This window comes from Tamandua tetradactyla, chromosome 10 (genome assembly GCF_023851605.1).
Source record: "Tamandua tetradactyla isolate mTamTet1 chromosome 10, mTamTet1.pri, whole genome shotgun sequence".
Classification (NCBI taxonomy): Eukaryota; Metazoa; Chordata; class Mammalia; order Pilosa; family Myrmecophagidae; genus Tamandua; species Tamandua tetradactyla.
Genome location: NC_135336.1, coordinates 60,777,891 through 61,354,606, shown reverse-complemented (window position 1 = coordinate 61,354,606; position 576,716 = coordinate 60,777,891). Strand labels below are relative to the sequence as shown.

The window sequence follows — 576,716 nt, the reverse complement described above, 5'->3', positions numbered from 1 at the left end:
CTTTGTAAAGTCAACCTCACAAGGCTGGAGCCCAAGTTAATCAAGTTTGGTCTCACATTAACATAACATCTTCGAAGATCCTATTTACAAGTAACTTCACATTCGCAGGACTATGGGTTAGACTTGAACATGTCATGGTAAGGGACATAGTTCATCCAATAAGGCAACCCAACTGGGTTTTTGTAAACATAAAATGAAATACTGGAATTCATGTTCCAAGTATTTAGTTGCATTTGCATGCTATATTTTATGTAGTAACCATACCAATATTGTAATTATTTACTAAAAACAGTAAATAGTATTAAGATAATAGCACTAGGATGTATACATTGCTTAATCAAGGTATTATCCTTGATTTCTCACACTCCTTTATTCCCCCTATATAGTGTATTTAGCATGACATTTAAAATATAAGTTCTACTGTCATGCTGCCCAGGTTCAATTAGGCAGGGTCACCATTAGCCCACGCAATATATTTGAGTAAATCAGAGGGAGGTGTCTGTCCTTCAGGTGGACATGACATAGCTTGCTCAGTCGAACATGAACTAGATTTCAACTCCACGCAAATCCTTGTCAGCTTCCTTCGTGTAAAGAGTGCTCTGTAAGGCCACAGAGAAGGCCCTGAAATCCGGGTTCCACTGCTTAACCACTTAGATGATTGGCTTAATCCTTTTACATGCCCATTTTATTTTCTGAAAAACAGGAATAATAGTAGTTCCTACCTTATTAGAGACTTATAAGTAGTGATTGAAGAAATACATGTAAAACTCTTAGAAATAGTTTTGGCGTGTATTCAGCATTGTATAATTCATTTCACATTTGAAATAAATTTCAGTCCTTAGCCCCCTATCCACTGCCAACACCCATTTCGAAGCTTCATTTCTTGCTGGACTATAAAAATAAGTCCTTATATAGTCTCTTCTTCAACCTTTTCCCTACTTCTAACCCTTCTTCTTCAAGCAAAGAAAATTCTACATGCTGTTTCTATTTCCCCATATAGATAATAAACATGTACTGATGCTTATTATTACAATATTAGTTCTAGATAAATATGTAGTTCATAAAATAGATATTTTGAAAATATCCACGAACCTTTCTAAGAATTTTTTGAATTACCCTAGCCTGACATGTGAAAGTAACAACTGTCCTGAGACTAAATACAGCTTATCTTAGGAAATTCAAATACAGCATATATGTTTCCAGCCTCCCATAGGTCCGCAGCTTCGCATTTATACATGAGATTTCATCCCGTGTCCTTACCCTGCGTCATTTCACAGCAGCGCTCACTCTTATTCTAGATTCTCACTGTGAAGCTTCCCTCCCCTGCTGCCCCCTGTTAACAGTTTTCCCTCTCCCTGTGGACTTTCACTTCACAGTTCCTCTCTCGGTCCTTTTATCATCAGAATCACTCTCTGAAGTTTTTATACCAATGCTCTGCCATTCATAGTAGCATCTCCCAGCCAGGATGTGCCATTTTCACCACTGAAAGATAAAATAAAACTTCCAGATCAGCGGTACCTGTAGGATCAAATCTCTGTATTTATGAGTGACATAAAGCTTCTACAAGGCACGCCAATCTGCTAGAGGAAAAGCAACCATGGATGCTAAGAACTACTGAAAAAGAGCTGTACTCTGAAGCCAAAGGTCTAAGCTAACAAATGGAAAATTAATTTTAGGATATTGACTTTCTATAAATTTTCTCTCCTCCAATGCTAAATTATTGAAGTCCCTGAATTATTCAATTATTGTTATCTTTCAATGCTCATGAAATCTAACTTTGGTTAATACCATAGTCTGTAGATTGAAAAGATCATTACAAATATGTTAAAATATTAACAGCATATTTAGCACAATCTTCCATTTTGTAACTGCTTGGGTTACTCCACTGCCTTTCTGACACTGAGAACTAAAATCTGAGGTGTTTTGCCACACTGTAAAATAACAGATATGATTCTATTCTTGGCTTGGCTTTCTCTTCTGCCAAATTGCTTCTTGGAAAAAAGGAAAAAAGATATATTTACGTCAGAATTTATTAAAAATGTGTCATCTGTACAAGTATTTTTAACAGCCATTTAAAGAGACCTCACTATACGCAAGGCACCTCTTTGAGTATTTTGCAGTTATTAACCCATTTCATCTCCCTAACATCTCTTCAGTAGGTACAATTATCTAGTCCAAATTTTCAAGAAAGAAAATTGGGAAACACACACTGTGGGTTTTTAACCCAGGCACTGCTGTCTACCCCCATGCTAATTCTGTAATGTCAAAGTCATATTTGTATATACTAATCCCAAAGTATCTGCAAAGAATTTAAGTACCAGAAAACTGACTTTTACTGACAATGGGGTAAAAAAAAAAATTCAAAGCACTAATGTGTGAGAGTTCTTTTCTGCAAGACAAATTTATTGCTATATATGCGTTAATAACTGCAACTGTATAGTTGTATTTTGTAATTCCTTGAAAACCATCTGGATTAATGTCGTAGATTATACGGCACTAAGAATGAAAGATACACTTGTATATGCAACCAGGCCAGTAAAAACTTAAATGGCAAAAAATTTAACATGAATTTGTTGGATAAGATTTGTATGTCTCTTTAGGCCTATGCTATATAATCTGAAGATATCTTCAATAATTGTATATATAATAATTGTATATATAATTGTTACCAGAAGGTTGTATTAGCTGGTCCCAGGATATATACTATGAGTTAGTGTCCAAGGAAGGTTGATGTTCACTGTCCTTGTAACACAGAACTTTTAACTGCTTCTCTCTCACCAGTATTATTTAGTGGACATTAGTTTAAGAGGTTTCTGTTACATGTGCTCATTTCCGTAACTCTTTTTTCTTCCAAAGAGATTTATTTTCTTATCCTCATAGATATCTTTATAATGCCACAGCTGAAATAAAATGTGAATGACAACTGATATTTCATAAATATAGAATCAATGAAATATTTCAGATTATAATTTGGAGAGTTTGTGTCATAAAAATGGTCTTTCCCAGAAATCATGAATAACGCCTTCCATTCCAAAAAAAAAAAAAAAAACTTTAATTCATGGGTACAGTTATCAGAAAGTGCCATTGAAATGTACAAGATACAGGAAAGAGTAGGAAAAGAGTCTCTTGTGGCAATGATTCCCATTTCCCACAGGTTTCTGCCTCATGTGTGAAGCAGCATAGCCAGGCTGAGTGTCTAAGCTTATGTGAATACCGATTATCCAGGATATTTAGAGGCTAACCTTTCTCCTCACGGACTGTGTTATGTGTCTTTGTAGCATTAAAGAGAATTTCTGCCAAGGAGTAAAATCTCATAAATGGTCATTTCTGGTCATTAATGCACAGGCAATTTCCATGGATTTCCTTGCTTTTTTGTTCTAAAAAGTTCCTTTTTGACATTTTGTCCTATTACCTTGGAGGCTTTTCTTCTCAAAAAGCCTACTGTCTGGCTGCCAGAAGAGGCCAGTTCACACCTTGCCTTTTTTCCAGCATGCTCTTCTGCTCCATAGAGATAGACAATACTCACAAAGGGGGGGGGGGGGGAGGAAAACCTCACCCACTCCCAATGTGTGTGTATTGGGTGATTTTCTAAGCTGCCAGGTGGCCTGAACAAAGTCCTCAGAGGAAGCCAAGGTGCTACCTCATCCTCAGAAAGTGAACAAATGTGCCATATCATTTAAAAGCAAAGCAAAAAAAAGGGTACAGAAGAAAACGTTTTATTTTTCCTTCCATCACGTAACACTTGATTTATTTTACCTCACACTTTAGAAGTTAAGCTCTATCATCTGTGAGTTTTTATCCAGGTTAAATGATTAGGCTTCAGGTAAAACAGAACCACAATTAAAAGAAGAATGAAAGATGGCATTTATGTGTGTGCAAACATGAAGCTTTCTCTACACTTTATTATTTTTCATTTTCCTTTCATATTAGAAACAGGTAGATAAGTAGAACATAGTTCCAAAGTGAAAGCAGTGACTTGTGGAACTGCCTGCCCCTGTCAAATTGATAGAGTGAAGATGTTGAACGAGATAATGGAAACTTTCTATTCAGTGAGAACTGGAATAAAGAAAGTATTTCTAGTCATTCATCAGCATTGATTGCCTTAGTGCTTGCAGCACAGATCAGAATTTAGGCTTTACAAAGGGAGACTAAAACAAGTACAGTGATCTGCTTTGGGAAGGGTAGTTGCTTTCTGCTTCTCATTTAGTGTATTGCAATCATAATACCTAGCAACAAAAACGGAATGCAGTCATGAACACAGAGCATGGCGAGGCTGCACATAGGTGTTTCTTTATGTATTCTGGGTTCTGCAAATTATGAATATTTTATTCTAGTAACTGGGGACACAAAGTGAACGTACTTGAAAAAGGCTGTGTCTAATTTGGAAGATTTCTGTTGGTTTCTTAATCCATTGTGGTTGAACTTTTAAGAATTGGTTAATTTTCAAAAATAGTTTAATGAAAAACAGTGATGCTAAAATGCAATTTTGTGACATATGCGAGCCTGCAAACTGTAATTTATTTTCTGTTAAAGAGCTACTGAAAATATGTAAATGATATCTTCAGTGGTTTTCAGTTTCATTTTCCTTTAAACATTTACAAACTTTATATATCTCAAAATACGTACATACTTTCACTTCACTGAATGAATATGGTAGCTCATACATTTATGTTTAGGCAATTTATACAATCAAGATGAAGTGGAGAGCTGAAACAATTATCCAAATCATTCAAACCAAAGGAGTACTGTGGCCCCAATCATTTAGACACGGAATTTCAAAGCAAAGTGTTTCTTTGACTTGAATCATATGGACAATTGTCTCACTGTTCCATTATCGCTGACTATAGATTTCCAATCTGATTATGGGTCCAACATAAGATAGAAAAAAATAATAACATATAATTGTGTTTTGAGAAGTTGGCTCGTTCCAAAATCATTGTGCCAGGGTTTCCTAGAGCAGACACAATCTAAAAGGTTAGTCATCTTTTGAAAATGAGTGAACTCTCAAAGCCATTTGAAACTATTTAACAGAGAAATAAAAGCTCTTTCTACGGTTACTTTGCCTCTTCAACACTCCTTTTTGCTCCAACAAATATTAAATATTTTCTTTCTGAAATGAATAGTGTTCCTCGATTCAGTGGAACACAACAATCCATATAATTGCAATGAACGGGAAAAAAATGATTTAAATTAGTTCGCTTGGCATAAATCTATTGTTATACTAGATTAGTCATTTTAGTTTGATTTACTCATTTGTATATTAATGATAAAGCAAAAGCTAAAGTATTGAGTCAATAATAATTATTATATTGATTATGAACATAAAAAAGCAGCCCTTTTCAAGCCACATCCTGTTGAATTTTTTACCCCCTCTTTGCTTTTGGAAATTTTAGGGTAAATTCCAGATTCAACTAAATAGTCAAAGTAAAGTGCTGATGGCTTTCTCTGTGTTTAGGACATTTCTTTCTATTAAGAAATGAAAATGGATAAATTCTGAATGTAAGTATGTAGATTTCTGAAATACTGATTGTTTCTTGAATTTAGAAGTGCTCAGAGCTGATTATAGTGGCACATCTAAAATACACTGGTCATATGAGGGTTCACAAGTAATGGGTGGTGTCTGTCAGTGGTTCTCAGCCATCATTCATATTTGCAACATATTACTATGGACTGCACCTAGTAAGACAGATCTTAGATTACATGCAATTTCTAGTAGTTACTTTCATTTTGTTTTTTCTTCTCCTGGGGAATCAACCAAGCAATCAACAATCACAGGTATAAACCTGAATAAATTCTAAATTATTTAGAAAGTAAACCATTCACTGTGAAAAAATCAGTTTTTTCAGATATTGCTAGGGACAAATTCTTTGTAAAATCTGGTGACCCCATGAATGTTAATTACAGATACTAAGGTATGAGCAGGATGTGTATATTTATACCAATAAAGTGAGCATATTTTTTTGTTTTAGAGCCACAATATTAAACCTTATTAGATTTGGGTAAAAATCAAACTGGATAGATTCAGATGCGTTCGCATTTCTCTTGACCAAAATGATATTTGAATTTAATTTTGGGGCTGTAATTTTAATTGTATTACATTTTACAATTGTTAATCAATTGTTGAGATAGTTTTAAGTCTTAATTTTGGCATCTAGCACTCTAGCAGTCTTTTCTGACTTTAGTCATTGGTAAAGAGAACAAAACCAAGACAAATCCAACCAGATTGACACAGATTATTTATTTGAAGATACTAAAAGTTTGTTTACTCCATGAGGATGAATTTATCATATTTTCTTGAAAAATTCTGCAATAAAGAGATGATTAGCAATACATTTTATTTGATAAACTCCAATATACAAACCCTTTCTGGGCCTAGGCTCTATATCCACATTCACAAGAATCCCATAAATTAGGCAATATTAATTCCCTTCAATAGTTGCAGAAACTAAAACTCAAGAGAGCGAAGTAGCTTACCAAGAAACTTGGCTCACAAATGGCAGAACTTGGACTGGTACATACTGATGTCCAGGAAATTTTCAAATGCATGATGCTGCTTCCCACTTCATAGCTCCAAATCCTGGTTGCCACATCTATTTAAATAAAAATTTAAAGTTTACTCAGCCATTTTCATGAATTATTTCAGAATAAAATCAAAACACATGTGTTAAATCATTTTCAAAATGTATAAAGTTCTCTGTAAATATAATGTATTTCAGATTATTGCTAGTTTATTTATCTTTATTGTTTCCAGTTCCATGATCTGTACATACATAATATTTGAATCAAGAATGAAACCTTCTATTTAACTTAGGACTGTATCAACTGTTTTATGTGCATTATATAATTTAATTTTCTTATACATTTATATTATTTAACTCTCTCATCACCATTATTCTCATTTTAGAGTTGAGAAAAGTAAGATTCAAGGAGATGAGGATACTTCAAAATCACTCGGGTAATAATTTGTACTGCACGATTTAAATGCAGGCCTCCCTGATGGCAGTACCAATGCTCTTATATGCTAACACTTCATCAAAGTGAATTAATCCTTGTGCAAAGGATACTCACGTTTTAAATACAATCAATTTATTCCTTATAATGACATCAATATTGCCCTGTTATAATTTACAATAGTCATCCTTTATCCATTTTGAAAATTGAAAACTTAAGCATCTCTGGTTTACTAGACCTTTTTCATTTTTCTGATATTAAAAAAAAAAGTACTTCTGTTCATATCTGTGAAAACTTAAAAAGTAGCCTCAAATACAACTATGGGATTATACTAGATTAGTCATTTTAATTTGACTTACTAACTTATATATTAATAATAAAGAAAAAGCCAAAGTATTGAGGAAATAATAATTATTATATTGATAATGAACATAGAAAAAGCAGCCCTCTTCAAGCCAAAGCGTGTTTAATTCCTTAACATACTTATGTGTTTTATTATTATCTCTTTATCTCTCAGTGTAATGCCACATGACTTTCTCTTTCCCCTCACCTTCCAATTCAGGTTCCTTCTGGGGGGAAATAGAGGTCTTTGTCATGCATTATTATGGAAACATCATCTGCCTATGGACCTGATCTTTCTTTTCTCCCTTCTGTTCATAGCTGGAAGAAAATTATAACAAGTAGTTTTTGTTTTGTTTTGTGTTATAAGCTCAGCACAAAACTTCATATTTACTCTTTGGACTTATCTTCTGAGCTCCAACCTGTGCTCTGAGTAGAATTCATCAACACCAAACCTAACCCTGGCGTTAAAGCTATTCTCATCATTTTCCCAATCGAAACATGCAGATTATAGGAAAATGACTGTTGATATTCCTTGACTCTATATTAACTGCATTCCTCCTAGCTGCTGTTGCCTTTGAAATGTTTTTGGCAATATGGATAAGTAGTGACTTCTCTGTAGACCTTCAGTTCAACTGTAAGCAAAAGTCATATACTTGGTACAAGTCTACTGGAAAAATTTTTCCTTTTCTTCATTGGGGCATACTTTTCCATTCGCCTAGTTGCTGACACTGGTTTTGTTTGACCTCTACTCAAATTCTATTCTTTTGTGCTTTATTCCTAGTTTGTTGTTGTTGTTGTTGATGTCGTTATCATTTTCTTTACTTTCACTTTTTTTGCTAGCCCATGTAGGAACTATTCATTCTCTATAATTGATTCAAAACATAAATTTGTGCTAACAGACATGGGCAGCTTTTGAAATGCGCATAGTGCGCAGACTAAAGCTGAACATATCACTATGTATAACGCGCACAGACAGTCCGTAGCTCTTCCAGAATGACAGGTTGTCCTGCATCGCACCCCATTACTTCAACCCCCAACTTTTTTTTTCAACCCCCAACTTTTGATGATGTCAAATATCAAATGAATTAAGGTTTAGTTTTCATTTACAAAGCTGCTTTGAACCTCTAATCTTGGTTCCTTGATACCATTAACGTTGGGTGTATCTAATTGTATTTCTTTTGAAGAAGTTCACTATAGTAGTGCTTGAAACATGGCATTTGAGGACAGCAAGTGGTGAGTAGCTATATGTTTAATAACCATCTCTCTAGAAAAATGTATATACATACAAATATGATCACTATAAGCTTTACTGATTTAAAGGATGTGTAGCACACAATTTTCTGATATTCATAATAATATACAATATTCTTCATTGTAAATTCCATGAAACAACTTATTCTCACAGAATGCTTTTGTGATTTTTTTCCCTGATTCTTGTATCGTCAGTCACACTATGGTGGCAATTAACAAACAAGTGTATTTCCAACAGGAATGCTGCTTGATATTTTTATTTACATTAGTGAATAAGACATAAACGAGACAAAGAAGACACATGTTGGAAATTCACTCATTAGTCAATGATGCATGCGACTTCCTTACTGAATTGGTTAATGTTTTTGAATACTGCAAGACATTTTCTCAATTTTTTTTGGTACAATTAACAATGTAATAGCTACAGACATTTAAAATTTAATCTGCATTATTAAATCTCCATTTCTTTCACAAGACTGGAGTTTAGACAATCAACAAAATAAGAATTCTAGCCCTGATTTGTAATATTTCCCAATTTCTGTGGTTGTAAATACCATTGCAATGGCTGATTTCAAGCTAATAAGATAATGTCACTGAACCCTGCATTGGTATGAGATCTGCAGACATGATAGTTGTGAATAACCTACAGATACAATAGTTGTAAATAACCTCAAGGGCATATATAATAGTAAAACCTAATAAAATAATTAAAAATTGAGTTGAGTATTACTTTTCTTTCTAATATAATTTAAAAGTAGTTATATATATATATAATTTAACTTTTAATATTGGCTTTATTTGATAACTGGCTAAACAAATTCCTGAAATTTTCATAATTATCTCTCACTAGCCAATATAAGCTGTTTCCAACATTACATTTTGATATGATGAATCTCGACTCAGGTCCATATTTTCCTGGCATGTTATTTAACCTCCCTATGCCACTGACTCTCTTCATCAGTGAGAGTTAGTTAGGGTAACATATTTAAGCCCTTAAAACAATATTCAGAACAGGTAAGTATTCACTGGTAGTTATTTCTTGACTCCTATTTTAATCAACTGAGACCTAACTACCTAAGTTATTGCCAGAGAGTCCAGAACCAATATTGTTTAAATATGACATATTTTGACAACGATGTTACAATTTAAGACTTTGTTGCATCATTTCAAAATATTACATTTAAAACACTGACATTTTAAAATTAGGTAATTAACTGAGTTATTTATACCCTTTTATTTATAAATGTATTTTTTATAAATGAATACTTTTCATTATGAATAATATTGATGGACTTTTATCCCTAAAAAGATATTTCAAGCTATAATGCCTGAGAAGAAGATTCCAAATTACGGTGTATTATATAGATCATTTTGAAACTTTAAATGGAAAGAATAATTCCTATTCATAGCTTTCAGTTTTGTCAAACTACTTTCTTTGTATCATATAATAAATATATGTTTTGCCAACCTCCTTTCTTTGCCCTGCAGTATTAAATCTGAAGAGACTTTATTATTCATTCACATGTTCGAAGGTAGCTGTTTCCACCTTAATAGAGCCAAAATTGTCAACTTTTCAAACAGTAACTTATTTTCTATGCCCTAAGGTTTGAAAGAAAATAGTCTTATAATGGAAAATAGTAGGCTGACTTTCTGAATGCATAAATGGCTCGATTCTTTATCAGGTCCTGCTGTGCTACCTGTTTCGAGGTGTTGAACTGATCTTTTACCAGTAAGGAATAGGGCTTGTGGATAGATATGCCATAAAGAGCAATATGCCCTATTTCTCATTGGGTTTTTGCAGTCTCAAAATTGAATTCTTCAAACTCAGAGACACTACTCTCACCTGGAATTATTTAAAATTGTAAGCAAAAGTATATGAATTTAAATGTGATACAAGGAAGAGAAAATGGTATTATTGCTATTCAATTAAAGTATTTAGCCATTTGACCTAATATATGGCTTACTGTATAGACAATAAACATATTCAGACTGTCAGAGATGTCTGGCATGTAAACACATCCATTTTAGTCATTAGACTTCATATCGTGGGCCATATCCCACTACTAATCATAAAGCAATACCGAGGGCAATAGAAGTAATACATTGTCTCAATTATTCAAACACATTAAAGAGGAGAAGAAAATGAGGACATCTATATATAAAATATCCAGTTAAACAGAATCAAAACTGTATTTTTAACTATCTCTGCATATGTCTTAAAATATCTGTATAATATTTTATTAAGGTAGAAATATAGGAACAGATACCAAGTATTTCATATTGAGCTGTGCTTAATGATCTATTTTCATGACATTCCTTTGGGTAATCAGCAATTTTATTGCTTTAATGTTGTAGAAGTGCTAGATTATTTTTGAAGGAGAAATAGAGGGGAAAATCAACTTTGGATCAATGATTTGACATTGCTAGTTAACTTAGAGCATGAAAAAAAATCCATTAAAAAATTTAACTAGCAGATTTTCTCCAGTAATCAACAGCAAAACTCTACTTATGTAGATAAATCTTCTAATGCATTGCAGAATTTCTCCTTATCAAGTAATGGACATGGGGATTTAACATTATAGCCTAGCCAAAGGTCAAATGAGGATAATAAATTTAAAGAAACATGTTAACAGTTATCCTTCTAAGTCTTTGGAATGGATTATAAATGCATCCCTTCCTTCTAAAATCTCAAACATGGGTAAATTTGAAAGATTAGCAGATAAAGTAATTTTAAGCAAAGGCAACTGTTACTACATAGTAGGATTCTTAATTTTCTTTTCGTCTCCAGTTCAACTCACTTGAGAAATGTTAGGTAAAGAATAGGAGATTTGGAAGGAAACATTTGAAAATTGTGGCTTGGTCTAGTCACAGATGGAAATTAAGGATCTTTTTTCCCCTTTCACACTTGTCTCTTTGCTGTTTTGCAGATGATCAAGGCACACTCTTGCCTATTATATTTGATCATTTCTCAGACTTGAAGCCCTTATGTGGTTTCCTTATGGTTCATTTCCTCACACTCTTCAAATCATAACTCCTCTAGACGTCCTTCTTGACCACTGTAGTTAAAATTGCCAGCTTTTTAAATTTTGTTTTGATTTTTTTGCATGTACATTAGCTATCATCCAGCACATTTTATCTATTTTTTTAATTGATTGTATGCCCCATCGCCAAATAGATAGTAATTTCCATCAAAACAGGAATATTTTCACTGTATCTTCAATACTTATAATCCCTGGCGTAAGATAGCTCAAAAAATGTTGATTTGTATATTGTGTGATACTTATTAAGCTACCTGAGTAGCTTAATATTGGGCATAAGCAAAAACTTGATCTTGAATGTAATCTATTGGCAATAGCAATAAACGATTTGAAATTTAGAACTATCTAAAAATCTGGTTTAATTATAATTTTTTGAAATGGAATATAGTATCTCAATTTGAAGTACCCTAATTCTTATTAGTAATGGATATAATATTAGTTCACTTCATTCATTCATTCATTCATTTGTAAATTCAGTTTTTCAAAGGATGATGGTTTAACGCTTCCAATGTGTTAGATGCTATGTCAATGCCATGAACATATGGCATCTTATAACCAGTATGGGGGAATACATTTCTGGTAATCTTACAAAAATAGGAATTTAGAGATAAGATCAGTAACTTCTATGAAAAGATATAATAGGGAGATCTGACTTAGTCTGGATTATCAGAGAAGTGTTTCCTGAAGAAGTAATGGTTAAACTGATATCTGAAGATTAATTTGTTCTTAGATAAAAGATAAAGGGCAGGGTAGGGTATGACAGTCAGAAAGAAAAACACGCAAAAGCCGAGTAGCAGGCTGGAGCATGCTTTTACTGCATTCATTCCCCTTAATACAGTTACTTGAGTTTTGTTGTTGTTGTTGTTGTTAAATTGAAACAGCTTTTAAATTCAAATGAATTTGAATGGAGATGAATAGCCAGTTTATCTTGCTGATGCTTTCCTGATATTTATTAACATTTTTACTAAACATAAGGGGACATAGTACAAACCATTCCTTCAAAAATGAAAGTCTGAATTGCTGAAAGTTTAAACAAGTGAAGGATTCCTGATAATAAATATGGAAATAAGAGATTTTCCACAAATTGATATTTTTAAATTAACATCTTCAATGCTATAATTTTTTCTTTAATGTGTGTTTCGTTGCATATATGCAATGTATATGTCCTATCTAAGCAAAGAATACCATACATTTAAAAAGCAAAGTGATAAATTGAATTATGTACCCCAATTTAGACGTTTTCTTTATCTTAACCTGCATTCCTGTGGGTGTGAATCCATTGTAAATAGGATCCCTTGAATGAAGTCAGATCTTAATCTGCGTTACTGGAGTCCTTTATAAATAGAAGAAATTCAGACTATCTGAGAAGCCACAGAGAGAAAAGCCAGAAGTCAGCAGGAACCTGGGAGAGAAAGGAGAGGACATTACTACCTGAGAAAACCCAAGGATTGCGGGCCATCCAGAACCTTTGAATACAATGAAGAAGCAAGCCTTGGAGCCTCTGAACTATGAGACGATAAATATCATGATGTAAGCCAAGCTACTAGGTAGTATTTGTCTTAGCAGTCTGGCAAACTAAGACAGAATTTTAAAATTTTAATGCACATGTACAAATATAGTCTCATTTGACATTCACAAAAATCTAAACAATTGTTTGAATTAGCTATTAGGAACTGGAATATGACTAATGTCATACATTTATATTTTATGATTCTAAGCCTGGTTAAGTGATCTCTACCATTATAAAGAACATTAAAATTCAGGACAATCAACAAAAACAGTGTTTTGTCATGGGGAAATTTAATCAAGTAAGCAAATGGAATATAAAGATATGAAGTAAAATATTTTTCTTAATCTATAATGGTCAGAATTTTGATTATATTAAATTTCTTCCTTTAATTATTCCATAGAGATTTTGTTAATCACCGGTTTGTGAGATATTATTCTCCATACCAATGAATGAATCAAAACTTACTTTTATTCCATCTAATCTTGCATTCAAAAAGCAAACAACAGCGATGATAATATCCAGTGGAGGGAGTCAACTACATTAAATAAAAAAATCATAAAATAAATTATCACTTTGAGAGAAATTGGCAACTAAGAATATTTAGGAATATGGCCATACTAATGAGTGGAATAAATTGTTCAAATACTGTAATTAGCATTATGAACTAGATATATAGAAATAATGAATAATTTGAACACACATTTAAAACTAATAAGATGACTTAATAGAATATTCCTTAAGAAAATCTATAATTATTCATTTAATTAGTAACTTTGATATAAAATAAAATTTCACTGACAATTAGCTATCTAATTGTTATTTATTGATTGATTGATGCTTTATTTCATCGAGGTGACAGATGAGTTAAAGTTAATATGATCTTTTTTTTTGGCATGGGCAGACACCGGGAATCGAGCCCAGGTCTCTGGCGTGGCAGGTGAGAACACTGCCTGCTGAGCCACCATGTCCTGCCCTACATGATTTTTAAAAGATAATTTTTTTAAAGTGAGGAGACATTGTCTAAAACAATAGGGAAGGAAATGGTGAACATACATATCAATAAATATATTGATCTCATAAGACATAGGATCATTGTCACCTAGGCAGGTTACTCAGGTGGTTATAAAACCTTTTGTAGCTTCTCACTAAGAGCAAACAAATAATCCTAAAAAATTGTCATTTTAACAGAGAGAAAACCAAATTCTTGTTTTGCATGAGGATACATCTGAGAAGAAAACGATTAAAAATCTTATAAAGCTGTAAACTCTTAGCCAACCTTCATAACAACCAATAATATTAACTTCCAACAAGAGTTCTACAACTTTCTATAGCCATCCATTTTGTCCTACACATTCCTGTTTCTCATTCGGCAATAGTTTTTTACTTTAGAGGGAAAAGTCCTCTCTTTTTCACTAACAAAAATACTTTCCTCATACTTTACATATTTAAATTACCAAAAAAGATTTTGAAATCGATCTTCAAGCTAACATCATACAAAGCACAATTCTTTTTTTAGGTTTTTATTTTTCTTTTTTGTGAAAAATAACATATATACAAAAAAGCAATAAATTTCAAAGCACATCACACCAATTAGTTGTAGAACATATTTAAGAGCTTGATATGGGTTATATTCTGTAATTTTAAGTTTTTATTTCTAGCTGCTCTCAGATACTGGAAAACAAAATAAATATCAATATATTTAGCTATTATACTCATTTGTTCATGAGTATACCTTCTCCATATAACTCCACCATCAATTTTGATCTTTCTGTCCCACTCTTTAGGGGTATTTGGGCTATGTGCATTCTACCTTTTTCATATTGGAAGGGGCTGTAGACAATATGGAATTGGGAATGGAACTAGATGATGTTCTGAAGAGACTGGCCCCTCTGCATGTTAGGGCTTATCTGGTACAGGGATCCATCTGGAGGTTATAGGTTTCTGAAAAATTATCCTAGTGCATGGAAACTTTGCAGAATCTTATATTACACCCTAAGTGTCTTTCGAATTGGCAGGAATGCTTTTGGTTGGGGTTTGGCAAGTTATGGTAAGTAGTAATTTCTCACTAAAGCTTGCATAAAAGTGACCTCCAGAGTAGCCTCTCAACTCAATTTGAATTCTCACAGCTACTGATACCTTATTTGTTTTACTACTTTTCCCTCTTTTGGTCAGGATGGCATTGCTAACCCCATAACTCATCCCTGGAAGTCCTCTCCCACACTGCCAGGGAGACTTTCACCCCTGGATGTCTTGTCCCATGTATGGAGGAGGGTCATGATTTCACTTGCAAAGTTGGACTTATAGAGGGAGAGGCCACATTTGAGCAACAAAGAGGTTCTCTGGAAGCAACTCTAAGGCCTCTCTGCTACATATATAAGCTTCGCAGGAGCAAGCCTCAAGATTAAAGGTTTGGCCTATTGATTTGGGTGTCCCTAATGTTTGACACAGTATCAGGGATTCCCCTGTGGAAAAGTTTAATAGTTCTATATATTTTCTCCCATACCTTCAGAGACTTTCAGTACTCTTTGATCTCCTGTTAAATATAATCTGGGATGTATCTAGACATTGTGTTAAGCAATACAGGATTAACGACCCTCATTCTTATTCTGGGGTCCCTGTGTTTGGATTGTTTAAATGTTCTCTCCAGACATTTTGAGTTAGATTTTGTGCTACAGAAAATTTAAGTGGTGGGCAAAATAAAATTTTCTTCCTTTGGTCTCAAAGGGTAGATGCGGTTCTAAATTATAGACAATGTCTTCTTTAACCCTGTCTTCTGAATTTCTTTAATCCTGACTTGATTGGTTCCATTCTTATCTCTAAATCCCAGAGATAAGAATACATATATGAAACAGCCTCTCAAAATTCAGAAATAATAATTGCCTTTCCAGACTAAATGTGACTGCTATATGAGCTTATAATCTAGGACCCTGTTTTCTTATAAGTATTTTCTAAATGAGTTCATTCAATAATGGCTCTTTTGTTTCAAGTTTATTTTGCCTCACCAAATGTCCCACAGTTTCATTCACAATGTTGCATACCTCACAACTTTGTTCTTTTTCTGTAGCAGCATAATAGTCAATCATATGTATGCACTATTGTTTACTGATCTATTTCTCAGTTAGTGTATCCTTCAGCCACCTGATTTATTGGGTATCATGTATAAGGTCCAAAGTCAACAGTTCATCAACAGTCTTGATTTTACATAATTTCATTGTTTCCTAGAGAAAGATAATCAATCACACTCTCACCAAATAGAAAATCTAAACTTCCCCTTAACTCTTGTCCTTCCCCATCCATTATTTATCCCCAGAGTTGCTGTAGTAATGTTGATCTTTTCCTGTTAAATGTAGCCCACAACATGCAATAGCAGTTTTTCCCCCTATACTCCAAACTTATACACAATGTGTACAATATTCATACCTTTGCAGTAGTTCATGCAAGAACTTAATTATATTTATAGTGTTAATCGATGGACACATGGGTCTATACAACCCCTTTCAATCACATTTTAATATGTAATATTGCTTATCAACCCACTTATGAACTGCCTTCACTTCTATCTATTCCCTTATATTTGAGTTCAACCTCATTAGCTAACTATTCCCCCATCTCTAGCTTCTGTGTATCTCTAGGTCCCCTGTATTCTGTATTATAAGCCTCTGATTTTACGTTTAGCATGCTCATAAAAGTGGAATCATAAAATACCTATCCTTTTGCGTCTGACTTATTTCACTCAGCATTATAACCTCAAGGCTCACCCATCATGCCCTGTGTTTCAGGATGTTATTTCGTCTTATTGCTGCATAATATTCCATCTTATGTATATACCACATTTTGTTAATCCACTCGTTTATTGATGGGCGCTTGGATTGTTTCCATCTTTTGGTGATTATGAATACTGCCATTATGAATATTGGTATACAAATGTCTGTGTCATCTGCTTTCAGCTCTTCTGGGTACATACTGAGCTGGGTATTGCTGGGTCATAAGGCAACTCAATATTTAGTTTCCTAAGGAACCACCAAACTATTATCGATAGCAGCTGACCATTATACATTCCCACCAGTAGTGCATAAATGTCCCAATATCTCTACATCCTCTCCAACATTTGAGGTTTCCTGTTTGTTTAATAGCAGCCCTTCTTATAGGTATGAGGTGTTATCTTGTAGTCTTGATCTGCATTTCCCTTATAGCTAATGAAATACTTTTGAGCCATCTGTATTTGCTCTTCAGAAAAATGCCTATTCATATCCTTAGCCCATTTTATAATTGGGTTATTTGTTGTTTTGTTGTTGAGTTGAATGATTTCTTTATGTATACAGGATATCAAACCTTTATCCAACGTGGGCTTTCCAGACATTTTATCCCATGGATTTGGCTGCCTCTTCACATTTTGGACAAAGTCTTTTGAGGCACAGAGCATTTAATTTTGAGGTGTTCTCATATATATATATATATATATATATATATATATTTTTTTTTTTTTTTTTTTTCTTTTGTTGCCTGTGCTTTTGGTGTGAAGTCTAGGAAACTACCTTCTATTACTAGGTCTTGAGGATGTTTCTCTACGTTATATTGGAGCTTTATGGTACTGGATCTTATAATTAGATGTTTGATCCACTTTGAGTTAATTTTTGTTTAGGGTGTAAGGTCAGCTTCCACTTTCATTTTTTTGGTTCTTGATATCCAGTTCTCCCATGCCCATTTATTGAAAAGACTATTTTGACACAGTTTAGTGGATTTGGGGACCTTGTCAAAGATCAGTTGACCATAGATTTGGTAGTCTATTTCTGTGCTCTCAGTATGATTCCATTGCTCAATACTTCTACCTTTGTGCCAGTACCATGCTGTTTTGATCACTGTGGCTTTATAATGTTTTAAAATCAGAAAGTGTTAATTCTCTCACTTCATTCTGATTTTTTTAGGATACTTTTAGCTGTTTGGGGTTTCTTTCCAGATGAATTTGGTAACTAGCTTTACAAGTATTTAAAGTAGACTGTCGAAATTTTGACTAGTACTGTGTTGAATCTGTACATCAATTTAGGTAGAATTGACATCTTAAGTATATTCAATATCCCACCCATGAGCAGAGAATGAATGCCTTTCCACCTATTAAGATCTTCTTTGATTTCATTTAGCGATGTTATATAGTTTTCTGTGTACAAATCCTTTACGTTCCTAGTTGAGCTCATTCCTAGATACTTGATTCTTATAGTTGCTATTTTGAATGAAATTTTTTCCTTAATTGACTCCTAAATTAGGTCTTGCTTGTGTACAGAAACATTACTGACTTTTGCACATTAATTTTACATCCTGTCACCTTGCTGAATTCGTTTATTAGCTCAAGTAACTTTGTTATAGATTTCTCAGGACTTTCCAAGTATAGTATCATGTCATCTGTAAATAATGAAAGTTTTACTTCTTCTTCTCCAATTTGGATGCCTTTTATTTCTTTTTCCTGCCGGATAGTGACAAAGGGCATCTGTGTCTTGTTCCTGATCTTAGGAGGAAAACTATTTCTTTTTTCTTGAAGGGAATAATCAAAGTAAAAGATAGTGCCTAGAAGTTAAAAAATATAGAAAAAATATACCAAAATACAAGGTAAAATAATCAGTGTTTTGGTGTTAAATGGTGACTAAGTAATGCCACAATAAAAGTAGTCACATAAATCTGATGATCTGAGGAAAAACATGTTTAAATAGATACTTGCAGACTCTAGCTTCCTGTCATTTGCACCCCCTTGTTTAATTGTATTAAAAAGTATCCATTTTGGATAGTTAAACATTTCTTTATCTTCCAGGAACTGAGTCAGATGCCATTCCACTAATATCCTCGACTTTCTTCTTAGAAATGCTGTGTTCCACATGACAGAAAGATAATAAAAAGACAAAAGTTCCTGACCACGCTCGGTTTAATTTTCTTTTTCTTTTGAGGCCAAATCTAGACAGAGCATCTGTCTCAAGCAGAAAGTGAACATTTTAAATTTTCCTATTCCTCCTTTCTATTCATTTGTTTATATTTCTGTATGCATGTGTGTATATATATATGCATGTGTGTTTGCGTATATCCCTTTAAAATGTGTCAAAATCATGCCAAAAAGAATTATGCTAATTTGCCTTTTCAGTCATTTTGTGATTAATAAAATTCGGAGTCAAAAGAATGGTTTTTAGGAGATTACATTGGTTTCTGGGGGAAAAGAGTACAATATTCATCTATCAACAGTTAATGTTTTTCAATATCATAGTGCTTGTGTTAAACTGTTGTGTCCAACATATTGCAGAATTTTACTTGTTTCTTGTAATTACCTAAAGGATTTTACTCCTAAATGATTCATTCAGTTTATTGGCCTAGGATGAAGTGTTTTAAAGGCTGTCAGTTCCATTGAAACATTCAGTAATGAAATTCATTGTAGATAATTTATAACATACGCTGTTTTGAGGTAATTGCCAGAATATTTTGTTATATATAGAATTAAGAAAAGTCTTGGATTTTACTTAAATTCTCTAAGTTTTGGGTTGTTTCCATATCCATCTGAGAAAGAAACTGTGGTATATAACTGGTTATATATATATATATATATATATATATATATATATATATCATACATTTTTGATAGTTTGCTTCCGAGATACAAAGAAATAATGTTTTTCACAAGGTCACAGTCAACTTTTATAAAAACATTCTGTTTAGCTGATTACCTTTATTTAGGTGTTCTTGTTAGTGGCATTTCTCATACATATTTATATGCTCATGTAGTCTTTATCATCTACTTTTCAAATCTGTGAAGCTGGTGAGAAAAGGCTGAGTGATTTCTGACTCCTACCAAATGATGGATGCAAAAAAAAAAAAAAAACAGAGCTCAAATATCTGGTCTCTACTCTGTTCACGAGCTTAAAAAAAAAAAAAAAAAAACTCACTGTTAATCAGAACAAATTAATCTTCTGGCTGCAGCTCATTCCACACATATCAATAAACATGGCTAAAGGGGAAGACAAGTGAAATTGCATATCTATGCACTGACTCATTCTAAATGCTCCTGACCCAAATATGAATTCTATGAAAACATTCAAATGAAATCTAAATTCTTTCAGTAACTATGAACATGAGAAAATGAATGAGAATGATCATTGACATGTCTGACCTATGGATTCAAACTTTCTATTTCGTATTTTTCAATTTTCCATGTTAAACTGGGGAAGGTTAATTGCTGCTACCCTCTCATGTTTCTTGCTACACAATCACTCTGATTAAAACACCATATGATGCTTTAGAACCTAGCAGTACCCAGTTAATAACCAATGTCATCTGAAGGGATGAGGGATTAGCAGTTGGTTTTGAGTAACATATTTTACTGAATGGAAAGGAGTTCTGAGTGGCCACATTCCATGATTCAGAAAAACACAGGATAAGTGAGTTTTCCCAGGCCATGGTGTTTATAATGGTAGAACCAGAAAAATAATCATCCCTTCTACCTCTATACCTAATTTGTCAGACCTCAGGGGTCAAAATCTGGACCATACAACATTCCAATATTGGCCAATAACAGTTCTTCAACGAACATATGAAAATTGCTTTCAGTATCACCTGGGTCTTATAACAACCTCGCGAGAAAAGTTAGAAAGGTGTCCACATTTTACAGATTAAAAAAATAAAAGTTTCCTGTGAATGATTGAAGGTACAGGGCTAGAAAATGTCAGAGCCAGGCATAAAAACAGCAGATCCGTAGTCAAAATCTAATGTTCTCTCCAATTTACAAGGAGTCTCAAATTTTTTGAAAAGACAGTTAACAAATAATACATAAAAGCAAGCATATACCAAATAATCTTGCTAATAAAGAGCTTATACAAGTTGTTTTCCACATTTTTCTTGATGAAAACAGCAGTGTGTTATTATATACCATTTTAAATCACATTTACTTCTGTTATGCTGAAAAAGAAAAAGAAAATATTTAAAATCAAGTTACTATTAGAAAAAAAAGGCAATTACTTATACAGTCCCATTCAAACAACTTTCTGCAAATAGGCTTATTTTCTTAACCTAGAGAAAAGAATAGATGAATGATATTAAATATAGAAATTTAAATTTAATTCAGGTTCATAATTATGTAGTTATACATATGCCATTTTATCTGTTCAGTGCTTCAGCACTAGGGAAAAAGTACCAATTGTCAGATAGTTTATTTTCAACATTTATGGTTGCAATTATGGAATGATACGACTTTAGTGATTGAGAAGTTTCCTTTTGATTAAGCAAAAGTTTTGTATGTGCTTATTCATTTTTTCATTCAGGATCCTTACCTATCCCCTACTATTTTCGAGGTGCTGGTGATGATGTCATGAACAAAACAGACAAAAATCCCTGCCATAATGGAGGATTCATTCTAGTAACAGAAGATAAGCACTAAGAAAAATAAATGAAATATATTTTATGAGTGTTATAAATAATATGGAGAATAAAAAAGTCAAGAAAGAAGAGAAAGGAATTGCCAAAGAGATGGAAGATTGGGGTACAAATAAACAGCACTGAGGTGTTGATTTTTGAGCTAAATATTAAAGGAAGTGAGGCAATGAGTCACACATGGATCCCTGGAGGAAGAGGATGCAGTCATAGAGAAGAAAAATGGCAAACACCATGTGGCACGATTGTGCTTGGCATGTTTAAAGAATGACAAGTCAGACCGTGTGATGGGACATGAGAGAACAAGTAGGAGAGTCCTAAGAGAAAGTAAGGTAAATGTTAATGAGGGCCTAGCCCTATAAGTTCCCATAGGTCATTATTAGAGCTTGACTGGTTTTTCTTAATATTTGGGGGAGAAACTGAAGGATTTTGTTTAGAGGAGGCGCATGATCTGACATACACTTTAACAAAATCACCATCGCAGCTGTGTTGAAAAAACATCGAAAGGAAAAATATTTAGAGAACTTATCAGGCCACAAACTCTGGAAAAGATGATGGTGGCTCATATCTGCATGATAGCAGTGGAGTTGGATTCTAGGTATATTTTGAAGATGTTGCTAATGGGATTTCCTGATGGATGGAATAAGGAATATGAGAAAAAATAGGAAAGTTAAGGGTGACCCAAATGTACATGTGGGCACCTCAATGTATGGAGTTGAAATTTGATAAGATGAGGAGACCATGGGTGAAACTGTTGTAGGAAGAAGGGCAGAATTTTTATTTAGAATATATTAAGCTTGACATGACTAATAAGCATTTAAGTGAAAATCATGAACAAGCACTTGAATCTGTGAACTCAAGGAAGGGCCCATATTGGAGACAAAAATTTATGAGTCATTAGCATATAAATGGTAGTTAAATCTATGACACTAGATGAGAGCTCCAGGGAGGTATGTAAAAAGGAAGAGTTTATATCCCTAGCTTATGTTTTAATAAGGATGAGTTACCAAAGGATATTCAAAAAGGAACAACTGGTGAGGTAGGCAAAGAACCAGAAAAGTGAGATATCATGGAGGCCAAGTCATTAAATATTTCAAGGAGGAAATATTTGGATAGGTCAAACAGGCCAAGTTTTTTTGTGCTTTTGAAAGGTCAAAAAGATGAAAACTGAGAATTGATCATCGGATTTAATAATGCAAAATATAACAATTTACAAGAGCAATTTCATTGGTACTGAGGGTTCAAGAGAACTGGGAGTAGATAAGTTAAAGATAGTAAGGGGTTTTTCTAAAAATGTGAGAAATGGGGCAATGATTTGAGTTCAAGAGAGTTAGATGGGAACAATAGCAGCATGTTCACAGTAGGAATGATAGATTAAAGAAAAGCATGTTGATTCATGAAAGATTTGAAGGTACAAGATTGCTGGAATGATGACATCTTGTAGTTGATGAGAGCTGAGGATTGCTGCAGTGACATCCTAGAGCAAATGGGAAGGGATGAATTCTAGTACATGAGTCACAGGGGTAACTTTAGCTTTGAGCATAGACTACTCACTAAGGGAAAGCATGTATTCATTTATGGACATGGATTTAGGATGGCAAGAAGAAGGTGGTGGCAGCTTGTGGAAGATCCCTTCTGATTGATGATATAATATAATGTCTTTGGAAGAAAGGTTGCCTGCTAAAAGTTGAGAATGGAGAAAAGGTGTAGGAGTTTTTGAGAGAATTATGAAAAGTTAAAAATAATTCATTTGGAAAGTGCAAGAGAGAGTAAACTATGGGAATTAATACGTTACTTGAGGCATTAAAGTTACTCTTGAGGTGTATGATACCGAATGTATTGAGAAGAGAGTATCCATTGATGTATGCTTTTCTCTAGCTGCATTTCGCTGTGTGGGTACAAACATGAATAGAGTTAAAGTTGGATCTTACTATAGGGCTTAAGTAAGTAGGACTGTGAGAAAGGGAAAGAAGTTGAAAACATATACAAGGGAGTGAATAAAATGGTGCCTTTGCAATTGAAGAGGGTGATGAGGAAAATGAAAATATGTGGGACTGAGTAACAATGAAGAGGTGGTAGGTTCAGTGGGTCATAGGCCTGTATGCAGTTATGGTAACTTGTTGAAGTTAGTTTGCTAGAGGAATTCAGTTGAAGGGAAAGGGTATGCAATTAACAAACAGAATGCTTAAAACTGTGATTGTGAAAAGTTTGGTTTTACAGATAAGGGCAAGGACTATAGTATGAGCATAAGAGTGAGTGTCTAAGATAAGAAGGAAACAAGATCAGAAAGGAAAAGAGGTCAAGGAAGTGATAATCTCTGTGAAGATTTAAACAACCTAGGACTTTCAAGAATTGAGTTAGAGGAAGTAACAGTAAGCCAGGTGCTAAAAAGTATCTCATAATGAAAATTGATAAATAAGATAAATAAGCACTTGAAATGGCCACTGTGGGTGGTGTGGTTTGAAGAAATCAGATTCAAAGCTAGGAGGTTTCAGGAAGGATCGAGGAGAGTGGTTTGGAAGTGACAGGTGAAGCATAAAGTTACAATGATAAAAGAATCCAGGGAAAATAAACTGTCATTGAAGGAACTCAGTGAAAGCACTGTCTTTAGGTGAGAGTTAAGAAAATAAAGCCAGAAGATAACTATAAAAATAATTCTTGTGTGTACATACATATATATATATATACATATATGTATACATATATATATTGCAAGCAAGGAAGTTAACAACATCTTATGCTAGCTCTTAAATATTCTGAAGATAAATTAGAGAGGTGCACATATTTTTATATGCTTTTATGTTAATATTTTCATTAACTCTCAGCTATAAGTATAATGATGTTCATTTTTAAGAAGATAATCTGAATAAGATTAAGTGATATCTGTCAAATCACACAATTTGTAACTGGCAAAACTAGTGCTTAGACCCACCCCAAGTTCACCGACAGTCTCAATGTTCTTCCCTCCTGGATCTTAATCAGTCTTCTTACATACAGTCCTGACAAAGTAACTCAAAGATGATCTGCCTAATGCCAGCAGGATACATTTCTACCCTTTGCACATTTTTGTCACATATTCAACAGCAAATATTTATTGCAGTAGTCACTGGGGAAATAGCCCTAGACAAGGCACACATATCCCTGGCCTTTATGAAGCTTCATAGAGTATCTGAAAAAGACATTAAAGATGTAGTTACAAAAATTTACATATTACATATGGTAATTACATATTACAAACAACAACAAAACTATTGAAAATGTACAGCTGTAAAAATTTCAGAGAGGTCCTAGACTAATCAGAAGCAGTGAGAAAGCCTCTCTGAAGAAGCAACACTTAAGAGACAACACTAGAAGTGCCTGGGAATTTTGGCTCAGAATGCAGGGAGACTTCAGGCAGAGACTGTGAAAACCTCGAGTAGAGAAGGAACTTGGAGTCAGGCCTGACCATAGAACCTGATGAACAAGGCAGAGGAGGCAGCAGGTATAGCTGAAGGAAACTGAAGAGGACACATTGAGGCCATTTCAAGTATTCTGTTTTTCTAAAAGCTGCAGCAAAGTTTTCTAAATAGGAGATTAACTTGGGCATTCTCATTTAAGCAACCTCCTTTTTTGAATTTCCTCGAAAGGGTTGTGAGAATTTTCAACTTTAAATCCCACAATAGTTTAAGATGCTTTTCTTTTATATTCTGCACACTTAAAAATTTGCAAAGGACATTTTATGAGCTCATAAGGCAAATATATTTAAAAAATATTTTAGACAAGATACAAATGTAGCGGCATCCATCATGTAGTAGTAAATATATGTGCTGAATTTGCTTGGGTTTATGATGAATTTTAATTTATTTTAGTTTAGTTTCGTTTTGTTTTGAAATAAGTGTCTATGCTTTCCATAAAGTTTCTTCTCTCTCTCTCTCTCTCTCTCTCTCTCTCTCTATATATATATATATATATATATATAACTTTTTTATTATTATTGAGATATCACACACCATACAATCTATCCAATGTATACAATCAATGGTTCACAATATCATCACATAGTTGTGTGTTCATCACCATGATTATTTTTAGAATATTTGCATTATTCCAGAAAAAGAAATAAAAAGAAAAATGAAAAACCCTATAAAAATCCCATCCCCCTTACTTCTCCCTCTTATTGACCACTAGCATTGCAGTCTATACAGATTTAAGACTTACGATAGAGTTAGGTTAAGTAAAACAGATTAGTTTTGGCACACACACACACACATATATATATATCAGTGGAACAAATTAATACATCCAATTGTAGATTCATACAAACATGGGCTGCTAATTTTTCTACAATATAATTATACAATCATTATCAAAGATAAAGGCTACTGGCTTACAATTCAACAACCTCAGGTATTTCCTTCTGGCTACTATGAGAAACTAGACTCTAAAAAGAAATATCTTTACAATGAGTCAGCAGTCACAGTAATTTGTTAAATACTAATTTCTCAGTTACACCTCTTCCCCTCATTTACTCTTTCTCTCAATATTCAGTGATTTCTGGGCAATGACCATTTTAACTTCTTCATGGTGTAAAAGACTATTGACCTTCTGGGGTAGAGGAATGAATCTGGTTGGTGTTGTCAGAGACAATGGTACTTCTGGGTTTCAGGGCTTATTTGACCTGGGATGAATCTGTAGACCTTAAGTTTCTGAGAAAATAAATTTACTAAGGAAAAATTTTGTAGAGACTTAGATAGAGCCCAGTATTTCAGGAATACTGTTGGTTGGGGCATGACATACAGTGGCAGTTTGAAATATCTAGCTGAAGCTTGCATAAGGGTAACCTCCTGAATGAACTTGTGATTCAATTTGAAATCTCTTAGCCACTGAAATTTACTTTGTTCCCTCACTTTTCCCCCTTTTGGTCAAGAAGATATTCCCAATCTCAGGATGCCAGGGCCAGGCTCATTCCTGGGAATCATGCCCCACACAGGGGAGAGGGTATTGAGTTTATTTTTATAGTTGGTTTAAAGAGACAGGCCACATCTGCGCAACAAAAGAGGCTCTCTGGGGGTAACTCTTAGGCTTAATTACATGCAGGTCTAGCTTTGCCATTGTAGAATTAAGTTTCACTTAAGGGCAAGCCTCAAGGTTGTGGGTTTGGCTTATTAAATTAGGAGTCCCTAATACCTGAGAGAATATCTGGAATTCCCCATGTGGGGAAGTTTAATTGCTCGACTTTCATCCCCAGTCTTTCAAGGTGACTTTGCAAGCACATTTTCACTTTCATTCTAAAATACTCTGGGATGTATCTGGGCATTACATTGGCCTATACAGAATAATAACATACCATTCCTTATTCTAGTTTCCATGTAGAAACTAGAATTGTTTAAATACACTGACCAGACAGTCACATTAGATAGTGTGCAACAGAAAATTTAAATTTTGGACAAGATGAACATATTTTTTTCTTCTTGTATCCTACAGTGCTAGAAACTTTAAAATACAGATTAAATTGTCCTTTACTCTGTATTCTGATTTACCTTAGTACTAACCAAGTCTTTTACATTCATATCTCTAATTGGAGTCTCATCTCTTTTTCAGCTTCTTTGACAGTTGCAGCATGGAGTAATACTGACTTTCAGAGCTGTAACATCTAATTATGAGTCTTAGGTGTCCACAAATACCCGGTATTCCAGGGAATGACCAGATTATACACAAAGAGCACAGCATCTCAGAGTTTAGAAATAACAGTTAAACTACCCATAGTTTTATGATTAGCACATAATTCTCTTCACATGGCACTTTTTCTTTTCAATGAAAATGTAAAATCCATATACATATACAAACCCTGAATAAATTTATACTTCTTGATTAAGCATTCAGTTACATGCATACTTCCATTGATTAGTTTCTGTTTCAGATTGTTGCAATTATGTATTTTTGCCAAATCCTCTCCTTTATGACATTTACTAAGTGATTTCTTAGATTCTGAGGCAGTGATTGTAATATTTTTGGTTTTCTTTATTAAGATGAATTTTATTTATAAAAATAGTCAATTAATATAAAATTGACCCTCATTTGATAGATTAAAAGTTATTTTTTTAATTTCAGATATATAGCAATTGCACTCTTTTTTATAAATCACACTTATAAAGAAGCTTAAATGTGAGCTCTAGTGTTACATATAATGAGAACTGTTAATAATTCTGCATAACTTAGCATTATATTTTTTTGTCAAGCAGTGACCTATTTACCAACATTTCTATCAGTTAGTTATAACAGATCACTATTTTCAAGGAAACAAATCAAGTTGCTTGTTACACAATGATATCTCACAAAACAGTGTTAATATTATATAATAAATTAAAATCAAGACACACAATTCATTCCTGTTCTGGTATTTCCTATGAAGTAAAAAGGAAAAAGAAAAAAGTATGGACACACATACACGTCTTTGAACTTGATGTTCGATTAAGGTCACATACTTTCTCTTGACTACATTCAAAGTGTCCATTTTCATATGACTTTACATAGCCTTTAATACAGAATCTGGCTTCAGCAGTCCTTGCTTGTTAAGCTATATACTTCAGTGTAATTTAAAATCAAGATTGGAAGACTCTTGAAAAATCCCTTTTCCACCATCATGGACTTAATAGCCTCTATTGCATCCCTGTCAATTGATCACTGAACCACTATTTGTGAATCACTTTATCTCTCCAGGCAGTACATTTTATCTTTGATTCTTAAGACTTTCTCATTTATACTTAGCAGAAATTTTGTCTTATGATAACACCTCAATATTAGTTCTAGTTTTTCCACTTTACCAAACATAGTGGTCTGCATATAGTCCTCATTCACTTTGGACTCTATTTAAAAAACAAGAGCAATATAAGGTCAATATATTAATCTTATAATACAAGGAATATAATATAAAAACTTAAATATACCAGTAATGCTAAGTGAATGTACCAAGATCTAATTCAGATTGTTTATGAAAAAAGAAATAAAAGAAAGCCTATAAGAATTTCAAAAGAAATGGATAGAATATATTCTAACAGGAGAAAAATGTCATGTTTAAAAGAATTTGAGTGGGAAAGCTGTTGGAATGTCCAGGTAGGGTGGGCAATCCAATTTGGCTTCAATGTTGAGAATGGATGTGGGAATGGTAGGCAATTAGGCTGGAATGGAAAATTAAAGAAATATTCTGAAAACCTGGCTATCAGAATAAATTTTTAAAATTTCATTTAGTACATTATAAATTATTTGAAGAAATTCATATGATATTTATATGTTCAAAATAATTCTTGATAAATACTAATCTTGCAAAAATAGAAGAAATTAGTTTGAAAAAGAAAGACAGAACATTTTGTTTAATCATTGATAGAATATTTGATCTGGTATGGTGTCAGAAGAAGGAATAAGAAAAGATGATTATACAAAAATAAAAATTATAATGTAACAAATATGAAGTGCCAAGTACTGTAGAAATTCTTTACTTGTGTAACAATCTCAACCTATTTCAGGATAGAGGAATTCAAAATATTCCCATTATATGAATCAGAAAAACAAAATCTTGGAATGCTGAATTAAGGAGCTCAAGGCCATACCAGCAGCCAGCCGATTGTGAAGCAGCCTGTGACCCTCCTAAGTAGAGGAGGCATAGTCAAGGCTTATCCTTTAGCTCTCTAGTTTTCTATTTCTAAATTCTTTAGAAGAGTCAGTCATTGAATGGCTTTACCCAATACTTCCGTAATTCACTGTCAGATCCACATTTCTTTCCATAGCTTCTTACTTAAATATAAGTCTGGCATGAATCCTATTTCTTAGGAAAATTTCTTCTTGGATTTTGTATCATCCCAAAACTGTAAATCAATTTCTCTCACCAAGCATTAGAATAGTGTGTTACATCAAGTGAGAATCATTTATCTCCATGTTTCTGTTTTATTGCACTACATGAAAGTTAGCCAATCTAATCTGTAGCTTGTAATCTATATTTGCCTGTCTTCTCCTTTCCATGAGCAGGGTTGACCATTTCAGTTAATAAATGTATAATATATTTGCATTTCATTATTAAATATCAAATGATTGCTTTAGAAACTAGAAAAGAAAGGAATGGAAAAGTTTATAAATGCCTTCCTGTACCCTTTCCTGCCACTTCCGATTTAACCCTCCAACAATACTTCCTTCTCCTTCTCTGGAATCCTATTATTCTTCTACTCAGGTTAAAATATTGATAACCATGTCTAATGCTTCCTGCATATGATTCTTCCTTTACTCCCTGGGTAAAGGGAGTAATTTTTCTATTTTCATAAAAAAATACATCCTTTTGTTTAGGTGCCACCAATTTCTTATTTCACTAATTCTACAATGAACTTAATACATTTACTTAACATATTTAATAGTTTAATTTAAAAGTTAACTCAAAGCCCAATGATAGATTTTTTTTTTCTTTTGAGGTTGTCCCCTTCAATGTTTTGCCAACAAATCCTCTTTTCTGACTTACATGGCCTCGGTATTATTTTCCAAACATTCCATTTCCATTCCATCCCCTAGAAATCTAAGTAGTCACTATGTGTAATGCTATTCTACCTTCACACAAAACTACAACTCAGTTCACTTTCTGAGTCCTTGTTTATGTCTGCTTCAAAATTCTTTAGGCATGATAGGACTTTCTCCAGTCACTTGGCACTTAGTATTTCCTTACTTGCACTGAGCTTCAATTTGATGTCTGTTCATTTATTCAAAATATATCACACATTCCCTGAAAACAGGCACTTTATTTTAGGTTCTTTATAATTCCTGTGTCTAGCATGGTACCTTATAGTACATATCAAGAGATCAATACATTTTGGATTATACAAATGCTGCAGCCTTTCTTATAAAGCAGATATTTCCTCCTGTGTTCTATGGAATGTTGTTGCTGTGGTTCTTGTTCTTTTGTGTACTTGTGTATATGTGTATGTATTTGTAATGCAAATTTTTTTAGTGAACTGATATCTTGGAAATGTTTCTGACTTAATGTGGATACTTAAACTTGAATTATAGAATATCATAAATAAATCTTAGACCTCACTGATCTGTCATTAAACAATAGTTTTGAGGACTTGCAGAGGACATGAAATTTGAAAATGCTCAAGGGAGTAGATATGCTGCTTGCTTGTAGGTGTAAGGTGTAAGAAATATTTTTATTTATATTAATAACAAGCAATCATGGCTTACCAGAGTGATATACATAGTATGTACATTTTGTTTCTATAAACCTCTTCTGTAGAAATTCCAGTTGCTAATCACTTCTATAATTATGTTATGAGATTCTAGAGGTCAGGGTAATCTTGCACAATTGGTAAACTTCATACAGCAATAGTTGAATTGCTCTGAGTGTACTGTAATACTGCTTGAGTAGCTGGGTAGCTCTCTGTGCAAGCCAGGACATTTTTAAGTCTTTAACAATTGAAAATGTACTAACTGATATTTTTTATTAATCATCAAAATATCATGATAGAGGAAAAAATAATACTCTTCTGTCTAAAGAAGATTCAAGCTGATCTTACATATTTATGTGAATATTTTAAGTATCTTTTGAGAAAGTGCAACTTAATTTTAGGGCTATTCAATTTCGTATATTCTCCTGAAGAAATATTTATTTTGAATTGCATGTTTATCAATTTTTAACTTTAGATATTTTTATCTAAAATATTTTATGTGATCATTAAGTCAGTGATATTCCCACTCTGACATATATCTAAAGTAATTATTGATCTTTAGTTTTAGGAGGATGATTAAATATTTGAATATTTTTACAGATCCTATTGTGACTAAGAGAAAAGTGTTGAGCAGCCTTTAGGGAATATATGTAGCTTACTAAAAGAAAAGTACAAAGTGACAATAAAGATAAAAAATCTGCATCCTTATACATGCAGAAATTCTAATTCCAGCTCAAATATTTAGTTGGGTACAGTGCTTTTACCTAATATTCTTTCGTAATGCTAGTAAAAATAATTTCTAAAGGAATAAAATCAGCTCTGTCTATTTTCTTTAATAATTATAAAATTCTTAAAATCCCATAAATTGAAATTATCCAGAAAAATGAAACCATAATACAAAAATTAACAATAAGACAAAATCATAGAGCAAATTATCCAAATGCAGTAATTTACATGTAAGGATTCCAAATATTAAATAGGATGCATGAAGCACAACACATATATGAGGAAATTAGGATAATGAAAGAAGGGGACATCTTCTTTATTTCTGGCTTTTAACATCCCAACCTTTTCCCTTAATTTCCCCCAACCCTGCAATGGTGCTCATTTTTCCAACTATAACCATGTTACCTCCTTGTTCTCTTTCTGTGTTTTCTATTATTCAAAACCTGTCTGACCAATTCCCACATGAAATTAGCTTTGCTAAAATAAAAAAGTAAGAAAGAGGAGGACAAAGAAGAACCAAAAAGAAAGGAAAACTCTGAATTAAAAGGAAAGAGAAATAATTTATAAAACAGAAATTTCACAAATTCTAATGGGCATCCTTAGAGTTCTTGCTTTTGAAAAGGCTGATCAGAAAAAGAAGAAATGGAAGTATATGCAGTTCCTTGGAATTAGAAATATAATTGCCAAAATAAAAATATGTTTAAATTAAATAATGTAATTAATAGGACTACAATCCTAGCTAATCATTTGCTAGATAAGATTGAATTGATTTCCCAGACAGTAGGGCAAAAAGTCACAGCAATGGAAAACATGAAGAAAAAAAGAGATATCATATATATATAAAATATACATATATTATATATGAAAATTATAATATTGGTCTAATATAAGTTCCAAGGAAGAGAGAGAGAAAATGGAAGTGAGAATATTAAATTAAAAAAATGTTGTTGGTGTTACAATTTTCCTGACTTAATGTAGCATGAATATACTCACACTGAAAAGGCTCACCAAGTGGTGAACCAGCTAAGTGAAAACAGAGCAAAATAGATAAATAAAAGATTAAAATAAAATTCCCCAAATTATTGGTTGTTTGAGATTACTAAAATTGAACAATAATCTGATTGATATCAGAAATGTCATCATCAAAAGCAGATGCTATAATGAGAATGGAAAATATTTTCTCTGTTCAAAACAGAATGTTTTTAGCCTACATTTATATAAAATAACAAAGCAGACAAACTAAAGTGTAAAAGTGTGGGCAAATTGAAGACATTTTCAATGGAGCTATTTTGAGGATATGCTTCATTAACCAAGGACTTAGTAAAAGTAAAAAGAAAAAAATATAAAAAAATGACTTGATATGAAAAATGAAAAGTATTTAAAATTTTCATAAAAACTGTATTGGAAATAGTCCACCCCCCTAAAAAAATAAAAGAAATTCATAGAGTATCTTCAATCCAACACTCCCATGATCCAGGATTGAGTTTAATATAGCACAACTACTCAGGAATATATCTTGGCAATGTGTTAATGGAGTATATAAAATATTGAAATCCTTGGAACAAAAATTTAAGATAAGGTGATAAATCAAAGGTGTATGCAAATAGCACATCACTGTTTAGAAGAGTTCAAATAAATGGTAAATTAACAAAAAATTTGAGAACTGTTTATCTAACTTGTGTACATGTATGGGAAAATTATGAAGTTATCAAAATCAGAGCCAACAAAAAGATACAGAAAATGGTTCTAATATGATATCATCCCTGAAAAAAAGAAAGATGTACAAATATAAGTGATATCCCATTTAAAATGTCATTTGAAAATTTAATAATTTTATTCTCAATTATTTTCAAGATCTTTGTTGATTAATTTATCTCAAGAGATTAGAGAATACAAATGCCAATTTACATATGATATTTTTGACTGGAATATTATTTTTATTTTTGTTTATCAACAATGAATAAGAGTAACACCCAATAAAGTAAACCCTTCGTAATTGAGAGATATTTTAATTAGTGGCAAATAATGTTTTAATTACTTTTTTAAACATATTTACCAAGTATAAGAATAGCTGTTTTGTTTTGTTGTATAAGATGATGCAGTGAAATTCTTTAAGGTGTTCTGTGTTTTCAAAGAACTTATTAAATAGGTTCAACATTTTAATCATGTTGCCTCAAATTATTATTTGACCGCTAAATCTACCTAAAAAAATCAACAGAACTTCTCAGAATGCTTGAATAACTGCAGATTTTGTATGTCATACCTAACATGTCTAAAAGCTTTCTTTCATTATGCAAAGAGTCATGAATAATCAGGTCAAGGCAGTATGCAAAGAAAATTATCAGACTGTGAAACTAAGGGAAGGCCTATTAGGCACAAGCTGTACACCTGTTTGTTCATTTCTCACTTTAAATGTTTTGTCATTCTGTTTATGAAATCTCATTACCCTGAGAGTTCTATGAAGGAGAAACAAAAAAAATTTCTTAATAAAAATCTGATACAACAATAAGGGATACTATATTTGCCTTAACAATTCTTCAAAGTCCATCCCTTGAAATATTATATTAAATATACTTTTGTGTTTATATAATTTATCATAGAATCACATTTCATTAAAAAATGTTTATGAATTCCAATGCAAAAATAGGTCATTAAAATATTTTTATTGAGAAATGGACACAAACAATAGTACAATCAATGGCTCACAATATCATCACATATTTGTGTATTCATCACATGATCATTTTCGAACATTTGCATCACTACAGACAAAGAAACAAAAAGAAAAAAAAAGAACTAACATCCATACCCCTTATCACTCCCTCCCATTGACCTGCAGTATTTCAATCTACCAAATTTTTACTCTTTATATCCCCAATCATTTATTTATTTTTATCCTTATTTTTTTGCTACTAATCTGTCCATACCCAAGATAAAAGGAGCATCAGAAACAAGGTTTTCATAATCACACAGTCACATTGTAAAATATATGGTTATAGCCTTCTTCAAAAATCAGGGTTACTGGAACACAGTTCAACAGTTTCAGGTACCTCCTTCTAGCCACTCCAATATACCATAAACTAAAAAGGGATATCTATATAATGCATAAAATTAACCTCCAGGATAACCTCCCAACTTGTTTGATATCTCTCAGCCACTGGAACATTTTTTTTCAGTGCTTTTATTTTTATTTTATTTATTAAACATGCCAGCATACAAACATAAACATTCTTACCATATGATTATTTCATTCTTGATATATAATCAACATCTCACAATATCACACATAGTTGTATATTCATCATCATAATTGTTTCTTAGAATGTCTGCATCAATTCAGAAAAAGAAATAAAAAGAAAACGGAAAAAAAAATTATGCATACCATACCCCTTTCCCCTCCCATTCATTGATCACTAGCATTTCAATCTACTAAATTTATTTTAACATTTGTTCCCCCTATTTTTTTAATTTATTTTTAATCTGTATCTTTTACTTGTCTGTCAATAAAGTAGTAAAAGGAGCATCAGACACAAAGATTTCCCAATCACACAGTCACATTGCGAAAGTAATATCATTATACAATCATCTTCAAGAAATATGGCTACTGGAACACAACTCTTTCAGGCAGTTCCCGCCAGCCTCTCCATTACACCTTAACTAAAAAGGTGATATCTGTATTATGCATAAGAATAGCCTCCAGGATAACCTCCCAACTCTGTTTGGAATCTCTCAGCCATTGACACTTTATTTTGTCTAATTTAGCTTTCCCCCCTTTTGGTCGAGAAGGTTTTCTCAATCCCTTGATGCTGATCATTCTAGGGTTTCTGTCTCATGTTGCCAGGAAGGTCCACCGGGAGTCATGTCCCATGTAGAGAGCGGGAGGGCAATGCATTTGCTTGTTGTGTTGGCTGAGAGAGAGAGGACTGAGACTGTATTTTGTCTCATTTCTCTCTTCCCCTATTTGTTCAAGAAGGCTTTCTCATTCCCGCAATGCTGGTCCTAGCTCATGCCCGGGAGTCAGGTCCCATGTTGCCAGGGAGATTTACAGCCCTGGGAGTCATTTCCCACATAGGGGGATGTCAGTGAGTTCACTTGTCAAGTTGGCTTAGAGAGAGAGAGGCCACATCTGAGTAACAAAAGAGACTTTCTGGGGGTGGGTGAATTTTAGGCATAATTATCAGTAAACTATAGCCTCTTCTTTGCAGGCATAATTTTCATAGGGGCAAGTCCCAATATTGAGGACTCATCATATTGAATTGGTTGTTCCCACTGCTTGCGAGAATATTAGAAATTCCCCAGATGGGGAAGTTTAATATTTCTTCTTTACTCTCCAGTCCCCCAAGAGGTACTTTGCAAATACTTTTTTTATTCTCTGCCCCCCCAAAATCAATTAAAAAAATTCTATACATTATTATATAAACCAGAGATCTTGTTTGCTAAAATATCCATTTAAAGTATAAATATGGTTTTACCTTTAAACTGAAAGCTGAATAGATTTCAAGAGAATTAAAGTACTGAAGTGATATTTTATTTAGTTCTTTTGTATATTTCTGTTATAAAAACATATTTTTGCTAAGACTATACCTCAGAAATAGGGGTATTTTTGCTTCCCTTTCAGTCTGCATGGTTCCAGCTTATTTAAACAGTAGAAATAAAGTGTTCAAAATGAGCTAGATATTGGATATATATGTTATTTTGCAAGAGCTAAAAATAATATAGGAGTTAGCCATATTTATGTAAATATTTATACTTATGCACATAGCAGTTTAAATTTTATAGACAAAGAATAATGTTTTTCTCCTATATTTTGGCCATTTAATATACTTCATGTTCTAAAATTATTTTAAGCCTACATTTTTCATTTAAAATTATTATATAGTTCTTCCTTTTATTTCTGTTTTATTTTATTTCCTGTATTATTATTATTATATTAGAAAGTTACAAAAATTTTTACCCTTTCATTCTGTAAATTTCACATTCTCATTAATATACTTTTTAAATAAAATATGTATGTTTATTGCACTTAACCAACATTTAATTTTGTAAATGTAAGATTTACACATATATGCATTTAAAATAGTTATTTTAAGAAATAATGATACTTAGATTCTTTTAATAAAGGAGGTAGAAAAGGCTTATCAAATATCAAATACCTGGTATTATAGATTTACGTTATAATGTTTAGTACCATGATATTTATATATGCAAATATATGTATTGGAATAAACATTGCACTTCTTTTCATGTTTTTGCCACTGCTATAACTATATGTAAGTGGGAGATGCTTTATAAAGACACTTTATAACAAAGTGAGTATTATAATTTGCCTCAAAACTATTTAGAGTATATCTGCAATGTACACTAAGCATTTAGGGTGTGAAACTAAGTCAATTTAATGTAAATTAAAACAATGCACGGGGAGTGATTCAGGAAAAATTAACTCATAATTTGAAAGCAAAACATCAGATTTTTATAAATTGGAGCTTGGATAAGAACATTTCAAAGCCCTTGAAGGAGAGTCTAGAAATATCAATAAGAAGAATCAAAGCAAACTTTGGAAGTTGTGAAATAATTCACTACAGTGCGTAGTAAGTCTACGCACATGAAGCAGTGCATATTGTAATAGATTAGCAGAAGATAAGCACAAGATTAATAATATTGAGCTCTAGAGAGTAAGGAAGGCCATATCCAATACACTTTGTGGGGCAGAGGGGGGATCTTAAATTCAAAGGATTAACTCCATATAGTGTAGTGTAAACAAAACAATTAAAATATACCAAATGTTCTTTCTTGAGAACTTATGGAATAGAGCTGGCCTACAAGGTGGAAGTTCTGTGATATGACTCTGCTTGTTACACCAATTCATTCATTCATTCACTCAAAATTAAATAATTGTTCATTTAACACTGCTAAGCACCAGGCACTGCCCTAAGGGCTATAGATATGAACAGACTCCTTGCATTCATAAAGCTTATCTTATAGAACGGGAAGCAGACAAACACCCATATATACATGCATGTCAGATGAATGAGTGATATGGATAAAAACAGAGCAGGAAAAAAAAGGGGGGTCTACTAGGATGAAAGGATAGCGGTGTTGGGACTATCTGGATATTTTCAGTTTTAAATAGGATGGTCAAAGAAAACCTCACTGAGAATATGAAATCTGAACATTATAGGTAGAGGGAAGGGCAAATGGAAGTATCTTGAGAAAGGTATCTACTGTCTTATTCAAGATTCAGTAAGACAACTAGGATGATTACAACAGACTAAGTCGGTGAATGGGTGACTGGTGTTGTTGAAGTAGGTGACATAATGGGGGAGTGAAATAGAGGTCAAGGAATGGATGAGAGGGCAGCAGATCTTCAGAGGTTTCGTAGGGCCTTGTAGGACTTGGTGAGGGGCTCTTTCTACTGATAATGAGATGGGAAGTCACGTGGCAGGTTTTGAACAGAGACCTGACATGATTTCTCATTGTTAGAAGACCTGCTGCTATAAAAAGAGTGGGGAGGGGAGGGGAGGTAGGGACAAAGGAGGAAGCAGGCATCAGTTGTAGCCTACTGAAATAATCCAGGAGAAAAATGACAACGCCTTGACCCAGGTGCTAGCTCTGAGATAAGATAACCTGAGATGCTGGATGTATTCTGAAGGTATTGCTGATCAGATTTGCTGATGCCTGGAATATTTGTAAGGGATTGTTACACAGTCTTTTGAGTGAGCAATTAGAAGGATAAAGATACCACTTTTTCTATAGGACAATGAGGATTTAAGATCCAGACAAACACAGTTTAAGATGACTATTAGACAGCCAAATAGAGATGGTTGATATATGACACTGGAGTTCATAAATGGAGTCCAGTCCATAGATACAGATTTTTCAATTTTCAGCATAAATATAGTATGAAAATCCTGCAACTATGAGATGAGTGAATTAGATCACCAAGTTAGTGAGTATAGATGAAGAGGAGATCCAAGAACAAAGACATAGGCATATATAGAGAGAGACGTTGTGACAAAAAATGTGGGGAAAGCACCCAATAACTATCTAAATGATGAAAGTTTACATGGAAAATATCTGCTTGGTGTGTTAAAAAGCGAATTTTTTTTAAGTGAAATTTGACAATATGCAACTGAACTTTGGTTGGGTAAGTGATATGAACAAGAAATTAGGATAAGTGCAAAAGTAAAATTTTGGTGGTAAAATTAATATGAATAAGGCCTATTTTTCTAGCACTACAAAACAAAAGGGATAGAATCTAAGTAGCAGATAAGTACAAACATGATGACCTATGACTAGTGTCACCTCATTAATAGGCTAAGGGTTAATGACATACAGTGTGAACAGAGTCAAGGAAAGTGGAATACTAAATGTGTTTATGCATTAATTCAATCTGAATTGTTTCTAAAATTTTAAAAGAAGGCTAGAGAACTGTAGAAAACTATGTTAAAATGACTGGTGTGAAGAAGAGTGAAATTTGATGATCTAGCTTACGTGCATTTGTCATGGAGTAGAAAATCAAGGCCTTGAAATGGAAGTATCATTTCCTAAATTTTGGTACTTTAAAGTGAAAACGACAAGTGAATTCAAGGCTTTTTCTGGTTAACAACTATTTTTGCCAAAACAAACAACTAAAGAATCGTCATCACAAATAAATTGAAGGTGCGGGCGTTATCGCGTACTCTTCAATGACTGATTCCTTACACACAGGCTGAATCTTTAGAAACTTTTCAAGAACACTAGGGTCTACAGCCCAGCGAGGTGACGGAGCCTGCAGAACAGCAACTTGGGGAGGATTATAAGTGTGTATGAGAATAATCTTTTCCAGGGAGTATCCAGGTTTTAGTTGCTATTTTTCATTCAACCCGTGGAGCACATTGAGACTCAGCATTCATTAGAGGAGTATCCCTAATAAACTGTACTTTGCTTATTCAAGTGAGTAAAATCAAATTCTAGTGTGTAGGATTGTAAGTGGGAGAATTTAGCAGATGGATGGGATAAGAATAAATTAGGGAAAATTGTTTTTGTTCTAAATACGGTAAGTGACATTTAGAATTTGAGAAAATTCTACCCAAATAACTTGCATTAGAAAACTGGTGGTTTAAGAAACTGTACAAAGTTGCCTATTCAATTGAAGGAATACCTTATTCAACGAAAGTCATGCAGAAAACTTACTGCAATTTAATCCCAGTCATAATTGGCCCAAAGTGCACTGTAATTAAACTTCTAGTTTTAAAGCCAGAAGGTACTTTCACTATATTTTCTAATCTACCATTTGAAAACTAAATCCCTAATAAGTTAATTGATTACTATTAACTGACCTGATATTGAGTCCTATTTTTCTGAGTTCCAAGTAATTTTATCTCCTATTGACTGTGTTCCAGCCAAAAGATAAAAGAGTATTGTCTATGCTAATCTATAATAAGAGATAATTAAATACAAGTTTTATGATTTTAAGATGTTTATTTTATTTGTTATTTAATGTTGTTAATTTTGAAGTCCTGGAATTCACACTAATAAACCAAATCAGAAAGTCCAGACAAATTTTTAGAGGACTCCTCCCACAAAATATCGCTTGATTGGACTGTTCTTTAAATTCATTCTCTACAGTTTCCATCTTCAGAGTATTATTCATTTAGATTTTTAATGGGCAGGTAACTTCATATGTACTGCAGTCTTATTTTCAATTAATTGGTGGCCACATCTTGAATAAAAATTAGCAGATAACACAATGAAATCAACAAGGAGTTAATTAAATCTGCAGTGAATATAATCATGGCATTGTTTCCTATCAAAGCCTTTGACTAATTCCAAACCGTAAACTACTGGTGTAGTATCCTGTATATACAAACTCGACTTTTTCAAGATAACCAATAGTGACTATTACACAAAGTAACATTTTTTTCTTTCCACAGCATATGCAAACTTGTTTTGAATCATGAAAAAGATTTTATATTCATTTTTCTCAATTTTTTGGGCTAAGTTTCATATTCTATGTTGATTAATTTGTATATTAATGGAGAAATGAGGTTGTTTGGATTGCTAATTATAGTAATAATAATAATTGAAAACTTATGAGATTTCTTCCCATTTCCCTGTCAAAATCCATTTCCTAAAAAGAAAAAAAAATAGATTATTCGTTCTTATTTATCAGCCTTGTGGTATCGCAGCAACAATAACAAAATCATTATTCAGATTGGTTATTGCAAATATGTGTGGACTTTAATTTTCTGTCACTATTAATTATTAGGAGTTGAACTAAGCATTTCACTTTTAATAATTCTAGAATATGATTCCATGAAATGTTTAAATTATTATTTCCTTTGTATTTCCTAAAGAAAAGTAGATCACTATAATGTGATGAAAATATCACTGACACAGGAGCCACACAGTAAATGGTTTTAAATCTCAGATTAGTCATGTACTAATAATTGTGGGGCCTTGAGAAAGCACATGAACTGGTTTAATATGTCTACCTTATAAGGAACAGGAGAACCAGAAGTAGTGCAAGCATAACAGTGCTAGGGATACACTGAATTTCAAAATGTATACACACCGTCTACGTAGAACAATCTGCAACCATTAATGTTTGATGCTTTAAAATGTTATTTTTCATGGACGATTTGAATTAGTTTTGTTAGCACTATTGTGGCTTTCTATAAATATATACATGCTGCTTTTAAAGAAAACAATGTAAAAAGAATGTAAACACTTTACAAAGTATTAAAATAACTGTAATAATTGGATACCTTATTAAATTTACAGAAAAACCAGTGCAGTATGTTGCATCTGCATTATTAGTAATATATTCAATTACATGTATACTTCAAGTAATTGCATGGTAATATGGGGAATTGGCTAGACAGTACCTGATCTGTATGCACACAGCAAAATTTTAAGATAAGATTCAGATGCAAATGTGACTGCTGCAGTTTAGGTGTATATTCCTTTGAAGATACCTCAATTAGTGTCAGCTTTTTATCCTCCAGTATTTTGTTTTACCAGTATGTTCCTTTTCCGTCATGGCTAATTTCCCAGAGATAGATCAAATTGACAACCTTGACCATTATTGTTTTCTCTACTAATTTTTGGTTTCTTCCTACACAGTACATTCACTATTTAAGTAGCTTCCTTGATATACCTGCACTTCAGGAGATGAATACAAGCCATACATTTTTATAGCTGGAAGCATTAGGCATGGTTTTGTAAATATTGATCAATTCCCACTATGTGTCAAACATTTTGCTAAGCACCAAAAATACTGAAATAGAGTTCTTGATGGCTAATTTTTCTTTGTCGAGGTTGTCATCCTTATCAAACATCAACTTCTATTTTATGAATGGAAAAATAAGGTACACTTAAGTGACTTGCTAAAATTCACATAACGAGAAAGTTACAGAGCTAAAAACATTGAGGGTAAACTGACTTCCATTAAAATTAAAACATCCTGTCTCCATATTACTAATTGTGGAAGGGTGAAGTACATAGGCTGCATTTTCTTTTAATTCCACCAAATCTCTATGGAATTTCTTTTTTAAATGAGGTTAGTGACGGGAGTGTCAAAGGGTTAATGAAAGTGAATACTACTGCACGTTTTGTTTCAAGTTCACTTTAGACTTGAGATACTACTTGGCAGTTGAGTGTAGGCTTTGATTATATGTTTACAATACACAATTAAGATAAGAAATGCCAATTATCTGGTTAATTTGTCAACGTAGACAGCCAGTCAAGCCCCAACATGACCTTCTTTAGAGTGTATGATCTGCGCTAACTGCAGACATAGTCTAAATTGATTTGTTGATTGTTAGCTTATCCTTCAGCTTGGTTCCTCCTGACTGCAGTTGTAAAAAAGCAATGATTTCACTATTATGTATGGTTTATCTTTCCCCCATACCTCCGCCAAATCAATTTCTGGAATTTTAAGACTCATTTACAAAATAGGATTGCCTTTTGTAGGAAAACGTGCCTGGTACATGATAAATACTATTTAAAAATACTTAGTACTGACACTGTTCAAAGGATTTTACTTTTACTCTATTAGGTAGATACAAAAATCATCCCATTTCAAAACTCAAGATATCAGACATAAATTAACTTAGTCAATACAACCAGGAAGTTATAAAGTCTGTAATAAATCCTTTCCTGCCACCCCCAAGGAGAGTTTTAATAAATATTTAACTGAGTGAAATAAAATTTTAGTCATGAGAATAAAATACAAAAATGGGCATGGATAATGATGTTATTATTACTACTTTTTTAGGGATATGAATGAAAATTCATTCTCATTACTTTGCTCATTAATTTTAAAGAGTGTCACATGTCTCTATTTAAAGTGCAAGACTAAATCTCAGTATGAAGTCTTCTCCAAAAGATGGAGGATGTTTTCTATAGTTTTATTTATTGTAATTAACATCCATAATAGACTAATGATAGCTTAATATTTTTTAAAATTATGAAACGTATCGTATAGGGTATCAAATTAGCTAACCTCTTCATGTGGTTGTAAATAGATAGATGATTGGTCCAGAAAGGAAAATGATAGTTTTGAGAAAGTAAATCCATAGTTTGAGTTCATGATGTATCAATGCAACTAATAATTCAGGAATAATGGTCTGAGTAGAGAAGTAGTAGTAGAATTAGCGCTATTACATATTGTTTGTAGACAACAATGTTTATCTTGAATTTAATAATCCCCTTTTTTTAGTTCTAAATAGGGATCCTTTTTAGTCTTTTTTGCGTTGTTATGATGACTATAATAACTATCATTGTTTGTCATATGTGACATTCTGTACTTGTGCATTGACATATTTTATAGTCAGTTAACCCTTTCAGAACTCTCAGTCTTCCCCCAATCTTCCCCCAGTACAATTTCCCCTACCTACAATAGCAGAAGTATATTACTAAAGAATACCAGAATGTGCCACCTCTTGATCAAAAATTTCATTTGTTTCTTATTCTCACAAAAGAAATTCAGTTGCCCAAACTGCTGCTTCAGCTTCATTCTTACTATTCCCTTTCATTCTTCCTAAAATCTGGTCAAACCTGATGGGGAGATATTTTTCAAACAAACCTCATGCTTTTCTGCTACCATGGCTTTCAATTCCATACTACTTCCTCCAACCTATACCTTTATCTGTTATATTTTTATCTATCTCAGCCAAATGACTGAACTCTAGGGAAAAACTCCTAGTAATACCAATATTATTCTTTCTCAGAGCCTTGGAGATGCTATTCATTTTGCTTGACCCTGTTTCTCCCACAAGATCTCTTCATGGTTGTCTCCTTCTTACCACTGATGAATCCACTCAATTTTTATCTCCCTACTGAAACCTGCATAATTATCCTATTACATCTTCATCAAATTCCTATTTTCCAGTGCAATTATTTATTAATTTGCATAAGTATGCACTATTTTCCCAGCTGGAATATAAGCCAGTCAAGTCAAGGACTCTGTCCCAAATATTCCTTTTTCCTCCAACAGCCTAACAAACCAGTGGATTGACACTACCTAACTATTTGTTGGCTGACTTGAGACATCAAAAAATGAAGGCACAAACTGATTCACACAAGATAAACAAATCTGGGCTTTATTTTGACAACTAATGGTTACTCAAGGATTGTGTCCCAATCTATTGTCCTATTGTTTAAGTTTAAATCAGGGGAGAAAATTTCCACCTTTCTTAATGCTTTGGTTACATCTACTCATGTGCCTACACTTAGATCAAATCAGTTCAGAGACTGGAAAAGGCTTCAGCTGCAGATTGACAATCCTGAGTATCTGAAACTATGTGGTGCAGCCACTGCTTACAAATCAAGTAAATTAGCAAATATTGCCTTGAATACACAAGAGAAAGCAGTCAGTTCTTATCGGAGGAGCAGAGGATGGAAACAGAAAATTCCCTTGTAGGAAAGGGAAGTTTTACTTGCCCATCCCCATCAACTAGGGATGCTGCTTCTCTTGAAATCAAGGAGCCTTTACTGTCTGCAACATATATGTGGCAATGATATATTAGGTACATTTTAATGTGATTGCATGCTATCCTTTCATTTAAAATGTACACACTATTGGCTGATCCTGAGTAAATGCTATTGGAATTTTCAGTGAGAGTGGTCTTTGAAAAGCTCTGAGATTCCAGTCTGGAAGGAATGGAGGAAGGTATTTGACAAAGAAATTGGAGAAAAGAAGCTCCTTAAAGGCAGGGAACAGTTCTCATCCCCCATCTCTAAGATTTAGAAATCTTTGTGGGATGAACTGCCTTTATATGCTGTATTAGTCAGGGCTCTCTAGAGAAACAGAACAAACTGGAGATATCTGTAAACATGAATATGTAAAGTTATCTCACATAACCATGGGAATGGAAAAGTCCAAAATCCGCAGTACAGATTATAAAGCTGGCAGCCCTGATGAAGGGTCTGGACCAACTTCACAGAAATGGTTCACTGGCTAAGAAGAGGTCAAAATGTCGCTCTTGGTTATTAACAGTCTTCATCTGATTGGATTACCTCTTTGGTGGAAGACACACCTTAGTTGATCTCAGATGTGATCAGCCACAGAAGCAATCAATAAATCATGAAGTATCGTTGCAGCAATGGTCAGGACAGACCAGATAACTGGGTATCAGCTCTTGGCCAAGTTGACACCAGAACCTAACCATCACATATAGAGTCCTGAGTCACACAAATAAAGAGGAACACAAAAGAAGATTTGAGAAAAAGGATCAAATTATATGCTGAAATTAATTTGCTGATTCAGCTTATTTTGAAACAAAAACATATTGTCAGTGACTAAGAATACCAGAGAGAAGACACTTTTCAGGCAAACTACTATTTCCAAAACAGAACCAGAACAGTTGTGTTTAATCTGAGTATGTCAACTCTGGTTCCCTAAACCAAACAACAAATCCCCATCCACAAGGAAACTTAGATTTGTTGCTGTACTTACATTTCTTGCCTTAATGTGTCTTAAAAAATAAAGAACAAGTCATTTAAAAATTGAACAAATATTATTAATACCACAGAAACTCTATATTCATGGACAGAACAAGGAAGCATTATCAAGTAAATGGAAAGTCAACTTATTAGATCCAGCTTCCTGAAGGGATTAAAACATCTACGGATTTAGGAATGTGAATATATTTGGCCAAATAAATATCTGTATTCATACCTTTAGTTGTTTAGGTTTTTTTATATTTCTCTAGTATCAAATGATATCATGTACGCATGTCACTTCCCTGCATAAATACAATTCTAAAATAGGAAGAAATTCTAACCATAATCCACTTCACTTCAATTACTTGGATTGTTGAAAACAACCTCACGTTTTTCTCTTTAAAATGTTCAATATCCATGTATCGTATTAAGGGGATAATTCTAAGTGTGTAGACCTAAGGGAGACATACAAATACGTGGTATAGATCAGGAGGTGACAACATTTAGTCTAAAAATTCATAGTTTTGGGGAGTCTACTCACCATAGAAGCTGACTTTCTGGTGAATTATCAGTCTCCTTACAGCCCCTATGACTGTGATGGAGGTGTAAGCAGTGGAGGGCCTTCATATCCAAAGCAACAAATTCACTGCTTTTCCCTTTATTTATGCCATTATCTTAATTGTGATTGACTCAGAAACATTTCTGCAAACATAGAGAATTTTGGTGATTGTAAAGCATTCCTCAGCAGATCATTTGCTTTCCAAGGACTGAGGTAGACCATGGAATAAATTGGTTTGTGTCTTCCCTGTGATAAATTTATTATCAGGAGATCCATCAAAAAAGACACAAAATAGAAGGAGGTTTCCAGGAATATCACAATAATATCTGCAGTAATAATTATATAGATTACTTTCACAAAGTGTTTTATCATGTATAGGAATCTTTTGCATACAATTTTCTCATTTACTTCTCAGGGAAGGCATGAGAAATAAGTGTTACATTTCCGTTTTCAGAATGAAGACCCCAAGACCCATTTCTGCTAAACATTCTGAATTCCCATCGAGTCACATTCCACTATGCCACAAGTCCTAGTCCAAGTGTATGAAACTCTTCCCCAATACTGGGAACACAGTCTCTGAATGAGATGCCACAGATGTGCAGGAAAATAAGCATAAGTATATCAGAAAGTTTTGCATCAGGCTCCATTTCATAAGGATTACATACTTTTTATGAGATGATCCTTCCTAAGTTTTTATTGTTCAGTGCCTTCTCTTAATAAAATGATGTTATATAGGTGGTATTTATTTTAGAGTTCTTGGCCACTTTTATGACTATGACAATTTTATATCTGTTGCCATTTTTTAAATTGACTGGTCATATGCTAGAAATATAAAATGCAAGATCTTGATAGATATTTACTTGGTATCCTGTGCCTCCCAGATCTCTTTTAGACCCCAGTTTTCTTGTTAAAAAAAAAAAACAAAAAACGGAAAGACTTTGTTCCTTTCTCTGAGCAGCTGTAGTCTAATCAGTGTGTGGAAAAGAACCAACACCAAGAATCTTGAGGTAGCGACCTTATGTAAGGGAGAAAACAGGAAACAGTATTAGGTTGTGAGGTTAGAAAAATACATGGAGATCAAGACCCCATAATGAGGAAATGGTTTTCAAAGGATGAATCACAGGAAAAAAGATAAATGAACATTTTATTAATGAAATTATGACGGGTAACTTCAATGCAACATGAGCACTGTGGAGAAAGGAAATAAGACATAGTCCAGATTCTACTGTAAGAGACCTATATTTCTGCAGCTACCATGAAACTCCATCCTGACTGTTGATAGAGATTTAGCCCCTGTCCATTCTTGCCAATTGAAAGGGGACCCCTCAATGTATTTCTGCCCTACACTTCTCAATCTATAATTAGAAAGAACATGGACAGGGTCCAAACATACATTTGCTAAATGAAATAACAAAAGTTTGGTGGCAAGGCGAGAAGGGAAATGAGATCATGTTTTTTTCAGGTTCAATATTTTCTTCTATACATTTTCCTTCATTCTTTTAGTGCCTGTTGTCATTTTTTCTGATAGTGTGTACACACAAAAAACACTTGAGAAAGAAGTAATTCATAGTATAAAATAGGCTGTAGAAGATGATTCCTAATTTTTCAGCTTACCTGGGGGCAGGGAACTGTTTTTGCATGTGTTTAATATTATTTACACGTAGTCTACTTACTGCAATAAAATTGTTCTGGCATGTGAGATCAGAGGTCCTGCAGAGAACCTGATATCTGTAGAATATTGTAGAATACTGAAATTCACCTTTGATTTAAGTGGTTCCTTAGTATGGTTTGATGGGAAATCAGCAAAGGTGATTTCAGACTAAACAATACATTCTAATATGTGTCATTGTCATGCAAACAATTAACTTTCTTTGCTTTAAAGTGTATACCACAAAATAAATGGAAGTCTTTGCTTCTTATGTTCCCATTAAATTCTGTCCCTGGTCATTCAGATGTCATTACATAATGTTTAAATCTGAATAAGATACTATTCTTTTTCATTACTTGAATACTGCAGATGTATCTAAAATTAATTTACTCCATTTTTAAATTAATTCTTGAGTTTATTTTCAAGCTGTTTCCCAGTACTTTAGCTTAGAGTCAAAACCCTCAACAACTTTCTCTATTCACAGCTTTGAGACAGTGCTAACAATACTAAGTCAATTTTTGGAAATAACTTTATATAACTGGAAATTCTTTTATGTTGTCTAAGAAAATGAACACTAGAGTTATTAAGAAATAGAATAACATAAGCAATTGTTAATATTTCCATACATACTTTGTCTCTCTTAAGTACCTTTAATTGTTTAATTCACAAACTAATATTTGTGAATTTTAATTTATATTCTTTTTCTTTAACCATCTTAGTGTTTTCCATATGTGCAACCCAAAGTCTAGCCTCGATAAATTGGACATGGTACAAGATAGAATTATGGTAAAACATAAGAAGATGGATAGGTAGATTGGCATTTTCACATGGCAATGTGTTCTTTAATATCACTGAAGTATATTTGTCTGAGTGAATCAAACAGAGCTTTTTGTAATTGCTAAGGATATAAATTGCATTTTACTTTTTCAATATCTATATAATATAACAACTCTATCTAGTTGCAGGCATAATCATTGAATATGGATATTGAGAATCAAAGGTTAAAGTTTGATAAATGTTTTCATTTAAAAACCAGACAGCATTTTGGTAGGGATATTAATCACTGAAATCAGAGAAATTAATATTAATATTGAGTAATTACAATAATAATATGGAACTTAGATATTAACAGATGCAGTGAAAAGTATCATTTTGTTTTAATGCTCTTTTCCAGCTATACGCAATTCTTCTAATCAGGTCTTAGGCATCGTTTATTATTCACTTATGTTTGAACACAATTTTTTAGTGTTTGTGCATGTTTAAGTTACTTTTCACATAGCACCGATTGTGCGTGGCAGAAGGGTTCTCAGATCATACTATTGGACCTCATATTTGGAAGTGCACAAAATAGCTACATTCGTTGCCAGCCAGAGGAATGTGTTTTTGAAGTAATGGTAACATTTTATTTTTCTTTCTCCCCAGTTCTGCAGTAGTGTAAGTGTTAAAGCCTGAGAGGTTTAGAAAGCTGCAGTGAATGTGTTAAGACTGTTAATGAAGCTTCTGAATCTAAGGACAAAATTAGCTCTCACACCCACACTGCGCAAAGTACAGCAACTGTCTGATAGAATTGCATCATGACTTTTACCTGGGGACACGGGTATTATATTCAGCTGAATTGATGAAATTGGGAAGACAGATGTGCCCAAAGGACATTTTAAGATGCTTGTACCTACATAAATTGCTTGTGAAAAATCTCTAAAATTTGAATAAGAAACCGATGTAAAATGCTTTCTGCCTGTAAACTTCAGGTCATATGATGTATATTATCTAGCATATCCTTTAAGGAGAGAGCAAGAGCATTTGATTTTCTCTTGGTATGAAATACTCTATATAATGTCAAACACAATGAATGCTTTTTTTTTTTTTTCCTTATTTAAGATAAGTACGTAGGGCTGAAGAGTCTAATGAGGAATGCAGATTCTTGTTGATTGTTTGCTTAAAAACATTAATTCCAGGCTTTTATTGCAATGTGACTGACCTAGAAGTAATCCTAGAATTACATAATTTGGAAAATGCAACCATTTAGCAAATAGAAAACAGCAGTATCAGTCAACCATCTTCTCTCCAAAACTATTTATCAAAAATGTTAATTTAGGTCCCTGGACAGTGAGACCTGAAAAGTTAAGACTATCATGCTCCACCTATAAGTCTCAGAGACCAGGACTTTTAAAAATGGGAGTGATTCATTTCATTTTTAAAAATACATGAATTAGGGCGTACCATGGTGGCTCTGCAGACAGAATTCTCATCTTCCATTCCGGAGACCCAGTTCCCAGGGCCTGCCCATGCAAATAAAAAATTTATAAAAAAAGAGTTAAAAAATATTTTTACTTGCAAAAATACATTTTATGATTTCTTGACCATTTCACGCTTTAAGAATGTGGCAGATGTTTAGATTTGTTTTAAGTTTGCTGTTCTAAGTAACATGAAGATAGATGCACAAAGTCCAAAGACCTGTGATTATCAGCAGTGAAATGAGAAGGTGGAGGTGTGGTTTTGTTATTCTTACTTTACACCTTCAGGTATACAGTTGTGTGCCAGATTGTTGTATTTTTGTTCTTAAGAATTTCAAACAGGCAGTCATAATGACTCAGAAAATCTTTTTATCCTCTTAGAAAATTGTATTGTGCCCATAAAAATGTGTAAAACACTAAGTTTTTAAAAATCATAATTCAATGACCTTTAAAGTCCTAAAAATCATCTGTTACTATCAGTGCTGGCTCCATTTCTTAGTGGTGTTAGAACTAATAGACGGTGTCAGCTTTGAAATTCATCAAGCTTACAGTCCTGTCCACAAGAGGGCACGGGTTTTCCATAGGAAAAGGGTGGTATATGAACATGAAAAAATCAGTAGTTCTAATATCTAGCTTCTGTTTTAACTGGCTGTATTCTTAAAGTATTTTTAAAGCCACATTAATTCAGAATTGATTTGTATAAGGGCATTAACAACTTAATTTTATCCTGATCCTGACTCTGATTTTCTACAAAATTTATTGCCTCTTCCACTTCTTGGCAATTCACATATAGGATGCTTTATTATCACGTAACTTATTTTTTCATATGCTCTAAGAGCATATGAAAATTATAATTTATACTCTAAGTTCCATAATTGTACTCTAAGTCCTTGAAGAATGTAGGATTTTCCTTATTACTTCCAATTCTCAGAGCAAAGTTACTTCTCCAATGTAGGTGAAAAATAATTATTTGTCACGGAAGACAGTAATGGTTTTACAGTAATAAAAATTATTTTAGCTAATGAGATGTAATTTTACTATAGCAATTGACATATAAAATATTTTTAGGTCTATTATTTATTTAAGTATCCAAATAATTGTGTTCTCTACATATACTTTGAAGATTTAAGGGTTTTTTTTGTCTGTTTTTTATCTCTATGTTTTTGTGGTAGAGAAATCCTGATCCACAATGAATTTTAAAAATGACTATTCTGATGGGGAATTGATTTTCCTTAGTCCTAAAAGCAATACATTTTATGAAATTTCCTTTGAAATGAACCATTATAAAATTTAATATTCCTCTTTCATTAGTCGCTTATCTGTATTTGGAATTTAAAATTTAAAAGTATTTTTCTTGATCTGAAAGGGATGAAACCTCCCACATTCTTCTTTTCCTTCTATTTATACAGCCCTCCCCAAATTACCCTGATATGTGTGAATTAATCTAACCAGAGATCCTATAATATTTTATATGCACAAACAGCCATTAATAAATAATTAACAAAGTCAATTTCTTGCCAAATTTCAAAGTCAGAAAATAGAGCTTGAAGAAGTAACTAATCCTCAAGTATTACACAACTAAATGATAATAGAAATAGTAAATTCATAGTCAATTTAGTGATTAAAATTACCAGCTATCAACAATCATATTAATTAAATCTAGTTGCAAAATGGTACAGTATTCAAAATATAAACTTTCTAAAGACTGCATATTGGCAATGCAGTTCAACAATTTCATTAACATCATGCTTGGCAGATTGATTTCTTATATTTTTTCTTATATATCTTTTTTGATTCAGGGAATTGACAGTTGATCTTATGGATTTTTAAGTTATTCATTTAAACAATTTGAGTAACTAAATCTATCAAACATAATCATATGCATAGCTTGCCTCTTTATTTTCTGAATTTTAGATGCTACATTTGGAAAATAGACTTTATCAAACAAGATTCAGTAATGAATATATTGTCGGTTAACACCACAGGATCTCCTGCAGGTTATGGCCAACATACTATATACAGCCTATCTCAAGCCTTGAGAAATGTAGTTCAAAATCTCATCAATTATTGCTGCAACGAAAGCCCCAGATTTCTTTCTATCATAATTTCTAAGGTGGATATATTCTTTGATAATTATCCATAAGCATCTAAAGATATATATTTCTATCCACGAGATGTATCCACAATGGGTCCGACCACAAATTTTCTACACAAATTTACCGAACGCAAAATCTAAGCTCTTAAATCTCAACTAAAAAATCAGTTTAGTTAACCAGTTAAGGCTGCTCTCAGTTCAAATCAGTTTTAATTACATTATTTTAGATGTTCAAGCCTAATGTTAAAACAATGTTTTGTGATTGGTGTAGATAAAGATCCTTTTCTCTATGGTCACCAATCAAAAACAGATAATTGATAATGTCCGTCTCCCACAGTACATGAGAAGACATACTTCTTTTAATTTTCTTTGAGAAGAAACTGAATAATATTGAAAGCATTAAATTACATAATCAAAATCTGCATTTTAAAATGTATGGATGTTAGAAAATAAAATGTTTTCCACGGTGCCTGCCCATGTAAAAAAAAAAAAAAATCCCTTAACAATTCTCAAACGTTTTGACATGAAATAGTTTTCATTAAATTTTAAGATATGATTAAACTCATGCAAGCCAGTGTTTTTGTTTCTTCCTCTATAATGTTTGTTTTAATGCAGCACTATGGATACAGTGTGTTGTGGCCATTTTAAGAAAATGGGGGACATTTCTTAGCAAATTGCTTAGGTTTCTAAGCAAACCTGTTCAATGTCTGGGTTTCAGACATTGAAAATAAACTCAGCCAACTGAAATTCAGAAATATTTGTTAACATTTTCACAATAAATATCTCCATTTTTCAAAAAGACATCACTTGGATCAAGGTGAAGGAGCAACCTCTTCATGAAAACATCTCTGATTTTTTTGTTTCTTGATTCCTGGACAACTGACTTATCTAATACAATATACAGCTTTCCAAATCTCTTTTAGGCATTTTCTCCTAATCTGCAAAGTTTGTTAGGTGAAATGACAATTAAACTAGAAAAAAAAAATCACTCTTTACTATAGCTAAATTTTTTTAATGGTGTAATTTCATTGTTTGGAATGTCACAGCCTCAAATATGCTGTATTGTTCTTTGCCAAGAGATGCATTATGTCAAAAGAGAAATGATCCCCAGCTTACCAGATCCATGATTTCTTCCCCTTTCATCATCTTTTTAAAAGAAAAGATCAATTTTATTATTATTAATTCTACATAAATAGTTACAATTCATGAAAATAAATTTTCAAGAAACACTATGATCTATTTTAACTATCCAAAATATAAGCTAGGATAGGGTACTGGTTTGCTTGGATTCAAATTCCAACTTTGTACTTAATATCTGTGTGTGCATTTTCAATACCCTTAACTTCTGTAAGCTTCGGTTTCCTCTTCTTTAAAGTGGATATGATATGTAAAATACCTACCTCATAACTACTCCATAAAATAGTTGAAAACTGTAAATAAGCCATGAAAATTAATTAGCACAGAGCCTGAAACACAGCAAGCACTCATTAAATGTCCGCTATTATTATTTTCATTGTTCTTTTCATTGCTATCGTTGCTATTGCTATTATTAACATTGTCATTATTATTAAATGTATTTCTAATAATGTATTTCGCAGAGAAAACATTTTAACATCCACCAGAAATCTCAGCTTCCGATAGTCTGATACCTTGGTCAATTGAAATTCTAGAGGAATCGGCAGCCTCTAGACATGTAAACCATCCATCTCCCTTGATTCTCTAGGCTTTATCCCCGTATCAAGTTAGATCATCAGAATGGTACAAACCAGGACTGTATTACTTTAGCCCCTTTCTGAAATGTCTTCACAGAACTATGATTTGGCATCATGCCCTTGGTTTCTTATCAAAGGTCGGTGCAGGAAATGACCATATGAAGAATATCTCTGCTATGTTTTTCTAAAACTGCTATTGAAGATACTGTCCATTTTAGTGTTTAATGTCCCCTAGACAAAATCCCTTGCTATAAATTCCTCTTTGAGCTAAGTTTTAATGATTTTAGTATATCGGTCCTTTGTGTTAAGGTGTCTCATTCTTGTGGGAAGCATGAAAGTCTTTAATAATGAATAGACAATTCCTTTCATCATGCACAGTTCTAGAAAATGGTAACAGCTACCTCGCTGTCTCCATCATCTGGGAAAGATGAAAACCAACAAATTCATTCTCACATTCCTGTTTAGAACATGAAATTTTATCCTTGTGGGGAATATTTGCATGTAAAATTGTGATCCCAGAGAGTTGGAGTAGGGATGAATTATTTATAATAAAGTTTCAGAGCTCAGGATCTTTGTAGGGCAGAGGGCCTTGTGGTTTCTATCAAATCACATCATGCAAATCAGAGGTTGCAAAGTGCCAAGCCTTTGACTGTTGCTTACTGCACAGTGTTTTAAAAGGCATGGTAAGGGGCAGGTGTTAATGCTGAGTCACAATGCAAAGCAGTCAGGCACCTGTTTTCACAGCCAAGACCCTCTTGCCTGTTAAATTCATCTCCAAAATCAAGGTCATGCTCCCAAATGATAGAATCTGACATCAATACCCCACACTGCATGATTTTAAGTAGAAGAATCCCTTGAACATTTATTTATATAACGGTTTGCAAAAGTTGGAGGAAATAAGTTTCAGAAAACTGAAGAGAGCATAAGAAAACAGTATTACACAACTATCCCTTGGTCCTTTCTGCTCACTTTCTAATATAAATTGTCTGGTTCTCTTTCCTTTGGAGTCACTGTGGGGCATAATTACAACTCTAAAAGCATGAAGGAATGTTCAGAAGTAGTAATATCACCACTTCTTTCTCAGAGCCGATTCTTCCCATCGTGGAAGTAGGGGGCAAAAGAACTAAGTTTTTCTATTAGGATATAAAAATTACATGTTCTGTATCATAGAGCTTGAAATATTACCCTCATAATGAAGGGCATATAGTGAGTCCATGGGAAAAGTGTGCATTTCTAAACTATGCTGGAGGCCAATAATATGAGAGAATGATTATTCTGCAGATTGGGAAACACTAACAGGTGTCAGACAGAGCTATCAGCAGGTAGGAAGATCCTAAAGAAAATAACTTTTTTTTCAGTATCGGTTGGCCAGACATTTTCTTACCCAAACAATTTCTAATGCACAGGCATAGACGCGAATTTCTTATCCCAAATATTTACTGAAATCATGCTTATCTGTAGATACCTAGGATTGAATGCCATTAATTAGAGGACACTTTCACTCATTGGTAAATCTAAAATTAAATGAGCAAGATTTTAATTTAAACCCTGCTAAGTTGCTTTTAGCACTATCCACTTAAAAGACAGAAATGACCAGCATGCACTTTTTTGCTTGTATATGTTGCTTGTTTCAAGTTTGTGACTTATCAGGTTAGCCTCTGTAACTCTCAAAGCAAACACCTATTATTACTAAGTTCTGGATCATCACAAATCTTACAGCAAAACAAAATGGAAAATGAATGATATTCTATGGATTTGTTTCCCAGGCAAAAAACTTCAAAGCCTAAATGTTTTTCACAGATATGAGATGAAAATAAATCTCACAGTACTGAACAGTTTGTGGTTTTATAAAGCATTAAAAGTTTCACCAAAGTGACCATGTATTTGTGGCATGGCATTTTAGGCAAGAGCGTGTCCTCCATCATACTTTTATTCATCAAAAAACACTAAGAATTCTGTGTTGTAATATGTGAATTCTTATTCTAGAAACCACTCTTTATTCATCTACTTGTACTTTTTTTTACTCATTCACATGTTCGTTAGAGACATTATTCTGCTTGAAGTACTGCTTTCACAATGGACAGTTTTCATTTATCTTTGAATCATCTCATTATTGGTAAAATACCATTTTGGGTAACCATTCCATAAGCATAGCTTATTGAGGCACTTCATAAAAAGGACCATAATTAATATAATGGTTTTAAAATATTAGCAAGTTATTTAAAATAAATTAGATAGAATTTCATTATGATATTAAGATTTATGCTACTTATCAGGTATTGTAAAATTTAGCAGAGATAAGTTGGCAATATTGTTTAAATACATGGTCCTGTAAGAGCTATAAATAGGCTAGAAAATAAAAAATCATAATCTTGCCAAGCATGGATTTTTCATACGTTCATTCTGTAAAATGGGTGCGTGTGAGCATTTTGAGGCATAATTGGATTTCAGCATTATACTTACCATGAATTATTCATACTGATGCATTTCTCTTTCTATCTGAAACATTCATGTAAATTATTAGGTTAATATTAATAGCAAAAGAAACATGAAATCTTTCAAAGTTTACTGAGTTAGGGCTTACTTTAAAAATCTAATAGAAGGTTTGAATTAATGTAATTACCAAAATTAAAATAAAAATAGCTCTCTGACAGCCATTTCAGTCACTAATGGCGTATAAATCAAGTTAAAGGAACCACTATTTGAAAACAGACAAAATGAATTATAATAGTGCACAAGAGCACTAAAACCTCAGGGCATTGTAAATATTGTCTCAATCCTAGGGTTCGGGGAGCTGTGTAACTACTGCAAAATATTATGTATTAAGAATTAATTTGGTTTTCAAACAGGATTCCTACAGGAAGAAGATTTGTGAAATAGACCTAACTGTGCATTTCTCTTTATGACATTTGATCCCAAGCTATTTTAACTAAATCTAACAGCAAGAAAGAAAGTTCAAAGCTAAATAGTACCATGCAAGTGTTTGAAACAGGTGACAACTAATGGCCCAAACACTCCAGATATTCATAGTCCAATGCCTACTACTCTGTGGATCTCTACCTGTGCTAATGAGAAGAACCTTGCTTCCCCTCTAGACAGGTGGCTTCCCATGAAGTTTATAATTCTAAAAAAACTGATAGTAATACACAGAGAAACAGCAATGCTTACAACCTGCCCCTAGCAACATAGGAGATCAGATGGGCTGGGTGGAGAATTGAGCTGTATTTATTTTTAGTCCCCTAAGCACTTTACAAAGATCTTGACGCAAAGTTAAAAATATTTAAAACTAAAATGTTTTTCCTATTAGCCATAGTAAATATTTCCAGGGTTTTTGTTTTTGATTTTTTGCCTCTTTAGGAAGGTAAAATGTTCTCCATGGTTGCCAAATCTTCAGTTCATTTTTTTGGCCAAACATATCTTTTGATGATAACAAAGATTAGTATCCTAACATCTTGTGCAAAGGAAATGACATCCCTTCTCAAGGCTTGTGGTGGCAGCCTCTCACCATGTGGATGAATGATCACAAATGTGGCAACTGGTTAAATCAAGGTGTTCTTTGTCTTTCCATGGCTTAGCTCACACATGAGCCCTCATGTTCTCAAAAGTGAACAACCAAACAAACAAGAATCAACCATTAATGGGAATTAATTCTCCATGCAAGATGGGGTGATAGATTGAGATTGCTTTGTTGTTCTCTTGTGGCTATTATTAATTTTCTTTTATGTAAGACAAACCGTTATTAGATGTAATATGAAAGATAGGAAATAAATTAGCTATATTTTGAATTTAGCTTTTTGTGTCTCCTCTTCATCCACTAGTTACTTTTGATTTTTACCGTCTTCTTCCTCTTTTATTTCCTTGTCCAACTACAACGAAATGTCATGTGACCAGAGCTAGTTGTAGAAATAGTTTTAATAATACACTTTAAGACCCGTGATGCTTTATGCAAGTATTTTTCTTGCTTAAGGATTATAAATGTTGAAATTATGTGTTTGTTTTAGACAAAGTTGGACAAAATAGTTTTTACTTTTTTATTAAAGATAAATTTCTAGATATTAACAATTGTTTTTCCTTTTTGGTCTAAACTCTGCCATTTACTAGCTACATAAAAACATAGTAAGTATTCCAATCTGTAATGCAAGAAAAGTAATATTGACCCGTTTAATATTTCTGATAGATGTAAAGATCAAATAAGAGAATATATGTAATTCTTTAATAAATGTTTAGTTTCTTTTCAGATGTAGGATATAGTTACATTTATCTTAATAACTGTTTCTTCAGTGATTCCTCTTAATAAGTGAAACTTTTATTTTCATCTTTCAGTAAGCTTTTCCTGTATTATTTCTTACTGGTGAAAACCTTGCTCAAATGGAAAAATCTAAATTTGAACTTGGATATTAAGAAGGGAAATTATAAAGGCTCATGGAGTCAATTTTAAAAAGTATATAAATAAATGGTGGTTTTCATTTCTTCAGTGATGATAAAAACAGGAATATAAGAAAAATTTCCCTTTCCTCATAGCATTGTAAGAAAAACAGGGAAAATTTAAGAATAAATGGCAAAATATTTAGCTTAAATATAACAAAAATAGGAAATCATGAAGATATAACAAACTGTTGAAGTATTGCTTTATAGGGTAGCTGTCATGATAGCTTTGGCTTATAATTTTTAAATATTAGTGTGCTGGTTTGAAAGAATGCATGTACCCTAGAAAAGCCATGTTTTAATCCTAATCCCATTTTGTAAAGGCAGCCATTTCTTCTAGTCTCTATTCAGCATTGTATGTTTGAAACTGTAGTTAGATCATCTCCCTGGAGTTGTGATATAATCAAGAGTGGTTGGTAAACTGGATTAGGTGATGACATCTCTCCACCCATTTGGGTGGGTCTTGATTAGTTTCTAAAGTCCTATAAAAGAAGAAACATTTTGGAGAATGAGAGATTCAGAGAGAGCAGAGCAGAACAACATAGCCATGAGAAGCAGAGTCCACCAGTCAGCGACCTTTGGAGATGAAGAAGGAAAATGCCTCCCAGGGAGCTTCATGAAACAGGAAGCCAGGAGAGAAAGCTAGCAGATGATGCTGTGTTCGCCACAGGCCGTTCCAGATGAGAGAGAAACTCTGACTGTGTTCTCCATGTGCCTTCCACTTGAGAGAGAAACCCTGAACTTCATTGGCCTTCTTGAGCCAAGGTATCTTTCCCTGGATATCTTTAGACTTGTTTTAATTGGGACATTTTCTCGGCTTTGGAACTGTGAATGAGCAACTTATTAAATTCCCCTTTTCAAAAGCCATTCTGATTCTGGTATATTGCATTCTGGCAGCTAGTAAGCTAGAACAATTAGCAACTGATAAAATTTTGTCTTCAAATACCATCTGTCAAATATTTTAGATCCCTGATTTAAATATGGAAATATGGGATGCTTCTGATAACATAGAAGTGTTAGCAGGTTAGCAGGTCCTACCACCCATTCCAAACACATAAAAAAGTTACATAGAATATAGCAACCATAACAAAATCATGTTAATACCCCAATATTAAAAGAAAGTAAAAGAAATCCTCAGGTTTGGCGAAACAGGGCAAGAACTCAAAGTCAGAGTGGTAATAGCACAATCTAATGCTATAATAGTCCAGATATGTATGCAAATAAAACAGTGCTAAAGGCTACGGACTGGGGTTTTCCTGCCAGTTCAGAAATAGGTAGCAAGGCCTTGAGTCAGAGTGAGAGGATAAATGAAACAAATTGCTGAGTAAGATGTGGACCCTATCAGAATTATTCTCTACCTCATAAATATATGATAAGAAAAATACTGCTGTCAGGGTGAAACTTGTATTCCTTTCTTGATTTCTGATTGTTAAAAAAGAAGTCACCTATGATAAAATAATTTTTTAAACTATGCGAAGCAAGAGTGTAATTTTTATTTTAGATAATAAACATTTTATGATCTGCTAGATGTAGGAACCACAGACCATGATAGCCTCATGTCACTTCACCTGGCAAACTCCCTAGGGACCTGACAGAAGTCAAGCCCAAAAACAGTTACTAGGGAATTACCATGAGCCTGTTAGACTGAAATTCCCACAGAGGAAAAATATTAAATATGAATTGATAATAAAAATTTAAAACTATTATATGAAGGAGAATAACCCAATAAAACACATAGAATAATTAGCATAGCATGAATATTTGGCAACAGAAAAATGTGAAACTAGGAAATGAGAATATTTTCATGAAAACAGAGGAAAGAAAATGTCATATTGAAAAAATACATAAGGAAAAAAAAAATAAGGGCCAGATTTAAAATTATGTCTTCTAGACATGAATATGTATGTGTTAACCCTATATCTTGAACTGTGGGGTTAATTAGTAGTGTATAGAAAAAGAGTGAGATAGTAAAGTAGATATTAGAATTTACACAAAGCACAAAATGGAAAAAGTATAGAAAGGGAAATCGATAAGAGGGAGGTGAAGTCATGAATGACAGAATGAGAGAGTATAACCTAGGTCTGGCAGGGGATTTAGGAAAAGAGAAGAGAGAAAATGGGGAAGACGCAATATATAAAGACGATGGAAGAGAACTTTCCAGGATCAAACAAAATGACAAAAAAGATGTGAGGCCTAATTCTGAAGAGGCACACTATGTCCTAAACAAAATAAGTGTAAACAAATTCTAAATCTAGAAGCACGTTAGTAAAAGTGCAGAAAACAAACACGGGAAGAATAAAGCAAAGAAAGAAGCAACTAGAAGGGAAAGTTACATTACCTACAAAGAAACAAGATCTAAATTAATAGTAAATTTCTTATCAGTAAAAATAAAGACTAAAAAAACTTATAATATATTAGAATCATTGAGGATTTACTAGCTATCTGATTATTAAATAAAAATTAAAATTGAAGTACAGGGAACACTCTCCTTTTTTTTATACTAATTTTAAACCTGTGACTTAGAACATTCAGAAAATGCTATGATAATGAAATGGTATTGAGTTAGGTAGACCAATGAAGAATGATTCAGAGGGCTAATTTAACAAGTAAAGGCATCATCTGCAAGTTTCCATTAAAATATCCATCATTAGGTTCCTTTCCTAATAATGTAATATAATGGAATGTTATATTTCATTCAACAAAATGAATAATAGAATTTACTTATTAAAGTGAAAACTTTGGGGCTCTTAACTTTAGATTGCACATTTAAACTGACTACCTTCGGTGTGTTTTATTAGATAATGTACTTTAAAGAGCAACTTCATAAGGTGTTCTTTTTTTAAATAGTTTTAAATTTAAAGGCAAATTAAAAGAAAAAATATAAATTAGGCCGAGAACATGATAGTGGCCTCAAAGGCCAGATCTCATATTAGAATGGGATTTCTGACAATGAATCAATAATAATAATCATTTATTTAGCATGTAAAATTTATTAAGGGCTTTCATTCATTTCTTCATTTAGTTTTCATCAGTTCCCTGAAACTTAATCCCATTTTTATAGATGTGAAACAGAGTGAAGAATTAATCAATATAAAATTATGTCATATTTGTATCACTAAAATAATCAGAAAAGTGCTTTTCATCTGGGGCCAACTTTGTCCCATAGGGGACATTTGACAATGTATGGATATATTTGGTTGTCCGTTATTGGAGAATGGAAGTATAACTAGCATCTTGTGGAGAGGCTGAAGATGCTGCTAAACATTTTACAATGTGCAGTAGATATCCCACAACAAAGAATTATCTGGTCCATTTTTTCAGTAATGCCACGGTAGAGAAACCTTGCTCTGAGATATTTAGTTCAAGTGTCGATTTAATTGAATAATGAAAACTCTGCTCTGTTTAATATATAGACACGCCTAAAATGTGACTTCTGTTTCCTTTAGCAATCTCTATGGTCTGAAACTGATTGGCATCTTATAGACCCTGGGTAGTTTTTACATAATGCAAGCTACAGTATGAAAGTTTTCTCTCTGCAGGCAGTCTCCGTAGTATGATATCTATAGCTGCCGGCGGTTGTTCCCTGTCTTCAATTTGGTTCAAGAAGACAGTCTTGACAAGGTAGCAGATGCACAACAAGCCATCAAACTTCCACTTTGCTCACTCCAGGTTCAGAATCGTCATGCAGTTATACTTAGCCAAAAATAATAAAATATATTGACACACTTCCCTTTAAGTATTAATGCTTTATCTTTTCCAACGTCAGCAATCCATCAGTATTGTAGCTTGCTTGCTCTTTGTGCTGATAAGGAATTCACATATTTATTTATTATTATTATTTTTGGTAATTTGCTTTTGGGGTCTAGCTCATATATTTTTAATTCATAATACTTTCTAGGACTTGAAAACATCGATTGCTATGATTCAAATACCAATTATCATGTTCTTTATCTCTGAAAGGAAGAACATTGAAAACGAAAATAAAATTTCTTACAATGGTGATTTATCCCTGTGTGATGACTTCTCAGTTCTGCCAGAGTCTGCTCTAATGCCACTCTAATTCAAGAATTTCTTTGACGAGTCTTAAGATGATAAAACTTGAGTTTTAAAAATAATGTTCTTTAATTACAAGAAAAAATCCATATTTTTCAAAGTGTATTCCTAATTTATCTTTATTTTAACTAGTGTTATAGAGTTGTAAACTAGTTTTTAGCTAGTGTTCATCTATAGCTAGTGTTATAAAGGAGATTTTTATTGGTAAAAATCTTGACCCTGTTAATTTTTCATGAATTGAGCCAATTTATATCAAGATCTGTTTTTCTAATCAGAATTGTGCTACATATGAGTCTTTGATCAGTCAGTACATGAATAAAGAATGCTGTTTTCCAGAATTAAAAGGAAGTGAAGCCTAAGGAGGTGCATTACAGAATAATAAGTACCAACTAAAATATAAAAGTCTTTCATTTTTTAGACCTCATTTTATAAACGCTATGTATTTTTAGATAATATTTTGCATTACTGTATATTTTTTCATACCAATAGCATAGAATACTTTTTCTAAAAGATATGTGTATCGGGAATCATATTTATCATTTGACAGACTAAAATTGAAAAAGATCAGTTTGGGCCATGCATATTAATGATGAGAAATAGCAAGAATTTTGTAATACATTATATCTAGGGTAATAAAAGTAGCTTCAAATATTGGTTTGTGGAAGTACCTTATTTGTCTAAAGGTCAAAGCACATTTCAAAATAGCTAACAGTCTGAATATAATATGAACACGTTTCATCTCGAAAATGGCGCAGGAATATACTCAACATTACATTAAAAAATCACTCTGTGAGAGATCCAGCTTTGCTTGCCTCTCATAGTTACTTATCTATTTTAGAAAGAATGTCCTATTCCTTTTGTTTCAAGATGTCATTTTAGTTGATTTCCTCTTTTAATCATGTCTTCTTCTTTCCAAACAAAACCCAAGGCATGGGTTTCAAGCTCTATACTTAAACATAAATGTCATGCAAAGGAATGCTATCTAATTCACAGGTTGGAAGGCTCCTCATGGGGATCTACACCTTTGGTGAAAAGTGTTTCATTTTTACCTGTTGGCAGCCTGATGACACAATGTATTTGCTCATAATGCCACAATACCTTGACTGTAAATTGTCACCGGGCTCAGGAAATTGGTAATAGAAATGTTCATTCTGAAAGTGTAAAAAGTAGACAAAACCAATAGAGAAAGTTATTATTTTGGTTTTGTTCTGCATATAATATCTTCAGGGGGAAAAAACAACAAGGTTTTCTTTTTCCTTTCTATTATAAATAAGTCAATCATGACATAGAGCACCTGAAAAGGGCACCTCCCATGTCTAATCCCTGAGACCCGTCCTGATGACAAGGATATTCAGGTACAGCAAATCGGGACAAGAGTTATAGTTTTCACAAAGATGTAGAATCAAAAATTTCTAGGATTGGATGTATGATGGTTTTGAGCTGTTACATGCCAGGGAAAACATGTTCTTAAAGTGAATCCATTCCTGTGGGTATGCGCCCATTGTAAATAGGACCTTTCAATGAGGCTACTTCATTAAGGTGTGACCCATCTCATTCAGGGTGGATCTTAATCCTATTGCCAGAGTCCTTTCTAAGCATATTGAATGCAGAGAGAGAGGGGAAAAATAAAAACATGGAACAAGAAATCAACAAAACCCAGATGAGAAGGGAAGAGACCAGCAGATACTGCCCTGTGCCTTCTGTGTGACAGAGGAACCAAGGAGCCCAGCAGCCAGTCTTTGGGAAGAAAGCATCACCTTGATGATGCTTTGATTGGGAAATTTTCCCAGCCTCAAAATCATGAGTGAATAAATTCCCATTTCTAGCTGGACCCATTATGTGGTATTTGCTTTGAGCAGCCCAGAAAACTAAATAGGTTGGGAAGATAAACTTTCATGGAGCTAACCGTACAAAAAGGTGTATCTGGACACTTTAGGAAGTCAGTGAAGTCAACATTAACTCTGATGAGAGCTAGTGTTATTATGATGTGATATTTTACCTCTGCCTGAGCTTCTCCATGTCTATTTTAATACTTCAGACAAAACAATTCTGCTTTTTGACTTCAGCCTTCTAGCTCTTCTAATCCTAATTTCCATAACATCCATATTCAGGGAAAATTGTTTATATTTACTCTTTTCTTTTCTCTCTTAGGACTCACTGTGTAACATGAGGCAATCTCTTCCCCTACCCACTCCACTGAAAATATGTCACTAGGATCATCAATAGCATCCTTGTGATTAAATTCAATGGACATGCCTTAACTTGAACTCTTTTATTAGCATCTCATTTTAAAACATATATTATCTTCTTGAAATATTCTGTTCTTTTATCTTCTTTTTTTAGTTGTTCTCTTAGCGTTCTTCCTACTTGTCTGACTACTGCTTTTTGTTCTTGTCTGTAGGCTTCACTTCACCTGCTCCGTTATATTGGTATCTCTTTAAATTATGTCATCACTTACATCTCCTGTCATTCTACAGTACAGATCTCACTTGTGACCTATGTATCACACTGCTTACTTGACAATTCTGCTTGTACATATCACTGGGAATTAAAGACATGCCCTAAACTTTTCACAAGATTCTTCCATCTTCCTCCAACATCTTTCTGTCATATAAGCCTCTCTCTGTATCCCATGTTCACACTAGAATATCCAATTACAAAATTCTATGAATTTTACCTCAGATATATTTCTAGATCCATCTCTCTATATATTTCTAGAAAACATCTCTCTCGTCTTGCCCCCTATACTCACTATTGTTTATTCATATTTTGTCTTCATTTTTTTTACTCATCTGTCCACATACTGGAGAAAGGGACTGTCAGTCACAAGATTTTCATAATCACAGTCACACCATAAAATCTATATAGTTTATACAGTCATCCTCAGGAATCAAGACTACTGGATTACAGTTCAGCAGTTTCAGGCATTCCCTCTAGCTACTCCAGTATACCACAAAATGAAAAGGGATGTCTATGTGTACATAAGAATAATCTCCAGAATGACCTCTTGACACTATTTGAAATCTCTCAGCCACTGAAAGTTTATTTCGTTTCATTTCTCTTAAAAGGTCGAGAAGTCTTTGTCAATCCCATAATACTAGGGCCATGCTCATACCTGGGAGTCAGGACTCATGTTGTCAGGGAGATTTACACCCCTGGGAGTCATGTCCCACACAGGGCAGAAGACAGTGAGTTTAACTGTGGGGCTGGCTTAGAGAGAGGGGCCATATCTGAGCAACAAAAGAGGTTCTCTAGAGGCAATACTTAGGCATCATTATAAGTAGTCTTTGCTCCTTTGCAGGAATATGTTGCAGAAGATCAAGCTCCAAGGTCAAGGGGCTTGACTTATTAAATTGGTAGTCCCCAATGCTTGCAAGAATATCAGAATTTCCCAGGTAGGCAATTTTTATATGTCCACATTTTTCCCCAGTAACTCAAGGGGACTTCGCAAATACCTTTTTATCTTTTGCCCAGATTACTCAGGGATGTATCTGGGCATCACACTAATCTGTATAAATCAATAAGATCTCACTCCCTATTCAAGTTTCTATGTAATTATGGTGTTCCAATAAACTGACTATACAAGTTAAATTATCTAAGTTAGTGCCTCTGAAAATATAAACTTTTCACCAAATAAACATCTCTTTCTTTGGACTCACTCAGAAGTCAGAGTTTTAAAATACAGTCAATATCATCCTTTACCCGTTAGTCTGATTTATCTTATCCTAACCAGGATAAGAGATATAAATTTATATCTCTAATTTATACCTCTTTTTCAGCTTTTTAAACAGTTGCTGTATGGGGTAATGCTGAATTTCTTAGCCACAGAGCTCTAACTCTGAGTGTCAAGTATCACACAGATACCTGAGGTTCCGGGGAATGACGTGGTTATACACAAAGAACTCAGCATCTCAAAATTTAGAAATAACCATTAAAACTCAAGAATACATGTGACTACTGTAAGAGCTTACACTCTTGGAAGCTTTACAATAAGCCATCCCCTGATAACACATGCTCACAGATTCAGTTCTCAGAGTTTGCAGATTATAATTAGCCCATATTAGTGAGTGTTATTACTCAACATACTGACCTCAAGGTTCAGTCACCTGGTTGCATGCCTCACAACTTTATTTCTTCTTGCAGCTACTTAATATTTTATTGTTTGCATGCACCACAGTTTGCCCTACTATTCATCAGTCAATGTACTCTTAGGCCATCTCCAACCATTGCAAATCGTGAATATTGCCACCATAAACACCAGTGTGCACATGTCCATTCATGACCCTGCTTTCAGTTCTTCCAAGTATATACCTAGTAATAGAGTTGCAGGATCATATGGCAACCCTATACTTAGCCTCCTGTGAACACCACACTGCCCTCCAGGGAAACTTGACAATTCTACTTCCCAACCAACAATAAATAGGTGCATCTCTTTCTGCACATCTTCTCCAGCACTTGCATTTTTCCATTTATTTTCAACAGTTTTATTCCACACCATGCCATCCATCTTAAGCAAACAATCAATGGTTCTTGATATAATCACATAGTAAAACCAATCTTAAATTTGATAATTCACTGAAAGGACTCAAAACTCTGTGAATGCTATTATCTTCATTCTTATAGTTTATTACAAGGAAAAGATACAGATTAAAATCAGCAAAGGAGCCCATAGCAAAAGTACCTAACACAAACTCATTATTCTGGCTGTGGAGTCAGGACATCTTCCAGTGCCTATGCATGGTGTCATGCATGGAGTAGTTTCAACCAGGCAAGCTCACCTGAACATCAGTGTTTAGTTGTTTTTGTTGTTGTTGTGGTTGTTGTTTGAAGGCTCCATTATAAAGGTGCTTTATAATGGTTCTCCATTATAAAGGCATGATTGACTGTTTCTCCCCATTGTTTATCTCAATCCCAGGCTGGTTACTGTGACACAAAGCCTCCATCCTAAGGCACCTTGTTCATCTTTCTGCAAGTCCCTCTCTAAGACTATAGGGGTATGGCCAAGCCTCTTTCCCTACATCGCATTCTTAGACTATTCGCTGTGACTCAAGGGTCCCAGGCAAACAGAAACAATGGAAATTACCTCTCAGAAGTTGAGGGTAAAGGTCAGACAAGGTTAAATTCTTGATGAAGCACATGTGCATTACTGTTCTTATTGATATTTGAGAATATTGATATGAGGCTTGATTATACAATGTCATGTAATCTTAAGTAACAAAACTGAGTTGCAAAATAAATCTGTCGGATTCTAAAGCCAAGGTTCATAAGCACATTGCTTCCACATATTACTCTGACACTTCTTAATGGGTGCATCATTTAAATACATTCCTATTGAATCTTTAGGAGGGCTCTGTGTGCAGAGAAAGCCTCCAAATAAGCCATGGCCATTTGATCCATAACTTTTCAGACAGAATAGTGAATTAAAGATGAACAAAACCCTACCTTCTAAATGAATTAAGTATTCTATAAATAAAGCAAGTTATTGCTTATATGAGTTGTCCTTAGTTTGTTTTAATGATAAACCTCTAAATATATCACCTGGACATAATATTTTAAATGAGCATGAATCTATGTTCTAAAGAGGAATAAGACCTTTATAAATTCTCTTCTTAACAAATTGTTTTATGTCTCCTCATGGCTGTATTCCAATTTATACTTGCAAATCTCTCCAGTGAGCAGAATTCTGTGGACTTCCTTCCCTATTGCTCCTGTCCCAGCTTCCACAGAAATTGGAGCATCAAGTGTGGCCTTTGAATTGGGCAGCAGTGTCACAGTCTTCTTTCTCATTAATTAACTGTGTTCATTTTATCTCAATATGCTCCCTCCTGCCACTCTGCAAGACCTTGCCCTCTGCTCCAGTGTCTGTACAGAACCAGAGTCTGCAAAAAATTAAAATTCAAAACCAAGTGTTTCAATTTTGTCTGATTTTTCTTACCTAGAAAAGATGCTGGTAACACAGGTTACACTATCTTCAGTGTGGGATAATGAAAATAGCGTGAGCTGTGAAACAGACAGATACAGTTTTGAAGCATAGTGCAATGCTCACTCTGACCTTGGAGAAGTCTTGTAATCTGTCAGTTCTTCAGGATTCTCTTCTGTTAAAATTCCACACAATTGTTTTCAGAATTAAATGAGTTTATGAACTTGGAAGTATTAAAAATGGCACCTAGTATGGGATATGCATTCACTAGAAGTGGGTTTCTTTCTTTACGTTCATCCTTTCTGACATTCTGAGTAAAATTTTACCTTCTTTCCATCCTTTCATTTGTTCCTTTTGGATATCAATGAATTATTTTTCTAAACCTTGAAGAAGTTAATAATGAATTTCTACCCTAAGTATGTTACAACAAATTTCTATCAGGTGCCCAGAGTTTTAAAAACCAACATTTGCCATTGTCTTAGTCTGCCAGGGATGCCATAACAAATACCACACACTGTTCAGCTAAGCAACAGGAGTTTATTAGCTCACAGTTCTGATGGCTTAGAAGACCAAAATCGAGTTGTTGGCAAAATTTCACCATCTCCAAAGTCTGTACCATTCTGATAATGGTGGTAATGCTAGTCAGTCTTTCATCACATGGTGATCTCTTTTTTTGGTCCCTCCTATTTCTGACTTCTATTTCCATGTCCAATTTCCTTTACCTGGAGGACTTCAGTCTTATTTGATGAAGGAAGGCCACCCTCACTTAGAGTTTGAATGCATCTTAACGGATAATGGCATCTCCAAGTTCCTATTTACAGATGGATTCACACTCACAGGACTGAGGGTTTGGCTTTGAACGTGTCTTCTGTGGGACATGATTCCATCCCCTATACTTTCTTTTAAAAATTTTCTTTTTAACAAATATGCATTGAGAGGTTACTCTGTTCCAGTGATTGTGCCCAGCCCTGGGATTCAGATAATACAAGATTTTTCCCTTTTCCTTGAGGGATTTGTATCTCGCTATCAGAAGTAAACAGATTAACTACCTTTTGAATATAGAGTTAAACATGACGGGAAATGATTTATGAGTATTTAGAGCGTGTCTTGGTTTCCCAGATGTGATGACAAATACCAAACAATGGGTTCACTTAAACAACAGAAATATAATATATAGTGTCAGAGGCCAGCAGTCCAAATCAAGGCACTGGCCAGTATCATTCTAGCTGTATGGCAGTCCTTGAGGTTTCTTGGCTTTCGCCCACATATGTCTTTTCTCTTTCTGGTTTCAATTGACTCCCAACTTCTGACTCTTGCTTATGGCATTCTCAAATGATATCTGGATTTCTTCTGTTTATAATCTTAGTATTAAGATTAAAGCCCACCTTCATTCAGTTGGGTCCCCTCTCTAACTAAAACAACATCTTCAAGAGATTTTATGTATTAGTGCCTCACAACCACAGGGATGCACACACAGCCCAAAAATATGGAGGGTGGGGGGTATGTAATTCAACCTACCAAAGCGCTTATGTTTGAAATTTAATGATTTCTTATTGTTGAATCATCTGAATTTGGAGTAAGGATGATACAATGTGTCCTCTCTTCATCTACTGTTTCCCTCTAGTCTTTCCTCCTCTCCCAATAGCCTGCATTTTAAGGCTATATAATGAATATGGAAACTATTTCTCAGAGATTGAAATAGTTTTGATATCTTAGTAGGCAATCTTAATTTCAAATGTTGAGTGTATATTTAAATAATTCTAAACCTTGATTATTGTTCTAGTGAAATGTAATTATCTAAGAAATTGGAAAGACAATGAAAGAAAATGGAAATTTATTCCTGTTTTCACTTGAAAAGAGTTATGTTGGCCAGAAAATAGCAGGTATTCAAGAAAATGTTGACCACCAACTTGAAATGCCTTTCATAGAAATAGTAACCTTCTTATATTAACTTTTCCTTTGGTAAATAAGACAAAATATTTCTTTTTAAAAAAGCATTTAGAGAAATTAAAAATCACTTTTTTATCTATTTAAAAATGCAAAAATTATGTAACAACTATTTACATCTAATATCAGGGGATCTTACTTTAAAAGGAAATTGTGAATAATGTATGTGTTATTTTAAAAGAAAAACATATTCTGATTGTTTCTTTGTAGTAACAACTTTTGACAAAAACTGATTGATTATGCAAAATTAAATTAATTTAAGGGATTTAAGGGTAATATTATTCTAATACAAAAGGCCATTTGTACAGTTTTCTATCCAAATGTGATAACTTTTTATCCATAATGAAAATACCTAATTCTCCATTCCCCTCATTTTCTATAATACTAAAATTTGTAATCCATTTCTCATTTTAATCATTCTTTCTTGAGCAAACAGTTAAAAATCATCACTGACTGAAAATTTATAACTCCTTTGGAAGGACTTGTGCATACAAATAAATTTTATGGAATTTACTTGTTAGGATGTTATTGAGCAATGGATATTTTTTACTGATTCTTCTGATTCTTTCCATTAGCTGTTTTGGTATATATAAGAATTCAGAGCTGAATGTTGTACATACTGTCAAAAGGTATTTTAAATAAATAATGAATATCTTAAGAATCAGATAGAAAAAAAATTTGAGAAAATAATAATTAAAAAAAATCACCCAACAATTAAAACAATATATCACTACTGTTTTACTTTGTCAGAGCTGCTGTAATAAATCCCATAGACTGGTTGGCTTTGAAAACAAGAATCTGACTCACAGTTTTTGAGAGTAGTAGGCTAAAATCACCTTTTTTGGAGGGACCATACTTCCTCTGAAGTCTAAGCCTCCTGGCAGCAGCTTGCAAGCAATCCATAACTGAATCTCAGGCTTCATTATATGGCCATCTCTTGTCCTGCTGTCACCTCTTCCTTCTCTTTTCTGTGTCCTCATTTCCTCTACTTATAAGGATTCCAGTCATATTTGATTAAGGCCGATGTTGATTCAATTTGGTCTCATCTTAGCTAATACCATCTTCAGAAATCCTATTTAGAAAACGTTTCACACCAACAGGACTGGGGTTTAGGACTCGGACGTGTCTTTCTGGGAACATTCCATAATAATTTCATAACATCATAATAATTTAATATCATAATACTTTCATAATCATTCCATAATAATTACAAATGCTACAAGTTTTCCATGACTTGAGTCTTGTTGGAAACGTTTGTTTTTGAAAGAGAAGAAGATACATAATTGGATCATGATAGCAAAATTTGAAACAATTTTTACTCTGGGAATTCTGATAATTCTATGCTGTGAATTCAGAGTGTTTAAAATATTAACCACAAAATTGAAATATATATATATATAATATTCAAATTCAGTATTAGGAGGATTAATGGAAAAAAACTATAATTATTTTGAAAATAAAAATTCAATTAAAATATGAGTTATATTTTCAGTATTACAGGGAAGATCTTTAAGTGTATGGCTAGTATATTGTTTCATAATATAAAATGATAATTATCTTAGAGTAAGTGCAGATATATATATTATTTCAAACAGCTTTCAAGCTTCCAGTCATGGTTATTAGAATAATTATGGTATAAATTAATAACATTGCATGTACAATAATAAAATATTTAATTTATAACACTGTATATGCACTTGAAACAAAAACCAATTTATAAAAATTCATGTAAGTTTTTAATTCTTATGTAGAAATGAATTAGAAATTGACAATTTCTTGCTAATTTTAAAAGTGTGTATCATTCTGATTTAAAGCAGTGTTTAAATTGGATTAGAGACCCTCTCCTTATAAGAAAGTGTTGGCTTGTGTTTCGTTAGTTATGGTCTTAACTTTCTTAAATCTGAGTTTATTGGCATTAAACCAATGTGGGCTTAGACCTATTTTGAAATTCAAATCAATATTTTCAATATTCAAAACTTCTGTAGTATTACTTAAAAAATGAAATTATTGCAATCAATTTTGGGGTGTTCGTCACAGGAAGCTAATTAATCTGTCCGCTTTGACAAAATATCAAAGAATTTATTGAAAAGCTTAGCACCTCTCCCTGCCCATGCAACACCCAGAATAAAATAAAGGCCTATTTGTATACATGAATATGAGCTCATGTTTCTGGAAGATTTAAATGTGGAAATGTTGGATTTTATCTTTTGTTTTGGTGGGGGAGGCGGGCTGTGCATGGTCCAGAAATCAAACCTGAGTCTCCCGCATTCAAGGCAAGGATTCTACCGCAGAACCACCATGCACCTGGATTCGATTTTATAGTATTTTAAATCCAATCATATATTAGGGTAGTGGAAGTGGTAATTGAACCACTTTTAGAACTCTTAATGTAAACACAATTTCCACAGACAGTGAGGAAAATAAGGAAGAATCAATGGTGAAATTATTTTTTTGGAGACGGTGTGAGATTGATTTATGTTTGAAACAAGATAGGAACTTGATACTTAATTGTCCACTATTTTATAATTTTCTATGTAATTTTAGGTCACAGAAACATGCTTCCTTTTACACTTTTCATGTAAAATTATACAAGTTGTGCCAGGTGAGAGGAATTGCTTTGCCATGGCTTAGAATTATAACATTACAATTCTAAAATCTGATATAGATGTATATATCAGATTTGGTTATATAATATATATAACCGAAAAAAATGACCCTATAGGTTGGGAATTTAATTATGGCCATTTTTCTCTGTTAACAGTATTTTGAAAATCTTTATTTACAGATTTTGATTCACTTGTTCTTTTGTAATTCACGGTGCTTATCCAAATTATGAATTGAAATACTATTCAGAAGTAGGTAAAAACTATTCCAATGCATAGCCATTTGAAGGTTTCATTTTGGCTGCTGGTTTACCTGTTCACACAATTCCTTCATACTCTTATGCAACTTTAACAGTTACTTTTACCTTAATACTTAGACATAATAACCAGTTACAAAGGATATTTTCTAACCCTGCTAAGTGAAACTCTGTGATTGTCAGACAGAGAATTAGCCTCCTAGTCATTATTTTAGCTAATAATTAGAAATTGGCAAAATGACAGTATCATTCAGTAGCTGTCTGGCAACAAATAACAGTTCTGATATCTGTTATGTCTTTGAAACCATTACTGTTTAACTTAAGCTCATATCAGAAAGGCCCTTTATATCTTACAGGTTAAAACTGCTGTAACTATTAAACAACTTAAGGGCTTTTAAACAGATAAAAGGGCTTTTGTAATACATGACACATATATGATTCCAACATGTATTGCGTTTATTAAGGAAAGATTAGGAAAAACAGTCACTATCACTTTATTTTATTTTATTTATTTAAAATCTTGCTTGTATAAACTGGAGTTAAAATTAAAATTTCCTATTAGATCTGCCAACCTGTCTCACCTTTGCTGGGATTTTGTGATGCTAATTGAAATATTCTGAGGCCCACAATATTGACAGTGACAATTTTGGGGCTACTTCCACATTTCCAATTTGAACTGGATACGGCAGGATGATCAAATTACAATAGACTTTCCCTTCAATCAACCTTAACGTGAATATTTTCTCAAGTATCTTAAATTCTGAAATAGGAAGGATTCAACTTTAGATTTTGGATGTTGCAAACTCAAGTTAGTAAACTGAAATGATTAAAATGTTTACTAGGCAGCCTAACCTTGGAAATAAGAAAACATCTTCAAGAGATTTGGACGATAGATGGATGGATGGATAGATAGAGATGGAGACATAGATAGATAATAGATAGAAAGAAAGGGATGTCAATTGATTTGGCATTAGTTCTGTAATGGTCCAAAATAGTTGTATTATATTTCATCATAATTTAGATAAAACATATAATAAACATAAAATAAATATATAAACATATAATAAACTTATAATAAAACTCATTTATTGTTCTAAAATTTCCAAACTATGTATATATATATGTATATATGCACACATACATACTAAGCATATTTTATATAGTTTAAAATATTAAAATAGATATAAATATGTTAAATAATACATATATTTGTACATGCATTACAACAAGTAGTATTTCTTAAACCATTTAGAATTTCATATTTCCTATAGGATATTTTTGTATGATAACAAATGACAATATTCACTTTCAGATTGGTCTTTTCAAAAGAAAAATGGTAAGAAGTATGTGAGAAAAAGAATTTTAGTTTTCCTGCTTAGTAGCAGTTCTTATTTCTAAAAATATTGTATCAAATTTATTAGCTTCTATTTGGAAATACCACAATTCTCACAGTTCTTCTGAATAAGATTCATCTTGATAATGTATTTCCTTTAATATATGTTAGGAAAAAAAGTAATTCCTAGTGCAGTTCTATTTCAGATCCACTTAAGAGAAACCTCACATTCCCAAGGAATAACTAGAAATTATGGTGATGCCTAGAATCACAAGGACTTCCTAATTGCCTAGAAATATTTGGGTCATTAACCAGCAGTGTGGACTTTGTTACATCAGCTAACACTTTCAGATTCTTTTTTTTTTTCAGTTATACAATAGAAATGATGAACTCAAATTGCTCTTTCTCTTTTGCCCTTCTATTAATAGCACACATTTTCTTATTTTGTTAGTATGTTTCCATTTTCTGAAACCTTGTTTAAACTTTTGTATGTTTAAAATTTTTACATATGTTTTAAAAGTAACTAGGCGGTGCACACATTTCACATTTTTATTGCATTACTCCATAACATGGCATCACTGTGAGTATTTTATTTTGTTTTCCATTTATTTATTTCCACATTGCAGAATGTTTTTTTTCTGATATGAGCAAAGTGAATAAATTAAGAAAAACAAAAAGATAAAACTATACCTGAATTTTACCTGAAGAGAATATATATTTATAAATTCCTCTCAACTATTACCTATGAGAAAATATTTTGGAGCAATAAATGTAGGTCATGTGAATATGAAATTATAATGTGACATAGTAGGGATATGTTTGCTTATCACTAAGGAAATAGTGCCAAATTAATTGCACATTTTCACCAACAAAGTTCAATTTATAAAACCGTTTTAGGCACAGATGATTGGATAAAATATGAATGGATATATTGGACAAACATGAAATAGAAGAAGAAAATTATATTTATAGAAAACATTTTTAAGATGCTAAAATAGTTCTAATGGGTTGTAAGAAAAGGATTGTAGGATAAGTAAAAGTTGCAAATCCACAAGTTGAACATATCAGTACCACTTTCTCATAATTCATAATTCATAGAGCAAGTAAGCAGAAAATCAGCAAGCAGCTAGAATACTAGGGAATTTTTATATATGAATCTGATATAATTATCTTTTATAGAATTTAGCCAACAACAGCACAATATACTTTATTTTCATTTAAATGTGGGCTACTTATCAAGGTAGACCATACTGCTGTCATTACACAAATCTCAATAAATTTAGAATTGACAAGTCAAGCAAAAAATGTTTTCTACTATGATAGAATTAAATTACAAGTAAACATATGAAAGATACATGAAACATCACCAAATACTTAGAAACTAAAAAAGCACACTTCCATCAGTCAAAGAAAAGACATCAAACAAAAATTTAGAAAATACTTTGACCTGAATGGAAATGAAGGTTTGCTAGCTGCCAGAATGCAACACAACAGAGATGGATTGGCTTTTAATAAAACAGGATTTATTTCATTAGTTCTTCAGAGGAAAGGCAGCTAACTTTCATCTGAGGTTCTTTCTTAGCAGGAAGGCACAGGGCGATCTCTGCTGGCCTTCTCTCCAGGCCTCTGGGTTCCAACAACTTTCCCCAGGGTGATTTCTTTCTGCATCTCCAAAGGCCTGGGCTGAGCTGTGAGTGCTGAGATGAGGTATGCTGAGCTGCTTGGGCTGTGCTACGTTGAGCTCTCTCATTTAAGCACCAGCCAATTAAATCAAACGTCATTCATTGCCACAGGCATGCCTCCTAGCCAACTGCAGATGTAATGAACAACAGATGAGGTTCACATGCCATTGGCTCAGGTCCGCACAACAGAACTAGGTGTCTTCACCTGGCCAAGTTGACAACTGAATCTAACTACCACACATAGCATGTCAAAATCTGGAGGATTTCAACTAAAGTAGAACTTAGAGGGAAATTTACACCATTATTAGAAAAGTTCTCAAATCCATAAGTTAGCATCCACTTGAAAAAGGTTTTTTTTTTTTTTTTTTAATAAACAACTAACAAAAAGAAAGGAAATTTAAAAAGCACATAGAAATCAGCTCAATAGGAAATAAAAATCAGAGAATTAGTAAAATCAGAAACTGATTTTTCAAATCAATAAAAATCAAAACATTAAGCTGGACTTTAAAATGTATATGAAAATGCAATGATTTAAAGCATCTCTAGTGACTTTGAATACGAGTATCTTTGGAAAGCCAACATTACCTGCTTTCTAGATTTAATATAAACTATCATAATCACAAAAGAATGGCATTGGATTCCAGGTGACAAATAGATCAATGGAAGTGAATAGAGAACTTCGAAATAGACCCACATATTTACGGTTCATTGATTTTTGATGATTCAATGTCAGTTCTGTGGATAAATGACAGCCTTTTAAACCAATAGTGCTAAAACAGTTCTATATTCATTTGCTTAAAAATAAAAAAAAAATAACTGATTCTGGCCCATATCTCACACTATATAAAAATACTAAATATTCAATTACGGGTGCCTTCCCATGCAAAAAAAAAAAAAAGACTAATATCCCAATCCGCTTATGAAGCCCAGTTACTATTACCTTTAATAACACCACGTCTCTTCTGCTGACTATGGATGACAACAGTGGAGAGCAACGGAATGATCACCATTGTTGGCAGTTTCTTAAAAAGTTATCACCAAACCATAGTAACAATTATTAAATCATAAGTTGAAGATAAAGTGTTTTCACATCTGTCAGAAGACCTATTCTTACATGCGGATTCTCTTGGTGGTCTTCTAGGGTAGGTACAAGTTCAGTGGCAAGAACTGTATAGGATGTTCATGTTGTTAAACCAAGTGCCAACTCCTATTCGTAGAGACAAAAGGTGAGAAAGAGTAAATAAAATTCTCAAATAACTTTGACCAATTTCTCAAATAATAACAGATATAAACCTGATCAATCATGGAAGAGTGGATTTAAATTTGTTTACAGATCTTGACTATGAAAAAGCTATGCTCTCAAAATACCAGTCTTAAAACTTATTACAAAATCACAGTAATCAAAAAAGCATGGTACCAGCATGATCACAATGGAATCAAATTGAGATTTCAGAAATCAACCTTCAAATTTATTGCCAATTGATTGAATTGTCTATTCAACAAATATGATCTTTATATGCAAAAAAATGAAGGTGGACCTCTACTGCACAGCATATACAAAAATTAACTCAAAATGAATACAAATACAAGAGTGCCATAGTTTGGAGGGTGTATCAACTCCAGAAAGGACTATGTTTTTTAAATACCTTCCTGTGGGTACAGATTTATTGTAGGAGGGACTTTTGATTAGTTTATTTCAATTGAGACTCAAGGTGGGTCTTAATCCTCTTACTGAAATTCTTCATAAGAGGCAAAAATACAAACAGAAGCTAAGAGATGAAATTAAGAGAAGTCACAGAAAAAACCCTCAGCGAAGCTAAGAGAGACAGAAGCTAAAAGAGAAGACACACAAAAGATTAAGTCACTCTAGTCAGAAACTGGAAACAAACTTGGGAGAGAAAGACCAACAGACACCTCCATTGCCTTTCCATGTAACAGTGGAACCCAAGCTCACTGGAAGCCAGACTTCAGAGTTCAGGTATCATTCTGTTGTTGCCTTCATTTGGATATTTTCACAGCCTAAGAACTGTAAATTGTAAGTTAATAAATCCCCATTGAAAAAGCCAACCCATTTTTTGGCATAGTGTATTGCCAACTTTAGCAAAACAAAACAAAAAGCCAGAACAATAAAACTCCTAGAATAAAATGTAGGAAAACATCTTCAGGAACTTGTGTTAGGCAATGGTTTCTTAGAGTTTACACCCTAAGCAAAAGCAATAAAGCAAAGTAGATAAATGGGACCTCAACAAAATTTAAAACTTTTGTGAACCAAAGTCTTTATCATGAAAGTAAAACTTTTGGAAAGTAAAACTTTTCAGAAAGTTAAATATGGAATTGCTATGTGACCTGGCAATCCCACTTCTGAATATATGCCCACAAGAATTGAAATCACAGACACAAATAGACATTTTCACACTGATGTTCATTGTGATGTTGCTTACAATTTCCGAAAGATGGAAGAAACCCAAATGTCCATCAACATATGAATTGATAAATAAAATGTGCTATATAAACATAATGGAAAAATTTTCAGCTGTGAAATGGAATGAAGTGCTGATATATGTGACAACATGGATGAACCTTAAAGAAAAACGTGAGTGAAATAAGCCAGGCACAAAAGGACAAATGTTGCATGATCTCACTCATATGAAATAATTAGAATTAGCAAAATCTTAGAGTTAAAACCTAGCAGATAGATTACTAAGAAATGATGTGAGGATAAAGAATAGAGAGTTAATACTTAAAATATCCAGAGTTTCTTTTGGGGGTGAGGGAAGAGTTTGGTAATAGACAGTGGTGATGTTAACATAGCATTGTGAACATAATTAATGGGTTGTATATAGTTCTAGAATAATTAAAAAAAAAAAAACCATGGGACTTACACAACAAAACAGTGAACACTAAGTTAAACCATAGATTATAGTAAATAGTGCAATTATAAAATTTGCTTCCATGTATTATCACAAGCGTACCACACCAAGAAAAGTACTATTAATAGGGTGGTGTGTGTGAGAACCTCAGTTTTACGCATGATTCTTCGTAAACACACAACTTCCCTTACTAAAAATAATCATCCACATGAGAAAGATGAGAAAGTTGCAAATATTGTGAATGAGTTGTCTAATGAGTTTAAGTCTACAATGTGAGGGAAATAAACTTCCCCATTTAAAAGAGGGATATATTAGAAAGGATCAGAGCTACTTAAATGAAAACAGTGGAATGCATTGGTACACACGTAACGGAGAAATCTTTTAAAAGTTGTGGAGGTAAAAATTCTTCTCTGGGGGCTTTGTGGGGATCAACCCCTCAAATAATAAAATCATTTGGGAGAGAGATGTAATTCATTCAAGATACAAACTCGGTCTACAAATTGGACATGATATTATTATTTTCATTTCTTATTACTTAAAATATGCTATATACGTGTTCGTATATGTGTGTTATTTAAAAGTAAAAACCCTACTTCCCATTTATTTCTAAAACCTCAAGTTAAACACATTATGTGGAGTCAATCTAAATTGAATTCCATACACTTTGAGCTTTCTTGAAGTAAAAATTCAAACTTGTTGATAAACAGTTAAAGGTAGTTGAAAGATCCATTGCTAATTTCCAACTACTTTAGAAGATTTTAATCAAATATCTGTGAGCAAGGCATTTATTTTATCCCCAATTTTAAAATCAACACTTGGTACACAGTAAATAACGGATAAATGTCTATGAATCATTGACAAGATTAATAAATTGCTTCCATTGTTCCACCAAACACTTCTATCATTTTGATTACGTTCCAACATAACTTTGTTTCATACATGAGAAGTCATTTACGTACATTATTTTTGTCATTGTTATGGCTCTTAGTCCTTTCTACCATGCTATTTAAAACAGATATGTAAATAACACTTTTGGTATTTACATAATGCCCATGCGAGATATAACCATTGGATTACCCACAGAAATGTATCTTATAGAAGAAATACCATTAGTATTAGTTTAATGTACAAATTATAAAAAATAAATGGGTGATTGTATGAATGGATAAATGAGTCAATTAATGAATGAATGAAATAATTACAATATGCTTTAATGGTGGCATCCATAAAAGTAACCATAATTTCTCAAAATGCCTATATCATTACTCATATTACTAGAGAGTAATTTGAATATTAAGTATGAAGAATGTCTCCATTAGCAATAAATGTAGGTAAAGAAAGCTTCAATGTTTGATTACAAGCTAAATTTTCTACCTATATCATGTATATAAAGCTTAGAACACCTTTTGAGTGATAAAATTTACTCTGTGCATGCAAATTGGGTAATTGTGTATCTAATTGACCACTTAGTTTGCAGTTGAATAATTATTTTAGTAAACTGCCTGTTTGCACATTAAATGAAGACCAGGTGAAAGTGTTAATTGGGTTAATGATTTTAGATAATTTTTGTTATTGAAGAAACATATTTTTCTGCTCTTTCTGCTGTTTTGAAATTACAACTGAAAATGTTTTCACCTGGCCTTTGCCAGCATTGGAGTCACAGAATACAAGCTAAAATTCAAATAACTGATTGTGTCAATATATCTCATTAAGGAAATCATTTTGTAAAGGTTCATCATTAATGCATAAAAGGATGTCATGCTTCAGAGTATGTTGAAAGAGAATAGCTCTGGTGGTATATTGAGGGACTCCGTGTCCTTATGGCCAGGTTTTATCACTGTATTAGTCAGAAAACCTTATCACATATATTAATTTCCTTAGAAATGTGTGCACTAGTGTAAAGGTAATCTTTAATATCCAAATAATAAAATACTTCTAACATTACTCCTACATATGAAGGAAACTAAATAATTTCATACTTGCTATAACTGAAATAACAAAATAAGAAGAAAAAAATAATTTGAAGGCCTGGATTTTTCAAGATTTCTGCTAGTATAGCAGAAAACCCTTTATGTAGGCTTGCTTAGTCAACAACTTGTTATCAAATCTCTCCTGGAGCAAAAGCTAGAAGATTTTCAGGTTATCAAAACTGCCTCGGGTAGTTGGATCATTAAATAGCAATAGGTACCAACAAAAAGCAGCCTCACATCATTAGTGCTAATGATGTCTTGGGCTTACATCTAAAAAATGACATATGGACTTCGGAATAGTTTAGGTTGACTTCAGTGGGAGGTATTTACTGCTGAATACTTCATAACATAGCAATTGCCAACTCAGGGGAAAGATTCAATAGGAATGATTTTGATGAAAGTGTTTGCACACAGCATAATACCACCTTTTTGTGGATTAGTTTAATTTTCTGATAGGGGCAAATCAGCATTCAACTACACCTGGTATTATACACAATTATTAAACAGCCATCAACTTGACCTTTAGCATTTTGTTTTACTCAGACCTCTCAGAAAGATAACTCTAAAGCTTATCCAAATTTTATTATCTTTATAAATAAGGAGCAATTTTTCATACTTAGACATTTAATAATGTCTTTAAAAGGCCTCAGTTAAGGGGTATCTGTCTACATATTCTAGCTCTTAACATTTTCTTTTCTTCAATTATAAATGCTAACCTAATTTTTTCCCTTGAATAATGAGAATAAATTAAAAGTAAAGCATGAAGCAAAAATTAGGGATATGGTTTTTCTCAGTTATTAAAATAAATTTTACATTGAGAATGAATGTATAATATGAAGGAAGATCCTAGAGATAGATTATCTTTTGTAACTCAGTGGGCTGGTTTGAAACAATTATGTTATAATGAGAATAAACATAACTATGCACCAGAAAAGCCACATTTTTTTAATCCATTCTTGCAGAGGCAGACCAATTATTGGGTGGAATATTTTCATTAGGTTGTTTCCAAGGAGATGTGACATCACCCATTCGAGGTGGGGCTTAAATTGCTTACTGAATTCCTTTAAGAGGGAGACATTTTGGAAAAAGCACAGATGCTTGGAGACAGAAAGTGCTCTGGTAGATGCTATGCTAAGAGATGAAATTCAAAATTTGCCCGGAGAAGTGAAGAGAGGATTCACAAACACTTAGAGAAACTCCCCAGAGATGCTGAGAGAAGACTCAAAGGACACAGGAAAAAAAGCCGCTAGAATCAGAAGCTGAAAGCAGTGAATGTGGAGAAAGAACCAGCAGACACCAGACACATGCCTTACCAACTAACAGAGCTGTCCCACCCTCCAGTTACCTCTCTTCAGGTATCATCTTGCTGATGCCTTAACTCAGACATTTTCATGGCCTTAGAACTGTAAATCTGTAACCTAATAAACCTCCTTTGTAAAAGCCAATCTATTTCTGGTTTATTGCATTCAGGCACCTTTAGCAAATCAAAACAGATTTTGGTTCCAGAGAATTGGGTTGCTGCCGAGTCTGCAAATATCAAAAATTCTGGATGGCTTTGTAAATGGATAAGGAGAAGTTTCTAGAATAATTGTGATATACTTGACAAAAAAGGCCTGAATTGCTTTGAACAGACTATTGGTACAAATATGGACTCTAAATATGCATCTGATGAAGACTTAGAAATGTTGAATGTGTCATTTCAAACTGGAAGGTGACCCTTGTTTTAAAGTGGTAGATGATTTGGCAAAATTGAGTCCCAGTATTGGATGGAAGTTAGAATTTGAAAGTGAAGAGCTTGGACATCTAATTGAGGAAATTTCCAAACTAAACATGGAAATTGCAGCCTGGCTTCTCCGTGAAACTTATAGTAAAATGTAAGCAGAAAGGAATAAGCTGAATACTAAACTCTTGGAGACAGAAAAACCAGAATTTGATAGTTTAGACAATGGTAAGATTTTGGAAAATGAGACCCCAGAGGCTAGTGCCCCACATGAGGATTTAACCAAACATGGAGCCAGTCAGTCGTGTCAGGATGGACAAGACTTGGAGTTGGAGTTATCCAGGAAAGATTTGTGGAAAGTCCTATTGTCTAATGGTTTGACCCCAGTATGTTGCACGCCAAGTAAACAAATTTTTTTGTGAGATATACATGAACAGAGCCACTGCCAGTCTGGACTAAAAGGGACAGAATAGGGACTAATTGAAGTAAACAATGATTTCAAAGGCAGAAAAATGGAATCTAAGGTCTGAAGCCAAGAAATCCTGTTCCAGGACTGCAGACCCACGCATGCACATGGAAAGGGTGAGTTTGTCCAGGGGGCAGAAGGCATGCCTTCCACCTCAATGTTCAAGAAGAGTTTTGGTGCTCCAAGCCTCAGAGAGTGTGAGGCCCATTCCCCGGGGATTGGGGAAAGCCTGTCCACCACCCCACTGTTCTGAAGGGGTTGAGCATGTGCCCCAGAGATGGCAGAGACTCCTGGTGCCACCTGGATGCCTGAGGAGATGGTGCCAAGAGCAAGGTCATCTCCCTTATGCTCTCCAATGTTTCAATCCTCATTCCAGTATTTGGAGAGAGGAGAGCTGCTGTATAGGCCTTTGGAAGGGGTGGGACTCTTGCTCTCACAAGCCCTGAGGATAAAACATCATTCTACAAATAACTCTCAGACTTGAAATCTAATGGAATTTGCCTTGCAGGTTTGGGGAACTGTTTGGGACTTTTGACCTGTTTTACTTCCAATATTTCACTGTGGAAATGGGAACTTTTATCCTATGACTTTCCCTTCTTTGAATATTGGAAGCAGAGAAGGTGCTCTAAATTTCACAGGTTTACAGCCTGAAGAGATTATTTGCCTTAGGACAGTTCCTACCTGTAACAGATTTTGGTGAAACATTGAACTTAATATTGTTACTGAAATGATTTAAGCTTTTGTGATATTGTGATGCAATGAATATATTTTGCATTTATAAATAACATGTCTTTGGTGTTCAGAGGGCAGAATGTGCTGGTTTGAAGCTGTTGTGTACCTCAGAAAAGCCATGTTGTTCTAATTCAATCTTGTGGGCACAGGCCTATTGTGCATGGGGCCTTTGCAAGCAACCATGGAGATATGACCTATCCAATTCATGGTGGGTCTTTATCCTTTCCTGGGGACCTTTATGAGAGAGAGCCAAAAGAAACTAAAAAAGAAAACACCCAAAGGAGAAGCAAAAAGTAGGTACAGGAGTTGAGAGAGCCATTTGAAATCAGAAATCAGGAGTAAAGGATAGCAGACATTGTCAGCTGCCTTCCCATGTAACAGAGGAAAGCTGGATGCCAGCTGCCTTTCCTCTGAGAAGTATCCTCTTGTTGGTACCTTAATTTGGACATTTTCATGGCCTTAGAATTATAACTCATAACTTAATAAATCCCCTTAGAAAAAGCCAATCAGTTTATGGTATATTGCATTCCAGCAGCTTTAGCAACCTGAAATACAATATTTTATTTCTAAAGCTTAATAAAAGTAAAACCTTTCAATTAACAGGTAGCAGGAAAATAAACAAGCTAACAGCAGAAAAGGAAAGCAGAATTATTTTGGAAGGATTACCTCCATGTGCTGAAAGAATACCAAAAAAGATGCAAAGTAATTGAATAGATAGCCTATCCAAAATAAAAATCTTCTTGATACATTGTCCTCTCAAACCACAAACCTTTCTTACAGGTCTAACCTATTTGGCATCTTCACTTTAAGTTAGCATCTCAACTCATTGCGATTTGGTTTCCATTCTCTAGCAGAATAGAAAATGTTTCATGCCACATCAATTATTTCCTAATTTCCAAAATGAATGGCCTTTTAGTTCCCCTCTCTCTAACATTTGACTGTTCTAATACCTGCCTCCATCAAACACTGATTTTAAAGCCATCTTTTACTTGATACTATCAGATCTTGCTGAAGTTCCCATTTTTCTCCAACTCAGTCTTACATGATGATATAACCAAATTCATAACCTCTGTCTCTATACATTTTCTTCATACTCTACTTATTCATCTGTGAGTCATTTGCTCATTCATATAACTCCCATGATCTGTACTTTGTGGTGAGATCTGATTGTTTAGTGTTTCACTAATCTTCCCTACTGTTTAGTACATTTCTTCGGAGACAGCATGGACATTTCAAAGTTGATTAGTCCATGCACAATTCATTGCCTTCTGTTTCAGTTGTACGTATTGAAGCAGAATAAGCAAATGCACCCATCCATGCATCATGCATTACCCAGAACAGCATGTATATATTTGATCATAAGACTCTCTTACCTTAAAGCTTTGAGTTCTCCTCATTTCCAAGTAGAACTAGGTCTTTTGCAAGTTTTCTTTGATCCATCTTTCAATCCAATCTTTTGATATTTTCATGAATTTCACTAAAGCCATTTTTCTTGTGGATAAGAATAAAAAGCTTTCATCCTAGCTTGTCATAATTTTACCAGTTGTAAAACTGCTAAATTATAATTAGCAATTTCAAAATTAACAACAATGAAAAAGTTATCTGTGTATTAATATATATTTTAGACTATCAAAAGCAAATTATTTCCCAGCCCATGAATTTCCCCACCAAATATTTGTTTTGAAAAATGGTGCTTTTATAATGGAATAGTTATGCAGAAAAAGAATGAAATGTGACCCCACCATACAGCGTACAGAAAAAAGCAAATTGCCTTCATAAAGCTAAACTGTAAATTTCTGTTATTTTTTCCTATTTCATTTTTAAAGTGGTTTTAAAATAATATATTAACAGAGACAAATAGAACTATTGTTTTTTAATGGTGAAATGTAAGCTTTTATCATCAGTTATAAATCTGAACTTGTCAACTGGAATAGTAAATTAGATATTGACAATTACAATCAACAACTAACATCAGTGACTCTGTTCAGGATGTAAATATTTTGAGAAGGTAGAAACATATTAATAAGAGGTAAATATGAAGTTTTCATGGCTCTCATTCAGAAAGTTAAAAAAGGAAATGTTGTCTATGGCAGATTTTAGAAATTTTAATATTTCTTTTCATTTTAGATATAACTATTTTCAAAGTTTATAACAATATCAAAATTTCATAATAAATGGACAGCTTCTTTTAATAATATTTATATATGTTCACATATAGAAATGTTTCATTAACAGATTTGGACAATTTAAATTAAAATAGAACTAATATTTTGGCCTTCTATCTGCCATCTCACCCCTAATGCTGTGCTGTCCGTTAACAATTGACATAAAAACAAGAAAACAAATTGTTAAACTAGCATCTTTAGTCTCAGACTTGGCTAAAATGTTCATATTTTAATGTGGTGATTTATGTGAATTCTAATGTGTGGCATGGTTAAAACGATATAGTTTAAATCTAATTTTAATGAGAGGCAAGTATTACAATTTCCCTGTTTCTCTAAATACAATAATCATTGAAGGAACAGCTTTGTGAGCCAAGCCATATATGTAACTATAAATTGGTGGTATAGAAAAATACCTGGAAACAAATAATTCTTCATACTATATGTAATTGGGGTAAAAATAAAATGCCTAGGAACTGAAGGGCATAACCTTGTTATACTCTCTATGTTTTCACTAACTGTTTATCAAAGGAATTCTGCAGTCAAGTGAGCCTGCTGTATTCTTGAAAGGGAGCTTAACAAGAAAATTAAATCAAGTTCTCTCTAAGTACTATTTCACTTTGACAGTGTGGCCTCAGTATAAATGAAACCAGTGGGTCAAAAATGTAAGCATTTTGCCTTTCCTGTTATGAAATTTCTAAATGTTCAAAGAATAAGCCTAGATTCAGGATAATCCAATGAATATTTAGTTAAAATAGAATTTTAATCTTTTTCACCTTCATCCTTTTCCTTCTTTCATAATCACTTGGTCAGATAGGTCTTATTTATGAATAGAGTTGTGAAATTCTTTTAGTCTCACAAAACTGTAACCTCTTGAAACAATTTCCATATTAGTATCTAGACATTATACAGAAGGGAAATATTTACAGTATTCTAAACATGCTGCATTTTGTCACACTAGACATTTAAAATACTTCCTTAAGTATTATTGCCTCCATCAGCACCTCTGCATATGCCACATACCTGGAAAGATCTATTAACAGATGCCTGTTTACTCTGAGGTGATATTAACATTCCTTATCAGACTGAATTAATTGATTGAGTATAGTGGAAGAATGACTTGCATAAAAGATGCATTTGCCTGCAGGAAGAGCAAGGCTTATCCGCTGGTTCATATAAGATTTTTCATATTAAACTTTAGCATCTTCTGTCAAAGTAGAATCTAGTGCTCTGTACACACAATTAGCTTTTATTAAATATGTGCCAATTTTCATCTATTTGGTGGAAATATTCTTAATAAATGCTTAATTTAATTTGCCTTTATATCTAGAGAGAGTCCTAAAAGTGCATGATATATTTTAGTTTTGTTTAACAATTGTGTTATTCAGACACAGTTTTAATGTGAAGTAACCTGTGCAACAGCCCTAGACATCTCGATAACATAATAATCATAATTGCCGCATATGATTGTGTGGATGGGCAAGTCTGAAGTCCATATGGCGGACTACAGGCTGGGCACTTGGATGAAGGTGTTTGATGGACTCCCCAGGAGAAGCTGGCTGGGTGAAGTAGAGGTGGGAACTTCTCTCTTCTAATTGCCAAAATCATACCTTCTCCTTGTAAGTCCTTCAATGGAGTAGATAAGACTTCTCTCATTGTTGGAAACAATCTCCTCAGTTTGATGTAGGTATAATGAGCCATAAATGCAATCAACTTTCTGATACAAATCTATGAAATATCCTCACAGTAATAATCAATCCAGTACCTGCTTGACCAGGGAACTGGACACCATTACCTGGTTGAGTTGACCCAACCATTACAACCCACCCCTTGTCAATTTGGCAGCCATACACAACTCCTTAAACCATAATCTCTACACATAAACCAGCACATTCATGTTTTCATCTAACAACATTTACTGTATTGCGTACAACTATAAACATGCTAACTTTCCCCTGAAGAGTATAAATCCTCGGGTAATATTCACTCTTAAATTAATAACCTATAACTTGAACACTATGGCACAAAGTTAGTACAGCTTATGTTATATGATAAGGTGATAAGATAGGGAAGAAAACAAACATATTTTATTTTGTATATTCACATACTCATAAAAGAACAAGGAGGAAACTATTCCTGATCATTACAGTCCTCATTTCCATTAAGGTCACGTGGCTGACCAGTCATATTTATGACTACCTTCTTCCGTCGCCCACTTTATATTCCTTTGCCCTCAGCAAATATCTCAGCTGGCCATGGTTCTGCGTGGTGGGATGAATCAAAACTTCAATCCCAAAGTTTCTGAGACGTTAGTCCTTCCTGTATTTTGTTGTTGCAGTTTTCCATTGACTTTAATCATAGGGCCTGGTAGAGCTAAGAGAGGTCCTGTGGGATCTCCTGTATTCCAGGCAAACTCTTCTTTACCTCCATTGTGTAATTGCAGTCCTAGTCCCCTCAATGATCAGGGTCAATCACCCCAGCCAGTAGACTATTTCCCCATCTTTGCTTATTGATTCACAGGGATGAGGAGTCCAAAGTAGTCATATGTGGTCTTAACTACCAGTTCAAAGGAAACCTTGTTATATGTGCTGGTGGAAGCATTCCTCCTTTTGGAACTAGGGCCTGCAGGCCAGTAAGTGGTGCCACTCCCATTGCCATCCCTTGATTCCTGGACCCATGAATCCTGGCTATGGGAGAAAGAGTACCATAGAGTGGGTGCTAATTTAAGGGATATACTTCTTTGAGAAAATTACCTCAGCCCTACAAGATATCGCCACTTATTTGGCAGTAGAGTTGAGTCTTCAAAAGGTTATTTCATTGTTATATTAATCCAGCTGTTTCAGGATGATGTTCTACATAATGGGTGAATTCCATAGGCATGCGCCCTTATAACCCTTCATTCCTTTGCTCTGAAGTGGGCTACTTGTTCCAAAGCAATGCTGTGTGGAATACCATGACAGTAGATGAGGCATTGTGTAATTCAGCAGATGGTACTTTTGGCAGAAGCATTGTATTCAGGGAAGGCAAATACATGTCCAGAACATGTGTTTATTTCAGTTAGAAGAAAACTCTGCCCCTTCCAGGATGGAAGTTCTCCCCATGTAATAAACCTGCTTCCATGTAGCTACCTGATCACCTTGGTGTATGGTGCCATATCAGGGATAAAGTGATAGACTTTACTTGCTGGTAGATTGGACATTAAGCAATAACTCTAAGTAGGCATAACCTCCATCCCTACCACCATGACTATTTTGTTCATGAGCCCATTAGGCAGTGACAGGAGTGGCTGAGAAAAGAGGCTGGTTGGCATCCACAGAACAGGAAATCTTATCCACTTGATTATTAAAATCCTCCTTTGTTGAAATCATCCTCTGAAGAGCACTCATGTGGGACACAAATACCTTCATGCTTTTGCCCATTCAGAAAAGTCTACTCATATACTTCTTTCCCAGACCTTTTTGTCACCAGTTTCCCAATCATATTCCTTCCAAATCCCTGGCCATCAAACCAAACCATTAGTGATAGCACATGAATCAGTATACTAATGCACCTTAAGCCAGTTCTCCTTCCAAGCAAAATGAAAAGCTAGATGCACTGCTTTTTCCACCCACTGAGAGAGTTTCCCTTCACCAATGTCCTTCAGGGACATTCCAGAGAGGGACTGTAGTGCTAAAACTGTCCACTTTCAGGTGGCACCTATATATTGTGCAGAACCATCTATAAAGTAGAGCAGAGTTTTCTCTTAGTCAAATGATTATAAGGAAATTCCCTAAAGGTCATAGGTGTGGTCTAGAAAGAGAAGGTAATGTAACAGGAGTAGGGGCCTTGGCCATTTGGGCCATTTCCATGTGTAACTTGTACTTTCAAGACTTGCTTGAGCCCTATCTTGGATATACCACCTCTATTTTATGATGGAGTGCTGTTGTACACAGCCAATGTTATAAGTCAGGCAACACCCAATTCATGATGGGCAATTCAGGTCGAATGGTAACACAGGAGCCCATGGTTAAGCATTCAGTCTGTAATGAGGCCCAGTAGGAGGCTTTTTGCTCAAAAGGAACATATTTATCTACAGACGCTGGCAAGACTTTCCCCAAATCCTAATGGTCTGTGTTGTGATTTTCCAAAGGAGTTTTCCAAATGCTCCCAACAGCATCTCACTTTGCCACTGATGTGTCTGACAATATTAAATCTGATGGATCATATGGCCCAAGTGGCAGAGCAGGTTGCAAAGCAACCTAGACCTGTTACAGAGCATCCTCTTTTCCCAGTCTCCATTCAAAGCTAGCAGCTTTTTGGGCCATTCAGTAAATGGAACAAAGTAACGCACCCAAATGAGGAATATATTGTCTCCACAATCCTAAGAATCAAACCTGGCATTACACCTGTTTTTGGGTTGTAGAAGGGACCAAATATAACAGCTTATTCTTCACCTTAGAAGAGCTATTTCAACATGTGCCATACCACTAGACATATAGAAATTTCACTGAAGTGAAAGCTTAACTTTTGTTGGATTTATCTTCTACCCTCTGGCACACAATCTTGCTCACTAGATCCAACTTACGTGATATCATCAATATAATGGACTAGTGTGATATCTTGTGGGAGGAGTGGATGAGAAAGATTTCTGCTGGCCAGATTATGACATAGGGCTATAGTGTTGATATACCTTAGACATGGGACAGTGAAAGTATATTGCTAGTCTTTTCATTTGAAAGCAAACTGCTTATGGTGGTCTTTACTAAGATCAGTTGAGAAAAAAAGCATTTGCCAAATCAACAGCTGCATACCAGATACCAGAGGATATGTTGATTGCTCAAGTAACAATACCACATCTGAAACAGCACCTGCAATTGGAATCACCACCAGGTTAAATTTACAATAATCTGCTCTCATCCTTCAAGTTCCATCCGCTTTCTGCACAGGCCTAGTAGAGTTGATTAAAAATATGGTGGCAATCACCCCTGTTTTCTTCAAGTCCTTGATTGTGGCACTAATTTCTGTAACCCCTCTAGGACCAGTATTCCTTATTATTTACCATTTTTGCAAGTTAGAGACAGTACTAGTGTCTTCCACAAGGACTTTCCTACCATTATAGCTTTCACTCCACAAGTCAGGAAACCAATGTTAGGGTTCTGCCAGTGGCTGATTAAATATATTCCAATTATGCATTCTGAAACTGGGAAAATAACTACATAATGTACCCAGGAACTGTGCAATGGACCTGAGCTAAACTTCCATTGAGCATACAACCTCCACAAGCCCCTATTTTGACTGCTGGACCAAAGTGACATTTTGAGTTTCCTGGAAGTATTTTCAGTTCATTGTCTAATGATCCCCTCAAATATCTGAACACTTTATTTTCTCCAATGCTGTTACTCTGCTAAACGGCCATAATCGCTTTGGGTAAGGGTAGGAGGAAGATTATAAATTTTTGTCAGGGTGAATGGGGTCATTTTCCAAGAGGATCCAATCTTTCCTTCATTCAAGGGGCTCTGGGTCTATAATTATCTCAAGTCTGTAATTGGGGCCATGAGTCTCAGTTTCTGCAATTAAAGTTAGACTTTTGTTCACATCACCTAGAACACTTTTGCTTATACATATCAAGTAAGAATCGGTATATTTCCCATCTTTTTAGTTTCTGACCCCATGATCTATGAGCCAATACCATGGGTTTCTGTGAGTGAGACAATTTTCATTACTGCTTTAGGTCAACTTTCCGTTATGGTGGACATGCCCACCTTGTCTGTGGTAAGTATTGCCACTTAATTTTTATTAATCAAGGATCCAATCATACCCATAGTATTTAAGGATCCAAATTAAATGACAGCAGTTCCTACAGTAACATCTGACCTACAGAGAAGAACAACCAGAAAGCTCTTCAAGGATAATGGAGTGAGTCTCAAATTTATTCTTGGTGAATGATATGTTCTCTGGACATTCCTGGGGTGGTTAAGCATGTCTTACCTGATAAACACACTCTAGTAATCTAATCTTTCTAAGCCTTTTGACCCCCTCATCTACATTATACCAGGGAAGTTCTGGCATTCTGACCTCAGGCAATGTAGGCCACCTTTATGTTTGAGCTTTAGCTAACCACCTGAACAAACCATTAAAGCGTTTTCTAGTCCCTCAAGTTGCAACAATGGATCCAGAATCTCTGCTTAGTGGGCCATGTCAATAAATTCATTGTGACCCAACTTTATGTTCCTTCCACTATTATCCCCCACTCTCAATATCCAATTCCCCTGATATCTGTCTATATAAATTAGAAATGTAATGCATTTCTTTTAGAACATAATACAACTCCTCATGGGTCACAACCTATACCAACTTTTGGGGCCTCTTGTAAAAAAAGAGTGGTGATGAAGTTGGGTCATGAGAAGAAATAGAAGTTTCTTACATGCCAACTATGTCATTGTACTTTCATGTGTTGAAATAGAATTAGTCTCTTCAGACAGAGGAGTGAGGACTGTTTACTCAGAGGAGGTGTTATACGTTTATTGGGCAGAACAGGGTTAATCTTTTCAGGGGCAGGTTGGATAACAGTTTCCTCATGGGAAAACTGGAGCTCAGGAAGTTCCTTCCTCAGGATAGACTAGAGTTTAGGTGGCTGATTCCTGAGGGCAGACCATTGCAAATGTATTTGGCAAAGCCCCAGCAGATTCTAGAGTTTCAAGGTTCCCACTTCCATTATTATCGACCTATATGTCCCCATTCTATTTTTCTTGGATCCCATTTTTTCCCAGTCAATGCCCTCACTTAGTAGCACACACACTGCAGGGTTGAGAAATCAGTTTATGTTGTATTTCATCCATTTGCACAGTGAGACTCTAGGGCTGGTTTTCAGAAAACTCAAGCCTGCAGTTATGTAAAATAAGATTTTCTTAGAGGACACACATATATACTTTCACAACCTTCTTGATGTATTTAAGTTCAGAATTTGAAGCCTTCAGCTCATTCCTTTCTTTTAAGACTGTATCCAGCATATTCAGGAGCAACCAACCAACAGCATCATAACTTTTAGCTCCACAAAACTCTGTTAGGCTATAAAAACACTCTCTCAGAACCTCGTCTCTTATAAGCATTTGAGCAGCTGTATCAACTAGTGATATTTTGTGTATCACTATCGAAAATTCATACCATGGATGATCAGGGGCCCTCTTGATTATTGGAAATAGAGGCATTAGTATAATGAGTATAATGAAATTAGATAACTACTTTCAAAAGCCTAAGAACCGATTCAAAAAACCATCTCCTTAAGATTTCTCAAGACCCACTCCTAGTACCAAAGTTGTAATAGTCACACTTCTCTAGGGAAATAGAACTGACAGGAGTGTCTCTCTCTCTCTCTCTCTCTCTCTATATATATATATATATATCTATATATATATAAAATGTAAATATTGTGAGATTTTTATACAAATAATCTCACGTGCCTGTGGGGGTGGGCAAGTTCAGATTCTGTAGGGCTGGCTTCAAGCTGGGACTCTGATGAAGGTTTTCAATGAATTCCCCAGGAGAAGCTGGCTGACTGAAGTAGAGATGGAAATTCTCTCTTCTGACTTCTGAAATCTTCACTTCTTTTATGGCCTTCGAGTGTTTGAATAAGACTTCTCTCATTGATCGCCATGGTTGGTGATAGATGAAAACCATAAATCCCATCAATTTACTGATGATTTAATTCCATGAAATATACTCATGGTAACAAGCAGGCCAGCGCTGCTTGACCATACAACTAGACACCACACCAAAGCAGGTCAAGTTGACACAAGAACTTAACCATCACAATATATGGACAATATTTCATTTAAGTCAGTAAAATCACTGTGAGGTAGGTAATATGTTTCAGGCACATCATTGGTTCTCTAATTTTTACATTTTTAAGCAGATTATTATACTTCTCAATCTTGAACTAGGAAGTTACAAAGCCAAAATTCACCTCAGGTTTTCTGACTCCTGATATCTGTGTTGTTTTCACAGATTATCAGGTGACTGAAAATGCAATGACTGAATATGAAGAGCATAGAATTTTGGCTTTCAATTACTCAAGAATCCTAATGAACTTTCAGTTACTTAGATAGGATAAGGAGATCTACTTTATGTAGATAGTAAGTTTCATTTATGTCTTAGGTGCCCGAATCAAAAGAGTTAATTAGGGAATGGCTACATTAAAACATTTAAAATCCAAAAACTTATCTCCACTTAGGAAAAGTAGATGAAGCCAAGCAGAACATGTTCATGTCCATGATAATTTAAATTTCTTTTATACCATTAGAAAAATTTATAACTGATAGTTAACCTTTATGTTATGGTGAGTAGTCTGTATAAAATATTCAACTTTATTTCCCTGAACTTTAGTTTCTTGATTTGTAAAAATGGTGAAAATCAATCAATTTTGTAAAATATGTGAAAAGCACTCTGTATTGTGCTTGACACGTAGTAAAGATGCACCAAATGTAAGATTTAACTGAGTAAGGAAATAATGCTGCAGATAAATAAGCCGCATGTATTTAAATAATAAAAACATCCTTAAAATCTTAGCTAAAGACAAACTATTTGAAAGTATAAAAATGTTGAAATGAGAATGCACCTTTAAGACAGCAAGTGTACTTATACATGACATACATTAAATAAATAGGACCATATCTTCCACTATACTTTATTTTCTACAGCCATTTCTCAGTATTGATTACTCTCAGTTCTCTCAGAGGTAGAGATCGTTATGAATAATTAAATCTATTTTGTTCTCTTTGCTTTTTCTTTCTATTTTATTTCTTCCTTCCTTTTACTGTCTCTCCTTTATTTCTCATAGTTCTTCCAGAATCCACAGGTAATAATCTACAGGCACTATCTCAAGCCACTGGGTTAACTTTGTTGGAGTAATTGCATTTGCAGAGAATCTTTAGTGACTTGGTATCACAGATTATGCTAACTTTTGCTAAGAAATTGACTACAAGTTGAGTTTATTCAAGGTTTAGGTCATTATATAAAGGCAATTCTGGGGCCTGTGGGCTGGGTCAGAGGAAAAAATATAGAGGATAGCTATACAACTAATACTTCTTTGATGCTTAATAAAATTGATTTTTTTTCTAATTCTGATTTCTTAGGTCTCCCCCGGCATTTTGAAATCATATTCCTATAATACTTCATGCACCAATAATACATAAAATGATTAAATGTCAATATTACTGAAAATACACATACTATTTAGTGTATGCTAACGGAGAATATGTGCTGGTTTGAAACTGCTATGTATCATAGAAAAGCCATGTTCTTTTTCCTAACCCGGTCATGTGAGGGTAGACCTGTTGTATACGGTGTGATCTTTTTAATTGTTTCCATGGAAATGTGACCCACCCATTTGTGGATGGGACCATTTGTTTAGGTGGTTTCTGTGGAGATATATCTCCACTCATTCAAGATGGGTCTTAATCCACTTACTGGAGTACTTTAAGAGGGAAACATTTTGGAAAATGCTCCAGCCCACACAGAAAGAGATGAAGATGCAGAAGGAAAATGCCCCTGGGGAAGCTGTTTGAAACCAGAAGCCAAAGTACCAGTAGACACCAGCTGTGTGCCTTCACAGATTGGCTTTTCTTGAGTCAAAGTGTCTTTTCTCTGGATGCCTTGGTATGGGCACTTTTATGGCCATAGAACTGTCAACTTTTAACTTCACAACCTCTCTTTATAAATGCAACCCATTTCTGGTATATTAAATTTCCATCAGCATTAAAAAACCAAACCAGAATATAGTGTACTTCTTTATTTTTGAAAAGTCAAGGTAATTTAAAACAAGAAAAGCATGTAAAGTTTTTTTTCCCTATCAAATAAGTCAGTGGATATTTAAATAATGGGTTAACAACTCTCTGAAAAAGCATACTTCAATGGTTTGTATTTTTTAAAAGCAAGACATATATATTTTTTAAAACCTTAGGAAATATTGAATCTCTACTAATAGCAGCCTGCATTTGACTGCAGCTCTTTATAAAGAAATAAAAGCATGAAAAATTAAAATCTCTGCTAGGTACTGTTTACCAGGAAATTTTACAACTGCATAATATTATCTTCAAATACCTCAAGAAGAAATTTTAGGAATTGTAAAGAATATTTCTTTTTCTTGTGGTGTCTTCTAGATTGAGTCCTAATCAATAACAGTGCAGCCTTAAGACCCTGCCCCCATATATAAACATGCATGCATGTGTATGTATGCATATTTGTAAATATTGAAAAAAATATTTTTCTTATTTGCTTGTGTCTTTTTTTTTTTTTCCTGCCATTCCACCAAGGGTACTTTGCAAATACTTTTTTATTCACTGTTCAAATCACTCTGGGATTTATCAGGGCATCAATCTGACAAACCTACAAAATCTCATGCCCTACTCAAGGTTCTATGTACTTATGGTGTTCAATTAAACTGTCCACATAAGTTATATTAGGAAATGCGCTAGTCAAAATATAAATTTTGTACCAAATAAACATTTTTTCTTTAGTCCCACAAATAAGTTAAAGTTTTAAAATATGAATTACCATCTATTTTCAGCACCCTGCAATACTGGCATTCCTTTGTTCATCCCCATGTGATATTGACATTCCTTTGTTTTCCTCATGTAAAAACATTTTTTAATTTATACATTTAGACACTACCATTGTATACTCTAGGCATTCCTAGATTATACCATCTCAGTCTTTATTGTCTATCTTTCCTTCTGATTTCATTCATGCCCCCAGATCTCCCCCCTCTATCATTCTCACATTCAACTTCATTCAATGTACTAACATTATTGTATTACAGCTAAGTAGTATCGTGCTATCCATTTCTGAATTTTCACAATCAGTCCTGTTGCACAGTTTGTATCCCTTCAGCTCCAATTATTCAATATCTATCCTATTTCTATATCCTGATAGTCTCTGTCCTTAACTGAAATTCTCCAAGTTCATTCACTAATGTTAGTTCATATCAGTGAGACCATACAATATTTGTCATTTTATTTCTGGCAGCTGTAAGACATAATAAAATTATGAACTGTGCAACAACATGGATGGACCTTGAGGACATTATGCTGAGTGAGATTACCCAGAAACAAAAGGACAAATTTCTTGTGTCTTGAATGTATATTCCACAATGCATTTTGCATTTGGGAGGTTAAATTTATTGCTAACAGCATAAAGTTCTGATCGCTAACAGAATTGAAAAAATGAGTAGAAAACATTTGTCTTTTTACCTTTTTAAATGTAACTCTGAGAGCTGTGGGAAATTTTATCAATCTATGTGTTTTTTCTTATTTAAAACCCCATCTGCAACATTTAATAATCTTTTGAGATTATGAATTTTGAAATCCCTAGGATAGTCATCACTCAATTTGTGGATTAATTATCATGTTATTTTCTGCCATTGATTCAATTTCTAAACTCATCCTGGATATATTCTGCAAATGCTCCCCCAAGCTCAAACTTCTTTCAGTTAAGAATTTAAGGAAACTCTCAGTAAAAGGCTAGTGTTCACATCTTGTAAAGCTAAAAGCTTGGTCATTGTATTGCTAGATTCAGGCCCCAGTTCAGCTATTATATTAATATTTATTGTTCAAACACCTTAATATTTTTATCATAGTCATGGTCTAGTTATCTCTCCCTTTGCCTTCTTTCAAAAAATAAAGTAACAAATAAATCAAGACATACAGAATAAAAGATGCTAAACAAAATGGTTTTACTGATAATGAAGAATCTGAAATTATTCTAGCTAATTAGAATTTTTAGCCTAATATTTATATTAAGGCATTGAACTGAAGAGATGAATGAGGAGGAACTGAAATCTATCTACAAATTAAAGGATATTATTAAGCTGATTAGTATAAATTCATGAAAGTAGAAGACTGCTTTATTATCAAAAGGCATCATTTTACAAAACAGTGGGTTGCAGACTCCAAGCAAGCAGGGCAATGTCTCTTTGACCCACCTATCTCTCTCCAGTGCCTATGAAAGAAGAGAGAAAATAGTATTTAAGATATTTGCTAAATGATTGAGATATAAATACTATGTAAGATAAGCAATCAGAGAGAGAAATATCCCCTGCATTTATGAAGTTTAAACATGAACCGGAAGGCAATGACTTCCATAAACAAGATGAATAAGGAAGTTTTAATAAGGATATAGTTAGTTATTCTATGAACCTTTGTAGAACGTTTTTACATTTCAGTTACCTTACGAGGAACTAGAGATGCAAATTAAAACAAAGAGCACACATTCAATTCCTGATGAAGAAAAGGTCTCATCACTTGAAATAAATGCATTATGCTGCAAGTAGCTTAGAGAATTAAAAACACTCAGCTTTCATAGTGGAGAAAGAAAAAGCTAACTTTAAAACGAAACATTTAAAAATAATGGAATTGTAGGATATTGCAAATTGCAACATTCATTAAATATAATAATTTATTAAGTAATCGATAACCTATTTATTCATTAGATATTGAATTAAGATGATCAAAGTAGAATAAAATCACATTTGAGGAAGGAGTCACATGAGCAAGATGCATGCAAGCATGATCTTTGTGCATTTCATTAAATATTAAGTTTATGTGTTGGATGTCTTTTGGGTACCTTGTGAAATCAATGTGGGGAGAAACCTACCAGATACTATCTTTGTATTTGGGCAGGCTCTGCTTTAAACACAGTTTTTTTTTCTCATTTTCAGAAGAGTGAGTTAATTAAATCTTTAAAATCAAATCTTACAAAATGGAAGGTGAGCAAGAAAGATCACTTATGAGGGTGTGTTGTACTAATCAAACCTAAAAGTGTTGTGAAGCCTTCTCCAAACCAATTGGCATGCCTTCAGCTATGTAAAAAACATTTATTCTAACCCATTATTTGTCTCATTTTCTTTAATGAATAAAGCTCCATGCAGTCAGTTCTGGATTCTATCCTTCACCGCTACCATTGGCCACTCCTCCTTCTACATCACTCAATTTTAATTAGTGTGATCATATTTTACTACAAAAACTAGCTCACTGAAGTTCTCACTAACCTCATGAAAACATTGTTAAGAATTAATAGTTAAGTGTAATCCTAGCAGCATTTAGAAATAAACATCCAATTTATTATCTGTTTTTGTTCTTTTCTCTATTATCTCCCTAAATTGTTTTCCTAGGCCAGGTAAGGGAATGCTTTAACTTATTTATCACATTATATATAAATTGTATTCTCTCACTTCAGCCTCCAAATTTTTCTAAAATTCTGGTCCTACTAAGTAAATCTTTATTAGTCAGGGGTCTCCAGGGAAGCATGAATGTATGTAAATATTATAAAGCTTATAAGAATTGGTTTATGTGCCTATGGGGATTAGCATTTCCAGATTCTATAGGTCAGGTCCTGATTTGGGAACTTTTAGGAAGAATTAAGTTAATTTACCCTGAAGAAGCTGGCTGGCCAAATTAGAGATAGAAATTCATCTTTTTGACTCCTAAAATCATGAATTCTCCCTTAAGACCTTCAACTGATTAGATGAGACTTTTTTCATTGCTGAAGACAATCTCTTTTATTGATCCCAGATGAAATCTACCATAGGTGCAGACAAATGACTTAAAATTTAAATCCCAGAAATGCCTTCATGGTAACAATCAGTTCAGTGTTTACTTGACCAAACAACTGGACTCCATAAGCTAGTCAAGATGACGCATGAGGTTACCTATCACAGCCCATGATTTGTCAATTTGGCACCCATGCACATATCCTTAAACCATACTTAATATTAAAATAAAAATGATAACACTCATACATTTGCTTAACACAATTCAGCTCTCCTGTGTACAACCACAAATGTACTAGCACTTTCCCTAGAAGAGGATGTAACCTCTTGGGTAATATTCACTCTTAAACCTTATACCCCATAATTTAAATGCTATGACTCAAAGTTAGTACAACTTATGTTAGATGATAAGGCAATAAGATAAGGAATACAACAAAGATATTTGCATTATATGTATGTATATACTCATTAAAAAACATGGAAGAAATATTTCTAACCATTAAAGTCCACATATGTGTAACGGGTCACCTCATTTATGATTACCTTCTTCCACTGCCCATTCCAAATTTCCTTTACCCTCTGCAAGTATTTCAGCTGGCAATAGTTCTATGCTTGGTGGGATGAACCAAAACTTCATTCCTGAAGAGTCTGGCCCTGAATTTTGTTGTTGCAGTTTTCCATCGACTTTAATCACAGGGTATGGAAAATTTTTCTAGTGGATCATGAGGAATAGCAGTTAGCGGTTCCATTCCCATTTCCTTCTCTTGATTCCTGGTCTATGAATCCTGGCTATGGAAGAAACAGCACCATAGAGTGGCTGATGGTTTAGAGTATATGCAGCCTCCTAGAGGACATTGTCCCATTACTGCAAGGTATTGCCAGCCATTTTGCAGTGTAATTGCGCATCTTTAGGATGTTGAGGAACATGATAAGATATGCGAATTGCATGAGCATTTACCCATTCCCACATTTCACTTGCTATGAAATGGGTTTCTTGAGTGGTAGAATAGCTTGATGGTGATTAAGGCATTCTGCAAATCCATGGGTGGTTGCACTGCAGAACAATGGGGTACAGGTAAGGAAAATTTATATCTAGAGTAAGTGTCTATTCCGATAAGATCAATACATGGTCCCTTCCATGATGGAAGTTGTCAGTATAATCAAACTGCCATCAGGTAACAGGTTGATCACCCCAGATAGCATGTATCCCAGGCTGAATATAGGTTTATGCTGCTGGCAGATTGGGCATTCTTCAGTGGATATAGCCATGTCAGCCTTGGTAAGTGGAAGTCTATGTTGCTGAGTACAAAAATAACCTCTATCCTTATCATCATGGTCATTTTTCATGTGCCTATTGAGCAGTGACAGTAGAAGCTGGAGAAAATGAGGCTGACTTGTAACCCCAGAATGGGTCACCTTGTCCATTTAATTATTAAAATCCTCTGCTAAAATCACCTTCTGAAGAGGATTCACATGGGAAACAATCATCTTCATGTATTTCTCCCATTCAGAAATGTATATCCATATATCTCTACCCTAAACCCCTTTGTCATCAATTTTCAGTCTTTTTCTTTAAAGTCTGTGACCATCTAACCAAATCATTGGCTATAGCCCATGTGTCAGTACACAATGCATGCCCAGAAATTCTCTTCTCAAGCAAAATTAACAACCAGGTTCATTTCTTGAAATTCTGTCCACTGTGGGGGCTTTTTCCTTCATCACTGTCCTTTGATGAACTTTCTTTAGCTGCCCACTTTTACATCTACCTATATATAATGTAAAACATCTGTAAAACAGGCCTGAGTTTTCTGTGCTCAGTTAAATGATCATGGGGAACTCCCTCTGTGACCTTAGCTGCAGGCTGGGAAAGAGAAAGTAATGTACTAAAGTGGTGGCAATGACAATTTTAGCCAACTCCTTATATAAATATTAATTTCCTTTGAGCTTAATGGAGCCCAATCTCATACATAAGACTTCAATTTGATGTTGGGATGCTTCTGTATATGCCCAACTTTGTGGTTTTGTGTGTCAGATAATACCCAATTCATGAAGGGCAACTCAGGGTACATGATAACTGAGTGGCCCATGATTTAATGTTCAGTTTCCACTAAACTCTGGTAGTAGGCCATGAGCTATTTCTCAAAAAGACAGTAGTTATCTTCAGAGGATGGCAAGGATTTAGTACAAATTCCTAAGGATCTGCACTGTGGTTCTCCTTGGATGGTCTAGCAAAGGCTCCAAACAGCATCTTTCTTGCACTGGAAGTTCAGGTGTCATTGAATCTGCTCAATTGTATGCCCAAAGTGGCAGATCAATTTACTTGGCAGCCTGGAACTGTGGCAAATCTTCTACTTGTTTTGGCCCCCTCTCAGAATTAGCACCTGTTTATGAAAGGAGTGGTGATTACCATTATAGCCAGAATAGCACACCCAAACCAGGAATATGCTGCTTGCCACAACTAAAGAGGCCAAATAAGCATTGTCCCTCTTTGTTGTTTGTAGGATGGGTCAGATGCAGTAGCTTTTCCTTCATCTTAGAAGAGATATCTTAACATGCCCCACACTATAGGATGCCTAGGAATTTCACTTAGGTGAATGGTCCCTGAATTTTTGTTGGATTTATCTCCCATCCCCTGTCAAGCAAATGCCTTACCAATAAGTTTAGACTAGTTGCTACTTCTTGCTCACTTGGTCCCATCAGCACAATGTCAACTACAATAGGCCAGTGAGATGACATGTGGAAAGGCAAGTTGCCGAATGTTCCTGCAGACTAAATTCTGACACAGGGCTGGGAAGTTGGTATACCTCTGATGTAAAACCATGAAGACATATTGTTGGTTTTGTCTGATGAAAGCCAACTATTTCTGATGGGCAAAACTAAGAGAGACTGAGAAAAAAATGCATTTTCACATCAATTGCTATATTGGAGGTACCAGGAAATGTGTTGATTTCTCAAGCAATGATACCATACCTGGAATAGCAACTGCAATCGGAATTACCATCTAGTTAAGTTGACAGTAAGCTTCTGTCATCCTACAGGATCCATCTCTTTTATGCATAGGCCAAATAGAGTACAATGGGAATATAATGGTAATCACCACTCCTTGCATCCTTCTAGTCCCTGATGGTAGCACTAATCTCTGCAATACCTTCAGTAACGCAGTATTTTGCTAGGTAGTGGCAGTTTTTAGTGTTTTTTACTCACCCCACAAGTCAGGGAACCCATGTGGGAATTCTGCCAGTGGTTAAGTACATTTATTACAATTATATATTCTGGAACTGGGGAAATAACCACAGTACACGTTTAGGTACCCATTGAATCCACTGGACCCGCAGGGAGATGGACCTGAGCTAAAACTCCATTGGTTATTGACTTTCATAAATCCCTAATTTGACTTGAAGACCTCAGTGACATTGGGGTCTCCTGGAATAAATGCAAATCCAGAGCCATTGTTCAATAATTGTTTAATAATCCCCAAAATATTTTATCATTTTTTTTCTCTGATATACAGTTACCCTGGTAAAAAGCTATAGGTTTATTTGAAAGGCTAGGAGGAAGATTGCCTAAATTTCTGGCAGTGTGGCACTGTTGCAGTGTGGAAGGGTCCTCCTTCAAAATGACACAACCTTCCTTCATCCACAGTATTCTGAGTGTATAAACTGTTGCAAATCTGGGAACTTATTAAGAGGCCATGACACTCTGCTTTTGTGAATAAAGTTAACTTTTGTTCCCTTTAGCTCTAAACTCTTTAACTTATATAGATGAAGTAAGAATTCAGTAAAGTTTCTATCACTTTCACTTCTAGGTACCCTATGATAATAGGTGTCTGCAAGACAGAATATTCTGATTACTTCTTTGACCCTGCTGTCCATTATGGTAGCTACATCCACCTTATAACTGACAATTAAGTGCTGCCAATTGGTACCTGCAAACCTGGGGATTTGAACATACCCATAGTTTTTAAAGATCCAAGTTCAGTGTCCCAGAACTACTCTCCCAAATTTATTCCTCACTGTCCTGGTGAAAAGTGGGTAATCTGGATATTCTTGGGTTAACTAAGCAGGTATTACATGATTAAATCTACTCTAACATTCCAGTCTTCCTAAGCCTTTGGATATCCTCATCTACATTATACCATGGCGGTTTTGATGTTTGAAGTTCAGGTATAATAGGCCATTTTCAGTCCATGCTTCAACTAACCCCCAAAATAAACTATTAGAGCCTTTTCTTACTCTTCAAGCTACAACACTGAGCTGAGAATTGCTATTTAGTAGGCTCAAGGCAATTAATTCAGCCTCACACAACTTTATGTTCCTTTCACTATTCTTCCATACCCTTAATATCCATTCCTGCACATATAAACTGATTTCTGTCTATATAAACTAGAAAAAGCATGCAGTTCTTTTGAGTATAGTGCACCTCCTCACTGGGCACACTGTGCAGCTTACCTTTTAGGGTCTTTTGTGACTCAGGGTATTTAGATGAAAAGAGTAGTTGGGATGGGTCATTAGAGAAATCACCAGTTTCATATAGGCCCACTACCTCAGGACATTCATTATAGTTTCATCTGGTAAAACAGGATTAATCTCTTCAGAGGGAAGTACGAGGGCTACTTCCTCATAGGTCATGTTTTTCAGGCTCAGCAGGGTACCCCCACCTTTTCAGGTGGAGGTAGGATGGCTGAGTCCTCATGGTGGACCATTACACGCTTATCTGGCTAAGAAGACTTAACTGAACCTTGAGTTTCAATGTCCCAACATCATAATTTTCAGCCCATATGTCCCCATTACAAATTTCAGCATCCCCTTCTTTCCCAATCAATACCCTCCCTTTAACAGCAAACATCCTGCAAGGTTGGGAACTCAATTTATGTTGTAATTCAGCGTCTCACACAATCATACTTTTAGTCTGGCTTTCAGAAAGATCGAGTCTATGGTTACAATAAATAAGAGCTTCTTTCCAGGAACACATGGATACTTTCATATACTTTGCATCACTTGAACTGGGAATTTGAAGTCTTCAGTTCATCCTTTTCTTTAAACTGCGTGCAATGTACTTAGGAACAGCCAGCCTACATCATTATGGTTTTTAATTCCACAGAACTCCTTTAAGTTATCAAATACACTGATACCCAGAGCCTTGCTTCTGTCAGTATCCAAAGGTGATATTTTGCGTTTCTCTATTGCCAATTCAAATCATGGACTATCAGTGATATCTTGATCATTAGAAATTTAATCACTTGTAGCTTTTCATCTAATTAGATTAGAAAACTAGATTCAAAAACTGGAACCAATTTAGAAATCTCATCCTTAAAATTCTGCAGTACCAAACATCTATAGGTACCATAATTTGTATTTGTCAGGATTTTCCAGTAAACAGAACTTAAACCTAAGTGTGTGTGGGTGTGTGTGTGTGTGTGTGTAAATATTATGATGTTTATTGTAAGAACTGGTTCAGGTGACTGTGGGGATTTATAAATCTGAATTCTATAGGGCAAACTGCAAAGATTAGGAAAGGATTTGTAGTGGAATAAGCTTGCACTGATGGGTTCAGGTAAGTGATTTGGAGATAGAAGGCAATAAAAAATTAGACAGATAATAGCATGAAAGTTTCCATCACCATCTCTGTTTGCAAAGAATGACTTATAAAATATATATTTCATCAGCCAAAGATACATTAACTCTGGAGTGTTTACATTGTCAGCTGACAGAGAGTTGGTTAGCTTTGGATATGCTTACATATTTCATACAACAGTGGATATGCATATACATTCCAATAAACTATGAATTATTACTGTTGAGTGATTTTTTTTAAGATAAAATTTTAACTATATCATTTGCCCAAGAACAATTATCTAGGGCATGGTGGAGCTAGGATTAGACCCAGTTCCTCTGAAGTCCACCTCTGTAAGAAACACTTTCTTCAAATTTTAGGAAACCAACACTATCCAGTTAGAATGTAGATGCTCATATATATCAAACATGTCAATTTATCAGATATCTGACGTCTAAAGGAAAGACAGAGTATTCCACAAATGTAACTTTAGCACCATGACTAATTATACCTAAAATTAAATACAGGTTTTATATAGGCCTCCGCAAACACTTTCATAGATTATTCAATAGGGATTTAATATTCTTAGTTGGAATAGTTTGCTGAGCCATTATTTTGTAAGAGTTAAGAACAGGTCTTGAAATGAGAAAAAAAGACTTAAATTCCAGTCAGATACTTACTAGCTCTGTGACTTATTTAAGCACATTTCAATCTCTTTTTTCTCCACTTTTTATCTTTAAAATTAGCACTGAAATTTTAAAAACTTACATTTTATCAAATTAGTTTATTAAATAAGTATGTGTGTTTGAGTGTGAAGTAGCACAAGCTCTAGGCATGGTGAAGATTCAGTGAATATTAACTTTTTTGATCAATATGGTAATGAAAGCATTAAGTTTCTGAAACTTCAAATCTGTAAATTGTTTAAAAAATATTTTATTAATTCCTATTTAGCTAAATATACATGGATATGATTTTGTTTAGAACCTTAGGATTTCTATAATTCTGGATCTGTTTTAAAGTATTAGGTTTTAATATCTGAAAACATCGTATATATAAAATTTTAAGATATTCATTGCACAAACATGCAATGTGATAACTTTTACTCCTTCTACAGCCCTCATAGAGGAATTTAGTTTGAGAAATAAATTTGGAAGAAATATAATTTCACTTATTTATTTGGTTTTGCTATTTAGATCAACTACCATAATTAATTTTGAGAATGTCATAGTGAGCACATCTTAGTTCTCTGATTATGTAATGTGGTACTGTTTTAATTATTTAATTATTCTAGACATCCTTCAAGACTTGGACATGAGTGAAGAGAAAGATTCTAGGTAATTTTCGTACAATTTCTAGAAAACATTTGACCTTGTTTCTTCAAAACAAGACAGTTATTGTGGAAAAAATGGAAGACTGCTTAGCTTTTAATATTAGAGTTAGTTCTCATCTCAAAAATGTATTTTAAGTCAATTCAAAAATATTAGATTTTAAAAATTATAACTTTCTTAAGACTAGTTACTTATGTCAGCAATTCTAAGAGTAAGCACAGCCTAGAACATTGACCTTTTAATCATTTAAAGACTGTAATAGGTTCTATAGGGAGGATACTTCATACCAGAAATAAGTCCCAAGCCTTGAAGATTTTGCAATCTTGGTTAAGGAAAAACATGGGTATAGCTATAGTGTACAGGAAAATATAGTATGTATAAGAAAAAAAGTTGTTTAAGGAAATGAGGGCATTCAGGGAGATATTGGATTTGGAAGGAAGAATGTCAGGAACAGGGAAAAATGATCTTGTATTCAGGGAGATTATTGAAAAGCAGAAAATAGTATGAACAAAGGCAGGCTGAGAAAAAAATGTCAAATATCAGGGATACAGCAAATAGTTATATTTAATTTGAAATCAGAGTACAGTAGATGTCTCTACGTTTTGTCGTCTTATACTTGAAGATGCAGGGTCTTGAAATTGGGGTTCATTGATAAACTTATTGTTTTAACCAAGAAATTTTCTTTCTCCAACCTACCTTCCTTCTTTCTTTCCTGCATCCCTCCCTTTCTTCCTTCCTTTGCTCTTTCCTTCTTCCCTTCCTCTCTCCCTTTCTGTATATGTCTTCTTTTATCCTTCTTCCTGCTTCCCTTTCCTCCCGTTTTCTTCCCTTTCTTATTTCTAGTGAGGAGCTAGAGGCCAAATAAAAGGCTCAACAAGGACAGCCAGAAAGTTTAAGGGCCAAGTAAAGAAACTGGCTGAGCAAAGTGGTTTGTAGTGGATGTAAGGGCTTAGTGGGGAAGGGAGCTGTGTGACAGATTGGCATGGTTGACAGATTATTTACAAACAGGTCAGTTAAACAAATTCACTGATGCTAGTGGGAGTCAGATTTCTCACTATTGAGGGAGGAAACCTTGAATAAACCTAAAAGAATTGATTGGAATGTGTGATTAAAGACTTACCAGTGTCATCTCATGACTTTCCATGTGTACTGATAGAGAAAAAAAATTGCGTACAAGTGCAAGCGTGTCTGTGAATTTGATATATATCCTTTCCTCTGAGAGGCCCTGGTTGCAGCTAGAGCCCAGTAGCAAGCAGCCACATCTAGAGCCCAGAACTTGGTTTCTTTTTTGAGAAATGGCTCACGTTAGGGCTGGGGCAGGAAAAGTTCAAGATGTGCCTAAGAAATCTGGTTATGCCAGATATTAAGGAAGTTTTCAAAGAATGAAAAGCTTCCCACTGGCTAAATTTTCACGTCCTAGATTTGTGAGATGAAGCACTTTTTTCTTCATTTATATCCACTTCAGGCAATATACAAACACAATCACTAAGCTTCTAATGGTCTAGTTGTTCAGATGCAAAGTAATGACTCTTAATCAAATAAAATTCCCTTATATTCTATTTTATTATCTATAATGAAACGGTTTCCAGAAATCACTGCCTTTGAATAAGGATTATAGTATTGAGGAAGGGTAGCTCCTAATTACTAGTTGTGCTTTTAATTTGGGAAAAAATATACACATTAATAGTTGTGATCTAACATTGTGAAAAGGGTAAATGGAAATTAGGAAAACGATAGGCACATCTTCTTCTGAAAATCTTCAGAAACTTTAAAATATGCTCTTAAAAAGTGCTTCTGCTCCATTTTATAGTTTCTGCAATTCCAGAATATGGGATATTATTATTTCTACTAGATAGTGTCAACACCTTTACCTTTAAGGAGAAATTATTTAAAACAATATTTACATTTATTTAAACTCTGTATATACTAAATCATGACAACTAAAATCAGAAAAAAATGCTTTGGTATAATTATTCTGTACTGAAGATACAAATTTTAGTCCTTTTTCCTTATTAATAAATCATAAGAATATATTATTATATTTTATAGCAATGATCAAAGGGCTAGGGTCATAATCTTGTTAAAATGCCACTGAGAAAGTAAGAGAAACAAACATTTTTAAATACAAAAAGATCAAATTTACCTATTTATGGGGCAAGACTGTAATGCCTAATGGCTAATCAAAACACTTCATTGAGTATGCCCATAATTTGTAAGAAAGCAACAAACAGCTGTCTATAAACTTCAGGTTTTAGTTAGAACCTTTGTTTAAATGTATTTATTATGGAATATGGAAAATGACTCATATAGAGGTTTTATATATTGACATTTTCTTTAAGTACTTTATTATAAAATCCTATTTTTGTAATAATTTCAGAGAAGAAGGTTGAGGCATTTTAGCAATTTGTGAGAATTTTAAAATTTTCACATTAGAGAAGTCAGCAATAGCAAGGTTTGTACATGTCAACATTTCAAACCTTTAAAAAGGTAAATAATACCATATTTCAGGCAACTTTTAGATTCCAGGGAAAATTGATTTTATGTCTTGAGAATGTATGCATCTGATTTGAAAGGATGTACCATCCTTTAAAGGCTTAAATTTCTACTTTCCAATTTTTATTTTATATGAGAAATACCATAATCTGTTAGATCTGAAAGCCAAAAAATAGAGCTCTAAGATCTTGATCCTTCTGTGCTTTTTTACTAACTTTGAGGCAAAATTAATAATGTCTTACTTCTTTATCTTGTAACAGGGACAGCATCCCCTCCTTTGCTTCCTGCACAATTTCTCTTTAGATGGACATATGATCAAAAACATAATTGTATTCTTGCAATCAGTATTTTAAACACACATACACATTCCACTCGGCAGTAAAAAGGAGATATTGATAAAATCGATGGCCGTAAATGGTGCAATTTAAGAGAATAACCGGGTCTCTATCATCCCCATTTCATTGATATCACCCTTATGTTGTCTGTGCAGATAATCTCCCATCAGTTTATCCTTTATTTAAGTTCTTTAAAATGAAATGCAAATGTATTTGAAAAACGTAAATTCTAAGCCAATGACAAACCTTAACAGGAACTTTTCAGTTGTCTTAACCAGCCAATGAGCAAGACTGTTAATCAAGATGGCGCAGGAAGGAAGCCTTTGGGTGGAGGTAGGTGAAAGCACAATGCAGGCAAGATGCTTAGCTGACTGGCAGACTGGGACCATAAACAGGCATTGTTCGCAGCAACATTTTCATCTACCATCTTTGGTAGGCAGAATAGGATAGAAAATATTATCTCCATTTAAAAAATATGGACACTGAAAACCATGGTAAAATAAACAGCACAGTGTTACACAGGCAAAAATTAATGGTGCTAGGATTCTAGCCCAAAAAGCCTGATTCTACATTCATGCCATTTTAACTAAGCCATGCTTCACCAAGCAGACACAGGACCCCATATGCTGACAGAAAAAGATACTGTCAAAATTGAGAAGGGATTTTGAATAATGGCTAGCAAAGCACAGAGAATAAATTTCATATTTTTGCCTAAAGATATTCCCAGGTCCCAGCTCTAGTATTTTATATATTATAACATTTAAAATACTTTAAAATTTAGATTATAAAATTTAAAATAATTTAAAATTATAGAAGAAATCCTAAATACTATTTTTCAGAGACTGTTGTATACCCTGAGAAGAGGAGATTGTGGGATGTTGATGGCCATTCCCACAGGCCCAAGTACAAGTTAGCTATTATATTGGAGCTAGAGGAGGACATTTTACCCCAAGAGTATAATAATAATAATAATAATAATACCTTGGCACTTTCTCTAAGTAAGGCTGTTACAAGACAAGATTATGATGTAAGACAAGTAGCCATCCACTGGCTCCTATTTTTAATGAATCCTTGCTATCTTTCAGTCTTTCCTAACACCTTTATCTATTATCTCTCACATCCTTTTATCTCCTCCAAATATGTTATGCTGTCCCCAGTTGTGCAGTGTCCAGCCACGTGCAAAAGTACCCCATTCTGTTTCTATATTGCATCAGAAATTATACATTTTTTCCCATTCCCTCAGAGATCTACCTACTTTTATGACTTCGCTATGTCTTCTATGCCTTCGCAACTAATGATTTGCCTAATAATGTTGTTAATTTGTTTAAAAATGAAGTCCTGTATTAATTGACTTTAGTATAGGGAAATTAAAGTAAAATTCAGGATGTCAACTTTTTGAAAGGAAGTTGTGAAACAAGGCTCTCTACCTTTAAAAAAGGAAAACATTGTGACAAAAAACTGAACAAACAAAACACACACTCGAGAGTACATCCTATTTTAAGACTTTCTGGTTAAGTATAAGTTCTAATTGTAGGATAACGAGAGCTGTGAAAAGGCTACATCCTAAAAGGTTCAGCCAGAAAAAGGCAATCACAGGCTTAAGGGTAAAAATTTTACCTATAGGTTTGAAAAAATGATAGAGGTAAAATAATAACGTTCATATAAAAATATATTAATGTATTCATTTAAGTATTAATGAATGAATAGATTAATGATTTTGAAACATTTCATCCCTATAGTTCAATCATATAAAAAGTGATTCTTGTTTTTCAATAAGGTGGCATATTTTTTCAATTTGATTTCATTAAAGTATGAAAGGTACAAGCAATATAACAGCTTGCCCTTTTACTAAAGTGCTACTAATTGCTGTGACAAGAAATTTTATAGCCTTTCTCTTACTCATCATTTTTCTGTATAATCCCATAGTTGTCAGTTACCTGGTGTGGACTCTGTTCTGGAACTCTTTTTCAAGACATTCTTAATGCATCATTACCTACACTATTCTAAATGGCATCTTTTACCTCCTATTCGGAGATTTCAATTGCTCTTTTAAGAGTCCAGATTGTTTTCTCTTCACACAGCCTATCAGCATTTATTAAGATTCAGCATCCAGAGGTTAAGTATAAATGAAACAGTTGAATGAAATGAAGTTGTCTTCTTGCTCAAAGTGGCATTTCTTACCTCCTGTCTCTTCTGCTGCTTTCTGTATTTGTATGTGAACCACGATAAAACTGGAACTAGATCATTGAATACAAACACCGCCGTTTTCAGGGGTATCATTGTTCACTGATGTTTATCCTAGGTGTTTATTTCTAAAGCTAAAGTTTCCCACTTTCCCTTTCCTCCTCTCCCCTTTCCTGAATTCCCCAACCATGTTATTTACGTTTGGCATTGTGGGGGGTGGATGGGGGCTGGGCGGTTGCTCTTATGAAGTTTTCTGAATTACTAACTTCTTTAGTTGATTTTTCTTCACTTTTTTCTGACCTTGAATATACAAAATAGGTTGAATATATAAGGAACATACTTCCCAAACATCATTAACATAGCTTGTTGATAAGAAGATAAGACAAATTTGAGTTTATGGTTTACCAGGATGAAGGAGAACACAGAACCCCACAAAGGTTAGATACTGTCACGGATCCGGGAAGGCAAGGTCAGAATTTGTTCATAAATGGATATTGGTTTCAGGTGGGTCTTTCAAAGCAGGGACTGGATTAGAATTCGGTAAAAACCATGATACAAAGGTCCAGGACTTGTGAAAAAAACAAAGTGAGGATTTTGAGGCCTGGGATACAAAGAATTTTAAGGATTAAAATGCTCATATTTTTTCCATTGAGAAGTTACAGGAAGTTTGTATAATAAATAATCAAACCATTTGTCTGAGCAGGAGACTCCTGGAAGTATACGGTCAAGCTAATGAAAGACAGAAGAACAGCACAAAATTCTATTAATGTAAAGTGTGCTTTTCAGTGTCCAGGCTGGGTGCTGGAGTTTTTCAGTTTCAGTTTCCAAATAATATGCAGATAAATAGTTGCACACCACTCTACTATGAATTCATTTCACATTCAAAGTGAACACAAATCATTTTAATATCAATATAACTTTTCTCTGCATCAAAATATGTGTAATAGAAAGACCAATTTTCCATTGATAAGTCACAAAAATCAAATACCTCTTCTATTATTCATTTTGCTAAGACTGCTATATTCTTTGTGCATTCTAAATTATTTCTAGTTTGCCCCCCAATCCCTCTCTAGACAGTGATCCTGCATCTTTCCATCATGTGCTTTTTCCTAGTTATCATCAAGAAAAAATTCTTGGTCTTGTCTTTTCCCATTCCTGACAGTACTGTATCATAGTTTATCTGCATTTCTTGTTTTCAGTTATTTCACTCAGAAAGACGAGAAGGTTGGGTTATTAACAAAAACGAGTGAGAAGTAGATAATTCTCCTTATTAGGAAATTATCTGAAGGAAGTGATAACACTTGAACGGAATTTTGAAAGATGGGGTGATGGAAATAATGGACATTTTAAACAAGGGGTGCTTATTTAAAACATGTGTTGTGTTGAATGTTGGCAGTCCCTTGCACACAGCTATGTTCAAATTGAAAATATTTCCAAAGGCAAAAATCATTTTGAAGGCAAAACATTAGCTATGCTGAACTGAGCATCAAATGTAACACGCTGATTCTACCTTTTCATGTGTATCACTTAATACCATCGTTTGGGAGAGTGTGCGAACATTTGATACACATACACATTAAATCTGTGGATTATTTGATGAACCATATGCCAGACGATTACTCACATAAAATATTTCTAAAATTTGGCATGACTGAGCTGAAAAAAAAATGGGCCATCATCTTTGAGTCAAGGTGTCTTTTATTGAACCGACAAGGTGGGCCCCATCAGCTTGTATTAATTACCACAGCAGAGGAAATATTTTACATATTAAAGATAACATATGCATTGCCCAGGCAACCAGGGACATTAAAATAATATCATATAAAAAGGCATAATGCATAATTAAACTTGCTTAGCAGTTTATTTTCCTTTTTAGGTTATCGAAAGAGAATAGTTTTTCCTCATATTCACATGATTGTCCCATGAACTAGATTAAACTTTGTCCCTGAAGTGTTCGTGAATATTTAACCACCTGTTCACTTGGAGCAGAGAAAACTCAGGCTCTAAAGAGCTGCCAGGTAAGATCTGACAAGAGTATACATCCCACATATGTAAAGCTTACTTCATAGGCTGAGGGGATGTGAGAATTGCTCAGCAGCTTGCAAATATGTCTAGACTCAAAAATCTCTGTAAAGTGCTTCTAAATTAGCAAAAGGCAATTCTAAAGCCTGGGTCTACCTACATATGAACAGTGCCATTTAAAATGAGATTAAGAATGTTATTCTCTCTTATGGGATTATTTTTTTTAAGGAAGATACATGAAAATTGTGAAGACAGTTTTCCCTAATTTGTGGGCCATTGATTTCCTTGTCTAATTCCTCCCTTGAGAACCTATACAATGAGGACTCCATGCTAGAAAAATGGTGGGAAAAATGTCTAAATATATATACTTTTAAAATATATAAAACGGAAGTTACTAGAAATAGTTTTAAAATTTACTTAGAAGTTGACTTTTATAATTTCCTTCAACACTTTTACATTTAAAGCAGATATAGAACTATAATAATTATAACTTTTTATTCCTTGATGTGAAAGTGTAATGTAATGTACATTTTATTTGAGTGACTTGGTTGGCTCTTGAAAGGTTAATAACTAATGGACCTATAGTTACCCTTATGATGATATGTTATTAGGCCATATCCCAAATAGCTTAATAGAATCTTTACATTTTGATTAAAACTAATGAATATCATCTTCTGTATTGTGAAAATAAGACTTGAAAACAAAACACATTTAGAAAAGAGAAGCAGTTTACACGCAAATGAAATGTAAGGGAGACAGACATTAGTAGCACTGTCATACCGAATAAAAACACAGGTATTTAAAGGAGAGATTATCTAAATTAAATGGCGAGATTATCTAAATTAACAAGTTTACATTAATCAGTTAATGGGGAAATAAGCAAATTTTTCATATGATTATCATGTCCACAAAGATAGTGACATTTCTTTAGCCATATGCATATCAAAAGTGAGGAAGTTGGGGCCAAGCTAGCTTAGCAGGCAGAGTTCACACCTGCCATGCAAGAGACCTGGGTTTGATTCCTGGTACCTGCCTGTGCAAAAAAAAAAAAAAAAAAAAATTGAGAAAGTTGGTTTTGATTGGAAATCCAGGCTTAAAAGAAGCATAATTTTATTTATTGGGGAGAATAGGACTTACTATGCTTATTTTTGTTTTATCTTAAGTATAAGGAATGTTACTCTTGTTTTGTGCTATTTCTTAACTTGTTGCGTGATTTATAGACTCACAATATCAGGGGCAAATATATCATTTTTGCTCTCATAGTGTCCAGATCACTTAGATGCCTTTTGATATTTGTAATTGTCTGATTAAAAAGAAAAACAACTTTTGTCTCAAATGCCTGAATGACCGATCAAATCCACCTTACCCTTTCAAACGATACTATGTTCTATGGATCTATTGCATCCAAGTGGTTTTGATTGTTTTCCTCAAATGTCGTGCAAAATGTGAAGCTGCCGTTAGAGGCAAGCTACATTTCATGGAGAGATTTTAATTTACTAGTAGTGAGTCCTTACCTAGAACTTTTCCAAGCATTCTGCAGTGTTTAATTTTTGTTCTGTTTTTACAAATATGAGTTCCTGAAAACTTATCTATCTCTATATACACTAAGTGTATATCCTTTATCTTTTTACTGAGCACAAGTGTATTCTTAGGTATTTCTGATAAAACAATTTGTTCTGCCTCTTTTTTTTTCTGGATAATAGTATTTGGATATTTTTTGTTTATTTTTTATGACGTAAAGGATAGAGGAGAAAATAGATAGCTCATTGACCTGGAGAATGCCAAGGCTCAAATTGCCCTTGGGGATGTAGCAATCAGTGACTTTCATACATGAAAAGAACATGCAGAAGGATTCTATTCTATTATAACACTTAAGAATATAATCACAGTTAGACCATTTCCCTTCTGAATTATCATGTAGACATTTTGTGAAAATGATATTCATTTATACAATTTTCATGTCTCCCTTAATTTCTGTTCTTGGCCCTTCAATTTATTCCACATTCCTTTCTTCACATACAAACATGGCTTTAAAGCTTCAGGGAAATTCTTTTGTGTTTTTTTGTTCAGTTTAATGAATGCTATGCATTTTTCTGCATTAAAGTTTTTTTTTTTTTTGCATTATGTATTTTAACCAGTGAGTCATTATTTAGAATTTTTATTTCCTTTTCCTTAGATCTATTTATTTTTTTCCCTCAAAGCATTCATTTCAAATTATCATTGGTTATGGGATTACTACATAAATTGATTGCTGTATCAATGATAAAAGCATATTCATTAGCTATCTTGCTTCTCCGTCCTTTCCACTCAACTTTTTAAAATAAATTACCATTTATTAAGTTCCTCCAGAACTAGTACTTCACCTACATCATCTCATTTAGTTCTCATAACTCTGCAAGGCAGAAAGAAATGGTCTCCATTTTGCAGAAGGAGAAACAGATGCTTGAGGAGATTAAGTAATTTGGTCAAGGTCACGTAGCTATAAATAGTCAAGGCAAGACTCAAGCCCTATCTTTGGATTTAAATGAATTGTTCTTTAAGTGATGCCCTCTAAAGATGCTGTTTGGGCAAGTAACTAATGAAATGGGAGGTATGTGTGTGGGGGATTTATTATCATTCTCATTAAAAAACAAAATCAGTAACTCTTAGTTCAGGGTCTGTTTTAATATTATTTCCCATGAACCTGAAATTTAAATGGTATGTAAAAATTGAGTCTTTCAGACCCAGCTTCTGGATTAATGGATAGGTCCTAAATAGCAAAAAGTAGTGCCCAGTAGAGCTTAGTGGTCAACAGTGGAATGGATTCTGGTATCCGTGTGACCAATGTTTGAACTCTGCCTGTGACACTTTCTAGCTCCACAGCAATGGGCTTGTTAATTAATTTCTCTGTGCCTTGTTGTCCTCATTTGGAAAATGAGAACACTTTTTTTAATGTCTCTATTTCCAAAACCAGTGAATTTGAAATTAGTGAAGAATTAAGCAATCATTTATCCTTTGTCTCTAATGAAAATTTGATTAGTCAAGTAACACAATAAATATATTAACTTTGTTACAAAGAAAGGGGAGAACGGTCTTTTTCATTTTCACAAGCTAGATTATTACAGACACTTTGAAAGATTACAATTATACACATCTATATAAGTACATTTTTCTAAATTAAAATCTAAGTACAAATATTATTCTTTACTTGCCGATATGCTTTGTTTTTAGTGGGAGAATATGCATTAGGGAAAAATAGAATGATGAAGTTTGTCATGAAAGCTTTTTAAATATACTTCTGTTTATTTTCAACTACATGGCAAAATGAAAAGAACATTTTCCCTTTAGGAAGAATGATATAATGAAATACTGAATTATATTATAGTCTGCTAAAGTCAGAGAGGTTACCCTGACCTCTTATGTAGATTTTCTGCTATCAAGGAGATTGAACTAGATTATTAAGTAAAAGTTAATATGAAATTTTCGTTCAGTTTCTTCACTCATTTATCTAACAAAAGTTCATCGAGTTCTTACTATCTGTCAGGCACTAATACAGGTGCAGCAATTAGAATGAGGACAAAACAATTACAATTCATTTCACTAAAGAAGCTTATATTATAGTGGATAAGTAGATGATAAAACATGACAAATGTGTTACATACATGTTATAGTACATAGTGTGGAGAGCAAGGGGAAAACTACATCAAGAAAAAATAGTTGCAATTTTACATAAAGTGATTCAGAGTATAGACATTAGTATATATGGGGAAAGATTATTTTACCAAAGGCCAAGATCCAAAGCAAGAATGGGTCTATTGTGTTTCAGAAACAGTGGAGAGGTTGATGCTATTAAACAAAGTGAATGAAGGAAAGAAGAGTGGGCTGATCATCTATTTATTCTCAAACTATTTTGGAAAAAATGATGACTGCTGCCCACATTCCATCTTACTTGCAATATGAGCTTAAAATAAGAAGTGGTGTCAACCCTTAACCCAGATGAAGGTATGGATGCTGTAATCCACTGAGTAGGCCATTTCAAACCATGATTTGATTTAATGCAATTCATTCCAAGTAATATATCTGTCTGTATTATAGTGGATAGTGTGGAGAGCAAGGAGAAAATACATCAATTTTTCCAACAATTATACCAACTAATATAACTGTAGCAAGTTTTTTATGCAAAATATACAAAATACTATGATAATTCTGTCAGAACTTGAATAGATACTGTATTAACTAGGGTTCTCTAAAGAAACAGAATTAGCAGGAGATATCTGTAAATATAAAATTCATAAAAGTGTCTCATGTAACCATGGGGATGTAGAGTCCAAGGTCTCTACATCCAGGTCACAAGCTAGTCTGGCAGCTCCAATGAAGGTCCTGAATGAACTCACAAGAGAGGCTGGCTGGCTGAAGCAGGAAGAGTGATTGTCTCATTTCCCTTAGCTGATTGCACAGTCAGCGTGATCATGATTTAAGTCCATGAAATGTCCTCATAGCAACAGACAGGCCAGCACTTCCCCAAACAGAAAACTAGGTACCACTACCTGGCCAAGTTGACACATAAACCTGACCATAACAGACACTATGGAATCTCTCAATAGTTGTCTATCTAGTGGATAAGACAGATGTATTATCAGACAATTTCAAGAGGCGATGCATTAAAGTGAAAGAGGTAGCTACATAGAGTGTTTTAGTACCAATATTCAGGGATGTCTTCCTATGGAACAAAATGAACTTTCTAAATGAGTCTTGAGAATGATTGTGAGTTAGCTTGGAGAAAAATATGAGGAAAAATACTAAAGAGTGATGGAGAGAAAAGAATGATCATAGAATGGAGCAGAAGCATTCAAGCAACTGAGGAAATCTCAGGGTAGCTGGTTTGTGGAATTCCCAGACAGAGTGGCACATGATTGAAGAGCTAGTCTAAAACCAGACCATGCAGAATCTGCAGGCATTTGAAGGACTCTGTTCTATGGACATTCAGAAGCTAGGTAAAGATTTTGAGAAGAGGAGTAATATGATGAGAACGCATATAAGATACAAGTTCTTGACTTTTAGTAGCTCAGAAGATATGGGAAAGAGAAGATACACACAATATTCTTTTACAAGGAACATTAATGAGTGCTAGAACATAGATAAGAGCAAAATAGAACTAGGAATCATCAAATACTACGCCTTCAGTAGACTGTTGTAGCTTCCATTGGTATTTGGTTCTTATTATATTACCTCAATACTCACTTCCCATTGTTTTATAAAGCTTTTAACAAATGATAAAATGTTTCTTTTATGGTAACTTTTTACCATAAATGGTAACTTAAAGTGGTTACTTGGTAAATATTAAATTTAACAAAAGGGTTGGAATTTTTTTAATTCTTCTCTAAGATAAAATGCTAAAAAATGGGTTTGAATACAAGTTGAAACAAGAGATACACTATATCAATTAACTTTGCATTCCTTGATTGTATAAATGTATAGGGAAATTACTATTCATTCTCCATTTATAGAGAGGTATAGAGATTAGTGGGCACTGGTTCTTCTATGATTAATAAAGCTACTAGAAAGTTGTAGTTTTTAAATTTTATATTCCAGTGAGGTCATCTTAAGTTTAAATTTAATTATATTTCTAGTTTTTAAAATTAAATATCCTTTTTTTTTTTATTTCACATAAGAGCTCCAAAATATATAGGGAAAAAATAAGGGATCTAGTGGGGACTGGCTTGATGTTGAAAATGTTTGTAAAAATTCTCCATCTTCCTCAGTAAGAAATTATAGCAATTTCAACTATACTCCAAAAAGATAAAGAAGTTGCTGAAACTTCAAAACTTAACTGTCACTGAAGGAAAATAAACTTTAGGTGTTTCTCTATAACTCAATTTTGAATATATATTCCTTCTACCTGACTTTCAAAAAATTCCTATTTATATTCATTCCAACTAACTGTCACTGAATTCTTATTACTAAAATCATTCTTTGAATTCAGACCATCCTTTAAAGTAAGCTAATTAATATTTATTATGAAGGACATATAGACTAGTACTTTTAATTCATTTTACATGTAGAAAACGCAAGTTCTGCAACATCACATAGCTGATAAATGGCAAAACTGGAACTTTATCTTACAACCAAATCTATTCAAATACATCAAACGAGTTTTCCAAGGATCACATCAAAATGTCCTCATATTTCAGAGCTCAGAAGGGAAGACAGAGTAAGATAATTGTCTTGTACTTTCCCCCTTGGGATACTAAGTAAATTATCAATAGCAAAGCCAATTGTGTCAAATAGGGGAAGGTGAGCATACTGAAGTATGGACTCAGAAAGATTTCACTGACCTTTCAGTAAATTCCATAGCCAGCACTTATGATATTCAAATGTCTTTTTTTTTAAATTTATTTTTATTTTTTTCAAATGTCTTTTTATAATATGCTGTAGACCAGGATATCTCAACTTTAACACTATTGACATTTAAGACTGGACATTTTAGACTTCCTTCTATCCACTAGATGATAGTAGCACTCTTTTGACTATCAAAATCATCTTCCATATATGACCAAATATCCAGTCAGAAGCAAAATCAAATCCAGTGTGAGAACCATTATTGTAGACTATTCTGAGAAATGCTTTCTAGAAGCACATCTAGAGGTTTTTCTGGGCAAAGCTAAGGCTAGTCTTATTAACAGTGGAGTGTCATGCCATCATTTCTAAAGCGATCGTATAACTCAAAATAGGGGAAAAGATTTTTACAAGTAGCTTGTGTACTCAGAGATTAATGAAATAAAGAGCAGGATAGTAGACATATTGTCTAGAAGTGTCATTGGTAAGTGTGTGGGGGGTCATTTAAAACTGTGTGAGCCGAATATATATTTTCATGTGCCTAATGATTTCTGAAAATCATTGGCCATGATGCATTAGACTTGCTGGTTTAAAGAGTAGTTGATCAAAGGAAAGAAGCAGCATAGTCAATAAAATTGATAACAAATTTGAGAGAAATTGAACACCAGCCTTAGAAAAGTTATGTGTAACATCCAAAAGAAATATTCATTATGAAAACATATTTGCTGCATGCTGATAATTGTAAATTGAGAGGATAATATATGTGTGGTACAGGAATAGATAGCTTAAGATTGAGAGGCCATTTTAGTGCCTGGTTAACCAAACATCAATTTAAATGAAAAATTGAAGTTGTAAATAGAAAAGTAAGTTGAGGTAGTGGGTTGCAATTAATGTGAAATTATTGCACAAAATCAACTGCAGGTTAGCAGTTGGTCATTTCTGAAACACTTTATAATGCGATGGAGCTGTGTAAACTCAAAGAAATATAAATCATTGTCTCAAGAGTCCTAAGGGACCAGGCACAATCTCTCTACCAGGACGTCTTCTTTTACAGCCTCATTACACTTGCCAGTGATTCATGGGTGTTAGGCCTGACTGAGAAGGGTGGAAGGGGCTGAGGAGCTCAGTATGCTATATTTCAACCATGCAGATGAGCATATTTCCCTGGGACTTAAAGGCAGTATTTCTAAAATAAATAGATTCATCTGTTTATTCTTATTACCCTTTTGTTGAAATTTTCAAAGTAACTCAAGCTCATGAAAAACCACATTCAGTATAGCATTCCACCTTTACAACTGGACAGAAAAATTGTAAACAGTATTACAAAAGACTTTAGTGTGGAACAAGCATAGTGATAACAAGGCCGAGGGCAATATCCAGAAATGGAAATGCATATGAGGATAAAACCTGTTGGAAAGCAGGTATGCCAAGTTATGTTCTGGAGCATAGTTTTAACCCAATTTATGAGTTAGTGAAAAAAAAAAATTCCTATCTGTATACAACAGGGTCTAACATGCCCCTGATAGAATACTGATGACAAAGCCCTATTTCCCTAGATTAAGACTATCAATTCTTTTTCTGGCATTTTTTTGTTTCAAACCAATGTATATGTAGGTGGTTTATGAGAAAAAGGAGGGACAAAAACTCTCTAAACTCTATTAATAGAGAATAAGCACATTGAGATAAAAAATATTTTATTCAATTTCGCATCCATAGCATTCTGCACAGTGCTTGGCATAGCACAAGTGATTAAAAAAATGTGACCCAATACTTGTGGAAAAAAGTTCCTTTAAAATTCATTTAAATTGTTACATTTAAGTGTCAATAGTATTCTACCAAGGTGAATATCAAAAACTGTTTAGGAAATCATATGGGCAATATTCAAGTAAAGCATTTAAATTCACATATGCTATAATGCCATCATATTTCATGTTTCCAATAATATGAAAATTGTATTTTATTGTCCATAAAATAAATTGAAAAAGATAAATACACATGTAAGAAAGATAAGTACCAATTGTTCATTTTAGAACAAAGGGACAGAATATCTCTCAGTTTCTAGAAGATATAAGATTTCAATAAATGCAGCAAATTAAGTATTACAGATTAGTATTAAGATAGCATGGGCAAGCAGAATATAGAAAGCCTATGTGTATTTGTGACAAAGTCTAAAAATTACTAGTGACTCAACCAACATTGTTTACTAATAAAATAGAAAATGTAAACTATTCATCACATTTCCTTATGCACTACCTCCTCCTTAGTTTTAAATGGTTTAGGCAAAACCATTTAGAGGAAGGTGAGTTGGTTTCACATTCTCCCCTAAATCCAGTCAATTCAATGAATACCAAGTTCATGTTGATTTTACCTCCTAACTTATCAGATTTGTACCCAATTCTGATACCCCTTATTGTCTTCATCCAGGTCTTCATTACATTTTGTTGGAGTATTACAATAGTATTAATTATTAACTGATATTCTCAACTTGGGCCTGTTCACCTCAATACCTTTATCCACATGTTGTAGAGCTCAGAGATCAAGCCACTCCCTTGCGTCAAAGGCTCCCCTTGGGACGTTCCCTGCTTCTGCCTTTCATCTTCCAGAGAACCATTTGCAGATGAGCATCCTTGGCATGCTAGTTTTCAATCATTGCCTTTGCTCATACTATGCTACCACCTACAGGATTACTATCCACTCCTCCAGCACACCTATACCATAATTCTGCATGTTCCTCTTTAATGTCTAGACCATAAAACAAACCTGAGTCATAGCCACCTTTTAACTCAAGAGTCTAGTCCAGTGTCTGGCTCACAGCATACTGAATGATTATTGGATGCATGAATCTCTGATCCATAATTGGCAAGCATAGTGGTTGGTCCTGGTATTTTGAGGGTATCATTGGCCGCTAAGCAAGTCATCTCCTAAATTACAGAATTTTGACACAATAGAAGCAATTTCCTCAACACCTACTAGTCCAATGTGTGTATACCGTGTCAGAGGATGGCTTCCTGCAATATAGGATTCAAATTCCTTGCAGCGCCGCCATAGCACAGGGTCCTAGAGTCTGTTTCCAGTCAGCTGAAGGATTATGAGAAAGTGGAAAAGATCACCCACTCCTTATAAACCTACAGCAAAACTTTCTTATAAATATTTGCAGTATAGCTAGTCATCTCACCTGTACTACTTAAGAAAACAAGGCTGTATTTGGTTTGTTTTAGCAAGACTTCATTCAAATGAGAAGTTAGCATTTTCTTAGTGTTGGTAAAAGTGATTTTCATTTCATTTAGAAAAATCTCTTAGGTAGAACCTTTCATTGCCAACACCTCTGGGTGGGATATGAGAAAGCATTATTTTTGGCAAGGATTTTAAAAAACAGTTAAGTCCACTCAACTTTTGTTTGGACTCCCAGCATATTATAGGACCTGCCCAATGAGATTAAGTATATGGAATAACCCACTTTCCACTTTCCATCTTAAAACCAGATCTTCTTATTACAGGGATAGCTGTACATTTGTTAAAGCAGGTGAGGTGTCTCCTAACAATTCTACTTTTCAGATACTACATCATAGAATAAAAGAAGTCCCTCTTCTACCTTTCATGATGATAGCCCCCAAATTTCACATTTAAAAGCTGCTTTTTTTTGAGGAAATTGCTAAAATTCTTCATATTAACAACCAAGGAGCTGTAACTGCAATTGCCCACACTCCTCCATTTGATGTATGTGAAATTAAATGAAAAATTTGCTCAATAGAGATAGGCAGGTGCTATATAAACACATCTGTAGGTCATTTAGAAATTACTATCATCACTCTTTTCATTAGAGTGACATGCATATATTTAGAACCTTTTGAAAAACCTAATGAAAGACTGTCCTTGATAACTTTCTATATGTTCACCAATAAATCAGTATTAAAGCCATTATATAATGAGATGCACATTCCTGGGAGGGAAAAAGGAAGCTTCAGTTTGTCCTTTCATTTTTAAAAAAGTAGATTGGCACTTTTTCCTGTTTGCTTGTATCATTTACATGGTTGTTGTCGTATGCGTATAAAAGTGTCTCCTTCACCTTTTCAGAGGCTTATGTGCTTATGAATTTTCTACTACATTTCCACTAACACTTCGCTGATTGTATTATAATATAAAGAAATATATAGTTAAGGGCATATTAAAATCCATGTACTTATATATATGAAGAGTGTAAGTTAAGTTTTTCATGTTGACATTCTCAGGGCATCTCAGTTGTGTTCATTGCATATTTTCATTAAATCATTTATGCTGACATGGTGTCACGGATAGAGCCTCAGTTTGGATATGAGAGTTACAACAGCTGTTTTCTGCCTGAGTACTCAAAGTCTTGCTAAGGCCTGTGTTTTGGTCCCGTGTTCATGAAATCCCTAGGCTACAGGACATTTACCCTGCACTGCACACGAGGTGAAGCCATAAACTCGTTAAACAAATAATGGGTTTCTTTGAGCATCTCACACACATCTTGTAAATTTAATCCTTCCAGTATCAGGGTTGTATATAAAATCATTTCGTGTAGTCTGGATATATTCAGAAAGATAACTAACCTACATAATTGACCATAACAGCCTTCTGTCCAAGGTAAATCAATGAAGTCATTTTTATATTGAAAGTTGCCGGTAAGTCCGTGGAAACAAAGTATAATGCAAATGGAATGGGAACATTTGATTGAAACAACTGAGGATTCAACTTAAAATATTTCATGTGGAACTACAGCAAAACTGAAGGCGCCAAACACCAAGAAATCCCTGGCCTGACAAATTCTAACAATGTAGGAGTATCATTTGACAACTCAGTGTAGCTTATAGAAGGCATGCAAATTCTAATATACATAGTTTTCTAGCAATTATTATGTAAAAGACTGTGATACTTTGCTTTTATATTTTTGTATGGACAGTAGATATATTTGAGAAAGGTTTTATAGGTTGTATCTTCAGCTATGTTCATTGTCCATGGACTTTTGATTAGAACATGAAGTAGTAGGTAATGCTAGAGTATATTAAAGGGTTTGCTGGAGTTAAGCATGCCTCATTCACCAAAACGGACATTGAAAAATGAAGAATTTCTTTTAAGAAATAGCTGTATCAAAGAATGCATTCGCTATATTTAGCTCATTAGAGTGGTATTGCTGTTTTACAGCTAAAAGAATGAATTTAAAAATACATATAATCTACAGAAAGCAGTATATCATATCAACTTTTCTTTCTATAGCACATTTATTTTTGCCAATTAAATCTGGCAGTGCCACAAAAATGATAGCAGGGCTATGACAAAAATATGCATTCGTCTTTCATTTTAAGTTTATCTTTCTTTTAAAAAATCACGCTAGTTATATTTGAAGGTGAAAACACAAGCTGTGTATTCAAGATGCTTTTTTTTCTCAGTAGAGTTATGTCATGGGGAAACACTATGGATATCCATCAAAGTGAAACCTACAAGGACATCAGTGTTCATTACTAGTGAACATTGTTTATAACCTGCAGATGGTTTAGCATCTCTTTTCAGAGTGGCGAGCAGAATGAGAGAATAAAGAACATCACACCCTCAAAATCAACATTACACAAATTATAGTTTTTATGTTAATAAAATACTTTTTAAGCTTAAAATAGTAAATCATGACAGCCTCCAGTTCTTGTAAGAAAAATGTTACAGTAAGTTCAAGTTCAGTTAAGTTGTTGGTGGCTTCAGGTTAACATTATTGATAGAAATCTTCTAAAGCTGCATGGCAGGTACAATTTAATAACTTTGGTCAGGAAACTTAAAAGACTGGGCACATACCCTCATGATTCTGATGCTTGTTCTGAATTGTTAGCTGGTACCTACTGCAGGAAAACTACAAGTGAAAGAGATTCAAGTTTATTGTTGGATGGCAATGGAAAATGGCAGAATGTTACTGTTTGCATCCAAGTACAAGCATTGGTAGCACATTTGTAATTAGACCCTATTTATTTATTTATTTTTATTGAGTGTAGCTTTTAATACACTTTTATTGAGATATGTTACATATGTTCACATACAATATAATCATCCAAAGTGTACAACCAGTGGTTCACAGTAGCATCATACAGCTATGTATTTATCATGACAGTCGATTTATAAACATTTTCATCACTCCTCAAAAACAAACAATAAGAATAAAAATAAAATAAAAGTAGGAAAGAACACCCAAACATCCCATCTCCTCCTCCCCTCTATTATTTATTTATTTTTGTCTTTTTTTTTCTTACTCATCTGTCCATACATAGGACCAAGCAAGCGCCAGTCACAAAGTTTCACACTCACATTAGACCCTTTGCTTTTGTTTTAAAGAAATACTTATAATAGGTAACTATTTCCTTCTTAATTTTCTGAATAGCTGGTGCTTTAAAAGTGCATGATATCTTGAGGTTTTTCAGATAAAAAGAAAAATTTGGTACCTAGGCCTTCCTTGTGAGTCACGAATTTAGAGATAGTCTTTTTTTTATTTTGTTTTTGTTTGTTTATTTTCTTTCATTTTTTAAATTAATTCCACTTCTAAGCAAGGTTGATGAGAAATATTGGAATGGAGGGTGTGATCGGCTGTCATGGAAGAGCGCTTTTCTCCTTGTCACCGTGACTGATATGGCTAATGTGTACGTCCATGACCTTGACAATTTTCAATAAATGTACTTGAAGTGAAGAGAACTATACTTAAAGCAACATTTCATAGGAGTCAAAGCCTTTGGTGGTTAAATTGACTAAAAATATTGCCCCATTATTCAATTTATTTCATTTCTGCTAGAAATAGCCATGTTTGACAGAGAGATTACTGGGTGCTTTCATTGAAATTTATGAACAGAATTGAAGTTTACAAAACAAAGTAGTCCGCTACTGATTTTTTCACAGGACATAACATTAAAATGATATCCCTTTGTGTCGCTTATATGCTGTTTACTTATGGAATAGTTAGCCTCAAAGATTATATTTGAAAACACAAAAATGGAACATTCTGAAAGATGGAACAATTTGCACTCTATATCAAGCATGCATCTAGACTTGAGTATCCACTAAAATGTGTAAACGCTCACATTTAGAAATTTGAATAGCACTATTTGAACCTTTTCCTCTGTGAGCAGCTCTCAGGAAGATGAACGTTCCTGTGATTGAAATCATCATGTGCATCCTGACCCTAATTGGGTGAATTTTATATTAGGTTCACACCAAGCATTCGTGGAAGCAATTATGGGCACTTGTCTTGGGGCTGCCACAGCCCAGGTTCTGCTGCCTGATTGTCATTTGGTGATTACCTTGGTACTCTCAACTACTTCTTAGCATCAGTTAAGCAATACAACATACTTCAAGTAAGTGAAGTCTCCTGGGAAGTAAAAGTAAATACTTAATTATTTAGTTTGCTCCTTTATATAGGTGGTATGTGTCCGTGTGGGTTGTGCAGGTGCATAATGAAAATTGTCTTCTGAAGAGACTTGCATGAAAGTCAAGTTAGTGATGAAATTGTTACAATTAACTACACAGTTCCTTTTGGAATATGGAAAATATCTTAAATAATAATGACGATAAAACCTTGCCAACTTTAGCATTCTTTTCAAGTCTTTGAAGTCTGACTTTGCAGAACAGATTGTAAATCTCTGGCCCATTACACACCTGTGGAGATTTTGGTGTTTTATTTCTCTTGGGTAAAACTGCAGAACCCCAAACCATGTTAATCACTGTCAGAACCAGTTGTATAAAATGCCAAAATGCAGTGAACCAAGTGTTTTATAATAAATATGACAATGCAGTCAGAGTCTTGTTTTGTTAGGCTTGTTATTTGTGGTAATTTTTCATTTATAGTCTTTGAAAAGAGAGAGTTGTAAGGCTTTTTTATAGGAGAAATTTTAATCACAGGGGAAATGTCACCATATTGTATAAATGAGACTCTAAATACTTGAAGAATAATTAGCCCAGAAAAAATTAATTAACTAATTTAATTGCCTATTAAAAAGCTAATATCACCACCAAATTTTTTATCTGTCATTCCATGAATTGCATATAATTCTTAAAACAATTAATGTTCTCATTATATCATTTTGTATCCATCTTTTATTTTATCATTCTTTTATTTAAAACCAAATCATAGATTTTTCACAAATAACAAATGTGTTTATTTTTAATAATTAAATTTTACATTTTAAACAAATAATAAATGCAATGCTGGTGGTATGGAAGAGGGTAATTTTAATTTCCTACCAGTGGTCTTACTTGAAAGGGACAGTGTATGAACCGAATTTAAAATTGTTACAGAGAGTGTAAGTATGTCACTGGCTACACCTTATGCTGTATTCTGAATGTATATTTAACTGATTGTGCAAAGCAAATGTATTTTATGTCAAGAAGGATAAAGAGGCTACAAATTGATGTGCCTGTTTAGTCACTGATGACTTCTATATTTAACTTCAAAGTAAAGTTATGTCCATATCTTTCAATGTTTATATACCTTATTATAAAATAATTTGGAAAATGTGTTAATTTTGAGGGAGACTTTTCTTATTGAATAAATACTTTCTAGACATAAAATACTTTAAATTCACTGACAGGAAAAATTTGTTTCTTCCTAACAACACATTAAAAAATGTTTATAATATTATCTTAGTTCCATAAATATTTATTTTGTACTTACCTGGCACTGAACTTATATACAGAAGGGATGCAAAAGAAATAGAATACATTCTCTTGGGCCACAAAATTTTACTTAGAAATATGAAAATAGAACGACTGGGTAAATCACCCATTCTACATGTTCAGACAGTGTTAAGGCACTGTTTTGCAATTGTCATTTGCCTGTGGCCTTTAGTTCAATATTGTGAGGTCCTTCGGCAGTATCCATGTATATTTACTTTTTATCATCAGATCCCAGAACAGTACCTAGCAGATAATAAGAACACAATAAATATTTATCTATTAAGTGGGTTAATTAAAAGTTAATTGCGGGCGGGCCGCGGTGGCTCAGCGGGCAAAGTGCTTGCCTGCTATGCCGGAGGACCTCGGTTCGATTCCCGGCCCCAGCCCATGTAACAAAAACGGAGAAACAGAATACAATAAAACAAGAAAATGTTTAAAAATGTTTCCCTTTCTTCCTTCCTTCCTTCCTTCTCTCTGTCTTTCCTTTAAAAAAAAAAAAAAAAAAAAAAAAAAAAAAAGTTAATTGCTATAGGAATTAAGAAAATTTGATATCGTAAGGAATACATCTGTACTATATGTTCCTCTAAGATCAGCATTAACCTCATATGTTATATTGATATGCTTATTTCAGACCTGAGATTTGGATTGAAATGGAGGAAACGGAAAATAAACGTAGGGGGATACCTGATGTTGTTCACTTTATGCTCTCAATATTCCTTTTGCCCACATACAATATTCCTGTTGCATGTGCAATTACACACATGAGTACATTTCAGAATCAAGAATCTGTAATTGGAGACTACCTTCAACTGATAACATGGCCTTTTAAAAAGTATGATGACAGTTGGAACGTTATGTTCTCACTTGAATCTTAGGGAATGTTTATCCTACAAACTGAAGGGATAATTGAACTGAAAGAGCACTAGCGAATTATCCACAAAAATTAATTCAGGTACTATTTTTGCGGCCCCTTGGCAAAGCTGTCTTTTCAATAATTTTAGTAATTACTAAAGCTATTATCAGCTGAATTTTGTGTATGACTAGAGCTCTTGAATACTTATATCTTTTCAGTTTCAAGGCTCTGGGTTAAACATCTCTCACCATTGTTCATCAGTGATCGAAAGCCATTGTGCCCTTCACAGACTGCTTGCTACTGATGATCTAATTTCATCTTCAACAACAGTTACAACGAAGTGCAAAAAGAAAAAAAAAACAGTGTTGAAAGTGGTGATTCCCTTATTGTATAGGTAAATGATTAGAAGGGAAAGGACCAAGCATATGTAGACCAATACTATTTCAAGGAATTTCTCTGCAGTCAATTCTTGATTATCCGTGATAAAAAATAGCATGAAATAGAGGATATAGATAAATGAGGTTGATATACAGCCTGCAAAAGAAAACCCATGCTGCTAGCATTATAAAACCTACATTATTTTTGCCTTCTCCACACATTTTACATATATATATATATATATATATATATATATATATACATATATATATATATACACTCATAGTCTAGCAATGTAAATGGAAAAAAAATCTACATGGCTTTATTTTCAAGCAGAATATACTTTATAGCGGCAGGACAGAGAATACATTTGAAATTATTTTTTAAAGAGTTCAGATATTTACAATGTATAGGGAGGGTGATATCATCTTTCATTACCCTGCCCTTATTTAAAGACATTTCATTGCTTTCTATCCTTGCCTCAGTTTCCCACCACATCAAGAGACTGTGTGATTTCTATCCACAATCTGTGATCACATCAGGAAAAATGGACTAGGATAATAATTGATGTCTATTCTACTTGATCTTGGAGAAAATAAATTCTAATATAAAGAAATAAGATTTTAAACAGTTGCAATTAATTTCTCTTCTCATATAACACCGTTTCTCCTAAATAACTTTGTGGTAAAATGTTTTATTTCTTTATTTTTTTTAAGGTTCTGAGATATTACTGAAAGAAAGCGCAACTTTTAAAAGATCTTCATTTTAATTGAAATAGGAACATATTGCCGTGAAACCTGAATATAAATAAGAGTGAGTTTCTCAAAGAATAATGATGGGCAGGGGACCAAATGTTCATGAAATTCTTAAAACAGTAGAGCAATATATATATATATATGTATAGGCATTATATATTTATATTTTATATATATTTTAATTTAAAATCAGGCACATTAAGCCTGTTGACAAAGCAACCACATTCTCTGGACTTAATTTTTTATTCTTTTCGTCTGACCTGTGGAGTTTAGAAGTGGCAATATTGTAAGGAAGTGGAAAAAGTGCTGGATAATCCATTGAATGCATCCCATCTGTCTTTGAAAAAAATCCTTCAAGTATCCCTGGAAAGAAAAGTCAATTCCATACAGAGTTCTTAAAAAAAATCACCACTAGAGCTCTATGAAATGTCTAGTAAAAATTTTGATTTTAAATGACCCGAAATGCATTTTGACCTCATGAATTTGAAAGAAATGTTTTATTTAAAGAAACTGAAAAATCAAGAAAAGAAGGATTATAAAAGAAGTTTCATTCTTTTTACAAAAGATAGTGAACGGTAAATACATCTGGAAGAAAATGCTATGGTTTTAAAGTCTGTAACATTTGTGGTTATAAATGACAAGGGGCACTTACCTTGAATCAAATTTATGAATATTGTTTATTTCTAAAGATCATTTGGGAGCTATTTTAACCAGATGGAGGGTAAGAAATGAGTTCAATTTTGCTGCACAGGGATCTTGGCCCATAGATGTTCAAATATTTGGGGGTCTAGTCTTAAGAAATCACTTTTTAGGACTGAAAACCTATTTTTATTTCAATAGTTCCATATTTTTCTACTTTCAAGGCTTTTGATGGTTCCTCAGGTAAAACTTGGTAGTTAGGCGTTAATTTAAATAAAAATAATCTTAAGAGATTTCTGTACATTAGATACAGGCTGCTAACCACGTGCTTTAATATATCTTTTCTAATGCCCTAGACAACACTGGGTGTTGGTATATATATTATCTACATTTACAAGGTGAGAAAATTCAAGTTCTGAGAGTCTAAGTACTACACCAAATTGATACCACTTGTACTTTATAGATTTGGAATTTTAACTTAAATCTATTTGATTCTGATTAACGTTCTTTTTATTACACAAGTCCAATTATTCTTCCAAACTCTTGATCCTGCTCGGTTTCTCTTCCTGACTAATAGAGACAGTCTTCTGAACTGCAGGGAAGGAAATGAAAGAACAGTGTTTAGAATTTGTAAACTGAAAATAAAAGGAAACAATCCAAATTGAAGACTAAGTCTACTGATCTTTTGACAGTAAAAATACTCTCTTTTCCCCAATTTATATGTATATTCTCTTTTCTCGAGACTTATTTCTAAATTCCCTTTTCCAGATCATTTAGCTTTACTAACCTCTCCCTCTATAATGATTGCAATACCATATACCTTAGGCCGTTATATATATGTATATGTACAATACATTATATCTATACCATTGAATAAATGTGTTTGTGATTATTGCCTTGTTATTTTAGATATTTCAATGACCACATTTAAGATTAATGTATTAAATAAATTATAGTAACTAATAGACATTGAGTACATATTATGATCAGTATTTAAGCTGTACCCATTGCATAATAATTCATACAGCAACTCTACACAAGAGGGGAGAATTATCCCATTTTACAGGCAATTAAACAATTGAAGATCAAACCTTGAATGCCAGACCCTGTACATTAGATTGTGCTTTAGGTGTCGCCTTAAAATACATGCTCTACTTTTTCACAGCTGGATCTTAAAGAACACATGGGCTACTTAAATGCATGAATTTTGACATAACATTGTTGACCATATCCCAAGGAGGTTTAGTAACTGAAGTTCTAGTGTAATACTTTTAATGTGTTCTCACAGTAGGGACCAGGAAACAAGATTTGATATAACGAGTAACAGAGTTAACTAATGGGTTGATTAATTTAAACTACTTAAATCAATATCTTATTAATCTCATTAGAAGTGTAGCAGAGTAGGAAAGCGTAAAACATGGTAGAAATATAATATAATGAAAGGAAGTATAAAAAAAGGTATTCAGCATAATATATAATTAAAAGAACTAGGAATTTAATACTCAAGCATAGATGAATGAGGAATAAATGGAAAATCATACAAATTTTATAAGCATGTATGTTTTGAACAAAGGTACACATGATAGGTTATTCTTTATTTTGAACTTGTTAGTATTATCTTAGTTCCATAATAATATGCCATTCTTATAATATCTTTAAAGGAGAAAATTGTTTGGCCATCCCTAGATTAAATACCAAAATTTTCGCACACTTTTTTTTAACTTTATAGGCTATGTTTAAAATCATTTAATAATTATATTTTATATTTACTGTAAAAAAGAATCTTAAAAGAATATTTGAATTTAAATTATTAATATCACAAAGGGAAATTTTTAAAGAACTAGCAGAAAAATTTGTTTTTTTTATATTAAGGTGTTTAAAATATTAATTTCAAGTGAAAATTCTTGTACGTGAATAAATATTTCACAGGATTAAAGCATTGGTTTTATTAAAGTCACCAGATCTTTAAACAGAAAATGTTTTCTACACAACAGAATGTGCCCCAGCTTTCATTTAATTTGCACTTATTTTCTGCCTTTTTTCCCCCTTCTCCTAAATTAAGGCTTATAATAATAAACATGGTATTTGGTTAATGAAGAATACATTGCATATTTAGAGATCTACATATTTATGTGACCTTCTTTTGTTCATAAATGTTAATATTTATTGTTTCTTTGTTGAGATTTTATTTTGTGTTTTGTGGCAAACAAAAGTATGATTAGTGAAGCTGTTAAGTTCTCATGGTAGCTGCCTGTGCTCCCAAGATAGCAGCATTAGTGTCTACAGAAGCAGCTAATGCTGTTTATCATTAGTGACAGAGGCTGGGAAGGACCTTCTGTGGCTTTTATGTTTCACCTTGCCAACAGAAGTTGATGAGCTTTCTGATTTAAATTCATAGGTGATGCTCCAGGATTTATAAGCACTTCACATGGACAAGCACACAGGTAAACCTATCCTCTTAAGGAGACTAATTAAAATCATCCTAACACTCTAAAACTGGACATCCTTAGAAAAACCATTACTTTATTCCATACTTAATGCCAAAGTTGCACAATGGAAACATGAAATATAAAAAGCCTGTGGAAGAGTTTTCCCAGACCTGTCTTAAAAAGGATTTTATTGCTTTATGATATGATTTTTTAGGTGTGAATGAAGTAATGAATATAAGGCATGTTTTTACAAATTTAAATTTATTAGCTACAGGCATCTTAAAATAAAGCAAGACAACTCCAAAGATGTAGCACTCTTCAATAATATCCATCACTTTTTTCTATATAAATATTTTCTTAAGTGTGATGCCGGGGAAAGATGTCAGATAGCACTGGATAAACAGACCGGGTTCAGATTTATTTGGAAATTTGAGTCAACGTTTAAGTAGGTTTTGTTTTTATAGGATTGTTTTGCATCATTCACATAGTATGGGATATTGTGACAGTCCAAAAGGATGATGTGGTATATATAGTACTTCCTAAATTTTGCAGGGATAATATTGTGTGCTTGTTTTCCTTGAAACTATGTTAGAAATGTTGATTGTCACAATTGACTACAAGGAACAGAGTTTTGAAAATTTAAATTGGGTAAACCTCCATTTTCGCCCTTACTTAAATATTGGGTGGTTTTCTCAAAATAAAATCCAAACTCCTTACTATGAGATATACTAGCATGCTTGGCTTGGCTTTGTCTGTATCATCAACCTGTTTATAGCACATTACTCTGAACTTTGATTACTAAACTTCAGCCACTCTTGTGTGTCAAGTTCTTCTGCATTTCGAAATGTTTCTATTTTTTTTCCCCTTCTGCAGGAGGCTTTCTTCCCACTTTAGTGTCAATTTCCCCCCTCAGACAAGTCTTTCTTACCTGTCTTTTCTAACTCTGATGATCTGCAGGTACCAATCTCAGTCTTGTGTAGCACTTTTGCACAGTTAAAAAATTGAGTTTATAGTGTGTTTGTTACAGTAAGCTGCATGAAAACCTGCCAAGTGTATCTTGTTCACCTTGAATCCATAACACCTAGGAGGGCAGCTGCCATATATGTCTTCTAATAAACTCTCACTAAAATATAAACAAATAGGGGAAGAGGAGAAATTTCTCTCTTCTCTTCCATTCTGCTTTTTTTCCAACATTTTTTATTCTGAAATATGTATCCAAAAAGCAACAAATTTCAAAGCATAGCATAACAATTAGTTATAGAAGAGATTTCAGAGTTTGGTATGGGTTACAGTTCCACAGTTTTAGGTTTTTCTTTCTAGCTGCTCTAAGACACTGGAGACTGAAAGAACTATCAATATAATCATTCAGCTGTCATATTCATTAGTTAAGTTCTATCTTCTCTAATGCTTCCTCCTTTCATCCGTCTCCCAATCTTTAGTGGTATTTGGGCTATGCTCTTTCTAACTTTTTCATGTAGGAAAGAGGTGTCGATAACATGGCATAGAGGGTTGGAACTAGTTGATGTTCTTGGAGAGGCTGGTCCCTATGGATTTCAGGACTTGCATGATCTAGGAACCCATCTGTAGGTTGTAGGCTTCTGGAAAGTAATTTTAATGCATGAAACTTTTGTAGAATCTCAGGTAAAGCCCTCCATGTTCTTTAGGGTTGACAGAATTGGTTTTGTTTGGGGTTGGTAAATCCTGGTAATTAGCAATATCCAGCTAAAGCTACCATATGAGTAGCCTATTCTAGAGGCTATAGCCTCTTAACTCTATTTGAACTCTCTTAGCCACTGATACCTTATTTTGTCACATTTCTTTCCCCCTTTTGATCAGGAAGGTGCTGTTGATCCCATGGTGCTAGAGCCAGGCTCATCCCTGGGAGCCATGTCTTATGTTGTTAGGAGACTTTCGGTCCTGGATGTCCTGTCCCACCTAGGGGAGAGGGTAATGGTTTTACTTGTAGAGTTGGGCTCAGAGAGAGAGAGAGGCCACATCTGAACAACGAAACAGGCTTTCTGGAAGTAATTCTTAGGCATCACTTTAGGTAGACTTAGCTTCTCGACTACGGAAATAAGCTTCGTAAGAGCAAGCCTCAAGATCAAGGGCTTGGCCTATTGACTAGGGAGTCCCTAATGTTTGAGCCAATATCAGGGATTTCACCAGTGAGAAAGCTTAATAGCTCCATATTTTTTCTCCTGTTCCTCAAATGACTTTGTCAATACTTTTTAATTATCTGCTCAACATACTCTGAAATGTATCCAGGTATCACATTAAGCTATACAGAGTTACAGTCCCTCATTTCCATTCTGGGCCCCATGCCTTTGGGTTGTTTAAATGACCTATTGAGACAAATTGAGTTAGATTATGTGTTAAAAAAAAATTATGTTTTGGACAACCTAAACCTTTCTCTCTTCCTTGTCTTATACAGTAGGTAAAATTCTAAAATATTGATAATGTCATCTTTACCCCAAAATTCTGATTTACGTTAGTCTCGACCTAATTGGTTTTGTTCTTATCTCTAATTGAAGCCTGATCTCTTTTTTCAGTTTTCCTTAACAGTTGTATGTAGCAATACTGTTTGGTTTCAGAGCTACCATTTTGCTTTGTTTAAAAGCAGTTTCATTGAGGTGCATTTTTATACAATAAATCAATCCAAAGTGTACAATGACTGTTGATATAATTCACAGAATTATTGTGAATTCATCACCACAATTTTCATTATACGAAAAAGTAAAAAAAAAACATACTAACTAGCAGTCACCTCTCAATTGCCTTTTCCTTTCCCAGCCCTACGGAACCACTGATCTAATTCTGTCTCCAGAAATTTACTCATTTTATATAAATGGAATTTTACGATATGTAGTACTTTGTGTCTGGTTTCTTTCACTTAGCATCATGTCTTTATGTTATTTATTTTTTAATTAGATTATAGATTTACAGAAAAGAAGTAATGTATGCAGCATTCCCATATACACCCTATTCTTGACCCTTTGCAGTAATATGGTACCACTGCTATAACTGATGAAAGAACATTAAAATGCTATTGCTAATTATAGTCCACAGTTTACATCAGGTGTATTTTCCCCATATACCACCCTATTATTAGCACCTTGTAATAGTGTTGTACATTTGTTCTAATTCACAAACGAACATTAATATCTTTGGACTATTAACCACAGTTTATTATCTACAACAGAGATCAATGTGTCACGTAGTCCCGTGTTTTATCCTCTATCCTCTACCTTTCCTTCTAGTGACATAAATGAACCTAAATTTCCCCTTTCAACAACGTTCATACACATAATTCATTGGGGCCAGTACTAATGCCCCCTTTCTCATTTCTGATTTTATTTATTTGTATCTTCTTTATTTGTTTTTTTTCTTTATCATTATAGCTAAGGGTTTGCTAATTTCATTGATCCTCTCAGAGGATCTCTTTTGGTTCTGCTGTTTGAGGGATGCATTGCTCTGTATACATCGGTTAGATATAGTTCATTTATCAAATTATTCTAGTTTTCTGTTTCCTTATGGATCTATCCATTGATGAGAGTGGTATATAGAATCCCCAACTATTAATGTAGAGATTTCTAGTTCTCCTTTCAGTTTGCCTCATACATTTTGGGGCACCTTGGATAGGTACTTAAACATTTATGTTTTTTTATTCCTTCTTGGTGGATTGCACTTTTATTAATATATAGTATCCTTTCTTTGTCTTTTATATAAATTTTGCATTTAAGGTTGATTTTCTTTGATATTATTATAGCTATCCTAGCTCTTTTTTTGTTTGTTTGTTTGTTTTTTAAATTCTCCTTTCATTGCCCATAGCTGCTTTTTCCTGGAGGGAAAGTTCTGGAGGAGCATCAGCCTGGAAAATTCTTTGCCAAGTCAGTATTTCTCAGCCAAAACAGAGCCAGGGCCCCATGAAGGGGTGCAGACCAGTGCAAAGGGTCCTGGGGAAAGGGTGAGGAAAGACGCACAGAAGCCTCAGTGATGTCTCTCTGAACCTGTGCTTCCCAGCTTCCTTGGGGGGCCAGCAGATAACACTCTTCAGCAAACTTTTCCCAGCAGCCTTAAGGGCTTTGAATGTCTTCCACATTGACATCTGTCAGGGATACGTTGAAATAATGGCCATGAGGTCTGAGTGGGAAAAACTCTGAGGTTCAAAGCCATCACCCCATGATCAAAATTTGCTGATCAAAAGCCATGATCAGTACTTGGCAGTAACCCATCTCTCTTGGGAAGGAGGGCTTCCACATCCCTCTCCTTCTGCACTAGCCAGCCAGGACTTGGACCTAAAGTAGCCAGCCTCAAGAGTCCGGTATGGGCACCAGCAGTTGCCACTGAGCAATTTAGTCACAGATTTTTACCACAGTCTCTCAGCCTCTTTGTCTTGTGCTTCTCTGAATGCTGTACAATGCTCCCCTGGCCTCCAGAGGGCCAGAAGAGTTGTTAAGAAAGTTTCTTGCTGTTTTTGGAAGAGAAGTGATAACTGAAGCTCTCTTCTGACACCATCTCCCCAGAAGTCCCTTTCCATTCTGCTTTAAAGTATAAATCCTCAAACAAAAACAAAGATGCAAAGTAAACTAAATAAGTTAATTTAAATAAATGTCATACACTAGTAGGTATTAAAGCAGCCATGAATGTTATGTAGCAGTTGATGTATAATTAAATAACATTTAAAAACTGTTACAGTGAAGATAATGGGGTACATTAAAGAGGAATGATTAAATATACACATTTTGAAATTAAGAAGCAGGGGTTAGTTACATATAAAATAACAATAATAATAAATAAAAGTAAATAACTAAAGAGGTGGTTTGAATTTACAAAATCAAGTTGACATTATAAATTCATTATGTTCAACACAAAATTATGATTACTTAAATATTACTGACCAGAAAACACTCTTAGCTAAACAATATAGTAAAACTTGCCAATGCCGATAGCATTGAATGCACATAAAATTTATTTTTAAGGTAATTTAATGCTTTAAATGTAGTGCTGTTTGTTTTAAACTTCTATTTAAGATTAAAGTAAAACAGAAATATTTTATATTTTCTTAAGTAACTGGATAAAAAGAACTGTGAAAGTAAAGGTCAGATGTCTTGGTTCCTTTTGGAAATTGATCAGAGTTTACTCTGAGACTTAGCTCTAGGCTTGAAAAATTTAGATGAGGAAGGCAAACTCTTTGACTTTCATGTCCAATTCTCAGAACATTGCATTTTAATGCAATTTTGCTTTGCTTTAATGATATCAGCTGTAGAATCTCATTTATTTTTGCAAGAGAAAAGCATCAGAGGAAAGGAAATAGCCTTTAGTAATAACAAGACACTTCACAAATCAATAGCATACCCTTCAAAGGGATTTGGATTCACAAAATTAAGAAATTGTGACCCACAAGATTGTTTATAAATCATCAACAAAAATGTGCTTTATTCAACGTGTTACGTTTCTGGTGCCCCATCAAATTAATTTGGTACTACTAGCAAGTGTCTTTTGTTATATAACTGGAATTGAACCTCACTCAGCCTTCATTCTTTCCTGTGACCCATCTTATTCTCTAACATCTCTTGAAAAATGCACATTCTATGCAAAAAAGATTTGGCAAACATTCATATTTTTCAGTCTTTTTGTCAGCAGCAGCTAGAGGAATATTACTGAAAAATATGAGGTTCAATGTTAAGGAAGTCTCTGAGCCTCCTTTCAAAGAATAGAGTTGAACTGTTTTTCCCACATTAAAATGTCATTTTGGTTATTGTATGCACATTAATACAAACTGTTAAATATTGATTATAACTATCTACAACATTCACATTTCAAGGGAAAAAGTTATACCTGATAATAACTGACAACTGTGAATAAATAAGAAATTTCTGAAATGTGCCAGGTGATACACATTTCAGAATCATAATAGCTTTTTTTAAAGAATCTGTGAACCTGAATATAAAGCAGAATCATAATACCTTTTTGAGACATGTTAAAATGGCTTATCAAGGTAAATAATGATTTATTACATATAAATATGTTGCTATATAATGCTTATATTTGGTATAAATTTCAGGCTAAAATACGTACCTTATGAATCAAAATAATAGCATCTTGCATTTATTTTAACTTTTTAATTTGAAATAATTTCAAAAACAAAAGGAAAATTACACAAATAATACAGATCCTATTCAGAGAACTCAGATATATGTCTTCTCCCTAGATACTCAGATCCAACACTTTCAATATTTTGGTACTTCTGCCATATCATTTATTCTATCTATCTATCTATCTATCTATCTATCTATCTATCTATCTATCTATCTATCTATCTATCTATCATCTATCTATCTATCTATCTATCTATCTAATCTATCTATCTATCTATCTATCTATCTATCTATCTATCTATCTATCTATCTATCTATCTATCTATCTACCTATCTACCTATCTACCTATCTACCTACCTACCTACCTACCTACCTACCTACCTACCTACCTACCTACCTATTTTCTGAACATGTGAGTGCAAATTGCATACATTGTACTCCTTGAAAGCATAATACTTCTATGTATATTTCCAACAGAGAAGATCATTCACTTATGTAATCATCGTAAGTGCAGTTATCAAGTTCTAGAAATTTAACATTAATATAAGCCTTACATTCTATATTACAGTTCTTTCATATGTCCAAATAATGTTTTTTGAAACTTTTTTCCTCCTCAATTAGATCCTAAAAAGCGGCATGTATTGCATTTAGTTGTTATCCTCTCTTTAGATTATCTTTCTATTTTTTAATTGTGGAGACATATATGCAACATTATCCTTTCATTCCCAACCCCTCCAAAACATACCATTCAGTGGGATGAATAACACTCATAATGTTGCAGTTCCCTTACTACCATCCATATTATAACTTTCCCTTCACCCCAGAAAGAAACCTTATACTCATTTTTGAATTAACTCCTTATTGACTCTGCCCTTCACCCCTAGGAACCTGTAATCTATTTTATCTCTATGAGATTGCCTATTTTCTAATATTTTCTTTTTGGTTATATTTAACATCCTAAAGCTATAACTTTTTCATTTTCTTTGATGCATATTTAGTAACTTCAATAGCATACATAAATATTTTTCCTACATCCCATGTGCCAGTTTGAAAAGATTTATATACCCAGAAAAGCCATACTCTAATCCTAATCCAATCTTGTGGGAGCAACCCTTCTCTTAAACCCTATTTAGCACTACATGCTGGAAACTTAATTTGATTATCTCTATTAAGGCGTGTCTCCAACCATTCTACATGGGTCTTGATTAGTTTACCTGAATCCTATAAAAGAAGTAGTATTTTCAAGAAAGCTTCAGAAGCAAAGAGTAACAGGAGAGAATGCCATGAGATTCTGAGAAAGCAGACATAGCCAGCAATTTTTGCAGATCGCTTCCTAGGGAGCTGGAGAGAAAGCTAGCAGAGGAGTGTTCACGCGTGCCTTTCTAGATGAGAGAGAACCCTGACTGTGTTCGCCATGTGCCTTCTCACTTGAGAGAGAAACCCTGAACTTCATCGGCCCCCTTGAATCAAGGTATCTCTCCCTGGATGCCTAAGACTTGGCATTTCTGTAGGCTTGCATTAACTGGGACATTTCCATGGCCTAAAAACTGTTAATTTGCAACTTATTAAATCCCACTTTTAAAGGCCCTTCCATTTCTGATGTATTGCATTCCCACAACTAGCAAACTAAACATCCCATCAAACCCCATCATTATGTTGTTCTTTTCACAAACTTAATGTTTATAAATTATGAGTCAAAAACCACTGAATTATCATCACACTTTATGTCTACCTTTTAGAACCTGTAGTTAATAAAAATTGGAGCTATAATCCAAAAACATAATATTGCTGGTATTTATATGTTATTTTCTTTACTGGAGGTCTTTATTTCTTCATGTGGCTTCAGTCAATTGTCTACTGTCCTCTCCTTTAAACCTGCAGAACTCTCTTCAGCATCTCTTGTGGGCCACTCTAAATGGTTATGTTTGCCTTCAGCTTTTCTTTATCTTGGAACATCTTAATCTCTCCTTCATTTTTTCTTTTTTGTAAGCAGGCAGAAAATGTATTGAGTACATATGTGAGAAAGTAATGCAGGCACTCTCACAAAGAAAGAGGTAAGAGGTAAGAGGCCCCAGCACTGTAAGGTCATCTGCTTTTATAGATTTTTATTACTTTTGTAATTTTTATTAACTATTTTTCAGCTTTCCCCTTTTCCCTTTACTGATGCTTGGCCTCAGATGATGCAATCAGGTTGTGTCCACTGACTCCCGGGTGTTGTTTATTGCTATGCTTTTCAGAGAGATATCGCCCCTTCAGTTTTAGAAGAAAATTTAGTTGGATAAAAAATTCTTGGTTGGCAATTTTTTTGTTTTCAGTACTTTAAATATGCCTTCCCGCTTCAATGTTTCTGAAGAGAAATGAACACTTAATTTTATTGAGGTTACCTTCTACTCAAAATGCTGCTTCTGTCTCGCAGATTTCAGAATTCTCTATCTTTGGCATTTGATAGTTTGCTTACAACATGGCACAGTGTGGGGGTTATCCTGTTTGGAGTTTGATCGAGCATCTTGGAAGCATATAATCATGACTTTTGTTAAACTTGGGAGGTTTTCAGCCATTATTTCTTTGAATATTCTCTCTGCCCCTTTCTCTCTTTCTTCCCCATCTGGGACTCCCTGTGTATGTTGGTACACTTATGGGGCCCACAGATTCTTCAGGCTTGGTTCACTTTCTTCATTCTTTCCTCTTTCTGAAGAACTGGACAACATTTTTTTCAACTGTATTTTCTTTAAGTTTCCAGACTCTTTCTTCTGACAGCTTCAATCTGCCCTTGAACTCATCCGGGGAACTTTTAGTGTCTGTCCACATGGTCGTCACATTGTCGTGTCGATTGTGGTCTTCACACTTGGGTTCTGTTTGGTGATTTTCATAAAATCCCTCTCTTTATTGATATTCCCCTTGTATTCACATATTATGTTCTAGTTTTCCTTTTATTCTTTATCCATGTTTTTCTTTAATTCTTTAAGTATATTTAGAACCTTTTTAAAAAAATTTTTTTCTAGAGTATTCCAGATCTGGTTTTCATCATTGTTTCAACTGCCTTATATGTCTCCTTTCACTTTGTCACCATTTTCTGATTCCTTCTATGTTTTGTAATCTTTTGTTGAAATCTAGACATTTTGATGTTTCAGTGTGTGAGTAAAATTTAGACTCTAAGGGATCTAATCTTTAAACTTGTATCCAGCTAGTCTTATGGCAGTTTTTCTTGACTGTCAGGAACTAACAAAAAAAAGAAAATGATATTGAAAGAAAACACCTGTCCCTGTCTTTGCAGATTGACTTCTCTGAGTGCTCAACTTCAGGAATCATCCATGCAATGACTTTGGAGAATAGCTCCAGGCCAAAAGATAGGGGCCCCCGGAACTTTTTACTCATGCCTCTTTTTTTGGATAAGTGTGTGTGGCATTGCCCGAGCTTACAGGGATACTCTTTCCTATGAAACAGTCTCCTCACAGTCCTGTACAATGCACTGTGTCTTACCGCCAGCAATCCTTTGTGTCAGGCAGCATGACTTAACTGCTCACTCATAGCACACCTTAGGGGACTTTAGTGAGCTACTTTCTATATGAGGGAAAGTTCTAGGTTTGTAAGTCTTTCAGGCCATCACAAGACAGATTGAGTCAGTTATTTGTGCTCGCAGTATAGTATATGCACAAACGTTACTCTGTACCTTCCGGAACCGTGAAAAGGGATCTGCACTGGGAGAATAGGCCAGCTCCACACCAAACCAGTAAGAGGGTAGAGGAAGGGCCAGGCAGGGCATCAGGAGACTTTACCACTCTTAAGTAGTATTTTCTTGTTTTGGTGCTCACCCTGCCTCTTGTTTCTTGCTTCCCTGTTAGCTCTGTTACTACAATCTGTTAACTGTTTTGTGGAGCTTTGAGAAAGTTGTTACTATCATCTTTTTTTCATCAGTCAATTTTTACTAAGTGTTTAAACTTTTCTAGGTGCAGGGAGCCCTAAGTGTCTCACTCCACCACTTTAAACTGGGTGGGCACTCCACATCTAGCATTTTAACACAGTTTTAAATATTTAAGTTAATTTACATATATTTAACATAATACTATTCTCATAGAACATTTAATGTGTGATCTAAATTTAAATTACTAATAATGTTCATGTCAATTATTTTTAACTGCTTTTGTAAAATTTGAGGATGATGTGCTTTGGAAAATAACAAAATAAAGTTATGTTTTCAAATTCTTATTTTTCTTTCTTTCCCTGTGTCCTAATTTTCTAGGCCTACTGCAATAAAGTGCCGCAAACTTGGTGGCTTAAAATAACAGAAATGGATTTCTTAACATATTTTGTGGTTAGAAGTCTGAAATCAAGGCGTTGGTAGGGTCGTGCTCCTTCTGATACCTGTAGGGGAGATTCCTTCCTGGTTTCCTTTTGCTTCTGGTGACTTACCAGCAATTCCTTGGCTTGCAGCTACAACACTACAATTTCTGCCACTGTCATCACATGGCATTCTTCACCCTGTGTCTGAGGCTATCTCTTCACCACTTCTTATGATGATACTAGGCATATTGCACTAAGAGCCAGTAAGACCTTCTCCAGCATGATCTCATTTTAACTTAACTCATTGTATCTGCAATGACCTTCTTTCCAAACAAGGTCACATTCTGAGATGGGGGTAGACATAAACATACCTATTTTGGAGAGGACACAATTCAGCTCATAACCACGAGGATAGTAACAATGCTTACTTTGCAGATTGTTTGTTAGGATTAAATGAGTCCATTCACTCAAAAAGTTCTAAATCTTGTCAAAGATGTCCTCAGGATTTTGAGTGAGGACATCTTTGACAAGATTTAGAACTCAATCACTCAATAATTTTTAGAATTCATTATCATCATAATCAAACTGAAGCTGGGAAAGAACCAAAACAACAAAGAAACTTAAAAGAGGAGTCTCCAAAGCAAAGCAAATAATTTGAAATTACTGTAGTAGTCTTATGATTACTGCAACGAAAAGCCACTATCATAAGATTCAGGACTCCTGAAGCTTCAAGAGCACGACCCACTCTGTGAACATAAAATCCCATCCATGCACCCATTTAATGCCAGCAAACCCTTGGCTTTATATCATGTCGATCAGTGCTAAAACTTAAGCATGATAAAGTATAAATAAAAGAGTCAATTCTGAAATATTGACAGTCAAACTATTCTATGAGTATACATATCTTCAGAGGATCATAATTTCTTATTTATGAAAAAATAAGGTAAAGCAGTAACCACCAAACTAAAAACAAAGTAAATCATATTCTAAATCATTTCTGATCATTCTAGGCAAGGGGTAGCATTGACAGCGATGAGCCTAGATGGTTCTAGGATGGTCTCCCCTTAAAAGAGGCTTCTACCTTGGATGATCAGCAAGTATAAGGACAGATCTAAGTCACCTAAGGCAGTAAGTAATGAAAAGACCTCCTACACTTAGCCAGGTAAAAATAGCATTAAGAGAAACACCAGGTGCAGGATTGAGTTCCATTTCTAGCCAAAGAAGTTTGTTCTCTCATCTTTCTTCTGCATCCTGACTCATGGGTACTGCAGATTTAACTGGTGCATAACACAAATTATTCACTCAGTTTCTTTTTAACTGAATCCTTTGTTTCACAATACATTTTGAAATTTTTAATTGATTTTTTATAAGCTATGCTAGTTTTAGAGAGCATAGCAATAAAATTCAAGTCTACTAAGCAGATCACTGTTGAAAATTAAACCATAACATCAGAAAATAAAGCTTTTCAAATGGACTTATCTTGTATAACAACATTGATATCTACCTTTGACTTAACTATAATAATAAATACATAAAACAAACAATAAAAATACAGAAACAGAAAAATGCTATTTTAAATGAAAAGGAGGAAAATTTAAATTTGTGTATTTCTATATAATTTATGTAATATTAAAAATGTTCCCTAATAACTACTGCAGTAAAACGGTCTAGTTTAATGAAGCCAACACATTAGACACACTTTATAGGACACAATTTTTCAGATTATTAGAAAATATTTGAATAATATTCTAAGTACTTTATATAAAGGCTGCAGGAGAATCTTTACAATAAAAAAAAACTTTTGATAAAATGTTCCATACACTTAAAAGTGTAAATATAAAACCTTTTAAACAATTTCCAAGTTAAATAATTGACCACTAACCATACCATTGAATTTTTTATGTTTCTTACCATTAAAATCCTCATCACTTCCAAGGTTAACCACTACTCTGACATTTTTATCATGCATTTCCTTTTTGTTACAGATACATTTGCATTTAAGATTTTATGATTTTGTATTTTACATGAATAATTTCATAAGTGTATATGTGAAAACATGCAATTTTCCTCTGTCAATTTTTTCTTTCGAAGATATTTCTATTCATTTATTATTCATTGATTTTCACTGCTATATATATGTATTATATTTAATGAATATAAGAACTTACCACAATTTATTCACAATTCATTCACAATTTATTCCTTCTTTTATAAACATTTACGTTGTTTCTAGTGTGTTTTTTAAAACCATTTTTCTAAAAAAGACTTATACATATCTTATGTTGTATATGCATATTAACTTCCAGGAATGAAATCTCTGAAGAATCTGAATATAATCAAATTCACAAGTTAAAGTCAAAATGTTTTCTAGGAAATACCAGTTTAAACTTCTCTCAGTGCTGCATAAAAGTTCTAATGATCCAAGTTCTTGAATGTGCTTGACATGGCAAGCTTTTTTCTTTTTAGCTTTTTTTATTGTATAGTGTAACATATATACAAAGCAAAGAAATAGAAAAGCAATAGTTTAGAAAGCACTCTTTGACAAGTGGTTGCAGGATAGATCCCAAAGTTTGTCATGGGCTACCATACAATCCTCTCATATTTTTTCCTTCTAGCTGCTCCAGTATATAGGAAGGTAGAGGCCTTAAATATTTTTTTTATCATCACAATCGACTTTTTTCCCTTATTTTTTGTTGAACAATAACATATTTACAAAAAAGCTATAAATTTCCAAGCACAGCACCACAATTAGTTGTAGAACGTATTTAAGACTTTGACATGGGTTATAATTTCACAAGTCTAAGTTTTCACTTCTAGCTGCTCTAAAATACTGGAGATGAAAAGAGATATCAGTTTAATGATTCAGTATGCATATTCATTTGTTAAATCCTATCTTCTATGTATACTTCCACCTTCACCTTTGATCTTTCCATACCTCTTTTGGGGGTTGTTTGGGCTATGGCAATCCTAAATTTTTGCTAGTGGACGGGTCTGTCACTAATATGGGATAGGAAGATGGAACTATCTGATGTTCTGGAGAGGCTGGACTGGGTTTCAGAACTTATCTGGACCAGGGACGCATCTGGAGGTTGTAGGTTTCTGGAACGTTACTCTAGTGCCTGGAACTCTTATGGAATCTTACATACTGCCCTAGGTGTTCTTTAGGATTGTCTGGAATGGTCCTGGTTGGGGGTTGGCAGGTTATGACAGGTAGCAAGGTCTATGTGAAGCTTGCGTAAGGGTAACACCCACAGTAGCCTCTCAACTCTATTTGAATTCTCTCTGCCATGAATACTTTATTAATTATACTTCTTTTCCGCCTTTTGGTCAGGGTGTAATTGTTTACCCCATGGTGCCAGGTATCATCTCCCACATCACCAGGGAGACTTTCAGCCCTGGATGTCATGTCTCACGTAGAGGGGAGGGCAATAATTTCACTTTCAGAGTTGGGCTTACAGAGACATCCGAGCAGCAAAAGAGGTCCTCCAGGAGTAACTCTTAGGCATGTCTATAGGTAGTCTAAGCTTCTCCACTACCTACATAAGCTTCACAAGAGTAAGCCTCATGATCAAGGGTATGACTTATAGATTTGGGTGTCACTAAGATTGACACAGTATCAAGGGATTCCCTGATGGTAAGGTTTAATAGTTCCATATCCTTTCTCCCCTCCCTCAGGGGACCTTGCCAATACTTTTTGATTATCTGCTTAATATACTCTAGAATGTTCCCAGGCATTGCAATAATCTATACAGGATTAAAGGACTTCTTCATATTATGTGCTTCCAGTGTTTTAGTTGTTCAAATGAGCAGTATAAGATAGGTTGAATTAAATTATGCACTACAGAAAACTTCAGTTCCACACCAAATAAATATTTCTTACTCAAAGAGTGTGTGTGGTTCTAAAATATAGACTCTATCTTCCTTGCCCCTATGTTCTGAATTACTATAACCCCAACCTGTTCAGGTTCATTCTTATCTCTAAACATCAGGTTATATATATAAAACAGCCTCTCAAAATCCAGAAATAATAATCACCACTCCAAACATAATGTGTCTGCTCTAAAAGGTTACAATCTAGGCCCCTGTTTTCTGATAAGCATTTGTAAGAAATACTTATAAGAAAACTTACAAGAAAATGCTTATAAAGCTGACCATACCATTGTTTTTTGTTGTTGTTGTTGTTCCTGACTTATTTTGTCTCACCAAATGTCCCACATGTTCATTCACATCGTTGCATGTCTCACAACAGTTCCTTTCTGTAGCAGCACAACCTTTATTCATAAGTATGCACCATCATTAGCCAATCTATTTCTCCATCAGTGCATCCTTCAGCCAACTACATTCATCGGGGATCATGAAAAGGGCCCAAAGTCCACAGTCCATCATTATTCTCAGTTTTAGATAATTTCATTTTTCTCAAAAGTCAGAAAACCAATAGATACACCCTAACCAAATAGGAAATCTAAACCTCCTTCTAACTCTTTTCCCTCACCCCATTATTTACCTGTGCTGTGGCTGTGGTGTTGCTGATGGTTTCTTTCTGAACATAGCTCATAGCATGCAATAGCAGTTTTCTCCCTGTACCCTGGACTTAAACAGACTTTATACAAGAGTCATATATTTGAAGTAATTCTTATGAGAACTCATTCACATTTCTAGTGTGAGTCATTGGGACATGTAGGCCTATATAATCCCTTTCCATCTTGTTCATCTTCAATATGGTAATATTACTTCTAGACCCACTAGAGAATCACCTTTGCTCCTATCTTATTCCCTTACATTGAAGTTCAAACTCATCAGCTAATGGCTCACCCATCTCTAGCTTCTGTGTATTTCTAAGTCCCCTGTATTCTGCATAGCATGGTAAGCTTTTTAGAAATATTTATTCATGTAAGGGTAATAAAATGATGTTTCATTGGGATTTGCAATTTATCTTTCCCTGATTACTTAAAAAGTTGCATTTTACGTGTATTTTTGCATACATGACTAAAATATATATGTGCGTTTTTCCATTAGGTTGTTGCCTTTTTTCCTTATTGATTTGCAGGAGTTTCTTATATTCTGAATAATAATCTTTTGCTGTAATATAATTCCCTTTGAAAGGTTTTAGACTTTTCTTTTTATATTGTAAATTGTGATAAATTAAAGTTTTAAATTTCATTGCAGTAGCCCTTACTGATATTTCCATTAAAGGAAAGGAAAAGTTGCATGCAAATATTTTCATATATTCTCTGATAAAAGCTTTATTTCTTTCCAAACATGTTGGCCAGTGGACAAAAGAGACAATACACTGAATGTTCCAAAACAAAAGCAGTAACTGTTATGTTTGTGGGGGGAGAAAGTGGGAGGAAGATTGTATGGATTAACTGACAGAGCAGGAGACAGCCACAGAAACAGCTAATTTGTTAAGGTGTAGAAGCATATGTCCTATGGCTTTATTCAAATAAATAAACCTAATCATGGATATGTATTGGTAAATAACTTGTTCATCCTGTTTTATGAGGTTAGGCTATGATGTAGTAAAATCTATCAAATGAATAATAGCACAGAAAAGAATTGATTTTTTTGGCAGGTTCGTATCGTTTACAGCCATTTATTTGAGAGACCTTGAGTTTTTTGGTTTTTGTTTTTCCAGTGGAGAGCGAAGGTATTTCATTTTAATTTTGTGAAGCATCATCTTTTTATTTTTTATTTTTTGTAACTGACAATACCCTTTTAGAAACACTTTCTTATTTACAGACATTCCTCACATTTTAGATAAAACATTTTTTTATAAAACAGATGCCTTAACATTGTATAAATTGAACCACATTTTTATTTTACTTAAAATTGAATATGTTATTCATAAAAATATGTTGTAATTCATGCAACAATTTTGTATGTCACATCTGTCATCACATTTTAAAGGACAAATGAAGATGTTCTGAGTTGTACAAGTGACTATATATATATATATATATATATGTATATATATATATATATAGGCATGAGCAGGCTCCAGGAATTGAACCCAGGTCTCTGGCATGGCAGGCAAGAACTCTGCCAATGAGCCACTGTTGCCTACCCCGAATGGTTATGTTTTAAAATGAATAATATAAATACAGGACCAAGTTTCATGTGACGAAACGTGCTGCATGAATGAGAGTTCCTCTAATAGTAGCTCGTGGTTGAAGGAATCTCTTCTTCCTAACTAGATGATACTTCATTTGCACCCTAGTCATGGTATTCACCATCTTCTGTAAGTGGAAGCCACAGTCATTTCAGAAATGATTCCATATTTGAAGATGCAAGAAGTCAGGGTAACTAACTAATTTAGGAGTCACTCTTTGTGGTCTCTACTTCAAAGGGTTTGTTGTTGGTCTATAAAACCTGCAGAGGTTGGCAAAGATTGTGAAATACGTGATACATTCCTAGTAGAGGATGAAAGAAAGCCCCAGCCACAGGCAAGGGCAGGGGACATCTGGGAACTGGTATGTGTGTGGTGGGGATGGGAGGGCTGGGATGGGAGAAGAGGTGGTGAGGGGTTGGGGAGGTGAAAAGGAGTGAGCAACAAGGCAACTAAGCAATATGAAATATGAAATCAAGAGAGTGGGTTTTAGGTCCTGAGTGTCCAATATCTAAGTGGCATGCTGTTTGAGAACCCAGATTCTTGGTTCATCTTATCCATTCATTAGCTGTTTTTGTGAAATGCTACTCCAACTAGAATAAGAGAATATGCATTCAAATCTTATCTGAGCTCCTAACTGGCATTATGTTGGTGGGTAGGGTACTCTGTTTTTTTTGTTTAACAGCAGGAGATTGCAATACTTACTCCAGGGTTGCAATGGTAAAGGAACTCAGAGCTCTCTTGTGTATAATAAAGATTACTATTAAAGAATCAGTGCAAGAGTGAGCCCGGGAGGTGGAGGTGAGGGTGGGTAAATTGACAAATTTATTGAGTATATACTCTGATGCATGAAATATTCATTTTGGCTAGCAATCACAGCAAATAAATCTGGGACAACATGCCTCTTTGTTCATCTCCAGTAGGAAAGAAAGAGGACCTCTTCCTCAATTGTGGAATTAAAAATCCTTTACTTCAGTATGTTTGGATCCTTTTCATTCACTTGTCACTAACTCTATCACAACTCAGAAAACAGTAACATTTCCACAGTTGGCTATAATCCCTGGCCAAAGTCTGGGTTTTTAAAGTAATATCCTTGAACACAAGTAGATTGGGGTAGGGTAGGGTGAGATCAGTCTTCTGAACAACATAGGGGAAGAATGTTGCACACAAATTAAAATCCTACAGAAGGTAGCAAGGAGAGAGGGGATGCTGGCCAGGCCACAAATCATGTTGCTCCACTGCATTTAATGTAAGTGCCTGGAAAAATGATTGTCTTTTAAGTTATGCATAGGGGTCTGATATCTTTTTATTATTAACTGTTCTATTTTATATGTATGATCACTGAAAATATCTTTTAAAATGAGATAAGTTTGAGAATAAATGCTAATTGTAATATACGAAATGAAAATTAAATATCTTTAATTCAATTTAAATAGTCTCCACTTATATTTTTTGCTGCATAGGTATATAATCCAAATGCTATTGAGGTGAAGTACATGCCTTTCAACTGAAGTTGATAGTGATTATCTTTTTGTGTGGTAAATGCATGTTAGTGTAGATATGTTTACTTGTGTTTTTTTTCCAATACTGTCAAATAACTGAGTGATCAGAACACTCAATTCCATTATAATCTTCTATGGACAGACACTTAAAATAAAATCAGTAAATTTATTTATATATTTTAAGACATTTATTTTTAAAATATAGAAAATTCAAATAGAAAATTTTAGTATTTGAGTAGCTCACTATTATTTTGGAACCCATTATATAATACTATGGATTTTTTCCCAAATATTTAAAAATTCTGTAGTCATTCTTTTCCAAAATTATTTATTTTAATTAGCATATGTGCTCTACAGACTCAGTAATTTAAAGATGGAAGCTTAGATATAGCATCTGAGCTGCTGATATCTATACATAACCACTTTACTTTTGTTTTATAAGATCTTTAGATTTTCACCTTAAATTGTTGAGTAAATTATTAATGGATTTGAATCAGATCATCTTGCAGATAAGAAATATCCAGAGAAGTACTATTCTAAGCGAAGAGCTACTCTGAGAATAGATTACTTTCTTAAAACCAAGAAAGTTAATAATTTCTTTGAACAACTATTGAAGCTTTCTAAAAAATGTGGTTTTAAAGGTTTAAAAAGTCATGTTTTAGGAAAGGAATGCATGTGTGTATGTGTCTATATATGCATGGGTATATTATACATGTAAGCATATATATATATATATGTACACCAGACATATATTTTTGCTGTAATGTTACCCTGTCTTCCATTAAATTTTTTTTGGAAAATGTGCAATACATGGGATCTATACCCTATATATAATGTCTTTGATTATAGGGAACAACATTTCACAGAGTGATTGACGTTTTAGCTAGTCAGCCTTACCATATCCAGGAAATTCTGGCCAATTATGTAGGAAAAAGGAAAAGCATCAATCAAATTAAAATTGACAACTACTCCACCTCCACCATTAAAAACCGCAGTTAGGAAACTCATATTCATCCATATGGTCCACTTTAGAAAGGCATCACGTACTGTGAATTTTTTTTTCTGTGCACAACATGATATCTAATAAGTGTTAGAAAAGATTTTACAGTAAGTTGACTTCTGAAAACAAGATATATTTTAGTGAAAGCACTTAACTTAGACTGCTGGGGATATTGAGAGAATAGAAGTTCTTGTATACTCTCCGTTATGACCTGAGAGAGATGGATTTCCCACAAAATTAGAGAATTCTACTAAAGTGTTTTAAATTCCTATTTATGAGTCGGGTCTCTAGTTTAAAGAAAAGCTTTAAAATGTCTTCTTCTATCCATAAAACATTACCTAGGTATATTTCTATGATGTCATATAGTAACTGGATTAATTAATACAAATAATTTAATGCAAAATATCTATAGAAGTCCCATTTTATGCTCATAATTATTCTAGGTGAAATAATCACACTTAGAGAGTAGCAGGGGATACCAGTGAATATGATTGTATTAATTTCCTATGCTGTTTTAACAAAGTACAAAAAAGTGGTAGCTTAAAATAGAAACTTTGTTCTGAAGGCTGTTTGCAATCCATTTTTCCGCAGAGCCATGTTCCGTCAGAAACCTGTAGAAGACAATTATCCCTTTTCTTTTCTGGTTTCTGGTGGTTTGCTGGCAATTCTTGGCATCCTGGTGAATAGGGTATCTGGTCTATATATGCAAGTGCTTTGAATATAAGTTTATAATTGTATGGAAAACTTACTACTTCTCTGATCGAACAGAAACTATGAAAGTATTTTAATTGACTCAAAAGTAGGAGAACATGGTATCAGGAGAATGTTAATAGTCCATTTGAGTTATCCTGAATCTGGGGTTCAAGATGTCCTGAGATTTTTTGAACAGAAAAGATTTTCTGGAATAAGCTGATGAGTAAATTTGTAGATGTAGGAAGTATGTGCACATAAGAAATAGTTATAGCCATGAAATTTGATGGCATGGTGAGTGGTCAATTATAGAGAAAAGGGAAGAGAAATTAGGAAAACAAAATCTTGAGAACAATTGTTTTTTTGGAAATGGGAAGGGAAAAAATCATTAGAATGTTAAGCAAAAGTGTATTTAAGAAAGAATCAGTATAGTGCAGAATCGCGGGAGCCAAGGGAAGTTTTTCAAAAACAAAGAAGAGGTCAACATAATGTAATACGGCAGAGACATAATAGAGCATCAATATTGAAAAAAAAAAATCTTACCCAATTAATAGAATATAATTGTATTATAGCAGCATTAAAAAAGTATAAACATTGAATATATACTGGAAAATCGATAAAGGATTTAAGTAAGCATGAAAATTTAATATTTTGATGTTGAAAAGAATGATGATGCATGGTAGCTCTCAGGAATAGAAGTGCGTTAAAGTCACACATTAATTTCAGGCTGGTGTACCAGTAGGCAAAAGAATAGGAGGCTGTATTAGTTTCTTAGCTCTGCTGTAACAAATTACCACAAATTAGGTTGTTCAAAACCTTCTGTGTTCTGGTGGCTAGAAATGCAAAATCAAATTGTTGCCAGGGACATGCTCTCTCTAAAGGCTCTAGCAAAGAGTCCTTTCTTGCATCTTGTAATTTCTCCTGCTTGCCAGCAATCCTTGATATTACTTGCAGTGGCAGCATATTTCTAATCTTTACCTCCATCTTCACGTCTTCTTCTCAGTGTGTTTCTGTCTCTAAACCTCTCTCTCCTTAAAAGGACACCAGTCATTGTATGTATGGCATACTCTAATCTAAAATGACTTCATCTTAAATTGACTGTATTTATAAAGACCCCATTTCCAAATAAGAACTTCAACATGTCTAATTGGGAGACACAATTCAACATACAAGAGAGACCATAAAGAAAGAGATATACATTTTACATGAAGGAGGAGGAAAACTTCCTTTAACATGTATCTCAATGAAGAAAGAATTGTTGGTGTTTTAAGCACCTACACTACAATAATGGAATAACTAGAAGAAATAATTAACCTTCTAAATGGGAGAACATTAACTCCTATTTGTATTTCTACATATTTCCTCAAATAAAAATGTAGGGTTTCAAGGGGATACTGAGTCTATATTTTATTCTATATGTATTGTGTATGTCTTTGTATATTCATTTATCATATATAGATTTGCTTTAAAAGTGTATTTTAAATGGAAGACCCATTCTTTTAGCTAGCATTTTTTCATTCATTTTATTTACCAATCTATCCATGACTACAGGATATAACACTGAATCAACTAAAACATTGTGAATAATAAACCTGTATTGCACTTGAGTTCAATTTATCATAATTGTGTGGTTAATTTTATCAGACCAGGGTATCATGTGTGATATGTATTATTTGGTATTTTAATACCCAGAATATTCAAGCAAGTTTAACACACAGTTTCTCAGTACATAAGATAATTATGAGTTTACATTTATACTATATGTATTGATTTGTCTCACTTCCATATTCAGATTTTAAGATTCGAAGATTTTGTGCCCACATCTGAATAGACCAAAACATTGCTGCAAGCCAGGGGTTCCACTGAGATATATATTTTTGAAATTCAATGCTATGCAGCTTCTGCTTCTAGTCTGTTTATTTTTTTTTCATTAATTATGGCTCCTCATAAGTTTTCCAGGCATTGTTTCTAATCCAACTGGGTCCCAGTAGTGTTAATATTTATTTACTTGGAAAAAAGCTATTATGTCTATATTCATAATGTTGTCACTAGTACTTGTTATATTTGTTGCCGTAAGTATATTTTGTTTGCCTAACCCATCATTTTCTCCTCTACATCTCTTTTTCCTTAGTTTTCCATTCATTCATCCCATGTCCTCAGTCCTAACCATTTTTTTTTTATTTTTTGTATGGTGTATGGTTGAGCTCACATTTCATTCTTTTTCCGCGTATATATCCTGTTATTCCAGCACCATTTGTTGAATTTTTGTTTGTTTGTTTTGTTTCTTTGCTTGTTTGTTTGTTTGGGGGAAATACACGGGCCAGGAATCAAACATCAGTCTCCTGCATGACATGTGAGAATTCTACCACTGAACTACCCTAGCACCCCCGTCCCCCAACCCATTTTAATGTGATCTTATTACTTTACCCCTTCCATTCTGTAATCATTTTATAACTTCAACTCTTAATATTAAGCCTCTAGTAGGAAACATTCAAATTCATATTTGTGAGTTAGGCTTGATTGATAGCCAACGGCATAACATTTCAGTACATTAGCACTTTGTGGTGTGACTGTTAGAACTTTTGGTAAAATATTAAGAATATTGCTCTTTTTCAGTGTTATATGATTACTAGATTACTAGAGAGATTAAGTCTTGGATCCCAAAAAACCCAAACCCCATTTTCCAATACATCTACTTAATACACTAATTTCTCCATTATATTATCTTTCTATATTTATTCTATACTTTATATTTCTATTCTGTATTCTATGTTCAGTTTTCTACATGAACTCCGTATTCTTCATTTTATATTTCTAAGTCCCGGTCTTCCAGATCAAAATATAACATCTGTTCCCTCAAGGCTTCCTTTGTCTGGAACTTTATAGTCACCAAAGATACTTTCTAGTCTTTTGTGGTGCTTCTTAACAGATATTTTCCAGTATTTTTTTTCTTTTGACATTTTATGATTTTAAGCATTATAAAAATAAAATATCCCATATAATATGTGTGCAATCAAATGGAAAAAATAGGATTGTCTTCAAAATTTTAAGGCCAAGTGTGTGGTACTGTCTACTTGATATTTGCAAAGTACTTCAACTATAAACACGGTTCATGTTATTTCTACCTTCCTATTTAATGACTTTCTGAAGAGAATTGTTAAAAGGGCAAGTAAATGTTAAAAAATCTATGTGTATTTCACAAATTCCTGTAGAGTAAAAAAATCAGTCAGCAATGTAATTTTATGAAGCAGCAATTGACCCAATAAATCAAAGCTGTGAAAATACCTACAAGAAAGGATAAAACAATGATATGAAAACTAGCTACAGTGAAACATAAATTACAAAATTATGGATTATATATATTTAATCTAGACAATATTTTTGAACAATATACTAAACTCTGAGAATTAAAAAGTAAGTTTGAGGTATATATTTTTTCTTTTCCCCTCTGAAAAAGCAATCACCTCTACCTTGTTTCAATTCCATTTAAAAAAAACTATAACCCTTAAAATCATTGGTTAGCTCTTTGTCAATGGCCTTAACTTCCTTAATCAATTGCACTTCAAATATGATTCATTCTGATTGTTTTCCTCCTCCTTTCTAAGGTATTGATGAAGAAAATCGCATACTTAGGTATTCATGAATGCCATTGTACATTCATTATCTCAGTCTGGCAAAAATTTCGTTAGAACTGCAGTGCAGTTTAAGACGCATCCTACCTACTCCTCTTTCTTTTCCCTTGCCATGCATAGAGGTCATACCTATATATTATCTGAAGATTCTCTTCCCTGCTTCTGTTTCCAACTCTATTCATCACTAGAATTTCCTACAATAAATCTCTTGTGGTTTTAATGCTGTTTTATTGCCTAGATTTAATAATAGATCTATGGACTACTGCCTCCTTTTTCAGTGTAGAGACATTCTGAAGTATCAATTAACTTGAAAATAATTTTTAAAAATCTTCTTCCACTTTATGAATTTCTGTACATACCAGTTTTCATCATTCATATCCAAGCTGTAAAGAGTAATCTGTACATTCCTCAGTCTTAGTGTCACAGCCATTTACTTAGGACAGCTACCTAGTTGTGTTCATATGAACTTAGGAAGAAGGATATTCCAGAAAGCTGTATCTGTCCATTTCTGAGCAATCTATTCTGGTCTAAATGTATAGTGAGGCATGTTAGGGGATATACAGGCTGCACTTCACTAAGACTTTTTGATTTCTTTTAATGAAGTTCTTATCATACACTGCCAAATTTTCCAATCATTCATTTCTCCTCCCCAATTGAATGGGAGTTTCTATAAACCATCTGTTCTCTTTATTAATCTAGATCTCAACACAATTATAAAGAGCTCAATTAATGGTAGTTGGAAGGGGGAGACTGAAACAGAAAGACAAGAAAAAGAAGCAGAAGAAAAGATGGGAAAAAGTTGGGAAGTCATCTTAGTTTGACAGGACTGCAATGACAAATACTACAAAGTGGATTGGCTTAAACAGCAAGCATTTATTGTCTCATGCTTTGAAAGCCAGAAGTTCAAAATCAAGGTGTCACCAAGGCCATACTTTTTCTTGGTTTGGTAGAGTTCTGGTGATGATAGTTCTTCATCAGTTGGCAATCTCTCTTTCTCTTTTTGTGTCTGCTCTTCTGGTTTCTGTAAACTTCTGGCTTCTCTCTGATGGTGTTCAAATTTCCTCTCTTCATAAACCTTCCAGCCATACTGATTAAAATTAACCTTAATTCAATTTGGCCACATTCTAATAATATCAACATCTTCAAAAAGGCCTATCTACAAACAGGTTCACCCCCATAGAAAGGCAGATTAAAATCTGAACATATCTTTTGTGGGGTATGTTTCAATTCCCAATAGAAGTACAAAGCTCAGTTGTGAAAAGAGTGCATAGAATTTTTTAATAGTAAAAGACACTTAGTTCCAAAGAAAATATAATGAAAACAAATTTTTTTAATTAAAAGAAGTTATTGATGTTTGGAGGGTAATTTAAAAAAATGTTCTGTGAAAATGGGTCTTAAAGCAAATTTTATAGGAGAACTGAGATTTATGATGAGCAAGTGTAGGGAGTCCCAGGTAGAAACAGTGATCTGAGCTTCCTTTGCATGAGGCTTGCTTAAGGGAAATGAATAGCCCAGAACTGACAAGAATGAAGGTGCAAATGGGAATACTATCAATACTTATTATTGTTTTAGTTTGTAAAAGCTGCTGGAATGCAATATACCAGAAATGGAATGGCTTTTAAAAAGGGGATTTATTAAATTACAAATTTATAGTTCTAAGGCTGTGAAAATGTCCAAATTAAGGCTCTTGCATGAGATTACCTTCAATAAAGAAAGCTGATACTATTGGAATACTTCTGTCAACTGTGCAGGTATGTGACTGGCATTTGCTGGATTCTCTGGCTTCTGGACACCTCTCTTCAGTTGAGAAAGCACATGGGGGCATCTGCTAGCTTTCTCTCCCAGCTTTTTGCTTCATGAAGCTCCCCTGTGGGCATTTTCCTTCTTTGTCTCCAAAAGTCTCTGGCTGTGTATGCTTTGTTGGCTCTGTGTCTGTGATGGATCTAAAGCTTTTGCAAAATGGTTCACTTTTAAAGGACACCAGTAAGCAACCCCACTTTAAATTGGGGTAGGCATATTTCTATGGAAACCATCTAATCAAAGTTACCACTCACAATTGGGTGGGTCACATCTCCATGGAAACAGTAAAAATGATCCCATCCAGCAATATTGAATGAGGAGTAAACGACATGGCTTTTCTGGGCTACACAACAGCTTCAAATCAGCACACTTATAACTATTGGTTTTGAAAGGAACATTAAATGTCTCTCGGTCTAAATCCAAACAAGCAGGCAGTACCAGCAAGGGAGTACAAAAATCTCATACATTTAAATACAAACAAGTCTTTATTTTTTTTTAACCCAAGATGTAATTTGTTGATATTTTTAGAACCCACACATAGAGTGGAGGAGGAGATGACAATCTCTCCCTAACCATTTTGATGAGATCAGTCAATATTATTGATGAAAGGTCTAAGGAAGTTGTGGCCAGATCACTCTCAAGTCCAACTCTGAAATAATTCCTTCAGCAATGAATTTAAGAGGAATGTCAGCCTCTGAAAACTTTTCCAAACTGCCCATCATATTAGTAGGGGAGAAAGAATAAAGTGGGAGTTATGAAGAAAAAAAAATTAAATTGCCAGTGGGACAGAAATATCTATAAAACCACTTTAAGAAAGATAATGTAATGGAAAATCCTAGGACCTTGGAACTGAACTTCTAAATATTAATGGATTTAGAACTGAACTTCTAAATATTTAAGGGGTGTGAGCCATATGAGCATGCCTGGCTAAATTCTGTCTTGATCTATCATGGATGGATCTTGTACAAACATATATTTCAATATCCAAAGTATAAGGGAAGAAATTAAGGAAATCCGTCTCACCCAAGAATCTTTCCAACCTGGTAACTGAAATGACTTTCATAACAGATGTCAACCTGAAGTTTCCATCAATGCCTACACATAAATATGGGACATAGGCTATAGGTACCAAAAAGATCATTGCAATTACTATCAATTTGTAGTTCATATAAAAGGGAAAAGTAGCTTTTACTGATAACTTAGTTTATCTTCTGGAGTATAAAAAAAGTTTAATTTGTCTTCTACATGATATCCTTTAAATATTTCAATAGAATTACTGTGAGTCCCCTAAGCCATTTCTTTAGGCAGAGCACCCACTAAATTTTCTTCCATTCTTTGTAAGGTATGTTTCTAAGATTCCCCCTAATTTTAATCGCACTTTCGCTGAAGATCTTCAGTTTACAATCAGATTTTTAAAGTAGCCCCTGAAATTTGAAACAATTCTCCAGATCAATTCTAGCTATTACGAAATGAAATGAGGTTGCATTTCTGAACAAAATGACTCTACTAAACTCTCTCTGTGGGCAGCTTCATTATGCAATAGCATTTAGTGTCCATAAAGTCATTCAAATACAGTCCACTAAAATGCTGTATTTTAAAAACAAAACAAAACAAAAATACAAAATCTTGATTGTTATTCAGCCTCTTACATTTACAAGTGGATAAATGATTGTTGTTTTCCTTAGCCATGTGGAGACCTTCATATTTACCCCTGTTAGCTATTATCAATTTTCATTTTGGCCTCTCTTTGTAGCTTACTGTGATCTAGCTGGATCATGATTCCATGCTCCATTTAGCACATTGGGTGTTAATAAGTTTTGGATCAACTTGAAAGGCCGAGCTTCATGAACAATTTCAGGGATGTAGTATGTTGGATGAGTCGAAGTAGAGGAAAACTGACATAAGAGGGCCTGGTAGAAAATAATTACGGTGGTCCAGATATTAAGTGAAATAGTGCTAGCCTAATTTCATAGTAGTGGGAAAGGATATAAAAGGATGATGAAACCATGAAGAATTATTGAAAAATAGTGACTTACTAGATTATGTAGTAAGGAACAGTGGTGAGTTAAAAAGTGACTCTTAGGATTTGAGTCTTTGTGTTGAAACTTGAAAATACACTTGGCAGCTATAATGAGATCCAAAGGAAAGATGGTTGGGGAGAATGATGAGGAGTATGATTTAGATTTATTAATTTTGAAACGGTGGTGGCACAAACTAGTAGAAATCCCCTAAGTAAATAAAAGTAATGGGAGAAGGTTGTTCAGAACAGAACTGAATGCTAAAGGCAAATAATTTTGTAGCCATCTACGCAGAAAGTATCAGTGAAACTTCAAGAACAAGGGCTCAAAATTTTCCAAGATCCATTAATTATCATAAAAGTATAAGCTCAGGATGTGAGAAGTTGCATACCTACTAGGGTCTTCACTAGGCTCTATGGAAGCACGTAAGAAAATTAGTAAAATAAAAAAAAGAGACTAATTGTTATAGAATAGAAAATATTGAGCTAGTTTGTTAAGTGCTATTGTTAATGGAATCCTCTGATATTACTTTTAAAACGTTCAAGATAAATTATATTGTCTTTTGTTACATAAATACGCATTATTTGAAAAAAAGTTGACATATTTGTCCTTAAAGACAAACCTTAAAAGGTTTTGCTTCTTTGTAATAAGAATCAGATTATTTTTTAGGAGTTTTATTTCTCAGATAAACTTTGCAAAAATCCTCCAAGAAAGGATTACATTGTTCAAGTAGGATTAAAAATAATCTTAGAAAGAATATCATTTTATTAACTTTTACATCTAACTAATTGATTTTCATTTACAAAGGCAATAACTCTTTTAATCTAGCTCAAGTTGATCTTTTTTTACTATCAGTCTTGATGTTTGAATTAAATAATCCAGATAAGGTCAACCAGACTGATTGCACTCATATAAATATAGTTTATTTTAGACCTAGTCCACGTTTTGGATTTTCTTCCTTGGACTTTAAGTATCATGCATCATGTCACTATTTATAAGCTGTTCACTGTGTCAAGAGGGAAGAAGGGCATTTTGAGAAAAGACATTGTAGAGTACTATTATTGCTAAATTGTTTTATCTTTTCTCATCCCTGTTTCTGGTTTGGAGAAGCTCAACTTTCTCAAATGTAGAATTATAGAAAGATGACTTCCATACAAAGACAATTAAAGGTTTATTTTTTAACAAACTTCACAGAACTACTTTCCCCTAGTTTTATTCTAAGAGATCTTAATATTCAACATATAATGCTTTGAAAATTTAAGAAAAGAGACAGTTGTTTCTGATTCTTTTTTTTTATACTTGTCATCTGATTGCTGGAAAACATAAACAGCCCAAATAAAAAGAATGCATAATAAGGGATATATGTATGAATTGAGAAATTCATGGAATATTGATTGATGTTATGGTTAAAAATAATTAAATCCAGTGAAATCTAATTATTTTAAGATAGATTTTATATTTTTTTACTAAGGATTTAAAAAGAAACAAGAAGGATATTATTCAAAATTGATTCATTTCTGACTGATATCTAAAAAGATACAAATGAAGGTAACACCAGTATTAAAATACAGTACAGATGGGTTGTTGAAACTTTGCTTCTCATGGAATTATATGACACTATGGAAAAGTTTGTAGATTTTTTAGAGAAGGAAAAATAGATAAAAGCAAGTATAAAAACTCTTCAGGATAGCCAGTTGGAGACCAATATTTCTGGTATAAGATAGGAAAATCTCCACAAAACCAAAATAGCAAGGTATCACTATCAAGTTTATATAAGAGTTATATAAACTTATTTTTATTTGCACAGTTGTTCAAATTACATACCAATGGCTGAAGGGGATTTTTGAAAATTTTTAGAACGATTTTGCATATTTCTTCTGGACTGGATTTTCTATGAGGTTTAAAAAAATAATTCTCATATTTTAAATGCTATTCTACCATGGAGAAGAATCATATGATTATTACAAATTTATAATTTTATAAATAGTGAATATTAATTAGTTTATAAAATAAATATTAGTTTAATATTTTCAATGATGATTCAATGTAGATTGACATTTCATATAACTTTTCCATAACTAATTGAGAATTTACCCACTTATATATGTAATTGTAAATTTTTAATATATTTAATTTACTTAATAGGTGAATATAAAATGATTTCAATTTTATTTTTCTTAATAAATTGTGCAAGCTATTATTAATATTAAAATCCCTATATGCCTTACTACCTTTGTATTTACTGTAGCAGAATAAGCAGCAACTCACGTGCCCCATTTCTTTGATAATCAGTAACTTTAAAACTAAGTTTTAAAATTTTCCGTGGAACAGACAGTCACTGTTACTTTATCGGTAAAAAGAGATACTTAATTGATTGTCTCCTTCATTTTAGCCTAATAATTTAAAGTACTGCAGCACCAGATCCTGCCATCTCTAAATTAAATGGTAATCTTGTATATACCATTCTGTGCTGTGCAGTGCGTAGATATGGGGGAATTCATTTTAGATTTTAATATTTTTTCAAAACTGAAAATGCCTTTCAAAAGTTATTGTTTGAAATCATATGACAGGTGCACAGGTGGTTCAGTGGTAGAATGCGCCCGGGCTCAATTCCCAAACCATGCACCCCCCCCGCCCCCCAGGAAAAAGAAATCATATAAAACTACACAGGTTTAAAAGAACAAAACATTCTATTTAATGAGTGATCCGAATACCTAACATTAGAAACTTGTTATATTTTCAACAACCTTAGGAAGTAATAATTCCTGAAAATAGCAATATTTTGCCATAGTAAGACAAGGTATATATTTTTCCTTAGGTTCAATTATGAGTTCAATTTCTACTTGTATTTATGCTTCTTTTCAGTTAACATACTATTTTTGAAAGGACACTAAATTCAATAAGTTCACTCATATATTATTTATTAGCCATCTCCCTTATAGATTTTTGCCTTGGCTTAGGTTTTCGTTTTGTTTTGCTTGTTTTGTTTTTATGGTGTATAGGCTACCGTTCTCAATATTTTTCTTTTGTGAAAGGCACAAACAATATTTTTCTCAATAAAATCCTGAAGCACCCATTATAAGAAAGAAATATCCATCTACTTGCTATTAAATGTATGAGCTAGAATGGCTGACCAAAGCAGTGAAACAAAATGTTAGAACAAATTGTGACTTTGCAATTTGAGCCTGGGAGCTCACCTGAGCTCTTCCTCAGGTTCAATTCATCTTAAAATGCACACTGTCTTTGAAGTAATACCTTGGGACATCGGTGCCTGTAGTAGGAGCTAAGATCAAAAACTGTAAATCTTTTTGTCACCATGAATTGTATGAACCACTCAATCTCAATCCTTTGGGACAAGAACTTTGGGGGAAAAAATGTGTTTTACCCATGCGAAGGACTAGTAAATCATTTTCAAATTGATGCCTTGTCCGATATTAATATATATAGGGTATCTATTTTGAAATTGTAGTGAGTAATTTAATGATTTGCTAAGATTCATATTTTCAGCATCATTTTTGCCTCACATAAACATACCTGAAAGGCTAGGATAAAACTTCCATTTTTTTAGATATTCGTGCTGTGAACTAATAGTTATTCTGTTTGATTTCCAAGAATACTAAGCTTCTAGAAAATATGTATGACATTCTTTAAAAGGTTTTACCTTTTCGTACATTCTGGAGAAATTCTATTTTAAGCTGTCATCTCCCATGGTGATTTTATATTGCTTGAACAGTATCTATGTGAATTAAATCGCACTATTTCTTTACATTTAAAATATTAGGCTCTTTACTGCTTCTCAAACGTGAAATGGAGTGATTTGTGGCTCAAATACGTTAGTGGGATCCTTACAGTTTGCTGCTCTCAATCTTACTTTCAAGGAGATTTTCTTGCACTTCTGTTCTACCTAATTCCGATGTCATGAATGTTTGTACCCTAAAATGTCTGTGCACTTTTTTTTTTTTTTTTTTTTTTTTTTTTTTTTTTTTTTAAAGGAAAGACAGAGAGAAGGAAGGAAGGAAGGAAGAAAGGGAAACATTTTTAAACATTTTCTTGTTTTTATTGTATTCTGTTTCTCCGTTTTTGTTACATGGGCTGGGGCCGGGAATCGAACCGAGGTCCTCCGGCATAGCAGGCAAGCACTTTGCCCGCTGAGCCACCGCGGCCCGCCCTCTGTGCACTTTTCCTCTAATCTTTTTATGGAAAAAAAAAGTGATTTCACCCTCTGAATCAATGAGGAACTTCCTAAATTCAAGTTGCCTGTAACATAACAGAAATATTTTTGGAGGGATTTTGCATTTAATAAGGAAAATCAAGGAGTTTTGACAACAAACTCTGATGAAGCATTTTTTTTAATGGATGCAACCAGCCTATGTATTATTAGTCTCTAAACACATACACTTCAGTTATTTTTGTGACACTATGGATATGTATTTTTTGACATGTGGAAACAATTTTGTTTTTTAGATTTCTAACTTTTAGAAGATTCTAGATAAAGAAAGCATTTTTATTATATCCTTATCTATCACAATATCCAAAGCTGTGTTTAGTTGATTTAGGCAATGCGTAATGGAAATATGCTTCTTCTATGAAAAACTACTAGAAGTGGTTTCATTTTAGGAGTAGCTTTAAGAAGAGATAACTATATAAATTATTAGCACAAATGTTCATCTATCTCCAGTAGTTAAATATTTAACACAAAAGAACTGCAGAAACAAAATAGCTGTTTGGAATAAGTTTTGCAACTGCTTATCATGATATGCCTATCAGATTATAGTGCCCATGTAGAAACTCCTCAAATATTTTTGTTCGAAAACTCCTTTTCTTTGTCTTACAGAAGATTTGGTGGTCTGAAATAGTATTATTGATAGATAAATGACAAGCTAAGTGAATCATTACTTATTCCTGAGTTTGAGATGAGAGGTTTATATCATTATCACATTTCATCTTCATGGTACAGCTGTTATTATTCCCACACTTTAGCAAGAGACATTGAGAAACTGAGATTTGAATTAACAACCCACAATGCAAAGTTTCTCATAGTAGAAGGTCATTTGGATTTCAATGTATTTGACTTTAAGTCCTTAATCTCTGTGATACTACTGTCTCTCTGACTCAATCACTTAGCTAATTCAAGGATGTTTTATTTGTGATAAATGCTAGCCTGGCCCAAAAATAATTAAAGAATAAGAATTCCTACAGAAATTGAAAGGCTTTTATTCAGAGCAACCACTCACTACAACCTCTTAAATTTTTTTAATAGAATGAAAGTCAACATCATTGACCTCTAACATTTTCTATATATGGAAAATTGATATTGTAGGCCCTCATAAAAAAATTAACTATGAATTGAATACAGGAAGACACTTCAACAAAAAAAAATCCTTAAAATACTTATTTTTTTAGATACTATACAAGTGACGATTTTCTATATTTTTCATTAAATTTATTATGCTCTGTCACCATGTGGATTGTAATAATATAGCACATCCATATCACATTTTGCAATTTCCCAATGAAGTAGTTTCAGTAAAAATTTCATTGCTGCAATTAATTTAGAGAAATAATACAAGGAATTTTTATTGAAAAATATTTATTAAATGCTTGAAATTTTTGCTAGAAGACATTTTCCATTTTATTAAGTATCATAAACACTGATTTGAAAAAAGAATTCTAAGACAAAGAAGTCTGCATAAGCAATTCAGAGCTTTCTTTAGTTGACCAACAATTATTCAATGTAGTATATATTTGTAATCTTAACTCTGATCAAACTCAAACTAAATTTAATATTTATCTATAATAACAACCCTTATTATATGTATTTACATTATTCTCTAATCTCTAATCAGAACCATATGTTTAGCTGAATAATTGAGTTCTCCCCATGTCCAAGTCTGAATCTGTGGTTTTTTACCCCAAGTCTGGTTCTCCTCGAATGTTCTGTTTTGTAAGTGGCACTACCTTCTATATACTGAAATATCATTCTGGATACCTACTATATTCTGTCCTGCTCTGTTTTGATTTTAATTTTCTGGCTGCTAAAAGAAAGATCATACAGTGGGTGGGTTTAACAACAGGAATTTACTACCTCATAGTTTAAAAGGCTAGCTCTGGCTTGCTTCCTGCTGGTGGTGGTATCTTCTGGTGTGCTAGAAACCTTTGGGTTTCCTTAGCTTTTCCATCACATGGCAATGCATGTGGAGGCAACTTCTTTCTTTTCCAGGTACTATTGCCTTCCAGCTTCTGGCTGTACCCATGGCTTATTTCTGTCGACATTCAGTCTGCTTATAAATGACTCCAGATATCTGGATTAAAGCCCAACCTCATTCAGTCAGGCCACACATTAACTGAATTAATATCTTCCAAGGTCCTATTTACGAATGGGTTAACACCCACAGAACCACGGACTGGGTTGGACTGAACATGCCTCTTGCCGGATCATGACACACTCTCCAACATGCTTCATCACAAAGCCCTGTCAAGTTTACCTTCCAAATAAATTCACATCTTTCCATTTCTCTCTCTCTAGAATGATCATTACTTAAGTGCTCTGTGCTCCTTTTACTCTGATATTTCCAGGCCAACTCTTGTCACTCTCTACTTTATTCTGCACATAGACGACACTATTTCTAAGTAAAAATAAAATGTGATCACACCATGCCCTTGATTAAATGATTCAATGACATATTCTCTTAGAATAAGGGTCAAAATTGATATGCCCTGGAACTTTGGCCACTGCCTGCCATTCCAACTCTATTTTGTGTCATTTTCCATATCATAGTCTCTAGATTTTGACTTCATTTCTGATTGTCTTAGTGGCCAGATTCCTTTTCTCTCACCCTCTTCTATCATTCTGGAATACACTGTCTCCACTGACCACTTACTAGTGAGTTCCTCCACAGATTTCAAACCTTAGCCAAAGTATCAATCTTTTCTTTTTAACAGATTATTACTGGGTGACCTTGGTTCAGAAAGGAAGCTATTGAACCATGAGAGTTTAGAATTTCTAGAAAGAAGTAATCAGTGGTGCTACCTCCTCCATAATCTTAAGGTTATTTAAAAAATAATGAATGATAATTTTATGAGAAATTAAGATAGGAAGATTGAAATGCAAATGCCAGATTAAATAGTAATAAATGGAAATATTGAAGTATGGGTAGCAAAAAAAAAGCTGTTTGGGAAAATTCTGAGTTCAATATAAGGATGGAAAATATAGTTTAGAGATATTTTCTTTTATATGGATGGAACCAAAACATTACACAACCAGAGCTATATTGCCTAAAATTTCAGGTTTAGAAGATGTACATATACAATGCATGTCTAAGATATAGCTAGTCTCCTAAACTGGAAGTAGGAGTTCACGGACATAGCACATATTCTCTCAACAGGATGGTGGACCTTTTTCTCTATCATAAGAGCATGTGCCACCTGCTCCCTCTCCTTCCTACATCTGGAGGAGGAAACATATTTGGAAACACCTCCAAGAAGTGCTATTTTCCAATCAGATATTTCTACAGCCTTACTTGGCATATCAAAAATGTATAACTAATAGTATTTCTAGAAAGTTTAAAAATAAGCAAACATAAAAAAATAAGCAAACATGAAATATTAGCTAAAAGCCAACTTGTGGCTTTCTCTTACAACCTACCACACAAAATGTGGCTTAGTCAAGAGATTTACATTATAGAGAATGGTTTGCAATCTCTACAGAAATACTTTTGAAGTTTAAAATTACAAATCTTTCACATCATTCTTGGTAAATATCCCAAATACTCTTTCTTATCTTCCAGAGGAAGAGTATAATTAATTTTACAAGGTTTTACTCAGGGAAATGGTAACCCTAAAATTGACATTTTCCTGATATTGCATTAGAGTCACAATCATGTGAAGTCCTGAGGATCGAATAAAATGTGATGTTTGAGTTGAATTTTGATGAATTGCAGAGTTGAAAAGAAGTTTTCCAGGTTGTTAAGGGAAAAAAACAGTACTACAAAAATGTAGTCAGCTGCTACATTGTAAAGGGCCTTCCATTCTATGCCAGGACATTTGAACATTTTCTTGTAGATGATAACGAATCACCACGAAAGCTAAATATAAGAGTTATATGATCAGATACAGTTTTTACAGGGTTAATTTGGAAAGAAAGTGAAGAATATTAGTAAGGAGAGGGACTAGAAATGCAAAAAGCTGTTGATAAATTGCTGTCTTCACTTTGGTTAAAGATGGCAAAGACCACAGTCAAGACACTGACATTGAATGAAGACATATTTATGAAATTGAATTGACTGAACCTTGTGAGCAAGATGTGAGGGCTGCAGATGATGGTCATCATTAAATGGTGCTGAATTTTCTACCTGAGACAACAATATATCAGAGAAAAATATCATCAAAAGAATTGATGATAGTTTTGAGAGTAAAAATGAATAGCTATCGACATTTTGTTTCATTTTCTTGAACAGATTTGAATAGAAATTCTAGACTAGTGACATATCCTGAGTACTTTCTATAGTTACCCTTTTTTCTCCTTTCTGTCTGATGATTCCGCCTCTTTGTATCTTCTCTGGTTTAACCATAGGTATTTGAAATATAAAGGAAGAGCAGTAAGAAGGAAAATGTTACCAGGGTTGAGTTAACAGTTCAAAGAATTTAATAGAACTATTCCAATTTATTTTCTTATTTCAAATCTGAGTTAAAATAAATAGATTCATATATATGCCAATGCTGAAGCTCAATATATTCCATAATTTGTGTTTGAGAATCCACAAATTCTCAAACGACCACATGACTTTTTAAGAATCTTTATTTATGTATATGCCATATTCTTCTAAAATAATCTAGCGTTCTAGTATTAGGAAAACTTTTAAGTAAATGTCATCTTGAGCATTGCAGCAAATTTCACACTAATTTCCATTTTAGGGCTAATCTTTTTTTCTTTGTGCATGTTCTTATATGCTGTCTTTTCTCATACAACTCACATATTTGCCATTTTGCACAATTGTATGTACACTATTATTGAATCTCATCCACAACTTCATATAATCCACTTTTGAGGAAGCTTCCTGATGTACTTTAAAACATAAAGAATTGAGTAGAATAAATCACTAAACTACTGTGAAGTCTGATTTTGGCAATACATTTAAAAACACAACATGTTTGGTGGAAGTGTAGTTAAAAAACAGCCAAGTTGTAGGTTGAAATAAGCCATTCAGGAAGAAGAATGGAAAGAAAAAAGAAAGAAGGGGAAAATAATTGTTTCAGAGATATGAAATCCTGAGTCTGTCCTGAACTAAAGCTTTTTGTAGGTGATAGCAACAGAAAAGAAATGTGCGTGCAGGATAATTAGAACGGCTGCTTAAGAAGAGTCTAAACTGGCTCATAAAAAAAGGAGGTAGAATCATGAATAAGGAATATCCTCAAATAACAGATCCATTGACCTACCTGAAGATAGGTCTACTCCTAATTGTAGGTAAAATTGGGCAGGGCCAGTAGCTTGATCAACACTAACTCTATGTAAAGAATGCAAAGGTGTTCTTTTCAGTACGAAGGATAACTGCCCAAGCAATAGTTTGACAAGGGCACCCTGAAGTATAACGATGCATTCTCCCTTTGAAAATCTGTAACTAGGTTATATATAGTCTGACATGGTACCAAGAAGATATGCTGTTGTAAACTGATCTATTGTATAGTGACTGATAGAGTGAAAAAGCAATATGATTCAGAGTAGAGGTTACTCTAGGGGTCTTATTAGAGTGTATAAAGGCTTAGGAGGATAACACAAGGCTAGGGAAAGATGAATTTGCACTGAGCTGTGATAGAATGTATGTACATGGCTGGAAATCCCAACAAACCATGTACATTTCACCTGCTGGGTTAAATGTTCATAAAACTTCAGAGTTTAGAATTTTTAGAGTATTGATAACTTTTACTATAAAGATCAATACAAGTTTGGTGTAACTTACTGTATAAAGTTGCTGTGTTTTGACTTAAAATATAATCATTTAAATAAGTAGGGACATTCCATACTGAGAAATTGATCACCAAATTATGGATTAGAATTAAAATACCTATGATAAAAGCATCATAGATTTTCCTACTGAACAGTGATCATAATCACAGTTTAGGCCTACCTCAAATGGAACGCTGGTAAATGTCTAACAGAACTGTCAGTTCCGAGGAGGAAGGAGTCATGGGAGGGGAGACACCTGAATTATATTATTTGCCAGTTACCATGGTTTAAAGTTTTTCACTGTGTCTGATTTCAAGCTAATAAAGTAAGGTAGCACAATATACTCTCACATGCTAGAGAAGAGCGAACTCCAGACACAACCAACTGTATATTTAAGACATCATTTAAAGACAGCTGCACTTATACCATGGTTTTCTGTAAAGAGTTTACAAAAATAATGAATTTAGAATCATAAAATTGTACTGAAAGCATGATTTCTCTATATAATGGCAAAGGCACCTTGGGCAATTTACTTAAGATGTCTGGATTTCAATTTCCTGATTTCTGAAATGCATTATTGTAAAAAGTTTATGATGATGCATAGGATTTTTTTTTAAATAAATAGCAACTCACCATTCTAAATTTGTTTTATTTTTATATTATGTTTCTAAAATCTAAAGCAGTTCTGCTGCCAATTAAGTGAATTACAGAACTGTAAAAAGATCAAAGCTGTAAAGTTTATTCTTTTAAATACCATTAAGGTTTCCTAGATCTGGTTCAATTTTCTCTACACCATGCTGGAGTATTACCATATTAAAGGCAGGTGACATTTTGCCTTCTTATTTCAGGTTTCCTACTCTAAACACGTGTCCATTTCACATTATATTCAGCACTTTTTTTTTTTTTGCATTTTTGTTCTTTTTTCTCGGTTATTTTGCTGTTTAAAATGGCTCCCAAGTATAGCACTGACTTGCTGTCTAGTGCAGTGTCATTGACCATGAGCTCAATGTTCGTGAATCAACAATGTTTATCAAATGAGGTGCCTTTAAACAGAAACACACATAACACAAGATTATTGATTAATTGGTTGATGAAAATATTGTGGGGGTGTCCAGCGCAAGTGTTTGCTAATTCAGCATTTGCGGTGACTTAATAGAGCGTAACTTTTGGGAATAGTGAGAATTTACTTATTTTCTCATCAAATTCATAAACTAAGTTCTTCTAATTTTTTTTTTGATAAACTGCATATCAATGTACTTACAATTTCCATCTGCAGAAAGTGGAAAAATAAATAGATTTTTGGTACTAAAAGTTTGAAATCACTTACATAGGCTATAGTCTCAAATTCAGCATGCCTAAGAATCACCAAGAGGATTTCTTTAAAAATGCATTTCCAGGGGCAACCACTCAGGAATTTTGATTCAGGGAGTCTGGTTGGGCTTAGTAATCTGCATTTCCATTTTTAACATATGCTCTGACTCTGAAACAATTTGGCCAAGGTCAAGGCTTTGAAAATCTGACCTAAGAAAGAGTAAATTTAATGAAAAAATAATCTATCAAGCAAATTATTTTATAAGCTTTATCTTTTCTGACAGTGAATTGACCAGATAAAATAGTTAACAATGGTAAACCTTTTAGACCGGTTCTTCAGTTACTTTTTCTCTTGATTGCCTATGAAATTAGTATCTGTGTCCTTTAAAAGAAATTTAAGTACACATTACTAGATTTTACTAAAATTGCACTTTTTATAGAACAAGTTCATGGGGGATATTATTTGCATTTCTGAATACAAACTGTGTATTTCAAACAAAATTTTAGCTTAATGCATTGATTTTAAAGTTATGATTTGTTTACAAATAAGGGATCTAGGGCTCATCTGCATTGAGATCAAAGCTTTGAAAAGAGAGTTGTTTTGTCAGCATCCTACATAAATTTATTATACTTTCTCTTAGGGATAAGGCAACAAGAATATTTAATTACTGCAAATTTGTGGGGGGAGAAATGTATAATATATTATTTATTGTGGCATTTCATGCTAGATTAAGCAACATCATAGTGATGTCAATGCCATTTAGAAGCTAAAGACTTAAATTAAAACTCCCTAGCAGACAGAATACTATCAAAAATCTAGTTGTTCTATACCATTATCCTTCTTTGCTGAACATTTAATTTTTCTTGTACATTTTTTCTTTAAAAAATATCCAGATGACCCATATATTCTGCTGATAGATAATAATAACATGTTAGTCCTTTGCAGTATAAAATTTGGCTCAGTATTATGAGTGAAACCCAAATGTCTAAAATCCATTTTAAAAAGTGATGGCCCTAACAAATCCTATTTTTAAGATTTTGCATAGTATAGTGGATTCTACTTGTAGCTTGGCCAAAATACAATATTTTGAAATGTCTTCATTATTTGATATTTCTTTGCTTTTGATGATTGTCTTTTAGTAGGAAATTATTCTTTATTTACCAATAGGATCAAAAGCAATAATCTTTATTAAATATTTAAATGATGGTAGAGGCAAAATTCCTGAGACCCATGGAAATGAAAGATTGTTTAAGCCTGCATCCTGTAGAGATGTGAGAAAAATAGGACATCTTTCACATATTCTAAATGAAGACAACAGAAAAGGGTTATTGAACTGGCCCCATTCATTTTAGATGAAGTCTAAAACTGGCACTGCTGATCAAGACTCTTCTTATTCTCTAAGCCCTCCCCGAAAAGAACAGTGAGGAAGAAGAAGCAGGATGCTGCTTATAGCAATCAAGAAAGACTGTGTGGGGGTTACGAACAGATTTGGAGTAGGAAAATAAAAAGTTTCAAAGAAGTATAACTACATCAATTTATTTTCCTAATAAATTGCACAGTACCATATAACACTTAAGTTACATATTATACACACACTTACACATATGAAATGCATATTGGGGAGTGCTATAGGGGTTTTCAAGTCTTAGGCTAAATATTGTTTGAGGAAAATATCCTATATCCCAGACAGTCTCGATATCTTGAGCATGCTACATTAATTTTAAGGAGCGTAGTAAAAAGTAGGCTGATTCTTCCCTTTTTACTGTCTCAGCTTCACTTTTATTTACTTTTACTTTATTCAAATAAAGCCTCTGGTTATAAAAGTCTGTGATGTGTGTATCAAATTTGAGATTTGTCTGAAGATGATTATGTTCTAACATATAGAAAAACATTCAATTGTTGTAGATAATTGAAAAGCTTATAAAATGTTTATCAAATGCAAGGAAGGAATGCAGTAAAAAGAGAAAACAATAAAGTTCTAAGTTTTAAATTTTAAAACAATGAGAAATTAACATTTTTGTCTATTCTTCTTTGTTAGTTATTGGATCTTGTAAAGGGTGTTCAGACAAAATTAACATGAATACTAAACAAACTGACTTGTCTAATGCGTGCCTGCATTTCTTGTGCATTCACACTACTGCATACTCTATGCTATGCTATTCTTAAAGTACACCCTGAACACAACTTTTTAATGTTTAAATACCTAAATGTTATGCTCAAGCTCCTAATACAAGGACCTGGCTGTTCCTTATGGAATTTCTTCCTTCTACACCATTTTAAAAAGATGTATTTTTAAAATATTGAGAAAGTCACTGAACCATATGCTTGGTGATCATCTAGTAACAGTTAATAAAACTGTTAAAAAATATTAAGGCTCAAATTGCTTGATCAAATACGGACAAGATGGCATGGTAGAAAGAGGTGAAAATCCTATTCCACTTTTAGATTAACTAGTTTTGTAATTTTTATCTATCTATCTATCTATCTATCTATCTATCTATCTATCTATCTACCTATCTATCTATCAACTTTCATCTACCTATCTATATTTTTCTAACTGACATGTATTGAAGGCTACTAGGTGCTAATGATGTACAAAGAGAGATAATCTGGTCTTTCTCTTAAAGCGGATTTGCACTTGATGGTTATCTTATATAGATTACTCAACCAAAAGTCAACAAGGTCAAATTAGATAATTTCGAAAGTCCTTAAAGCTCTAATGGTTATGTAGGGTTAGGGGCAGATGCTTTCCTGGTAAAAAAATAATGATTTAAAATTTTAATTTGCATTGGAATAACCCTGGGATCTTGTTAAAATCAAAATTCTTGTATAGGAAGTCTGAGGCATGGACTGAGATGCTGCATTTTTAGCAAGTAGTATCCCTGTTGCTGGTTCCTAAATCTTCCTTTGAGTAGCAAGTTGCCTAAGCCTAAGCAATACCATTCTGTCATATAGTTTTGTACAACAAATATTAGATTTACCAGAAACATCTTTAGTTTTCAGTGAAGAGCGAGCCTTAAATGTCCCCTATCGTACCCCAAGTGGATTTTAACTGCCTTTACGACTAGAATATACTTTAAAAATTAAGCCAGGCATTGCTTATGCTACTTCTGGCAAGGGTAATAAGGTCCATTTCTGTTGAAGGTGTGAACCTGTAAGTAAGCAATGTGATAATAACTTGTTTATGGCTCTTTTCATGGCATTACATTCTGGTCTTATCTTCTGCTTTTCCAAGTGACATTTTTCATAGAAAAGAAAAATAGATGACTTGTTCACATTTCCAATGAATTGAGTAATTCTGTGACAATCGAAACATTCAGGGATAGAGTGAGAAAACAAATACACTCAGATTTAAAATTCAAACTGCACTCTCCCTCTTTTCAGGATAGTGTTTGCAGTGGGAACAGGGTATTGCTGAAGTCATCCTATAATGCGAGTCTTCTTATAGAAGTAAAAGATAGTGACTGTTTAACATAGTAGGAAATGTAAATTTTGATCTGCACTTTTTGTCAATATCATAACCACATTGACCCAGGTCCCTAACTTTTAAATCTCAGTGGTTCATTAAAAAAAAAAATTAATACAATTTTATTGATGTACGTGCAATTATCCGAAGTGTGCAATCAATGGTTCACAGTAGCATCATATAGCTGTGCATTCGTCATCACATTTGACTTTTTTTTTCTTTTTTGTGAAAAAGTATATACATACACAAAAGCAATACATTTCAAGGCACACCTCAACAATTAGTTGTACAACAGATGTCAGAGTTTGGTGTGGGTTACAGTTCCACAATTTTAGGTTTTTACTACCTGTTGCTCCAAGACTCTGGAGACCAAAAAATATATATCAGTATAATGAATTAGCACACATAGTTGTTAAACCCTACCTTCTCTGTATAACTCCATCTTCTCCTTTGATCTATCTCTCACTCTTTAGGGGTACTTGGGAAATGCCCATTCTAACTTTTTCATGTTGAAAGGGGCTATTAATAATAAGGGATAGGGAAATTGAACTAGTTGATGTTCTGCAGAGACTGGCCACTTTATATTTCAGGACTTATCTGGTCTAGGAACTCAAATGGAGGTTGTAGGTTTCTGGAAAGTAATCCTAGTGTATTGAATCTTTGTAGAATCTCTGATGAAGCCTTAGGTGTTCTTTAGGGTTGGCAGGAAGGGTTTTGGTTGGGGGTTAGCAAACTATAATAGGTAGCAATGTCTACTTCAAATTTCCATAAGAGTAACCTCCAAATTAGCCTCTTGACCCTATTTGAACTCTCCCAGCCGCTGACACCTTCTTTGTTGCACTTCTTTTCCTCTTTTGGTCAGGATGGGATTCTCAATCCCACAGTGCCAGGACAAGGCTCATCTCTGGGCATCATATCTCATGTTGTCAGGGAGACTTTCACCTCTGAATGTCATAGCCCATGTACAGAGAAGGGTAATGATTTTACTTGCAGAGTTGGGCTTAGAGAGAGTGAGGCCACATCTGAGAAACAAAAGAGGACCTCTGTAGGTAATTCAGGCATATCTATAGGTAGGCTAAGCTTCTCCACTACATAAATAGGCTTTGCAAGAGCAAGTATCAAGATCAAGGGCTTGACCTATTGACTTGGGTACCCCTGATGCTTGAGAAGGTATCAGGGATTCCCTGGTGGTAAATTCTGTTAGTTCCATAGTTTTTCTTCTATCCCTCAATGAACTTTGTCAATACTTTTTGATTATCTGGTTAATGTACTCTGGAATGTATTCAGGGATTCCATTAAACTATCCAGGATTTTATTAGTTAGATCTACACACTCTTACCTCTTTCTCTTTTTATCCTTTAAGTTGCCATTACTGGTATTCTTCAAATCTGTGCCCTTCTCCAGACCTTCCTCTTCTGTCTTTTTTTTCAGATGACAGAATTTGCTTTAGTATTTCTTGTGGGGCCAGTCTCTTGTTGACAGATTTTCTCAGAATCAGTTTGTCTATGAACATTTTAATCTCTTCCTCATTCTTGAGGACAATTTGGCTGAGTACAAAATTATTGGCCAGAAGTTTTTCTCTATCAGAATTTTAAATATATTATACCAGTGCCTTCTCTCCTCCATAGTACTAATTGATTAGTCCAAACTCAGACTTATGTAGTTTCCCTTGTATGTAGTAGATGTTTTTTTCACTTGCTACTTTTCAGGATTTTCTGCTTCTTTTCAACATTTGACAGACTGATTAGTATGTGTCCTTGAGTAGGCCTATTTGGATTTATTCTGTTTGGGGTTCATTGGGCTTCTGTGATTTGCATATTTATGTCTTCTTTAAGGGTTAGGAAGTTTTCCCCTATTATATCCACAACTAGTCTTCATAGCCCATTACTCGTTTCTTCTCCTTTTGAGACACCAATGATTCTTATATTTGGGTGCTTCATCTTGTCTATCATTTTCCTGAGATCCTATTCAAATTGTTCCATCTTTTTTTTTTTGCCATTTGCTGTTTTGCATGTTTGAAATCAGTTGTTCTGTCCTCTTGTTTGCTTATTCTTTCTTCTGCCTTTTCAAATCTGCTGTTGTGTGTCTATATTTTTCATTTGAGCTACAGCATCTTTAATCTCTGTGATACCTGCTATTTTTCTATTTATTCTTTCAAATTCTTCTTTATGCTCTTCTAGTGTCTTTTTGATCTCCTTTATGTCATTGTTCTGGTTTACTAGCTGCTGGAATGCAATATACCAGAAACAGAATTACTTTTAAAAAGGGAAATTTAATAAGTTACTAGTGTACAGTTCCAAGGCTGAGAAATGTCCCAATTAAAACAAGTCTATAGAAATGTCCAATGTAAGGCATCCAAGGAAAGATACCTTGGTTCAAGAAGGCTGATGAAATTCACGGTTTCTTTCTCAAGTGCAAGGGAACATGGTGAACACAGTCAGGGTTCCTGTCTCATCTGGAAGGGCACACGACAAACACATGTCATCTGCTAGCTTCTTCTCCTGGCTTCCTGTTTCATGAAGCTCCCAGGAGGCATTTTCCTTCACATGCCTCGTTTCTGTCTAGAGCTTCATCACAGGTATCTTTAGAGTCCACATTTCTACCAATGGTTTCTTCAAAGCATTCTAGGCCTTCTCTATTGAGCTCCTCACAATGCCTCCAAAATCTCCCCTCTATCTATTTAAAAAACTGTCCCAACATGTTTGGTATTTGCAAGCTGCAACAGCAGCATCCCACTCTCAGGTACCAAAATCTGTTCTAGTTTGCTAGCTGCCAGAATGCAATACACCAGAAACACAGTCACAGTTTCTTTTTTATCTGGAAAGGCACATGGTGAACACGACATCATCTGCTAGCTTTCTCTCCTGGCTTCTGCTTTCATGAAGCTCCCTGGGAGGCATTTCCTCCTTCATCTCCAAAGGTCTCTGGCTGGTGGACTCTCTGTTCTGTGGTACTGCAGCATTCTCTGCTCTCTCTGAATCTCTCTCTGAATCTCCATTCTCCAAAATGTTTCCTCTTTTATAGGACTCCAATAAACCAATCAAGACCCACCCGAATGGGTGGAGACATGTTGTCACCAACTTAACTACTTAACAACCACTCTTGACTAAATCACATCATCCAGAGAGATGATCTGATTACAGTTTCAAACATACAGTATTGAATAGGGATTATTCTACCTTTATGAAATGGGATTTTGATTAAAACATGGCTTTTCTAGGGGGCATACATCCTTTCAAACCAGCACAGTCATTAACCAACCCATTGATTTTATTTAGTAGAGTTGTATGAACATCTTTGATTAGTTGTTCCAAAGTCTATGTCTCCTCTGGTGTTTGTTTGAATTGGGCCATTATGCTGGGCTATAACTACCTGCATCTTCACATGCCTTGTGATTTCTGTTGCCTTCAAGGCATGTAATAACCCTGATAGGTTACTTTGGAAATTAATTTCCTTCAGTAGTCTAAAGTTTTGTATTTTCTGGACAGGTTTGGAGCAGGATATGGAGCATGAAGTGGGGACAGGTTGTGGTGCAGATATAGGCACAGGTCAGAGGCGCTATGCTGGTGCCCAGGAGCATGGGGTGCCTGGCCCAGCATTATGGAGGGATGGTGCAGGGGCAATTGGTGTGGGATGCAGCTTGGGCAGGCATTGGATTGCAGGAACATAGTGCAGCATGGGGGACACAGAGGCATTGTGCGACAGGAGGCAGATGGGGGGGGGTGCTGTGTGGATGCACGAGGGCTGGTGTGTGGGGAACATGAAGGTGGGTGCATGGATCATGGAGATCGAGGGTATTATAGTATGGAGTTCAGGGCCCAGAGGTCAGGGCTAGGCATGGGTATGCTGTTGTGTGGGCAGAGGGTGTCCAGGGGGACCAGAATGAGGATGCGCACGTGTGCAGGAGCGGGTTGCAAGCTGCAGGGGTTGTGGGGCATAGGTCAGGGGTGGGATGCATGTGCATGTGTCATGGGGTGTCATGGGGTGGGCAAGGCCCTGGAGCAGGTACACAGATGCGGGTAAGGGATGTGACAGGGATTTAGGGTTGTGCAGAGTGGGGGCTATTTGGTAGAGATCACATGTGAGCACCTGTCGGCTGTGGGAGCAGGATGCTTATGCCAGGGATCGTGGCAAGGATGTGTGCATTACAGGGCAGGGGTTTACTGGAGTGGAGATGTGCACGTGCACAGGGCAGGGAGTTACTGGAGTGGGGATGTGCACGTGCACAGGGCAGGGGGTGCGGGGTGCAGGGGTTGGAGAGTTGCACCTGGATGTGAGTGTGTGGGGGTGGGCAGGATGTGGAAAGGCACATGTGCATATCTGGGGACATGCGGCCCTGGTGTGCACCTGCCCAGAGCTCACACTCTACATGCCTGCGTAAGCTGGGGGCTGGTGTGGCCCATATGCGCATCACTGACTCATTTTGAGAGAAAAAAATGAGAAGAAACAGGAGAAGGCAGAGAGATCCCAAATGAATTGCATCAATAATTTTGTGGCCTTCTATTTTAGAGATATTCATATTCCTACATTGCCAAGGCTGATCTCATTCATAGAAAGGATCCGTTCACCACATAGCACTGGCTATGTGCTGGGACTAAAACTTGGAGCCAGAGAAAAAACTATGTGTCAGTTATCGATATGGGCTGCTAGTCTTGGGATGCACACGTTCTAGAACTCCAAGTTTCAGGTATCGCTTTGGGGCTTGAATGTTGAGAAATAGAATTTTCAGTTGGTTGAAATGAAGACACCCATTTTTCTCCTCTTCCTATTCATGACTTCTCTGCATCCCCCTTGGAATTTCTAGCTCATTTTTCATCTATATTGCATAATTGGCTTATAGTGTCTTAGATACCTTTAGAGAAATGTGGATAATAATAAAATAACAAACAATTGCCTTTTCTAGTATCAAGCTTGGCATCTACTCAAACGAGCATATTTCAGAATCTTCTGGAGGGTTTGTATTTTAAAAATGTCATTTTTTGACATTCTGATTCACAGGCATTGTGATTCAGTCGACCATGGTGGGGTCCATGGCTTTGTGCATTTCTACCAGCTCATGAGGTATCTGCCAACGCTGCTGGCCCCGGGAGCACCATTTGGGAACTCTTATACTGAAGCAATTCACTGATAATGAGTCCTGCAGACATTTTAGGAGCTGTAAAGAATTTACCAGTAGGAAGATGTCCCAGTTATGACAGGAATTTTCAAGGTTTCTCCCTGGGACCTTTATACAGGAAGGTCGTCTTGGAAAGAACTGCTTGTCATTCGTCATGACTACTCTCCTACTCAGTGCTCTCATAACTGTGTGCTGCTCTAAACCTGGAAGCAACCACCAGTTCGCACAGTCTTTTGAATTGATGGGAACATCTACTAATTCACCTACAATATAAATAAAATTTTATGAGGTTAAATATCTCTCCAAATGATTAATCTCTGGAAAAAACACCATATTTTAAATTTATTTGTATTTTCACATTATAAAATAACACATGAATAATAAAAGATGGGACATAGATGGCATACCTTCATTTCCACAGCAAATATGTGGTAAAGTGATGTTGAAATATATAGGGTTTCTATTTGTGTGTCCAGTAGAAGGGTAGAACTTAGTCTAAACTAATCTTCCTCAGTGAACCATGCACTGTACTCCTTGGCAAAAACAAGATCCTTTTTTTAACTTCCAGGTTTCCAGGTGGAAATGGTCAGGAATATACTCTAGCTAAGGCAAAATACAGAAAAACTGAAGTAGAAAATCTTTAGGTCTAAGCGAAAAACCCTTGAAACATTTGTGTTAATCATGTTATTGAGTTCTTACTTTAAGCAAGCAAAAAAAAAAAAAAATGAAGAAATTAAAACCTAGGTGAAGAAAAGGGATTTTTCAAACAATGAACCAGAATGGAAAAATTAAATTTTATTAGTTTCTTTTTAACTTTATAAAGAGGTGATGCTAATTTGTACCTATGTGTCTTGTGATAACTGCTTTATTTGTGTTTTAATTTTTGAAATACAAGGAAAAATTGTTGGGACAATACTGTGAATCACAGTACTAACACCTTTAATTTCACAGAAACTGGCCTGTGGTAACATCAATGGTAAGTTCATAGTTTTTGATTAACTAGCAAAAGAATCAGAATTAATATACCCTTCACCCAAAGCACAGAGTGAATGAGTATTAATATTTTTAGAGGTGGTGGTGAAATCATCTTCACTGGAAATGAAGATGAGATGCCATCATGAGACTTTGAAGAAAGGTATACTCATGATGGAAGAATTTTAGACTATGACACAGAGAGCACAGGGAAGTTTGGGAAATTTGGGCGGGTTTTTCATCATTCAATCTGTTTGCTATAAGTTCACCCTCTACTATTCCTTGCTCTGTTTTGTATTTGTTGCTGTTGTCAAAGATAGAGCATTTGACATTAGAAGTGATCATAAGGTATTGCTTATTGACAATGTATTTCTGTGTTCCAGTGTTCCTATTTTTAAGACTGTAGACAATATTTAGAAGTTAATTTAAATTTATGCTTGTCATCTCTTCGAAGTAATTATTTGACATTTAGAAATGAATTATCATGACGAATACTATTCCAAAAAAAAAAAAAAAAAACAAGGATGGGGAGCATTTACACGTTTGTGGTTTTTTTTTTTCTCAAGTTGACTATTGATTATTAAATATTTATTTTGTGGTATGTTTGTTGAATATCATACAAATACACTGCAAACTGATGACCTATATCTGATGGTCTTGCATCTTTTTCATTTGTTGTTGAGAAATCTTGAAATTCTGCACATTATTTGTTAGTGCTGATATGTGCAGTATTTTGGTTCATTTATCATATTTACTCACGTGTTGGTTGCCATTGTATACTTGTGTGTAGACTTTTGTATAAGTAAAATTGAAATGAAGCAGCTTGCAAAGCAAGATAGAAAAGGGCAGCAATTATGCAAGTAAATATAGCATGTAATTCCATTTTTGTTTAACCAGAATAGTGGCATTAAGTGCCAAAACAAAGATTTGTTTAATCTGTTTTTGACATTTTCATTGTTATTGTTTTATAGAAAAAAAGGGAAAATTCTAGAAAGTTTGTTTATACCTTACTCGTCACCGATGCCTTCAGTTTTTGTCTCCTTTGTTCTTTCTCTAAGGTGATTGAAATTAGAGTTCAATGAAGACTTTGTGTATGTATATATTTCACATTCACATTTTAATTAAAAGGGTTATTTATGATTTACTAAAATCTGTATATGTCCAACATTTATGTAGGGAAATAAACACGAACAATGCAGTATTGCATAACAATTGGTGATATTTTCAAGTTTTGTAATTTGTCAAAAAATTTTTCTCTGAAAAGAATTATTATTCCTGAAAACCAAAGGCTGGTATAATCATTTCAAAATTAAAATAATGCATCTGTCTTTTAAATTAATTCCATATGAAAATTTCCTTTCACTCAGACCTATAATAATGTATAAGGAAACTATTCACATATAAATATTTTGCATATATGTATACACTGTAGAAGTATATGGCTAGTGAATCTTTGATCAGGCCTTTTTGTAAATTAGGAATAGGCAAAGGGAATAAATTATCATGATATGCCTAGAATAATCTTAGACTCATCTCTGAGGCTATAGAAGGGCTCAAAATCACCTGAAACATATGATTGCAGACCAAAATCATGAATCTTTGAGCAAAGCAATAAAATCATTGAAGTGGCTATTGGGGTTTGCCAAATTGGAAATTTTTTTTCTTGCTTTTTATCTTGGAATATTTTCAACCTTACTAGACAGTTACAAAAAAAGGTAAACACCCATATAGAAACTCCAACACATCCATACCTACCTCCCTGATATCAATACTAAACAATTTTAATATTTTGCTGCATTTTCCATGACATTCTGTCTGTCTGTCTGTCTCTGTCTATCTATCTACATCATAACAATCTATTTTCTGAATATTTGAGTGTAGGTTGCATACATCATGGTCCTTGAAAACTTAACACTACCATATACATTTGATAAGAACAAGGATATTCACTTATTTAACCATCTTAAGTATAGTTATCAAGTTCAAGAAATTTAACATTAAGATAAAGCTTACAGCTTATATTCCAAATTTGCATGTCCCAGTAATGTCCCTTTTAATCTTCCCTCCTAACTTGCTAGATCTGAGATCACTAATTGCATTTAATGTTCATGGTCTTTTTAGTTGCTCTTTCTTTTTATTTTTTTTTAAATTGTGAGAACATATATCCACCATAATTATCCCCATCTCAACCACACCCAAGCACTCCATTCAATGGGATCAATTGCATTCACAATATTGTGGTCTCCTCACCACCTTCCATTAATAAAGCTTTCCCATTTTCCCAAAGAGAAACCCTACACCCATTATGCATTAAATCCCCATATCTCCAGTCCCCAATCCTGAAACCTGCACTCTACGTTTTGTAACTGTTCTCTGGAACTTTGAGAAAGATGTTTCCTCAATTCTTCTGGCTGTTCAAAGCTTCTGACTGGGGACAAAGCCCTGAAGCATCTCACTCCACCATTTTGAATGGGATGGAGCCCTCAGCTTTTTTTTTTTTATTATTATTAATTAAAAAAAATAACTAACAAAACATTGAGAAATCATTCCATTCTACATATACAATCAGTAATTCTTAATATCATCACATAGTTGTATATCCATCATTTCTTAGTACATTTGCATCGATTTAGAAAAAGAAATAAAAAGACAACAGAAAAAGAAATAAAACGATAATAGAGAGAGGGAAAAAAAACTATACCTCACATGCAGCTTCATTCAATGTTTTAACATAATTACATTACAATTAGGTAGTATTGTGCTGTCCATTTCTGAGTTTTTGTATCCAATCCTGTTGCACAGTCTATATCCCTTCAGCTCCAATTACCCATTATCTTACCCTATTTCTATCTCCTGATGGTCTCTGTAACCAATGACATATTCCAAGTTTATTCACTAATGTCAGTTCATATCAGTGAGACCATACAGTATTTGTCCTTTAGTTTTTGGGTAGTCTCACTCAGCATAATGTTCTCTAGGTCCATCCATGTTATTACATGCTTCATAAGCTTATTCTGTCTTAGAGCTGCATAATATTCCATCATATGTATATAGCACAATTTGTTTAGCCACTTGTCTGTTGATGGACATTTTGGCTGTTTCCATCTCTTTGCAATTGTAAATAATGCTGCTATAAACATTGGTGTGCAAATGTCTGTTTGTGTCTTTGCCCTTAAGTCCTCTGAGTAGATACCTAGCAATGGTATTGCTGGGTCATATGGCAATTCTATATTCAGCTTTTTGAGGAACCACCAAACTGCCTTCCACAGTGGTTGCACCATGTGACATTTCCACCAACAGTGGATAAGTGTACCTCTTTTTCCACATCCTCTCCAGCACTTGTCATTTTCTGTTTTGTTGATAATGGCCATTCTGCTGGGTGTGAGATGATATCTCATTGTGGTTTTGATTTGCATTTCTCTAATGGCCAGGGACATTGAGCATCTCTTCATGTGCCTTTTGGCCATTTGTATTTCCTTTTCTGAGAAGTGTCTGTTCAAGTCTTTTTCCCATTTTGTAATTGGATTGGCTGTCTTTTTGTTGTTGAGTTGAACAATCTCTTTATAAATTCTGCATACTAGGCCTTTATCTGATACGTCGTTTCCAAATATTGTCTCCCATTGTGTAGGCTGTCTTTCTACTTTCTTGATGAAGTTCTTTGATGCACAAAAGTGTTTAATTTTGAGGAGCTCCCATTTATTTATTTCCTTCTTCAGTGCTCTTGCTTTAGGTGTAAGGTCCATAAAACCTCCTCCAGTTGTAAGATTCATAAGATATCTCCCTACATTTTCCTCTAACTGTTGTATGGTCTTAGACCGAATTTTTAGATCTTTGATCCATTTTGAGTTAACTTTTGTATAGGGTGTGAGATATGGGTCCTCTTTCATTCTTTTGCATATGGATATCCAGTTCTCTAGGCGCCATTTATTGAAGAGACTGTTCTGTCCCAGGTGAGTTGGCTTGACTGCCGTATCAAAGATCAAATGTCCATAGATGAGAGGGTCTATATCTGAGCACTCTATTCGATTCCACTGGTCAATATATCTATCTTTCTGCCAGTACCATAGTGTTTTGACCACTGTGGCTTCATAATATGCCTTAAAGTCAGGCAGCGTGAGACCTCCAGCTTCGTTTTTTTTCCTCAAGATGCTTTTAGCAATTTGGGGCACCCTGCCTTTCCAGATAAATTTGCTTATTGGTTTTTCTATTTCTGAAAAATAAGTTGTTGGGATTTTGATTGGTATTGCATTGAATCTGTAAATCAATTTAGGTAGAATTGACATCTTAACTATATTTAGTCTTCCAATCCATGAACATGGTATGCCCTTCCATCTATTTAGGTCTTCTGTGATTTCTTTTAACAGTTTCTTGTAGTTTTCTTTGTATAGGTCTTTTGTCTCTTTAGTTAAATTTATTCCTAAGTATTTTATTCTTTTAGCTGCAATTGTAAATGGAATTTGTTTCTTGATTTCCCCTTCAGCTTGTTCATTGCTAGTGTATAGAAACACTATAGATTTTTGAATGTTGATCTTGTAACCTGCTACTTTGCTGTACTCGTTTATTAGCTCTAGTAGTTTTGCTGTGGATTTTTCTGGGTTTTCGACATATAGTATCATATCGTCTGCAAACAGTGATAGTTTTACTTCTTCCTTTCCAATTTTGATGCCTTGTATTTCTTTTTCTTGTCTTATTGCTCTGGCTAGAACTTCCAAAATGATGTTGAATAACAATGGTGATAGTGGACATCCTTGTCTTGTTCCTGATCTTAGGGGGAAAGTTTTCAATTTTTCCCCATTGAGAATGATATTAGCTGTGGGTTTTTCATATTCCCTTTATCATTTTAAGGAAGTTCCCTTGTATTCCTATCCTTTGAAGTGTTTTCAACAGGAAAGGATGTTGAATCTTGTCAAATGCCTTCTCTGCATCAATTAAGATGATCATGTGGTTTTCTGCTTTGATTTGTTGATATGGTGTATTACATTAATTGATTTTCTTATGTTGAACCATCCTTGCATACCTGGGATGAATCCTACTTGGTCATGATGTATAATTCTTTTAATGTGTGGCTGGATTCGATTTGCTAGAATTTTATTGAGGATTTTTGCATCTATATTCATTAGAGAGATTGGTCTGTAGTTTTCTTTTTTTGTAATATCTTTGCCTGGTTTTGGTATGAGGGTGATGCTGGCTTCATAGAATGAATTAGGTAGCTTTCCCTCCACTTCAATTTTTTTGAAGAGTTTGAGCAGGGTTGGTACTAATTCTTTCTGGAATGTTTGGTAGAATTCACATGTGAAGCCGTCTGGTCCTGGACTTTTCTTTTTGGGAAGCTTTTGAATGACTGATTCAATTTCTTTACTTGTGATTGGTTTGTTGAGGTCATCTATTTCTTCTTGAGTCAAAGTTGGTTGTTCATGCCTATCTAGGAACTTGTCCATTTCATCTATGTTGTTGTATTTATTAGCGTAAAGTTGTTCATAGTATCCTGTTATTACCTCCTTTATTTCTGTGAGGTCAGTGGTTATGTCTCCTCTTCCATTTCTGATCTTATTTATTTGCGTCTTCTCTCTTCTTTTTTTTTTGTCAGTCTTGCTAAGGGCCCATCAATCTTGTTAGATTTTCTCATAGAACCAACTTCTGGTCTTATTGAATTTCTCTATTGTTTTCATGTTCTCAATTTCTTTTATTTCTGCTCTAATCTTTGTTATTTCTTTCCGTTTGCTTGCTTTGGGGTTAGTTTGCTGTTCTTTCTCCAGTTCTTCCAAGTGGGCAGTTAATTCTCGAATTTTTGCCCTTTCTTCTTTTTTGATATAGGCATTTAGGGCAATAAATTTCCCTCTTAGCACTGCCTTTGCTGCATCCCATAGGTTTTGATATGTTGTGTTTTAATTTTCATTCACTTCGAGATATTTACTAATTTCTCTTGTAATTTCTTCCTTGACCCACTGGTTGTTTAAGAGTGTGCTGTTGAGCCTCCACATATTTGTGAATTTTCTGGTGCTGTGCCTATTATTGATTTCCAACTTCATTCCTTTATGATCTGAGAAAGTGTTGTGTATAATTTCAATCTTTTTACATTTGTTGAGACTTGCTTTGTAACCCAGCATATGGTCTATCTTTGAGAATGATCCATGAACACTTGAGAAAAAGGTGTATCCTGCTGTTGTGGGATGTAATGTCCTATAAATGTCTGTTAAGTCTAGCTCATTTATTGTAATATTCAAATTCTCTGTTTCTTTATTGATCCTCTGTCTAGATGTTCTGTCCATTGATGAGAGTGGGGAATTGAAGTCTCCAGCTATTATGGTAGATTTGTCTATTTCCCTTTTCAGTATTTGCAGTGTATTCCTCACATATTTTGGGGCACCTCAGCTTTTTTTTTTTTAAGCTATAATTATTTCCTTTCTCAGACCTCCAGTGATCTAAGACTGACTCCCCCATACACCTCAACTAAATTTCAGCAACATACAGCTGTTATTGGCATGCATATTTCTCAGTTTTTACTTCCTTTGCTGAATTTTAGATTTTGCTTATGAATCCAGTTATACTGTATCTCTTTGCTTGTCCCTAATTCAGCAGTTTGCCAGGTTCCAGACACTAATACTTTTCTTGAAAACTTTAGTTGATCTTCCCCACCAGATTCAACTCTTGGCTATTATTTACATGACCCTGTAGTATCAGCTAGGACCTTCTTTCAAATTAAGTCTTTTTTCCCTTTTCTTTAACACTTGTGCTGGCTTGAAGCTGTTATGTACCCTTAAAAACCCATGTTCTTTTATTTCAATCTTGTGGGTGCAGATGTGTTGTGGATGCTATCTTTTGATTAGATTATTTCCATGGAGTTGTAGCCCTGCCTCTTCAAGTTGGGTCTTAATTAGTTTACTAGAATCTTTAAAAGAGCCAACACAGAGAGCAGATGCAGCAATTTGGAGGTGAAGACATGGACATGTCGGGCGTTTCTTAAGTGAAGGTATCCTCTTGTTGATGCCTTAATTTGGACATACGCATGGCCTTAGAACTATAAACTTGTAACTTAATAAATCACTTTTGTAAAAGCCAACCCATCTCTGGTCTATTGAATTCCAGCAGCATTAGCAAACCGAAAGAGCACCCAGTTCTTTCCAGGAGCAAAATATGCTTTTCCATTGATTGTGTTTCAAATGCAATAAAGATAACTCATGATGGCACTTTAACTTGTCAAATACTCTCAATAAGTTGATACATTATTGGAGGAGAGGTAAAGAAGAAGAATTTGTTAAGAAAAAGATTTATTTTATTTTTCTAGGGAAATTTTAATTTTCATTTAAAACATTTACTTCAGCTCACTCTAGAAATGTCAGTAGCATCAAGATGTTTTGCTTAAAACAAGGGCTGGCCATTCCTAAAATCAAATTTGTGAAAAGCTAAAATACAGAAGGAACATGGATGGTATGGTGAAATGGAGTTAAAGAACAGGAAAATAGAATTAGTTCATGTTCTGAATGTTTCTAATTGTGACTGAATAGTCTGTCAACATAATTCTTTTGAACATTTGGATTTTTTGAATACAAAAAAATCCAGTAATTATTTAGACCTTAACTGCCTAAAAGTAGGTTTTGGGTCAGCTACTGTCTGACCCAGCTACTGGTTGTGTTATTATCCTCTTCACAAATAAAAGGGCTTCTATATTTTAAATCTAAAGGAAAGCAAAATGCTTTATTTTCTCTTTAATGCTACCGCCCTCCCTGCTTCCCTCATGTTTTAAAGAATTCACAATTAATGTAGCTACAACCAGAACTCAGATTTCTCCACCATAAGGAAATGACTGAATAACCAAGTGAAAGGATGAGAAGGTATTTGATTGTATCTCTTTATATTCACATGAGACATTGACAAGGTACAAGATAGAGCTGATATAAGGGTTCCAGTTTTTCTGCCTCATGTTCCAAATATTATCCCTTTTGTTGGCCCAACGTGGCTTCCTGTATGGTTTTTAACATTTGGTTGCACAAAGGCTCAAGGAAAATGTAAGCATGTGCTACGAAATCCAAACAGAAAAATTAACTAATTACAAGAAAAATGTCCTAACTCCATAAAATATGTAGCTTTTCCTGATTTTATTGGGCATGTGTACTTTTCCTATGCCTATTTTAAAATATATGGTTTCTAATGTATACGGTACCCATTTTTTTTTTTTTTTACTAAAGTGGTACATGGTAGCCAATATATAATATGCTCCTAAACTTTTTGCACATTAAAATACAATCAATTCCAAAGAACATGTATTTGCCTATTATATTCTACCCTTGATTCAATTAGATTTTGGTATACTTTGATTAAATATGTGTTCACCAAGGATTTTGCTTAATAAGAACTTCACAACTCAAGGATAGCACTGCAAAAGTACTACAATGAAAAATAAAGATAAAAAGAGATTCATTTGATGCTCCTAAACATAGGAGGCATGTCTTATTAAGATATAAATGTAAGAGGTTATAAATGCATTCTATTTACTTAAAAAGCAGTTCTAATCAGGACCTTTGTCCTTTGCCCCACCTTCTCCATCATGCATACTTAAACAAATTAATTCTAACTAGAGAAAGTGATGTAGAGTTCAAAAGAGAATGTTCAGCTATAAATTACCAGACCTAATGGTTCTCTCTTGGGAACAGTAATGGCTAGTCAAAAGAGCTGAGGCAGTAAAATGTTTTTATCTCTTTTGCATGCCCTATCTTCAGAATTTCTTAAATCACTGTGCATAGGCATAATGCAGGAATGATTTCAGATTATTCTTAAGGATTTATTGTAATAAGATTTCCAAATAAATTTTTGCTAAGCAAAGAAAGTACAAAAAAAAGGTCCATAATGAGCTGTGTGAACTGGAAGGTGAGCATAGCTCCCAGAGAGAGGCACATTAATGTTTGGATTATGGAGAGGAGAGATCAATATCATATTTTTAACCTGTGATGGACTTCATGATTTTCTGCAGAATTGTGTCTTAAATTTTCTTTAATAGGCCCAGTCTTTGAAAATTATACCACTTCTTCTTATTCACGAAATAATTTTTATAGAAAAGTAATCCCAGGAAGTGTTTTCATGTATACAATTAACTTCTAATTCTATATTGTATTTAATCTCCAAGAAGCATTTATTAAGTTGTAGCATTACTCACTTATATTTTAGAACTATATAATTAAACTGCAGCTACCACAATATGGGAGAAAGTGGCAAAATATGTGAGAAGAACAAAACCAACTGTCTGGCTGGTGGAGCAATGAAATTACATAGTAACTAGAAGCCAAACATGATAGCTCATGCAATCCAAATTTCATAATTTAGAAGGGTGGAATATTGTAGCTGAATACGTTTTTTGAGTGAATATAGTTTGATTAAAGGGTAAAATAATAAGACTTAATATACGCACAATTCTCCTGCCTGAAATTTGTTACTAGATTCCTGATTTTAGCTAGGTTAAACATCTAGGATTTAATCTTTTTCTAATGGTATAAAACATAATAGCTGGCCAATCAATCCTTATGCTAGTCTAAAAGTCAACACTGCATGTCATAATTCCTTTTATCGAAGCTCTCAGTTTAAGAATCATCACTTTCTGAGTCCATACTAAATCATTAGGAAATGACACAGCAGGTTTTGTTTCTGTTTGAAATCCTTAATTTGGAATGTAATAGCTATATTATCAAATCATCCTTGGATACTGCTGCTATCTTCCAGCACTTCATGAAAGGTCATAATTGTGCCAGCGTTATCTCCAACAAATGATTGGTTTCATGCCAAAATTTCTCCTATCATTTTGAATCTGTTTAAATATTCATATATAGGCTATTGAAAACATGTTCCCATTAGTAGTTCATTATATACATTTTTGGGTCAATTCTAACATTAAGGGAATGATCATTTTTTTCAGTTCTTATGATGAAATATGGAAACTTCTGTTTTGTACTTTGTGCATCTGTAAGTACAATGGAATTGTAAATTTTGTCTTATATCATTCAAAGTCACGAAGCAAATTGTTTCAATTTCTAAGTGGCTTGGGGACAGCCTTTGCATTATTTCAGCTATAGCTAGATACTAAACTTGTTGTACTCCTAGCACTGCTCCACATAAGTGATTTCCAAAAAGCCTCATACAGAAGTACCATTATTGATGAAATGTTACTTATTTTACTCTGAAACACTGAGTACATTTCCTTTAGAATTACACATTTCATATTGACCATCAGTGTGTGTGTGTTTGTGTGTATGTGTGAGATTTATAACTAAATTGAATAAAGGTACAAGAAGTCACATGATAAAACGGTTTGTAAAATATGTGTACGCTTGCATTTAAATAATCAGTAGTATCTATAAAAAACTTTCTCACCAAAGGTAAATATCCATCAGCCCTGATAAATTAAAAGAAAGGATATAATATAGAACAAATTGAAAAATATTTATCTGAAAATCTCCACCCATGACTCATACCCCGTTTCTATTCTCTGTTGCTTTCTTGCAGTTTCATTTCTCATAACATTTTGACCCTTTAGGATACTTAAGGTTATGGATAATAGTCAGAACTATGTTAGAACTTAAACAAGGTATTGCTTAAGTTGACTTGCTGAGAGAAAAAGCACTTTCAGTTTATTAATAATAGTTAAATTCATCTATCCAATCTTGAAAAATTATGGAGGAAATATTTTCTTTGGATGAAAAGTTTTAAGCCTCTAGTTTAGTTGATTCTCATTTTGTCAATAAATTATCATTTGAATTTGAAAGATCTCCATTCCTAAATTCAAGGACTATTTCTCCTTGACATGGAAAGAGCAAATTTGTAACAAGAAGGTGCTGGATATGTGATCAGAAGCCTGGATTTGTGTTCATTATCATGCCATGTTCTAGCCGAATTGTCTTGCCCAACTCTCATAAACTTTTTAAGTTTAATTTCATCATTTATACTATAAGAATGGAAATATCTTTTTAATAGTGTTATTTTATGATGCAATGATAAAAATACAGTTAAAAGTATTTTATGCATCACATGGTGAAAGCAATATTGTTTATTAATCATATTATACAATACCCTTTCCTTTAATCTATTATAGCTGATGGGTATTTTTTCAAATTTTGTATCTTACTTTTGGTGAGAAAGTTTATCTTAGATATTATTGGCTATTTAAATCCTGGCCTAAGATAAGGGAAGAAGGTACAATCTTTGCCTCAATGAGTAAGAAATATGTACTGTTGACTATGTAATAAGGCAATGATCATATACTGTTCAATAGAGCAAGCATTATGTGTATATTTACAATAAACTTAGCCAAACCACTTTAACCTTTTTTTTTTTTTTACTTTTTTTATTGTACAATATAGCATATATACAAAGCAAAGAAATAAAAAAGCAATAGTTTTCAAAGCACTCTTCAACAAGTGGTTATAGGACACATCCCAGAGTTTGCCATGGGTTACCATACAATCCTCTCAGATTTTCCCTTCTAGCTGCTCTAGAATATAGGAGGCAAGAGGGCTTAAATTTTTTTTTATCATCACATTCGATGTTTTTTCCTTCTTTTTTAATGAAAAATAACATATATACAGAAAAACTATAAATTTCAAAGCATAGCACCACAATTAGTTGCAGAACATATTTCAGAGTTTGATATGGGTTACAATTTCACAAGTTTAGGTTTTTACTTCTAGCTGCTCTGAAATACTGGAAACTAAAAGATATATCAATTTAATGATTCAGCATTCATAGTCATTTGTTACATCCTATCTTCTATGTATAACTCCACCATCACCTTTGATCTTTCTATCCCTCTTTTTAGGGGTGTTTGGGCAATGGCCATTCTAAATTTTTGATGTTGGAAGGGTCTGTCACTAATATGGAGTAGAGAGATGGAACTATCTGATGTTCTAGAGAGGCTGGGCAAGGTTTCAGGACTAATCTGGACCAGGTTTCTGAAAAGTTACTCTAGTGCCTGGAACCCTTGTGGAATGTTATATTTCCTAGGTGTTCTTTAGGATTGGCTGGAATGGTCCTGGTTAGGCGTTGGCAGGTTATGACGGGTAGCAAGGTCTAAGTGAAGCTTGCATAAGAGCAACCCCAGAGTAGCATCTTGACTGAATTTGAACTCTCTCAGCCACTGATACTTCATTATTACACTTCTTTTCCCCCTTTTGGTCAGCATGGAATTGTTGATCCCATGGTGTCAGGTGTGGATTCATCCCTGGGAGTCATCTCTCATATCACCAAGGAGACTTTCACCCCTGGATGTCATGTCCGACGTAGGGGTGAGGACACTGATTTCACTTGCAGAGTTGGCCTTACAGAGATTGAGGCCACATCTGAATAACAACAGAGGTCCTCCAGAAGTAACTCTGAGGCATGTCTATAGGTAGGCTAAGCTTCTCCGCTACCTACATAAGCTTCACAAGAGTAAGCCTCATGATTGAGGGTATGGCCTTTTGATTTGGATATCCCTAAAGTTTGACACAGAATCAGGGGATTCCCTGATGGTAAGGTTTAATAGTTCCATATTCTTTCTCCCTCTCTCAGGGGACTTTCCCAATGCTTTTTGATTTACTGCTTAATATACTCTAGAATGTTTCCAGGCATTACAATAATCTATACCATATTAAATCACCCCTTTCTTATTCTGTGCTCTGTGTGTTTCAATTATTCAAATGAGCTATACAGATAGGTTGAATTAGATTATGCACTACAGAAAATTTCAGTTCCAGATAAAATAAACCTTTCTTCCATTGGTCTCAAAGAGTATGTGTGGTTCTAAAATATTTACACTCTCTTCCTTACCCCTATGTTCTGAATATTTTAACCCCAACCTGTTCAGTTTAATTCTTATCTCTAAATATCAGGTTATATATATATATATATATATATATATATATATATATATATATATATATATAAAACAGCCTTTCAAAATCCAGAAATAATAATCACCACTACGGACTTAATATGTCTGTCCTAAAAGCTTCTAATCTAGGCCCCTGTTTTCTTATAAGCATTTTCTAAATGTGACCATACCATTGTTGTTTTTTTTGTTTCTGGCTTATTTTGTTTCACCAAATGTCCCACATGTTCATTCACATCGTTGCATGCCTCTCAACTTTGTTCCTTTTAGTAGCAGCACACAACCTTTGTTCATAAGCATATGCCATCGTTCACCAATCTACTTCTCTGTCAGTGCATCCTTCAGCCACCTGCATTCATTGGGCATCATGTAGAGGGCCCAAAGTCTACAGTCCATCAATATTCTCAATTTTAGATAATTTCATTGTTCCCAAGAGAAGGAAATCCACTAAACAAACCCTCACCAAATAGGAAATCTAAACCTCCTCTTAAATCTTGTCCCTCCCCACATTATTTACCTCTGCTGTTGCTGTGGTAGTGCTGATGGTTTCCTTTTGGACATAGCTCATAGCATGCCATAGCAGTTTCCCTCTGTACCCAGCACTTAAACAGTCTTTATACAAGAATCATATCTTTGAAGTAATTCTTGTGGGAACTCATTCATATTTTCAGTGTGAATCAGTGAGACACATAGGTCTATACAACCCCTTTCATACTTGTTCATCTTCAATGCAGTAATATTACTTCTAGACCCACTAGAGAACCACCTTCACTCCTATCTATTCTCTTACATTGGAGTTCAACCTCATTAAGTAATGGTTCACCCATCTCTAGCTTCTATGTATCTCTAAGTCCCCTATATTCTGTACTATAAGCCTCTGATTATACCTTTATGCTGGTTAAAAAATGGAATCATACAGTATCTATCCTTTTGTGTCTGGGTAAATTCACTCAGCATTATATTCTCAAGGCTCATCCATCTTGTCATGTGCTTCAGGACGTCATTTTGTCTTACTGCTGCATATTCCATCATAGGCATATACCACATTTTGTTGATCACTCATCTGCTGATGGGCATTTGGTTTGTTTCCATGTTTTGGCAATTATAATAATGCTGCTATGAGCATTGGTGCACAAATTTCTGTTTATGTTGTTGCTTTCAGCTCTTCTGGGTATATACCAAGTAGTACTATTGGTGGGTCATAGGGCAACTCGACAACCAGCAGTGCATAAGTATTCCAGTTTCTCCACATCCTCTCCAATATTTATAGTTTCCTGTTTGTTTTAATAGCAGTCATTCTTATAGATGTTAGGTGGTTTCTCACTGCAGTCTTGTTCTGCATTTCCCTTATTGCCAATGAAGATGAGCATCTCTGCATGTGCTTTTGAGCCATCTGTATTTGCTCTTCAGAAAAACGCCTATTCATATTTTTAGTGCATTTTATAATTGGGCTGTTTGATTGTTGTTGAGTTGTATGATTTCTTTGATATACAGGAAATAAAACCTTTGTCTGATATGTGATGTCCAAATATTTTCTCCCATTGAGTTGGCTCCCTCTTCACCTTTTTGACAAAGTCTTTTGAGGTGCAGAAGCATTTGATTTTGAGGAGTTCCCATTTATCTATTTTCTCTTTTATGCTTGTGCTTTGGGTATAAAGTTTAGGGAGTTACCTACTATTACTAGGTGTTCTAGTTTGCTAGCTGCTGGAATGCAACACATCAGAAACAGATTGGCTTTTAATAAAAGGGGATTTATTTTGTTAGTTCTTCAGAGGAAAGGCAACTAAGTTTCCACTGAGGTTCTTCCTTCTGTGGGAAGGCACAGAATGGTCTCTGCTGGCCTTCTCTCCAGACCTCTGGGTTCCAACAACTTTCCTGGGGGCGATTCCTTTCTGCATCTCCAAAGGCCTGGACTGAGCTGTGAGTGCTGAGATGAGGTACACCGAGCTGCTTAGGCTGTGCTACATTGTGCTCTCTCATTTAAGCACCAGCCAATTAAGTCAAACATCATTCATTGCAGCAGGCCCGCCTCCTAGCCGACTGCAGATGTAATTAGCAACAGATGAGGTTGTACCATTGGCTCAAGTCCACAGCAACAGAACTAGGTACTTTCACTTGACCAAGTTGACAACTGACTCTACCTACCACACTAGGTCTTGAAAATGTTTCCCTACATTTTCTTCTAGAAGCTTTATGGTGCTAGTTCTTGTATTTAGGTGCTTGATCCACTTTGAGTTAATTTTTGTGTAGTGTATAAATTAGGGGTCCTCTTTCATTTTCTTGGCTATTGATATCCAGTTCTTCCACACCGAATTATTGACAAAACTGTTTTGCCACAGTTCAGAGGATTTGGGACCTTGTAAAAATCAGTTGACCATAGACTTGGTGGTCTATTTCTGCACTCTCAATTCAATTCCATTGGTCAATGCTTCCATCTTTGTGCCAGTGCCATGCTGTTTTGACCACTGTGGCTTTATAATAGGTTTTAAAGTAAGGGAGTGTTAATCCTCCCACTTCTTTCTTCTTTTTTAGGATGCTTTTAGCTATTTGGGGTTTCCTTCCCTTCCTGATGAATTTGGTAGTTAGCTTTTCCAAATCTTCAAAGCAGATTGTTGGAATTTTGATTGGTACTCTGTTGAATCTGTAGATCAATTTGGGGAGAATTGACATCTTAAGTGTATTTGCTCTTCCTATCCATGAGCAGGGAATGTCTTTCCACCTGTTTAGATCTCCTTTGATTTCTTTTACCAGTGGTATGTAGTTTTCTGTGTACAAGTCCTTTACATCCCTAGTTAAGTTCATTCCTAAGTATTTGATTCTTTTGGTGGCTATTTTGAATGGAAGTTTTTCCTTTACTGACTCCTCAGCTGGGCCATTGCTTGTGTACTGAAATGTTACTGATTTTTGTCCCTTAATTTTATATCCTGGCACCTTGTTGAATTTGTTTATTAGCTTAAGTAACTTTGCTCTAGATTTCTCAGGATCTTCCTAGTATAGTATCATATCATCTGCAAATAATGAGAGTTTTACTTCTTCTTTTCCAATTTGGATGCCTTTTATTTCTTTGTCCTGCCTGATTGCTCTTTCTTGAACTTCTAGTACAATGTTGAATAATAGTGGTGATGGTGGGCATCCTTGTCTTGTACCTAATCTTAGGGGGAAAGCTTTCAGTCTCTCTCCATGGAATATGATTGTAGTTATAAGTTTTTCATATATTCCCTTTATAATATTGAGGTAGTTACCTTTGATTCCTATTGTTTGAAGTGTTTTTATCAGTAAAAGATGCTGATTTTGTCAAATGCTTTTTCAGTATCATTCGAGATGATCATATGATTTTTCCCTTTCGGTTTGTTAATGTGCTGTATTACATTAATTGATTTTCTTGTGTTGAACCATCCTTGCATTCCTGGTATAAACCTCATTTGGGTAGTTGGGGGGGATGAAGGATGGGGTTAGGGGTAGTTTAGGTATGGAGGTTAGTGCCCACAGCCTTTATGTACTGGCAACAGGATAAAGGGAATAGGGAGGGGGCGGTAGTGCTCAGAAGGGGTGCAGGAGAGGTGGTCTGGGCTGTACTTGGGGTGGGGATATGGGGCAGGTATGTGCACTGGGGGCTGGTGGGGTGGGGGTTCCTGGAGTGCTGGGAATGGGAGCAGATGATGCAGTTTGGTTGCACGGGGTGTGGGGTGAATCACTAGTCACTGGGCTGCACTGGTGAGGGTAGCATGCTCAAGGAATGCAGCTTGGCTTATTTCCTTGTCATGTCCTCCCGTCTGTTCACAGCTCCATGTCTCCATGCCAGGCTCCAGGTTTTTGCCTCAGTTCCTAGGCCTGTGCAACCAGGGCTGCCCTATGTAGTGCAGAAGGCTCTCCCAGGTCAGCTGCACTCATGAATTACTGCCTCAGTCACCCTCCTGTCCCTTCCCTAAGTTTTCTGTGGATCAGTGCTAATCTCGAGCTACCCTATTTGGCCATCTTCCCAGAAGTCCCTTCTTTTTTTTTTTTTAATTCAAGTTCTTCTCTAAAATGAAATGGCTGACTTTTTGGCATGAATTTAGGATTAAATGGGAATTAGTTGGTACCTGTTTCATTTTAGCTAACATCTACTAAATGACCAACTTCTACCGAACATTAGGATAGACATGAAAAAAAGACAAAATATATCATTCTTGCATTTCCATAGGAAAATGAGGAGATTGATAAGTTAAAACCAACTGTATTCTTAATCAAACATTGGTAAAATATGTTCCATGAGTCAAATCTGCCATATTTTTGTGCATCCTGAGAAATAATGATGGTATTTATCATTTTGAATATAAAATGTAAAGACTGCTAGCCTTTCAGTAAAAATGGTTGCCTCTAGGCTCCCACACCCTAAAATATTTACTATTTGACCCTTTACCAAAAAAAAAAAAGTTGTAGAATAATAATCAAAATGAGTGAAGCCCTCATATTTTATTTTGAAAAGAAGGCAGCTAGACATGGAAAATTGGAATGAATATATACAGGATCACGTAATGGAAAGGATGCATAGGAGTTAGCTAAGCAGGATGGAGTGTGTGTTTGCATGTGTGTGTACTCATGTGTATGTGAAGTATTGGGAAGGAAGGAAGAAAGAACATTTCAACAGAGGAATATACACAAAGAAAGGCATGAAACTGAAAGTGAGGATATGTTCAGAAAATTCCAAGTACTTCAGGAAGGTTGGAACACAGGACTTTTATGACCAGCCTTAGGGATTTTATTTCAAGGCTAGTAGGAATTTTCGACAGTATTTCAAGGACCAATTAGATCATGTTTCAGGTTTAGAAGGAACAATAAGATGACAGTAAAAAGGTTGGTTTGAAAAAGGAAATTTGGAAACAGAAGCCCTTAATAGACTATTACTATAATCTGCCCTAGAACTGTGAATGAACAGTTTCTTTTGGGCTAGCTGAGGGGCCAATAATGTTTGGAAACCATATCTTTATGCTTAATTGCATGTATTTCAGCAGCCATACACTATCCTTAGCCTAAACAACTAAATAAAGGGGTGAGGTTTCACAGTAAGGGGAAGGAAGGACAATAAGAGGGAGTGGAGTACATGGTAATGTTGCAGGCAGTATTGATGGGATGGATGACATGGTTTCCTGGATGTGAATAAAAGGCAATACCTGGAAATATCTTCCTTAAATTGGAGAAGGAGAAAGTCAAGGGCCTTGAGGACTCTGTGAGGTTAAAAAGTTGTGTATTATCACACAGGAATCAGAGACCTGGAGAAGCTTGGTCCATGAAAAATGCCAGTGGAAATAGCAGATCCAGACTGGCTTGTAACTCATTTTAAGTCTGTCCATAGGAACAATAAATCAAATTCTTGGAAAAAGTAGCTAAAAAATTAAACTATTTAGATAGCAGAGAATTAGCGTGGATTAAAAAATTACCAAAAATTTGTGCTGAAACTAAAAATTATAGATCTCAATCCTACAAATACTAGTTCCAGTTCAGGTGCTTTTGAAAGAGCACTGACATTCTATTTTTTAAAAAGCATTCCTCATAGCAATTAGCAAGCTTTACAAGTGAGTCTACACTTGTAAAAATCTCCAATACAATACTAATATTGTCATCTGTATGTCCAAGATAATAATAATTTCATTTTCATACTACCTCAGAAATTTTCAGCACTAAGTTCCAATGACAGTGTTTGCAATTTATTTGAGAGAAGAATAAACAACACCACAAATCCACCTTAATATGCACAGTAAATATTTAATACGATGCATTTAATTCTTTGGAGTTGTAGCTATTTGAGAATTTATTTATAATTAGCATATGCCAAATGAGATCTGGATTTAAATAATTGCAATCATTTCTTTCTGTCTTCTCTTTTTTAATTCCTAAAAGGAAGATTTTAAAACTAGTAAAACCTTAAATATGGAATATAAAGTTAAAATAGTCAGTCAGTCTTTGAAGTCCAAGTTTAGCCAAGGCCTGGGGAAGATATCAAATGACCAGCATATATTGCTGTCCATGACATTTCCATATAGTGATCATTTCATATGTGTATTCATTTATCTTCCTTTTTTAACATGAGGGGTGGGTGTATATATGTGCATTTTCTTCCTTCAAATAGGCTGCTAGAATTACTTTTCTTTTATTCTGTGTTGGAGAAGGAACTCAGTTAGGGAAACCATTATGGGTTGCCTCATTAGAGGATTCCTGAAATTGCTTACTTGTGACTACCCGCCTGGAAAGCAATCTCTTGCTCCTTTGCCAGAGCACTAGAAAAGAAGGGGTTATTGAACCCTCTGTCATTTAAGAAGCTAGCAAATAAAGATAGGTTGTGCTGCGAGAAATCAAGAAACTCCATTGCAAAGATGAATTCTGATTTGCATATCGCCCCTTAGACCCAGAGAAAGGAATTGTTTTTTTCCAATTATAGGCTATGTAGAAATATGGCGAGACTGACAATCAGTTTTTTTCTTTGAATAATGCTTTCAAGCTATGAGTTAACTATTTCTCTGTATATTGTATTATTCTGAATGAATCAAAAGAAAATTTCTAGCAGGAGATGATGCTTAGAATCACACAGCATGCATCCATCACAGTGCTCAGAGAATGAAATTTGGAAGGTATCTAATTCCTGCTTTTCTGTGGTCCTAATTATTCTCTTGAGTTCTTGGGGGCAGGTCCACTTATTAGCCATCTTTGTATTTCCAAGGTTCCTGAAACCTGTAGACAATCAATAAATGCTTGCTTAATAAATGGTAACATGCCATTATTTGTTAAAATTGACAACATTTATCCTTAAATTTACTAAATCTTAACAGGATCATTTGAAGTTTTCCTAATATTTTCTTCATTTCTTCAAGTTGAACAGATTTCATCCTACTGTTTTCAGTAGAAAGAAATAACTTCTAGCAATTATGTTTTTGTTAGTCTGTTTATATTCTTAAAGATCTTCAATAGCTGATGTTATTCTATCAGATAAAATCAGTGTGCAGTTTATTTCTGACTTAGATGTCAATTATTTTATAATTTCTGTTACAAATTCTTTTAACCTGACTTTTTTAAGCTCTGGTAACTCCAAACTATGTACACACCACTAAAAAGAATTACCTTTTGCTAAAGAATGATACCAAAGTTAAGATTCCTTTACAAAATTTCGGAATAACCATGCATTCCTTCATTCACTTATCCTTTCAACACATAATTGTAAAAGAGCCTATTATGTTTTGGAAACTGCTATGCACATTAGGAATATATCTATGAAAAGACAAATTATTGCTTTAATTATAATATTACCTCCACTTAAAAGTCTACACTGACATGAGGATTACTGAGTGCTCAAATTATTTATTGACATTCTACTTTGTTTTTGCATATTATTTATTTTTTCCATTGTCTGTTTACTTTAATGAAGCTTTACTGTGGATATTTCTGACAATATCTTAAACTTAGCTCTGAAGTTTAAGGCAAAGATAAAATTTCTGAGCCAGGATCCCTCAATGCCTTCGTAGTCATTTGCTCATGTTAACCTGACCTATTTAAAAGCTAAGTAGGATCTTACTGTCTTGCTGAGGCTGCCACATTGTCTCTGTGTGGTTATTTCCCATCCACTTAGGGGTAGAGACATTGTGTAGTGGAGATGATGAAATACATTAGAAGATAGTGATTATTGTTAACTAGTCATTTTGATGACCATTTCTAAGCCTGGAATTTGTAATTTTATTTTTCAGTTCCTTGTTCTCAATGAGTTTTTCAAAATCATTGGTGATGACTGCAAAGTCACTCTTCATAGCATCAGGCAAACCCGGTTTTCAGTAAAAGTCCTATCTTGTAGCATTTTACCTTGGGCAAGTTGTCAACTTTTCTGAGTCGTAGGATCCTCATCTAACATACCCCCCCATCCCACCCCACCTCATTGTCTGTCACACAATGGCTGCTCAGTAAATGGTAGGGGTAGTATTCAAGTTTCATTCTTTTCTCTCTCTCTCCTTTTTTTAACCATTAAACATTCAATGGTTTTGTGGGTTTTTCTCATCTAGTACAGTAGCAGGATGAAGAGGAATGAGGCACTTATTTTGATTTAAGGTAAAAAATAAGAAAATGTGCAATTGAATTAGAAGAACCTGGTCATTCTGTGAAGAAGCAGGGCCCGATGTGAGCAAGCACCACATTTTCCTCTAAAGTTCAGAGTTAAAATTCTGCAGCCCAAGGATGTAACTATGGAATACAGGTGATTAATTTAATGAAATCCAAAAGTCAGCAATGAAATGAGAAAATACATATAGTAGACAGAATGTGTCACATGGTTTGCTGCTGCACCCTTATTAGGGGCTTTGAAGTCTCTCTATGGAGTGGATTTGAGAGATTTAAAGAATTAAACTTTTTGAACACTAGTGCATTTTCTTGAACTCTGCTTCCATTAAAATTATAGGAGACTAGAGAGACTTTACTTTCTCATTTTTATTTTAACGTTTCCAAAAAAATGTATAGTATACATGTATATCTATATATGTAGGTATCATGTGGTTACACTTTTAATAAAGCAACAAATAATCTCTTATTTTTGTCTTAAAGCACGTTATAGTAATTTTGCCTCAAAAATATTTGCTTGAACAAATAAATATTCAAAACAAATATGTTTTCAGAATGAAATAAATAAAATGTGGAGGAATTTGAAAACATTAAAAAGACTAAATGTTTTTGAAAGTCCACCTTTGTTTTTCTTATATGCTATATGGCAGGATCACATGTCATTCTTTCTTCATTTGAGTATCCCATTATTGCAGCACCATTTGTTGAATTTTTGTTTGTATGTTTTTCTTTTTTGCTTGCTTGTTTGTTTTGGGGAAGTACTTGGGCCAGAAATTGAACCCAGGTCTCCCACATAGCAGGTGAGAATTTTACCACTGAACTACCCTTGCCACACATCCCCAACATATTTTTATTTGCATAAAAATTATTTCCCCTGGTCGTGGATAGCCTATCACCTAAAAGAGGTGTACACTTAACTCTCCATACTTCAGACCCTTCAATACATGTTCTATTAAGAAAAATCCCCAGAAATAGATCATAAAATCTTTCCTTTTCTTAATTCAATATATTTGCTTGAACTATTTAGTAATTAAGTATATATAATTAATATGTAACAGAAATGTGAAAATGAATGTTAAAGTAAATTTTATTATTTTCTGATTATATAAACAAGGCTTTTTTTAAAAAGAAAAATAAGATGCAGGAAAGAAAATATCACTCATTACCTCTCAATGCAAAGTATTAACCATTCTCATTTAACATTTACCATTTTTGCAGTCAAAATTCCATTAACATTTCAATCTGTTTTCTGAGCAAATGTTCTTTCAGGACTTTTTCAATAACATATGAAAATATTTTATGATTTCATATGATGATATGAAATATATTATTGAAAAAGGAAAAATAGATGGCTTTGAATCTGATTTTGTTTTGTTGTTGTCATTGTTGGTTTTGGTTAGTAGTTTTCTATGAGCGTGTGCCAGTTTGAATTTGTTTTGTACCCCAGAAAATCCAAGCTTCTTTAATCCTCATTCACTATTGCTGTGTGGGATCCTTTTTATTGTTTCCATGGAGATGTGAGCCACCCAGCTTTGGGTGGTCACTTTTGATTAGATGGTTTCCATGGAGATGTGTCTCCACCCATTCAAGTTAGGGTTGTTTGTGGAACTCTTTATGAGGGAATCATTTTGGGAAAAACTTTAGAAATGACAGAGGTGACACAGTCAGAAACCTTTGGAGATGCCTAAAGAAAATGCCCCCGAGGAAACCATTGAAGAAGCCAAGAGACAGAGCTAGCAGAGACTGCCATGTACCTTTCCAGCTGACAGGGGTGTTCTGGATCCATCAGCCTTTCTTGAATCAAGGTATTTACCTGGATGCCTTAGTTTGGACCTTTTCATGGCCTTAGAACTGTAAACTTGAAACTTAACAAATTCCCCTTTGTGAAACCCATTCCATTTCTGGTATTTTGCATTCTGGCAGTTTACAAACTAAAATAAGCATATTCCTAATCACTAAAAAATTAGCAAAAAATGTGACTGATTGCCAAAACTTGTTCCATACTATCATTTAGGAAAAAGTTTGTTTAGCCATTCCCCTATTTTAGGACTTCCAGTTGCTTTCAAGATTTCATTATTATAGAATATGTGATGCTGCTATGAATTCCTTTGACCATTAATGATTATCTGTGTATAAGATGAGCTTGGTTTCCATCTCCTGGTGTTACAAACCTTTAATAATTTTCTGTGAAAATAAGTAAAGAAAGAGTAGATGAGAACAACTATTTGGCAACAAACCCAATCAAAATTATAGTGGATCACTCCTTTTACGGGCAGTCAGAGTTCAATTTCAGTCCTAGCTCTAAATGCAAAGGAATAATAATTCACAGCTATGTACCATATTGGAAAGAGACAGTGTTTAAATATTTTACCACTTGGGAACATTTTTATTTTACTTCTTATACAGGCTGTGTATACAAAAAAGACAGATTGATAGATATTTCATTTTATTCCTTGATGAATATGATTACATTTTAACACCTGCTGTCCACAAACACAGAGTTCAATAGATAATTAATATGTAGCAGGAATGTGAAATGAGGTTTGAGAATCATATTTAGGAGTGGGTAGGAGAAAAAACTCACATATGATTTACTAATGAGTTGATTTCAATTAGTCTGAAACTCTAGCTGAATGTAAATTATCATCTTCTTTATCAGTTTCAAACACATACTTTCTTTTTTCTGTTTTACAATTTTCCTATGTAATATTGAAACTATTCATTGATTTAGCCAGTTTATCATTTACCTGATGATTTATTCAGTTTAGTTTTAATTATTTTAAATTCTCCAACCAAAGTTATTTCAATGAATTCGCTAAATCAACAGTTTATTCATAAAGCGTGCCATACATTTTTGGCCAGTTCACTGCCACTAATAGCCTCATGAGAAATCTACCCAAATTAGTGCAGTAGGATGGTATATATAAAAGAATAATGTGGTGATGGTGTTTACATTCTGGACATTTCTGATAAAAATATAGAAGGTTAAGCAATTTAAAGTCAAGCTTGAAGTCATCTCTTACATTTATATTGTAAAAACAACGTGGTTTTATGTATATCATAAAGCACTCTTACAGAATCAAAGTAATTATTCTATTTTAATAAACCATTTTGTAGGAATTCTATTTAATGCACTTCCACTAAGAGAAATGCTTACACAAAATATAATTTAAGTTTAAAGAGTGAGACTTATAAGGTTGTGATTATAGAAAACAGTATTTAGAGTTACTTTGCTTTCTGTGTTTTTTGTTTGTTTGTTTTTTGTCAAATATACTTTCTCTAAATTCATGAGTGGCAAATGTAAAAAAAAAATGGCAGAAATTCATGAAATTGTGCTTGAATTTGAAGGAGTTATATCACTTGATCTGCTTCTCAGTCCAAGATAGGTGTTTTCATCTCAGCTGAATTTGGAAAACCTGGTTGCTGCACAAGTTTGTAAAAGTCCAGAGCTGAAACAAGTTCCAAATCACTCTGCAGTCTTCCATTCCTCTTCTGAATATGTGGTCCTTATCCTCTCTTGCTCTTAAGGCTCTGTCTGTAAAATTAGTAGATGGAACTAGATCTCTGTTAGGGACGTCTATAAAACTAAAATTCTATGGATGTACCTTACAAAGGGATAGTGAGAAGAAGACCTATTTCAAGAGAAAGCTAGGTGTAACCAAAATACCACCAGATAAGAGATACACTCCTGCTCTGCCACTACAGAGTTATGTGATATTAGATTGTGACCCATTCACTTACCTCTCACTTTGCTGCACTTTAAATGATGATCTCATGGCTTCTAAGATTTATTTCTTGATGCACCACCTGTGATGATAAGTACTTCAGTTCCTGTAGGGGGAAAAAAATGAGCTCTATGAAATTGTATAACATTGTTCCATCATTTTTTATTAATTTGCTCTCTGATAGACAATATTTAAAAAAACTGGATACCATATATCTTAATGAGCAAACAAATAACCATAATTTTCACATGTAGCCAAATGTTATCTTGTTTTCTTGCTTAGAATTCAATATCCTTCTATTTTCAATAACCCAAATGATGTTTCATAGAATTAAATATCATTAATAAATGAATATTACAAAAATTCAAATTCATTATGCCAGTTAACATGATTATTAAAATGCATGGATTGATAATTTTTACATTATTGTTCAAAATTGTACACATAATTATAACTAATATAATTGCTAATATGATTAATAATAGTCAAATTTTATTTTTCCAGATTGATGCTGGTATTCAATGCAATTAACATCCATGAAATAGTTAATATGTCTCATTGGATTCTCATCTGAGGCAGTCATATTTGAAATATAATCTACCATATTTCATTTTTTTCCTCATCCTTTTTTTTTGACTAACACTGCTCACAAAGTTATATAAATTAGTTTTTATCCCTTCTTTATTAATATCCTAGATTCACGAACTTAGCATAAAATCCCCCATTATGGCAGTATTGCCCAAGCAATAAGTAAATACAAATGCACTCATCTAAAAGTATTATTCCCAGGCAAATATATGTCCCTTGTAAAGAGGTGCAGTAATGGAACAAAGAAAATTCCATGTGAAATAAATCAAGCAGACTAACTTGAATAAAGAGGGAACAACGGCAGAGGAGATGACAGAAATATATGAAGAAACACATGGAGTTTATAGAAAACTTTAAAGTTAAGCAATGAAGAAATGAGGGTATTCACTTGGAGAAATAATAGAAAAGGAGAGAGAAAAAAAGCAGAGACCAAAACTGCAGGGAGAGCAAAACATTAACTGAAAATAAGTGTTTATGCAGAGACATTTCATATCACATGTAGTTTGTTTTTACTTCTAATAAATATTAATGCATGCATACAAAACTAGAGAAAGCATGGTGAAAGAGGACATAATCTGCCCCACAACCAGGTTCAGTCCATGTAGTATTATATAGTTGTTTCAAGGGTATTTTCTGTACTTCTCAAAAGAAGGGCTTTTCTCATCTCATAGTTGCAGTATCTTTGTCATTTCTCCAGCTTGACAGTGCCATCTTTAATGATTTATGTATATCTTTTTCTTATTTTCTTTCATTGTTTTTTCTTGCATTCCTACAGAAATAACCTTTTATCCAATTCACTCTAATCTATGCTTACATGACATTTGATTGAATATTGCAAAGTAAATGACAACAGAATATGCAAGAGTGTGCACAGATGTCAAGGACATAGACATGCATATTAAAAATGCATATAGGTACACTGCAAAGAATGATAGACAATTATCTTTTACTTCAAAGCAGTGTGACAAGAAATAATTAATAATGGTTAAATGTGAAATTTGCAAAAGCCCAAATTCCATTAAAAATAATCTTCCTAAATAAAAATTGTATTTATCCAATTTTCACTAAGGAAATTTTAGCCAATGGATAATCCACAACATTTTCTGCTCAGAAATGTTGTCCTTAGTAAAAAGCTCACCCTTCAGAGTTTTCACGTTTAGAGTTTCTTTTTGTTTTGTTTTATTTTGTTTTGTTTTGGCATTCTTTTAATTGCATTCTTCAAATTTTATATTCTAAGAGAAGCATTATAGAATACATTTATAATATTGTGAAAGGCTTAAGGCAATCTCCCTGGATATTTTGAAAAGAATCAATGAAAAATAGGAAGAATAAGACAAAAATATTTGAATAATCTTACAATATCAAGAAGGATGAAATGTGCCATTCTATAAGGGAAACATTGTTGGGCATTTCTTTTTATTTTCCTGATGCGCTTGATTCATAGTATGAAGGCATTAGATAGATAGATAGATAGATAGATAGATAGATAGATAGATAGATAGATAGATTCTAAAAAGCTTTTAATTTTATTTCATGAAATACTGTAACCATAGAAGTTATTTTAGTCAATTATGTAAACAAGCACCATGAATCTTATAAAGTAACCAATTCACTTAATGGTTTAACTAACTACATTAAAATAAATGACCATGGGTTGATTTCCAAGCAAGGCTGATTTCTTTTGTATCTAAAACAGTACAAAGCTAGGAATTTCACATCTATGCCATATTGTTTCTTTGAATTATTAATTATTAAGTGAATTTAAAGCATAAATCAGAAGTATCCTGTATCTATTATAATTACACACAAAAATTATATGAAAATAGTTCATTAAATTAGGTATATGGATCAAAATATAGGGAATAATACTCACTAATCAAATACTTCAAGTCAATTCAATAACACTTTGAATGGCTGCCATGTGATCTCACTATTACTATTCCATTTCTCTGTAGTCATTTACAGCAAAGCTCTCAAATGAGACTTTTTAATGCTTTCCCCCTTTTTTTTATGCAGCTTATTCCAGTCAAGTTTATAACCCCATTATTCTATGTGTTGGCTTTTGTAAGATCACCATGTCTTCCACACTGTTAAATTCTTTTTTTCTATTCCCATTTCTCATGTTACTTCTGCTATTAGCACCTTTTGACACAGCTGATCACCTGCCCATACCCTACCACCACCAAAATAAAAACTTCAATCTTGACTTCCATTCAACCTAACTGGCCATTCCTTAACTGCTTTTGTTAGTTCCTTCTCATCTCATTGATTTGTAACAGTGGATCACCCATGGTCTTTCCTCAGATACCTTCTTTCCGTGTGATTCCTTGGTAATCGCTTCCAGCCTCATAGCTTCATATATCATCTATATGTTGACAATACCCACATATATATCACTTGCTCAGATCTTTCCATTGCGCCCACTTAGCATCTCCACTTGGTTATCTAATAGGCACTCCAAATTTAACAAGTCCAAAATTATCTCCTGTTCCCACCCTCACAATTTATTCCTTCAAAGTTCTCTCCCACCTCAGGTGATTACCTCTCTAATTCTCCAGTTGCTTAGATGCAAGAACCTGGAGTCACTTTTAGTTTTTTAGTTTTACTCTTTCACACCTCACTCCCACTCCTTACACTTTAAAATACATTATTGGCTCTATTAACATATACATAGTATTTTGCTCCTTCTTTACACTTCCAGAACATTTTGGTCTAAGCCACCACCAATTCTTTTGTTGAACTTGTGGAAACTTTAGGCAGAGGTATGACCTATGTTGACTTAAGTTTTCCAATGACTTCCCATATTAATCTAATAAAAACACTGGCACACAAACAGCTGCTCATGTGGCTCAAAAGACCCAAATCTATTCCCTCTCCAAACTCATCTGGCACTACTTGTTCTGGTTTGCTAGCTGCCGGAATGCAACACACCAGAGACGGATTGGCTTTTAATAAAAGGGGATTTATTTTGTTGGTTCTTCAGAGGAAAGGCAGCTAACTTTCCACTGAGGCTCTTTCTTATGTGGAAGGCACAGGATGGTCTCTGCTGGTCTTCTCTACAGGCCCCTGGGATCCAACAACTTTCCCCGGGGTGATTTCTTTCTCCATCTCCAAGGGCCTGGGCTGAGCTGCAAGTGCTGAGATGAGGAATGCCAAGCTGCTAGACTGTGCTACATTGCGTTCTCTCATTTAAGCACAAGCCAATTAAGTTAAACGTCACTCATTGCAGCAGACACGCCCCCTAGCCGACTGCAGATGTAATTTGCAACAGATGAGATTCACCTACCATTGACTCATGTCCACAGCAACAGAACTAGGTGCTTTCACCTGGCCAAGTTGACAACTGAATCTAACTACCACACTACTCATCCCTTTACTAACTTCACTCCAGGCCCATGGCCTTCTGGCTTTTCCTTAACACCTCCCCACCTAAAGCACACACACATCTCTGCATCATACTTATCTCTGTTTGGAAAGTAGTTCTCTGAAATATCCTTATATGCCACTCCACTCTCTCACATGTCACCTTATGAGTGAATCTTTCACGCTAATATTGCACTCCTTTCCTCTCACTCCAACAATCCTAACAGCTTTCAATGCTATTTTTTTTCATAGAATCTATCACCATAAAACACACCATACAATTTATTTATTTGTTTTCTTTATTATTTCTCTTCCACATTTAGAACATAAGCCTCATTAGTGATGGGCATTTTGTCTAAATCTTGCTATGTGACCACATCTGGAAGAGTTCTTTTCTTTGCCCAATTGTATCTTTTAATTAATTAATACAAAACTTGCGGGCAGAGAAGAATGTAGAAATGGTCCCTATGCAGTAGGAGTCCACAATCTATTAAGGAAGATGTTCTTGCCAAGGAGCTTATTAATATATATAATTTTTTGTATGCTTTATGGTGGGGTCATATTTTATTATTTTCCATGTGAGTATCCCATTATTGCAGCACCATTTGTTGAATTTTTCATTTGTTTGTTTTTGTTTGTTTGTTTTGCTTGTTTGTTTGTTTATTGGGAAGTGCATGGACCAGGAATCAAACTGAGGTCTCCCGCATGGGAGGCGAGGATTCTACCACTGAACTACCTTCGCACCCCCAGCATATATACAATTTTATAAACGATTTCTGTAGTATGGTATATGCTATGCAAATGTTTGTCATCAGAATTACTAGCCTGAAACACCATCAATATCATCATTAACATCATCCGAATTATAATTAAATGAATATATTTATACGTGTATAGGTCTGGCAACAGTCCTTCAAATAAGTTTTCTGTATCTTTGTTTTAGTGATGAGCAAACTGAAACAGGGATTTTCATTAAGCTGCCTAAGGAAACAACCAGAGGTCTGCAAAGTTGAAATGCAAATTTAGTACTGCCTGCATCTAGTGCTTGCAATTTTTCATTAAACTATGCTGCCTCCCCATTAAGGTTTGCTTCAAAAATCATTTAAGTACTTGCAAAATACTATGTTCAGTACATAATTATGAATTTACATTTAAATCTGAATTGTGAAAGTAGTGCCAAGTATCTGAAATTTAATCCAGCAAGTTTCTTAAAATATATCCTGCAAAGTAAGATATTACTATGATGCTGGTGCTGAGAGCTAAGTGGGAAAAAGGAAAAAAAAAATGTTGCATTAAAAAAAAGTATATAATACATATATTTGTAAGCTTGAAGGGAATTTAACTTGATTAGTATTTACTAAAATACAATAGAAAATATTGTTCCTTCTCTTGAGGGATTCACACGCTGCATCCCTCCATTCATCCTCCATTAATAAACATTTATTGAATATCTACAATATGAAGATGCATTGTGAATTTTGGAAATGAGAACACAAAATAAAATAAATGTTATAGTGGGAGAGGCAGAAGTGGAGAAATGGTTACTCTACAATTTGATAAAGCCTATGATTGCAGTATGAATATGATGTTATAAGAGAATAGGAAGGGAAATGTATAGGAAAATGTCTTAGAGAAAGTAACCATGAGCTGAGAACATTAAGAGGCACATAGGTGAAAGACAACAACTCTTTTGTTAAATAATATAAAATTATTGTCACTCAAAATACACAACTAAATATTTATAATATATGGCATTATAATTAAAATATACTTACCTCCCCCAATTGCAGACGAGATGCTAAACTTCAAATATCTCCCTGATTTTAGTAATTGGATGTGTGATTTTGGTAATACTTCTCTGATTTTAGCAATTGGATATTTTCTAGAATAATCATCACACTTTTTTTTGCCTTGTGATGGCATGTTACATTTTATATGTGCAAGTGTTACTTTCTTTTCTCTAGTACATTGTAAGTACATTGAGAATACTTATCAGTTTATTTTCCTTTTTGTTATCCCTACTGTGCCTATACAGTGTTTAACATAGAAAGTATTCAATAAAGAGACAATAGGTTTATGAGCTGTGTTACTCAGCTATGATCAGAGCCTGATAAAAATAATAAATATTTACAAAAAAATTATGTATTCAGCAGTGTCCTTAAGGAGACATAAAAATGCCCAATAGTTGTCATTTTGGTGTTAATTATGTCACAAACAAGATCACGGTCAGTAGGATCTTACTGAAGTTCCTCTGCTTTCCAAACAGTTTTCCATTGCATTATTTAAACACTGATTCTGACAGAAAGTTAAACATTTGCTCTGCTTTTCAGCTTTTCTTATTTGAAAAAGAATTAGCATTTGAAGATAAGGATAAAAAGATTATTATAATATTTTATGAAAGATTTTCAGTGCCTCTTCAGTAATATGTTTAAACATCAATACAACACTTCTTGCAGCTAAATATTGAAATAAATTAAGCTAATATATGTTTTGCCAATTTCATGGTTATAATGCATGCAGTAATAAAGCATGAAACTATGCTTTGGGTTAAATTGTTTTGCCTGTTTTTTAATTGCCATATTGGCCCTAGAGGGCTAACTTTATGATTCAAGGAAATAGGGTCAATTCCTGGGGGGCAGGTGCCATAAGATGGAAATTTACATGATCCTACAATCTGTTACAATAACTGTAAGTTGAGAAATCAAATGTGGTATGTAAAAGAACATTTTAGAGAATCAGATGTTGCCACTTAAATTGTAGATGTGATAGTTTGAGATAGCCTTAACTTTAATATTAAATTTATAGCAAGTAAAAAAATAAACTTGATTTTAGATTCTTATTCAATATATCCATTGTCCTAAATTTAATATTGAATTTGCTTTTAATGTAGTTTTAAAATATCAACAGCATTCTTCAAAATCATAAAGCTTTACCCATTAGACATATAGGGAATGGAGTCTCTAGAATATATGAAGAATGATAAAGCAGTGATTATCCTTCACTTCATTTGTCTTCTTTATTTAAGGTTGTATTCCAACTTTGGCACAAGTTGTGGCTACAAAAAATTGCTTGAACATGTGGGCCACGGTGGCTCAGTGGCAGAGTTCTCACCTGCCATGCCTGAGACCTGGGTTCGATTCCCGGTGCCTGCACATGCAAAAGGAAAAAAGAAGAAAAAAAATTGCTTGAACATTTATATTTTGCAAACAGGCCTACAGAATTTTCATTACTTCCATGTCCCAGTGCTATTACTAAGTAAATGACATTCAGCAGTACATCAGATCACAGGCTGTGGTGCTGAGTCAAAAGCATTTCTGAGTGAGGGGACTCAAGGCTTTTACACACTTGTTTATACTTAAAGATATGGGATAGGTGTATCCTTTTCCTGTAATTATATGAGACTCTATTCAACCTAATTATACATTGGTAAATGTATTTTACAATTAAATGCTTATTTGTCTTTAGCTAAGGCGAGGCATAATTTTTATAAGACACTCTGAGCATTTCTACATACCAATATCATATAGAAGAAAAGACAAATGCACTAGGTGGTTGATTAATTTGTAAAGAATCTAGGAAATGTATCTCCCTGCATTTTCATATATAGCTGATGCTATGATGACCCTTCACAAAGTTATTTAAATTGTAGATATGTATTATTTATCTTAGGAATATGTCTTCATGATTCTGGGAGAATAGTTAAAAATCTGAAAAAGTCAACTAATTTTTCAGTGTATTTTAATGCAGCCAAGCTTATGAATGTCCCTTTAAAGTCATCAGTGCTATGTGTGTTGTGTCCTTGCACATACACAGTTTTAGGTCACTTATTCATCACTGCCTTTAACTATGTTTGTGACCTTACAAAATTCGCTTAGTTATTTATTCTGGAAGATTTCAGTTGTCTCATTTTAAAAAGCAAAAGAGTAGGACTAACTGAGAGCATGGGTCTCTACTAGTTCATTAATAATATTATTAATAATAATTTTCTATAATTGCATTATTCCACCATTGCATATTGATCCTCATGGACTTTTTAAATATAAGGAGGTAAGTCTTCATTATTTTATTTTATAGTTTTTCAGCACAACCACTGAGTGCTATTAAGAAAAAAAAACAAAAACGTTTTTTATTAAAGCGTTAGAAGTAGTTTGTGGAAGATAAAATTAGTTCATAAGACTATAGATGAAGATTTCTTTATAGAAAGGCTAACTGAGAAAGCTAATTTTTCTCAGTAAAATAGTTCATGAATGTTGTCAGAAAGAATTCCTTTAATTATGTCCAAATGAACTTGCACAAAACATTGAAGTCTGGAGAGGCTTTGCTGGCATTTGCACCAATTTAGGGAGAATTCACATGGGGTTTCCCTGAGGGTTAAATAGTTTTATTTTACAGGATAAAGTTGGATAATATTTGGATGCATGGCCCAAAAACCTGATTGTAAAAAAGAATTTTTTTAAAATAGAATACATTTCTTTAAATATGTCACATATTTTCTTTAATTTTAATTTCAACTGATTCAATAGCAAATAAAGGACACACGCACTGTGTGTGAACTGCTTATTTTATTGAAGTTACATTAAAGCACTGACTGAATTTTTTTATATTGAAATGAAAGTAGAAAACAGATTTCAAATCTTAAAATTATCATATATTCTAAAGAATATTATAGGACTAAGGAAACAGGACATTATCTAATTCAAATGTCACATTTTTCAGATGATGAAAAACTGAGGGATATCGATAAAATTAGTATGTCCTAGTTCTCTCAGCCAGATGGCAGCAGAACTGATATTACACATTCCATCCGGGTCCAGTGAGCTTTCTAGCACACTAGGATGCCTCGCTTTCAATGTGTATGGTTTCCTACGGTTAAACTTCCAAATGAATACTGCCTTATGGGTGGCTGGTACAGGGCCTGTGTTGTCAGAACAAGGCTAGGAAATAGGAAAACGAAACAAGAACGCAAAATTGTTCCCACCAAATAAATGAGTTGCTTTCCTGGTTCTACAGGAAGACCTAAGGGATTAACCTTTCTATTCGATGAAACCAAACATCGAATCAGTGAAGAAAAATGTATCACCACAAGTAAACCCTTTGTGGATTTTGATGCCATCATGTAGGGGACAAGGTAAAGGCATGTGGAATTAAATTAAAAAATAAAAGGTCTCATACATTCATAGCCTATTTTACCTCTCCCATAAACACGATTCAGTAAATAAATGGAAAAACAAATATATAACAAAAATCTACTTGCTAGAAACAAGGGGACAATTTAATTTATTTGTTTCTGTGTATGATTGTAATATGGTATAAAATACACAGACACATGAATTTCAATCTCAAACATAATTGCAGGAAATTGTCTTGAGCGGTAGATTTAGGCCCCCAGTTTAGGCTTCCAAGTAATTTAAACTAGATTGAAAATGTACAATAAATTATAAATAAAACATATAGCTGCATAAATAGAAGAACAAATAAAAACGCTAGAACTGATGCCTCACCTTTCCATAAAATTTAGCATTTAGCTGCTCATAAATCTTATAATTTGACCAAAGGTATGACTATAAAAACCTCTGACCAGCAGTTCATCATCACATTTATCTATAAATTGTGATGTGCATATGAAAAAAATCCCACATATTGAACTTTATAGAGTTTTCCCTAGGTACTGAGCAATAGTAGATGAATTCTTATGTCTCCAGTGAAAAAAAGTTAATAAAGTAAAAAAGAGTAAGGACTTCAAATACAAATAGATCTGGATTTGAATCCAACCGATCCCACTTGGCAAGATTTTTTAATTTCCTTAATTCATGCTTATACATGTTTAACTTTGTAGTTTTGAAGATTCAATATAATAACAAACAAGAATGTAGACAAATTTAATATGACCAAATTAAAACTTTTGCCAATAACTTATTAACTCTTTTTGAGCATTATTTCTTTACTTATAAACCAGGCTTGCAATGAAAGATAGAAGATAAAAAATTAAATGGAATCTTTGGATTCCAATTTCTTAGAACAAAACCTCTATTATTTTTCTATTCATCTAGAAAAAAAGAGATGCTGTCCTGTTTATTTACCTTTACATTTTATTTAAATTTGTTAAAAGTTACTCAATACAAAAAGATTTAAAATAGGACCAGTAAAAGATTATGCAGTCTTAAGAAATAATGTGAATGCATCTGTATTTTAAGAAATTTTACAATCAGCAGCATTTAGGGAACTCCAGTTAAAAAAAGTAACACACAATGCACAAATTCCTTATGATTTCACTGGTGTGTATTTCAGGAAAAGGAAGCTATTTCAATGAGTTTTTTATATCAATGCATAACTTTCATTCCTCTAATTGCTTCTGAAAACTTATCCTAGTGATGCTAAATAGAAATAACAGTATTGCCTCTGAACACGCACAGTAGTTTTATTGCACACCTCTCATATCATAGCACACCTCACTTCCTCTTTTGGAATATAAGGATTGCAGATGTAGCCCATAAGACCTTCTGTTCAATAAGCTAACTGTCTTACTCCCCTTTGAAACTCTTCGAGTGCCTAACATGGTGGCTTTTATCCAATAGGAACTTGGTGATTTATTAAATGAATAAACTACCAGTTCAGCACTAGCTGTTCTGTGCACGAGCCTGGTGTCATCAAAATGACATTTTACTTAAATTATTACCCCCAAATTTTAATCCAACAATCTTTAAATCCATTTTGTAGTTAGGAGCACATTAACAGTGGGCGATACTTTAGTTATTAATGTGAAGTGTCATTTCACCAGTGAGCCATCCTGTGAAATGGAAGATACAGAAGTATTTATTTAGAAGAGTTTTACAATAGATTGTGTGGTCAGTCCAAAGCTCTCAGTCCAAAACTAAATGCTTCACTAGTTCACTCTCTGGCAAGTCAATATGACTCTGGATTTAAATTAGAAAGTAATGCTTCCTTGCAGTCCGACTTGAAACATAATTTGCATTCTGCTCAGCTTTCACATTCTGCTCTCCTTCCTCATATGCCTCCATTGCTCAAATAATATAGCATCTTTCCTAGCATAGGGTAGTTTCAAAATGGATCTGCAAGAATTATTTCATTCGATTCTTAAAGTAGTACTGGTACAATTAAGAAAAAAAAAATTAAGACCTTTTTATAGATTAAGAATCCAAGAAACAGGGTAAGATAGTGGGTAATTGGAGCTGAAGGGATACAGACTGTGCAACAGGACTAGATACAAAAACTCAAAAATGGACAGCACAATAATACCTAATTGTAAAGTAATCATGTTAAAACACTGAATGAAGCTGCATCTGAGCTATAGGGTTTTTTTTGTTTGTTTGTTTGTTTGTGTCTTTTTTCTTTTACTATTATTATTATTTTTATTTTTCTCTATATTAACATTCTATATCTTTTTCTGTTGTTTTGCTAGTTCTTTTCCTAAATCGATGCAAATGTACTAAAAAATGATGATCATGCATCTATGTGATGATGTTAAGAATTACTGATTGCATATGTAGAATGGAATGATTTCTAAATGTTGTGTTAATTTCTTTTTTCTTTAATTAATAAAAAAAATTTTAAAAATAAATAAATAAATTTAAAAAAAGCAAAAAAAAGAATCCAAGACTTGAGAAATATAATCTTTGCCCAAGTTCTCATAGGTTGAATGAGTGGCAAAGATGGGAACCTAAATGCTCTTCCCCTTTAATCTCCTTCCTTGAAATGACATAATGATGATTACTACCGTCAACACCATCAGTTACGATGAATATTGGAAGATAAAGTAGAAAAGGAAGCAATTTCCCTTGAAAGAAAACTTTCTGATGTCCTTGAATGCCATAGAACCATATGGCTGCTGGTGCTGTTGATCTGTTTTGTTTTAATCTCTCAACTAATGTGTTGCATGTTTTCCAAAGCATTTAACACATACTGCTGTTGTTTAAGGCTATTTTTCTAAACAAGGACAGTTGTTCCAAGCCATCAGTCTTTGCTCTTTAAAAGAGAATTTTTTTTAACTCCTTTTCTTTTGGACTCTGTAGAATTGTTCTTCCTTAATTCATCCAAAAAATAATCCTCAGATGAAAGATCATGGGAAGCTCCAATTTGGGAAGTTATCTGATTAAAGCAGATGTGATTTCTGCGTGTGGTTCTCTTTTAAAAAGTGACTACTTGGGGAATATAAGGTTTTTGCCATAAGAAAGTCACATAAAAACTATGAAACTGTGCTTCTTACCCAGCATTTTATGAAAAGGAAGAACATAACCATACAGACACAGAATGACAGGCAGTCACATGTACAAACACTCTCACATACACATCCAAATTCTAGTTGGAAGAGTCATTGGGAAACTAAATGTTCAAGTAACTTTTTTTTTAATTAGAGAAGTTGTAGATTTATAAAGAAAAAATCTTGCAAAAAATACAGAGTTCCCATACAACCATGCTCACACAAATTGTTTCCCCTATTATTAAAAATTTGAATTATTGTGGTAATTTTCTTTCAATTGATGAAACAATATTATTATAATTATACTATTAACTATTATACATAGTTACCTTAGGGTTACATAAGGTAACTACATAAGGTTACATCCTTATGTAGGTTACATAAGGATGTAGGTTACATAGTACATCACATCACTGCTTGTGATGTACAGTCCTACGTTGTTCATTTTGAATTTTTATTCTAGTAACATATATACACCCTAAAATTTCCCCTTTTAAACCACATTCAAATAATAACTCAGTGACACTCATTACATTTGCTATGTTATACTACCATCATTAATATTCATTTAAGAAATTTCCATCATCCCAACAGAATTTCTACACAGATTGCTAACTTCCCAATCCCTACTTCCACCTTTGCCCTTGGTAAACTATATTTCAGTTTCTGATGCTCTGAATTTGCTTATTCTAATTATTTTATATCAGTGAGATCATTCATAATTGTTCTTTTATGCCAGGCCTATTTCATTCAACATGATGTCTTCAATGTTCATCGCTGCTGTCACATGTATGACAGTTTCATTAATTTTTACTGCCAAATGGTATTCAATTGTGTGTATATATACACGCATATATATACATATGTGCATATATATTTATTTTTCCCAAATATATACCACATTTTGTTTATCCATTCAATTGATGACTATTTGGGTTGCTTCCATCTTTGGACAATCATGGATATGCCATTATAAGCATGAGTGCACAAATAAATGTGTCCTTGCTTTCCATTTTTGGGGTATCTTACTGAAAGTTGGATTGTCAGGTCATATGGTGATTCTGTATTTAACTTTTTGAGGAACTCCCAAACTGTTTTCCACAATGGCTGTACCATTTAATATCCCCCCCACACACAATGATTGAGTGTTCCTATATCTCCACATACTTTAACACTTGTTATTTCCCATTTTAATGTTAACAGTATTACAGTAGGTATGAATGGTGTATTTCTGAATTTGATTTGCATTTCCCTAATGGCTTCTGATGTTGAACATCTTTTCATGTGCTTATTTGACTTTTTGTATATCCTCTTTGGAGAAATGTCTATGCAATTCTTTTGCCCATTTTTCTTTTTTTTGTTGTTGTTGTATGTTGTATGGTGGGGTCACACGTCATTCTTTTTCCATGTGAGTATCCCATTATTGCAGCACCATTTGTTGAATTTTTATTTGTTTGTTTTTGGGAAGTGCATGGGCCAGGAATTGAACCCAGGTCTCCCACATGACAGGCAAGAATTCTACCACTGAACTACCCTTGCACCCTCTCTTTTACCCATTTTTAATTTTTTTTTTTTTTTTTTGGTCTTACTGTTGTTAGATCTGCTTTGAGTTCTTTTAACATTTTTTTTTTTTAGTTTTCTGCATACAATTCCTTTACATCCTTGGTTAAATATATTCCTAGATATTTGATTCCTTTAGTTCCTATTGTAAATGGAATTTTTTCTTGTTTTCAGATTGTTCATTAGAAGTCTACAGAAACAATAATGATTATTATGTTATCTTGTACCCTGCTACTTTTCTGAATTCTTTTATTAGCTTTAATAGTTCTGTTGTGGATTTTTTAGGATTTTCTGTATATGGAATCATGCTATCTGAAATAGGAGTGATTTCACTTCTTCCCTTCTAATTTGGATGCACTTTATTTTCTTTGCTTCATTAATTGGACTAGAACTTCCAGTGCAATGTTGACAGCAGGCATACTTGTCTTTCTCCTGGTTTTAGGGGGAAAGCTTTCAGTCTTTCACCACTGACATGATGTTAGCTGTTGTTTTTTTCACATATGCCCTTTATCATGTTGAAGAAGTTTCCTTTTCTTCCTAGCTCTCTAAGTGTTTTTATCAAGAAGCATTGCTGGATTTTGTCAAATACATTTTTCTTCTCCTATTTAGATAATTACATGAGTTCCCAACTTCATACTATTCATGTGGTGTATTATATTAATTTGTTTTCTTATGCTGAAACATTTGCATGCCTAGGAAAGACATTTGATCATGGTGTGCAATTCTTTTAATGTACTTTTAGATTCATTTTGCTAGTATTACATTGAGTATTTTTGTATCTCTATTCATAAAGGAAATTGGACTCTAATTTTCTTTTCTTATTGTATCTTTATTAGGCTTTGGAATCAGGGTGATGTTGGCCTCATAGCATGAATTCAGAAGTGTTCCCTCCTCTTCTATTTTATTGGAAGAGTTTAAGCAGGGTTCATTTTAATTCTTCTTGGAATATTTGGTAAAATTCATTTCTGAAGTCCTCTGTTCCTGAACTTTAATTGCTGGGGGGTTTTTGATGACTGATTCAATTGCTGTACTTATTCTTGTTCTGTTGGAAACTTGTATTTCTACTTGGACCACTGAGTAGTTTTTATGCTTCTAAGAATTTTCACATTTCATCTAGGTTATCTAATTTGTTGGAGTACAGATGTTCATAGTATTATGTTATAGGCCTTTTTATTTTCCTAGGTTCAGTACTAATATACCCTTTCCCTTCAGATTTTAATTATTTGCATTTTCTCTCTTCTTCATCAGTCTAGCTAAAGGTTTGTCGATTTTGTGAATTTCCATAAAGACTCAAGTTTTGAGGCTTATGTCACCTAATAAATGTGACCTAATATATAGTAATATGTATACTGCTGCTGTTGGGTGAAGTGTTCTATACTAATCTGTATATATAGATTTTTAATTTAAAGTAGACATTGTTTTACAGCTTACAAAAATGTCAATTTAAAAAGAAAACACCCACATATACATTTAAGCTTCATTTATTTAGTATAAAATAAATCTAGTAAATTTAGTTTATTCTTGGTTGTTTAAAAACATAAACTGTTGTCTTCATTGTGGGCTTTTTTCTGATATGCAATAAAAATGTCTAATCAATATAATAAAACTTATCTTTAAAAATTGAATCACACTACTTTTAATTCTATTAACATGATTTCCACACATTATTTTTTGGACTGTTATCCCTCAGTATTTAAAAAAAACACTTCATAATTTAAATGGTGTTATAATATCTCTGCTTGATTACAAGCCATCTTCAATGAATATATTTTATTTGTTTTTATAAAACACATAATTTCTGGTATACATGCTAGTATTCTAAATGATTATCTTATTGATAATTTTTTTAGAGTGATGTACTCCACTATATTTTAACCCCAAATTTTTATGAATAATAAAGTGTGACACCCTTGTTTTAAAAAATTGCAAATAAGACAGCATGCAAAACAACTATATGCAATTTCAAATATCATAGGGGTTTTTATTGCATTTCAAGTCTTTAGTTTTCCAGAGCTGCTATGACAAATACCTCAGAATGGGTAGGTTTGAACAAGAATTTTTCAACCCACAGCTTGGAGCTTGGAGCCTGGAAGTCCAAAATAAAGGTGCTGGCAGGCCATCTTTCTTCCCTGAATTGATGGCAATCCCCTCTCTCTTCTCTGGATCCTTCTGAACTCTGGCTTGCACAGAATTCTTCCTTCTGAATTTTCTTTCTTATTAGGCTCCTAGCCGTTGGACTCAAGTCCCACCCTGATTCAGTTTGGCCACCACTAACTAGGGTGTTTGAAGATTCAATTCACAATTGAGTTCACACCCTTACTCACCTTAACGTATTAAAAAATATGACTTACAAATGGATTCACACCTACGGATTAAGACTTGAACATGTCTTTTTTGGGGGTATATGATTTAAGCCCCAAAACGTACCTCAATAACTATTTAGTTTCCAGCATTAAAAATTATAGGAGCTTCATGAAAGATTCCCATTTAATCTCAAAGATTAGAACAATTTGAGACTATATGAAAGGAAATACTTGAATATTCTCATCAATTGTGTATACTGCAAATTTGAATTATTAGTCTTCTAGCCATTTCACACTAATATTATAGGTAGAAAAACATAAAAAATAAAAACTGAAATTTGAAAATTTTTATGATAAAATTGTCACATGGAACAGGTAGTATTAAAATTTGGGGGGGGGGAACAAATTAGATAGAAATAATTATCTCACATTAAAACTAAACCTTCAGGGCAGTCCACGGTTGCTCAGCAGGCAGAATTCTCACCTGCTATGCCTGAGACCTGGGTTCGATTCTTGGTGCCTGCCCTTGCAAAAAAAAAAAAGCCTAAAACTGCAGTTTTCCTTAAATAAAATATACTGAAAATGAATTCATCCTTCTAGCAGTCATCAGAGTTCCACCAAGAAAACAGAGGACATACTGAATAAGAGTAATTGAGGAAAAATGGAAGAGCTATTTAGAAGTCATGCTCAAAAGACTAAGAAATTTATGAACTCATTGCCATTACAGGCCTAAAGAGACAAGAGAGCATCTTTAAATTGAATTTAATGTTCAGTATAGAATCCAGATATAAAATCAAAATATCTATTGGGATCAAAATTGGGACGTTAGAGTAGCTATTATATAAAATGGCACAATCAAAATGCTTTGTCAACAGACTAAATGTTCACACTTGATTTAGATATGAAAACATTCATTTAATGCTACATGCTCATTGATAGAACTAACACTGGTCAAGTGCCCACTATGAAGCACGGTGAAGTGCTAAAGCTTTTATAAAAAAGCACAGATCATATTCTGTGCTATGAAATACTATTGAGTAGTATGGATTCAATGCTATCATGCAGTTTGGGGGTTGCATTGGCTCTTGAAAATTGCTGCAGATTGTGTGATCCAGGTTCACTATCAAAAATACATCACTATACAGGTAGGCTTGCTTATGTGGTTAGTCCATATCTTCCAAATAGTTGTAGCCTAAATAATATCCCTAAGCAAGTTAATAAAATTCCAATACATACTTCCCCAAAAGTAGTTGTTGCAGAGGAGAAGCTATCTCATTAATTTAATTGCGCTAAAATTAAAAAAAAAATAAATTCAATGCACAATAAAACATAAATGCAGGTTTAAAATTCTCTTTGAATTTAAAAGTAAAGGGTATTTAGGGAAACATTGCTAAGTAACCCAGTACATGTCATTAATTGTGCTAATTATTATTTTGTCACATTTCTTACCTTCATCTTTCATAGCATGAGTAATTAAGTGACAAAAACAGGTTTTATATTGTGATCAAACAATATTCTCTTACATCCACTCTACTGATGTCTTCAAAGAAAGTACTGTCATAGTTTTTCCAGTAAAGAACCTGTAAGTTGATAAGCAGAAAAAATGTCTCTGTTTAAAGAACATAAGCCTAAGGCCTGGATGGACTTGATAGTATGAGAAAAGATATGCGAAGAAAGACTTCCAACAGAAACTAATTGAACACAATTCATACTGTCTATGGCATATGGATGCTCTTTTTTAAATATGCCCATTGTAACTCTTACTTAATATCAGAGGATCCTGTAGCTGCAACTGGAAGTTTCACAAAAGGCTTCCCAGCAGAAGGGGGAATTCTTTTAATGATTGTGTTCTCTTTTGAGTGCTGGACAGAAGCCAGCAGAAACACACACACAAACACACACATACAAAAAACCTCAAACAATAATGTGACTAGCTTCAACAGGGAAATACATAATAAGTGTGTGTGTATGTGTTTGTGTGTGTGTGTGAAAATATGAGTCAATCCTTACAGATATTCTGCTTTATGACCGCAAAGGTAGAGTACATTAAAACCCAAATTAATCTATACAAGACCCATGTCAGCTAACAGTATGTAAAATAAAAACTAATGACTGCCACAGACAAAAATCACAAAATAATATCAACTACCTTGTTTCTGTGCTCTATGGTGCAAAACATTAGGCCAATATCCAATTTTTGACCCTCAAGGAAATCAGAAGTTTCCTTCAAAAGAGTGTTTTGATTCTGTCTGTCAGTGCACCTGAAGCACACCTCTGCTGATATTGGCAAACATTCTGATTATAAGCTTTCTCTGTAACAAAAAGCCAGCATTGTCTGATATCAGCAGACATCATTTTGAACCATCCACTATCTAAACAGCCTGAAGCCTGGTTGAGACAATTGATATTTGAGATTGATAGTCTATTTGGCAGCCATTCCTAGACATTGTCTAAGCTCTGACTGTAGACTAAATTGAGTCACTAGAAAGTCAGATTTCTAGACAACACAGTACTATAGACAGTATTATGTAACACTTGGCTATTAGGTTTCATGTCAGTAAAAATTGCCATATAAAGAATATACATGAATCTTTTGAAAAATTACTTAAGACATTGCACACAATGTCATTTCATTTTCCTTATCTATTTATTAACACAATTAATTATTTTGGAGTTCTAATGTTAAGAAAATACTAGTCTCTCCCAATGAATGTTATGTCAACTGTTGATTATGAGATGTATTTCTCATTATGCATCCCTTTTCCCTGGACTTCTTGAAAGCACACATATGCATTTTGTGCTTAATTAATTCAGCTTGTTCTAGGCTCTTTCTTTATTTCCTGTTGTTTTTTAATCTTTCTAATCCTATTTTTAAAGTTTAGATCCCTTTATTGAGAACTGCTGAAAATCCATTATGAAATTCGCTAGAGTGCAGATAATAAAAGATTAAAATGTAGCAAAACTTAAACATATTCAAGTGGTGAATAACAATAAATATCACCTATTAGTTTCTACCAAAAGTTAGCAACAACAACAGCAGAAAGCTAACTTATATCTGTAGACTATTTTTTTTCTTTATATTTAGATTTATAGAAAGAGTACATTCTCTAAATGTTAAACCGTCTAATTTTGTTGAATCTTTATTGCTGTGATTTACTCAGCTGTGGATAAATTTTACTTTGATTTCTAATATCAACTTCGTCATGAGATTGTCAATAAAACTCAGTAAATAGAAACTTCTAAAATTCCAACTGTGCAGATACAGCACTAAGTTGATGTAAACAGAGTAATATAAAATTTGTATTCAAGAGTACCAGACCTTTTAATGAAAATCTATGAGAAATTTTTCCTCCTAAGATCATGTTGGTATTAGAGATTCCTTCTCATAATATACAGGATTCAGGCATCTGCTTAATGGAAAACATAGATGCCTCCACCTTAAAAACAACTGAAACAGTTGTTTCAGTAGAGCAAATTGAACAAATCTTAACCCTGTGATAAGGTGTACAATTGTTGTTTTCTATACACATACCAATTAATTTAGATTTCTGTTATTCCAACTAGTTTTGAATACTGTTTCTAATTATACCCATCTTTTATTAAAGTCCTTAAAAGAAGCGATCTGTTATGGATATGTGGTATTTTAATATGCGAATGTCACTATGAAAAAATTTAAGATTTTAATAGTATGTCTTATGTACCCACCCCACCTTCTCTACTTTAACATGAGGCCTTAAGCTATTAAAAATGGGCTTCAAATGATGATGACGTTTACTGACATTTTGTAATATATGTTATCAAATCTCATTTCTCAGGATATAAAGTAGTTGAATATTCAGTTTTGAATATTATAAAGTAGATATTAGTATCTACTTTTTTATATGATAGGCTTTTATAAAACCAAATGATGTGTTACCACATATAATCTATAAATGATTGCCCACTCTTATCTGTTACTGTTCTTATGTTTTCTATGTTTAAGCAAAACTGGGGTACTTGAAATTTCCCAAGGACACTTGCTCATCTCTTCACCGAAACCCATTCTTTCATATTTCTCCTTCTGCAACTCCAACTCTTCTCCAATGTCTATTTCCAGTTTTTATCTCAAGGTCATTTTCTTTGTGCTCCTTCTTACATGATACAAGCATTTCTTCTGTTGGACTTTTAGAGCTCGTCACACCAGTCCTATGGCACTCATTTTCGGTTTCGTATCTGTGATCATGCTTGTGGTGATCACCTCTCTCCCACTAATGAATGTTTCCCTTAGGCAGGGATCATATATTTATCATTTTCTGGCAATGTCTAGGCGCACACCTTGAATTAAGGGTCTTAATAAATATACCTATTTATTTATTAAGTTATACCATTCCCTGCCCATGTAACAGCATTTTGCCTAACAGAAAGTGCTGGTGCAAAATCAGCAATGAAATAAGCTCCTTCTGCAACCCAGAGGTCTAAAAGTTTTATTCATTTACTCAACACAAATGTATTGATCCCTGGTGGTTATTTATATACCACCTCTGTTGGTAAATACAGAATTAGGAAAGGTCATATTGACTTGTATTTTGCCACTTTTTTCTAGCATGGAGGGAAATATCAATTTAGATTCTCTTCTCATTGTCATTTTCCTTCCACTCTAGGACAGTAGGAATGATTTTGTAAGTGTGTTTCCCATAATTAGTTAGGAACTGTGGAAGGAAGGAGGTTTGGAGGCCAAGTAGCTAAGGTCTGAGATTCTCTCTACCTTCTCTTTAAATAAGGCAGCCCTGGCTTGCACTTTTGAGTCACTTGCTGGAATTCTGAAAAGAAAAACAAAAAGAAGAAGAAGAAAAATACCTTTTATTTGAAGAATAGAACAAAGAATACATTTGAAAACCCCGATTGGAGAGAAACAGTACTAAAAGAAGGCATTTTTGTAGAGGTGAATTGTATGGCATGGTTATATCGCATTGCTTCTGTGAGGAATCTCTCTCAGTGTTCTACATGGATGTTTTGTTTTTCTTTTTTCAATGTTCTAAACAATTTAAAGGAAATTGTATCATTTGACTTTTAGAAAATTGCACATGATTATATAGGGGATAGAGCTCCTGCAGATCAAATAATTTAGGGTAGATGCAAGGCTGAATTTTTTTAGAGGTAAACTGGCTCTTCCTTGCTTTTTTCATACTGGAACACTAAGGAAAAGCTGCTTAACGAGTAACACCTGGCTGGCTTAGTGGATGATTTCTGAGATTCTCCGGATCTTATACTTACTGAGCCAGATGGTTGCTGCAATGCCAATACCTGTCCTCTCATGAAGTTGTCCAAAACCAAAAGGGAGAAAAAATGTTTTCCTTACATCTCTCTCTCCTTTTGACAGAAAGCAAAATTGTCTCAGAAACACTCAGCATACTTCCTCCAGGTGTGAGCCACTTGACCCTATTCTAATAGCAAGAGAGAATAGGAAACGGAGTATGTGGGATTTTCTCAAGCATGGTGGGCCCTGGCAGCCAGGAGGAGATAGAGAAGTGACTGTTCTTTATCAAACAATACCCGCGAAAATGGTGTTGAAAAGGGATGCTTTAAAAAACAAAAAAGTCAAATTATTATCTATATCAGATTAGTGTGACCCAGCCAGATGATGCAATTAACTATACTTAAAGTGGTTACTTTGAGTAAAATTGGATCACTTTTGATTCATAATTTTCTTTCTTTTACTATGTTAAAATTGCAAATGGGTAATTGCCCACCACTTGTTTTATTGCTGATTCATTTTCAGTTTATTCATATCTGATTGTCATTTGCTGCTACTTTGCCTTTTGAAGAAAGATTAAAAACATGTTTTTTTTTGAATTCCACATACAGTTATGACTGTTGATGCCACTTATGCATAGCGTGAATTAAGATGTGCTTGTATTCTCCCATTCTTTGATACTTATTTTTGCGTCCACCAAACAAGGCCCTTTGTTACTGCATTGTTTCAACTCTTTATTTAAATTTTATATCTGCTGGAGAAAAAAAGATTAATGTATTTTAAAGAGATTTGCCTTACCAAAAGATAAATCATTTTTAGAACTTATGTGAAAGACTGTGGAAAATATTTTCGTCTCTTCTATCTCAACTGCTCTCCATCATACCTTGAAACCTTAAACTATAGAAAACCAGTTTGTGGAATTATTTTCTGAGAAGTTAGTATTTGAACTTTTTTTCTCATTTAATGCTAATACTAAATGTACACATTTGTCAAAGTCCAGAGATCTTCCATTACCTCAGGGTCTCTCTAAGTGGTGAATATTTCTTAAACTAGTAAAATATTGGAAGTTCAAAAACATTGTATTACCTGTTTAATTTGTTACAACAAAGAATGAATCTCTCTGAAGACAGAACCCAACTTTATAGAAAATTCCAATATTTTCAGGTTGCATCAATTAATAATTGATTTTTCACTCAGACACACTTATTGATCTATAATTAAAAGAGCTCCAAAAGCTATTTTTTAGCTGACTTGCATGCCAAAATGCAACTGGAGTTTTAGGATACAGGAAAATTTTACATTTTTGAAGAGGTTTGAAAGGACGTAGGCATATTCTCTAGTCCTTGATTTTGTGCAAATTTCCACTGTGAGATATTGTATTTTCTGGTATTGTTATAATTCTTTTAATGTGGAGAGTCTTGATAATAATGCAGCAAAAATCTGATGAAATTAAATGTAAATTTTAATTGTACTTTGAATTTCTATAAATATATATTTATTTATATATATATAAATATATATACTACCCACCAGCACACCCATTCCATTAAAATGCAGGTGAGGAAAATTCTATAAAAATTGCTCTTAATGTTTTTTTATGTACTTTGTTCACAATTGTAATAGACGTTATGTTAAAGAAAAATGTGACCCCTCCATAGGGAGATGCACCTACAAACCAGGATAGCTGATAGGTGAGGGAGAAGAGCTCAGTTTTGTGAGAAGTAGGGAGGTAAATCCATGAGGTAGTTTCCAAAGAGGCAAAGCACTGAAATTTCCCTAGAGAGAAAAACTAGAGGGCGTAAACAAAACAGAAGAAAGAATAACTTTTTTCTTGGTGCAGTGAATATGAGCTCTGTCCTTGTTTGACAGAGGAAATGAAAGATTCGGGAATGAGAGGCAAACATTTGCATTCTTTTTGTCTGGGAGTTCACTTTCAGTTTTTGTCAAAGAAGTATTGACTCTTGTTTTGGCATGAGAAGATCACATTTTGAAGAAGAGTTTAAGCACAGCAGTTTAACACATTAAATAGTTTCCCCTCTCACATTCTCAACAAAACAATCTGTATTATCATACTTTCCTGGATAATTGCAATGAGAATGCACATGCAAGTCAGCAATTTTAGCTAAAGACAAACAGAGGTCATTTTAAAAGGAAAAGTAATAAGGAGTACATTAAAATAATTTGAAATTATTTTTCTTTGCACCATCACTTTCTTTGTAATGTCCACTTTTGTTGATATTTCATCGAAATAGTTTTTGATATTTTAGTTTGTTTAGAAAAAAGGAATTAGCCTCAATGAGTCTTCTCTCTGAATATTCAACATATTATAACCCAGGAGAGAAGAATTGTAATTTTCTGGTACCGCTATATTTTTGTCTCTTTATTCCATCCCTAACTGCCACTACAATCCAACTTCAAGTTCTGAATGCGTTCGGGCTGGGCCTTTGCAATAACCTTTCCATTTTCAGTATTGAATCACTGTAATGCATCACATTGAATATTGTCAATATATCATCTTAATCACAAATCTCATACTGCCAATTCCCTACTTTGAAAGAAACTTTCAGCTCTTATTTTCCTCTCCTCTATTTCTATATAAACAATGCCATATTCTATTTCTTGAAATATATAATTTAATAAGTGACACAAAGAGACTATATTATAGTGTCAAACAGGAGAGTGATGACCATCCGGCATTCTGCAGTTCCCGCTATTTCTGTGGAACTGGGATAGATAAAGGTTATCTGATTCTACAGTATCTTGGCCCAGTTATTTAGATAGAAACGCCAGGAAACAGAAGGGGAGGGCAATTAATTAGATTACCACTGTCTGATAAAATGATCCCTTAAGACCAGCCAACTCCCTTTGTTCTAATTCTTCACTCTCAAGAGAAACATCTGATCTTCAGTTTCATCCCCTTCGAGAACCTACCTACCCAGGAGGGTGTGCCCTGAGAGATGACTTGTCCCAGTTGTCAAGTTCCAGAAAGCTTTTCTTGAGGCATATCACAAAAGTAGCCTATGTCATCCAGGAAATTAGATTTTTTGGACAAATATCTATTAAGCACTTGTCGGATTTATTCTATGATGACTCATATTTGTAATTCAGGTAAGGTATTGTTTCATGCTGACATAAGCACAATAACTTATCCTGCTATAAAAATTAGTCTGGGTTAGTTTTGTTCTAATTATTTCACCACCTGGACTCTAAAAATGCAAAAACACTAAATTATTACCTCAGTATCTTCTGAAATGAAATTACTTCTAGAATTTATGATCCAATCTAAACTTTCATATAAGAAATATTCAAGGTTTGTACTGGACTATAATACTATTTACAGTTACAGAATTATAAAAGCTTCAAAAACACTAACAACTGAACTCTATTATATTTAATAAACATTGCATATTTCTTTTAAATCAGAATCAAATTATGTAAATCTTTTACATTTTGAAATTAATATGACCACCTTGGTGAAAAATTGTCTCAGTGTTTTCCTAGTAGGTGTAGTTCAGCAGCTGTTTGTATTTGGATGTTTTGGTTGAAATCTCATTCCTGACCTAGGTCAAATTAAAGAAAGAAAAAGGAAGGGTAATTAATTAGATTACCACTGTCTGATAAGATGATCCCTTAAGACCAGTCAACTCCCTTTGTTCTAATTCTTCACTCTCAAGAGAAACATCTGATCTTTAGTTTCATCCCCTCTGAGAACCTAAGCCTCAGATTCCATATCTGTAAAATGAGAAGTGAGCACGCACATCATAGGGCTGTTTTGAGGACTAAATTATTTAGCACATATTGAATGCTTAGCGCATTACTGCTTTAGTTTTCTTGGATGCTCAAGCAAATCCCATGCAATGAGGATGCCTTAAACAATGTGATGTTATTGGACCACCACCTGAGGCTAGGAGAATTCCCAAAATTGAAACATCAGTAGTGCAATATCTTTTTTATGAAACTGTTTATGTGGCTGGCTGCCATTGATTATTTGTCCTGGTCACCTCTGTCACATGGCAATGCACATTGCAGCCTCTTCTGGCCTCTCCCTTCTCTTATGGGTTCTGTTGGTGTTCAAGCTTCTGGCTGCTCCATCTGTAGCTTTCTCTGTAGCTGTCTGCATTTCATTCTGCTTATAAGGGACTCCAGTAATTGAATTATAATCCATCCTGATTGAATTGGACCACACCTTAACTTAAGGGACTTCATCAATAGTTCCTACTTACAATGGGTTCATACCCATAGGAATGGATTAAGTTTAAGCACATGTTTTTCTGTGGTACATAGCTGCAAACCACCAAAATTGCACATAACAGTTTTAACTTTATCAATGCATTCTCAAACATTGATTTATTGCAGCAGTTATAGAAGTCACAGATCTTTTGCTCTACTACTTTGGGACTCTACTTATACCTCCAAAGGTACAATGTTTCATGGGCCTTGTGCATGTGACACAAATCCTAGGGTCTGTAAAATGTTATAATAGTTCTCTGTTACTTTAACAGATTTCAAATGGCACATTCTCTTGAAATGGTTCTTCTGACATGATCTTTGTGCAAGATGAGAATGACTGTAACTTAATCTGGCTTGATCAGGATTTGATTGGTCAGAAGAAATACACTGCTCTTCAAGGAAAGCGTTCCAGTATTGCAGTGACCCTTGGCCAAGTATTCCTTCCCGTTTTGGTAATGGATGGTGGTGGCAGCATAATATTGTTAACAAAATTAACAAATTAACAAAATTCAATTCAGCATTGAAATATGTATATGAATAGGATTTAAAGTGGAAATGTTAGATTATATATATGGTAACAATAAAACATTTAAAAATTCATGGAAGAGCATTACACAAACAGTAAACCCCAAGTTAAGTCATGGACTTTAATGTATAATGCAATTACAGAAATGTGCTATCATCTATTGTAATAATTGTTCTACACCCATGCAAGGAGTTGGTGGGCGGCATGGTATATGGAAATCCTGTGTTTTATGCATGATTGTTCTGTAAACCCACAACTTCTCTAATAAAGAAAAAAAAGGGAATTCCCTATTGATGCAATGCCTCTTGAGGCTCCGGAATAAACTCTGAGATGCATGATTTTTTAACTCCGGAGGATTCACTTCGTTTAAGTGGCCTATATTTTTGTTTGTTTGTTTTAATAGGAAAGGATTCCAATTATTTACAAATTTTCAAAATGTAAATATCGAATTGTGAGTTAGATAAAAATATCTCTTCTACATTTCAACCTCCAACCAGAGCCCTGAATGTATAGATATATTATTTGGCTGGGACATGTAAATAATTTGCTGGGCAGTGCAACGGTGGCTCAATGGCAGAGTTCTCTCCTGCCGTGCCAGAGACCCGGGTTCATTTCCCAGTGCCTGTCCATGTGAAAAAAAAAGAAAGAAAGAAAGAAAAGATGAAGCAAGTGATTTTAGTAGATATCTCATTAGTATTTTTAAAACCTAAATTTCAATGTTGTTTCACTCATTGTTTGTTCTTCTATAAAGTTTCCAAGCATCTAGATTCTTTGTAATACTGCAAAGGAAATAAAACCCATGAATTGCTTGAATTCCACATCTGCTATTATCTCAAAATTTTAAAAATATTATGTCCATAGGTCTAAAGTTATGTAAAGCATATCTGATAGAAATTTAAATCTTATTTTAGCACATTTAGACCATATATTGTCTTTCTGTACTGATGATCAATATGTAATTCTCCCAAGATGCAGTATGAGCAATGAAGCATAAAAATCCTACTTCAGTAAAAATAAGCATACTCTGGATATGAATCTTAGAAAAGAGTTTTGATGAATAGCGAGACCTAGTTACTTAAACTTTTTAGATATTTATAAATGACCATGGCATGCTAAAAATCTCTATCTTTCCACAAATATATAAAAATAGGTGGATCCAAAATGTGATTACATTATGCTTTTTTTAAACTGATGACATTTTTTGCTACTTGATCCAAAAAATGATTACTTCATATAAAACTCCTAAAATGTTTTTTCCTTCTCAAAAATATTGAACTTTTGCTAGGAAATATTTAATGAAAAGGACAAAAAGAAAAAAAATCCATCCTTATGTCTCTTTAGAAATTTAGGTTTCTTGAAGATCAGGGATAGCATTCAATAGATCCCTCAGCGTTTAAACTTTCTGAATATGACATGATTTGTAATATAGAAAGTAAAGGCACATCAAAGTTGGCAATTCAAAGATGTGACCCGTCAATTGTACTTAACTTGCAGGTGAGTTCATGAGTTTCTCCCTGCTGTGTTCTTTCCTGTCCCATTTTAGGGAGATGGCGAATGGCAATGATTTTTTATACATTTTAACAGCATAGTTTATATAAAGCTACTACTCGTTCCATCATTTGAAAAACAAAATGTAGTATTAGGATACCACAATATTTACATTTCTTTATCAATAGGAAATACATATTTATTTTCAGAGTTTTAATGTAAAAATACTTTTTAATCCAAAGATAGACGACTTTAGTTGGGCAGATTAAGTATTTTTCAGCAAGATTATCTGATAATTTTACTAACTTGAGCTTGAGATGTCAAGCCATATTAGTTTTTTCGTGTGTCTTCATAAGGAAATCTTAAGCAAATCAGGCAAAGTCATATAAGGAATGGAATACACTTTTGCTTAGTACTCTTTCAAAAAACAGAAGACATCTAGTTTGAAATATAAGAATAATAGTAATTACTACCCCCACCCATTATCTGGGCATGCAGTGCAATTGATAAGTAAAATTTTATGATCAGAATAACTAATGAGTAGTAAAAAGTGCCAAATAATAGCATATATGTATAAACAATTTTTAGTTTATAACGCATCTCCACCGATCTTGACCTTGTATATATTAAGCTTCAAGTCATGTAATGGTTTTCTGTGAGTTATACTCCCCAGGAAAAAAAAAAATAGGTATTTTATATTTTGCAGGTTTGGAAAGAAAGGTAAGAGTAACATTTATGCTTAAATTTTAACTTTGTCCCAATACACATCCATTAACATTATGAGTATATGCCATTTTTCTTTATTATTTCATAACTTTTTCCTGCAGTGAAAGAAATAGTCAAGTGTAACCTATGGCTTATCATAATTAGAATTGCATACAGTAATAAAAGAATGAAAATCTTGAGAGATCAAATGAGCCCAGTAACTCAATTTAACATATTTATTTATAACACATTTAGTCTATCTCTTTGTTGATTACTTAAAGGTTATCTACTTGCATAGAGATTATTTGAAGACCATTACAGAAGTGACAGGAAATGGATTCTTTCTTGAAAGCAATGAACTGCTAACATACAAAGTGCTGCTGTTTATTTGTTAAAGCAAGTAACACTACATTTTCTAAAGGAAAATATATTTGATCTTCCATTCAACTATCTTATATCTTTGTAGATGATTTTTTTTTTCTGTGTGAATAGAGATAATTCTAATCCCATGTGCTTGTCAGATCCATGAAGTGACTTGGAGAAGGCCTTATTTTCAAAATTATCTTGTCAATTTCATTGTGACAGCTACAGAGGCAGGTAGCAGCAGTTTTCTTCTGATTATGTTAAAATCTCATCTATTATTTAGTTTAAAGCTGACAGCATATATTAAGGCTTAATGAAAGCTTTCAGTAATTTCAGACTAAATTTATCTTCCCCAATTTCACACGTTTTTGTCATTCGAGGGTTATAATTTGATCAAAGGTTAATTTCAAGAGGAGTTTTTCCAAATTATTTCAACATTAAATATGTGGAGCATGAATTTTGGGGAAATGTATCCATGCAAACTATTTGTAGGAGAAGTATAATGATAGGACATGTATTTTAAAAAGCTTTGATTTTTTTTCTAGTGGAAGAATTCTGTAGTTACTAATTTTGTCCACATTCTCATCTAGCAGTCATCAAGTTTAGCTCATCCACCACACCCCACACCCATAATTTTAATGCACGGACTATGAATGCATAAGGAATGTTTAATCTCAGTGGAGAAAATTATATTTTAAACATATATGAATATTATATTAATTGCATATATAGATATTTATTCTGCCAATAAAATAAAATCAGATTTTGTTTTATCCTTTAATCTTTACCTGAATTCTTAAGCTCAGAAGAAAGAGGGATTGCTTTTGCTCTCCTCTCACATTGTTTCCTGGAACTAACAACATTTTAATCCAGCAGAGCATTGGGTTACCTATAGGCAACACTGTTAATAACTGCCAGGTTTAATGCTTTTCTAGAATTCTCTGAATGTTATGTGGAAAACATTGTCACAGTGCTTGTGCTGGTGTTAAAATCCCTCCTGGAGAGATGAATCACCTAAACTCTTGTAACAGCTGCCCTGTGTTGGCAATAAGATATATATTCCCTTTTTATGTAAAAGTGTGAAAGTCAGAATTAATGGGTTACAAAGCTGAATTTCAGCAAGAAACAGTGGAGAATATTTATAAACTATTTGTTAGGTGACATGATATTTTATTATTCAGTGTGTAATTACTATAAATTAATTGAATACAACAAATCCTACATTTACAATTCTGATATGTTGTAGTTATTAAAAATTATTTTTACTTAAATGCATCACCTTAGTTAAATATTAAGAAATGCTTCAGAAATGCTATTTATATTGATTCTGTGGAATGAATTACGTTTGACAATATTGAACACCTCAAATGTTGGTAATTTTAGGTTGGTAGTTATCTTTGATAACTTGCCACAAAGGCACTTTCTAGTTTGCATATGTAGTACAGATTTGCAACAAGCAGAAAATGTGACACAAATCCTTGAGAGGTGATTATATGTTAGCAATGTTAAATATACAAACCTAAACTGTGTGAATTAAAATGTTAAGAGCTGATTCTTAAAAATATTAACTTCAATACCAGCTTCATCTGGTATTTTTAAGAAACTACATGCTTTGAGGTAAAATAACCTTTCCTCCAATGTGGGAAGTATGTTGAAAGATATGTTTAATTCCTTCTATTTTAAACATTGTCTTAGGTTTCCTCCAAAAGTAGACATTGAGATAGAAATTTGTGTGTAAGTAATTTATTAGAGCAATGACCCCAGGAAGCACAGATAAGAGACTAAAGAAGTAATTCAGGTGAGAGAAGGAAGTTAAAATGAGTTGTATTAGCAAACAGTTTACCACTTTGAGCAACTGGACTTCAAGCTTGTTGGCAACCTCTGGGAGAATATATAAAACCCACCTCAGCGTTGTCTTGTTCAAGAGCAAGGAAGCAGAGGGTGGGAGGTATTTCTCCACTAACTCCACCACTGTCATTGCTTGAAATCTCTTCCCAGGGAAGGGCATTAGTTCTCTGCTAGCTTAGTTGCCCAATAGCAGCAGTGTGGGCCTGTTCTAGTTTGCTAGCTGTCAGAATGCAATATGCCAGAAATGGAATGGCTTTTAGAAAGGGGAATTTAATAAGTTGTTAGTTTACAGCACTAAGGCCAAGAAAATGTCCCAATTAAAGCAAGTCTATAAAAATGTCCAAATTAAGGCACCAACAAGATCACTCAAGATAGGCCGATGAAGTGCAGGGTTTCTCTGAAACCTTCCCCTGGAGGTCACTGGCTCGTGGACTCTGTAGTTCTGGTGTCTCTGCTGCTCTTGTCATTGTGTTGTCATTCTCTGCTCTCTCAGAATCTCAAACCTTTTCTAAAATGCTTCTTCCCCCAAAGGATTCAGGTAAACTAATTGAGGCCCACCTGGAATGGGTGGAGTCACATCTCCCTCTATTCAAAGGTTCATACCCACAGTTAGGTGAGTCACATCTCCACTGAGACAAGCCAAACAAGTTTCCAACATACAGTACTGGAAAAGGATTAAAAGAAACTGTTGCTCCCACAAGATTGATTAGGACTAGAACATGGCTTTTTTAGAATATATAAATGCCTTCAAACCAGCACAGGGCCATAAGGTGCTTTCAAGTGAAAAAAAAAAAGTCTTCAGGCTTAGATTTGCAAAAGTTCTCAGCAAAAATGCAGTCAGTGAGTTCCATGATACGGGATCAGGGAACCCACAGCTCTGCCATATAGGAACCAAGTTTTTGATATAACAGTCATTGGAGTCAGAAAATAAGCAAGAAACATTGACTTCACAAATATTTATTTAGCACGTACTCTGTAAGACAGTGTAATAAAGCATTTGTGTGAGTAGAATAAAGTAGAGTAATAATTTCAATTCAAATGCTATGCATAATGTTATTCAGCAGTATGTGTCCATGTTTACTAGGAGTAGACGCTGCTATTCCTACTCTATTCTATTCTAGGAGTAAATAAGTTAGGAAGCTGTCCAGCCATATAAAGAGTAGAAAAGTGATCCTAAAGACTAACTTTCTGTAGACAACAAACCATTCATTTGTATTTACTGGGAATGTTTGTTGTATGGCTTACAAACAGAGACAAAATATAACTAATTGACATTGGATATATAAAATTCATTATTTTTTTAACAAATCCTTCATAATATATTTATTTTAAAATTAATAGTTTGTACATCAAAGAATAAACTCCCATTCCTAACATGACAGATTATTTAATTCTGCCCACAATGTGTGTTAGTTGGCTAACAAAGGAAATTGAAGCGTAAGAAAAATGTCATCAATTTTTAGCAAACTGTAGTAAAATGATTCTTAAATGGATACTCTTACAGAGCTTAATGAAGGAGACTTGGAGCCTGTTTAAAGTAATCCAGGCTTATCTTGTGTTCTCTTGTTACTTACATTTTAATGGGAGTGATTTTTCTATTTTTAATAACATATTTCTACATCAAAACCTTCAGCTACTGCTCAAAAATTCCTTTTAACTTTATATTATATATTTTTATTTCTCAATTATTTGTCCATTTAGCTGATTGCTAAAATCATTTTCTCTTTAAAATAGGCCAAACACTTCCTTCAACTATTTGCATTTTCCCTGTGAGAAGTGATTTTTACAAATACGCACATTGACACACACAGATTTATAGATGTAGACACAGATCATAGATATATGCACTCTCACAATATGTCCCTATGTCTTTTTTATTATGGCATTACCCCTGGTTTTTTACAGAGCATAGGTCATATGAGAAATACAATATACCTGTGTTGTGATTCCAAACTTAAAATATAAAATATTTTGAGTAATAAACTTCGGCAATTCTATTTAAAATATTATTCTTTTTTGGCTTACATAATTTGGACATGATATCATGTTAACCATGTTAGAGGAGCTAAGTGACATTTATTGAGAGTCTAATATGTCTCTTGCAACTTTACATGTCTTCTTATTCATTCTCACAAAGCACAATATGGTGGGCACTATTCTTTTTCTCCCATTGCCCATCAGTCCTCTCTCTCCCTCCATTATGTATTCTCTCTCTCTCTCTCTCAATCTCACTCTTAAATAGATGATGAAATTAAGCCTCAAGAAAGGTGAAGTACCTTGACAATTTTATTGAATTAGCAATTGGTGGATTATGTGACAATTGTACTGAATTAGAAATTGGTGGATTATGTGACTTGAAAGTTTGGATCATTTCCATTTTATTTCAATAAGTTTATTTTCCTTGTGAAGTACGGCTACATTTCCATTTGCAGGTTGAGCCGGTAAGTTTCTTACACAATCGGTATGCCAACTAACTCAGCACTGTCTCTCTATCACATACTGATAGTTGATAGTGCATTGATAGAATCTCAGGAATATACTGAACTGTTAATTTGATTAACTAAATTTATTTCACTGGACTTATAAATTGTCAGTTTCTGCAATGGGTGTTATATTCCCACTGGAAATGAATACACTTCTTTACAAAGTCTACCATTTAAAAGGAAACTTCAATGAATGGCTATATTAATTATTTTACTGAGCACAGGGAGAGATAATGAAGGAGGTAACAATCATGTCAGAAATGCATTAATATTAAATATTTACTGCGTTACTCATCTTTATTGGACACAGCTGTCGATAGAATATGCCCTTACTCTTGACAAGTAGCTCCTGTGTTTTGCTTGTAGATTAGTTTGCAGCCCTGTTCTGTATTCTTTACCTTCGTGGCTGCACCATTCCTTTAATTAGGCAGTGAAATCTTCTGCATAGTGATTAGGAAATCACAGTTAAGAAGGTGTTACAAAAAGATGTTTCTAGAAACTATTCAAAATAGCTCTCAGCTTTGGAAATTCCTCTGTGTACAATATCAAGGAAACATGCTCACATTTCAAACCCAAGTGACAACTGACCTTCAGTTAAGCTTATCAAATTTTGAATCCTCTATTGAATCCTCTATTTCTAGTTAGTTCCCATAACTAGAAAAAAATCTTGAATCATGTTTGGCAAAGAATAGCAACTTCATTATTTAACCTGTGAAACAAAGTGGCAAAACCCCTTTGTATTGGAATTTAAACTGCTTTTAGAATATAAGACTACATATTTTAGAAAAAGAATTTTGTTACTGCTATATGCTAATATTTCAAAATTAGGATTTAGAAAGGTGAAACTGATCCATCCCCATAATAATTCTGATACAAACATTTTAGAGTATAATGCTTTGGAAATGGACAGATTTTCCACGACTTCAGAATTCAAAACTATAGTTGACCAAAATAACGATAACTTGATATTCCCTAAAAGACTAACGAACTTTTAGATAGGCTACATTTGTAGATAATTTTATCAGTATGGAGAAACTATTTTTATTATACATAAATGTTACATTTGAATGTTGATTTTAAAAGAAATGAGTTCAAGACATAAAAATTTAATAAAATGAAAAGAGACGGATATGCTTTAGCGTACACATTATCATCTGATTTTTTTCAACATTTTATGCATTTAGGTTTGTATAAGAGAAGGTTTATTTTTTTTCTAAATCCCTTTTGTGTGAATTAGCTGTGCTTCTGGTGATGGTAGATATAAGAAAAGTTAGATCATGGAAAGGGGTGGTAGATACCAACATAGTTTTTGACAAGAACACAACTTAGTCATGATAAAAACAATATACTGAAAAAAATTAAACCCATTGGAAGCAATATCATCACATATTTGAAGCAAAGTCAATTATAATAATTAGCAAGATTTTATCTGTATAAGGCATACAAATAAGTATCTTTTCACCAGCATAGAATTATTTCAATCTAATTCCATCTTTATCACATAGTGTGTGAAGTATTTCTTGGTAACTGAAAGAATAATCTGTACTTCATTGGGTTGTGGGGATGAAATGAATTAGTGCAAATTAGACTCTAAGAACAGTGCATGGCATATGGTACATACTCAGATTGCTACTTCTCGGACAATACAGCTAACTAATGGATTGCTGTAGTTTACTGTCCTGATGTATTTTTTTTTTGTCATATTGGGTCACATCCACACAACCTTAATGAAAAATTTGAAAAGGAAAAGGAAACTACATACTAGAGATGGCTAAATCTCTGAGATTGAAATTCAGTTTCAGCATCCATGTAAATTACATGTTTTCGGTACACTGCTCTAATTACCTCTCTGTCCAGAGACATTCTTGTTCACCTTTCTCCAGAGAATAAACATTTTGCATAGATTGAGGTGGGGGTGGAGTCAGTTTAAAACCCCTTTCATTCCCAGTTCCATTCCTAATGGTAGCAATATCATCAAACCCAAGCTTTCTGGGACAGTTTCCTGTGTAAATCAATATGGTTCTTTATCATTACTTGTTTAGGATTCTTCTCTTCAAGTGGTCTGTTCAATAATGTACCATTTGTTCCTCTGTTTTCCATCTTCCAAATATGCCTGCTGTCCTCTCATTTACACTACTCCTCATACTTGAAGATTTAGACTTTTAGAGAATATGATTTACTGCCCTTAATGAGGCTTGAGGAGGGAGAAAAAAATAAAAGTATGTTCAATTAAACAGTTTTATCCTAGGGCCGAGAAAATACTCTTTACAGCAGCATTTTACAATAATTTAGGATGTATAATTAGAGCCTTAAAGTTGTTTTGTGAAAAACTTTGCTGATATTTTACCTAATTATCCAGGTCCTTAGAGATAGCATATTGTTTGGAAACATAGATACAGATATTTTCTTCATAAAATTGCTTATCCTAACCAGTGGCTTGCATGAGTCCTTGCTGATCAAGATTTCTGAGAGCTGTTGCATCAGACATGCTCTTCCTGTCTGTCTTAGATCAGAGTTGGACCATCATACTGATAGACTATATGAGCAATGAAATATTCGTAAATGTGGAGAAACGTATTTTATTTTCTTTGTGACTGTTAGACCATGTAAACAAATCTGGCGTTTCACAGAACTGTAATCCCTATAAAATCTCAGTTAAATGTGGTGGTAATTAACAGCTTTTTATAAAATTAGCCTTAGTTTACTAAAGCGTTGTTCCCAAAATGTAAAAGAATAAGAGGAGGGTAATTGATGGAGAGGAGACTGGGAGGTTTTCATCATATGATGTGTGAATACATACAAACTCCCTGATAGTTTTGGTGAAAGTCACGTTTAATAGTGAGCTTTCATTTATAATGGGATGAGAAAACTTATTCCTTCTTTTTTTTCAAGCCAGATAATAGAAGAGGAAGTATAATTACCAAGTATCCCATATATCTAGCTCTACTCCCAATTCTACTTTATTTAATAAGTAAAAGTTAAAGGACTTAACGTTGAAGTGGATATCTTATGTCATTGCCTGTGAATTTCCATTTCTGCTAAAGAAATGGAGGCTGAAAAGTGGCAGAACACCAAGGGCTAGGTAAGTTAAGGTAGGGTAACTTGGAAAATGATTATGCAAACAATCACATGACCTGAGCTTGTATCTAGAAAAAAGTCTCTTATTAACTTGTAACTGAGGGTACTTTGTCCAACCTCTTCTAGATACAGCTCAATTAATTATAAAGCCTCATTAAAAATAATCCCTTCATTGCATTCCCTAAGTATTGTTTCAAAGATTAAATGAAAGTTTACTCACGGAAATAATTAAAATTCCTTAAGTGATAACATATAACACTAGAAGTTATTATTATATATCCCCATTGGAAAACTAAAAAGACTCATCAGTATTTAACATATTTACTTCAAATTGCAGGCTTGAAACTTGTTGCTTTGAATATAGTCACATCATGATCTATATCATAATTCATAAAGTGATAGAATGTTATTTAAATTTTGAGTTTATATTGGTTTGTATACCTTATAAGACTAAAGTGCTTTGGAGAAAAAACTGAGTTAGAGTCCCAACTGTCCTTTGAGTAATTTATTGGATTGTTGTTTAGTTTTATTACTGCACTTTCATTTCTTCATCCTCAAAATGATGATATTCACTGAGCAGGATGTTGTGTAGACTTAATGAATTGGCCTGTGTAAACCACTTATAACTGTGTTAGCAAATTAGGACTCAATGTATGTTATAAATTATTATTATCTTAAAAATGACCTAGGTTACATGAGCCTAGTCTGTGAATGTAAGCCTCCTTCTTGGCAACAAAGGAACTCCATCTGGTGGTAATCTTTTTAAATTGAAGGCTTTCTATGTTTCAAGCTGTATGCACCCCAGAAAAATAAGTACTTAAATCTAATACCTTCCTGTGGGTGTAAATCATTGTAAGTAGGATCGTTTGATGGGGCTACCTCACTTAAGGTAGGACCCACCTAATTCAGAATGAGTCTTAATCCTGTTACTGGAGTCCCTTAAAATTGGAATGACTACATAAGGAGAGAGAAGGCCATGGAAACAAGAAGCTGAAAGCAATGCAACCAAGAAGAGAAGGGAGAGAACTGCAGATGCCACTGTGTGCCTTGTCTTGGCAGAAGAGCCAAGGATCACTGTCAGCCTGTCTTCAGGAAGAAAGCCTCACGTTGACAATGCCTTGATTTGGACATTTTCGTGGCCTCAAACTGTAAGTTAATAAATTTCCCATGTAAGCCAACCCATTTCATCGTATCTGTTTGAATAACCTAAGAAACTAAACCACTCACCATCCTTGACTCATAAAAAGAGGATTTCACATGTGTCACTCCAAGTGGCATCAGAACAACACCTGGAGTGGGAGAAACGTGAACCTCTTAGATACCCTGTTATTGAGGAGGTAAACTTTCTTAGGACTAGTAATGAAGCAGAATGCTAATTAAGTGCACAGTTCATTTATTTCCTCCTTCAAGTTTGATTTTCAGAAGTGCATTTGGGAGTATAAGGCTTAGGCAAAAGTTTGGATTATTTTTAGGCAACTCTGATACTGGTACAATAACCAGAGAATCCAGGCATTCAGACCTTTCCAGTAAGCAAGTGGGTTTTCTTCAGTTGGCTAATTGCAATAAGGACGTATGGATATTTGCAGAGGCATTAGCTTTCTTCTTGCTAGAGTGGACCTGGCCTTCGATCCATCCTCTCTGGCACTGTGACTTTACCAATGAGTTAATTGTATCATGCTAAGTTTTATACCCTGAATGAGAATAATTTCTACAATAAAGTTTATTTATAAATGATCACTATACCTGGAAGAGATTTTGGAAAGACTCCCCTCTTGCCTTCCTTTTTGGCATATTGTATTTTTGAGGTTCCATGTAAGAACTCCATTTATCTGATTTGGTACAATCTTAGAACATGCAGGAATACTTTGGACCTACTGTGGGTTCAGTTCCAGACCATCACAATAAAGTAAATATCACAATAAAGAAAGTCCAATGAATTTTTTTTTCATTTCCTAGTGCCCATATAAGTTATATTTACTCTATGCTATAATCTATTAAGTATGCGTTTTGATTTGCTAAAGCTGCCAGAATATAATACACCAGAAATGGGTTGGCTTTTACAATGGAGATTTATTAGCTTGCAAATTTAAAGTTCCTAGGCTGTGGAAGTCTCCAAATAAAGGCATCAGGAGGGGGATACTCCCTCTGAAAAAAGGCTGCTGACATCTGGGGTATCTTTGTGAGATAGCAAGGTACATGACTGCGGGTCCTTTGCTACTGTACTTCATTGCTTTCAGCTTGTGCTTCCAGGGCCCTCCTCTCTGAGCTTCTGTGGGTCCTCTCTTAACTTCTCCAGGGCTTATATCTTTAAACTGTCTTGGCTTTTTCTGTACTTTGGTTTCTCATATGGATTCCAGTGTCCAATAGCATTATGTCTAAAAACACAATATACATATTTTAATTTAAGAATATTTTATTGCAAAACAATGATATCATCTAAGCCTTCAGGAAATCATAAACTTTCTGCTGGTGGAGGCTTTTGTCTTGCTATTGATGGCTGCCGACTGATCAGGATGGTAGTTACTAAAGCTTGAAGTGGCTGTGACACTATCTTAAAATAAGGCCACAATAAAGTTTGTTGAATTGAAGGATGTCTCTGTAGTATGCAATGCTGTGTGTTTCACCCACAGTAAAACTTCCCTCAAAATTAGAGCCGGTGCTCCCAAACTTTGTCATTGCTTTATCAACTAAATTTATGTTGTTAAATAGTTTAAATTCTTGGTTAGCATTTCAACACTTTTCAAAACATCATCGCGAGGAATATATTCCACTCATGAAACCACTTTCTTTGTGCATCCATAGGAAGTAATTCCTCATCGGTTCAAGTTTTAGCCAGAGATTGTAGTAATTCAGTCCCATCTTCAGGCTCCACTTCTAATTCTAGTTCTCTTGCTATTTCCACCACATCTGCAGTTACCACATTCACTGAAGGCTTGAACCCCTTAAAGTAATCCATGAGGCTTGGAGTCGACTTCTTCCCAACTCCTTTTCAGGTTGAGTTTTGACCTACTCCCATGAATCATGAATGTTCTTAATGGTATTTAGAGTCATGAATCCTTTCCAAAAGGTTTCCAACTTACTTTATCCAGATCCATCAAAAGAATCACTATTTATGACAGGAATCATGGGTTATGTAACCCTGTGAGGTGTATTTCTTAAATAATAAGACTTAAAAGACAAAATCACTCCCTTATCCATGGACCATGGACCATGGAATGGGTGTTGTGTTAGCAGGTTTGAAAACAACATTAAACTAACATCTCTCCATCAGCACTGTTCGGTGATCAGGTACATTATCAATGAGCAGTAATATTACAAAATAAATATGCATTTTTCTTCTGAGCAGCAATTCTCAACAGTGGGTTTAAAATATTCAGTAAACCATGTTGTAAACAGATGCACTGTTACCCAGGCTTTGTTGTTGCATTGCTAGTACACAGGCAGAGTAGATTTAGCATAATTCTTAAGGACCTTAAGGTTTTCAGAATGTTAATTAGGTACTGGATTCAACTTAAAGTCCAGTTGCATTAGCCCTTGACAAGAGAGGCAGTCTGTCATTTGAAACTTTAAAGCCAGGCATGGACTTATCTCTAACTATGTAATTCCTAGATGACATCTTCTGACAATAGAAGGCTGCTCTGTCTACACTGAAAATCTCTTGTTTTGTGCAGCTACCTTCATCAGTTATCCTAGTTGGATCTCCTGGATAATTTGCTGCAGCTTTTATATCAGCACTTGCTGTATCATCCTGTGCTTATTTGCTATGGAGACTGCTTCTCTTCTTAGACCTCATGAGCCATCCTCTGCTAACTTCAAACTTGTCTGCAGCTTTCTCAATTTTGGTTTAGTTTTTGGCCTAAGGGAATGCCGTGGCTTGGTGGAGCATCTATTCAGACCATAATAATGTTCTCCATATCAGTAATGAGTCTGTTTCACTTTCTTATCATTGGTGTGTCCCTTGGATTAGCACTTTTAATTTCTTTCAAGAACCTTCACTTTGCATTCACAACTCAGCTAACTTTGGCTAAAGAAGCCTAGCTTTTGGCCTATCTTGGGTTTCAACATGCCTTACTCACTAAGCTTAATCTTTACTAGATTTTGATTTAAAGTGAGAGGCATGTGACTCTTTCTTTCACTTGAATACTTAGAGACCATTGTAAGGTTATTAATTAGCCAAAATCAAATATTATTGTATCTCAAGGAATAGGAAGGTGTGATGGAGCAGGCATTGCACCAGCAATATTTATCAAGTTCACCATTTTACAGTGAAGAAGATCATGGTGCACAAAAATAAGCACAACAGTACCCTCAAAGATCACTGATCACAGGTCACCATAACAGAAATAATAATAATGAAAAATTTGAAATATTGAAAGAATTACCAAAATGTGACACAGGGACATGAAATGAGTACTTACGATTGGAAAAGTGGCAACCATAGACTTGCTCGATGCAGTCAATTTGCAAAACAATGACAGCAGTATCTGTGATGTGAAGCAAAAGAAAAGACGATAAAATGAGGTATGTTTGTAGTCATGCTTATCATGGGCCCAGAAGAAATGTAAGTTTTTTGCCAAACTGTCATGAATTTTATATGAGAATACATTGGATACTAAGAACTAAATTAATCTGCAGATAAATTTTGTCCCACCAAATTATTTATAAATATTTTGTAGCTACCCAATGTCTTCATCTAATCACTTAAAACACTCAGAGGAGAAAAAAACAAAATCTGAGTTCTAAAATGATTGGAGATTTGCAACAGCAAGAGAAATTTTAAAAAGCAGGTATTGTTTTTAGTTTTCTTTTTTATTTCCAAATGACTCTTATTGTTACATTTATTTCATTACTTTAATTAAAATGAGTTGAAAAGTTTATTATTTTGCAGAGTTGGAAATATTCAGAATATTCCAATTGAAATGTCTGTTGCATTAGTTGCACACAAGGTACTTAAAAATAGAACAGAAACAGAAAAATGAGTTCCTGCCTATCATCCAAATAAGATAAAATAATAAATCAGGGAAGGAAAATTGTCTGCCAGTTGTCTATATTTCAATCTAATTAAACACTATTTCAAATGATTCACCAATCTATTTAGATGTTTTTGTTTTTTTTTTCCCAAGCAGTGATTTACCTAAACAGACCTGGCAAACTGAAAAATAAACAACAAAATTGCATCTATTGGATAAAGTTATATAGGTATGTTGACATGCAAAGTTTTCAGAAGTGTTATAAGGAAAGAACTTCTTCCTAAATCTTTGTAAAATGGAAAAGACAGGACAATTTGAATTTTATTCTAGGGATAAAATTACATGTAAAATTTGCCAGCTACATGTATTTATTTATGTATATTTATAAACATCTAATCTAATTATAAATGCTGAAGTTTAGTTTTTCTAATTGTTTTAAAATAATATACCACATTGACAAAAATATTTATCCATTTCTAAAATGATTTTTTAGGAGTATAGGAGAGTTGCAAGAAAAAATGTAGAACTATATAGTTGAAGAGGGCAAATGAATCTTGTTTCTTTATTTTTTATTATTTTTTAATTTTTAAAAAAATATAACAACAAACACAAACATTCTTAACTTTTGATCATTCCATTCTACATATACATTCAGTAATTCACAAATCATCACATAGTTGCATATTCATCATCATGATCATTTCTTAGAACATTTGCATCAATTCAGAAAAAGAAATAAAAAGAAAACAGAAAAAAATCCATACCTACCATACCCCTTACCCCTTCCTTTCACTGGTCACTAGCATTTTAACCTAAATTTATTTTAACATTTGTTCCCCCTATTATTTATTTTTATTCCATATGTTTTACTCATCTGTTGATAAGGTAGATAAAAGGAGCATCATACACAAGTTTTTCACAATCACACAGTCACATTGTGAAAGCTATATCATTATACAATCATCTTCAAGAAACATGGCTACTGGAACACAGCTCTACATTTTCAGGCAGTTCCCTCCAGCCTCTCCACTACATTTTGACTTAAAGGTGATATCTATTTAATGTGTAAGAGTAACCTCCAGGGTAACCTCCTGACTCTGTTTGGAATCTCTCAGCCATTGACACTTTCTTTTGTCTCATTTTGCTCTTCCTCTTTTTGTTGAGAAGGTTTTCTGAATTTCTTGATGCTGAGCCTTAGCTCATTCTAGGGGTTTTCTCTATCCCTTGATGCTGAGTCTCAGCTCATTCTAGGATTTCTCTCCTATGTTGCCAAGAAGGTCCACACCCCTGGAAGTCATGTCCCATGTAGACAGGGGAAGGGTGGTGAGTTTGCTTGTTGTGTTGGCTGGAGAAAGAGAGGTCACATCTGAGCAACAAAAGAGGTTCTCTTGGGGGTGTGGACTCTTAGGCCAAATCTTAAGTAGGCTTGACCTATCATTTGTGGGGTTAAGTTTCATATGAACAAACACCAAGATTGGGTCTCAGCCTATAGCTTTGGTTGTCCGCACTGCTTGTGAGTATATCAAGAATTCAACTTGGGGTTTATTTAATCCCTCCTTTAAGACTTTTTCGTGTTTCATTGACCTTTTATATTGCAGTTCAAGCTCAATGATTTGCCATTGCATTGCATAGATAGCAGAGTAAAGCAAATTCTACAAATCACTTGACTTAGTAAATATCTACCCTTTGTTTCTAATAATTGCCATTCACAAAGTAGAGTATTTTTTAATGCATGGCTTCAAATAAATTAAGTCCACAGAAACAGAAGAATCTACTTGTAAACTCTGTATCCTTGTAAAATATACAGCTGGTTTTATCTGCCTATCTATCTATCTATATCTATCTATCTATCTATCTATCTATCTATCTATCTATCTATCTATCTATCTATCTATCTACTTTCCTTCCTAGCTACTTACGTACCTACCTATTTACATACTAAAATCTTAGTAGTTTGATTCTTATTCTATAATAACAAGGATTTTTAGCACACACACACACACATAACATCCATTTTTTGGTTTGGGACAGTCACAACATTTCTTATTGATAATCATCTTCATCTGCATTGTGGCATTCCATATGCTCCCATAGGGAACCTTTTTCATGATGCTCCATTTTCAGCTCACATGGTTTGTAGGATTTTACATTTGACAGCAGATTAAATTGATTAGTTAAGACTTTTCTCTGAAGTCATAACCCTTAGGCATAGGTTTCTCAAACCTCAAGAATGAACAGTAGTAAACTGTTTCTTTTCTCTTAGTAGCTACAAAATTTTTTTTGTTTGTCAATGATTAGCTGATCTCTTCCTTTTTTTTCATACATAAGAGTATTACTATTTTAGAAAATCCTCTAGCTCTTTAGTAGCTTTTTACTTCAATACCTAGCTGGTCTGCATCCTAACATATCCAAGGAGGAGGGAGATTTAGGCAGGAGAAAGTGAATATAAAAATAATGCATACAAAGTTTCTCAGAAGTAGAACTAAAGACTGTGAACTGTTAACTAAAATTAGTTCAGAATATATATAGAATCTTTCATATATTATAGAAGAGAAGAGTAGCTCTTCTTCCTACCTGTGTATTATGATTCTTTTCCTTGTTCTCACGAAGCAAGCAATTTAGAAGAGAGAAGACAAAAATAAAGGAATAAGATGGTTGCATATAGTATAAAGTGTTATGATGATAAGAAAACAATAGAATGAGATAGAATGGTTAAGTCCAATTGTCTTTCTCTGAAACATATATTTTTCTAACAGTTCTACTAAGGATGTCTTCTGAGTTTTGTAGATACTGCACTAGACTTTCTTGTTATCTTTTGCAGTGATTATGTATACGATCACAGGTCAGACAGCCTGTCCCCTGAATAATTAACAAGACTTCCATCTGTCTCTATCCCCATAACTCAAGTCATTGGAGATTAGCAGTAAAATATTTAAATTCTGAGCTCCTTTAAGGAGTTATTTATTTTAACGTAATGGCTGTGAAATATAATTAGCATGATACCAAACACTGAAGTAAGAAATATTTATTTGAAATACTAAATTAGTGCAAACTCAGTGTGTGTTTTCTAACAAGTTTGTTCATGTTTTCAGCAATTATATGATAACTTGAATGAAATCTACAGTTTTTATGATTACTTTAGAAATATTTCATGGTCATGTAGAGTTAACTTTCACACATCAGTTATTTATTGTAACTCTTTCCCATGTGTTTGATAAGAATTTTTAGCTGCATAATATATGGCATTCCAAAGCCAAAAGAGTTCTATTATACTCTGAAGTTCTTTATTTTGAAAGATATTTTCTCAATTCAAAATAGTTTAATTGTGTTGAAATTTGTGAGATTTTCAACAAGAACATTGTCAGCAACATGAATCATTTTTTCGTTATCTGCTCTAAAATAATTAAGCCCTGTTATTAAATATTTTGTTTTGAAATCTTTGGGTTTTTAGCTATCTCTGTAATATCTTTGAAAATCTGAGTATGATAATATAGCAATTGAACACGATATTTCTTGTGATATGGAAGTTTTGTTGCATTAAGTGACAGTGAGATTTGGCACTTCATTTCATCCTCACAATCAGTTGGAAAAATTTACCAGAAAATGAAATAAGAAGTGGGAATGTATCCATTTCCTAGGTTAAGAAGCAACCTAGCGAATTTAATCATTGTGGAAGCAAGTTAATAAGGTATGAGCCCTATAATGTTTTATTGAAGTGAAACTCTTTCATTTTTTTTATTTCTTTGAGATTACATTGAAGCCTGATGAATTGTAAAGCTAAGAAAGCACGATAGTGGGGAGGAGGAGATAAGGTAAGAAGCAAGTGTTGAACGTGACTAAAGGAAAATCAGCAGTAGGAACTGTGTATTGCTATTGAAGCAAATAAACACATCTGACGTGTCAGGAATGTTGACAAGCATTTATAACTTGCTCCTTTCATAACATCTAGAAGGTCTGCAGGATTATACCTGTCATATAGAAGTCACTAGGCATTGGTTAGGGAACCTCCCATCTATAGGACAATTTTCAGGTAACTTTTCACATGCGAGGGGTGGTGAAGAAGAATTGCCCTACTTTCAGTGTCTCTGGTATGTTAAACTGTACAATACAATTTCTTTCCATAAAATCCTGGCAACAGTGTTTCAAACATGATAAAAATTGCTCTTGCTGGTTTTTCAGATGAAACTATGGACTCAAAGGAATTAAACGTATATCCTTAGATCAAGTAGCAGAGAGTATTGCAGCAAGGATTCGAACCTAGATTTGTCTGCTTCCAAAATCCATATAATTTCATGACACCCCAGTCTATTTCCTTCACTGTTTCTCCCTTGCCTTAAATTTTTAATGTCATTTCTGTGAATGTTGTATTTTTGACTAACTTGAAATTCACTCTAAAGGACCAACTTGTCAGGGCTTTCTATCCTGCAGATTCTGTCCTAATTTAATTACTTAGTTAAATAGCACAGCATCAGGATGTTAATGCCAATTAACCTAAGGATAATTTACTGACATCTTTGACTCCTGAACTTGGGGATAAAAGGATATATGCACAAGTCATATACAGTTGGATTAATTCTCAAATTTTGCAATACACTGATACTAATGTATTGTCAGCACATTGCCAAAAAATCATTTGTCAATATAATAATAGATATATATATATACACACACATGAATAATTCTTTTCAGTCTAATTTTTAAAAGATCATGCTCATTTGAATTTCATAAAATCAAAATATGCATAGTTTTAAATCTATTATATCATGTTCAAGCCAAATCATATTTAGACAAACATTCAAAGAGCCATTTTCTAAGTACTTGTTACTCAAAACCATTATGTTTGTATTCAGATAATAAGAGTGAGAGCGAGAGAATCATTTGATAATTATTTTATAATTCTCTCAAGTATTTGTATATCCATAAAATGCTTTAAAAAGTTTTTTCAAAAGATCTTGAATATTGGTTTAAAATAAAAGTTCACTCTCTAAATATCAAATTAAACCAATAAAATATTTATACTTCTATTATTGCTTCATTCAAGGTGTATTTCTATTCTGTGTTAAAAAAGTTATAGAATCAGAAATAGACTATTTTATAATGCCCTTTACTTAATAAAAAGAGCTTGTGTAATGACTACTATTTTCATAACCCTCTGGGGAAAAAAGTCTCAATAAGGACCCTAAGTTCTCTTTTGAAAATGTTAAACTAAGGTACTCACACAACATGTTTAAATAGATGCTTACATAAACTCCTAACATATGCAGGTTGGCGTAATCCAGTCATAGTAATAGGCTTAGCTAATATAGGATCAATTTTCACAATCAAGAGTAGAAAGTCACGGAGGGTGCTCTGGTAGCCCAAGGACTTTGAAAATCACTTTAAGAGAAGGGAAAATAGAAAATGACTGTCTACCCCCCATGTCGAGAATTTTATCCTTTCCTCAAATCAAATGATACAACTTTCATTAAAAAAAATTACATTTATACAGGACCATCAGCTACATTTCTATAGAACTTTTTTTTCCGTTTTAGGGATTCAGAGAAATCACCTGTATCACCCTTTTCTTTTAAATTTTACATTTTGTGCCTTTAAATTAAGTCTATTTTCACTCTAATAGCTTGAAAATCACATCCCTGCCTTTTCACTATCATTAGTCCTATCAGCCTAAGAACTGAGATGAGCTTAATTTCAAATCTTAAAAGTGCAACTATCATAAATTATACTCTCTTTAACCTTAGTTCCTTGGTGATCACCTATTTTGTCTCAAACCATTCTAAAAACTTGAATTTAATATAATTTATAGTCAGATGACATACTTCAAGTATTTGACACATATTTAGGAAAACAGGTGTTCACTGTCCTTCATGCCAATATAACATAAGAATGATTGTATGAACCTGAACACACATAGATCCTTGTCAAAGTAGTTAAGTTTAAAGAGTAAGAACAAAAAATGGTGGTCTTTTAAAAAAATATTAAAGCAACTCACATAATTTCATGTATTATCATTTATATTTTACAAAATGCAAAAGGGGATTCATAATCAGTACTTATTTTTTTACCTTCTTAATTACCAATAAAAATGCGCTCCAATTCCATACATACCTAGTGAGAATCTTCTGTATGGCAAAGACCATTAACAATTTAGAATTACAGAGAAAAATAGGAATCAGATATATCTGAATTTTATGCATCCTATATTCAGTTGTATAAATTCTAAATGTCATGTTTGTTTGTTTTTTCGCATGGGCAGGCACCGGGAAATGAACCTGGGTGTCCGGCATGGCAGATGAGAACTCTGCCTGCTGAGCCACCGTGGCCCACCAACATCATGTTTTTTGAGAAAGAAAACTACTGTCCTGTACTTTGAGAATAAATCACTATGAATTATTCAGAATAGACATTGTGGCCTTATAACCCTTTGAATTTGCCATTCCATATAAATTCATATTTGAAAATCAACCCAAAAGCATTGTAAACTTCCATTCCTTTATAGTTCGCTGCAAACAGTCAGGCAGTCTTTAAAGGAGCTGGTAAGCATATCAGCAGGAGATTGATAACTGGAAAAAGTAACCATACCCATAGAAATAAATCAAATGCATCAATATCCTGCATGGGTACTGGTCCACAGTTGTTTGAGCAACTTCATGTAGCAATGGCATCTCTATGTTTTATTAAGCTCTAGAATTCAAATTGACGTCAACAAAATCAAAATTAATTGCTTATAAAATACCCTTTTGTCAACATAATTATATTTTACTAACATGAAATGTAACCATTTATGGCATTGAATAAAACTTATAAATTAAATAGCATCCTGATTAATTTTTTTTTTCCTTCTCTAAGTGTCCTTAGAAGAAGAGGAATTAAAAGGTTTTACCCCAGGAGGCATATTCAACTTTGTGCCTATGAGTAATTCATTTTTAATTCTATGTTTATGGAAAAAAAGATGATAGTTATGCGGTAATGCAGGGAGTCTCACAATACACTGGTTCAAAATCCAAAGACAGCTCGCATCAAGAAGAACATTTTATATTCAGTATAAATCCTAGCTAAGGTTAACAATAACCTTCAAAACTTGCTCTTATTGCTGCTGGGTTAAGAACAGAGTAGCAGAGAAGAAAATGATGACATCAGGACAACAGCAGGTAACTCAGTTTCCTGTGAAGTAAACCATATTTGCTCCTCAGTGAAACACACAATTTATAATTTTTAGATTGCAAAGTATTTAAATGATCTAGACATTAAACTATCTTCACAAAATTATTTCTTCAAAGCAAAATTCTTTAACTATTACCATGAACATGAATATTATTTTAATTTTAGAGTGTATGTAATTTTACTTTGCAAAGGTGTGAGTTTTATAGGTAATTTTAGGGGGAAACTATAATAAGAAATGTAAAAGTTTCTGACCAGTAATGAAAATACTTATATAAATTAAAATTGTAAGATTCTTATACCCTTATTTACATAAATATGTATGATTTCCATGTTGAAAATGTGTTATGATAGCTTGAGAGGAAAGAAGTAATATACTTCAGGCATAAATTCCTAGGTAGACAAAATTTAAAATTAATTTCCACTATTTTAAGTAAAAATTTGACCATTATAGAGGAAAACTATGTTTTCTTATTCTCCATTTTGTAATATCAAACTACTTCCTAGAAATTATCTACAATTTATCAAATTCTTTCCAATAGATTTTATTAAAAAGATTTCCTAAAGAGGCGATTATCCTGTAGATGTGTACATGAAATAATGAAACAATTGGAATATATATATTTTAATACTCTTTTATGGTGGAGAACTCTCAGTAGGTAAAAAAGTTGTTTCTGAATCTATGTAGCTTTCTGAACCCCAAAAGCATGGAGGCTAACAAATGCCAGCGTATCAAACATGAATTTCTATGGAATATATAAATCCAAAAGAATATAAACTGAAATGGTTTCCTCTTTATAATTCATAATGGTTTTTCACTGAAAATATAACAGGATTAGTTTTAATTTTTTATACCATTGAATAGATGCTCTCTGAGGACAGCAAATTCTTTGCAGATTTACAGGCTTGAAAATGTCTACTGAAATGTCAATCATCTGACCTCAATTTATTTTATTTTTACCAACTCTTAATTCCTTGCTGGCATGAAGTTGGTGGTCAATTCAACAATCAAGCCTGGGTTTCCAAAATATTTTTGTTTACCTAGTTTACCCAAGCCACATGCAAGTAATTCCTTTCCCGCTTGAATCAGAAGTTGCAAGACTGGAAATTTTCAAAAAGATATTTACTAAGAAATAAGCCACAACATGTGTATGTTTGCATCTGAGTGTGTACATGACTGTGTGTATGGGTCATTATGATGAATAGATGAAAAAACTATGAAGGAGACATGTATTTAATGTCTAACACAACTATGAGATAAACAGCTTTCTTTTCTTCTGTCATCAATGCTATGATTCAATCGGACCTTCAATCCCTAAAATTGCTAGTATAAAATTTTGTTTTTGGCTTTCCCCACACTTCATACCCCATTTTACCATACATATGTTTCCTCTAATTCTAGCATATCTCATTGTTTCCGCTAATTTCAGAATGATACTATCCAGAATGTCACTAGTAATACAATTTTTAAAATACTTTATTCATTATCTTAAAATAATTATGGAGGTTTTCTAACACTATTAAAGAAATGCCATTTTTGGTAGTCATATAAAATTCTTCAAAAATGAATCATTTTTCCTCCATTAAGAACTTAAAGGTCACACACAACAGTGAGAATAAGGTTCAATCTATTAAGCCTGAAGGCAATACAATTCTTCCTTTATGGAAATTCATATTGACAGTCAGATGAGGGAAAGAAGTGCCCATATATAAGTTAAATCCATTCCTCCAAATGTCTACATACTTTTATTCCACTTCTGATAACATGACAAGTAGAGACAAATTCTATTTATATTCAAAAATATGTTATATATTTGGCATATCTTTAAGGCAGGTGCTGAAGCATAGTAATATATCCTAATGTATTACTACTATCTAAGTAGCAGCTATGAATGGGCTTTTTGAAATACTTAGTAGTCAGCTTCTGAAATGTCTTGGGGGCAGACATTTCTGAGAATGACATGGGGATGTAGATTTTATTGTTTCCTCTGCCTCTTTGCTTCGGTATGACCAAGTGAAGCTTAAGGCTGTGTTTGTACCCCAAACATGCAAACTGTGTAAAAATAAGTACAATGGACCTAATAAAAATGTTTTTATCTATGCATCACTATTAACTTTATCACATTTGTTCAGGATAATGTATCTATTTATATTTTTCCATGGGAATACCTTAAGAATCTTGTGTAATTCTTACCCAAGTGGCATATTTATTCAACAAAATCAAAGACCTCAGTTTAAATGTTATTTCATTGTAATTAAAATTTTAAAAATTTTAGAAAAGAGGAATACAAATGTTGCATGATTTTCTACATCAGTTTTTTAAGTTGGCATTGAAGACTGAAATATGAGTGTTAACAGCAATGTAAAATAAAATTCTATCTTATTTTGAATGATGAGGCAGAAATTAACCCATTGCTATCGTTCTATAATAACTGTGGAAAAGGGAATCCCTAACACAAGAGGATTCATTTCTTAATATTATATTGTATACCTTTGGAATGAGATGTTGATAATTTTATTCTCAAATTTATGGTAAAGTGTTATACTTTTTAGCTTAATAAATCCATATGTAAAACAAGTTTATGTTTTAAAATGGACTATTTAAATTTATTAAATTCATGAACTCACTTAATGAATCAATAATTAATTTACAGGAAAAAATAACTTTCAGTAATAATGATCTTCTAAAAACTTAGTTTCTTTGATTAAAATATACTCTGAATTTAGAGGAAAATGCAAGTAATAAATTTTGAGCTAAGTATATATGGGAATCTTATTCGCAAAATAAAATATAGAAAGCCACGTTTTGCTACAGTCATTCTATGACTGTGAAAAAAATATTTTATATTTATTCATGAATTTCTGTACAATGCCAGTTGTTATTCGGAATTGTAATTCTGAAAAAACAGAAATATTCTATCTTAGTCTTCTCACTGCCAAATCAAATACAGTGCAATGGATTGTCTTAAACAACAGGAATTTATTGGGTCAAGTTTTTGAGGCTAGGAGGAGTCTAAACTTAAGTCATTATCAGGGTGATGCTTTCTCCCAGAAGATTGTGGCATTTTGAGGGTGATTGCTGGCAAATCTTGGTCCTTGGTTTTTCTCTCATACAGCACTTGCTGGCCCCTATTGGCTTCTACCTTCTCTTCTGGTTCTGTTGACATTCAGTCTCTGCTTGCTCCCTTGATTCTCTCTCTTTCTGTGACCTTCCTTATAAGGCCTTCAGAACTAGGATTGAGGCACAACCTGATTCAATTGGGCTACACCTTCAAAGACGTAACTTCATCATAAGGTCCTATTTTACAAGGGGTCACTCCCACAAGAATAGATTGTTTAAGAACATGTTTTTCTGGGGTACACAGGTCCAAGCCACCACAGGCAAAGTAGATTATATTAAAAGCAGACATTCTAAAGCTTCAGCTTCCAAGAGTCCTTTGCTATTTACAACCCTTTCATGTTTATATGTTCTTAATTCACACAAAACTCATTTGAATGAGTGTTATATTCCTATTATGAACAATATGAACCAGAAACTCAAATAGAGTAGGCTATTTGCCTAAAGTCACAGAAGCAAGACTCAAATTCAAACCCTATGAATTAAAATTCAAATTAGAGCCCCTGTGTCTGGTTGCACAATGAATTATAAAATACGTGTGAAGAGACATTTAAGGGGGAAAATCAATATCAAGAGTCAAAATTTTAAGAATAATTTTACCTCAAAGTAAATTAGACAAGTCTACTATTCACTATATTCCTTCCTTTCACTCAACATTCTGCTTTATGCAAACTTTACTCTTTAAATGATCTACTCTTACTTCCTATTTCTAGCATTTAGAAGTTTATATTTTCAAGGGCTTTTAACAATAAATATATTGCAAGAATAAATGTGATTGAAGATCCTTAAATCACTTACGTGATTTGTCTTTTCCATGGAAAATTTTGATTCTTAATTTTAGAGAAAAATAAACCTAGTAAAAATTCCCTTTACCTCAGAGAGCTAAAGGAATGAAAGTAGTCTACAGGTAACACTTAGGCAGCTATTAGATTTAACTTATTTTTATTTTAAACGCACTTTAGATATTTTTAAAATATGCAATTTTGTTCATTTTTTCTAAGAATAGCTTTCATCATTTTAAGTCAAAGCATTTTCTTCAGACCCTAAAGTTCCTCCTGAATGCCTGTACTGCATCAAATAAGCTGAAGCTTTCAGAGTTTTCCCTAGTGTTTTGTGCAGAAGATAAATGTGTTCTATGATTATTATATTTTGTTGATTTTCAAAAATCAACCCTTTTCTTTATATCAGGGAAAACAGTGAAAGTATGGTGTATGGACCAACACTGCCTCCAGTTAAATGATAGCTGTGTCATATGTGAATGCAATGGAAACATTGAGGTGGTTTGAATTTATAAGTTTTTAAAAATATTGAGACAAAATAGAAAAAAGAAAGTAAAATACATTGTCAAAGTTGTTGCTTATGTTGTTTAACTTTATCTTGTTTTCACTGAATTACAATTCTCTTTTTATGGGATATTAATTTGCTTCATAGATTTTTTCCAATAAAATTATCTATAAAAAACATTGTATAATATCATGCAAGCATATATGGCATAATAGCTGTTGAAGTTAGATTTCAAAACATTTTAAAAACTTTAAATTGTGTGAAAAGCTTAATTATGTCTCCTCCTTTGCTTCATCTGTTCTTGCCAATATACCAATTGTTGTCACATATCCACCCTTCCAATAATTTAAAGGGTTCTTCTGCCTAATGCTAATTCTAGATAAACAGGAATTTATTTATATGGAAAAAATGTCACCTCCACCATGGGGAAGGAAAATTTCTCTTTTAGTCATAGCTCAATATTTAATTATTATTTATTACATTCTAATCTCAGGAAATACTTTTAAAAGACAACAAATCCCTAATTTCTTATATTTTAAGGAAATAACAGGTGTCCCCATGTATTATTTTTTAATGCAGTAATATTAAAATATAACCCAGGATAATTTATTTAACATATTAAACGATTAATATTGTGTATACGCTTGATAAGCCAGACTTTTCCTCTTGTAAATGGAATGTTTCCATATAAACAGACATTCTTTTTAGAACAGAATGATCGGTGGAATATTTGTATTCATAGAATAATCTAGTAAAGATAATGTTCATTATTGAAAATGATCATATCTGAATTAATAGGTGTTGTCAATAAATAGTGTATGGAATTATTCCAAGAAATTAACCTAACAAAAAAGATGCAATACATTTTCTTCCATGTTTAAATTTTGCCAAACAATAAATGTATCATCTACATATGAGACAGAGTTGACAGGAATGTCAGGAATGTATTATTTGGGCTCATACCTATTCTGGTTTTATATTTTTATTTTCAGACTTGTATAAATGAGGAAATATCACCCAATTCAGGTGGCACTTGGAGGAAGTTTGCTAAGGAAAGAAGCCATTAGATATAGCCCCCAGCTATCTAGGCAAAGCATTTCAATTCAATACAAAATAACCAAGTATTTAGTGATTTAACACCAAAATTTGGGATTAATCCCTACCCTCTATTCTCCATCCCTCTCTAATCTGTTAGGGTCAGCTGGAGATAAATGAAAACTGTAATGCTCCCCCAAAGTTTCTAAGCCCTTTGGAAAGAGATCTGGCTGATCAAAGTATACCTGTCTCCTCTATTTTCTTCATTTATCACCCACGCTATTGAACTCACTGCTGTGGGAGACAGCAAGACAATATTGGCTGAAATGCCAAAATGTATCCTTGCAAACAGTAATATTACTAGTATTCACAATGTAGTCATTTTATCAAATATATAAAGCCAATAAAAACAGAATAAATGAGCATAAATTTATTTCAAACTTTATGCTTTTAAAATAATTTTACCATTGCCCCCAATGTGTTCAATTTCACTCCTGTTGTTTTGGCATGTCTGTTAATTATGTCCTTCAAGAAATGTTCAATTTAAATAATCTGGACATCCTACCTATCCACGTTCATTGAATTTCAGGTTTTTGATCTGGCACTGCACATTTTTTTCCTAAGTAACTTTATTGGCGTTAACTATGAAGAAACATTGTTTCATGTTAAAAATAGAACTTCCTTCTCCACTGAAACAAGTGCAGGTGTTAAGTTGCCAATTAGAGTGAAGTAAAGTGTCAAACGAAAAATTTTAATTATACTTTCTTCATTTTGACTTTATGTCTTTTCATTCTACGAGAGTCCCAACAACGTCAATTTGGGCATGCAGCTCTAAATGAATCAGCCTCAGAGTTCCCTGAGGAATCTGTGTTGCTCACCTAGCGTCGGGAACGCGGTCATTGCCTTGCATATCTATTGGGTTGCTGCTGTGACAAAATTAAACATTTAGATCTCTTGTCAGCACTAAGGTTTGTACTTCTGCCTGGAATAAAGGAAATGCCACCTGAGACTGCCCCTGTATGAGGTTTGGATTCTCCTAACCGAGAAAATAAATTGTAAAGTTTACTTTTTTTTTATGGAAGCTGCAGTTTAAATACTCGTAAGTCTTATTTCATGGAGAAATAAATCCTAGCCCATAATAACCCAACCTTGAGACTGAAATGTTTATTGCCTAGAAATGCATGAGTTGGAGGTTTTAGTGTTTTCTGGAATAGGACTATTTGTTAAACATGTCGCAAAAACAACTCTTTATGATAAAGTTTGCTAACATGGCAAAATTGAAATTATTCTAAATTAAAGAAACAAATTTGATTTAATTATGTAATACTCATTTTTGTAACAGTTTAAAAAGAAAGGAGGAACACATTAGTTAGGCTTATTTTTTTTTTAATTGAAAGACCAAGTTAACTCCCTATTGTGAATTGCAGAAAACATCTGAAATTTCAAACTTTTTAAAATATCATAGTCAATTAAATTTGTTTTCTTTTATTGGATTCATTCACTTGATTTATGCAGTTTTATTAAGTTTATGCAAAAATAATTAGTCTCCATTTTCCTAGCAGATTCAGAAGTCACTCCATATATGATTGCAAGTTTCTAAAATAATCTTGTATTTTACCTGTTTATCCATTCAGAAAGTACGGTGTTTAGTAAATATTGTGAACTCTATAATTATTTGTAGACAGCAGACTCAAGCATAAATTTGATCTCTGTGTGACCTTAAAGTCTGTATACTTAAAAGGTAATGCATTAAAACAAGCATTAGACACTGCTATGTTACATAGACAGGAAGATGAGGTGACACATTAAGCCATCATTCCCATAGAGGACTATATTGACATATTACATTATTTTAATCTTAATTAAAAATAATTGTGCTGCGTGTGTGCTTTCTTAGCCTTTAATTAACATAAGCTCTTCAAAACCAAAGTGGCAGCATAATAATGCATTCATAATTTATAGTATAAATGGTGCCTCTAGGGAATATGCCTTGCTATAATTCCTTTGTAGGTCTCTGTTGATGTCATATTGTTGATGAGAACACCAGTCAACCAGAGGATGAATAGGGATAAAGAAAACCTTCCATGATTTTGATTTTGTTTAAAATATTATACTTGGTCTACCATCATAACGATCAATTATCAGCTCATGTTTTCAAACTCCCGTGTGTGTGTACATGTGTGTACATAATATTTCTTACGGTATGTAGTGAAACATTTCCCAATTAGGAAAATCCGTCTATGACAGTCAAGTGAGTTTAAACCCTGTAGGCTCTGATTATAATTCTACCCATATAAGTCTGCAAGTAGTTAAAGATAAATGAATGAATAACTATGGTAAAGAGAATGAAAAGCCTTCAGAGTTACAACTAATGTTAATTTTCTTTTCTTCCCTGATTATCTTTATTCAGTCTATGCTTGATGATCTGCATTTTCGTAAAGGATCATTGGGGCAGATAATTTAAAATAACAGACATCCTGCTGAATCATTTATATTTGACCTTGGGAAGCTGTATAAACTGGGGAGGAGAATAGATTCACATACTTGATTATTTCTTCTTAAGCAAAAACTGTTAAATGAAGAGCCCAAAGGAAAGCAAGATAATAAAAGAAAGTCTTAGAATTATCAGTTTAGATCATGTGCTTGTGGATTGGCTTTGGGTCTTTGTGCTTGTTTCTTTAACTAAAAATCTAGTGTCTGATTTTCTTTATTATTCTAATGATTTAATCTATCCTAATACCATGGCAGCAAATATTAATCTGCACATCCTTTTGAAATAGTTCATAGAAAACATAACTTACATTCTTGAAAAAAAAGTGGAACTTCTTTTACGTTTCCAATGGTGAAGGACTCTCAATGAAACTGAACTGATACTCCATTTTCAATAACAGGGAGAGGAATATTTTAGAGTTGCCTCATGCAAGCCATTACGAGATAGAGATCTCTCTAAGATATAGGCTATTTTTTTCATTCCTTTTCTCTGTTTTAGTTTAAATAAAATGTTGGAAAAAGAGTGATGCTATACTTTTTTTCATTAATTATTTCCAGAGATGAAAAAAAAAGAGTTGATTTTATTTCTGGATTTAATTTCAGACTATATACTTATTTTACAGAGCATGTTTTCCTCTAGAAAAGTAGAAATATTATATTTCTTACATATGCTTTGTAGAAGAGCTTTGAGGATTTTCTTATATATTTGTTGGATCTATAATTATATGTAATTTGCTGGAAAACTATATATATTATTAAGTGCAACAGCTTCATTAATTACATTACTTTAAATTCATTATTTTAAACTGTCAGTTTGGCATCAAAGGAATTAGTTTGACAAATGTTGTGTATTTGTTAGATACAAACTATTCACCACAAGTTATTTCATTATTGCTAACACAGATAGTAGGATCATAATAATTATTATTAATATTATGAAATATATTAATTGTCATCTAGCACCTATCTCATACTAATTTCTCTCTGAAATGTTTACAGTCTAAAATGCTGTGAGTCATAACTCAAATATATTTTATTAAATAATAGAATAATTTTGCATTGTATGTCTTTTTGGAAGTGATATTTTGTTGATGAAAACATGATGTACCAAAAACAATGATTTACTAAGTGGAAAGATATCAGAAGGAAATTGGAATAAGGTTTACAATTTATACTTATTTGTCAGCAATCATCTTTTGAAAACTTTTTTTTAATGGTGAAAAATAACATATATACAGAAAAAGTAATAAATTTCCAACTACCTTTTAACAAGCAGTTATACAACAGATTTTTTTACATTTGCATGGTTTTTCTTTTTTTTTTTTGATTTTCTTCTCACTACTCAAAGACACTGGAGACCGAAAGACACGTGAATATATCGATTCAGCAGTAATACTCATTTGTTAATTCCCATCTTCTCTATTATACTCTCCTATTGAACCTATTGAACCATCACAATCATAGGCCAATTAACCCTTCTCCTACTCTATTGAAAACAGCATACAACTCTGCTCTGTTGTCAAAACCCTTGGTGAACCTGTCTGTACTTAGAAATTCTCTCTATAATTGAAGAAAAATCTCTCTTCCTGCAGCTTTTAGTGATTTGTCCTGTTCTATCTTTACCTGTGCTTTTGATGGACAGAAGGGTATAAAAGTGTTCACATTGGAGTGACTAGCACGTGAAAAGTCACAGGACTTTGGAACATTCATGGGTCTCTAAGGGAACTAAAGCATATTATTACTGCACAGATTATGTGAAGGAATTGTTAGAAAATGACACTAAATTATTTGACTCTAACTCTCCTATTGTTTAGGCAAGTACTAGATAGAGCACTGCAAAGAATTATAAGCCTTTATGTCTATGTATTTAAAGTCTAAACTTCCCTTCAGATGAATAAATGAATTTAGAAAAAAAATTAATTCAATTTTGAAGATATTAGGAAAGCATACAAGCTTGCATAAAAAGCTTTTACTTTGCAATTCTCTTCATTTTAATACATTTTATTGAATGAATGAATATAATCAAGAACACTGATACATTCTTTTTTTCATTGATTTTCTTTGAGATGTAGTCATCCAAAGTGTAGTGTGTTTTACTGTATCATAAAGCTGTGTATTTATCATTACAATCAGTTTTTGAACATTTTCATTACTCCAAAAGCAGTAAAAATAAGAATGAAAATAAAAAAATAACACTCAAAATTCCCCATAGCTCCCCACCCGTATTGTTTATTTGCTGTTATTTTTTAATCTTTTTTTTTCTTACTCATTAGTCCATATGCAGGATAGAGGAAGCATCAGTCACAAGGCTTTCATACTTACACATTCACCCCTTAAAAGCTCTATACTAATTCAATCATTTTCAAGATTCAAAATAATTGGATTACAGTCCAACAGTTTCAGGCCTTTCCCTCTAGCTACCCCAATATACCAAAAACTGAAAAAGGATATCTATATACTGCTTAAGAATAGTCTCCAGAAAGACCTCTGGACACTATTTGAAATTTCTTAGCCATTGAAACTTATCAAAGAAAAAACAGGACTTCCTAACTACCTCTCTCTTTTTTGTCATTTTAGTTTGCTAGGCTGCTGAAAGAACATAACGTAAAATGGGTTGGCTTTTTTTTGGGGGGGGAGCTTGGGTAGATGCATGGTTTGGGAACTGAACCTGTGGGTTGGCTTTTAACAGTGGTAATTTATTAGCTTAAAAGCTTACAGTTTTTGAGGCTGTGACAATGTCCAAATCAAGGCATCACCAAGACAATGCTTGTTTCTGAAAACCGGCTGTCAGTGCTCCTTGACTCCTCTGGCACATGGCAAGGCACATGGTGGTATCTGCTGGTCTCTCCCATCTCTTTTGGCTTTCATTGCTTTCAGCTTCTTGCTTTTGTGGCTTTCTCTCTCTTTCTGTCTATATTCATCTTGTTTATAAAAGACTCCAGGAAAATAATTAAGACCCATCCCGAGCCATCCCTTAACTGAAGTAATCTAATCAAAATATCCTGCTTACAATAGATTGATGACCACAGTAGAGAATTAGCTTTAAAAACATGAATTTTAGGGGTACAAACAGTTTCAAACCACCCCAAGGGACTATAGGGCAGATGGCAAACAGTCAAATAACTTCAAACTTTTAGGAAAATATCTGCCATTAATATGTGTATATATATACATATACATATATATGTATATATATATATATATATACACATACGTATACATATGTATATATATATTATTGACTTTTTTCAGAGTCAAATATATTACTTTAAGAGACGTAATGCTAGTAACTGATATTTCAATAAGGTTCCACGTGCTGACAACATAGTGTTTTCATGTGTTACTAGATCCAGTAAGGCTGATTAGTGTTGCTTTTAAAATGTTTGTTCTGGGAGTAATAATATTGATATATGTGTAAGAAGTACCAAATCTGAGCTCATATCATCTGCACTGGTATATTTTGACTAGAATCATAACTCTTTTACTTATACATTTTAATTATATCATCCACTTTGGAATGTTCTTACTATTTCTTTCTAGAACAACCAAAATAATAACAACTATGACAATGACACAAAGCATATGTTGATGTCTGAAGAGACAGTGTGACAGACAAGAGTGTCAAAAATAATTAAAACTGATGATGGAATATTCTCACGGGAAAGCTAAAATGAATTGTAGATTGTATTCTATTTGTACTTTGAATGTTTCTTAGTGGGTTTCACAATCTGACAATGTTTCATTTTTCATGCATCCTGATTTACTGGTCTGTGGCAAGGAAGTCAAGTATTTAAGCATCCCCTGCTGGTTAAGCTCTTCTAAAGCTCCCTTGGGTAGGTTTACTGTTTTGAGACAAAAATTTTCTCGATTTTAAAACCTGGCATTCTTATTGGCAGCCTTTCCAATGAAAATCTGTCATGCCTGCATGTGAAAATTGACATTAATTTTAGTTTGAATATTATCATACTCTCAACGAGATACAAAATGAGGTTCTTTGGTCTGTTTTCACCTTAGTGAAAATAAAATCAGATGCTTGCACACTTTTTCCCTGATGACCATGGTACAAGGAGCAGAGTCACTAGAGAGTACCAGGGTCTCTTTAAGATTCCATTATAGTTCCCTATAACACATTACCAATAAAGGTTCATTTTCTTGATATCTTGTAATTTCTTAACAGATTTTCCAAAATGTATTATATAAATTAAACTCTAGAGAAAACTGGCAATTTTTTTCAGAAAACCAGCTAGAATCCAAGTCTTTAAAATGGAAATATAATGAATGGAATAATACTTAATTCCCCAGTTAGACCTTATTAATTATTTAGAAATTTTCTCATAGACAGTCTTGGCCCACTGATTCAACCTTTGATGTGTTGGCCAATAAGCATATTTGTGAATATTGTGCTGACATAGTATTGGGGAAATAATTTAATTTCTGCATTGAGAAAATAAATGATTTCACTTCTATACACTTGCCAATTTCAGTTTGTCCCAAGAAAGACCATACTGAAGGTTTATTAACAAAACTGCACCAACTACTCGGCTGTTCTTTAGTCATTTTGTTGCAGGGAACACAAAAGCACAATATCTAGTCTTTGGGGAGTGTGAAGAGTTCTTTTTCCAAGAAAACGTATAACCAGACTACATTTAAAATCTAAATAAGGCTATCTTTGAGTACAGATGATGTGTTACACTTTAATTGATAAAGTTTCTTCTCCTTAGTGATAAATCAATAGTGTCTTATAATAAATGACAATGTTTTTGATGAAATAGACTCCATTTCTGATGCCATTTTGATATGTGAGGGAAATGTTATCTCTTCATTGACTTGAAGAGTTCCTGTTGAAGATATTATATTTGCCATCTGGTTGTTTAAATTTTTCAATGACTTGAATTCTGAAAGGGAGCTTTGCAATTAAGCCCTTGAGAAATTGAAGACCAAGAATAAATGTTTCCCTCTGTTGAATTAAGGTATAGCATCAAAGACTTAAGAATGGTTAAAGACAAGGAAAGTATTCCTCAGAAGCTATAAATTAGCTTTAGAATTGCTTTTAATAAAATAGTATTTTGTAATAACTTATTGGGTATGATAAGGTTTCTGCTTAACTTATCAGCATCCATTAGTTTGAGGGGGAAAAAAGGAAGTGGAAATCATAGTCTATAATTAGTAATTGAGACAAATGATTATTTTCCTGAAACTTTAAGCTTATAATGAAATACCTTGAATATCTGAGCAATTTTAATGATATCAAAATTCCCTACATATTAAGTAATTGGGAAGGAGTAAATAATAGAAGAAAGAAAAAAAAAAGAATGAAGACCCAATTAGCCCTAATCTACAGTCTATCCATTTATATAATTCAACTTCAATAAATTTATAAGCAAAATATATATGTATATGTTTGCACACATGCCCACACAGAAATTATTACAGCACTGAGCATTTAAACCTATTAAAATACTCAACATTAACTGATCTTATCATTTATTTTATAATTTTGAACATTTGTATGTGATCTTATATTAGATACCCTGGAGTATTATAAATATTGAAGGATTAACCAGAATAGAATGTTTCATGGAACTGGCCACCAACTAGAAATCTGGAATATCCTAAGTTACATAAATTTAGTTACCCATACTCTCAAATCTTTAAACTAAATATTAAAATATTTGATTAAAGCAAATATACAGCAATATGAAAATGTTTTGAATAGGATAATTCAGCATCTACTTTCCTTAAAAACTCAATATTACATCCCAATTGTTAAAAACCTCTTCTGTTGCTTAGAAGACTCAAGAAAATATTAATATAAGTAATAAGCATAATGGTTGTTTGATGCAGAATGAGTTGCTATCACCTATGTCTCTATCCCCTGTTAAGTTTAGAAATTTTTCTCAGAGAAGTGTGCTAAGAGTTTCCTAGAGATGAAAGTAGGACTATGTACACAATAAGTACTCAATAAATATTTTGGGTAGAAAGAGCAGAGTCATCAAAGCTGATAGCTCTATGGATTTTTCAAAATTGCATTGACTTTTAGCTTGAAAAATGATATATGGTATCAGGTAACTTAAATTCAAATTATTAGAAGAATAATGAATATATTTACATTTATACTTATATTTTTCAGATTTATGCATATTCATATTTATACTATTTTTGTGTTTAGCAGACCTAAATTTAAGACTTCAGCAATGCTGTGTTACCAATAATGATCTGATCCTCGAATTTAATATTTATGTAATTACATAAAAAATGCATTGTATGTGTTTGAAAGACACATGAAATGAAAACATGTTTGCGATGGCTCCTTTCTTCTTAAATACAATTCTGTTTCTAAAGTACTATATAGGATGGCTTAAAACTGGCAAAAGAAAAGGCTGATTTATTTTTCTTTAAAAACGGCATTATTTTAAGTAATGAAAAAATAGGGATTATTATCCTATTCCTAAAGGAAGGAATGAAATAAAGAGAACTCAAGTTTTAGGACTCAGTAAAGTTCTCATCAGAATGAAACTTTATTAAATGTAGAATCAAGTAAAGGGCACAAGTACAGTTACTAATTGAGCAGATGAATTGAATGAGAAGAAATATTATTGAAACATAATGCACTGCATCTAGGCAGAGTTTATTTATTTGTTCTTCTGAAACCGTTAATCCTCCTAGCATCCTGCTAACTACTATTTCTTGCCCCTTAGTAAACGGAGTTCAGAGTGTTGTGGATTTCAGGTCTTGCTAAGGAAAACAAAATTGCTCAATTAGACTCCTGAGAAAGGCTTCATTTGTCAATGTGAATTACTTTGGTCATTGGCTACTATTAAGGAAGAAAAAGGGAAGGGAATAAGGGATCATGCTCTGTGGATAGGTCAGATTTAACAAGACTGGTGGGTTCATGGTTTTATACATATTACAGAAAAAAAAGAAAAACTGAAAAAAAATGAGCTTTGATAGCTGATAACTTAATTATCTGCCACTATCAGTTTAGAAGGGCTTTTAAACATGTCCAAAATGTCTACCAAATTTTCAGCAGGAATGACAGCAGATTTTTAAGTGAGGATAAAAATGCAGCAGTCTTTCTCACATATATAACTCTGACAGACTATGATGAATTACCTTATTATAGTTGTTCGCATGACAAATGTACTTGATCAGTGTTTCTTCTTGGGAATAGTTGAGCTTATCCAGAGGCAAAAGTTGAAAGGAAATGAGAGTTAACTAGTAATCCTAAGTGTAATACATCAGCATTTCTATAAAAGTATTCAAGAAAACCTTATCAATTACTCTTTATGTCAACGGAAAGTACTTCCTCTATTCCCTTATATCACCTCTTTTTGAGGATTTATTTAAGTGATTTCTTAAGAATGGGGATTTAGATAACAGAGAAACTTATGTTTTCTTTTCAAGTCCCATAAGTTATCCAGATTTTAAAAATATGTTCAGATATGTTCATCACCCAAGTTTTGGCCAATATGGTGACCATACATATTTAACTAAATACAAACTTATTCAAATATTTCTATAAGGAAAAAAAAATAACAATTGGCAAAAATAGTGGAATTAAAACTGAGTGGGATTACTAAAATATCTGACTTAGAAATAATTTTTAAAATAAAATTTATTTCAAGGAACAGTCATTTCAAAATATTTCCAATTGGCTTACTCTTGCTTCTATTGGAAAGCAAGATATGGAAATCAAAGGCATTGCCAAAATAGTTATATTAACTTTCGTGTCACTATTTAAAGAAATGTTTTAAATATGTCTCCTGGCTCTCACAATATTAAATAGTGACATATAAAAGTTAACTGACTTTAGTTATCATTACTTAGAAATTAATCATAGAAAGATGGGTTTCATTGTTTTATACATTTTTTTCTTCAATTCATGTGAAATTAATACAACCTAGATCATTCAAGCATCATTATGTCTTCTTTCTTGGAAGAAATTGTGTTGTGTGAGTATTTTTTTTATATACTTACAACAATGCATTACTAGTTGAATACGAAGTTATGTATTACCAACACTACCTTGGATGTTTCTTCACATCTGTTGTGATCATTGGAGTTAGTCATGTCAAATCATAAATATATAAGAATATTCTTAATGTTTTGCCATTTCTGCTTTCAAAAAAATGTGACAGGTCCAGATGACACACGGCACAGAATGATACAGATACAAAACTTTTACAACCACCTGGCCAATATACCAGTTTACTGACATATTATGTACATTAATTAATTAATGATTGTGTTTTGGACTTTATTAATATGTAATCTTCCTTGCGTTTTTGTAATTTTATAAGAATACATTGAGCTTATAAAGAATGTGATACATGCGAGTAAGAACTGAACAATATTTTTTAACCTGTAGATTATGACCCACAAGTGAATCATGTTAACAGTTTAGATGTTTATGACCAGTATGAGGTAATAGAAAATATGACTAATGAGAATGATTCTTGTGTTTTAGTTAAATAAATTTGCACATGTTCCTATGCATAAATGTGCTTACAGAACCATCTCAGACAATGCATTTTTAAACAATGAGCTTAATATTTCTAATTTTTAAACCTTCATTGTGTGAAAAAATGGGGAAAATAAATATTTCAGCTAGTTTTTATATTATAATTGACTGATTTTTTTTTAACATAATGATGACATTTAAAATGTCACATAAAATGATCTGGTAACTTATTTTTAATGTGTCTTTAAAAAATCCAGTATAAGTGATTCTCATTAATTTTTATTTTATTTATTTTTTTAGTTAGAGAAGTTGTAAGTTTGCAGAAAAATTGTGTAATAAATACAGTGTTCCAATTTCCCCATCCCGACTACGGTTAATACTTAACACAAGTGTGGACAATGCTTTTCTTACTTGGACTCTGCTCAGACTCTGAAAACCTCTGATGTGGCGACTAGGAGTGGAAGCAGCCGTAGCAACGAGTAAGCTGAACCCACGTTTGAGGACACTAAGATTTTAGAGCAGGGATTTCATTTCTGTTCATTAGAATCACCTGAAGTTACTTTGCGAAACTATAGATGAGTGGTTTCTTAAATCTAAGTGCATGGCAAACATTTGCGGTGGGGTGATTTTGACATGTTTAGTTTTTTGTTTTGTTCTTAGAGTTCTCTGGGTCATTTTGATATGAAGACAAGTTATAAAGCCTCTGCCATTGAGATTTCTACACAGAGTAACAATCATGGGGCTTCATTTATTATTTTGCTTTCATGTTGCGATGTTTAACAATTGACATCTTAGGATTTGAGGATATTTAGACACAACAACACATTAATAATGAAAAGGGAAATTGGGTGCACTGTGCAAAATTAAGAGATTTTTCTATATTACACAGTATGCTTAGACATTTTGTTTTGCTGTTTGCACTAAACACTTGAAAGGAATGACATAGAGACAAGTAAAATGGTTAATTGATCAAAGTGCAAGTATTAAGGACATTAAGAATGCAGTAATTGATTTTCTATCCTCTTTCTATTAGTTATATATTAGCTCTAGGCAAACAGTTATTAAGGAAATTTTTTTGGCTCTTTTGGGGGGAAGGTTTTTGTTGCATTTTAAATCTGCATCATCTTCCTTTTTTTCCCCTAAAGTCCAGCTGTCCTCTTATTTTGGTATCCACTATACTTATAGTCTCTTTTTCTTCTTTATTACTGTCAAATATATTACATATTTTTTCACTACAAGATTAATAGCAATTAAAACATTGCAAGAGATACAGAATATCTGGCATCTGTTTAGAGATGTACAATGATTGGGGACTACTAAATTCCTGAGATGTAGTAAACTATTCCTCCTTCATTTGTCCCTTACCATCTTTACTTTTTTCCTATTGTTTCATATATTAAATGTCTAAAGTTTGGAGTGAAAGGATGCTAAGTGAATGAGTAAATTTCAACCTGTGTTACTTTTACTATGTGCTGCTTATTTTGTCCTGCTTAATTGAGCTGCTCTTTTGCTTGTAACTTTCAAAGTGAGTGGAAAGTCAAATTCAGAGATGATCTAAATGATATAAACAAGTTTGACCAGACCTGGTGATGTGAATACATTTGACATCTATTTACATGTGTGAGTAGGACGAGGATATGCAAGGCTAACTTTGAACATTTTGATGGTTTTTAAGAACAGAAGGTCAGAATTCAGCAACATATGTTGAAATATAAAATGAAAAGATCACAAAATTTTTTAAAAAAGTAAAGTCATTTCAAAGTTTATATTTTAATTTTACAAATTCTTCTGATATTTAATCTGCAGGCTGCTTATGCTTTGTGTTGGGGATTTATGCTAAATTTATTTTCACTGATATGTACTTTCTGAAAGATTACTTGCAAAATTTCTATAATGACTATTAGGATGGGTATTTGAACAGCTTTGAACAAAAGAAGTCGTCTCTTTTAAGAAAAGTTAACTTTTCTTATAAAATTGAGTGCCACAAATATAATTTTTTTGCATTTTTTAAGTAACAGACTCAAGCATAGATGTGCTAACGCTCAAACTCTTTACTTTAAAGCATATAGTCAGACACTAATTTATCCAACACAAGGTTTTAAAGTATGAAAAACATTAATTATGGCAGCAAGATAATGAATGTCTGAAGTTAAACAAAAGGGATTTTTTTTTCTAAAGCTCACATATGAATCATGCTATGCAAGTATAGTAGTAAACAGATTTATCACTATGAAAAAGACCCATATCTGTTTCTTTTTAAACAGAACAAGATGGATAACACCTTTATTATGAAGAATTATTTATAACCAAACATTATTTAAAATCCCTATCATTTGTTCATTTACAAGTCTGGCTCCCCATTAGACAATAATCACCTTCAAGGAACAGCACGTTTATCAGCATGTCTGAGACCTCTTAGTGTTTAAATGAGTGACTAAAAGGAAGAAGAATTTGGTTATTCAGATTCTCAGCTATATTATATTTATGGATGTTTACATATCAATAAATTCATGATCTCAATAATTTATCAATGTTTATATAAGTAAATAAGTACATTTGACTCTCTGGGATAATTTAATTATTTTTACACTCAGAATATGCCACCAAGATATGTAATTACTAATAAACTTTCTGGCACCTAAAAATGCAATTATTGTTTAGCCAAGTTATAGATCTCTGGTAAATCTTGCCTTGGTTTGTATTTTGGCTTATAGTATATAGGAGTAAGTCTTATTGATAGCAATGGTTTCTCACATTTGTCAACATGTCCCAGGCTGAAAGATCTACTTCAATATGTAGATAATGAAAGTAAAATACAAAGAAGTAAAATCAGAGTTACCTTTGCAGCCAATTCAGAAATAGGCTTTCAGGAGCACCTCTAGTATTACATCTTGTATAGTTTGTCTATTGACTGTGTATAATAGATACTTCTCACGTGATACCCACAATATAATGACTTGGTAAATTAGGTGTTATTAGACTTTTTTTTTTCCAAGAGAGTTCATATCAGAGGTTGGCAAACAAGGCCCTTTAGAGAAAAAAAAAATGCTGTCCCCTGATTTATACTATTTTCTAAATGATGAGGATTTTATAAAAAGAAAACAAGTTTACCTGGACACAACCAAGTCCTCCAGCAAAACATGTGAAACAGAGGATATTTTAAAAAGACAAACCAACCTTAATGTCAATTTACTTGGGAAGGTTGACTTGGGGAGATTGATTAGTGAGGAAAAGAAGAAATTTGGAATGTACAAATATAAAAAAAGGAAACTAAAATAATGGGAACTCATTGAGACTAGGAGGCTAGTATCCTTATCGAGGCTACAAGTTCAATGAAAATCAGTTAAATGCATAATGACAAACACCTTGGTCTTGCTTTGAACTTAATTAGATGTGACTTAAGTCCAGAAGTTTAGAGCTTGACAGCTTTTAATATTAAGAGCAAAACAGGAATAGAGTTGCTGAACAGATGGAATTTTCTGGAAGGAAATGGGGACCCCGAGCCTGAAAGGGCATCACTGTGTGTGTGTGTATGTATGTATGTTGAGAAAGTTATTTTAATTCAAATTTTAATATTAAATGTGTGCATGTCATAGAAGGTCATGCATATGCTAAATCATGTTTTAATTGTTTCCATAAAGAATGTGTTTATTTAGAACAAGAGAAGAAAGGGATGAGGACTTACAAAGTAAAAAGTGAAAGGGACACTGGACTTCACAGTTCCAGGGGAACTAGATTATAAATCAAGAGCTGTACAATACTAGGAAAACCCTCAGTTTCTATAGATTTTACTTTTTCATATTTAAAATATAAGGACTGATCTCTAGCACATAACCAGAAGTTCCTCCAACCTTAAATTTATATATGTACTCTAGCTTCTGGGAACTAGGGGATTTTATATGCATATACCCTAATAAGGGAAAGTGAAAATCACTATGAACTTCTGACACAAGCTTTCCACAAAAGCAAGGCCACAGAGCATGTTAGAAACACAATCCCCAGCTGCCCTGCTATCACTGTAATGGTTCAAATGATATGCAGTTTCTATCCTGGGAGGCTACTGTGGTCTGTTAAGGAATCTGATACACTATTCAGCTTGTCCCATGGCTATATTTAAAAGAAAAAATGATTATGGACACATTTAGATGACATGTTTAAAGGACGCAGGTTACATTATTTATTTTCACTTTTGAGTTATACATGCCCCCTATCTACATTAATTTAATTGCAGTTTCCATCCATGTGGGACATCATAGTCTGCATTGCATTTAAAGTGATAGTTTGCTTGCAACTATGTATTTTAGAAATAAGCATTACAGAAAGTGTGATAATGCATAATTATATAAAAAAATGGATGAAAACAAATCTATAAATAGAACATCAGCCTGACAGTTAAAATCATATTGTGTCTTGAATATAGTCTACACATACAGAAAATTTTAAAATTAAAGCGCCTCATTGATAAAATGCCAATCTCCTAGAAAATGTGCAATATTTAGTTTATTATAAAATAATGGGTAGAATTTTCCTTTCTGATATAATTTCAAAAAGTGACAATTTTCCCATAATTATGGTAATGATAATTTAGAATTGGCCCTCTCATAAGAATCTAGGACAGTCTACAAATAATAAACAAAACATAAAGCTATCTGGGACTACTGCCCAGATTATCTCAAATATGTATAATGGAGGAAACAAAGAAAGTAGATACTTATATGCACAACTGATTCCATGAGGAGGCAAAAAAAAAGAAAGGAACAGTAATTGGCCAAAACTGTAGTGGAAAATAATTACAGGCTACTTACGAATCTCCTTTGTAAGGAGCTATGTGTTTTTAAGAAGAGTTTTCTTTTCCTTTTGTAATCTTCAGAATTCCCTTTGAGATAAATAGAAAAGTAGCAAAAAGAACTAACTATACTTCCACCATTATGCACATAGGTGAAAAATAACCCAGGGAAACTGAGATTTAACCAAAGTGTGCAAATCTGTCCTAACCATGTTAATTGGAAAATCAGCATATTCCAATTAGAAATTCTACCTCTCAAAACAGATATTATGGAAAATGAATTACATTTTTATTGGTAAATATCAACCTAGAATTGTTGTTTTACATGCCTAAAATTGCCAAAATTCCTCCCTAATGCCCCATCGAAGTGGCATTCCAGTTTATTGAATCACAAAACACTGTGATTTTTATTCAGTTTTAATTAAAAAAATGACTAATGAAATTTTTCTTTTTGAGCTTTACCAAGTAAAAGCAAAATTACCAACCAAATTCCCTTTATACAAACAAAAATTCCCTTTATATTTGAAATTCTATGCTCCTGGATTTTACTAGAAAACATCTTAACTTTGATTTTTGCTTTTGGACGTGACTACTTCAATTATATTTTCATTCATATGTTTGTTCACTCTTGAAAAAGTATATGCTTTTCTACTATATTCTAACACTGTGCTAGATGTTGGAATCAAAAGATAAATCTAATTTCTGACCCTATGAAATTAAAAAAGTGTCATCAAAAAATTAAGAATCCAATGAGGGTTTATAGGCTCTAGCCTAAAATATGCAATATGAAACATAGATTTCTAATGTGCATGTGATCATTTCGTAAATTTGACTATATTAGGACTATATAAACCAAATGTAATATTTTACCTGCTAGACCTATGGAGTACTTAACTGCTTAGTTCAGATGAAGGGAGGTAACTCTATGTAATCCACACCTCATTTACAGGAGAGACTGTGATGCCTTATATATTTAGGCTGCTGTCTCAACTTTTGAAGAAGGTAGAAAGACAGGAAAATGTCCACTCTTAAGGATCATGAATGCTTTCTTCTCCACAATCATGCCAACTGTTTAATTATTTTGCTCTTCCTCTTATATCACAAATATAAAGCAGCATAAGATAGCATTTCTAATCTTACCATTGACCTATCATCATGCTCTTGAGTAACAGACAGCACGTTTATTGAGAAATTTCATTTTTTCTAATGTAAATTGTATCTGATTCTTAATAAAGCTGCATTCTTAACACTCGCAGTCACATAAATGTGGGTATATGATAGATAACTGCAGTAGAACAAGAAACAATACATTTGTAGTAAGGATATTTCTAAAGTCTTTGGAGAACTAATATGATCCCACCAAACCTTTGTTCATATTTTTGTTTTGATTCATTGTCTGCTAGTCATAGAAAATAACTGACAAGAAAATATGTCTTCAACTTAATAAAAATGTGCCTGCTGCATAGGCATCTGTACAGGCTATTTTTTCCTATGCAGTTTTGGAAATAACTGATTCCGTTTGATTTTGTCACAACCATAAAGATCTCTGGGGAACAAAGGAAAATAGAGTTGGAATGAGAGTTGTGATTGTTTATCCACTATATCTTATTTGGCCCATTGCAAAGCTCAGAATGATATACCTTTGAAACTAATACCATTTTTGTTTCTTTCTGTTTTAGGTAAGCACATTAATCATTCCGGGTGTAATCAGAGAGCATCAAGGTAAAAAGAAAATGTAGCATAATTATATCTCATAACAATGCTCAATATGCAAATATATATGATGATTTGGAAAAATTTGTTAAAGCTAAAATTATTTTTGAAACCAAAGACTGAAACTACCTTTAGAAAATCCCAATGCTCTGTTTTATTTTTGCTTAATTGTAATATTAATGCTTCAATCTTGCAATACTGGTGACTGTAAATCATATGACATTTGGAAATGGTTTTTTTAATTCTAATAATACATAAATACATTAAAATATGAAACATGCGAATCAAAACAGACAAAATATAAAATTATGCTGTTATCTTATGTAAATTAATATATTTTACAGCATATATTGGATTAAACAAATTGAAATATAACAGAAATATTTTCAAATACTAGGAGATATTTCTTATATATATTGTTTTTAAAGGACACAACGAATATATAACTGAGAAAAATAGACTGATTTCAATTGATAACATTTATTATTCTGAAGGTTAGTTATCACCATATATGAAATAAGTTTCCCCTAAAACAAATAAATCATTTTCTACAAGAAATCTTCTATGGTTTATAATATGCACAATTTTGTTTTGTTTTTTTCTATAGTAAATCAGATCCTAGTTAAACATATAATTTTGGCATTGAAAGTTAACAGAAGAAGCCAAATGTAATTATAGTTACAGGACAGCATGGAATAACCTTCTAGAGATATATATGTATTATGGGGAAGCACTTTATAACACCTTCTAGAAATATATGTAATACTTTAATATATGCGAAGAAATATTTGGTCCAGTTTCAACATTTAAAAATTTTCAAGCAAAATAAAAGGATGCTTTATTTCCTTTAAAATTAACCTGCTTCTTGCATTTTTGAATTGAAGCCCAGGAAATTACAACTTTGTTAGTGCATATACTGTGCAGTTAATGGAAGGCATTTTTAGGGATGCAAAGTTCAAACCTGATGCATTTTGGAACTTGATGGTTCAGGAACCTACATAGCTTTAGTACTCTTGAATTCTGTAGTGTGGGAAGGAAAAGTGAGTGCTCACTATCTCAGAAATGGACAGATTGTAATTAGATGTGTAGAAGAAACACCATTATTCAGTTATAAGGTTTTGATAATAAATAATGTTTTAATTGATCCGTCAGTGGTGTTCTCCTTTCTCCAAATGAACACTTGAATCAAATCTCTAGAAACCAGAAAGGCTAACTTTTATTTTCATTTTTAAATGATTATGTTGAAAGATGTGATTTATTTTCTAAATGAGATAATTTGATAGTTATTTAAATAAAATATTATATCAATGTGAATATGATGCAAATAAACTTTTCTGGCAGTGGAGTTCAGAGAATGAAGAATTTACTTGGTTGTTGTTTTACTCCCCCTTTTACCTTTCTTTAATATGAGTCATTGGCATTCTTTGCTAAAGTGCTTTTTATTTTTAATTAGGAACTAATGTATAATTGAGTACATTGAGCCCATTTTCTATTAGCATAGGTAATTATCTACAATGTGTGCAAGTATGATAAACTTTTAATTTGTAATAGAAAGGGTTTAGTAATTATGAGTTTCCTTTGGAAAATTTGTAATTATTTGTGTGAGATTAAAAATATATTTTAAATCATATATTTAATTCTAAAAATGTTTCTTCTTATGAAAATATATATGTAAAGAAAAAAAAATTCAATTTTAGTCAATGTGACCATAGTCAGTGGAGAAAATGAAATACAGGCATAACATCACAGCAATATAAATTTTAAAAAAGCTATAATCTCAAAATGAAATATTTGACCTATTTTTTAACATTCAAAAACCTGAAATTCAAGTGAAGATTCGTAAATTATTGATTGAAAAGTCTCAAACAGAAATTCTTTGGTTTCAAACTTTTGTTGACAAAAAAATTTCTAAAATGTATTGGCATTGCTCTTTTTACTTACAATATTATAAATATAATTTAATCTTTCTTTAATGACTGTTAAAATCCATTTCAGTAAGTGGACTAATAAAACCAGTGAAGGATATGGTTCAGTGAAGGAAGTAAAATATTTGTGGGTGCTTTTACCAAAACAAACAAAACACAAAACACATCACCTATCTCAATCCTCAGTTTATCTTATTGCCAATTGTAATCTTCTCCCACGAATCAAAGGTAGAACAAACTTTCTGGTGTTTACTGTTAGTTAAATTTCAACTGGATAAGGATGCGTTTAATGTTGGCATTCCAGACTACATGATATATGTTGCTTGTCCACTTGAGGCTATGCTTTGAATGTGAACACCCAACAATGATATTATGAGCCTGAGATTGATAGCTATTTGATTTAGCCACATCTGTTGTTGTTTGATGTACTCTAAGCAGATGCTCTTCCTTGAAATTCAACATGCAATTTGATTTACTCTCATAGCATATAACCTTGGCAGATGAATACCGCTGCTATTTATGTACAAGTATTGGAATTACCAGTTGTACGTGCCTTTGGTCAAGCAAATATCTGTAGATTGGGTCAAACATCATTAACTTTAATAACAGTGACAATAGACAAACTCTTCCAATCACTTCCTCCATAATTTGACAGAGTTCTTTCAGGTTTCAGGGCATCTAACATCACTTTTCAAATAGTAATTCTTTATTTTAATGCTCTTGGAAAATTAGCAAAAATGCAACAATATTTATTATCAGTGCTAACAGTGTTCAGTGTTAACAATCCAATGATATGATGTTTTTTCCTGTTTGTCATTGTATTTCAAACCTGACAGATTATACAAAGTTGTAGTGAGAAAAATACCCGGAGACAGGAAATACTGTTTGATTCTCCTTTTACATTTTTAAAATGCCACAACACAATAAAAACCAACATAATTGTAACTGAACCATACTGTTTCATGGTTTATATGGGGGTACACAGGGATTTAATATATATATAAGACATATTGCTGAGGATTAGAGTGTTGCGATCAATGTTTTATGGAGCAGAAAAAATATATATATTAAAACAAATTAAAGTGCTTTGGTCCTAGGAAAAAAATTCACATTATATAATGTTATAATAGAGATCACGTGCATAGTATTTCTAAGGAGAGTTTGATGTCCTGTAATGAAATATACCTCTGATTTCCTTCTTCCAGGGAATTCCCTTGTTCAGTGTTAACAATCCAATGATATCTTGTGACCTTTTCTATGCAAATATGAACAATTTGAGGCTCTCACATACTCTCATGCATTGCTCCTTAAAGGGACATTCTTAATTGCTTTTATAGTCTCAATTTTATTTTAACCTCCATTACCTATATTATCTTCTTTGAAGCTTGAAATTAACTTTTCTTTCTGCACCATTTTTTCCTGTTCTATTTTGGTAAGCAATGACTTTACTTTTCCACTGAATCTAAGGGGTTTCTTCCCATATATGCATGATTAATTCAGTATGATAAAGTAATTTTTATCACATTATTCTATTAACCACATTCACTGAAATAAAATTGTGTTTTTCTCTTCTATGGTGATCAATCAATGATATACTGTGCTTTTGTATATGGTAGTAACGCAAATAATACTATAATAGAATATATATTTTTGGGAATTTACATAATGAGGTATTTTTACACTATGTCATCTAGTTTCTTATTTAACTCAATCTCTTTATGATTAGCAGATAAACATCTTTTAACTGACTGATGTGGAAATCAATTCAATGACCATAGAACTCCTTAGAATGATATTCTAAATAGAGATGAACAACCCCATTTAGGTCATAATTTGAAATGAGAGAATAGGTTGTTTAAAAAAAGAAATTCCTTTCAAATTTTCTTTTTCTACCTAAGTGTTTCATTGGGGGCAGACTGAACATGTCAGTCCTTCCTTAAAGTTAAATATATTGTTCTTGAAATATGCTCCTATGACTTCTGAATTATGAGCAATGACAATGCGTATTTCCTTATTCTTTTAGAATGAGGCCATTTATCCTTTGTTTGTCTTCTTGTAATTAGAAAATGGAGAATTTTTTAAAATTTAAAAAAATTTTTTTTTTCCACATGGGCAGGCATCAGGAATTGAACCTGGGTCTCAGCATGGCAGGCAAGAATTCTGTCACTGAGCCACCATCACATCACCCAGAAACTGACATTTCTAAATTGTGCAAATTTGTCATCCTCATTATGGAAACTAAACCTAATATAATTATAATGAGAAATGATTAAGTATTTTAATGTCCCAAAATGGCAATGGATGTGCATTCAGAAGAAAATTTCAATAATATCATGATCATTCTGGCTTCAATGCCACAGTCCTCAAATATTTAGCACGCTTACATGAATAAGCAATTGATAGTAAAATTTTGCCCAAGAAAGTTTCTGAACAGAGATCCTGCATCCAATTTCCCTTTGTAATTCTCCTTCACCTAGTGCAGTGCTTTGCACACTTTTAGGAACTTACAAATAAGTATTTGTAAGTTCTTTTTGGAAGTGCTATTGTGGTTGAATAGATTCATTTGTTAGATTGAATCTAAAAAGAGTTTTATCTGTCTTAAAACTGTTAAATGAGGGAAGGATAGGTAGACAATTTGATGAATGAATAGATAGATAGATAGATAGATAGATACATAGGTAGAAACATAGATAGATGGATAGATAGCAAATAATGACTTCCTTTGAAAATTATCATTCAATGTCACGGACAAAGATTGCCACAGATTTTAGAAATGCAAGCATTGGTATCTAATTTTAGGCCTCTAAACAGTAAATATTTAATGTAGTTTTAATTTCTTTCAGAATCTGTGCCAAGTTCTTTAGATACATAAGGCAGATGGCATGAAGCCTATTCTCCAATAAGTCATGATCTAGTTGATTCACAAAAGCTAAGTTTATTATATTTTATTATATAAAATAAATGTAAGAAACATGGTCCAATTTGGCATAGGAATTTTGCACAGACAAAACTTATTTTTAAAATCATACTTCTAAAATGTGGTGTGAACTCTCTCTCTTTAGTGGCCTGACATTGAACACTGAATAAATTCCCGGAAAATTCCAAAACTAAGTGTCCATCATTTGTTTATCACGATTTACAATATATATTTTACCCAACCAAATTTGGGGGTTCATTTACCTAATATACTTGCAGAATACCTGTTTTCTATGATTCCTTTGAAGCCTTTACCTTTATTGGCCATGCTTAACTTCCTTATAATTTATTAGAATGTAGATAATTAGGCACTTTCATTATTCTACAAAATAATGCTCTTCACATTCTATTGTAAGATCACAAACAGCACTCTATAGTTACCTAATCTCGTGTCTGAAGAAAAACATGATATAATGTTATTGTTAGTTCTTTTGTATAATATTCAATTTTATTCCTTTTTCTGTGTGAAATACTTTAAGAAACACTAAATATAATATTCTTGATGCTACCACTGCTTGTAGTCAGCCTTAAGACCTACTGTTTTGGGACTATTTCAAATGAATTCATTTTGAATTCATTCTGGAATTCTTATACTGAAATTATATAGAACAATACTATTTTCCTCAATTTATATGCTAACTATTAATAAGAAAAGAAAATCAAAATTATGCAGTAATTTTACATCAGTTACCCTGAGCGGTCAATATTATTAAAGCCATATTACCATCATGATTTTAATAATCATGGAGTCAATGTCATGGAAACCAAAACTAGCTATGCCTGACTCTCAAATCCAAAGTTTTAGACATTTAGTTTGCTCTTTTAGCTTCATGAATGCTTTTTGAACCTAGAAAAAGGAAAATACCTGTCTAGAAATTAATTTATATATTATATGCATCCCATTTTCAAACAGTGGTCATATGAATTCTGTACCAAAATTTCTCATTCATTAATTAAGCGCTCCTCAATGCAAGCACTGAAAGAATTTTTATTTTTTAATGGAAGGAATTGGGAGGGTGATAAATATAAATACAGTGTTCATTATATTTTTTCCTAATTGGCAGCTGAGTTTTTATAGACAAAGATATTGAGGTGACCTCTAAAAGCATACTAGTCTTTCTGTTATGTTCCTGTGTATGATTTATATTTGATTTAATATGCCATGGGAATAAAGAACTAAGATTAAAGTCTCTTTTTAGTCAGTAGATTAAATTTTGCCAGTGAACAAACATTTTGTATTTATCAAACAACTAGACATATTTGTCTTTATCCACTAAATATTTAGTATTTTCCTCTGTCTTAAATATTTCATCATGTATTCCTGTGGTATTATACCAAATATCTAATATCTAATACATGTATCATTGAGAGAACAACAAAAGAACATTGTTGTAGTCTTATGTTCCAAAAGAAATAGGATTTCAAATAGCATGGAAAAAAATTATTTTTATGTTTACTATTATTAAAAGGTCATATCCTAGAAGACATATCAATTTAAAATTTTAATACTTTTACTTTTTGAGGTGTCAAAGTGTTAAATAGTTGTTCCCAGTATTAGTTTTCTATCATTTGCAGCAAATTAACATGAACTGAATGCCTTAAAACAAGACAAATATCATCTCACTCTATGGGTCATGGTTTCACATGTTTTATCCCAATTTTCTGCTCCAGGTCTCACCAGGCTAAAATCAAGCAGTCTTTCAAGCTGCAAGTTCATCCAAACTCACTGGTTTGGGCAGCATTTGTTCCACTGTGGCTATAGGATTGAGTGTCTTTCCCTGTTGGCTGAGGACAGGTCTCAACTTGTCGAGGCCACCTCCATTTCCTTGCTAAGACTCTCTCCGTAACATGGCAGTTTGTGTCTTTGAAAACAGCGTGACAATTGTTCTCTTCAAAGAGGGCCCAGGCATCTTCAATGGACTCCTCTGATCAGGTCAGAGCTACCCAGAGTACTTTCCTTTTTGATTAAGTGAAAGTCAACCAATTAATAACCTAATTATAAAAGTGATGTCCATCATAATCACTGGCCAAGCCCACTCTCAAAGGGAGTCAAAATATAAAGGGCAGATCAGCAACCTTAGGAGCTCTGTTTCTTCTGGTTCTCATACCAAATTAGCTCAAACTGGGTGACAGATAAAAAAAAAAAAAAAAAAAAAATTACTCTCTTCCAATTCTGGAAGCCAGAAATCTGAAGTCAGTTCACTGGTCCAAAATCAAGGTGGGGTCATGCTGGCTCCAGAGGATCTAGGGGAAAATACATTCTTTGCCTCTTCCTGCTTCTGTGGCTGCCAGCATTCCTTGGTTTGGGGTCATATCACTCCATTCTCTACCTTTGTGAACTTATTGTCTCTACTTTTCCCATTTATATTAAATTTGTCTCTGCCTCTCTTTTAGAGAGACCACTTAAGACCACCATGGATAATCCAGTATAATCTTTTCATCTCAAAATCATTAACTCAATCACATTTGCAGACCATTTTTTCTTACAAGATAATATTTACATGTTCCAGGGATTAGACATTTTTCAGGCTACTATAGGGGCCATTTTAGAATTCTAACAACCACATTCCTTTAACTAAGAAAGCTTTATTATATATTTCAGCATACTTTAAGACTATTTATGTTTTCTTCATTAGTTTCATAAAGAGCCTAAAATAACATAAATACACCGTGCATACATTTATAATATACAATATAATACATTATATAATATAGGTATAAAACTAGGCAATAATCTACATTAGGTATGAGAGACACTTTTCATCTCCTTGGCAATACTAATTGAATAGGACTGGCTGTACTAGAAAAGGATTTTTAATTCTCATACAGACTTAATTAGAAATGGTCATGTGTGGAGAACATGCAGAAATACCACATATTTGCCCTTCAGATTGAACTACGATAATGAAAGATACCTAGGAATCATTAAAAAATGGAATAAAAAATAAATACCTAAGCAATATATTCTCTTTAAAATTAGTATTTGATTTTCTTCTGTTTAATCTTATTGACTTCTATAAAAGTCATATTGGATCTTAATTTCAGGCATTGATTTACTCAACTGTATTTTTATGGCAATCTTAAATTGATCTTTTTTTTTCTATGTATAATCCTGGCTCTTCTACTAATTAGATCTGTGATTTAGTTTTTTGATATTGGGGTAATAACCATCTCACGTGTTCATTGCAAAAATCTAGTATTGTATGACCTACATTATATTAACATGACCAAGCATCATTATTTTTGTCTTCATTTTACTCTTTTATATTCATAAGTAAATTAAATCTGTACATGTTTTGGAGAACATGACCTATAAGTCTGTGATTCTAATGCCATATAAATGCAGAAGTTTCATTGAGTTTAAAGTTAAAACACACCCAAGTTACCTTGATTTTCTATTTGGAAGAAAGACTACATATTTTGGCAAGGCCTTGCATTTATTCAAATATATGAATAGAAGTTACAAAAAATAGTTCAAGCACAGTTTTTTATTTTAAATCCACTGAATTTGAAAGAGATTTTATAATGAAGGAAAGCTCTACTCTACTGAATAAAAACTGAAAAATACATTGAGAAACAGAATGTGTATTTTATTAACAATTAATATTCATTTTCTCAATTTAATGCACTGAAATTTGTCAACAGTGCCATTGTCCCTGGACACCTATGTGAAATATCCATATGTTTATTCATTTTAATTTATTTTGCATGATATGCTTACTTAGTGTGCGATTAAAGGGCACTGTTACAGACATAAACTTCAAGTTTTCTATTTCAGAACTATGAGTGAACAATATTATCTATAAATTTCTGTTGTTGCAGTTCCAAATAACTTCACCAAGTAGTATCATGAAACACACACACACAAAACACAGATTATTGTACATTGTTTATTGAAAACTGCCATATATGCATAATACACATTGCACTTAATACATGAATAACTCCAATGTAAATAAAATGCATTTATCACTTCTTAATCAAAATACTTTCACAATTTTGGCATGTATGCATGTAAATATATTATGTATTTTTCTCCAAGAATACAATGCAGAGTATGAATTTTCATAGCAAACAAAGAAGAAGAAAAGCAATGTTTTAAACACAGATTCTGTGCCATGTATTGTGATATAAAACTTTATTTGCATTGTTTCAATCAATTTTTTTAATTACCAATTTAGGCAGATAACAGAATCCTAGTTTTCTGCTGGAATTGTTTTGAATAATGGAACATTTGAACGTTTCTTTGCTTCATCTTCTATTTGATATGCAGCCACCTCTAACTAGGGTTAGACAGGAGAATTTCACCCCAATTGCTTTGGTTGTCCTAATAAATTCTTTTAAATGTATACAATAATTTAAAAATCAGACTGATTTTAGGTAACTCTGAACTAGAAAATTTTGGACATTTGCATCCAAATCATTGTGGATTTACATAAGGACAGTATTTTTGTCCTTTGGTGAAATGCTTTTAGTTATAGTTTAGTAAATGTTGAGTTTAAATAGATAAGTTAATTTGGATGTTTCAGTGGGAATTTGTGTTACTTCAAAAAAACAAAAGGTGGTATAAGAGAATTTTTCTTCATAAAGGATTAAGTATCACCATTCAAGTCTATATGATATGCCATCTGATTTCCCTTATTAGCTTCCATAAAATTATTCAGCAATCTATTTTTTCTAATGGAATCAATTCTCCTCTAGCAAAGTGAAAATGAAAGCAATTGTCTAGAGAAAGCTAATATAAATTCACTCTTCCTCAAACTGTATAGAAAATTGAAGAAAAATACTTTTTCAGGACAGATTTATGCATGATTGTTTGCATTCACTGTTTAATTCTGGATGAATCATGGCTATATATTTTTTATTTTTTCCCTAGATTTGGGACAAATAAACTATATAACCGAATTAAAGCAACTATCTTAAATGGCCTTTTTCTGAGGATTTAACATTTTCATTTTCCATTACCCAAAGCTCATAGATCTTAGCTAACTATATGCACTTTTCCCCACTCAGTGCTAAGAGCAACTTGGGTTATATGCTTACTGATGACATTTGTATTTAATTGGGTTGATTTAGGTTACTTGTTTATGTTTGCATCTTCATTTATTGAAACAATGGATTGTTTGGAGCTTGTTTGCTTTAATGGTTGTAGGTCTGTGACTTTAACTGGAAGGAATTCCTTTTTTGAAAATGAATATTTTCAAAATGAAAAGTAATTTAAAATTAACAAAATTAAGCCAAATGGAGTTTTAAAAGTCATTAGTTAAGGCACAATGGATATTTAAAATAATCAATCTTCTACAGCAAATTTAAAACACTATAACTCATTTACATATTCAGTGAGTTCATAGAATTCATTCACATTTGACAGGTGAGAGAATTGTGGCAGAGAGTTTAAGAGATTTATGGAAGGTCACTCAGAAAATCAGCAACAGAGCAGGAAATAACATAGAATTCTCTGTCTTTTCTGTATTCTCAAGTGTGGTGATACTCAGTGGTTGAAAATGAATACTGCATCAGCCACTCTCGCAGATGAGAAACTGAGTGCTCCCTTGGGAGGGTGGACCCAGGAAAAATAAATAGTGAAAGCCACTGTTTCAGGGTATGCAAGGCAGCAAAAGATCTTCATATTGTTCTGAATGAATGTTGTATGTAGGTCTGTGAAAATACCTATTTTATTAAAGACAATATTTTCTTTAAGTCTCCTTTTTACTTTTTTTTTTTTTGCCTTGACTTTTTTTTTTTATTAATTAACGGAAAAAAAGAAATTAACCCAACATTTAGAAATCATACCATTCTACATATGCAATCAGTAATTATTAACATCATCACGTAGATGCATGATCATCGTTTCTTAGTACATTTGCATTGGTTTAGAAGAACTAGCAACACAACAGAAAAAGATATAGAATGTTAATATAGAGAAAAGAAATAAAAGTAATAATAATAGTAAAAAAAACAAAAACAAACAAACAAACAAAAAAACCTATAGCTCAGATGCAGCTTCATTCAGTGTTTTAACATGATTACTTTACAATTAGGTAATATTGTACTGTCCATTTTTGAGTTTTTGTATCTAGTCCTGTTGCACAGTCTGTATCCCTTCAGCTCCAATTGCCCATTATCTTACCCTGTTTCTAACTCCTGCTGGACTCTGTTACCAATGACATATTCCAAGTTTATTCTTTTATAGATTTCTCATCTATTGCATCCTACTATTTCTTCTCACTTCACTATTCTGTGCATTCAAGTTTTACTCATTTTCTCTTATGTGACAGTCGGTATATTAATATATTAGGACGTTCCTTGCTTGTTTTCCTTCCCTTCAGTTCTCTCTCTTTCTGTCTTTCCATCTTCCTGTGTCTGTCTGTCTTTATCTCTTTGGCCAATTATATTTTAGGATGGACAGTAATATTTTGATAACAATCTGAAAATATTCTTAAAATCATTTTTCTTTTCCTGATAATCAATCCTCTTTTTTTAGTGATATTGAAAATATTTAATTAAATGATATTTATGGCAGTTCTTCATTCAATCCATACCACAACATTAGGTTTAAGAGAAATAAAAATATCTCTCATTCTTTTGCAGGATAGAAGTGATTCCATTAAATAACCATGAAAAACTTAATATGATAGTCAATATGTGATGTAGCATATATTTCTACTTTAAATTCTATATGGCCATATGTTGTAATTTTGTGATTTTGAAAAAATCTGGACAGTGCAGTTTCAGAGAAATGGGTTTATACACCATACATATTAATGGCCACTGAATCCCATCCTGCCACTATTCTGTTCTGTTTTGCCAAGCAATTAAGAAGCTTATGAATTTGCTGTCTGAGTTAAGAGCAATGGGCAAACACAGCCACAACGTTCCAGAGTCTAAAAAAAGGAGGGGTAAATGACACAAAGTCCAAGTGATTCAGATTTAGGGAATGGCAGATGGACATCACAAGGGTGATGGCCCTTGGATTCCTAACATCAAGAAACTATGGGGAAAACAGAAGAGAGGGAAGGGAGAAAAAGAGGCCACAGCAAGTGCTGTATTTCTTAGTGCTTTAATATAAAAAATTAAAGAACCTGTATATTGTACTGAAACCCCCCAAAAGCAGGACTAAATAATTTGTAGCCTAGTTGTCCCAGGAAAGCAAAGAAACTGAGGGAAGAACAATATATAAGCATCCTTCTAACCACATCCCATGTTAGCTAGATTAAATGTTCATTTATGTGCACATCTCTCTTGCAAGTTGTAAGCTATTTGAGTGTAACCTGTGGGCAAGGAAAGATTCCCACGGATCCTGATTTCTTTCTCACCTTTGAAACAGAGCACCTTTGAAATCAAAGGTCTCCAATATATAGTGAATTAATGAATGTCAACTCAGATTTTCATTTTCAATTCTAAAGTTAGAAGAAGGGAGGCAGTCCAGGCGAAAATATGGGAGTTGGATATGTCTAAGACTCCAAGCTTCTGCATTTGATCATGAACCAAGTCAGGATGCAGAAATAATGTTTTATCCTCATTTGCCAAATGAGATTAATTACTCATAGGGCAATTTGAACATGGAAATATAATCGTATATATAAAATGCTTAAAGTGTATCTTAAGTAATCGACAAAATAATAGCTGGATATGCCTTGGTATATACATCTTTACACAAAAGCAAAAGGAAGAAATTCCTTTCCAAAATATATATCCTCTAAATTGATTGTCTGTCTGAAAATTTTCCTATAGCTTCAGTCGCGAATATCTTTAGTAGAAGACATGATATATCAATAAGAAAGAGTCCCGGTGATTTTATAAGAAACTGATTTTATGTCTTTTCTTTTGCTGGAAAGGAAGCATTAGAGTACATGAACATACTGGCTCTGGAGTAGGGTATAATTACAGAAAGTGAAAAACTGGAAAAAAGGTAAAATAGAGTTGTCGGTATCTACCGGTAGACAAGTAGAAAATTAGCAGTGGCACTTAATCTCAACAAGAAAATTCAACTGGTTATTTACTAGTCAGTCAGAAGTAGGGGCCCCGATTTGAAATACAGTAAGGGACCGATACCCAAAGCATACTATGTGACTCACAATAGATTATCTTAATTACCATCTAAAAATCTGTAAACTATAAATTATTTTCTCCACTTTATAGCCTCGGAAACTGAATCTCCAATAAATTTATCATGTCTGAATTTTCAAAATGAGTAAGCATTTTTATAAATCTTGAATCTAACTTGGCTTTGATCCATACTTTTTCAACCTCATTCTGCAGTGCTTAAGGCTTCTTTTCATGAAATCATATCTTTGAATATTTTAGAGATGTGAATCTAATACCAGGATTTTCAAATACTCTGCATTGACATCCACTATTACATGTACAAAATATATCTAAAATTCCACAAAATCTATAGTTATGTGCTTCTACTCCCATAAGCTTTCCATCATAATAAACATTCAAAGTATTTTTATTCTGAATTAGTGAAATTGACTTTTATAAACAAAATCATTATGGTAAGTGGTTATTCTTTCCTTTAGACTGTTGTTTTTGGCTTTGGCCCTCTCAAAAGACTCTGAGATAAGGCCTGAGAAAATATCAAAATGTTCACACATTGGGAAATAGCTACCACTTTTTTCAGTTTGTGCTTCAGTATATTCTAGTTATTCTTCATGATAGAACATAAATTTCTGTAATATGCATTAAAAATTTACAATTTCAAAAAAGAAGCATTTCAAAAGTCCAGTAAATGCCATAACCACTTTTAAAGTCACATAGTACTATTTTATGATAGTATTTGAAAATGCTTTGCATAACAGCACATTGAAGCATCACCACAAGGATTTTATTTTTTTGCTCAAATAGTAGTATTTTATGCTACTTAGTGTGACATTTTCTTTTAGTCTATTGAGTTGATCTCCCTTTCTGTCAAGTATTCTTTGGTAAAAGTATTTTAACAGTCCATTTCTCACCTGATGTTTCAGATTTCTCAGTGTGATTCCTTGTCTTGTCTCTGCACTTAGAGACACATTCTGCTTTCACCACAAACTCACAAGAACAGACATCCACTTTTGCATCACCCTTCAGGTTTATACATTTCTCTACTGGCAGAGCTCTCAAGGATCTGTCTTGTTACTTTTACATGTCTCTCTTCTAGGAACCTCTTCTATCACCTTCCTGGTGTGTCATTATTCTAGGCACTCTCAGTGCTGCACGCCAGTTTTCTGCCATGCTTGCCCATGAATTTTCCAAGAGAAAATTCTAGAATAGCTTAGATCTAGAGTAGCAATGGAGAAAAATCATCATACATATGTATATGCATACACATACACACACATTCTTATTTCTTCCTCTTTATAGCTTAGATGTTAAGAGCTCAGAATCTGGAGGAAGCTTCCTGGATTTAAATTCTACCTCTTTTAATGAATAATGGTGGGACCTAGAATAGATTATCTCTTTGAGTTTCAATCCACTTATCAATATAATGGGGATAATGATTGTGATAGATGCAACTTGGCTAGGTGAACGTGCCTAGTTCTATTGCTGTGGACATGAGCCAATGGCATGTGAACCTCATCTGCAGTTGGCTAGGAGGCGTGCCTGCTGCAATGAATGATGTTTGATTTAATTGGCTGGTGCTTAAATGAGAGAGCTCAATGTAGCACAGCCCAAGCAGCTCAGCATACCTCATCTCAGCACACACAACTCAGCCCAGGCCTTTAGAGATGCAGAAAGGAATCACCCTAGGGAAAGTTGTTGGAACCCAGAGGCCTGGAGAGAAGGCCAGCAGAGATTACCATGTGCCTTCCCACATAAGAAAGAACCTCAGTTGAAAGTTAGCTGCCTTTCCTCTGAAGAACTATATGTTAACTAAATAAATCCCTTTTTACTGAAAGCCAGTCTATCTCTGGTGTATTGCATTCTGGCAGTTAGCAAACTAGAACAATGATGTAACCTCTCTATCAGTGTTGTTATACTCCTGACATAAAAAAATACTTATTGTGTAAAAGTTAGCGATGACTACTGCTACAGATAAGGTTGCTATTATTACTATCACTACTACAGTAATAGAAGTAAGAGTTAATTTAGGCAACAGTATGCCAGAGGCAACAAATGCTAAGTTTTGTCATTCTATCATGTACATTTCCCACACTGACCCCAGGTCTGGAGTATCTCATTATTTATATCCTTCTTATCATCGAAGTCTTCTCTCAAGAAAAAACTAAACAAAACAAAACAACCAAAAAACACAATTCCTTTCACTATAATTGTAAGTAATAGTTACTCTCAAGACATTTTTGCTTTAAACATGTAGAAGAGTACAGAAACAGATACCTACAATAAACTCATTTTAAACTTTGACAAACTACATTATCATTTTATTTAATCATTTGACCACCCTGTCAGAAAAGTATTATTGTACCAATTTACAACTGAAGAAATTAAAGTTCATGAAAAAATGAAATAGTGTTCAAAATGAAATCTATAGTAATATCAATCCTAGAATTTTCTGGTTCCAGGAGTAAAGAAATGAAAGAGAAATTCAAATCTAGAATATCTAATTAAGTCACACCCTAGTGCCTGAATGGAAAGGGATTTTGAACAGCTAGTGATGGGACAGTGCACCTGCAATATCTGCTTGTATTTGACAGCCTTATGCTTCTAGACTTTTCGGAAGCTTAATCCAAGCTTGATGCAAACAGGAGGTAGAGTGGAATTCAGTGCATAAACTATACTTTTGGAGCAGGGCAGAGAGAATTGCCAGGCCTGCCTTGCATCTATAGATTCATTCAAGAAATTATTTAATTAATCCTCAGTATATGTGAGACTCTACTTGATCTTTCAGTATGATATTTTCAATATATGTGAGATGCTAACGTTATCAAAACTTATTATTTAAAATCATAAATTATATAACATTAGATTATATTGCCTTTCTATTTCAAAGTCTTCAATGATTACCTATATTCATTTCCTAGCTGTTAAAATAAATACCATACAGTAGGTTGGCGTAACAACAGGAATGTAGTGTCTATTTTCTCATAGTCTCAGAGGCTAGAAGACTTGCTTCTGCCTAGGTCAGTATCTTCTGGCTAGCCAGCAATCTCTGTGATTCCTTAGCTTGCCTGTTACATGACCATACACATGGCAGTGTGTTCTCCCTCATCTTGTGGGTTCTCTCCCAACCCCTGCCCCTGATAATATTATAGATTTGATACAACTTTTTTAATAAAGAAAAAAAAAATCAAAGTGTCACAGGAACATATTTTCTCCAGAGTCTGTGACATTCTGTTGGCAGCTTGCCGACGATCAGTAACTCAATCTCTGTCTCTTTTACACGAATGTCTCTCTCTGTCTGTGTCCTCCTGACTGAGCACATTTCCTCTGCTTACAAAGACTCCAGTCATATGGGACTAAGGTCCGCCTTGATTCAGTTTGTCTTCACCTTAAGTAGCTAACACCTTCAAAGATCCTGTTTACAATTGGATTCACAGCCAAAAGACCTGGGTTTGGGTTTGAACATTTCTTTGCTGGGGACGTGATTCAATCCACAACAGTCATCCTGCTTACTCTCCTCCTGGCTTCTGCTCAAGTGGGACTTCCTAACAGTTCCCTTTTTGATTTCCAAACCCCTGTAGATTAAGTTCCCCCATATGATTTCTAGCCCTTTCCCTTTACACTGCTTATCAAAATATGTAATCACATATTCAATTACAATTATTTGTGAAAAGATTTTTTTTCCTGCCTCGTGGGGGCCTGGACCATATCTTTTTTAGTTCCCCTTCGTAACTCCGCTTATGCTGGCGTATCACACATTGAAGACCCTCAAAAAATACTTATTAATGAATAAACAAATGTGTGAATAAAAGAAAGTCCCCATTTAGCAATTTAAGTTATATGAATTTCAGAATCAAATTTGTGTTATCTTAAAAAATAGCCTGCCTGTCCCTTGTCTTTAACATGGGTTTAAAATATCCTCTACATTAGATCCTTTGAGAATTAAGTGTAAAATATTTCTGGCTCACTATGTTTTGATTTCCTTTTCCTTCCATGCATGATCAACCACTAATTTTTATATACGAACAATTTTTATTGCATATCCTTCCACTAAAATCACAATTACCTTGCAAGAATGGCTCTTTAGTTTTCTTATGGTTGGTAATTTTTTATTATTTAGGGTTCGTTCTTTTTTTTTTTTTTCTCCCTCACAATCTTATGACTAAACCTATTGTCAATGTCCTGATTTCAGTATCTTGGAGAATGATTATAAAAGTTTCTACTTACTTCTGAAAATGACAGCCAAGAAGATCTAAAGAGGCTTTGGCGTTATTGTGGAGGCTGCTTATGTTTTAAGCAGCTTATTTTTTGCCGTCTGAACTCTGATAAACTATTTTGGGATGTTAATATTTGAGGTCTCAGTTTGATTTACCACATTCACTTGAAGAGTATAAAACCATAAGCAATAAAGATTAAGGGGAAATAAAATAATGCTTATTAGTGATGAATTTTACTTGAGGGACTATTTTAATTAGCTCAGTTACTTACAAACTGTATATTCACCTCACTTCTACTGTGCTGATTTGTATTCACCCAATCTCTGTCCTCTGGTCCCTTCCTTTCAAAAGTTATCTGCAGTTGAATTTATAAAGGTATCTACAAAGATGCTTACTCTTCTTCAGAAAGGGATTTGTTCTCAAGTACAAAAAATTATCCATGATCTATAAAGAAAGGAAATAAAAGTAGAGATCCCAGCAAAATGAATATGCAATGAAGCCAAGTAAGCATTTTCAATAAATCAGTCCTCCAAATTGTTTGTGACTTTTGTCATTTCAATGGTTTTTAATGATACATTAGTATATTTTGATACTTTATAAATGAAAGACATAAAAATAGATAGTGATGGAGGCAGTATTTAGATATTAATACTGAAGAAACTACAGGCAGTTTTTTCCCAGCTTGAATTGAAAAACTTCAAAGTACTTGTTGCTATTGGATTGAAATTTATGAAATTAAGGAAGAATTATCTTCATCAGAATATGTGCATCATCCCTGTCCCTTATAGCAACATTTTCATCTCCTGTTCTTACTTTTACTTTGTTCACAGACTGTTTGCATTTTATATATTTATCAAAAGAACTCAGAGTAAATCACTATTTGTGAACTACAGCCCTCCACTAGTTAATTGCATGATCCCAGCCACTCACACACATGGCTCCTTACCTTTATTAAGGTATGATCTTAAAAATGTAAGTATCAAAGTTTGGTAGCAAATGACAGGAGAAATTGGATTTCATTGGCTCTTCACACAATATGGTAGCCTTAAAAACGTTGGTGAAACTGTTTCTTTGAATGTTGGTTACGTCTGAGTAAGTCAATTAGGCAATTTAGCCTATGTCGTTCTTTAATAAACAACCTAAAGAGTTCCTCTTCTGTAATACTAAAAGGAGAATGGAAGTAGTATTTCCAGATGCAGGAATCTAAGGCACAGGAGGTGACCTGATAAATTATGTATATGAAAAGCTTATTTATATGCTTAAATATTTCCAAAAATGACATCTAACAGAAAACAAATTTTTAAAATGTTTCTAAGAAACAAAGTATGACTCCTGCAGAATGCAGCTAAAACAAGATTTTAGCTTATTTAGGATAGAAATAAAATTTGACTTTTTACAAAAATTTATTCAAATGGCAGAGGCAGGAGCCCAAACTTCATAATCATTTTTCTAAACAAATTCAAGCATCCTTTCTCAAACAGGGGCATAGAGAATGTCCAACTGTTTTTCTAAATAAAGCTTTTTGAATACGGACAGAAACAGGACAAGTTGTACTTTCAAGAATTGTTAGAGGTGAGGGTCATTAGCTGTAATCAAGGGCCAGCTTAGAAACAGAGTAGGAAGCAGAAGGTATGTTTGATCTTTGGCCAGATTAGAATCTATGTACCAGAGAGGCCATCTGGAGACAGAAAATTAGTTTACATTCTGGTCAATGATTTTTGTTTAATTTGGAATAGGTTCTTAAACTCAAAGGACAAGAGCAATCTTTTCTGTAGGTAGGCTAGTAAAACATCTTCATACAAATCTTTTATTACTGTTGTAAACTATTCTAAGCCTACCATTTTAGAAATGTCACTGTCAACGAATTCAGGATGCAAAATGACAGTTCAGTGCTAGCAAATTTGATATCTCCATATTTACTCAGATGTTTACCATATGTTGATATATTCCTCATCGTATTCTTTAGGGAAAAGTTCGCTATTCACTCAGGGAAATGCTAAATTTATTTTTGTATAAACAGCTTTTGTTGAAGTTTATAATGTCTGATTATTTTAAAGCAATCCATGGTCTTGGAATGTTAATATTTCCCATACTTTGGGTAATTTACCTGTTACAATAATGTAGAAACAGCCACATCGGCACTGGTCCATGTGGCTATTTAAGTGTGTATTTTGACTATTTTAAATGAAATATATAAAAAATTCAGTTGATCAGTAAGACATGTCTGAAGTCCTCGATAACCACAGACAGATAAGGCATATTTTTGTCGTTGTAGAAAGTTTAAAAGGTAGCGCTGCTGAATACCAGGGGCTGGCAAACCAAGGCCTAATGTTCAAATTTAGCCCACTGTCCGACACTGTAAATAAAATTCTACTGGAACACAGCCACATCCACTCTTTTAAGTGTTATATGTCTACCTTTGATCTATCAGTGCAGAGCTGAGTAGCTCTGGGGCCACAATGCGCAAAAGATTTTGTCTGGTCTTTTGAAAAAAAATAAAAGATCTGTTGACCACACTCTACACCATTTTCTAAAGTCCATTTTTCAGAACTATACAAGTACACATAGCTCTTGGCATTTGCTTCCCATTCTTTTAATTTTTATTTAATTTACGTTTTGTATAAATTTGTTTCAAGATCCCTGCCACTCCTCTGTTGGCCTCAACTTGCAATGTGAGTGTCATAAGTGCTTTTTCAGGTCCAGGTAGGAAAATGATTGAGATGAGTGCCTGCTCTTGTTGTTTTGTCAAATTGAGGACATATACTTCCTAGATTCGGGGAATTCTGGGCTATTATGGCAGCTCAGCCTGCCATCACATCCACAAAGTGTACCACAAATCGGTTTGGAGTCCAGGATGTTTACAAGCCTCTTTCTTCATGTCTGTTTTCTGTGTAACAAATGTAGTCCACAGTGTTCCTCAGTAATTTGAAGTTCATTTTGTATTTACAGACTCGATTGCACTTTATATGCAAATGACTCATTATACTTTAGAAAAGCAGAATGTTTTTTTGATTAATTTCTTACCTCCCTTAAATCTTATGAAATGTCACCTGTCATTCAACCTACACAACAGTTATAACAAAACAAAACAAAACAAAAAAACATTGCAAAGACCTGAAGCATTAAATTTCTCCTAATCAGAAGACAGTTATGACAGAGTTCACTTTATGCGCATATGAATAATGAATATGCGGGAGATATGCGACTCTGCTACCACCCTTCCTTGGACCCTGAATGACAAACTCTTTGTAATAAATTTGTGCACCTAAGGTAGACAAATTGACTGTCGATTACGTTTTCTATATGGTTTGCCAAAGTTTGTGAGTTAGGCAACTTCTATTTGTAAAATATAAATAAAACATTGCTTTGCAAGTTTCTTTTGTGGTGACTCCTGTATCTCACAGGATGCTGTCCTCTTTGAAGGAGTTTGTTTCCGCTTGTCATTTTCTTCGGTCATGGGGAAAGATAAGGATAATTATGTTGTCTATCCCTGTGATACTTGGTACGGTGTGTCCCCCTGGTAGGATGCCATATTTCCTCTTTCAAAGCAGCTTCCGTTCCTTCTGTCCCCTGATTCTCAGCTTTAGGGAAAGGGGAAGTAAGTGTACAGCATGACACTGCAGGTGAAAATTTATTCCTGGAATCCACTGAAGGGAAATTTGAATTGTTAGATGAGAAAAGAAAACAAAAACAAAAAATAATTCTCAAGCACACTAACCCTGTAGGCTCAGGTGGCTATCACGCATTAATGACTGGTGTAGGAAGCCCTTTAATGACAGTTTATTATAGAGAATAAAATGTATAGACAATTATTTGTCCTGTATTGCCATCGCAATTTATAGCACACGAGAAACAGTGGATTGATAGGGGAGCCTCAGATCAATAGTAACCTCAAGGGTATTTAGAGGAAAAGAAAAATATAGGAAAGGAAACAAAGATATTTGGTTTTTAGGAGATTAACTGATAGTGGGGAAACACGAATTTGAAGAAAATTTTAGGAATATTAAAAAATTAGAAGAGAAGAGATTAGTAAATGACCAGTATTCAAATGAGAGAAAGGATAACAAATATATTCTATTCATTAGGAAAGGGAAATTCAAAGGAATGCCTAGAGAACAATAAAAAGAAAGGACAGTAAACCATGGGAATTGGATTAATAAGGCTTTAGCACAAAATATTCTAAATTTGTTTTCTAATTGGTATTAATCTTAAAAATCACTTGATATGGTATATATATAGATATATACATATACACACATACGCATACACATGCACACACACACACATAAAAGTGACATTTATTCCTTCCAGGTTTTTGGCAAGAATGATTCGTATCTCATTAATCATATCAACTTTTATATAAGATACTCATCCTGGGTTTGTTCTGATTTGCATTTTCTTTCCACTGGATTGCTTATTAAGGTCTTTCCTAGTTTTTTTACTGACTGACTTTGTAGTGACTTTCAGTAACTATGACTATGTAAGGCAGATATCTGGTAATTCAGGGATTTGTTGTTTGCACATGAAAATAGGGGAGAGATTTAGTAAATATTAAAGTCATGTTAGTTGAATATTATTAATGTCTTTAGAATATGCTATATCTTTTAATTGATGTTTATAAATAGCTTTGCTCCCTATGGTTTTGTAATATAACATTTACCAAACTTCTTTTTTGATGGAATTTACATATGGCACATCAGGATGATTAAAAGCCAGCAGTCTTTTCACAGCATGGCAAAAAATAGGATTTGATTTATCTTCGTGCCTCGCCTACCACTTGCTGTGACTGTACTTTTGAAATTTTAATATTCTCATTTCTCATAAGGAGTTTGTTATGTAAAATATTATGTAAATAACTTAAAAATTGCTTCAATTTTTTTCTTAAATTTTTATTTACTAAAACAATTGTAGGATGAGAAAAAATATACTTGGTTCTCATACTTTGTAATATGCTTTCTTAAGGAGCAATGTGTGGTTTAAGTTAAAAATAACTTCATATATTATAATAAATTGGAATGCTTAAATTACTAATAGCATGATTTTTAACAAATATTTAAAATGATTAAAAGTATTCCATGTATGTAGAATTACCTAACTCGACATGTGTTAAAATTGGTAAACCATAAAACCTTAGTAGACTTACAAAACTTAATTTGCCAGTATAGCAGCAAATACAATTCAGAATTCTATGCTAAATGATGGGATGTATAGAATAAATTATGGTATATTTGTTGATGGTTATAAATGCAGTTTGTGACAGTACAAGTGTATGTATGTGTGAGTGTGTGTGTAATTACATAATGTTAATGTCAGAATACTTTTCTCTCCACAAATCATCACACTGTTAGGTGATTGGAGCTCCTTCCTATTTTAATGTGTCAGATTTATAATAAGTTAAATTGAATGATAATCTAATTTAGGTAAAATAGATTGCAAGCTTGCTTTATATTAATTTTTTAATATTTTTATATTTATATTTCATCCCCCGACTCCTTATAAACTAATACTAGTTACTATGAAATAAGAATTCTTTATGTTTCTGAAATTTAACATGCAGTATCTTATTTCAATCTCGTCATAACCTTGACTGATATATAACATTCTTGTACTACAACTGGAAAAATTATGCTCAGGGATTTCAATAACTATGCCAGTGCAGTAAGCGAATGGCAGTGCTAAGATTTGAACCTTGATATATCTATAGTAAAAGCATGATTTGAAACAAAGTCTACATTCATTTCTTTAAAAATGTTATTGTCTTCCCTTTACCAATGAAAACCAAAATATACAAGATTTATTTTAATATTATGACTTTTTACTTTTTCTTCTAGAAATCTTCCTTAGGGTTTAGATGTATGAGCTGTGTGTTTGACTACTGAAGAATACCAGTTGTGTATTTGAGTCGTTCAAATACCAGGAGACTAATTCTAACAAAACTCTCACCTGTTTAGTCCTTTAATAGAGCAGCATTTCATTTACAGTTTTTAAAACACTTTCATGCCAAAGATTCCTTTTCGATCCCCCCATCCTACCAGCAGCACTCTGAGGTTAAGATTCTTATTATATCCACGATGCAGACAGAAAAGCAAAATCTCCTTGTGCAAGGGCACAGGGTTGTAAAGTACCTCTGTTACGATTCGAGTCCAGTTCTTGAAACTAGCTGTGCCCTTTCCACTTCACCATGACTGCTTTCATGAATGAAGGAGGAAAGAGGTGGCGTTCTTCATGTTTGTTTTAATGGTTAGAAAATTCACGGAGAAGTTTGAGGTGCTGGAAAATATTTCAAAGTTGAAAGGCATGGGTGGTAGTCAGGATCAGATGACACACCGTGTGTTGTATAAAATTTTTATCAAGAAAACTATTATCCGGCAATTGTTGATGCTATTTGTGGTATGCTTGTAATAACATCATAGTGTTAAAATCACTCCACATTCACCATTTTCGTGGGAGATTTGATCCTGTCAGGCTGTACTTGGGTTTCTGCCATTTCAGTCTGATGTGGGAAGTGGGAGAGGTTGATGGCTGGGATGCAGGAGCGAGTGCGTAATCAGCTACTCTGACCTTTAAGGACTATAATGTCGGGAGTTGAATACATTATATTGCAGAGCTATATATAACGTTATGAGGGGGAGACAAAAAAGTTTGAAATCTGTGCTTTCAAAAATTGAACATACTTGCAAGTAGAAAAATCGTCCTAATATAACACTCAGATTATTAGTTGCTCTGCCTTCTTTTATGTAGGAAAGTCTGGGTTTAATTACTAAAGTGTTTTTTTTCAGGCATATATTCTTTATTTTAAGTGACATTTAAAGTGCCTTCATTAGTTTAATTGTTTAGGTTAAAGTTGCTAAAATATATTTTTGATATCTTAATCAAAATGGCTTTATACGGTTTTTCAAATGCTTCACTTGTGGTTCCACACCTTTGCTAATTTCTTATGCTGACATATAATAATGTTATATATTAGTATGAATGAGATCAATAATATTGACATTTAAATCAGCATACCTTAAAAATTCAAAGTGTCCTAATTTTAATAGAAAACTTCAAGGTGATAAGAAAATAAAAAGAGACTTCTCCCATTTTTAATTATTGCTATGAAATGTTTCCAGAACGTGAGAAGTACTGGAAGTTTTCAGAGTAATCTCAATTTTCCTTCCTACTCTTCTCTGCTTATATTAACCAAAATGTAGTAATTTCTTTGCAATTCTGCCCCTAGCTCCCCACTACTTACCTTGCTGGTGTAACTTACTCCAGCTCTTTTATTCACTATTCACTTTCATGTCAATATACTTTATCTATAGTTCTATTCTGTTGGAGTTTGCCAGGTAATTTAACCAAATACTTATAAACAGTTCATGTTTCTGTTGATGATATATGATTTTTGTTACAGTAATCCTCCCATTAATTAATTTGTTCACAAAGTAGAAATGACAGGTGGAAATTAAATGGATTGAATAAGAGAGGGGTAATTATTAATGATAACTCATGTTTTTTTGGCTTGTGCAACTGGTTGGATTTAAGTTCCAGTTCTAAATTAGGGGAAAATGGACAAGTTACACATTGGGAAAGTAGGATAAAATAAAGAAATCAGTTTGGGAATAACAAAATTGAAATGCCTCATTGAAGGAATTTGAACCTAGAAAGGTCAATAAGTAAGTTTAGACTTAGAAAAGAAATTATTATAGCTGATAATATTTGATTCATGGGATAGGTGTGACTATCTTATGAGAGCGTAAATGATTGAATAGGACCTGGGGCAAAGGTCATGGGGTCTCCACCATGATAAATCTCTTCTCTTCCCATATTTTCATGCAATTGTTATTTTCAAATTGCATCTTTTACTATACATGCTATCATGAAAATAAATCTGAATATTTCCATTTCACCAAGATGTGTAGGATAATGGTGACTATAACCAGACTAGTTTACCACATGATGTAAATAATGCCCCCCCCCAGGTCTCTTTTAGTAGCCAAGTAATAATACCCCAGAGTCTTTAACAGCACTGTATCTGCAAAATGCTTTGACTATTTCAGATTCTGGATTCTCTACTAGGGTTTTATTGAACAGAGGATTCCATTAAGAATCCTACAAAATTCATTGACTTTTTTAATACAAATATCATGAGTAGATTTAAACTATTTAGAACATATTGGCTGTACAATAGTTTAGAAATGACAAATGCTTATTTATGCCATCCCTTCACCCTTTAGGCCAATGGAAACCTCATTAACCTTTATCACACAGCATTTTTGAAACTAGTCCTGGCTTCAGAACCCTAATCTGTACTGTACATCACACTAGGAAGTTTATTACAAACTTTCAAACTAGACATGAAGGAGAACTCATTTGTCATACCCACTATAATTTTATTGCACAATGATTAAGCATTTGTCAAGCATATATTTTACAAAAAGCATTCATTGTTATAGAACTAAAACCAATAAATTTATTATTAAAATATACGTCTTGCCCTTAAATCATAATCTCCAAACAATTTGGTGCAAATATACACATGAATATGCACACATGCATATATCTATATATATGCAACATTATAGAAGATAAAATGTGTTAACTTCTTTATGCTAAGTAAAAAAGTATTACCAGAGTTTAGACATGTATCATTAACAAGTAAGGAACTGAGATTAGGCACCTGAGAGGAATCTAGGGGGGAAAGCGAAGAGGACAACTTATTTAATATTGGATAGAAACGATAGCACAGGATGGATAATAGATGCCAGAATCTGGATTTTGATCGCAGAAGTTCAACAACTGAATCCAGTTGTTGTATATCCTACAGCAAATTAATTTTTTTGTCTGAACGATTAGAATTAGAAGAAAAAACAGAAACACAGATTTTTGAGGAAATTAAATTATACAATATAGGTAAAGTGTTGAAAGCAGAGATTTGCACGCAGTAAGATGCTCATAAATATATCTTATTATAATCTGTGGTTTGATTGGAAACAAAAACTGGGAAGAATCATAGAAAGTTTAAAAGATGTGCACACTGCTATGTTCTTTTAGTGGTTTTCACTCAATCTCTCTGCTAAAAACATAATCTACCATCTCCCAGAATGAAATGATTGCCTGTCCCTTACTATGGGATGATTGCCTTTTGACAACACGCATATTTCCTTACTTTAAGAAAAAAAACATTAGATGGGGTGACATCATCAACATGGTGACATAAGACATCCCTTGGAAAAGTCTTTCCTCTGAATCAACCAGTAAAAGGAAAATTCCCACTTTCGTGGAACTCTGAAGTACAAGAGAAACTAGAGAAGGGCTCCACAGATGCTGAATCAAAGAAAAAGAATAAAAAGAACACAAAAATCAAGTAAGAGATTTACATTCTTAAACCACCAATCTGGACCTCTCCACCTATCTTGGCCATGTGAAACTTAAGAGTCACACAGAGACAGCACGCATGGCTCAGGTCCAGCGTTCCATGGACACACGTGAAACAACATCCACAGCAGTAAATTAGAACTCAATACATGTGTAGGTAAAGGGACCCAACCAGGCCACAGAGACCCAGAGTGGAACACAAGCAGCTGAGCAGTGCCACATATAAAAGTCCCTCAGGGAAAAAAGAGACTGCAAAACAGTCTCTGTTTGCTGGGTCACTGAAATGCAAAACAGACCTTTCTGGATTGACTCCATCTAACTCAGTGGGAGACACTAGTGGGGAAGAAACAGGGGACAGAAAACCTTCACAGAAAAAGAAAAGAGGGAAACTGGACTTTTGTAAGTCAGGACAGGTCCCAGAACTTAAAGGTGTAATGAAAACGGGGAACTGAGTGAGGAAAAAAGTTAAACCAATCTTAGGACCTGGGGAGAAGAATCTGCAGAAAAACAAAAAGAAAAGCTCATGATACCCAGGGAAGGAATTGAGGAAAGGAAGCTCTCTCCTGGAGGTGAATAATTGCATAGGAAATGGGAATTTAAAATATTGTACAGCACATCCAGGGCAAGAATCAGGGACAGAAGACCTGAGAAAATCTGAATAGTGATCTCAGGCTAATCTAAAAGTCCAGAATAAGTTGGACCAAGTGACAATGAAAGGCCTTATCACAAAGCCAATCAAATACAACAATAAAAACTCTAGGTAGGAGGGAGAAACTGACCTTCAGAGTCAGCGCATCAAGATAATCAGATGTCTAGACATCATCCAAAAAGAACAAGTCATACTAAGAAACAGGAAGATGTGGCTTAGTCGAGGGAACAAATTAAAACTTCAGAAGGATAATTTGGAAAAACTAATTAAAGAAATTCAATAAATCTTTTTAGTCAATTCAAGGAGATGAAAGAAAACAGATAGAATAAAGGTAAAGATGAAATGAAGGGATATTAAAAAGACATGTAAGCATAAATAATTCAAAAGTCTAAAAAGAAACAGCAGAAATTATGGAGATGCAAGGCACAATAACAGAGATTAAAAATACACTAAAGGCATATAGCAGCAGATTTAAATAGGCAGAAGAAAGAAGCAGAAAAGGAGAAGACAGGACAGTCAATATCAGAAGACTAGATAGAGAAAATAATAGAAAATTAAGCCGTCTCATGGACTTGAGTGTCAACATGAAGCATACGAACATAGATACCATGTGTGTCTGAGGAGAATAGAAGGGAAGAGGAGCAGAAAGAATATTTGAGGAAATAGTGTCTGAAAACTTACCAACTCTTATGAAAGAGATAAATACACATGTCCAAAAAGTGCAAGATATTCCAACCAGAAAAAACCTGTGTAGACTTACTCTGAGACAGTAATCAGAATGTCAGATGCCAAAGAGAAAGAAGAACTCCTGAAAGCAGTGAAAGAAAATCTATTCATCACATACATGTGATCTTCAATAAGACTATGTCACAATTTCTCATCAAAAACTATGGAGGAGATAAAGCAATGGCATGATATTTAAGGTACTGAAAAAGAAAAAAAAAACTTCCAGGCAAAAATTCTTTATCCACCAAAATTATTGTTCAAAAAAAGTGTTTAAAATATTCACAGATAAACAGAAACTGAGAGTTTGTCAACAAAAGACTTGTGCTCTAAGAACTAATAAAAGGAGTTCTTTGGATTGAGAGGAAAAGAGAGGAGAGAGTGTCTTGGAGTAGTGTGAAGAAGTGATGAGCTCCAGTAAAGATAACTAAAAGAATAAATCCAAAATCCAATAGTATTATATCCTCAACCTGTAACTCTACTTTTTAATCCCTGTAAAATTCAGAATACAATTGACTAAGAAAAAGCCATCTTTCCTTATAATGGAGAAGCAAACTATAAGGAGGTAATGTGGGATAATACAACATAAAGAAGATAACTGAGAGATACAGGATCAGAGAATGTGTATGCTTTTGATGCTAAGTTAGTAAATTTTCAAATTGATAAGTGAAAGATACAGGTTATGTAATACAAACACCAGGATAATCAAGAGAGTTTTGAAAATAGATACAGAATCAAAAATGAAAAAGGGATCAGTAAGATAAACCACAAAAGATCAAATATACAGAAAAGGGGACTCCAATAACAGAAAAGAGAGATAAAAGATTTGGTGCTTAATACCAAAGGAAAAAAATGGCAAAAGTACTGCCTTTACAATAATAACATTGCATGTTAATGGATTATACTCCCAATCAAAAGGCACAGATTGGCAGAATGGATAAAAACGCATGATCTAAAAACAAAGCAAAACAAAACAGACAAACAAAACACATGATCTATTTGTATTTCCTCTTCTGAGAGGTGTCCATCAACAGACGAGTGGCTAAACAAACTGTGGTACATACATACGATGGAATATTATGCAGTTTTAAGACAGAATAAACTTATGAAGCATGTAATAACATGGATGGACCTAGAGAACATTATGCTGAGTGAGTCTAGTCAAAAACTAAAGGACAAATACTGTATGGTCCCACTGATGTGAACCGACATTTGAGAATAAATTTGGAATATGTCATTGGTAACAGAGACCAGCAGGAGTTAGAAACAGGGTAAGATAATGTGTAATTGGAGCTGAAGGGATACAGACTGTGCAACAGGACTAGATATAAAAACTCAGAAATGGACAGCACAATACTACCTAATTGTGTTAAAACACTGAATGAAGCTGCATCTGAGCTATAAAAACAAAAAAAAAACACATGATCTAACCATATATTGTTTACAAGACACTCACCTTAGACCCAAAACATAAGTAGGATGAAAGGGAAAATAAATGGAAAAAAGAAATCCCTGCAAATAGTAACCAAAAGAGACCTTGGGTAACTATACTAATATTTGACAAAATAGACCTTAAGTCAAAAACTGTTATAAGCGACAAAGAAAGACACTAAATATTAATAAAAGGCTCAATTCACCATGAAGAAATAACGCTTAACCATGGTACCCCAAAATACATAAGGCAAAAACTGTGAAGACTAAAGGGAGAAATGATGACTCTAAAATAATAGATGACTCTAAAATAATAGTTGGAAACTTTAATAAACCACTCACATCAATGGATAGAACATCTTGACAGAAGATCAATACAGAAACAGAGAAATCGAATAATAAGATAAAGGAAATAGATATGAGGGACATTATATATTTTTAAATATATATATGTTCCAAAAACAGCAGTATATATAAGCACTTAAATACTTACATTAAGAAAGAAAAAGAGTCATTTGCTGAATGAATTAGCAGATGCCAAATGGAAAATCTGGTGAAAACTGGGGACTAGACCAAACAATCAAGAAATCAAACCTCGGAGAATTAAACTTCAAACTAAATTTCTCCCTTGTTGGGCTCTTTGAGAAAACCAGAAACCAACACTGAGTCTTAAAGAAACAGAAGATCTCAACAAATAAAGAGATTGAATCAGTAATGAAAAATCTCTCCACAAAAGAAAAGCTCAGGACCAGATGGCTTCACTGGTGAATTCTATCAAACATTCTAAGAATTACTGACCCTGCTCAAATTCTTCTAAAAAATTGAGGAGGAGAATACATTCTGCAAGGCCATCAATACCCTCAGGCCAAAGACAAATATAATTGCCAAAAGAAAGTGAAATTACGAAATCAATATCTCCTATAAATATATTTCCAAGATTTCTCAATACAATACTAGCAAATTAAAAAAAAAAAAAAAAAAGAAGAGCTACAATCAAAGACCTAAATGCACACCTGAAGGGACTAAAAAAGAAAAACAAACTAAGCCCAAAGCAAGCAGAAGGAAAGAAATAAAGATTAGAGCAGAAATAAATGAAATAGAGAACTTCAAAAAATAAAAAGCATTAACAAAACCAATAATTGGTTCATTGGAATGATCAATACTAGTGAGAAAGGGAAAACACAAAGACAAATAAAATCAGAAATGATTGCAGTGATAGTATTATTGACTCCTGAGAAATAAAAGGATCATAGGATTCTATGAACAACTGCATGCAAAAAAATTAAAGTACCTATTTGAGTTGGACAAATTCCTAGAAACATATGAAACCCTACTGACTCTAGAAAAAATAGAAAATCTCAACAGAGCAATTATAAGAAAAGAGCTTGAATCAGTCATCAGAAACCTCTCAATAAACAAAAGCCCAGGAACAGATAGCTCCCCTGGGGAACTTAACCAGTCATTCCAAGAATTAATACCAATCTTACTCAATCTCTTCCAAAAAATTCAAGAGAAAGGGAGACTACAGAACTCATTCTATAAGGTCAACATCACCCTAATGCCAAAGCCAGATAAATATGCAAGAATGGAATAGTACAGACCAACTTCTCTCATGGCAGTAGGTGAAAAAAATCCTAAACAAGGTACTAGCAAATTAAATCCAACAGAACATTAAAAGAAATATACACCATGACCAAGTGAGATTTATACTGGCTATGCAAGGGTGGGTCAGCACAAGTAAACCCATTAATGTAATACACCACATAAAATGAAGGGTAAAACGACAGGGTCATCACAATGAACAGGAAAGGCCTTTGACAAAATTGAGTATCATTTCTTGATAAAAATACATATAAAAATAGGAAAAGAAGAAAATTTACTCAACATGATAAAGGACATATATTAAAAACCCTCTGCTAGCATCATACTAAATGGTGAGAGATTGAAAGCTTTCCCTCTAATATTTGAGACGAGAGAAGGAGACCTACTGTCAACACTATTACTCAACATAGGACAGTAAGTTGTAGTCAGAGCAATTAGGCAAGAAAAAGAAATTAAAAAAAAAATTCATATTGAAAGAGAAGTAAAGCCTTCACTATTTCTAGATGACATGATCCTATACATACGGGATCCAAAAAAAAACTACCACAAAGCTAATAAATTATGCAAAGTGTTGGCATGCAATATGAACATGCAAAAACCAGTAATTTTTCCAAACACTAGTAATGAGCAATTTGAGAATGAAATCAAGAAAAAAAATCCATTTACAATAGCAACTAAAACAATCAAATATCTTAGTGAAATACAAATTTCACTAAGAATGTATAGGATTTCTACACAGAAAACTACAAACGTTGCTAAAATAAATCAAAGAAGATCTAAATAAATGGAAGGACATCCATGCTCACGGATTGGAAAACTAAACAGCAAGATGTCAGTTGTCCCCAAAGTAATTTACAGATTCAATACAACCTCAGTCAATATTCCAACAGCCTGCTTTGCAGAAATGGATAAGCTAATCATCAGATATAGTTTGTAGGGGGCCCCAAACAGCAAAAACCATCTTCAGACAGAAAAACAAAATTGGAGTACTTACTCATGCCAACACTAAAATTTATTACAAAGCTACAGTAGTCAAAGCTGCACTATACTGGCACAAGAATAGATACATAAATCAATATAATCAAATTGAGAACTCAGAGACAAACCCTCACATCTATGGCCAGTTTGGTTTTTGACAAAGATGCCAGATCCAATCAATTGAGAATGAATAGTCTTTTCAACAAACAGTACTGGGAAAACTGTATCTGTAAATAAAGAGAGAGGACCCATATCTCATGCCATCCACAAAAATTAACTCAAAATAGATTTTGAAAAGACTAAATAATAAGAACCAGGACTATAAATTGCCTAGAACAAACTGTAGGAAAACATCTTCAGGATCTTATGTTAGACAATTGTTTCCTCTACTTTACCCCTAAAGCACAACAACAAATGGGGAAAAAAAAGCAATAGATAAATGGGACGTCCTCAACAGTAAACATTTTTCTGCATCAATGAACTTTATCATGAAAGAGAAAAGAAACTTAGTCAAAGGGAGAAACTATTTGGAAATCACGTCTCATAAGGATTTAATATCTAGAATATGTAAAGCAATCTTAAAACTCAACAATAAAAAGAAAAATACCCCATTAAAAAATGGGCAAAAGACTTGAACAGACATTCTTCCAAAGAGAATAGGCAAATTGCTTAAAAGCCTGTTCTAGTTTACTAAAGCTGCCAGAAGGCAATATACCAGAAATAGCTTGGTTTTACAATGGTGATTTATTGACTCACAATTTGCAATTCTTAAGCTGTGAATATGTCTGATGCAAGGCAAACAGTACCCGGAGTCTGAAGACAGGCTGTTGGCATCCAGGACATCTCTGTTACATGGGAAAGCAAATGGCTGCTCTCTGCTGGTCCTTCACTACAGAGTTACATTGCCTTTAATTTCTGATTCCATTGGCTTCCTCTGAGTTTCTGTGGGTTGTCTGTTAGCTTCGCTGGGACTTTCCTCTATGAGCTTCCCTTCAATTCATTTCTCTTGGTTTCCATATCTCTCTTATAAAGGATGGCAGTAAGAGCATTGAAAGCCACCTTCAATGATATAGGTCACATCTCAATTGAAAGTCTAATCAAAATAACCACCTACAGTAGGTCTGAACTACTGGAATGGATTAAAAAATGGCCTTTTTTTCTGGGGTACATAACAGCTTCAAACACCACAAAGCCCAAGAGAAGTTTCTCATCATCAACTATAGGGAAATGCACTTCAAACCACAATAAGATACCATTCCATATCCACTAAAATGTTAGTTTGGGTTCCTCTGAAAGAAAAGTATAAAATTTGGATGTGACCCAACATTCCCACTACCAGGTATATACCCAAATAATGAAAGCAGGGACTGGAAGAAATATTTGCACACTGAAGTTCATAGCAGCATAATTAAAAATAGTCAAAATGTGGCAGCAACTCAAGTGTCCATCAACTAATAGATGGAGAAATATAATGTGGTGTGTGTACATATATATATATATGAAATATTATTTAGCATTAAAAAGGAACAAAGTTCTGATTGATGTGACAACATGGATGAACCTTGAAGATATTATATTGAGTGAAATAAACCAGACACAAAAAGACAAATTTTGTATAATCTAACTGATATGAAATATTTAAAATAAGCAAACTCATAGAGTCAGAATCCAGAATATAGGTAATCAGGTCATGGGTTGGGGGTAAAGAATGGGGATTTAAAGCTTAAATTGTACAGAATTTCTATTTGGGTTGATTGCAAAATTTTGTAATGGATGGTGGTGTTGGCAGAACAACACTGAATGTAATTAACAGCACTGAATTATATATGTGAATGTATATAAAAGGGGAAATTTTAGTTCGTATATATGTTACTGGAATAAAAATGTAAGAAAAAACTTAAGTCTGAACAACACTATTGTAAATGATGGACTATAGTCAATAGTGTAATTATAAAAATGTTCTTTCATGAATTATAATAAGTGTACCACACGAATGCAAGATGTTGATGATAGGGTGGTATATGGGAACTTTATATTTTATATAGTATATGCCTGGTATTTCTGTAAGCCTATAACTTCTCTACTAAAAACATTAGATGCCCTCTGGCATCTCTCCCAGGTATTAGCGATGCCTCTCACTTCTTGAGCCACAAAAGGTCAGCCTTCCCTAGATATGCATACAGCAGGCAATCAATAAATGCCAGCTCTCTCCACTCATCCCACAAAACAAAGCAAGAAGAAAAGAGATATCTTACTGGCTGGAGTTTTCTTATCTCTGCCCTGAGAAGTTGGCCCTAGTCTCCATTAATGATTTTACCCTAACATAAACTCAATTCTTTTTTTTTTTAAAGTATCACTTATCTACCAGGCATTGTGCTAGATATGATTACAGCTCCTTCAGAATGAAATCAATGATACTTTCAAGCATTGTTGTTGTGTTAACATTTCACTTCGTGGAATAACTTATGTATTATATATAATGAGTCCTCAAAACCAATGTAAAGACCCTATTAACATCATAATGCAAAGAATAGTCTTATGTCAAAATGAAAATCTAATTCTAAATGGTGTTTTTAACAGTCTGTGCCCTAGCTCTCAAATGAAGCTTATATTTGGATATGTTGAAGTAGTCACTGGAAGAATAGGCCACATCTTCCAGTTTCTACAAAGAGAAAGAAAAACAGTCTTTCTATTGTTGATTATAATTTTTATTAAAGTATGTATTTGGAAGCATTTGAATCTGTTACCTAATTCCTGTAAGGAAAAATTTAGCATCAAACATATTAAATCTATTAAATCCATAATCATTAGTGGCAGATGTTCTTCCACTTTTAAGTGAGCAATACTCTATGATTTCTTCTAGCAATTCAAATCTTTCAAATATTTAAAATGATATTCTCTGCTTATAGAGTCAGAATCTAGAATCTAGGTTACCAGGGGACAGGGTGGGGGTAGGGGATAGGGAGCTAAGTCTTAAAATATATGCAGTTTCTTTTTGGGGATTATGGAGGTTTTGGTAATGGATAGTGGTGATGGTAGCACAACACTGTGGATATAATTAACAGGACTAAATTGTATATTCAAATATGATTAAAGTAGACATTTTAGGTTGTATATATGTTACTAAAATTAGAAAAAAAATTTAAAATCCTTGGAATTGCACAACACAGTGAACAGTATGTTAAATCATGGACTAAAGTTAGTAGTAGAATCATAAATATGTGGTTTCATCAACCATAGCAAATATACCACATAATTGCTAAGTGCTAATAAGGTATTATATGGAAACCCTGTATTTATCCATGATTTTTCTCTAATCCCTCTACCTCTCTAATAAAAAATAAATATAATGCTCACCTTCTATGCAAGTGACCCAGGTTCGATTCCCGGACACGCACTACCCCCCGAACCTGCCAATAAATAAATAAATACTGTGCAGATAAGTTAAGCTGGAGGACAATCAAGATGATTTTCACTGAAAAAAAATATTATTAGTATGTTTTATGGCAGAAAAGTTAAAGAACACAAGAAATTAAAAAAAAAAAAAATTTTTCTCCATAAACTGTGACACATTCTTCTGAGTGTCATGCTTCTGAATGTAACAAATGACCTAGTTCTCCTGGAAAAATCTAGAGCAGATTCCAAAAGACATGTAACAGGCACACTACCTTATAAACAAATATATCTACAGTTACGGAATTCCTTTGACTGAAAGCATGGACAATACAAATACCATGTATTTGCTAAGAGTTTATCTCTTCCCAATGTCCTAATAGTATCTTTTTCTCTGCTTTTAGCTAGTTTTCTTCCTTTGTGTTCATTTGTTACTATATTTATTTTTTTTAATTAGAAATCTATTTTAACATTTTTTGGAGGTAAGAAGAATCAAATTGAAATGGAAAACAAATAAAATTATAGTGCAACTTATAAGAGGAAATGCTGAGTACGAACCTGGCATGTAACTGAATGCTCTGGTGCTTTTTGGTCAAATGTAGAGGATGGGCCAATTTAGAGTGGACCCAGTGCTGAGTTCAGGAAGGTCTGGGAAGAGGCTTATTGAGCTGGCTTACATAAACCTATGAATTTGGGATTAGGGAAGATAAAAAAGAGAAAAAAAAATTCATGGTTTAGAGGACAACATAAGAAAGAATACAGATTGCCAAGTAAAGGATCAAAAAGAGATACAATAGAATAGACAATTTGATGTGGTAACTTTAATAACAAGAGTGGAATTCCTAGATTGGAAATATTAGATAAATGATTCCTTTTTTTTGAATTTTTGTACATCATGGCTAAAATCAAATCTGTTGATGATATGATAGAATTGTCTAAAAAAAAACAAGAAAGGGAGTGAGAGTAAAAGTAAGGAAAGGAAGAAGAGAAGGAAGGAAGGGAGGAGGGAAGAAAGAAGGAAGGAAGGATGGAAGGTAGAAGGGAGAGATAGACAGAGGAGGGGGGATAGATTAGAAAGGCCGTGATATTCAACCATTCCATCCCGTATTGCTCAACTTTTAAGATATTTTTTTTCCCAATTATGTGCTGGCTAGATAGAATATTTGCAAAATAGCCTTAGACAGATCCATTATCTCAGCCACATGTCCCAGACATAGGTCAGAGTTGTGATTCAGCATCAGCACTGTGAGATCTGATGCTTTCTGAGTCAGGTTTTCTTCCTCTTCTCCTTTCTAAACAAGAAATAAAAGCCGAAGTTTGTATTTTCATTTGTCAGTTTGGATGAACAAGAGCCAGGTGTTCTTTCTTATACTATCTCAGTGTACCTCAGACATATAAAGCTTGGGAAGAGAATGTACAGATAAGTATCTCTACTAATTTCAGTCCAGTCTCTTCCACTCAGTTTCCCCAATATAAGAACAATGACTACACATGGGGAAATTAATAATTCTAGGGGAAATAGTTCTTTAAATTAAAAAACATATACTTTCCAGACCATGCGTCTAAAAAAAAATTAAGAAACAAAAACACACCCATACTATATATACTGTAACAACATGATGCCCTTAAATATACCTATCTTGACCATTGTAGCCAGCATATAAAAATAGCTCTTAGGAATGTTGGAAGTTATACTGCTCCCTTACCTTCATGCTCAAGTAGGCACAATATGAATTTTTACGTATGTAAGAAGGTGATCTCATAAGAATATTCAAAATTCTAGCATCATGCTGAGCGTATCTTGGATAGGTCTGTTGTTTGTCAATCATGACACCTCTTTCATTTTTTAAGGCAATTAATCACCTACAGAGATACTAAGTTTTGCCTGGAATTTTTACATTTTGAACTAGTTCTTTGATAACATCATCTATGGGGAGTGCGTTGCTACAAAATGGGTCTTAGAAACACAGGTTCAGACACAACAGAAACGTTCAACAAATAACCACTTTATTATTTACATAGCGTACCCAAAAGAGAAGGGAAGAGCTCTCACCTCAGCCCTTGTTTCAAGGTGGGCAGAATGCTCTGATCAGTGGATAGCAATCAGGCACACCCTATTTCACATCAAAGGCAAAAGACAATTCCATAATGCCTGAGGGGGACGTTTATCCACCCCACGGGTAGGGGACCTTGCCTAGGGGAGTGTTGGCCTCATAAGCAGCTGGGGCTGCTTGTTCCTGGTTTCCAGGTTTAAAGATGGTCAGGCCCATTCCTTGGACCTAACCTCTATCCTGGGCGGTGGAATGGAAACATACTAGAACATCTGCCACAAAAGAAAATAGGGTAGAGCTGGGCAGAAACGGAGACGGCTGCTAGGTGAGCCTGTGACTTCCCTAGCAATCTAGAATTTATTTGACTGGGAATTCAAATCAACAATTAAAATAGCTATTCATGCGGAATCTTTCTCATCCTCCCCTACATTGCTCTTTTGTTTTAAAAGCTGACTCAAAGGATATCTTAATGATACATAACAATGTGCTGGACACTAGAATGTGCTTGCTGGAATACAGGAGGGTACTGCTAACATTAAACTATACACAGAGAAGATTAAATTGGATAAAATGACTCTAAGAGGATGGGAGAGGTAGTAAACTGAATTGCAAATCAAATGCAACTGACTCACAGAATTGCAGAATACTAAGATGATGACTGCTTTGATGAGGTGATTTCCTTTCTAATATCTGCCCTCTTTACTGATGAATAACAGATCACATAGTTGAACATAAAGAAGTAAGTCAAGTGAAGCTACAGTAAGTATATGGAGCATTTTATAATTCAAGGAGGGGTCAATGTGAAAATATCTTGAGACATATTAGTCAACTTTTTTGCATATTTGTCAGATAAAATTCTGTCAGCTACTATCTTTTCTACCATCATGTTCTATATTTAACATTGTCTACATAAAGTACTTGTTCTTTTGTATCCTGAACTTTCTTTGGTTAAAATGAGAACCGAGGTATTTTATTTTTCTTATTAAAAAAATGGTATGTCAGTCCAGAGGACAGACTCAAGACAACTAAATAAAATGTAACTTTGATGATAGATACACACACACACACACACACACACACACACACACACACACACACACATCAAAATTAATTTAATAAAATGAATTAAATGTCTGTTATTTTGATGCAAACTTTCATTTGGAAACTGCAATTTTTCAAACTAGTGATAGCTGAGCTGTAATATGAAATCTAGGAAATGGAGAGTTTTTGCAAATATTTATTCAGAGCTAAGCACTTGGCGATTTTGGCATGGTGATTTCATAAATTTCAAGCTGCTATTTATGATTGTTTGAATTATACAGTGCGATGGATGGCAGCAATTAACCAAGAAAATATGAAGTGAATTATACAAATAATTAAATCATAAGGCTAAGCTGTAATTACATATTAGAAATCCACTCTCAACATTTCATAATTCAACAAGACATGTTTATTTCTCATCCTGGGAAGCTATCTGATACAATGGAAAGAAGGTTGACCTGGGGATCAGGAACCCAGGTTCTAGTGTCAACTCCAAAGCTAACCTACTCTGCATCTGACTTTTATCATGAGAGTTTGGCTTTAATATCAGAAGGGGATTTGTGATTACTTAGGTCATGTCTAGCTCAAAAAAAAAAAAAAAAAGTTGGTGATTCCACTTCCACTTACAACCTGCTATGTAAAATTTGACTTATTTAAGGGATTAAGACTTTCAGTCTTTGGGCAAACACTTGCAATCAGGTAAAGATGCTGTTATGGAGATTACAAGTAATTGCCTTCAATCTTAAAGTCACCTTTCAGAGCAGGATGGCCAAGGCAGGTAAGCCAAGAGCTTTAAGTGTTGATCCAACACGGAAATGGCAGAGCATAGCATTATGCTCTATTTGTGAACCTGATTTCAGTTATTAATCCTAATTGTACTAACCTCTGTCACTCATTATTTGCATCAGCCACGGCAAGTTATTTAATCCCGTCAAGAATTACCTATAACTTGGGAATAGTTCCTACATCATAGGGTACTAGAATGATTAAAAGAAACAGTGAATTGGGGGTACAAGGGTAGTTCAGTGATAGAATTCTCGCCTGCCATGTGGAGAGCTGGGTTCGAGTCCCAAAAACAAACAAGCAAAACAAACAAACTAAAGCAAACAAACAGTTTAACAAGTGGTGCTGCAATAAAAAAAGACACAATATATTATGGAGGATTTATCAGACAATAAATGCTTCATAAATGAATTCATGATTATTATGGTAGAATTAGTTGGTGGTAAAGGTAAAGAAGGATAAGAGATGAGGAGTTCATGACATGGAAATTAATTCATTTTCTATCCCATCATATACCTGAAATGATTGGTCAAGGAGACTGAAGCCCTGGAGTTCCTATAGTTTTCCCTAGTGAATTGGTGCTTTTCCATTTATATGTCTTTTGTGCTTTTACAAATATTCTAGAGGAGATTTTCAGAGTCTGGCAGGTGTACACTTGCTCGAATTTTTGTCTTCATTCTAAGATAGACCAAAAAGCTTATCTTTATTCCATAGAGGAGTATACAGTACACAGAGTGTTTTATGGAGAAAACCTCTAATTCTGCTTCTGAAGATTAAGACACTGCTGAGAAATGAAGCCTTTGTCAAACCACAGACAGGGAGAACACAGGTCTGGAAAACTAACATCTTCGCACTGCCTTCGCTGTGGTTCTGTGGCCTGTCCGAAGCGCACCGCCACTCACTTCGCCAACCCCTCTGTGGGACAGCACAGCTGCCCTGCAGCAGGGTTGATGCTCTTTGACTCTTGCCAGGGAAGTAGACTATCCCACAACATGACTCAGTCTGTCCTGTGGGAATACCCACCAATAGAAGACCGTATTATTTACCTACAACCAATGTCGAGAAAGGACAAAGAGTTGGGGAATTAATTGTAGATCCTTTCTATACTTTTTTTCAAGATTCCAAAAGGATCATAATGAATATTTCTGAGATTTTGGAGGAGTCTTGAAAATTAAGCTGCTCTGTATTTTTGCTCCATAGAATACTTTAGACAGTGTGTTGAGTGAGATTGCTGGCATCAGACCTTTTCTGTGGCATTATTAAAATAAACATGTACTGCCTTGTTAAATAACAGGTAATTTGGATTCCAAGTTGCTGACAGCTTGCTTGGAATGCCCATTTATTCCTCACATTTATCTGAAAGCTCTACTTCTTTCATTGGGCTTGGGTGGTTTCATGTTACAACCTCAGATATAATATGCCATTGTCTAAGATGTTTAGCTAATAAGAAACTATTTTAGCCCGTGGTTTTGCCTAAGGATAAATATGTGTCACCCTGGCCAACATGAAGGGGAAATTTGCAGCAGTGAAAGCTCGAAAGGTAATTAATTATTTAGAGGTTTCAATGGGAAAAAGAAGTCTGTAGTCCCAGAGTTCCCATTTGCAATGCATTAAACAATCAGAATAATAATAAGAAAAAGCAGAAAAAGACTGTCTTGGCTGTCTGAAATGTGTGGGATGTAATTTGTGGGCCAAAATTAGAAATAACCTAGGATCTTAGGAACAATTTTAAGCCTGAAGGTTATACAGGAAGACAACTCCTTCTAGAATTTCAATACTATTTCTACTGCTTTTATCTTTATTTTTGTACCTTGAAATGTCTGTAGAACTTTACTTCCTTGCTTCCTAAATTGCCTTCACGTATTAGAAATCTTTGGCTGAGCGCATAATTAAAGGGTCCAAATGTGAAGAGCGAGGAGAAAGGTATCTAATAAAGTAAATGCAAATGTGAATTTATTAAAAGTAGGTCACACCGCATATTGTAATAGCCTTCTTTGGCATATCTCCGAACTCATGAGATAAAAGTAATGAAAGGATACTGTTTACTTAAGTTTGAGAAAGACATGTGTAGTGCTATGTAGTAGATGCCTGTAAATTAATTGGATAAGTGTCTGAAAGAAAACATGATCATATAGAGTAAGCATAATCAACAAATAGAAGTCCTTCAAGTGGAGAGCCTCAGGGAGAGTCTCAAGGGGTCAGTATTAGCACACGTTAAGTATTTTGGTAATGACATGCTCACATCTGTGGAATACATTTTCTGATACCCGAATCAAATTAGTCAGGAAACATACAGAAGGGCAAAGCAACCTGCAGAGTTAACAGTGGTGGAATGAAACACATAATGAATCTAAACTAATATTAAGATAGAGAGTATACAAAAGACAAATGCTTTAGGAAAACCCAGTCTGGCAAACAATGAAGAACAGACATATCCAGAAGTCACACAGGTTTTTTTTTGTTTTTGTTTGTTTGTTTGTTTGCATGAGCAGGCACCAGCAATCGAACCTGGGTTTACGGGATGGCAGGCAAGAACTCTGCCACTCCGCCACCCTTGCCCACACGTCACACAGATTTTTGCAGTTAACTTTGTAACACTGTTTTATTTTAAAAATATTGCATGCATGATAGAAAAAACAATGACTTTAGATATTAACCCATATTCACATATTAGAGTTATGCTATTTACTACACAGTAAGTAAATGATCACTAGATAAGCAGTAAGGAATCAGAAGCCATGCTTTAGGAAAGAAGAAAATGGAAATGGCTAATAAATGTTTTATATGTTCCTATTCTTCAATTATTGAAGAAATTTACATTTAAAAAGGTCTTTCTCTTTACCACCAATTAAAAAATGCTGAGACTATGAGAGCAAACAAATATATTGCCTAATATGTACCACGCATTTTACTAAATGATAGGCACATCAAATTATTTAATAATCACAACAATCTAAGAAGGCAAAAATTATCGCAGCCTTTTAGGGATGAAGTAGGGAATCGTGGATATGGAGCCCAAGATCACGCTGCTTATCCGTAGCAGAATTAAGATTTGAGCCTAGACAGTCTGGCCTTAGTAAATGTGCTCAGATTCGTAACGTTGTACTCTACCTGCCCAGTGTTTGTGGGACTGAAAAGTCATAGACTGTTGGGATTGAAAAGATGTGGACTGCTTGATCAATTAGAGCAACAAAAATCAAAGACCCCTATTCTTTAAATGTCCTTACTATATATGCAGTATATAAACGTAGCTAATGTGTTGCTCCCCTTTGAGCCCCCAAACACCAAATTCCCATTCTGAAGCAAAAGACAAAAAAGCCTCTTAATTTGTTCTACAAACTTAGCTTTCTCACTCCCCTGACTTCCTTTCCAGTCTCATCTTGAACTAAGTTCTCCTTTGCACTCTTTATTCCAGCCTCAGGCCCTGTGTCCATATCATTTCATTTCACAGGCCTTCTGTATGTGCTTTTATCAAACTTGATGGTCATACTTTTGACCTTCATCTCTAGTAAACTCCAACACAAACTTAGATTTGAATTTAATTATCATTCCCGGAGAAAGTTCTTCCCTGACCTCTGCGATTAGAAAGTCTTTATTATTGGCATTTTTGGCCAAGATCTCTTTTGATACCTGTCTTACTGTTGCAGATTTGTAATTGCTGATATGATTAATATTTATCTCTTTTGCTGACTGTGATCTCCATCTGGGCAGGTACCAACGTAGCCTTTGAAGGCATGGTAATCGCTTGAATGAATGAATGGATGTTCCTTACATTTTATTTATTTAATATTACAAGACTGGCATGATTTCTAATGAACCAGCAAGTTGAACTCTTTGACTTTTCAAGAACCGGTTAAAAAATTGCCACTTCAACCATGTTTTCCAATCTTCTGTAGAAAACCTATCATTGAAAATATCATCTACAGTATTACCAGCCTTCCCGACATAAATCCTCACACAGGTCTGTAACAGCTGACTATCAATTCAACAGGAATTAAAAAAAAATAAATTGGAGACAGATGTACTTTATCAAATATCAGAATCCAAAAGATTTACAATTAAATCCCTCTGAGGACTTTTTAAAGAGGATTTAAACTAAGTTACAGTAGTCTCATTAGAAAAAGATTAAGGTAAACTTATCCCCCTGAACAATTAAATAAACAATGTTAGGTAGCTAGATCTGTAGATAATCAACTAAAAGAATAGTTGTAGGTACTTCTAGAACATGATGGTAGACTGAATATGTTCAGACATGTTATTAATCTTAATACTCCTCCCTGTGGTGTGAACACATTTTTAATAGGATCTCTTGAAGATATTCTTTTAGTTAAGGTGAGACTCAGTTGAATGACGGAGTGCCTTAATCCATATTACTGCAGTCCTTGACAAGTAGAAGAAATCCAAACACAGAGAAAACCACAGGCAGGAGCTGCAAGCTGGAACTCAATGGGACCGGGAAGAGAAAAGAGGAAATCACCTCGTGACAGGAGGCAGGAAAACAAATCATGGAACCCCAAGGATCGCTGGCAGCGAATACGAGAATGCTACAGAGTTTGGAGAGAAAGTGTCATCTTGTTGATGCCTTGAATTTGGATTTCTCTTATCTTCAAAATCATGAGCCAATAAATTACCCTTGCTTAAGTAAACTCATTGTGTGGTGTTTGCCATAGTATCCTGGCAAACTGTGACAGAGACTTGAAATTGTTACCAATGGATTCGTGATGATACAGATGATGACAATTGCTCACCAAGCATTTACCATGTAGCAGGGAGTTTGGATAATTTGCTGAATTTATTTCTCAAAATAATTTTTTTTAATAAAGTATACCAGATATTATTCTCATTTACTATTTACAGAAAAAAAATTGGGTTCCAGTAGTATAACTCACCCACGGACATTCGTTTAGTGTTTCAGGTCTGGTTGATTTGTAAAAAAATAAATACATACAAACATTAACTTTATCCATTTGCCACATTGATTAGGCCCTGTTCTTTGGGAATAATACTTGACTTTGGGCTCAATTTCTTTATTAAATATTAGAGTTCTAAGATTCTACTGAACTGATATGTGTGCAATATACATATCACTCCTAGTTATAACGTTCTCTTCTAAGGCAGTGATTTTCAAATTTTAAAATGCATAAAAATACCAGGAAAATACTTGGAAAATGCATTCTCTGAGCCCTTATAGCCGGATATTTCAATTCTGTAGATCTGGTGTAGAGCCCAAGAATCTGCATTTTAATATACCAAGCCAGGTAATTTTGTGGAGGTGGCACCCACTTAAGAAATAATATTAGAACATTAGGAAAGGTGTAATAAAAGGATCACTTAGTACCCTGAGGAACAAGCATCCATAAATCTTATTCTCCATAGGCATATCATAAAAGAGATTACTCACTAATTTTTTAGCAGAAAAATCCAGAGTGTGTGTTCAAGGTCAAAAAGGAAAGTGGCGGTATACTTTTGAATAAAAACTGAAATATAGTAACTAGATAGTTAAATTAGTCCACTGTTTGTACTTCAAAATTAATGTTGTAATTTTATCATCTTTGAAAGCTCAGTAAATGAGAAGATAAAGGTGACCAAAAAAAATGACTGATAGAATTTGTAAAAGGCTTGATATAGCTTTCTCTACTTAAGACAAAACAAAACAAAAACAGCATAACATACATATGTACAGGATGAGCGATTGTCATCTTTTGGCTAAAATATGCATCTGAAAAAAGTATATGTAGGAATTTTTCATTCATTTGGTTTTAAATTAACACAAAGGTCTTCTAACTCCCCTTTAAATGACTCTTAGAACAGCATTTCTGATCACGATATTAGTAAATTGGAATATAGTAATCTCATTAAAAAACTGTCAGTGATTTCACTGTGATTTTATATTAAAGTAAAATATAGTTAATGTAAGTTATTCTGGTATAATATCGATTGAATATTTTGTATACAAAAAAAGATGCTTTTTACATGGCTTGTACTCTACCGAGTATATGTTAAACTTGGTCTTAGTTAATTGCCAGTGCATTTGATACTATACAACAATTTAAAAATAATCCATGTTATTGCCATTACTTTCCCCATTTCCTGGTTAGTGTTTGCAGTGCAAAGTGGCAGTTTTCCCACAAGCATCCTACTGACAAAACAGCTACAAATAAAGAAAGGGAAGATGGGATGTTGGTGCTATTCCTTGCCTTTCAATGTGATTTCTTTAATTTAATTTAAACCTACTTTATATAAGCAAAAGTAATTATTCAGAAGTGATATGCATGAAAGCAAAAAGGAAATGAATCCAGCCTGAAATTTAACATCATTTTGATTCAAACCCTAAGTCTATATTACACCTTTAAATTGCAGTTCTGTAGGGTAGCAGGAAAAAAAGAATTTATATGAGACATAGAAATGCTTTAAAACTTCCTACTGAAAGTACTCTCAGGTTGTCTTTTTTTCAAAAGATGTTTTAAATCAATTCTCCAGACAAAATTACATATAGGAAAGAGTTCACACATTGCCATTTAAATTATACTTTATTAACCTAAATATACTCACCTAGTTTATGGATTGGATTGTAATTTTTGTTTATAAATAGATTTTCAATATATTTAAATAAAACCCAGAATGAATCGTAAGTGTAACTAATATGTAATTCCCTTGTATCTCGTATATCTGTATGTGTATATATATATATAATATACTCATAGAGATAGTTATATGCTATGATACATGCAATTTATTTTTTATACTTTAAAAATGTAAACTCAAAATTATACTGTGAATGTCCATAGACTTACCTTTGTCAATGTTATTGTCCAAAAAATGTAAATTTAAAAATCTGTGAGAATATAAATAAATTGTGAAATTCCATCCAATTTAAAAGTGGAAGCAGTCATTATTTAAACTTTGATACTTATCTCAAAACATTTTAATGTTCATCAACTCAGTTGAGAGAATACAAATTGCTCTAGTCCAGCAGAGAAATGATTAATTTCACAATTGTGGCTTTCTGAATAACTTCTGAATTCTCTCATTAAGAACAACAGTACAGGAAATCAATTGCTGATCATTTTACAACGCACATAATATCATGTGTGCACTTAGGCAACTTTATGGTGATTTACAAATCAGGACAGGCATCAAAATTACTGTACTTAGAAAATAATGCAGTGTCAGTGTGAATAAATTTTTATATTTTGACATATATTTAGTTCCAATAAAATAAGGTTCTTTATTCATGAAAGAATTTGAAAGGTATTCAAGCAGGACTTTGAAATACCATTTTCATGTCACATTGTTGTAACCTTGTGACTGAATAACAAAAACTAGAAACAAAGATCAGTGAGGGGCAGGATGGTGAATTATGAATCAACATGTAAATTTATTTTCATTTTAGAGAAGGCAGGGACAAATTATATTACAGACAATCAAATTTATCTTAATGCCTAGGTATTTCCTATAAGAATGAGCTAAGATAATAAATAAAAATAAGCAATTTGAGTTAAAAATTACCTATGATTTATATGCATATGTAAGTATGCATGGATATATATATGCCTATCTATGCATCTCTGCATATACATGCGTTTATGTGTCTACATGTATATATAATTGTAGCTAAGATGAAAATTACATCTTTTCTTTCTGAATTTGGAGAGGGCAGAGAGATAATAAACTGAAATAGCCAGGAAATTAAAACCAATAATTATTGAAGAAGTAGGCTTCCATTTTCTCAAAATAGCAGAAACATTTAAATTGGTACTTGCTCTGTGGATTTTATTCCTTTAAATCCTCTTCTCATTTCTAATCAGGAGTTTCTTGGCAAAACCAAATATAATTAAATATTATTTTTAGTGTCAAACCCAATTTGCATTCTGTTTAAGTATTACATAAAAATACGTCTCGCTAATGATTTTCAGAGGAAAGAGTAAGATCATGCATACAACTGAAATATTCTATTGTAGCAACAATAATTTTATACTTTATGATGAGTGTATTGACATGCCAGAAGATTCACTGGCTTATAGAAAAGTCAACACCCATTAAAGAAAAAAATAAAAGCCGCAAATTAACAAACGCATGTTCTGCACTTCAAGGCATTTTGCGAAGCCCTAATCTGCCAGTGAGACCATTTCTCATTCCGTATCCCATGTGCCATGGCCTTGAGACTTGATCCTTTATAGGAAATTATTCTACTATTGTTATGGTAATAGTTGATAGGTGTTATTCACAATTCAATTTGTTGCTAATCCCCTGTACATAAATCTAGATTTGTAAATGCAAATTAGTCTAGAGACAAAGAATTTGAAGACAAAGAAAAAGGAGCGTGAAAGTCCTTTCAGGTAGTTCTAATGTTTACCTGACTGCTCATAAAACTATTCGTAATTATACTTTAGGAATGCAGACTACAAATATTTCCCTTATGAATGTGTGTGTGTGTGTGTGTGTGTGTGTGTGTATTGTCTGTGAGCGAGAGAGAAATATTGATTAAGAAACACAAAGAGACAGTGAGAGACAGAAGATGAGAGACAGAAAGATTGAGAGATAGAGGACTTGTTATGTTTCCTTTGTTTCTCAATCCTACGGCAATTTTGTCAGTAACTTTTAATATTCCTTAGAAAGAACCGACTTCTTATAGGAATTATAAATATGTTTGGAGGAAAAAGCCTGGGCTGTATTGTTTTAAATTTGAACTTTTGTACCTTGAACTAAAGATAGGCTAATATAGGGATTACAACAAATGCTGTCTAAAATAAGTCATCTTTGTTTGGAGTATTGAATAGTTATCCGGCAATGATGCTGATTCTGTTATAAAATCTAGAACGAATTTTCTTTTCAGAATGGCTTTTGCAATGTCATAGCAGTGTAGTTAATATGACGATCCTATTTTCTGCTAGAAGCACTTGATAAAATATATAATGAATCAACTTCAAATCCTGCAGGCTTGAACTTTCGATTCTAATATTCCATCAGTTTTATAAAGTGACATTTTCTAGAATATCTTCTAGGTGAATGTGTAAATACTTGTCGGTTATAACTTTCCAGCTTCTTGTTGCTAATAACTGGAGCTGAAAACATGTTTTTTTCTGCTTTGCAGTTTAAAGAAGCGTTGATTGAAAAGCTTTCCCAATATTTAGTATGTATGAGGTCCCATGCAGGGTACAGATGGCATCTTAACCTCATCCATATGTTTAAAACATTCCCTTCATTTGGAAGTCTTACAGGCACCAAAACAATCGCAGAGAGAAGTGGTCTTTAAATTTTAATTTTATCAAATAAATCAGATCTCTTGAGTATACAACCTTTGCCAAAATCTGATTTTCTTCAGTAGACCACAAGCCAAACACATTTGTAAAGGCCAAGGAAAATATTAAGTATGCATTTGATTATATGAGTTAGATTGAATAATCTTTGTTTTGGCTATGCTATTTTTGTTTGTGTCCATTAGTTCTAGAGTATTTTTAATTACCTTTCAAATAGCTGGGTCAGTTTTCTAAGACCTCTATGATTTAACTGTTTAATTATTCAGCATGTTGTTATACATATACATAAAATATCTATCATAAATTCATAACTCTATCTGGACTAAATATATAATAAATATTAGCATGTCACCTTTTTATCCAAGTCCTAATTAATAATAATTTTACTGTCTAAATAGAAAAAATATATTTAGCTTCTAGATTTTTCTTTCACGTATGAAGACGACATCTACTTTGATACAAATAAAGTCCGTGAGATTCCCGTTCAAGTTCTTAATAGAATGACCAGGTTATATTTTACGATTTTCGTTTTGTCAGAAAGTAGTATATGTTTTATGTGACATGGACTATTAATGTATTATTTTGTTCTTAAATAAAAAGGGACAATCTCATAAGCCATAGCTTGCTACCTTGAGAGGGAAAGTTTGGAGAAATTATACAATAAATGCATTTTAACTGCATTTTCTTTTCAATTAAGGAACACAATAAGCATTCAGAACCCACATATAACTTTTTTTAAAAAGTCATTTTTATTGCCTTAGCCTTGATTCTGCTATGACAATTAAAACTTGACTCATTTCAAATTTGAAAACAAGCCAAGATCTGCTGGAAAGCGGGGAGTGGGAAACCATTCAGTGATTTGTTGTTGTTGTTGATGTCAATTTAAATAGAAATTTTGAGGAAGGTATGCATTTTCAGATTACAGTTTCCCATCCAAGAAATAAATTGCCCCACACAGCTCCTAATAAGCTCCTCGGAAGAAAATATGATGTGAGCGGGTTAGTATTGGTGGCTAAAAGTGTTTTAGAGTAAGAAGAAGCTCTTTGTGTTACGGTTCCAGTTGGGAGAATCCATGCGCCCCTCTACTGGTTCTGCAATGCATGGGAGTGATTGTTCCTAGACTAGGGAAATGGAGGAGAGGAATTATAGAGAAAGAATTTCCTGGGTATGTCTTCACTCTTTTCATAAAACACTGCTACATGCCTAAGGTTGCTTTCAGAACTAAGCCGGTGGACCATGAGGGATTATAGTTTCATCTGCCACCTGATTCTGCACCAGCGGCAGGTGCGCCGGCTTCAAGACCGGCGAGGCCAGTGGTGTCAAAACACCTGCATTTCTGGCGGTAGTCGCTTTGTGTTAACACCATTATTGACGGCGATCCAAACAAGAAAACGGTTGCCAAAGGATGAGCTGAAGTACTGGATGTTGCTTTAAAAACATAGAAGAGAGAAAGAATGAATGAATAATTAAAAAAAAAGTAAAACAGATTCAGGCACTTGGCTTATTTCTTATACTCTGACTGCCAAATACAGTCAACACGCGGCCATGGGAGTTGGCGCCACTGGAGAGGCAGACATGCCACATGCAGGAAGTTGGAAGGACTGAAAAGTCAAAGCTGAGACTGAAAGCAGGATGCCAAATCAAATGCTGAGTTGTGCACGTACAGGATGTTTTCTTTCCTTTTTTTCACAAGGAGACATCTCTTTTTACTCCCTCCTGTTTTGATCAAAGACCGATTTTCTCAACTTTCAGAGACCAAATTGCAGTGGTTTTGTTACTTATTAAAAGAACAGTTGTAAGTCTGAAGGGCTAATAAAAAACTTTGGTTTTTAAATAATTAAACTTTCAAAGATACAGAAAATAGTATAACAGTCCTTCGTGAACCTATCCCAAATAAACTAAATGGCAACTTGTCGTTTCCTTACAGTTTTTTTATTTTTTTTATTTTAATGAGATCCTTGCCATATCTACATGTCTTAGAAATTTTACTGTAGTAATTTGTACACCTAGTGCATTTATTTCAAAATTTATAGGAATAGTCATTGCTGTATGTGCCTGCATAGATGATTCTCAAAAAATATTTTTGAATGAATAAATCAGTACTTCACAATTTTATTTAGAAGCATAAGTATTTCAAAATTTATTCGTGTTCAGACCTTTTAAATGCTGGTTAAAACTCCATTGTGTAACTATGTAATAACTTACTTATTTGATTACCCTATAGCTTATTTAGGATATTTCTTTTCTCTTTTTTTTTCAATTTTGTTTTTACTTGTACAAACAAAAGTGAAACAGACTTATTACCCTTTAAGTAAAAATACCAAGTTAAGGTATTCATTGTTACTTTGATTCCATGTTTAAGATATGGTAGAATGTTTTATTCTTAGAAGATTTGGGGTTGATATCCCAGTAAAACTTGAGTCAGCCTTGGGACTTGAAGCCAGGTAGTTTTCAACAAACACAGGTTGTGCTATTGATTTAAATTTTAGTTGGTTTGGGAAGGGTGGAGTGCAGCACAGAATGAAAACAAACAAACCAAAACAAACACTGGATTTTAATCTGACTATTTGCCTTGAGGACCTTCTAATGTTTGTTAACTCTAAGATTAGAATAATAATACTTACCTTAATTGAGGAGACATATATAGGGTGTTTAGCATTCCTAACACATGGTATAATCTCAACATTTCTAGTTCCCTTTCATTCATTTACTAGGAAAATGTATCCCTCAACATATTACATAGCTCAAGCTAAAGCATACACACACTCATCTTTCTCCTGTATTCACTTTTTCTTGGGCTAACAGAGGAACAAATGTTCATCAGCCAACAAAATATGTTACTCTAACTTGCTCCTGCTATACTATCTACCCCTTGCCTAGTTACTTATCTAAACCATTTTTGACACACATCCACATGGAAATATGTCACAGTCCCCATTTTAGTCTTCATTGTGAAGTTATTTGGAATATGCAGAAATATCTAATTTGCAATTTAATAATATTTATTCCAAGAAAGTTATTGCATAAGAAAGGCAATAACATCCTTGCAAATTCTTATCAGTTTTCTTGAACTATAAACACAGCACCATGGTGCAACATTTCGTTTCTATTGTCTTGCTCAGTTTCCAAATTGAAACTGATGCTATAATATCACATGGGAAAGTAAGCTGCTCTTTATTGGAAAATTGTTAGACAGCAAAACTGCACCAAACTCTAAAAATCATCTAGCAAATAAAATTAATAAATTATTTAAAAATATGAAATTCTCCTGGGGTTAAAAGAAGGACAAATCCACATAAAAATTTGTTCAAAATAACAAATCTGGTAGAACACCTGCAGTGAAATATTTTTATAGTAATATTGATTTTTAGGATTTGAATGAGTTGATTATAGGGGATATTTGATATGAAAACACCTACCTGCCTACTCACACCACCACTGTGGACTTTTTTAGGAAATAATTCCATACTTTGTAAGAACATGGGATAAAAAAACAAAAACAAAAAAACAACGAGGGAAAAAGTAATTGTGCTAAATATGATTCCAAAACTAAGCAGTTGATATTACTCAATGGTGATGATACAAAAACACATGAAAAAGAAACACTGGGGTATTCTAAGATGTGAAATTGTATGTCCCATAGAAATTTACTTTGGTATAATATTTTTATAATTGAGCCATGTCTTTGAAAGCTACCTCTAGATGGAATAAAATAAAAGATGTAGATATTATAAAGCAAGTCGTAGCAAAATTAAATTTGTCAAGTAAAACAGTTACTTGACTGTCAAGTAAAAAAGTCAATAGGTCTGACTTTTTGCAATGTTAAAAGCATATGATCTATTATACTTGAAGAGCAAATGTATCTTACGAAATCTTAGGTGTTTGCAGACAGGAGGAAAAACACTAACCTTATTTTTCCTTAAAAGTGCAAGCAAAACTGTATATATATATGTATATATTTTAAAAAGCAAAAAACTGAAAGAGTGTCATCATATAATACAGACAGACACTATTTTCAATTCTCTTAAGAGCAGTATAAAGGCCAGAGTAGAACAAGTTGCTACAGAACGTCTTGGGAACACAGGCTCAGGCTCAACAGAAATTTCAGCAAATGAATGTTTTATTTTTTCATACAGCACAAAGGGTCCAAAGAAAGCAGAGGAAGAGATCCCATTGTTGGTGGTCTCTCCGAGAGGCCAGACTGCTTGTGTCAAGGCCCATGGATGGCATCACTCCACACCCCACTTCACATGGGAGAGTAGAGAACAATCTGTGCTGCCCAAGGGAGACATTTGTCCACCCCAGGGGAAAGAGCCCTGATAAGCAACGGGGATTTGCTTGTTCTAGCTTCAAGATTCAAGGAATGGTCAGACCCATTCATTGGGCCTAATATCTCCCCAGAGCTATGGGATAGAGGGCGTGGATAGATGGGGAAGGGGATAGGTGAGGGCTGGGAGGTGGCCACTGAGCTTGTCTCTGACTACCCCAGAAGCCAGCACAGCCTGTGAAGGAAACTCCAAATGTAAACAGAGCCATTAGAAGTCAGTAGACTCTTCTCGTGTCAATTCTCCTGTTTCTGGGACTTTTATGAAGAGGCAACAATTAAACCCTGTACCAAAAATGGAAATGTATAGGATGTTTCAGGTTTATACTGCAGTGGTTAGCAAATTAAAATGAAGCAAGTGACTAAAATCTTCCATGTAAATTATTTATCCCAGTGATTGTCATATGTCATAACAGCGCACATATAAGAAACACAGAAGAGTAAAGGGACCTCCCCTTTTCCATAAACATGCTGCTTGTACCAGCAGCTTCTAGATCTTAAATGAATCACAGCTGCTTTATATTCATTCAAGTCACAAATTTGACAGTACTGTTTTATCAATGTCCTGCTCCTGAAATCCTTTAGCAGCATTTGAATTTTTTCATCTCTTGTTTTGCCTTCTCTATAAAAATAATTTTAGGGATGAATATGCCTTTGTTGCTGTTCATGTGATTTAGCATAATTCTAAAACTTATTTGCTCCAAAGGTATTAAAATTTTGAAGTCAAATAACTTGAAACACATGACACATTTTCACTTAAGACAGTTTCTAATGATGATAATTGCTGTGTAGACATCTTAAATGAGATATACCTCAAAGAGATGAGAAGCATTAGGACAAAGTCTAGCAGGGACATTCCCAAACTCACCATATCAAAGAGTTAACTCAGATAACATCCCTAATATTCCACAATCTTGTCCTTCTAGGTACTCTCCTAGGAGCTATTGCCTAATTTTAAAAGGTTTACAAACTCTTCCTATACTTTGTACAATGTTAGACAGATATGGGATAAAGTTATATACAGGGCATCAGATCATACATTTATACATGTGTCCTCACTAAAAACAATTTTAATATACTACCAGTTCATAAGATTTTCTACAAACCAGGACAATATGTTGAAAAATTATTTTTAAAATATCTAAAACTAAATTGTTAAATATTTAAATTATAGGAACGAAGGAGTAGAATATACAAGAGATGTACTGGTCCACAAATTCATGACTGAAACATGAGGACTACCTTAGGATGTTAAGAAATAATCCTCTTTAAAAAAAAGAAGAACTCACTTAAGAAATGTGTCTTCTAAATGTGGAGTTTAGATTTGTGAACTATATATTCAATAGATAGTACATTTAAGAGGACTGAGATATAAGAGGAAGTAAAGAAAATACCTAAATATTCTGTTGGGACACAAGGTGTATTGCTCAACTCTTAATATAGGGATAGATCTAATTTATGCCAATTGGAGATACATCTGGCACCTTGAGCAGTTGGCCAAGGTTTCACTAGCCATCACGAACAAAAACAATTAGCTAAGTTATGGTGTTCTTAATTGCAGATGGTTTCATGCCAATTTATTCATACTTCATGGAGTTCTTCTGTTTATGCTCATTGAATAGCACAGCTTATAATTGCTCATATACTTGTTTGGCTTTTTAACTTGTGTAGGAATCTGCCAACCTGTTTGTCTAGGAAATACAGTTTGAAGCACATTTTAGGCTATTTGCATTAACTATCTTTAGGAATGGTTTAGAGTATTTTAAGAGACTGACATTTAGTGTGTAATATTTCATGTAAGAAATTTCATCTTTGTCTCCTGAGGCTTCAGTGTATATATGAAGAAAACTGCAATGTGACATTTGCTAATAAAGTCTGTTCAAGGAATGTTATATCTTCAGGGTAACTGTAAGACATAAATTATAGCAATTATTAATGAAATAAAATCATTTTAGTGAACAAAACAATTTTTAAAGTAAATTTACATTTGATAATATACCAACTTTTCTACTTGTAAAAACCAAAATACTTCATATATAAAAAAATCCTATCTCTTTTTATGGATCATATTTATACCCTCCCTCAATAGAAAATAAAATATACAGATTTTTAATTGCTGTCTATTAGGGTTTAGATAGCTGGAGAATTCAATTCTTTCTGTTAATCTCTCCTTAGCTCTAAATTAAGGGAAATAAAACATTATCTTTTGTTTTGAAAATTCAGTAAAATAATACACTGGAAATTTTTCAGTAAAGTCTTACATAAAATTAAATATTAATTTGAAAATTGTGTTTAGAATTATTTTCCTATTAAAAACTTCAAGCCTTGTATCTCTAATTTTTCCTTACCTTACAGCCTCTCTTTCCCCCTTTCTATGTGTTTCTTTTTTGCTTTTTGGTTTAGGGGCTCCAATGTGTTGATGATGAGGAAGTATTTGACAGTTTACCAAATTGAATAGTACCAAAGATGGTTCAAAAGGAAATGCTGTAGAAAGGCTGTGTCAAACCCTAAAGATTCGAGTTGTATAATGACCTTTTTGAATGCCAGTGAAGCGCCGGTTATTGACAGACACAACTCTATTATTAAACAAAGGTTGAAAATAAATGCATTGATGTTATCAACCTGATGAAAACCATTAATTTAACTTATTTGTGCACCCCTCAATTACTTATTTTTGCATTATGTATGAACTGTTGTGATCCTGTTTCTGAACTTTTACTTAGATTGGATGGATGAAAGCTACAATCTTTCCTTTGACACTTTCCGTAGCTTTTAAGAAAGCATTGCCTTCCAATTCATTTTATAATCAAATTTATTGCCTGATAAATATTCCAATATTTAATTATGCAAATGGATTGCAAAATCACTAACTATGCATAGGAAATGATTTTTGTTGCACATAATCCTAAGGACTTTTCATAGACCCTACAGAGATTCCATCCGAAAATTGGTTGGTAATAACACTTAAAGGCAAGAGGTGATGAATTTTATTCTGATGTCTCAAAAGTGAGTGATGAGTTCTCAGACTTAGAAGTTTAAACACAACTTACGAACTTATCTAATGACTTTGAAGAACATTCTAAGTGATTTCAATATTTCCCCTCCATTTCCTCCCCCCTAATAATACTATATCCATTAAATCTATGCATGATCTCCATTTAAAAATCTCATTTAATACAGGTTCCAGATAATCAAGCGGCAAGTGAAAAATGAATAATTTAGTAAAGTAAAACAGAAGTAACTAGGTACATATTTAAAAAGAGTAACTGCATAAGTGGAAGGTTATAGAAGAATAATTATATCTCTCAATACTTTTCATTGGAAAAGTTAACTTGCATTTTTAATCAAACAATAATCTTATTTTGGGTCAAAGTCTGACTTTAACCCTCTATTTATTGATGGGATAACATTTATACCTAAAAAAATGCATTACCTTCTAAAAAACACTGGAAACTTGCTAATAGATAAAACTATCTTATATGGAGATGCTACTACAAAATAATTTTTGTGTAATAGCTGAAAATGGATGGCATATTATACAATTTATAGATATATTACAGTATGCGCACAAGAAAAGTGAATATGTTGTTCAATTAGTCAAACAAATAAGAAGCCTTGTTGAATATCCTTTGCGTTTTACCCAAGGCAGTGATCAGTGATCAGAAAAGAACTTTCAGCAAATGTAGATTGAGCACGCATTCTGGACAGACTTCCAACTGAAGTCAGGGCATAGGGAGAATCAGTTATAAAAGCATCTGACCTTAATGACTGAAAATTTGGAAAATCTCAGTTTATTAAAATTTGATTGAATTGAATTTGTGTTTCTATTTCATTTGATTTAGGGAACATAAATTTTGATGTTGTTAAGCAATTTTTGCAATATTATCGAGCCAATTGCTATTGAACATGACAAAGATGATGAGGGTGATGGTAATTATTTGGGGGATATACTTTCAAACAGGAACAAAAGGCAAAATTAAATTTTGGTCTTGATTACAGGAATAATTGTGGTTTTCATGGATTTTTTTTCTCTGTAATCAACACTGTGGCATAAAATAATTTTCTTTTCCTTTTTGAATTAGCTTCTAGAAAGCATATAGTCAAATATGTTCTTATCTTTAGACATAGAAATTTTCAGCATTTGGTGCCAGGTAAATTTGGGTATGAATCTGGTATGTGTGACTCAAGATCACCTTCCCTCTCTTAATCATGCTTATTATAAAATGGAGATAAGAATAATTCTTTCAGGTAGTAGTATCGAAGATTAATAGGTGAATACATATAACTTATGTAAAATAGTGCATAGAATTTAATTATGCTTAAAATGCATTACCAGTCTTGTATACTAACATCATCAGCTACTGCCTATGATTGTGCACATTGCGAATGACACCCCCTAGAGGTGTGCGTGTATAGCATCCTAGTCATATACAATATTACCTGACTCCATTTGATTTTTATTCTTGCGTTTTCCTTTACCACATCTTTCTTACTTCTTTTAAATGTATTTAAATTTGTTATAGTGCAGGTACGTTGATATCAAATTTTTATTATTTTTTGTAGTGTGGTGCAAATAATAAAATAGTCAAAAGACATTATTTTTCCCTGCAACTATATAACAACATAGAGAATAAACACTCACTGATTTCTGCAACTTATCTTCTTTCCTTCTTGATGACCATAGTGCAAATGTTTGTTAGCATGTATTGTTTTAGAGGTGGCAAAGATGGATAAGGCTGTGGAGGGAACCCTGCCCATAAAATTCACAGCTAATGAGAGAAAGAACAGGAAAAGCCATCATGATTTCACCCAATGAGTGATTCAAGAATGAGAAGGACCTGTTGTGAACTTTTATATGGTTTAAAATGTTTGAAGCAAAGAATACAAGGTGGAGCTAGAGAGGTAAGGTATGACACATAAAAAGTGATAAGGTTAAAAAATGGCTAAAACACCATATTCTGAAAGCCTTTATACCTAATTTTGAGGAGTCTGTGCTTCCTTCTTTAGGCACAGTGAAGCTAGCATAGATTTTTGTTTTTTAAATGAAAATTTTCACTTTGAAATAATTGTGGACTCACATGAACTTATAAGAAATAATACATGCCCCCTTACCCAGTTTACTCCAGTGACAACATCTTGCAAAACTATAGCACGATATTAAAACCTGGTTATTGACATTGACAAAGTGGAGACACAGAACTGTCCATCACAACAAGTGTCTCTCATGACCCTTTTAGGTGCGCTCATGTTTCCCTCTACCTCCATCCCTGAACCTGGCTTAACAATAAGTATGACTTAAGTGGAATTGTTCAGTATATGTCATCTTTTGGGCTTGTTTCTCTTCTTTGTTTTTCATTCAGCCTAATTCTCTTGAGATCCACCCTAATTCTTACATGTATCAAAATTTGTTCCTTTGCAATGTTTACAGGTATTCCATGGTACAGATATACTGCAGTGTTTAACCATTTGTCCACTGAAGAACATTTGGTTTGGGATTTTTCCCCCCAGTGTTTGTTGGTTGTACTTAAGTCTGCTATGAAAATTTGTGCTCAAGTTCTTGAATGAGCTTATGTTTTTATTTTTCTCAGATAAATATCCAAAAGTGCAATGTCTGGGTCATATTGTATTTGGATGTTTAATTATATGAGAAACCACTGAACTGCCTTCCAAAGTGTTTGCACCATTCTGCATTCCTACTAACAACATATGAGTGATCTAGTTTCTCTGCATCCTAACCTGTGCAAGATGTTGCAACATCAAACTGCATTTGATGTTGTCACTGTTTTTTTTCTTTCAGTGATTCTGATAGGTGTGTGGTACCATCATAGATGGAATGAAATAAGGAGAAATTTGAACCAATGATGTTACTCAGAAATGAAGTGATTTCTATTAGAGATAGCCAGCTGAGTCAAGGTAGAGGCAATGGGTTGTGAGGAACTTCTGTGGGAGTCTTACACATTTTTGTGACTTTTAATGTGAAGGACAAATTAGGAGGAAAGATAACATCATGAGTTCTAGTTTAGATATCCTAGTAAAGAGTGGGCATTCCCTTTCACTTAGATAGGGAATAATGAAGAAAGGGTGTGTGTGAGAGAATAGATAAATCTCATTATGCATGATGAACCCATTTAAGCTTTGGTCCCACCCAACAAATACCAGTAACCATGGCTAAATTTTTGAGCTGCAATTTAGCCAGTGTCTAATATAGACAACTTAAAACAGTAATAAAAGAAGACCTGATGGGGCTGCAAGGGTAGTTCAGTGGTAGAATTCTTACCTGTCATGCAGGACACTGGGTTCGATTCTCGGCCAATGCCATTCCCAAAAACAAACAAGCAAGGAAACAAAAACAAACAAAAATTCAACAAACAGTGCTGCGATAATGGGATATTCACAGGGGAAAAGGATGAAATGTAATCCTCATCATACAGCATACAAAAAAAAAAAAAAAAAAAGACCTGTTGTTAGTTTATCTTCTTCCTCCCAGGTAAATAAAATAAAGCAAAAATAGCAAAATCGTGTGCTATGGATTATATCTAATTCAATAGGAACATTGTTTATGGTTCAGAAAATTAATGTTATCTAGTTAATATTGCTATTCTTATATGTATTCTTTTTATAGACTTTATATAAATTGTTTAAAGAACATCAACTCTCAAAAGAGGTGTAATTCCATATTTCTAGAAAATTCTAGATTAGAAATTTGTGTATGTTGGTTGACTCGAATTTAAAGTACATTTTCTTTAATCTCCAGTTTCAGAATAGCCCTGTTATATGGCAAAACAACTCATTGTATATAACTCAGACATGTATCCCACTAGTCAGTGTACAGCAACATAACACAAATGCTCAGTGATCACCTTTTAAGTTAGGTTGCTTCGTTGCTGCAGTTTCAATATGTGACAAATATGAAAAATCACATGAACTTGTAAGAAATAATACAGGTAAATAATCATTTAAAAAACTCCCAATATATATCTCTAACTACATATTTATTTAACTACCTGCTTAACCATCTTTCTCACATATAACTCCCTAATTCATTTCTTCTCACTTTTGGGGATCTTTCTTTTAGTAGTCTCAACAGCCTAAGTAAATTTGGATTAATAGTTAATAGACATGAAAATGAAAGCTATCAGTGATAATACTCAATATTACAGGAAAAATGGGCTATGTAATAAAATTATGAGATTCTACTAAGTAGAAATTAATATAAAAGATTAAAAAGGAATAAAAGAATGTTTTAAGGAGCTAAATTAGTAGACTATACCAATATAAACTATTATGCCGATAGTTATATGCAGTCTTATGGAAGGTCTCATAGTATTATAGAACAATTAATGGCTGATTTGTAGTTTTAAAGCTCTTCTGGCTCTCTTGTGAAATGAAATTTTCAGTCATAAGTATTTGTGTGAGTACAAAAATAGGTAACAATTTTAAAATGTATTTGAGGCTTAAATTAGGGTATTGAAAATACATAAACTAACTCAGTGATTGGATGTAGTGTACATTATTAGAGATGGTTGTCTTATCATCTACAGGTAAAATATAGAATTCTGGGTTCTTCCATTACAGATAGGATCTATTGCCACAAATCTGAAAATCAATAAAACTTGTTTTCAGAGAGTAAACGATTACTTGATCATTTATCTTCTACACCATCTTGCAGTGAAAGCATTACCAAGATTGTGTGTGAATCTAATCAGGTGCGTTGTGCTGTTCACAAGTAAGAGTTGCTGTTCAGAAAAGGGAAACCTGGAATGAGGATTTTAAAGAACTACCGGGAGAACTGTTTATTTTACCATAAAATGACTAAATGTTAGGATCATGTTATTGTTATTCTTATCCTTGTTAATTGTGCAAAGCTGATGGTGCAATGTGGGCTCATAATTGGAGTTTCTGATAGGATGCCCTGTTTTTTAGAGTTCCTATCTATTGCACACAATCTGTTGCTATCTGAATTTGTTACTCCCTCTACTTCTATTTGGACTATTCGAAAATAATGATTCCACACAAAACCCTTCATTTAACATAAAATTCTAATAATTTTCTCTATGAATTTGCAAAGCAAGAACAGAGGAAGCCAATAAATAATCCACATGAATAGTGTTAATAATTTACTTCACGTGTTCTCATTTCATATGATTCCTTTCTTCAAAATGTATTTCTTCAATTGAGTTATACAGCTTAGTAAAATAGAATTATGACTTTAGATTCTTACACTTAAATGTGATTGAAATATAATTCTCCACAGTTTTCATTTCTGCTGAAATATTGCAGACCGCTCATTCAAGGAAATTATAGCTGTGTTTGTGCCTCTGTGTGTGTGTTAGAAAAAAGGTAAGATAAACATAGAAAGATGTTTAAAAGTAACAAATCAGTTCCTCAAAAACAGTTCATTTTTTTGCTGTTCATATTACCATATATACATATATATTTCTATGCTCCATATGTGTAGTTATATTTATATATACATAAAACCTATTGAATTCTTACATTATATTATAGACCAAGAAACTGTTTTCCCATGTTTAATTGAGAATTCAAGCTAATATAGTAATTCTCCCAAAGATGATTATATTGTAATTCTGCTCTCTATAATTCATAGATTATATTACTCAGTACATGAATTTCTGGCATCTATGGACAAGTCAATGACTATTTTGCAAAAGAAATCTGATTTCCAGGTGGTACAGGACTCTTACCATGCATTCATCAATCTCACTTCACTTATAGTCATGAATAGTACATCTTGAGATGCAGAAATTCATGGTGTGCAATCATTTCTGAACCTGCCTATATCTTGTAAGGATGAGGCAGACTATACTGTCTGTGTTTGTCTTGTAACTAATAACAAACCAACTCACAAAGAGTCTATTTTAAAATTTTATAAATTTTGATGTTAAGATCATTGCTTGAGGATTGTGGGAAGATGGCAGTGTAGGAAGGTCCAGAGTTCCGTCTTTTCACCAGAACAACTATTAAATAAGCAGGAACTGTCTAAATCAAATATATTGAAACTCCAGAGTCCCATAGAGCACTTTACAGTATCCAGGGAAGAGAGGAAGGGAGAGGCTGGCAAAGTATCGTACATACCAGTAAACTTCTTTCTCTGCACAGGAATTATAAGCATCCATTCCTCATTTTCATGACAGTACAAGTCTTGAACAATACTCTGAAACAACTAGACCTCATAGACATATATAGAACACTTCACCCAACAGCAGAATACACACTCATTTTTAGTGTACATGAATCGTTCTCCAGAATAGACCATATCTTAGGTCACAAAACAAGTCTTAATAAATTCAATAGAAATCATACAATGTATCTTTTCCAATATCAGTGGAATACAACCCAGAAATCAACACAGAGGGAGAAATTAACTAGTATGTCAAAATTAAGCACTATATTCTTAAACAATGGGTTAAATAGGAAATCACAGAAGAAATTAGGAACTGTCTTCAGGTGAATGAAAATAAAGCACAGCATGTCAAAATTCATGAAATATAGCAAAGACAATGTTGGAGGGACATTTATAGCTCTAAATGGTTAAATTAACAAAGAAAAAAGTGTGTGTGGGTGATTCAGGGGTAGAATGCTCGCCTTCCATATTAGAGACCCAAGTTCGACTACTGGAGCATGCACACACACACCCCAAAAAAGAAAAAGATGTCAAATCAGAACATGGATTCAAAACTGGAAGATCTATAAAAATAAGAGGAAACTAAACCCAGTGCAAGCAGAAGGAAGGAAATAAGAAAAATTAGAATTGAGAAAAATTAAATAAAATTTTAAAATAATACATAAAAACAATAGAAATAATTTTAAAGAACTGGTTCTTTGAAAAGGTCAATAATATTGATGAACCTTTAGCTAGACTGATGATGAAAAAAAAGACAGGACACAAATAACTAAAATCTGGTATGAAAAAGGTGACATTATTACAGACCCCACTGAAATAAAAGGATAATAAAACGATATTATGAACAATTTTATGCCAACAAATTAGATAACCTAGATGAAATGATCAAATTCCTGGAAATACACAAACTATGTAAACTGAGTCAAGCTGAAACATAAGAAGATCTCAACAAAATAATAGCTAGTAAAGAGATTAAATCAATAACCACAAATGTCCCATCAAAGGAAATTCCACAGCTAGATGGCTCTAGAGGATAATTTTACCAAGCATTCCAAGAATTTATACAAAAATTGCTCAAACTTTTCAAAAAAAATGTACAGGATGGAACACTCACTAATTTGTTTTATTAGGCCATGATCCTCATACCAAAGCCAGATAAAGAAGCCACAAGAAGATTAAATTACAGACCAATTTCACTTATGCCTATAGATGCAAAAATCCTAGACAAAATACTAACAAACCAAATCCAACAGCACATTAAAAGCATTATACACCATAATCAAGTAGAATTTGTAAAAGGTATGAAAGTGTTGTTCAATATAAAGTCAATTAATGTAACATGCCACATGAACAGAATGAAGGGAAAAAATATGCAGAAAAGACATTTTATAAAAGCCAGCAACACTTCTTGCCAAAAACATATAGAAAACTAAGAATAGAAGGAAACTTCCTTAACATGATAAAGGGCTTATAGAAAAACCCACGGCTAAATTCATAATCAATGGTGAAAGACCAAAGCTTCCCTCTAAGAGCAGGAACAAGACAAGGATGTCCACTGTCACCACTGTCATTGTACATTATACCTGAAGTTCTATCCAGGGCAACTAAGCAAAACAGTGATATAAAAGGCATGCAAATTAGAAAAGAAGAATTTAAAACTTTCTCTTATTTGCAGATGGCATGATCCTATATACAGCAAATCCTGAAGAATCCACACCAGAGGGAATAAATGTGGTGAGGAATAAGATCAGTGTTCAAAATTCTGTAGTTTCTCATATTTTATTAATGAGCAATGTAAAGAAGAAATTAAGGAAAAAATTCCACTTAAATAACAGTTAAGGAGTCAAATATCTGAGAATAAGTCTAAACAAGGATATAAAAGATTGTACACAGAAAACTACAAAACATTTAAATTCCAATCAAATTTCCAAGTCTTCTTTGTAGAAATGGGAAAAGCAATCATCAAATATATAGATATGTAAGGGGGCCCAAATAATCAAAACAGTATTGAAAAAGAAGAATGAAGTTGGAAGAGTCACAGTTCTTGATTTCAATACTTATTACAAAGCTACAATAATCAAAATAGTTTACTTCTGGCACAAGGACATAAATGTAGATCAATGAAATTGAATTGAGGGGTCAGAAATAAACATATTTATGAATAACTGATTATTGACAAGAGGATAAAGACCACTAAATTGGGAAAGAATAGTCTCTTCAACAAATCATTCTGGGAAAACTGGATTTCCCTATGCAAAGAATAATGTTAAATCCCCTATTTCATGCCATATACAAAAAATCAACTCAGAATGGATCGAAGAGCTAAACATTAGAACTGGAGCCATAAATTCCTAGAAGAAAATGTAGAAAAGCATATTCAGAGCCTTGTGTTAGACAATGGTTTCTTAGACTTAACCTGCAAATCACAAGCAGCAAAAGGAAAAATAGATAAATGGGACCTTATCAAAATTTAGAGCTGTTGTGCCTCAAAGAAATTTAGCATGTAATTAAAATGACAGCCCACACAGTGGGGAAAATATTTGGACACCACATATCTGAAATAGGTTTAATATCTGGAATATATAAAGAAACCTTCAAACTAGGAACAAAAAGACAAATAATCCAATGAAAAATGGGCAAAAGACTTGAAAGATATATTTCCAGAAAAGGTTTACAAATGGCCAAAAAGCACATGAAAAGATGCTTAGCATCATTAGCCATTAAAGAAGTGCAAATAAAATTCACCATGAGATGCCATTTCAAACTAGAATGGCTACTATTGAAGAAAAAAAAAAAGAAAATTACAAGTGTTAGAGAGGATGTGGAAAACTCAGTCAATGTTGATAAGAATGTAAAATGGCACAGCCTCTCTAGATGACAGTTTGGCAGTTCCTCAGAAAGTTAAATATAGAATTGCTATGTGACCCAGCAATCCCACTTCTAAGTATGTGTGCAGAAGAACTGCAAACAGAAACTCAAGCAGATATTTGTACTTCGATGTTTATAGCAGTATTATTCACAATTGCCAAGAGATCAAAGCAACCAAAATGTCCGTCAAATGATGAATGGATAAACAAAATGTTTTATATACACACACGGAATTCATTCAGCCATAAAAAGAAATGGATTCTGATACAAGCAATATATGGATGAACCTTGAAGACAAGGTGTTGAGTCAAATAAGTCAGACACAAAAGGACAAATATTGTATGATCTTACTGATGTGAAATTATTAGAATAAGCAAATTCATTGAGTCAGAGTCTATATTGTAGGCTACAAGAGGATGGGGAGTAGGTAGGGAATAAAGAGTTCAAGTTTTGACTATACAGCATTTCTATTTGGGATGAAGGGATATTTATGGTAATGGATAGTGGTGATGGTAGCACTAAATTATGAATGTAATTAACAGCACTGACTATACAGTTGTGGTTAAAAGGGGAAATTTTAGTTTGTATGCATGCTACTAAAATAACAATTTGAATAAAGATTATGTAGGGCTGTATAATACAAACAGTGAGCCTTAAGTAAACCATGGACTTTATGTAATAGTATGTTTATAAAAATGTCTTGTCATCAATTGTAACAAATGACCACACTAATGCAAATCATTAATAATAAGGTGGTATATGGAAACCCTGTATTTATGAATTTTCTATATACCTATAACTTATAAAATAAAAAGAAGCTTTGTATAAAATATACGAAGTATAATGGCTTTTAAAAATCATGGACACAAACTTTTATTCATTCAAATACATTTAAATACATATACATAGTGGTGTACTGAGTACAGATAAAATGCAGGGAGTTAAGATAATGAAAAGATTTTAATGCAAGAGATAACACTGTTGGAAATGGAAAATTATCTTCATCTTTAGACAGAAAATAACTGTTTAATTCAATAACCAAAAGTCAAAAACAATATAATGTGAAATTTCTGTGCTTTCAACAATGGTATTTCTCTTTTCTACAACCTGTATAATATAGTGAAAGATACTATATTAGAAGTCTCTTAAATTATGATCTTAGTTATGAGGTTACACAAATGTAGGTCTTGAGCAGGTAATTCATCTTTTACACATTATTGTACCTAAGACAAAGTGTTTGAACAAAGTCCTGGTCAAAAAACTCTATGATACAACTATGACACCCACAGTGAACTGATTTCCAACTTAATCGGATCTTGTTCTCTGCTTTATCTTTGACAGAATTTCTGACAAATTAATAGCCAGTAATTTTAATATGCTAGTCTTTATGGCATGCTAGCCCACTGAGACCAGTGCCCACTATCGCTCCACCAGATCACTGATGCCATTTAAATGTTTTTTGTAGCAATGTGCATATGAGATAATTGCCTGTTTTTTAAATTCAGCTTCCATTGTTACCAGCTGCCCACAATTCTGATGGATTGTTCCTGATTATACCTCAGTATATCAATGAATCTCTAAGCATTACTCCACATCATCACTTATATCTAGTTTCCTTAGCTATGTGGGATCAGAACTTTGCTAGTTGAGGAACCAAAATCCAAGCAATGACCCCACTGCTGTTTCTCAGTCCTGGTAAGGGTTTTAGTCTTAGACACCCCCTCATGCCTCATCACTGAAGCCTGGGATTTGGATCTTTTTGCTTACTCCTGTCACTCAAACCAATCATAAAATAGCATGAGTTTGCTTTAGCAACACACTTCATCTCCTTGTCTAATTAGTGCATCCTTGGCTAGGGCACTGCTAAGGTAGCAAACATTTGGCTTCCAGCTTTGCACTACAAAGGATTTTAAACAAGTGTGCTTTGCCTGTAGCAACTTCGTGCGTTCTCTTCATTTGAGGTGCATTTACTGTCAGTCCGTTGCACTGTTCCAATTCTGTAAAATGATATATAGACACAAGAATATCTTCCTGTTATGTTTCTAGGGCAGGATCATCTGCAAAGTGTTCCCTGGTTGAATCCTGTAGAGACCCACAATCTGTTCAAATTTCCATGGCATTACTAACCTTTGAGGCTTAAGAGTTTCATCACTTTTTGCAGCATAGAAGTATTCAAATGGTTCTTAAGTCAAATAAAAATTTCATCTTGGTAAAGTGAGCAATAGAAAATATATGCTCAGTGTGATTCAAGTAATGCACAAAATGTTTCTTGAATAACAGATTTCTTTAGGTATGCATCTAGATTAGATAGCACTTTTTGTTGTCGTTAGAAGCCCCATCTGTGCATTGGGAAATTTCTCCTCTCACTCATGCCAGGTGTTCTGTTGGACTTGTTGCTTAGTGTACTTTGTGTACTCCCTTGTCACAGGTGTGGGCACATGAACTTGAACAACAATCACAGACCCCATCGCTCTCTCCAAATGGTGGATCCACCCCTCAAACTGAACCTCCCCTCATTGAGATTAAATGGATGTTAGGGGAGAAAGAGTTTCTTCTTTATAAAATTACCTTCTCTAAGGGTATTTAAATATTTAATAGTCAGTTGCCCATCTTTCCCTGGAAGAATCTGCCTGAGAATGAAACAGATATGATAATAAAAAGAGAGGCATGGATCCAGCAGCCTCTTAAATGTGGTTCCCATTTCCATGTGCCAGTAGGTTCTTTTGTCTTTATTTATTTTTCTTGCTTAAGCTAATTTCTATTAGAATCCTTCATATGCTATTTAACTCACCAAAACATACTCTTATGAAGATTATTAACAGCTTGATTATCTAATGATAAGGTAAAATGTACACAAGATATAGGAGAAAATATAGGATATAGCCTTAAACATGCTGTTCAAAAATTACATTTATTATTGGGAATTACAATATTTGATAATACCATTATGGGAAAAGATAGTTTAATAGAACTCTGCAGAAGATGGATTAATGATTATGTGCACAGGGCTTGTTCCTCCACAGGAAAATATAATTTGATATGAGATTTGCAGAATGGTAAGATGTTAACCTGTTGAATGAGGGAAAGAACTAGTATCATGGGTGGGAATAGCATTACAAAATGATTTTAAAATAGTGTATGCAAATATGAAGGTATAAAAATTTTCAGGAAGCTAAAAATAACCAATGGTAGCATGAATTTAGGTATTTTATTGGAGAATGACTAAGGATGACACCTAAAATATAAATAAAAGTCAAATTTGAAGAGCACTGGACCTTACATTAATTCATTTGAATTTCATTATGTTGGTAATGGAGCACAATTTAACATTTTAAAGTAGATAATTGAATTTCAGTGGCATTCTAGAAAATTTACTTGGAATTTTTTTAGAGAATGGAAGCTGAATTTATATGTATATATATATATAAATTAATATAAATTAATAATCTATTTTAGTAATTGCATATGAAGTGCTGAGAGCCTGCTACCTTGAGGAATAAGAATGAAATTTAAAAGGATGATTTGAAGGGAACTAAGGAAACAATAATATTAGGCCTGTGAAACTTGAAGGAGGAATGTGCTAGAAAGAAATCCATGTTATTTGGACTTTGATGCCTAGAAGAATTATAACTTAGGACATATAAGTGGCAATATTAAGAATGCAACTCCAACTAGTGCTTAAAATGTAGAACTTGTTGCCCTGATAACAGGACTAAGGGACTCCCAGGACAGAAATACTAATGAATTCAAGAAGTCAAATCATGTTTCAACTTGAGATCACTTTTTAACTCACCTGTTGTATCTTTGACGTGTGCTTTGTTTCTCAACGTCTCTCTTCCTCTTTAATTTTGCTTCTTCGTTTTTTTCTAATATACTCGGTGGAGAAAATGGGTGTTGAAGGTACATTTACAAAATACTGAGATTTACATTGTACAATTTAAATCAGTCTGGGAAAGCACCTTTTTTCTCTCCTTCCCAGTTCTAAAAGTATCAGGGAAGAAAACAATTGGTTTAGGTGGATTTTCGGACTAATAAATGGTGGCTCAGAATAAAAGTCACATTCTAGGAAAAATATAATGTCCAAAATAACCATGTGAAAGAGAGGTGGAGTGAAAAAGACAGGAATAATTCCTCGAAAAGAGGTTATGAATATTCACTTTTAGCTATTGCATAATTTATGAAGTAAAACATTTCCTTAAATTTTATAATAAAAATATTATGCTCTATGTGTATCTTTGGAATGTAATGCCTCTCTTATGGAGAATATCACTAAAATTAAAGGCAGGGTAGCCTTTAATAATTTAATAGTTAAATGTCCAAGTCCTGTGGCCTTATTTTCAGGTTTAAGTCTATGCACTTCCAACCTTTCTGAATCTCAACTCCCTGATGCATATCATAGCATCTTTCCTATAGAATTTTATGAGTTCTATCTGTGGAAAATTCCTAGTCAAAAAATTGCTCAGTAAATAGTGCTGGCGTTACATGGATCACACATTTTATGAAACCTCCTATTATTTCCCCTATATTTTTCGTCCTTGATTTAAACATACTTTGTATATTATTAAAATTAGTTATGTGAAGTATACATTAACAACCTTTAAATATAAGGATACTTTCTTGGAGAAACTCCAATTGGCTTTAAAATCCTTTGTCCGGGGCGGGCCACGGTGGCTTAGTGGCAAGAACACTTGCCTGCCATGCCAGAAGACCTGGGTTCGTTTCCCGGTGCCTGCCCATGTTAAAAAAAAAAAAAAAAAAAAAGTCAGCCAGACCCTTTAAAAAAAAAAAAAAAAAAAAAAAATCCTTTGTCCGAAGCAATAGAGAAGACTCCCATCTAGTGGCAACACCGCAGAACTGCAGACATATAGTCCTCGTTGCTGAGAAAGGGTTCATCCCACTCATGGTGATCTCATTTGGGAACAAGGAATGCCTGGTGATTACTGGATACATCAAATCTGAATTCATGCTGTAAAGTTCCTGTTAAAGTCCTGAATCTAAAACTTTTTTTAAGGGTGACTTTATAGCAGTGGATACCAAAAACCATCCTCAAAATGGTAAGATTCCACAATAAGCTTTATGCATATAAAAATATATGTACATCCATACTTGCCATACCTGTTGGTATAAAATGTCCCTCCTTGAAAGTTTTGTTTTGTTTTTTATAAAATTAAAGCGATGGTACATGGTGGTGGTTCTTTTTGTTTATTTCTTTGCTGGCAGTCCTGTTTCAGTTCTCACGTTTTCTTTCAAAATTGTAATTCTCTCTCAAAACCAAAAGTTGGAAAAATATTGGTTTAAGGAACTCATTCATTCTTAGCCATATTACTCCAAGTTTCAGAAAACTCAACCTAGACCACATCCCCCTCCCTCCATTCTCCATTCATGCGAATAGCCTTTCCCATTGTATTTTATAATAGCCCTTTACTGGTCACCAAGAGCCAGCAAGAAAAGATAGCAGCAGATGGAACATAATTGCAGACAACAGCCTATCATCAAGTGACCAAAATAAAGACTATTGTGACAGAATTCTCCTAGATGTCAAGTCCAAGAAAAATATTTGCCAGTACCAATACCCCGGTCAAATTCTTGTATAGATAGCGAAATACTACGTAACCCGAGTATTTTATCAGTTGCTTCTCCGTACTTGCTGACTTACAATGGATTTTCCAATTTACATTGTAGACTCACCTTTTATAAACTACTTACAATCTTGAGCTTCTTTTAGCAGCTTTAAAGAATAACAGTTCATTGTTTATTATTAAAAGGACATTTAAATGATTTAAATTTATCATCATAATCCGTGAAATCTATTTTTTGTTTTCTTGTATTAATAAACTTTGTTAAGGATCCTGCAACTAATCTTGTATAAACAGTTCTAAATCAGACAAATAGACCACATTTCTAAGAAAACAATGTATATTATATTTGGAAAACGCATGCACTGATCCTTCTTCCAAAATCAGCCCTTCTGTTCTACTAAAAAAATCCTCATCTAATTGTCATGGGATTTTAAAGAAATCTCTACTAATCTCTTCTCATTTTTCCCATTATAGCCTTCATGTGCTGACAGGTAGGAAATCAGCGTTGTCAGATGGGCTGATGATTATAAAGTAGTTTCCAAACAAAAGTAAAAGCACAAAGGAATGTATTCTGAAAGGTAGTTCAGAAGACGCACCACTCACCCTTAACCTTTTCCGTAACAACAAATAGATTGTTTACAGTATCATTTTGAGATTAGACATTGTAGTTTTCATTTGAACTACCTTTTCATGTTGGTATGTTAGAGATTCATTGCAATAAGAGTTAAAAGAGGTTAAAAATGGGTCAAAGAGCATAGCTTGTTTTTTTTTAATAACACTTTAAATGATTAAGACTCTAGGGTTCTTTTGTTTAACAGCCCTTCCAAAATGTAAATTTATATGCAGTTCAAGCACTTCAAAACATAATTTATTCCTGAGCATCACTTTCTCCAGTTATTCTTTATGAAATAGCGTCATAATGCTTTGCCATGGAATGTGATTGTGCAACCTGATATTACTGTGTGCACTGATAAAAGAGGAAGGGATTATTGTATTCTTATCCTCTTGTATATTATGAATTTGTTTCAATTAAATAAGATTAGATTTTATATTCTATGCCATCTTTATTTAACATTAGTGGTGATTAATTTCTAATTTCCATTGCTGCTGTAATCAATTTTATACCAATCTATCTGTGATTGTAAAGTTAAAGGTTTCACACCTTTCTAGCATATTTATTTGTGTTTTGAGTTTATGTGGTTTTAAAACTCTTGCATTAAACTCAGTGTGAAATATTTCAAATTAAGAACCACAGTTTTATAATCATTAAAGCACAATTTGAGTTGTTGAAATCTATAACTGGTAAAAGTTTCAAGCTAATTTCAAGTATTTAAAAAAAATTCTCCTTAAAAATAAAAGAGTAAAGAAAGATTTTCTAGATACCTTTAGGCTCACAGTGTCTAATGTCTAAAAAAACTCATTTTCATGATTTATATAAAGACAAATACATTTGAGTCATGAACTTAATTTATAGCTTTTAAAACCCAGTCATCTATGTTTTATATTTAGAATTCAAGTAACTGATATCTGTATTTATAGATTTTTTTTTTCCTTTCTCACCTTAGTTTTAAATTGGTTTACGAGACATATTGTACAAACAGGCATTACGGTGATTAACTTAGATAAATATTTTTTAATGTGCCTATGGATAAGCTAGCTAAGATATCCATTTTAAGCAGTTAGGAGTCCATTTGTTAACTGTAAAAATATTTGTACCTTCATGTTCTCCTGAAATAAGGAAAATACTTAGTAACATAGGTCATCACTATAGCAGTGCAGATATTTGTAAGAATATTCTACTTGATATACTTGACAGGGGATCAAATGGTATGTAAGTTAGTTTTTAATACTTGGAATCTAACAACTTTGCTATCGTAATATGTAGGTTTTTTTCCTTATTGCCTTGATTTTAAGGAAAAAATCAAGTTTATGAAACTTACTGTGCAAACCAGACTTTACAATGATTATTGGATATTTAAATATGTTAAGCCTATGTATCATTCCTATTCTCCATAAACCTTAAACAAAATAAAAAATACAAGAGATTTTCCACTTTCCATACCCCCAGTCTGTTATCACAGACGTGTATTTCTTTACCCTTCTGTTAAGTGTGCTTATTTCTTTATTACTAACAGATCCAATTTTAAATCAAGAAGGAAATTGTGGTGAACGTTATTCACACTAAAATATTAGGCTCCACAAGTATATTTGCATTTTAATAGAGAATTTCAGACAATAGGTTGTAGAAAGTGAGGGAATATATGGCGTCGGTGAAATTGATATTTTGGGCCCCTGAGACTTGCCAACAGCCCCAAATGACACTATATTGTTACATTTGTTCTTGCTTATTCTATGATAAGATTAAATTATTTGGGGTATACATATGCAAACATAAACAGACACATTTAAGCATGCATACATGCATGCATATCTGTGGGCACGTGAATGCTGCAGTATGTGTTTATGCTTACACATACATGTGGGAGGAGTTATTAATCAAATGGTCTACGAATGCTTCCAATATGCAAATCATAGCTAAAATATTTTGAATGGCTTTGAAGAGGACAAGTAAATGAGGTCCATAAACTTTTTTGGTTTCTACTACTTATTTGTAATTAAAATCATTTAGGTAATTTTAAATTGTGAGGCTCTGAAATTTAAGTTATTAATGCATTTAATCATTTCAATTGTGTACTACACTGACATTAATGTAAATGCAATTTGCCCCTTACGTATGCAATGGAACAATATCTTTAATAGAAATCATCAAATTGTCATATATACTTTATGTTTTAATATTTTCTTTATTCTATTTAGGAAAAAAAAAAGGAGAAACAACTTTTCTAATGCATCTTAGATTGTGGGAAACTGTGGGTGGTAGTTTAAAGGGTGGTAAGAAAATTATCCCCTAAAGACATTTTAGGTTAAACAACTTTCAGAATAAGATTGGAACTAACCCAAAGGTATTGGAATGAAGGGGTGATGTGGGTGGTAAAGGTGGCTTGTGGCTAGAAACTAATTAGCATTGCATAAATTACTAATCAAATTTCCTTTTTCAAATATAGATATGATTTATTCCAGGGAGGGTCTTGGTATAATTGACCTAAATATTGACCTATTTTTCCCGTCTTTCCTGGTATCAAACAGAAGACTTTCATAAATGTGAATTTATAAAGTGACACTCATGATATATTTCATTAATAAATGCATATTTTTGTTAACAGTGAAATGCACAACAAATCCAGTTACAAAACTCATGAAAAAAGCTGTCTAAATTTTTTATTATAATAGCCTTTTGTTTGTATCAAGTTTCAATTAGGAGAATTGAGTTAGCAGACATTGTGACATTTTAGTGAATTCACTTTTAACAAGTGTCTTGAAAAAGGTATATGCACAGCTATGTAATGATGTCGTCAGCCAGTGATTGCATACTTTGGATGATTTGTATGGCATGTGAATATATCTCAATAAAATTGCATTTTTAAAAAAGTTATTACATTTAGGAATGGTACAATCTGTAATAATTTCTATATATTAAGAATACCTTGACATCAATGAGTTTAAATGAGAACTATTAGCATTAAATAGTATTTTTAAAGAACTCATTAAAGGCAGGTATAATGCTTATTAGAATAAAACCTTTATGAAGTACTGAGATTTTGAAATATAAATTTGAAGATTCCAGATACAGAAAATTTTTCAATATAATAGTTATCACTTGCATTTTAAATGTATATATTCATGTAGATTATAGCCTCTATAGTGTAGAAATTAATAGCATCAAACATATCCTCTCTACCATCTAACTGTAAGTTGTTTGATATACTATTGATATTATGAAAGTATATTATTTAGTTTAATTATCATCATAATTGAGGAGCCATTTTGTTAAGGGAAAATGTAGATTAACAGTCATCTAGCTTTTATATATACATACATGCATATAAAAATATATATACATATACATACACAGTATGTATGCTCCTCAGTTACAATATTTAATGGTCCAACTTTAAGGGCATTATATTTTATATTAAAAAATGAGAAAAATTCAGAGGTCAGGAAAGCAGTCTATAGAACATTGATAATATTCCATTGGGAATTTTTTGTATATTTCAATCTGTAGGAAATTAATCCCTCTACCTTAATCATGTGTGTTTGAGTTCATTTTTATTCCAAGTTATAAAGTTGAGATTTAAATGCAAATATTATGCAAATAATATTATGCCATCTTTTATCTACAGTGATGCAATGTAATTCAAATACTTTTCTCAATTTTATGTTTTTATGAATATATGTTATAGTATTTGCCATAAAGAGCAGATAATTGGATTTCCATACTTATCTGAAAAGGCAATACTCAAAGTTGCCTGCACCAACTTACTGTATCTGATATTTGTGTGAAAATCCCGTTTTTTGTCTCAGGTATGTACATGGCCAAAGTTCTTAAAATAAAGTCTGGAGAAAGAAAGAGTGTTATTGGGACATGCCTTATTCTTGGTGAGAGAAGCACAACATTTTTTTTTTTTATGGATTCCTAGAGAGATTGGAACTGCATGTAGCATCTGCAAGTTAAAACTCAGGACAGTTCCTCTATTAAAAAAAACAAAAAACAGGAATCTGTAGGTTTATTCTATTTTCCTGAAATTCAAAGTTTGCTCTTATTCTAAGATAATTCCTCATGGAAACTCTAAAGATTTTATCAATTAAATTCAATCTTTAATAGAGAACGACCTTGAAGAAATATTTGTCAAATTAAATCTGGTGTGTTTTATAAATGTATCAAAATTTGAAGTATACAATATACTTCACAATTCAGAAAAATGCAACTGGTTTCAAAGATTGTTCTAGAATCATAAAATAAAAGTTTTGGACTTTGGACATGTGGATTCAGGCCAAACACTTTTACTTACCAAAACTTACCATTTGGGGTAAGTTTGCCTAACCCAGGTGAGACGTAGTATCTTGTAATATGAGAAGAAAAATTCAGGGCTCATTTATCCCACCAGGGGATGCTAAGGGTCAAATGAGAAAATCTATGTAAAATTTAAACTATGTAAACATAAATGTTATTCATTTATTATAAATGGTACAGCTCAGTGAATCTATCTAAAATAAAGTTAAAGTCAGTTATTCTTCTAGGGATTTCATTCCACAAGCTGATTGGGTTTCATTTACTGGAGAACCACACTAATTAAAGTGGGGTTGATGCTCATGCTGTTCACATTTGTCCGCTTACTTTATCCATCATCTACTGATAGTAATCCATGCACTTTAAAAATGTATGGCAATAGTTTGCTACAGCATGACCAATCTCACTTTCCTTAGCTCATGCAGGGTTTTCACAATGGAACCTGCTGAGACAAAACAGTCTTCTTGGGGTGAATTACTTTCCATTCATCCAGGATAAAACCAAATGCTAAGGAAATCATAGCAAAAGCCTAGTGTTTTGTTTTGTTTTGTTTTTAAGAATAAAGCAGATTTTCTTTACAAAATTAATAGCATCTGTTTCTCTTAATGAAAAAGTGAATGAAACACTGTAAGATAAAGGAATACTTGATGTCAATGTTTTGTAATAAAATTGCTATTTTCCATTTAAAATTCATTAGTAAGGATGATTTTTGAAAAATCAAAAGTTATAAATATCTCCATTTTTTTTCAATTAGCAGAAAATAGACATTAATTTTTGGAAATACAAAGATCAATTAAAATATGGACAGGATTATTGAAAATGCACATGTTAATACAAATAAAAAGAATACAGATAAATCTCTGACATTGGCCGCACAATTTTCAATTAATAAAATCTGGAAAACCCAAATCTAGAGATAATAATGAAAATCCAAACTTAACTATCCTCCCAGAATAACTGTTTATTTAGTGAAAAAAGAAATATCCAGAACACTGTAGCAACAGGACACTGCAACATAGATCCCCAAACCCGATTCTGGTGAGAAAGCCGAATGTTTTTCCACTAGACCAGGACTTATTTTTAGCCTATTGCAACCATACAAGTGGCCCTACAAAAAATAACACACTTTCCAAATATAGATTCTAGATCACAGGAGGTAAAATACAGAAAGAAGGTAAAATGCAGAAAGAAAAGTGTATGGAGTTCATTGCGGTACAGTGATTTTGGTACTATACAAATAAAAATTCAAATCTTATCTCTACCAATCTTGCTAAGGTTTAGTTTTATATTATCTAAAATGCACACAGTATGTGCCCCATAGGCATTTTGTGAACATTGCAAAGATTATTTATATTAAAGTGGCTGATGCTTTGCCTGGCAGAAATGAACGATCAGTAGAAACAACTAAGTGGTCATCTGTGGGCAAAGGTGGGAAGTTAGATATAAACCCATGCTAGGAATTTCAAAATGCAGCCACCCATTCCCACTTCTGTGCCACAGTAGCCTTGTTAAACCATCAAGGAAAATTGAGCGCTTACGAAGAAACCTATTTATCTCAGGGAGATCAGAGTGTATTTATAAGTCTTGTGTTCTTTTATGCATTAAGGAATTCAGCTTGATCTCACATCATCCATATCCTGAATGAAGTTCCTTTAGGGAAGAATCTAGATCTCAGATTCATTAGGAAAATTGCCATCATATAGCCTGTCACTGAATATATACTAAAGTAAGTCTCATTACTAGAATTCTTAGTAACACTAAATAGTCAACTTCAAGATCGTACGATGTATACAGATCTCTTTGTCTCATTCTTGACTTAACCTGTTGCCAAAGGGCTGCCTCTCCTACATGAGTTTTTGCCACTTATGTAATTCCTTTTGTGGTAGACAACCAAAATGGCAACAACAAGAAATTGGGTGCTTGCAAAATTATGTGACTTGATCTCTATTCAATGGGAAAATATTAAAATGGATAATTTTTAAAATCCAATGCTGAGTTATACCATATGTGAAAAGTGTCACAGTAAATAATGTATTGTCTATTGAAATGTGTTTTCCACAAAATATTATTTTGAAAATACAAATTCAGGTCACTGAAATATACATGCCTTCCTAGAAAAATGTGACCACTCTTGATGGCACAAGAAATGTTCATTCCAGAACTCTTATGCTTTGATATCAGCAGAGCTGGAAGGTGACCTGTGTGTATTATGGATGCAGAGATGATGTCTACAAAGCATGTCTGCTAGTTGATTGGAGGAAAAATACTCACCCCACACTGACAGTTAAGTTTATGATACCATTGTTGCAAGAGGGAGGAATGCAAGCTAGCAGCAGTAAGAGCCAGCAGATTGGCATTAACATTTTATATGTTGAATTTAATAATGTATTCTTCATGCTAAATAACTTTCTGAAACTTATTTCATCTGATTTGAGAAGTGATTTGAGAACTGCCAATATGTTAAGCAATCTGCTGCAAAATTGTCTGTTTTCATCTAAATACCTCTGCATCATCTTTAGCTCTGCTGTGTACTGATTTTTCTCATGCAGTCCTACTCAGCAAATCAGAGAGCTTAAACTTATGTTTCTAGTAGCAACAGTATGCTAGAGGGATTATTTTAGCTATATTTTGAGGCCAGCAAGCAAAGGTAAATGTCAGCATCAGGCAGATGCTGGGGTATGTGCAAATAGTGCACCCGTGCAGAGAACCAATTAGATTAAACTGTGAAAGCAGGACACTGAGTAGGAGGTAACGGTCAGCATGGTGGTATTTCAGGAGTCTTGGGAACACAGATCCATTCCACCTACTTCTGCCTCATGCATTAAATGCCTAAAGAGTTCATTCTTTAAAAATGTTCATTCATACTTCCAAAAATGTTATCTCCATTAAAATATAAACACCCCAGGAAGGGTGAAAGGATATACATTATAATAGACACATGCAATTTAGTATGAATAGGTTTGTTAGAGCCAGTCTTGAGGGAAGGTTTCGATAAGAGAAATGGTAAAGGAACACTCTTATCGAGTTAAAAGTACAGGGGAATAAGGGAGACACAACATTTTCCTACTCTGTTGTTTTGATTGACCAGCTATCCAGAAATGAAATCTACAATCACAGTAGTATCAGCTCCAATGCTTTCCAATGCTTTCTTACTTCTCTTGACTTAATATTTGATTCTCTTACTCTAAATGCGGAATGATTTATGCACAATGGTTTTGAGCTGAGTCATTTCATCATTGAAAGTAGTTGTGGTACAATGGAAAGTACAACAAAATAAGAAAAGCTTTCGTTATTGACTTATTGCAGAGCCACTTAACCCAATAAGTTCATGATGACCATGCTTCTGTCACCTGACTCCCAACTCTGACAATTGTTCTGCCTAATGTATCAGGGCTGTGTGCTTCACCAGGACCCTCTCTGTTGCTGTGCTGCTGGTCTTGGTCCTCGACTGAACTAGGTTATAAATATGACAGTAATATTTGAACACACACATTTGTAAGGAAAAATAAATCATTTAACATCGATATGTACATACAATGTTTCTCTTGCTGCTGTTAAGAAAAGTTAACAGTGTCCCTAAAATCATGTATGAAATATAAAATTATTTTGAATTTCATTTGCTGTGATTTTAATAACAAAAATTAAAAGAGAAACAATAGCAAGCATCAAGAAAATATCAACCAAAATTGTGTAATGTTTGGTAAATGTAAGGTGGGACATTTATAAAATGACAGTGAGCACAGAGAAGGAGTAAGAAAAAATTTTCTGAACATACTTAATGTAAGGAATGAGTAAAATGTATAGGTGGAAATAAACTTACTGAATTTAAGGGAAAATACCACTGAGTCAGCCTGGGCCCGGGTAGAGCATTAGGCAATAGAAGCATTGCTCCAAGAGTACGGATAAGAAAAAGAAACGTGACATAAGGTATATTTTAAAAGACAGTTTCATGAAAGGCATCTTTACGAACAGACTCATGAAGTGTATATTTTGTTTAGATGAGATTAAATTCGACGGGGAGCCATTATCTTCATGGTCATTGATAGAGAATTCGTAAACTGTAAAGCTCACCAGATTCCACTTGGCTCCGTTTTAGAACAGAACCAACCAGAGGACAGGAAACAACATTGGGAATATATTTTGCTATTTGTATCTACATGGGAGAACTCTCTGACATAGCTTCAAAGACCAGGCTGAGGTATAGGAAGCAGTTTCTCATAAATACCAAGGAAAGAAGTCTTGAAGCGGCAAGTGTGGAAGCTGTAAAAATGCTTCATAGCGATTGACCACAGTCAGTGGACTCATTACCTAAATGCTTCAAAATATCAGATTGAAAGCAAGAAAATCCCCAAGGCAGATAAATGGACTAGAAAGATAAACACATGGCATGTTAGAGTGAATCAGAAGACTTGAAAGAAGGACTCTTACAAAAAAAAAAGTGTGAATTTTATTTACTTGGTACCATGACAAAGACAATTAATTATATTCATTCCATTTTAACAGTGAGAAATATATGCTTTTAAGATGTTTTTTGCACAGAAAAATGTACAGGGCTCTAATTAAAGGAAAGACACTGAGCAGTAACGGTTGAAAGGACCTAGGACAAAAGTAATGAGGAAATATTTGTTAAACAAGGAAGGAAAAAACTTAACAAAAATAGGAATTGGTCTGCAGCTAAAGACAGTCACCTAAAAGAAAGCTAAAGTTATAATCACCAGTAAATGTATCTATAGTCAATTGATATGTCTTTATACTACAAGCGAAACAAAACTAGAAAGAATTGTTAAGTTGCAATGTGCCCAATATGAATGAAACATATTTTGAACACCAAATTAAAATATTTGGAAACTCCAATTTTCTTCAGCTTGTTTTTTGTTATTTTGTTTAGTTGGTTAGGGGTGTTTTCACGTTCTTAAGATAGGATGATTCTGGTTTGCAGCATATTTCAGGAGTAAATTAAGGGTGATGCAAAGAGGTATCATTGATTTTTGCCTAGTGATGCTTAAATGTAAGTTACTTCCTTGAACATCTATCATTTTATGTGGGACACATGATCCTGTTTTCTTATTCTAGGATTTTGAATCTTTTAGTCATCTGAGCAGTCAGATGTTTTGTCTTGCTTTTAATCCCAATGAAACTGAAACTTTATGATGCAAAAATTCTGTGCACTTTACAAGTCTGAGAAATTTTTTTTAAAAATTGATGATATTCCATTTTCTTAGAGTATGTACTTTTGGAAGTCTGGGCAAGTAGGAGTATATTTAAAATGCAAATATTGTACTTGAGATGCTAAATAATTTACATTCTGAGGCTGCATTTTAAATATAATTGCATTACATTAAGCACAGTTGGACTTATCTTGTAATATAAATTTGGTTTATTTCATACAGATTTATAGTGACTAGGATTTTGTTTTGATCTTGTATCATATATGGAAATTTCACAACCGTCTCTAAAATTTTGTGAAGTCTTAGCAGCAACATTTGTAAACACAAGGGGATGTTTTCACTTTTTAGTAGGGGAACAGCAGATGGTTGGGATTAAGGGAATCACTCCTTCGTGTTTAATAATGCAGCAGGGAAGGCAGTGGCAAGCTAACTTTTCACCAAGAGAGAATAATTTTCAGAGCATCAGCTGGATCTTTGCTAGCTAGAATAGAGCCCCTTCAGATGTGTGCCATCTGCATGGAGGTGAGTCACAGCAAAAGATCTAATACTTGTAAAATGTACTTTGTTCCCAATGAGTTCTATATGGAGAAAATAATGATTGTATTTGATAGAAGAGGTCGGTGAACAGAAATTTGTGTGTAAGTAGAGGACTGATGGATAGAAATCTAATAAGGCAATCAAAAAAACATAGAAAGGACAATTAAATACACACACACACACACACACACACAAAACTAATGAAAAACATTTAGGTAAGTTCTTGCTTCTATTGGAACATATGGAAATTCTGAATAGAAATTCTGATTTTGAGAATTATCAGAAAAATTCCAAAAAAGAGTAAATTCATAATGTGATTTATTATAATTAGATAAAAGACAAAATACTAGTAAATATCTAATGCAAATATTAAGACAAGAGAAAATTATAGCTGAATAGAATGTTCCTTATGAATGGGGATTTTCATTGTAATTGATCATTATTACGAATAAATTGATGGACCAAATATTAAGTGATTCTCTTGATACCTACGGTTTATATCTGCTACTAAGAAAAATGCAACAAAACTGACCTGTTTAATCGTTGTCACAGTTTATTCATTCATCTCCTGGAATCTATAGGAGCTGCTTTCAAACCATCAATGATATGAAAAGAAAGAAGAATTAGTAACCACAGAATCAGTTGCTGAACAGAAAGTGGGCTTGCAGAAATCACAGGACGGAGGATAGAATTTTACGGTTTTCCACGGTTTTAGGTCACAATATTTTTATACCTAGGCCTGCATATAAAAAAAGAAAAAGCATGTATGGCACTGAGTGTGATAGTCTCATAGCCAGGGATTTAGCCAAGGCTATAACTAGAGAAATTGCCTTAGTAAGAATTTTATGGGTTCTGGATTTAAGGGGACATCATGGAGCCTGCATCTTGTTCACCTCCAAGGGCTATACCATCAGCCAGTTTCATATGGCTTCTCGCTTTCAGATACTGTTTTTCCATAATTCCTTTGGGCATGACCCTTATGTTTTTTTTCAGTTTTTTCATGCGCTCAATATATACCCTAAACTTAGTTTTTTTAAAAATGAGATTCTATTTGTTTGAAAGTCCAAACAATGCAGTGATATAGATAATAAAATCAGTATTCTTTTCTTTTTGAGAAGCAATTCTGCCAATTAAAATTCTAAAGCCTTAGGTTTTCATCTATAAAACAGAGTGGATCAGATGATTATTAATAAACCGATGACTGAGAAAGTTATAAATATGGTTGGTTTTTAAGAGTGATTCCTATAGAACCTCAGAACATTTGTTTCCACCCTAGGTATGGACCAATGAAATATTGCAAGTGACCTGAAAATATAATCATGCAAGAAGCATTGCCTGCGTGCAGAATAAAAAGATACAGTCAAATAAGACCATAGATGTGGCTGATTATTAAAATATACTGATTTATCTAGTAACCAATATAAATGACAAACAACATTGGGTGTCTGTCAAATATCGTTCTTCAAATGGGGATTTTATACTTTAAAAGCCGGTGAATGTCTACATTATGGAATGGTGAGCTGTAAGGAATCAAAGGAGAAAATTTACATTATCTTTTAAGTAGGTCAAGGGCTCTTTCCAAATACTAGAAATAGTTCTCATTGTCATCCTTTTCTTAATGTGGACAGAGGGAGTCACAACTGCAGAAACACAATAGAGATTTATTTCTATTAAACATTAGAGAAATTAATATAGGTTAATTGAAGCTTAACATTGTGGGTGTATCAGCCGAATATAGTTGGGTAAAAACAGTAAAGCAGATTATAGTTGAATATCCCTAAGATGCAATTTATATCCTGATTCTTACTGGTGATGTATTTGCTCATATAAATTCTCAAAAACAATAAGTATAACATCAGACTCTCAGCCCTGTTCCTTAAAATGTATAAACTTTACAATTTTCTGATTATTAATTTGACAACAGATCAAAGATAATTTAAATTAATCAACCTAAAAATGCATATATCCATGAAGATCATTTAAAGATCCTTCATATGTCTGACTCAAAATTTTGTGTTTCATATTAGGAAACAACAACTTTTGTCTCAACAAAATTAGGGATAATGAAAATATAAAATCCCCAAGCCTTAACTAAAAAAAAAGAAAAAAGAATTAATTTATTTAAACCAAAATATAAATACAGATGTTTGTTACAATGAATTCAATAGCCAATTTAAATAGGATGATGGCATTTTTCACAATTTGGGGTGGAGACAGTAGGAAGCTATTTTTTTGTTTTGCTAAAAAGTGGTTAGCAAGAATCAAAAGGATTAAAATTATAAAGGTTAGAAAAGTCAAAAACATATATGTGAATTAATGAAGCACACACACACACACACAAAACAAAAACCAAATAAGTCAATCCATTTCTATTTAAGCTTCTGCTTAAAGAAGATATATAAGAATAGCTCTTATACCTTACATAGATATAAGAAATAAATGTGTGACTAGACATTTAAAAATACAGAGAACATAGACTAATAGAATTTATCACTGTTTTACTAAGGAGATATTTTTGTGTTTTCATAAATACTGTTTATTGAAAATGTTAGTTTCATAAAATGCAATGGCAAACAGTCTAGCCTCTAAATACTGGTGTATTTGAAATATCATAACCTGAGGCTGTGATTTATATATTAGCTATGCTTAAAGTATGCTTGTTACTACTTGGCACCGTCAGTTTTAATGCAGTTTTTGTTGGCTCTAAACACTGAAACAAATAGAAAACAATCAGGCTCTAGTGGCTTGGAAACCTGGATAGCAGCCCAGCTTTCATTTATTAGGACCCTGGGAAAATAAATTTAAATGGGGAAAATGTTCAAATCTTCTTTTGAGTGACATTTAACAAGTACTTCTCCCAAGGATCTCCAAGCCCTTTATACATGTGTAGATTCTGCTGGTGATAATATAAATTGGGAAAAGAACTAATGCATTTCAATGCCTAAAGGGTCTATTCAAATCATTCTTTGTTTTGAATAGAGCACCAGTAGGTATAGATGAAACTGCAAGATTTTATCTACTAGAGTAAAAGATCCAGCTGTGTATAGAGGTATGTGCCCTAATATTCTCCTTTAGTAATCATTGTATTATTTAATAGTATATTCCAAAGCATACTTTGTCCACTGAAGATTACTCTGAGAACTCTAATATTGTTTATTTGAAGAACAGTCAGGCAGGCAAATTTTACAAACAATTCAAAGAACTTATTTGATTGGTGTGTTATTTCCATGGTTCTGCTACATTTGGAATATCTTCATCTCACCATTTTGTGAGAGCTTTTAGCATAAGGGGCTCATGAGACATTAGACATGCTTAGTAACGTGATTGCAAATGATTAGCTATTATGCAACATTGTGCTGTCTTCCTCCATGAGTTTGTATAGCATTCTTGTAAGGTAGATACAAAATCTAAGAATTGTCCTATTTAAAACTCTCCATATCCTGAATTATAATTGTTCAATGTAATAGAAAACCAGTGATGAATATAGGTTTCACACAGTTCTTGACTCTTCTCTCTGACATGCCGTGTCGTTTAAGCTGAACATTTCTAGACCGTAACTACCACAAATAATGAGGCTTGATTGTGAATATCTTCGTTGTTGAGGTCTTTCGATTATTACATTTTTCCTTTGGACAAGAGATTTCAGTACATGAGAAATAATTTATCCATCTCTGTGAGAAAATTTTAGGAATTATTGAAGTAAATAATTAAAACTGAAATGAATTTTTACCACATATACTCTGTATTTCCAACTTTGGACATCCAGACATCCCTTTATCAAGTTTCTTTTGTTATTTTTTCTTCACCCTCAATAAATTTTGAGGCTGTTTAAATCAATTACTGTATAATTGCACATTTGACAATTGTTTTACATTTTTGCTTTGGGCATATTTATATAATTATCTGCAAAATATAACCATGCATTATTTACCCATGCATAACTCTAAAATTTTGTCTACGGTTGGTTTATTTACAATTTATTTTATTATTGTTTTTTAATTTTTGATCATCAAGGTCAAAATGAGAAAAACTCATTTGAGTCTCCGTTATAAATTACACTCCTCACCTTGATCTCAATTTATCACTGGGAGACCAATTGGCTAATAAAATCAAATATGAAATATTTTCAGTTGATTCAGATCATAAATTAGACATTTAATGCATTAGTAAATATGTTTGTGTATTTTTCAAAGATGGATTATTACAAGGAAAGAATGATAAAATAATAATTAATAATCACAACAGCATAACCTAAGTCATCTCCTTTTGAACACTGTGGTCTCAAACAAGATAATAAAAAGTAGAATACTTTACTAATGAAAAACCTCACGAGGAAAATAATATGTCATATCATTTTTGAGACACTTTTACGTAACTTTGTGTAGGCAATTGACAAATTAATAAATATATGAATAAATGTTTTAATGAGGTAATAATGTCATTTGATTCTCATAAAAAAAATTCAAGGCAATAAGGCATTTCATACTTTGGGAATCTTTCCTCAGCCCGGGTCCCATTGATGCTTTTCTGTTAACTGCTTCTTGATCTCCGAGTTTGTGTCCCACACAATCATGCTTTTTAAACGTGAATCTGTCTCCATGGACATAGATGATTGAACCAGGTTCTTCTGACCTAAATTGACACATCCACTTCTTGTCACGGGAATTGCAGTTGGAACTTTGAAATGGCTTGTACATGTTAGAGAAGAAGTCAAATATAGTAGAATAGCCATATTCTACCCTGTGACTGGAGAAGAAAACTTATCTATGGAGAAAGAAGAAGAGATGAAATCCTGTGGTTCCCCTAGTGATATATTAGATATTGTGACTTTTTGAGGAAAGGGAGAAAAGAAGCAATTTATGTGACCTTTTCAGACAGTGCATAAGATTATCAAGGGATTAAAAATTACTCTATATGAGAAGTAACTCAATACAGGAAGCTTGTAAGACTCTCAAATCCATGCGGTACTTGAAAGGTTAGATATGATCTTAAGTATACCAGAGCTACTTAGCACTACAGTAGTGTACAATAATGCAAGTTAACTATGACTTGATGTTATCTTACCTTTTCTGGATAACAATACATTTTAAAGGCTATTTATTAACACATATTTATATATAATGTACATTCATCTCTTTGCAAATCATATTTTATGCTACATTCTGCCTATTTGCTCAATACTGAGAGTTATTTTCTAACTCTCTAGAGATTGCTTGATAGCAGAAAACAAATTATCAAAGCAATTAAAATGTTTTCATACCTACAGGAGCTAGAAATCTGTGCTTTTAAAATTAATTATTAGTTTCAACTCCTGAAATATAGGCAATAGTATAAGTATTCAATCAAGCTGTTAGAAAATGCTATTTTGAATCATAATGAAAGACATTTTGTCAAAAGTGTATTTTAATATGTGAAGCTATAAGAAAAGTCTATTTAGCATCTACATAAAAACATTCAAAAGCAGCCAAGTTAGACTTGTTTCCCTGCTTTGATACTAATTGTACATATATACCACTATCACTAAAACTCAAGTAATAATATTGTTTATGAAACATTTCTCATTCTTTAAAACCATCTAAATTTTAGTTATATTCCTTGAACAAATGTCTAAACACTGAGAAACATTAAACATTTACTTTAAAATACTTGTATATATATATATATATATATATATAGTACTTGAATGAATTAAACATCAGAGATTATCTTTAAGTTCAACCTGTATAAATAGTATTCTGAATGAATTAAAAATCAGAGATTATTTTCCTTTAAATTCATTTTGATTGTTTCTCATATAACTTGAGATTACATCCTGCTTGTATCCGTCCTTGTCTCCTACCAGTGTTCTCCCAGGTGCTTTGATTACTCTAATTTTGGAAGATGTAAGACTATGACCCTGTTATAGATACTTGTGAATGTACTATTGTGTTCATAAGAAAAACACCAGATTGCCTTATTTCCTTTTAAAAAATCAAGATAATCTTTTTTCCTGTTTTTTTTTTTTTTTTTTGCATGGGCAGGCACCGGAATAGAACCGGGTCTCCAGCACAGCAGGCAAAAACTGCCACTGAACCATCATTACCCACCCAAGATAACCATTTTTAAAGAACTTTTATTAAGATGTGAAAAGGGCTTGGCATCAACATTTAGGTTGGACTCTACACTTAGTGTACAAGCTCTCATATGTTTCCCCATCAAGTCAAGCAGTAAGTTAGAGATGTAGAAACTTGAAGCAGCTCTAAAATAGACCAAACGACTAAGCAATCATTTTCAGGATCTTCCACATTACAAAAAGTTTTGAATTTCTACAATTAACATTGTTTAGAACAGTTATCTCTCCATTTTGTGCCAATTAATAGCTCTATCCACATATTCTGTTGTACAATATGTTCTCACGTCCCATGTGGAATTTATTCAATACGCTAGTAAATTTTGGTTATTAATATCCAACAGTATAAAAATACAAAACAAATTTGTAGATTTCTAATTTAATAATACAAAACGTATGACTACATACAAGACATCCTACAGGCAATTTAAGTTGAAAGAGAGTGGTTGAGTTCTAGGGATAAATAAATACATAAGCTGAGATGGTCTATATTTTAATATATTGCAACACCAATTCCATAGTCAAAATGTTAAAAACAAACAAACAAACCACGTTTCATATTAATTCAGGATGAAGATGATAATGCCTGGGACTCTAGTAACAGAACTTCATGGGCTGTGGGAGAGCTGACCCAACTCACTGTGTAGTGAGCTTTGTGGCGTGTAGCCTGTAGGTTTTTCAAAAAGTATAAATGCAGAATCCCAAGTCTAGAATGCAAACTGTAAAACTATAGGGCTCAGAATACAGTTCTGTAGCCCTGAAAAATAGCATTGCTACATACAATAAGAGTTAAAGTAACTGGTAAAAAGAAAAGTTTTCAATTAGAGGTAAAAACAAAGCCAATCTGGCTGTGACTAAGGTAAATCAGAGTATAGGGTAAAAAGTGATACTGTATATACTCTAGAGCTTCACCTACTGTATGAGACCAAAGGCAGAGAGGTTTGTTGTGTCTAGAACCAAAATTGTCCTCAACATACAATCTAAATCAGTCTGTCTGTATAGCTCCTTTAAACAACCCAAAGCTCATGGAGCTCAGAATGGAAATGAGGTCATGCAAAACTGTATAGATTAATGTATTACCTGGATACGCCTCAGACTATGGTGGGCTATTAATGAAAAAGTATAGCAAGAGTACTTCGGTGGACTGAAGAAAAAAACATGTAACAGTTTAACTTCTCCATCTGGGAAACCCCTGGTATGTTCTCAACCACTGGGAACGCCCAAGAAAATAGGCCAAGCCCTTGATTTTAAATCTTGTGTATTTCAGTAGTGGAGAAGCTAAGACTACCTCTAATGAGACCTAGAATTTTCTTCCAGAAAACGCTTCTGTTGCTCAGATGTGGTCTCTCACTCTCTAAGACCAACTCTGCAAGGAAAATCATTACCCTCCCCACTAGGTGGGACATTACATTCAGGGGTGAATTTCTTCCTGACAACATGGGATAAAATCCCAGGGATGAGTCTCGTCCTGACACTATGACATTAAAAATGCCTTCATGACTAAAAGGGGGAAAAATGTAACAAGATAAAACAATAGAGTCTAAGAGAGTTTGAACAGAGTAATGAGACTATTCTGGAGGCTACTCTTATGCAAAGTTCAGCTAGACATTGCTAATTCCCATGGTTTGCCAAACCCCAACTGACATCATTACTGTTAACTCTTAAGAACATTAAGGCTCTAACTGAGATGAGACTCCATAAAAATTCCATGCACTAAGTTTATTTTCCTGAAACCTATAATTTCCAGAGGATTCCTAGGCTAGATATATCCTGAAACCCAAAGGGACCAGCCTCTCCAGATTTATCAACTGATTACATCCCCCTATCCTTTATTGTTGACACCCCTTATCCACTTGAAAAAGTTGGAATGGGCATTGCCCAAAGATTCCAATAGATTGGGGAAAGGCTCAAAGAAGAATGAGTTAAAACAGAGAGAATAGGATTCAACAAATGAGTATGACTGCTGAATCACCATATTGATATTTCTTTTAACCTCCAATATTTTTGGAGCAGCTAGAAGGAAAAATATGAAGTCATGGAATGATAACCCATTATAAACTCTGAAATATGTTCTGTAACTGCCTGTTAAAATGTGCTTAAAAAAAAAAAACTATAGGCACCTATAGAAAGTGGCTTACTCCTTATTGTTATCATACTATTCAATGTTTTAAATTCCATTTTAAAAATAAGCACTGAGTCATGCTCCTCACCTCATGAAAAGCAAAACTAGTGATATTTTCCCCTGAAATTCTAGAAATGAAGCAAGAAGAATACTTTGGTTTGAATTCAAGTGGGAAGCTTTTTATGGAGATTTTAGTATTTAAGAGTTCGATGTTATTTACCACCTAACATGGTAATGTTCAGAAAGTCTGACTAATAGAAGCCAAACCCAAAATCAACCCACTCAGCATTAACATAACACCTCTTTTCTTCTAGTATAATTTTACTTTAAATATAGTGAAAAAGAAAAAAAAACACTGATAGGTTAAAGCAAGTCAAACACCCACTCTATACAGATAAAACCTTCACTAAGTTCAACTGAGGTAATCCAAAGCTAAAACTGAATTGTGCAGGTTTTCAAGGAAGTCACAAAATAGTCTTATAAAACAAACAACAGCCAATTTTATGCACACTGGCCAAACACTTTAAGTTATGTGCCATATGCCCCAAGAAGCATTTACCCTTGTTTTCTGCCCTCCTGAAGACTTGCACACTTTTTCAGGTATTTTTAGTACTGTGTGTTTTCTACCATGTGTTAATGCTTTAGTACTGTTCATATAGGATCGCCAGTCCTGAAGTCTTGCCATTTTCCCAAAAGGAGCCATTATTTTGCTTTAGAAGTTTCATATAATTTAAAATCTTTCTCAAATATTAATACTGAGGGAGGATACAACATATAAAGTCAAGTTACCTCTCTGTATATTTAGTAATTGTTTTCTTTTTCAAGGTATTTGAACCAGAAAGCTCAAACTGTCCTGCTTAATATTTCAATAGTACAGCTTTAAATCATCAGAATCATGGCAAGGGCTTTATATTTCAAATATTACTAACATACACCTATAAAGGAAAGTCCATAATATTGAGTTATGAGAAATTTACTACCATGCAGGAAAACAAGCAGAGCCATCTTAATAAAAAAAAAAAAGAAAAATGCTTCAACCACTGCTTCTGAATGTAGGAAAGACAAAGACAAACTACATGTGATCTATCAGACAACAAATCCCACCTCTGCGCACTGTAATTCCCTTCTTTTCATTCATGAAAAGAGATTAAAAGAAAAATAAATAACTTCAAGAGCACTTTGCAGCAGTATTTGGCTTTCTTATGAGCTACTCAGTATCTTAAATATTATGCACTTTCTTTTAGCAAGCTAGACCCTGGCTTCAGAGTTTGTGGAACTGGGTTGGGAAACAAAAACCTATTCAAACCCATTCTAGAAACTGTCTTTCAGCCAAATAACAAGTATCCAAGTTAAAGATTGGAGCGTCACTTTGTTGTTGTTTTGCATGGGCAGGCTCTAGCAATCAAACCCAGGTCTCTGGCATGGCAGGTGAGAGCTCTGCCACTGAGCCGCCATTGCATCGCCCTCCAAATTTTTATTTTTGCTGCTGTTGTTGTTATTTCCCATCTACATAAACCTCAGTCAACACTCTTGAGTGGAGACACGTGATAGGTTCTGGCCCTTCTCCTTTGGCTTCTCAACAGCTGCTTTCTTATGGCTGTAGCAAAGCTGGAATAGATGTGTGTCAAAGAGGACTTCCCCCAAACGATGTTTATAAACAATCCCACAGTATATTTTCTGTCTTATCCAGGATGTGAGATCTGAAAAGGGAAAGACTCGTGCTCTGTTAGAGACGGGAGCCATCTTGGTATCTGACCCTTCCCTGGCCTGGTCACTGTAATAAGGAGTCCGGGCTTTGGAGGCACTTGAGGTAGCACTGTGAGCATCAGAATTGTGCATTCAAGTTTCTTTCTGCAGTTTGCTGATCTGGTTGCTTTTTTATTTTTAAACATTTTTATTGTGAAATTTAATATATATCAAAGTATGTTTTAAAAAATAGTTAAAGAACAGATCTCAATGTTTAGTATGGATTACTATTTCACATTTTCAAGTTTTACCTTCTACCTGTTCTAACCAGTCTAAAAGGGGGAAAAGAAATGTAACAAAACAAGATATAAATGGCTAAGAGAATTCAAATGGAGTTTTGTCTATTCTGGCAGACCAGAAAGCTCAGTCTGTCCTGCTTAATATTTCAATAGTATAGGTTTAAATCATCAGAATCTTGGCAAAGGCTTTATATTTCAAAAATTACTAACATACACCTATAGAGGAAAGTCCATAATATTGAGTTAGAGAAATTTACTACCATGCAGGAAAACAAGCATAGCCAGCCATCTTTAAAAAAAAAAAAAAAAAATGCCTCAACCACTGTTTCTGAATGTAGGAAAGGCAAACTACATGTGATCTGTCAGATGACAAATCCCATCTCTGCCCACTGTAATTCCCATATTTTCATTCAATTCTATTCTGGAGGCTACACTTACACAAGCTTCAGCTAGATATTGCTACTTGCCATGGATTGCCAAACCCCAACCTAAACCATTCCTGCCAATCCTGAGGAACACCTAGGGCTCTATTTGAGATTCTACAAAAGTTCCAGGTAGTATGATTACTTTCCAGAAAACTGTAACCTCCAGAGAGGTCCTAGGCCAGATAAATCCTGAAACCTAAAGGGACCAGTATATCAACTAATTCCATCCCCTTATCCTTTATTGTTGACACCTCTTTTCAATATGAAAACATTAAATGGACATAGCCCAAAGACCCCTATATATAGGGAGTAGGATCAAAGGAGAAGTTACAACAGAGAACATAGGATTTAATAAATGAGTATGACTGCTGAGTCACTGTAATATTTCAAGTTACCTTTTATTTTGCTTCCAGACAGATTTTTCACTTTTTTGGTTTCAACATTGTCATTAGACTGGACCCCGCTTTGCATTTAGACCTCGTGATTCTAGTTTAGTCTTTTGTTTTTGATCCTGCAGGCAGCTTTTTCTATTTGTTCACAAGCAGGACACAGGTATTCAAAATATCTCCTGGATAAGACTCATGCAACAAAAACAGCACTGGAAGTCCTTTTCATGGTGTTCACTGTCAATGAATCAGGAACTGGAGGACTTAGCTCTACAGACACAGCAGCCCTCTGTGCTTTGGTGTATCTTTGGCTTATAATAATCAAGCACCTTTTCTTCTGAGTAATAGTCTTCCAAAAGTGCAATAGAGTTCCACACGCAGTTGCATCCCGCACGCAATAGTGTTCCCAGGGTGTGCAGTGCAGGCTAGGTCAGCCCCTCCCGCTGCTCCCTCCTCCTCCACTGCCTTGCTCTCTGTTAGTTTTAACCATAATTTACTTCAAGAAAAGAACATAATGGTGTAATGGAAAAAACAACAACAACTATATTAGTCTGGTAATTAGAAGACTTGAAAATTAGAACTGGTTATGTGTCTGATTTGTCATGTTTCAGAAAAAAACATTTATTGACTACTCATGGACAAGACTCTGTGTTCTTCTGTATTTGAAGATACAGCAAAAAATAATTTTAAATATCCAGCATTAAATTAATTTACATTATTTCTCTGTACATCCTTTTCCTTACCTGTAAGCCGATAGAATTGAAATGAAAGGGCTTCTAGAATTAAATGTCAAAGCCTCTGTAAACACTAATTTATTTAATGATAAGTTTAATCCAAATTCTTTAACATATAAATGTATGATTGATTTAAAACACACACACACACACAATTTTTAATCAGAAGGCATTATCAGTAGATCCTGAGGGCCTCTGTAATGTGCAAGAAAATGACCATTTTATTTCTGGATTTTAATAATCAAATTGGATTCCTTTTTTAACTGCTGAGTTGCACAAAGCAGAACTAAAATCTTCAGTTTTGCTGTTGTGTATCCCACAATAGCACTAACCTTTCCTTGCTGTCATATTGCATTTAGGGCAAACACCTGATTTGTTATCTACCTTAGGTTTTTTTTCTTTCTTTCTTTCTTTTTTTTTTTTTTTTTTGCAATGTAACCACTTCATTTTATTTTGTCCTTTGAATTCCTGCATTTTAAAATTACTTGCTAGAGAGTTATATTTGTTACAGATCGAAGGTTAGCCATTACTCTAACATAAGCTACTTTTAAGAATTGGCTATTTTTAAAGGTTGAATTAGAACATTATATTAGTGCTAGAAATACAGTCATTTTAGCTGGGATGAACCTTAAAGAAAATACTGTATATCCTGTCATTTCAGTGTGCTTAGCCATGTAACATGTGGTCACATAGGCAATTAGTAGCAGAGCTAGAACTCTGTCCAAAGCCAAAATTCCTTCTACATACTTCCTGTCCATAAAAACTCTCATTTAAATGCATTAACATTGTTCCATTTTACATCTTTTTCTGTGTTCCAAATGTTAACAATAAAAGTGCATTACTTCATCATAGATTGTGATGCTTTAAACCATGTCACTGCCCACAGTCTTTGTCAAAATTACATCTCCAAAATAATTGCATGCTTTAAAAATATTAGCTCAGCAACATAATTATTGTCAGAATTGGAAATATAAAATTCTCAGTTTATTTTAGATGAGCAAAAGTCTGGTGAAAGTAAGCCTGCTAAAGAACAGAAAATATCAAAAAAAATTATGAATTATTTTAGAAAGTTCATGCCTGACTCTCACATGTAATTGCTTTATAACAACGTGCAATAAAAATTAGCTGACTGTACAGGAAAATGCAAATCATTTTATAAAGTGACTTGGAACTACATAAATTGGGAATTTAATTTTATGCCTTAAGTTACAGGACAGGGGGTGCAAGGGTAGTTCAGTGGTAGAACTCTCACCTGCCTTGCGGGAGACCTAGGTTCAATTCCCGGTCCATACACTTTGCCAGAAAACAAACAAGCAAACCAAACAAAAAGAATCCAAAACAAACAAAAATTCAACAGATGGTTCTGCAATAATGGGATACTCACATGGAAAAATAGTGAAATATGATTCTACCACATAGCATACCAAAAAAAAAAATTACAGGACAACTCTGGAATTTATAGAGATTTAGTAAGATGCTATAGAAACAGTTTATTCAAAATATATCATTAAAACCTTAAAGGTAATAGATATATTGAAACGATCATGCAATTCTATTGGACAGTGGAGTTTATCGGATAAAATAGCTTAATTTTCAAATAATAATTGACAATATGTCTTGGTATTATTTTTATTCATGATATCTTTTGCCATTTTAAGCATCTTTATATGCCCAAATGCCAACACATAACCTGCCTCTCCACAGCAATCTTTGAACTAGAGGCACAGAAGGAACTTTGACAATCATAATCATAAATGAACCTAGGCATTGTCTGAGTAACTCACTGAGGCACTAGTAGATTCAGTGACGTGGACAGTACTAAGCTCTGTTAGGTCAGGGACCACGTCCACCTTGCTCCCCAGTGCTTGGTATACCTGAAATGGGTAGTAAGTGCTCAAGAAAATGTGTTCATGATGCAATGAACTAGTGAATGAGTGATACCTCATGCTAAGACTTATAAAACTAATAGAAGAATCATTTTATCTACCCCCAAACAAAATGACTTGATAGCAAGAATGCTTATGCTTTTGCAGGTTTGAAGTTTTAACATGAAATATGCATCCAGAAGGGGTTATTCAGGATGATAAAGCAGGACAGTTTCTGAGCTCTTTGTGTGCTACACCCATGCTTTTCATTTTTCTTTGGAATGCTGTAATTCTTAGAACACCCCACACAACCAAATACAAATATAGTAAAAACCAGTTTTGAAATCAGTATAAATTATTTTGAAAATTTTTATTCCACCCATGTCATACTGTATTCTATCAACATAGATTATTTAGAATTGCTAATTAATGTTGTTTAACTCAATTTTCATCTAACACCGAAATGGAAGGATGGTTAAGTTTGGGGGGGAAATGGCGATTATAATAATATCTTTTAACTTTGAATTCAGTTCCTCAAACGTAATCAGTGAAATTAGAGAACTTGTAAAAATAGAGATAGAAGATAAGATAAATACCCTAGAAATCATTTCCTCCATATTTATATATTCATATATATATCTATATTTATGTATTCATCTATATTAGTATCTATCATCTCTCTGTCAACATCTGCTTATCATCTATCTAATCATCTATCTACATCTATCTTTCCACTTACATGGAAACCAGTAATCCATACAATGTATATACATATATATATGTGTGTGTGTGTGTGTGTACATGCCATTCACTGCAAAAGGTCTACATGAGAGATGAAATTGTATGCTGATGATATATTTACCTATTGAATATTTAGGAATACTATTTTTGAAATATGGCTATACATGCTAAATTAATTATATAAGCATTTAATTTTTCTTTTATTGAATAAAATTAACTTCATCATACAGGCATTCATATTTAAAATAAAGCATTCTGTTGGAGTCACAACCCATTGACTAATACAAACTACTGGTTTTCAGAATTCTGAGATATATAGCAAAACATAAAAGAATAACATTTTTGTATGTAATGGAATGTTTTACATTACTTGTACACTTCCAATTTTAGGGCAACTCACAAATTTTAAAAATCAAATTTGTAGACAATAAAATCATTCTTAAATATTTTCTTTTTAGACTAATTTGGACCAACATATTAAGCCTTTATTCCCAGGTTAATGAGGATATCAATCTTTTGAATTATTTTCCAAAGTATGTCCCTATGTTATTTCTGTACTTCCCTTTTGGAATTCTTTCTTTGTATTTGCTTATTATACCTTAGCCTCAGCAATTTTCATGAACCTGCTGTTCATCTTTATATTCATTCTTTGTGTCAGTGTTTCCATTTCTGTTTTCTTTAGTTGTTATCCTCACAGCTTCTATTTATGTGTTTAAATTTATCTAATACATAAACAAAAGCGTGAATTAAAATTGATGCACCATCATATGAAATCTTAGAATATCCAGATGAAATTCAAAGCAAGTCAAATTAAAACTGTCAGCAGGAAACAGCTTCAAACACCCCATTTTTCAATGTCTACTGTTGCAAATATAACTTTCACTTAGAATTAAAAGCAATTATGATTAAAAGCTTTCTTTTAATTTTTCATTAAAATGTAGCTATGTAAATCAGTTAATACTACAAAGGTATATCTCTTTAAGAGTGTTCATTTGGGGATTTAAATAAAATCTGGTTATTTAAAACCCTTTTAATTTATGTTCCATCGCTCCCTGCTGTTAGAACCTGTTTCAGAACTTAATTATCTTGATGACTACCATAAAATTTTGTGAAAAATTACCCTAGGAAATATAAGAACATAATTTAGAGCAAAAAGGATTTAACTCAAATGGCTTTTTCTCAATGACATTCTATCATACAAACTTTAGTTTGTAACGAAATGTTGATTGAGATAAATGAAAAAGATTACAGGAATCTTCATCTTTCATGAAAACAAGTTATAGTCTCCATATTCCATATCAAACAGCGGATCGTATAAAGCCCTCTAAAACTTGAGGCATTGGCTTTTTCTAGTCTTGCTATCAACTTCTACAGAATTTTTGTGGATTCATTCTTTGAAGAAAACAAAGATCATGAGTCTGTTATAGCTGAGTTCCTGTGCATGAGCTTAAAAAGGGCATGTGTAATTTAATGCTCATATTTGATATCAGGAAGCAAATTAATCCAAGTTCAATAATAGAACTCTGCAAAAATACTCTTGTGGAAGTGTCAGTAACACTGGCATTAAGATCAGCGAAAGCACTTTTGGATGTGACATTTTGCAATTAATTCTGGCAAAGGTGTTGTCACATTATCCCTTCAGTACAATTTGCATTTGACCTGCACAGTGTTATCTCTCTTTTATTTTCCATTCATTGTTTTCAACAAACTATCTTCTTAGGAACCTTCTATATTTCTGGTCTTGCCTTTGCAGTTTTATTTTATTTATTTTATTTTTTTTCTTTGTTGTGTATTGATTTATTCAAGCAGAGTTATGCTATATGCCTTTTATATACCAAACTATACTGTCTATCATATGACTAATAGCATTATTTTAGTTATGTTGGCCACGTCCTTCTCCTTACTTGATGATAAACTTTTAACATCAAGAATGATGTTTTATTCATGTTTGTATCCCTAACAGCTACCACAATGTCTGGCATATAATAATCCTAAATGTATATTAGAACTTTGAATGCATGAAAGAGTAGTCGAGTTCTGTAAACTTACTGGGGCTTGCTGAAACTCAGTTCCCAGGCTACAAATCTTTTTCCAACATTTCTAGTGACAATGCTACTTTCTCTTAAGAGTATGGGGGAGACAGATCCATAGTTCAAGTTTTTAGTTACTTCTTCAACTACATAATTTTGCAAACAAAGCATTTAAAATGACTAGTCTTTATCTTTTCCATACATTCTCAGCCTATTAACCTTTGTCTTTCATCTATTCCAAGAATAAATTCATGCATCAGCTCACAGGACTTTATCAGCCCGCTTGTATAATTCCCTCGGGAGCTCACTTGCTGTTACTGAACTAATTTTTTTTTTTTTTTCAGGAAATAAGAAGGGGTTGTGCACTGTTATTAGTCACTAACCTCTTTTCACTGGCTCAGCACCTGTCTGAGCTGATCAATTTTAGTTTTATTAGTACTTTCTGTTTCTTCTGTACTTGGTTGTGGTATAGTTTCATTTCACCTTGAGCAGTGGAATTTCAAACAGTTTATTTAAAGATACTTTTCCTCCTTTATGTAAACTATGAACTATAATTCACAGAACATTTGAATATTCTTTGAGCAATTGTAAGAAAGGTACCACACTAATGCAAAGAGTCAATCATATGATATATGGGAACATTGTATTTTTACATGACTTTTCTGTAAACCTATAGCTGCTATAATTTAAAAAAATAGCAATAATTTTTAAAAGGCTATGAAGAGATATTTTTTCAAAGGTAATCAACACAAAAAAATGGACTAAACTTCTCAAGGACTTCTTACTTATTAAGAAAACAAGTAACAACAAATTTCTATTGTTAATTTTCTAAGGCTCACTTTTAAAAGGAAAGTACATCATTTAAAAGACTTTGAAGTTATTAGTTGGTTTCAATTTCTCTCGGCATTTTTAGCTATGAAAAATTTGAGATATAGAAACTACTTTCCTAAACCATCTATTTATCTCCTTTTAAGGAAATTCTAATTTAACCATCAATATTCAAAATATTTTATTTTTGCTTCTCCAGTCTATTGTTGACCGTTAACCTGATTGTAACTTATAGGAAAGCATAAATGCCATACTCTTTGTGTATAGATAATTTGTGTAATGTTTTCAATTTATTTTTTGCTTTTCAATAATATTTCATTTAATCTTCCTGCTCATCGAATGTAATAGGCAGAAGAGATGACAAATTTAAACTGAAGGAATTGATTCGGAGAGAGGTCAGTGTCATAGCTATTTTGAGGTTCCAAAGGATTGATCTCGTCTGCTTCATAGGCAGTGCCCTTAATACCACTTCATAATAGATCTACCACCCACTCCTTTCATTCTCTTCATGTATCCAAGATCATTCCTAAAGGCTACCATTATTAAATGCGAACTATGAACTATACGTAAAGAACATAACATATTAGTTTAGCCACAAAAAGTCTGTGTAATTCCTGACAGGAATATGCTTTGAATCTTCCCATTACTATATGATAATGTAATGGGTTTCATTGAGCAAATAACTCAGATGGATGCCTTATCGTTTGTACTTTCAGAACGTTTAGTGGATACGTGACCAACTCCTTGGATCAATTTCATATCATAGTAGAGATCAATGTTGACATTTTTTCATTGTGATGTTAATTAATGTCTGCTCAGATTCTACCATTCTTATATATCCTCCTAAAGTAATCAATCATCATGCTAAGGTGAGGGGAATTCAATTCATCACTGCTGGATTCTGATAAAGGGCTTAGGGGGGATACAAGTCATCTTCCCAGCAGTAATCAAACAGCTGTGATACCTGCCACTTTACGCTCATATCATCACATAATAGATGGCTTTCCTCTTCATGGAAGCTTGCCTTAAAATTTTCAGACAGATGGACTCCGATGCAAAGGCTTCATTTTGTGGAATTTAGGGCTGCGAACTAGTTATTGACAAATACTACATCATCAGTTCCAGTTGAAGACACAGCCTAATAAGTAGAACATTGGCACTAATCCTTATTTAATCAGCCTTAAAATGGTAATTTCAAATTGATGAGGGCACAGGGAATAGATTTTGTACTCATAAAGTGCTTCTAAAAATACCACTAATATGTGTATACAACCCAAGGATGAAATTAAAGAGCCCCCATCTCACATAACAAGAAGAATAAACTATAAAGAGCATGACAAAAGTACAACTGAAGGATCTCAGAAAACTCAGAGAGGCAAAGTCCTTCTGGTCTCTTCAGTAACACATAAACATATTTATGTACTCAAAATTAATCCATGGAACAACTATTTGGAGGATCAAAAATGAAGAAATATATTTAGAATGTGATTGTAAACACCCTTAAGAAATTCTCTCCTTTCTGAAGATGACATAATCAGAGTGTGAATGCACCTTTATGTTTAAAGGGGATTTAGGGCTCATGTGGGCTAAACCTAGCATTTGATAATTGAGGGAACAGGACAAGTGAGGATAAATTATGCTGACAGTGAGCTGCTCTGTGAAAGTTATAATCCAGAACTCCACAGTTGCACAGTGTTTTCTGCATTCCTGTGCTGCCTCTGTAAACATTAGTCAATAAAGAAGGATCTGGTTTGGTTCTGCTCCATGAGAACTCATAGCCCCACCCCCTTTATATCAGCTTGAGCACCCCTAGTTCATGGAGAACCTAAGAATTTATTTTTACTTTTGCACATCATTCCAATGATTCCTGCCTCCATGACCAGTCCTCCAGAAACATATCATCCCCATTCTCCTTAACTTCTTTCCAAACCTGATTTCAATAAAGGCTCTTTGCACAATAAGATATGACCACCTTTGTGCTAGACTGAATTATGCACCCAGATCTAGACATGTTCTTAATCTTAACCTGCATCCCTGTAGGTGTGAACCCATTATAAGGAGGATCTGTTGAAAATGCTGATTTTAGTTAAGTCATGACCAACTTAATTCAGATTACTAAAAATCTTTATAAACAGGGCAATTTCAGAAGAGAGAGAAAGCTACAGGGAGAAGCTAGATTAGAAGTCAGCAGGAACCCAGAAGATATGGCCATGTGCATTGCCCTGTGGCAAAGAAGTCAAGGATCTATGGATTGCTGGCCAGTCAAAGCACCACGGACCCTTGGGGAAAGCAAGCCTTTTAGCCTTTAAACTGTGAGCCAGTAAATTCCCATTATTAAGGTGAAACAGTTTGTGGCATTTGTCATAGATCAGGAAAATTATGTGCATTAAAAGAGAAACCCTTCCCTGAGTAAAGAACCGAAAAGATAAAGCCTCACGACTCCAATGTGGATTTAACTCTCAAATTGCAAATGTTAAAGACTAGTTGGGCAAGAAAGTCTGTGCCTCCTTTCACATGCTTTAAACAGCTTCCCAGAGATAGCTTCCTTTTAGGCCCAATTAGAAACTTGGCTTCAATAATAACACCATAACAAGTATAATGAAAATTGACTGAGCATACCTGCATGGTATCAAGTGTATTACAGACCTTAACACTTTGGGTTCTTTTTCTTTTTTTTTCTTTTGCATGGGCAGGCACCGGAAATTGAACCTGGGTCCCGGGCATGGCAGGAGAGAACTCTGCCTGCTGAGCCACCATGGCCCGCCTTTTTTTTTTTCTTTTTTTAACACAACCTTTTAGAAGAAGGTTTAGTCATCCTTATTTTACCTATGAGGACTGTTCAGAGAGTGTGATTAATTCATTGAGTGCCTTAAAGCTAGTGAATTTCAGAGTAGGATTAGAACTTTTAATTGCCTATAATCCAAATCACCTCCTTATGATCCGAGTACTCTTCTGGCTACTCCATGCTGCCTTCCATATGCTAAAATTTTCTGTGTCAGACTTGTTCCTGTTCTCATTGTTTTCCCAAAATTGGAAGTTGCAAAAAAAATCCCCAATGCCACAGCTTAAATTCTATAGATCAAACTTTTCATGTCTCTTTTAAAATAGCACACACTAAATACATACGCAATTGAAATGTTGATATGTTAATGTTTTGCATCCAAGAATCACATTTACACCTTTGACTCTACAGAATTAATATTTCAAACTGCTAATTATAAGTACATAAATTATAATTACAAAATAATATAATCAGGTTTAATAACTAGTGTATATAAGTAGCTTGGGGTCCATATATTTTATAATATTTTGTGGTACCTACTATCTCTGACCATTATCTTGAGTGATATAAGGCAGATACAATGAAAAAAAACGATGTATACTGAAGATTTTCACATAGGAAAGAGGAAAGGATGTCTACAATATAAAGCAGTTTGTGGCAAAGTGTCTTGAGGTTACTGAGTGCTACAGCTAATCAGAGGATGAAGATACTCATTTCCTACTGTGATGACTGATGAAGACTTGCTGGAAGAGTTCATATTTGACCTGGAACTTAATATATGAATAGAAATTTGAAAAGTTGGGGTGGAAAAAGTGAATTTCAAGCAAAAGGAAAATAGCAGAAGTAAGTTAAAGGGAGTAGGGAACAGCCTGCTTTTACTGTGTGTCTTTGGGAAATAGTGTGTGTTTGACCTAGAAAGAAAGATTGGATTTCTGCAATTAGAAGAGAGATATGCTGAGGATAGCTGAGGCTAGTTGTGGCATTTTCAAATTATTAGTGGTGAGAAATTTTGACTACTGAATAGGTGAGAGATTAGAGATGAAGATTCCAATTAGAAGACTATGATAACAAACAACAATTACCATCACTGAGCTCCTATCACTCAACAGCTATTTCACATGTATTATTTCAGTTCTTCTACAATGTCCCTAAAAATTGGGTATCAACTCTCTTTTAAATGTAAATATGTTGAAATTCAAATGAGTTAAATAGCTTTCCCAAGGTCATATGAGTTTTAAAAAGGTGGAATGCTTTCAAGATGTTTAAGAAGATGAAGAGTGATTGGCATTTGGTGATTAAAAGGTAAGTGGTAAGCAATTCCCACAAAAGGTGCTCCGGATTGAAGACAGATCACAATGGATGCAAGAATGAATTTCTAATGATGATTCCTATGATGGAAGCCACACATAACAAGCTAGGGGTTTCTTCTTTGTTCATGAAGACATTACAGAAATGGATGGAAGGCCCAATAGCTGGGAGTGCAGGAGGAGGAGATAAGATAATTAGAGTCACAGGGAACTCAAAGGGACTAGTGGAATAGATGCTTACTGAATTCATGAAGGTTTTTGAGGAATTAAAAATACATGAACAACTATAAATTTATTTGAAACCTTTCCTTTCTCAATTCTTAAACTCATAATTAAATTAATAGTTAAAAATGGTAGATATTTAAGTATTATCCTAATCACAAAATGTAAAGCTGCTTGCAACTACATAATATTTCAATGTTGTATTCTATTTTCAAACTGATTGGGCATGTAATGAGTCTATTCATATGTTACACTTATTAATTTAGGTTTACAGTCTCTCCTCGGTGCCTACTATCTGATAAGTCCTTATTTTAAAAATTAGATTTTTTTAATATAAACTCCTATGTTGCATTGGTACTATATTGTTCACTAATATCTCAGATTTGAAGGGATATTCTCCTAAGTGGAGCCATCTATTCATCAGTAGTTTACTTTGATAGGTTTAGTATAAAATTATTACTCTCAGTCAGCTCTGAATTTGTGATCTCAATAATATTATATGGAACAGCCAGATTCCAAAAAAAAAAAACATAATTTTGTTTGCATTTTATTTATTTAAATTTTTTTGGGCATTCTAAGAATAATATTACTTGGTCTTTAAATTTTCAGTGGTGATAAGTCAGAATTGCTGAATACATTTTGTTAATTCAAGCAGGCACAAATGAATGGCATTGTAAAATACATGAGATAAAGAATCCCAAACACCCCAGCTATGTCAGCTTAAAATGTCAAGGTAATTCAACTGTAGCTATTATTTAAGGACTCCAAGGCTTATTTTATGCTGAGCAAACTAATTATACACTGCAGAATACTCTCTAAGATACTTGAAGCTCTATCTTATTGCTCAGATTTCTCGTCCTGTTGTGTTGTTAGTAGTCAAATTTAATTTGAAGTTACTTTAGGATAAGTAATACTCTAGAAAACAAAAAAAAGCCCCAAATGAAAGGGGGAAAAATCAGTAAAAGCTTCTGTCTGTTTAAAGCTTTCTTGGTTTGCTTGAATTGTTCTGAGTTTGCCTACATTTGGAAATAAATACATTTCAAGTTAAATCAACTCCATGTTCTCTAAGCTATCTAGATTATGATCAAAATATTTGTCCTTTTTTAAGTTTCAACTGAGTTTTGTCTTTTCAGTGGTACCGCATTTCCTAATTTCCCCCACCCTGTTAACAAATGGCTCTTCCTTAACCACTAACTACCATCTTTACTCTAGAAGAATGCCAGTGTGTACCAGCTTGTATGAAAAGTCCCATACTTGGCTTACTGTATACAAGAATTGCCCTTGATGCTCCACAGTAAACAGGATGGTTCCCTAGCATACGTGTCATAATACATCCTCTCTCCTTAAATTCCTGTAGTCTCAGAGATATTAGGCATCCGGCATGCACCCAGTTGGCAATTAATTCAGTCTGAGGTGAGGCGTTTTAGAAAGCATCAGGCATGGATTTATATACATGTGGCCATTCCTGTGCTAGACTTTTAAGTACAAATTTCCCAGGGGAGGGGGGGATTTAGGAACACAAAAAAATATGATGGGATGAAGTATATGGTGAATTAGCCACTGTCCTCAGAACATGGAGAGAAGTGTGATGCCACTGGAACACAAGCAAATTGGAGTCCTGAATCAGGAACACAGGAATTAAATTGGGGAGCAGTTAGTAATTCCATTTGGACAAAGTAACTGTATGTCTGAAATGCAGATTGTATGTCTGACAGGATTGGAGACAGAGTTTCAGAGTGCAGAACAGTGACTAAGTTTGAAGCTACGCAGGACCAAAATTAGCTTGTCCAGGGAGAAGAAGTAGGTCTCAATCCTAGTCACTCAAGAGCAGTCGTAACAGAGGGGAAGGTGGATGGAATGGGGTCGTACTTCAGGAGCTGCACATCCATAGAAAATATTATTAAGCCTAGAAAAAGACAAAGGTTGATTCACATGTTGTTTCAGGACCTTACAACAGGGTATATTGATAGGATCTGAAGACAAAAATTGATTTAAAATTATTTGTTGTTATTTTGTGTATTTTATAGAAACATCTCTTTCGTTTCGTGTCAGGGAATGCTAATAATTGTAACTTTTGATGACAAAGCAGCTAATATTGGATGAGCCCTAATAAAACTGATAGCCATACTTAGCATTGTGCTGTGTTTTTTCTATGGATTTCAATGGAATGCAAAAATTGACAAATTTGCTATAATTCCTGGATTTCAAATCCCATTTACTTGCAAAATAAGGATTACACAGCCTATTCACATGTCACTTTAGAAACAATTTGCTATCTCACTAACTTTAATATTAGAACATTAAAGAGTGCTACTTTAACAGTGTAAATCTTTGTTATATTCATTAGTAGTTATCAAACTGCAGAACTGCAAAAGAAATAAATTACTTAAGTATGTTTTTGTGCACAATGAGTGAAGAGCTTGAAGATTTAAATGCCATGGTGCCAAGTTTTATACATTTAAAAAAAATAAAATATCACCTATGTTAACTGAAAGCCATTTATGATGTGATTTAACTTAGTAACATAAAAGTTGTTTATGAGGCACATTTATTGAAGACCAATATGTATAAAATGGGAAAAAAATGTAGCTGTGCTGGCAACAAATTTTTATTGTTAGCCTGAGAGTTAAATCTCAGAAAATATATAACTCACTTCTAGGGATCAGAATCAAGTCATTTTTAAGATCCTTAATTTGCACTGTGGCCAGTCACCCTGTTGATTATATGTTTAAATACTGTCCTAATTGATCATGGCATCTTACCCTGTGAATTACATAGAGGGAATGACAGATTTCACAGGTTTGTTGTGACTTAATGACAAATTTCACAGTGTGAATAGAAAAAGGATATAAACACACACAGGAATAAGGTAGTTAGGTGGATTCATGATGCGAAAAGTTCTTTTCTTATGCGTTCAGACACGTTACTAAACCAAATGTAAGATGTAAGAATGCAAAAAAGAATATTAAGAGGTGAGGGAATCCAAGAACATACATAGCAATTGCTTCTATCCAAACTTTTTGTTTAGAAGTATAAACAGATATATATGTTTCACTGATTAAAGTGCACAAAATAGTACATATAAGCACACAGCTTTGTTAAGCGAAGTTATACTGAATAAAAGACTTCAGTTGCTTAAATTCCTACAGCAAGTGTTTCTTATGTATATGTGAAAATTTCTACTCATTATGCTTTTTATTCTGAAAAAAAAACATTTCATTGCAAGGACAGGGCACTGTGCAAAAGTGTGCCATCACATCTTTCTACATGGCATTGAGGGACTTTACAGTTTTATAAACGTTAAAAGATGTTCTTTGGGTGCTTGTCAAGCATTTACATTTTAATGACCATGATGCCAGTGCTCAAGAGACATAAATTTGATCTTTATATTTGGGTTTAAGAGAAATTTTGTTAATAGTAAAAACAGAAAATCTTCGTTTTTTGGTTGTACTTATTATATCTCATCAGATTAACTGGTATAGAAGTTAAGTTAGAAGTTAAATGTCTGTGCTCTGGAATCAGACATACCAGTGTTCAAATATTTCCAAACAATGAAACATTAGGCATGGTATGCAATTTCACCAAGATTTAGTTTCTTTGCCTGTTTTCATAAGGATTAACGGAATACACATAAATTAATGTCCACAAAGTGAACTTATTTTTAGTGCCACTATTAATAGAATTTGTATTCCTGTTATGTGCAGATGTATTTGAAAAGATGTTCATTGAAAAATTATATGTATTAAGCAAACACGGAAAATGAGTGAAATATTTATAAATGTAATATTACGCAACCATGAACAAGATGATTTGAATCAAAATGCCTCATCATGGCATATATTCACCATGTACCTTTCAATGAAAGAAGAAATGTAGCAATGTGGGCATTATGATTCGTTATTTTTAAGAAATATAGCTGTGCATTATAAATCGTCTGGAAAAATACCCGCAAATAGGAGCAATTTTCTTTACACGGGACTAGAAGACTTTCTATTTTATTTTATATATATCTCTATATATTCTGACATTTTGTAATTAATATAAAAACTTTAATATACAGAGAAAAATAGTTATGATAGTTTGGTTAAAAGTACTATAATGAGTTTAAAATGAACTTGTTTAATTCTTGTATGGTTTCAATTGGTCTGCAATACGAAGCAAAAGAAAAGAAAATTATTTTGCTTATATTCAACTCCCCTTTACTTTAAAATGCTTATCTTGTAAATTTCTATACACATTTCCTCTTCAGTTTCAGTGCCTATTAATACCAGTAATTTGCAGAAAATGGGGAATGTGCTAGTAATTTGTTGATTATGCCTTGCGTTGGCCTGTGCCTAAGTAATTTCCAATGGCTACAAACATACACCTCTTTCCTATAAAAGAGAGTCAACTATATATATAAAATATAGAGATGTTGAAAATGTATATGGCTTTATGACTACATGGCCACTGAAATTTTGGTTTTATTATTTTGCTTACATTTCAGGTATTATTGGCATCATTCAGACCAGGCCCTTCTATCTCGAAGTGAACTCAGTGTCTTTTCAAATAAATGTTGAAATTTGAGTACATTCATTCTGAAGCATAGTTGTAGCCACTTGTAGCCATTGAAACAGCTGCCTTTTAGCTAAATGATTGCTCTAGGCCCTTATGCTACAGTTAGAAAGTTAAATTGAAGACATATGCATATTCAATTAACTGCATATTTATAATAACTTCTATGGCATAACTTATATTCTTTATTTACTTTAAATTTCACATTTGTTATTGATTTACTTCTTTGTGCTTCTAGATATTCTCTTTATTACTAACAGTGAGAAAGAAAGCTAAGTAGTCTTTGATTTCCCAGGGTAAATATTTTCCTAAATCTTTTCTCCTATGCTTCAGATTGATATGAAAGCATTTAGAATAAGAACTATGCACTCATAACAAAACAAAATAAACACAAAGGGCAAAGTTGAATCAGATCAGTTGCAGATAATGCAAATTTTTGTTGACTTTAGTTCTTTTCCTAATGGCATAGATTTTTTTTTTTTTGAGGACAGAAAAAATGTGCAACGCAAACTAGAAATAGAAATAATGATGACATTTTTCTAGGCTAAGATACTTCTTTTAAGCTCATGGGAGTTCATCTGAGGCAACAATTCAGCAATTTACATGAAGTTACGCCACAGAGTCCCCAGAGATCCCAAAAACACTTAATATTCATAGATAACCACATGATGGGAAAATTGACTTCATGCACTTAAAACCTTTATAGAGCTTAAAACCTGATTGGATTGTTCTCTAACTCATATCAAACCATGTAAAAAGAGACAGCACTCTCAATAACAGTCACAAGATAATCATTGATTCAGCAGATTTTTAAGTAATTCAGCAATAAATGATGACGTCATGAAAATGAGAGCTCAAAGGTTCCATTCTGGGGAGAGCAGACTGCCTGTTAGTAACAGCTGATGAATCAGAGTTGACTGTGAGTGGTTAAAGTGAGTAGAAATATTGATGGGTTAAACAGGAGCTTCTAGAGGTTTATTGTGAATTGACTCTAATTTTTCTAAAAATTGAAAAATATTGATAATCACTGGTAATGATAGCCACCGAGGTCTGATATTTTAAATCAGTATTGGGATGCAAACAGTTCACACGAACAAATTTCTAACTTTTAAGCTAAGTTTAACAACATTTCCATATTTTTAATGTTCAAATTATTCAATCTCAATCTGAATTTTCAGAACAAAATCTTAAGCACAGTAGAAATTATAGTTTGCATATATGTAGATGATGCACAAGAGAATACAAAATAATAATTTCTAAGATATCAAAACATAGTAACTTCTGCAAAGTTAAATTGAGTAGTTGAAATGTTGCTTTAAGTTTGATCTGTTGAAATACTTCATCATTGTATCAGGTCATTTATATGCATTTGATCCTTCAGTAATTCTACCTATTCTATAAATGAGGATAAAAAATGACATGCAACTGAAAACTGGTAGGTCTTTCTACCATATCACACTGTCTCATAATAATATAATGTAATGTTTTAAATTCTCTAAGTAACAATAAAAAGTGTCCAAGATTTTTATGATTGTCATTTTAGTAAAACTTTCAATTAAATGATACAATTCATCTGTAGTCATTATTGACAGTAGAATTTTTTTGCATCAGTCACTGGGTGCAAAGATGAGGGCTTTGCATTCTATGTGTTATGTGGAAGACTGAATCATCCACACAGAGGTAGGAACATGGTTATATATTAATAATTTGGGGATATTTTAGTATGCTACCATGAAAGGAAAAAATACATAAGGAAGAACAATCAAACAAATCATTTGAAGAGTAAAATATTGAAATACATTAAAATGTTAAAGGTCATACATGAAAGAAGAAAGTGATTAAATATTGTTTGAAATGATGAAGGACTAATTCTAACTCTGTTTTCAAATTGATTTATCTACTTCGTGCAGAAACTGCTGCCCCCAAAATTGTCTAAAACAGTTATTTGATTATTTTCAAACTGTAGTCATCATTTTACTATTTTTTTACTTAAAAATAGTCATTATTTTTATAAGTAGCATAAAATATTTTAAATTTAAAACTCCGTATTAACAATCTCTTTGAAATCACATAACAAAATTAGTACACACAGTTCATATTTTAAAATGGGTGTTTTGAGATACCTGAGCCCCTTAGCTACTCATCAGACATACCCTTTAAATCCCAATAACACATTGGGAACTCCATGTGGGGGAGTGCCTAGTTGTTATCTCCATATCTGCTTGAATTAATAAATATTGAATGAATTAACAAATATTGGCCCATCACCAATATTCAGGGTATAGTAATCAAATAATTTGAATAATTCACTTTTCTGTGAGGAAATCCTTAGTTCTAACTGTTCTTTCCACCTATAAATAATCAACTTTCCAAACTGCTTATAACAACGTATTAAAACTTCAATTTGCGAAAATTTATTTAATAGATTGCCACATGGAATAGGGCTTAGAAAGTTATTTACTGATCCCAGAGTTTTGTAAATCTCTCATGTGAGGAGCTCTGTGACTCAGTTCTGTTATCTCCTGGACCTAAATAGAAACCTGCATTTTGTGATTCTGTAAACATCAGTGCTGCTCTGTGGTGAGGGTAATGAAGTACAGACCTAAATGCACATGTGTGGCACACACGTGAGTGTATAATCCCACAATTCCCTAGATAGTGATACTTAAAATTTTATGTCACTTTACACATGATGGGGAAACAGTTTTCTTTAACAATTCCTAACACTTAGATTGACTTCTAAATGATTTCAGAGAAATATAGTAAGATGTATTTTTACAAATACGTAAATATTGAAGTAAATGAAATTTGGAAAATCAATAAGAAAATTATTGATTAATCTGGGAAAATGAAAAAAATATTCTTTAAAAATAATACTCAACAGGCTTAGGAATTGAAATGGCTAACATCTTTGGTACTCGAGTTTTAACTTTTCCTCAGTGTTGATTCCAGGAATAAAACGTAGATAATAATCCTGATCAAAAAAAACAACAAAAATACACTTTAAAAATTCAGAAAATAAAAGAAGGGAAAATGCCGCCTCTTTGTCCTCGTTACTCATTTCAGACAGATTCTCTTGTTAAGACAATATATTTTCTGCAAATTATTTTCCTTTTTCTTCAGAATGGGTAAGACATTTTTTTATTGTAAAATGCAAAATCCCTATGTACTTTCCATACTATTTTGCCCAGTAATCCTGCTCATTTTATCCCCAAATTAATAGTCCAAATTGGTGCTCTCTGATAGAGCAGATTCACTTGATTATTCAAATTAGCCCTTTTATTATGTATTGAAACTATGTGTTTTCATTTTCTTATGCGTGCTGTGACTCCTAGTCACTTGTTAAATTTCACCTGTTTTTAACACAGTGGTTAGGAACATGGAATCCAGTAATTATGTCTGAGTTCGAATCCATTTATTAGAGAATTTATAACTAAATCTCCTAAATCCTGAAGTGTCAGAGAATCTAAAGACAAGAACATAAACCAACCCATCAACTGATAAAAATCATTTTGCAATCTATTATATGAAACCAAATACAAAGTGTGATTAAATGTCTTTTCATGAAAGTGATAGTTATGCTCAAACATGTGAGCAGACACTATGAATATGATGCCAAAGCTTTAGATACTTTACTTAACCTCTCTCTATGTTAACTTTCTGCATGGTATGATAGCAATGGTGTCATAAAGTGCTTGCCATATTGTAAGACCTCAGTAAGGAAAGCAATAATTTTTAATACAAATATTTGCATCTCATTCAACAAACACTAATTGAACAAAAATACCCAAGCACCAGTATTCTAGACACTATGCTGATTAATAAAGAAGAATAAAAACAATGCACAAATTTGGTCTACCAAAGTTTTTAAATCTAACAGGGAAAGGAACATACACCTTACTAAAATTAAAACACATTTAGATAAATCCTATACTCTAGTTACATGCAGTTACAATGAGAATGCAGAGAGAGTCCTGAACTAGCGAGTGCTGTCATAGTGAACTGTTGATTCAGCATATGAAGGCGCCATGATGACTGATGGACTGTAGCCAAAGATATAAATATTTCAGGCACCATGACTCTTGAAATTTGAGGAAAAAAAATGATTTATTACCAATGCCTAGGTTTATAGATATTTTCTCATTGGGAACTGATTTTTAAAAAAGAGAGAAAGAAAAAGAAAAAGGTGCTATGGGACTTTCAACTGTAAAAGAAAACCAGAAAGCAAGAAAGGGAATAGAGAATGGAAAAGAAGGAGGGAACTAAGGGAACAACGCTTTTAAATTAACTACTGTGTTTTCCTTACTTTATTAAGATTCTTGCCATTTCACTCACAAAAGTCTCTGTTCTATAGAGATCACTGCATATCAGTTAAGACCCAACCACCTCCCACCTGCTACTATCATATATTTCGGACTTTTGACTATAAGCTCTCTGAGGGAAGAACCTGGCTTATCAGAATTGGATCCATCAGTGTTAGTTTGAGACTTGACATCCAAAGACATCAGAGGATTAAGATACTCTGGCAATCACCGTTTTTCGTCTCCTTTGCTTTTTTAAGAAATGTGTTCTTTAATACTCAAAGGAGATGTTTAAAATTATTTTCATCACTCAGAAGGAGAAGTTTAGACAGTATATATGTAGCTTATCTTTAAGGAAGAAACTCCCTCTCTCCAATTTCTATTCTCAGTGCATGTCAGTGAGAAAAATAAAATCAACATTGCTTGTATAAGAGCAAAGAGAATTTATAACTAAATCTCCTAAATCCCGAAGTGTCAGAGAATCTAAAGACAAGAACATAAACCAACCCATCAACTGATAAAAATCATTTTGCAATCTATTATATGAAACCAAATACGAAGTGTGATTAAATGTCTTTTCATGAAAGTGATAGTTATGCTCAAACATATGAGCAGACACTATGAATATGATGCCAAAGCTTTAAGATGTTGGCAAGCAGAATTGACTTCTGTCCAACAGCCCGATATTTTCTCTTTTGTCAGGTCCTTGTATACCAGAGTGGTAAATTCATATGGAATGGAATTAAAGCTAAAGAGAAGTTATTAAAAAGAACAACTAGAAATATTCATATCCTGAGATATTTTGAAACAAAGAAGCTGCATCTGAGCTATAAAAGTCAATAATAAATTAAAAAACAGCTTTATTATTTGGCTCGCATTTCACTGTAGAAATATACATTTTAAAATGTAGCTTTAAAATAATAAAACATATTACAGAAAATTCATAGAGCAACAATTAAATACACACAATTACACAGAAACATTCATCCATGCTTAAAAACTACTTAAATGGCTGGTAGATAGGTAAGTAGGTGATGGGAGAAGATAACAAATATCGAGAATAATCTAAAGGAAATAACTTGAAATTAATGAGATTTCCATTAAGAAATATCCATAATTCCATATACAAATTCTGAATGGTGACTATTTTGCTACCAATAGTCCATTCTTTCAGTGACAGACAGCCTTTTGTTTGTTTGATAAAATTATTAAATAAACATTACAAAATACTGTTATATAAAGACAATTTTAATTTTAAACAAGCATGCATTCCTCAAAACATATTTTCAAATATTTGATGTGCTCTATATAATGTCTCAAGGTATTGAATCTGTGGTATTGCTACAATTAAAAATTTTAGGGACCATAAAACTTGTCTAGCCCACCTCTTCCTGATTATGCTTTTTGATGTGGCAGCTCTGAGGAAGGTTTCTAGCAAACTCCTCTAGAATTTGGAAGAATACCATTTCATATGGGAGTCCATTTCTTTCAGTCACCTCTAATTGTTAAAACATTTTGATGTGAAGCCCACGTCCAACAGCATCCATTTTTTGACATAAGATGGCCTATGTTTTGTTATAATTTTATGAAAGAAAATAAAGCTTGAAGGGTATTTTTTCAAGATAATGCTCTGCAACCTCAACAATGAGAGCCGTTCTCTAACGATGGAACTGCAGTCATACACCACACATTTGTTCTACTAAAGATGTACGATGGAGGGTTTTTAGTCGTATTGTGATGAAACCGAATACATGATCATTATCTGTTAGAAAATGAAAAGCTGAACTTTTGAATTAGATGTTAAAAAACAACCTAAGTGTATGATTATGAACTTTACTTCAAAGATTTTTAACCCATTATATAGAAACTGCAATAATGTCTGTTTATGAGTGAAACTGATTTTAAAGGAAATAAGGAGAGAATATTTCTAAGAGGCATTATATTGCCAATGTATTAATTTTGGTGTGCTACCAGTTAAAAGCAATAACTAACATTGAAAATTTGACTTAAATGCTTATCAGATTTATTTTGCCCAGTACATATAAGAAATAAATTTATCCTTGAAATTTATTATATTTTTATACATCCTTTCTTATATCCATGTAGTTAATCTCATCTGATTTAACAGTGAAAGCCAGTAATTAGTGGACTTAAGTTTATTCTGGGCAGAGACACATTTCTGCTGAATTATGTTGCCTCAAGTCTTTATGTTTTCCTCTCCTTTAGAAATCTGAGAAAATCCTATGATTTGGATAATGAATACAGAGTTTTCAGATTTTTTAAGAAATCCATTGAAATGCTTTTGACACACTAAGCAATCACAAAACCAGCACCGGCCTGAGCACGATGACAACTTGTCAGACTGATGTGCAGTGCATACTTAGGCATTCTCATGTTTTGTAGATAACAAGGTGAAAAGTGAATAAACACTACACGACATGAGCACAAAAGAATTCTCCATTTGCATTCCATTGCTTACATCTTCTCCAAGGCTCACTTTAGTTTTACAAAATACAAGTATACATTTAAATTTAAAACTGGCAAATGAAAGACATAACTACACATAAAACTATAAGCCTAGAAAATTAGAAATTCAAACATTTACCGTATGTGATAAATGGTCTATTATCTTCACGTGGTTATATGTGGATAGAAAGAAAGTCTAGATTCTTACAAACAGATTTTACAAATAGATGCCCCACCACCACCACCACCACAAGTTATTCGTTTTGAAGAGGAAGTGGCCTGGCAATAGTTTGCTACATAAGTAAGATAACATCATTTTGTCTTTAAACATAACATTTTCTGGCTAGCAATTATTTATGAAATAAAAATGCATTTTTAGGTCTAATTCTAATCTTGCTTTTTTGGCCATACCTAACTTATCAACTCCAAATTATAAGAATGTTGTAAATCTAAGATACATACTAAGAATACGGTTTGGGAAGGATCTACTTATCTTCATGAACCTGCAATAGTAGTTTATATACACTTGTTTATATCATGTTTTTTTTTTTTCACTCTGCCCTTATTTTCATTCATTCTCCATAAACTTATCATATGTGATAAGTGATTTCTACAAGTCCTCTTAGCGGTTTGGTGTAGTTGATCTTTCTTCTGGACACTTACTATTTTTTAACCATCTTTTCCACTTAAAAAAAAAATCTTGGCCTAACCCCGTTGATTCTATTAATATCCATTCATTATTCAATCTTGCATGCTTTTGATGGTGACTTTAATCATTAACCTCTTCCCTTCCCATTTCCCTCACTTCATCATAATTGCCTGCAACTCTGTTGGTCAGCTATTTCAATAATAATATTTGTTACCAACAACTCCAAAACTCAAGGACCTGCAACAAGAAGCATCTATTTTTCATTTGTGTGTCTGCATGTTTACTTAGGTACTTCTGAACCCAACTGGGTGGGATGGGCTTCAGACTGTGGCTTGGATACAGTCTGAAGAGGCAGTGGATAATTGAAACAAGCTCTTAGGGTGAATAGCTGGAGTGGAAGAGCCTAAGACACATTGTACAAGCATATTTAAAGTCTCTAATCTATGAGCAGAGTTTATATCTCCCTATAAGGCAATAAAGTATACAAAGAAGCTATTACCAAGGATAGGAGGAAAGAAGAATTGTGGACAAAATACCATTTATCACCAGTAACAACAATGCTTTTTATTTATTTTTAATGTACACGTTAAAGCAAGTCCTTCTGTGCGACATTTAGCAATATTACCCACATCCTATGTTGTAAGGTGGTTGAATTTTACTGCATTGGGAATTAATCTTATTGAATAAATGGTAAATTAAATCACTTTTGATAAAAATATGTATCTCCAGTTTAAATAAGTTTACTGAAGATTCCTGGTTCATTTTCTCTAAATCAAAGGGGTTATTTATTTATTTATCTTTTGGCACAGTTGGCAGGATCCAAATAATAGGTGTTATTTTGATCAAATAATGGCCAACATCAATACCTTGCCTTTCCAGATAAAAGAAGCACAATTTAGGGGTGAAAACTGAATGATACAAGCACAAAATAGAGCTGTGAGAACACTGGGCTAAGAGTAGGAAAGGGATCTTGGCTGAGAAAAATCAGGGTGAGGTCAGAAATCAGTTGGCATCACTTATGCTGAGTTCCTTGAAACTCTGGATGATTTTGAAAATATAACATTAAATTTTAATTCAAATAACATGAACCCCTAGTCACTTTAATTTATAATACAAAATCCTCTTCCATAATTCTCTCAGAAGTAGTTCTTTTGTGAGTATTTTATTTTGTAAGTAGTTCAAAGGTATAATAGGGTTTTCATAGTAGACTTCTTCCTCATCTAAGATAAGAAATTATAGAACCTTTTTGGATCACGTGGAAGCACATTCCCTGCTATGTGTAATATCATTTTTTTTTTTTTTTTTTTTGCATGGGCAGGCACTGGGAATCGAACCAGGTTCTCCATCATGGCAGGCAAGAACTCTGCCTGCTGAGTCACTGTGGCCCTCCCTCCTACACATGTTGCTTTTTTTTGACACTGGTTTACCTTGCTCCTTCAAAGAGTGATACCAATAGACAGCTGTCAGGATGAATAACTGGCAGCTAACAACTGACAGAAATCTTGCTTTAAGATCAATTAGTTGAAAATTAAGTGTACTGGTTTGAAAGTACAATGTACCCTCGAAAAGCCATGTTTTAATCCTGATTCAATCTTGTGGGAGCCACATACTTTTAATCCTAGTTCAATATTGTAGAGCAGAAACTTTGATTAAATTATCTCCCCTGGGATGAGACATGCCCAATTGCAGGTGTGACCTTTTAATTAGATGGAGATGTGTCTCTGCCTCTTCAGGGTGGGTCTTGATTGGTTTATTGGAGTCCTTTTAAAGAGGAAACATTTTGGAGAGAAACATCAGAAACAACAGAGCCCTCAGAACCAGCAGACAGAGCAAATGTAGACGCTTGGAGAACAGTTGCCTCAGAGAACAGACATGGATGTTTGGAGATGTTTGGAACCCAGCAGACATTGCCATGAGATGTTAAGGAAGCCAGAACTTGTGCCAAGGGAGGCCAAGAGACGAAAGCCAATCTTGGGAAAGCAAAGTGAGGATCCCCACAAGGACAGAGGCTGAAAGCGATGGAGCCCAGGAGCAAAGGCCCAGCAGATGCCAGCCACGAGCCTTCACAGCTGACAGGTGTTGCAGACCAGTTGGTCTTTCTTGAGTGAAGGTAGCCTCCTGTTGGTGCCTCAATCTGGACACTTTCACTTCTTTAGAACTGTAAGCTTGTATCTTATTAAATTACCATCGATAAAAGCCATTCCAGTTCTGGTATATTGCATTCCAGCAGATAGCGCACTAAGATATTCACATTTCATTCATTTTAATACAATAAAGAGCAGGCTAATTGATTCATGTAACTATATAGAAATTTATTTTGTAACATATGTTCATGGTAGTTTGAGAATATACTTTGCTTAAGTATAAGCAATGTGTGAGGAGACACAATGCTTTCACTTAGGTTATTTGACAAACATTATTTTTTTCAAACTTGTTATATTTGCTTTTGTTACATCAAAAGTCCAGTTATTTAAAAATTTCACATCCTTAATGTTATCCCTAAACCAAACCAGACCATTTGAGAGAGTGTTGTTCCTAGTACATATTGTTTTGGCTCTAATAGAATGCTTTTATAAAAAGTCATCTTTACATTAAACCCCTGCCTTACATGCAGGGATGCATTAAAAACCAGCCTTACAAATTGACCTTTACATTTATTTTATGGACTTGTAGAGAGTGTGATCTACTGTTTCAACCACACTGCTCCCCACCCATAAAGATGAACTGGAGAAATGAAATACTTATTGAGAATCTATACACATCATGGAAAAGAATAAGTTTCATTATCACAGAGTTCTTAGTTCAAAGTTCAACTTAATCTTGGACAAGTTTCTGACCAATCTAAGTTTCAGTTTCCTCATCTGTAAAATAGAGATGCTGCTCTCCTGACAGTATTGATGAAGGAATAAGTGAAAAACTGCCAACAAAGTAAACTAGTTAACACAACCCGTATAACCTTTGAAATTGTTCAATGAATAGTTTTGATGATAATGATGGGTTGTATTATCATCTTTTTATTTTTGTTGCCTGGAAACTTAGATACAAATTCTTGGTCTAACTTAAGTAATTTGACAGGAATCAGCATGCATATCTGTACTATTTTTCTTTAATATCATCTCATAATTAAACCTCTAGGTTTGTTTTACCATTTTTAATCTTTATTGCATACCACATTCATTCTTACAAATTTCCACAAATAAAAATAATATTACTTGGTCACCATCACTCAAGGGAATGCTTGATTTTTATTGCACACTGTCACAGTGTAGATCCATTGAATAAAAACAAATATATACCCTTTAAACCTACATTGATGAGAAGTTTTAATATGTATTTCATCTAGGATTCCAACTTTCTGAAAGCGGATTATTGAACACAATATTGACTGGCTTTATTTTAAAAAGAATAAAAGTTGTGGGATATAAGGATTGGTGAAGGTATCTTAATCATTATTAACTTCATGAATAATAAATTTACATCCTACTCTGTGATCCAGAGACAGTTTACAATGAACTTAAGTATTATGACACTTACAAAAAAAACTGTTCCTTGTTTTGCTTTAATTAGAAGTATGACATTGATTTCAAGTTTTCTGTTGAGTTCTTCAATCTAACTATTTATATCTAAAATATTACACATCAACAGATACATTGATCCTATTTCATATCTATTAAACTTGGCTGTCATTAATTTCAGAAAATTTTATATACACCAAAACTCCCTGAAATTATATAATAATATCTTTAATAAGACCAAATTATAAATTTTTTTGAGATCTGTAACAGGTGCTTACAAATTAAAGCTATATTGAAAATGAATTATAAACAAAAATTGAATAGTGGAGTATAATTTTACACAGTGTATTCTTTGGAGTTGTGGAATTACAATATGCTTTCTAGCTAAAAATAAAAGGTCATAAGAAAGGAAAACGATGAAATGATATCAAAGTGACAGCTCACCTTATAGCAATAATTACAAACATCCTATTTAATTTGAATCCAGCTGATCTATCAGCTCTCTTAGTTATCATGGATGTCCCTTCAGTATCAGGTAGTATTGAAAATGTTATATTAAACAATTTAATTTATAATGAAATGAAATGAATCTCAGTTTTATCTCAGGATAAATCAAATGTCTGACCCACAAAGGGTAATTATCTTTTTTTTGCTAAAAAAAAAGAAATCCCTGACTGAGTTATGTCTTTTCACACTTAGAATATAATGCATGCTATTTCTAGGTAGATATTTATATCTCATCATTGAATTTTTAATATTTTGTTGTACTTTTACCTGTTTTCCTAAAAATATTGTCAATAAAACAGCAACTACTTTGTTAGTTAAAATGATGTCAGAAAGGTTTTTTATGCAGTTGAAAATAGTCATTAACTGAAAATCTGCAAATTGCAGGAACTATGAATCTTTATTCCTAGCCTTCAGCAATGTGAATTCTATTGTTAATGATCCCACATTTTCCCTTCTTTCTTTTCTTAAAAGCAGTTGGACATACATGAAAGAGAAGCTGAAATAGCCTGCTGGCTTTGCAAGTCAGTGTATATAGCTTGGCTTCAATGACTGAGAGTAGAAATGAAACCTGTTACCGTGGTCGAATATTTAACTGTCATAGCTGAAGGCCTGGTCCTTCAAATAGTTTGCAGAGTCTATAGGGTCAAACTGGAGAAGTTTCATTGAACTGTTGCATGGGAATTTTATTTAAATTGCTTTCATTAGCATTAGTAAGAGATGCAAAGAAAAGCCTGCACAGCACTTTGAAATAGTCCCAATAAAGTACACTTTCATTAAAATGTTTTTAGTAAGCACTTCATTATTTTGCATGTTTTTGAAAGTTTGTGTCTGACACTTGCAGTCAACATATCCAGGTCATTAAATGACCTTGCTATTATTGGATCTAACTCAGTACCAAAAAATGAAGCTTTCTTCCAGGTGCTGATATTGTAATTTTTCCTTTCAAAAGCCATCTCACCTTCCAGAAATGAACATTTAAAGACCACTAAATTGGAACAAATCCAGATTTTTTTTAAAGATTCTAAATGTTTATGTGTGTGTGACTGTAGATAGGAATAGGGATAGATATGATATGTATATATATACACACCACATATTCATATGTATGTTCACACATACACAAACCAGGGAACTATATGTAGGTGTTTATAAGTGATATTTTCCGAAGTGTATGTTAATTAAATATACATATAAGAAACTAGAAAAAGATTATTTGAATCACAATGGCTTAGCCATTTGAGTATTCTAAATTGCAAGTCTATGATATTATCAACCATAGAGCTGCACCATATGAGATATAATTTCTTTGAAGGTGCTCAAATGAAGATATTGTGGGGTTTTCATGAAGTAAAATTCTAACCTGCTGTTACTTTAACTTTGACTCACAATAGAGAAGGAAAAAATAAAAGCAGACAACAAAACAAAACAAAACTTAAAATAAAAAAATAAAAATAAAGCCCATCACAGGATGAGGAACATACACCAAAGAACACTTCAGTCTTCCAATGTTCATTTCTCGTTTTAGTTGATAATGAATTTTACAATTTGCATTGAAGATGTAAAACTAGTTAGAGACTTGGACAATTGTGTGCAATCAAATCTGGTACAGGTACAGCAAACTGCATGTTGGAATGGCTCTCACTGGATTCCCAGCTTTTCTCCTCTTGATGTGGTTCTCTGCTCTATTTCAAAATAAGCCACTTGCAAATTTTCCCCAAGTGCTGAAGTTGTTTGAGTGTTGGGCTGAACAGTATGAATCGGTAATAATAAAAGCATCAGCAGGATTCATTTGCAGCCTCCTGCCGGGAGACACTTTACCTTAGCAGCTCAAATTATATTGAATCGTAATGAATGAAGAAGTGGATCCCTGCCAGGGAATAGTTTGTAACTTGGAAAAGTAGATATAATTACATAATAATTCTGCCTTTGCAGAGGGTTGCTCTGCTTTAGGAGTACCTGATGTTATTTACAGCTGTTGCTGGCAGCTCTGTTTAATCATCATGTTGGTATATCACTCAAACCCAAGGATTTTATATTCTTTTTATTTCTACTTTACTGCTTAACAAAAAAAATGTAGCGGCATTTCTTTTGCTCCTGCAATCTATCTGGGATTTCAGTATCTCCTCCTAGTTCTCCAGTGTGGATTTCATTTAAAGAATATAGTTACTTATAATATGGAAGTGTTTCTCTTTCATTCAATCTTTCTCTCTCTCATGCTGGTAAATAATTATAGCAAAAAATAGTAAAAGCTGAAAGGCTAATTACATGGTTACAGTTAAAGAAATATCTTAATTGTATCCACAGAACTCTCTAAAGATTTGTCCAAATAAATTTTTCTTTCTTTGATTCAAAAAAATTTATCTAAATATTCTTAAAGTTAAATGCCACAGAGGTAGGAGATTTTTAATACTCTAAAATTATCCCAGTTTCTTACCTTAGCTCAACATTACCTTAATTAAGCACAAAGCATATTAAAAGATTTTGGCCCATTTTAGATATGAGGGCTATGATTTTTTGTATTTTTTATGATGAAATCTTCATACACATACAGTAGATACATGGTATCCAACAATGGTTCACAATATCATCACATAGTTGTGCATTCATCACCATGATCATTTTTAGAACATTCACAGTACTCCAGAAAAATAAATTAAAAAAAAAGCTCATACATCCATATTCCTTACCCCTTTCTCTTATCGGCCACTAGAATTTCAATCTACCCAATTTTTCAACCCTTTATCCTCCTGTTATTTATTTACTTTTTATCCTTACTTTTTTACTCATCTATCCATACCCTTAATACAAGGAGCATCAGACACAAAATTTTCACAATCACATAGTCACATTGTAAAAGCTATATTGTTATTCAATTGTCTACAAGAATCAAGACTATCAGAAGAGAGATCAACAGTTTCAGGTACTTCCCTCAAACCACTCCACTACACCAAGAAGTAAAATAGGATATTTATATAAGAAATAAGAACAACCCCCAGATAAACTCTCAGTTCAATTTGGAAATCTCTCGGCCACTGAAACTTTATTTTGTCTCATTTTTCTCTTCCCTCTTTTGGTCAAGAAGGCTAATTTGATCCCATATTGTCAGATCCTGGCTCATCCCAAGAGTTCTGTTCCGCATTGCCAGGGAGATTTACACCCCTGGGAGTAATATCCCACACAGCAAGGACCCTCCAAATTGGCTTAAAAAGAGAGGCCACATCTGAGCAACAAAAGAGATTCCCTGGGGTGACTCTTGGGCATAATTATAAGTAAAATTAGCTTCTACTTTGCAGGAATTGGTTTCATAGGGATGAACCCCAAGACCAGGGGCTTCGGTCTATTGATTTGATTGTCCACACTGCTTGATAGAATATCAGAAATTCTCCAAATGGGGAAGTTGAGCATTTCCTCCTTTCTCCCTAGTCCCCCATGGGGACTTTGCAAACACTCCTTGGTTCACTGCCCAAATGATCTAGGCTATATCAGGGCATCACACTAACCTGGATAAACCCACAAGATCTCACACCCTACTCAAGATTCCATGTACTTAACAGTGTTCGACTAAACTGACCATACAAGTTAAGTTAGGTAACGTACTACACAAAGTATAAATTTTGCACCAAATAAACCTATCTTCTTTTGGTCTCACACGACTGTTGATATTTTAAAATATAGACCATATCATCCTTTACTCTATATTCTGACTCACTTTAGTCCTATCCAGATCAGCTTCATTCATATCTCTAGTCAAAGCCTATCACTTTCTCAAATTTTCAAACAATAGCTACACGTGGTAATGCTGACTTTCATAGCCTCAGAGCTCTAACTCTGAGTCTCAGGTGCCACGTAAATACCCAAAGTTTCTGGGAATGACCAAGTATACAAACAGCTATGTATCTCAGAGTTTAGAACCGACAATTACTTACTACTCCTGAATATATGTGACTGCTATAAGAGCTTACAATCTAGGACACTTTAGAATAGGTTGCAACCTGATAACACAAGCTCTTGACTTCAATTCTCTGAATTTGTACATTATAGTTAGCCCATATGAGTGGGACATGATAATATTTGTCTTATTGTTTCTGACATTTCATTCAACATACTGTCCTTAAGGTCCATTTACCTAGTTGAATGCCTTACAACTTCATTCCTTCTTATGGCTGCTCAATAGTTCACTGTATGTATAAGCCACAAGTCCCTCTTCCTTTCCTCAATCTTTGTATCTTTAGGCCACCTCCATCCATTGCAAATCAAGAACACTACCACCATAAACACAAGTGTACAAATGTCCATTCTTGTCCCCACATTCAGTTCCTCCAAGTATATACCTAGCACCCTAGCATCTTTCTGCATTTAGTTTTAGAAACATACATAGACAATAGTTTTTCTATAGCCATATAATAGCAGTTTCTGTGGCCTTCAGATGATATACTATCTAACAACTAGTATATACTCATAGGTATTTTTAAATAAAATTTCAAAGATAATTTGTAAAATCTTATAGGTAGTCCTCTATCAATTGCATAAAAATAAGACATTTGAATTGCTACTCAGTGTTTAAATGTGAAGCATATTTTTGCTCCAGCTTCATAATGCAAATTTTGTCAATAAAATGGTGGGCAAAGTGTGGGCCATGGTGGCTCAGCAGGCAGAGTTCTCGCCTACCATACCAAAGACCTGGGTTCAATTCCCAGTGCCTGCCCATGCTAAAAAAAAAAAAAAAAAAAAAAAGTGCTGGGTAGACTTTCTATTAAAGGAAACAGATGCTAAAATGATGGAAAAGGGGACAAAAAGAACAGAAAGAAAAGTAATCTAATCTACAATACTGAAAACAGTGTTTGAGTTGGTTAAATTACATAGCTGAGTTGATATGAGTCATTACAAATGAATAATAGATATTTCATTGAAAGTATTTTGCAAGGGGTGCAGAAGAAAGCAATGGCAATTAACGATGGCCTCTTAGGTGACAGGCATGGCATTAGATGGTTTGTTCACACTTTGTCACTTAATCTTCACAATGAAACTATGAATTTGACCTTTTACCAGAACGGTTCTTTATACCCAGAAAAAATGAGCAACCTTCCCAAGGCAATCATCTGAAGGTCATCCTTTCTTCTAGTAACAGGAAAGCCTACGATCCCATGCATTTCAGCAGATGAGCAGAACATCCCATAACCAAGTCAATTGGAGAAGAACACACAGGCCACCCTTCTCAGATTCTTTATCTGTAAAACAGTAATAATGAAAGCGCTTAAGTCATAGGATTATTAGGAAGTTTAAATGAGTTAATTTTTTATCAGATGCCCATTAGATATTTGTTTGTTTGTTTTTCTCTAGTGCTTGTCTCTGTAGAAATTTGACTTTACTACCTTTATATTATAAAGGGAATTATAAAGGGATTGGATAAAACAAGTGTAATGTTCTTGATCATTTTAGATGTTTGCAAGAACCTTTTTACTCTAATATTTTATCTCCTATTTTTTATAAGAATGTTGATTATGAGAGCATCTAAGGCCTGATCCTTTGCTACTTTGTAAATATTCATGGATTGGGGGTTTCTCAGCTCCATTTATTGCAGGCAATGCTGAAATTAATCAATATCATAGCAAATTATAGTTCAAATTTCCAAAAATATTTTTATTCTCTCTTTGCAATTTCCCCCTAGAGTCCCCTAGAGTAAAAGGAGAAGATTGTAGTAAGGCTTCTTATATCTCATTCTCTGGCACTAACAGGTAGAAAAAGATTATTTAGAAGCATTAAAGTGTAGACTTTCTTACTAGGATTTTATTTGTTTAAGATGTAATGTCTAGGAAATAAATTACTTCTGCTATTGTATCTCTCCATGCAAATAAATACTGGGAAGTGACCTTCTTACACCTTTATCACCAACAGCAAGCCATGGGCTGCTCCTCTATATTAGCTCTGTCTGTACTATCTGGCACAAAGCTTACTCTGCTTTATAATAAAACACAGCTGGGAGGTCACTGGGCTTTATTTTATGTTTGAACTCCATTCCTCATATACCATTACCAAAAATACACAGTTATAGAGAGGGAGGAATGAAAGGGGAAAGGGAGGAAGAGGGTGTGAATGGATTATTTGCAGAAAATATTTTTTTATTATCTCAAGATGTACATTTACTTATATGTCTGTTTGCAAACATAAAAAGTAAATTTGCAAGTAAATGCCATATTTATAGCATTTCTGAAAAAGTTATGAGGTAAATACAACTTTGGTTGTATTCTCCATGGAGCAACAAAATAAGAAATGGCTTAAAGAGTGAACAATTTCTTCTTTAGACCTAACCATTTTACTACTGCCAGATTTCTGAGACAGCTAAGAGCATAGCTGACTCTCCCTGGAGCCCTCCTATTCACTCTCTGTCCTGTCTCCAGCTTTATTCCATGACTGAATTATTATTAATATTTTGTCTAGTAACATTTCTAGAATAAAAATGTCCCTTTTATGCTTAAAACTTGGGTTTAGAGCTATTGGGTTAAGTAATAGAATAAAAACCTTTTTTTCTACAGGAATTTTTAAATATCTACTAGTATAGCTATACATGTTATATGTGCTACCTCACTCTACAAATTAGCTATCAAGTGAATTATATTTTTAAGGAGGGTTATTGCATACCTAATTAGATCCTGAGAAGAAAAGTTTATTTTGCTTATATAATTCACATTAGATGAATTATTTTATGATTCAAATTCCCTGTTGCTTTGTACTCAATTTTATTTAATTTTTATTCAGCTGTCAAAACACTGTGGAAATAATCTATACTGTTTGAAATTAGACTAAAATAACAATAATCCTGTTAGAACTGATGATTACTTGTTTTCATCATGCTCAATAAAATAGCATCTTAGATCCTCTAATCTTTTGTGTTATAGAGGCTGTCATTTACAAATATTTCTAGATCTTGAAACAGGTTCAATGAATGGGGGGATATTTTATTTAATCTGATTTTAGACTGCCTTTAGGATTGTTCAAAACTTTGCTTACAAAGTGTGAGAACAATTTTGCATATCAAAGTTTAGATTTCATAAATATTTCTGTACTTTTTATAGGGATTTCTAAAATCATAATTTCCCCATTTTGCATGGTGTTCTAACAAAAAGGCCTGCCAGAATAACAAGAGGACTTAAGCACTCCTTCATCGATGTCTGTTGCCTGGACACTCTGTGTAACAACCCAGACGCACCTGCAGCCCATGTCCATTTGAAGGACAGAATTTCTGGAAGCTCAAAAAGCTTCCCATCCACTTGGGTATAGCCTCACAAAGAGCCTCATTTCAAGAATAACGTAAACTTCTGATACTTTCTCTAGTCAATGGAGGGCAAACCCAGCCCATGAAAACAGAAAAGCAGATGCTTCACAATCCCCTCTATGTGCCCATTTTCTATGTGCAACACACCAAAAATGCCTCCTTCCTATTAGTTATTCCTTTTCTCCACTATGACAATAGTCTCCCAACTGGCCTCCATGCTTTCCATTTCCCCTTCTCCAATCCACTTTCAACCCAGCTATTAGAAATGCATTTACAGGGTGAACAATGGTGGCTCAGTAGCAGAGTTCTCACCTGCGGTGCCAGAGACCTGGGCTAGATTCCCCGTGCCTGCCCACGAAAGAGAAAAAAAGAATGCATTTGCAAAAAGTCTATTTTGAATTAGAAGGCCATTCAAATCTTTCCTGAAGTGGTCTTTAACTCCTAACTGTTTTCCTAATATTCATAGTGAATTTCCATTCTGACTCATGGCTCAAAATCTTTACTCAAGCTTCTAGTTACACAGAAATTTCTTTTTCACTCTTCTATGAGGTATAGAATGATTTCTCATTATCACTCAGCTGAAGGATATCCTTCTTTTGGCAGCCTTATCAATACCTCAGCAGTTTAGAAACAATCACTCCTTAAAAAATGGTTTTCAAACTTTCGCTTACGTGTGGGATGGAATCCAAGAATCTGCATTTTTAACTAATGAAGCAAATTATTCTCACCAAGTCCCAGGATCACATTTTTAAAAACCCTATGTTGGGGGAAATGTAGTGTTTGTATCCATCAGCATTTTAGAATAAATCAGTAGTCACAGTGGGTATAGCATTAAAACTAGACTCGCTAAGAAATAAAATTAAGTATTAACCCCCTGAAATCTCTAAATGTCAGTGAGTTTTTCAATTTCTCCTTATAATCCTCTCCCCACAGAGATCTTTTAAACTTTAAAAGTATAGTTTTCTATGCAATTAAAAAAAATCCAAACCCCTTCTATGCTCTACAAGACATATCTGATCATTGTCTATTTCTATCTTTCTTACTATTCTCTCCTGGTTTACAAAAATTGATCCCCTTGTCTACTTTTCATGTCTCAAAAACACCCAATTCATGCTCACCATAGGGATACTGACCCCTCAATTCTCTGCCTTTATCTTCAGATGATTACCCATTCCTGTCATTGCAGGTCATCAAACATCACCACTTCTGAGAAGCGTCCTTGACCACCCTTTCTAAACTGCCTCCCCCTCCTTCAGTATTTCCAGCACCCAGGTCAACAGCTGACACAAGAGACACAATAAATATGTATTGGATAATGAATGAACTGCAATCATTGAAACTCTGTTAATGTTCTCATTCTCTAGCTGGTGGCATGTTAAAATATAATATTTACATTTGCGTGCTGAAATAAATGTTTCACCAATTTGAAATGGGAGTTTCCATAGTTAGGACAAATATCCCTTCTGCATGAGCATGTGAAAATACAGATAAGATAATTCAAGAGGGAGGGAAGAAGTTAACAAAACACTTAGTATCCTTCCCCAAATTAATTTATAATTGAAACAGTCATTTACCTAAAAAAGCACGTGTATGCCTGATTGCTTAAAAACCTTAAATCAATAAAATTCTAACTTTGATTTTGAATTTCAGTGGTTTTAAACATACTTTGTTATATTTTCTTGTTTATAGAGGTTACTTTTTAACACTATAACACTATGCAGTTTTCTGTATAAGCAACAGTTATTAAAATATATACTTTTACCACACGGTTGTACAAATGTAAATATCAGCAGACAATATTTGTGCTATTTTAATACCAGGCAAATTTCTGTTTATTTTTATTAGTATATGCCAAATACCACCAAATTGATTGGAATTTACTTCTTTTCTTCAAAGATCTGACTAATTGTGCCACAGTTTTGATTTTGTTTCATTTTGTTTTGTCTTTTCTCTACAAACTTAAAATGACTTCCAATTATGCAAATGAGCAATGACACCAGGGAAAGCCTGAATAATATATCACATTATGTGATGATACATTTATGAAACAGAATTTTTATACATTTATGAAAAAGAATTTTGTTGACTGGTTCTTTAAAATATGGATTATTTTTTCTATCCTCACATAGTTTGCAACTTCACCTGTGGGTATTATGAAAATCTAAATTTAGACTACTCATGACAGCAACACATTTAGAGATTCCCATGAGGTAAATGTCTTAATTTCATTATTGTCATTATGGTGCATTTTTGTGAGTAATTTGGAAATTTTCCAGTGCATACAATAGGCCTCAAGTTCACTGTCAATTTTTCTTTTAGAGTTACATTAGGAGAAAAACTTTTCTTCATGGAAAATTGATAAGAAATTATATCTTTTCAAAATATAATGTGTTTATGTTTGTATGCAAATTTTCCATAATCTGAGAATACCTTTTCACATAAAAAACCTAATAGAAAATATGGAGTATCTTGAATGCTGTTTTTGTGAAAGGATATTTTTAATTCAGACAGCATTGCTCAGAACTCCAGTGTAGAACTTTAGGAAATGACCACAGTAAGCTATCGTCAGGAACACATGCTATTCATCAAATCTATTGACTATTAGAGGAAATTCCATCACCAATTTATTTTCATTAAAATATCAATAAATTGCATTTTACTCAGTTCCTTTTGAGAATCAAATCTTGATTAATCATAGTGTTTATATAAAAAATTTTGTTGCTATCAAAATTAGTTAATATTTGTTAGTTATGATTTAGACAAACTTTGTCCCCAGATTTATAATCCTAATTTTGTTGAACATTTTCCCATATGATTGTTACTTTTGTGCTTTAGCAAGTCCAACTTGCTGCAGATAATTGTCTTTATTTGCCAGGCCTACTGTGTCAAATACGACAAAATAGTTGACTTAAAACAACAGGAATGTACTGCCTAGCAATTTTCAAGGGTAATCTAACATCTAGGTATCTACAGGCCATTTTTTCTTTGAAATCTATAGTGTCCAAGCAGTGGTTCAATCTTTACCTCTCTTGCATGACAATCTGTCTCTTTGTGTCCTCTTCGATAGTTTCTACTTCCATGTCCAGTTTTCTTTGTTTATAAGGATTTCAGACATATTGGGTAAAGAACACCCTCATTCCATTTGCCACATCTTAACTGATAACATTTTCAAGGGTCCTAATTGCAAATGGAGTCATATCTAGGGGATTGGGGGTTAGGATTAAATATATCTTTTCAGAGTACATGATTCAATATCCTACAATAATGCATTCTCCATTAGTGGTATTTCCATTTTTTAAATCACGCACAACTACTTTCTGATTATGTGGCCCAAGATTATGGTCAAGTCATTTAATCTTTATAATTCTATTTTCTCATTTGGAAAATGGCAATACTGCTTACCTCAGAGCACTATGGAATACAGTGGTTTTAAGTAGTAAATGATATAATTAGGTGGAATCATATGAAATCACCAATGAATATGTCAGTAATGTTCAACTTTATGTGTTAAACTCACCAGGCTGTTGCCAAAGAATAACAATATCCACGCTCCACTACAGATTAATTAGGTCAGAATCTGTAACAATGGAGCAAGGACATCAGCTTTTTCTTCAAAGTTCACATGATATTTTAATTTGCAGTCAGGGTTAAAAACCACTGAAGTAGAGCAACGATGGTTCAGTGGCAAAGTTCTCACTTACCATGCTGGAGACCTGGGATTCTTTTTCCCAGTACCTGTCTAGGCAAAAAAAAAAAAAAACACTGATGTATATAATGTACTTTTTATAAAGTCTCAGATTCTCCACCTTAACATAGGACCAGTCACATCATGGAGAGAATGACCTTTGATAGATAAATAAATAAATAAATAAACAAATTATAATATAAGAAACAAAACCTTAAATGCGGCTGGAAAGATGAAATATTTTAAATGTATTTGAATTCAAATGTGTGCAATGAACAGTAAAGTAAAACATTCAAAATTCTTGATCTTGGGTCTCATCCTGAAACTTATTCCACCAAAGGAGAAGCTAAGCCTACTTATAATTATGCCTAAGAGTCACCCACAGAAAACCTCTTTTATTGCTCAGATGTGGCTTATTTCTCTAAGCCAGCTCAGCAGGTGAGCTCACTGCCCTCCCTCCTATGTGGGACATGATTCCCAGGGGTGTAAATCATAGGACATGATGTTTTACACCCATAGGGGTATAAAAACATAGGATATGACTCCTGGGGATGAGCCAGGACCTGGCATCATTGGATTAAGAAAACGTTGACCCAAAGAGGTTAAGAGAAATGAGATAAAATAAAGTTTCAGTAGCTGAGAGATTTCAAATAGAGTTGAAAGTTATTTTGGTTATTATTCTTATGCATTATATAGATAATCCCTTTTTAGTTTTTAGTGTATTGAAATAGCTAGAAGAAAATACTTGAAGCTGTTAAATTGTATTCCAGTAGCCTTGATTCTTAAAGATGATTGTTTAACTATATAGCTTCTATAGTGGGACTGAGTTTGTAAAAACCTTGTGTTGACATCCCTTTATCCCAAGATGGTATGGACAGATGAGTAAAAACATAAGGACAAATATAATAAATAAGCAATAGGTGGGAATAAGTAGTAAAACAAGTTGGGTAGATTGCAATTAAAATGGTCAATAGGAGGGAGAGAAAAGGTATGGGATGTATAGGTTTTATCTTTTTTTTTAATTTCTTTTTCTGGTACAATTCAAATATTCTAAAAATGATCATGGTGATGAATACACAACTACATGATGATATTGTGATCCATTGCATACTTTGGATGGACTGTACAGTTCATAAAGATATCTCAATAGAAATATTTTAAAAATACAATAGAATGTTTCTAGTATGTAGAAATAAAATTGATTTTGGCATGTTGACATTATATGTTAACACCTTACTGAGCTCATTAATTCTGGTGGCGGTTTTTATAAATTCCTTAGACTTTTCTTCATAAAAGATCTAGATGTCTGCATATAAAGATAGCTTTACTTGTTTCCAATATATATGTCTTTGGTTTCTTCACCTTGACTCGTTGTTCTGGCTGTAGGATCCAGCATGATGTTGAATAGAAACGGGAAGTGGAATATGCTTGCCTTGTTCTTGATCTTAGGGAGAGGCATTCACTCTTTCATCATTAAGTATGATGTCCACTGTGGGTTTTTCATGGATGCCCTTTGTCTGGTTGATGAAGTTCCTTTCCTTCTATCCCTAGTTTGTTGCAAGTTTTTATCTTGAACAGAATTGGATTTTGTTGGGTGCTTTCCCTGCATCTATTGAGATGATCATACAGTTTATCCTTTTTAGTCTGTTAATATGTTGAATTACACTGATTTTCAAATGTTGAATCAATTTTATATTCCTGGGATAATGTATAGTATAGAGATATATTGTTGGTTTTAATTTGTTAAGATTTCGTAAAGAATTTTTGCATCTAAAAATAAAGCAGCTAACAATGAATGCTATTCGTATCTTCAATTCTGCCTGATTTTTGGCAGTAAGGGAGGGGGGAAATGAACTAAATTTGAACTCTAAACAAAACAGCTGTGGAAGAGTATCACAGAGGTAGGTAATAAAAATTAAATTAAAAAAGAGAGCTGTATAACTCCAAATTCCAGAGATCTTTATGTGGGAGATAGTGCCTCACTTGCCTGAGACAACTCAAAGGGACTTTTTGCACACACACAGGCATCCTGATAAAGCAGAGATGTTGGAAGGCAAGAGAGAAAAAGAATGTAAAGCAAAGTAACGAGGTATAAACCCAGCTATTTTCAATGAAGTATTGAAAACATGTTACTACTCTGATGGCCTGACCACTTTTTTCATAAAAGGATCAACTCACTAAATGTATTAAAACAGTTGCAAACTTGTGAATTCCAAATGTATTGCTTCATATAAATGTATATATTATGAGGTTAGTGAAATGAAATATTCACCAAACTCAAGATATTGCCTGGAGATCTTTTTTATTTTAAACGTATTTTCATCTTCTACCTTTTTGTAAATGAATAGATATAGCCATTTCTTATTGCTGGTTCCAGTTTAGGTGAGTTTCAGATAGCTTCCCAGGAAGGCATGGTCTTTGGGTAGCATAATCCAACAAGGTTGCAAATATCAAAATTGCCTAGAAAGAAAAAATGCATTTTTAAATTTTTCATCTTTTTTTTCCTAAACTTTTATTTACTAGATATAATTCCAGTATGGTCCTCTGAAGACTTGTTTTTTGTGTGTGAGTAATATAATGTATGCATTTATTTTTGTGTCTATATATCTATGTCTAGGTGTGTGTGTGTGTATATATATGTATCAGGCATGTACCTGACATATTCCCTACGTACTGTATTAAATCACTCATCTTGGATGTGAATTTATAATTCCAATTAGTCAACTTTCTGAAAAGTCTCCTGACAGAAATGACATATGGTAATTTTAAAATTCACAACTATTGTTTACACATTTGCTTTTTCAGTAAATGATTAAAATCACAAAATATGTGTCGATGTACATACATACGTTAACAAATTATTCCAATAATATGTGTCCCATAGAGACTATGGGTAAAATAGAGATTACAGTAGTTCCTATAGCATAAGACTGTCCTGAAGATTGAATTATTTAATCCATTAGAAATATTTGGCCCAGTAATGGTAACAGTAAAAGCAAAAATAGATGGTAGTTGATAAAATAAGAGATTGGAGGATACTTCTTAAGTTCTTTTCCTTTGCAGCTTGTTCTAAAACTCCATTACTATATGGCTACACTATTATAGAAATTCATTAAAATGGTGGGATCATGTCATGCCTGGATGCTCATAAATTTCCCCAAAACACAGATAGTTAGAAGCACATCCAAGAATAGTACCTAGGTCTTATTTTTCCAATTTTTGACCTATTCTACTATACCACACTGCCTCTACTTTCTCCATGATAAAATTATTCTGAAAAATGTTTTTTAAAAATACTATTAAAGAAATAGGTGGATATGTTCCAAGGGCTAGTCACAGTGGACTCACAGATATGCTTTTACAGAGTATTTCTTTGATAGTATTTCTAACACTGTTGGATACCTGAAGATTTTTTTTAAGTGTTTCCTTTAATCTTTGTTCAAAAATTTGCATGTTCCAAAGCTTGCAACTTAGAGGGAAACAATCTTTGAATTAAGGGCTTCCTTTACTCTATTCTTGTGTTGCCTTTTTTACTTATTGCATTAGTTTAATACTGAAGTAATCGGTTACATCATGTGGAATTTATTTTGTAAGGTCACAAAAGTTAAGCACATACAGTTTTAAAAACAATATATACACTAATCTAGGTATTTTTAACTTATGATATTTATACTGTTTGAGTTGAGGAAAAATACATATAAGTGAAAAATAAATGTATTTACTATTTCAGTTGGCAACTTTTGAATGCCAGCTATATTCCAGAATATAATCCCTTTAGTGGGAAGAATAATCAATTCTTCTGAAAAAAATACCCTTAAACTTAAATTCTTCTAAATGCCTTTTTACAGCATTAAATTACCAGGCCGTGGTCATGTATATTCTCTCTTCACTGAAATAAGAGGGCATTTGTAAAAGGGTTACATATTTTCTGAATTGCAAATTATTCATGTTGATATTCAATAATATTTCATAGTCTATGCTTTCAAATAAATCAAAATCACTTTTTAAGTTCAAAGCAATTTTTTGCATTTAGTAGATTTGAAGGCTTCAACTAAGTTCTTTCACATTTGATTCTTATAAAAGCCTTATGAAAGATTTTGTTAAACAATTATTCAGAAAAGAAAACTAAATTTTCAAAAGTGATAAGTTACCTGAAAGCACACAACCAGTGAACAGAATAATGGAAATCCAAAGGCATGTTTTCTGATTTCAAAGCCGAAAAAAAAATAACTTACGGGAGAAAAAAAATAAATAAATAACCTATGGGAGAAGAGGAACTGGGCACAAACCTCAGGTGAAAATAAGGCCAGAACAAAGCTCCTAGTCCTAGAGAATGAATTCTAATCAAACACTTTATGCTATATTCTATTGATAACTACACCTGAAAAGTGGAGGATATGATCTAGTAAACAACATTTCTAAAGCATGCAATTTCTTCGGAAAAGAGAGTACTATTTGAAACAACAAACTCCCTTAATACATCAGGATTGTTCAGTAAATGTTGATTTACAATTGTCACTATCTAATTAACATGTTCATATTACAGATGTCTCCTGGGTCATTAAATCATTCCAAGCTAAATATTCTTTAGAAGCTTTCAAGTTAGAAGGAAAGCTATAATTTAAAAGCTATATAAAATGAATGCTTTTCAAAGTGCATTGAAAGAATGTTTTACTATGAATAAAGAAACTTATTCTCATTCAGGAATTTTATTAAAGGTATAATATTGTGTGTCTAAATTTCTAAATTTTTCTACTATATAGAATGGTTAACAGAAGATTGTCACTATTTGTATTGCAGAGTTGTAGGGAGACTCTGTCCTCATGCCTAGATGTGTAGCATTTTCTAATATTATTACCTAATCTCTGGTTCAATATGGGTATGCACCAGGGAATTCACTCAAAGTAGAATATGGCACAAGGCAGAAATTTGGACACAATGAAAATATGATTTGAGCTATAATCCTTAGATTTATTGGTTCACTAATAAAATTAGCAAGTAAAATGTTAAAGCAGTTCATAAGGAAACAATACAATAAAAAAGACTGAAATTGAATTAAATCAAAGATACCAATCTCTTAGCAAGGAGGAAATATAGAACGGAAAATACAAAAACATTGTAAAAGAAATCTGTTGACAATCTGCATCGAAACCAGATTCAAAAGGGAAAAGAGAAATAAAAGATTGGATCAATCCTGACGTCACTTTTTCTAGCAAAAATCAAGTATCTATTGCTTGCTCAGATACCCTAACTTTATAATTGCCCAACTTTCATATAACTTTTCCTATGAATATACTGCTTGGAAATGCTATTAATCAGGCAGTAGTAATAATGAAATACCTCATAGAAAAAAAAATGATTCATTATTCAGTGTAGTACAATCGAGCAAGTTTCAGGTTGCTTAAATGTGATAGGAGCAGAAAGTGACAAGGATAGAATAAACTTTGTTACAGGGTACAATTTAAATATAGTTTTTGGGAAGTGACTGTGAAAGACATTTTCCCATGAAACTGAAACCAACTCATCTGCCTTCCTTTCTTTTTCAGTGTTTCATCATAATGATGTCCCTTGTTGAATTTAAATGACTGTGACATTCTTTTTTCACTTTGGCATAATTTTCAAGGAGATATTGTCGTAGGGATATTAATAATTCTTAAATATGTTTTAAAGGGTTGGTTTTAATTGAGAAAACAATTATAATATTGATTGTTCATGGTTCAATTTCTTGGCAGATACTTCTTCTGCAAAATACTATTGACCATAAAAATGGAATTGTGATTTTTAATTATATGGTGCTTGTTTAATGTAGTCTGTATACTTTCTTGGCTCAATGTGGGCTTCTTCATAAAATTGTATAAAACTAGCGTACTTTTTTACCCTCCAGCCCAAAACGGCATGGCATGCATTATTCAATTTGTTGGAGAATCCTAGAAAGAAATTTTCTTTATTGTTAAAATTGTAGCAATAAGTAGAAATTAATTATTTGTTGTAACACAAAGAACTTTTATGCTATATTCCCAATTTTGTCTTACACTGAAGTCTTAATTTGCAAATATGAATGAAAGATTGACTTTAAATTTCCAGAGATGATTAGCTGCCAGCTCTAATCAAATTGAGAAGTAATTAACAAATCAAAACTTGATTAGCTCTTTGCTTGATTTACTAAAATTATAGTTTATGCAGTTTAAATAACGGGGGAGGGGAGTTCTCAAAACTCTAGATGCAATACAGTCTACTATGTTGGGGCAGGAAGGAGCTTACTGCTTTAAACCTGACAAGATTGTATTGGTTTTTCCTGACATGTCAATGATTTATATATATATTTTTTACTTTTCTTTTCAGAAGAGAAATATTTCTATTATTTGCTTAACTTGCCCACTTTGTATATAATGTAACTTTTTAAGATATCATTTAATATGTCTGGAGTCATCAGTTCATTATGATGAAAACAAGTGTACCCGGAAGTTTTTGCTTCACTAATACTAGGTGTTTTTGTACTATTTCAATAAAAGATTGCAAGTTGTGAAAATCCATGCACTAAATTATTAGATTTTTTAGGTTCAGTTGAAGAAACCTAGAATCCCCTGATCAGTGTTTCTAATCAAATAGATGTTTGGGACCAAGAAAGGGATTGAAGAGAGGAAAACTATTGCTCCTCAGTAACTATCACTGCCCATTCATAGAAAACTCAGCAGCAGAATTCAAAGCCAAAAGCATCCCTAGAATCCATTTATAGCAGCTAGAGTGGGGTGACTCTTCTAAAATTAACCCTTAAGGATTAGTTATTTTGGTCAGAGATATCAAGGCTTTGGTCAAAGTTAAACATGGAAAAGGAGGAAGCTGGCAGAATACAAAGCTCCAGGTATCAGTCCCTCCACCAGAACATGCACTAATAGAAACTGTCTAAGTCAACTATTCTGAAACTCTGGAGTCCAGTAGAACACTGCGCAGAATCCAGACAAGAGCAGGGAGAAGAGGATGGTAAATTATGAAAAGTACCAGTAAATTTCTCTCCCTGCGCAGTGGTCCTCAGAGCCCATCCTCCATAGCTGTTCTTTTCTTGTGCCAGAAAAGAACATAAAATCCACTTCACCAAAATCTGGGAGTGGTGAAGGAGGATGCGGATCCGTTAGTGATCACTGCTTTTGATTAGCTTCTTCACCAGGTTCTGAAGGTGGCCATTGTGCGACCCATCTCTGGACAAAGGTTGCAGAGGAGAAAAAGATGATATGCTTCAGTCAAAGCTGCAGAGAACTGTTCCATTGGCTGGGCAGGGGTCAAATCAGGAGAGCACAGCTTTGGGGAGCTGTGGTAGAAGCTCCTGGTACTTGTTTTGGGCCCTGATTTATCCGATCCCCAGTGCATTTTAGAGCCAACCAGTGTCCCCTTGGTGAGTCCCTGGCCTTATTCCTGCTGGCTAAGACTAATGTTTGGGAAACTTCTCTCTGGTGTGCCCCCCTCCCAGAATTTGCCCTCAGAGCAAAATCAGCTTTCATTTGCCTTGGGCAGACATGCCTTATAGGAGGACTAAACTCACATGGAGAGTACAAGCCAACACAAAGCTTATTTGCAAAGACAGTGAAAGGTATTTTGTTTCTTGTGCACTTTTCATTTTTTTGTTGGTTTTTTTTTTTTTTTTGCATAGATCTGCATGGTTTTGTTGATTCCAACACTCAAAAAAATCTGTCATTTCACCAACTGGCTACAAATTCAAGAAACAGACAATTCAGAGAATAAATCCCAGAGATAATGTTTAAAAATATAAAAATTTACAGCACATAACAAAATATTCCAAGACAAACAAGGAAACAAAAAATGACGGTCCATCCAAATGAGGAGAATAAAAATTCATAAAACATCAATGAAGAAGACCAGGCTGTGACCATTTTGGACAAACTTTTTAAAAAGTCTTCAAAATGTTCAAGGAGATGAAAAAAAAACAGAGAAAGAGAAAGAACTGAAGGATATCTGGAAAACAATCCTTATGCCCATGGAGATTAAGGAAAAAACAAAGAATGAAAATATAGCAGGAAAACAATGAATGAACAATATGAGAATTTCAATACAAATTTAGGAATTTAAAACAGTCTCCAAACAGAATGACTGGAGTTGAAGACCAGAATGTCTGAAAAAAAAAAAAAAAAAAATCCTAGGCTGGTGTTTCCATTTGCTAAAGCTGCCTAAAGCAATACACCAAAGATGGATTGGCTTTAATAAAGCAGATTCATTAAGTTAAAAGTTACAAGTTACAATTCTAATGCCATGCAAATTAAGGCCCCAACAAGAGAACACCTTCTCAGAGGAAAGGCTGCAAGAATCTGGAAGGCCTGTCAGCTGGGAAGGCAGGTGACTGGCATCAGCTGGTCCTTGCTTCCAGTTCGTTGCTTTCAGCTTCTGATTCCAGTGGCTTTCACTCTAAGCATCTATGGACCCTCACTTAGCTTCTCCAGGGCAAACTCTGGATTTCATCTCAGCATCTCCAGATGTCTATGCCTTGGTTTCGCATCTCTGCTCTCTGAATTTGTTCTCCAAGCATCTCCAAATGCTTGTGTCTAGGCATCTGCTCTCTGCTTTGGTGCTCTCCAGGTTCTGTCTATTTCTGTGAATTCTTGCTTAGTACTTTTGGATTTCTATCTGGCTACTCTCAGCCATGAGTGAGATCTCTCAAAGGACTCTGGTAAATGTATTAAAATCCACCTTGAATGGGTGGGAATCACAGCTCCATGGAAATGATCCAATCAAAAGGTCCCATTCACAATTGGCAGTGTCGCATTGCCATGGAAATAATTTAATCAAAAAGTTTCACCTTACAATATTGGATTAGGTTGAAAAGAACATGGCTTTTCAAACCAGCACAGGTGGTTTCTATGGCATAATGGAGGTAGCAGAGGAAAGAATCAGAAAACTCAAAGACAAGGTGCATGAAATGAGTCAGGCTGAGAAGCAGAAAGAAAAAATAACTGTAAATAGCCCCAGAGATCTCTGGAACACCATCAAGCATACCAATATACACAATATTGTACTCCCCAAAGAAGAAATAGAAAGAGGGTCAGAAGGAATATTCAAAGAAATAACGACAGAAAACTTCCCAACTTTAACTAAAGAAATGAATATGCACATTCAAGAGCACCAGGGAATACCATACAGGATAAATTTGGAGAGAAAAATGCCCTAACTTAAACTATTCAAACTGTTGAATGCAAAGAATGAGGAGAGAGTTTTAAAAGCTGCAGAAGAAATGCAATGTGTTTTGTAAAACTTAGTGCCAATTAGATCAAGTGCTGATTTCTCATCAGAAACAATGCAGGGATGAAGGCAGTGAGTTGAAATACTTAACATACTAACCAAGAATTTTATATCCAATGAGGCTTTCTTGCAAAACAAAGGAGAGATCAAGTTGTTCACAGGCAACTAAAAGGTGAGGGAGTTCAGCACCAATAGACTTAGCAATACTAAAGGGAGTTCTTCTGACCAAAAGCAAAGGCCACTAAACAGCAGTTTGAAGTGGCATAAAAAAATAAAGACCTGCAGTTAAGATTGCCATTTGAGTACTTATAAATGCCAGAGCCATTCTGTTGTATTTTTTGGTTTGTAACTCATTTTACTCCTTACAAGTCTGAAATGCAAATGTATAAATGGTAATGATAAATCCACGGTTTTGGATATACAATGTAGAAAGATATAATTTGTAACAAGTACAAAAGAATATTGGGGGTCACAGGGATGTAACAGCGGTGTGTGTGTATGCTATTGAAATTAAGTTAGTATAAAATCAAATATGATTGGTAATTATTTTAATTCTGAAATTTTAACCCCGTGGGAACCACAAGGAAATATATGAAAAATATAACCAAAAAAAAAATGAGATAGGATCCAGTACGGTACAGTGAAAAACATCAAATAAATATGAAAGTAAGCATTAATGGAAGAATTAAAGTTACAAGACTGACAGGGACTGAATAGAAAAAAGTCCTGCATTATTAGTAGTGACGTTAAGTTTAAATAGACTGAATTTTCCAGTCAAAGACAGAAATTGGCAGAACAGATTAAAAAACACATGATCTGACAACATGCTTTAACGAGACCTACTTAAATTCAAAGATATATGTAGGAAACTATAAAAAGTAAACTATGGAAAAAATAGCAACCAAAAAAGAGCTGGTATAGGCATACTAATATCAGGTAAAATCAGCTTCATCATAAACTCTAATGAGGAACAAAACAAAGACTGCTATTATATACTGATAAAAGGGTCAATTTAACAAGAAGTTGTAATAAGATATATGCACCTAACAGCAGAGTGCGAAAGAATAAAGCAAACACTGAGAGATTTGTAGGGAGAAATAGTTGGTTCCACATAAAAAGCGGGAGAATTTAATACACCACTTCCAATTATTGCTAAAATAAGGAGACAGAAGATTAATAGGGAAATGCTAGACTTAAATGATACTTTAAATGTACTAGATCTAATGGAAATAACTAGAACATTCATTCAACAACAACCAAATAAACATTATACTTGCGTGCACACGGATCATTCTCCAGGATAGGATGTATCTGAGGTCACAAAACAAGTCCCAATAAATTAAAATCCTACAATGTGTCTTTACCAACTACAATGGAAAGAAGCAAAAAAATCAATAAAAGAGGGAGAAATGGAAAATTCCCAATTGTATGGAAATTAAACAACATATTCTTAAACAACCAATGGGTTAAAGAGGAAATCACAAAGGAATTTAGGAAATACCTTGAGGCAAATGAAAATGAAAAAAAACAAAACAAAACAAAACAAAACTTAGGAGATGAAGAAAAGGCTTTGCTGAGAGTGATATGTATAGCTGCAAATGTTTACATTAAAAAAGAAGAGAGATTTCAAATCAGAGACCTACCTAAAATTGGCAGTACTAGGAAAAGAAGGGCAAACTAAACTCAATTATACTGGAGATAAATGGAAATGTGAAATAAAAAAATAAAACAATAGAGAGAATAAAAAATGTTGGTTCTTTGAAAAATCAAGAAAATTGGCAAACATTTAGTTAGACAGAAAGAGGTCACAAATAACAAAATCAGAAATGAAATTGGGGAAGTTACTACTGGCTCCACTGAAATAAAAAGGACTATAAAAGGATACTATGAATAGCTATATATGTCAACAAATTAGACAACTTAGATGAAATGGATAAATTCCTATAAACATGAAAGCTATCTATAATGATTCAAGAAGAAATAGAAGATTTCAATAAGCCATTAACCAGTAAAGAAATTGAACCATTAATCAAAATTTCCCCCCAAAAAAGTTCAGGACCAGAAGATTTCACAGAAGAACTTTACCAAATATTCCAGGAAGAATACAAATTAATCCTGCTCAGTTCTTCCTAAAAACTGAAGTCAAGGGAACACTTTTTCTAGGAGGTCACTATAATCCTCCTAAAAAGAAAAAAAAAGATAAAGATATCCACCAGTAAAGAAAATTAGCGTCTGATATTTCTTATGAATATGGGTTAAAAAATCCTCAACAAAATACTAGCAAACTGAATGGAAGAGCACATTAAAAGGAACATAAACAATGATCAAGTGGGATTTACCCCAGGTATCCCAAGGATTCAACATAAGAAAATCAATCAATGAAATACACCCTATTAATATAATGCAGGGGGAAAACAATATCATCTCGAATGACACAAAAAGACATTTGACAAAATTGGATAAACACTTAGAAAACTAGAACTAAAAGAAAACTTTTTTAACATGAAAAAAACATATTTGAAAAACCCACCCCTAGTGTCATACTTAATAGTGAAAGACTGAAAGCTTTCCCTTTAGGATCAGGAACAAGGCGAAGATGCCCAATGTCACACTATTGTTCAGCATTGTATTGGAAGTTCTACCCAGAGTAATCAAGCATGAAAAAAAAAAAAAAAAACCCATCCAAATTGAAAAGGAAGACATAAAATTTCCCTATTTGCAGATGACATGATTCTACATACAGAAAATCTGAGAAATCCTCTAGAGCTAATAAATATTCAGCAAAATGGCAGGGTACAAGATCAACACCCCAAAATCAGTTGCATTATACATGCTGATAATGAACAATGAGAAGAAGAAATAGAGAAAACTAAACCCATTTCCCATAGCAGTTAAAACAATTGAATAACTAGGAACAAATCTAACCAAAGATGTAAAGGACTTTTACTCAGAGAACTATAAAACACTGCTAAATGAAATCAAAGAAGACCTAAATAAATGGAAGGACATTCTATGCGTATGGATTGGGAGACTGCATATTGTTAAGATGTCAATTCTACTTAAAGGTATTTGTAGATTCAATATGATTTCAGTCAAAATTGCAATAATTTTCTTTGCAGAAATGGAAAGCCAATCAGCAAATCATCAAAAGTCAAATCATAAAATTGGAAGGTAAGAGCCCTGAAGAGCCAAAGCCATTTTGAAAAATAAGAATGAAGTTGGAGGACTCACAATTCTTGGTCTTCAAATTTATTACAAAGTCATAGTAATCAAAATAGCATGGTACTGGCAAAGGACAGGCATGTAGACTAATGATATCGAATTGAGAATCCATAAATCAACCCTCATATTCAGGGCCCATTGATTTGGTTCACTCTATTGAGAAAGAATACTCTCTTTATCAAATGGTACTGGCAAAATTGGATGTCCATTTGAAGAAGAATGAAGCTCTGTCCTTAACACATATATCAAAATCAACTCAAAAAGGAACACAGACCTAAATATCAGAGCAAGAACTATAAAACTCCTATAAGAGATTGTAGAAAAGCCTCTTCAGGGACTTTTGTGAGGCAATGGTTACTTAGACTTTATACCCAAAATACAAGCCACAAGAAAGTTAAAAAAAATACAATAAATGGTACCTGATGAAAATTGAAGTACTTTTTATCCTCAAAGTAACTTATCATGAAAAGAAAGCAATAACCTGGACTATAGGAGAAATATTTGAAACCATATATCCAATGAGGGTTTAATACCCTCATTGTAAAATACAAAGAACACTCCAAGTCAACAGCACAAAGACAAACAACCCATTAATGTAGGCAAGGGCGGGCCACGGTGGCTCAGCAGGCAAGAATGCTCACCTGCCATGCCAGAGGACTCGGGTTTGATTCCCGGTGCCTGCCCATGTAAAAAAAAAAAAAAAAAAAAAAAAAATGTAGGCAAAAAACTTCCACAGACAGTTCCCCGAAGAAGATATGCAAATAACCAAAAAGCACATGAATAGATGTTCAACATCATTAGAAAATAGGGAAATTTGAATCAAAACCACTGTGAGATTACATTTCCATCCACTAGAGTGGCTGTTCAAAAACTGGAAGATTCCAAGTGTTGGAAAGGATGAAGCAAAACAGAAACACTCATTCGTTGTTGATGGGAATGTAAAATTATATAGCCACTGTGGAAAAGAATTATTTATAGAATTATCATGTGGCTCAGTAATCTTACTTCTAGGTATATACACAAAAGAATTGAAAGCAGGAACTTGAACAGATATTTGCACACCAATGTTCGCAGTGGTATTATTCACAATTGCCAAAAGATGGAAGCATTCAAGTGTCCATCGATCGTGGAAAGTATAAACAAAATGCGGTATATAAATACAATGCAATTATTTAGCCCTTAAATGGAATAAAGTTCTGATACATGAGACAACCTGAGTGAATCTTGAAAACATCATGTTGAGTGAAATATGCAAGATATTGTATGATTTCACTGATAGGAAATATTTAGGATAAGCAATTCATGGAATCAGAATCTAAAATATAGGTTATCAGAGGACTGGGAAAGGGTAGGGAATAGGGACTTAATGACTTAAAATGTACAGAGTTGCTAATTTGAACAGCGGAAAAATTTTGGTAATAGATGATGATGGTAGCAAAACGTTGTGAATATAATAAAGGACATTAATTTTATATTTGAATGTGGTTAAAGGGAGAAATTTTAGGTTGCATATGTGTTATTAGAATAAAAAATTAAAAACAAATCTATGAAACAGCACAATGGAAACAGTGAACCCTAAATTAAACCATGTACTACTGCTGAAATGCAATTATAAAAATGTGCTTTCATCTATTGTAAGAAGTGTACCAAACCTTAGGCAAGCTGTTATAAGGGAGTGTTATATAGGACACCTATATTTTATGCATGATTTTTCTGTAAATCCACAACTTCCCTAAAAAAAAAAAAAATTAACAGGGAAAACTTCAACCAAAATTAAATGATAATCTAAGCGAGTCTCCCTCTTTTCTCCAAGTATCTACTTTTATTAATGTGAAGTCTCAAGAACTGCCAAACTAGCAGCACATGATTTTCTATGAATTATTTGTTTTGCATCCCTTTCTATGCGAGCTCAGAAGTTTCAAAATAGTGTTTATGTAGTAGGGAAAAATCTTTCTGTCTGCCCAGGAAATAAGCACCATTAATTGAGAGGGTTCTTCATGTAAATTGAAAAAATAATTCTGTTTTTGGAAGATGATAATCTTAATTGTTGCAAAGCTATTCTTGCTTTTTCAAAGTATTGATTATAATCACATCCTCTCTAAATCAAATGGAAAATATACATTGGGAGCATATTTAGGCATCATTTTATAGTTGTATTTGAATTATGATTTGTACAAAATTAAAATTCTCTCTCACTTGATATTTAAGGATTTTACTTTTTCTCCCTGTCACTTATTTTTAGATTCTTCCAAACAAGTATTTGAAAACACAAGTCAGTTTAGATATTTGGCAAAACTGTCAAAGGAGTTATAGGAGCAGCTGCATTTTAATTTAAATTTGAACAGTTGTCTTTATTTGAAATAAATTAAAATAATAAAATTATATAAATGCTATTTACCAAATACACTTTTAATAAAATCATATTTTAAAAATATTCAACTTTTGAGGCAAACACAATATGAAAAATAGCAGTCTTCTAGTTTTCCTTCTCACTTTTGTGCATATGTTTTTTTCTGTGGTTTCTGTAGGCAAGGTGCTTAATCTGAAAATTCATTTAGAAAACAAGGTATTGTTTAAAGATATTTTATACCCAAGTTAACATGTCATTGCTCATTTTATAAAAATAATCCTGGAAATAATAATTTAAAAATTATTGATTTGAACTTCTAAAAATGTGAAAATGTAAAGAACATCTTCACAGGATGAATACAGTATTTTTTTTCTAATTTTAGAATGGTACATTGTAAAATGGTGTTTTAAATGAAAATATTCAGAAAGGAGACAAAACAAAAAACGAAGTGTTTATTTTGAAAGTTGAACACTTATGGAAAAAAGAAGAAAATATATCTAAAAAATAATCTTCAAAATATAATAGATTCTTGAACCTGGATCTCTTTCCTGTGGCATCACTTCCAACATTGTGTTTGAACTGCATCTGCCTTCATGAGTTAGCTCAGTGAAGAATCTAGACCAGGGTCAGCAAATAATGTATTTCATTTGTAGAATTCTGTAATCAATGGAGGCATTCTCACTGAAACTGGATTCTAGCGGACCATTACCTGTCATTGAAGTTAATGCCGGGGATAGAAATTATACTCAGTGTCAAACCTAAATATTTAAGCCTTTGAATTCCCTTCTCCTTGGAATATAACTTTTTTAATGAGTTTCCATATCACAAAACCCTACTAATGTAATGGCAGATAATTACTGAATTATAGTAACAGGCATACCAGCGCCAGGATGCAAAAACTCTCTTCAAGTTTCTGATATGGTAATTTCCTAAAAAAGAGAAGTTTTCAGTTGCAGTAGAATAAAATTATGAAATAGGCAGACTGTCTTTAATTACATTCCATTTCACAGCCCAAAGTAAGAAAGTTGTCTTTGAATGTAGTACGTCTTTTCCAAATACTTAAAATCACACTAGGTGTTCATCGTTAGATTAGCTAGTCTTTTAAAAGTAGTCTCTCACCCAAGGGTATTTGTATTTTAAGAGTGGACACTATAAACCTGTAAGTCGCCTTGAAGACTCAAACAAAGGAATGAACTTTTAGGCAGCATGACATATGGTAAAAAGAGAGTTATATGAAATGGCAGTCTCTCTGTTGCCCCTCAAATCACAGCATAAAGGTGGCCTAGTACTACTTATATTGAAGACCGATCTAGACTTACAGTTTAGGGGATAAAATGTTATTGCAATTATACTTTACCAGCTAAATACCAGGTTTTCCAGTTAACTGCCAATGTGTCCTACTAATATCCGTCTAATCTAATTTGTCACTATTTAAAAGATAGCAATATATAAATAAATAAATTATTTTGGAGTGTGTTTATTGCTCTGATTTAAAGTCACACATTAGAAATGTTAGAGGTCTCCTGTAGTTCTGTAAGAGATAATATTTTTATAATGTTATGTCTGTTTATGGAAATTAGGAAATGACTATTCCAGGGAATTTTTTTTTCTATCATTATTTGGAATTGTAATTTTGGAAAATTGCAATTGGTTTTGGCTTTTTCCCATCATCTGTAATGTGAGAATTAGATCAGAACTGGCAAATATGAGGGTCAAATGCCCAAACACTTCCCCTTTACCTTCACAGCTATGGCATATACCTATGGCAGGTAATCAGTCATATACTTTCTTGACAGTAACTTGAAATAGTTCTCAACAAATGCTCCACATAGCTGCTGCAAATCTATTGGCTTTAGCACAGATGATGGAACCTTTTCCCAATCTCATTATTTATATAATCTCAAAGTCTTCATTTCAGTTCAAAATTGTCTCTATGCTTTATTGTTCTTATAATGATGTCTCATTCATAGTAGAGGCCTAATTTGAATATATACACCTGTGCAATAGATTCTAAAGTTCTTAAAACATATTAAGATAATTAAACCCTACCCTTATCATATCCTCTTTCAGCACAATGTACTCTCAAGTTCATCTATTTTGAAAATGTACAATTTTTAGAACACTTTTGTAAAGTGAATGTTTATGCAGTTTTGAATATTTAAGGAAACACTTCAATGCATGAATGCCTTTTTTTTCTAATTTATTTTTATAAAAATACCATTTCAATATAATGTGTACTGTACTCCCGCATAGTGCTGGAGACAAAAGTATTTTATTTATGAATACATTAAGATTACTAACTATCTTCAAGCATTTGTGATTCTTACCTTATTAAAAAATAAAAACTATAAGGCGAGGTAGATATTCATTCTGTTATTGCATACCACTATAATTGGTATTTTTCAAGTCTACAAAAGTTCAAAAGAAATTAATTGATCTGCAACTCAGTCTATTTGTGTTCTTGTTCCAATAGTTCCTGAGATAAATACAGGATAAAATGCTCTTATCATTTTTCTAACATCCTGTATATAATTCTTCTTTCATTTATTCTGCACTAAACAATTATTTATTTCGTTAATGCACAGTTAAAATGATTTACCTGCCCCCCCTCAATGAATTATATCACTGAGCCTCTGGTCTGAACTTGAATCCAGACACTTGCCTATGGTTTCTGTAATGTAAGTTAGGTAATTAACAGAGACAAAGCCAGTTCACGAAGTTAATTGAAATTTTTCATCTCTTCGCTGTCAATTAGCTTCATTGCTATGACACAATTTTTTTTGCTATTTAATGTATCACCATTATCACTAAGCAGAACACAGGTTATGTTAATCTGTAAAATAAGCAGTGAGTATTAAAATAATCTTTAAGTAGACACTATTTTGATGTTTTAACTGTTCTCTTTTCATTGACCACCTGAGTGTTTAATTATTATTTACTTCACTTATGTAGTGATTTTAATTTGTTCTTGAAGTATTCCTTTTGTTTAATTGTTTAGCTCTGTTTTTGTTTTCATATCTGGGAGACAGAAAGGGTTTAACAGAATGCAAAGGAAGTAAGATATACTAGTATATTATCTCTTGACAGTTGGTAGATAGTCTTTAAAGTCATAAGATATTAATATATGAGGTTACAAAAAAAAAAACCCTGATTCTGTATACTACTTATTTAAAAAGTTCATTTATAACATAAGACAGCAAACTATGTTACACTCTAAGGAACACTATGGAAATACTCTTAAGTAAATTTTTGTAGATGAATATTATATTCACTTCTGGAAGATAATTTTCCAAAACTTTTCCCAATGCTGATTTTTCACCTGGAGAAACCCATTTTGCGCGCGCACACACGCACAGTGTAAGACAATAAGTTTATTTTCTTTTGATGTGATTTTGAAGTTTGCTATTTTGAAAGCCATGCAATATTCATAGCAAAGAATAACCTGTCAAGAATAGTCACTTAGGTTCTTATGTTTTTAATCATAAATTCATATTCATCAAATATGATCATATCATTTCCCTCTGAGAATGTACTTTCTGTCATAGTAAAAGGAAGAAATAAGTTGCTGTTTGATGATGTATGTTTTTGCATATTCTGTTTGCTTTCTATTCAGAAAGAAAAGTTAGCCAAGCTGGTTGGAGGAATGATATTTACAGTACAATATCCCCCTTTATGGAAGTTGACATCAGTTTAAGTAAAATATGGATGTTTTAAAGTGATAACAAAAACAATTTCAACAACACCTACCCCACAAAAATTATTATTGGATTAAGAATACTTCATTGACTCCTAGGAGAAGAGATTAACTTCATTTTTCCTATAATGGTCATCTCAATAGTAATCTCTACTTTCTAATGAGACCACTTATTTTCTTAAGAGTTTGCTCTATTTATTTTGAGTAAATGATTATATTTGCTCATTAGATAGTGGAATATTTTGTAGGGTCCTTGAAATGATCATTCTAAATTAATTTTGTAGAATAGAAAAATAACAAGTAGACAAAAATGGGGATGAGATACATATTACATCTGAATTTTTATCTCGCATTCTGTTTCCCAAGAAGCTGTAACTACCATGTTTTGACATCTGTGAAGAAAAAGTATTCTAAAACCTAGAAACAGTTCTTTTTATATTCTCTATCTGATACTTCTATGAAACACACTATCTTAGTAATAGAAATCAGAAACCTAGTAAAATTATCTTAACAGAGAGAGGATTTATTATAAGGGTATGGATCCATGGGACTAAAAGTAAAGCCTAACAATCAAGTTTACCAAGGGAAGGCATCAGAGAGGTTCTCAGACTGCAAAGACTTCATGATTCCTTACACTCTAACTCGGTCTTCCTTGTGACGCAGCTATGAACTTAACTGCAGCGTCTCATGATTCAGATGCTAAGCACAATTAGCTCAACCAGTTATTAATCAGTTCTCATTTGCTCAGTACTGGCCAGCTCTTTTTGCCACATTACACAACACCTGCGTGGGAGGGAGTTCTTGGGGGAGAATTGGGTGAGGGTGAGTGAGTAAGGAAAGCAAGAAGCAATCAATATATTCAACACCGTAAGGTCTTTGTGGGCTTGTTAAAGCCATGTCCTCTCAGTGAAGATCCCTCATCCCTTGAAACACTTTTCACATTAAACTCACTCAGCCCTAATCCTAAATGGAATTAGTCACATCCTGCCTTCTGCACTAGTTAGTTTCCATGGCTGCTTGTTTTATCTCCTAAAAAAAAGTGCTATCGTTGAGGTTGCTGAATATCCTGGATATGCTCAGCATTCAGTTCTCCCCTCCCTGAGTACAAGCTTTCTGAAAAATCCCTCCAGAAGAATTCTTGAGACCTTTCTGTATCCCCATTGCCCTGGCAGAGAAGTTGGGAGAAACATTTCTGTGAGACATGTTGCAAGTAGACAAAATCTATTATTTGAACAATCTTCAATAACTGTGTTTGAGAATAGTCACCTGTATGCGATGACATGAAGGTGAGTTTTCAGTGTCGTGCTAGGTGAAACGAAGAGTTTCAATACAGCATATATAAAGAGTATCAACGGTGTGTGCATGTGATTATAATGATAGTGTGTGTGTGTGGGGGGTGTTTGAATCACAAATTATATTTCAGAGGGAATAAAAACCTAGAAGGACATATGTCAAAATATTAAATCTGATTTCCTCTACATCAGTGGTTCTCAAATTGTGGTCCTTGCACATGCAACATTAGCACAACTTCAAAACGTATTAGAAATACAAATTTTCAGGCACTGCGTTAGACCTATTGAATCAGAAAGTCTGAGAGTGGAGCTCAGCAATCTGGGTTTTAATAAAGGCACAAGTGCTTCATGTGATTCTGTTGGAAATAAACATTTTAGAACTGCTACTTTGGTCTAAATGATGTGATTACAGATGATTTTAATTTCTTTCCAGTGTTTAATAAATATTTTGTTTGAATTTATGAAACACAAGTATTTTGTTTGTATTTATGAAACACAATAAATACCAGCCTTCTAAAGAGGGATGCCGTCTTAATAACCATAATATATACTTCTTTATAAATTCCATAGCTCTTGAGACAGTGGTTTGCAATTGCTAGATGTAATAAATACATGTTGATAGCTTGGTTGAAATCAGATTCACAGCATACATTCATCTCGGCCTATTTTGGATCCAGAGGCATGTGCTGAGTGCAGTCCACTAAGTTCATGTTTCATGGCTTGAACAACTTTTAGCAATGAAGTGTGAAATAATTTATTTTAACACAGACCTTCAGGACTACAACATAAGTAAAAATTTCTCTTGCATACTATATCATAGCACAAATATGGAAAAAGTTAATTTACTTCAGTTATTCAAAAAGAATCTAATTAAATACGTTCTGAAAAATGCAGGAAACATTTTCAGCTGAACTGTGAGCCAACATAAATATCCTATTGCTATTTCTGAGTTTATTGATGCCTGTAGATCAAATTAGAGGTCACTTTACAAAGAGCAATGAAAAGTAAGTAAGTTGCAAATTAATCTTGTCTTTGGAGATCTGTACCACAGCCACTTAGTTTTTGAAGACTTCAGAGATATTATAACAGTTGTTCTTCTTGTATATTGCATAGTCTGGGTAATATAAAGGCATGACCAGTTATCAAGAAGGAATTTAACAAGAGATGCTGGATAAAATAGGTTTTGGGGACAGGAAATAAAGACTGTTCCACTAAGAAAAGAAGAGAGAAATGAAGAAAAATAGTGATTTCACATATAATCAAGGATTTGAAAATGGATTATACTATGATATATTGAGTGGTTTTGTCTTATTTGGAGACTATATAAATATCTACCTAATCTTACCCATTCTTCAAGGAAAATTCAGGTTATGCCATATCCATAATGGATTTCTCTGAAATCATTAATCTTGCTCTTTCTCAACCCTAACCACACTCATGGTTTTCACTACACAATCTTAGCACTTGGCTATATGACACCTTATGGCTAAATATTTAAAAAGGTTTAAAAATTTCACTCTTATTTATCAAATTAAGAAATAAGTACTGTGAGAGCCAGGAGAGGCAGTATATGGTCTTTGCAATTTTTCAAAAAATATATTAATTGATTATGTCATGAGCTTTCTAAAATCAGTGCTTAGCATGTGTTAACTGTATTAGTTATCTGTTCCAGCATAACAAATTCACCCAAAACTCAGTGGCTCAAATAACATGCATTTATTATCTCACAATTTATTTGGTTTAGCAATCAAGATTTGACATAGGTGGGCCCTCTGATGCAGAGTTTTGTTTTGTTTTGTTTCTCATGAGCAGGCTCCGGGAACCAAACTCAGGTCTCTGGCATGGCAGCAAGACATCTGTGATGCAGAGGTTTTTAAAATGCAATATTCAAGTTTTGACCAGGCTCAGTTGAATTTCAAGACTCAACTAAGGATCTACGCTCCGGTGATTGTTGACAAGAGTCACTTCCTAATGGACTGTTGGACTAAGAGCCTCAATTGCCTACCACAGATTAAATGTAAAGGTCATAACTTGTTCATGGAATAGCAAAGAGATTACTGCTGCCAAAATAGTGAGTGAGGGTATGGGAAGTTTGAGAAAATGATGTGAGAGAAGAGAGTGGTAGAAAGATTGCTTATAGTTTTCTCAAATGTCAATGTGCATACAGATAAACTGGGGATCTTTATAATGCAGATTTAATTCAGAAGGTCTGGGATCTGGTCTGGGCTTATGCCTTTCTAGCAAAATGTTGCAGATTTTGCTGGTCTGAGGACCACACTTTGAGTAGCAAGCAGTGAGGTTAGAGATCACTATAAAAATTCTTGGCATTTACCATGGCTGAGATGGCATTTGAGCAGAGGTGTGATATGATCATCTTCCTGGGTCATATATTGAGAGTAGTGTTTCATTGGACAGATATAGAGATAGAAAGACCAAGGCGATTGAAATAGGCAGGTGATATATGGCTTAACAAAAGGCAGAAGCAGTGAAGGGGGTAAAAAGAGGAATTAGCCTAGATATATTTTAAAAATAGAAACTACAGTTAGTTGATGGCTTAGCTGTTGCATGTAAGTGAGTAACAGTGGTTAAAAAAAAAAAAAAAAGTACCATGAGGGTTTTAAATGAAGCAACTGGAAGATAGTTATTGTGCTGGCTTGAAAGAATTATATACCCCAGAAAAACCATGTTTTAATCTTGATTCAGTCTTGTGGGGGCCAGCCATTCCTTTTAATCCTGATTCAATATCAGAGGGCAGAAACTTTTGATCAGATAAGCCCCATGGAGATGTGGCACACCCAGCTGTGGGTGTGATCTTTTGATATATGGAGATGTGCCTTCATCCATTCAACGTGGGTCTTGAATAGTTGATTCAATTTTTGTAAAAGCAAAACATTTTGGAGAAACCCAGAAATGATAGAGATCCTAGCCAATGTAAACACTTGGAGAATAGTTACTTCAGAGCTGATAGGGCCCACATAGTCAGAAATATTTAGAGATACAAAAGGAAAACACCCCAGGGGAAGCCTTATGAAATGAGAAGCCAGGAGAGACAGTTGTCAGATGTCCCCATGTGCATTCCCAACTGATAGAAGTGTCCAGAAGCCAACAATCTCAGCAGATGTCAGCCATGTCTTCCTCGCTGACAGAGGTGTTAAGAATCCAAAGACCCCAACAGCCGCTGCCAAGTGCCTTCCCAACTGATAAAGATGTTTCAGAAGGCATCAGCCTTTTTTTTCTTTTTTTAACATGGGCAAGCAATGGGAATCAAACCCAGGTCCTCTGGCATGGCAGGCAAGCATTCTTGCCTGCTGAGCCACTGTGGCCCACCCATATCAGCCTTTCTTGGGTGAAGGTAACCTCTTATTGGTGCCTTAATTTGGACAATTTCATGGCCTTAGAACTATAAACTTGCAACTTAATAAATTCCTTTTTTAAAAGTCATTCCATTTCTGGTATATTGAATTCTGGCAGCTTAACAAATTAATTAGGGTTATTTTTGGTTTTGTTATCATTATTACTATTATTATTGAATCAGAGAAAACTACAAGGATAACAGGTTTGGCTGGGGTAAAATCAGAAGACTGGTTTTGAACAATTTAGATTAGTGAGTTTTATTAGATATCCAAGTGAACATGTTGGATACATAAGTCAAGAGTTCAGGAATGAGTCTTTAGTAGGGACATAAATTTAGAAATCATTAGCATGCAGTTATTTTTTTTTTTTTTTAATTTATGAGAGTAGCTGACAACACCTAGGGAGTTATTTCAAAGAGAACTAGTCTAATAATAGAATATCAAGCTTTAGAATATTTACAAGATGAGGCTAAACCAGTAAACAGACTTAAAAAGAGAAATAAGTATCTTCAGAGGAAAATCAGGAGTCTCCAGTCCCAGGAGCCAAGTGAAGAAAGTGTTTTGAATATAAGAGAGGGTTTGATCCTGTCATATGTTTCTGATGGTTTAAGTAAGATGAGGGCAGAGAATTCAATAACATATTTAGTATCATAGAAGTTACTGATGACTTTGACAAGAGTAGTTAGTGGACTTGTGTGGGCAGAAGCTGAATTGGAGTCTATTTAAGATAGAGGAAATAGAGAAATTAAGGATTAGAAGACAATCCAAATATTTTGAGTAGTTTTGCAATGTAGGGTAATAGCGAAACTGGATGGTCACTGAAGGGAAAGTAAGTGGAGATAACTGATTTATTAAGATAGGAAAAATAAGGACATGACTATAGATTGGCAAGACATATTCAATAGAGAGGAAAAATTTAATGTTGTAGTAGGTAAGGTGGGCCAATTTCTTCAGTGATATATTTGATTCCTTGAGTAGGTAAGAGTGGTGGAAACTAGTAAACAAGAGGAACACAAGCTTTCAAAAGAGTATGTAGAGTCCGTTAATTCTAATGTCTTAACAATGATAAGGCAGCACATATATTGGCAGGTCAGTGGGTGGATGTGTTAGTGAGATTTTATGACCATTCTGTACTGACTGTCCTTTTTTTCTCAGTGGAATTGAAGAAGCATGGATATCAGCTGAGGAAGAGTAAAATAAGTGTAAATTTTAAAGGCAGAGTAGACAGTGTGAAGAGTCAACTTGGCTGCGGTAAATGAAAATACTAGAGAAATATAGGAATCATGGGTAGAAGTAAGGACCCACTTGAGATTAGTGGTCATGAGTTTGAAGTGAAGTCAGCATTGTTCTCTTTTCTTTTTTTTTCTTCTGTGCTATTTTGCATCATTCCTTTGAAATATCACATGCTGCATTTAGGGTTATTTAATTTTTCATGTGTATATTCTAAACCTAATTGTAACATTAGAGACCATGTGTTGTATAATTCTTATGTTCTCTACATCACTGATTCAATGCTATCGACCTAATTGTTAAAATTGATTGATTGATGGCTTTAGTGATGAATGTGAGACAACCATGGAATGCACAGTTCAGAAAAAAGTTAGATATCACTGAGTCCATCTGGAGTTGAAAAACTAAAAATTAAATGCATTAATGAATTGGTCAAAAATCATACTCTTAGGTATGACTTAGATATGACATAACTCAGGATCTTCTTATGCTTTCCTATATTTCTCTAGTATTTAGAATACTAGAGAATTTCTCTAGTATATAGAAATATATTCCTGTATTTCTCTAGTATTTTCATTTACTGCAGCCAAGTTGACTCTTCACACTGTCTACTCTGCCTTTAAAATTTACACTTATTTTACTCTTCCTCAGCTGATAACCATGCTTCTTCAATTCCACTGAGAAAAAAAGGACAGTCAGCACAGAATGTTCATTAAGTCTCACTTAACAAATCCACCCACTGATCTGCCAATATATGTGCTGCCTTATCATTGTTAAGACATTAGAATTAATGAACTCTACATACTCCTTTTGAAAGCTTGTGTTCCTCTAATGCTTTGTGTTCCTGTACTCAGGGAATTCTTATGCTTTATTTTGGAATATTTCATTTCATGAGACTTTCTTAAGGCTCCTTTTGTAAAACTGTCATTGTTCTTCTAATCACCCAAAGTAGAAAGTAGGAATTCACTTGGTTAATTCCTTAATGCACTCTACCAATATCTAAGTGTTGCCTCCTAATAAGAGGTATCATTGCTTTGGTGTTTACTGTAAATCAAGCACTGTGCTAATCTCCGTAACATAAACAATTTCATATATTCTTCACATCAAATTTATGAAGCAAAAACTCCTTTACAGTTGGGGAATTTAAAGCTTACCTAATAAAAATGATTTGCCTAAACCCACACAGCCAGTAAGGAATTACATATTTGAACTCAGACCCATTCTCTAACCATTTGAGGTTAATGCTTTTCAAATTTTAACGTGAATCAGAATCACCAGGAGAATCTGTTGAAGCAAAGGTTGCTGGGCTCTGAGTCTGAGTTTCTGATTCACTAGGCCTGGGGTAGGACCCAATTATGCAGATGCTACTGGTCCAGTGATGACATTTTGAGAACCACTGCACTAGTCTATACTCCTCCTACAGGAAATACCTCCTGTATAATGCTCCAAAAGTCCCTCTCCTTTCTATTCTCATGTCACTATCTTTGTTCAATCCTTTCGGTCATTAACTACATTCTCTCCACTTTCAGAACACTGACATTCAAAAAACTTCTATATCCCAAGAATGTACGAAATATCAAGGGAGTGTTACACGTTTTCTATTACTAAAATCAGATACGATCTTATCTTTCTAAATTGTTATTATCTGATATAAATATATTACTATTTCATTGTTTAAGCATCTTTGGGTTTTCATAAGTGATAAAAATACATATGAAATAAAATTAAACTCATAGATGAATGCATCTATTAATCATTGTACTTTATATAGAAACACTTAAAATGTCTAAGAGAAATTGACCCAGAGTAACACAATTATTTCTTATGTAAGTGCTCTAATACACCTCTTTCTATTTGTATCCAAATTACACATCTTAACCAAATCAATCCCTCTAAAATGAATCCTTAGCAGGTCATGCCTTAGATCAAGAATTAGCAATGATTCCCTAGCGCCTAATAAATTAAGTCCAAACTGAACACCTTGAAATTAGAAATATGATATAGTATTAATTAGTCTGTTCAGTCTCATCTCTCATTTTCTGTCTCCCTATGTTCTATTCAAAATATATTTGCACTACTTGTGAACATGTCTAAATTTTACTACTGAATAAATTCTAATTATGTACAAATTTCCAAGCTGTTATTCATACAATTCACTTTTTCTAGAATATCATTGACTTTTTGAAATTCTACCACTGCTGAACTTAGATTAAAGTCACATCCTCTATGAAAACTTTCCTAACTCCTAAATTGTTGAATCTTTTCTCTCTCTCTTTGGAAATTTATAGCAAGTTCTGGTGCTTTTCTCATTGAGCTTTTCAAGGTCACACAACTACGGTTAACAAATCATAGATGAGATTTAAACCCAGGTGTGAATAATTATGACCATTTATTTAATCTCTGGGCCTCAGTTGTTTATCAATGAAAGGATAGTAATATTTATCTAGTAAAGGCACTGAAAAGATTAAGTGAAGTAAGATATTTAACAAGACATGTATAATCCTCCTTTATCATATATTCCCAAAAATGTTAGTAGTCAGGACTCTTCCAATTTCAAGTTATAGAGCTGTAACTCAAACCACCTTGAATGAAAAAGGAATTTCAGTTTTTAGGAATTTGGAAGACTAGGAATATGTTTTGATCAGGGAATGTCTACACCAAAGGTTTCAAATGGTGCTTTTAGAGTTCTTTCTCTTCAATTCTCAATGACTCTACTAGGAGTCATTCTATGTGAGCTTTTATTTATGATAGGTTGATGGATATTTGCCCTACTACAAGCAAGGTTCTTACAAATATGTATGTACATTTCCTTTGGTATATATATAATACATATGTCTTGGATTATCATCTCACTGGATTAATACCTCCTAGATATCCAGTACAATGGACATTGCTTTCTATTAGTGCCTTTATATCATTTCAGAAATGTGTGGGGATGTACCCTGCTTGGATCATTTGCTCAACTTTATTTCAATCACTGTGAAGAATATGATCCTATGATTTCCCCACTTGAAATTTGCACCCACCTTGAGGAATATAATCTGTGGCCTCATCAGTGCTATATTTAGTGAATGTGGTGGTTTCCATAAGAAAGGTACTCTGATCTATCAGAACACAACCACTATTTTTTCACCCTCTTTTTCTTTGTCATATTATAAGTTATGCCTAGTACAGTAAAAGTCAACTATAGATTTTGGCTTGAATTACTGTTTTTCTAGGCTTTTCCCAACACCTTATAAATTTAAAGATGTGGAATATCTTTATATCAAGCAAACCAAAAACAAAAGAGAACTGCACACACACAAACGCGCACCTGCACACAAACAGAGAGAAAGGAAACTTTGCAAATATAAGGGAAAAACTGTCTCAGGGATGCATGTTATTGGAAATTTTCATTCTTGGTCTCCTTTTGTTCAGAATTCCAGATAAAGTTCTCTAAAAGATCTTTTCTGTAGCATTTATATTTAATAAATTCAGTGTGTATATTAGAAGGAAAACTTTGACAGATCTCAAAGGTATGGTACAGGGCAGTACTTTTCAAATTTTAATGTGCATATTTGCCATTCAGATCTTGTTAAAATGCAAATTAATTAATTCAGTATGTCTTGGGTAGGGTATAAAATTTGTATTTCAAACAAATTCCAAGAGGAAAAGTGTGCAACTCCTGTGTAGACCACTCTTGAAGTAGCAAGGTTATCCTGGGGCACAAAGAGATCAAATCTAGCTTCTGGGTATGATTTTGTTTGACCAACAGAGGACTTCAACTTTTTAAAATGAATTTAAATGTCTTCCTATGTCCTTGGATTCTCCCACTTATCCAATTTCTACTTCATTACTAAAACAAGCAAACAAGAAAAACTACTGTTTCATGAATTCCAATTATCAATATGTTAGCATTGAATATTTGAATTGCAGAGAGCCCCTCAATCTACATAAAATTATTTCAGTACTCATCTGAATGTTTCCTGGAGAGGTCCTAGATAAGCCATGTCCTCATTGGGACTGGAAAGGGGTGAAACAGAATGAGTAGCTTCCTGGATTCTTGGTCAAAATAGTTGAGTAGACTTAGATCTTACTCTAGTAATTTCAAGTCTTTTCTGTTTTTCATAAAATGGATGAAATCTATCACATATTGGGAGGGGGGATGAGTAGTGAGAGAGTGAGGTGATAGTTTGTTGGATTTTAATTTTGAGAGAACAGCAGACAGTGTGCAACCTTTTATACTTTCTCTTTAAGAACTTGCCATGTCCAGATCAAAAGAATTTATTAGGCTTTTAGCTCTTCTATTTTTTTATGGCTCAAAATGAACAAATTTTCAAGTACAAAAGAAATGCTTTAAAAGAGTTCTTTTAGTCTTTATTTGAAATCTCCTGCTCTCCTTCAGTTCACAGATATGTCATACACTGAATGGAGGAATCAGACTACTACACTTTGATCATTTCACTATCTTATTTGATTAGTGTTTTCAAACTATGGAGTTTATCAGCAGGGGGCAGGTTGATCCCTGTGGCTTATAATGGGCAAAGTATGGGGGAAAAATAGGTTTTTAGAAATCGTTTAAGATCAATCATTTTCCGCCTTCTTCAAGGTATAAAAATAACATCATGGACAGATAGACTTTGACAAAGAATAAGATCAGATATTTCCAAAGGGAAAACTGACCAGCCTGTATGGTGCACTTTTTTTCCTCCCTCTTTTTCTCTTTAAAATTGTGACTTCTCATCCTTAGATTATTGCCAACTGTAATCAAAATCCTTTTTTAAAAAAGCAAGCAAGAGTTGCAACTGCTCAATTTTAACTTTTATTTACAGAGCAAACACCACTTTTGGAATGAAGGTTAGGGTTGTTAAATGAGATTTTAAGGATTCAGCTCTTTGGGGAAAAGGGATTGAATTGAGTTCTGTGGGGCAATTTTAACTATGCTGTGAACTTGGGTTATTTATCCTCCCGGTGAGGATCGTTAATTTGCAATTGCATAGCTCTAATTCAGGAGAAATAGCCCTGCCTCTGTTTAAATAAATTAACACTGTCACTGGGGCTTTTTTCTGAGTTACAGTGGAGGAATCTTGAATGGTGATGCTGTGCAGGTTATCAGACCTTTTACAATGGTTGGTCACATATTATTCCAAGGATTAGCTTCCTTTGCAGATTGAGAAATGTCTGATTGTGAATTTTTAACTTTGGGGGTAAGTGAGGTCATGGGGGATTTTCCAGGTTCCATGAATTAATCAGATTTGAATTTGAATTCTAACTATGAATACAGGGGACCAAAAGAAAAAGGATACTAGTCTGGCCAAATTCTAGATGGACAGGTCAGCTGGAAGCATGCTCTGTGGCCCGATGAACCTCCACTCTGTTCTGAGGCTTCCAGTGGGGGCTTCAGGCCATGAAGCCCAGTGGTTGACCCTCTTCTAGGGCTGTTCATGCAACTCTATTTTACTTTTAAAGTCTCTTATTCCATCCTAAGAATTACTCATTTCAACTGTGTGTAAAGGAGGGGTGGGAATTATAGCTAAATGATTTCACACTAAAAAATGTAAGTGACTACTGCATCAAAGAATTAGATAAATTTCTAATGAAGAGAATTTCAGATAGTTTGAAAAAATAAAATGGAAAATTCCCTGGAATCTATAGGATATAGTTCAGGTTTTATTAGCCTTACAAAAGCTTTTCTGTTTTTGTTGTTGTTGTTGCTTTTACCAAAAGGGTCAAAACCAATTTTAAGTTTTAATTCTGGATAGAGATATCCAATATAAATACATGTAATTTTCTATTGCTTTTAAAAATGCCATTATATTATTATATCTCTCGTATAGTTCAATATAAACTAGGTAGGTTTATTTAGTTTTGTTTTTTATGTATTTATTGATTTATATTCTGCTTTAATCTTAATTGTAAAAGAAGTTGAGATATTTCTATTCTTTTAAGACACTTCAAAATTTGATAAAAATGTGAAAAATCTGTACCAAATTTTTAGGTCATATAAGTCTTCCAAATGAGATTTCTAAGAGAAATACTTGGATAGAAGAGTTTGATATTTGCTCATTAATTGATTGATAAACAATGATCTTTTTTCATTCGTTATTAAATTGCTGAAAATGTAGATAATAAATTTTGTGCTAGTTATATCAAGAATAGGATGATGTGGCAGTACCAAAAATTGAAACGTTATTTTAAGAGATTTCTGTTCATCAGAAATTCATCTCCTAAATTTTTCTCAACTCCTTCCATGCTTCCTCATTAATTCAGTCATTGAATTCTTGAATTATCATTTTATTCCTCGTTAATGGGGACCTGCAATAATCACTAAGATGATCTCTGAGCCTTAAATCTTCCCTCACTCCCCCTTCAATATATTCTTTGAGTTGAGTCCATAATTTTCATTATAAAATGCAAATTTTCTCATACCCCACCCCTCCCTCTATTTTTAAGTAGCTCTCCAGCTGTTCCCAGCCCACCTTTCCCTGTGTAAACCCCCTCCTCTTCCTTCTTCAGGCCCCCTGCAAATGTTATATTTTTTCCTGCCTTTGCACATGCTGTTCTTTGCCTGAGGACTTTCTATTCATTCTTCCAGAATCTGCCTAAACCTCCTACCATCTGGGAAGCATTCATTGACACCTTTTCTTATCACCTCCCCCATCACAATGGTTTACAGTTCTTTTGTATAATTCCACTGAACATCAATTTTAACACTTGTCACATATATGGCAATTGTTTTATTGCCTGTTTCTCTACTGAAATATGAATATTGTCAGAGTCAGAACCATGCTCTATTTCTGGAAAATCCACAGACACATCCTACTATGCAAGTACAAAACTGTGATAATTTTCTAGTTTCTTTGTCCGCACACTTGAAACATTCACCGCCTCCTGCATTGCCTATTGTCTGATGTCATTGAGTCCCTTGGTTGCCCTTACCAGATATTTAGTATATCCATGGAACACACAGTTCATGGAAGCAATATAGTGGCAGTGGTAAATGGTGCAGGTTTTTTTCTGGATTAGAATCCAGAATCCAACTCATTAATTTTATGATTTTAGGCAATTCCCTTAATCTCTCTCTAGTCCTGCATTCCTTCAACTCCACAATAGGAATGATAATAATATCTACCTTATAGAGGAGGTTTCAAAGATTATTTTATATCCCCATGAAGCTGAACAATGCTGGAAAAATCACACAGGTATACTGATTGTACTACCTATAAATTTAAGCCCAGTAGTCATGACAATGTCTAGCAATCATACTTTGTTTCCTAGTCTGTTCACTTTTTAATTCATTAGGCCATCTGACATACTGCTCCCTTCTGTCCATCATATTTTCTGTCATTTTCATCTTCATCAAATGGCACTGCTCCTATTTTACTTAGAAAACCAGAACCAATCTGAATTGAACTAGTGATGCCAACACTTTCATCTACCTATCAAACTCTGTGCTCATGCATGCTGCTTTTCTCGTTACTACTTCTAGCTCTACTGCTAGTGCACACTGATGCTTCCGCTATTGGAAAAACCTAATTTTCTCTCATCTGGAGCTGCTGCAAAATCCCAGAAATTGCCCACTTTCTTTCTTGCATCAGTGTTTTATATCTCTTTACATTTTCCCGTCATTATAAAAGCATGTTGTTAGTCCCTTCCTCATTAAAAAAGTCTTGACCACACTTTCCACAGCTCCACTACTCTCCCTTCCATATTTTTACAACAAAATTCCTCAAGAGTTTGTCTCTATGACCTTATTCCTTTGCTTCCATGCTTCCTTGAACTCAAAACCACTGTTCCATCAAAGCTGTTCTTTTAAATGTCAGTGGTCAATTCTGAGTTCTCAGTTTACCTAATGGAATCATAGTGCTTTACACAGTAAATCAATGACTCCAACTGAAGCACTTTATTCATCTGTCTCCCAAGACTCGCACACTGAAATGATTTTTCCTTCCTTCTCATAGAATGCTCTTCGTCAGTCTTCCTCAACTCCCTAACCTCTTGATTGTGGTCAGCTCTGGACATCTCATTTCTATTCATTTTCATTTCCTCGGTCATATTCTTCATCCCTGTGCTTTTTTTTTTTCAGTATGCTGTATGGCAGGAGTCACATTTCATTCTTTTTCCATGTGCGTATCCCATTATTGCAGCACCATTTGTTGAATTTTTGTTTGTTTGTTTTTTTCTTTCTTTGTTTGCTTGCTTGTTTGTTTTGGGAAGTGCATTTGTTTGGGAAGGCCAAGGATTGAACCCGAGTCTCCCATATGGCAGGTGAGAATTTTACTTCTGAACTGCCCTTGTACCCCCCATTCCTATGATTTTAGAAAGCACCCATGATTTTCAAATTTGTTTGTCGAGAGGAAACTCTCCTGTGAACTTCAGGCTCATGTACTCAACTACCAATCTCTACTTCTAGTCTAAGGACATTTCCAAATTAGTATGTCCAAAATTGAGCTTCTTATCTTCTGAAAAACGATTTTTTTTTTCTTTTCATATAAACTCTTAGTAGAAATTCCATCATTTCTGTCTCTCAGGACAAAACCACATGGAGTCATTCTGTATGTCTCCCTTTCAATCACATCCTACTTCAGATGCATCAACAAAATCCTTTTAGTTCAACCATTATATGATAAGAATCAAGTAAATAAATAAGATTATTACTCCCCTAGTGAACAAGGTAGTCTATAAACTCATCTATTGGAATATTAATGCACAAAGTATGTGGATTACATACTTTTAATACTGTGCAGCACTTCTGATTATTCTCATTGTTGTAGTAATCAAATACATTTATTTCTCCAGGAGGAAATGAACATGGATTTCATAGATGACAGACTTGACTCAACTTTTTCCCCTGATAGTAAAATTCAATTTTCCTTTTTATTGCTTTAAAAGCAGAAATAATTTCACCTGATAAAATGTAAATATGGTTAACACATTCCCTATCTCATTCATTAAAGAGATCCTTGCCTGCAAATTTGTTTACTGTATTTGTTTTCTACCATCAACTTCATTTCCCATTGTTTTGCCTTGACATTTTTAGTATCCGCCTTGTACTAAGGAAAGTTTCTTTCTTCCATAATTGATAAGATAAAGAAATCTAAGCTTTCAGGACCAGTTCATTTTTTACTTAGATGGTTCTGCAGCCATCATCTGCAGTAGAAAGCATATTCTCTCCCTGAAGCCAAAACAATTATCTCTGACATCATAAAGAAGTTGAACTGGCATATGTGAAAAATGCTTGATGCATTTCATTCAGTGGAAAGAGTAACAAAAGGTTAAAGGTCTTTTTGTAAGTGGTGTTGGGAGGCATTGAGCTCAGAAAATAGGCAGCTACAATGCAAAGATATTCTTGAAAAAAGGAACACAATTTTACTTGCATTCATGAAATTCAAGCAGTGGTCAGTGAACAGACATTTTTGGTTGTCACAGAATGAAGAACAATGTGTGATTTTTGCCCTGAAGGATCTCACACCATGATGTGTATGACTAATTCTTTTACAGCACTTTCAAAGAGCAGAGAGGCAAATAATCAACCATATTATATCTTTTAATACATAAAAGACAGAGTATAAAGGGATGGTATGTGCTTCTATCACATGTCCTTAGAATAACAAATCTGCAAGCCTAAGGAAAATATAAATACAACCTAAGGGGATTATAAATACTACCAACTAATACAGAGGCAATGGAATATTTTTAAAAATATCAACATAGCACTATTTAGCATAGGGCAAAGAATACTGACTACTTTTTCTTAATATATAGTTTACATTTTTTTTTTCCTCCAAAGCATTTCTTTCTTCAAAAATGATATGATGAAGAAGAGGCAGTAAAGTAGAATGGAAAGTAAAGTAGAAAGCTGTCCTGGGACAGCTTCCCTTCAGGTGTGCTACTGATTGTGATCGAAAACGCAATTTCCATCCTCGGATTTCAGTTTCTTCACCTGTAAAATGGTAGAATGGGATTAGATGCTCTTTAAGTTCTCTTCCAGTGCCAACATTCCCCAATTTGAATTCTATGTAGCAAACCTACTTCTGATTCCAGTAGACAGAATATAGAACCACAAGTCTGTTTCACTGAACAGTGTATGATAAGTGAAGCATACCGTTCAAATGCTTTCTCAGGTTCCTCTTTACATGTAAATTACTTTCTATAATAAAAAAATCTATATATTGTTTTTTTATTTATCTTGCAGGAAAGATTAACTACATGGAACTAAATTATGGTGCAACACATATATTCTTTCTATCAACACTTAGAAAATATGTTGTAAATTTTCTTGCTTTTTCCAACCTCAAGTACCCCAAATCCAATTCTTATTCCAAGATGCTGTTTTATTGTTGTTCATTAAGCATGACTTCTAAGTTCCTGCTTTTTCGCTAGTGGAATTTCAACATACCATCCTTCCCACTTCCCAGAGTCTATTCCTCCATAACTTTCCATCACTTTATCACAGCTCAGCTCAGATCCAAATCAATCAAATTCAATTTCTCAGCAATTTGCACAAAAGAACAAGAATATAAAGCAATAGCAATGAAAGGTAAGCATGAAAAGGTAACATAAAAAAAGAGTCCAACGTGATGGCCCAGTACACTCTGAAGTTGTATGGAAGTATTAACTCTGAGACACAGATATTTGTTATAACGTGAGATGAAGAAGGAACCCCTTTAGCAAGAGAGCAGAGACATGAAGAGAACAGCTGTTCATAGCAGAACGCTGGAATCACCGTATTGTGGTCACCCCTACTTGGGCCCTGCTTTTTCTGCATTCTTACTCTGCTTGTTCTTGGGCCCTTCTCACACATGAATTGATCACCTCTCCTCCTCTTTGTCCCAGCCTACTAAAGTAAAATCAAAATACCTCTTCTCCACTTATGGAGCAGAGTGATTCAGAGATCCTTTTGCCTAGGCTGACTCTGAGGATTCTGGCCTTTCATAGCCTAACTGGTCATAAAAGTGCTTTGTTGAACAAAGGAACTGTCACTTCCTGAAGGTGAATTATGCTTCTCCCATAGAAAAACAATCTGCCACAGTCAGTGTTTTCATTGAATTGCATTTATTTTTTTCTCTTCATTTACAATAAATCTCTCATCGCTTGAAGCAACATGAATGAATCTCTATAGCTTTCAACCAAAAGGACTAGCTAAAATAAATATTTGTGGCTTGATTGTAAAGCTTGTGAATCTTGGTGTGGGAAGGTGAGAAATGAGCTGTGTGATATTTTTTTCTCTGATAATTCTGTCTGCTTGATAATTACAGGAGGGCTGAGAAGCTAGAGTCTTACAACATATTATTTTAATCAACTATTTATGATTTAATATCATGTATCTAATTTCAATATGGTTGCTCCTATTCCAACCTTATTCCCCAGTGAATAGTTGACAAGTGGACTTTGGGTGATCAAACTCCTGGCCCTCTTCTCACAACATTCCACTTCCTTTAAGCCTACAAGACTCTACACAATCAGACATCATTTCCTACCTCTTCCTTCTCACCCTCCCCTAATGCTGTGCGAGTCACACAGGACTTCTTATTATTATTTGAAGTCCTTGTACCTTTTCTTACCTCAGCACTGCACTTGCTGTCCTCTAGGCCTGGAAAACATCTTTTCTTGATTATACAGATGGTTCACTCTTAATGTATTTGAACCACTGAGTAAAGGTTACCTCCTCATAGATGCATACTTTGAATACTCATTCTAAGTTGGTATGACTCTGTTATAACACTCTATTCACTAGTATTTCCTTTTCATTTTTCAGAGTTCCTAACATTACCCAGAATTATATTGTATTTTAGTTGGTTTGCTATTACTATTTTCAACATCTATTATCTGTCTCTCTCATTAGAAGAATAGCTTCATGAGTGCAGAAGTTTTGACTCTTCTGTTCACTGCAGGTTACCAAGGACCTAGTATGGTATTTGTCATAAAATAGGCATCCAGGGAACATTTTTAGAATGAATAAAGCAAAAAAAAAACAAAAAACAAAAAAAAAAGCGGTATAGGAAAATAAGTTGGAAATACCAGAATTCATAAAAAATAAGACAAGAGACAAATATTCAGGCAAGTGAAATCTCCAAGATTCTAAGATTTATTTCTAGGATTTCTTAATGACATGAGTTAGAAGCTTCCCTTCTGATAACTCAGAAGACTCAGTAACTGGGTTAAAATAAACCTTGGCCTCTGATATTGTGTAGTGTGAAAACCAGGACCGAGGCCACAGGCCTCCAGGAATGTTCCGCAAAGTTAGAACAGGCTGAGACTAAGAATTCGTAGTTTTGGGAAGCAGGTTTTATTAGCTCGCACACACAAGGGCCCAGCTGAGTCACTTCAAAAGTCTGAGCCCGGAACAAAAGGCAACCTTAGCTTTTATAGACTTTTAGACATGATAAAGACAAGGTACACGATTGGCTGATTTAAGTTGAGAATGGCCCAGAGCTAAATCGTTGAGGGGCCCCCACCCCAGGAATGTCTTCTTTTGCCTACGTGCATCTTTACCAGTTCCTGAAGGCTAGGGGAAGGGATTTCTATACCAGGAAATGTGCCTTATCTTACTTGCCTGCAAGGAGAGGGGGTTTGGAGATTTTCCACAGAGAGTGCAGCTAAACCAGAAAGAGGGCAAGGCCTGCCTGCTACAATTGAACTATTTAAATAGCAAGATTTCTTAAAGTAACATCTTCCAAATCAACTATTTTGGAGGGGAAAAATACAAAATGCACTCTTGAGTTTCTGACAATTTTTATGAATCAGATATTATTAAAATTGAAAACATTTATCTTCTAATTCAAATGTTCTTTTTATTTTCTGATATTATCCCACAAGCATTAAAAAAAAGTATAAAATACCTATCCCTTTTTTGACATGTTAACAGAAATGGTTATTTATATAAAAAAAAGTTTGATTGCACTCTAGTAATGGATGATTTAGAAAATACACAGGTTTTTCTTTTTTAATCTTCTAAATTGAATCAGATTTTGCAAATACAAACCAATAGCAGTTTAAAAGTCGGGTAAACAATAGAACGAGTATAGCATGTTATGATACCTTATATTTTGTAGTTTTTCCCTTGACTGAATGTAAGAACTATGTTAATACAGTATTTTTTGCCTGCTGTTTATCAAACTATGTTAGGGTCAGGCTTTCTGGGACTAAACTAGTGGCCTTTGGGTATGAAGAATGTCAGCTAAATGGATGTAAATTGTCTGTCCTCTGACCTGAGGGCTCAAACACAGCATGAGGGACAAGTGTTCCACAAACCCAGCCCATTAACCAAGAAAGCCCTCTGCCTGTATATAGGGACAGAAGGTTACAACAAAATTCAAGTAAAAAATCTCACTGTCACTTAGTCGCAATTTCTCTTCCAAGTGTAAAAGAATATACTGTGTGGGCCATTATTCAGCTTGCAAATTCTGTCTACTCAATTCTTAGACACTGACTATCTTCCTAGAGTTCTGATTAAGAAGGAAAAATAGGGTAGTCTCCAGGGGCATACTAATTTCAGGCTTATGTGTGTGTTCCCATAGATAAATTCACCAAGGTTGCAATGTGCTTGCTTGGCAATTTATCTAGATTACTGAAACGCGAGATCTGTAGAAAAACACATTCCACCAAAGCTAAAATAGTCATTTCCATTAGGAATGAGGAGGATATACCTAAAGAAGCTCTAATCCCAACAGAAATATGGCATGATAAATGTATTAGAACTGCTGCAATGGGCCCCTATATAGGACAATCTAAAGAAGGAAGGAAGGTACAAAGCAAAGAAGGAAGCAAGGAAGGAGGGAGGGGCAAGGAAAGAGGGAGGAAAGAAGTAATCTAGGAAGATAGAAAGACTCAGTAGGAGGGAGGGGGAAAAAGAAAAATGGTATATGTCCCACACTAGGTTACTAGCTTCCTTAAACCCAAATCAATTTTGCTGAATCCTTGACAATATGTATTATATGGAAAGAGGATGTGAAAGCAGTTTCCCATTTTATATCTCAATTAAGGTCTTTATGCAATGATTATAATTACAAAACTTTACTCAGAAAACCCATAGATAAAAATGATCCTGGACTGCTCTCCACGTAAGTCACTCAGGCAATTTCAATAGGGTCAACAAAATTCATATTATTCTCTGTTTCTCAGGGTCATTCATGCATTTAATAAACTCCTAATATGCGCCGGGCACTGTACTAAGCTCTAAGAATAAAGAGTCAACAAAAACAAAGGAATCCTGCACTTGTGAAGATTGCATTTTAGTGGAGGAGATTGCTATTAATAAAAATGCAGCACGCAACTAAAACTAAAGGAAAAATACAATAATTGTGGTGAAGAAGTCCTCAATGCTGTGGCAAACATATATTTAGTCTTGAGGATTAAGGAAAGATTTTCTAAAGATGTGGATTTGAAGAAAGTGTGGATAGTATTGAGGAAGAAACTGGAAGGAGGAAGAAGGAACAGTTTGTGACAACAGCGTCAGGAGGAAGCCAGGACATAAGAGAGAAGCCAAGGAGAGAATGGAGAGTTAGAGATAATTGAGGACTTTTTCTTGCCCATTATCTGCAAAAGCCTTGAAGAAGAATGTAAAGCTAAATACACACATTCCACATGATTTCCCATAGTGATTTCAAAATTCCTTGACATCCTAAAGCTATTACAGGCTCAAGAAGTAAAACAAACAATATTTCTTTCATCAAAAAGCAATGATTTACTGCCAATAATTTGGAAAAGGACATTTAGAATTTTTAGAATTTTTACCTTATGAAAATAGGAGATACAAATACTGAATCACTTATAAAAATAGAATTAATAAGCATGCACTTCATATTATGGAGATAAATATTTTCATTACTGCTCTAAAGTTGACATTTTATACTATGAGAGGTCTATATTATATTGTGGGTTCAAATAGTCTTATATAAATCATTGTTTTAAGTTTAAGTTTTGACTGTATAGGAATGAATTATGAAAGTTTAAATTTCAGCTATGGTACAACTGGCCAAATAGAAAATCTCATATAACCTCTAAGGTATCTTGCAAAACGTCACCAGGAGTATAAACAAAGCAGAGAAGAAAGATTGCTCTAGAAATATTTGATCTCTGGAGAGCTTTTTTCTTTATATTGAATTTAGCTTCCTTGCTGTGACTTCTTGGTTTTTAAATATTAAAATGAAATCATTTAAATAGATGAAGGCAAAATCATTAATTTTTTTGTGATGAACATAGCTTTTATGATCTGTCATCAATAAATATATCCAAGTATGATATCACCAGGATTTTTAATGGTACTTAATTGAATGATTTATATTGATTTGCCTGAAAATTTGGTCATAAAATCCATCTAAGCACATAAATATCCTTCCTGGTGATAAGTAGCTCTACTTTTGTGCCATTCATATGAATAGAATTTATAGGCTTCATAAGGGACACTAGAGTTTTTCATACTTAAATATTGAATTTCCATCTATAAAAAGATGCTTGCTCTACATATACTGCACTATTGTGTTTTAGGTCTCCTCTTGACTTGGTGAGACAGTCCTTAAATTCTGCACTGAGTATGGCAAAAGTACAAATATCCTAGACAGCTGATTTTATTTGTACATTACTACATTACTAAACATTTTCTAATATTTAGTTAATGATTGGTGATTTATAGCACTCTTAATTAACTCCACCTATTATAAGAATAGTGAAAAATATTGATATGGCAGTTTTCCTTTTATCCTTTTGGAACACATTCTAACAAATCTGATACTAATAACTCAGAGTTATCCTTATTTGAAGGTTCCAAGTTTCCATTTTTTAAGATTCTCTTTAGCTCCACTACCTTTGAATAATCTTTAGATTAAATTATACAGCATGGCAGGAATTTATTTTGCTTTTCACACCTCATACTTCCACCAGCCATAAAAATCCATGCTTAATTTTATTTTATTTATTTATTTTTGCTTGGGAAGGCACCGGGAATGAACCCGGGTCTCCAGAATGGCAGGTGAGAACTCTGCCACTGAGCCACCTTCGCACTGCCCGCATGCTTACTTTTAAATGAACATATTCTAATTTATTTGAAAAAAATACTTTTGTTCTTCATTATTCTTAATGAAAATTATAACTGGGGGATAAAGTAGTGAATGTAAATACCGTTGTGTGTCTATATCATAGATTAGAGAAGTGATTTTTAGAAACCAAGAAATACATATATGTACGGTTATAATTCTATTTTCATTTGCATGCATATGACATGCACAGACATAGATATCGGTTTAATACCACTCTCTGGTATTTTTTACCTTTGCTAGTGTTTTTACTAGTGTTTTGCATATGGTAGTTGTTTAATAACAATTTTTGCTGGTGGGGATAAGGAAGAAATGGACAAATCAGAGTATCTCTGTAGTACAAGTTAGCAAAGGTCTTCCTTTGGAAGTGTCGAGGAAAACCATCCATCCTGCAGATATGGCTCATTAATCATGAAGGGTACAAAATTGCAAAACAAAATGTTGTCAAAACTGCATCTTATATTTTAGAGCTAAAAGGGACTTTAGATAGCAACTCATCTAATTTCATCTTTTTGTGTATGTGTGAGGTGAGCGGAAGGAGTTAGAAGGGAGAAGAAATCACTGGCATGAACTGCATTTGAACAAAAGAAGTCTCCATATATTTTAACTATCACTATTTATGACCAGTCAGAAGACCTGTTCTTCTTTAAAGGCAATGCCTTGTTATTTGCTCTGAAGTGGCCCACACTTCCCAGGCCACTCACGGTTTTGACACGGCAGCAGACACCTCTCCTCGCCATCTTCCTGACAGCCACTAAGAGGGCCTATTGCATTAGGCTTCCATGATCAGTATTGAAACAACCATTCATTTCACAGGTTTGTCCTTCTTGATGAACAATATTAAATTCCCCATAAAATCATTTTGTCTTAAAAAAAAATCATTTTGTCTTCTATCACAGAACTGCAGATTCTGGATGTGAAATGGTCATCTTGTCTACTCCCCTCCCAAATTCCAGCAGTAAATTTACATTCTACTTGGCATAAAATCCCAGCCTCGTTGTTATTTACATTATTCATGAAACCTTTTGATGATAAGTTCTCCCTAGGAACATACTCCTCTTATATGAAAAGGCAATCTTATTTTGAGATTAAATATTGAAATACTTTTATTTTTCCTTAACTTGTCCCAAATGATGTGTTCATTAAAAACAGAGCTTTGATTGTTGCAGCAGATGACAGAGGGTGAGTTTTAGATGTCAGTAATCAATATCAGAAATGATATTCCCATCACTTGGGACCCCCCATTTGGAGACAGCACTGACTGTTGGAATCAATTTACTTACATTAAGGCAGCATTTTATTTTTATCTGTAGAATCCAGTTATATGTACCTACACCCTATTCATACAGAGTGCATTTTATTATCCTGTTTACATGACACCTTTTCTAAGATTTGACTACTGCTTTTTCTATTCAAACATTTTCTGTATCTAAGTCATGCATTTCCAATTACTTGAACATTTTCTTGTCTTCCCATGTATCTGTCTTTGAACACCCCTATTTTTTATGCCCCTAAAAGTGTGACATTCAAGATTATATAAAATTTTCAGGTACTTTCTACACAGTGTACAGTAAACTGGGACTAACACTGCCCATACCCTCAAAAGACACTTCAAATAATGTAGCTAAAGGTTGAATTGGCTTTTTCAGTTTCATCACGCAGGTCATATACGTCGAGCCCATTGTTGATTAAAAATGACTGTTCTAAACACAGTGTATATTTGTATATTTTGTGTGTTTTTTTTAACCTAAGGAAAGATTTTACAGATTTTGGGATTAAGTTATCAACCAGTTAGGTTCAACTAAAAATGAGGAATTAAAGATAATTTTTGCATAGTTTTTCCCATTATTATTCAAACTTTATGTCATTCATAGTATTGACTCACATGCTGCCATTATTCTGACTCAATGATCCAGATGCAATAAGAACAAGTTAAAGCAGAGAGAGAAGAATAACATGGTACAGATGTTGTTTTACATGAACAACATTAGGGAGAAAACCCTTAAATTAGAGAACCATATGTTTATTGAGAATTTGTTATTGTATACCATATTGATGTAAACCAAGACCACATAAAATGTAATTAAAAGAAACTCAGCAGACCGTGCAATGGTGGCTCAGTGGCGGAATTCTCCCCTGCCGTGCCGGAGATCCGGGTCCAATTCACAGAGCCTGCCCATGCAAAAAAAAAAAAAGAAGAAAAAAATAAAAAAAACTCAGCAAACCCCTAGTCTTAAAAAATGTTTAATATAGGTTATGAGAAAATACGTACATAAAATGAACACGTGTTTTGAATATATGTAAAGCAAATTCAAAAGAGCAAAATGTATAATTGAATGATGAAGGATAGGAACTAAGGAAATATTCTGAACAGAGTTTGAGTAGCAAAACATCTTAGAGGAGTTTATATAACTTGGAAGAAGTGTTCAATGATAAGGCAATCTATAAATTACATTTGATAAAATTCATCTCATAAGAGATAGACAAGCAATGCTTGACTATCAAATTTCTGAATACATTGGGAATTTATGAGTTTTTTGACAACTCTACTACCTGCCCTTCCTCTGAAGTCTTTCTAATTTAGATATCCTATGACTTAAAAGCAAAAAAAAAAAAAAAAAAAAAGAATTAAAATTTATGCTTTCTATGGCTACAAGGACAGTTGATAGATACCAAAGAAATATGAAACATAGCAGAACTTCGCAACGGCCTACCAAAAATGAAACAAGTATAGTGCAATGTGATCCTAAGCAATGACTTGATACACCACATGGAGTTTACAATGAAAATCAGATTGCTGAGAGAACCGAGTGCCAGTAATGTTTCTTTGAGAGTAGGAACTGAATTGTGTTTTAAGGTTGAGGAAAGGAGTGTGATGGAATTTGTGAACATGTGAGGGTCCAGGGCTTTCTCTAGAGCAATACCTATCAACTAATCCTGGATTGCAGATCCAATTTCATGCTTATTGCTAATAGATTTCATATACCTTTAGTATCTCACTGATGCCAGTCTTTGGGCTCCTCAGTGTCTAATTACTCTACATACCATGCCAGATCAATCTTTTAAAAATACTGCTCACTTACTTTACACCACTGCTTAAGAATCTATAATGATGGTCACTAGCCCATATCTATTCTCATAGCCTGAAAATAAAGTTCAAACTTATTAGCAATTTCTATCATTTATTTTATGATGATTTGCCAAGTCCCAAGAACTGAGATAAATATTTTCCATATCTTATACCATTTATTTCTCATAAAAAGCTTATGGGATAGGCAACTTAGCATTAATACACAGTCTACCATTTGATTGTATGATACCTTGTATCAGTTTATCCATTCAATCTTTCATTCAACAAATATGAAATGTATATTATGTGCTGGGCACTAGTATAGGACAGTGAATCTCAAATGGGGAAAATTTTGTCCCCTAGGAGACATTTGGCAGTATATAAGACAATTTCGTTTGTTCCATCTGGTGGGGTATCTATTAGTATCTGGTGAGGAGAGGCCAGGGATTCTGCTAAGCATCCTACCACGTGCAGAGCAGCCCCTCTCCACAAAGGATTATGACAACAATGCCAAGCTTGAGAAACCACAAAGTGAGATTGAGAGGTTTAGTGCCTAGAGAATAAGATATAGTCTCTGCCACTCATGTCATGGGGTGGGTTGGCAGATATAAAGTCAGTAACCATTAAGAAATACTTAAGTATTAAATGTGATATATTGAAGGACGATAAAAACACAGGGTGTCATGAAAACATAAAACTAGAGGGCTTAATTTAGATCCCACTGGAAGAAGTTGTGCGGGAAAGTTCTTTGAGAAAACTGTACTTAAACTGAAATCTAATGGAGAAAAAGGAATTCACATGGCTAAACACATGCAGAGGATCTGAAAGAGGAAAAGAGCATTGCACATTCAAAGAGTCGGAGAAAAGGCCAGTGGGAATGGCCTGGAGTCAACCAGGAGATATATGGGTTAGAAATGAGGCTGGTCTCTGTTTGTCTTATGTATATAAGTCTTTTCTTGCTAATAAGATTGCAGACTCCCATGAGGAGAACATGACAAATACAGTATTTATTTTCTATCCCATGGAGCATTTTGAACAATATTGGGGTGTAATAGGTATACAATAACTTCTTGCTAACTTGACTTGTGTATTTTTTCCCAAGGATCTAATTTTTAGATTGTGTTACACCTTTTTCCACTTTGGGGGAAAGGTAGCACATTCGACAACCTTTCCGATTAATTCAGGGATTGTTTCCAATTGCAGACCCAGTCTTAGCACTGCCATTTGTCAGGCAGTCACGGTGACTGCAGGCTGCCCGGAGCTGCACTGAGCCTTTTATAAAACTGTTATTAGTAAATCACTTCTCAGCTGGCCCTATTTTGGAATTTGAATTAAACACCTTAGACTTTGTTGTTCTTGCTAAGTAATTCTTGCTAAATACCATTTTTTTCTCTACTGCGTATTTATAAATTACTTAAAAATTAGGACAAATAGCCACTTGGTTCTTATGAAGAATTCTGCTTATTTATAACATACTGAATTGTCATGATCCATTTAATATCAGGAGTAAACGAATACAAATACTCGAAAAAAAGTATTATGAAAATTCTTTGGAATCTGATATTCTCTTTGGGAAGCATTTCAATTGCTATTAACACAAGAGAATGAATTTTTAAATTCCTTGTTATACACAGGGAAATGTCCTAAAAGTATACTTTTGATTCATTCCAAATACTCCTTGAATTTTTATTAGGTTTTGTAAAGTGAAATGAAGGTGTCAACTTCAGATTAGTGAAATCACAAAAATTCTTAACACTTCCAAGAAATGATGATCAGTATATATGCTTATATCATTTTAAATAAAAGTTAGCAGAATCACCTTGATCTGAATTGGTGGGATTTTGATTTTGTTTCCTCTAAAGAAATGATAAAGCACTGATATTTAAAGCTTCACAAGGGAAAAACTTGTTTCAATGTTAATAGGAAAAGAATACCCTCTATGAAGAACTGTATACCCATAGAGTCAGTCTATAGTTGCTTAAGTATTCTGGCTTTAATATTTTGTCAGTTTCATTTCTTTGATGTTTCTTACTGTGTTTTAGCACATTGTAGATGCTCTATGTGATGCATAAATGTTTGTTGAATGATAGGATGGATACATGATTTTTAAAAATTTCATTGTGACATACACCCTGCAATATAAATTGACAGGTGTGTATATATAGTTATTTTCATATTATTTTAATGGAATTTCACTTTAATCAATATTTGCATTTAGGATAACTCCTAATTTGGAATTTTAATTAAACACCTTAGACTTTGTTGTTCTTGCTAAGGAATTCTTGCTAAATACCATTTTTTTCTCTCCTGCGTATTTATAAATATTCCTATTTAGGAAAAATATGTCTCTAGTTAGGGTTAGCTCTTTCTCCAATCTCTTATTCCATGAATGTTTTGCTTTCTGGAGCTGACCTGATATTATTCCTCTAAGGCTGCAAAAAGGTACAATCAAACTTCTTAAAAGGTCAGTTCAGGCTCACGTTCCTTTGGCCTCTTGCCACCCAAAGGATGAGGTTCCTGATAGAGAACTGTGTAATCACTTCAGAGAATATTGGTGGTTGCAGGGGTGAAAAGGAACAAAATATATGAAAAATTCATGGTCTTTCATTGGCATGCATTCTGTTATTCGGTTTTCATCAGACAGTAAATGGGAAGAACCTGAAGTATTGTTTGTATTAACAGAGCTCTTCTAGATGCTGGACAGCCTCTGTAAATAAATGCTCAGCATGTCATGAAAAATTCTACCACTGCATACAAGAATAGACTCTGACATATTGGAGCCTAAATATAGGCAGTGATTTTCATGACTGACCTCTGTTAATACATAATTTACATTAATAATAAAATGCAAGGAAGAGAAGATGCATCACAAGATGATGTTACCGTATAGGGTGCAGAGGCAGGTGTGAAATTTACAGTTCATTAGGCATGCTGATTACATTCAGCATTAAATTAATATAGAGAGATAAGAAGAAGAAGAACATTGGATTTTGTAAGTATATTTTGGAAAACTCTTTCCACTTAATCTTTAAGCTAAGTGCTGCAGGTGAGGTTGAAGAATTCCCATCTATAATAAAATTTAGTGAACATATTGAATTGCAGTACAGAATTAGCAGCATGCCTTAAATATGTGACTTTCTCTAGATGAATATCATCTTTAAGTCAGATATAAATGAATGAGAGGTAGAGTGTAGATTACAGTGGTAAACCATGTTAAAGCTGAAAGTGACCATAGAACACATAAAACTGCTAGATTTTCATTTGAAGAAACAGACAGTGATGGAGTCAAATGATTTCTCAAATTTTGGTGATAAGTTACTGGAAGTTTTTCCACTATTATTCAAATTCTACCATTCTATACATGTTCTTATTATCACACTGAACAATTTTAAATACCATAATTTAACCTGTAGAATTAAAAAACTAAGCTTCAACCCATCTGCTCCAAATCATTATTTAGTGAGTAATTTCTGGGTTAAAGTTGTGGTGCAAAAATACAACACTGGGTTTATTTATGCAAAATGAAAGATCTATTTCAGATAGATAGCTTATTTTGGAGATAGAGGAAAGTGTGCTTACGGGCTCAACATGCATTTTGCAGTATGTATCAGACAGGCATTTTTATTTGGCTACTGATCTCTTGCTTTTAGCCATAAAGGAAAGAATGCGCCTTGGTTTGCTTTTCTCATCGAGTCATTCCTCATGTGTCTCAGAGTGACATGAATAGACAAGCTGACAACAGATTTATTACCTAAAGCACAGCTGAAAAATTAAATGATACAGTGAAAAGTCATAGTTGTCTGACTATGTCACTTGGCATTGCAGCAGCTAGTGGGCATTAAAAGAAAAGAAACAGAATAACAAAGTGGTGAAATATTGAAGGGAAAGAGTGTAGAATAAGTCACTAATTTCATCAGTCTTGATTGACTGACTAAAACAGGAATATAATTCTTAAAAATTCTGACCAATCTATAAATTCTTTACCTTTCTAAACAGAGAGAAGGAAGTCAAACACTTTCCAGTTATCTATTAGCTCTCTCTCCACATTTTCACAAAATGATTGATTTCCTTATTGGAAAATGTGCACATTTCCTCAGTTTGTCTGTTAAGTAGAATAAGTAGCTAGTTTAAGCTGAGTAGTAGTGAAGCTATTCCACAAAATTAAAGTAAAAGAGAAGAAAAATATTTGATGTACATTTTTCAGGTGCCAGAACATATAAGCAAATAAATGATTTAAGGTAATTAATAAAAATAACTTCTGCAGTAAAAACTGCAAGAACACTATTTTTCCTATTTTTGTTTAATGTCTTCTAATAATTTCTGAAGTGAGATTGATCCCAGTGCTTCCTTTCTAAATAACAGCCAGACAGACATTCTGTATTTTTAAGTAAGAGCCAAATAGGCATAATATGAGAGACTCCTGAATACCACCTTATAAAAGATATTCTTGCAGGTTTTTCTTTTATATTATTTGAAGAGGACTAAATAATAGCACATGCTATTTTTTTAATTCCTACCATCATAATATAATCATAAGGAAATAAATGTATCTTTGGATTTGAGAAGATTTTGGAGGGTGTGACTAATATCCTCAAAGGTAAAACTAATCTCCTGTCTTATTGAGTAAGTGCCAACACTTTCTTCTTTTTATGATTAAGTAAAGAAATTATTTTGTAAAAGCGCTGGGATTTGTTATACTAATATACTTAGACAATGTGGGGGAATTAATTTGAATAGAAGACAAATACTTTAATGTGTCACTTAGATAATAAGTATAGGTATCACAGATGTGTATCTTAGAAAGAGTTACATTCTAAACCATTTACCTATACCATTTTTTTCAAGGAAAAAAATGATATGGAGAGATAGGAAGATAAAATAGATTTGACAGATCATTATTCCACCTAAAAAAATCTTAAAGTTCTTTAATGTGTTCATTCAAAATTATCCTAACAAGATATTATTCTTTATGGTTGTCTGATTTGCTTATGCAATGCACTCCCTGTCTTAACAAGTTAAAAACAGAATGAATGCAATAGAGCTGTGTGTGAGTTTTTTTTGATGAATAGAACCCTTGGTGGAAATCTAATAACTTCAAACATAAAATACTGATCCTGCTCTACTTATTTGTGTGAATTCTTTTTTAATATTATAATATCTTATCTTCTAACAATTACATGAAAAGCAAACTATAAGGCTGAAGTGTACACACCAAGGTGTGACTGATTTTTTCCTTTGCAACCCTGAAGGTCACCTAGTTTTACCAAGTAATTATAGTAACCTTTAACCCAGCACAATAGTCAAATTAGCCTGGATAAAAATGAACCAGTCATGGTTCTTTAGCCAGTAAGAAAACTCTTTTTATACCTACAACTGGATTCTTGTGGTGCTCATGTGCATAGAGCAAAGTGGACTAATTAGTAGTATCCAAATATCCTACTTTGTCTTCTTCTTCCCCCAGTTCTACAATATGAGACAGAGAATAAATCCTCTAAATAAGTTATTACTGTGAATATTCAATATGTGAAAGTGTCCGTAGGTCTCTGTGTTTATTTGTGTGTCTGTGTGCTTGTTGCCATGTGGTATCCTCCATAACTTTCAATATTTAGTCTTTTGATAGGTGGGCTTCGTCTGTTTGTTCTGTAGTTCCAGACCTAGCACATTTTAGACCTGGTCTGCCAATGCGTGTGATCACATTATACACATGTTGCTCCAGCTGTATCCAGGAAAAGTGGTTCTGAGAGAACAAATGGAAGCCCACATATCATATGCCTTAATATTTCAAATTTATGAATCATTCAAACAGTTCATTAAAATATAGATTCTAGTCTCTGACCTTGACAAAGGTCCCTAATCACCTGGAAGGATAGATCAGAATTTAGACTTATTGCATTCTTTTGAATTCCTCACTTAACATTGAGGCAGATAGAGTTGATGCTTGGTCCCTATCCACAACACTTTCAACTCTAGACTCCATTTTATGAAAAAGAGGTCTTTGTCTACAAGTATGAGCCCACCAGTTCTTAGGTCAGCGCTACAACATACCCTTAAAGACAGTGGGCAAATCCTGGCATTCTCTGAAGTAGGCCAAAGATATTCAGGCTGGAAGTTCTGGAATCTTGTGTACTTAAAGCCTGATATCAGTAAACTTGCTAATCAAAGTGGCTCCCAGACCAGCAGTGTCAGCAACACCTGAGATCTTGCTAGAAATGCATAACTAAACCTGCTCCAGACCTATTGATTGAGAATTTACATTTTTAAAAGATCCCCAGTGATTTGTGTGTACATCAAGATTTGAGACCATTGGTCTCGAAGGTAGGATATGTGAGCCACAGGTTCCAGACAGACATGAACTTGACCCCTCAAGTTCCTCTTTGTGATATTACTAACCATTGCCCAGTAGCCACTGAAGCCTGCTATAAGTTTTTCTTTCATAAAAATATAGACTAAAGCTTATTATGATCTTACAGAATAATTTACCAACACTCTGCAAGTCAAACATCTTCTCTTATTGATAGGGAATAATGGCTATAATAAGGATCCTCAATTTCAGTAATCTAATGATGTTATTTGACCATAGAGATTTAAATATAAAATTACTAACATTTGTTTTCTGCTGGAAAGCATAAGCCCAATTTCTCATCTACACATTCAAATACAGGCATTCTTATACACAACGTGCACGAGCAGCTTCTGATTATAGCCCAAATGCATAAATTCATAGACTATTTTGTTGTTAAAGCCTTCATTTGGCACTTGATTGTATTTCTAACATGCAAGACTGCAGTGAGAGTTTTACTATTACTGATTTTCTTTTGGTTTTAGTTCAGCCTCAATCTACACTCCCTTACGGTCACCATTAATTATCTACATATTGAACAAAAACCAACAGCACATTTGTCATCTCAGTTGACTGGTATGTAGCTTTAAAAGGATAACACTAGTTGAGTTCCTTAAAACATTGATGCAATTTTCAATTAAATATTTAGAAATATATTTTTAACATATGTCTTTAGGGTTTATATGATTGGTGATATTATTTTTTTATGAGAAATATTGATTTCTATGCCCAAAATATTTAATAGTAAGGGCTAGGAATATCTTGCTTTTAAATTTGTTTGTGGATTACAAGAAGTTAATCATTAGAATCTATAGATCATTTCTGTGTATTTTTGTGTGATCTAATATGATACAAAAATTTAGTTTAGAGATGTTTATTTAGGGAGATTCCTACTCAAAATGTTCTATTTACTTTATAGAACTTTCAACTAAATTGAAACGATATTAATTATTAAACAAAAAATATTTGTTAATTACATTTAATATGGCAACAGAATGTTAACCTCATTAATTATGATTGCTTACTTATAGACTAGAACATTTAAAATTAGTTACAGTAAAGCAACTTAAAATAATATAGTTAAAAAAAGTAAAACTAATTTGACTATTGCTGGGATTGTTTTCATAATTATTGTTTATTTAATTTAACTTTATATAATTTAGGGGCACAGAAAGAAAACAAAATAAAGAGATTATTGAGGTAAAAATAATAGTGTTTAATAGAAGTAATTAAAATTCTGTCTCATCTAAAAATAGATTTGTTTGAATTTTTATAACTCAATAGAAAATAAAGGACATTTAGACTTTTCAAATTTTTAAGGAAATAACTTTGTGCATTTTATAGATGAGTAATAATCTATATGCATTTTGTAGATGAGTAGTAAACAGTATTTGATATGTTTGATTTTCTTCTACTTTTCTAAAGAAGAAAACAAAGGAGAACATTTCAGAGGAAAAGAGGGAAGAATATCAATTTGACAATGTGAAATTGAAATATGTGGATGACTTGGATATCCGTCGTTCTCCTGCTGTTTCAACAGAACCACCTGGAGAACTTCAAAAGCCAGAAGTCCTCAGCTTGATTTAACAGCGAGCTAACAATTATGAAGCACAGGGAATCGCGGGGCTCCCAGATTGAAATGGGCACCAGGCAGCAGATGGTGTATGATGGCCAGACTGTCCCCATCCCTCCCACCAAATAGAACAGGAAAGGGACTTAATAAGAGGCAGACTGTGGACATTCATTCAGAAAGTGATAATGGAGGAGCTGAATATTTGCCAGGCAAATTGACAACCATATATCTCATCCTTGTCTACTGATTGATTTTAAATTTGGATAAAATAGATAAATCTGTGGTTAATGAAAGAAATGAAGTAAATAATCTAGACAGTCTTGCATGGTAGAAAGGAACTAAATCTAAAAAGTCAAATAATTAAAGAAGAGAAGTTATCGAATGTTTAATGACTCCTTTACTCCTTTTGTAAAATACTAAGGCATAGTCTAAAATCCATCATAATATAAATACCAATGTACAAAGGTGTTTTTACAAAAATTATCAGATGATGCACAGAATGTTAGGAATTGTTACTCTATAGCAAAATATATCTCAAAAAATCCATAACAGGCACTGGAGTAGAACCAATTTTTAAAAATAAAATTAGGTAACTGCAGTTAATTGAGTTTATTTGTCAGTGTCTAAATTAGTTTTATTTATGTTTTACTTGTTTTCTTATGAGATCTCTAGTGTAGAAAAAAATCAATCATGTTTTCTACTTTCAAACTGAAATGAATGATGAATGCAAGGAGTGGTGGTACTATTTTTCTTTAGGAAAGTTAATGTCACAAACTCACCCAGATATTAAATATTTCTGATAAAGTAGTACATTTTCAAAAAGTGAGAAAAAGGTTATACTTCTATAAATCTGACATTGTAAATACATTTTGCTTGTTATCTCTTTCATCTAAAAAATTCCCTCTTACACTCTTGCTCATTCTGTCCGCAGCACATGATCATCCAACCCTTCTCACAGGGTGGTGTAACTGAAGCACTCATTCCTGAACATCAACTTTTGGTTTGAGTATTTCTAGTTATCTTTGTGCCCAAAAGATTGTAAATAATGATTGCAAAATAATTTACTCATCCTGAGAAATCATTTTATTGCAGTAGCTGTTAATTTAAAATAAATTTTGCTTTGAACAATTTTTCAAATAATTTCAGTAATAGTTTGCTGATGTTTCTTTAAACGCATATGGATTAGAATAGAGTCCAGAAATAGCCCAGAACACTTACTGTCAATTTATTTTCAGCAAAGGTAGAAATGATAGTCGTTTTACCAAATGTGGCTAGAACAACTAGATATCCATATGAAAAGAAAAGAAAAGACAAACTGATACTTCACATAATATAAAAATTTAACCAGATAAAACACAAAAGCTTAAAACTGAAAACTGCAAACTTCTAGAATAATTCATAAAAGAACAAGTTTGTGACCTTGGATTAGGCAAAGATTTCTTATATACTACATATAAAATTGCACCAACATAAAAAGGAATAAAAAGCAACAAATTTAGCTTCCTAAGAACTACAAGCTTCTGCTTCCCAAAAGATATTTTTAAGAAAATAAAAAAGCAAGTCATTGACTAGGATAAAATATTCAAATTCTATTCGATGAAGGATGTGTATCTACAACATTTAAAGGAAACTCAAGTTCAGGAATAAAACGAACATCCTATTTTAAAAATATGTGAAAGTTTTAAATGGGTACTTCAGCAAAGAGGATATATCATGCCAAGAAGCACATGAATAAATGCTTCATACCATTGATCACTAGGAAAAAAAATTAAAGCTATAAAGAATTGATTAAATCTATATGCTTATTAGAATATCTTAAATGAAAGAGGCTGAACTTATTGTGTTGGTGAGCAAGCTGAGAAACTGGAAATCATAAACTAGGAATGTAAAATAGCATAACTGATTTGACAAAATTTGGCAGTTTCTTAAAATTTAAACATATGTCTAGCTTGAGAAGAATGAAAGTATTTAGCATATGTATATAGCTTGGAATTTTTCACCCTTTTCAAGGTCTGAGGTAGCAACACTCTTCCACCCACCCTCTGCCTCAAGGCAAACTCACCTCTTCAAAGGGCATGGGTGGGTCTGCTATCCTCCTATAAGATTTCCTTATATGAGGAAATCTTAGCTTCCCTGGTTCTGCCTTTGGACTAACTTTTCCTTCCATCTGTCCCATTTCTGTCTCTTTTAGTCCAGACTGTCAGTGGTTTCGTTTATACAGATCTTGCAAATATTTGTGTACTTGACATGTGGAATACAGAGGTCAAATCCATTAGACAAAAGGACTTGCCACAAATCCCTTCTGAAAAACTCCATCTCCAAATCCTGGCTTTTCCTGATATAGTTGACTGATTCCACGTTTTGTTGAATTCTCATGTGGGGCACTAGACTAGACTATGGAGGCTCAGTTTCTGGAAGCCCAGAATTTTCCAGACCATCAATTTTTGGTTTCTTTGTAACCAAGAATTCAGTTCTCAGCTTATCCCTTTCTTGTCACGTGTTACTATAAGCTGCAAGGAGAAGCCCAGCTGCATGTTCCAAGTTTAGTTTGAAAATTTCCTCAGCTAAGTACCCCAGATCATTGCATTCAAATGCTACCTTCCAACCAATGCCTGTATTTAATTTTGCTAAATTCTCTCACACTTTTAAACAGGGATTACCTTCCTTCCAGTTTGCAATAGCACATGCGTTATTTTTGTCTGAAACATCATTGGAAGCACCTTTAGCATCCATATTTCTACAAACAGTCACCTCAAAGCAATTCAAGCCATCGTTATTCACTGCCTCGCAATTCTTTCAGTATCTTCCCCTTATTCATGTAAAAAGCCATTTCAACACGTTTGGCATTTGTAAACAGCATCCCACTTCTGGTACCAAAATCTGCTTAGGTTTGCTAAAGCTGCCAGGATGCAATATACCAGAAATCGATTGCCTTTTACAAAGGGGATTTACTAAGTTATAAGTTATAATTCTAAGGCTGTGAAAATGTCCAAATTAAGGCATGCAATAAGAAAAATACATTCTCAAAAGAAAGGTCTGTTTTCTCTGTCCAGGGTTTCTTTGTCATATGGGAAGGCGCATAGTGAGGTCTGCTACCCTTCCCTTCTAGCTTCTGGTTTCATAAGGTTCTCTTGGTTTTGGGCATCTTCTGGGGCTTTTGCATTTTCTACATCTCCAAATGTCTGTGTCTGTGTCAGCTCTGAGATCTTTCTTTCTCTGTGACCTCTTTTAGGGACTCTAGTAAACTAATTAAGAAGTACTTTGAATGGGTGGGTGTTTTTGCTAGCTGTCAGAATGCAACACACCAGAGATGGATTGGCTTTTAATAAAAGGGGATTTATTTTGTTGGTTCTTCAGAGGAAAGGCAGCTAACTTTCCACTGGCCAAGTTGACAACTGAATCTAACTAACACAGCGGAGTTGTAACTCCATGGAAGTATTGTAATCAAAAGGTCACATGAAAGCAATATGTCTTTCCATACAAAATTGAAATAGGTAGAACATGGCTCTTCTGGGTCTTTTCAAGGACAAAATCATGGAAGTCAAAATTTAGAATGAAGATATCTCCTTGGGCCAAAAGTCTGGGTCCACCCATGTATGTGGAAAGGATAAGTCTACCTTAGAACTTGGAGAGGGTAGGCTTCAAACCCTGTTGTTGAGAAAGAGTGCTGTTACTCCAGTGTATGGAGATGGTGGGTTCCATGTCCCAGCATTCATGGAGAGCTTGGCTGCTACCCCACTGCTCAGAGAAGGTAGGGCCAATGCCCCAGGTTGTGTGGGGTCTGTGGAGATTCTGGCTACCACTTGATGCTCAGTAAGGATGGAGACTCCACGCCAATATTCAGAGAGAGTAAGGCCACATTGCAAACACTTGGAAAGAGTAGAAACTTCATCTGGCCTGGAGGACAAACTACTGATACATAGATGACACTCAGACCCTGAAATCTAAAGGAGTTTACTCTACTGAGTTTTGGAATTGTTCAGATACTGTAACCTTTGCATTATTTTCCCTTGTGGAATGGAAGTATTTAACCTATGGCTGTTCTGCCTTTGTACATTGTAAGGAGACAACCTGTTCTTTAGGTTTTACAAGTCCACAGACAGAGGGGAATTGTGCCCCAGGACACATCACACCTAAAAACAAATTTTAAACTTAGAATTATTTCTGAAATGACATAAGGCTTTGGGATATTTTGATAACTGGAATGATTTTATTTTGGGTACACAAAGAATAGGTCTTTTTGGGGTCCAGAGAGTGGAGTGTGCTGGTTTGAAGCTGTATGCACCCCAGTAAAACATGTCCTTAAGTCTAATCTAGTCCTGTGGGTGTAAAGCTACTGTAAGAAGAGACTTTTGATGACCTTCCTTCAGTTAAGGTGTGGCCTAGCCCAAACAGGATGAGTATTAAATCTATTACTGGAGTCCTTTAAAAGTAGAATGAAATTCAGATAGGGAGAGAAAAAAAATAAAGGAAGCCAGAAGATGAAATTCAGTGGAAAACAGAAAAGAACAAAACATCAGGACAGGCCCCCATATGGCTTGCCATGTGACAAGCTCAGGACAAATGTGGGCTGGCGTCCAGCCCCAGAAACCTGTTCTTCAGGAAATGTCACCTTGATGATACTTTGATTTGGATATTCTTTTTTTTTTATTTATTTATTTTTAATTTTTACATGGGCAGGCACCGGGAACTGAACCCGAGTCCTCTGGCATGGCAGGCAAGCATTCTTGCCTGCTGAGCCACCATGGCCCACCCAATTTGGGTATTCTTTAAGCCTTGAAACCATGAGTGATTAAATTCCCATTGTTTAATGTGAGCCATTTCATGGTATTTGCTTGAGCAGCCATAGAAACTAAATACCATCATATGGTATTTAGTTCCTGATCTAGGAAACTGAAACAGATATTATTGCTATCATCTTATATAAGAAGTGAAGCCTATGCCACATGGAAAGATAATTAGCTCAAGTTCACATCAGTAAGTTATGCACCAGTAAGTGTTCATAATCTGGCATTGAATGCTGACTGTGAGTAGATGCTTTACATGGACATGACATCAGATATTGTATAGACAATTTTGATAAAAGTAAATAAATTATCCAGCAATGCCTGCTCCTGCATTTCTACTATTTTCACGAAGATTCTTAATTTGTAATAAATGGACAAGGAGTCAGCATATTATGAACTTTGTGAGTACTTCATTATAGGTTCTTTTGAACTACACATGTTGAGTTATTTAACTAGACCTTGTTCCACAGAGCATCATGCCATTTTTGAGCTTGGCTCATTAAATATTTGCTAACAAAATGAGAATCCAGTAACTGATCCCCAAAAACCTCACATTCAAAAGTCCTAAGAAGAATGAAGCTAATTACAGTCTAATTTATTCTTTAGTTTCATAGAGATTTGTTCCTGCACATTTGATCTCTCTTTATATATTTTGAATCCCTTTCAATTCATATAATTTGCTTATTGTGGCCCCAAACCTAGAAAAGAATCCATGAAATACACATTTTAACTGTTAGTATGGCCTCAGTGTTCACTTAAAGTATTTCTTAAAACTATGTACACATGTAATTTCTTTTTATATTTTTTATATATTCTTTGTCATTTTAATTTTTGTTAGTAAATCTAATAATATGATTAGAGTTGCTAAGATAATCTTCCATTTCAAGGTTTTATTCATTTCTGATTCATTGTGTCTATTATTAAACCCAGCTGTTGATGTTTTTGAACAAACTGATTTCTGAATTAACTCTACATTGTGTTCTATAATAACCCCACTTCAGTATTATCATGGGTTGCTCCCAATTTACTTTTAGATAATTAAAGCCTCTCTTTATTTCTATCCAAGTTGCCTGTTTTATTTCCCAGAACACAAGGATGTGATTTCATTCATGTTGCTCTAGGGGTCTTAAGTTGATAATCATTTTTCTACATCTGCCTCCATCAGTGTCTGCTTGCAATATACGTTTCTATATCCCCTTCCTTGGTTTCCTCTCATCATCATTCACATTCCCACTGATAAATTGTATTTTTCTGCCACAAGCCATTCCTTGTTGTTTTCCCATAAAGCGGTACCTTTGCATCAGAATTGTCCTAATTTCCCTAGCATATTAGACATTTTTTCCTATATTGACTTGTTTATGATGATTATTTACATATGAATGCATCTGCTTCCGAATTGATGACATCTATTACTGAAATATGAAAAACATACATTTCTCAACATCTGAATAAGCAATTCACAAGTTGGTATAGGAAAAGAAGAAAATCTAGGTCATCATGAAAAGCCTTCTTATTTATCTTTTATTTTGTAAGGAAAACTTGAAACCTATTAAAAGTTATTACATTATTTCTTATATCGGAGCAAAGAAAAGTGATTTAGAAAATTGTTATATCCAGTGTTTTCTGGTATGCATTTTTAGAAAGGCATAGCTGCAGTTATACATATGCATGGGAATGTGTACTTATACAAGTACAGTTACACACACATGCCCATATTTAACTACCATATATATTGCTTTATCAAATATCTACTGCAAAATGACAAAATAAATGTATAAATGTCCAAGTGTCTTTATTTTCTGGCATCACCAAAATGCAAATATCTTTGGAAGACTGTATCATTGTATAGTTTTACTGTAAAATAGGCATGAAAAATACAGTTGAATTAGATGGGACATTTACATAAAGGAAAGGTCCCTATCTCTATTATATTCCAGTATTACTTCTGTTATTTAATAACTTTGTTTACCTAATTGCTTTATCTTGACCTGAAAAATAACTTCCACAGTGAAAAATTCCTACTTCTGAAAACAGGAAGGCACATTTTTTTGATTTACAGATAAACTGAACAGTTTAATTTTATCTCTATACTTTACCAACATTTCAATCAAGGACAAATATTATTCCCTTATTTTAGCATTTTAGGGAAAGTTTGATTTACCTTTTAAAGACTAAGATTTCCTTTATTCTTATTTTAATCTCTCTAACAGCATGTACTTGAATGGAATTAGATTTATAATATCAGTAATCCAGATTTTCCCTTTACCTGCCAATACTCCCCACTGTGTGAAATTGTATCATAAGAATCACCATTACCAGATGTGAAGTGTTATTTGAAAGCTTTTATATTTTACAAAAGGAGGAGTTGGGAAAATAATTTCTTAAACCTTTAGGCCTCCTATCAATTGCAGTAAGGAAATGAGGCATTTGAAAGGGATATGGGTGCTGCTATTTGAAATCTAGAACTTTTCAGTCCAGTATTTCCTATATTGTAAGCATCTCAAATCTTTTTTAGAACATGGGAAGGAGATAGCTATTATAAGAAAGTTACCTTTTACAACCATCGTGGAGACATTGCTTTGTGAAAGTACAATCTGTTAACATTTTTCTTTGTGTTATTGAGGACACTCAAGTGACAATAAACTTCATGTTCATTGATTGGAATATTGAATAGATCTACCCAAAATATGTACAGAGGTTGCATGTTGGGAAATTTTAAAAAATACAATTGAGTGTGTGTGGACAGTTCAGATTATGGGAATTCTGCTGTATTTTTTATTTGCTTTTGTTTTTCTACATAGCTCTTTCTAGCCTTTTGATTTAGCCTTTTGCTTAATGCAATTATTACTTTTCATATAAAATCTCTCAATATTTGTAAGCCCATGATATTTTACTTTAGTCAATAAAAACTAGAAAATTAGTCCTTGATTTTAATACAAATTTAGGCCCCCATATCACCTGGGTCTTTAAAAAAGAAGTATACCTGTTTCAAAAACATCATATTTTCCAACTCAATATTGACTTTTTTTTAAGTTTATATTTGCACCAGTGTCTCTAGTTCTTGCTTTCCAAAACTAAGAATTTATTCGGTGAGTTAAAGCCACTGGTTCTAAACTAAATGCCAATAATACCTGTTCCTCAAACATAAATTTTGGTTCAAATTGTAAACAAAAAAAATTGGTCTTTGACAATATCTGTTGACATTTAAGCAAGTTAAAAAGTTATCTGTGCTTTTCTCTAAATGTCAGTGAAAAATGTCAACCTTTAACTAGTGACACTACATCCCCTTCTTTGTGCATTTTGTTCCTTTACATACAGGTTTTCCTTATACTTTATTTGTCCCTAAGAGGCGGCACTTTGTTAATATGGCTGTGTACAATTTTTTGACAAGTGCTGAACCTATGCTAACAAAAAATGATTCTTATTTAGGTTGTGTCAAATTACTGTTCTGAGAGTAGACCTTTTAGGTTGCATTCAGCCTTTAATTTGACTGAATTTAAATGGCATAAAATGCCTTTTAGTTGGGCCCTGGCTGGCATATTATATATCTCATTTCAATGAAAATCATTCAAATGCAAATATGGTTTGTTTGGAGTGAGCACAAATGCGACTATCATGACTGATGAAGGCTTTTGATCACAGTTCTGCAAACTGAAACCTTGAAAAAGAAGAGGCTATTTGGACTGGCATCTGCAATCCCATGAATTATTTAGTTTACATTATTCATAAATCTCTTTGAACAGGAGGTTTTATGAGGTTTTAAGGAGGAGTAGTCATAGATGCGTCGCCAGATTCAATGTATGCGTGAAGACTGCATATGAACATGTCCCTTAAATGTTGAGTGTTCTATAGCATGTGCTGCTGTTTCCTGAATACACTAGCAAGTTAATCTCTTAGTTTATAGGAAATGGAATATCATGACCATACCTTCCTTTCTTCTTCACCATTCAATCTTCTGGGAGGGAAAGTGGGAAAAACATAATTTTGAGTATTTTGCAGCAATTATGAATAAATATACATACAGTACATCTACAGAATGCACATTTTCCATTCCATCTTCCTGTTGGAGCAAGCTGAAAACTTCCCGACATCATGATCCTCTTTTCTCCTGTGCCTTTGCATTGATGCTTTAATGGGAAAGACCTCTCTTGCTGCATATCTTCATCTAACTTTGCTAAACTGGTGAACTGATTTTTCTAAAACTTGCTGTCACTGCTATCAACCTAGTCCTAGTTTTACTCTGATGTTCTATTTTAATTGCTTTTTTAAATCTCTGTTTCCCTTTCTGGAAAGTAAGATCTCTGAGCACAGGGATCTTGTCTTATTTGAACTCTTTGTCCCAAAGTAGCATGCATGTTTAATGAATGACTGTTAGATTATCTTGACTTGAATTATTCTCAGCTTCCACTCCTAGATGGAACATTGGATATTTTATATTGTTTTCGGTTATATAAGACTATAAATTCATAATTATTTCCACATGGGAAACATTGAAAGAAGTATTGGATGCAATTTAGGAAAAAAGTATCCCTTTAATTTAGGTGTCTTCTACTGACTCTCAGTTGAGACAGGGGAAAGATTCATTTTCAGACCTTGTTTCAGACAGTAAGTAGGAATGCCCAGTTGTAATTTGTCCATGTGAATTTTTAAGTAATGCTTCAGAGTTTTAAAATTAGCAAACAATTGTCATATATGTTGTTTAATAGCTATTTCTGCTACTTTATTTAGAATGCACTGCATTTGATAATCAACCTGGGAGGGTGTTAGACCAGATAATCTTTAACAATATCTGTTAATTCTGAGACTCTGATTCTCTGAAATCATCCCAAGTGGGATTTTAGGCTTAAAAGTAGATTCAAATGCAAATAACATGAATAAATTGAGTTATGGTTTAATTATTTAAAACATGGAGAGCTGATTATATTTTCCTTTCTCCTTAAAATATATTTTCTATGCACATATACATATATATATATTCTCCATGCTTTTAAATAGTCAAACTGTAATATATATTAATATATAGAGATTTGTAAAATTATAAAAGTAACATGATTACACTAAAGTATCTTTACTTCTCCCCCCTTGAATACATGGATAATTTCAACCAATACATGGCTACTGAAATTCAGGAGGTAGAATATAAGGGAAAAGAAACTGGCCTGAGGTTTAGAAGATGCAGAACCTTCTCAACATTTCTGCAAATGGAGATAAACAGTATCTGAGCTTACATAATTTCTTCATGAACCCTATAAAATAGTAGATACAAAAATTTAAAAAAAAAAAGCTAACTTTTATTTTAACTGAGAGATTTACACTAATATCCCCTCCATAAGTTTAATGTGGAATATTTTTTGTAAAGGAAGGTTTCTTTATCTCCCAGGTCAAGTGAAATAAAGTACCAGATATAGGGTGGTTTAAGACAACAGAAATTTATTGTCTCACTTTTTGTAGGTTAAAAGTCTGAAATGAAATGTGTCTGGAGAGCCATGCTTCCTCTTAAACCTGTAGGGGAGAATCTGTTCCATGCTTCTCCCCTGATTTCTTTTGATGGCCTCCTGGAAATTCCTGGTGTCCTGGGGTCTCAGTCTTTACATGGTATTCTCACCTGTATCTCTCTGTCTGTCTCCAATTCCTTCTTCTTATAAGGACAGCAGTCATATTGAATTAGGGACTACTCTAATCCAGTTTGAACTCCTCTTAATAATATCTTCAAAGACCCTATTTCCAAATAAGGTCAAGTTCACAAATTCGAGGGTTAGGATTTGAACATATCTTTTTGAGATACATAATTCAACCCATAACAGAATATTCCTCATATGGATAACACATTTTCAAGTTGTCCTAGTAAAGTAATTATTGTGGTAAGTTTACTATCTTTTCTAATGCACATTCTAGACAAATTTGGTATGTTTGAATAGATCTTCCACACTAGATTATCATAGAAAGTGTTCTAGTTTGTAGCTGCCAGAATGCAATCTACCAGAAATGGAATGGCTTTTAAAAGGGGGAATTTAATGAGTTGCTAGTTTGCAGTTCTAAGGCCGAGAAAATGTCCCAATTAAAACAAGTCTATAGAAATGTCCAATCTAAGGCATCCATCCAAGGAAAGATACCTTGGTTCAAGAAGGCTGATGATGTTCAGCGCTTCTCTCTCAGTTGGAAGGGCAGATGGCGAACATGGCGGCATCTGCTAGCTTTCTCTCCTGGCTTCCAGTTTCATGAAGCTCCCCGGGAGGCATTTTCCTTCTTCATCATCAAAAGTCACTGGCTGGAGGACCATCTGCTTCATGGTGCTGCAGCATTCTCTGCTCTCTCTGAATCTCTTATTCCCCTTAATATTTCCTGTTATAGGACTCCAATAAACCAATCAAGACCCACCCAAATGGGTGGAGACATATCGTCCCTTAATTCAGTTTAAGAACCACTCTTGATTAAATCACATCACTCAGGGAGATGATCTCATTACAGTTTCAAACATACAGTATTGAATAGAGATTATTCTACCTTTAATATAAATGGGATTTATATTAAAACATGACTTTTCTTAGGGGGCATACTTCCTTTCAAACCAGCACAGAAAGGGTACATTTCAAACTGTCTTTTTAAAAAAAAATTTTTTTTCACTGTCATTGTGGCTATTATATAGATTCTACCTTGGAGTAAAATTTGTTAGATGAAAAATCAAAACCAAAATAATAGCCTAAAATCTTCTTTAATTTTGAGTATTTTATTAAAAATGGATTATTGCACATCATTATAATTATCTTGCAAGTGAGTTTTTAAAAGCTTCTAGATATTTGATATATATTGTGACCTTAATGACTATGTCAGTCATTATTTTACAAGCCAAAACTGGCAAATTCATTTGTAACAGTATAGAGTAATCTTACCACCTGCTCTCGGATAGCAATCCACGGTATTAAACAATCAAGGTATTCAAGAAAACAAATGTCCAGACTGTATTTCTGCATCATTTACTGGTCTTCAATTCATCTGTCCCTTTCCTCAGTAGTAGAGATCATTCCCAATGGCAATCTTTTTAACTATAATTTCAAATTTATTGTAACTAATGTAAATATTAAAGAACAATATTTGTTTTCTTGAGTAGATAATGAACTCTAATTTACTACTTTGTATTCATAACTATTTTCATCTAAACTTCCCCCTACAATATTTGCACTCTTCCAGAGATGGGAGATAGGAGAGAGTTCAAGACATTCTAAGATATTTTTAACTTAGTTTTCTTTCACATATAGGACACAAAGTGATTTGTTTAGTATGCTGTAATTATGTGTTTTGTAATTATAAGGGTTTCCATTCTGCCATTTTGTTATCATGCTATAATAAACACCATTGGAAATAATTTTTGGCAGAGTGCTTTCATGGGGAGAGTTACTGATAGATTTCCAAAGAAAGTTTTCACAAAGTTTCAGTGCAGAAGATGTGACCAGCACACCAAAGTGATTTTCTGAAACTAAACTCTTAGGACCATTTCTTTCATTCCACTGCCATAGGATCTTTTTAGTATTAGGTTTCTTTGAAAGCTTCTTCTATCCAAATCTTGAATTAATGATAAAATAATTCTTCACTCAAGGAATATTTGACTCAAGTGTAAAGCATGTATAGCCCAGGTCAGACTTATTCAAGTCTGTTAAGACTGAATTGGACACAGAATTCTGTATTATGCTTGAATTTTATTTATATAATATTTTTGATAATCATTTAGAATCCTTTTTTTTTATTCTAATGCCCTTAAGCTCTGGGGCAAACCATGGTATATTTAATCTGTTTTAATCATGTATCTCAAAATAGAGTTCAGAGCCACTCATCATGTGCCTAAAGAAGTATCATCCATATTGCTATTGTTTTTTTCTGGATCTCAAACTTGACAGGGAGTTATAGTGAATCTTCAGCTGTCCAGCATTTATTAATATGCCTTAAATAAAATGTTAATCATATGTCTTGAACTAAATCTATGCCCTAAATTTCACATTAGGATTTGTATTACTACGTCACAAGGTAAGAGAATAAGGACTGACACATAGAGCTACCTAACACTCCGATATATAACCCACTGAAAACAAAAACATCAATAGCCCAGTACTTATTCAACTAATTGCATTAATTAGTAACATGATTTAATCTATTGTCACTTAAGAGTGCAAGTAAAATAGAACCTGTGAGTCAGTCTTTATTATATTGTATTACAGTAAAAACTGCTGGAGAAAATGTCTAAAGAATTTAAAAACAGCATATATAAATGATCATAGTTCCTGCATTCTATTTCCATATTCTTTCAATACATAATACACAATGCACAATAAATGAGCAAAAAAAAAATTCCTTAAATTAGAAAGCCTTAAATTGAATATATGTTAACTGGTGCTCTGTTGATGTACATGAACCACTTTGGGGAACCATGACCCTCTCCCAAGCATACACCCAAATGAGGTTAGAGAAACAGAAATGGAGAGTTCGACACATCTGCTGGTGTGTAACCTTTTAGAGGGTCTTCTACCCTGCTAGGAGTTCTTATGGGCTGAGCCACTGGAGGACAAAATTAAGCAGAGGTTGCCATATGCCTACGTATGGATGACCTAGAACTTTCCAACTAGCTAAAATGATTGCTTTTTTGGATACCCTTGGAATAGAGCAAGTTACTTGAAACCATGCTGAAACAGATCAGATAGACTCCCTTCAGTTATTTCTACCCACATTCTCCATTTGCACAGCTTTTCTAGATTTAACCCATTATCTGGTAATTAGGAATTAGGGAACATTGAGTTTATATGTGCTTCATGACTATTTGCCTGACTGCTACAGGCCAAATCACCACATGGTTTCAAGTTTCACATCTCTGTTAAGTTACATCTCCCCCAAAATTATCGCTTGTGAAAATATTTTGACTATTTCTGTTAAATGATTATTTACTTATGTTAATTTGACCCTATTTCTGCCTCATGCCCCAACTCCTGATACCTACCACTCTCTGCATATGCTTATATGTACTGATTATTTAATATATTCTCTATATAAAATTATATGTTATACATATATATAACCTCATATATGTGAGAGAGATGGAATATTTATATCATATAATTTTTCACATATTAGCGTCTATCTTGGGAAGTAAACTCCTTTTTTGTAGCTGCCTTCCCACTGTTGGTTCTTCATGATAATTGGAAAAGTTTGGTGGCTCAAAAAGTACTCAAATAAACAAAGTATTCAAATGAAGTTTCTTTACTATTTACCAGTACTAAGTATAGGCATAAAGTTTAAAGAAATTCTTGAGATTAAAAGGAACAAATGTTGAATAATGTAGTTTATAGATTCCATATGTAAACTATCAGTGCAAAAAACATAGAAAACAAAGAGAAGAAAAAATAAACCAGCATTTATTTCATTTACATAAAATTCAAAAATTACAAAGTTAGGAAACATGGAAAAGGAATAATCACATAAATTACTTATCAAAAAATAAATAGTAGGTAAAATTGTTGAGATTAAAAAAACTTCTATTTCATTTCTCTAAAAAGTAAAATGGTTATTTCATGGTGGAGATTAATATTTCCCATTTTCAAATGAAATTTCATAAGCCAAGATTATTATACATATTTGCCTGGCATATTAGAAATAATTTACTCACATAATAACATTAACCTCATTTATATAAAAACCAACACTGGGCATTTTTGATACACAATGTAATTGACTAAAAAGTTTCAGATTTTTTTATTCATGAAATTTTAAATATAAAAATATAGATTAAATATAATAAATATCCCCAAATTATTTTGAAACAAATCCAGAACAGATCATTTTTGTACAAATATATATTTACATATTTCTGAAAGCTAAATACTTAAAAGATAGCAAAATCACCATATAATTATCCCACCTAAATCATATCAACAATTTATTAACATTGATTTATATTCACTGCTAAAATCCAGATCCAAAGTATTTTTTTCCTTGAAATATATTTGCTAAAGGAAACAAATTCCAAAACCATTTGTCATGTGTTCACCTGCCTTCTGGATTTAACTAATTACATCACTGGAGTTCCATTTTACATATTTCTGTCTCCCATATTTCTTGAATATAGGAGGTTCAATATAGAGGAATAAGCAAATCAATGGTTGAGTATTTGAGCAAAAGTATTCCTTAGGTGGTGGTGTATACTTCCATGAGGAGGAACATAACTCATGGTAGTTTCCCTGTTAATGATTTTAGTAAAAAAAGGTGATTATGGCCTAAGACTAATCACTTCATAGGGATTGCAGTTTGGTAATTTCCTACATCTATTATTTCTTCATTTATTAGCAAGAATATTTTTATGAAGATAAATTTATGTCCATCAAATATTTGTTTATCCTGGGTTATAACTCCTACAGGAAATGTTGCTTTCTAACCATCCTAAACTTCATTTTAGAACTTTCTTTTCCTAGTGTAAAATTTGTTTGTTTATTAACAAAGAAAAACTAGTGAAATAATTAGATGAAGACATATTTTTTTCCAGATCCTCCAAATTCTATTAAGACTAAGAATGAAATTCTAGTAGTTAGTTGAGGTTAGTTGATGGCCAAGAAAGATGTTATTTTTAAGCATTCTCACATAATTGGTGAAAGCCTGTTGAACTCTGTTTTGGGTGACTGGAAAAAAACATACATAAAAGAGAAAATGTTGACAATTTGGCTTCAGTGGAGTTATTAAACTTCTATATCTTGAAAGATTTTAGTAACTTGGTAATTATCTGTATTAGTTAGGGTTCTCTAGAGAAACAGAATCAACAGGAAATATCTATAGATATGAAATTTATAAAAGTGGCTCACCTAACCATGAGAACATAGAGTCTAAATTCCACAGGACACGCTTTGAGCTGGCGACTCCAATGGAGGGTCTGGATGAACTCCACAGGAGAGGCTTGTCAGCCAACACAGGGAGAGAACCTGTCTCTTCTGAATCCTCCTTAAAAGCCTTCCAGTGATTAGATTCAACATCACTCATTACATAAGACACTCCCCTTGGCTGACCACAAATGTACTCAGCTGTGGATGCAGCCGATGTAATCATGATTTAATTCTATGAAATGGCCTCATAGCAACAGACAGGCCAGCATTTGCCCAACCAAACACATACCACCACCTGGCCAAGTTGACACAGGAACCTGACAATGACAGTATCTGAAAAAATATATTTAGCAGTACTTCTTTTCAAATCAATGTGACTTGCTTCTTTGTAAAAAAGAATTAAACTCATCTGATCTTGATTAGTAATATCATGCTATACTATATCTGATGATTATATTAGACTTAATGGGTTTAAAGTTATTTGTCTTCATCCATCCTGGTCCTGTAAACAGATAACATGTGGAAGTGCTCATAGCCTAGTTTTATTAGTAACTTTGCTATCCAATAGCTTTATGACCTTGCCAAAATCATTAGAAAAGTTCATCTCTCAGTCACAGTGGTGTAATCTTTTGTATCTCTTAATTTTTATTGTATGTCTTCTGGGAAGTAGCAACAAAGCCAATCCCTTTTATTTTTATATTTTGCACTGTGTACTCTAAGAGCATTTTTTTCATATGCATATAAAACAGAATTTATCAATGGGATTTTAAAAATTTGATTTTTTTTGTTTCATTGCAAATCAATTTGGGACAAATGTAACATATACTATATCTGAATATACCAAGTCATATATATCAAGAAGCTTTCTCATTACTATATATATTGTAAGCACTTTCAAAGTTTAGTTTCCCCTTTAAGAAACAATGTTCCCTTAGCTATAAATTTGCTCAGAAACGTAGAATAAAAATGACAAAATCACTGTGGGATAAAATATCAAAATACCTCAATAAAATTCTATATAATTTTAAAATACAGAGGTCCCTAATTCTTTCTTATTATAAATAAATAGTACTAACTGGACACATTATAAATAAATAGTACTAACACCTTCACGAATTATTTATTAAATATTTCACTGCTGTATAACTTTTCAGCAAATACTTCTAAGGGAACCCACAAATCTATTATGTTCTATGGTACACATATATTGCAAATACTAATTTGGCATCATTTTTTATGACAGTATATTGTTTTTAAAACAAGAAGTAAAAGAGTAGGGAAAATGTGACTAAGTCATATTAATTTTCATGTACATAAGGCTTAACTCCCCTGAGAACTCTCTTGTACCCTATTTATAGACACTGAACTTTGCATTTTGAGAAAGTGGTTTAGATTCCCCAATTCTTTGAAAATTTGTTAGTTAAATGGGGATACCTCTTCCAAACAGCCAGGCACATGCTTAAACAATGAGAATAATTAACCAAGATTGTAACAAAATCAATTAATTACATCTTATCTTCTTTGTTGATTGATTTGTAGTTTTTAAAAGTAAACCCTTTTAATATAATAGCTAATATTCAAAAAGTATTCAACATGCAGTTGTAAATACTTTAGATGATTCTTTCCTTTATCACATGATTTAAAAAAACACTTATGCACAAATTTTCACATTATTAATATTATAATCATTTTCATTAACCATTTTAATATTATAACTAATCAGTTCATAAATAGTTTTAAAAGCTATTCTATTATAGCTACAACAGGGATCCTTTTATTTTAAAGGTGAAGAAATGTTGATTTCATATCTAAAACTTTTCTCTGGTCAAAGAACCTTCATTTCTTTTCATTTCATTTTTAAAAAAGAGCAGTTATAATTGCGTTTTAAAGATAATTTTCAGTCACTTTTGTGTGTTGCACAGCACACACTTTACAATTGACTTATAATTGGTCTGTGCTGACAATGGAAAATCTTACAAGTATTGAACATGACATTTATGACAGTATTGCTGTCATCTTGGCTTCTTTTATTGAGTATGCAGAGAGTTATAATTGGGCTAACAAGCCTGGTAGCCTGGCCCCTTTCCAATTATATTAACCAGCCCAGTCTAGTGTTAGCTGTCTGAACATATACAGAAACAGGCATACAGCGTTTGTTTTCATTTCCATTTTGTTTTGGTACTTACCCAATAATCCAAGAATAATATCATCTATTTTCATGTAATGATTGAGAACTTTCTTTAATTCATCCCCATTCCACTTAGAAATATAAAGATTTGCCTCTTTTATCTTTATTTCACTAATTTCAATTAAAGCACTTTTTTATAAATGATTGGTTTTTATGTTACATATTGATTAATTTTTATTTTCTCAAGAATTGTAAAGAGCTTTTAAAAGGGCTTCTTTGAATTATGCTACAATTTTTTAAATGATTTACAGAGTTTGAAGTGTAAGGAGAAACTTTGGCAATCTATGGACACTTCAACATATTAACGCATTTAAATATTTACTTTGAAATTTAGGCCAATGATAACAGTTTATCATCATCAAAAAAACAAGTCACTACTTGGTGTAGTCTTAAAAGCAATACTAAAGAATCATAAGCAGACAAAAATAATTCCTAATAAGAATTCTGAAGTTTACTCAAATTCCATCAAGGAATTTTAAAAATGGAATTTTTAATTGAAAAGCAAACAACGTAGAAAATGAAATGAAAGCTTGTAACTTAAAAGATCTATAGTGCTTGTAGCACAGTCATTTGGAATACTGGATTGTGTATTTTTCTTTTTTCTGGGTTCCTCTTGTTTTATATCATGCAATACATCTGCATATTCCCTTTCCAAATATTGCTTAGTCTTTCATCTGCAGTCTCTAAGGCCTTCGTCTTTGCAGTGGATTTCTGAATAGAACTATGAAAACAACTGGAAACGTTGCAAAACAAAACACCATCACAGTGCATAAGAGATATAGTGTAACGACATGTATTCCAACACTGGTCATTTTAGCAAATAAAGTAAAACAAACAAAAAAACAAGAAGCTGCAAAAAAATGATTTTCCATCAACAGGAAAATTGTCCCATACTTCATATACATAATAGGCAACAAATATGAAACTCAAAGTCTTTGTAGAACTCCATACATTGACAAGGAAAATGTGGGAAAAGCACACTGCAGATTAAAGTGCATAACATGATTTTGTTTCTGGAAGCAAAAATACACAAAGCATATAAGTTACAGAGGTTTGCATAAGAATTTATTTTTGACATTAGTAAACAATTAACACTAATATCTCAGAAGCTGAAATTGGAGTGGGAGATGAAGATATTGCTTAATATTTTATATCATCTCTAATTTCTTGACATGTATCGATATTTTAATTAAAATAAATAATGAAGCAGAAACGTTTCATTAAATAACAAGAATTTAGTTTCTGGGTTTAAAGACATGTTAAAATTTAGGTTATATTACATATTTTAGGGACTCTGTTGGGCATTTAATTTTTAATGAATTATTATACCACAATCAGAAACAATATCTAAAAGAGCTAGTAGCTTCATTTTGTGTCTCTGATTTTTTCACTTGGTTGTACATTTTGTCTTCATGACAACATTATGGATGATATCCCTCTTGTCCTACTAGCCTTCAAGTTTAAAGCTATGGGAATAAACAGAATTTGCATGGGTTAAAGACAAGAACTTAATATAGATTTCCTGAGATAATATTGCTTTTAATTAAGATATTTTTGCATGAAAAATAGTTATTTGTTATTTTAAATTTATGATATACTGATCAAGATAAAGATAAATAGTAGTTTTGCTACAGATAAACAAATGAAATTATCTGTAAGAAGTATAGCATGCACCTAGACATGCTAGCCATTTTCTTTTGCTCTAAATAATTTTAAAGACTGAAGTTTAAATTAAAAGTTACCACTGGTATTTTTAAATTACTAGATCTAAAATCTAAACTTCACTTGAAATCAATATACCAAACTACGAACTATATATTTCACAATTAAAAGCTTTATATCAACCTGACCGTACTAGAAGACTGAAAAAAGCAACTTTCCTCTCTCAGTCCTCCTTTTTAGATAATGTCTAAATCAAAGTAGCATATATCACATTAAAACTATTTGAGTATGGAGAAAGAACAGCAAACTAATCCCAAAGCAAGCAAAAGGAAAGAAATAACAAAGATTAGAGCACAAATAAATGAAACTGAAAACAATAGAGAAAATCAATAAGACCAGAAGTTGGTTCTATGAGAAAATCAATAAGATTGATGGGCCCTTAGCAAGATTGACAAAAAGAAGAAGAGAGAGGATGCAAATAAATAAGATCAGAAATGGAAGAGGAGACATAACTACTGACCTCACAGAAATAAAGGAGGTAATAACAGGATACTATGAACAACTTTACGCTAATAAATGCAACAATTTAGATGAAATGGACGGGTTCCTGGAAAGACATGAACAACCAACTTTGACTCAAGAAGAAATAGATGACCTCAACAAACCAATCACAAGTAAAGAAACTGAATTAGTCATTCAAAAGCTTCCTAAAAAGAAAAGTCCAGGACCAGACGGCTTCACATGTGAATTCTATCAAACATTCCAGAAAGAATTAGTACCAACTCTCCTCAAACTCTTCAAAAAAATCAAGGTGGAGAGAAAACTACCTAATTCATTCTATGAAGCCAACATCACCCTCATACCAAAACCAGGCAAAGATATTACAAAAAAAGAAAACTACAGACCAATCTCTCTAATGAATACAGATGCAAAAATCCTCAATAAAATTCTAGCAAATCGTATCCAACAACACATTAAAAGAATTATACATTATGACCAAGTAGTATTCATCCCAGGTATGCAAGGATGGTTCAACATAAGAAAATCAATTAATGTAATACACCATATCAACAAATCAAAGCAGAAAACCACATGATCATCTTAATTGATGCAGAGAAGGCATTTGACAAGATTCAACATCCTTTCCTGTTGAAAACACTTCAAAGGATAGGAATACAAGAGAACTTCCTTAAAATGATAAAGGGAGTATATGAAAAACCCACAGCTAATATCATCCTCAATGGGGAAAAATTGAAAACTTTCCCCCTAAGATCAGGAACAAGACAAGGATGTCCACTATGACCACTATTATTCAACATTGTGTTGGAGGTTCTAGCCAGAGCAATTAGACAAGAAAAAGAAATACAAGGCATCAAAATTGGAAAGGAAGAAGTAAAACTATCACTGTTTGCAGATGATATGATACTATACGTCGAAAACCCGGAAAAATCCACAACAAAACTACTAGAGCTAATAAATGAGTACAGCAAAGTAGCAGGTTACAAGATCAGCATTCAAAAATCTGTAGCATTTCTATACACTAGTAATGAACAAGCTGAGGGGGAAATCAAGACATGAATCCCATTTACAATTGCAACTAAAAGAATAAAATACCTAGGAATAAATTTAACTAAAGAGACAAAAAACCTATATAAAGAAAACTACAAAAAACTGTTAAAAGAAATCACAGAAGACCTAAATAGATGGAAGGGCATACCGTGTTCATGGATTGGAAGACTAAATATAGTTAAGATGTCAATCCTACCTAAATTGATTTACAGATTCAATGCAATACCAATCAAAATCCCAACAACTTATTTTTCAGAAATAGAAAAACCAATAAGCAAATTTATCTGGAAGGGTAGGGTGCCCCGAATTGCTAAAAACATCTTGAGGAAAAAAAACGAAGCTGGAGGTCTCGCGCTGCCTGACTTTAAGGCATATTATGAAGCCACAGTGGTCAAAACAGCATGGTATTGGCATAAAGATAGATGTATCGACCAATGGAATTGAATAGAGTGCTCAGATACAGACCCTCTCATCTATGGACATTTGATCTTTGATAAGGCAGTCAAGCCAACTCACCTGGGACAGAACAGTCTCTTCAATAAATGGTGCCTAGAGAACTGAATATCCATATGCAAAAGAATGAAAGAAGACTCATATCTCACACCCTATACAAAAGTTAACTCAAAATGGATCAAAGATCTAAACATTAGGTCTAAGACCATAAAACGGTTAGAGGAAAATGTTAGGAGATATCTTATGAAACTTACAATTGGAGGCGTTTTTATGGACCTTAAACCTAAAGCAAGAGCACTGAAGAAGGAAATAAATAAATAGGAGCTCCTCAAAATTAAACACTTTTGTGCATCAAAGAACTTCATCAAGAAAGTAGAAAGACAGCCTACACAATGGGAGACAATATTTGGAAATGACATATCAGATAAAGGTCTAGTGTCCAGAATTTATAAAGAGATTGTTCAACTCAACAACAACAAAAAGATAGCCAACCCAATTACAAAATGGGAAAAAGACTTGAACAGACACCTACCAGAAGAGGAAATACAAATGGCCAAAAGGCACATGAAGAGATGCTCAATGTCCCTGGCCATTAGAGAAATGCAAATCAAAACCACAATGAGATATCATCTCACATCCACCAGAATAACCATTATCAACAAAACAGAAAATGACAAGTGCTGGAGAGGATGCGGAGAAAGAGGCACACTTATCCGCTGTTCGTGGGAATGTCAAATGGTGCAACCACTGTGGAAGGCAGTTTGGCGGTTCCTCAAAAAGCTGAATATAGAATTGCCATACGAGCCAGCAATACCATTGCTGGGTATCTACTCAAAGGATTTAAGGGCAAAGACACAAACGGACATTTGCACACCAATGTTTATAGCAGCTTTATTTACAATTGCAAAGAGATGGAAACAGCCAAAATGTCCATCAACAGACAAGTGGCTAAACAAACTGTGGTATATACATACGATGGAATATTATGCAGCTTTAAGACAGGATAAACTTATGAAGCATGTAATAACATGGATGGACCTAGAGAACATTATGCTGAGTGAGTCTAGCCAAAAACTAAAGGACAAATACTGTATGGTCCCACTGATGTGAACCGACATTCGAGAATAAACTTGGAATATGTCATTAGTAACAGAGTCCAGCAGGAGTTAGAAACAGGGTAAGATAATGGGTAATTGGAGCTGAAGGGATACAGACTGTGCAACAGGACTAGATACAAAAACTCAAAAATGGACAGCACAATAATACCTAATTGTAAAGTAATCATGTTAAAACACTGAATGAAGCTGCATCTGAGCTATAGGTGTTTTTTTTTTTTTTTACTATTATTATTACTTTTATTTTTTTCTCTATATTAACATTCTATATCTTTTTCTGTTGTGTTGCTAGTTCTTCTAAACCGATGCAAATGTACTAAGAAACGATGATCATGCATCTATGTGATGATGTTAAGAATTACTGATTCCATATGTAGAATGGTATGATTTCTAAATGTTGGGTTAATTTCTATTTTTCCGTTAATTAATAAAAAAAAAGTAAATTGGAACATAAAAGATAATCACTTGACTTGTGATTATCCCTTTTATTTGATGGAACTGAATCCACATAACATCAAATGAACTATTTTGAAGTGTCCAGTCAGTGGCATTTACTATATTCACAGTGTTGTACATTGGCTTTATCTAGTACCAAATATATTTGTAATCCTCAAACGAAACCCCATATCTACCACTATCAAACCCAATTAAACATTAATCTTTCTGTCTGTATGGATTTATGTCTACTGCATTAGTCATTAAGAAATGTAAAAAAAAAAAAAAAACTATTTGAGTATCTACTGATGCATTTTGACTAAAAATATTTATTTGAGTGAAGGACTGTCCCATAGGACTGTTCTAATGTCCTTATTAAATTTACTTCTGTACCAAGCATTACCACTAGATATAAATAAGTTTCAATTTCTGCTTTTGAATGAGAATGATTCCATTTTTTTAAAATGGAGTTTTCCAATTTCATGGATATGTGGATAATCAGTACCAAAATAGCTGGAGTTAAATGAATCTGGAGATTTATATTTGGTAGACCTGATGTTTGCAATTTAGTTAGTGACTCAGCTCCTTAAATCCCAACTGTGAGAAAGATAGTATCTTAGAGCACAAATTTTGGAGTCAGTTATATCTGGGACCAAATCACAAATTTGCCTCTTTCTAGCTGTGTCATCTTCAACAGGTAATTTGACTTTTCTAGTTCCAGTTTCCACATATGTAAGTCAATGATAATGAAACTTAACCTCTTGAGCTTGCCTTTATTATGTGAAAGATGGAAGTGCTTAATTTCAGCCTCTGACATTTAGTAAGCGTCCATTAAATGGAAGCTATCTGTCCCTGTGTTTTGTTCATGGTTTACATTTTCAAATTGTTAAAAGTATTAAATGTTTTTAAGCAATATACAGGAACCATTTATTTGATGGCATTATAAACTAAGGATAGAAGTAAGAAGAACTTAGAAAAAGAAGAATATATAATCCTCAAAAATAGTTTGGTGTCTTATGGTGGTGGAATTAGTACTATTTTGCTCCTGTCTGTTTCATTCTTTCTTTTTCAAGCTTTTCACCATATACTAACAAAATATAACCAATTGCCATTTTCTTTGTTATAGGTCTTATTCATTTAATTTTTTTATTGCATAATCATAAATGTAGTCTTCTCAGACTTTAATTAATAGAAATAACTTATCTCTTTTTTCCTAACTTGTTCGAGACTCTGTCTAATATCTATTTGTTCTCTTCTTCTTGTGCAACCTTTCCTTGGTACCAGCGGCTGCTTCCAGGAATAAAGTTAAAGGTGAGTTTCTTTCCATTCTGCATGATTAACCACGATTCATTTTTCTGCTCAGTACTCTAAGCCCTCTTAAATAGTGGAGCCAATTCTATTGTTGATAATATTATTGATGAAAATAATAGTACAGTTGTAGGTATTTTCAGATTCCAACACTTACCAATATATATTATTTCAATTGTTTTACTTCTTATATATGACTGTGTTAGCATGGTTGTTTGTGGGTTTGTTTGTTTCTTTACTTGTTTTTATGCACCATTTTGCTGTTGACCTTAATTTTCTAGATTTAGCATAAAATATATAGAATATAGCATAAAATAATACTGATGGAAAGTCTGAAAATTGAGGTGCTTTCCTAGAATTATGTGAAAAGATAAATTTTCCACTAAAGTTGAATATTAGAAACTGTGGGTTTCTATTGATGAACTTTCATCCATTTCCTTTAGTTGCATTAGGTTTACAGGTTTTAGAAAACTGAAGTTATATTTTCATGAGAGAGAATATACTTGTCCAATGTCTGAAATGTTGTCCTGAAAGGAAACTTTTGGCTTGATGTGTCTTAGTCTTTATTATTTTGAAACAATTCAGAAATATTTATGATGTTGTGTCTAAGATTTATACTTTATTTTTCAATATCATAATATATATGATAATCTATATCTATCTATGTTTTATTTTTTGTTTCTGCTTCTTAAAGAGCAAAAGTACATTTTCTCCTCTTTTACTTTTCCTTACTGAGCAAATCTGAAATTAGCTTTATATCCAGTTTATTCATCTAAACAGTGTGAATAACAGTATGAACTCCAAAAGGATATTATGAAAGTTTGAATTGTGTAAAATATACAAACCAATCAGTAGACCCTCTGAAGCTCATTGCATTTTAACAAATTTGTTTCCTTTCACTTCTCCCAAACTCATATCTTGTGGGCCATTTTTTTTTTTTTTTTTACTTTTACTTATTTAGTATTGATCCTTGTTCTTGAGGAATGACCAGGTGGTTGTCCCTCCTTCTACACTTCTTGTATGCAAATCCATTGTAAAACTACCCTTATCTTTACCGCTCTTTCTGCCCTCCTCCCCTGGTTCTAGTATGACATCTCATTTTAACACTATGCTATAGACTTACATTTGAATTCTTAATAGATCACTGTTTTTAAGGTCAAATACTTAGTCTAATTACTATTTTCCTATATTCACTATATTCATTTTATAGAATATAAGAAACATAAATATAAACAATGTATATGTCATGATAGCAAATTTTTCTTGTGCCCTCCACACCAAGACTAGAACCTTGTTCTAATAAATGTGATAGAGTAATTAGCCAATCATGCTGGGGTAACTTTCTAGCAATCAGCAAAATAAAAGAGAGAGGCAGAGATAGAGCCACAGAGACAGCGATCCATAAAGCAGTTAAGAAACAAATCACACGTTATGAATCAAACATACATGTTTATGAATATATAAGCATAAGGAATGTGACTTGGTCCAGGCTGCTGTGACAAATACTACCCAATGTATTACAAGAGTCTATTGGCTCACAGTTCTGAGACTTGAAGTCTTGCTTTCTCCCTGAAGACTGCAGTTCTGGTGCTGGATTGCTGCCAATTCTTGGAATTCTTGGCTTTTCTATCACATGACAGTGTTCTCTTTTTCTCTTCTGGGTCCCATTGACTTTAAATTTCTTATTTCTTCCTGTGGCTTTCTCTTTACAAGGCCTCCAGTCATGGAATGCGAACCAAAACTGATTCAGTTTGCCACAGTATTTATAAGATGAAAGGTTAAGAATGGAGTTTTACCAGGATTAATTTTACAGTAATGTGCTATTTGTGGGGTGTAGAACATGATAATAAAGGGGGTGAGAGAGGAAGAGAGAAATGTAAATGGGGGGCTGGATGGATTATTTATGGAATGCTTTATGAGTGAGGTAGGGCTTGAACAGGTGTTTGAGAAAAGGTAGGATGTAGCTAAGAAAACATAAGAAAAATTGGAAAGCATAAGGGAAGATTTGAAAACAAGAATAAGTACAACATATATCAGAACAATTAGGAGATCTTTCAGATGAAGCCCTGTATTTTTGATAAGAGTGAAGGAAAATAACTTTGAAGATGTTAAATGGTGAGTGGGGGAATAATGCATTTGTCGTGTAAAACCTTCAGTAATAAGGATGACAATATTCATGCAGTACTCCTCAAAAGACAATAAAAGATTCTTTAAGTTAATGTACAAAGATTTCACAGTATACATAGAAAAAAATACATTTCACTATTCAAGTATTGAGACCATAAGCTATATTAGGAGTGTCTGTCAAATTATGTCAGGACTCCAATGGCTAGAATTTTGCAATGAAAGCATATTTCTAGGCCAAATTTAGATATATTTCCTACTTATCTATCCACACTGTTCCACACCCATTTATCCTATCGGAATCACCTCTGCAAGGGATATGGTTCACTGTATCCCTATTTTTTTGCATCTTCAGAATCTTATTGAGGAAGAAAAAAGGCGCTTTCTAAAATTAGCTGTGCTTGAAGTAGAAATTATTATTTTTTATTATTTTTGACCATTGTTTGATCAAATGCATATTAGATAGAGATAGTAGAGAAATCTAGTCAATGCTTTTATTGTCCGTCTTCTAAGTCAAAGCAAATGGTCTTCAAACTGAAAAACACACGAAACAAGATAATATAAGTACAGATGGTTACTTAAAAGTAGTTCATTTCTCTTGGCCCAGACAAAGTACAACCCAGGGAACCTAGAGAAATTTGGATCAGGATCATATCCATACATTATTTATCCTTATGGATTCATGTAAAATGGAGGGAACTTCTGGAAGTTTGGGGAGAGAAATGTGTCTATTATTTTCTTTTTTTTAAAGAAGAAAAGAGTTCATTCCAGAAACTCCAGACTTTTGAATTTGACATCTACTCCTTACCCCAATGCATTTTAATTGGCTATTAAATCAACAGTATTTGATTTAGTGCTTAGATTAAAAGAATTCATTAGGAGTTAGTTAGCATATACCCAAAATGGCATAGAAAAATACTCTCCTACCTTAACTGTGTCCTCCTTTCTTTAAGAAAAAAATATTGGATTATTATACCAGTATTGGAAAGCAATAATAAAACCATATCTGAATTTTATCAAATCATATGGCGACTATCTCTTCTCTCATCTTTGAAGAAACTTTCAGTTTGAAGATCACCAGCTCTCCAGTGGAAAATCCAATAGTTGTTCTCAATTCTCCATATCACTCATTTTTCTGCTGAATATATCTTGCTTCTTTGGATTTTCCTCTTCCCTGTACAATGTCATACTTTTCTTTTTAATACTTTGCCTCTTTTTTCTCTCTCCTTCTGTTTTGCACCTGAAAAATAATCTTCATCCAGGCTGTGTCTTTGATCCTTGAAGAAGTCAACTGTTGCTTTGTTTGTTCAGCACCCCATCCTCTTTAAGAGATGGACACCTCTAAAGGAAGCAGCTGTTTTGTAGACTATTGCATGCTTCAAACCAACCACTGTTGAGTATCAAAAGGAAGACAAAGGACCCAATCAAATTCCTTTCCTCAAAATTTAAAACTGGCAGAGGGAAAGAGAGAGAGGAGGAGAAAGAAGGCAAGGGACAGAGGGAAGGACAGAGGGAAGGATGGGGTTACTCTATATGGCAGTGTATTTTTGTATGTGGGCTGGATAAGTTGAAGTCTGAGGAAAGCATGAGTAGAAATATACAAAGTGTGGAGATGAGAGATGGAGAGAACACCCTCATAATCGTGCTCAAAACACTTGTTCTAATGTATTTCTAAGACTCTTTTATTCTTGCCTTTTCAGGCTATAGCACAGCTCCCTTTTAATTAAATTTTGTAGATAGGTTTCTTTTGCTTGCAATCAAAAGAAAACCAGTCAAATTAACTGTCATCTTTAAAGTTTCCTTAGCTGATTTCAATATCACTTTTCTGGTCTTGATCTTACTTCTCAACTTATATCTGATAGTTCCATCACCTAGCTGAACACGTACACTTCCATATTTAAAAAATGTAATTTGTATTTTTCTTTGTAAAACTGAGCACTGTGGGTTCTCTATGCTCTCTAATGATGCAATATTTGTCCATTCCCGTTTACTTAGGTTTAAAAGATTTGCATCACGTTTAATCCTTGTCTTTATTTGCCTTTCTGTCCAGACATCAATTGTCTTAATTTTATCCTCATAGAAGCTTCTGAGCTATTCTTTTTTGGGTCATTCTTTCTGTAATATTTACTTGGATTAGTACAGTAGTTTCTAACTTGTCTTCTGCTTCAATTTTCAAAACCCACTAATATATTCTACATTTGCAAACATCACTGAATTTTAAATAAGATTGCCCATGCTTTGCCACATACAGAAAAAGAGAAAAAAGTTCCTTAGAGTATCGATAAATATTTTTGCATAAAACAATTTTATTTGACTATATTATACATATATTGAAGTAGAATAAACATATCATGATGATCAATAATATTTCAAAAATTCTGAAAATTTTAAATAGTTTTAATTCAGCAAATGTATATTTAATCTTTAATCCTGATTTTTAGTCTTTATTTTAAATTCAACATTTGACAGCTAAAACGAGAATAATATTTTATGACATTTCCAAAATACTATTAGCTATTACTTTCAAAATGTCTAAGTCTCCACAATCATACAATCATTATTCTGTGTTCAAATACAAATTAACATAATTATTCTGACTTCACATAAGCATTAAAATATGATACAGGGCTCTTAGCAATCTAAATTAAGATATATGTGGTTTAGAGAAAATCAGTATTTCAATATATATGATTTGTTAAGTAATAATCTTGCGTGTGTATTATTCATTAATTTATTTATTCAGATGTGAATGCAAAATCTGCTCTTCAACCAAAATGTAACACCAGATTATCCATCAAATTTTGGACATAACTTTTAAGAGTCAATAAAAAAGACACTTAAGTTGAAGTTGAGGCATTGCTTCAAATTATCCTGAGATTTTATCTAAAGGAGGGCACACATATTTTGGAAAGTTCTATCTATATAGTATATGTATGTTAAGAGCTTCAGTTATGTAATCAGATATAGATTGAATTGTGGCTTTGACTTTCAGTAGATTTGAGTACCTGGACAATTTAATTAACCTTATTAAACTTTTGAGTATTTGATTGAAATTAGATATTAAAATAGTACCTTGCTCATTTAGTTATTGTGACAATTCTATGGAATAATGCATGAAAAAATAATAGCCGAGGGCATGGTACATTGTAAGCTCTTAGCAAATGTGACCTACTATTATATTATTGTTATTATCTTTTACTATTTTTATTTAAATGAAACCTGTGTGGAAAAAATGTACAGCTCAAGGTATGTCCAGAAATTAAAAATTTTTTGAGTATCAGCTGTCTTTCATCTTCATGATGGTGTTCAGATGTTCACATAAAATATAAAATGAAAATACAATACATTAATGATCTATAACTTTTTAAAATTTCATCCTAATATTAAAAGACAATATATAAATATATCATTAAATAATTTCAACTGAAAGTCAATAGACGAGGCAAAAATAAGCAAATTAATTAACAGAGAAGTTTATGTAATACCTACAATGTAAAATGACTTGCTTTTATTAATGAAAATGTCAAGGATAAGACTGTTAGCAATTTCTTGTGAAAACATGACTAAACTCCTTTGTTGAAGTTGTGTTTAGATTTTAATTTAAAAAGTGTAGATTATTATTCAAATTGCTGCATAGTATCTACAAAATAGTTATCAACAATAATTTATCAAGAAACAATTATTCAGGCTTACATTTATTTACCCTCCAAAAGACTGACCTGGGGAATAAGTTGGGTTCTATTTAAAAACCATATAATACCTGTGTACTACATAATTTCTTACATATTCATGAAGGACTCAAGAAGAAGACATTGAGATGGTATCTTTTATAGGACTCATTTCTTAATTTCCCTTCTAGTTCATCTTACTTCTCTAAGAAAATTGCTGAAGAACTTACTATATGGTAGTATATATATAAACAATAATGCTTATAAAGGTATCATGTGTTACTGCAGTGTTTTAAACTTTAAAAAAGGAAATAGCAATAATTATTATAGCAGTCACTCTTTTTGAATGTTCAGGAAACATTTTATATGTGTTTTCAAATTCAATCCTCACAAAAACCTTTGAGATAATGACTATAATTATCCTCATTTATGAAAAAGGGAGGTGAAGGAAAGTGTTAATAAATTTGCCTAAGTTCACAAAGTGAGTAAAAGGTGAAACAACATTCAAAGCCAAATATTCTGATTCTTGAGTTCAAGCTTTTAATATATTGAAGCCTCTGAAAAGAAGAGATTAATAAATATTATAATTCACTTAAATCTTATTCATTTATTTGAATCCATTCATCTAGTTCCAGTCCACTGGGGTGGGTCTGGGGTTGGAAAAGAAGTTAAATAGAATGACAAGTGAGCAGGCAACGGTGGCTCAGTGGCAGAGTTCTCACCTGCTGTGCCAGAGACCCGGGTTTGATTCCCAGTGCCTGCCCATGCAAAAAGGGGGAAAAAAAAGAATGATAATAACTTGGTACATCATACAGAAACACTTTTCAGTAATTTACTGCTTTCTTCTTCAATCATTTTTCAAAAAGTGAAGGAAATAGATAAAGGTAAGGAATGAGAGAGGAGCAGAAAAAGCCAGAAAGAGAGAGAAAGAGAGAGGAAGAGAGGGATGGGGAGAGATTTGGGGATCATTGGTTATCTCACACTTTTCCACAGGTAATCTGACCATTACTCTTCTATTTTATCCTAGTCAGGTAGACTAGCCAGGAAAATATCCTCCTTGTAGTTATTCCTCAATCTTTTTTATCTTTCTTCTGGTCTCTCATTCATTCACCATATGTTAACCTCACTTATTTCATATTGAGAAAGTGAGGAAGTGATTATTTTCTCAATATGTTGCATAATGTTCTAGAAAAGCTGTGGACATAGCTAATGTGAAATGCTAAAATCATAGTAGGGGTACAGAGTTAAGGACAGTGTTCATGAAAAATTATTGCAAGATGATTCAATGGATCAGAACACAGATACTTTTAGTTGCTTTTATAATGCAGCTTCATTTGACATAATTTCTACCTTTTTTTTCTATACAGAGCTCTTGATATTTATTTTCTCTCTGGAGTATCTAATTATTTGCTGTTGTGTAATTGTCCCCCTTCTAGCTTCAGAGTGCAAACTAGTATGAGTCAGGAGGGAAAGGCCCCTCTAGATATATTCCATTTGAAAATATAAAAAGCATATTATATTTCACTTGATTTAATGCAGTTGCATTCTCCTCTGTCTCTGCTTTATTCTTGAAATGCAAATATGGTCTTGTGCTTTTCTGTAGACATTTGGGTAAATGCAACTCATTTGACACAAAAACAGTGTACAACTGTGTATGGCAATTAGGAAATACTTTAAGCATTGCTACTTTAAATTTATATCCTCATTTCCACTATAAATAAATCATTATCATACTTTTTTTTAAATTCTGTCTAAACACATCTCATCGAAAAGGCAAGATCTTCTGGGACATACTTCATTCATTTGGTTCATGTCATTCTATTATGCTCATAAAATTGGTATTTACTTATTCTACAGTTGCTCTGTGGGGGTTTTAAATGCCTGTAATTAAATTGCCAAGGTTTGTGCATTCTTACAGATTTTGAGACAGGAAAGATCTATAAGAAGAAGAAATACAAGAATCAATGTGTAAAATTTAGTTAAAAATTTAGGGGCTTTTTAAAAACAAATGCTAAAAGGGCAACAGTTAAATTTCACTAAGAATAAAAGCTACGTTTATTTCAAATCAAATGGGGTAATGGTTATACATTTTTAGTAGAAGTCAATTCCTTGACTTAGCATGCTAATTCAAAATATTTATTACTAGCAAAACGTATACTGTTAAAAACTCTGGAGAAGGCCTCAGGGTATCCAAGTTGTTATGCCTTCTCTACTATTTATTTCATTTTCAGTCTTGTCATTAAAGGGGGATAAAAATGTACTATTTTCACTTCATAAAGTAATAATAACAATCAAAAGAGGATTCAAAGGTGCATGGGTGGTTTAATGGCAGAATGCTCACCTCCCATGAGGGTTTGATTCCCAAACCATGCACCCCCCCAAAAAAAGAACTTTTAAAGCAGCCATTAGGTATCCAAGCATAAATAGTTATTAATTAAATAAGGCAAAATCACAGAGCCAGTACTGAATGTTCAGTGATGAATAAAATGTGGCTCCTGTACTGAGGCCATGCCAATGATCTATCTGCATGAAAAGACCTTGCAATAATGGGATTGTCTTTTGTTACCTTACTGAACACTGTTGAAAAGGAAATAAACATGTTCATTCATTTGATAAAGTTTTATTGAATATCTATACTGTGCTAAGTTATGATAAGAAAAAAACATGTTCCATAATTCATACCTTATGGGACTTTCAGTCCCTCAATCATGCAGCAAAACGTGTTTAATTTATATTCCTTATAACTCTATTTCAATCATCATAATTTACCTGTCCCCTCCTTTTTCTCTTTTTTTAAATAGAACTGAGAGTTTGGGAGAATCCAAAGTTTAAAGATGCCCTTATTGTTTTAGGTAGTTATTCATTAAATTAAAATGAAAGAAACCATATATACACCATGTACTCACACTACTAAGTAATAGAATAAAAACATTTCTTAATCTGCAATCTTTGCATTTTAATATCAAGCAACTGGAAATACAGTTGGTTGCAGATTCTTTCACATTTGATTATTCATTCATGTATTTCTTAAATATTTATAAAATTTATATGTAAGTCAACCATCAAAAGAAGTGATAGTCTACTGTATGTCTTAAAATAAAATCCAAACTTTGAATAGATATATCACTCTCAATGATTTAGAATAAACTAAATGTAGAAGTAAATATGTGTATATTTGTAGAATCTAATTTTAAAGAACTACATGCAATTTTTGCAAAAAATAAATTATCCCAGGAAATAAAAAACACTATTCTACTCTAGATTATGGCATCCATCATTGAACTTTTTTGGGATGAAAAGTTGTGTCACCAGTGTATATATTCAAATTTGTCTAGTAATGATTTACATACAAAACACATTTTGAAGGAAATGTTTTTGTTATTGAAAAGATCTTCATGACATTAAAGGAAAATGCTCTATTCTCAGTGATGTTTCAAAGATAGATGCATTGGACAATGGGCAATGGGTTTCACAATGTCAATTGTATTACTACTAGTTCTTCTAACACTGGTAGAGATATCAAATATGCTAACACATTCTATTAGCAAAGTTGAAACAAATTAGACAGGATTTTTTTCCCCTATAAAATATAACCCTTCCAGCTTCATCAATAGTTTAAGCAAATATGAGTGACAGATCCAAAATTAACTTGGACAGATCATTTGGGAAGAGAAACAATAATTTAAGGGGAAATAATGATGTGGCTGAGAAATGAGTAGGATGACAAAAATTTTTGAAAAATCATATGAAATTCAAGATGCAGTCATTATAAGGAGCACAATGTCAAAGAGTGTTCTTATTTTGAAAGATAATAAAATTAATTTTAGAATATCAAAGCACTTATAGTTACAGGTGAGAAAGCACTGGAAACAGATCAAATTTAAACAGTAGTCTAAGTATTAATAAATGATACTAGCTACCACAAGCAAAATACTCTATTATTGGTAATTTAAAAAACAAAATAAAGGAATGTCAGGAAATCAAAATTTTAAAATGTCAATTCTTATTATCAAGTCCTGTGACATGTGACAACCATGTCAGTATTCAGAACAATTTTTTTTTTCAGTGATTGAGAGTCATATGCAAAATGCAGACCTGATCCCTGAGCTGAGATGAAAACATTTAATTCTTATCTTTGCAAATGCATTTAATTTAATCAGCTACTTTACCTGGGAAACAGATCTGTCATTAATAACAGAATTAGATGTTAAAGAGTAATCAGGCTCAAACAACTGAAATCAAAGAAGCAAATAACATACACGTTTGGTGCATCTACTAGGAACAAATGACCAAACTTGGTAAACTTTCATTTTTCTAGGAATTTGGTAAGCTAATCTTTTATTATTTTGATATGTAGAGATTTAGTGTGTTATACCTACTCATTTTAATCATAGACTGGTATATGCTTCCAACAGATAAACCAACTGTATATCATATTTGCATGTCTTGTACCAATGAGAAAAGTCATGGCATCTAGTCCAAGAGTTTCAATAATAAATCAGGCATTATGAACTCCTCCTATCAGTGTGGAGATTAACTGGCTCACACTTTTCAACACTAATTCCAATAGTTTGCTGAAGTGACCATTTTATCACTCTCTAATGCCAATATATGACCAATCAATGTTGTTATTTGGGAGACTTTAATTTTTGGACTACATTGGTAATTATTTTCATTAACAATTGTGGAGCCTTCTTATACTCTGTCTTCTTCTTTTTTTTTTTTTCTTCTCTTTTTTCTTCTTACAATTGTAAGGAATGTGAAGCTGTAATTATCTTCTCCTTAAATCAATATAGCAGTTTACCAACAGATTCCCTAGGTTTTTCCAATCACCATAATAATTCACATCCATATTAAAGGGTCAAGTCCCTATTTCAGCTGGTTCCCTTCAATCATTTATGTTTTTCTTGTACAAGGTATCTGCTACCTAACTCCCTTATGACACTTGAAGCCAACTTCTTTCTGGCTCTCTGTAGCAGCTCTACAGTATCCCAGCACTGATTAATTCCTCACATTTATAATAAACTATTTTCCCCAAATATATTCACTTTAAAATTATATTCTCTGCATGCAGAATTGGACTTCTACTCACCTAATCTAGCAGCTATTTTTCCACTCAAAACAGGTATCAGAAATTGAGTTTTCCTTCCCCTTTATGCAAATAGAGTGGTGGTACTTATATTTCCTTGTTCCTCTCAAATGGCCACATACCTAGTATCATGACATGATTTAATTTGATCATCATATGAGCTTTGTTCAAGCTTAGGTATAGGAATTAATAAAGCCTTGGGGAGATAAAGGTTTGAAATACTTCATTTACTAAGCCCCCTTAGGGGAATGGTGAGGAAGGGGGGAAAACTCAACTTCGCCAAGTAGAGAATTCGTGATATTCTCACAAGCAGTGGGGGTGACCAAAGCAATATGCAGAATCCTCAGTCTGGGGTTTGTTCATATGAAAATTAACCCCACAAAGGATAGGCTAAGCCTACTTAAAATTAGGCCTAAGAGTCACCCCCAGAGAACCTCTTTTGTTGCTCAGATGTGGCCTCTCTCTTTCTCTCTCAGCCAACATGACAAGCAAACTCACTGCCCTCCCCCTCTCTATATGGGACATGACTCCCAGGGGTGTAAAACTCCCTGGCAACGTGGGACAGAAATCCTAGAATGAGCTGGGACTCAGCATCAAGGGATTGAGAAAACCTTCTCGACCAAAAGGGGGAAGAGTGAATGAGACAAAATAAAGTGTCAGTGGCTGAGCAATTCCAAACAGAATCAAGAGGTTAACCTGGAGGTTATTCTTATGCATTATATAGATATCACCTTTTCATTAAGGTGTAATGGAAAGGCTGGAGGGAACTGCCTGAAAATGTAGAGCTGTGTTCCAGTAGCCATGTTTCTTGAAGATAATTGTATAAAGGTATAGCTTTCGCAATTGACTGGGTGATTGTGAAAACCTTGTGTCAGATGCTCTTTTATCTACCTTATTGACAGATGAGTAAAACATATGGATTAAAAATAAATAAATAATAAGGGGAACAAATGCTAAAACAAATTGGAATATGTCATTGGTAACAGAGTCCAGCAGGAGGTAGAAACAGGTTAAGATAATGGATAATTGGAGCTGAAGAGATACAGACTGTGCAACAGGACTAGATACAAAAACTCAAAAATGGACAGCAAAATAATACCTAATTGTAAAGTAATCATGTTAAAATACTGAATGAAGCTGCATCTGAGCTAAAAAAAAAAAAAAAAAAAAAATTTAGTAGAATGAAATGCTAGTATTGATCACTATGTATGTATGGTATGTATGATTTTTTTCTTTTTCTTTTTCTGAATTGATGCAAATGTTCTAAGAAATGATTATGATGATAAATATACAACTATGTGATAATATTGTGAGTTAGTGATTATATATCAAGAATGAATGATCATATGGTAAGAATGTTTGTGTTTGTATGTTGTTGTGTTGAATAAAAAAAAAGTTTGTAATACTTCAACCATTTTACCCGAGTGTCTGAAATTCCTAGCTATATGTTCCATTTCAGCAGAGGGAGATGCAATTTCAGCAAATAACTATTTACATTTTTTAAACCTATAGAAAGTACACTAGTGCAAAGTCACTTACTCCTGTCTTAGATGATTGAGTTTCACCCAGGAGAGAAAATAGAGTAACTCTTGCTATTTGGTTGCCAGATAACAAACTATCATGGTAAAATCTCCTGTCGGGTACTATCACCTTAAATTTCTCATGCCGGGAGTTAAAATTCAAATGTACTTGTCACGCTACACTTTGAAGTATATATATCTTATTTTTTTCACTCATGTGGAAAATAAAAATGGAATTAAAGTATATATAACTTACATTACTTTTTAAAAATTTTCTTGATGCTCACAGAGACAATTAGAAAATACTATTTCATAAATCATTTGAATTACAGAGCATCATGGGGGTGAATTTCTAAATCTATAACACTTCTGTTCACATGTACTCCTTAGAAGTTCTTGAGGGGGATACAAGTTATATGTTTGTCCAGTGGCTTGACTACTTCTTATGTGTTAAACATGGGTCTAGCAGCTAGAAATATAAAAGCACTGTCTAGCAATATCCAACACTCTTTCATTTCCTTTTACTGGATTATAGACTACAAGAGCACACAGTGGCATGTTCATGAATAGTTTAAAAATAAGTATAATGTTATTTTATTTTATTTGACCCTTGATCAGCACTTATTATAATAGTGTTGTCTAGTGGCTCCAATACTAGGTTATAAGCATTAGCCTGTAGAGGTATTCTTTTGCATTCAATGGATGAATTCAGCCCTGAAAAAGCATGGTGTAGAGGTTAGACAAGCACCTTTCTCTATAAGCCAACCTTTTCTGAGACCCTGTATTGAAAGTCAAAATAAAGAAACATTCTAAAGAGGTCAGTGATGATAGAAAACTGCTTGTTTCTCTCTCCCTATGCTGCAGATGTATCATCTGAAAGCACACGATAGACCCTTAGGAAACAGTTGGTAAATTAAGCTGAATTGATATTTTTAGATGAACTAGCAGTGAGTTAAATTAAAAATTATCCTTCCATCACTGTTTTTATTGATATTTTTCAAGAGAGTAATTATTTAAGAGCATAAACTAAAAGAATAATATGAGGAAACATGAAAAAATTTGTGCAAAACAGGTCATTCGAAATGATGCTTGTTTTTCTCAATAGTATTTTATGGTATATCTGAAATTTTATATATAAAATTTATACCTCCCCTTTAAGAAATCTCACCTATTCATATAAAGCCATATTTTAGAACAAAGGTAAAACTTTCTTGGGGAGGTTTGTTGGAGCGCTTCTCAACCTCCCCAGCACCACCATCAACAAACCGTTTCTTTAAAACAGAATATATATTCATAGGAGCTTTTCTTCCTCCGTCTGCTTTTTTTATAAGTATTTCATTGATTTAGTTCTTTCTACTACGTGATTGCATTTTTCTTTTTCTGAGTCTACCAATTTCAGCAAAGTTATGGTCTGAGCCTCTCACATTACTCTCTGGGCGGTTTATGTAAATAACAATAATAAAACCCCCTGAAGTTTCATCCCTGTTCCCAGTGGTATCCCACTGACCTCTTTTCAGCTTGGAAAGGTTCTATCTATGGCAGAGTCTTTTTTTTTTCCTTCCCACTGGCAATCTTCAGCCTACTGGGCTTCTTCATCTGATTTTTTGACTCTTTCTTGACTTAAGAATTAATTATTGAAATGTATCAGATGCACTCCGAAAATGTCAGTGTATTTGGCTGGATTTACTTAGAAGCACAGCTTTTCAGCCAACATGGTATTGGAACTGAATTTCAAGTAGTGCCTTTCTCCACACATCCTTTTCACAGGTAACACAGAAACATAGCGCAGATGGTCTATACCATTTCTGAAGAGGTTTGTGTGTATAAGACCATTTGTCTCTATCACTTTGAGCAGAATGTTTACCTTTGCAATTTAGTGCCTTTTTTTCCTCATTGAAAGGGTAACAAACCCTTTGTATAGAACTACAAGAGACCCACAGAAGCTGTCCATCTATCCCTGCTTCCAAACTGCCTATGGCTAATTTAACCTACCCGGTTCAGATGGGTATTGATCCTTGTACAAAAAGAATTCACAACCTCTCTTGTATTTTGTGGAATATTCTGAAAACCTTATTCTCAGTAACTCAGACTCGGAAATTCAAATGTTGAATAGTGCAGCAAGGCAATTTTAGAGTAGAGGCAATTTAAACACAAAGATTGAAATAAATTTAACATCATTTATTAAATCTTTCCAGGTTTGGGAAAAGAAAAGGTACTATAGGTTACTAGATATCATTTTAAAAATTATTCATTAAAATATCTTTTTTGTGTTTTTTTTTTTTTTTTTTTTACATGGCCAGGCTCAAGGAATCAACAAATGACCACAATACACTATAAGTAAACAATGTAGTATAGTTGAAGGTGATAAATACTATGAAGACAATATAGGGAAGGGGATTGGGACATGCCTAGAGATAGGGAAATTGCTATTTTAAATAAGGTTGTCAGGGTTAACTCTTCTTGAGAAGATGACATCTACATAGACTGAAAGAGGTGTGGAAGCAGACCTTGGGTTTATAAGGGTGTGTTGGTTTGAAAGGATGTATGTCCCCTAGAAAATCCATGTTTTAATATAAATCCCATTTCATAAAGTTAGAATAATCCCTATTCAATACTGTATTTTGAATCTATAATTAGATCATCTCCCTGGAGATGCAACCCAATCAAGAGTGGTCATTAAGCTGGATTGGGAAAAATGCATTTCTACCCATTTGGATGGGTCTTGATAGTTTCTGGAGTCCTATAAAAGAGGGAACATTTTGGAGAAACCAAGAAATTCGGAGAGAGCAGAGAATGCTGCAGCACCACGAAACAGAGTCCACCAGCTAGCGACCTTTGGACATGAAGAGGGAAAACACCTCTTGGGGCGCTTCATGAAACAGGAAGCCAGGGGAGAAAGCTAGCAGATGATGCCATGTTCACCATGTGCCCTTCTAGCTCAAGAGAGAAACCGTGACTGTGTTCGCCATATGTCTTTTCACTTGAGAGAGAAACCCTGAGCTTTATTGGCCTTCTTGACCCGAGGTATCTTTCCCTGGATGCCTTTGATTGCACATATCTATAGACTTGTTTTAATTGGGACATTTTTTCAGTCTTAGAACTGTAAATTAGAAACTTATTCAATTCCCCTTTTTAAAAGCCATTGTTTCTGGTACATTGCATTCCAGCAGCTAGCAAACTAGAACAAGAGGGAAGAGTCCTATGAATAAAGGCCCTGAGGTAAGAGCACATGAGACCAATCAGGAAGGACAAAGGGAACAGTTGTTGGTACAGCAGACTGAGTCAGGGAAAGAAAGAAGATGAGATGAGAAGAGGAGCAGATAAAATCAGAGGGGTAATGACACTTGATTACTGGCGGAAAGACTCAAACTTTTACTAAGTGCAATGGTAAGGCTTGGAAGAATTACTAGAGAGGGTGACATGATCTGCCCCAAGCTTTTGAAAGACCATTCTGGCTTCTGTGTTGGTGGAGGTGGGAGTGGCATGGGGAGACTATTGCAATATCACAGGAAAGAGAGAATGGTACTTTTAGCACGTGCTAGTGTAGAGCTGATGATAAGAAATTTCATTCTCCATATGATTTAAATTGATAGTCAGTGGAATTTTCTGACAGTTTGGAGGCAGAATGCGAGAGAAAGAGTCAAGGATGTCCCTGGGGCTTTGGCCCATGCCAGAGGGAGACACTCCCATTTACTGAGTTAGGGAGGACTACAAGAATTAATGTACAAATATATAGGGAAAAGTTGATATTTTAACCATTATCTCCAGCCCTGAGGTAAATAGCCACCTGGTATATATTATATTTATAGATATATATGTATAATATGTGTGTATATTACCATGTTCATGATGTTATGATTCCATAAGTTTGTATAATATAAATGATCCAAAATATCTCTTACTCATGGGGAAGGTGAGGGTGTGTGTGTGGTTTTTTTTTGTCCCTCACTAAAAAAAAGAGTTTCAATAAGCAAATTTTAAATATTTTCCTCTATTCTGACACTTTTAAATGAGTGTGAAATGAAATTGGAGAATTTTGAATATTTTCTTTCTGATGTTGTTGCTCCCCTTGGAAATCTTTCTCTCTTTCATCTATTTTTCTGTCTCTGTTACTTTTTGCTTTTCTGTTAGATTCAAAGCCACCTCTAAGTTTAACTCCTCAGTGCATTACAGTGAAAAGATCAACTATATCCATAGTCAATTTGAAAAGGGAGGCTATTTGTGTCAGAAAAGTGCAATGATCCAATAAAGTAAATTCTCTGGATTTCTAGTACTTAAATTTTAAACACAAAGATGACTTTATTTTAACTGTTTTGATGTAAAACTTTCCAAAAGAACAACTAAGACATCGTTATGAAGACACATCACTTCAGTGCAACCCTGTAACCTTCATTGGAGATTACTGAGGGAGAAAAGTGCTTGAGCTTTTGGACAGTTTTCCTTTTTGTTTATTTTCAGTTTCTAGAAACATATCCTCTGGTAATGAAGATTGTTATTTTACTATGTAAATACAACCGATGGATTTTTAAAGAACCCTGCGTATTGTTCTTATTCATTTTTAGAACAAAGGTTTCAGAAGTTCACACAACTGTATTTGGAGTCATCATTTGGCCTTGTATCCTGCCTCCTCTTTATGGCTCTTTCTGCCTCCCCTCTGTCTGTTTCTCTCCCCTTATATCTGTTTGCCTCTCTCTCACATATTTTCCATGCAGCTTTCATGCCTGGAGAATTACTGTGCTGTTCTTGACCAGACCTGGGGGCCATGGCAACCGAGAAGTTGTATGAGGCTCCCCTTTCCTGGACTTCCTATGCTGTCTGCCTGCTTTAGGGACTTATCTCTGCTCTAAGACCTATCTTGGCAGTGCTGCTCAAAGACTGTTCAGACCATTTGGAGCTTCTGCTGACTTCCTAAGACTCAGCAGGTCCCAGGACCCCCACTCCCAATCTCTCTCCAACTTAAGAATTTTTTTCTTCTTGTCATCCGAGACTGATATACCTTATCTATCTACTCCGCTCCATCATATTTCCTTATAGACTATTGTTTGAGCCCAAGTTTTTCTGCTCAGGACCTAGACTTTTAAAATCCAAAAACTGGGAAAGATTCCTTTCCCCTCCAATTGTTGAATTTACCTTTCCCCTGAGACTATGATACTGAACAGCTTAACTCTTGCCATATTTGAGTAGGGAAAGTTGAGGAAAGGGCATCTAAAGGGGTCAGAAAATATAAGCAAGGAAGGCTAACAATATATTCAAGTAATGTTACCGCGTTATAATGACTCGCAGAGGTACCACTAATAATATGTTTGCATATATGACCCTTAAATGTACACCAAACACTTTCACTTATTTTTAAAAAGCATTCTTCATTCAACCCTATGAGATAGGAACTTTACAGATGAGGAATTAAGGCTAAAAGACATAAAATAATTTGTTTTTTAGAATCACTTATGAATAAATAGCTGACACATTGCTGAAACCCAGAACTTCATATCAGGTGACACATAATTTTCTAGTTCACATTTCCTTAAATGTTTCTATTTTAATATAAATAAAATGTCCAACCTCCATTTAAAAGGGAAGAAGATTTGCACACTTATATTAAATAATGAAAGATTTGTAGGAGATTAGAGAAAGTGAGATCAATAGAAGGCATGGGAATGAAGAGCATAGAATAAACTCATGTGACTGAGCTGCTTGGAGGGAAAAACAAATCTTTTGTTTTCTCTGGTGTTCTATTCCCTTCTAACCGAGAAGAGAATATTAAATACATTTGATGGCAGCAGTTTAAGAGTTGAATGTGAATCAACGATCCTGCATCTAAAAGTCAGATGACTTAGGTGTTTTAATAGAATTAAAACTTTGCAAATTTATGAATATTTTGACTCTTGTTAGCTTCATAAATAGCCACTGCATCAGTGAGATCATCAAAATTGATAGCATAATTAGATTCCTGTTTGTTTTTGTGTTACTTATTTTGACCACCTGAAAAAGTTTTCTATTGCATTGTTTGCTACTGAAAGAAATTGTAGGGAAAGTAGAACTAATGACGGCCCCATATAAGAAGACCTAGTAACTGATACACATTAAAAAGCTTTGATATAAATGAGCTTCCTCAATAAGCTGGTGCAGCATTTGAATCAAAGGAATATGTTTGATTCTTAACATTTTACTATATACTGTTAAATAGATTTTCAATGTGATTACAAAATTGATGGGTATGAAATTGCATTAAGAATTGGGAACTTTTTTGAAGCATGATCTTAATTCGTGGGAAAAAATAGGGCTCTCTGAGTGGACATTTCTCTATTGAAACTCTTCAGGAACGTTGTTCTTATACACATCAAAGTCTGTTCCTCTTACTTCTGCTAATAGGTCTCAACATTGTTAGCTTTGAAAATAAAAGCATGGAAAACTTCATTTATATTCTTCTTATAATCAATTTTATCTTTTTTTATGTCTAGACAAGCCATTAAAAAATGTGCATACAGCATTACCAAAAGAAAATGAGGCAGGCAAAATAGCCTGGATTGTCCTTGTCTCTCCTTTATAGTCAATTTATTTCTCTATCCAGGTTTCTGATGGGTATACAGGAATTCTGACTGTATCTACTCCAGCTGAATGCTCAATTATCTGAGTCTAATGATTTCAGCACTCTGGATGCAAATGGTTTGGAGTAGTCTAGGAGAGAGAAAGATTGTGTGAGTCTCACTGCACATGGCTCAGTTTCCCTTAATCCGAAAAGCCTTCCCTGCCTTGCTCTCTTGCCCTTTTCCTTGCAGCCTACATTCCAAACCCCATTTGGGTGGCTTTCTTTTATGTACTTTCATGGTGCCTTGTGCCTTTCTCATAGCGCTTGCTTTATTTTATTCTCATTATTTACATGCCCCTTTATCTTAAACTGTTAGAAAATTTACTAGTCCCTAGTATGATGCCTGGCAATCTATATTATTCAAAATTTCGGTCTGCTAAATAAATGAATTATGAAAGTATTCAGGCAGTGTGCATAGATGAAGGTAGCCCAAGAGATGTTATATTAATACATGAGAATAATAGCAATGATGAAAATGATAATAGCTGACTTTTATTGAGCATCTGGTAAGTACAGAGGCTTTTCTAAGTTTTTCATCAAATCAATTGTTTCATTTTATTACAACCCTAGAAGAAATGAAATTGTTGTGCGTTTCATTGTTAGGAAAATAATCTGAAAGATAATTATTCTTCTGATATCTCCACTTTCCTAATGTAACCTATTTTCCTACTTATCTTCACATTATTCAATGCTTTAATGATTTGGAAATAATTTTTTGAAATAAATTGCCAATCTAAAAAAGAGAGCATTACCTGCTCCAAAATAGATACATTGTGGGATGTGTTGGTGACTTACAGCATTATGTGGAATATTACATAGAAAAATTGCTAGCATGAAAGTCCACCAAGTCAGTAAAGGAACATGCATGTTTTGTACTTTTTCATGGTGTAACTTTGCACAGAGAAGACATCTGCGGAAGTAACATCACTATCTCTAAGCCCAGAATATTTTCTATAAGCAGATGATCTTGAATCCAGTTGGGGTTGAAACAAAGTTAATGTGTTTGCTTCAGTTTCAAGTGTTAATATTTGCTTGTATTTCAATAACTTTTATTGTACTTTTCTTTGGTAAGATTTGGGGATACATTTGAAATCAGTTCTTTTTTCTTGTTTTGTTTATGGTATTGTTTCTTTTTTGCTTGCTTGTTTCAGTAGTTATATTACTCAGGGTTATCTAGAAAAACAGAATTAAGGGGATATATGTGTATGTATATTTGTATGTATATGTACATGTATATATATATATATATATATATATATATGGACGTGGATGTGTGCATGCTTATTTATAAAGAGATTTATTTTAAAATTGGCTCATGTGATTTGGGGGACTGGCAAGTCCGAATCCTGCAGGGCAGGTAGGCAGGCAGGAAATACCATCAGGGTTGATGTTGGAGTCTGGAGTCCAAAATATGATGGGGGCTGCCCATAGGTTGGAGATTTAAAGGAAAGTACATAGTCATGAGGTAGATTTGCTTTTATGGCCTCTGGCTGGTTAGATGAAAATCATCCACATTATTGAGGATAACATTCTTTATTTAAAGTCTGTTGATTTTTTTTTTTAACATGGGCAGTCACCGGGGATTGAACCCGGGTCCTCTGGCATGGCAGGCAAGCGTTCTTGCCTGCTGAGCCACCATGGCCCGCCCTAAAGTTCATTGATTTTTGATACTAATCTTTCTACATAATATACATCCAGAGCAACACAGGTCAGTGTTTGACCAAACAGCTGGTCACTGTAACCTAACCATATTCACACACAAAACATCACAATATTATATATCTGTTCTGATAATTTCTGTTTATTAATGATCAGGCTTATGTGAGCAAACCTTTATGGTGATATATACGTTTTTACCCATGAACTGCTCTTGTCATTCTGCAGTAGGTATAGACCATAAACACTCTTAAAGGTATACTCGGAGTTCACTGTACTATGATAGAAGACTTTTATACCTCCACTTTATTTTATATCAGAAGCTCAAACTTTGATCATGCGTCTTCATTTTGGTGAAAATTTCCAGTAATTTTCTCACCAACATCATATCTTCTGGAATGCGTTTTCATTTTGAATGGGTTTGACACTGTTCTACTTTGCTAGCTGCCGGAATGCAACACACCAAGCCATGGATTGGCTTTCAATTATTTAGTTTAGTGTAGTTCTTCAGAGGAAAGGCAGCTAACTTTCAACTGAGGTTCTTTCTTACATGGGAAGGCACAGGACAATCTCTGCTGGCCTTCTCTCCAGGCCTCTGGGTTCTGATAACTTGTTCTGCGGCAATTCCTTTCTGCATTTCCAAAGCCCTGGACTGAGCTGCAAGTGCTGAGATGAGGTATGCTGAGCTGCTTGGGCTGTGCTACATTGAGCTCTCTCATTTAAGCACCAGCCAATTAAATCAAACATCATTCATTGCAGCAGGCATGCCTCCTAGCTGACTGCGGATGTAATCAGGAACAGATGAGGTTCACATGCCATTGGCTCATGTCCACAACAATAGAACTAGGCACCTTCACCTGGCCAAGTTGACACCTGAATCTAACTACCACAGACACCCACGTTAGCATTTGCTGAAACATGAATGGTATGCTCTCTTCTTCTTAATTTTCAATGGTTGCCCCTTAACCTTCTAACATTCCTTATTTATTCACCAGTCTTTAATTTTATATTTGGAAACTTAAGAATAAAGCTGGTTAGGGCTAACAGGACTGAGAATACAAGTACCCTTCCTCTTAATCTTTTGTTATATTTGAAATATTCTGTGATTCAATAAAAAATACTGTTTCAGCATCAAATGTTATGATGAAACATTTACTATTTATCACTTATGTCCTTTAAATGTATTAGTCATAAGAATGAATAAATATGATGAAGAAAGCATTTTTTTTTGCATCTTCCTATTGTAAGAACACCTAAACTATTTAGTGGAACAGTTTTATTAAAATAGGTTGAAACAAATTATTTTTTACTCTTTTGAACTTCTGCTATTGTTCTGAGAGACAAAAAATGAAATAGTAGTTTATCAGTTAATTTACTAAGGTAATGTCTCCATAAGTATGCTACAAGTTTGCTTAGATAGAGAGAGGCATACATACAACTTCAAATTTGATACTATTTACCTCATCTTACAATTTAACTAATTTAGTAAGAACTTGATTCATGAAAAATAAACGTTTTAATATCTTCTTCAAGAGCCTAGTTACACATTTATTATGTTATAAAAGTTGGATTTGAAATTTCAATAAGAGAATATGATGAGCGAAAATGAACATAAAAGATAGTTTTAAAATGCAATTATTTAGTCTTGACTTTTAGGAAAGAAAGAATATAGGTTGAATTTGGAAGTAGTAAAGGATGAGAGTCATTCAGGAAGAAACCCAGAACGAAGGCAAGAAAAGGACCGTGGTGGTGGCTGTGGAGTGGCATAAGGTAGAAGCCTGGTCAGTGAGCCTAAATCTCATTGAGAAAATATGTTTGGGAGAGGAAAAGGATTGTATATGTCTGAATATGAAAAGAACCAAATGTTTCAGGATTTTTGAACAGTTAAACTCTTAACGATGTATTTGACCTAGATATATGTCATCTTGTAATATTTTATTCATCAATTTAATCATACGGATGTTTAAATTAGCATGTTACATAAATACATTCATTGAGAGATGGCACTTTCTTCCTATTCTCACATTTCATGAAAATTTTATTTCCACTTTTAACATATATCTTTGGCATCAGTCTTACCATCTGTGCAGGTCTGAATCTGTGGTGGACCCCAGAAAAGCCATGCCCTTTGATCCTCACTCAATATTGCTGGGTGGGAGCATTTTGATTATTTCCATGAAGATGTGACCCACCCAATTGTGGGTGGTAACTTTTGATTAGATGATTTCCATGGAGGTGTGTCTCCACCCACTGAAGGTGGAGTTGCTTGCTGGAATCCTTTAAAAGAGGAAACATTTTGGAGAGAGTCCCCTTTTGGTAGAGCCACATGAAAGCCAGCAGACACCGCCATGTTCGCCATGTGCCCTTCCAGCTGAGAGAGAAACGTTGAACATCGTTGGCCTTCTTGAACCAAGGTATCTTTCCCCGGGTGCCTTAACTTGGACATTTCTATAGCCTTGTTTTGATTGGGACATTTTCTCGGCCTTAGAGCTGTAAACTAGCAACTTATTAAATTCCCATTGTTAAAAGCCATTCCATTTCTGGTATGTTGCATTCAGGTAGCTAGCCAACTAAAACACCACCACTGAAGTGATTTGTGGAGTTAGGTAATATAATTTTTCAAGAGCACATCTTCACATCCATTTAAATTGTTTGAGACACTGCAGCAATTTTTGTTTCACCTATGATGCTGGCATGGGAAATTTTAATGCAATCGTTAAGTACAATTTGCTATTCACAATCTGCACAGGGTAGCTACTTCTTGTATTTCTTAAAAGATCTTTTAAAAAACTTGACATCCAACACTTGCAATTATCAAGGCATGCATTTATTAGTAAGGCTATGTTTGATTTTGTCTACTTATATTTTTCTATTTGTAATGTTTGTGTCAGGTAACCTTATAAGCTTTCAGAACTAGCACTAAACGAGGTTACTTGTTGAATGTGTCTTCTGGAAATTGTAATATGAGAGGCTTTATAAGGACTAATATCCTTAACTTAGAAATGATTTATAGCCAGAATGAGTCAGTCAGGGTCACAGCAGGAAACACTCAGTTTAAGATAATTTGATGAGAATTTAACAAACAGACTATTAAGGAAGGAATTGTCAAGGTGCAAGAAAATCACAAGGGACAGTGCACTATTACACTGTTGATAACAGAAAAGCTGACACCACTCCGTAGTCTGAAAGAATGAGAGGAGATACAGAAGGGGTATTTTACAGAGAAGACCACCTTCCAAGGAGGGACACAGCCAGCTCAACATGACCCTGCAGGAAAGTGGATATCAGGCCTCCCTCTCCTTTCTTCCTCTTATCTCCTGAAGGATTCTGCATTCGTCTACCCGCATCAGAGACAAAGAAAGAAAGGTCATGGTATAGACCAGCCTCCCAAGGCAGAAACAGTAGAGAAGGATTGAGTGTGGATCTGGACAGGCAAGTGGAAGATTTTCAGTACAAGGAAAGCCTTTAATCTCTCTTTCTCTGCATTCCTCTCTTTCTCTCCCCCACCTCCCTCTTTATTTTACACACACCCATGCATTCATGTGCACACATACACACTTGCCAGAGGTAATAGTCATTTAGGCTTTTCCAAAATCCCTGTGGGTTTGGCTTTAGATTCTTGTTAAACCTTTGAATTTGTATCCAGGAAGGCCCATGGCAAAGAACTATCTAGAGGGAAGAGCGTGGCTTAGTGTGTGTGGCTTCTTATGCTCCCTGACTCCTAAGCCATCCTAAAATACTGCTGCCCAAACCCAAATACTAATAAGCAGATCCTCCCACCCAGGGAAAGGAGAGGAGCCCTGGCATTTTTCCTTCCACATGTAAAAATGGACATTTCATCTTGCATATGTAAAGTTGCAATAGAAAAATAATTTTAGTTGGAAATCAATCATTCAACCATTGATTTTAAATCCCACTCTGGAGTACATTGGCCACCTAAATCAGATGAAGGAAAATGATGGATAAAGCAGAGAGTTTGGGAAACAAACCAACCTGGGAAAACACAGAAAGGGGACTTCCAGTTTTGTCAGAGTGAGCTCTTTCCTTCTGGTTGGATACAAATAAAAGGTGTACAAAGATATATTTTTGTCATGCAGCTGCAAAAGTAGGCAGATCTGTTTCCTATGATTGATGATATTGTTTATTTTTCTCTTTTTAATACGTCTAGCTTTGTTAAGAACAAAAACAAAAGAAAACAACTCTGCTAAAAGAGGGATTGGGAGCTGAGTTGTATATATTGCAGATATGTGGCTTGTATGCAAAATTTATAAAAACAGATAAATTAAGATACGTTGCAAAAGCTGTAGCATTATTAGAAAAATGGAAAGATAGTACTAACTTTGATGAGGCAAGAAAGAGAGTATATTATAAAGGAAATTTGGAGTTAACAGAAAGAGGAATGAGGAAGGGGAAAGAAATGCAAGGGAGAGTAATTATGAGAAGTTAAGTTAGAGAATAAAAAGAGTGTAAAAGTAAAAACAGAAAATAAATTCTGATGGGAAAGAGACATAGCCAAATACCAGGAACCCTGAAATGCCAGAAATAATTCTAATGATAAATCTGTATTTTTCTTTCATGACACCTAAAAGTTAACACACACACACACACACACACACACACACACACACACAGTCTGTACACTTGTTTCCATACTACCTTTTCAAGTATTGTCCTCTGCCTCTTTAGGGGATGTGACCTGGGGCTGGCAGGAGCAACTTGAGCAGAGAAACTACAAAGGAAAACTGTATGAGCACAAAACCTGTAGAAAAAGTCGAGTGAAAATCACGTTGATGGTGTCACATATGGGTTTAGTGCTTTCTCGATCACTACCTCAGAAAGAACTCACTGCAATTCTGCAAGTCAATTTATTATTCTCTGACTTATCTTATGTGATTATCACAGTTACTTAATGCCTATCCTTAGGCTTTTATCCTTTTTTCTTATGTAGTTCATTATAAGTACGAAACAAGCATCTGTGGTTCTGTACTTTGTTGGATTTGCCAGTTTGAGTATTTATTCTACTTGATCATTGAGTAGTGGAAGGCAGGATCACCTAACAAAATATATGAGAATATTTAAAAAAAAACAAACAATAAAATGACTTTGCTGTTGATTGTTGGTTTTTCTCAATAAACAAAAGTTGTTGTTATTATCAACATACAATTCTATATATATGTGTTTTTTTTTGGCACGGGAAGGCTCTAGGAATTGAACCTGGGTCTCCCTCATGGAAGGCAAGCATCCTGCCACTGAACCACCCTTACACCACCCTGTAGAATATGTTTTTAAAAGGGAAATTAGTACTTAAACAATTTTTAAAAATGCTACTTCAGAGCACCAGCTTCAAAACTAAAAAGGGGATCTTGGTTTAGGGAAGATGAAATAGAAATATCGTTAGGAGGCAAAAACAGGATAATTTAAACTAACAGTAAATATGAATTAACAAAGTCAGATTATTTTTTTAGTTCCAAGTGACAGAAATACAACTCTAACAGTTGAAGGTTAAGGAACGATTCATTGGCTTAGGTGTCTGGAAAGTTCAGTAACAGTTGAATAGAATGACTCAAATAATGTCATCATTAACATGTCTTCTTTTCAACATTTTTTTTTTTGCACCCACTTTCCTCTAAATCAGCTTTATTCTTAGGTGGTCTCATATCATAGCAGGCAATGAATGATTCTGATTGCTTTAGATCTCCCCATATATATTTGCATGATCCTGGGCCTCATAATAATAAGATGAGAAAAATAGTCCGCCTCCTCCCTTCTCTCTCTTTGTCTCTCTCTCTCTCTATCTCTCTCTACCTTTCTCTCTTTGTGTGTAAGTCCCTGAAAACTCTAGCTCTTTCTTTCTTTCTTTGTGTGTGTTTCCATAAGTCCCTGAAAACTGATTTTTTTTTTTGCAAGTTTGGTTTATGTAACTATTCTGGACTAATTACTAATTCAGAGGCACGGGCTCTCTGAGAGGCCAGCACGAGTCTCATGAGCGCTGTGTTCTTCTCCATGAAGGAGTCAGGACCAAGTGATCAGCTGTTGCTTCAAGTCGAAGAAAGCAAGTTCCGGCGGGGGTGGGGGGTGGGGGGTGGGGTGAGAAAATGATACTAGATTGAGCAGAAGGGAGCAGGTGTTCTCCATAAACACTGTGAAGTTATCTTTCTGAGCATTCTTTCTAATGAAGAAGAGAAGGTGATAATAAGAAAAAAAGAACATTGCATAATGTCGAATTTGAGGCAATTAAAGATATGAAGAGTGAAGCCTGTGGGTGGTGGAGTTAGTTATTAAATATTGTGAGAATAAATATTTCAGCAAACTTCCCTTGTAGTTATTTTTATTAAAACCACAAAAAGTATGTTTTATTGCCTCTAACAGTTCTTTCTGTCAAAAATTTGTAACTGTCTTTGCAGAAATAAACTTAACATATCATGTATTCATCCACTTCAACTTCTGAAAATAAAGTCAATGTTCTGATTTTAAGCTTTGTTTTAAAATTAGAAAATTAATTTCCCTCGACCTTTCAAAGGAACTATAAATTAATCTTAATAATTGAACAAACTGATAATTATATTTCAACTAAGTGCTTCGTGTTTCTTGTTTATCAGTTTATTTTTAAGGGTTTTGAAGGTGCTGTTTAATATCGATAAAAATTTTATAAATATCTAAAGGTATCAAGATGAATCTTTCTTTCCATGGGTCCTTAAATGTATTACTTTGAAATAGCATGGCATGCACTTAGTGGTTTTAAATAATTATTTTTTTCTTAAAAAATAGATTTCAATAAAATTTCCTTGATGAGTTATTATACTCGTTATTGTTTTCCAATAAGAAAACATAATTTCTCAATGAAAAGTTTGTTTTAATATATAGAACATAGTGTTTAAAGACATTTCATACTGAATAGATGTAAAATTAAAAGTTATTTCATTGCATGGTTAAATTATTTACACTTCATGTTACATTTAAACCAAGAATTATATTTGCAAAAGAAGAATCCTATGATGATTTATTTATATTGTTGATCTTTATTTGCATTTTGTATATTATATGTAACATATATACAGCCTTATTCTTTAGTTATATAGGTACCATACTAAATATGGAACTTCTTTATTTGATTGATGCAGAATCTAATTTTAAATTATCACAGCATAGATATTAAGATTATATAATAATACTTTTTAGTCTTCTCTTATTTTGATCCAATTTTAAAATATTTAATAATTCTCTGTGATGGAACATAGATGGCTGTTTCATTTTCACCTTCTTTATTCCGTGATTTTACTAAAACTTGATCTAATCATTCCCAGAAGCTGAAAATTTAAGATACAGAAAACCGACATAGGATTGAATTCTTGCACAGTAGAAGAAGTAGAAGAACAGTGGAGTAGTTTTAATAACATTATTCAAATTTTTGCTGCAGAGAAGTAGACATTTCAGAATATGTATTTGCCTCTGTTGGGAACTCCCACAAAAGGCATGTTCCTATTTTAATCTATGTTCCTGTGGGTGTGAACCCATAGGACATTTTGTAGATGATATTGTTAATTAAGGAGTGGCCACATTGAATCAGGATGGATCTTAACCCATAAGACCTGAGTCCTTATGAAGAGGGAAGAAGTGGATACGGTCAGTCAGAAAAAACGAGATCTGAAGAAGCCAGAGAGGAGAGAGACCACCATTCAAGAGAGGGCTGCCGTCACCAGAATACTGTTGGTTCTAGGGGAAATCATGACTTTGCTGACATCTTAATCTTGGGCTCCTAGCTTTTAAAACTCTAAGACAATAAAGGCTTGTTGTTTGAGTGAACCCATTATGTGATATCTGTCATAGCAGCCCTGGCAAACTAAGAAAGTCTCCATCTGGGTTGTCAGTGCTCAGGAGAGCAAAAATATCTTAAGTGGCATTTATTGAATATTAGAGATTTGTAACTCATAAAATATCAAGACTAAGTAAAGGAAAGGCTCCGCTAATAAAATTCACAACAGACTTAAATACACAGTGACAGTTAGGAGGAGAAATGAACATTTGTAATGCAACTGGAAGGTTACAGAAAAGGAACTGAAGACAAGAATTTGGCTTTGGGTTGCATATTTGATCATGTTTTATTTATTCATGCATTCAAGTATGTTTATAGAGCAACTACTATGTGGAAGGCCAATCATATTAAGTGCTTGGATTTTAAAAATAAAGAAATGTAGTTCATATCTTTAAGGAGTTAAAACTGAAGAGTCATAAAGACCTTGAACTTGGCTTCAAAAAGCCCATAATCTGGTTAGAGAGATAAATAAATAATGAAATCTAAGATTGTATAATAAGTTATATATAAAACATATTTAGTGTATATCTCTATAGATAGATATTGCTGAATGTTATGGAACAATAAGGAGAAACATTTTTCATAAACCAGAGTAAGAATTTAAAACAGAGGACTGATAAAAACTGAATTTTGAAAGCTTAATAGAAGTTGAACCCTTTACTGGAGGGAAGGGCTAATGTACATAAATTCATAGATGGGACACAGGGTAGTAGGTTCTGAGAATGTCAAGTTTTGCATGTTTTAAATGTTGGGTTCAGGGAATGGAGTGGATGGAAGATGAGACTGCATAGTGAAAGATTATTCTAATACTACAGAGAAATTTGAACTTAACCTTTGTGTTCCGTTGAAGAATCTTTAGTGAACTATTCATATTTGTGTTTTAAAATAGTTTCTAGGTTGTAATATGGAGAATTAATTACATTAAGCACACTGAATGTAGTAACCAAGTGGAAGCTTTTTTATCTCACTAGGGTATGGAAAGGATACAAACTACCGTAGACCAACAGATGGAAAAGTGTAGATTGGAATTGCTTTATTTGTTTTTAAGTCATTATGGGTACATTATTATCTTGGCAATTGTCACTTAGAGACAAAAGGAGGTAGAAAACTATATATGTATATAAAAGAAATGTGTTGCTAGCACAGAGTTCAGTAAATTAGCACCAGGTTGGTACTGTCACATAATTTGTTTATAGGAGCACAAGAGAACAGCTTGTAAGAACAGATGAACCAGGGCACAAATGAAGCAATGAACATAAATCAGAGAAACTTAATTTAGCATTGGACATCTAGATGGCAGTCAGTGATGCTTATCATTATTACCCTACCACCATGCACAGTGGAGACTCAAAAAATATTTGTTGAGAGTAATTATAGATTCAACAAGAACCATAACTAACAAGGATTTTTTTTTTTTATTTTTCATTTAATCCATCTTTGTTGAGAAAACATTTAGCTACCCATCATGATTAGTCAAAGATGTCCTGCAAAGAAATATCTTGCCCATTGTCTGGAGCTTAAGTTACTCCTAATTGTTATGAGTTTGTTCCTTAAATAGAAGCAAATTTATTCACAACCGTTTTCTATATCGAATAGAATTTCTCCTCTGTGCATGCTCCTGATGATTCAATATTTGGTTTTGTTTTATTTGAAACCAAAGTTTAAGTATATAATCCATTAATTTAGAAACTAATATTTACCGATTATGACTTAGATTTTCAATTTAGCAATAATTTCACTCAAGGTAAATCTTCTTTGCCATTATTTTGCCGACTTCCCTTGAAATTTCCCCAGTGTCATATTATTTCCTCATGTTTAAAAATTGCACTAAAAGTCTCAATGGTCTTGTTTGAATGCTTGAAAGCCTGCCCACATATTTCTATGTTTTCAAGGGCGAAGGAAAAGATATAAATATCATTTTAATGCATAGTCACCAGCAGAAGGGGAGGTAAAAGAGGTAGTTTTCCCTCTTCTGACTTCTGAATTCCTCATGTTCTTTTATGATGAAAAGCTAAAATATCCTACTCCCATGTGATATTCTAAAACTTAATAAAGCCCATTTTTTTAATAGGAAATGAAGCACACTATTGCAAATATAACTCAACCCATCAGTTGGGACAGACTCTTGTTTACCTGTTCATAGTTTGATTTGGGACCTAAAAATGGGATGATTTCATTGTGAAAAAAAATTAATAGTTGTAGCATATATCATAATACTCTAACTTGATGTTCCCTTCTGTTATGTTCAGAGGCCTTTACCTGAAAATAAAGGGTTTTGTTTGACTTTCTCTGTTATAGTTAATCATTCCTGTCTATCCCTCATCTGTATTTTCCCAATTTTCTTCAAATATAACCATTTAAAGCATTTAAAATTCAAGAGGAGTATCAAAAACAAACCAAAAAAAAAAACCACACAAAACAAACAAACAAAAGAATAACATTCAAGAAACGAAGAAAAGGCAATGCAGAATTAAAGTAACTTTGTGATTAAAAAATAACCTTTGTTTTATAACCAAAAATCTTCTTATCTGTCTATTTAAAAGTATTATTCTCTAGAAATTTCCTGGCCTAACATTCATCATTCTAGATGGAAACTTCTTTTATTTTAAGTGTACCAGGAAAGAATGTCTGATTAGCAAGGGGGAGTGATTTATATCGTGCTCATGCACAAGTTACCAAATAGTATTTCAACTTAAATACCAGTACCACTGGCCATGACTTAGGCGCATGCTCCACCTAGCTGCAAGAGAATCTGGGAAAGATAGTTTTTATTCCGGAAGTCAAGCTAAAATTTGGGGAAGAGGGAGCAGATAGTGGAAAATCACCACAGTTCCTGATATTTGACTAACTTAACTACAGTTAGTATCTTGTGGATATTAACTGATATACTTTTTCTACTTTGATGTTTATTAGTTTTTAAACAATCAAATTATAAATTATTTGTCCCTTAAACTTACTTCCAGTTGTATCTTAAATATCTTCTATGAGAATGAACCATTTGTAATGGTCAATGAATCACATAGTAAATATATAGATCTAAAACCTAAATCAACAGTATTATTTTTCTTACTGTTTTACTGTTCCATAAATATCTTAAAAGACCTTTTGTGAAATCTCTAAACATTTTGATATTTTTTTCCAAAAACAAGACATCCATACATAACACAAACCTTGCTGAAAACATGAAATTTTTTGAACTCTCTGTGCTCTGAAGGAAATACTTTCTACAAAGAAAATGTAATTGTTGGAAAAATATTCCAATCAACATGGTAGTTATTACATTCAAAATTCCATTGCTATTAATAAGATTTTCAGGCATTAACTTGCCCAGCAAGTTACTCTGAAATTTTACCCAGTTGTGCCCTTGAAAGATTGGTATGCCTTTTTTCTTTCTTTTTAAAGAAATTGGTTTTGTTTTTTTGTTTTTTTTCTGAGCAGTTGCTTTTCAATTTGTCCATTTGTGTATTGCTGGCATTTATTTATCACAAAATGCTGGGTATATATGTAAAGGAGAAAATAAGGTATCTATCCATAGCATCTGTGTAAGTCCTAAATATGAACTTTAGTACCTTACCATATTTCTGGTATGGAACTTCTGCATAATTCATCATAAAAGAGCATGAGGAATTCAGAAGTCAGTGTTCATTCAGGGATACACAGCAGTATTAGCAGCACAAGGAAATATGCCTTCACTATACATAATTTACAGAAGGCAGCTGATAAGTTGTATGGTTCATAATACAGTTATTTGGATCTCTTTATCGTTGTCTGGAAATATTTTTAAAGTAATACACAAAGAGAAATGGCATTAAACCCATTTTTTCAGCATTGTTCATTCTTTCCTGTTGGATATGCATTTCCTTGGAAAGCAGTTAAATCAGACTTCTAAAAAATCATGGTTTTAAAATAGGTAGTATATTCATATGATCGAAAAACCAAAACTATTGAAGAGTATACACTCTTTAAAAATTACATGATTCTTATCTCATTTTCCCCAATGTGCATCAAACAGATTCACTAGCTCATACACAAGTCATACTGGTGGCATTTTATACTACCAAGGCTTTCATATGGCCATTTTCTTTAGGTGGTGACTCTCTACAAGGCAGGGGAGGAAATGCATATCAGAACTGCTTACAGAAAACATTCTTAAAACAGCCCTCCACCACCACCTCCCCAAACAGTGCCTTCTTGAGCCGTAGAATTTAATCATCAATTAGACTTTGACTCTTTTTTTCTGTTTGGGGCATAAATAGAGATTGGAATTTATTTTATAGAGACTCTAAAACACGTGAGTTTTCCAATTTTAGAAATAATTGCCTGTTCCTTAAAAGAAAAATAAATGTATATATACATTATATATCTTTATGTATATATAAATTTTATCCAATGTATTGGTAGAAAAGCCACCAAAGTAAAAGTAATTAAGCCTATAAACCTGTGAATAAAAATGGTTTATATAGAAAACAAAATTATAAACACATTACATTAGAAAGAAGAAAATGAATTCAATTGTCAGAAAAATTTTTGTCTCATTTTTTATATAGTCAGTAGCAGCATTGTACAGTTTTCCATATAGATCAGGCTTAGAGCACTTGTGAATCCTGCACTCAGGGAGCTATGTTCGAGGGCTTTGTCATAGTCAGCTAATTAAGTTCAACAATGAACAAGCATATTAAACATATTTTTTATGGCCAGCAAAAAAAAAATTATGAATGGTTATTTATTAAATAAATTAAATATTGGACAAAAATTCTAATAATGTAATTTATTCAGATTGCTCAGATGAATGAAAATTGCCCATTGCCTTAGGCCAGTTTCCCAGGAAAAAGACTGAGATAGAACTAAAGGGAAACCAGATTGGTCTGAGGGCAAAGTTGTAAAGCAATCACAACAAAGGCTATAATTGATCCCTACAGGAGATGTTTTCATTTGTTAAGGGGCTGGAATGCAATATACCAGAAATGAAATGGAATGGCTTTGAAAAAGGGGAATTTACTAAGTTGCATGTTTATAGTTCTAAGGCTTGAGAGCATGCACAAATTAAGGCATCACCAAGAAGTTACCTTTACTAAAGAAAGGCTGATGCCATCTAGAACACCTCAGACAGCTGAGAAGGGACCTGGCTGACATCTGCTGAGGTCTCTGGCTTCTGGACACCTCTGTCAACTGGGAAGCCACATGGAGAAGTCTGTTAGCTTTCTCTCCCAGCTTCTTCAATGGCTTCCCTGGGGGGAATTTTCTTTCTTTCATCTCCAAAGGTCTCTGTCTATGTGGGCTCTGTTGGCTCTGAAGCTTTTTCCAAAATACTTCCCTCTTAAAGAGCTCCAATAAGCAACCCCACCTTGAATGTATGTGTGTAGGGGGGTGGGGGGGAAATGCATCTCCATGGAAATCACCTAATAAGAAGTTACCACACACAGTGGGGTGGATCACATCTTCATGGGAACAATAATAAAGATCCCACCCAGCAATATTGAATGTGGATTAAAGAACATGACTTTTATGGGGCTTACAACAGTTTAACATTAGCACGGGAGCTATAGAGCTGAAATGACCCTTAAAAGGTATGCCTTCCTGAGGCATCAATTTTCCCAGGGAGAAATTAACCTTGGAGAGTTGGCTTTATTTGACTGAAGACAATTCTGAAAGAACAACTCAGCTGAGTGTCACTCAGCAGCTGCTGAAATGAGTACCTCAGCCCTTAAATAGGATGGAGCTTCTGTGTAAGCATCTGCTCTTCCTATTTTAAATTAAGTCAACATGGGAAGCTGAAGTATATATCCCAATTTAAACATGTCTGTAAATGCATCCCTGTGGGAGTGCACCCCCTGTAAAAAGAATCTCCTAAAGGACTTATTTTAAATTAAAATGTGGCCCACTGAATGTGGCCTACTGGGGTCCTTTATTATCAAAAGAAATTCAGACATTGAGAGAGAAAGGGACTAGCCTTCTGGGGAGTAGCTAGAAGCCAGAAATCGACAGAATTCAGAAGAAAAAGGTGTGGATATCATCATGTGACAGGAAAGCAAAGGAATCCCAAAATTGCCGAACACTCAAAACCCTACTATCCCTGGGAGGAAGCAAGCCTTCTAGGCTCTGAAACTATGAGCTAATAAATTTCTGTCATGAAGCCAACCCTTTATGTGGGATTTGTGACTGCAGTCTAAAAAAACTAAGATAGTTGATGAGTCATATGTGGATAACCTGGGTTTGGGGGAATTAGTAATGAAAAGAAGGTTTCTTGATTTAGACTGGGAAGTCGTCCAAACATGCTAGGACATAATTTAAAATAGCACTGGAAGTCTGTTACATAAGTAAGTGAACCAAGTGAACAAGTGATAACTGTTGGAAGAAAAATTGTGCAATAGGAAAAACGCATTGCATAGAGAAGAAAGGAGAATTTGTGGCAGTGAACCAAAACGTTATTTTATAAAAACTGCTAATGTTGGCATGAGAGCCTCTCTCAAAATCCTCCACTGTTTGGCATCAACAAAAAATTAATTGGGAGTACAATGCCCCAATTTCCCTCTTCCCTGTTCGCTGATTTACACTAATAAACTAATTTACTAAACCCATTCACTAATAAGTAAGTTTCCCAAATGTAAGATGCTCCCGATGCTGCTCTTTTCCCTCCCTTTCTCATTTCGTGTACTTCTATCCTTAAAGGCCTTTGTCAGCCCCCCGCCCCCGCCCACTTCCCTCAAGCTTTCCTCAGTAACCCCCACTCATGATTCCCTCGGTTCAAAACTTTCAGCAGTTTCCTGGTAATTCATTAAATTGTTGTATGCTTTCTCTTTCTCTCTCTCTCTCTCTCTCTCTCATCTGTCTCTGTCTCTCTCTCTCCCTCTGTTTTATCCTTCCCATTCATGTATTTTTCCTTTTGTATTTGACATAAAATATAGATATAGACTATATACATTTTATAGAATATATCTATTTCTATAAGCTTTTATATATGCTTCTTTTCCCAACTTACCATGGTATTGAATGAAGTTTATCATTATGATCATTCAGATATAGTTTATTAATTTTAACTGCAATTTACTATTACATTGCATGAATGAGTTAGATTTTGCTTACCAATATAGCCACTGATGGTTTTGGGGGTTGTTTCCAATTTTCATTATTACAACAAAGGTTCAGTGCACATCCTTGGGCATTATTGATAAGTATTTGTTTGCACTTCTTATTAAGACCATGAGAGCAAGTTCCTTCAAAAAGCTTGCATAACATTCTTCTTTATATATACAAGTCTATCTCTGGATCATTTGATTTAACCGCCATATATCCCCTTACTGATAAATTCAAAATACTAAAGTTGTTTGAAAAATATGTCCTTTTCACCTACACAAAGGGAGATTTAAATTACTTCACGTTCTAACTTGCTCTTCTATAGAAGCACATGATGTATGTGCTTCTACAGAAGATAGAAATAAATTTTGCCAATTTATTCTGGTTGAGGAAAGTATCTCTTCATTCAACTATGCCTTCTTAGAAGCATCACTTCCAGCTGTTTAAGTGGGTTGTTGATGTAGTCATTTCTCATTTTGACAACAGCACAACTCCTCCCTGCTCCTCCCACTTTAAAATCCCACCCTCTTCTAATCAATTGCCAATCTGTGGGTACCAAAATGTTCCTTTCCCAACAATGCTTTAACTGTCACTTTCTCATTTTTGCCTTCCCATACTTCATAATCTAGCAGTCCATAGAGTATCAACTTTTGTCCCAAAGCTTTGACTCAAAGAACCTAATATTTGATTTCCCTGTTCCAGCTTATTTACCCTCCATTGATGTTGCCTGGCAATCTTAGTTGCCATGCGACTTTTTACAATCATCCTATTTCATTCCCTTTCCCTTTAATGCATTTTATGCCTTGATTTGCAAGATCTATGCCTTCTTTTATTATATTTAATAAGATTTTTCTATGATTATATAATATGTGAGGTGTATAGTAGGAAATAAGGAAAAGAAGAAAGAAAAATAAGAAATGTTACCATGACTGGGATATCCACTGTCTTTATGTTAACATGTTTCTTTTTTTCTTCCTGCTTGATTTTATAAAACTGAGTCCCAATTGTATACTTAACTTGTATCATTTCTTTCTTGTGAAATACTATACCATAAACATTTTCTATACGTTAAAAATAATTTTAGAACATAATGTTTCCAGAAGAAAATACACTGTAATTAGTGTACTCCACTTTAAAATGCAATTAAAATTGAAATCAGTGATAGGTAGAGTCATTGGGATATTGAAAATCTCTATAAAAAGGAAAACATAATGAATGAGAATGTTCTGTACATGGGATAAGTGAATAAAGAATTCAGCAAAGAGCTAGGCTGGAGCTTTATTTGGAGAAGCAAGAAGAAAGACTTGAATATATATAAAATGGACGCTGTTTCTTGAAGATGTTGAAGTCTTTAGCAACAAATGTATTTTTGTTAATATAACCAACCCTAAAATTAGCATTTGAAAGATAGAAAAAGTTTTTATCTTTGTGACATGCTCATTCAGTTCCAAATTCGTTCCTCATTGAGGGAAATATCAGCGCATCATGAGTAGGTCATTTCCACAAAGGAATGGGTAAATGACTGCTAAAGAAATTGTTAAGACCTTAAATGATTAATAATAAATTCTTATATTTGTATAACAAAGCGCTATGAAATCATGTTCATGTTAATTATCTCCTTTTATGCTCACAGCAAAGTTGTGAAGCAGGTATTTTAATGATTCTATTTATAAATGGATAAACCAAGGTCAGATAAGTTAAGTGTTTTACTAAAGGTGATACAGTTAGCTAAGGGTAGCCAAATCTAGGTTTCTGATCCATTTTTTAAAAAAAATTTTGCCATTCAATTTTTATAGTGTTAGAGAGTTGAATTTTGGTAAAGAGGATAGATGATATCATCCTCTTACAACACAATAACCCCAGTCTTGAATTCTTTATATTTATCTTCCTCTTGAATGTTTGCAACATATCCCACTATATAGATAAGCGTGTTTTCTGAAATTTCACAAAGTAACAATTTTAGTGGATAAAAAATTTATTCTCAATCTTCCTGCTATTACTCTAATATACTTTGGCAAATAGTCAGTAGCTTCCTGCTTCTTTTGAGAATTTTCTACCTGGTTACTTTTTTTTAGGATTTTAAAATATATTCTTAAGTACTATTTCTATTCCCTGCCTAGATTCATTAATGTTGTCTAATAAGTGGTGAGAATGGTTGATCTTCACATAAAGTACTTTTTTATTTCAGGATTTATTTTTAATCATCACAATCCCAATTATGCTTGATTCTCCCTGAAATGTTCCTAAGGTTGAGTTTCACCCACCCCTGCCCACCCTATTTATCATCTTTCCCACAGTTTTAATGTAGCTGTCATATTATCTGTACATTCTTGGTATTTTTTCAATTTTCCCTCTAATTCCTTTATTTTAGTTCCCAGTATAAATGAGTCCCTTTATTTGCTTCCATTTCAGATTTGAGTTCTTAATTTGAATTTTTACTTTTCTTGCATTTCTTTCTTTTGTCATGTATTTTCATTTTCATCATGTGTTTTCATCTTTTTGTATTCTTTCCTTTCATCTCCCTGCTACTTTTCCCATAAGGCCATCTTTCTTGTGTCTTATTGAGTATATAACTAGGCAATCAATTGCTATGCATGTTTAAGGCCCCACTTACGTTTTGTTCTGTTCAATTATCCATGAATGAGAAAATTTTATCCAATATTTGTGTTTTCCAACAGAGTACCCAGATTGCCTTTTATTTTGCATCATCATGTTTCATGATTTACTTCACTATGAATATTAGATAAACACCTGTGGCATAATTTTATTCTTGGCCTGGTGGCTTAGTCTCTTTCTCTCCCTCCCTCGCCATTTTGGCACGTCCGGTTCTTCTAAGCCTCTGAATTACAAGCCTCACCAGCGACTAGTGATGATGCAGCCTTGTCTCTCTAACCCTATTGGCCTTCTCCTTAGTCCTCCACCTACCCAACATCCTCTGCTACGGGTACACTCAGGAACAGCATCTCTATGGTCACAGTCACTCATCCGTCCTCCCTGTGTGATTGGCTACCCTCCCCTGGAGGCCACGCCCTAACTCTGCCTCTTCTCAAACTGTATATAATCCAGGGCTCGTCAAGCCTCGTGGTCTTTAGCTTCTGGCGGCCCTGGCATAAGCGTCTACCAACAATAAAGCTACCTCGCTTCATGCCTTAATTGACTCGGCCTCCAGTCCTTTAGACCCGCAGCGAGGTCTCCTGCGCGCGCCCCTTGGACCCAGACCACCGGCTCGAGCCCCTTTTCTGCGTGCGGCAGTGTCGTCTAGCAAGCAGTGAGAAGCTGAGGAGTAGAGGGTCCCCGATAGCTTAGCGGTTGGGCCCAAACCGCAAACACCCTTATTACATCCAAACCAGAGGGAGGAGACATATGTGTAGTTTCCAAATCAATTCCCAAACCAGTATATAGTTGGTCTTCAACTACCGAAGATCTATTAGAGTAAGATGAAATTTTCTTCTACCTTAACTATCTTTTGGTCTGATACTCTGAACAGAAGAACTACGTGAAAAAGATAATTCACATTTTGAATAGTCACAACAGCAATTCTTGGATTAACTGTAACTATTTTATTTTAAAATATTGGTATAAAAACTTCCTGATGCATCAAGCAAGAGCCAATACCCAAAAGAACCATAGAAGGAGCTGGCAGACCTGTGATCTTGATGGAGTGAATGTGTTGATAACCTGTGTCCTTAGCTGTATGTTAAGCTCTGCCCCACATTGTCTCTTTATGATTTAATAAATAAATGTTCAATTTTTTATCATAGATTAGCAACTGCTGCAGAATATGGAACAACAATACATTCAATTAATATTTATATTGATTACCTGCTGGTATATCATATTTTAAATTTGATTGACATACACTCAACACTGTACCCCAGTGAGTATATGGCAAGTGTTTCATTGTTGTAACAAAGTATGTATCACGAAGTGAAAATTTTTCTAATAATCATATTTATTTTAGGTCTATGAGTAATCATCTTAAAGCTTACTCTAGTAATTTAAATATATTATCTGATTTACCTATACTTATTTATTTTTAATATTTGAAAATCCATTGTATTTTTTTACATATTTTTTGTTTAAGAAAACAAACAATATTCTTTGGACTACCAACAATAGATATGTTAATTAGCTTAACCATAGACATATTAAATAAAGCATCCATATAATCATTGTAAAGCCTGTGTTTGCATAGTAAGTTTCATAAACCAATTTAAAATTAAGGCAACAAGGAAAAAAATTAATTTTTAATACTTAGAATTTAAGAATTTTGTTATCTGAATATGTAGATTTTTACCTATACTTATTCTTAACTTCTTGGTGGCTGTCATTTTTTAACATGAGCTTCTAGGGTACGGCTCCCAGTAAGCACCGTACACTGCTTGGATAGCTACTTTAAAGGCATTCAGTGAAAACAGAGTCTGCTTAAGCAAAGAGTTTCAAAATGTAAAATTATTTCTCTTCATGCTCATTATCCAGATCTTAATAATATGTTTAATCCTATATTAAACGCAGCCTTGTCTATTTTTACTGATAATGAGGAATAGAAGTTACAGAGTGGCCCACAGTATGAATGCAAATTAACTTCCTGAAGTTTTTCTTCTGTCATGAAACTACTGGCAGTTCAATAGACTGTGATTTTTTTTTTTTATTTTACCACCCAATATGTGCTCTGCTCTGCATTGATGTCAGTTCCACCCAGGAGACTAGTGCCACCCCCAGTCATAACCTTAGAGAACTTCTGCTTCTCCCCAAATGGAATGTGTTCATTACAAAAAGTCTTTGAATTGTTAAGAAATAGAATCTCTTTCTCTCTCTCTCTTTCTCTCTCTGTCTCTCTGTCTCTCTCTCTCTCTCTCTCTCTCTCTCTCTCTCTCTCTCACACACACACACACACACACACACATGCAATCCCTGGTCATATTTCAAAGTGGAATAGAGAAGGACTATCTTATGTGACTTTCTCCTTTCACACTCATTTCCTCTAGGAATTCTCACCAGAAATAAAATACATAGGCTGCTGGTAAAAGACTTATACACTGATAAGTGGTCAAAAGCAAATTTATTTTAGTGTCTCACACTGAGAGATATATCTCGACTTTTGTGTGTAGTTCTTTTAATAGATTTATAAAAAAAAGTATATTCTTTTGTTTGCTATTTATACTGCTTATATTATAATTATTTATTGACCAGAGGAGTAGATGTCTTTTAAATTCTTGTTTCTTATAATTAATAGATAAGTCATCATTTGAATCTCATATTCATTCCTTTATCGTATGCTCATTAACAAATGATTCTCAGGTGATAAGGATATTTATTTAGAATACATTTTGTCACTCAGGTAAATAAATCTCCTTAATGTGTCATTTAAACAATTAAAACATCATTAGTGAGAAGATCGTAGATGAGAGCAGTTTAAATATTTTATTAGTATACCAAACTAATTCTTGTTTCATTTGGGATCACAAGTGAAAAACTTTTTTTTGCTACAAATGGGAGCAGTTCATATTGAGCAAAACTTATTGTCTAGGTTTATAAATATACATAAGAATAACCATTATTAAAACCTAACTTACACATAAAATTGTACCTTAATTACCAGATTGGAAATTACTTTATTAAAATATATCAAGATAAGAACAAGCTAGTGTTGAAAAATAGAAGATTTTTTTGTGGCAATACCCACATATTTTTCTGCCAGATAATCTCAGGTCATACAATTTTATTATCTTAAAAAATGCATATGTAAATACTATACCAGCTAAGTGCTGTGCCTCCAATGCTCAGTTTTTCTGCTATGTATTTTATATATTAATTTGATATTTTAGATGCCAACAGAAACTGTCTTGATTTCTTTTTAGTATATGACTAATGCTTAGTTTTATCAATAAGGAGGAAGAGGGAAGAAGTAGGCAATTAACTTGACTACTTTACTACTAGAACAAAAATATTGATAGCTCAATTAAAAATATGAGTTCAGATGAAATGTTTTTGCACACTGAAAATTAAAATGTGATTCATTAAAAGAGGGAAAAAAAACAAACGGCATATCTGTAGACTTTTACAATGAGATGCTGAAGAAAGAGGGGCTTGGCCTGGGAAGCAGAAAATACAGTTGTTCTGCCAACTCTGATATAATTAGCTGAGCCATGGTGGCAAGCAGCTTCACCTCTCTGGACCTTACATTCTCATTTTGGAATGTAACAGAGTTAAATCTCATGATAGTCAATATGGAGTGAGTTGCTACCCCAGTGTGTCGTGGAACACAAGTTCAGGGTACAAGAGACACTTTCAGAAAATGATCCCTTTATTGCACAGAATAAAGAGTCTGAAGAGGGCAAATAATCTCTTTATCATACAGCACAAAGGGTCCAAGGGAGCAGGAGAAGAAGTTCCATCAGGCCAGACTATCAGGACTGCAGAAAACTTCTCAGGGTAGGGGTGGACTGATGCCAGCTCTGCGCTGGAGAACAGACACCAATCTATACTGTCTGAGTGTAGGTTTTATCCTCTCGGGAAGTGTGGTGGGAGGGAGGTGACTGCCACTGAGAATTCCTGCTCTCATAAGCATCTAGGGCTGCTAGTTCCTGATTTCCAGTTTTAAAGTCTAGGTGGGCCTTTTCATTAGACTTACCATCACTCTCAGTTTGTGGCATGGCACACAATAGAAAAGGAGGTGGCGGCAGTAGAAAGCAAGAAGGCCAGAGGATGGCTGCTTGGCATGTGTTTGTGACTTCCCCAGAGAAGGAGGTAGGGATAAATGAGATATGGGGGATGGTCATTTAACTGTTGTCTGTGATTTCCCTAACAATGTCCCTTGTAGTCCAAAAACCCAATTCTATGTGTTTACTGGTAGAGAGGCTAAAATTTCAAATATTTTTAAACTGTTTTATAACCACTAACTATCAAGCATAATGTATCCAAATATCATAATTGTATATGATAGGACATTGAAATATGAAGATTACTTTATGATTGTCGCTGTAGAAATATGTGAGTCCTATCCACATAAAAATGATAAACGGATGTTTAGACAATGGCAAACATAATGTCATTGTACTCTTAGATCTGGAATATTTTTTCTAATTCTTTAGTTTGAACTAATCAAGGTTGCTTTCTTCTTTTTCATGGCCTCATTTAAGAACCAACAAATCTTCTTCCATGTCACTTAGTTTAATAACTTGCACAACAAAGGCAGACACAGGATGTTTTCATCTTTTTTATTTAGAAATGTAATGATGCAGTACGTGGACCTCATGCTCTGTAATAGATGTCATTTACAACACGTCCCTCTTTGGCTCTGCTAACCCCTTTTTCCTGTGAAGTAAGACAATCCTTTTTTATGAATTGAAGACAGTAATTCTTCCAGCAAAGGTGTGTGAGCCCTGGAAGTAGGCACTTTCAATCTAAATTACACTGTAAGCATTTTGTTCAGTGAAGCATAGGCTATAGTTCATTGGTTTAGAAACATTAAGTAATTACCATATTAGAATAACCATACTTCCTGAGCTTTTTAAACTTGTTGGTCAATCCTCAAATCGATCCATATCTCTCTTCAGAGACGGGGAGTAAAATGAATATTCCTGCGGATGCATTAATAGAACTTGTATTTACCATCTCAAGTTTGAGTGAACTGAAAAGTTTCTCAAGGAAAATTTGAGAATTCAGTACTTTCGTAATGTTTACACAGGGAAAACATTGCTTGCATATAGAGCATCATAGGTTATTACTATAAAACTCACATCTGCCTGATGCTATTCATACCAAACTTCATAGTTTGGTTTTTTGGCATGGGCAGGCTCCAGGAATCAAACCCGGGTCTCCAGCTTGGCAGGCAAAAGTCCTTTCCACTGAGCCACTGTTACACTGCCCTATACTTCATCTTTTTAATCTATTCTCAGTTTTCAGTTTATCAGTTTGCCCTTAAATGTACATGCTTAAAACATCATGGATATATTTGATGGAAATGTTTGGGGAAAGATGTAGAAAAGAGATGGGAATGTACAGAGCAATTTAAAAAGGGCTTCTCCTTTCCAGGTAAATATTCCTAAATATCAAAAAAGGAAATGAAGATCAGGCCATAAATTTATGGCACATGGATAGAATTCTTTTGGGAAAGTATTTTTTTTTTAATGGAACATCTGTTCCATCTTTCTGGATGGCTAATCTATATGAGCAAAGAAAGGGATTTTGATCATTTCTAAGAATTTTGGTCAATGAGCAGAAAGAATTGGCCCCACGTCTCCGCAAGTTGAATTAGAATGTCACAAAATCAAGGAAGGTAGAGTCAGCAAAAGGGGTAGTAAATACACTAAGATTTTACAAACTAGTATGGTATTGATTTTTTTTTCTCCTTTTGGTGTGTGTATGTAAAAAGATACTAATAAAAATATCTGTGCAACTCTGACTCTATTGAAAGCAAATGGAAATAACATGGGGAAAGAACAAAGTTGAGTTTATCGGGAACATTACTAATCAAAGCAATTATGAAATATAAAGCTAGTTGGAAACACTATAAAACTGTGAAATGAGACACTTCCTTGTATTCATAAAGAAAAATAGAACTTTCATAGTTTTAACTGATTTTTTTTTAAGAAAAATTCTTCCCATCATTTTTTTCTTTGGAATTTCTGCATTTGAAACTTGAAATTTTCTTTGACTTAAGTCAATATTTAAATGTATGCTTGTGAAAAACATGTGTATGTTGTCTTTCTCTCTATGTGTATGTTTGTCTAAAATTGAATCTAAGTTCTTGAATACAAGTTTTAAATGTGAAGAAAGAGTGCTTCTAGGAAACAGATGCAATATATATCTGTATATTTCCAATCTGATTTTATTTCTTTTGCCACTGATGGCCAATGAAAAATATAAAGCTGATTACAGAATTCCAAAGTGCCATTAATAATCAGTCATTATTAGGAAATATTAAGCCATCTTTTTGTTTGTTTCTTTCTTTCAGCAGCCAGGAGACTGGCATCCAGGGATTAACTAAGAGACTGAGTTGAGAGCAGAAGTATATCTAAATAAATCTCAAAATACAAAATCTTGTTGCGGGTCAACAAGAATCTATCTATAATTCACTTCTTCCTTGTTCTAAGGAAGGCCCCCTAGGGGCCAAATTACTAGATTTTATTCACCCCTGCTGAGTACAGTCTTTAGGGTTGAGCAGTCAGGTCTCTGTTTGGGCTGTTTTCACCTCCAATTTTCTTAATTTCTTCACAGCTTCCTTTTTTCGTTCCTACCTTAATGATGTGCCCTTTTTGCTGGATGATACCCCTTGATGAATATGTTAATTAGGTAATGCAAGCTGCTGTAACAAACAGACCATAGATTGCATGATGGGTCTTAAACGTGTTCAACTTTTGTTTTTCACTGAATGACCTGAGGTGAGGGTTCCTGATGTGAGGAGTGAGTTTCTTCCCACAGAAATTAAGGGAAACAGACTGACAAAAAGTTCTGCCACCTTTTAACAAGGTCCTCTAAGACTGCCATCCTAGTCAGCCAGAAGGGGAAGAGAACATACCAGAGTGGTGGGAGAGTTTTTAATGGATCAAGCTTCTTTGGCATTTAGCCATGTGGCACTAAACTTAATTGAAAGTTAAGAAGCACAGTGCAATCCAGCTATTAAAACAGGAATGACAGGGAAAGCATTTTCATGAAGTGCTAGCTGTCTCTGCCCAAGGAACCTGACAATAAATGCTATTCTTAGTTTATTAATCCTGGCACAGAAATATCTTTATCCCCAAATCTATATTTTCGGGTGTAAATAATGGCCACCTAAAAAGCCTGCTTCTAATAATACATAGTATATCAATATTTTTAAACTTAAATGGCCAAATATACATATGTATTAGCCACTTACACAGGCCTTATTTTAGTTGGATTGTCACGTTTCTATATAATTGTAATATTTTCAGGCACACATACCTGAGATTTGATCATCAGCATAGGTTTTCTTCCATAGAAAGACTGGAGATTATCACTTATCGACCTAGTATTTTTTTCTTTTCCCTACTATAAATGCCATGAGGCGCAGAATCAATGTCAAACTTAATCTTTCCTAATCCTTAGCATTAAGAACAAGGCATTATACATGGCAAATACCAAATTAATAAGTATTGATTTGTATTGAATGAATAAAAAAGACAAAGTTGATGAAATAATAAATGTTTAAAGTAATAGCTAAAAAATGGCTTTTGAGGGTGATAACATGTTTTAGGTTTTCTCGTATGCGTTTAACTTGCCTTTCATTACACTCGGTACATTGTTTTTTACTTTCATTGGATTCTTTGTGTTTTTGTGCATTGCACATTTAATTTTTCTGTAGCCTTTATCTTTCTGCAAAAGAATGGGTACTTTATGTCTATCTGAAAATTCACCGAAAGTAATTCAAGAACAAAAATGGTAGGCATTGTCTATCAACAAGCAGATATATAGTCTCCTGGTTTAGATGGACAAGAGAAAATATTATTCATATAATTTCCATATGCATATGGATTTTTTTTCATTTACTATGACTAGCCCAAAGACATTTTATGCAGCATTACTCATGGTGGAATATCTTGTCATAAGAAGGAAGCAATTAATAACAGAAAGGTAATGATTTCAGCAGCTTAAAGAGAAAAATTCTACAAAACATTTATGTGTAGTAGTATACTCACCATATACAAAGTGACATTAAGATGCATTTTAATATAAAGATATTTAAGAAGTACTTTTCACCTTCAAAAACAATTCCATGGTATATTGTATTTGTTATCTATTATTTATCACCTTAAGTTGCAAAAATATTACCATCATGAAGTATTTTTGCTATTGTTTTGCATCCAGGAGAATTACTTATGTTTTTGTATTGAGAAATTATCTGGAATTAGAAAAGTTGAGGTTTCCCTAAGGCTTCATTTTCTTTTTCTGTTTTTTTTTTTTTTTTTTGGCTGGGTGTAAATTATTGATGGTACATGACAAGGTAGGGCTCTTAATCCTTCTTCAGGGGACCTGGGATGGAAGCTGTGGAGATGGGTGATTCTTAGTACTGGGGATCGAATTGGGACCAGGACACTTCAGCAGCTGATGGCCTCTCTCTTCCTTTCATGCTGTCACTGGGGCTGGTGGTCCAGGGGCTCCTACTCTTTCCAGGTCACGGAAACCATAAGGTCCACCACCGTGTTGCTGTAGTCAAACTCATTGTTATACCAGGAAATGAGCTTGATGAAGTGGTCATTGAGGGCAATGCCTGCCCCAGCAGCAAAAGTGAAACAGTAGATGTCACTGTTGTAGTTGCAGCAGACACCTGGTCCTCTGGGTAGCCCAGGATGCCCCCTTAGGAAGTCCTCTGATTCCTACTTCACCACCTTCTTGGTGTCATCATACTTGGCTGCTTTCTCCGGTCAGCAGGTCAGATCCACAATGGACACAGTGGGTATGGGGACATGGACGGCCATGTCAATGAGCTTCCCATTCAGCAAGGATGACCTTGCCTGCTGCCTTGGCAGCACTGGTAGATGCAGGGATGATGTTTCTGGGCATTCCCATGACTGTCATGCCACATTTTCCCAGAGGAGCCATCTGCAGTTTTCTGGGTGATAATGATGGCATGGACGGTGGTCATGAGTCCCTCCACGACCTCAAAATTGTCATGGATGACCCTGGAGGGGGGTGGGGACAGGCGGTTGGTGGTACAAGAAGCACTGCTGATGATCTTGAGGGAGTTTTCATTCTTCTCACGGTTCACACACATCACAAACCTGAGGGCATCAGTGAAAGGGGCAGAGATAATGACTCTTTTGGTGCCACCCTTCAAGTAAGCCCCAGCCTTCTCCATGGTTGTGAAGACACCAATGGACTCCACAGCACATTCAGAACTGGCATCACCCCATTTGATGTTGGTGGGGTCTTGCTCTTGGAAGAGAGTAATTGGATTTCCATTGAGAACGACAAGCTTCCTGTTCTCAACTGTGATAGTGCCTTTGAACTTGCCATGGGTAGAGTCCTACTAGAACATGTAGTTGAGGTCAATGAAGGGGTCATTGATGGCAACAACCGCACTTTGCCAGAGTTTACAGCAGCCCTGGTGACCAGGTGTCCTGATACAGCCAAATCATTTTATTCTGACCTTCGCCCTCATGCCACAGAGATGCAGTTGACACTGCATGAAAGGATGAGGTTGTTTGTGGAGCCAAGAGGAGCAGAAAGAAGGCTTCATATGTCATCTTTGCATTACCGAAAGATTATAAAGTCTGCCATCTTAATAGATCATCTGATTTGTCAGGCATAATGTCATGTGGTATAGTTAATTTGGATGATATTGGTAATCATTTCCAGGGTTAGGAAGACTGTGAATACATGCTGAAAGTAGCAGAGCTGCATATTGGATTTATAATTAAGAGCCAAAAGGTCTTTTATGCTCAGTGCTTAGATCTTCATATAATACAAAAATGATCTGTGAAGTTTCCATTCATTTTTTTCTGTGTGTACCCTATTTAATCAATGAATTTTAAGGTTGTAATATATTAAAATTGGTATTATTAAAGATAAATGATCACCAATCAGTTGAATCTAGAAGAAAATAGATATATAATGGCACACACACAGATACACATGTAATGTACATGCACATACATGCATAAAGATGAAGAGGAGTTCCTCACTGTTATAATTTCATCATGCCAATTTCATTAACCAACATTGAAAATAAGAACTAAGTTCAAATTAGAAGTAAATGGAATGTGTAGCAGACGTATACTTACTGTGCTTATGCTAAGCATCTATGTAGAGAAGTAAAGGACTTTAGATTATAATATAAGCTAAGACCCAGACTTTTAAGACACATTCACAAGAATTGTGCTGGAAACCTTACAAATTATTTCAAAGTCTTAACAAAGGAGACCATTTTCATTTCTGCAAAACAATTTAAAATTTCCCACTTTGAAAGAATTTTTTCCCTATAATTTTAGCATTCAGAGTATTATTAATGTCGTTGGTTCTCCTGTTAATGCAGGAGTTATAAAATAGCATTTTGATACCTGGCTCAGATCTTAAAGACCATTCAAGTAAAACTGCACAGCATTAAACAGATAGTAATTTCTATATTTTAGCTTATAAGCTTGAAATATAAAAATTATTCAGAATGCCCTATTAAGATAATAATTTCATTCAGAATTGTATAAATAAACTATATGCCATGATGATTTTTTTCATTTGTTGCTGCTGATTTTTGCTGTTTAGCTCTTAGAAATTTTTTTTATTTCTTCAAATTCAGCTCTAAAAACACATTTGAGTGCTACATAAGCACTACGTTTGTGCGTTACAAGATTACTAGAAGTAGATCTTCCATTATTTCAGTTACATAAAATCTGATAAAATAAACTTATTCACTGACATGCAAAAGAATTATATTCTCATTTATGAGAGAACCATGCTCCGACACACAGTTGCTATTCAGATAAATCCATTCATGTCTGCAAGTAATTAGGTGCTAAATTACCTTTAAAACAATTCAGTAATTTAAAAAGTAGAAGACTTTTTTTAAAGGATTTTGAAAGCAAAGGAAGAATATAATTTTAGTACAGGCAACCATTTCCAACATGAATTCGCTGATCTAGAAAATTACTTTAATGCATATATCAATATACAAGCCAGTTGCTTATATTTCAACAATTTTTTAAAAATCTATAAATTCCTTGCTTTGTGCACAATAAAAATACATAAGAGCTTTTTATAGCAGAGTCATAATTATGCCTTCATTATTGTTGTCTCAGAAAAGTTAAGTTTTAATTAATACAGAAATGAAAATGATTTGAAAAAAAGCATTCATTCTGGGCTTGGTATAGATTGCCCAGTATATGCTGAGAAATGTTAATTGTTTGGGTGGAAAAATCTGTCTTTAACTTTTTTATGATGAAAGAGACTCAATAACCACATAATTTAAGAAAAAAAAATAGAGACATTGCAAATCTTAACAAGAATAAAAGAGAGAGTACTATTTATTAAATACCTCTACATAAATGTCTCAAATTAATGTCTACTATTGAACTCAAATAATCATTTTCACTTTTAATATGATTTTTAAACCTCATACCTGCCATAATGTTTGGCATAGAATGGACACTGGATATTTTGTTGAATGGATAACTGAATGCAAAGTTATGTCATATATGATATAGTTTGTAATTTTCATCTTGCCATTTCATAGCTATTTATTCTTAGACATATTACTTATCTTTATTGATATTGCTAATGACAATAATATTCACCTTGGAATTATTTCTGTTCTTTAATTATGTGGCTATATTTTTACAGTAAGGATATAGAATTTCAATATAGGTGATAAGACACTTGAAATGTTGTTTCTACTATCTTAAATAAATTTAATATTATATATACACTCAATGATACTCATTTTTACTTACTACTCATGACACTATATATTTACCTAAAGATTACCAAGTTGAATGGGAAATATGAATTCCATATTTTCCATATGTTTAGCTACATGATATTTGAAAAACAGAAAATGCTTCAGACATGCCTAAAAGTTTTGCTAAATAACATGACTTGATTTGATATGGTATTTGAATCACAATTTAATTCATTCTTGTGTATTTGTTGCTTAGATATAAATCAGGTTATACATAATTTACTTGTGTTTCCTTTTAAACCATCTCAAATTCATTGCTTATTATATTTCCAAAATATACATAAATATGCATATATTCCTTCCTCTTACATATCATCTACTTATGCAAATTTTTCATTTTGTATTTCAGCATTATCAGTTTCATAAATAAATAGCTTATAACATTCTTCTCATGACATTGCAATATATCTACTTGTATGGAACAAATTCACTATAGTTTTAAAACTCATATTTTCATTGTTGGTTCATCTCTTACCTTCTCCATAATCCTCTGCTATTCTTCTAATCTTCTTACACTTTTTTTTTCTGTATGTTCTATTTAAAGTAAAATTCAATTTATGAATATTTCTTTTCTCAGATTTACATTATTTAACAGAAATGTGTAAATTCAATCCTCATAAAGGACTTTTTCTCAAATTGTCTAACTATGGATCAACCAATTCATGGGATACATTTTAAAATTTCCCAGAAGCAGTTATAGAAGCAAGTCCCAATGGTGCAGAAGTAATGGATAATCTTCATGAAGCCAGTTTTAAAAGAGGGGATGAATTCACCAATGCTACCTCCTACCTCTTATAATATGTGTGCCCTAATGTGAGTATAGATGTGATGTGCTCTTTAATACCTCGACCATTGGGCAGTAGGAAAATCCTCAGTAGTACCTGCATAAGGGCAGAAAGAGATGATTTGGAGTGTCATACTGACATTGCCTGAACTAACTCCAGCCTGAAATAATTCTAGCATGAGAAAAATATTTTTATAAGTTTGGCAAAATAAAAGGAGACCGTAATCATTAGTGTGTCTTTATCTGTTTTATATTTTTAAAGAAATGCATGTAGGGGCGGGCTATGGTGGCTCAGTAGGCAGAGCTCTCACCTGCATGAGGGAGACCCAAGTTCGATTCCTAGTGCCTGCCCAAGCAAAAAAAGAAAAAAAAAATGCATATATTGAAAAAACATTGTTTAAAAAATGGTGCCATTTATATATCTTGTTCACAGAACCATTTAAGCATCTGTGTATATATATGAAATTTGAAGTAAAACATATTTATTTTGTCATGGGGAAAACTAATATGATTTTTTAATTCCCCCATGCAGAAAGTACAGCACTCCATATATCCCCCAACACATCACATGGTTTTCCTTATTAATAACTCTTTGCTTTTGTTACAATTAATGAAACAATATTATTATAATCACACTATTCACTATAGTCCATTGTTTAGATTAGGGCTCACTGTTTATGTTGTACAGTTCTGTATTTGTTTTTAAATTTCTACTCTGGTAACATATATCTAAGGTAAAATTTCCCCTTCTACTCACATTCAAATGTACAATTCAACGAGATCAGTTACATTCACACTGTTGTGCTGTCATCATCAACACCCATTACTAAAATGTTTCCATCACCCAAACCACAAGTGTGTATCGGCTAAGCAGGATTCTGCTATTAGTAAAGTGAAGATGTGATCATCAGGACTCCATGTACATTGCAGGAGGATTTTGCAGGTCAGATGCATAACAGTAAGTCTATTGACTTAAATATGAGGTGTCTGTTTTGAGGTGACTTATCCAAAGTGGGAAAACCTGATTATGGTAAGCAACACTCTTCAATCTGCCTGGTGTGCCAAAGCAAACATTTGTTGAATAATTGTGTATAGAACAAAGGAAAGTCACCTGAAATTTATACAGTATTATCTCTTCAGTTAACTTACATGAAAAAATAAACAGCAAAACAACAAAAAACTCTCTCAAACTATCTCCTTACTTTTTAGCTTGTGTTAAGTGCTTTTACTGTCAAATTTCTCATTGTTGGTTACTTCACTACTTCACTTCTTATTCGGTTCTGAAAGCATTGCATTCTGTTTTCTGTTTTCACTTTTTCAATTAATTTGTCCGTAGAAAATCCCTGAGGTTTGTTGGTAGTCCGTTTTCATGGATATATTTCTATTCCTTATTGACTTGATTTTCCTGCAGCATTTGAGAGTGTGAAAATAGCTTTCGATCTTTAAATTGTTTCTTACCTTTTGGGTATGCCCCTCTCTCTTATAATGAACTAGTTTAGTCTCTTCTTCCACTGACCTGCCATTTTCTTCACATATCCCTGTATCTATGCCCTTGGTACTCTCTTTCCACATTCACTCTGGACATGACCATGTGGCTTTGTTGTCATATGGGACAATGACAAACCTAAAGCAGAAAGAGACTTGGAATGTTTTTCCACATAGGAGCTTTGCACCTGGGACACAGGAGATAGGAAATCAAGCTTGGGCTAGGCTGTTGAAGGACGAAAGACATGCAGCCCAGCCACCACCTGTCACTCCAACTGACACCTGCCTGTCACTAGAAGCAGAGACATCCCCTCAAAGCAGATGACTGGCAGCTGACCATAGATACATTTGAGAACCCAGCCAAATACAGAACTGCCCAATGAGGCCAGTCCAAACTGTCACCTTACAGAATCATGAACTACAAAGTTGATTGTTGATTTAAGTTGCTAAGTTTTGGTAGACAGCCAAATTTAACTAGTAGACTGTTATTCTTGGTGCCCAGGTATTAATTAGTGGCAGTACCAACTATTTTGCCCAAAACTGGAAACCCAAGGGTCATTTTCAATTTTTTTTATTGTGTTCTTGTTCTTAATTTAATTGATCTTCAAATCTTGCTGTTATCTTTAAACGTCAAATTATTTTCATACTGATATAACTGAATATTTAATGAACTTTCCCAACACACATTTGTGATTACCAGGCGTATGCTTAGATTATTAAACTGATAATTAGAGATGGGGTAATTTGTTCATTTTGGAATGCATTGATTGAGTATTTTTATCCCCCTTAGATTTTATATTCTACCATGCCTTTCTTAATTTGCAGTATTTCTGATTGTCTCACATGGTGCAGGTTTGCATGAGGCCATGAGTATAGTGGAAGGCCTATTACTAATTCTTTTGTTCTTTTTGTTTTCTAATTCTCTCTAAGCCTCCAAAAAGTTTTTATAGTCTTCTGTCTGAAAGATAATATTGAGAAATGTAAAGTCAGTCTATTAGTTGAGGGTTTTTTTTTTTTTCATTTAAAAATCCATGAATTGCCTGTGGTTGTTTTACTGAATGTAAAATCTTCATCATCTTGATTCCTTGTTTAATCAAAGACTGTTTGCACAGCTTGTAAATAATACTTTTATAGAAAATTAAATCTCTGTAGTGCCTCTGTCTCATGTTTGCCAGCTTTCTGGACCAGAATTTGTATTCCCATTCACAAAGCTAAGTAATACCTGCACAATTCTTGAATCAATTTAAAACTGTTTCTCACGATTAGAATATAAGGGGGGAAACAGTACAATACAATGTTTGGCTTTGGGCATTTATATGAATGTCTTTTCCAAGCATACCTACCATAAGTTGCTCTTCATTGAAAGTATCTTAAAATGCTGCCAACACTTTTTCGCCATTTGGGCTTTGCTACTTTTCTCCAAACAAACCCTTTCCAAAACAATCATAGAAATAAATGAAAATAAGGTTTTTGCAGAGCAACCACTCAGAGTAGCCTTGGAGTTAATTGAGTGTGTTATAGAACACTGTTAATGCTGATCTTATTGAAATAGCTCATATCAATTACTATCCTATGTACTGTTTGCTTGCGTACTTTACTGTTTCTTTTCATTTGCCTTTAACGTGCCTTAATCATAGAAGATATTCAAGAAATTATGCCAGGATAAATACAAATTTCAGACATTAATTAATCCTCCATTAGAACTCCTTGTCTAACTTTTTAACCCAGCAGGAAATCGATCCTATTATACTGTAATACATGATGTGGTGAAGCACATAGTTTCAGAGTCTAAGAAAAGCAGCCTTGCCTCTTTTAAGAGCATTCTCATTTTAAATGAGTGTGGTATAGTCAGAGAAGAAACTTGCTTAGTTGAAATATAGTACTTGAAACTATAAAATTTGAATATAGATGGCAAAAGTTTAATCATACTAAACTGATGGGCACTCTACTAGGTAAGGAAAATTGAGGATGGAGAGATGGAAGGACCAATGAAGAACAGTTATGTGAATTTAATCAAATTGCTTTCCTCAAAACATACATCTAAAGTTCAACTGAATAATATTCAGTAAAGAGTGCTAAACTTAACCTTGTAAATTGTTTTTTTCTTGGAAATTCTATGTCTGCTGTAGCTACTTTTCAACATAACTACAACAAAGTGTAAATTAAATCTGATAATCTGCAAATTGAAGATTAGGGATTACTTCCATACATTTAAAAACAAAAAAATATTAGAATAAGGTGTCCCCACTTTATATGTTTAATATCTTTTTTGGCTATATCTGTAAATAATGGTATATTCGAGGATTACATATATGAGTTTAGCATAAATGTTCCTGTGTTAGAAGAGAAGGGTTAATAAGGTTTTGGATAAATGAAGTAGCAAATACACAAAATAAGCCATTAAAAATAAGTTAATAATTAATTGAGATGACTAATGATCACTATTTATGGGTAAAGATGTACCCTATTTTTTCACCACACTTCTGCCTCTTATTTGGCATGCATCCAGATCTCTCCTGTGTTGACATTTGCTCCTGGGAGGAGATGAAGGGGAAAATGTGCATAAGGTTTCCGTTGGTTCAGACAGGAGAAGCATATGCTGGATTCAGGTCCAAGTCAGTTGGGAGTATTGAGGCTTATCAACCTTGCCATATGAGTTGATATTTCCTGTGCCCTGGAGCTACATAAGCTTAATCAAGAAAAAGGAAGGAAGTGCATTACATGTCAAAATCCCTCATTAAATAAGCATTATATATTTTTAAAGTAACTATCATGGCATTAAAATTATGAGTTTGATACTTAATAAATTTCAAGTTCTAATTAATAACAGTGTTTATTGGATTATGTTTACATTAATTACAACATTCTGATTGGATGATTCTATGCATATAGAATTTTGACTTAAACTTGAAAAGTTGGTTATTAATGTTCCTTGGTGATAAAAACAATTGGAGAAAAACATGCGTACCATTTGTTTTCTTACAAAATACCACCTATGTTGGTAACTTTAAGATTAGCAAGTCAAAGATTTCAGTAGTAGGAGTTGGGATTATACCTCCAAAGATGAACTTAATGAATTGTTACTAAATTCTCGCTTTTTAACAAAGATACACGCATATAAATATATTACATTCATATAAATGTATACACATATACATGCACATAAATATGCACAGGAACATATACATATATGTATATATGTATGAATACATCTGTCATTTCTAAAGTAGCTAAATTCAAAAGATTATACTTATTCCTTGGTTGCTGTAATACTCTAAACACTTGGGAAAGTTTTGGAATTGACTTCCGATTCCATGGCTCATCCTTCTTAGTGCCTAAATTGAACAAATTATGATGAAAGATTGATTAAAATTCTTGGAAAGAACTAAAAAATCTTTTAGATCTTCTAAAGAAAAGAAATAGCTCCAAATGGTTCTTTTATAATAATTATTATTAAAAATAAGGTATAGCTACAAATAATGAGACTAATTTTCTATTAAAACCTCTCTGAGAGAGAAAATTAGGATATGAGAGGAAAGAAATCCTATCTATCGATCTATCTATCTATCTATCTATCTAATAGTAGCACACTTTTTATTTCAGGATTGCAAATCGTATAAGACTAGAAAGTAAAATTAAAATGTCATTGCATAAATTGTATGTTGAATTCATGAAATGTCACAATTTAGTTCCAATCTGATAGGGAAATGAAACAAGAGAAATTGGAAAAATTTGAGTGTCAACAATGTGACTTCTCTGCTCTAAATGAAAAAGAGCTTAACCTTAGCAGATAAACTCTATAAACATGATTTTTGCAAATCTTTTGGGTGCCATGCCCATTTTGCTACAGCAGCAACAAAACTCTGGTCTTCATATAGATAATAACCATGAGACACTGTAGCCTTCACCCGACATCAAAGTTACCCAAAGGTCATCAGATAGGCAATGCAACATGTGACTGTCATCAGCTAGCAGAGGTTTAGTAACTCCCGGAAATGCCTCTGAACATAGGCAGTCATTCCTTATGGAGAGTATACAGCATTAGTATGGACTATCCCAGCTCAGGGAAGTCTACAGCCATGGAGCCCATTCTATAGTCACAAGATGCTAGTCACACAGCCTCCTCAAGTGTATGCAACTCTCTGGTTCCAACTCTCTGGTTGAACTATGTCTAATCAAAACTGATAATTTACTATTTGAAAATCTCAACAATGAAATGCAAGTTCTTAGTATAGTACCTAGCAAACTCTCCCATTTTTATTTACTTTGAATACAATACTCACTTATAAATTCCTTGAGTTGCAAAGATAATTCAAGTTGTTAGGAGTTCTTGAATTCTAGAGAAAAGGCCATAAAACAGCTCTTGACCCTTTTCTTCCAACAACATAAAAAGAGATCATTTTTTTCTGTAATTTTTTTCAGTTACTATTTGCAACCATTTCTCCAGATCAAACCTTCCTAAAATTAAAAAAATAATCATATTAGCTGTTTTTTTAAAATGTCACTTGTTTATTTTACTGAAGTTTAATTTTAAGAATTGCCATCAAAATACCTCAAATCATTATGCGAGGTATTATATATAATGTAGTACCCCCCCCAAACTGTGAAAAGATAGTATTAATTCTTCCTCTGCCTTATCAGAAGTATAATTCTTTGAGCTAATTTATTCTTGCAAATCTACACAAGGTATCAAGTTTCACTTTAATATTTTCCCATCGAAGTTTCCACATAGGGCAATGTTCCCCTAGATCTAATGTGGCACTACAAAGGACTTGAACATCAAAGCATGTAAATATGGACAAGATGGGTGAAATCAACATTAATGAAATCTGTGCGCATTCAGAAATGATCAAACAGTGAAAAATACAGTCTATTAACCACTGTGTTATTACATTTTTTTTAAAAGAAGAACTTGTTCCTAAGGGAATATTCCAAGTTGATTCATATGTTACTACATATGAGTCCGCACTTTAATAATTAAGGTGATACCATTTTGAACACAATGTTCATGTATTCAAAAATATGTGCCCACTATCTAGTGGCAATATCTTACGCATTTTAGAGAATTAAAGGTGAGATGGGAGTTTGTCTCTGCTATTAATGACTTTAGATTTCTCAGGTTCATATACCAATGGTTACCTTGGAGATGAAATTCCTGTTATTGGAAAAGAAAACATTTATTTCCATGATAGCAGTCAAAAGGGGAGTCATAAGATTTGTAATATGCATATGTATATAGAGGAAAAGCAAATTTATTATTACCTCAGTTTTGTAGTCTTTTGGGAACTCATTATTTATTTGAAGCCAAATATGATTATCCTCTCTACAAACTTATCTCTGAAAAAAGAAAACTGCTGTAAATGCAGTAGTTATATCCATAGTTTATCAGAAATACTCTCCTTTCTCTAACATAAGTACTGCCATTTTAAAAGCAAGCAATAAAATCAAAGGCCATACTTGGTAATAACTAGTAACTCACTGAGTCAATAGCCAGTGTGGATGTTAGGGATAAAAATGCTCTCTCGAAGTTTGTGGAGGTTTGAAAACGTGGGTATCATTTCTGTTTTAGTAGCAGCTTGTCAGTAAAAGATGGGTCTCCATTTACTAGAAGATAATTTGCAGTGTAGAAAAATGAATATCAGACACTTTGATGTTTATTTACTAATGAATAAACCCAGGTCTTAGTGGATTTTAGATAATTTCTTGACTTTGAGCACAACTTTTACAATGAGTCATCTAGATTAAAGTCCTAGACATTGGTTAATTAAAGGAAAAATCGTATCCTTCGAAGGTATAAATTGAGTCATGTCATTTCCTTCAGTGGCTGCCCCTTGCATGTAGAATAAATGTAAACTTATTATGACACAAAAGTCCTACATGGTCTGGCGTTACCCTTCTTTTCTCTCTCATCTTGGGCCATCTTTATCACGCTTGTCTCATTGGCAGTTTTCAGTTCCTTCAACAGCCAACCTCTTTCACAGCTTTTTGGAAAGCTGGTCCCATTTCCCCAACGTGTTTGTCCTCAGGCTATTTAAAATTGGTTAGCTCCTTTTCACCGTTCAGGTTTCAGCTGAAATATTAGACCTTCTTAGACAGGCCTTTCCTTTCTTTATGCTTTCTTGTTTATACTGCCTCTCTTTAGACTGCAAATACTAGATAGACAGGAATATTCTCTCATGTGTTCCCAGCAGTAATTCCAACATTTACCACATAGAATATATTCTAGGCATTAAACCCATATTTGTTGATGAATAGATGGCATTGAAGTATCTTTTAATGGCAAAAACCACTAGATATGTAAAAGTTTCAGAAAGCACTAGCGTTTCATAGGTGTATGAACTGACATTATACAGTTATTAAAAGATATATAAATTTGAAATCACATTTTGCTTATATGCACCTTGTATTAATGTTATCTCAAAATATCTTCTTAAATTCCATAATGCAATCAGAATCCAAAAAGGCATCCATTTCTCTGTTTTTATATGCACAAGTATTCTTTTAATTCTTTCCAGAGAATAAATAAAAAAGAATACTAATTGGGTTTGATTCCTGGAGCTTGCCCTGTCAAAAAAAAAAGATAATTTAAAAATTTGGGACAGGCCATGGTGGCTCAGCAGGCAGAGTCCTTGCCTGCCATGCCAGAGACCAGGGTTTGTTTCCTGGTGCCTGCTCATGTAAAAAAAACAAAACAAAAAAGAATAGTAATATATGGGCAGTTTGGATAATAGTTAATATAATTTTATGCTCACAGAGTACATATATATATATATGTGGCACAATCCCAAAGAAAGATAATACCAAATTTTATCAACTGCATCTCAGCCAAATCATTAACTAGCAACAATATATTAGGTAACAATTAATTTGAATTGTTAGAATTCTACTTTTCACTTGGAACTAGAAAAAAGTAGTATAAAAATCAGATCAAAATGCTAATATCATCTCAATTCATAACCTTCCTCACAATCTTTATCTTTTTTGCTAGATAATGATGATCAGATGTTTGAAATTAGAATTTTAGTGATAATTGTCTTCTTACATTTTTCATTTAATTTGTTACTAAAATGTTATAGGAATTTTAACTTTCCTTGAGATTATTAAAGATTTAAAACTATGCTTCAATTCAGTATTATTTGATACTTTCCTTAAATATATCAATATTCTAGGACCTATTGGATGAAACAAATACATATGTATCATTTCTTTACCTTTTGATCTCAACTTAAACTTTTTTTTCAGAGATCTCAATTTACAACAGCTATGCCCCACCCAGGCAATGTCTTTTGCTTCTGGAAGATTGATTATTGTACACTCCACACTATATTCCTCCTTCTGTCTTCGGAGGAGTCCTACCATCCGTGTGTTCCTTTCCAGAATATTTTCTCCAGGTTGACATCTCAATTTAGAATTTAGTTACGTGATTGAGTTTCACTGTGAACTAGGCTGTGATTGTGGTCATAAATTTCTTTTCTCTGGAAAGCTGCCTCTCAAATGTTTATCACTTAGCAAGTACAGCTCGTCAGCTCTAGGTTTTGCTCATTCATCCTGAAAACGTTATTCCAGAAAGATAAAATGACTTTATGCACACATGATAATTACCATGTAAGCTGTTTTGAAGATATAGAAATAATAGTTTAAAAGCTCTCTTAGTTTTTATATTGTCTTGCAAGCCACAGCTTTCTTTCTTATTTTTTTCCCTTTTCTTACTCCTTTACATTATAACACTTGATGATTTATTAATATAAGAAAGAAAGTAGTCTTCAGAACATAAATGTGAAAATTAACCAAATTCATTTTCTTCCTTGAAAACCTATATGGCTTGTTCAATAAATTATTTTCTAATTTTTGAGAAAACTCAAACAATTAGGGATATGAATTAAATACAGAAAAATTAATGAAAATTATATTTTGCAGCTTTTATTTAGAAAATTAGTTTGTGTTATAAAGTTAGATATGGTTATATTTAATCTAGTTCACTACATCCATGATTTATAAACAAATTTGGGTTTATTATACATTTTGGCAGAGTAATGTTTCAGATAATCAAACTAAAATTATTTAAAAATGACTTTGTACAGATACATGTTTTAAAACAAAAACAAAAACAAACAAACAAAAAAAACTTGCTGGTTTTTATACCAGAAAATGTTTAAAGCATAAAAAGCAATATAAGCACTGGGAAAGAAAATAAAGCAACCATAATACAAAATTTTCCGGGATTTTATAAGTATACTCTGAAGCTTAGAAATTTTAAATTAAGAAATTTCTAAATTTAGTGGTATGGCTGAGTAATAGATAATGAAGGGAAGAAATTGGAGAAATATATATTATGCAGAATAAATATCTGGGCTAGGAATATTTATAATAGCGATATCTGAGGTATGCAATCACATACAAAATTTTTTTTTTAATGGAAGAGAAGGCACCGAATGTTCACCTGCATTACAAATTTCTCCAGGGCAAGTCCTGATTCTAATAATTTAGAATTAACTCTAATTATAAATCCTATCATAGACACAGCAAATAGAAGCTAGTTTTGATATCATGTTATGCAGCTAACTGGGTCACCTACTCATAGCCACTGCGTAGATCAATAAGGAACAATCCAATGGTTATCACACAGGTTCTCCAGTCTTCTATAGTGTCTTGGAAAACCTACTGTCACATTCTGGAAAAAAGGGAACAAAAAGGTGCAATTTCTACAGGGAAATTATGATTCTGTGGGTCAGGAGCTGTGGGAGCCACTCACTGTAAATCTGAAAGGGCTTTTTGTCATGGATCAAAAGCCAACAAAGGACTAGGGCCAAGCTTTAGGTACACAAGAGTTTCTGCTCCCAGAGTTGGGAGCCAAATGGGCCTCTCACAATGACCACAGTGAACACCAGAATCTGGTCTACAGGATTACAAGCTGCCAGTTTGGCACTGCTCCACTCTGATATCAGGAGGAGAAAGCCCTTCCAACCTTTTCTGGCCTTGCAAGACCCACTGCCCGCCAACTTTGTCTCTTCCCTGCCTTGGTCTGGCAGCTGCACTGGAACACATGTCTCCAAACTGCTTCCTGTCTCTATGGAAACTGGCACGCAGAACCAGACGGATGGCCATGCTCCATGCTTGCTGGGCAGAGGGGTGGCACAGAAGGTGGATACCAGGTGTTGTACTCAAGAAAGTAGGCAAAATCCTGAAAGGATAAAGAAGAATAAAAAAAATAATAAAACTGTACGTGGGAGTCTAGGAAAGCAGTTAACTTATAGGTTTTCAGGCAAGCCTAAAAGCTAGAATGAAATGATGGCAGAAAATGACTAGAGGGTTCTAACTAACAAAAAGGACAGAAAGACATTGCAGAAATAGCAACACATACTTTATCAGCCTTCATTTTTCCTTTAATTTCCTTCCTCACATGATAGAATATTCACCGCACATCTCTTGAACATTTTAAGATTGTATTCAGGATATTTGTGCTTTTCAATCCAACAGACTTTAATGTCCAATATGTGTTCAGTCCATACAACTACTGAGCCACAGCTTTCACATTAGAAGGTTATTTGTGTACAATGCCTTCAGTAACTTAGTGGAAATAATAGCATGCTGTGTGTGCATTGAGATAAATTTTTAGACCCTAATTTGAGCAAGAATGATCTTGAACTTTCTAAGATGTGGGTTCTTTGTATAAATACCCCAAACCAGCTGATGGAATAGATGAGAGATGATAAAGAGAGAGAAAGAGAGAGAAATACAAAACAAATTATTTGAGGTGAAGACCCTAAAAGATGGTGGGCTACCATGTAACTTCATCAAAAAATGAATTGTTTATTTCTGTCATTTCATAATGATTCTTATATTTAAGTAGCCTTAACTCATTTTCTGTTTACTGATTCATTTGGCATGTGTGCTTTGTACCACCAAGATACAATAGAACCTTAAGATGAGAATGATATTTTGCATTTGAATGGAGTTACTAAGAGGACACAAAACATATTTAAAAATAAACAAAAACATTCAGTATCCCATTTGATTCAGGTGGCTGTATCCCTGTTAAATAATTTTATAGACTGAGTTGACAGCTTTCATAAGTATAAATACATCCCAAAATGGTGGGTCAAAATATGTGGCATTTATTTCATGAGATGTTTACAATTTCTTCTTGAAAAACTGTATCTTAAATTCTGTTCACATTTTGTTTTGTTTTTTTTTCCCTTTCACTGTTCTAAAAATCTGATTCTTCCTTTGAGAAAGTTTTTCTTATTCACAGGAAGAAAAAATAATGAGATGCCCTCAGTTTCTGTTAAATAAGCTCCAAATGTGATCATTTATCTGAAAAAAAAAAAATCACTGACTGTAACACACTCCCTTTCAGGTGTGCAAAGCATCAACCTCAGCCTGTCTGTCTAGATGCCTCTCAGGTACTTAGTGCCCTTAGTAAGTAAGCATTCATGTGCAGTGCGCACTGATCCACTGTTTAGCCCACATTTAATCTTTAGCACAGGATGAGAGCTGTAGAAATTCCCTGCCTCCACTCATCACCCATTCAGGAGATAGCAAGGCTTGAATGACTCCATTTTTAAAAGCAGTGCCATGCTTTGGGACAAGTGTTCAGACATGCATCTCAGCTTTCCTCTTCTCTCATGACTGTGCTGCTAGCTTCAAAGATCTCTCTTTATTCCTTTGCTCATTGTTTTTCTGTTCTGCCGAGTTTGTCACTCTGTCAGAGCTTGTCACCAAGGTCCAGGTGACCATAATCTTAGAGTTGGCTTCTTTATGTCCTATGTGACAATGCTCTAGGTTCTTGGTGCTCAGGCAATAAGGCATGCAAGAAATGCATGAGAGAGGGACAGTTCTCAGCTAACTGACGTCAATAAGAGTCAAGATTCAGTTCATTTGATTTTAACTTGGCTTTTCCTAATAAAGACAAGGAAATCTTGAACCGTTTTCTCCCTAGCCATATGACAGATGGAAACATTGAAGGAATAATGGCAGCTGCTCACTCTGCTCTTTAAGGACAGGCCAAGAAAGCCATCTTTTTCAGAATATTGAACAATTGCTCTTTATTAAAGTGTCTTTCATGGTCATAAATTAGCAAATCATTTCTCTATAACTACTGAAGCTAACTTAAGTGGTTTCCAACCATTGACACTGTTAGAAAGAAACTGGTCACTTTAATAAAAACAAGTTTTCAATCTCACAGTCCACAGAGTAGATGAAAAGGGAGCATATTTGCAGGATTTTTTGGACAGAGCTGGGTGGGAGGGGAAAACTGCTGGAAAGTTGATATTAAAGGGAAAAAATTGAAAAAGAGATTTAAGACACCTCAAAAACATAATCATATTGCCCTGGAAATATTGGGTATTCAAAAAAAACTGATTTGTGGGAAAAAGTTTATGAAACAGCTGTAACAACAGCGAGGGTCACCTTTCGGTGGTGTGCTGTACATGTTTAACAATGTATTCTACAGGGAAAAACATTGGATTATATAGTTTGCCAATTTCTCTGGTGAAATATTTCCATTGTGGTTGATTTCAAGCTTCTAACGTGTGTCTCTGAACATGGAGCTAGGAAGGGTTGGGTTCAGTTGACTCTCCAGGGCTCATGTGAGCCAGCCCTAGCACATAACTGCTTTTATTTGATTTCAAATATTCTTCCATGTATTAAAATAGGTGTGAAAGCTCTAAATGCATCTTTGAAAAATTTTACTCCAAATTGTACCCTTCTTTTATTACACTTATTTTGTCAGATTTAAGTTCACTTTATTTTTCAAAGCAACTCTGTGGTTAAGCATGTTAGGCTTGAAGCCAATGTGCAAGATTTCCAAATTTAACTCCTATCTTTTCAAGCTTTTCTGCTGTTGGCAAGTTATTTAAGGTCTCTGTGCTTCAGTTCCCTCATCTTCAATATTGAGATGATGACACATGTGTGATGAAGATTAAATCATTGATATGGGAAAGGCATTTGTGAATGCCCAGAATAGTTAGCTGATTATTCTTGTACTTACTGCTGGCTTAGTGATTGTTTAGGGATGAAATACTTAGGAAGAGTCCTATTAAAATGGGTGTGGCTGTAAGGGAAAGTGTGCCAGGAAAGGAAAGTAAAATACTTGCAGAATCACGGAAGCCCATCCCACTAAGAGGGCTTAGATAGGGTTTATGATTCTTCTAATTCAAGAAATGTTATATGTCTTGGTTTGCCTAAGTTGCCATTTGCAATATACCAGGAATGGGAATTCATTAGTTTACAGGTTTATAGTTCTAAGGCCAGGAGAATATCCAAATTATGGCATCAAGAGGAAGTTACATTCTCTGAGGAAAGGCTGATGGCAACGGGCTTCCTCTGTCACTTGGGAAAGCACATGGTGATGTTTGCTGGTTCTTCTCTCATGGATTCTAGTTTCAATGGCTCTCTCTCTCAATTCCCGTGAGTCCGTGCTTCTTTCTTTCTAAGCTCTCTTGGCTTTTATGGTCTTTTCTCCTCTTCACAAAGGACTCAGTCAAGGATTAAGATCCACCTTGAATGACCTGGGTCACATCTCAATTGAAATAACTTAATCAAAAGTCCCACCTACAGGAAGTCTGCCCCAACTAGAATAGATTAAAAGAATATGTTCTCTCCTGGTGTACATAACAGATTCAAACCAGTACATTATGGTATATACTATATTTCTTTTACCCTCTGGAGCATAATTTGCACATAGTTCTCCTTTCATGTCCAGTTTGGAGGGCTTAAAAGTGTGTAAGATACATTGTTCTAGATGACTAATTATTATATCTTCTCATGTCCACTTCTTAAGTATTTTAAGTAGACATTAAAATATTCCACAAAATATTATATTGATTTATCTTTTAGGTTTTTATGTTTTGTTTTCCATACTTTTCTCTATCGATGAATGTATCTCTTCTTCTACCCCTCCACTTTGGCTAAGAACAAATGCATCAGACTTAAGTTGCATTGTTCATTCTAATGTCACTATGGTCTCTATAAATGCCAGCCACTGCTCTAGATACTGTTATTGCCTGATTCTTAATTAGCTTTTAATCAAGTAATGGAGAGAGACATTTATGCAAGTAATACAAGGAAGTCAACACAGGAGAGGAGAAGGAATGTGATGCTAATAGGTTGACTGTGAATATAACCATTCTCAAAGATTCCAAATTGGAACCTGCTGTTTCCTTTAAATGTCATTACAAACTTGTTTGATAAGAGTGACTCCTCTAAAGTCTAGGACAGTAGTGAGTTTACCAAAGGGAGGCTCATTTAAAAATAAGGACTCAATGATATAACCAATGCATTTAGAAATACCTCTAAGTGCTAAACAAAATGAGTACTTCATTATACCTGGAATGTCTTTTCTCCCTTGCTCTTAGTCACCACATTCTCTGCTAAAGTTTCTGATAGCCTGCACATTCCTTAAGCAGGCTTCTCTTTCTCTACCCATCCCTCAGATGTTGATTCATATAATGCATGCTGTGCGGTGGGTGTCCAAAAACACTTGCTTAATGATTGCATTGAGAATGAATCCTCAGTTTGGTAATATACTGTTTCGCTTCGCAAAAGCTGTCAGAATGCAATATGCCAGAAATGGGTTGGCCTTTACAAAGGGAATTTATTGATTTACAAATTAACATTTCTAAGGCCATGAAAATGTCCCAGTTACGGCATCAGCAGGACAATACCTTCTCTGTCACATGGGAAGGCACATAGCCAACATCTGCTGGTCCATCACTGCTCGGTTCCATTGCTTTCTGGTTCTGGCTCTTTCAGTAAATGTGGGTCTTAGTTTATTTCTCCTGAGTCTTTTCTCTCCAAGCTCTCTGGGTGTTTCTGCTCTCATTCAGTGTTTCTCTCTCTGAGCTCTCTCAGCTTTTTCTCTGACTTCAAAAAGGACTCCAGTAAAGAATTAAGACTGACCCTGAATTGGGTGGGTCACATTTCAATTGAAAAACCCTAATCAGAAGGTCCCACCCACAATAGGTCTGCCCCCACAGAAATGGATTAAAAGAACGTGGCCTTTTCTGGGGTTCATAACACTTCAAATCAGCACACATACTAATCTGTGATAATTGAGAAAATTAGTAATTTCTATGAACTCTCTGAGATTGAATTAAAATGAGGACTTTGAACCATATGAAGTTATAAGAAAAAAGACGCAGTTAACATGTTGCTTTCTCCACATTATAACCAAAAGTGAAAAGACAATTAAAAATTTTGAGAAGTTTGCCTACAACAGTGACTTTTCAAGTGGCTGCAAGAACCACATATCCTAAGGGTGTTTAGGAATAACAGACAGACCTCATGAATTTTCTCTGTAGTTAGGTAAAGCTAACTAATTAGGCTGTTGGTCCTAAAAAACTGAAATTATTATACTTCAAAGTCAGAGTCCATATTGGGAGAAGATGGAGAGAACCTGTCCTAATCTCCTACTTGTAAGGACAAGGTATTGGTGCTAGTATATATAAAGTACCTGACTCATAGAAGACTTCAAGTATTCGTTTTGTTTTTTCTTCTACAGTCCATGAAGAAAAAACTAAGTAGTTGTGAAAAATGAGTTCTGAATAAGATAATACATTTAATGACAATTAATATTGACATCCTCTCTTATTTGATTTTAATATTATAACTGGAATTGATGAAGATATAGTTCAGCTAGGCATGTGATTTAAAGTTTCATTGATAAATTGATGATACATTTCTTTTTCATTTTTACATAACACATTTAAACAAATAATAATAAACACTATAATCCAGCAGTTTTCATGGCAAAGTAAGAATAAAAATGTTGAACTTTTAGAACAAACTCTAAATGGTTCATTGACTATGTTTCACCATGGAAAAATCACTTAGCCTCCCAGTGTCAGTTTACCCATCTGTGAAATGAGGAGGATAATATCTTCTTATGGGGATGTTTTGAAAATCACTTTGCAATTGTAGTGGATGAAATTGTTGCAAGCATCACTGTTCTTTTTCCACTTCTTTAAAGAAGCAGGCAATATTATTTATGTTCAATTTGATAGTCAAAATGCCATCTGGAATGAAATATGTGTATTTATGAATGGTGGTGTGTATTTTAGTACTTAAGAATCCCTGAGATTGTGCAATTTTTGTGTTAGGTTAATAACAGGGAAACTGAGCCAGAATCTTAATATCACTCTGAGCTTTATATTTACAAGCTACTAATTTGATGTCTTTCCTCATTATCCCTTTTTTCTGTCTTAGCTCATGTTTCCTCTGATGTGGTTTTCCCCTCACCTCACTGCACAAGATTGATAGTTCCTCCTGTTTTCCTGTCTAGAGGTCACCTCTGTGCTGAAGGAAAAACACATCCCGCTCTGGCTCCTGTTGACTTTCAAGTCAACTATCAAGAATTTATTCCAGACATCTCCTAACCTCAATTTGAAAACTCCACCCAAAAGATTACAGGGAAATATCTCAGGGAGTTGCCATAATGACCCTAAGAGGTTGGCACTGAAGAGACAAAACTGCTGATACCAGATTCTTTATACTTGATAGGCTTAATTATATAACGGGGTCATGAACCTATGTGCTTATGTCATTTAAGTCTGGAAAGAAATGTTCCCCTTCAGGCACTTCTGTCTCTTATGGTGCCAATCAACAGGCTTCTTCGTAATAAGATTCTTTATGCCAATAGCTCTAGCATAACCTCAAGTGGTGCTTGTAGTAATGACAGAATCATTACAAAACTAAAGAAGAAGAGGGAAATATAGTTCATGGATGTGATTAAGTCATCATAGTGTTCTTGTATATGAAATTATCCTTGACTTAAATAGTGTTTTGCTATTAAAATACAATTGTATTTTAACCCGGCTCTGAAAAGCCATAGTTTTACCCATGTTGATAACTGTTAACAAACCTTAGCAAAACTTATCTCTAAATCAGCTTGCTGAAGTGAAATTTATGTATTATGTTTCCATGTGAATGAATTTTGTTTTACCTATTACAAGTGTGCACATATTAAGTAAAGTTGTTACCTGATTTACTTTTATAAATTAGTATGTGTTCTTGTTTACTAGCTGCCGGAATGCAATATACCAGAAACAGAATGGCTTTTAAAGAGGGGAATTTAATAGGTTGCTAGTTTACAGTCCTAAGGCTGAGAAAATGCCCCAGTTAAAGCAAGTCTATAGAAATGTCCAATCTAAGGCATCCAGGGAAAGATACCTTGATTCAAGTAGGCCAATGAAGTTCAGGGTTTCTCTCTCAAGTGGAAGGGCACATGGCGAACACAGTCAGGGTTCCTCTTTCATCTGGAAGGACACAAAGTGAACATGGTATCATCTGCTAGCTTCTTCTCCTGGCTTCCTGTTTCATTTTCCTTCTTCATCTCCAAAGGTCACTGTCTAGTGGACTCTACTTCTCGTGGTTATGTCATTCTCCTCTACTCTCTCTGAATAGCTCTCTGAATATCTTTCATTCTCCAAAATGTTCCCTCTTTTATAGGACTCCAGAAACTAATCAAGACCCACCCAAATGGGTAGAGACATATTTCCCCCAATCCAGCTTAATAACCACTCTTGATTGGGTTACATCTCCAGGGAGATGATCTAAGTACAGTTTCAAACATACAGTATCGAATAGGGTTTATTTTGCCTTTACTAAATGGGATTTAGATTAAAACATGGCTTTTCTGGGGACATACATCCTTTCAAACCAGCACATTCCACTCTCTGGACCCAAAAACAGACATGTTTTCTCCATATACAAAATATATTAATTTCATAACAATATCACAAATCCTTAAACCATTTCAGTAGCAATACACATGAGATTCAAAATTAGAAATTTACAAACTCCTATCAAAGTTAGTTACAGGCATGGTTTGTTCTAAGGCAAAATTGTCCTCTGTCTCTGGACCTATAAAAACTTAAAACAAGTTATTTGCTGCCAACATACAAAGAAGGAGTAGTCATAGGATACATTTCCATAGGGAGGAAGGAACACAGGGGTTACAGGACCCAAGCTGTTTTGAAAACCTACAGGGCAAAATCCATTAGATTTCAAAGTCTGAGAGTCATTTATCTTTGGGGCTTTTGAAAGCAGCAGTCCCACCCTTTCCAAGGGCCTATGCAGTGGCTTGCCTCTCTCTGAATACAACCTTGGGGGACATTGAGGAGATCACCTTTTTCTTGGCTCCACCCTCTCCAAGCATTGGAGCTGCACTTCGGCTCTCTGCCATCTCCGGGGCACATGCTCAATCCTTCCATATGGTGGCAGCCAGGCTCTCCCCAACCCCCAAGGAATGTGCTTCACTCTCTCCAAGGCCTGAGGTGGCATGACTCTTCCACTGCAATGAGGTGGAAGGCCCATCCTTTTCCTTTGGGGCAAACTCACTCTCTCCAAGGGCTTGGGTGCGTCCCCTCTCCTGGCCCGAGGCTTCTTGACTTCAGTCCTCAGCCTCCGTAGTTTTGCCACTGAAGTTATTTTACCTTCACAGTGTCCCTTCTCTGAACACCCCAGTCCAGAATGCAGCTGCTCTGTTTATACAGGTCCCACAGCTACTTCATTGGCTTTCTTAGCAGTAGCCTTGGATCGTGCCCATCAGACATAAGGAGTTTCCACAAATCCTTCCTGGATAACTCCATGTCTGATCCTGCTTTCTCTGAAATGGTTGGCTGATTTCACATTTGTCCAAGACCTCATGTAGGGTACTATTCTCTGTGGTCTCCCTTCCTGGAAGCCCAGAATTTTCCAGAACATCAATTTCTGGTTTCTTTGTACCCAAGAGTTCTCAGCTTATCTCTTTTCTGTCACAGTTCACTATAAGCTGTGAGAAGAAGCCAGGCTTCACTTTCAACACTTTCAAACCAGCACAGTATGACACTTATGAAGATATAAAACTTGATTAGGTACAAATGTTATCCAAACTGAGAAGGGTCAATTGAACAACAGAATAAACAGTCCTAATTTTGTTTCAGAAGTAGTTGCATGCCTTCTCTCAAATTATCTTCTCCCCAGCAATTTATTCTTTCTTTCATGTTCAGATTGAACACTTTGCTTTTTTTCTGATCATAAAAGAGATACATATTCACTGCATAAAATCAGGAAACTACAGAAAGGAACAGAGAAGCATATTACCTGTATCTCCTGGATTAGGATCACTTTAAGGGTTGTTAGATATTCTGCACAATGAACACTTTTTGAAGAATACTCACATTGTTTTCTCTAACTCATTTTGTATTTCTAAAAATGGCTACATGTACAAAAAATAAGAGTGAAATAGCATTTGCTTATTTTGTTTCCTTTTTAAGAAACTGAATCTAAAGTGCTAGTATCCCTATTTTACAGACTTTATGTAGGTTTATAAAAGCTACCAGGAAAGTATTGCATGTTGTTTCTTCCACTGCTTTAGAACATCCTTAAGGATTTCAATTCATCTAAAATTATTCCAGTGCCTTTAATTCAAATGGAACTCAATACCATATAACTAGTGAAAAGTGAAGGGAAATTAATGATGCCATGTTACCATTGGAATACAAATCTTTGTGCATAGGAGGAAAAGAAGGCTTTCGGGACATGTAAGGAAGTGTAAAAGAAGTCTAAGTATATCACTGCTGTTGTCCTCTGATTAAGGATTAGCATGGATTTTCTGTCTCTCTATAATTTATAGTTTTCCTGTTGTTTGGTTTAACTTTCATTTTTGCAGAGACGTTAAGTCCAACGTAAACTCAAAAGATCTTGGGAAGTTAATTGTTTTATAACTTTCATTTAATCAACCTTTTCTTTAATCCCTTTTTTTAGGCAGCCAGGGGCAGTTTCCACTAACACAGAATGTAACGGTTGTGGAAGGCGGAACTGCAATTTTGACCTGCAGGGTTGATCAAAATGATAACACCTCCCTCCAGTGGTCAAATCCAGCTCAACAGACTCTGTACTTTGATGACAAGAAAGGTGAATACATTTTCTTTTAAATGTTTTAATCATATTCTGAAATATCCTAATTGTAATGAATTTATTTTTCTGAGATGATTCAAATTATTCCTTCTGATTACCAAACTACTGCTGCTTGTATTTAAACATGTTAAATATTAAATACTTTAGTTTGCAAGTCATAAACACTAAAGATAACCTATGTCAACTTTTTAATAAAATAAACCGTCCTAATTCTGTTTCAGAAGTAGTTGCATGCCTTCTCTTAAATCATCTTCTCTCAGCAACCTTATTCTTTCTTTCATGTTCAGACTGAACACTCTATTTTTGTTAACTATTAGCCACATGGCACGTTCTTTTTATTAAACTTTGGTTCAGATATTTGGAAGATGTTGTAGCATTTTGGAAAGTTTAGTAATTTTATGTTTATGAATCATATCTGAAAACCAGAATTGTGGAAAGGATTCCCATAATAAGGTCAAGAAAAATCTTGACAATTAGAACCACAATAGAATTATAAATAGTTTCTCCTAAGAGGAAAAGTGTAACACTTTTTGTACAAAAAGTGATGCAAATTTATATATGGTATTTGTATTTGCTCTTATAAAATAAACAATAAAATTGATTACCTATGGCATGGGATGGTATAGGGAGCGACGGGAGTAGGACTCCTCAATTTATATATATATTTTTCAACTATTTCTATTGTATAATACAACATATATACAAAGCAAAGAAAGAAAAAAGCAATAGTTTTCAAAGCACTCCTCAACAAGTAGTTACAGGACAGATCTCTGCGTTTGTCATTGGCTACCGTACCATCATCTCAGAGTTTTCCTTTTAGCTGCTCCAGAACATAGAAGGCTAGAAGGAACAAATATTTTTTATCATCACAATTAACTTTTTTCTTTTTCATGAAAAATAATATATATACAAAAAAGCAATAAATGTCAAAGTACAGCACAACAATTAGTTGTAGAACAGATTTCAGAAAAAAAAAAAAAAGAAAAATCTAAATGACCAAAAGAAACTGAAGTTAAGTACAAAACTTTATTTCCTTAAAATTGAGTTGAAGTTCATGAATTAACTGGGAATTTTAATTGTATGATAGATTTTATTAGACATTTTAGAGTAGCAAGGAAATTCACATTACATAATTCAAGCAAAGACAAAAATATATACAATGAAATTTAAAGTCTTCTTCCATTGCTTAATATTGGAGACAGTAAGTGAGTGATAAGATTTATTTACACTGTTTTGCTTTGCTATTTGGGAGAAAAGTAGAACAGATATTTTTAAGTCACCTTTACATATGAGCATATGAAAAGGAGCATATAAATGTCTCACAATTACAATGGAAGACAGATTAAAGCCAATATTGTGACTCCATGTTTATGTTTTAATTGTACTGTATCGTATTTTATGAATAGTCATTCATGTTTAACAGAGATTTTCAGACACAGAGATTTTTCATTCATCTGCTAAATACCCACGATAATAAAGCTAATGTAATTAGTTTATCATGACCTTTCTTGATTAATGTTATTGATTATTTAATGTTGCTGGATAAGGATTGTTTTATCCCATTTAAAATTTTTCAAATATACTTTAGAGACTGTAAAATGTCACTTTGCAATTTGGGTATTATAAGGAATATCTAATGTGATATTTGTAAGTCCTTTTAAGGAAAGAACATTCTTAAAGAGTAAAAAGCTTGTTTTATGAATTAGATATTTTAAAATTTCACAATTACAACCTCATAAAACAATTTGTATTCCAAGAGCATTAAATGTAGATGAAAGTTGTACAGTTAGAAAATAAACCTTGAAGACTTCTTCCTTTTTTCTTAATAACATTCATTTCTAACATTAAATATGCCTTAGGTTTTATCATGCTACTATTATCTAAGCTTTATATTTTGATCCTAAATTTACCAGTGCTCTGGGATATAGAAGGCGAATCTAAAGAAAAAAATTGCTAGTATTTAGTTGCTTAGATTTTACATAGTTTTTGCAGGACACGTTTTATTTTTGTTTTAAATCAGGTGATCTGTGTTGCTTTCCGAAAAAGTTAAGTTCTGTTATAAATAAATAAATAAGCAAGCAAATATGCAAAATTCCCTCAGCGATTTGACAACCTCTTTTTGCTATTATATTACTATGTTTCAAGGAACTTTATGTAGATAGTCAGGTGTGTCAAGGATGAGTGGCACCAGAGATGCATGAAAAAAAAGTTTAGTGGTCTCCACAGATTCTAGAATAAAAAGGAGTGGCATATCTCGCAGGGTCACATGGGGAAACATGTCAGAAGCGTGGGCTCAGCAAGCAGACAGGGAACAAAAAAAATTGCAGTGGACCTGGGAACTATGCTTTATAATGTTACCTGGGCTGAGATATAGCAAATGGTCAAGCAAGAGTGAGAATTGGCATGACCTGAATTTTAAGGAACTCCCTCATTTGTCCAACAATAAAATGCAAAAACAATAATGCTTTGGGGGACAATAGAATTGTCAGGATGTTGTGAAACAGTCAAATGTATAATTGAATTCTATTATCAAATTGTTTTATATAGATATTTAAATAATATAAAAATAAATATTAAATTAAAAATACTGCTTTTCCTACCCTACATATAATAAAACAATCTCATTTAGAAGCATTTTTAGAAAGCACATGATACTATCAATGAAAAATTTGTCCCCAAGCCACAACTATGCATTTTATAACATAACATTTTTAAATTTATCCTGCAGATGTGTTATAACAATCTCCACTATGTATCAATTTATTGTACTACCTTTTAGTGAGATCTTTGAAAGCCAACTTGATAGTGACAACTCCAATTGTAAGGCACAGTTACAAAATCTATATTAAATGCCTTTGCCTCCTTTTAGTAATTCCATAAGTTATCCTCTGCAAAAGATTCAGATCTGAAATCAGAATTAATTTGAGATATTTCAAGTTAATCCATCTTCCCTGTACAAAATAGAGAGCATCCTGTGATAAGAGATTTGCAATGACTTGGAAAGAGGACAAACCCCTCTTTACTGAGGGATAATTATGGAGAGAAGAAACCATGTTTTATTTAGGATTTATAAGGATATTTTCCTGAATCTTTACAGTGCCACAAAATACCAAACACATCTGATTATATTGTTGAATTGTTGAAATATTCCCTTGCTTTATTTAATTTCCCTTTCCCAATTGGTGTAATAACTTAGAATTTTTTTTTTAAAACCAGGTATTGTATGTGTATGCATGTGTGTGTGTGTGTGTGTGTGTGTGTGTGTGTGTGTTGTATGACAGGTTTATGGTTTTCATAGTAAACTATTTATAATTCTATTGTGGTTCTAATTGTCAGTTGAACAAAATAACAGACAGTGTTTTGAGAAAAGAAATCCTTTCATGAATGGCAATCTGACTTGTCGATTCCCAAACAACTCAGTGGCTCACTTCTTGTGTAATGTCTTGCTGAAAGAGAGCCTTGGACAGTGATGTCTATCAAATGCAAGAGTTTGAAAATGAAAACTTTTTTTCTTTTTTAAGATTTCAAATCACTGTTTTTCTCTTTCCCCCGTCCACTGTCTTTTTTGCCTGCATTTGCCTACCTCGTCCTCCCCAATACTTAGGATTATCTTCAACAAACACCCACGTCAAATTGTGGCTGAGCCCAAGTGCAGAGTGTAGCTTGGATTAGAGTGGCTAGAGTGAAACTCTACTTATTGTGGAACTGGTGCTTGCTCAGGAGAGCAAGAGCAGAAATGAAGGGGTAGTCCGTGTCTCTGATTGGACCAGTTCCTGCCCGTGGCTGCTGCTGCTGAAGGTTTCATCTGGATCTACTGATTTTGGTCTCAGATTGTATTGCCAGTGGTTCTTAGCCTCAGCTGGCTACACATCAAAATCACCTGAGGGGCTTTTCCAACAGAATCTTTCAGGGGTGTAAATATGTGAATTTTTAAACTGCATCTCAAATTATTATAAAATGCAGTTGAGGTTGAAGATCTCTGGGGTGGGAAATCAATTCTCACATGAGTTCTGCGTCCCTAAGCTTGTTTTTTTTTTGTGCTAGCATAGACTTGGGCTGAGGAAAAAAAAAAAAAAAAAAGAAAGATAGAGGGAAGGAGGGAGGGTGTCCAGAAGAACAGAACAGAATAATGTTGCTCACTGACTTCACTGCTGCCCCATGAGCTGGACGAGGCATTCTCACCTATCTGGAGAGGAAGGTCTTCCTGGGGTCCCAGCAGTGAATAAAAAAAAAAAACAAAAAAACTCATGATAGTGGCCCACTGGTCTTGTTAGAATTGGAAAAGCCCTGTTTGTTTACTTGAATTATTAGCAGGAGGAAAGCATGCTGTAGGTAGGCAGGCGATGACCAACTAAAGGAAAACTAAGCTGAGCCCCCTTTCTTAAGGGTTTCTATCAGGGAGTTTAGATGTGAACATTCAGAGATATCTTCACAAGAGACATAGGCGTCCAGGGGCAAAATCTGGCTAAGGGGAAACTGACATTGTTGTATTTCTCATCCAGGTCCAGTGAAGAAGAAGGCAGTGAATTCTGGCTTTTTCTAGCTTTTAGCATGTTTACATGAGGAGTAGCTTCCTCCTTTTACAAAATTACAAAGGATCAAAATTGAAGGAGACGTGTTCACAGTCATTCAGATAAGAAATGATGGTGAGGGGATTTGAATTCAAGTGGGACACACGTATTAGTTTTAATTAAAATATTCCCGAAGTACGGAGGCCTTGGTACAGCGTCACTTGAATGGAGACCAGAGGCCTCTGCCATTGATCTTGTCAGATGCCATTTGGTGAAAGAGCAGCAGTTCCTCTTGAACTGTTGAAGACATATGCGGACTATGACAGATTTAGGCAATTTAGTCCAATAGAACTTCCCACTATGATAGAAAGGTTCTGTGTCTGGGCTGAGAATATGATAACCACTAGGCACATGTAGCTATCTAAATTAAAATCAATTGAAATTAAGTAAAACTAAAAATTTAGCTCCTCAGTCTAACTAACCACATTTCCAATGCTCAATAGCTGACCAGAGGGTAGTCATTAATATTTTGGAAAGCATAGTTCTAGATATTAATGTACTCTGAATAACGTAATAGACTTTGTTCAAATGTAGACCTGTTAGGCTCTGACCTTCCCCAATCAGGAAAGCCCTTGGCTATCACAGAAGCTTGCGTCAAATACTAAATAACTTATTTTTGCTATGTATATTGCACAGATTTGGTGGTGACATGTGGCATAGGAGACTACGAGTCAGATCTGACTTCTAACCCTGCCTCTGACAGCAACTAGAAAGTAATAAAAGGGGCTCATCAAAATTCCACTAAACCAGATGGTTTGAGGGTTGGACTAGAACCACGTTTTTAAAAAGCTCCCTATCTGCTTTTTGTGCAAGTGAAATTCTAAGAGATATTAAACTATTATGCAGAAATTCAGTTACAACTCCATTTTATTTCTACATAGGTTATAGATGCCATGTTTTTCTATACCAATGAAGAAGGGGCTAAAGCTGTATAGAAAAAAAAAATCAAGATAAAAATTTTCAAGTCTCTGTGGATCATAGGGATGTAGAATAGATATAGCTAAGGTAACATTCACTTGTTATGGCCCTTTTTCTTTTCACACAAATCTTAACATATCTGTTATAAATAGTAGCTAAGCGTTTGAAATAGAGTGGGTACAGGGAGAGAATAGAGGTCATTGAAATACCAGATGTATTCTGTGTCGTATCTGGCAATAGAAATAAAAAATCAATTAGATCACTGCATCTGCTTCTCTGCAGGTATGGGAAAAAAAACAATTGAAGTTGCACAATCTGATCAGTTAATGCTCAGGAAATACCACCTCAATTTCATCCTATTATTGCCAAAAATAATCTCTGGACAGACATCTCCAAGAGCTTATTGGGTACACATTCAACAAAGATAGTCTGTGTGCACTCATTTTTTAATAGAAAAATGTAAAATACATTAATTTCATGATATTCCTCTTTATAGTATTTTGTTTTTTGAATTAGTTTTGAAGAGTGTCAAAAGCTTCCTGTGAAGGAATAAAAATAAAATATTATCAAGTCATAACCAAAATTCTTTGGTATTAATTAACCAAATAACCTGCTGCTAATTGTACAGTAACATTGTGGATACTGGGAGAGGAAAACAATGTGAATAAGATGTGCATGAATAAGTCATGATAAAGAGAAGAAAACTGATATGAACCTGAAATGGAGTTACAAGTTCTCCTGTCCCCATGCTAATCAATGCCATCTGAGTATGTCTATTCCCACAACTGATTTCAATCGATTTGGTGAATTTTAGAACGTTAAATGTTAACTCGGTAAAACAAATATTAAAGTGGCCAGTATTTACCTTCTTTTTATTTTCTTTTAAAAAATTCAGCTATCATGAATAAATGTACAATAAATAGGAGTTTAGTGATACTAGAAAACCATGCAACTTTTAAACAACTTTCAACAACACATATAACTTTTCACACTGAAAACACAAGGATCCTGTTCAAGATGAATTCCCATTTTATATATGAAGAAACTGAATTTTGAAGATTTGGATACCTTGAGTAGCAAGTGAAAAGCCCATGATGAGACCTAAGTTTTCTTATGACAAGCCTAATTCACTCTGCATTATGTCATTCTGATAAAGACTTCATTGTATTTCTTTTTCTTTTTTATTTTCTTTCTTTCTGTCTTTTTTTTCCATTACCTCTTCCTTTAGGTTTGTACTCCACAAATCACCTTCTCAATGGTGAATATCCTGGACAATTTATCTAATATTTCAACCCCACTCTACCACAATAATTTTATATATATTGGCAAAGTTCCTAGAAAATGCATACATATTAAATGAGCAACAACCATTTTACCATTAGCAAATAAATGGTACATTCAATGTGTTAAGTGTTTAATGAAGAATAAATGAAACTATTTACAGAGGTACATACCTAATTAAGGAAACTAAATCAGGTGATGCAGTACCCAGGAACTAGAACATTAGGAAACCATCCTACCCTTAGGCCTAAAAAGATTACTGAGGGAGCTGAATCTACAGCAGTGAGAGGGCTCTGGTTAGGACCTATGTCTGCTTGGCATGGACAGGTGTGGGGAATGGAAATGTACATATTGTCCTTTCTTTCCTCCCAGCTTTTGATCTCCTGAGAATGCCTTCCAGGGGTTGACCTCAACTGGAAACTAGGTGAAGGGATCATGGATGGTTTAGTCTACAGGGAAAAGAGCAGGAAGGAGAACAGGTCTGGAAAGATAAACAGAAAATAAACAGCAAAACATACAATATATAGATATTTCTCCCTATTCAAAAATGTTCAGTTAAGATAATTTGCACTGAAAATCTTATGTCACTCTATGCTCACAACTATCTTCAATTGCATTGATTCTTAAGAAGTAAGTTGTAACAATGCAAGATTTGACTTGTCAAGCACTTTTTTTTCAATTTTGTACTCTTCAAAATTTATATATTTATATCAAACCATCCACTTCAAGATTTCTTAAACAAAGAATTGATTTTTATTTAACCTAATAATTGTGAAGCCATTATACTAGAAAATCTCATTAAAATAAGAAAAATTTTCAGTCGTAGACTGCATAATTTTTACCTTTATCTCTTTATGCCTGTGTAGCTTAAGTCAAGTAATTAAAAAAAATACATGAAGATAACCATTCAGACTATACGTTTTATTAGTTATGTGGTAAGTTAAGCTATAACATCATCAGGATTTGGTACTTAGGTCTAAAAGAACACATGTATGTGTCTGAATGCTTTCAGCAAATTTTTGTCTTTGGACACTTATGAATTGAACATACTTTCCATGATGATGTTACATTTTAGAGAAATTGGGCTATACTTATATTAAATACTTTCTGAAATTGTTTTATTTAAAAATGAAAATGAACATTAAAAAAATAAATTAAGTAATAGTACCTCTATGAAAATGACCTCAGTACTGAACAATTCCTCTTAATTTATTGCACATAGTTGTTCATTAACATTTTTTGGACTAAAAACCTATAAAAAGTGGAAAGTTATTTCTACAGAATCAAAAACATTTTGGGGCTTTTGATGAGAAATGTCTAGATATATTCTGTTATACTTCAGACCCTCCATTTTGGGAATTAGTAGTATTAAAACAAGTAGATGTCACTATGTAATTTTCCTTAATCTATAAATATTTAAGTATATTTGTATTTCAAAGATTTCCAAGTCACAATTTCAGTTAATATTTATGTAAATATGAAATATTGCTATGTCCCAAGAATTATACTAGGCATTGGTAATACCAAAATAAATAAAACACGGGTTTTACCCTCAAGGTGCGAGTTGATGTGTATCATCTATATATATATAGGAAAGTTGGAAGGGACATGGGATTGGATAAATTTAGAAAAGTACTAGGCCATGCCTTCTACAGGTAAGCAACTCTAATTCTAATTGTTGCATAATATCCTCATTGTTGGTGATGCAAATTGATTGAGTATTGATAAATATGCCCTTCAAAGACATAGAAAAAAAATAGTTTGACCTCAAAATATGCATGATTGAAATAGGCTTTTTTAAAAGAAGTGATTTTCTTTAAAGAAGCGATTTTAGTCAAATAGGAGGAGTTACAATGGTCTGCAAAGGGAACCACTTTCTGCTGACTTATGATCTTCTTGGATAGTGTTTTAATCAGGATCAATAAGAGGCAATGGGAAATTTAAGATTGTCCGGCAGTTTTTAAGTAAGCTTCAAAATAGCATTTTCCTTACAGTTCTGTAATAATTGAAGAAAATCTCAACAATATCAAAAATATTCATCTATAATGCATAAATTTCCTTCTATTTATAATCACATAATTAAATGATTACTAATAGATTTTTCTAGAGATAAACCTGTGTTCAGTGTTTTGCATTTAATTTTTAGTCTTTATGCCCATTGTACGTTTTCTTAATAATTTACACCAGACTTTGAGATAATGATATTTCACCCTCTGACATATGTACATTATGGAGATTATGTTAATTTTTTGCATTTGAAACCGCCATAAAACTTACTCTACTGAAAAATGTACACCTTGTTACATTACTCTGTTCTAGTTTTGAAATCTCAGGAGAGAGAAATGGATTTGTTCAGCTTGTATCAGGTGCCTCTACTGGAGTTTGAGTCATAAGCAGGGGCGGGTACATGGCCAGTAAGCCAGGCATTTACTCAAATTTGTATTCAATGAATGTCCCATTCATCAGGCTCAATTTATAAATAATTGCAGGATATTGAAAGAACAAATTCTTTGAAAGAATTTGTTCTTTGAAAGAACAAATTCTTTTATAAGATAAATTTTAACGTTAAGTACAAAATGAATGAGAAAATTCTATTAGAAAATCCCTAAAAAATACAACCATTTTTTACTCCCGAAGAGCTACATTTTCTTACAAGGAAACTTGAAAGTATTCATCCAGATACAAAAAACAAAAACATAGTCACTCATGTTAATGGCAATTTTAATTGGGAAACTACTAAAATCTAAATCTATCGTGTTTTAAATATTAATGAATATGATAACCTTTTCATTTTATTCACCTGGTTTTCTTCAAAGAGTTCAGAAATTTCCTAGATTTATAAATACTGATTATTTTGCCTCTCCCATGCTCCTTAGAAAACAATTCTCTGCTATTCATTAAAAAATAATACAATTTAGAAATGCCTTTTCCCCGATAACTAATTTTACAGTATTCTTTATATTGCGTGAGCTTGAACAGTTATACATTAGTATAGATATTCTATGTTCCTTAATTTATTATTTTGTAGTCCCAGTTGGCCCTATGGGAGACCCTTGGACACAGCAGTAAATGAGCATTTTGTAGCTCTGGTGAAATATAGGAGGCAGCATTATTTTGGTATCAGAGTGTGGGTGTTTGTAAAAATTAAGTCTCTCGGTTGTATTTCTATTGACTAGTCAGTAGATTGGAATATAAGGAGAAATGGGAGGGAGATGCTGAGTGATTGTTTTGCATGTTCACTAATATTCACTTTTACATTTTTGAAGGAATAGTAGTAGTTTAGAAAGAGTGGTCGTTTTTTGAATCTAGACATAGTATAGTGTTTGGATTTTCAAGGCTCTGCAAACACATGTAGTCTACTTTTCAATTCCTTAATGGGGAAATTTTCACGCTATCAAACTCAACGCCCTGGTTTCAAAATAGTGACTTGCGATGAAAATATCTCCTAGAGACCAGTATCTAAGTTCTTCTTAGGAGATGGTCTTTGGTGACTAGTGTTTTATTTCTCTGTAAACTTAAAATACAGAAAATAATCTTTTTCAATAACTGATGTGTTTGTAGGTTAATTTTTATAGGCTTGGGAGCCTGGGGAGCTGTGTCTGAATCCCAGTTCTATTAGAGGTTTGCATGTGATCTTGAACTGACCTTGATCATGAACCAATCTTCATTCTAACTGATACTTTCTGGTGAAACCAATGGTTGTGAGAATTTATTTTTTGAGGGTGTCTGTTTATAATTTTGAAATTTTCGAGAATCAGTGTTACAATACCAAACAAAACACAGTGCAAAACAAAATAGTCTGCCATCAAAGGTCTTAAGCTGTTTCTATCTCACAGTAAGTTGAGATTTAAAATATTTCCGATAGGCTGAAGGTGGCTATCTTCTGGGGAAATACTTGAAATGAACATTTTAGTTAATGGACTATAAAACAAAGACCTTGTATTTAAAAGATCATGGTTAGCCCCACTGTTGCTAGGTGCTCTAAGAAATTTGAAGGTGAAAATGTAGCAAACATTGCTAACTTGGAGACTGAATTTCTTCCATAAAGGCATTGAGAAAATGAACTGAAGTAAGGGTGAAAGAACTCTGGAGGAAGAAGTGAATTCTCTCCCTCCCCTTCCTGGTTCTCTCGATTCTTAGGCTGAGTGTGAGCTCTTAAGGTGAGAAATTTTCATAAAGCAATGTTGCGGTCTTACCACCTGCAGAGCTGCTACAGAGGCCATGTGACAAAGTATGGCCCAGAATTGGCAGGGAAGCTAGACCAGGTATCTGGCTGCTACTTTAACTGATATCTTTTCCACCTTCTATTATTTTGTCTGACTATACTAAGTCAAAATGTACATAAATATTTAGTATATTATCTCCTCATTAAATAATCCCTTTTTGGTTCTAAGAGGGTTTCATTATTTCTTTTGGGATTTCTCTGTATACTAACCTACATTGTCTACCTGTAAGTTTACTTCTATCTTTCAAGTGCTATATCTATACTTTTGTTTCTTCCCTTATCACATTGGCCACGATATAAATTCTTTTTAAATTAGATGGAATAAAATATTAAGAGAAAAATAAAGAAAACAAACACCTCAGTCTTTGAGCAGCTATGGGCAGAGAGAGACTTTGAGTATGGAGAAGTGAATGTAAGATAAAAATGATTTTAGCAGCTAAAGTATGATATTGATGATTAGCCTGGACCAGAAGAGCACTAAAGAAAAGAAAGAATATATTTGAAAAGTATTAAAGCAAAATTGTCTGGGCATGGTGATATGATCAGGCAACAAAAAATTAATTCCCAGTTCTCAAACCAGAAGCAAAGTAGTCTAATTTTGAATAACCATGTAATTGATTATATTATTAATAGATACTAAAATCAATTACCATCTAAGATGTGAAAAAAATTGAATTATAATTCTCAGTTTATAAGCAATCATGATTAAAGATTTAAATAAATCAGTAGACATTAATTTACTATATCTTTATAGTCTGGCAATGCATATAAATGATATTAAGATTCATTCATTCAGTAATTAATTATAAAGTTACTTTGTGCCAGGAATTGTTCTAAGAGAGTTGTTCTGATGGGACCAAACAGGCAAAACTCTGCCCTCGTGCAACTTACGTCCAAGTAGGAGAAAACTGATCATAAACAAAAAGTAAATAAATATGTAATACTACCAAAGGTGATACATTTTCTGAAGAAACATCAATCAGGAAAGAGGGTTAGGAAGTACTTGGGATGCGTTTTTAAGTAAGGTGTGAGAAAGAGCCTCATTAAGAAAATGACACCCAAAGCAAAGACCTGAAAGACGGCAGAGAGATAGAAATATGATTATTTGCAGGGACAGTGATTCAAGCAGCCTGAGATGGAAGCATTCTAAGCCTGTTTGAAGACTGGTTTATCCAAGGTATCCAGAAGAGAGTGAATGAGGAGAGCCAAGGAGATGTGGTCAGGGAGGAAAGTGGATGGAAAGAGTAGAACAGGTGAGGCCTTGTCTGCAATTAAAGGATGCTGTTTTTTTTCCTTTGCATAAGATGAGAAACCATTGGAGGATATTGCACAGAGGAATGAGATGATCTTTATGTACCTTTCTAAGCAGGATAATCATTGTTTGGGGGAGAGTAGACTATAGGTGGGTGGGATCAGAAACAGGCAGACCAGTTAGAAGGCTATTGCAATTATCCAGGTGAAAAATAAAGGTACCACAGAAGGAGAAATGAATGTGACAAGAAATGGTTGAATCATGTGTGTATTCTGAAAGTAGAGCAAATACAACCTACCAATGACCTGAATGTGGGGTAGGAGAACAAAAGGCTTTAATGTATGTCTTGAAGGCTTTTGGCCTAAGCACCTGAAAGAATAGATTGGATGCTAAATGAGATGGAGAAGACTGTAGGGGGTGGTGGGTGATGACGGCTTTGGGTAAGATTTGAATATGGCCTTGACTTAGTTTGACAGGGCTACCAATGCAAACACCACAAAACTGGCTGGCTTTATTCAACAGGGATTTATTCTCCCACTGTTTTGGACATTAAAAGTCCAAAATCAATGTCCTGACAGGCTATGCAATTTGGTGGTATCCTTCCAACAATCTCTGGGGTTCCTGCTCCCATATATGGCAATCCACTTGATTTTCTGGCTTCTTCTGGTTTCTATTTTCTACTTCTATGTCCTATTTCTTCTGCCTCATAGAAACTGCAGTCATATGGATTAAGGTCCACCCTGATTCAAATTGGCTTCATCAAAGATCCTAATCACAAATGATTCCACACCTTAACTATAAATAATCATATGTTCAAGGATCCTATTTACAATTGGGTTCCACAAGATCAGGGGATTTGACCATGTCTTTTGTGGAGTACAGGTAGCAAGGACAGGGAGAGGAAATGCAAACATCAGTGAACTTGCTGGGAAACAGTACCTACTAGAAATCCATGAGAATGATCAGGGATCAATCTACATCTGCCCTGAACATGTATCGAAATCTCCAAGACTGCCTCTTCTGCTTCTTTGAATGTATATCAATTATTTAGATTTCTAAGGACAAATGTCCTTGCTTCTTGCTTAATTTATCTAATCTCTTTGGATTGGCATTGTATTGACAGGGAATAATGTATTATCAAAATTATTTCCATGCCCTTTATTAAGATTAGTCATAGTAGAGAAATGTATCCCTCAGAAGTATGTTGACAGGAATGGAAGAAGAGATTTTGAGGCAATTTCAGCAAGCTTAGGATATTCATTTTTACCTTTCATCAAAATGAAGCAAGTATTGCTGCATTTTCAAAATTCATATTCAATCCCTGATTAGTATCCAGCTCCAGAATTTAACCTGTAAAGTTAGAGTTAAATATGAAAGAAATCAATTCGGCATCCATGATTTTTTTATGTGAATCTTTTTTATTGAAAATAAAATTTAAAATTTTCTATCAATGCTGTATGATGGTCTGTGACAATTTTTGCAAATGTATAATATCAAGATCACCCATTTCACTGATAATTGTTCCTAAATTTATGGATCATGTCATAATATTTGTAGAAACTTATTTGTTCCAAGATTCTAAATTTTGCTTTGCTCTTTGATGTTTTTGCAAGAAATGGATACTTATCTTGTAAGAAGTACTAAGATCATTAAAGATACCCGAGATATTAGACAAATAAGGAAGAATGGCTCACCAATTCACACCTTTCATGAACAATGATTCTTACCTTACAGAAACAAGGAGAGTTTTTTTGCTCAAACATTCTCAACCAAATTTTTCATGTCGATAACCTTTGTATCTTAACATGCAATATAATTGTTTACTATCATCTTCTATAGCATAACTAAAGAGAAAAAATCCTATACGTAATGCAGTAGCTTTTACATATTTCACGATTTTTACTGCATTGTCACAACCATTATTTTCAGGTGATATTTTTAATTTTAGCAAGATTTTCTTGATGAGGGAATTAGTGCATGAGTTTATCTTCTGCATGAACTTTTTAAACAGAGAACTCAGAAATGTTTCCCTGCCATTGTAGCTTGCCAACCTACTTCTCCAAAAATCTTAAACCACAAATCACATTTGCTGACATTGATCACACACTAGGAATTTGTGGCTATGTCAAATTGCCATAAAAGTTCCTAAGCACTTATTCTCAATTTCTGTATTTATCTCTTCGTGGATGACTAATAGACAGTTTGTTGACTTGTCCCACTTTGAGAATTACTGTTGTATATGAAGTGGAGAAAACGCTTAAACTTTGCAGATTGTGGATAATCTCAGGGAATTAAATAGTAGTCATTTGATAAAAAGGAGCTATTAAATTATATTATACAATCAAACTTCATTTTAAGCAGCACTGTAGTACCAGAAGGTAAATAAATACTGTGCCTGAACTCAAAAAGTGGACAATCTTGTAGAAAAATCTATTTTCATACACCTGTCTTTATAAAAAGATCTTGATATATAATTATAAGACTATCTTCTGTATAGAAAAACTAACAAACAGCTAGGGAATGGGTGAATACTCAGTCATAAAAATTACATCCAACTAGAAAAACCAGCAAAAACTCAAAAGAGCAGATGAATTATTAGATTGATTTAAAAACATGGCAGCCCAAGTAGCTGCAAGCTATGACTCTGTTGAAAGCTTTCTTGATATTTTGCTACTTTTACTCTTGACTGGGGATGTTTTACACATCCACAGGATGTATTGAGGGAATAATAGGTAGTCTACTCTGTCTGAGAGTGCTTGGAAAACAGTGATTCATATATGATACTCACAATGGAGGTACTGTTAGCATGTGCTTGTGAACACAAGTTACCTCAAGTTTGATCTATCAGTGGTAGCACAAGAATATAACCTTTGCTGTCTGATTTCATGGTCTACGTTTGTTCACCGGCATCATATAGTGTTGTCATATGTGCAGTTAATGGGAGCTAATATTGGAAAGATTAGAGAGCCATTATATGGGTAAGATATTAAGAAAAAAAATTGTTGGAAAAATACTCTTTTTTCCAACAACTTCTCCTTTTGGGAGATGAGCTGTGAAAATGGTTGAGGGAAGGAGGTAAGACTGTCCTGTACCTTAGGAGGGTCAAGTCAGCAATGACTTGCAGAAAGAATTAAAGGAGAAACTAAAATACGGGGCAGTGACTAGGAGATGGAAGCAGGATAAAGTCTCATTTTATTCATGGTAGGTCTACAGGGTATTTTGAAGGTGAAAATCACTTTTACAATTTAAATTTTCTTTGAATATCCTTAAGATCATTCCCAAAAGCAAGAAGTGAGACCATTCAAGGGAAAAACAGGTATGCACCCCTCATATATCATTTCTGCTCATGGATATTTGCTTGGTAACTGGAGTGGCAGGCTCCTCTGCATAGAACAAGGACATGTAATTCAGTTGAGAAGCAGTGAGGACCCAAACTAACAAGTGGAAAAGGAAAGGAAAAAGCATCTGTGGGAAAAATTCTCATCTTTGAATTTATTTTGGCAATGGACTGGCAGGACATAAAATGGGGGTAAAGGGGGTGGATTGGAAGGAGACAATGATAACAACTGTGGTTGCAATACATGTGGTGCTCTCAACGGAAATGGAAGCTTGAGGAAGGGTTGGGGAAGATGAATGGGAGAAGAAAGCATTAAAATGGTGAAACTAGGGATAATAATGAATGTTTTCCAAACCATTCCAAAGAAGACAAATTTGTATTGAAAATTACAGTTTGAATACCTGAATGCATGTATTATGTGAATTGACTTATACCTGAACTGGGGGTCTGAGAACAATAACATAAAATGGATAAGCATTTAAAGCAAAATTATCATTTAAAATGACAGTATGCAGTCAGAGCAGAAAACAAATAGTAAAATCAAAGAAGGTTTAAAGCAAGAACAATCTACAGAGGCATGAAATTGTTTAACGGAATCAAAAAAAAAAAAAGATGGACTCATAGACCAATGACAGTGAGAAGCTATAACCATTGCTAGTTCTGACTTGGCGAGTGTAGGGGAGTATATGTCTGGCACTTGAAAAATGTGAGAAAGGGGCAGGTGATCTAAACTGTGTCCAGATCATGCAGCCATTACCAGAGCCAAAAGAAAGACTCTGCCTGATCTCTTTCTTTTCTGACTCCTGACAATATCTGTGTTTGGCTGGAACTAATTATAAACTAGAGGATGAGATGCCGGGAAGATGGATTCCACAGAGGTCAGCAGCTCAAGTCATAGTAGGGGGCATATAGGTCAGGGTGTTCACATGGAGGCATCTGGCACAATGAGCGATTTAGTTTGCTGATGTTACCAAAATGCAATATACTAGAAATGCATTGGCTTTTACAAGGGGATTTCTTAGCTTTCAAGTGTACAGTTTTAAGGCCGTAAAAATGTCCAAATCAAGGCATCAAGAGGATACTATCTTCTTCCTAAAGAAAGGCTGCTGGTGATCCAGGACTCCTACGTCACATGGCAAGCCACCTGGGGACATCTGCTGGTCTCTCCCTACTTGACTGGGTTTCTCTACTTCCCGCTTCCGGCTTCAGTGGCTTCCTCTCTGTTTTCGCAGTTTCTCTGTTTTCTGTGTCTCCTTCTCTCTCAGCTTCTCTGGCTTTTCTCTCTCAGCTTTTCTGTTTCAGCTTTTCTGAATTTTATCTCTTATAAAGACAGCTGTAAGAGTATTAAAACCCACCTGGGGCATGCATTAACTGGAAAAACCTAATCAAAAGGTCCCACCCACAGTAGGACCACTCTCGCAGAAGTAGATTAGCTTTAAGAACATAATTTTTTATGGGTTACATCCAGCTTCAAACCATCACGATGACTTATAAAATTATTCATTGAATAATCAAAAGTGCCATCTGTATTATGTGGAATATATGTGTTTTTTATGAATTTTCTAAGGGAATTTCAAAACCTCTGTGCACCGTGACTTTAAAATGTTCAAGTGGTACTAAAGCTTACCCATAAAACTAAATGCTTTTTAAATAATTCCTTTACTGACCAGAAATGGGGATTGTATTCAAAATAATTTTAACTATTAACTTTTAATTAACAATCAGTTTCACAATTCCAGTAATTTATCTTAGCAAGTAAATTAATATCTCTAAGAGATTAGTTTTGTAACTGTATCAAGTCAGCATAATTACTAATCTTTGTTATTATCATCTATTTTATAGAAATTCAACATAATTAAAAAAATCTCTTTCATTATGATATGACTCATTTATTATGTATTTTCCAAGTAGATTATCAATCACTTTACTTAAAACATTATACAGTACCAATAAATGAATCATTGCATGTCTGTAATTATGGGCAAGTCTGACTCTACTTTTTGTATAAAGCTGTCCACTGTACTGTTTAATGAACAAATGTATTTAGACTTAATCATTACTTTGCTTGGTACTTCTGTTAAAATAATGACAAATTGCATGTTAACATTTCAATCATTTAAATAACAGTAAGGAAATGAGTAGTTTTCCTGATTGTAAGGTCTTTATAGTTCTTTTTTCCAAGCAATTTTTTTGTATCACTCCTTCTCTCATAATTAGCATGAATGGAAATAATAAGGATTGTTTTAATAGGCAGAAATTATTAAGGGACAATGTGGAACACTTCCTCTTTCTCTTTATTGCAAGATGAAAAGATTTCTCCTACAGTTACCAAATGATAGTGGAGAAATGAAGGCTATGAGGCTGAGAAGAATAAACACTTCTCTTTGAATTGAACCATGGGGGATTTTTGGAAGATTTACAGCCATATCGGCTCATTGATTACTCAGATGGCAGAAAGATATTCTCAGTGTGTGATCCTTTATCCTAATGAAAAAGACTATTATCCCACCTCAAAATGAATATTAAAAATTTTATTTTTGTTAAATGGAGAGCTCTGTTTAACCCATTTGGAGCAACAGGGCTCTATTTGAAAATTAGCAAATATTTTTGAAGTATCATTGCAAATACAAATCAAATGGAAGCTAGAATCGATATAACAGTGTTATATTCTGGAGTCAGGAACTATATACTGTATGGTCTGGAGATTATCTAGAAAATCCTAATACTGCTAAGTTACCCAAACTGACCCTAAAATAGAAGGCCATGCATGCAGGCCAGAAATTGCACCAAGGATGCTGAAAAGCACTAGCAAATTGCCTCTTTCAATGACCTTAAATAGAGGGTATTAAGGAAATCACAGTAGGTTTTATTAGATCATTATTTTTATCGCATAAAATTGAACATTTAAGTAAATGAATAATCATTTTTGGACAACATAATATGAAAATTTATGACCATAAAATCTTGATAGCCCTCCAGCAGTGCTTGTAGATATTGTAATCTCTTACAAATGTTATAGTGGGTGGTAACTCAGTAGAAAATTATAATGGCAGTCTACATTCTAGTACATTTCATAAAATATGCATTTTTATTACTTTCTCAGGTCCAGGTAGTAATGTATAAATACTGTATTGTGTAGTGGGTTGCATAGATATATAGAAATACTGTATTTTCTCGACTACTAAAAACAATTACAAGGAACTTATAAAAATGTTTAGAAATTCAAGTGGTTCTCAGTACATTAGGCAATGGGGGTTTACTTTATTTATTGAAATGGTAATTATTTAGAAATTCCACTTATTTGGTTGTGTAGGAGTCAGACCAGAGGCTACTAATGGGACATCTGATCTGAGAGGTTCACTTAAAATATAGAACAAGAAAAGTCTTCCAGAGACTTATTTTAATAAACTGGTTTAGGAAGACATGTAAATGCTGCTGTGCTGTATTTTCCCCAAATGTATTTAACCACATAAAGAAATCCCTATACATTTCCATGGGGAAATTTTATAGTATTTAAGCACTAACCATCTATAAAATCTCCATTAAGAAAAAAAAAGTTCAAAAATAGAGTTTCTATGACTGCCAAAGATTTCTAAAAACAAAGGCAAAAATTATAAATATCATATTTACTTACATTTTTCTAATTTAACTTTGTTAAAAATAAGAGAAATTTTTTTATTATATAATCACATTGACTTCTTTTTTACTTGATTCCAATCTTATCCTATAATTACAGTATCGCTAGCTCTATTTTCTTCTAATTCCAGTTATTTTTGAAATGTTCATAGATACAATGAAATCTGTGCTTTAGAATCCTATATCAAGGAAAGCAAGCAACCACAAATGTTATGTGCAAATCAGAATTATCATGGGAATTTTAATTGACTAGATATTTTCATTAAATATCTAGCCCTTAAGAAAATTTATTACAGCACAGCCAAAAATATACGCATTCAAATTGTCACCTTATGAAAGAAATTTTGGGGTGTAAACAGAAAAATTCTACTTTTCACTTCCTAATCACATTCCATATGTTAGGGTTTTATTTTAATAAATTAATGTTTTGTTTCTGATCCACTCCCTGTTGGGGAGTTAGTTTTCTCAGAATAACAATACATTTTTGCTCAATACTTAATCCTATGAACCATGTTCTGAGATTGGCCTGGGGTTACATTCCCTAAGATATTAGAACGTGATGAATCTACAGGACACAAATGTAGCAAAACACTTGCATTAATAGCTTCATATCAGGGTTAAGTACTTCTAGCCCATCCCTCTTAGGGGAACAGAAGGTTGCTCTAGGATGCACAGTAATGAATAAATATCTATCAGGTGATGCTGTTTATCAGATACAGGGTTGAGTTCTCACAGGTGACTTCCTTTTTAATCCCCTCAATAATGTGAGGAAACACAAGTTTAACTACATTGATAACGGTCACAGTGCTCAGAACCGACACAGCCAAAATCTTTTTGAGCCAAGAAATTAAAATTTGCTAATTGAATACTCATTCTGTGAGTGGGTGAGTGACCTGTGCATGAGCAGACAGGTACATGTGCGAATGTTAAAATCATGATGTGATAGACTCCCGATTCCACTGAGGTGATAGGAATTAACATTACTCAGGTGCTACCTTCTCGACGACATCGTCTGCAATAGGACCAAAAAATAAAAAAGCTTTTTCCCTGCCATCAGCTCTACTAGTTTTACTTTTGAATAATTATTTGTTAGAGACATTAAATAGATAGTTTAAATTTTGAAATGTGAGAGAAGTAACTACAAGAATAGTTTCTGCTCCACTTTTTCTTTTTTGACTTGCTGGCCTTATCCTGTTAATTGTTGTTTACTCTGAGCTACAGGGAAATAAGTAAAGATTGCCTAGAAGTCGAGTTTACAGGGACAATTTTTTTTTTTCATTGTGGAAACTGTGCTAAGTACTGTGAACCCATAGGTGAGAATTAGTCTGAATTCTGAATGAATTTTGCTTCCTTTGTAAATCAATTGTATTTTTGACAATTGTAATGTTTCTTGTTTATTTGTATTGTTGGTGCTTTTCCTAAAGAACCCGATGTACTTTGTCATTTTTGTTTTTAATAAAACAAATTGCAATTTAAGTCCCAAAGGGAATCTTAGAGATATTGTTTATAGTTTCTGGAGTTGTCACATAAATATATAGACCCCTTGCTTACAAAAGACAGAGGACTCAGTATTGTCTGGTTTAACTATATTATATTCTTTCCATTATCAAATTCACTCTAACTAGTAAATTTTCTCTTTGGTCTTTTTGTATCACTTTCTTTATTTCCAGCTTATTAATTCCTGGCTATAAAAGCACTGTATGTCTAAAAACCCTCAATAAAGAAAATATTTTCCTTCTGCATTCATAGAGGCTGATATTTTAAATGTCATAATTGTCCACAAATTGTCAATCTTGAAGAGTTTTTGTTTTGAGATGCCAAATGGAATAAAAATGATGTTGTCTTGTAATGCAGGGACTGAAGCACTCTGATCACATCTGACCTTTTATCATCCCTTATTTAAAATGATTTCAGGGGAAAAAGAGAGAAAGTTCCCTTTGAAGACTTTAGTAACTTGCTAGCAAAGTACATTTTCCCGTAGTGTAAAGAGAACTAAAATACTAAAAGGGAAAAGCCCTGAAGGCGTGATTGTAAAATGACCACTGGTGTAGATATAATTTATTCCACTGAAGAAAGGAAGATAGTGAGGTCATAGATGCCTGCAGGTTCTGATTCCTCCTACCATATGCTTATTGCTAACAAGAAGTAGAAATTTTTAGAGGCAAACTGATCAAGGCCTAGAAGAGCAGGTTCCTTCTTCCAGAGTCAATAGCGAAGGTCAGGATTAATTTGTTGCTTTAAAATGTGGAAATTACTCCCCATGTTTGAGAGTAGTATGTGGCACCCCTTAACTATATGATAAAAAGGGCCTTGAATTTCACTGTACGTGTGTGACATAAAGGATATCTATTTGGAAGGATTTAATGGGCCTGGAATAGAGGGTAATAGAAACTGAATTGGAGCAATTTATGTTGTGCACCGAAGGAGATGGCTAGAGAAACTTCAAAGACAATCCCTCCCACATGACTAAAACTGAATAGACATTTTACAGTTATCTTCCTTTTACATGAAACTAAGCATCAATCTATTGATTCCAGAGTTTATTTCTTTAGAGATTATTATATGAGTCAAGTTGTATTGATACAACCATTTCAGTGGTTTGCCAGCCAAAACAAGGGGACAACTGAAGTTCAGATAATAGTAATTTCAGGTGACTTCTAAATAACCATTTGAGAAAGAATCTGAACTCAGTGATCATGTCTGTATCAGAGAGATTGATTCCCCTCAGCTTTGGAAATGAAACTCAATTTCCATATGGTAAATTTCAATGATCTTTTTTCTTAAAAATTAATAACAATCTAATACCCACTGGTTTGTTTAATAAGGGACATTTATATAAGATCAATATGCATACTCAATATATATTTTAAAACCTGGCTCATGCGCCAAAACAATATAAATTAAAATGAACATTGGCTAACCACCTTTATGGGATTTTTATGAGTATGGGGTTAAATTTTAGAAATCTACTTTATTCAGTGGAGTGAGAAACCGTGCCACTAAAATAAAAGATTATAAGCACAAATGCTAAATGATTAACTGAATCATACAATATTTTCCTGCTTATGAGACAGAAACTCATCTAAGCATTTACAATAGTCGTTAGGGATTGAGATATTAAAAAATAAGGAACTTTTTCCTCTTGGCTAAAATTCCATTAGGTAAAGAAACCCAGTTACAGAGAAATTCCACAGCAGTGAAGAAGAATATTTTATTATGCTAGCTTAAAGCTTAAAATGTCAGAATTCAGGTAGAGAGATGGTAATAGGGGAAAGACACTTTGGTATGAAGTGTTTTTTTGCTTTGGTTTTTTGCCAAGTGTGTCAGTTCTCTCATCATTCTGTGGAGCTGACTGAGACACCTCAGCATTCATTTTTGATGTTTCGTACACATGAGAATCTTGGACCAAAACAAGAAGTTTTTCCTGGAAATATCTAAGTGAACTCCAGTAAACAATACACTATTTGCTAAGTAAAGAATATTTGGCTCTGTTCCATCCTGCAGGTATATTACCTTAGAGTAACATTTTACCCTAACATAACATTTAAAGTTCAACTCTCCTGGAAGTTAACAACTTTAATCAACGTATTGGCAACCTACTTTAAGTATTGGGAAATTACATAACAGATATATTGCAAAAAAAAGAATTTTGAAAGTAAATTGTCTTCCTAATAGCTAATTATCTATATGGTCCCTACCTCCACAGTCCTTATGATATTTACCCTCACTGGCAAAAAGTAAACCCACGCAAATTCACAAGGATGTAATGATCAGAAGACATAAATCAGGTAAAATATCCTGTCATGTAGATAAGCTTCAAGTTTAGTTTTTTGTTTTTTTTTTTTTTTGCATGGGCAGGCACTGGGAATCAAACCCCGGTCCTCTGGCACGGCAGGCAAGAACTTTGCCTGCTGAGTCACCGTGGCCCGCCCAAAGTTTACTATTTTTGACAACTGCATTTTATAATCACTGCATCTACATGCTCAGAACTTCAAGCGGGTCTCTAATCGATAGTGGCCAAATGGCCAGTGTGGAATCTTATTCCACTACTTACTATGTGAATTTAAAGAAAGGATTTGAAGCTTCGGTATCTTTAGAAGAAGGCAGAAATCAAACTTACCTCATGAGTCAGGATCTGCTATGTAATCTTCAGGGCTCAGTGAAAAATGAAAATGCAGGAACCCTTGTTAAAAAATCATTATGTATTTCATGATGGTGACAGCAGAGCATTAAATTAAGCTTGGTGACCTGTGCAACCCAGACTGGACTTGCCAAAATTAAATACATTAGTATAAAATAATGTGGACTATTTCCTGCCCCGTTACACACTCTAAAATAATGTTAGCGTTTTTCTATGAAATTTTTATTTGGGGTGCTCTGGAGTCGTTGTGCTTCTTTGACAAAAAAAAAAAA

The 576,716-nt window shown here is 33.8% G+C and overlaps 1 long non-coding RNA gene and 1 pseudogene across 1 annotated transcript; one reads left to right on the top strand and one right to left on the bottom strand.

Annotated features, from left to right (window-relative positions):
- Positions 1 to 270,686: 270,686 nt before the first annotated feature.
- Positions 270,687 to 552,982, top strand: LOC143647951 (uncharacterized). Its single transcript, XR_013158272.1, has 3 exons — positions 270,687 to 270,747; positions 276,734 to 276,776; positions 552,931 to 552,982. It is a non-coding gene; the product is annotated as an uncharacterized LOC143647951 (long non-coding RNA).
- On the bottom strand, positions 367,482 to 369,838 carry LOC143648858 (SIN3-HDAC complex-associated factor pseudogene; annotated as a pseudogene).
- Positions 552,983 to 576,716: the final 23,734 nt, after the last annotated feature.